This window comes from Lissotriton helveticus, chromosome 10, assembly GCF_964261635.1.
Source record: "Lissotriton helveticus chromosome 10, aLisHel1.1, whole genome shotgun sequence".
Lineage (NCBI taxonomy): Eukaryota > Metazoa > Chordata > Amphibia > Caudata > Salamandridae > Lissotriton > Lissotriton helveticus.
The window spans coordinates 516,644,861-517,221,576 of NC_136071.1; positions in this window are offsets into that span (position 1 = coordinate 516,644,861).

Consider the following 576,716-nt stretch of genomic DNA (forward strand, 5'->3'; position numbering starts at 1 on the left):
TCACATTTGTAGGTAGATCATCAGTTTAAGAGCTAAAATTAGCATGTTTAAAGTGATTTTCATGCTTCCAGGGGCCCGGGAAGTGAATTAAATACCATTTGGAGGCATTTAATGTTCAAGCAAAAAAAGGTGATTTTTGACAAAAGAGATAACACCCCCCATTACGTCATGCTTCAGAAAGGTGAAAAATGGTCCGTTTTCAAATGTTTTATTTTTGAACGTCAGTTCACATTTGTAGGTAGATCATCAGTTTAAGAGCTAACATTAGCATGTTTAAAGTGATTTTCATGCTTCCAGGGGCTCGGGAAGTGAATTAAATACCATTTGGAGGCATTTAATGTTCAAGCAAAAACAGGTGATTTTTGACAAAAGAGATAACACCCCCCCATTACGTCATGCTTCAGAAAGGTGAAAAATGGTCCGTTTTCAAATGTATTATTTTTGAACGTCAGTTCACATTTGTAGGTAGATCATCAGTTTAAGAGCTAAAATTAGCATGTTTAAAGTGATTGTCATGCTTCCAGGGGCCCTAAACACTAGATTTGTGGAATAGTTAAAAGTGCATGAAAAGGGCCAATTTACTCACTCTGAGGTCTCAAAAAGTGTTTCTTCACCCCGGGAAGTGAATTAAATACCATTTGGAGGCATTTAATGTTCAAGCAAAAACAGGTGATTTTTGACAAAAGAGATAACACCCCCCCCCATTACGTCATGCTTCAGAAAGGTGAAAAATGGTCCGTTTTCAAATGTTTTATTTTTGAACGTCAGTTCACATTTGTAGGTAGATCATCAGTTTAAGAGCTAAAATTAGCATGTTTAAAGTGATTTTCATGCTTCCAGGGGCCCAGGAAGTCAATTAAATACCATTTGGAGGCATTTAATGTTCAAGCAAAAACAGGTGATTTTTGACAAAAGAGATAACACCCCCCCATTACGTCATGCTTCAGAAAGGTAAAAAATGGTCCGTTTTCAAATGTTTTATTTTTGAACGTCAGTTCACATTTGTAGGTAGATCATCAGTTTAAGAGCTAAAATTAGCATGTTTAAAGTGATTTTCATGCTTCCAGGGCCCCTAAACACAAGATTTGTGGAACAGTTAAAAGTGCATGAAAATGGCCAATTTACTCACTCTGAGGTCTCAAAAAGGGTTTCTTCACCCCGGGAAGTGAATTAAATACAATTTGGAGGCATTTAATGTTCAAGCAAAAACAGGTGATTTTTGACAAAAGAGATAACACCCCCCCCATTACGTCATGCTTCAGAAAGGTGAAAAATGGTCCGTTTTCAAATGTTTTATTTTTGAACGTCAGTTCACATTTGTAGGTAGATCATCAGTTTAAGAGCAAAAATTAGCATGTTTAAAGTGATTTTCATGCTTCCAGGGGCCCTAAACACTAGATTTGTGGAACAGTTAAAAGTGCATGAAAATGGCCAATTTACTCACTCTGAGGTCTCAAAAAGGGTTTCTTCACCCCGTGAAGTGAATTAAATACCATTTGGAGGCATTTAATGTTCAAGCAAAAACAGGTGATTTTTGACAAAAGAGATAACACCCCCCCATTACGTCATGCTTCAGAAAGGTGAAAAATGGTCCGTTTTCAAATGTTTTATTTTTGAACGTCAGTTCACATTTGTAGGTAGATCATCAGTTTAAGAGCTAAAATTAGCATGTTTAAAGGGATTATCATGCTTCCAGGGGCCTGGGAAGTGAATTAAATACCATTTGGAGGCATTTAATGTTCAAGCAAAAACAGGTGATTTTTGACAAAAGAGATAACACCCCCCCCCATTACGTCATGCTTCAGAAAGGTGAAAAATGGTCCGTTTTCAAATGTTTTATTTTTGAACGTCAGTTCACATTTGTAGGTAGATCATCAGTTTAAGAGCTAAAATTAGCATGTTTAAAGTGATTATCATGCTTCCAGGGGCCTGGGAAGTGAATTACATATCATTTGGAGGCATTTAATGTTCAAGCAAAAACAGGTGATTTTTGACAAAAGAGATAACACCCCCCCATTACGTCATGCTTCAGAAAGGTGAAAAATGGTCCGTTTTCAAATATTTTATTTTTGAACGTCAGTTCACATTTGTAGGTAGATCATCAGTTTACGAGCCTAAATTAGCATGTTTAAAGTGATTTTCATGCTTCCAGGGGCACAAGAAGTGAAGTAAATACCATTGGGAGGCATTTAATGTTCAAGCAAAAACAGGTGATTTTTGACAAAAGAGATAACACCCCCCATTACGTCATGCTTCAGAAAGGTGAAAAATGGTCAGTTTTCAAATGTTTTATTTTTGAACGTCAGTTCACATTTGTAGGTAGATCATCAGTTTAAGAGCTAAAATTAGCATGTTTAAAGTGATTTTCATGCTTCCAGGGGCCCTAAACACAAGATTTGTGAACAGTTAAAAGTGCATGAAAATGGCCAATTTACTCACTCTGAGGTCTCAAAAAGGGTTTCTTCACCCCGGGAAGTGAATTAAATACCATTTGGAGGCATTTAATGTTCAAGCAAAAACAGGTGATATTTGACAAAAGAGATAACACCCCCCCATTACGTCATGCTTCAGAAAGGTGAAAAATGGTCCGTTTTCAAATGTTTTATTTTTGAACGTCAGTTCACATTTGTAGGTAGATCATCAGTTTAAGAGCTAAAATTAGCATGTTTAAAGTGATTTTCATGCTTCCAGGGGCTCGGGAAGTGAATTAAATACCATTTGGAGGCATTTAATGTTCAAGCAAAAACAGGTGATTTTTGACAAAAGAGATAACACCCCCCCATTACGTCATGCTTCAGAAAGGTGAAAAATGGTCAGTTTTCAAATGTTTTATTTGTGAACGTCAGTTCACATTTGTAGGTAGATCATAAATTTAAGAGCTAAAATTATCATGTTTAAAGTGATTTTCATGCTTCCAGGGTCCCGGGAAGTGAATTAAATACCATTTGGAGCCATTTAATGTTCAAGCAAAAACAGGTGATTTTTGACAAAAGAGATAACACCCCCCCATTACGTCATGCTTCAGAAAGGTGAAAAATGGTCCGTTTTCAAATGTATTATTTTTGAACGTCAGTTCACATTTGTAGGTAGATCATCAGTTTAAGAGCTAAAATTAGGATGTTTAAAGTGATTGTCATGCTTCCAGGGGCCCTAAACACTAGATTTGTGGAATAGTTAAAAGTGCATGAAAAGGGCCAATTTACTCACTCTGAGGTCTCAAAAAGTGTTTCTTCACCCCGGGAAGTGAATTAAATACCATTTGGAGGCATTTAATGTTCAAGCAAAAACAGGTGATTTTTGACAAAAGAGATAACACCCCCCCCATTACGTCATGCTTCAGAAAGGTGAAAAATGGTCCGTTTTCAAATGTTTTATTTTTGAACGTCAGTTCACATTTGTAGGTAGATCATCAGTTTAAGAGCTAAAATTAGCATGTTTAAAGTGATTTTCATGCTTCCAGGGGCTCGGGAAGTGAATTAAATACCATTTGGAGGCATTTAATGTTCAAGCAAAAACAGGTGATTTTTGACAAAAGAGATAACACCCCCCCCATTACGTCATGCTTCAGAAAGGTGAAAAATGGTCAGTTTTCAAATGTTTTATTTGTGAACGTCAGTTCACATTTGTAGGTAGATCATAAATTTAAGAGCTAAAATTATCATGTTTAAAGTGATTTTCATGCTTCCAGGGTCCCGGGAAGTGAATTAAATACCATTTGGAGCCATTTAATGTTCAAGCAAAAACAGGTGATTTTTGACAAAAGAGATAACACCCCCCCATTACGTCATGCTTCAGAAAGGTGAAAAATGGTCCGTTTTCAAATGTATTATTTTTGAACGTCAGTTCACATTTGTAGGTAGATCATCAGTTTAAGAGCTAAAATTAGCATGTTTAAAGTGATTTTCATGCTTCCAGGGGCCCTAAACACAAGATTTGTGAACAGTTAAAAGTGCATGAAAATGGCCAATTTACTCACTCTGAGGTCTCAAAAAGGGTTTCTTCACCCCGGGAAGTGAATTAAATACCATTTGGAGGCATTTAATGTTCAAGCAAAAACAAGTGATATTTGACAAAAGAGATAACACCCCCCCATTACGTCATGCTTCAGAAAGGTGAAAAATGGTCCGTTTTCAAATGTTTTATTTTTGAACGTCAGTTCACATTTGTAGGTAGATCATCAGTTAAGAGCTAAAATTAGCATGTTTAAAGTGATTTTCATGCTTCCAGGGGCCCGGGAAGTGAATTAAATACCATTTGGAGGCATTTAATGTTCAAGCAAAAAAAGGTGATTTTTGACAAAAGAGATAACACCCCCCATTACGTCATGCTTCAGAAAGGTGAAAAATGGTCCGTTTTCAAATGTTTTATTTTTGAACGTCAGTTCACATTTGTAGGTAGATCATCAGTTTAAGAGCTAACATTAGCATGTTTAATGTGATTTTCATGCTTCCAGGGGCTCGGGAAGTGAATTAAATACCATTTGGAGGCATTTAATGTTCAAGCAAAAACAGGTGATTTTTGACAAAAGAGATAACACCCCCCATTACGTCATGCTTCAGAAAGGTGAAAAATGGTCCGTTTTCAAATGTATTATTTTTGAACGTCAGTTCACATTTGTAGGTAGATCATCAGTTTAAGAGCTAAAATTAGCATGTTTAAAGTGATTGTCATGCTTCCAGGGGCCCTAAACACTAGATTTGTGGAATAGTTAAAAGTGCATGAAAAGGGCCAATTTACTCACTCTGAGGTCTCAAAAAGTGTTTCTTCACCCCGGGAAGTGAATTAAATACCATTTGGAGGCATTTAATGTTCAAGCAAAAACAGGTGATTTTTGACAAAAGAGATAACACCCCCCCCATTACGTCATGCTTCAGAAAGGTGAAAAATGGTCCGTTTTCAAATGTTTTATTTTTGAACGTCAGTTCACATTTGTAGGTAGATCATCAGTTTAAGAGCTAAAATTAGCATGTTTAAAGTGATTTTCATGCTTCCAGGGGCCCAGGAAGTCAATTAAATACCATTTGGAGGCATTTAATGTTCAAGCAAAAACAGGTGATTTTTGACAAAAGAGATAACACCCCCCCATTACGTCATGCTTCAGAAAGGTAAAAAATGGTCCGTTTTCAAATGTTTTATTTTTGAACGTCAGTTCACATTTGTAGGTAGATCATCAGTTTAAGAGCTAAAATTAGCATGTTTAAAGTGATTTTCATGCTTCCAGGGCCCCTAAACACAAGATTTGTGGAACAGTTAAAAGTGCATGAAAATGGCCAATTTACTCACTCTGAGGTCTCAAAAAGGGTTTCTTCACCCCGGGAAGTGAATTAAATACAATTTGGAGGCATTTAATGTTCAAGCAAAAACAGGTGATTTTTGACAAAAGAGATAACACCCCCCCCATTACGTCATGCTTCAGAAAGGTGAAAAATGGTCCGTTTTCAAATGTTTTATTTTTGAACGTCAGTTCACATTTGTAGGTAGATCATCAGTTTAAGAGCAAAAATTAGCATGTTTAAAGTGATTTTCATGCTTCCAGGGGCCCTAAACACTAGATTTGTGGAACAGTTAAAAGTGCATGAAAATGGCCAATTTACTCACTCTGAGGTCTCAAAAAGGGTTTCTTCACCCCGTGAAGTGAATTAAATACCATTTGGAGGCATTTAATGTTCAAGCAAAAACAGGTGATTTTTGACAAAAGAGATAACACCCCCCCATTACGTCATGCTTCAGAAAGGTGAAAAATGGTCCGTTTTCAAATGTTTTATTTTTGAACGTCAGTTCACATTTGTAGGTAGATCATCAGTTTAAGAGCTAAAATTAGCATGTTTAAAGGGATTATCATGCTTCCAGGGGCCTGGGAAGTGAATTAAATACCATTTGGAGGCATTTAATGTTCAAGCAAAAACAGGTGATTTTTGACAAAAGAGATAACACCCCCCCCCATTACGTCATGCTTCAGAAAGGTGAAAAATGGTCCGTTTTCAAATGTTTTATTTTTGAACGTCAGTTCACATTTGTAGGTAGATCATCAGTTTAAGAGCTAAAATTAGCATGTTTAAAGTGATTATCATGCTTCCAGGGGCCTGGGAAGTGAATTACATATCATTTGGAGGCATTTAATGTTCAAGCAAAAACAGGTGATTTTTGACAAAAGAGATAACACCCCCCCATTACGTCATGCTTCAGAAAGGTGAAAAATGGTCCGTTTTCAAATATTTTATTTTTGAACGTCAGTTCACATTTGTAGGTAGATCATCAGTTTACGAGCCTAAATTAGCATGTTTAAAGTGATTTTCATGCTTCCAGGGGCACAAGAAGTGAAGTAAATACCATTGGGAGGCATTTAATGTTCAAGCAAAAACAGGTGATTTTTGACAAAAGAGATAACACCCCCCATTACGTCATGCTTCAGAAAGGTGAAAAATGGTCAGTTTTCAAATGTTTTATTTTTGAACGTCAGTTCACATTTGTAGGTAGATCATCAGTTTAAGAGCTAAAATTAGCATGTTTAAAGTGATTTTCATGCTTCCAGGGGCCCTAAACACAAGATTTGTGAACAGTTAAAAGTGCATGAAAATGGCCAATTTACTCACTCTGAGGTCTCAAAAAGGGTTTCTTCACCCCGGGAAGTGAATTAAATACCATTTGGAGGCATTTAATGTTCAAGCAAAAACAGGTGATATTTGACAAAAGAGATAACACCCCCCCATTACGTCATGCTTCAGAAAGGTGAAAAATGGTCCGTTTTCAAATGTTTTATTTTTGAACGTCAGTTCACATTTGTAGGTAGATCATCAGTTTAAGAGCTAAAATTAGCATGTTTAAAGTGATTTTCATGCTTCCAGGGGCTCGGGAAGTGAATTAAATACCATTTGGAGGCATTTAATGTTCAAGCAAAAACAGGTGATTTTTGACAAAAGAGATAACACCCCCCCATTACGTCATGCTTCAGAAAGGTGAAAAATGGTCAGTTTTCAAATGTTTTATTTGTGAACGTCAGTTCACATTTGTAGGTAGATCATAAATTTAAGAGCTAAAATTATCATGTTTAAAGTGATTTTCATGCTTCCAGGGTCCCGGGAAGTGAATTAAATACCATTTGGAGCCATTTAATGTTCAAGCAAAAACAGGTGATTTTTGACAAAAGAGATAACACCCCCCCATTACGTCATGCTTCAGAAAGGTGAAAAATGGTCCGTTTTCAAATGTATTATTTTTGAACGTCAGTTCACATTTGTAGGTAGATCATCAGTTTAAGAGCTAAAATTAGCATGTTTAAAGTGATTGTCATGCTTCCAGGGGCCCTAAACACTAGATTTGTGGAATAGTTAAAAGTGCATGAAAAGGGCCAATTTACTCACTCTGAGGTCTCAAAAAGTGTTTCTTCACCCCGGGAAGTGAATTAAATACCATTTGGAGGCATTTAATGTTCAAGCAAAAACAGGTGATTTTTGACAAAAGAGATAACACCCCCCCCATTACGTCATGCTTCAGAAAGGTGAAAAATGGTCCGTTTTCAAATGTTTTATTTTTGAACGTCAGTTCACATTTGTAGGTAGATCATCAGTTTAAGAGCTAAAATTAGCATGTTTAAAGTGATTTTCATGCTTCCAGGGGCTCGGGAAGTGAATTAAATACCATTTGGAGGCATTTAATGTTCAAGCAAAAACAGGTGATTTTTGACAAAAGAGATAACACCCCCCCCATTACGTCATGCTTCAGAAAGGTGAAAAATGGTCAGTTTTCAAATGTTTTATTTGTGAACGTCAGTTCACATTTGTAGGTAGATCATAAATTTAAGAGCTAAAATTATCATGTTTAAAGTGATTTTCATGCTTCCAGGGTCCCGGGAAGTGAATTAAATACCATTTGGAGCCATTTAATGTTCAAGCAAAAACAGGTGATTTTTGACAAAAGAGATAACACCCCCCCATTACGTCATGCTTCAGAAAGGTGAAAAATGGTCCGTTTTCAAATGTATTATTTTTGAACGTCAGTTCACATTTGTAGGTAGATCATCAGTTTAAGAGCTAAAATTAGCATGTTTAAAGTGATTTTCATGCTTCCAGGGGCCCAGGAAGTCAATTAAATACCATTTGGAGGCATTTAATGTTCAAGCAAAAACAGGTGATTTTTGACAAAAGAGATAACACCCCCCCATTACGTCATGCTTCAGAAAGGTAAAAAATGGTCCGTTTTCAAATGTTTTATTTTTGAACGTCAGTTCACATTTGTAGGTAGATCATCAGTTTAAGAGCTAAAATTAGCATGTTTAAAGTGATTTTCATGCTTCCAGGGCCCCTAAACACAAGATTTGTGGAACAGTTAAAAGTGCATGAAAATGGCCAATTTACTCACTCTGAGGTCTCAAAAAGGGTTTCTTCACCCCGGGAAGTGAATTAAATACAATTTGGAGGCATTTAATGTTCAAGCAAAAACAGGTGATTTTTGACAAAAGAGATAACACCCCCCCCCATTACGTCATGCTTCAGAAAGGTGAAAAATGGTCCGTTTTCAAATGTTTTATTTTTGAACGTCAGTTCACATTTGTAGGTAGATCATCAGTTTAAGAGCTAAAATTAGCATGTTTAAAGTGATTGTCATGCTTCCAGGGGCCCTAAACACTAGATTTGTGGAATAGTTAAAAGTGCATGAAAAGGGCCAATTTACTCACTCTGAGGTCTCAAAAAGTGTTTCTTCACCCCGGGAAGTGAATTAAATACCATTTGGAGGCATTTAATGTTCAAGCAAAAACAGGTGATTTTTGACAAAAGAGATAACACCCCCCCCCATTACGTCATGCTTCAGAAAGGTGAAAAATGGTCCGTTTTCAAATGTTTTATTTTTGAACGTCAGTTCACATTTGTAGGTAGATCATCAGTTTAAGAGCTAAAATTAGCATGTTTAAAGTGATTTTCATGCTTCCAGGGGCCCAGGAAGTCAATTAAATACCATTTGGAGGCATTTAATGTTCAAGCAAAAACAGGTGATTTTTGACAAAAGAGATAACACCCCCCCATTACGTCATGCTTCAGAAAGGTAAAAAATGGTCCGTTTTCAAATGTTTTATTTTTGAACGTCAGTTCACATTTGTAGGTAGATCATCAGTTTAAGAGCTAAAATTAGCATGTTTAAAGTGATTTTCATGCTTCCAGGGCCCCTAAACACAAGATTTGTGGAACAGTTAAAAGTGCATGAAAATGGCCAATTTACTCACTCTGAGGTCTCAAAAAGGGTTTCTTCACCCCGGGAAGTGAATTAAATACAATTTGGAGGCATTTAATGTTCAAGCAAAAACAGGTGATTTTTGACAAAAGAGATAACACCCCCCCCATTACGTCATGCTTCAGAAAGGTGAAAAATGGTCCGTTTTCAAATGTTTTATTTTTGAACGTCAGTTCACATTTGTAGGTAGATCATCAGTTTAAGAGCAAAAATTAGCATGTTTAAAGTGATTTTCATGCTTCCAGGGGCCCTAAACACTAGATTTGTGGAACAGTTAAAAGTGCATGAAAATGGCCAATTTACTCACTCTGAGGTCTCAAAAAGGGTTTCTTCACCCCGTGAAGTGAATTAAATACCATTTGGAGGCATTTAATGTTCAAGCAAAAACAGGTGATTTTTGACAAAAGAGATAACACCCCCCCATTACGTCATGCTTCAGAAAGGTGAAAAATGGTCCGTTTTCAAATGTTTTATTTTTGAACGTCAGTTCACATTTGTAGGTAGATCATCAGTTTAAGAGCTAAAATTAGCATGTTTAAAGGGATTATCATGCTTCCAGGGGCCTGGGAAGTGAATTAAATACCATTTGGAGGCATTTAATGTTCAAGCAAAAACAGGTGATTTTTGACAAAAGAGATAACACCCCCCCCATTACGTCATGCTTCAGAAAGGTGAAAAATGGTCCGTTTTCAAATGTTTTATTTTTGAACGTCAGTTCACATTTGTAGGTAGATCATCAGTTTAAGAGCTAAAATTAGCATGTTTAAAGTGATTATCATGCTTCCAGGGGCCTGGGAAGTGAATTACATATCATTTGGAGGCATTTAATGTTCAAGCAAAAACAGGTGATTTTTGACAAAAGAGATAACACCCCCCCATTACGTCATGCTTCAGAAAGGTGAAAAATGGTCCGTTTTCAAATATTTTATTTTTGAACGTCAGTTCACATTTGTAGGTAGATCATCAGTTTACAAGCCTAAATTAGCATGTTTAAAGTGATTTTCATGCTTCCAGGGGCACAAGAAGTGAAGTAAATACCATTGGGAGGCATTTAATGTTCAAGCAAAAACAGGTGATTTTTGACAAAAGAGATAACACCCCCCATTACGTCATGCTTCAGAAAGGTGAAAAATGGTCAGTTTTCAAATGTTTTATTTTTGAACGTCAGTTCACATTTGTAGGTAGATCATCAGTTTAAGAGCTAAAATTAGCATGTTTAAAGTGATTTTCATGCTTCCAGGGGCCCTAAACACAAGATTTGTGAACAGTTAAAAGTGCATGAAAATGGCCAATTTACTCACTCTGAGGTCTCAAAAAGGGTTTCTTCACCCCGGGAAGTGAATTAAATACCATTTGGAGGCATTTAATGTTCAAGCAAAAACAGGTGATATTTGACAAAAGAGATAACACCCCCCCATTACGTCATGCTTCAGAAAGGTGAAAAATGGTCCGTTTTCAAATGTTTTATTTTTGAACGTCAGTTCACATTTGTAGGTAGATCATCAGTTTAAGAGCTAAAATTAGCATGTTTAAAGTGATTTTCATGCTTCCAGGGGCTCGGGAAGTGAATTAAATACCATTTGGAGGCATTTAATGTTCAAGCAAAAACAGGTGATTTTTGACAAAAGAGATAACACCCCCCCATTACGTCATGCTTCAGAAAGGTGAAAAATGGTCAGTTTTCAAATGTTTTATTTGTGAACGTCAGTTCACATTTGTAGGTAGATCATAAATTTAAGAGCTAAAATTATCATGTTTAAAGTGATTTTCATGCTTCCAGGGTCCCGGGAAGTGAATTAAATACCATTTGGAGCCATTTAATGTTCAAGCAAAAACAGGTGATTTTTGACAAAAGAGATAACACCCCCCCATTACGTCATGCTTCAGAAAGGTGAAAAATGGTCCGTTTTCAAATGTATTATTTTTGAACGTCAGTTCACATTTGTAGGTAGATCATCAGTTTAAGAGCTAAAATTAGCATGTTTAAAGTGATTGTCATGCTTCCAGGGGCCCTAAACACTAGATTTGTGGAATAGTTAAAAGTGCATGAAAAGGGCCAATTTACTCACTCTGAGGTCTCAAAAAGTGTTTCTTCACCCCGGGAAGTGAATTAAATACCATTTGGAGGCATTTAATGTTCAAGCAAAAACAGGTGATTTTTGACAAAAGAGATAACACCCCCCCCATTACGTCATGCTTCAGAAAGGTGAAAAATGGTCCGTTTTCAAATGTTTTATTTTTGAACGTCAGTTCACATTTGTAGGTAGATCATCAGTTTAAGAGCTAAAATTAGCATGTTTAAAGTGATTTTCATGCTTCCAGGGGCTCGGGAAGTGAATTAAATACCATTTGGAGGCATTTAATGTTCAAGCAAAAACAGGTGATTTTTGACAAAAGAGATAACACCCCCCCCCCATTACGTCATGCTTCAGAAAGGTGAAAAATGGTCAGTTTTCAAATGTTTTATTTGTGAACGTCAGTTCACATTTGTAGGTAGATCATAAATTTAAGAGCTAAAATTATCATGTTTAAAGTGATTTTCATGCTTCCAGGGTCCCGGGAAGTGAATTAAATACCATTTGGAGCCATTTAATGTTCAAGCAAAAACAGGTGATTTTTGACAAAAGAGATAACACCCCCCCATTACGTCATGCTTCAGAAAGGTGAAAAATGGTCCGTTTTCAAATGTATTATTTTTGAACGTCAGTTCACATTTGTAGGTAGATCATCAGTTTAAGAGCTAAAATTAGCATGTTTAAAGTGATTTTCATGCTTCCAGGGGCCCAGGAAGTCAATTAAATACCATTTGGAGGCATTTAATGTTCAAGCAAAAACAGGTGATTTTTGACAAAAGAGATAACACCCCCCCATTACGTCATGCTTCAGAAAGGTAAAAAATGGTCCGTTTTCAAATGTTTTATTTTTGAACGTCAGTTCACATTTGTAGGTAGATCATCAGTTTAAGAGCTAAAATTAGCATGTTTAAAGTGATTTTCATGCTTCCAGGGCCCCTAAACACAAGATTTGTGGAACAGTTAAAAGTGCATGAAAATGGCCAATTTACTCACTCTGAGGTCTCAAAAAGGGTTTCTTCACCCCGGGAAGTGAATTAAATACAATTTGGAGGCATTTAATGTTCAAGCAAAAACAGGTGATGTTTAAAGTGATTTTCATGCTTCCAGGGGCCCTAAACACTAGATTTGTGGAACAGTTAAAAGTGCATGAAAATGGCCAATTTACTCACTCTGAGGTCTCAAAAAGGGTTTCTTCACCCCGTGAAGTGAATTAAATACCATTTGGAGGCATTTAATGTTCAAGCAAAAACAGGTGATTTTTGACAAAAGAGATAACACCCCCCCATTACGTCATGCTTCAGAAAGGTGAAAAATGGTCCGTTTTCAAATGTTTTATTTTTGAACGTCAGTTCACATTTGTAGGTAGATCATCAGTTTAAGAGCTAAAATTAGCATGTTTAAAGGGATTATCATGCTTCCAGGGGCCTGGGAAGTGAATTAAATACCATTTGGAGGCATTTAATGTTCAAGCAAAAACAGGTGATTTTTGACAAAAGAGATAACACCCCCCCCATTACGTCATGCTTCAGAAAGGTGAAAAATGGTCCGTTTTCAAATGTTTTATTTTTGAACGTCAGTTCACATTTGTAGGTAGATCATCAGTTTAAGAGCTAAAATTAGCATGTTTAAAGTGATTATCATGCTTCCAGGGGCCTGGGAAGTGAATTACATATCATTTGGAGGCATTTAATGTTCAAGCAAAAACAGGTGATTTTTGACAAAAGAGATAACACCCCCCCATTACGTCATGCTTCAGAAAGGTGAAAAATGGTCCGTTTTCAAATGTTTTATTTTTGAACGTCAGTTCACATTTGTAGGTAGATCATCAGTTTAAGAGCTAAAATTAGCATGTTTAAAGTGATTATCATGCTTCCAGGGGCCTGGGAAGTGAATTAAATACCATTTGGAGGCATTTAATGTTCAAGCAAAAACAGGTGATTTTTGACAAAAGAGATAACACCCCCCCATTACGTCATGCTTCAGAAAGGTGAAAAATGGTCCGTTTTCAAATGTTTTATTTTTGAACGTCAGTTCACATTTGTAGGTAGATCATCAGTTTAAGAGCTAAAATTAGCATGTTTAAAGTGATTTTCATGCTTCCAGGGCCCCTAAACACAAGATGTGTGGAACAGTTAAAAGTGCATGAAAATGGCCAATTTACTCACTCTGAGGTCTCAAAAAGGGTTTCTTCACCCCGGGAAGTGAATTAAATACAATTTAGAGGCATTTAATGTTCAAGCAAAAACAGGTGATTTTTGACAAAAGAGATAACACCCCCCCATTACGTCATGCTTCAGAAAGGTGAAAAATGGTCCGTTTTCAAATGTATTATTTTTGAACGTCAGTTCACATTTGTAGGTAGATCATCAGTTTAAGAGCTAAAATTAGCATGTTTAAAGTGATTATCATGCTTCCAGGGGCCTGGGAAGTGAATTAAATACCATTTGGAGGTATTTAATGTTCAAGCAAAAACAGGTGATTTTTGACAAAAGAGATAACACCCCCCCATTACGTCATGCTTCAGAAAGGTGAAAAATGGTCCGTTTTCAAATGTTTTATTTTTGAACGTCAGTTCACATTTGTAGGTAGATCATCAGTTTAAGAGCTAAAATTAGCATGTTTAAAGTGATTATCATGCTTCCAGGGGCCTGGGAAGTGAATTAAATACCATTTGGAGGCATTTAATGTTCAAGCAAAAACAGGTGATTTTTGACAAAAGAGATTACACCCCCCATTACGTCATGCTTCAGAAAGGTGAAAAATAGTCAGTTTTGAAATGTTTTATTTTTGAACGTCAGTTCACATTTGTAGGTAGATCATCAGTTTAAGAGCTAAAATTAGCATGTTTAAAGTGATTTTCATGCTTCCAGGGGCTCGGGAAGTGAATTAAATACCATTTGGAGGCATTTAATGTTCAAGCAAAAACAGGTGATTTTTTACAAAAGAGATAACACCCCCCATTACGTCATGCTTCAGAAAGGTGAAAAATGGTCAGTTTTCAAATGTTTTATTTTTGAACGTCAGTTCACATTTGTAGGTAGATCATCAGTTTAAGAGCTAAAAATAGCATGTTTAAAGTGATTTTCATGCTTCCAGGGGCCCTAAACACAAGATTTGTGGAACAGTTAAAAGTGCATGAAAATGGCCAATTTACTCACTCTGAGGTCTCAAAAAGGGTTTCTTCACCCCGGGAAGTGAATTAAATACCATTTGGAGGCATTTAATGTTCAAGCAAAAACGGGTGATTTTTGACAAAAGAGATAACACCCCCCCATTACGTCATGCTTCAGAAAGGTGAAAAATGGTCCATTTTCAAATGTTTTATTTTTGACCGTCAGTTCACATTTGTAGGTAGATCATCAGTTGAAGAGCTAAAATTAGCATGTTTAAAGTGATTTTCATGCTTCCAGGGGCCCGGGAAGTAAATTAAATACCATTTGGAGGCATTTAATGTTCAAGCAAAAAAAGGTGATTTTTGACAAAAGAGATAACACCCCCCCCATTACGTCATGCTTCAGAAAGGTGAAAAATGGTCCGTTTTCAAATGTTTTATTTTTGAACGTCAGTTCACATTTGTAGGTAGATCATCAGTTTAAGAGCTAACATTAGCATGTTTGAAGTGATTTTCATGCTTCCAGGGTCCCGGGAAGTGAATTAAATACCATTTGGAGGCATTTAATGTTCAAGCAAAAACAGGTGATTTTTGACAAAAGAGATAACACCCCCCCATTACGTCATGCTTCAGAAAGGTGAAAAATGGTCCGTTTTCAAATGTTTTATTTTTGAACGTCAGTTCACATTTGTAGGTAGATCATCAGTTTAAGAGCTAAAATTAACAAGTTTAAAGTGATTATCATGCTTCCAGGGGCCTGGGAAGTGAATTAAATACCATTTGGAGGCATTTAATGTTCAAGCAAAAACAGGTGATTTTTGACAAAAGAGATAACACCCCCCCATTACGTCATGCTTCAGAAAGGTGAAAAATGGTCCGTTTTCAAATGTTTTATTTTTGAACGTCAGTTCACATTTGTAGGTAGATCATCAGTTTAAGAGCTAAAATTAGCATGTTTAAAGTGATTATCATGCTTCCAGGGGCCTGGGAAGTGAATTAAATACCATTTGGAGGTATTTAATGTTCAAGCAAAAACAGGTGATTTTTGACAAAAGAGATAACAACCCCCCCCATTACGTCATGCTTCAGAAAGGTGAAAAATGGTCAGTTTTCAAATGTTTTATTTTTGAACGTCAGTTCACATTTGTAGGTAGATCATCAGTTTAAGAGCTAAAATTAGCATGTTTAAAGTGATTATCATGCTTCCAGGGGCCTGGGAAGTGAATTAAATATCATTTGGAGGCATTTAATGTTCAAGCAAAAACAGGTGATTTTTGACAAAAGAGATAACACCCCCCCATTACGTCATGCTTCAGAAAGGTGAAAAATGGTCAGTTTTCAAATGTTTTATTTTTGAACGTCAGTTCACATTTGTAGGTAGATCATCAGTTTAAGAGCTAAAATGAGCATGTTTAAAGTGATTATCATGCTTCCAGGGGCCTGGGAAGTGAATTAAATACCATTTGGAGGCATTTATTGTTCAAGCAAAAACAGGTGATTTTTGACAAAAGAGATAACACCCCCCCCCATTACGTCATGCTTCAGAAAGGTGAAAAATGGTCCGTTTTCAAATGTTTTATTTTTGAACGTCAGTTCACATTTGTAGGTAGATCATCAGTTTAAGAGCTAAAATTAGCATGTTTAAAGTGATTTTCATGCTTCCAGGGCCCCTAAACACAAGATTTGTGGAACAGTTAAAAGTGCATGAAAATGGCCAATTTACTCACTCTGAGGTCTCAAAAAGGGTTTCTTCACCCCGGGAAGTGAATTAAATACAATTTAGAGGCATTTAATGTTCAAGCAAAAACAGGTGATTTTGGAAAAAACAGATAACACCCCCCATTACGTCATGCTTCAGAAAGGTGAAAAGTGGTCCGTTTTCAAATGTTTTATTTTTGAACGTCAGTTCACATTTGTAGGTAGATCATCTGTTTTAGAGCTAAAATTAGCATGTTTAAAGTCATTTTCATGCTTCCAGGGGCCCGGGAAGTGAATTAAATACCATTTGGAGGCATTTAATGTTCAAGCAAAAACAGCTGATTTTTGACAAAAGAGATAACACCCCCCCCCATTACGCCATGCTTCAGAAAGGTAAAATATGGTCAGTTTTCAAATGTTTTATTTTTATACGCCAGTTCACGTTTGTAGGTGGATCATCAGTTTTAGAGCTAAAATTAGCATGTTTGAAGTGATTTTCATGCTTCCAAGGCCCCTAAACACAAGATTTGTGGAATGGTTAAAAGGGCATGAAAATGGCCGTTTTACTCATTCTGATGTCTCAGAAAGTGTTTCTTCACCCCGGGAAGTGATTAAATACCATTTGGAGGCATGTAATGTTCAAGCAAAAACGGCTGATTTTTGACAAAAGAGATAACACCCCCCCATTACATCATGCTTCAGAAAGGTGAAAAATGGTGCGTTTTCAAATGTTTTATTTTTGAACGTCAGTTCACATTTGTAGTCAGATCATCTGTTTTAAAGCTAAAATTAGCATGTTTAAAGTGGTGTTCATGCATCCAGGGGCCCCGGAAGTGAATTAAATACCATTTGGAGGCATTTAATGTTCAAGCATATACAGCTGATTTTTGACAAAAGAGACGACATCCCCCCATTACGTCATGCTTCAGAAAGGGGATAATAGTCCGTTTTCAAATGTTTTATTTTTGAACGTCAGTTCACATTTGTAGGTGGATCATCATTTTTAGAGCTAAAATTAGCATGTTTAAAGTGATTTTCATGCTTCCAGGGGCCCGGGAAGTGAATTAAATACCATTTGGAAGCAATTAATGTTCAAGCAAAAACAGCTGATTTTTGACAAAAGAGATAACACCCCCCCCCCCATTACGTCATGCTTCAGAAAGGTGAAAAATGGTCCGTTTTCAAATGTTTTATTTTTGAACGTATGTTCACATTTGTAGGTATATCATCAGGTTTAGAGCTAAAATTAACATGTTTAAAGTGATTTTCATGCTTCCAGGGGCCCGGGAAGTGAATTAAATACCATTTGGAGGCATTTAATGTTCAAGCAAACATAGCTGATTTTTGACAAAAGAGATAACGCCCCCCCCATTACGTCATGCTTCAGAAAGGTGAAAAATGGTCCGTTTTCAAATGTTTTATTTTTGAACGTCAGTTCACATTTGTAGGTGGATAATCAGTTTTAGAGCTAAAATTAGCATGTTTAAAGTGATTTTCATGCTTCCAGGGCCCTAAACACAAGATTTGTGGAATGGTTAAAAGGGCATGAAAATGGCCAATTTACTCACTCTGAGGTCTCAAAAAGTGTTTCTTCACCCCGGGAAGTGAATTAAATACCATTTGGAGGCATTTAATGTTCAAGCAAAAATGGCTGATTTTTGACAAAAGAGATAACACCCCCATTACGTCATGCTTCAGAAAGGTGAAAAATGGTCCGTTTTCAAATGTTTTATTTTTGAACGTCAGTTCACATTTGTAGGTAGATAATCTGTTTTAGAGCTAAAATTAGCATGTTTAAAGGTATTTCCATGCTTCCAGTGGCCCGGGAAGTGAATTAAATACCATTTGGAGGTATTTATGTTCAAGCAAAAACAGGTGATTTTGGAAAAAACAGATAACACCCCCCATTACGTCATGCTTCAGAAAGGTGAAAAATGGTCCGTTTTCAAATGTTTTATTTTTGAACGTCAGTTCACGTTTGTAGGTGGATCATCAGTTTTAGAGCTAAAATTAGCATGTTTGAAGTGATTTTCATGCATCCAAGGGCCCTAAACACAAGATTTGTGGAATGGTTAAAAGGGCATGAAAATGGCCGTTTTACTCATTCTGATGTCTCAGAAAGTGTTTCTTCACCCCGGGAAGTGAATTAAATACCATTTGGAGGCATGTAATGTTCAAGCAAAAACGGCTGATTTTTGACAAAAGAGATAACACCCCCCCATTACGTCATCTTCAGAAAGGTGAAAAATGGTGCGTTTTCAAATGTTTTATTTTTGAACGTCAGTTCACATTTGTAGTCAGATCATTTGTTTTAAAGCTAAAATTAGCATGTTTAAAGTGATTTTCATGCTTCCAGGGGCCCGGGAAGTGAATTAAATACCATTTGGAAGCATTTAATTTTCAAGCAAAAACAGCAGATTTTTGACAAAAGAGATAACACCCCCCCCCCCCGCCATTACGTCATGCTTCAGAAAGGTGAAAAATGGTCCGTTTTCAAATGTTTTATTTTTGAACGTCAGTTCACATTTGTAGGTAGATCATCAGGTTTAGAGCTAAAATTAACATGTTTAAAGTGATTTTCATGCTTCCAGGGGCCCTAAACATAAAATTTGTGGAATGGTTAAAAGGGCATGAAAATGGCCAATTTACTCACTCTGAGGTCTCAAAAAGTGTTTCTTCACCCCGGGAAGTGAATTAAATACAATTTGGAGGCATTTAATGTTCAAGCAAAAACGGCTGATTTTTGAAAAAAGAGATAACACCCCCCCATTACGTCATGCTTCAGAAAGGTGAAAAATGGTCCGTTTTCAAATGTTTTATTTTTGAACGTCAGTTCACATTTGTAGGTAGATCATCTGTTTTAGAGCTAAAATTAGCATGTTTAAAGTCATTTTCATGCTTCCAGGGGCCCGGGAAGTGAATTAAATACCATTTGGAGGCATTTAATGTTCAAGCAAAAACGGCTGATTTTTGACAAAAGAGATAACACCCCCCCATTACGTCATGCTTCAGAAAGGTGAAAAATGGTCAGTTTTGAAATGTTTTATTTTTGAACGTCAGTTCACATTTGTATGTGGATCATCAGTTTTAGAGCTAAAATTAGCATGTTTGAATTGATTTTCATGCTTCCAAGGGCCCTAAACACAAGATTTGTGGAATGGTTAAAAGGGCATACAAATGGCCGTTTTACTCATTCTGATGTCTCAAAAAGTGTTTCTTCACCCGAGAAGTGAATTAAATACCATTTGGAGGCATGTAATGTTTAAGCAAAAACGGCTGATTTTTGACAAAAGAGATAACACCCCCCATTACGTCATGCTTCTGAAAGGTGAAAAATGGTGCGTTTTCAAATGTTTTATTTTTGAACGTCAGTTCACATTTGTAGGCAGATCATCTGTTTTAGAGCTAAAATTAGCATGTTTAAAGTGGTGTTCATGCTTCCAGGGGCCCCGGAAGTGAATTAAATACCATTTGGAGGCATTTAATGTTCAAGCAAAAACAGCTGATTTTTGACAAAAGAGATAACCCCCCCCCATTATGTCATGCTTCAGAAAGGTGAAAAATGGTCAGTTTTCAAATGTTTTATTTTTGAACGTCAGTTCACATTTGTAGGTGGATCATCAGTTTTAGAGCTAAAATTAGCATGTTTAAAGTGATTTTCATGCTTCCAAGGACCTTAAACACAAGATTTGTGGAATGGTTAAAAGTGCATGAAAATGGCCAATTTACTCACTCTGAGCTCTCAAAAAGTGTTTCTTCACCCTGGGAAGTGAATTAAATACCATTTGGAGGCATTTAATGTTCAAGCAAAAACTGCTGATTTTTGACAAAAGAGATAACACCCCCATTACGTCATGCTTCAGAAAGGTGAAAAATGGTCCGTTTTCAAATATTTTATTTTTGAACGTCAGTTCACATTTGTAGGTAGATCATCAGTTTTAGAGCTAAAATTAGCATGTTTAAAGTGATTTTCATGCTTCCAGGGGCCCGGGAAGTTAATGAAATACCATTTGGAGGCATTTATGTTCAAGCAAACAGGTGATTTTGGAAAAAACAGAGAACAACCCCCCCCATTACGTCATCCTTCAGAAAGGTGAAAAATGGGCCGTTTTCAAATGTTTTATTTTTGAACGTCAGATCACATTTGTAGGTGGATCATCATTTATAGAGCTAAAATTTGCATGTTTAAAGTGATTTTCATGCTTCCGGGGAAGTGAATTAAAAACCATTGGGAGGCATTTAATGTTCAGGCAAAAACAGCTGATTTTTGACAAAAGAGATAACACCCCCCCATTATGTAATGACCAAAATTGCCATTTTTACTTACTATTCCTCCTACTCAGAAGTTTCTATTTCGACCAATTTCTGGCAGAAAAATTACTCTAAACACACTTATCTTAGTTCTAAAAGTGATTATTCACATTCAATAGCCAATTACAGTCAAAAGAGAAAATATTTAAAAATGACCATTTCTGACCATCTGGAGAAAGTTCGACAGGTTCCAGGGGTCATCGTTTTTCATCAAAAAATTGGTTTTTTCAACTGTTGAAAAAATGATTCCCAATGTAAAATGGATTGTGCCTCATGTTGAATAACCACTTTTTAAGGCCCCACTGTGACCAAAATTTCAATTTTTACAGACTTTTCCTCCTACTCAGAAGCTTCTATTTCGACCAATTTCTGGCAGAAAAATGACTCTAAACACACTTTTTTTAGTTCCAAAAGTGATAATTCACATTTAATAGTCATTTACAGTCAAAAGTGAAAACATTAAGAAAATTACCATTCCTGACTATCTGGAGAAAGTTCGACAGGTCCGGGGGTCATCGTTTTTCATTAAAAAAAGATTTTTTCAAGTATTAAAAAAATGATTCAAAATGTCAAATGGATTGTGCCTCATGTTGAATAACCACTTTTTAAAGCCTCACAGTGACCAAAATTGCCATTTTGCAGACTTTTCCTCCTACTCAGAAGCTTCTATTTTGACAAATTTCTGGCAGAAAAAGAGAATTCCTCTAAACACACTTGTTTTAGTTCCAAAAGTGATAATTCACATGCAATAGTCATTTATAGTCAAAAGAGAAACATTAACAAATGACCATTTCTGACCATTTGGAGAAAGTTAGACAGGACCGGGGTCATCATTATTCATCAAAAAATAATGTTTTCAACTGTTTAAAAAATGATTCAAAATGTCAAGTGGATGTGCCTCATGTTGCATAACCACTTTTTAAAGCCTCACAGTGACCAAAATTGCAATTTTTAAAGACTATTCCTCCTACTTAGAAGCTTCTATGACTCTAAACACACTTATTTTGGTTCCAAAAGTGAAAATTCACATTTAATAGTCATTTACAGTCAAAAGAGAAAACATAAAAAAATGACCATTTCTGACCTTCTGGAGAAAGTTCGACAGGTCCGGGGGTCATCGTTTTTCATCAAAAAATAGATTTTTTCAAATTTAAAAAAAATGATTCAAAATGTTAAATGGACTGTGCCGCACGTTGAATAACACCTTCATAAAGCCTTACAGTGACCAAAATAGCCATTTTTACAGACTTTTCCTCCTACTTACAAGATTCTATTTGGACCAATTCCATGCAGAAAAATGACTCAAAACACACATATTTTAGTTCCAATAGTGATAATTCACATTTAATAGTCATTTACAGTCAAAAGACAAAACATTAAAAAAATGACCATTTCTGACCATCTGGAGAAAGTTTGACAGGCATCGTTTTTCATCAAAAAATAGATTTTTTCAACTGTAGAATTTTTTTTCGAAAATGTCAATTGGATTGTGCCTCATGTTGAATAACCACCTTTTATAGCGCCACAGTGACCAAAATTGCCATTTTTACAGACTATAACTCCTACTCAGAAGCTTCCATTTCGACCAATTTCTGGCCGGAAAATCACTCTAAAGAGTTATTATAGTTCCAAATGTGATAATTCACATGCATAGTCATTTACAGTCAAAAGAGAAAACATTAAAAAATTACCATTTCTGTCCAAATGGAGAATGTTCAACAGGTCCGGGGTCATCGTTTTTCATCAAAAAAAAGATTTTTTCAACTGTAGAAAAAATGATTGAAAATGTCAATTGGATTGTACCTCATGTTGAATAACCACTTTTTTAAGCCTCACAGTGACCAAAACTGCCTTTTTTAAAGACTTTTCTTACTACTTAGAAGCTTCTATTTCAACCAATTTCTGGAAAAAAATGACTCTAAACACACTTATTTTGGCTCCAAAAGTGATAATTCATATTTAATAGTTATTAACAGTCAAAAGAGAAAACATTAAAAAAAACTGACCATTTCTGACCATCTGGAGAAAGTTTGACAGGTCCGGGGTCATCGTTTTCATAAAAAAATAGATTTTTTCAAGTTTTAAAAAAATAATTAAAATGTCAAATGGATTGTGACTCATGTTGAATAACCACTTTTTAAAGCCTCACAGTGACCAAAATTGCCATTTTTACAGAATTTTCCTCCTACTTAGAAGCTTCTATTTGGACCAATTCCTTGCAGAAAAATGACTCTAAACACACATATTTTAGTTCCAATAGTGATAATTCACATTTAATAGTCATTTACAGTCAAAAGAGAAAACATAAAAAAATGACCATTTCTGACCATCTGGAGAAAGTTTGACAGGTCCGTGGTCATCGTTTTTCATCACAAAATAGATTTTTTCAACTGTAGAAATAATGTTACCACCTTTTATAGCCCCACAGTGACCAAAATTGCCATTTTTACAGACTATAACTCCTACTCAGAAGGTTCTATTTCGACCAATTTCTGGCAGAAAAATCACTCTAAACAGTTATTATAGTTCCAAATGTGATAATTCACATGCATAGTCATTTACAGTCAAAAGAGAAAACATTAAAAAATTACCATTTCTGTCCAAATGGAGAATGTTCAACAGGTCCGGGGTCATCGTTTTTCATCAAAAAATAGATTTTATCAACTGTAGAAAAAATGATTGAAAATGTCAATTGGATTGTACCTCATGTTGAATAACCACTTTTTTAAGCCTCACAGTGACCAAAATTGCCATTTTTTTTTACTTTTCCTCCTACTCAGAAGCTTCTATTTCGACCAATTTCTGCCAGAAAAATGACTCTAAACACACTTATTTTGGTTCCAAAAGTGATAATTCACATTTAATAGTTATTTACAGTCAACAGAGAAAACATTAAAAAAAACTGACCATTTCTGACCATTTGGAGAAAGTTTGACAGGTCCGGGGTCATCGTTTTTCATCAAAAAATAGATTTTTTCAAGTTTTAAAAAAATTATTAAAATGTCAAATGGATTGTGACTCATGTTGAATAACCACTTTTTAAAGCCTCACAGTGACCAAAATTGCCATTTTTACAGACTTTTCCTCCTACTTAGAAGCTTCTATTTGGACCAATTCCTTGCAGAAAAATGACTCTAAACACACATATTTTAGTTCCAAAAGTGATAATTCACATTTAATAGTCATTTACAGTCAAAAGAGAAACATAAAAAAATGTCCATTTCTGACCATCTGGAGAAAGTTAGACAGGTCCGGGGTCATCGTTTTTCATCAAAAAATAGATTTTTTCAAGTTTTAAAAAAACTTATTAAAATGTCAAATGGATGTGCCTCATGTTGCATAACCACTTTTTAAAGCCTCACAGTGACCAAAATTGCCATTTTTAAAGACTTTTCCTCCTACTTAGAAGCTTCTATTTGGACCAATTTGTTGCAGAAAAATTACTAAACACACTTATTTTGGTTCCAAAAGTGATAATTCACATTTAATAGTCATTTACAGTCAAAAGAGAAAACATTAAAAAATGACTATTTCTGACCATCTGGAGAAAGTTCTACAGGCATGGGGTCATCGTTTTTAATCAAAAAAATTTATTTTTTCAACTTTTTAAAAAAATGACTCAAAATGTCAAATGGACTGTGCCGCACGTTGAATAACCACTTCATAAAGCCTTACAGTGACCAAAATTGCCATTTTTACAGACTTTTCCTATTACTTAGAAGATTCTATTTGGAACCAATTCCGTGCAGAAAAATGACTCAAAACACACATATTTTAGTTCCAATAGTGATAATTCACATTTAATAGTCATTTACAGTCAAAAGAGAAAACATAAAAAAATGACCATTTCTGACCATCTGGAGAAAGTTTGACAGGTCCGGGGTCATTGTTTTTCATCAAAAAATAGATTTTTTCAACTGTAGAAATAATGTTACCACCTTTTATAGCCCCACAGTGACCAAAATTGCCATTTTTACAGACTATAACTCCTACTCAGAAGCTTCTATTTTGACCAATTTCTGGCAGAAAAATCACTCTAAACAGTTATTATAGTTCCAAATGTGATAATTCACATGCATAGTCATTTACAGTCAAAAGAGAAAACATTAAAAAATTACCATTTCTGTCCAAATGGAGAATGTTCAACAGGTCCGGGGTCATCGTTTTTCATCAAAAAAAAGATTTTTTCAACTGTAGAAAAAATGATTGAAAATGTCAATTGGATTGTACCTCATGTTGAATAACCACTTTTTTAAGCCTCACAGTGACCAAAATAGCAATTTTTAAAGACTTTTCCTCCTACTTAGAAGCTTCTATGTCAACCAATAATTGGCAAAAAAATGACTCTAAACACACTTATTTTGGTTCCAAAAGTGAAAATTCACATTTAATAGTCATTTACAGTCAAAAGAGAAAACATAAAAAAATGACCATTTCTGACCTTCTGGAGAAAGTTCGACAGGTCCGGGGGTCATCGTTTTTCATCAAAAAATAGATTTTTTCAAATTTAAAAAAAATGATTCAAAATGTCAAATGGACTGTGCCGCACGTTGAATAACCACTTCATAAAGCCTTACAGTGACCAAAATAGCCATTTTTACAGACTTTTCCTCCTACTTACAAGATTCTATTTGGACCAATTCCATGCAGAAAAATGACTCAAAACACACATATTTTAGTTCCAATAGTGATAATTCACATTTAATAGTCATTTACAGTCAAAAGAGAAAACATTAAAAAATGACCATTTCTGACCATCTGGAGAAAGTTTGACAGGTCCGGGGGCATCGTTTTTCATCAAAAAATAGATTTTTTCAACTGTAGAATTTGTTTTTGAAAATGTCAATTAGATTGTGCCTCATGTTGAATAACCACCTTTTATAGCGCCACAGTGACCAAAATTGCCATTTTTACAGACTATAACTCCTACTCAGAAGCTTCCATTTCGACCAATTTCTGGCCGGAAAATCACTCTAAAGAGTTATTATAGTTCCAAATGTGATAATTCACATGCATAGTCATTTACAGTCAAAAGAGAAAACATTAAAAAATTACCATTTCTGTCCAAATGGAGAATGTTCAACAGGTCCGGGGTCATCGTTTTTCATCAAAAAAAAGATTTTTTCAACTGTAGAAAAAATGATTGAAAATGTCAATTGGATTGTACCTCATGTTGAATAACCACTTTTTTAAGCCTCACAGTGACCAAAACTGCCATTTTTAAAGACTTTTCCTCCTACTTAGAAGCTTCTATTTCAACCAATTTCTGGAAAAAAATGACTCTAAACACACTTATTTTGGCTCCAAAAGTGATAATTCACATTTAATAGTTATTTACAGTCAAAAGAGAAAACATAAAAAAACTGACCATTTCTGACCATCTGGAGAAAGTTTGACAGGTCCGGGGTCATCGTTTTTCATAAAAAAATAGATTTTTTCAAGTTTTAAAAAAATTATTAAAATGTCAAATGGATTGTGACTCATGTTGAATAACCACTTTTTAAAGCCTCACAGTGACCAAAATTGCCATTTTTACAGACTTTTCCTCCTACTTAGAAGCTTCTATTTGGACCAATTCCTTGCAGAAAAAGGACTCTAAACACACATATTTTAGTTCCAAAAGTGATAATTCACATTTAATAGTCATTTACAGTCAAAAGAGAAACATTAAAAAATTACCATTTCTGTCCAAATGGAGAATGTTCAACAGGTCCGGGGTCATCGTTTTTCATCAAAAAATAGATTTTTTCAACTGTAGAAAAAATTATTGAAAATGTCAATTGGATTGTACCTCATGTTGAATAACCACTTTTTAAAGCCTCACAGTGACCAAAATTGCCATTTTTTTTAGACTTTTCCTCCTACTCAGAAGCTTCTATTTCGACCAATTTCTGGCAGAAAAATGACTCTAAACACACTTATTTTGGTTCCAAAAGTGATAATTCACATTTAATAGTCATTTACAGTCAAAAGAGAAAACATTAAAAAATGACCATTTCTGACCATCTAGAGAAAGTTAGACAGGTGCGGGGTCATTGTTATTAATCCAAAAATTACGTTTTTTAAACTGTTTAAAAAATGATTCAAAATGTCAAGTGGATGTGCCTCATGTTGCATAACCACTTTTTAAAGCCTCACAGTGACCAAAATTGCCATTTTTAAAGACTTTTCCTCCTACTTAGAAGCTTCTATTTCAACCAATTTCTGGAAAAAAAAAATGCCTCTAAACACACTTATTTTGGTTCCAAAAGTGATAATTCACATTTAATAATCATTTACAGTCAAAAGAGAAAACTTTGGGGGCCTGTCCAAGATGGCGGCGTGATCGGACGCAGGTCTCCGAGGCTCCCTGCCCGATCCCGCCTAAACGCTGCTAACATCGCCTAATCTCCCCGGAGCAGTAGAGAAAAACACAGGGAGGGGTGCTGCAACACAGCCGGAGCCCCGAAATTGAGCCACGGACCTGCATGCTTGGTGGGAGGCTCGGGCGCGAGCAGGCGCCACATCGTGACCTGCTGTGGCTGCAGCACAGAGGACCTGACCGGCCTGAGCGTCCGCGGCCCGAGGTCTCTGGAGGCAGGATTTACATGCCTGATGAGACGAGCGCGGGGCCCTGCCAACTGAATCCCTGCCGCTGGCCCCGACACTGCGGACCTGAAAAAGCGACGCATCGCCATCCCCGCGACCCGGCCGGTGATCGGGTGAGACCCGGCCGGCGATCGCGAAAATCGAGGCCCCGGCCTTGGGCCTACTGCTCTGCTGGAGGCGGGACTCGCAGGCCTGGCGCGCTGGGCTTGGGGCCCTACCAGCTGAACCCCCGCCGCGGGCCCTGAAGCTGCGGACCCGGAGAGGGGGTGCATCACTATCCCCGCGAACCGGCCGGTGCTCATGGGAGATCCTGCTGGCGGTCGTGAAAATTGAGGCCCCGGATTTGGGTCTACTGATCTGACACCTGCGGTCCTCGGAGCAGCTGATTGAGGCGCCTCCACGGGGCGGAGGCCGGTCTACTGGTGGCGGACCACGCAGCTCTGCCCCCGACTCAGCAAACCAACCCTAGGTGGTGCCCCACGAGGCCCGGCATGGCCCCAACGCGGTGACCCTGAGGCCCCCCACGGAACCAGGGACTCTCAGGAGGAGTGCGGGGTGACGCAGTACGGCCGGACCCGTGGTAGCCGACCACCCCCAGACGTCTGAGCACAAAGGTTAGGAGAGTGGTGGTGGGCACCTTAAGAGGCTTGGGGGGCATAATCGAGCCCCCGGTGGGTGGTTGCGGAGAGAGGCCTGAGCCGCATCGCGCCTGAACTGGTGGGACCGGGCTAAGCACGCTATCACTGGGACGTCAGCCATCATGATTCACAAACCCCTATCACACAGTGCTGAGAGGCGGCCCGGCAGGGTGGTGTGTGCCTAACTGGAGTAGGGGCTGGCTTCTCGACATGACTAGCCGGCTGGAGGGCGAGTGGCCGCATCTACCCTCTTGACCCCGGGTGGCGCCTGGAGGGCGCTTGCCTGCTCTGAGACTGCCCCACTGGACTTCTGATTGCCCGCGGAGCGGTCGGCCCACATTTTCCACCTAGATACCGGCGGCGCCGAGGGAGGGCTGACCTGGGGTGGCGCGACTCCCCCCTGATTCCACGTCGGGACCCCAGAACCCAGCATTTGTCCACCTCCGAGGTAGCTCACGACATGGCAGGACAGAGGGGCAAGAAAGGGTCCCAGACGCTCCCTGAACTACTGGCTAAATTCCAGCCTAAACCTAGCAAGGACCGACCCTCGCCGGCGCCCATAAAACCCCTGCCAGTACCGGCGGACGACCAGGAGCCTATCACCAGATCTTTCTTAGAGACGCTGTTTAACTCCCTCAGAGAAGACTTCAAATCCTTGAAGCAGGAGGTGGCGGGCGAAGTCCGAGAACTCCGACGCGACGTGGAGGGCCTTGGAGACCGGGCGGTCGCCATTGAAGAGGCGGACCAAACCAGAAGTAATGAAATCGAGCAGCTCCAACAGGAGGTCCTGCGCCTCACAGACCAGCAGCTGGACCTTCAGGCCCACGCAGAGGACCTTGAAAACCGTTCCTGTCGAAACAACATACGGGTCCGGGGGGTCCCTCAGAAAACGGAGGGGTCTGACATCACCGGGTACCTGCAGGCCCTCTTGAGGAGTGTTCTAGGGGAATCAGCAGATTTCGCCATCCGCATTGACAGGGCGCACAGAGTTGGACTGCCCCGACGCGCCTCGGCCCCGCCACCGGACATTTTGGCCTTTCTCCCAGACTTCCCGCTGAAAGGGCGGATTCTCCGCGAAGCCCGGCAGGCACAGCCCCTCCAGTTTCAGGGTCACTCCATCGCCCTGTACCAAGATCTATCCAACATCACCCTGCAAAAATGTAAGGACTTAAAGAAGGTGACGGACTTCTTGCGACAGCAGGAGATCCCCTACTCATGGGGCCACCCATTTAGACTTATATTCAAATGGAACGGACGGTTGCACCAATTACGTTCGCTTCAAGATACCTGCACCCTCCTGGGACTTGATCAGGAAGAGGATGAACCCCCGCCGAGAGGCTCACAAGGACCATCCCGAGGGGGTTTGCAGACGGTGCGCCATAGACGATCCCCATCACACCGCCTGAAACCGGATGCCTCCGTTATCACACAGGAACGAGCAACAGCGGTGGCAGAGGTAGCCAGGGAAACCTCTCCCTCCGAGTAATCTGGACCTTTGTCAGGGAGATTACCTTCAACACATGCACTATCTGCGTGGCGGGGGCGGGCAGGGGGCCGGAGAGGCCGCCATCGGATATGACCTGCATAAGTACCACTACCACAGCCCTGTGTGGACCAACAGGACTGGGACTATGTTTTCTACTGGTTTGGGGACTGGAGGGTGGGGGAGGGGAGGGTGGGGAGAGTTACTCAATTCGGGAGCAAGGCTGTTGTTTGTTCTGGGGGGGTTTCTGTGGGGGAAGGGGGAGTTCTGAATGGGGTTGGGGGGATGGGCGGGACCCAGTTGGCCAAGGATCTGTTTGGGGTTACCTCGCCCGTCGCTTCTTCATGGTCACACCAAGGGAGGGGGCCTCACATACATGAGGATCCTTGTACTCTCCTATCATGGAGTCTAGTTTGAAGGTGCTCACCCTTAATGTCAAGTACCTAAACAACCCGATCAAATGCAGGGCCGTGATCTCATATCTACAGAATTCCGGGGCCGACATATGCTTATTGCAAGAAACACAACTCCTCCCCAAAGATTGGCATAGGATGCGTTCACGTGCCTTCCCTCAGCAGTTCTTCTCCTCGCTGCCGACAAAGAAAGCGGGGGTGGCTATTCTGGTCTCTAGAAGCTTCCATGGCAGTGTGGGGGAGATTAAGGCAGACTATTGGCACACACCTTTCTGGTCGGGGGGCAGCGCTTCACCATTGCTTCACTATACGCACCAAATTCCGGCCAGGAACCCTCCTTGAAACAGGCAGCTTCCGAGTCCCTTCAACCCCTTAATTCGCCCATGCTAATCGGGGGGACGTCAACCTGGTGGACTCACATATGGATAGATCGGGCCAACGCTATGGGGACACGGGGCCATAACGCCCACTGGTAGGGCCTGGTTACACGACGAGGGCCTGTGGACTTATGGAGGTCCTTTCATCCCACCGCATCTCATTATACATTCTACTCCCACGTTCACCACACTTACGCCCGACTGGACCACTTCCTGGGCTCCTTGGAACTGCTCCCCATCCTTAAAGATATAACCATCACGCCTGCGGCGCTCTCTGACCACGATGCTGTGGAGGTAACCCTACAGGACCCTAGGTCCGCCCGCCCGCCTGGCTCTTGGCGGTTGCGCGAGACCATGTTACACTGACCGGACGTCACCAAACAGCTGCACACATGCCTCACCGACTGCATAGCCACTAACGATATCCCTGCGACTCGTGTGACTGCCCTGTGGGGGCCTTGAAAGCGGTGGCCAGAGGCGAACTCATAGCCATCGCGGCAGCGGAGGCCAAAGACCGCATGCTAATCGGGGGGGACCTCAACCTGGTGGACTCACATATGGATAGATCGGGCCAACGCTACGGGGACACGGGGCCATAACGCCCACTGGTAGGGCCTAGTTACACGACGAGGGCCTGTGGACTTATGGAGGTCCTTTCATCCCACGCATCTCATTATACATTCTACTCCCACGTTCACCACACTTACGCCCGACTGGACCACTTCCTGGGCTCCTTGGAACTGCTCCCCATCTTTAAAGATATAACCATCACGCCTGCGGCGCTCTCTGACCACGATGCTGTGGAGCTAACCCTACAGGTCCCTAGGTCCGCCCGCCCGCCTGGCTCTTGGCGGTTGCGCGAGACCATGTTACACTGACCGGACGTCACCAAACAGCTGCACACATGCCTCACCGACTACATAGCCACTAACGATATCCCTGCGACTCGTGTGACTGCCCTGTGGGGGCCTTGAAAGCGGTGGCCAGAGGCGAACTCATAGCCATCGCGGCAGCGGAGCCCAAAGACCGCAAAGAAAAGAGGACCGAGCTCACAGCTCAGGTCTCCGAGCTCGAGAGGGTCCACAGCCGCACCAGCGCCCCACGAGTTTGGAGACAATTGAAGTCGGCCAGGGCCCAGTTGGCTAGCCTGGATACTGACCGGGCCGAGTTCGCCGCTCTGCGCCTCCGTCACTCTTACTACGTCGGGGGCAATAAAATGGGCTGCTTGCTCGCCAGCGCCCTGAGAGCGAAAACCCAGCGATCCCAGATCTCTACTTTACCTGAAGACTCCGGTCGGGACATCTCCGGTGAGTCCCAAATTGCGGAAGCATTTAGAACCTTCTATGCCACTTTGTACAGGGCGGACTCCGTCTCACCGGACGAGGTTGGTGATTACCTTGAGACCGCGAAGAACACGGAGTTGTCACAAGCCAACGTGGACTCCCTGGATGCCCCTATCCACCTGGATGAAGTCCTAGTTGCCATCTCTCGCTTACGCCCTCTTAAATCCCCGGGACCAGATGGCTTCTCATCCGGGTTCTATAAAACCTTTAGCCACTTGTTAGCCCCAATCCTTACCCGACTTTTCAATTCTTTCGAAGGGCCGAGCTCCATTCCCCCAGACATGTTGGCGGCTGTGCTGCCCAAGCCGGGCAAAAAACCTACGAGCTGCTCCGCGTTTCGCCCCATATCCCTGCTTAACCTCGATCTAAAGATCTTCACAGGGATCTTAGCCGCGCGCCTGGGCCCTTGCCTACCAGGCATTCTGGAGCCGGATCAGTCCGGCTTTGTCCCTAATCGCCAATGCAGCGACAACACTAAGCGCTTTCTGCACCTCATCGATAAGGCCCACTACCAGAACTCGGACTCCGTATTATTGGCCATAGATGCGGAGAAAGCGTTTGATCGCGTAGACTGGTCCTACCTACAACAGGTCCTGCGGCGATACCGGGTAGGAGACCGCTTCCAGGCCTGGATTACGAGCTGTTACCACCGCCCACAAGCCCGTGTCCGCATCGGAGGCCTACGCTCTGACCCATTTGAGATTCAGCGAGGCACTAGGCAGGGGTGCCCTCTTTTACCCCTCCTGTTTGCCCTCTACGTGGAACCTCTAGCACAAAAAATCCGTGATAACCCTGACATACACGGAATGTCCTTTGGTCGGGAGCCTCACACAATAGGTTTATACGCAGATGACATCATTGCTGCCCTAGAGAGCCCGGACCGCTCTGTCCCTGCCTTTCTGACGGAATTGGACGCCTTTGGAGCCGTCTCTGGGTTCAAGATCAATAGAGGGAAATCCTTTATATTGCCATTAGGTAGGAATGCCCAGGCGCATGCCACTTCGCCTGCGTACGGCAGGGGAATTCAGTTAACGACACAGCTTCCCTACCTAGGCATCACCCTCACGGCTTCCACGACCTCTACGCTAGCCCTCAACTACACAACTTTGTCCTCTCGGATTCGTTCTGACCTTGCGCGCTGGACCAAACAACCCCTTTCCCTACTGGGCCGGGTCGCGGCTATTAAAATGACGGCCTTGCCTAAAATCTTATACCTTTTTCAGACACTCCTGGTATTCCCCCCTGCTGGCACCATTCAGGCTCTGCAGTCTGATATCCACCATTTCATCTGGGGGGGGGGGCAAATGGGTGCGCATGCACAAACGCCTAGCATACAGAAGCCCGGATGAGGGAGGCTTGGGCATCCCCAATCTCTTGCAGTATTTTCAGGTAGCGCAGCTCCGCTATCTGGTGGAGTGGTTCAGGCCGGAATCCGAAAAGCGCTGGTTGTTACAAGACAGAGCCATGGCGGGTACCTCTCTTTGGAAAGTCTTCTTTGGTGCCACCGGCCACGCTACCTCCTGAAGTCTCCCATTACCCGGACTGTCCTGCAGGTCTGGAACATGGGGGCGGTCAAAAGAGGACTCACCACTTTCCCATCCCCTTTAACGCCTGTCCTGGACAACCCGGGGTTCCCGCCGGGCAACACCCTAAGGGCATTTCCACAATGGCGCAACATCAGTAACTTCTCAGCCGGTCATCTCTTTGACCTGAAGGGCTTTCTCACCCTCACAGACATTACTCGGGCTATGATGTTGATTCTTATTTCAATATTTTCAGCTCCGTCACTGGCTCACCCAAGCGGCAGTCGTGCCCTTGGTAGGCAGACCCATGACTACCTTTGAGAAGTGGCTGGTGACAAAAGACACTGACAAACACCTCATATCAGACCTCTACAAGATGCTCACTCTGTCATTCCCCCAAGGCAAATCGGCGGGCCAAAGGAGATGGGAGGAAGAATTGGGAAGGGCCCTGTCGCCTCAGGAATGGTGGTCTGTATACTATAGGGCTGTCCACACCACACGCAACACGGCCTCTAGGGAGGCAGCAACGAAACTGGCCATATACTGGCATCTCACGCCGGCCCGCCTTCACAAGGGTAACCCCGCGTGTAGTGCGCTGTGCTGGAGGGGGTGCGGAGAAAGGGGCACCCTCAAGCCATGAACAGGACTGACCTGCTCTAGTGTGCACTGTACCTATCGAACAACTCGTTCACCAATTTTAACAATGTTCAATATTTTCAACAACAATCATAATCCAAATCAACTGATGTGTTGCATCATATTTACTTGTTTCATCATGTCACAAATACATTTCTTAATCATTTACAAAATCATAAATCATGTACATGTTATTTCATCACATATAATCATTGTCTAATGTTTATACACCTGCTATCTATAATTCTGTGCATAAACGTTGTCACATTTCTACTTCATCGCTTTTGTACATTCAATCCATGATTACTGCTGAACCATATTTAGTCTCTGGCCCAATGCATTTCGGAACGTAAGTTCCTTCCTCAGGGGCAATGGTCTGCAAATAAAAATATTCACATTACTCTACATGTATACACTCCTCACTATTTACAATCAAGTTTAGTATACCTGTGGGGGCCACCACTATATGATCTTAGGTTACTCAATGTCTCATACTCCACGTAAATCAATAGAGTCCTATCTCATAGCATTTCCTCATGATAGTCAGCCACTAGAGGTACCTATGTAAATACATGCGATACTAAATTTACCGTGTTATATTGTAAATGCCTTTAAGATACTCTGCCTCATGAAAACTGCCCTTCAAGTCATCACAAAACTATTGTTACGTGGACACACCGTTACTGTCAAAGGTTTAACACCAATGATGCTCCTGCAGCTGTCAATGTACATAGCTAAACATGTTACTAATGCTCGTATTGTGTGCCTTCAAGCTCTGCCCAATGCGTACACTATGCTATTTCAAAAACTCACCGCCACTACAATCAACCGGGAAATTCTCCGTGCGAGTCTGTATACACTGGTAGGTCAAGTCGCTGAATGTATACTCTCTGCAACTAGATATATAGTTGCCATTAGTCATATTGCTGTTCGAATAATTACTCTACAGACATTTTATTCAATTGCGCACTCACCCTAGCGAATGTCAACAGTGGCACTTCTTATTCCTGCTCCCATCAATGTGCTTCAGTCCCAAGGAAATTATGCGGTGTAGTCCAATGCTAAAATAAATAAAGGACCACTTATTTTTCTGGACTTGTAAAACGTAGTCATGTGGTAGAGATTAATACTATCACAACTTACTTCCAAGTTCCTCGACCCTCGTCACAATGCGTATATTCTGGTCCGACTGGTGGATATATTCACTTTGTAGTACAACTACAGTGCCGCTCTAAACAGTAAACACAGAGCCGTGTTACTCCCTTAATCGGCCGTTCTTTTCACATAGTTACTAATGTCCACAATAATATGAACACTTACTTCAAAAAATGCTTCTAATCTCAGCGTGTGCTGTTTTAACGTAGACTGCTGCCTGTGCTCCGCTCTGGCAAGAATACATTCCAAACGCCAACGCCTCCATTACGGCCTCTAAATCTACGTCCTGCATCACGTGACTCGTGATTTATGGGATTTGTAGTTGTTCGTACGCTCTACTTAAAAGACTCATATCTATTTCATGAAGCTCAGATTTTCCCCGTGGATATTTCTAAACTAATGCTTCCTACATATACCTGAAATGCTCAGATGAAATAAATTCTAAATAATTGGAATTCTATTCAGATGTCAGAATAAATGCGTTCAATACCTGCTGTGTAGATGCATTCCTATAGGAAATGAATGTACTGGTGGAGGCAAACATATAAATACCTGACCAGTAATGCATGCTAAATATCGTATACATACAAGCCCCATATATAGACAGTCGCTATTTCCAGATTTTAAATATAGTGCTTAAGCTTCACTTATAATGGAAAATGTATCACAATACCATCAGCTTCACAATACTAGGTAAGTGAAATATACATTCAGACAACATACAATATAGATCTAAATGCTGTACACATTACTGTAAATAGAAAGTAGTCATAATTCTATAAACGACATGTCGCGCATATTTATATTTTACCTCATAACAATCAGGTGTTGCCACTTGTCGCAAACCTTATTTATCCTGACGTCATACAATGTAGATCTTAATGCTGTACACATTACTATTAATAGAAGGTAGTCATAATTCTATAAACACCATGTCACACATATTAACATTTTACCTCATAACAATCAGGCATTGCCATTTGTCGCGAACCTTTTTTATCATGACGTCATTCCGACTGTTATAGTGCTCATTACTCACTGTAAGTTTATAATCTGTACACAGTTACAAAAAACAACTCATCTCAATTTTGTCATTTAAACCCTTCGGCTGCAAGGTTTGCAAGAATTCAATCCAGAACACCTCTCTCTGTAATAATCTCTGGCTATTGTCAATTCCCTCAAGCTTCGTTACTGCTTCAACTATTTGTGCTCGTAGCTGCGCTATTGTGTGTTTCTCTTCCGACCAATGTGTAGCTACCCCTGATGTTGTGCTCTTAAGTCTGATAGTACTTTTGTGTTCTGTTAACCTAAATTTGAATTTTCTCTCGGTCTTTCCTATATACGCTTTTCCACATGGACATTTTAGACAATACACAATATTAGATGTGTTGCAGTCTGAAGTATGTCTTAATTTAATTTTTGCTCCTGTTATAGGGTGTGTAAGGGTTTCCCCAATTATGATATTATTGCAGTGTATGCAGTTGTGACATTTCTGGGTTCCTCTGTACTCTATATTTTTAACTTTACTTGCTCCCGTCTGAATAAGTTCTTGGAGGTTTTTTGCCCTCGTATACGCAAAGGTAGGTGGTTGACAGAAAATCCCATTGAACTCGGGTTCATTGATCAACAGCTCCCATCTGTTCTTGATAATTTTCTTAATCTGCATTGATTTATCGGAGAATTTAGAGACAAAAGTCGGGGTGTTCGATGGTGTTCTAACTTGTTTTATAAAAAGTTCTTCCCTATCTTTCATTTGAATTCTACACATTTTTTTTGCAGAATTGTTTCTGGATATCCTCTGTTTACAAATCTCTCTTTGAATTCAGTGATTTTCTGTTCTGCAATTTCAGGATCCGAGCATATTCTTTTAATCCTTGTAAACTGTGAGTAAGGTAAGTTCTCCACAAGACTCATGGGATGAAAACAAGAGTGCATCAGCGTACTGTTTCTATCGGTTGGTTTTGTATAAATTTCAGTGCTCAATTTTTTATGCTCTTTCTTTATCAGAACATCCAAATAGTTGACTTTATCTCGACTGACTGAATAAGTGAACTTGATTCTTGGATCTCTGCTGTTAAGTTCATCAATTAGTTGTTCAAGTGTTTCTTGTGAACGAGTCCAAATCAAAAAAATGTCGTCGATGTATCGACAGTATTGCGCTATTCCTTGTGTCCATTCCTCGTGTGATAGAATATGATCATTCTCGAACTTAGCCATGTAAATATTCGCATAGGCGGGTGCCCCCGAAAAACCCATTGACGTTCCTGTCAGCTGACCAAAAAATTTTTCCTTCCACTGAAAATAGCTGTTGTGTAAGCAAAAAAATAATAACTGTAAAAGAAAAACATTGTGATCTTGTGTTAAGTACATCTTCAAAAGTGCCCATTCCACCGCTTCCATCCCTTGTTCATGTACTATGGAGGTGTACAAGGCTGTAACGTCTATGGTACAGAGTAACCAATTGTCCTGAACCAGAAATTCAATGGTACGCAGTTTGGTAAGGAAATCTGTCGTATCTTTCACATATGTGCACCAGCTTTGTACAAATTTCTGAAGAAAATGATCTAGGTATTTCCCTAAAGGTTCAAAGATGGAGTCACATGCTGACACTATCGGTCTAAATGGCGGATCTGTGGGATTGTTGTGTATCTTTGGTGTCATATAGATCCGTGGCCTTCTTGGATTGTGAGATGTTAAACAACTTTTCAGCTTCATGTCAATGATTCCTTCCTTAACTGCATCGTGTAAAATTTCTTGTAGCACAGATTGCAACTGGTATGTAGGATCACCTTCAAGCAGTATGTATGTATCGGTATTCAACACATGTTCATTGACTTTTTTCTCATAATACTCGGTGTCCATTGCTACCCACGCGCCTCCTTTGTCAGCAGGTTTCAACGTCAAATCCTTATTATTAGCAATTTTTTGTATCAGATGAATCTCATATTTCGTTAAATTCGGTGATCTTCTTTTTTTATAGTCTAGTTTAGCACAATCATGTTTCACCAAATTCTCAAACATGTCCAATGTCTTGTGTGAACAGGGTGCCAAGAATTTACTCTTAGGTTTTAGCTTTTCAAACAGTTCATCGCGTTCTTTTGTCACATCTTGCACTATGTTTGGGAAATAGTGTTTTAACCTTAATTTCCGCATGAACCTAAACAGTGCAGTATCCGTGTCTAATTTAGTTGTGCTGGCAGTGGGTACAAATGTTCTCCCTTTGTTAAGAATTGCCAATTCTTGCGTAGTTAATGACACAGAGGAGATGTTAATGATTAAACTAGATTCTTGCCGCTTCTTAATTGCTTTCCTGCCTTGTCCTCTCCTGGTTTTGGAAGAGCTGGAGCTGTTGTTACTGACGAACTTAATGTTGCTCTTGGGGGACTCGAAGGAAGTTGTCCTCGATCTGTGGCCTGTAACAAAAAAGACGACGAAGTCGTGGCTGTTACTTCACTCAAACTATGTTGTGGAGCCGTTCCTTCTTTCCTAGCGTCAGCTGTAGCCGGTTGTCCAATGACTTTTATAGCTGGTGGTCTGTTCATAGATGCATCCTGGTCCGTCGCTATGCTTTCCTCTGATGATGATGCAGTTTCTTTGTTCTGAGTGAATCGTTTTCGGGCGTAGATTTCAGCCCAAGTATACACCTCGTTGAGCTTATAATCTACGGTATCTCTACGATACTTCCTTATTTTTCCCTCCTGCAACACCTTCTCTGGGATTGCCGTGAGGTCCGGGACTACTGGAAGTCTGTCTTAGATGAGATTGATTCCACATTCGACACAGAAATCCCCCGGTTCCCAGCATACACCCTCCTGGGTCTACCCAACGCAATCACCTTTCCCCTGAAATCCCAGAGGGGCCGTCAGATGGGGGTCGCTATGCAAGCCGCTACACAACACGTCCTGTCCCTGTGGGGTTCCACCACCAAACCCTCCCATCCAGGTTGGCTACATAAACTCTGGTTTGTCCTGGGCATGGAGCGCATTGACGCCACACTCACTCAGTCTACGGCTGCTTATCAGAAAGTGTGGCTTCCGCTGCTCTCCCTTCTGTCCAAGGAATTCAATGAGATCACGTGCCCCAAGTACATGCGCATTCTGTGACTCACTGAGACTGCGAAGGTCCCTGCGCACCCACATGTCTGAGGTTATCGTTCTACACAGGCCTATGTCATTACACGTCCATTTGGATCGGCACACAGTTGGGGGGAGGAGAGGGGACTACCGTTGTTTTTTTTTTCTCACCATGATTTCCTTTTCAGGCCGAATTTTCTAACTTCCTGCACTGTACAACGGACTCACTGCATGCAGGCGATCATGCAAAGGACTGCCGCACATCGCATAATTAATTGCCTGCTTGGTGCACGTGCCCGATACGTATTTCATGCAATGTTTTGTATATTGTTGCTACTGAAACCAATAAAACAAATTTAAAATTAAAAGAGAAAACATTAAAAAAGGACAATTTCTGACCATCTGGAGAAAGTTAGACAGGTCCGGGTTCATCGTTATTAATCCAAAAATTATTTTTTTCAACTGTTTAGAAAATGTTTCAAAATGTCAAATGGATTGTGACTCATGTTGAATAACCACTTTTTAAAGCCTCACAGTGACCAAAATTGCCATTTTTACAGACTTTTCCTCCTACTTAGAAGCTTCTATTTGGACCAATTCCATGCAGAAAAATGACTCAAAACACACATATTTTAGTTCCAATAGTGATAATTCACATTTAATAGTCATTTACAGTCAAAAGAGAAAATATTAAAAAATGACCATTTCTGACCATCTGGAGAAAGTTTGACAGGTCCGGGGTCATCGTTTTTCATCAAAAAAATAGATTTTTTTAACTGTAGAATTTTTTTTTTGAAAATGTTAATTGGATTGTGCCAAATGTTGAATAACCACCTTTTATAGCCCCACAGTGACCACAATTGCCATTTTTACAGACTATAACTCCTACTCAGAAGCTTCTATTTCGACCAATTTCTGGCAGAAAAATCACTCTAAACAGTTATTATAGTTCCAAATGTGATAATTCACATGCATAGTCATTTACAGTCAAAAGAGAAAACATTAAAAAATTACCATTTCTGTCCAAATGGAGAATGTTCAACAGGTCCGGGGTCATCGTTTCTCATCAAAAAATAGATTGTTTTCAACTGTAGACAAAATATGATTGAAAATGTCAATTGGATTGTACCTCATGTTGAATAACCACTTTTTTAAGCCTCACAGTGACCAAAATTGCCATTTTTGTAGACTTTTTCTCCTACTCAGAAGCTTCTATTTCGACCAATTTCTGGCAGAAAAATGAAACTAAACACACTTATTTGGGTTCCATAAGTGATAATTCACATTTAATAGTTATTTACAGTCAAAAGAGAAAACATTAAAAAAAATGACCATTTCTGACCATCTGGAGAAAGTATGACAGGTCCGGGGTCATCGTTTTCCATCAAAAAATAGATTTTTTCAAGTTCTAAAAAAATGATTAAAATTTCAAATGGATTGTGACTCATGTTGAATAACGACTTTTTAAAGCCTCACAGTGACCAAAATTGCCACTTTTACAGACTTTTCGTCCTACTTAGAAGCTGCTATTTGGACCAATTCCTTGCAGAAAAATGACTATACACACTTATTTTGGTTCCAAAAGTGATAATTCACATGCATAGTCATTTACAGTCAAAAGAGAAAACATTAAAAAATTACCATTTCTGTCCAAATGGAGAATGTTCAACAGGTCCGGGGTCATCGTTTTTCATCAAAAAATAGATTTTTTCAACTGTAGAAAAAATTATTGAAAATGTCAATTGGATTGTACCTCATGTTGAATAACCACTTTTTTAAGCCTCACAGTGACCAAAATTGCCATATTTTTTTAGACTTTTCCTCCTACTCAGAAGCTTCTATTTCGACCAATTTCTGGCAGAAAAATGACTCTAAACAAACTTATTTTGGTTCCAAAAGTGATAATTCACATTTAATAGTTATTTACAGTCAAAAGAGAAAACATTAAAAAATGACAATTTTTGACCATCTGGAGAAAGTTAGACAGGTCCGGGGTCATCGTTTTTCATCAAAAAATAGATTTTTTTTTAAATGTAGAAAAAATGTTTGAAAATGTCAATTGGATTGTGCCTCATGTTGAATAACCACCTTTTATAGCCCCACCGTGACCAAAATTGCCATTTGTACAGACTTTTCCTCCTACTTAGAAGATTCTATTTGGACCAATTTCTGGCAGAAAAATCACTCTAAACAGTTATTATAGTTTCAAATGTGATAATTCACATGCATAGTCATTTACAGTCAAAAGAGAAAACGTTAAAAAATTACCATTTCTGTCCAAATGGAGAATGTTCAACAGGTCCGGGGTCATCGTTTTTCATCAAAAAATAGATTTTTTCAACTGTAGAAAAAATTATTGAAAATGTCAATTGGATTGTACCTCATGTTGAATAACCACTTTTTTAAGCCTCACAGTGACCAAAATTGCAATTTTTTTTAGACTTTTCCTCCTACGCAGAAGCTTCTATTTCGACCAATTTCTGGCAGAAACATGACTCTAAACACACTAATTTTGGTTCCAAAAGTGATAATTCACAATTAATAGTTATTTACAGTCAAAAGAGAAAACATTAAAAAATGACAATTTTTGACCATCTGGAGAAAGTTAGACAGGTCCGGGGTCATCGTTATTCATCAAATAATTTATTTTTTCAACTGTTTAAAAAATGATTCAAAATGTCAAGTGGATGTGCCTCATGTTGCATAACCACTTTTTAAAGCCTCACAGTGACCAAAATTGCCATTTTTAAAGACTGTTCCTCCTACTTAGAAGCTTCTATTTCAAACAATTTCTGGAAAAAAAATGACTCTAAACACACTTATTTTGGTTCCAAAAGTGATAATTCACATTTAATAGATATTTACAGTCAAAAGAGAAAACATTAAAAAAATGACCATTTCTAACCATCTGGAGAAAGTTTGACAGGTCCGGGGTCATCGTTTTTCATCAAAAAATAGATTTTTTCAAGTTTAAAAAAAATGATTCGAAATGTCAAATGGATTGTGACTCGTGTTGAATACCCACTTGTTAAAGCCTCTCAGTGACCAAAATTGCCATTTTTACAGACTTTTCCTCCTACTTAGAAGCTTCTATTTGGACCAATTCCTTGCAGAAAAATGACTCTAACACACATATTTTAGTTCCAAAAGTGATAATTCACATTTAATAGTCATTTACAGTCAAAAGAGAAAGATAAAAAAATTTCCATTTCTGACCATCTGGAGAAAGATAGACAGGTCCGGGGTCATCGTTTTTCATCAAAAAATTTTTTTTTTCAACTGTTTAGAAAATGTTTCAAAATGTCAAATGGATGTGCCTCATGTTGGATAACCACTTTTTAAAGCCTCATAGTTACCAAAATTGCCATTTTTAACTTAGAAGCTTCTATTTGGACCAATTCCTTGCAGAAAAATGACTAAACACACTTATTTTGGTTCCAAAAGTGATAATTCACATTTAATAGTCATTTACAGTCAAAAGAGAAAACATTAAAAAATGACCATTTCTGACCATCTGGAGAAAGTTCTACAGGCCTGGGGTCATCGTTTTTCATCAAAAAATTGATTTTTTCAACTTTTTAAAAAAAATGACTCAAAATGTCAAATGGACTGTACCTCACGTTGAATAACAACTTCATAAAGCCTTACAGTGACCAAAATTGCCATTTTTACAGACTTTTCCTCCTACTTAGAAGATTCTATTTGGACCAATTCCGTGCAGAAAAATGGCTCAAAACACACATATTTTAGTTCCAATAGTGATAATTCACACTTAATAGTCATTTACAGTCAAAAGAGAAAACATTAAAAAATTGACCATTTCTGACCATCTGGAGAAAGTTTGACAGGTCCGGGGTCATTGTTTTTCATCTAAAAATAGATTTTTTCAACTGTAGAAAAAAAGATTGAAAATGTCAATTGGATTGTACCTCATGTTGAATAACCACTTTTTTAAGCCTTACAGTGACCAAAATTGCCATTTTTTTTAGACTTTTCCTCCAACTCAGAAGCTTCTATTTCGACCAATTTCTGGCAGAAAAATTACTCTAAACACACTTATTTTGGTTCCAAAAGTGATAATTCACATTTAATAGTTATTTACACTCAAAAGAGAAAACATTAAAAAATGACCATTTCTGACCATCTGGAGAAAGTTAGACAGGTCTGGGGTCATCGTTATTCATCAAAAAATTATTTTTTTCAACTGTTTATAAAGTGATTCAAAATGTCAAGTGGATGTGCCTCATGTTGCAAACCCACTTTTTAAAGCCTCACAGTGACCAAAATTGCAATTTTTAAAGATTTTTCCTCCTACTTAGAAGCTTCTATTTCAACCAATTTCTGGAAAAAAAAGACTCTAAACACACTTTTTTTGGTTCCAAAAGTGATAATCCACATTTAATAGTTATTTACAGTCAAAAGAGAAAACATTTAAAAAATGACCATTTCTGACCATCTGGAGAAAGTTTGACAGGTCCGGGGTCATCGTTTTTCATCCAAAAATAGATTTTTTCCAGTTTTAAAAAAATGATTAAAAATGTCAAATGGATTGTGACTCATGTTGAATAACCACTTTTTAAAGCCTCACAGTGACCAAAATTGCCATTTTTACAGACTTTTCCTCGTACTTAGAAGCTTCTATTTGGACCAATTCCGTGCAGAAAAATTACTCAAAACACACGTATTTTAGTTCCAATAGTGATAATTCACATTTAATAGTCATTTACAGTCCAAAGAGAAAACATTAAAAAATGACCATTTCTGACCATCTGGAGAAAGTTTGACAGGTCAGGGGTTATCGTTTTTCATCAAAACATAGATTTTTTTAACTGTAGAAATAATGTTTGAAAATGTCAATTGGATGGTGCCTAAAGTTGATAACCACCTTTTATAGCCCCACAGTGACCAAAATTGCCATTTTTACAGACTATAACTCCTAATCAGAAACTTCTATTTCGACCAATTTCTGGCAGAAAAATCACTCTAAACAGTTATTATAGTTCTAATGTGATAATTCATATGCATAGTCATTTACAGTCAAGAGAGAAAACATTAAAAAAATTACCATTTCTGTCCAAATGGAGAATGTTCAACAGGTCCGGGGTCATCATTTTTAATAAAAAAATAGATGTTTTCAACTGTAGAAAAAATGATTGAAAATGTTAATTGGATTGTACCTCATGTTGAATAACCACTTTTTTTAAGCCTTACAGTGACCAAAATTGCCATTTTTTTAGACTTTTCCTCCTGCTCAGAAGCTTCTATTTGGAACCAATTCCGTGCAGAAAAATGACTCAAAACACACATATTTTAGTTCCAATAGTGATAATTCACATTTAATAGTCATTTACAGTCAAAAGAGAAAACATTAAAAAAATGACCATTTCTGACCATCTGGAGAAAGTTTGACAGGTCCGGGGTCATCGTTTTTCATCAAAAAATAGATTTTTTTTAACTGTAGAAAAAATGTTTGAAAATGTCAATTGGATTGTGCCTCATGTTGAATAACCACCTTTTATAGCCCCACGGTGACCAAAATTGCCATTTTTACAGACTATAACTCCTACTCAGAAGCTTCTATTTCGACCAATTTCTGGAAGAAAAATCACTCTAAACAGTTATTATAGTTCCAAATGTGATAATTCACATGCATAGTCATTTACAGTCAAAAGAGAAAACATTAAAAAATTACCATTTCTGTACAAATGGAGAATGTTCAACAGGTTCGGGGTCATTGTTTTTCATCAAAAAATAGATTTTTTCAACTGTAGAAAAAATGATTGAAAATGTCAATTGGATTGTACCTCATGTTGAATAACCACTTTTTTAAGCCTCACAGTGACCAAAATTGCCATTTTTTTAGACTTTTTCTCCTACTCAGAAGCTTCTATTTCGACCAATTTCTGGCAGAAAAATGAAACTAAAAACACTTATTTGGGTTCCATAAGTGACAATTCACATTTAATAGTTATTTACAGTCAAAAGAGAAAACATTAAAAAAATTGACCATTTCTGACCATCTGGAGAAAGTTTGACAGGTCCGGGGTCATCGGTTTTCATCAAAAAATAGATTTTTTCAAGTTTTAAAAAAATGATTGAAAATGTCAAATGGATTGTGACTCATGTTGAATAACCACTTTTTAAAGCCTCAGAGTGACCAAAATTGCCATTTTTACAGACTTTTCCTCCTACTTAGAAGCTTCTATTTGGCCCAATTCCTTGCAGAAAATGACTAAACACACTTATTTTGGTTCCAATAGTGATAATTCACATTTAATAGTCATTTACAGTCAAAAGAGAAAACATTAAAAAATGACCATTTCTGACCATCTGGAGAAAATTCTATAGACCTGGGGTCATCGTTTTTCATCAAAAAATTGATTTTTTCAACTTTTTTAAAAAATGACTCAAAATGTCAAATGGACCGTGCCGCACGTTGAATAACCACTTCATAAAGCCTTACAGTGACCAATATTGCCATTTTTACAGAATTTTCCTCCTACTTAGAAGAATCTATTTGGAACCAATTCTGTGCAGAAAAATGACTCAAAACACAGATATTTTAGTTCCAGTAGTGATAATTCACATGTAATAGTCATTTACAGTCAAAAGAGAAAACATTCCGGGGTCATCGTTTTTCATCAAAAAATAGATTTTTTTAACTGTAGAAATAATGTTTAAAAATGTCAATTGGATTGTGCCTAAAGTTGATAACCACCTTTTATAGCCCCACAGTGACCAAAATTGCCATTTTTACAGACTATAACTCCTACTCAGAAGCTTTTATTTCGACCAATTTCTGGCCGAAAAATCACTCTAAACAGTTATTATAGTTCCAATGTGATAATTCACATGCATAGTCATTTACAGTCAAAAGAGAAAACATTAAAAAATTACAATTTCTGTCCAAATGGAGAATGTTCAACAGGTCCGGGGTCATCATTTTTCATAAAAAAAATAGATGTTTTCAACTGTAGAAAAAATGATTGAAAATGTCAATTGGATTGTACCTCATGTTGAATAACCCCTTTTTTAAGCCTCACAGTGACCAAAATTGCCATTTTTTTTAGACTTTTCCTCCTACTTAGAAGCTTCTCTTTGGAACCAATTCCGTGCAGAAAAATTACTCAAAACACACATATTTTAGTTCCATTAGTGATAATTCACATTTAATATTCATTTACAGTCAATAGAGAAAACATTAAAAAATGACCATTTCTGACCATCTGGAGAAAGTTAGACAGGTCTGGGGTCATCGTTATTCATCAAAATGTTTATTTTTTCAACTGTTTATAAAGTGATTCAAAATGCCAAGTGGATGTGCCTCATGTTGCATAACCACTTTTTAAAGCCTCACAGTGACCAAAATTGCCATTTTTACAGACTTTTCCTCCCACTTAGAAGCTTCTATTTGGACCAATTCCTTGGAGAAAAATGACTCTAAACACACGTATTTTAGTTTCAAAAGTGATAATTCACATTTAATAGTCATTTACAGTCAAAAGAGAAAACATTAAAAAATGACTATTTCTGACCATCTGGAGAAAGTTTGACAGGTCCGGGGTCATCGTTTTTCATCAAAAAATAGATTTTTTTCAACTGTAGAAAAAATGATTGAAAATGTCAATTGGATTGTACCTCATGTTGAATAACCACTTTTTTAAGCCTCACAGTGACCAAAATTGCCATTTTTGTAGACTTTTTCTCCTACTCAGAAGCTTCTATTTCGACCAATTTCTGGCAGAAAAATGAAACTAAACACACTTATTTGGGTTCCATAAGTGATAATTCACAATTAATAGTTATTTACAGTCAAAAGAGAAAACATTTAAAAAAATGACCATTTCTGACCATCTGGAGAAAGTTTGACAGGTCCGGGGTCATCGTTTTTCATCAAAAAATAGATTTTTTCAACTTTTTAAAAAAATGATTTAAAATGTCAAATGGACTGTACCTCACAATGAATAACAACTTCATAAAGCCTTACAGTGACCAAAATTGCCATTTTTACAGACTTTTCCTCCTACTTAGAAGATTCTATTTGGACCAATTTCTGGCAGAAAAATCACTCTAAACAGTTATTATAATTTCAAATGTGATAATTCACATGCATAGTCATTTACAGTCAAAAGAGAAAACGTTAAAAAATTACCATTTCTGTCCAAATGGAGAATGTTCAACAGGTCCGGGGTCATCGTTTTTCATCAAAAAATAGATTTTTTCAACTGTAGAAAAAATGATTGAAAATGTCAATTTGATTTTACCTCATGTTGAATAACCACTTTTTTAAGCCTCACAGTGACCAAAATTGCCATTTTTTTAGACTTTTTCTTCTACTCAGAAGCTTCTATTTCGACTAATTTCTGGCAGAAAAATCACTCTAAACAGGTACTATAGTTCCAAATTTGATAATTCACATGCATAGTCATTTACAGTCAAAAGAGAAAACATTAAAAAATTACCATTTCTGTCCAAATGGAGAATGTTCAACAGGTCCGGGGTCATCGTTTTTCATCAAAAAATAGATTTTTTTAACTGTAGAAAAAATGTTTGAAAATGTCAATTGGATTGTGCCTCATGTTGAATAACCACCTTTTATTGCCCCACCGTGACCAAAATTGCCATTTTTACAGACTTTTCCTCCTACTTAGAAGATTCTATTTGGACCAACTTCTGGCAAAAAAATCACTCTAAACAGTTATTATAGTTTCAAATGTGATAATTCACATGCATAGTCATTTACAGTCAAAAGAGAAAACGTTAAAAAATTACCATTTCTGTCCAAATGGAGAATGTTCAACAGGTCCGGGGTCATCGTTTTTCATCAAAAAATAGATTTTTTTCAACTGTAGAAAAAATGATTGAAAATGTCAATTGGATTGTACCTCATGTTGAATAACCACTTTTTTAAGCCTCACAGTGACCAAAATCGCCATTTTTGTAGACTTTTTCTCCTACTCAGAAGCTTCTATTTCGACCAATTTCTGGCAGAAAAATGAAACTAAACACACTTATTTGGGTTCCTTAAGTGATAATTCACAATTAATAGTTATTTACAGTCAAAAGAGAAAACATTAAAAAAATGACCATTTCTGACCATCTGGAGAAAGTTTGACAGGTCCGGGGTCATCGTTTTTCATCAAAAAATAGATTTTTTCAAGTTTTAAAAAAATGATTCAAAATGTCAAATGGATTGTGACTCATGTTGAATAACGACTTTTTAAAGCCTCACAATGACCAAAATTGCCACTTTTACGGACTTTTCCTCCTACTTAGAAGCTTCTATTTGGACCAATTCCTTGCAGAAAAATTACTAAACACACTTATTTTGGTTCCAAAAGTGATAATTCACATGCATAGTCATTTACAGTCAAAAGAGAAAACCTTAAAAAATTACCATTTCTGTCCAAATGGAGAATGTTCAACAGGTCCGGGGTCATCGTTATTCATCAAAAAGTTGATTTTTTCAACTTTAAAAAAAAATGACTCAAAATGTCAAATGGACTGTGCCTCACGTTGAATAACCACTTCATAAAGCCTTACAGTGACCAAAATTGCAATTTTTACAGAACTTTTCCTCCTACTTAGAAGATTCTATTTGGACCAATTTCTGGCAGAAAAATCACTCTAAACAGTTATTATAGTTTCAAATGTGATAATTCACATGCATAGTCATTTACAGTCAAAAGAGAAAACGTTAAAAAATTACCATTTCTGTCCAAATGGAGAATGTTCAACAGGTCCGGGGTCATCGTTTTTCATCAAAAAATAGATTTTTTCAACTGTAGAAAAAATTATTGAAAATGTCAATTGGATTGTACCTCATGTTGAATAACCACTTTTTTTAAGCCTCACAGTGACCAAAATTGCCATTTTTTTTTTTACTTTTCCTCCTACTCAGAAGCTTCTATTTCGACCAATTTCTGGCAGAAACATGACTCTAAACACACTTATTTTGGTTCCAAAAGTGATAATTCACATTTAATAGTTATTTACAGTCAAAAGAGAAAACATTAAAAAATGACCATTTTGACCATCTGGAGAAAGTTAGACAGGTCTGGGGTCATCGTTATTCATCAAAAAATTATTTTTTTCAACTGTTTATAAAATGACTCAAAATGTCAAATGGACTGTGCCTCACGTTGAATAACCACTTCATAAAGCCTTACAGTGACCAAAATTGTAATTTTTACAGACTTTTCCTCCTACTTAGAAGATTCTATTTGGACCAATTCCGTGCTGAAAAATTACTCAAAACACACATATTTTAGTTCCAAAAGTGATAATTCACATTTAATAGTTATTTACAGTCAAAAGAGAAAACATTAAAAAATGACAATATTTGACCATCTGGAGAAAGTTAGACAGGTCCGGGGTCATCGTTATTCATCAAAAAATTTATTTTTTCAACTGTTTAAAAAAATATTCAAAATGTCAAGTGGATGTGCCTCATGTTGCATAACCACTTTTTAAAGCCTCACAGTGACCAAAATTGCCATTTTTAAAGACTGTTCCTCCTACTTAGAAGCTTCTATTTCAAACAATTTCTGGAAAAAAAATGACTCTAAACACACTTGTTTTGCTTCCAAAAGTGATAATTCACATTTAATAGATATTTACAGTCAAAAGAGAAAACATTAATAAAATGACCATTTCTGACCATCTGGAGAAAGATTGACAGGTCCGGGGTCATCGTTTTTCATCAAAAAATAGATTTTTTCAAGTTTTAAAAAAATGACTCAAAATGTCAAATGGATTGTGACTCATGTTGAATAAAGACTTTTTAAAGCCTCACAGTGACCAAAATTGCCACTTTTACGGACTTTTCCTCCTACTTAGAAGCTTCTATTTGGACCAATTCCTTGCAGAAAAATGACTAAACAAACTTATTTTGGTTCCAAAAGTGATAATTCACATGCATGGTCATTTACAGTCAAAAGAGAAAACATTAAAAAATTACCATTTCTGTCCAAATGGAGAATGTTCAACAGGTCCGGGGTCATCGTTATTCATCAAAAAGTTGATTTTTTCAACTTTAAAAAAAAATGACTCAAAATGTCAAATGGACTGTGCCTCACGTTGAATAACCACTTCATAAAGCCTTACAGTGACCAAAATTGCAATTTTTACAGACTTTTCCTCCTACTTAGAAGATTCTATTTGGACCAATTCAGTGCTGAAAAATGACTCAAAACACACATATTTTAGTTCCAATAGTGATAATTCACATTTAATAGTCATTTACAGTCAAAAGAGAAAACATTAAAAAATGATAATTTCTGACCATCTGGAGAAAGTTTGACAGGTCCGGGGTCATCGTTTTTCATCACAAAATAGATTTTTTTTTAACTGTAGAAAAAATGTTTGAAAATGTCAATTGGATTGTGCCTCATGTTGAATAACCACCTTTTATAGCCCCACCGTGACCAAAATTGCAATTTTTACAGACTTTTCCTCCTACTTAGAAGATTCTATTTGGACCAATTTCTGGCAGAAAAATCACTCTAAACAGTTATTATAGTTTCAAATGTGATAATTCACATGCATAGTCATTTACAGTCAAAAGAGAAAACGTTAAAAAATTACCATTTCTGTCCAAATGGAGAATGTTCAACAGGTCTGGGGTCATCGTTTTTCATCAAAAAATAGATTTTTTCAACTGTAGAAAAAATTATTGAAAATGTCAATTGGATTGTACCTCATGTTGAATAAACACTTTTTTAAGCCTCACAGTGACCAAAATTGCCAATTTTTTTTAGACTTTTCCTCCTACGCAGAAGCTTCTATTTCGACCAATTTCTGGCAGAAACATGACTCTAAACACACTAATTTTGGTTCCAAAAGTGATAATTCACAATTAATAGTTATTTACAGTCAAAAGAGAAAACATAAAAAAATGACAATTTTTGACCATCTGGAGAAAGTTAGACAGGTCCGGGGTCATCGTTATTCATCAAATAATTTATTTTTTCAACTGTTTAAAAAATGATTCAAAATGTCAAGTGGATGTGCCTCATGTTGCATAACCACTTTTTAAAGCCTCACAGTGACCAAAATTGCCATTTTTAAAGACTGTTCCTCCTACTTAGAAGCTTCTATTTCAAACAATTTCTGGGAAAAAAATGACTCTAAACACACTTATTTTGGTTCCAAAAGTGATAATTCACATTTAATAGTCATTTACAGTCAAAAGAGAAAACATTAAAAAAATGACCATTTCTGACCATCTGGAGAAAGTTCTACAGGCCTGGGGTCATCGTTTTTCATCAAAAAATTGATTTTTTCAACTTTTTAAAAAATGACTCAAAATGTCAAATGGACTGTACCTCACAATGAATAACAACTTCATAAAGCCTTACAGTGACCAAAATTGCCATTTTTACAGACCTTTTCCTCCTACTTAGAAGATTCTATTTGGACCAATTTCTGGCAGAAAAATCACTCTAAACAGTTATTATAGTTTCAAATGTGATAATTCACATGCATAGTCATTTACAGTCAAAAGAGTAAACGTTAAAAAACTACCATTTCTGTCCAAATGGAGAATGTTCAACAGGTCCGGGGTCATCGTTTTTCATCAAAAAATAGATTTTTTCAACTGTAGAAAAAATGATTGAAAATGTCAATTGGATTGTACCTCATGTTGAATAACCACTTTTTTAAGCCTCACAGTGACCAAAATTGCCATTTTTTTTTTACTTTTCCTCCTACTCAGAAGCTTCTATTTCGACCAATTTCTGGCAGAAAAATGACTCTAAACACACTTATTTTGGTTCCAAAAGTGATAATTCACATTTAATAGTTATTTACAGTCAAAAGAGAAAACATTAAAAAATGACCATTTCTGACCATCTGGAGAAAGTTCTACAGGCCTGGGGTCATCGTTTTTCACCAAAAAATGGATTTTTTCAACTTTTTTAAAAAAATGACTCAAAATGTCACATGGACTGTGCCGCACGTTGACTAACCACTTCATAAAGCCTTACAGTGACCAAAATTGCCATTTTTACAGACTTTTGCTCCTACTTAGAAGATTCTATTTGGAACCAATTCCGTGCAGAAAAATGACTCAAAACACACATATTTTAGTTCCAATAGTGATAATTCACATTTAATAGTCATTTACAGTCAAAAGAGAAAACATTAAAAAATGACCATTTCTGACCATCTGGAGAAAGTTTGACCATAATCAAAAAATAGATTTTTTTAACTGTAGAAATAATGTTTGAAAATGTCAATTGGATTGTGCCTAAAGTTGATAACCACCTTTTATAGCCCCACAGTGACCAAAATTTACAGAAAATAACTCCTACTCAGAAGCTTCTATTTCGACCAATTTCTGGCAGAAAAATCACTCGAAACAGTTATTATAGTTCCAATGTGATAATTCACATGCATAGTCATTTACAGTCAAAAGAGAAAACATTAAAAAATTACCATTTCTGTCCAAATGGAGAATGTTCAACAGGTCCGGGGTCATCATTTTTAATAAAAAAATAGATGTTTTCAACTGTAGGAACAATGATTGAAAATGTCCATTGGATTGTACCTCATGTTGAATAACCACTTTTTTAAGCCTCACAGTGACCAAAATTGCCATTTTGTTTAGACTTTTCCTCCTACTCAGAAGCTTCTATTTGGAACCAATTCCGTGCAGAAAAATGACTCAAAACACACATATTTTAGTTCCAAAAGTGATAATTCACATTTAATAGTTATTTACAGTCAAAAGAGAAAACATTAAAAAATTACAATATTTGACCATCTGGAGAAAGTTAGGCAGGTCCGGGGTCATCGTTTTTCATCAAAAAATAGATTTTTTCAACTGTAGAAAAAATGATTGAAAATGTCAATTGGATTGTACCTCATGTTGAATAACCACTTTTTTAAGCCTCACAGTGACCAAAATTGCCATTTTTTTTTAACTTTTTCTCCTACTCAGAAGCTTCTATTTCGACCAATTTCTGGCAGAGAAATGACTCTAAACACACTTATTTTGGTTCCAAAAGTGATAATTCACATTTAATAGTTATTTACAGTCAAAAGAGAAAACATTAAAAAATGACCATTTTGACCATCTGGAGAAAGTTAGACAGGTCTGGGGTCATCGTTATTCATCAAAAAAAAATTTTTTCAACTGTTTATAAAGTGATTCAAAATGTCAAGTGGATGTGCCTCATGTTGCATAACCACTTTTTAAAGCCTCACAGTGACCAAAATTTGCCATTTTTAAAGATTTTTCCTCCTACTTAGAAGCTTCTATTTCAACCAATTTCTGGAAAAAAAATGACTCTAAACACACTTATTTTGGTTCCAAAAGTGATAATTCACATTTAATAGTTATTTACAGTCAAAAGAGAAAACATTTAAAAAATGACCATTTCTGACCATCTGGAGAAAGTTTGACAGGTCCGGGGTCATCGTTTTTCATCAAAAAATAGATTTTTTCAAGTTTTAAAAAAATTATTAAAAATGTCAAATGGATTGTGACTCATGTTGAATAACCACTTTTTAAAGCCTCACAGTGACCAAAATTGCCATTTTTACAGACTTTTCCTCCTACTTAGAAGCTTCTATTTGGACCAATTCCTTGCAGAAAAATGACTAAACACACTTATTTTGGTTCCAAAAGTGATAATTCACATTTAATAGTCATTTACAGTCAAAAGAGAAAACATAAAAAAATGACCCTTTCTGACCATCTGGAGAAAGTTCTACAGGCCTGGGGTCATCGTTTTTCACCCAAAAATGGATTTTTTCAACTTTTTTAAAAAAATGACTCAAAATGTCACATGGACTGTGCCGCACGTTGACTAACCACTTCATAAAGCCTTACAGTGACCAAAATTGCCATATTTACAGACTTTTGCTCCTACTTAGAAGATTCTATTTGGAACCAATTCCGTGCAGAAAAATGACTCAAAACACACATATTTTAGTTCCAATAGTGATAATTCACATTTAATAGTCATTTACAGTCAAAAGAGAAAACATTAAAAAATGACCATTTCTGACCATCTGGAGAAAGTTTGACAATCATCAAAAAATAGATTTTTTTAACTGTAGAAATAATGTTTGAAAATGTCAATTGGATTGTGCCTAAAGTTGATAACCACCTTTTATAGCCCCACAGTGACCAAAATTGCCATTTTTACAGAAAATAACTCCTACTCAGAAGCTTCTATTTCGACCAATTTCTGGCAGAAAAATCACTCTAAACAGTTATTATAGTTCCAATGTGATAATTCACATGCATAGTCATTTACAGTCAAAAAGAGAAAACATTAAAAAATTACCATTTCTGTCCAAATGGAGAATGTTCAACAGGTCCGGGGTCATCATTTTTAATCAAAAAATAGATGTTTTCAACTGTAGGAACAATGATTGAAAATGTCCATTGGATTGTACCTCATGTTGAATAACCACTTTTTTAAGCCTCACAGTGACCAAAATTGCCATTTTTTTTAGACTTTTCCTCCTACTCAGAAGCTTCTATTTGGAACCAATTCCGTGCAGAAAAATGACTCAAAACACACATATTTTAGTTCCAATAGTGATAATTCACATTTAATAGTCATTTACAGTCAAAAGAGAAAACATTAAAAAATGACCATTTCTGACCATCTGGAGAAAGTTTGACAGGTCGGGGTCATCGTTTTTCATCAAAAAATAGATTTTTTTAATTGTAGAAAAAATGTTTGAAAATGTCAATTGGATTGTGCCTCATGTTGAATAACCACCTTTTATAGCCCCACAGTGACCAAAATTGCCATTTTTACAGACTATAACTCCTACTCAGAAGCTTCTATTTCGACCAATTTCTGGCAGAAAAATCACTCTAAGCAGTTATTATAGTTCCAAATGTGATAATTCACATGCATAGTCATTTACAGTCAAAAGAGAAAACATTAAAAAATTACCATTTCTGTCCAAATGGAGAATGTTCAACAGGTCCGGGGTCATTGTTTTTCATCAAAAAATCGATTTTTTCAACTGTAGAAAAAATGATTGAAAATGTCAATTGGATTGTACCTCATGTTGAATAACCACTTTTTTAAGCCTCACAGTGACCAAAATTGGCACTTTTTTTAGACTTTTCCTCCTACTCAGAAGTTTCTATTTCGACCAATTTCTGGCAGAAAAATGACTCTAAACACACTTATTTGGGTTCCAAAAGTGATAATTCACATTTAATAGTTATTTACAGTCAAAAGAGAAAACATTAAAAAATGACCATTTCTGACCATCTGGAGAATGTTCAACAGGTCCGGGGTCATCGTTATTCATCAAAAAGTTGATTTTTTCAACTTTAAAAAAAAATGACTCAAAATGTCAAATGGACTGTGCCTAACGTTGAATAACCACTTCATAAAGCCTTACAGTGACCAAAATTGTAATTTTTACAGACTTTTCCTCCTACTTAGAAGATTCTATTTGGACCAATTCCGTGCTGAAAAATTACTCAAAACACACATATTTTAGTTCCAAAAGTGATAATTCACATTTAATAGTTATTTACAGTCAAAAGAGAAAACATTAAAAAATGACAATATTTGACCATCTGGAGAAAGTTAGACAGGTCCGGGGTCATCGTTATTCATCAAAAAATTTATTTTTTCAACTGTTTAAAAAATTATTCAAAATGTCAAGTGGATGTGCCTCATGTTGCATAACCACTTTTTAAAGCCTCACAGTGACCAAAATTGCCATTTTTAAAGACTGTTCCTCCTACTTAGAAGCTTCTATTTCAAACAATTTCTGGAAAAAAATGACTCTAAACACACTTGTTTTGCTTCCAAAAGTGATAATTCACATTTAATAGATATTTACAGTCAAAAGAGAAAACATTAATAAAATGACCATTTCTGACCATCTGGAGAAAGTTTGACAGGTCCGGGGTCATCGTTTTTCATCAAAAAATAGATTTTTTCAAGTTTTAAAAAAATGATTCAAAATGTCAAATGGATTGTGACTTGTGTTGAATAACCACTTGTTAAAGGCTCTCAGTGACCAACATTGCCATTTTTACAGACTTTTCCTCCTACTTAGAAGCGTCTATTTGGACCAATTCCTTGCAGAAAAATGACTCTAAACACACATATTTTAGTTCCAAAAGTGATAATTCACATTTAATAGTCATTTACAGTCAAAAGAGAAACATAAAAAAATGTCAATTTCTGACCATCTGGAGAAAGTTAGACAGGTCCGGGGTCATCGTTTTTCATCAAAAAATATTTTTTTTCAACTGTTTAGAAAATGTTTCAAAATGTCAAATGGATGTGCCTCATGTTGCATAACCACTTTTTAAAGCCTCACAGTGACCAACATTGCCATTTTTAAAGACTTTTCCTCCTACTTAGAAGCTTCTATTTGGACCAATTTCTGGCAGAAAAATGACTCTAAACACACTTATTTGGGTTCCAAAAGTGATAATTCACATTTAATAGTTATTTACAGTCAAAAGAGAAAACATTAAAAAATGACCATTTCTGACCATCTGGAGAATGTTCAACAGGTCCGGGGTCATCGTTATTCATCAAAAAGTTGATTTTCTCAACTTTTAAAAAAATGACTCAAAATGGCAAATGGACTGTACCTCACGTTGAATAACCACTTCATAAAGCCTTACAGTGACCAAAATTGCAATTTTTACAGACTTTTCCTACTACTTAGAAGATTCTATTTGGACCAATTCCGTGCTGAAAAATTACTCAAAACACACATATTTTAGTTCCAATAGTGATAATTCACATTTAATAGTCATTTACAGTCAAAAGAGAAAACATTAAAAAATGATAATTTCTGACCATCTGGAGAAAGTTTGACAGGTCCGGGGTCATCGTTTTTCATCAAAAAATAGATTTTTTTAACTGTAGAAAAAATGTTTGAAAATGTCAATTGGATTGTGCCTCATGTTGAATAACCACCTTTTATAGCCCCACCGTGACCTAAATTGCCATTTTTACAGACTCCTCCTACTTAGAAGATTCTATTTGTACCAATTTCTGGCAGAAAAATCACTCTAAACAGTTATTATAGTTTAAAATGTGATCATTCACATGCATAGTCATTTACAATCAAAAGAGAAAACGTTAAAAAATTGCCATTTCTGTCCAAATGGAGAATGTTCAACAGGTCCGGGGTCAGCGTTTTTCATCAAAAAATAGATTTTTTCAACTGTAGAAAACATTATTGAAAATGTCAATTGGATTGTACCTCATGTTGAATAACCACTTTTTTAAGCCTCACAGTGACCAAAATTGCGATTTTTTTTAGACTTTTCCTCCTACGCAGAAGCTTCTATTTCGACCAATTTCTGGCAGAAAAATGACTCTAAACACACTTATTTTGTTTCCAAAAGTGATAATTCACATTTAATAGTTATTTACAGTCAAAAGAGAAAACATTAAAAAATGACAATATTTGACCATCTGGAGAAAGTTAGACAGGTCCGGGGTCATCGTTATTCATCAAAAAATTTATTTTTTCAACTGTTTAAAAAATGATTCAAAATGTCAAGTGGATGTGCCTCATGTTGCATAACCACTTTTCAAAGCCTCACAGTGACCAAAATTGCCATTTTTAAAGACTGTTCCTCCTACTTAGAAGCTTCTATTTCAAACAATTTCTGGAAAAAAAGATGACTCTAAACACACTTATTTTGCTTCCAAAAGTGATAATTCACATTTAATAGATATTTAGAGTCAAAAGAGAAAACATTAAAAAAATGACCATTTCTGACCATCTGGAGAAAGTTTGACAGGTCCGGGGTCATCGTTTTTCATCAAAAAATAGATTTTTCAAGTTTTAAAAAAATGATTCAAAATGTCAAATGGATTGTGACTCGTGTTGAATAACCACTTGTTAAAGGCTCTCAGTGACCAACATTGCCATTTTTACAGACTTTTCCTCCTACTTAGAAGCGTCTATTTGGACCAATTCCTTGCAGAAAAATGACTCTAAACACACATATTTTAGTTCCAAAAGTGATAATTCACATTTAATAGTCATTTACAGTCAAAAGAGAAACATAAAAAAAATTCCATTTCTGACCATCTGGAGAAAGTTAGACAGGTCCGGGGTCATCGTTTTTCATCAAAAAATAAATTTTTTCAACTGTTTAGAAAATGTTTCAAAATGTCAAATGGATGTGCCTCATGTTGCATAACCACTTTTTAAAGCCTCACAGTGACCAAAATTGCCATTTTTAAAGACTTTTCCTCCTACTTAGAAGCTTCTATTTGGACCAATTCCTTGGCGAAAAATGACTAAACACACTTATTTTGGTTCCAAAAGTGATAATTCACATTTAATAGTCATTTACAGTCAAAAGAGAAAACATAAAAAAATGACCATTTCTGACCATCTGGAGAAAGTTCTACAGGCCTGGGGTCATCGTTTTTCATCAAAAAAATTGATTTTTTCAACTTTTTTAAAAAATGACTCAAAATGTCAAATGGACTGTACCTCACAATGAATAACAACTTCATAAAGCCTTACAGTGACCAAAATTGCCATTTTTACAGACTTTTCCTCCTACTTAGAAGATTCTATTTGGACCAATTTCTGGCAGAAAAATCACTCTAAACAGTTATTACAGTTTCAAATGTGATAATTCACATGCATAGTCATTTACAGTCAAAAGAGAAAACGTTAAAAAATTACCATTTCTGTCCAAATGGAGAATGTTCAAAAGGTCCGGGGTCATCGTTTTTCATCAAAAAATAGATTTTTTCAACTGTAGAAAAAATTATTGAAAATGTCAATTGGATTGTACCTCATGTTGAATAACCACTTTTTTAAGCCTCACAGTGACCAAAATTGCCATTTTTTTAGACTTTTCCTCCTACTCAGAAGCTTCTATTTCGACCAATTTCTGGCAGAAAAATGACTCTAAACACACTTATTTTGGTTCCAAAAGTGATAATTCACATTTAATAGTTATTTACAGTCAAAAGAGAAAACATTAAAAAATGACCATTTTGACCATCTGGAGAAAGTTAGACAGGTCTGGGGTCATCGTTATTCATCAAAAAAAAATTTTTTTCAACTGTTTATAAAGTGATTCAAAATGTCAAGTGGATGTGCCTCATGTTGCATAACCACTTTTTAAAGCCTCACAGTGACCAAAATTGCCATTTTTAAAGATTTTTCCTCCTACTTAGAAGCTTCAACCAATTTCTGGATTTTTCCTCCTACTTAGAAGCTTCAACCAATTTCTGGGAAAAAAATGACTCTAAACACACTTATTTTGGTTCCAAAAGTGATAATTCACATTTAATAGTTATTTACAGTCAAAAGAGAAAACATTTAAAAAATGACCATTTCTGACCATCTGGAGAAAGTTTGACAGGTCCGGGGTCATCGTTTTTCATCAAAAAATAGATTTTTTCAAGTTTAAAAAAAATGATTAAAAATGTCTAATGGATTGTGACTCATGTTGAATAACCACTTTTTAAAGCCTCGCAGTGACCAAAATTGCCATTTTTACAGACTTTTCCTCCTACTTAGAAGCTTCTATTTTGACCAATTCCTTGCAGAAAAATGTCTAAACACACTTATTTTGGTTCCAAAAGTGATAATTCACATTTAATAGTCATTTACAGTCAAAAGAGAAAACATAAAAAATGACCATTTCTGACCATCTGGAGAAAGTTCTACAGGCCTGGGGTCATCGTTTTTCATCAAAAAATGGATTTTTTCAACTTTTTAAAAAAAATGACTCCAAATGTCACATGGACTGTGCCGCACGTTGACTAACCACTTCATAAAGCCTTACAGTGACCAAAATTGCCATTTTTACAGACTTTTGCTCCTACTTAGAAGATTCTATTTGGAACCATTTCCGTGCAGAAAAATGACTCAAAACACACATATTTTAGTTCCAATAGTGATAATTCACATTTAATAGTCATTTACAGTCAAAAGAGAAAACATTAAAAAATGACCATTTCTGACCATCTGGAGAAAGTTTGACAGGTCCGGGGTCATCGTTTTTCATCAAAACATAGATTTTTTTAACTGTAGAAATAATGTTTGAAAATGTCAATTGGATTGTGCCTCATGTTGAATAACCACCTTTTATAGCCCCACAGTGACCAAAATTGCCATTTTTAGAGACTATAACTCCTACTCAGAAGCTTCTATTTGGACCAATTTCTGGCAGAAAAATCACTCTAAACAGTTATTATAGTTCCAAATGTGATAATTCACATGCATAGTCATTTACAGTCAAAAGAGAAAACATTAAAAAATTACCATTTCTGTCCAAATGGAGAATGTTCAACAGGTCCGGGGTCATTGTTTTTCATCCAAAAATAGATTTTTTCAACTGTAGAAAAAATGATTGAAAATGTCAATTGGATTGTACCTCATGTTGAATAACCACTTTTTTAAGCCTCACAGTGACCAAAATTGCCATTTTTTTTAGACTTTTCCTCCTACTCAGAAGTTTCTATTTCGACCAATTTCTGGCAGAAAAATGACTCTAAACACACTTATTTGGGTTCCAAAAGTGATAATTCACATTTAATAGTTATTTACAGTCAAAAGAGAAAACATTAAAAAAATTGACCATTTCTGACCATCTGGAGAAAGTTTGACAGGTCCGGGGTCATCGGTTTTCATCAAAAAATAGATTTTTTCAAGTTTTAAAAAAATGATTCAAAATGTCAAATGGATTGTGACTCATGTTGAATATCCACTTGTTAAAGCCTCACAGTGACCAAAATTGCCATTTTTACAGACTTTTCCTCCTACTTAGAAGCTTCTATTTGGACCAATTCCTTGCAGAAAAATGACTCTAAACACACATATTTTAGTTCCAAAAGTGATAATTCACATTTAATAGTCATTTACAGTCAAAAGAGAAACATAAAAAAAATTCCATTTCTGACCATCTGGAGAAAGTTAGACAGGTCCGGGGTCATCGTTTTTCATCAAAAAATACATTTTTTCAACTGTTTAGAAAATGTTTCAAAATGTCAAATGGATGTGCCTCATGTTGCATAACCACTTTTTAAAGCCTCACAGTGACCAAAATTGCCATTTTTAAAGACTTTTCCTCCTACTTAGAAGCTTCTATTTGGACCAATTCCTTGCAGAAAAATGACTAAACACACTTATTTTGGTTCCAAAAGTGATAATTCACATTTAATAGTCATTTACAGTCAAAAGAGAAAACATTAAAAAATGACCATTTCTGACCATCTGGAGAAAGTTCTACAGGCCTGGGGTCATCGTTTTTCATCAAAAAATTTATTTTTTCAACTGTAGAGAAAATGATTCAAAATGTCAATTGCATTGTGCCTCTTGTTGAATAACCACTTTTTAAAGCCCCACAGTGACCAAAATTGCCATTTTTACAGACTTTTCCTCCTACTCAAAAGTTTGTATTTTGAACAATTTCTGGCAGAAAAATTACTCTAAACTCACTTATTTTAGTTCCAAAAGTGATAATTCACATTTAATAGTCATTTACAGTCAAAACAGAAAACATTTTAAAAAATGACTATTTCTGACAATCTGGAGAAAGTTCGACAGGTCCTGGGGTCATCGTTTTTCAACAAAAAATAGATTTTTTCAACTGTTGAAAAAATTATTCAAAATGTCAAATGGATTGTGCCTCACGTTGAATAACCACTTTTTAAACCTCACAGTGACCAAAATAGCCATTTTTACAGACTCTTCCCCCTACTCAGAAGCTTCTATTTCAACCAATTTCTGGCAGAAAAATGACTCTAAAGACACTTATTTTAGTTCCAAAAGTGTTAATTCACATTTAATAGTCATTTACAGTCAAAAGAGAAAACATTTTAAAAAAATTACCATTTCTGACCATCTGGAGAAAGTTCGGCAGGTCCGGAGTCATCGATTTTCATCAAAAAATAGATTTTTTTCAATTTTTTTAAAAAGTGACTCAAAATGTCAAATGGACTGTGCCTCACGTTGAATCACTACTTCATAAAGCCTTACAGTGACCAAAATTGCCATTTTTAAAGATTTTTCCTCCTACTTAGAAGATTCTATTTTGACCAATTCCGTGCAGAAAAATGACTCAAAACACACATATTTTAGTTCCAATAGTGATAATTCACATTTAATAGTCATTTACAGTCAAAAGAGAAAACATAAAAAATGACCATTTCTGACCATCTGGAGAAAGTTTGACAGGTCCGGGGTCATCGTTTTTCATCAAAAAATAGATTTTTTTTACTGTAGAAAAAATGTTTGAAAATGTCAATTGGATTGTGCCTCATGTTGAATAACCACCTTTTATAGCCCCACAGTGACCAAAATTTACATTTTTACAGACTATAACTCCTACTCAGAAGCTTCTATTTCGACAAATTTCTGGCAGAAAAATCACTCTAAACAGTTAATATAGTTCCAAATGTGATAATTCACATGCATAGTCATTTACAGTCAAAAGAGAAAACATTAAAAAATTACCATTTCTGTCCAAATGGAGAATGTTCAACAGGTCCGGGGTCATCGTTTTTCATCAAAAAATAGATTTTTTCAAGTTTTAAAAAAATGATTCAAAATGTCAAATGGATTGTGACTCATGTTGAATAACCACTTTTTAAAGCCTCACAGTGACCAAAATTGCCATTTTTACAGACTTTTCCTCCTACTTAGAAGCTTCTATTTCTACCAATTCCTTTCAGAAAAATTACTCTTAACACACATATTTTTGTTCCAAAAGTGATAATTCACATTTAATAGTCATTTACAGTCAAAAGAGAAACATTAAAAAAATTCAATTTCTGACCATCCGGAGAAAGTTAGACAGGTCTGGGGTCATCAATTTTCATCAAAAAATACATTTTTCAACTGTAGAAAAAATTATTCAAATGTCTATTGGATTGTACCTCATGTTGAATAACCACTTTTTAAAGACTCACAGTGACCAAAATTGCCATTTTTGCAGACTTTTCCTCCCACTTAGAAGCTTCTATTAGGACCAATTCCTGGCAGAAAAAAATATTTCCTCTAAACACATTTAGGGGCCTATTAGGATGGCGGACGGACCTGCGTCCGTCCGCCACCCCGAGGTGGAGGGACCATCCGCAGGGGCAGCGGTGGTCCCTCCGGTGCAATTAGGATGTGACCGCCACCCTGGAGGTCACATCCCGTATCTTTAACCTTGCGGTGGGTGCTGCTTGAAGCAAGGTTAAAAATACATGTTTTACATTCACATGCACAAACCGGCAAGCACAGCGTGGTGCCTGCCGCTTTGTGCATGTAAATGCTGGGGGGTACCATACATACCCCCCATGTGCACCCCCCCCGACACACTGGGGGCCCGCAACGGGTCCCCAAACACCAAATACCACAAGCTTTTCCGCTGCGGAAAAGCCGTGTGGAAAAGCATGTTTTGATGCACATCTTAATTTGCCTGACGGTGTCTTGTAGACACCGCCACCAAATAGCCCTCCACACCCCGCGGATCAGCGGCGGACGGACCTGCCGTCCGCCGCTGGTCCCACCGCAATCCCTCCTCCACCCTTATCTGGCGGTGGGTGTTTTCTGTGGCCGCGGCGGTGAATCCGCATCATCCAGGCCGGCGGTGGCCTCCGCCGGCCCGGAGGATGCGGATTAATCGCCATCCTAATCGGCCCCTTATTTTGGTTCCAAAAGTGATAATTCACATGCAATAGTCATTTACAGTCAAAAGAGAAAACATTAACAAATGACCATTTCTGACCATCTGGAGAAAGTTAGACAGGTCATCGTTTTTTATCAAAAAATAGATTTTTTCAAGTTTTAAAGAAATGATTCTAAATGTCAAATGGATTGTGCCTCATGTTGAATAACTCCTTTTTAAAGCCTCACAGTGACCAAAATTGCCATTTTTGCAGACTTTTCCTCCTACTCAAAAGCTTCTATTTCGACCAATTTCTGGCAAAAAAATGACTCTAAACACATTTATTTTAGTTCCAAAAGTGATAATTCACATTTAGAAGTGATTTACAGTCAAAAGAGAAAACATCAAAAAAAAATGGCCATTTCTGACCACATGGAGAAAGTTCGACAGTTCAGGGGTCATCGATTTTCATAAAAAAATAGATTTTTCCAACTGTTGAAAAAATGATTCAAAATGTAAAATGGATTGTGCCTCAAGTTGCATAACCACTTTTAAAAGCCTCACAGTGACCACAATTGCCTTTTTACTGACTTTTCCTCCTACTCAGAAGTTTGTATTTTGAACAATTTCTGGCAGAAAAATTACTCTAAACTCACTTATTTTAGTTCCAAAAGTTATAGTCAAAACAGAAAACATTTTTAAAAAATGACCATTTCTGACCATTTGGAGAAAGTTCGACAGGTCATCGTTTTTCATAAAAAAATTGCTTATTTCAACTGTTGAAAAAATGATTCAAAATGTCAATTGCATTGTGCCTCATATTGAATAACCACTTTTTAAAGCCCGACAGTGAATAAAACTACCATTTTTACAGTTTTCCCCCTACCCAGAAGTTTGTATTTCGACCGATTTCTTGCAGAAAAATGACTCTAAACACACTTATTTTGGTTCTAAAAGTGATAATTCACATGCAATGGTCATTCACAGTCAAAAGAGAAAACATCTAAAAATTACCATTTCTGACCATCTGGAGAAAGTTCAACAGGTCCGGGGTCATTGTTTTTCATCAAAAAAAGGATTTTTTCAACTCTTGTAAAAATGATTCAAAATGTCAAATGGATTGTGCCTCATATTGAATAACCACTTTTTAAAGCCCCACAGTGACCAAAATTGTAATTTTTACAGACTTTTCCTCCTACTCAGAAGCTTCTATTTCTACCAATTTCTGGCAGAAAAATGACTCTAAACACCCTTATTTTAGGTAAAAAAAGTGATAATTCACATTGAATAGTCATTTACAGTCAAAAGAGAAAACATCTAAAAATTACCATTTCTGACCATCTGGAGAAAGTTCAACAGGTCCGGGGTCATCGTTTTTCATCAAAAAATAGATTTTTTTCAACTTTTAAAAAAATTATTCAAAATGTCAAATGGATTGTGCCTCATGTTGAATGAACACTTTTTAAAGCCTCACAGTGACCAAAATTGCCATTTTGCAGACTTTTCCTCCTACTCAGAAGCTTCTATTTTGACCAATTTCTGGCAGAAAAAGAGAATTCCTCTAAACACACTTTTTTTAGTTCCAAAAGTGATAATTCACATGCAATAGTCATTTATAGTCAAAAGAGAAACATTAACAAATTACCGTTTCTGACCATCTGGAGAAAGTTAGACAGGTTCGGGGTCATCATTATTCATCAAAAAATTAATGTTTTCAACTGTTTAAAAAATGATTCAAAATGTCAAGTGGAAGTGCCTCATGTTGCATCACCACTTTTTAAAGCCTCACAGTGACCAAAATTGCCATTTTTAAAGACTCTTCCTCCTACTTAGAAGCTTCTATTTCAACCAATTTCTGGGAAAAAAATCACTCTAAACACACTTATTTTGGCTCCAAAAGTGATAATTCACATTTAATAGTTATTGACAGTCAAAAGAGAAAACATAAAAAAATGACCATTTCTGACCATCTGGAAAAAGTTTGACAGTTCCGGGGTCATCGTTTTTCATCCAAAAATTGATTTTTTCAACTGTAGAGAAAATGATTCAAAATTTCAATTGCATTGTGCCTCTTGTTGAATAACCACTTTTTAAAGCCCCACAGTGACCAAAACTGCCATTTTTACAGACTTTTCCTCCTACTCATAAGTTTGTATTTTGAACAATTTCTGGCAGAAAAATTACACTAAACTCACTTATTTTAGTTCCAAAAGTTATAATTCACATTTAATAGTCATTTACAGTCAAAACAGAAAACATTTTCAAAAAATTACCATTTCTGACCATCTGGAGAAAGTTCGGCAGGTCCGGAGTCATCGTTTTTCATCAATAAATTGCTTTTTTCAACTGTTGAAAAAATGATTCAATGTAAAATGGATTGTGCCTCATTTGAATAACCGCTTTTTAAGGCCCCACTGTGACCAAAATTGCCATTTTTACATACTATTCCTCCTACTCAGAAGCTTCTTTTTCGACCAATTTCTGGCAGAAAAACTGACTCTAAACACACTTATTTTAGTTCCAAAAGTGATAATTCACATTTAATAGTCATTTACAGTCAAAAGTGGAATCATTAAGAAAATGAAAATTCTTGACCATCTGGAGAAAGTTCGTCATTGTTTTTCATCAAAAATTTATTTTTTCAACTGTTGAAAAAATTATTCAAACTGTCAAATGGATTGTGCCTCATGTTGAATAACCACTTTTTAAAGCCTCACAGTGACCAAAATTGCTATTTTTACTTACTATTCTTCCTACTCAGAAGTTTCTATTTCGACCAATTTCAGGTAGAAAAATTACTCTAAGCACACTTATTTTAGTTCTGAAAGTGATTATTCACATTTAATAGCCAATTACAGTCAAAAGAGAAAATATTTAAAAATGACCATTTCTGATCATCTGGAGAAAGTTCGACAGGTACCAGGGGTCATCCTTTTTCATCAAAAAATAGATTTATTTTTTCAACCGTAGAGAAAATGATTCAAAATGTCAATTGGATTGTTCCACCTGATGAATAGCCACTTCTTAGAGCCCCACAGTGACCAAAATTGTAGTTTTTACAGACTTTTCCGCCTACTCAGAAGCATCTATTTCTACCAATTTCGGGCAGAAAAATGACTCTAACTACGCTTATTTTAGTTCCAAAAGTGATAATTCACATTTAATAGTCATTTACAGTCAAAAGAGAAAACATTTGAAAAAATGACAATTTCTGACCATCTGGAGAAAGTTCGGCAGGTCCGGAGTCATCGTTTTTCATCAAAAAATTGCTTTTTTCAACTGTTGAAAAAATGATTCCCAATGTAAAATGGATTGTGCCTCATGTTGAATAACCACTTTTTAAGGCCCCACTGTGATCATACTTGCCATTTTTACATACTTTTCCTCCTACTCAGAAGCTTCTATTTCGACCAATTTCTGGCAGAAAATGACTCTAAACACTCTTATTTTAGTTCCAAAAGTGATAATTCACATTTAATAGTCATTTACAGTCAAAAGTGGAATCATTAAGAAAATGAAAATTCTTGACCATCTGGAGAAAGTTCGTCATTGTTTTTCATCAAAAATTTATTTTTTCAACTGTTGAAAAAATTATTCAAACTGTCAAATGGATTGTGCCTCATGTTGAATAACCACTTTTTAAAGCCTCACAGTGACCAAAATTGCTATTTTTACTTACTATTCTTCCTACTCAGAAGTTTCTATTTCGACCAATTTCAGGCAGAAAAATTACTCTAAACACACTTATTTTAGTTCTGAAAGTGATTATTCACATTTAATAGCCAATTACAGTCAAAAGAGAAATTTTTTAAAAATGACCATTTCTGATCATCTGGAGAAAGTTCGACAGGTTCCAGGGGTCATCCTTTATCATCAAAAAATAGATTTTTTCAACCGTAGAGAAAATGATTCAAAATGTCAATTGGATTGTTCCTCCTGATGAATAACCACTTCTTAGAGCCCCACAGTGACCAAAATTGTAGTTTTTACAGACTTTTCCGCCTACTCAGAAGCATCTATTTCTACCAATTTCGGGCAGAAAAACTACGCTTATTTTAGTTCCAAAAGTGATAATTCACATTTAATAGTCATTTACAGTCAAAAGAGAAAACATTTGAAAAAATGACCATTTCTGACCTTCTGGAGAAAGTTCGGCAGGTCCGGAGTCATCGTTTTTCATCAAAAAATTGCTTTTTTCAACTGTTGAAAAAATGATTCCCCAATGTAAAATGGATTGTGCCTCATGTTGAATAACCACTTTTTAAGGCCTCACTGTGATCATAATTGCCATTTTTACATACTTTTCCTCCTACTCAGAAGCTTCTATTTCGACCAATTTCTGGCAGCAAAATGACTCTAAACACTCTTTTTTTAGATCGAAAAGGGATAATTCACATTTAATAGTCATTTACAGTCAAAAGTGAAAATATTAAGAAAATGACCATTTCTGACTATCTGGAGAAAGTTCGACAGGTCCGAGGTCATTGTTTTTCATCAAAAATGTAATTTTTTCAACTGTTGAAAAAATTATTCAAACTGTCAAATGGATTGTGCCTCATGTTGAATAACCACGTTTTAAAGCCTCACAGTGACCAAAATTGCGATTTTTACAGACTTTAGCTCCTACTCAGAAGCTTCTATTTCAACCAATTTCTTGCAGAAAAATGACTCAAAACACACATATTTTAGTTCCAATAGTGATAATTCACATTTAATAGTCATTTACAGTCAAAAGAGAAAACATTAAAAAATTACCATTTCTGACCATCTGGAGAAAGTTTGACAATCATCAAAACATAGATTTTTTTAACTGTAGAAATAATGTTTGAAAATGTCAATTGGATTGTGCCTAAAGTTGATAACCACCTTTTATAGCCCCACAGTGACCAAAATTGCCATTTTTACAGACTATAACTCCTACTCAGAAGCTTCTATTTCGACCAATTTCGGGCAGAAAAATCACTCTAAACAGTTATTATAGTTCCAATGTGATAATTCACATGCATAGTCATTTACAGTCAAAAGAGAAAACATTAAAAAATTACCATTTCTGTCCAAATGGAGAATGTTCAACAGGTCCGGGGTCATCATTTTTAATCAAAAAATAGATGTTTTCAACTGTAGGAAAAATGATTGAAAATGTCCATTGGATTGTACCTCATGTTGAATAACCACTTTTATAAGCCTCACAGTGACCAAAATTGCCATTTTTTTAGACTTTTCCTCCTACTCAGAAGCTTCTATTTGGAACCAATTCCGTGCAGAAAAATGACTCAAAACACACATATTTTAGTTCCAATAGTGATAATTCACATTTAATAGTCATTTACAGTCAAAAGAGAAAACATTAAAAAATGACCATTTCTGACCATCTGGAGAAAGTTTGACAGGTCCGGGGTCATCGTTTTTCATCAAAAAATAGATTTTTTTAACTGTAGAAACAATGTTTGAAAATGTCAATTGGATTGTGCCTCATGTTGAATAACCACCTTTTATAGCCCCACAGTGACCAAAATTTACATTTTTACAGACTATAACTCCTACTCAGAAGCTTCTATTTCGACCAATTTCTTGCAGAAAAATCACTCTAAACAGTTAATATAGTTCCAAATGTGATAATTCACATGCATAGTCATTTACAGTCAAAAGAGAAAACATTAAAAAATTACCATTTCTGTCCAAATGGAGAATGTTCAACAGGTCCGGGGTCATCGTTTTTCATCAAAAAAATAGATTTTTTCAACTGTAGAAAAAATGATTGATAATGTCAATTGGATTGTACCTCGTGTTGAATAACCACTTTTTTAAGCCTCACAGTGACCAAAATTGCCATTTTTAAAGACTTTTCCTCCTACTTAGAAGCTTCTATTTTTACCAATTTCTGGGAAAAAAATGACTCTGAACACACTTATTTTGGTTCCAAAAGTGATAATTCACATTTAATAGTTATTTACAGTCAAAAGAGAAAACATTAAAAAAATGCCCATTTCTGACCATCTGGAGAAAGTTTGACAGGTCCGGGGTCATCATTTTTCATCAAAAAATAGATTTTTTCAAGTTTTAAAAAAATGATTCAAAATGTCAAATGGATTGTGACTCATGTTGAATAACCACTTTTCAAAGCCTCACAGTGACCAAAATTGCCATTTTTACAGACTTTTCCTCCTACTTAGAAGCTTCTATTTCTACCAATTCCTTGCAGAAAAATTACTCTTAACACACATATTTTTGTTCCAAAAGTGATAATTCACATTTAATAGTCATTTACAGTCAAAAGAGAAACATAAAAAAAATTCCATTTCTGACCATCTGGAGAAAGTTTGACAGGTCTGGGGTCATCAATTTTCATCAAAAAATACATTTTTCAACTGTAGAAAAAATTATTCAAATGTCTATTGGATTGTACCTCATGTTGAATAACCACTTTTTAAAGCCTCACAGTGACCAAAATTGCCATTTTTGCAGACTTTTCCTCCCACTTAGAAGCTTCTATTAGGACCAATTCCTGGCAGAAAAAAATATTTCCTCTAAACACATTTAGGGGCCTATAAGGATGGCGGACGGACCTGCGTCCGTCCGCCACCCCGAGGTGGAGGGACCGTCCGCAGGGGCAGCGGTGGTCCCTCCGGTGCAATTAGGATGTGACCGCCACCCTGGAGGTCACATCCCGTATCTTTAACCTTGCGGTGGGTGCTGCTTGAAGCAAGGTTAAAAATACATGTTTTACATTCACATGCACAAACCGGCAGGCACAGCGCGGTGCCTGCCGCTTTGTGCATGTAAATGCTGGGGGGTATCATACATACCCCCCATGTGCACCAACCCCCGACACACTGGGGGCCCGCAACGGGTCCCCAAACACCAAATACCACAAGCTTTTCCGCTGCAGAAAAGCCATGTGGAAAAGCATGTTTTGATGCACATCCTAATTTGCCTGACGGTGTCTTGTAGACACCGCCACCAAATAGCCCTCCACACCCCACGGATCAGTGGCGGACAGACCTGCCGTCCGCCGCTGGTCCCACCGCAATCCCTCCTCCACCCTTATCTGGCGGTGGGTGTTTTCTGTGGCCGCGGCAGTGAATCCGCATCATCCAGGCCGGTGGTGGCCTCCGCCGGCCCAGGGGATGCGGATTAATCGCCATCCTAATCGGCCCCTTATTTTGGTTCCAAAAGTGATAATTCACATGCAATAGTCATTTACAGTTAAAAGAGAAAACATTAACAAATGACCATTTCTGACCATCTGGAGAAAGTTAGACAGGTCGGGGGTCATCGTTTTTTATCAAAAAATAGATTTTTTCAAGTTTTAAAGAAATGATTCTAAATGTCAAATGGATTGTGCCTCATGTTGAATAACTCCTTTTTAAAGCCTCACAGTGACCAAAATTGCCATTTTGGCAGACTTTTCCTCCTACTCAAAAGCTTCTATTTCGACCAATTTCTGGCAAAAAAATGACTCTAAACACATGTATTTTAGTCCCAAAAGTGATAATTCACATTTAGAAGTGATTTACAGTCAAAAGAGAAAACATTTAAAAAAATGGCCATTTCTGACCACATGGAGAAAGTTCGACAGTTCAGGGGTCATCGATTTTCATAAAAAAATTGATTTTTCCAACTGTTGAAAAAATGATTCAAAATGTAAAATGAATTGTGCCTCAAGTTGCATAACCACTTTTAAAAGCCTCACAGTGACCACAATTGCCTTTTTACTGACTTTTCCTCCTACTCAGAAGTTTGTATTTTGAACAATTTCTGGCAGAAAAATTACTCTAAACTCACTTATTTTAGTTCCAAAAGTTATAATTCACATTTAATAGTCATTTACAGTCAAAACAGAAAACATTTTTAAAAAATGACCATTTCTGACCATTTGGAGAAAGTTCGACAGGTCATCGTTTTTCATAAAAAAATTGCTTATTTCAACTGTTGAAAAAATGATTCAAAATGTCAATTGCATTGTGCCTCATATTGAATAACCGCTTTTTAAAGCCCGACAGTGAATAAAACTACAATTTTTACAGTTTTCCTCCTACCCAGAAGTTTGTATTTCGACCGATTTCTTGCAGAAAAATGACTCTAAACACACTTATTTTGGTTCCAAAAGTGATAATTCACATGCAATGGTCATTCACAGTCAAAAGAGAAAACATCTAAAAATTACCATTTCTGACCATCTGGAGAAAGTTCAACAGGTCCGGGGTCATTGTTTTTCATCAAAAAAAGGATTTTTTTGTAAAAATGATTCAAAATGTCAAATGGATTGTGCCTCATATTGAATAACCACTTTTTAAAGCCCCACAGTGACCAAAATTGTAATTTTTACAGACTGTTCCTCCTACTCAGAAGCTTCTATTTCTACCAATTTCTGGCAGAAAAATGACTCTAACCACACTTATTTTAGTTAAAAAAGTGATAATTCACATTTAATAGTCATTTACAGTAAAAAGAGAAAACATTTTAAAAAATTACCATTTCTGACCATCTGGAGAAAGTTCGACAGGTCGGGGTCATCGTTTTTCATCAAAAAATAGATTTTTTCAACTGTTAAAAAAATTATTCAAAATGTCAAATGGATTGTGCCTCATGTTGAATGAACACTTTTTAAAGCCTCACAGTGACCAAAATTGACATTTTGCAGACTTTTCCTCCTACTCAGAAGCTTCTATTTTGACCAATTTCTGGCAGAAAAAGAGAATTCCTCTAAACACACTTTTTTTAGTTCCAAAAGTGATAATTCACATGCAATAGTCATTTATAGTCAAAAGAGAAACATTAACAAATTACCGTTTCTGACCATCTGGAGAAAGTTAGACAGGTTCGGGGTCATCATTATTCATCAAAAAATTAATGGTTTCAACTGTTTAAAAAATGATTCAAAATGTCAAGTAGAAGTGCCTCATGTTGCATAACCACTTTTTAAAGCCTCACAGTGACCAAAATTGCCATTTTTAAAGACTTTTCCTCCTACTTAGAAGCTTCTATTTCAACCAATTTCTGGAAAAAAATGACTCTAAACACACTTATTTTGGCTCCAAAAGTGATAATTCACATTTAATAGTTATTTACAGTCAAAAGAGAAAACATAAAAAAATGACCATTTCTGACCATCTGGAAAAAGTTTGACAGTTCCGAGGTCATCGTTTTTCATCCAAAAATTGATTTTTTCAACTGTAGAGAAAATGATTCAAAATTTCAATTGCATTGTGCCTCTTGTTGAATAACCACTTTTTAAAGCCCCACAGTGACCAAAACTGCAATTTTTACAGACTTTTCCTCCTACTCAGAAGTTTGTATTTTGAACAATTTCTGGCAGAAAAATTACTCTAAACTCACTTATTTTAGTTCCAAAAGTTATAATTCACATTTAATAGTCATTTACAGTCAAAACAGAAAACATTTTCAAAAAATGACCATTTCTGACCATCTGGAGAAAGTTCGGCAGGTCCGGAGTCATCGTTTTTCAACAAAAAATTGCTTTTTTCAACTGTTGAAAAAATTATTCCCAATGTAAAATGGATTGTGCCTCATGTTGAATAACCACTTTTTAAGGCCCCACTGTGATCATAATTGCCATTTTTACATACTTTTCCTCCTACTCAGAAGCTTCTATTTCGACCAATTTCTGGCAGAAAAATGACTCTAAACACTCTTATTTTAGTTCCAAAAGTGATAATTCACATTTAATAGTCATTTACGGTCAAAAGTGGAATCATTAAGAAAATGAAAATTCTTGACCATCTGGAGAAAGTTCGTCATTGTTTTTCATCAAAAATTTATTTTTTCAACTGTTGAAAAAATTATTCAAACTGTCAAATGGATTGTGCCTCATGTTGAATAACCACTTTTTAAAGTCTCACAGTGACCAAAATTGCTATTTTTACTTACTATTCTTCCTACTCAGAAGTTTCTATTTCGACCAATTTCAGGCAGAAAATTACTCTAAACACACTTATTTTAGTTCTGAAAGTGATTATTCACATTTAATAGCCAATTACAGTCAAAAGAGAAAATATTTAAAAATGACCATTTCGAGGGGGAGGAGCCTAGCTCGCGGCCGTGATGGTCGCCTTTTAGCTCGGCTCCCGCAGCCCTCCATCCTGACTGCCTATCCTGTCTTTTATCCTGTCCCGGGACGGCACACTTTTGGGGAATTGGAAACATTACGGCTTGTTTGTACTTACCATCTGACCCCGGGGTCTTGACGTGCAGTGGCTCCGGAGTTCCGGCCTCTGAGAGATCGGGGCCTCTGCGAGACTTGGACCGGGACCTGGCCGGTGGGATCCGACGGCTCTCGGCCCCGGCCGAGAGCGAGAACCAGTGTTGGGAGCCGATGTGCGAAGATCCCGGCGATCCTGACCTGGACCTGTCCTGCTGGTCGCGTGGCAGACGTGGGTGAGAAGCCCCGGGACCTGATTCTGAGAGGGGGTCTCCCACCGCCGCTGCTTTGTCCAGCGGCCCTGGTCCTCGAGGCCCGGACTCCGCTTGTTTGGGGCACCGGTGCTGGTGCGGGCGGACACCCGTTTTGGGTGGACATCCTTTTGGCATCGAGGCCGCCCTTGCTGGGACCCCCGGCGCTTGTAAAGTCCTACATTTGAGAACTGTTATTTCCGGGGGTCCTCGTGGGCGGCGATTGGGCTGATTCACGAAATGGCGGCCGGCCCTCTGGATCGAGAGTCACCTTTTGGCAGCATGCCCGAGTTGCCTGATTGTGTGGGGATCGGATCTGGTGGGCCTGAGCCGACAGTCGGAGATATCCTGGAAGCCCTCAGATCCCTGTACGCTTCTCTGGCCCTGGGCGTCTCGGTGGGTCCGCCACGATCTGCCGCCATTTTGGGCGGCCGTTTCTTCTTGTCACCCTCTTGTTTCGATGCCTCCATTGCCTCACCCCCCTCGATTGACCTGAGTGTCTCCACCGCTGATCGAAGATCGTGTAATGTGCTGGTGACTTTGGGGCACCCTGCTTTTCAAGGTTCGGACCCCGGGGACTCGGATGCTGTACTGCGACCCTGTTCGACATTGTTGCCTGGAATTATGGGTGGACTTCCTCCTGTGCCTACTTCGATGACTTTGCCTGTGTTTAAAAATGGGACCACCTCGCCCGCTCCAGTGGCGCAACTGAACTCCTGTTTCTCATGGCTCGTGCTTCGATTGTTGATGCATCGATACTTTCAGTTTGAACTATTGCTCACTTGTCGATCTATCTACTCCCCACGTCGCTATGCTAGTCTCCATTCCACTCGATTATCTGCTGATTTCGTATTTAGTATGTGGTTGTACATTGCCATGTGGTGGGTGGGGTTTGTCGCTCGGAAGGGTTGGGGGTGAAATGTACGACTTCTGCATGATTCCCGGTATGCGATTTCGTTGCACACTTGTCTCTGATTGTAGAGGGGTGGGAGGTCCCCTTCTCCTAATATTTGGTGGCGCGTGATGGGGTGAAATCCTGGTCTGTTTTTTGATTGTACTTGTCCGGTTGGGCGGAGGGCTGTGGCCCATCGTTTGTATTATAGCTCTTCTGCTCCTCCCTCCTGTTTTCTTTCTCCGCTTTTGTGGTCTTTTTGTCTCGTTTTTCATTCTTTCTTCTTGCTATATTTCGGGTTCTGGTTTAGGGCGACAGGCACGCTGTTTGAAGGGTAGGCCGTAGCCTTCTACAGGGGTGAAGGGTGGGACGGGTGGGTTGGGTTCTATTTTTTGTTTGTCTTCTGGTTCTATGGCCCTTTTGTATATCTTTTTCGTGAGGCCGCGTCTGTCCCGACCTCCTATGGTGTGTTTCGGGTGGGGGTATGGCGTCGTTACTCCTCCTGCTACATTTTGGCTGTCTTTCATCCAAATGCCGAGCCCCACTTGGACCGTTAATCCTTTTGTCTCCTGTCTTCTCACCGTGGGGTGCCGTGTCGGCGTGTCTTTCACCTTTCTTTTTTCATATTTCCTTATTCCCTTTTATTGTTTGGTTTTTCTTCCCTCCATTTTCCTTTCCCTTCCTCTTCCCCCCCCTACCTAGTCCCCTTCCCTTTTTCCCTTCCTGCGTCCCAGAGGGTACTGTGACGGGCGGGTTTTCATGCATTGTCTTCCGATCCCACTGTTCTGGCTTGGTAGTGTCCCGGGTGGCGGGCGTGTTACGAGGATAACGCTCAGGGGTTGACTGTATCTCGCATATTCTGATTTCTTGAATGCATTGTGTTGTCCCCCTGATATTTTGCCCCACGCCCCCTTCTTAATGTTGAGGTTGATTACGGGATATCGGATGCCTCCGTATTGCAATTGTGCCTGTCATATGTCCTCTCCCCTTATTGTAAAATTAATCCTTCTTTACTCCTGTGTTTTAGCCCTTTAATTTCTGTATTTTTTTTTCTCCATATTGCGATTATACGGCCTCTGCTTTGTGTTGATTGATTATGTACTATTTGCCTGATGACTCCTGATTGTTTTGTACACTGCGGCCGGCCGGCTTGGTTGTGGGCCTCTATTTGTCTTCTTTTGATATCAATAAAGGTTTTCAAAAAAAATTTTAAAAAAATGACCATTTCTGATCATCTGGAGAAAGTTCGACAGGTTCCAGGTCATCCTTTTTCATCAAAAAATAGATTTATTTTTTCAACCGTAGAGAAAATGATTCAAAATGTCAATTGGATTGTTCCACCTGATGAATAGCCACTTCTTAGAGCCCCACAGTGACCAAAATTGTAGTTTTTACAGACTTTTCCGCCTACTCAGAAGCATCTATTTCTACCAATTTCGGGCAGAAAAAATGACTCTAACTATGCTTATTTTAGTTCCAAAAGTGATAATTCACATTTAATAGTCATTTACAGTCAAAAGAGAAAACATTTGAAAAAATGACCATTTCTGACCATCTGGAGAAAGTTCGGCAGGTCCGGAGTCATCGTTTTTCAACAAAAAATTGCTTTTTTCAACTGTTGAAAAAATGATTCCCAATGTAAAATGGATTGTGCCTCATGTTGAATAACCACTTTTTAAGGCCCCACTGTGATCATATTTGCCATTTTTACATACTTTTCCTCCTACTCAGAAGCTTCTATTTCGACCAATTTCTGGCAGAAAAATGACTCTAAACACTCTTATTTTAGTTCCAAAAGTGATCATTCACATTTAATAGTCATTTAAAGTCAAAAGTGGAATCATTAAGAAAATGAAAATTCTTGACCATCTGGAGAAAGTTTGTCATTGTTTTTCATCAAAAATTTATTTTTTCAACTGTTGAAAAAATTATTCAAACTGTCAAATGGATTGTGCCTCATGTTGAATAACCACTTTTTAAAGCCTCACAGTGACCAAAATTGCTATTTTTACTTACTATTCTTCCTACTCAGAAGTTTCTATTTCGACCAATTTCAGGCAGAAAAATTACTCTAAACACACTTATTTTAGTTCTGAAAGTGATTATTCACATTTAATAGCCAATTACAGTCAAAAGAGAAAATATTTAAAAATGACCATTTCTGATCATCTGGAGAAAGTTCGACAGGTTCCAGGGGTCATCCTTTTTCATCAAAAAAAAGATTTTTTCAACCGTAGAGAAAATGATTCAAAATGTCAATTGGATTGTTCCTCCTGATGAATAACCACTTCTTAGAGCCCCACAGTGACCAAAATTGTAGTTTTTACAGACCTTTCCGCCTACTCAGAAGCATCTATTTCTACCAATTTCGGGCAGAAAAATGACTCTAACTACGCTTATTTTAGTTCCAAAAGTGATAATTCACATTTAATAGTCATTTACAGTCAAAAAAGAAAACATTTGAAAAAATGACCATTTCTGACCATCTGGAGAAAGTTCGGCAGGTCCGGAGTCATCGTTTTTCATCAAAAAATTGCTTTTTTCAACTGTTGAAAAAATGATTCCCAATGTAAAATGGATTGTGCCTCATGTTGAATAACCACTTTTTAAGGCCCCACTGTGATCATATTTGCCATTTTTACATACTTTTCCTCCTACTCAGAAGCTTCTATTTCGAACAATTTCTGGCAGAAAAATGACTCTAAACACTCTTTTTTTAGATCGAAAAGTGATAATTCACATTTAATAGTCATTTACTGTCAAAAGTGAAAACATTAAGAAAATGCCCATTTCTGACTATCTGGAGAAAGTTCGACAGGTCCGAGGTCATTGTTTTTCATCAAAAATGTAATTTTTTCAACTGTTGAAAAAATTATTCAAACTGTCAAATGGATTGTGCCTCATGTTGAATAACCACGTTTTAAAGCCTCACAGTGACCAAAATTGCGATTTTTACAGACTTTAGCTCCTACTCAGAAGCTTCTATTTCAACCAATTTCTTGCAGAAAAATTACTCTAAACAGACTTATTTTAGTTCCAAAAGTGATTATTCGCATGTAATAGTCATTTACAGTCAAAAGTAGAAAATATTAAAAAATGACTGGTTCTGACCCTATGGAGAAAGTTCGACAGGATGGGGTCATCATTTTTCATCAAAAAATTGTTTTTTTTCAACTGTAGAAAAAATTATTCAAAATGTCTATTTTATTGTGCCTAATATTGAATGACCACTTTTTAAAGCCCCACAGTGACCAAAACTGTCATTTTTACAGACTTTTCCTCCTACTTAGAAGTTTGTATTTCGTCCAATTTCTGGCATAAAAATGACTCTAAACACACTTAGTATAGTTCCAAAAGTGCTAATTCACATGCAATAGTCATTTACAGTCAAAAGAGAAAACATACAAAAATGGACAGATCATCGTTTTTCATCAACAAATTGATTTTTTCAACTGTTGAAAAAATGATTGCAAAATGTCAATTGGATTGTGCCTCATGTTGAATAACCACTATTTAAAGTATCACAGTGACAAAAATTGCCATTTTTACAGACTTTTCCTCCAACTCAGAAACTTCTATTTCGACCAATTTTGTGCAAGAAAATGAATCTAAACACACTTATTTTAGTTCCAAAAGTGATAATTCACATGCAATAGTAATTTACAGTCAAAAGAGAAAACATTAAAAAATCACCATTTCTGACCATCTGGAGAAAGTTCGACAGGTTCCGGGGGTCATCGATTTTCATCAAAAAATTGATTTTTTTAACTGTAGAGAAAATGATTCAAAATGTCAATTGGATTGTGCCTCCTGATGAATAGCCTCTTCTTAAAGCCCCACAGTGACCAAAATTGTAATTTTTACAGACTTTTCCTCCTACTCAGAAGCATCTATTTCTACCAATTTCGGGCAGAAAAATGACTCTAACTACGCTTATTTTAGTTCCAAAAGTGATAACTCACATTTAATAGTCATTTACAGTCAAAAGAGAAAACATTTTAAAAAATGACCATTTCTGACCATCTGGAGAAAGTTCTTCAGGTCCGGAGTCATCGTTTTTCATCAAAAAATTGCTTTTTTCAACTGTTGAAAAAATGATTCCCAATGTAAAAGGGATTGTGCCTCATGTTGAATAACCACTTTTTAAGGCCCCACTGTGATCAAAATTGCCATTTTTACATACTTTTCCTCCTACTCAGAAGCTTCTATTTTGACCAATTTCTGGCCGAAAAATAACTCTAAACACACTTATTTTAGTTCCAAAAGTGACAATTCACATTTAATAGTCATTTACAGTCAAAAGTGAAAACATTAAGAAAATGACTATTTATGACCATCTGGAGAAAGTTAGACAAGTCCGAGGTCATTGTTTTTCATCAAAAATTAATTTTTTCAACTGTTGAAAAAATTATTCAAACTGTCAAATGGATTGTGCCTCATGTTGAATAACCACTTTTTAACCGCATGCGTGCGGCGGCTTTTCCCGCTGTATGCGGCATTTTAAAAATTACCGCGTTACATGACGAGCTCAGCTCGTCATCAGCACACGGCAGGTAACGCTGATGACGAGCTGAGCTCGTCATCAGCATGAAAGGGGTTAAAGCCTCACTGTGAACAAAATTGCGATTTTTACAGAAATAACTCCTACTCAGAAGCTTCTATTTCAACCAATTTCTTGCAGAAAAATTACTCTAAACAGACTTATTTTAGTTCCAAAAGTGATTATTTGCATGTAATGGGCATTTTACAGTCAAAAGTAGAAAATATTAAAAAAGGACCGTTTCTGACCCTGTGGAGAAAGTTCGACAGGACGGGGGGTCATCATTTTTCATCAAAAAATAGTTTTTTTTAAACTGTTGAAAAAATTATTCAAAATGTCTATTTTATTGTGCCTAATGTTGAATTACCACTTTTTAAAGCCCCACAGTGACCAAAATTGCAATTTTTACATACTTTCCCTCCTACTCAAAAGCTTCCATTTCGACCAATTTCTGGCAGAAAAATGTCTCTAAACTCACTTATTTTAGTTCCAAAAGTGATAATTCACATTTAATAGTCATTTGCAGTCAAAAGAGAAAACATAAAAAAATGACAATTTCTGACCATCTGGAGTAAGTTCGACAGGACGGGTCATCGTTTTTCATCAAAAAACGTAATTTTTTCAAATGTAGAAAAAATTATTCAAAATGTCAATTGCATTGTGCCTCTTGTTGAATAATCACATTTTTAAAGTCTCACAGTGACCAAAATTGCCATTTTTACAGACTTTTCCTCCTACTCAGAAGCTTCTATTTCGACTGATTTCTTGCAGAAAAATGACTCTAAACACACTTATTTTGATTCCAAGATTGATAATTCACATTTAATAGTCATTTGCAGTCAAAAGAGAAAACATTAAAAAATGACCATTTCTGACCATCTGGAGAAAGTTTGAGAGGTCCGGGGTCATCGTTTTTCATCCAAAAATTGATTTTTTCAACTGTAGAGAAAATGATTCAAAATTTCAATTGCATTGTGCCTCTTGTTGAATAACCACTTTTTAAAGCCCCACAGTGACCAAAACTGCCATTTTTACAGACTTTTTCCTCCTACTCAGAAGTTTGTATTTTGAACAATTTCTGGCAGAAAAATTACTCTAAACTCACTTATTTTAGTTCCAAAAGTTATAATTCACATTTAATAGTCATTTACAGTCAAAACAGAAAACATTTTCAAAAAATGACCATTTCTGACCATCTGGAGAAAGTTCGGCAGGTCCGGAGTCATCGTTTTTCATCAATAAATTGCTTTTTTCAACTGTTGAAAAAATTATTCAATGTAAAATGGATTGTGCCTCATTTGAATAACCGCTTTTTAAGGCCCCACTGTGACCAAAATTGCCATTTTTACATTTTATTCCTCCTACTCAGAAGCTTCTTTTTCGACCAATTTCTGGAAGAAAAACTGACTCTAAACACACTTATTTTAGTTCCAAAAGTGATAATTCACATTTAATAGTCATTTACAGTCAAAAGTGGAATCATTAAGAAAATGAAAATTCTTGACCATCTGGAGAAAGTTCGTCATTGTTTTTCATCAAAAATTAATTTTTTCAACTGTTGAAAAAATTATTCAAACTGTCAAATGGATTGTGCCTCATGTTGAATAACCACTTTTTAAAGCCTCACAGTGACCAAAATTGCTATTTTTACTTACTATTCTTCCTACTCAGAAGTTTCTATTTCGACCAATTTCAGGCAGAAAAATTACTCTAAACACACTTATTTTAGTTCTGAAAGTGATTATTCACATTTAATAGCCAATTACAGTCAAAAGAGAAAATATTTAAAAATGACCATTTCTGATCATCTGGAGAAAGTTCGACAGGTTCCAGGGGTCATCCTTTTTCATCAAAAAATAGGTTTTTTCAACCGTAGAGAAAATGATTCAAAATGTCAATTGGATTGTTCCTCCTGATGAATAACCACTTCTTAGAGCCCCACAGTGACCAAAATTGTAGTTTTTACAGACTTTTCCGCCTACTCAGAAGCATCTATTTCTACCAATTTCGGGCAGAAAAATGACTCTAACTACGCTTATTTTAGTTCCAAAAGTGATAATTCACATTTAATAGTCATTTACAGTCAAAAGAGAAAACATTTGAAAAAATGACCATTTCTGACCATCTGGAGAAAGTTCGGCAGGTCCGGAGTCATCGTTTTTCATCAAAAAATTGCTTTTTTCAACTGTTGAAAAAATGATTCCCAATGTAAAATGGATTGTGCCTCATGATGAATAACCACTTTTTAAGGCCCCACTGTGATCATAATTGCCATTTTTACATACTTTTCCTCCTACTCAAAAGCTTCTATTTCGACCAATTTCTGGCCGAAAAATAAATCTAAACACACTTATTTTAGTTCCAAAAGTGATAATTCACATTTAATAGTCATTTACAGTCAAAAGTGAAAACATTAAGAAACTGACTATTTATGACCATCTGGAGAAAGTTCGACAGGTCCGAGGTCATTGTTTTTCATCAAAAATGTATTTTTTCAACTGTTGAATTATTCAAACTGTCAAATGGATTGTGCCTCATGTTGAATAACCACTTTTTAACCGCATGCGTGCGGCGGCTTTTCCCGCTGTATGCGGCATTTTAAAAATTACCGTGTTACATGACGAGCTGAGCTCGTCATCAGCACACGGCAGGTAACGCTGATGACGAGCTGAGCTCGTCATCAGCATGGAAGGGGTTAAAGCCTCACTGTGACCAAAATTGCGATTTTTACAGAAATAACTCCTACTCAGAAGCTTCTATTTCAACCAATTTCTTGCAGAAAAATTACTCTAAACAGACTTATTTTAGTTCCAAAAGTGATTATTTGCATGTAATGGGCATTTACAGTCAAAAGTAGAATATATAAAAAAATGACAGTTTCTGACCCTGTGGAGAAAGTTCGACAGGACGGGGTCATCATTTTTCATCAAAAAATAGTTTTTTTTAAACTGTTGAAAAAATTATTCAAAATGTCTATTTTATTGTTCCTAATGTTGAATTGCCACTTTTTAAAGCCCCACAGTGACCAAAATTGCAATTTTTACATACTTTCCCTCCTACTCAAAAGCTTCTATTTCGACCAATTTCTGGCAGAAAAATGTCTCTAAACTCACCTATTTTAGTTCCAAAAGTGATAATTCACATTTAATAGTAATTTGCAGTCAAAAGAGAAAACATAAAAAAATGACCATTTCTTACCATCTGGAGAAAGTTCGACAGGTCCGGGGTCATCGTTTTTCATCAAAAAACTTAATTTTTTCAACTGTAGAAAAAATGATTCAAAATTCAATTGCATTGTACCTCTTGTTGAATAACCACTTTTTAAATCCCCACAGTGACCAAAACTGCCATTTTTACAGACTTTTCCTCCTACTCAGAAGTTTGTATTTTGAACAATATCTTGCAGAAAAATTACTCTAAACTAACTTATTTTAGTTCCAAAAGTTATAATTCACATTTAATAGTCATTTACAGTCAAAACAGAAAACATTTTCAAAAAATGACTATTTCTGACCATCTGGAGAATGTTCGGCAGGTCTGGAGTCATCGTTTTTCATCAATAAATTGCTTTTTTCAACTGTTGAAAAAATGATTCAATGTAAAATGGATTGTGCCTCATGTTGAATAACCGCTTTTTAAGGCCCCATTGTGACCAAAATTGCCATTTTTACATACTTTTCCTCCTACTCAGAAGCTTCTATTTCGACCGATTTCTTGCAGAAAAATGACTCTAAACACACTTATTTTAGTTCCAAAAGTGATAATGCCTTATTACTTACCGGTAATCTTCATTACTCCTGGTCCTGTTGACCTTGTCCCATTCCTTAAAACATGGAGATAACCATCTCCACGACAGAAAAAAAGAAAAGGAGCATGCTGGGATACCCTACCCACTCCCTCCCACTGGGAGTACATAAGCGGTACCAGCCCAGCATGCAGCCTGAAAACACCAAGCCAACAACAGGAAGGCCGGCCGCAAGTGAGGGAGGGAGGGAAGTAAGGAATGGGACGAGGTCAACGGGACCAGGAGTAATGAATATTACCGGTAAGTAATAAGGCATTACCCCCAGGTCCCTCCTGACATCGTCCCATTCCTTAAAACATGGAGAATACCAAAGCAGAGAACCCGGCCGTCCGGAACCCCACCAACACCACAGGGCACCAGACCGAAAACAGCACCCCACAGGAGCAAAAAGGAGCCCCAAGAAGGACGAAAAAGAAAAAGCAGGAATGGGTGAACAACCAACCAGACCCCCAACCCAGCGGGCAGAAACGAGACCCAAAAAGCCAGAAGGGGACGGCCAGCAAAAACAAGAACCGCCACCCCACACCGGCAAGCCAGAAAGGGGCCACAAGGGCAGAGGCAAGCACCCAAGAGCAACCAGAGGGGCCAAAACTAAGACCCCCACCACCGGAAAAAGGAGCCAGGGTATAAAAACACCCAAAGGTGAAGCACCCAAACCCAGGCACCACCAGGCAGGAACCCAACCAGAAACCAAACAGGCCAACCCAGCCCAATGGGCAAAAGCAGAGGAGAACAACCCACACAGGGCGGCAGAGCCAAAGGGCCAGGAAGGAACAAAGAGACAAGACCAACCACAGGACCACCCCCAACGCACCAGGGAAGGCCACCAGCAGAGCCGCAAAGAGGGCCGACCAGCAGAGGCAAACAAGCAGAACCCCAGAGGAACCACCAGGAAGAGGAGAGCCAGGGCACCAAACAAGGCTCCCCTTCACCCCAAGCTGACAACAGTGTCGCCGCCCCCGACACCGGGCGCGGGAGCCGTGCGCCCACTTTCCTGACCGGACACCCGCACGAGCCCCACCGTCACACGTGAGCCCATCAGGGGAAGAAACCCGCCCGCCCGGGCAGGAGGTCTCGCAGGAGGGGAGCAGAGCGAGGCGGACGCAAGGGAGCAACAGGGAACCCGGAGGACAGAAACCCACGTAACCACCATGCCACAGGGCAGGACCGACCAAAAGGCCAATTCCAGCCGAAACCCCGAAGAGCGGCAGCACCCCACAAAGGCCAACCCAGCGGGAGAAGAACACGGAGCACAAGAACCGGCCTGGAGTGAGGCACACCCCGAAAGCAGGAGACAGTGGGACAAAAAAAAAACAGCAACCCACCAAACAGAGGCGAGGGAGAGCAAAAATCCCAACCCAAGACAGACCGGGTAAAACCAGGCCACAGTCAAAGAAGACCAAAGGAGCCCCACACGGAGCCAGGGAATAAAAAACCCAGAATCATAAGGAGGAAAGCCCAGCAACCAAAAACCAGACCGACCGCCAGGAGGAGAAAGGAGGACACCACGGAACCACCGAAGGCGAACCCCCAGAGGCGGAAGAGCAAAACAGGAAAGACAAACAAGGATGACCACCGCCCAACCCCAGGAAGCCAGCTGCCAAACAGGCAGGCCAGCCAGCCAGGAGGCACACAAGACCGCACCACCATGACCCGGATGGAGAGGCAAAACAACACCCAACCAGGAAGGGGCACAGGGAAGGGCACAGCAGCCAACCATAGCCAGACCGGCCGAAAAGGAGAAGCAGAGGAAGGAAGCCCAGAGCCCACACAAAGGACTCAGCGCCACAGCCAACCGAAAGGAGCGGCACAGGAAAGGACAGAAGACCAGCCCAGGACCAAGACAAAGCCCAAGAGAACAAGTGGCCAGGGGAGGACCACAGCAAGGGCAAAAAGACGATCACAAGCAAAGAAGGGCCCCACAGCTCAAAGACCCACACAACCAAGCCGAGAGGCGCACCAGCGACCCAAACGCACAAGCGAACGGAAGGCCAAAAACAGGAAACCCAAAGGCAAAACCAACAGAGGCAGAGCCCAGGCCCCGGAGCACAACGGAACCACCCCGGCACCGAAAGCAAAGGAAAGGGGCCCGAAGAAGCCAAAGGTGCCACAACACAGAACAAGGGAGCGGGAAGGAACCCACAGCATGAAAAAGAGAGCAAAGGGCCCAGGCCGAACAGAGCCAGCACACGAGCACAGGGCCAATGACAGGCCCCCAAAGCCTGTGACCCGAAACAAGTCCAACCACAACCAAAAGCCGAAGGAGAGGGGCGAGAAGGGAAAAAGTGCCACCCAGCAGAGGAAGCAGACACCCAACCCCAGAAGCAGGGAAAGGCACAGCCAACCGGACAGGGCACAAGAGCCGAGCCCCGGAAGAACAAGAGGCCACCCAAGGCCGAAGCCAAGGAAGACCAACGAATCCCAGCCACCACCAGAGGGAAACAGACAACGGAGCCAACACCCCAACAAGGCCAAGGCACACCAGGACAGAGGAGGGGCACAACAAACCCCTCCCCCACCCGGAAAAGAAGGGGGAGTGCACACCAGAAGTCAAACACCCTGAGCACGGGATTGAAGCAAAAAGCACCCAAAAGGGAGCAAGAAGCACCCAACAGAAAACCGCAGGCAGCAGACAGGCCAGGACCCAGAGAAGCACACACCTGGCCCGAACCCACAAAAGGGCAGGAACCAAGGGGCGGAAGGGCTTCAGGCAATTAAAAGGAAGACCAAGAAGCCCACGGCACCAGCGACAAGCAGCCAGAGGAGACCAGAACAGGCAACCGCAGCGGGGAAACCCAGGCACACAGCAACCCAGTCACCCCCCAGGGACGACCAGGGACAACAGAAGCCCGAAGGACAGGACGGCCAAACAATCCAAGGACAGAGCATAGAGGTCCCAGAGCAAACCAACAAAAAACCCCAGGAGAGACCGCCCAAAGCGAGCCAAGGCCCAGGAGGCAGACACCACCCCAGGGAGGAAGAAAGCCAACACAGCCAAACCACAAGGCGGGCAGCAGGCGACAAAGCCACGGGCCAGCACAGGCAGAAACCGCCAGGCAGACCCACAGGACCCCAGCCCCAGACGCAAACCAGCAAGAAGCGCCGAGCAAGCGGGCAGCCACACAGGGGAGCCAACGACGCAGCCAGAGCAGGGGGCAGCCGAGGCAGAGCAACAAGCAGGAGACACCAAAGACCCCGGAATGAGGCAACAAACGGACCAAAAGCAACCAGCCACGCACACAGGGAACAGCAACGGACGAGACCAGCCGAACCCAGCGCCAGAACAGAGCGCAAGCAGCGAAGGAGGAGGACCCGGGACAAAACCCTGAACATCCCCGGGAGCGAGGCGCACAGGGAGGAAGCAAACCAGCGAAAAGGAGGAGAGCAGCCAGGGAACAAGCGACCACCCACCAAAAGGAGGCGAGAGCGACGCTGCAGCCCCCTCCCAGCACCAAGCCCATCCAAAGTGCAACAGCAGACCACAAGTAGCACAGACGGACCCACAACAGGCGGCAAGAGGGGAAACGCGAAACCACCCTCCGCAGACAGCCAACACAGGCAGCGAAACACCATAGAGCGAAACACAGAGAACGCTAAAAAGAGTATATGACCACAAATACCAGGCCACAGGGACCCAGCAAGGCAAGAAGAAAGCCACCCTGGAAAAACACCAGGCAAGAACAGGCCAAGAAACCAAACCCAACCGGGAAAGGCACACACAGAGACCCTCATGCACCAAACAAATGGAGCAGCAAAGAGCAAGGGCAACCCCCCAAACAACAATGCCAGAAGGCGAACCCCCAAAGGAGGATAAGGGACGAGCAAGCCCGACACCCCGGCCACAGCACGGAACCGCGTCAACAGGCACATGAACACAGCCCCAGCCCAACACAAAGCAGGCAACAGAAAGCGCGGCCATGACCACCCAACCCCATGGCCCGCACCCAACACAAGGAAAACCAAGTGAACAACCCACAGGCAAACACAGGCCCATGAGGAAGCAGAAAAGGGGGCCGCTACGTGGTACTCACAAAGGGGGCAGGAAGGGCACACCACCAGCCCAACAGGAAACCAGCGCCGGGAGGAGCCAAAGGAAGGAGCAGGAAACCAATCCACAAGACTCGGCACCTGAGGGAGAAAGCAAAGACCAGGCACCCTGCACAAAAGAAGGAAAGAAACATGAATGTGCAGGAAAATCAATGCGCAGGGGCCTCAGACTGTCAAGCCAAACTCCCCATGACTGCACCCATGGAAGAACAGGAGCCGCCAAAGCGAGCACCAAACAAGGGCAAAAGAAACCGCTACGCGGTACTTACCACAGGGGCAGTCAAACACCAAGATCCAGAGACTGACCCCCAAACACCAGCTCAGGCGCCATCAGGAACGAGCGCCGAGTCAGCAGGAAACCGGGAGCAACAGTCACTTCCCAGCACTCAAGCCGAGACCAGGGAGGAAATCCAAAGAAAGTCCAGGCGCCCTGAACAGCTCCAACTGGCATCCAGGAACACCAGGAGCCTCCCCAAGATCGGCCCGTGGAGCTCCAAGCAGCAGCAGCAGCACGTCTCCCCGACCAGCCAAGCTACAGGAAGACGCGGCCTACAACCCGGAACAAGCCGGGAGGAGCGGCGCCCCAGCCACTAAGGACCGGCCGCCCACAACGTGGCTCCCAGCAAGCCCGGCAGGCCAGGAGACCACAGAAGCAGAACGTCGAGAAGCCCAGCAGCACGACGTGTCAAGAAGGAGGACATCAGGGACGGAGAGGACAGCCCAGCAGCCCGATGAGACGTCCCTGGAAGTCCACAGCAGGTAAGGAACAGCAAACCCCACAACCATTCTGTTGGAAGACAGAAAAAAATAACAGGCTGCATGCTGGGCTGGTACCGCTTATGTACTCCCAGTGGGAGGGAGTGGGTAGGGTACCCCAGCATGCTCCTTTTCTTTTTTTCTGTCGTGGAGATGGTTATCTTCATGTTTTAAGGAATGGGACGAGGTCAGGAGGGACCTAGGGGTAATTCACATTTAATAGTCATTTACATTCAAAAGTGAAATCATTAAGAAAATGCCCATTTCTGACCATCTGGAGAAAGTTCGACAGGTCCGAGGTCATTGTTTTTCATCAAAAATGTATTTTTTCAACTGTTGAAAAAATTATTCAAACTGTCAAATGGATTGTGCCTCATGTTAAATAACCACTTTTTAAAGCCTCACAGTAACCAAAATTGCAATTTTTACAGACTTTAACTCAGAAGCTTCTATTTCAACCAAATTCTTGCAGAAAAATTACTCTAAACAGACTTATTTTAATTCAAAAATGATTATTCACATGTAATAGTCTTTTACAGTCAAAAGTAGAAAATATTAAAAAATGACCGTTTCTGACCCTGTGGAGAAAGTTCTACAGGACGGGGTCATCGTTTTTCATCAAAAAATTGCTTTTTTCAACTGTTGAAAAAATGATTCAATATGTCAATTGCATTGTGCCTCATATTGAATAACCACTTTTTAAAGACCCACAGTGACCAAAACTGCAATTTTAACAGACTTTTCCTCCTACCCAGAAGTTTGTATTTCGAAAATTTCTGGCAGAAAAATTACTATAAACTCACTTATTTTAGTTCCAAAAGTTATAATGCACATGCAATAGTCATTTACAGTCAAAAGAGAAAACATTCAAGACAAGTCTGGGGTCATTGTTTTTCATTAAAAAAATGATTTTTTCAACTGTTGAAAAAAGGATTCAAATCGTTAAATGGATTGTTCCTCATGTTGAATAACCACTTTTTTTGCTTCAAATCTTTTTATTTTGTGGTAAAAACAGAACATCAGGTCAGATGCGCACAACATTATGCCCACAACCCTATGTAGGGCCGGCCGCGTAATATATCATTAAAAAGGGGTGATAGTGTAGCAGTTTAAACACAGCATGTCGCCTACAACCAGTGGCGGGCCGGCCGCGTGGTAAACTTTAACAGGCAATACTGATTAGTTGTGGTGCTTCACAGGACCTTTAAAAAACAAACCCATTAATACTGCAACAAGGGCACGTTGCCCAGAAGGGAAGGAAGCGAACAAAAGAAAGAGAAGGAAGACAGACAGTGAGTGAGTATCAGCACTTGAATAGTATAAGCTAGAGAGATCTTGTTTAGGAGGAGGGATAGTCGGTGTCAATGATCTAGGTCAGTGAGGAACGTTATGCTCCATGCACAGAGATCACGCGCTGGGTTGGGCCTATTGCGGTAGCAACTTGCCAGGGTCAGTATTGAGGATAGTGTTACGTGTACATATGCTTTGTGTGAGTGTGGTTTCCACGAGCTCATTCCCTTTGAGCACGTGGAGGTCACGCTCCATTGTAGTCATGTTATTGTTTAGCTTGAGCTTGCATGCTCGCTCATGGGGATGTTTGGTTTTCAATGTTTGGGACTGGTGGGCGGTTTATCGTTATTGGGAGTTGTGCTTTATGTAAGAGGCTTTGGACTTATGAAGACGGATTAAACCTTGTTCTGCCACTACGTCTTCGTTTCTTCATTAATTGATGCTGATCGACTATCCTACATTGGCGACGATAAGGAAATTACTTTCATGTGCTTTCAAGGAACATTTTATTGTGTAAATTTTAAGGAAGGATTTATTGTGAAAATCCATGATTTAAAGGAACTGCCACTTTCGAATATATACTTTGCATTTTATGAATTAAGAGCGTTCCTCTGTACTGGGGTGAATGTATGACATTGTTCTGCATTCTGTCCATCACCTGTTGTTTTTGCTTTTGTCACCCCGAGTGGGACGGGTATGCTCAGACGTGAGTGCCGTGCTCTCCATGCCACTGGAATCAAGCTATCCAGGCTGATGAGGGCTGAAAGCCCGAAACCGGTCCTTGGATGCTTGTTTCCAGTCCAGGGAGGACCTGGCTTGGCAGTTCGGGCTGGACTGTTCCCATGGGGCACAGGGTCAAGGCTGATTTGCATATAGCTGGGTTCAAACTGGAAAGGCATGGTGAGCAAAAAACGATGGATTTAGGCCCAGATCTCTGTACTGGGGTGAATGTATGACATTGTTCTGCATTCTGTCCATCACCTGTTGTTTTTGCTTTTGTCACCCCGAGTGGGACGGGTATGCTCAGACGTGAGTCCCGTGCTCTCCATGCCATTGGAATCAAGCTATCCAGGCTGATAAGGGCTGAAAGCCCGAAACCGGTCCTTGGATGCTTGTTTCCAGTCCAGGGAGGACCTGGCTTGGCAGTTCGGGCTGGACTGTTCCCATGGGGCACAGGGTCAAGGCTGATTTGCATATAGCTGGGTTCAAACTGGAAAGGCATGGTGAGCAAAAAAACGATGGATTTAGGCCCAGATCTCTGTACTGGGGTGAATGTATGACATTGTTCTGCATTCTGTCCATCACCTGTTGTTTTTGCTTTTTGTCACCCCGAGTGGGACGGGTATGCTCAGACGTGAGTCCCGTGCTCTCCATGCCACTGGAATCAAGCTATCCAGGCTGATGAGGGCTGAAAGCCCAAAACCGGTCCTTGGATGCTTGTTTCCAGTCCAGGGAGGACCTGGCTTGGCAGTTCGGGCTGGACTGTTCCCATGGGGCACAGGGTCAAGGCTGATTTGCATATAGCTGGGTTCAAACTGGAAAGGCACGGTGAGCAAAAAAACGATGGACTTAGGCCCAGATCTCTGTACTGGGGTGAATGTATGACATTGTTCTGCATTCTGTCCATCACCTGTTGTTTTTGCTTTTGTTACCCCGAGTGGGACGGGTATGCTCAGACGTGAGTCCCGTGCTCTCCATGCCACTGGAATCAAGCTATCCGGGCTGATGAGGGCTGAAAGCCCGAAACCGGTCCTTGGATGCTTGTTTCCAGTCCAGGGAGGACCTGGCTTGGCAGTTCGGGCTGGACTGTTCCCATGGGGCAGAGGGTCAAGGCTGATTTGCATATAGCTGGGTTCAAACTGGAAAGGCATGGTGAGCAAAAAAACGATGGATTTAGGCCCAGATCTCTGTACTGGGGTGAATGTATGACATTGTTCTGCATTCTGTCCATCACCTGTTGTTTTTGCTTAAGAGCGTTCCTCGGCATTTAAAAAAAACTAGGATTGCTTTTCAAGGAAATTTTGACAAGCAAGTTTTGAATGCAGCATCTCTTATTTTGACATACTACCCAGTGAGTAAAATGTATGTCTGATCTAATCATAAATTATGAATGATTCGTGCAACGTTGTGTGACTTTACCTAGCGCTTTTAAGGATTATTACGCGCTGACGGTTCGGTTACGGAAACATTATCGGCACTTGTTTCATGGAAATGTGCGTGAAGTGAAACTGATTGAAAGTTTCAGGAAGCCATATATTTATTTTTTATGGAAAAAGCATCTTTCAAACCTGATTCGAAGTAGTGCATTCTTTCAAGCAGTGACCTCGAGATTCATTGAAGTGTCTGAGAATTGCAGAGGAACTGTTTGGCAAGGAAGTTGATTTATGAGCATTTCCCTTGCCACGTCACGTCATGTTCAACATCAACGTGCTTCCATTTTAATGAAGCCTTTTCTAATTGCCTAGCAACTAAGGAAATTGAGCATTTACTCAGTGAAAACATTAACGCTGAAAGATAAATATATTTATATTACCTTGTTCTCATCCTCATTGGTATTTTGTCATGAACTAATGCAAAGGAAAAGGACACTAATGTAGAAAACTTGCTGTATATGTAAGGTATTATTTATTCATGTAATTCTTATATGTAGGTATTATTTATTCACACAATTTGTGTAATTTACAAGTGGTTAAGTTATATTTTGCTTACAAATATTTAACATGTCAGGCATTGTGCCACCCCTTTCTTTTCTTTCATCTTCTGGTGAGCCTCCAATTCCATGGGATGTTTGGGAACCCGTGTTTCTGGCATATGTTGGAGTACTGGAGGGTGATGACTGTGAGGCTGAAAGGAAATTATCCCTATTAAAACACTGTTTAGGAGGGTTTGGTTTAAAGGAATTTAAAACTTTGCCTGCCTTGGTAAATCCTGGTAGAAGTAATGTTTATCAATATGCTTCTACACAACTTAATATTCGATTTGGAAAAAAAAATGTTGTCATGGAAAGATTCATATTTTATTCACGGAAACAACAACAAGACGAATCAATTGAAGACTATGTGTCAACATCAAGATCTCTAGCTGCTTCTTGTGCCTTCAAACATATCTTGTATGATCAAGTACTTAGGGATCAAATTTTAATGAGAACCAATAGCAAAAAAGTGCAAGAACAATTGTGGACCACCTCTGATTTATCATTAAGTGCTGCAATTGACATTGCAAAATCTATTGAGCATTCAGAAAAATGTGTGAAGGAAATTAGAGGCAATGAAAAGGCTGACGTATTTTCTATCAACAAAGAATCCAATCTCCCAGACAAGCAGAAAAAGAACTATAATCAAAAAGCCAGCATTTTTGAAAAAACTGAAGGCACGTACAAGAATGCTAATATAAAGACTGAAAAGAAGAATCCTACACTACTTTGCTTTAGATGTGATAGTAATAGCCATTTAGCGAATTTTAAAGGGCGTCCTGCTTTTGATAGAATCTGTTCCAAATGTAATAAGATGGGACATTTTAGCAAGTTTTGTAAAACTAATTTTAGGAAAGTCAATTATATTCAAAGTACAAATGATGACAACATTCCATCTGACAATGATGAAAATGAAATTAATACTGTAATTAACTTGTGCAGTGATGGAGGGGTTTCAAATTTTCCATCCTGTATCATCAATGTTGATGGAATTGATTTAACATTTTTGTTGACTCATATGCATGGTACTCCATTATATCAGCAAATAATTTTCATGAAAATTGGCCAAGTAGACCACTTACCCAACCTGATGTGTCTCCTGGAGGTTACAATGGACACAAGATTGACTTAATAGTTTTTTTTTTGTGCTAATCTAAAAGTTTCTGGGCGTCAGACTTTTAGCAAAATGTTTGTTGCAAAATCAGGAAAGTCTCTGCTTGGATGGCCACACCAACATGAATTAGCCATCAAACTTGATCCTAGAGCCAATCCACCTGTTTTTGCAATAGACTGTCCTAATCAACAAAATGGTTTTTCTATCAATAACTTGATAAAAACTTTTCCAAATGTTTTCAGTGGGAAACTTGGGAAATACCAAGGATTTGAACATGTTATTATTTTGCATGAAAATTCCACACCCATTCGTAACAAAGTAAGGAACGTTCCTTTATCATACAGAGACAAATTGAAAGACATGCTTAAAAATCTGTGCAGTGAAGGTATTATTGCACCAATAGAGTTGTCTCCATGTGTTTTCCCATTGTGATTTCGGTGAAATCTTCTGGTGAACTGAGATTATGTGTGGATTTGCGCAGTTTAAATTGTGCAATTTGGGTCGATGCACACCCTATTCCCAACTTACATGAAACGGTGTCCACCCTAGCTGATGCAAAAGTTTTTTCTTGTATTGATCTAGCAAGTGCATACCACCAGGATGTTCTGTCTGATGATTCAAAATTTTTTACTGCATTCATCACACCTGAAGGGCTTTTTAGATACTGTCGTATGCCTTTTGGGTTGGCTAGCCGCCTCTGTTTTCCAGAGACTAATGATAGAAACTCTAGAGGGGTTATCCGGTGCGATCGCTTTCCAGGATGACATTCTGGTTTATGGTAAGAATGAGAATGACCATGATGATAACTTGAATAAGGTGTTGGCAGCTCTATCCGAAAAGGGTCTTACTCTTCGTTTAGATAAGTGCAAAATAAGAGCCAGGGAGGTAGAGTATTTGGGACACACGATTAGTGGGGAAGGGATCAAGCCTAAACAAAATCATATCAAGAGCATCATCAATGCACCATTGCCTGCTTCAAAGGAACAATTAATTGCGTTTCTTGGTTTGGTTGAATTCTATGCTAAGTTCATTCCTAATTATTCTGCAAAAGTTGACCCCTTCAGGTGTTTACTTAAAACAAATGCCAAATTCATGTGGTCTAGTAAAATGTCTCAAGCATTTGAAACTTTGAAAAAATTCATTATCAATGCTCCATGTTTGAAACCTTTCATTCCAGGAAAAAGATGTATAATTATAGTAGATGCAAGTAATTTAGGACTTGGTGGGGTGCTGTTGCAAAGGGACAATTGTGATGAATGGATTGTTGCATACGCTTTGAGAGCCTTGAGAGATGCAGAGAAACTTATTCCGTTATTGAACGAGAATTACTTGCCTGTGTATGGGGTGCTGAGCATTTTAGTTTTGTATGGGGCACTGAGTTTACCATCAAAACTGACCATAAACTACTTGTTTTTTTAATGTCTCCTGGGGGTGGTAGATCCATGTCTGCACGTTTGGCAAGGTTATCCTCAAGGTTGCAGTCTTTCCGTTTTAGAATTGAGTATGTTCAAGGAAAGGCCAATATGCATGCTGATTGCATGTCTAGACTTCCTTTGGTTGATGAAGAAATTCATCAGGAGGATGATTGTGAAGTGACTTTTACCACACATGATGTTAATTTAATACATAGTAGTAAGCCCACATTGTGTGAGGACGTGTGGATTTCAGATATGGGAAAGGATTGTGAATTGAATATGGTTAAGTAGTACATTGTGGAAGGTTGGCCAGAGGTAAGGAAACTTTCTGGTGAAATGATGAGTTATTCCAAAATTCAGGAGGAACTTGCCATTGAGAATGGGTTAGTTTTAAGGGAAGATAAGATAATTCCTCCCTTTGCCTTAAGGAATAATATTATGGAATTAAGTCATGAGGGGCATCTTGGGATTTCTTTCACTAGAAGGCGCATCAGGGAGGCATTCTGGTGGCCTGGAATAGATTCTTCGATAGAACATTTTGTTAAAAGATGCACTGAGTGCTCAAAGAGTGATACATCCGCTGTGCCTCTAGGTGTTGAATCTCATCCAGTTGATTTTCCAATGGAGCCATGGAGGAAATTGGGTTTGGATATTATTGATCCTTTCCATGTTCTTCCAAAAGAATATTCATTTGGTATTGTTTTAATTGATTATTTTTCCAAGTGGCCCAAGGTCAAAATGGTTAGAGAGGTAAATTCACAAAGTGTGATTGAGTTTTTGGATAGTGTTTCTGTAGAGAAGGTATTCCACAAGAAATTGCCATGGATAATGGTCCACAATTTGTAAGTAAGGAGACTGAGGCATTCTTTAAGAAATGTGGCATTGTTCATAAAAAGATAGCTGTGTTCCATCCAGTGCCAATGGTCAAGTGGAACGTTTTAATCATGTTGTTAAAGAAGCAATTCAACTGTCCTCAAAAGGGGGCCTCAATTGGCGTAATGCTTTGGAATCCATGTTATTACAGTATAGAACATCTCCTAATTCAGTCACTTTGGCAAGGCCTTTTGAACTTTTGTGATGGCATTAACTAAGCCCTTGTTTAGTTCCATGGTGGCTTAAAAGGTGTATGAATGATAACAATTTAAGTGAAATTGACTATGATATGGTAAAACAAAGAGTCAACACATACAAGGAGAAAATGAAACAAGTAATGGAAAAAAAAGAGGTTCTGGAAATAAACAAAAAATCAACATTGGAGATTTTGTTCGTTTAAAAAGGAAAGAAAACGCTTTCAAAGGTTCTCAATGTTGGTCTGACCCAACAAGAGTTATTGAAGTATTCAGAAATGCAGTGAGAATTGAAGGAGGAAGTGTCTGGAATTTGAATAGAGTTTCATTGTTTAAGGGAAATTTCCAAGTATTTCAAAGCTCTGGAAAAAGTGTATGTTTACGTGAATCACACAATGATCTATCATCTAAACAGAGTCCAAGTGGTTCTAGTTTGTACAACGATTTTGTTAGGAAGAAACATGAACTTCGTCTTCCTGAGAAATTCAAGGATTTTGTTATGGGTTCATAAAAAATAAAAAAATAAGGGGGAGGATGTGTTACGTGTACATATGCTTTGTGTGAGCGTGGTTTCCACGAGCGCATTCCCTTTGTGCTTGTGGAGGTCACGCTCCATTGTAGTCATGTTATTGTTTAGATTGAGCTTGCAGGCTCGCTCATGGGGATGTTTGGTTTTCATGTCTGGGACTGGTGGGCGGTTTATCGTTTTTGGGAGTTGGGCTTTATGTAAGAGGCTTTGGACTTATGAAGATGGATTAAACCTTGTTCTGCCACTATGTCTTTGTTTCTTCATTAATTGTAGCTGATCGACTTTCCTACAGATAGCATCTTCAAAAATGCGCAGCGCTTTAAGCTTGGCACGCAGGTGTCGGGCGTGCCCCACCTTACAGAGATACTTAATTAAGGGTTGTCAAACTGCAGTGAAACGTGTGTCGCATGCTTGTAGTTGCGCTGTAAAGAGCTCCATGGTAATGACATGCCATAAGTGCACGTGACAAGCGGTGGTAGGGGGCGCCTCCGACATTTCCATTACTGCGCAATAGGTTGCTTGGCTGCTCCAAGCATATGCAGCGCTATGGTCCAATCGCTCCGAGTTACAGCTTTTAAAGTGGTCGGTTTGATGCCCAGTAGGATTGTGCTTATAGGCTCAGGCAGAGGAAAACCAAGAACTCGTTTGATATGACTAAGGACTTCTTTCCAGAACAGGGTCAGGAGCGGGCAGGACCACCAAATGTGCATGAAGTCACCAGTCGCATTCAAACACCTCCAGCACTTGGGGGATGTAGCAGGGAACATCTTGTGCAAACGATCTAGCGTCTAATACCATTGTGCCATGATTTTATATGCATTTTCCCTTTGTGAGATACTGCGAAAGACCCTGGGTATGTCGCGCCACGGATGACCCCACTGTGCAGGGGAGATTTCCCTGTCCGACTCCAGCTGCCACTTGCGCTGGTACGAGTGGGTGGGCATTGAGGGGAGTGCTGTAGAATTTGATACGTGCGACGGATGAGGCCCTTCGAGTCATCAAAAGAGCAGACCAGCTGCTCAAAGAGGGTGAATGGGCGGGTGGCTGCTTCAAGCATCTCAACCGAGGTGGCCCAGTGTTTCAGCTGTGCGTACTGGAGCTCCATTCCTAGCGGGAGGTTAAATACTTCTTTACACTGCGCCAATGTTTTGAATTCCCCCTTCAAAAGATCACAGACCACTCTGCATCCCCCTGCAGCCATCTATCAAAAGCCTGGGAGCGATACGCCGGAGGGAACATGGGGTTGCCCACTATGGGTGTGTGGGAACAGGGAAAGGTCATAAGGCCTCTGCGCACCACCACTTTATCCCAAACGTCCAATACCGTTCTGGTGGGCAATGCCATGTAGGCACTCCTGGAACGGCCCGTGCGATGCAGCCACGTGAGGTCCCAGATGGTGCGCCCAGTGACCATCCTGTCCATGTGTAGCCAGATCTTTTCACTTTCAGTGGTCGTCCACTCTGACACAAAGCGGTGACGGGAGGCCCAGTAATAGTGTAGGAGGTTAGGGCAAGTTAACCCTCCTCTATCCCACGGCAGCATGAGGATCTTGTGAGAAAATCTTGGACTACACCCGCCACAGACGAAGGGGGTAAGATAACGCTGTAGGCCCTGTATCTGATGATGTGGGATCGGGGTGAGTAGTCACTGGAATAAATACAATATTTTAGGGAGGACTGACATTTTGATGGCATTGAGCCTGCCAAGCCATGACATCGCCAGGGGCTGCCATCCGCGCAGGTCCTCCAGCCCTGCTCTCCTACAGTTGCGCTAATTAATTTGGGTCCATGTATCTAAGGAAGGAGTTAGCTTAAGTCCTAGGTATTGGATATGGTCAGTGGCCCACTGATACAGCGAAAGTCTCTCCAGGGCAGGGATTTCCTCTTTAGGAATTGTGAGGTTAAAGACCCAGGATTTGCCATTGTTTATTTTGAGTCCCGAGGCCCGTTCAAAAGTCTGTAGAAGGGAGTGCAGAGCCGGGAGAGATGTGTGCGGACGTGTAAGTGTAAGGATGAGGTCATCCGCAAATAGCACCACCTTATTCTGCTGACCCCCCATAGCAATGCCATGTATGTCCGTCCTCTGTCTGATCATCTCTGCTAGGGGTTCCACCACAAGGGCGAACGGCAGAGGCAATAGGGGACATCCCTGCCGAGTGCCCCAGTGAATGTGGAACGGTTCAGTGAGTTACCCATTAAGCCTGACTCTGGCCTGAGGAGACTTATATGGCGCCCTGATCCGGGAGATCATGTTCTGGCCGAGCCCGATCCTCTTTAGTACCGCCCGAAGAAAAGTCCAATCCACCCGATCAAACGCCTTCTCCGCATCGAGCGATAGAAGGCAAGCAGGTATGTTCCAGGCGTGCGCCTTCACCACCAAGTGCGCAAGCCTACGTACATTGTCTGCTCCCTGACGATTGCGGATGAAGCCAACTTGGTTCGGTTCCACAAGACCAGGCATGTGAGGGTCCAGACGTTTGGCAAGGACTTTGGTGTAAATTTTAAGATCAGTATTCAAGAGCGCTATGGGGCGGTATGATGCACATAGCGCAGGGTCCTTTCCAGGTTTGGGTATGAGCGCAAATTCCGCCATGCCCATGGAGGGTGTTGGACCATCAGTGTCCGAGAATGAATTAAACAAGCGCAAGAGGTGGGGCATGAGCTGTGCCTGAAACATGCGGTAGAAGGTCAGCGGTAGGCCGTCCGGCCCCCGAGTCCTTCTGAGAGGGAGGTCTTTTAGCGCCACCGCCGTCTCCTCCGCAGTTAAAGGCCCCTCCACACTCCGAGCATGGTGGGAATGCAACAGGCTCCAAGCACACCGGTCTAAGGCATCCTCAATAAGGGCTGGAGGCGGTGGCTCCGCCTTGTAAAGTGTAGCGTAATAGTTCCTGAAGGCCTCACATTTGGCTCGTCCTGAGGTGACTCGCGAGCTGTCTAGAAGTTTAATATTGGCTATGTGGGCTTTCGCTGTCCGTGCCCTCAGGAGCCTCGCCAAGAGCTTACCCACTTTGTCCCCCCTTCATAATACCGCTGCTTTAAGGCTAGAAGGGATCGCTCAGCTTTATTGGTGCGCAAAACACGTAGTTGCCCCTTTAGGTTCGCGAGCCGCCACCGGGATCTAAGCGAAGTGCGGACCTGGCCTTGATATCCGCCGAAAGGCTGTCCTCTAAACGTCGGATCTCGCGCGCCTGTGCAATCGGGAGTGCGGTAATGTGACCTCAAATTGTTGTGTTAAAGGCAATCCACACCACAGCGAAGGGTGTCTCAGGGACATCATTGCTTGCAAAATAAGAGTCAATGGCAAACCGTATGCTTTCTACATCTGCCGGGTCTCGGAGTGTGCTCGCGGCAGGCGCTACCTCAGAGCATGGGGGGCCCGGCGGCCGGGTCCTGTAGGAGTAATTCGACATGGCGTGATCAGAGAGTGATATAGCAGACATGTCCCGCACCATGGCATGAGAGATAAAGAGATAGTCAATGCGCGAATGCTAGCGATGCACATGAAAGTAGAACGAGAAATCCCTTGCCTCTGGCGAAGAGTTTCTCCAGGCACCTATCAAGCCCAGGTCCGTTATTTGTGCACGAAGTGTAGAAGACATGGCCCCCATCCCGGTCGAGGATGTTCTGCTGCGGTCTGCCCCAGAGTCCCATATTAGATTAAAGTCACCTCCTAGGATTAGAGAGGGATCGCCCTGTGGGATGTGGTCCCTCAATAGTGCTCGGAGGTAGGATTCCTGCATCTGGTTTGGTGCATACACATTACATAGTGTAAATACACGCCTTCCAATACCAACCCCCACCTTAACAAAGCATCCGTCTGGACTACTTAGATCCTTGATTTCCCTCTGCCTGACAACGCTCCTGCACAGGATGGCCACCCCAGCCGTTTTGGTGACCGCCCCAGCCCAAAATTGGAGTGGATACTTGGGATGGGCCATGCGCTGGACATCTTCTTTCAGCAAGTGGGTTTCTTGGAGGAATATAATGTCAGGGTCATGTTGTAGGAGATATCGTCACACCTGTCGCAGCTTATTCGGAGAGTTAAGTCCCTTGTCACGATTGCCGGGTTCTGAGTTCCCAAGATGGCGGCTCGAGAATGCGCATGCGCTGGGAAGCCAGTCAAGCTTAAAGCCTGACTCTCCTAATACACCGTGCTTTGTGCTCTAGTGTTTTGGATGACTTCGATTTTCCCTCACTTCCGTTTCTGCCGTGATCCCTGCACTCCCTTCGTTGGGCCCTTTTCCCCTGCAGATTTGTTTGTGTTCTAGATTGCTGGAGTGGATTCAAATACTTCCCCGGTCTTCAAACGGTCTGGACATTACTACTTTGGAACTTTGTATTCGTGTGGAGCGTTCATAGCTGTTTGGACTATCCAGTGTCCCTGTCGTTCCTCCTGATTTTCCCGCACTGGCTGGCGGGTTGGACTCCTCATTTGGCGTTCCGTCAACGAGCCGGATTGTTCCTCCCGTCCCGCTGGTTGGCCGGACAGTTGGGTGTTTGTCCTGTGTGCCAGCTAGGAGGCTTCATTCCCTCGGCCTCCTCATCCTGAGAAGCAGCACTAAACCGTGGTTACGGTAACAGCGCCTCGGTGATGCAATTTTTGTTCTTTTTATTATTTCATTGTTTTAAAATAAATTACATGAGCATGTCAAAAGGATAGGCAATGCTGTAAATAGTACCCTTTGGATGCCACAGAATATACTCTTCAAGTGTAAGAGTTTCCTGAAGTATACTTTGGTAGGTGGGCCATTTGTTGGGTCACATTGATGTATGCTCAAAAAGCTAGATTTCAGACATACTCACAGATTGTTTCTTATTTACACAATTTTGACATTTGAGTGTTCTCAACCGTTAGTTCCTCATTTTCTTTCACAGAAGGGAAACTTTAAGGTAATACACATAAGATATATTGGATATAGGTTTTATTGCATTAGTCTGTCTGTTAATCTGTGCCCTATCTTTTCAGCCATACTTTTAAATCCTGTGAAGCCTGAACACGTCGAGGGATCTCTTCCCTAGTTCCCTTGTTTTATTTCCCTTCTTCCCCTGGGTTACCATTGTTGAATGACAATCGCCATTCTCAATAGGTGTTTTGAGGGAAGTTGAGGACCTTGCTTCGGTTCCGTGGCGCTCCAGCAGAAACTAGAGGGAATCCTGACACCCCTTGACATTAAGGGGGAGCACCTTTAGAGGGCGAGGAAGGGCCATTATCAGTTCCTGTCCCCAATTAGTCCTTTAAGCCACTGAAGGGAGTCACGCAGGGGAGGGGGCGCGCAGGATCAGTTTTGGTTTGCCCGGGGATATGCACCAATGCCACTGCGTTACCCGCCTGCCACACTCGAAGGAATAGAGAAAGAGAAAAGAAAGAGGTAGAAAATCAGGAAAGCACAGCAGTGAAGAACAGGGAACCAACAATGGCCAACCGGCCCAAGGTAGTCATCTCCCTCCATTGGGCATCATACACCCTAGGGGTTGGATGAGCCCAGGGATGTCACTCCCTCAGGAACAATCGGGGGTAGGTTTGCAGTCAACCTCAAGTTCATCTAGTGGGGAAGCCTTGGCGTCCTCCACCCTGTTGGCAAGGAGCCAGGCTGTAAATCAAGATGGCACATTAACTGGCAAGTCTAGAATGAAGGGTCCATTTTCAATAAGCGCTTGCTTCACAAACCGGTGCGGGTGTGTGTTCAGTCCATCATGGAGTCGAGGTGCGCGATGTGGGTTCTTCCTTATCTCCTTCAAGGGATCGTATATGTACACTGATATCCTGTTTGGCCTGTGAGGCCGAGCGTTCATCCATGGGTGGCGAACGTCGAGGGCGATGGACCGTAGTCCAAGATGGCTTGGCAGGCGCCAGCTCCTGACGACGGGCTGGGTAGGGCTGGTTGGCGGTGATGACGGCAGCCACAGTAGCTGTGCCGCCTCCGTGTAGGACCGTAGCACTCTGCGCTTGGATTCCCATTGGAAAATGAGGACGAATGGGTGGCCCCACTGGTAGGTAATACCCATGCTCTGTAACTTCTCAGTCACAGGTTTAAAAGCTCGACGACGTCACAGAGTGTTGGGAGCCAGGTGTTGGAAGATTTGGATCTTGTGCCCATCGTGGGGGAGATCCGGCTTGGCACGTGCTGCATTGAGGATGGCCTCCTTTTCTGTAAAAAAATGAACTCTAGTTAGGATGTCCAGGAAGAGGCCCGGCCTCCCCGTGGGCCCGGAGACCCGATGGACTCGATCCAAAGCCGGCAGAGAGGCGTCCTCATCCCCCTAGACCTCGTGGAGGAGCCGCGCCACGTATGTCATAATGTCCTTCCCCTCTGCGCCAAGAGGAACCCCACAGATGGGGAGGTTATTCCGTCGGCTTCGGTTTTCCAAATCTTCCTGCTTTACTTGCAGCTCTTTGTGCTGTTCCTCTAGTACCACCAGGCGTTACCACAATTGATCATGTTCCTCCGTGTGGGCATCCGCGGTCTTTTCCAATCCATCAACCCGATCTCCCAACTCCGTTACCTCCCTTCTGAGCTCTGGTGCACACGAGTGAACCTATGTGCGCAAAGCGCCAATCTCAGTCTTGAGGTCCAACATGAAGGAGGTCATGAATGCCTGGGTCACCGGCGTCGACTCCCCCGTATTCTGCGGCACCACCTCCGTAGGAACCGCCACTCCCACCTTGCCCCATATTGCCACCACGGAGTAGCCTCTGGGAGCTGCAGCCGGGTCCGCCTTGCCCCCTCTTGAGCATGTCATCGCCAGTCTGCACACGTCCCGTTGGCCCCCAGATGGCGTGGTCGGTATAATGTGGACTGGGAGATTCACTACCCAACCAGTGCCACTCTTCCCCCTATGTCACAATGTCCAAACCTACAACTGTGAAGTCCAAAGCGTGGGGCCCCACCCTAGCCCCCAACACCCAGGTCGCGGGCTACTTCCAGTTGAGGCCCACCACCTCTCTGCCCTTTCCACAACAGTACCTGCTGGTGAATCGCTTCAGGTGGGGGGGAAGCCCCCGAGACCAGGCCAGAAAGGGAGAGTGTTAAACGCAGGAGTCCCGCTGCTCCCAGCCCGTCCGCACACCCTTCCAGGGGCCAGCACACCCGAAGCCCCGCGAGGTCCGTATCACGCTCCGGCCAAGCAGCAAACCGCGCCTCTCCACTGTGCCCCCAGCCGCTCACTGACAATAATGCAGGTGTCCTGTCCGCCCACTCCACCTCTCCAGCCTGCGTATTGCTTGTGGCGAGTCTCTGTAGTGCTAGGGTGGACCACTTCGTGTCTCCTGGCCGCTCAACTGACACAAAATGGCATCACCTTCAACTCGCACCAGGTGCCCCCGGCAGTGTCCCAGCCGCCGCTGCATGTCCGCTTTCCAGCAAGCCCATGAGCGCCCCCCCAAGTAGTGGCACAGGCAGCTGCCGCCAGACAGGCCCCGACAGGCCGCACCTCTATCCCTGCCATCTACCCCGGTGCAGTCCTCGTCAGAGCGCCCCCCCTTGCACTGCTAAGCCCGCCTCTGCTGTTCAGCCCAGACCCTTATGAATCAGGGTCCCAGAGTTTTGCCAAGGTGCAGGGCTTCCACAGGCCTCCCGTCCGATGCCCACACCAGGGACGACAGCCACCACCTCCCGGCAAGTGTCGCAGGGCAGGGCCCACCAGGCCTCTCGATCGCCTCACGCCTCCTCCAGCTGCAGCGCGGGCTTCACCACCTCAACCGTTGTGGGCGATGCCACCGGTTCGGTCCACTCGTCCCCCGCCGGAACTTCAGGGATCACAGTGTTCCCGGCTTACAGGGCCCTCGTAGAGTCGACAGAGTGTCAGGCTGGCTCCTCAAGGGTGCTCACAAAATGGTGGGTCACCCTGCTGGACCTCCAAGTTCCCTCTGTCCGATGCCTGGAAATCACCGTCCAACGAGGCGATGCCCCTTTGCAGGTGCCCCAGGGTAAAGTGGTCAGCGGTCACCCCTGTTACAGCGGTCACAACACCCCGGCTCCGCTATAATTGCTGATGAAGGTAGCTGATCACCGGAGCTCCCCCAAGACATGTCTCACCTCATCGCTGGCAAGAACAGACCCACCCCGCCACCCGAATACCCACTTTTTAAAGCCCCACAGTGACCAAAATTGCAATTTTTACAGACTTTTCCTCCTACTCAGAAGCTTATATTTCGACCAATTTCTGGCAGGAAATGCCTCTAAGTTCGCTTATTTTGGTTCCAAAAGTGATAATTCACATGCAATAGTCATTTACAGTAAAAAGAGAAAACATTAAAAAATGACCATTTCTGACAATCTGGGGAAAGTTTGACAGGTCTCGGGTCATTGTTTTTCATCAAAAAATAGATTTTTTCACCTGTTGAAAAAATTATTCAAAACGTCAAATGGATTGTGCCTCATGACAAGGGTATGCGCATTAGCCAGGCAGAACCCACCACTTTAGTCAGGGTAAGTCAGTTATACACCAAAGATAACCTGTGCTGACCTTCTTGTAGCTTGGTAAAGAGCAGGCAGGCTTATCATCAGAGGCAATGTGTAAAGAGTTTGTACAACACATTCACACAGCAACACAGTGAATACACCACAAAAGAGACTCCACACTGGATTATATAAACATAGTTTTCTACATTAAACATACCATAAGGCTAAAACAACATAAAACATATCAGAAGTAAAAATATTTTTATAGTACAACTTACCCTGATCAATACAAGCCTCAAAAGCACATGTATTACAAATCCTTTGAAAGTTGCTTTCCCTGGAAAAGTCAATGTACTCAATGATACATGTATGTATAAGACAGATATTGCATCATTATTAATAAATTTTCCCGTCATGAATTTTCTGCCAACCCTGATTCAGAAATAAGTGGTCAGGCAGGCTGTAAGACCTAAGCCTGAGGTTATTGATTGACGTAGCTGGCAGAAAAATGTGAAACAGAAAACTCAGATCAATCCCGCAGATAGGCACAGCAACACCCCAACGGTCCAGGGAGATGTGCCCCAAAAAAGCACACTTGGCCAAAGGGGAGGACATCATAAGTCAAATGCCACATTAAGATAGGAACACCCAGCCAATCAGAACACAACACACACAGTACACACAGTGATCACACATCCCTTATGCCGGATATCTATACACGTTACCCACTGGCCCATAATATGTCATGCAAGGTCGTGGCCCATCTGCATTTGCAAAGCAGCAGTTACTATTTTGAGCTCCTTAACTCTCTCGTCCATCTTCCTAAAGTCTGCCCTTATGAGAGAAACCTCCACCGTAACCAAATCCAGTGAGGTACGTACTCCATTAATTGCCACCATAACATCATGTTGCGTCGGCTCTGCCCCCTGTTTTGGGACAGTTTGCCCACCATCTTTTACCATTAGTTGTAATTCACCTTTATCACCGGCCTTGGACCAAGCAAATTTGGCCAATTGTTTCTGGTTGTTGCCTTTAGGACCCTGTAGAAAAGTGGTATTACCTCAGCAGGGACTCAGAGACTCAGTATATATGAACAAAGATGTTTATTTGAAGAAGTACACAGGGATGACCCCAGCCACACCTGTGATCACGAATGCCACTCTCGTCAATGCTCCTCGCAGGGAGCTCACCTTCGAACATTGGCCACTGTGACATTCTAATCCATGTCACAGTGGCGTAAACCAATAGAACACCAGGGGAGGGGGGGTGGCTAGAAACAGTATCCCCTGTGGCAGAGGATACCACACATCCCCTCCTTACACATTTAAAGTACAGTGTAGGTAAAGTAATAACAAATCTACAGACTATTTGTCGACATAATGTTCTAAGTACTTGGGGCGGCAACTCTTCCTGCCACTTGTCCCTTGAACTAATCTTGAGTTGGGTTTCCTTGCTTTAAGCAACTCAAAAGGTGTCATGTTAGTGGTTTGGTGTGGTGTTAGTCTGTAGGCTTCAAGACGCTTCAAAACCTCTTCTTTCCAACACAACCCGCTGACCTTCGCTAGTTGGATGCCCTCCTTAATAGTCATATTGAAACGCTTGACCATCCCATTAGTCTCTGGGTGGTACAGTGCGCACCTCTTGTGTACAATTCAGTTGCACTCTAGGAATTCTCTCATTTACTTCGAGCAGAGCTGCACCCCGTTATCCGTCAACAAATTGCTTGGCAATCCTTCCCTGATACACACTTCCAGCAAGAAATCTATGACGACCCTAGTAGTGATTTCTGCTAAAAATTTCCCTTCTGGCCACCTGGAGTAGAGGTCTATCAGAACCAATATGTAGGGTGTGCGATGTTCCCCTGTCAGAGGACCTAGGATGTCAAGAGCCACATCCACCCAGGGACCCACAGGAAGAGGCCTACATTGCATAGGGGGTGTGTGTTGCTTTAAGACTTTGTCGCTGGTTGAGTATTGCACACACTCTCTTATTCTCCTCTCGATTTCCATGTCCATCCCTGGCCACCAGCGGTCCATCCGCAGCCTTTGTTTGGTTTTGGTGATACCCAAATGTCCCTCGTGGGCTAGGTTTACCAGGCTCTCCCTCAACATCTCAAGGGGGACTAGCCTTGTTCTCCTGAACAGACAACTGTCAGTGATGGATAGTTCGTCCCTGACCGTCCAGTAAGGCTTTAGAGTCTCTTCCTTCTTGTCTTTGTCTGCCCCGCTGTTCTTTTCACAAACTCTCTGCAGGAGAGCATCGGCACTCGAAGCTTCCTTCCACCGTTCCTCATCAATGGCACCCTTGGTGATGGTGCACACGTTCTCCGCCTGCATCTCTTTGTCCGACTCAACGTCAACCTCTGCTACGACAGCTCCGTCATGATCTCCACTCACCAGGCGAGCGAGGCAATCAGCAGCAAAATTCTTCACCCCAGGTACGTGTTCCACACCGAACGTGTGTTCTTGCAGACCTACAACCCATCGCCTGATCCTTCTTGATATTGCGTCGAGCCCCTTCTTGCTAAAGACTTCGACGAGGGGCTTATAGTCTGTCCTCAGGTAGAATTTCATTCCCCATACAAAGTCTCTGAATTTATTGATCGCCCAATGTGCCACTAAGGCTTCCTTCTCAATCACTGAGTAGTTCGACTCGGCGTTTCGTAGTTAGGGTGATGCGAATGCTATCGTCTCTTCCCCACTTTCCGCTATTTGCATCAGGACAGCCCCAAGGCCCTTGGAACTGGCATCGGTTGTCAGGATGGTCTTCCTGCCTGGAACAAAGGATTTGAGGTAGGGTGCTTCAGCAAACGCCCTCTTGATATCTTCAAATTCCTTTTGGCACACTAAACTCCACTCGAACGTTACTCCTTTCCTTAGTAGGTTACGGATGGCATAAGTGCGTCTGGCAAAATTCTGCACGAACTTGCTGTAAAATTCTACCATGCCCATAAAGGATTTAACCTCATCCTTACTTTTTGGTGCTGTGAGTTTGTTGATGGTGTTTTGCAGATCGTCCTTGGGGCGGATGCCGTCCGTCGTCACTTTGTGTCCGAGGAACTCCAACTCAGCACACCCAATCTTGCACTTTTCTCTCTTCACCGTGAGCCCCTGTTCTTGGACCATTTTAAGGACTTGTCTGAGTCGCAGTTCATGCTGTGTGACATCTTCTCCGAAGATAAACACATCGTCTTGGTAGCACATGACACCAGATATGCCACTAAGGAGGATACTCATGATCCTCTGGAAGACCGCAGCTGCAGACACTAGACCAAATGGCATCCTCTTGAATTTATAAGCCCCCATGGGCGTAATGAATGTCGTAAGTTCTTGTGAATCGGGGTGGAGTCTGATCTGGTAGTAGGCAGATGATAGGTCAAGTGTTAAGAAAACCTTTGCACTCGCTAACCTGCTCATCATCTGAGTAATGTTTGGTAGGGGGTACTTGTCAACTATGACCTCCCTGTTCAGAGGCCTTAAGTCAATTCATACGCGTCAAGCTCCATCCCCCTTCCTTGCTGCGACAATGGGTGCCAACCACTCGGTTGCCTCTACAGGTTCAAACACCCCCAAACCACATAACTTCTCAAGTTCATCTCTCACCGCTTCTTGTATTGCAATGGGAAGATTCCTGACCTTAGCTGTGATGGGCTTACAATTCTCTCTGAGTTTTATTCTGTGGGGATAGTGATTTAGGAATCCTAATTTGTCTGTGAATGCATCCTTGAATTCTTCCTCTATCCCTTCTAGTGTTCTACCCACTTCTTGTACCAGTATTTCAGGGTTCTTGGTAGGATTGAGATATACTCCCAAATCTTTCTGTTCTTGCCAACCCAGGATGTTATCTCCTTTCCTAGACACATAAATATTAGCAACTGCCAGCCTGTCTTTATAGCCTACTGCGCCCCAGAAGTTACCTTTCATTTGTATGGGTTGCCTACCATAGCCTCCCGGACTCACATCCATTCTCTGCAAAGACAATTTTACCTTGGAGATTTTCTCAAAATCTCCTGCAGATATTATAGTTAGTTTAGAACAGGAGTCAAACATTGCTTCAATTTTTGTCTCCTCTACGGCTATGAAGTCTTTGGGATTGCTAACAGACTCACTCTTAACTTGTAACACAATTTCATCACATGTGCAGGTGGTGTCACCCCTGAATGGTTTTCTGTAATTTGGATTGCTTCTACAACATTGTCTGAAATGTCCCCTTCTCCCGCACTTATGACATGTGGCCTTCAATGCAGGACACTCCTTGTCATTCGCTAAATGTCTCTGTTTACCACACCTGTAACAACTTCCCTTGAAACTCCCAACACTTTTACTCTCTTTTTGTTCTTTCTTCTGAGACTTGACTGCCAATACATTCTCACTTTCAACCGAGACTTCACTCACTTTAGCCTTAACTTCGCAATCCTGCTTTATGTCACTCACACATTTCATCGTGTGTTCTACTTGTTTCTACTTTATCTCATCCTTGTGTGACTTTACATCTTGTACATTTGCAAATTTGTTTCTGTTTGTATCTTTAATGTAACGCATGTAATCCTAAGTCCTTATGTTTTGCAACTGGTTCCTATGTAAAGTGCTCTGACACCTTCGGCTAAAGTTTGCGCTATATAAAATCGCATTAAATAAATAAATAAATAAATAAATAAAAATACTTCCCCGAGGGGCGGGTCATCTTTCAACCACAACTCTTCACGTATGCGTTCGATTTTACACTTCAACGGGAATTGATCTCGTATCCGTTCTTCACATGCTCCCCCAAATATGCATGTGGCAGCTAGTTTCCTGAACTCTGACACAAATTCTTCCACTGTTTCACCTTCCTTCTGCCCTCTCTTTCCGAAATGGTAGTGTTCCATTATCATGCTAATTTTTGGCACGAAATGGATATCCAATTTTTTTAGACTCATTTCGTACTCATTCAACCCTCTCGCGTCATAAACATTCAACTCAGGCAGATGTTCCAATAGTTCTTGCCCTTCTGCTCCTAGATAGTGCAAAAGAAGTGCCACTTTCCTTTCCAACCCCAAATTAGGTCCACAAACCACTGCGTAGTTCTGAAAAACTTTATTCCACTTGTTCCATTTTAGGACTGGTTACCCTGGGGTGGATAAGAAAAAAGGTGGAGGAGTAACATTCTGCATGCTGTCTGCCGGATAATATAGATTCTTAATGGGAATACAGTGTATAACACAAAAGGAATCAATATTGTGGAAGTTTAATCTCACAACAGTTTCCCCCCCCTATATACCGGACAATTTTGTTTTTGTTTGTAGGAACTTTAGGGAGCTGCTGATATTGAAGAATGAACAGTAATCCCCAATCATTCCAGGCGTGATAGGAAAATCAATCTTCTGGGAACAGATTGGTGAGAGAATAGTTCTAGCCACTAGGTGGCAGCATATACTTGAGAAACGGTTTTCCTCCAAGTTACATTTCTTCTCACAAACCATTCGTCATATTCAAAGTTTACGTTTTAAATTCTCTTTGTCGTGGACAGAGCAAACAAAAAACTCTACTCTTCCTGGTTCACCCTCCTAGATTCGTGACCACTAGAACATGTTTTCTACGCACTCCAAAAACATTTCTGATGTGACCCCCAGCTCCTTTCTTTTCCTCACTGGGCAGGAAATGCCTGTGAGGAAATTTACGTTGAGAGAAAGGTGAGAGGATATGCTGTGCCCATCAGCGAGTCAGGCCGCAAATTAACTCCTGTGGACGGTGGCTGCACACAAAACTTCCTTATGCCTATGAGCTGTGCCAGTCAGCGTGACCGTCGATGCTCTGAAACATTGGATAAAGTCTCATCAGCTGAATGTGTTTTCCTTATCAGCGGGCCTCACACACCTGACAGGATGGTATACAACCGTTACCACGCAACTTTTACAACGACCTACCATTACCACGCATTTTTTACAACGCAGGATCCATTACAACGCATACCATTACAACGCATGTATTTACAACGCAGGTACCTTTACAACGCATACCATTACAACGTAAGTATTGGTAAGTATATCATTTTATTAAAAATATTATAAGTTTGGGTTTTTGGGTAAAGGGGTATTTTTAGGGTTCAGGGTCAGTTTTGGGTTTTTGGGTAAAGGGGTTTTTTTAGGGTTCAGGGTCAGTTTTGGGTTTTTGGGTAAAGGGGTATTTTTAGGGTTCAGGGTCAGTTTTGGGTTTTTGGGTAAAGGGGTATTTTTAGGGTTTAGGGTCAGTTTTCAGTTTTTGGGTAAAGGGGTATTTTTAGGGTTCAGGGTCAGTTTTCAGTTTTTGGGTAAAGGGGTATTTTTAGGGTTCAGGGTCAGTTTTCAGTTTTTGGGTAAAGGGGTATTTTTAGGGTTTATGGTCAGTTTTCAGTTTTTGGGTAAAGGGGTATTTTTAGGGTTCAGGGTCAGTTTTCAGTTTTTGGGTAAAGGGGTATTTTTAGGGTTCAGGGTCAGTTTTCAGTTTTTGGGTAAAGGGGTATTTTTAGGGTTCAGGGTCAGTTTTCAGTTTTTGGGTAAAGGGGTATTTTTAGGGTTCAGGGTCAGTTTTCAGTTTTTGGGTAAAGGGGTATTTTTAGGGTTCAGGGTTAGTTTTGGGTTTTTGGGGTACAGGGGTATTTTTAGGGTTCAGGGTCAGTTTTGGGTTTTTGGGTAAAGGGGTATTTTTAGAGTTTAGGGTCAGTTTTGGGTTTTTGGGTAAAGGGGTATTTTTAGGGTTCAGGGTCAGTTTTGAGTTTTTGGGTAAAGGGGTACAGGGTAAAAATTAAATATAATTAAATTGAAATTACATTAAATTACATTAAATTAAATTGATTAAATTAAATTAAATTACATTAATTAAATTAAATTAAATTAAATTAAATTAAATTAAATTAAATTAATTAAATTAAATTAAATTACATTATATTAATTTTAATTAAATTACATTAAAAAAAATATTATATACTTACCAATACTTACGTTGTAATGGTATGCGTTGTAAAGGTACCTGCGTTGTAAATACATGCGTTGTAATGGTATGCGTTGTAATGGATCCTGCGTTGTAAAAAATGCGTGGTAATGGTAGGCGTGGTAAAAGTATGCGTTGTAACTTCATACATCCGACAGGATAATGTTTTGTGATGGGCTTGGGATGCGAATTTCCCCACCACCAACTCTAGCTGTGTGAGTAGCTCTACTAGCATGGGGAAAACTTATCTTTGCTTGTCCTTGGAAGTATATCCCCACAACAACACGGCAGGTGACACTCGCTGTGCCTGCTTCACCCCAACCAGTGACAGATGGTGTGTGTGAGACTTGACCTTTTTCCTCCAAACCCCGCTCACAATTTTGTTATGTCCCTGGACCAACCAAGTTGATAGCAGCGTCTCTAACTCATCAACATCGGGACTAAATGACGCCTACCTTTCCTTCGTTGAAGCTTCACTCAAACACCTCCCAAGAGAAAAAAACACCACTCGAAATTCTGGCAGAGTGTCTGTGAAGGAGCACACCCGGTGGTGTGACACACACACCCCCCCGACCTCCAGCTGCTATTAATTACGATCTTGCTTGCATAGTGCTTCTTGCAGTCTGAGGGGTCACACTCCCCACCGGCAATATAAATACGACTTCAATCAAGATTTACGAGGTGACTTCTGTTTAAGTCAGATAAAGGGAGTTTAAAGTTCCTTTACCCCGTCTTTTCCCTTTAATGTATTCGTGAGCTGTTCCTAAATTTTCTCACGGTAGTCAGTCACCTTTCTGCATACTTGTTAGCGTGTTGAGGTCCCTCTCATATGTACTTCTGATGGTTCCGTTTCCACGACCCTCGTCGCCAGTGTAGAAAAGTGGTATTACCTCAGCAGGGACGCAGAGACTCAGTATATATGAACAAAGATGTTTATTTGAAGAAGTACACAGGAATGACCCCCACAGAGCTGTGATCACGAACGCCGCTCTCGTAAATGCTCCACGCAGGGAGCTCACCTTCGAACGTTGGCCACTGTGACATTCTAATCCATGTCACAGTGGCGTAAACCAATAAAACACCAGGGAGCGGGTGGGTGGCTAGAAACAGTATTCCCCCATGGCAGGGGATAACACAGACCCCTTTCCCCCCATCACCATGTATGCAAGCAACGATCTGGGGGCCATGAGAGACTCCAGGGTGATTCTGGATATTTCCTGTTGTCTACTTTATTAGGTATGGCGACACCGTCACCCGCTTGTGCAAATCCTCTGAGACCTCTGCCTTCACCCCCCAATTAAGTTCAAGCGCCCCAAGCAAGAACTCCAGCTCTAGGTTACCACCGCCATGGGATATGAGGCTTATGGCTATGGCTCACCCCGGGCTAGTTTGGACCTGAGAGAAACCAGGTCCCGTCACTGTATCTGTGGCTCCAATGCTGATCGTTCCAGACTGGCACCCGGGAACACTTACCCCCTCCATGGAGGCACCCTGCGTTCTAGTGAGGGCCATGAACCAGTCCTCGCCACGCCTGGAAAACAAACCTAGTCCAGCGTTCCCTGCGATCACCCAGCTGTGGTTCCAGACAGAGCCAACCTGTCTCTCAGGGCTGTCAATGTAGGCTTCTTGGTCACATAGTCAAGGGTCCTGGCAACCATATCCTGGGGCAAAGGTGCCAACTGAAAAGGTGTGCAGGCTGCTTTTACTACCGTCTGGAAGACGCCAAAGTCCACTCTGGAGGGCCAGACAGGCAGCAGACTTCTCTGCTCCACACAGCCCCCAGCTTCTGTATGGGCCACTACCTATGGAGGGTGGGGTCTCAAGTAGTTTACCTGGTCTTATAAATGCAGGGTATGTGCTGATGAAGGGTATCGGGCCCCCCGCCCCTCTAGGCAGTCCCAAAGCACTTGGCCGCCGATCGATTACATGGGGTGTAGGGATCGAATTTTATATAATCATGTATTATTGGCTTAATGTGCCCAATATCAGTTTGCAAACTTATAATCGACTAATTAGCACAAAATGTATTCATTTAGCAACCTAGAATTCACTTTCTATAAGTTAGTAATCCTTGGCAAGGCTGAAACCATCTTGTTTCGTTTCTCCGTGCACTAAGGCTGCTTCCTTAAAAGCACATGATCATGCCTTTTACCCGAAACCTAGACGTCAGCCAAACTGCGTACAGTGTCTGCTAACTGGTAGCTCAGGGAAAACTCAAAGTCGCACCTGCCTTCCTTGCGGGATGCGCACATTCTCACAAAGCCTGTTCCTGTCCTCCCCGGCTCGAGATAGACTAGGAGGCACCCGGCTGACCTGCCCCCGGAATAGTTTAGGCTCAGGATACTAACAATCAATTGTGCCTTATATGGGTATTCCTCTTGGCCCACTGACAAACTGTATTTTTCCTTGTAAGGTGTCATCTCAAATGTGTGAAACGTATATATGGTCTGTATTTTGAATATGCTGGCAGTCTCCTCTGCGCACCCTCGAGGTCGTGTGTACTGGGGTTCCCCTGTCAGGGTCTCTATTTGATGAATAAACGATTGAACCTTCTCCATCGCCGACTGAATTACTATTTGTCTTTAGTGATATGTGGGTTATTGGTAAGTGTGACCCATTAAAATAATTTTGATCCCAACAGGGGCCCAGCGGGCAGTGCAGCCGGGGGCTCGAGTAGTGAGACCCGCCTCCTCACTCACGCCGGGTCTCCAAATAGTACCTGCTGTCATGTGCCGTCTCTCTCACCACTTTGAGGCACCGCATTTCATTTCACCGATCCTTTTCCAACAGTAGCCAGTCATCTCCTGGGGCTTTCGGCCCGATTCCGCCTTCCGCCTGGTCTCCCGCTATGATTCTGGCAGGCTACAACCACCAGGCCCTCAAGCCGGGGCCTCAATTGGGAGCGTCGGTCGCTAGGCCCTTACCTCCTGGGCCCCAGCGTCATGCGTGGTCTGGTCTGATCCTCCTTACTTCAGCCGCCGAGCCTCTGTTTGGGTCCACGCCATCTCTGGATCTCTGTCGGGCACAGAATAGGACAGGGATGTCATGTGGGGAAACTGGAGCTCACTTGTGCCATTCTCGGTGGCTGCTAGCCACGCCCCCTTTTAATGCAGTTTTAATAAAAATAGTTAGATGAATTAACGTTGAATACAAATTTATATATAGGTGTTTTTTGCATGGTGTGTGGATCGAAAAATGTTGTTTGTTTTTTGGAGAACATATTATTACCAGTCCTAGGTTAATTTGTATTAACTATGGGAGAATTTTGCGAATTCGCTGTATGCGAATTTTGCAAATTCGCTGTATGCGAATTCGCGCGAAAGCGTACTCGCGGTTCGAAAAATACGCAAACTTTCATGAGATTGCGAATTTTTTATTTTTGCGAGTTCGCAAGATTTTTTTAACCGCGGCTTCATATTTTTGCAACTTTGGGAAAGGGAGCTGTTCAAATCTCCCGCCAAATGTCAGCTGCGCATCGCATATACGTGTTCGCTATTGTTTACTCTTGCGATATGTGTTCGCGGGCCTTTATGACGTTTTCGGGTTCTCAAAGTCTCGCAGTGCAAGATGGCGGGACTCCATGACATACTCCGGTTGAAAAGTATCGCGCGACCACGCAGCCAGATCATAAATGGCGCACGCAAACCGGGAGGAAAACAAGTGGACGAACACAGAATCACGGTAAGTCAACGCCGCGCACGCGAGATTGTATTTTTGAAGCGCGAACAAGCAAAAAAATTCGCCAACTCGCGAATTGCGGATTTTTGGGCAATTTCGCATGATTTGCGGATCGCAAAATTGCCAAAAATCCGCAAATTCCGCGAGCTTAACGAATTTCCCGCCCATGCTTAATTTGTATGTACTCTTGTAGATAGAGGACCCAGCCCATATTGTTTGTTGGTTTTGATGACCACAGTGAGAATGGATGTTGTAATTCCATATTTCATACCATCTCATATCATCTCTACATCTTTTGTCTAGCATGTTTCCATACCAGGCATTGTGTGCCCCTGTATGTGTGGTGTAGTGGGCAAACATGGCAGATACATGTTTCTTTTCATAGTACCGTGTTCCACGGAATATTGTCATTTAGTACTGTTTTATGAGTGGACATGCAATAGATCTATCTTTGTTCTTTTTCAAAGAGACGTCTTTCTATGTTGTCCTCTTTACTTTCCAGCTGTTCAAGGACGTACCATGTTAGGTCATTAGGGGTGTGGCCCAAGTTGATGAAATGATCCATTAGTTTTGTGGTATTTCTATTGCATCTTATGTTGCTCCTATGTTCGCCTATCTGAGTTTTTACTTCTCTAGTTGTCATTCCCACATACTGGAGGCCACAACTGCAGATGATAAGGTAGATCACATTCACTGTATTGCAGTTAGTGTGTTTCAGTAAGGGCCATGATTTTTCCAGTTTCCAGCTCCAGCATTTTAGTTGTTTTTGTTAAGTGACAGAAACTGCAATTTCCACATAAAAAATGACCCATGACTTCTGGAAGGCCCCACATGTTGCGTACTGTAGCCCGCCCTTCATTCTTCTTTCGCCGTGGTCTGGTTTTCACCAGATTGTATTTTAAGTTCATTGCTTTCTTAAAAGACAACCGGATATTTTCACAGTTCAGGTATCCTGTAGTTATGATTCGCCAGTTCTTATTGACAATTTTCTTCATTTTGTTAGAACAGTATTGTAAGTTGTCACTCATGTGAGCGGGATGGTGTCATTACTTTTATTATTGGATGGTTCCAGGAGCCCCTCTCTCTTCTGATTGTTTGCCCTTTTGTATAGCTTTGGTCTTTGAGTTTTGTCATAAGGCCTCTCGACTGTGTTTGGAAATCTGTGTTCTTGAAACAGTTTCTTACTAATCTGAGGAATTGGCCATAAGGGAGGTTTTCCCTGAGAGCTCTGGGGTGGAAGCTATTGAATTTAGCAGGGTATTTCGATTTCTATTTTTATGATAGGTCCTTGTTTCCAGTTTCTCATTCTGTGTATAAATTGTAACATCCAGGAAGGTGATGTGATCCCTCGTATTCAGCCCTGTTAGGAAGGAAAGCATAGATTCTCTATTGCCTTTCTATATCACCAGGATATCATCAATATATCGTTCCAAAAGTTGGATATTGTTTCAGCCATGTTCTAATGTGCCTGGTAGGGTCAAAGGCTTTCTTCAGAACGGATAGACGCATGCATGCACACTAGGACATGCAGCAAGTGTGTGGATTGTACATACAACCCACTAGAAAAATTCCATGTCACAGTTACGTTCTGTGGAGAAAAAATACAGAAGTCTAATTGCACGCATAGACATAAATATACATAGCCAGTGTTAAGAACAGTGTGCAATGCAGGTGAGGAGGTTGTCCTGGTCTTCTATTCGACTCCATGTCATACATATGTCTAGGGTAAACCATCTAATATTACAGTGAGCATATAGGCCTAGAGCACTTGTGCTCCTGTTACAGCTTATATGTTAATTTCAGTGAGCCCCAGTGCCGGCTCTAGGGCGGTGCAACTGGTGTCACTGCACTGGGTGCTGACTTTGGGTGGGGACATCATGTTTGAACTATATTATGGTGTAAAAAGCACCTGCTGCCGTGTTCATGGCCTCCAGCAATTTCAGGCCTTAAAAAAAGTCAAGCTAACTCCAGTGATTAATGTTCTTCCTAGAGAGAGATCCGAGGTTTGTCATGTGGATTCTTTGATTCCTGGTAAGGTAGCACATTGGGTTAATATGCCTGCTGCAAAGAACATTTACCATGCAGATCACAGAGTGCATATAATGTAAATGTCAGTTGGTTACCGTTTTTGTCTGAGAGATCCTTTTGTTACTAAGTTAAAACCCTAACATAGAACAGTGAGCTATTAACCATCATCAAACAGCTGCATGCAAACTACTAGGTATAGATTAGAACATTAGGATTTTTGCCCCAGGAATTAATTATCCTAATGTTGGAAAAAGGGTTCATTTGAATAGAAATCAATTCTGATTAATAAAGAGAATCCCCAACCATGGAGTTACATTTTAAATTCTGAGTTTGTGCTTCTCCAGAAACACACTATGAAACTATTCTGTCCACCAGTATTGATGATGATTGTCTCTGTGTAGTGTGTGTGATGAAAAGTGCTCTGACTCACTACACTGGTATGAGTGGCACTATAAAACAAAGTAAATGCACAAGAGAGAGAGTGGTTATAGAGACTTGAGATGCACTGTTAAAATGTGGTAGTGAGGGAATCTGTTGCAGAGGTGGTCATTGGGTAGCGCCAACAAACTTTGCCCTACAGGGCACCACCAGCGCTAAAACCGGCCCTGGTGAGCCCTATTACGTTGATTGCATTCAAACACAAAATGTAGGGGCAAGAAGCACCAGCGCACTTCTACGGTAATTGCTGTGAGGTCTCACAGAGGCACTGTAAGAATTACCCCAGGAAAAGTAAACTGGGACCTTGAGATCACCCCAGGTAGTCACATGTATTTAAAGTCCGTCTCGGGGGTAGTCTCCTTATCTTCTTGGCATCCTCCACAGAGGTCTACCCTGTAGAGTAATGACTCAAGGTCTGGTGAACCCAAAGCCTTCTGGGGGCCACGTGAGTCACCACCGATGCCCCCAAGAGATTTATTTGATAGGGCATGCCTCTTGCTAAGGAATGGAGGAGCACTAGACAGATTCATGGCTCCCCCCAGCCCCACTCACCTTCAGTACTTTGGGGGGCACATGGAAGCTTTGCAGGCCACTAGGACCTCCTGCGGCACTGCAGGAGTAATGGTCTTGGAGCGCAGGTCTGCTCCCACAAGCTTCTTCCCACCAGGGCCCTTGTTCACAGTACCTCTCGTAGCAGCGGGGGTCCTCCCGCTGGAAGGCAAGCAGGACACACAGTAGTCTTGTTCCCACCAGGGAAAACCAGAGGTGGCAACTTCTCTTGCGAATGCAGCCCATCCTCAGAATGGCTGTCGCCGGTGTCAGCAATAGCCCCGCCTCCCAGAGATGCTTGCAGAAATACTAGCGGCTTCGGGGAGAGGGACTGCTCCTTCTAAACCTCAGGCTGGGCATAAATGGTGATACTGAAAGGGCTATTGAATGTTGTGTGCCTGGCTCACTAATGGCTGCTAGGTACTGCATCTTGAAGGTGCTGCACAGCTTTCTCTTGAAGCTGCTGTCTTCTAATACCACCCGCTGTGGCAATTACCAGTCATGAGCGGGAGTTGGGTGAGCAGCATGAGGCAGTGGAGAAGCTCTAGCATGTGCCACAGCACCAAACTTGGCTCCCCTCGCAGGCACAGTGACTTTGAGGCCATCTGATCCTCAGGGATTCATGCTGCTTTAGGGAGAGAAAAAGTGCTCAACACCCACTGTCTATTTAGGGAAGTGCTCAGGCCAGTGCATACAGTTACTCGTGAGAGTGGCAGTTCCTCCAGTAGCCCTGAAGCCAAGCAGATCACCACAACAAAGCATGGAGTCCCAATGGAGATTCTTCCTCGCAGCACAGCAGTCCTCTGGCAATGCACAGTTCGTAGAACCAGCAGCGTCTGGTTAAAAGTCTAAAACCATGGGGTCAGAGCCCCAGTTCTTATACTAAAATTTTTTTGACCAGGGGATGACTTCAAAGGAACCCTTAGAAGTGTGCAACAAACCCTTTCTACCCAGACCGGCTCCAGACAAACAGTAGGGGGTAAATCAGCTGTTTGTGGGAGGGCAGGACATGACCTATACAAATTTGAAGTGTGATCCACCTCTCCCTCTGCCATCCTAGGAAGACTATCAGTATGCAGATGAATGCCGATGTATCCCCTGTCACACCCTGCCCTTCCTGTGAGGAGGTTGTTTGGAAAGTATGCACCAAGTGTAGCTGCCACCTAGCTCAGGTGTATACCGGAGTCAGGCTGCAAAGCACACGTAGACATAAGCACAGAGAAATGCCCACTTTCTAAAAGTGCATTTCTAAAATAGTAATGTAAAATCCAACTACACCTGTAAGTAGGATTTATCACTACCATTCTAAACATAGCAAACATGGAAGTGCTGCTCCTTTCTGATCAGGAATCACCACTTAAAAATATATAAGGGAATTCCCAATGCTAGCCTATAAAAGGAGTAGCCTTCACAGGAGAGAAAAATGAAATAGGATGTTTGTCACTATCAGTACATGTCCCTCATAAAGGTGCATGTCCTACCATTTACTTACACAGCACTCTGCCCATAGGGCTACCTAGTGTCTACCTTAGCGATGACCTACGTGTAATAAAAGGAGAGTTTAAGGCATGGCAAGTAGTTTTAAATGCCAAGTTAAAGTGGCAGTAAACTGAGCACATGACCTGCGGTGGCAGACTTAAAACAGGTTTGAAAGGCTACTTGTGTGGGTGGGCCAAGCAGTGCTGCAGGCCCACTAGTAGCATTTCATTTACAGGCCAACGGGTATATGGGAAACCACTTTACAAAGCACTTACAAGTAAATCAAATATGCCAAACAGATGTAAACCAATCATACCATGTTTAGAGGAGAGAGCAATGCATATTAGCACTGATTAGCAGTGGTTAAGTGTCCAGAGTCCTAAAGCTAACAAAAAGAAAGTCTGAAAAATACGTAGAGGAGGACAGAAAGTTTGGGGATAACCCTGCCAAAAGAGCCAGGTCTAACATCTGCGGAGATTCATTGTTGTGTAGTTCCTATCAGTTAGTAGGACCTGTGTTTTTGTTGGATAGCATAAACCTTTGGTGAGGTGCGTAGACTGATTCCGGGCACTACAGCTAGATATGTTGGCCTAGAGACCAGCTAGCTCGCAGTACCACCATAAGCCCCCCCTAACCTTACAAGGAAGCAAATGGCTTCTAGCAACCACTGAACATGACAACTCTGGCCCTTCAGTGATAGTGGACACAGATCAGAATTTTTTTGCTCAGTCACTTGTGCTTACTTGTGCTCAGAAAACTATACAGATTACACAGTGGGACGTTTCCAACATATTTATTGAACTAAAGGTTTCTTGTATAGAATACGTGCGCTACGATAATCAGTAGAGGCAGAAGAAAGTGATTACATGCACTAAAAGCATAAATAGTTGATATAGTTCTACCACGGTGCTAAAACAGTGTATATATGCAGGCATATAAACAAGCCTGTAATCTAGCGTACTCCTACCATGCAAACCTTATTCTGTGTTTGTGTAGGTGTGCAGCCAAGAATCCCCCAAGGGACAAACCAAAAAAAATGCCTGGCGGGAGATAATGTAGGAGCCTGTGTTGGTCATGAACTGGGCGTCCCCTCACGGAGATGTCAAACCGCTGCATGGTTAAGTCTCAGCATGCAGGGACTCTTGGTGTCAGCTGAAGTGCCTCCTGTGCTAATTCATCTGGATGCTCATTAGTTATAATAGAAAGCAGCCTTGCGGTGTACATTGTTGTTTAGCGATACTATGCAGACCCTCCAGGATATCGCGATTTCGCGATTTCGCGGTTTGCTGCGAAATCGGCACTTTTGTAAAAATGCCGCGATTTTTACAAAAGTGCCCGTGAAATCGGCACTTTTGTAAAAATTGCAGGATTTTTACAAAAGTGCCCGCGAAATCTAGACATCCAGACTGCTGGCTTTTTAGTTAAATCGGAACTAAAACAGGTAGAAATAATAGGCTGTGCATAACTCCATAGCATCATATCAGGAACTTTGTAGGCTAAACAGAAATAAAGCTGGAATCAGTATGCGGCTACGCTATTCCATTTTTACAAGAACAAATCAAGAGGACTTTGTTGGTACTATCTCAGCTTGGAAAAAGACACCATTTCACCCGCGCATTGGAAGCAATACTGATGGAGACTAACCAGAAACATGTTCAAACCCCAGTTGGAGTCAGGTCCAAAATTAGACATGAAAAAAGAGTATGCATCAATAACTTTTCTAAAATGTCCTGCTCAGAATAAGGACAGGGAAACAAACAAGATGGCTGTGCCACTGGTGTTGCAGTCTTCTTGGACATTTTCTAGTTCTGCTCACTGTGCCATGACATGAATGATAAAGCTAAATTGGTATTCACCATCTGAATAGGGTGGTTCTCAGGCTGCGTCACACACCCCATGCTGCTCACATGAGGCACTGTATCCAACGCTGCTGTCTTTTATAGTTGGGGCCACTAGAATTATGCGATTGGGCAGCTGTGGCAATTTTTGCATAAATATAGACTTGCCGCATTTTCCACATAATAAATCACCTGCCAAATAATATACAGATTTGAGCAAAACAAAAGTTACTCCTAGCTCAAATGGTTCAAAAGTTAATAAAAACGCAGCCATGCATGCTGCCACGCATTGAAAGGCTCTTTGCAAAGGTCGACTGGTCACCTTTCTAAGATTTAATGCAGCTGCAGACCAGGGGATCTGTCCCAGCCAGAAGCCTGACTCTGCCCCATCCCTTCTGTGGGCTTCCTTCACTCTCCTGGCTCCCGGACTGGCCCTAGTCTGGAGACGTGCACTGCCCAGACCCCTGAGGGCCCTAGGGGACACTTCAGAGTCCACAGACAGCAGCAGCTTCAGATAGTTCAAGGACAATAGGAAAACATCAGTGCCCGGCGGCACAGGCGTCAATGCACTACAGACCAACACACTGGAAACAACACACACAGACCACAAACACACCAGGGACTAACACACACAAACCACAAACACACCAGGGACCAACACACACAGACCACAAACACACCAGCGACCAACACACAAAGACCACAATCACACCAGAGACCAACATACACAGACCCCAAACACACTGGAGCCCAGCACACACAGACCACAAACACACTGGGAACAACACACACAGACCACAAACACACCAGAGACTAACACACACAGACCACAGACACACCAGGGACCAATACACACAGATATATGTGTTTGTTGTAGGAAAAACCGCCAAATAAAATGCCGCTAAATTGGCGCTAAATTTCCATATTTGTGCGGCTAAATTTCCATTTTTGTGCCGCTAAATTTGCTAATCCATGCCGCTATATGTTGGGGGGTCTGACTATGAATATGGAAATAGCTCTGTCACCCCGTGGATGAAGATGGAACGACATTTGTACCTAGTAGTGCTTCATTTGAGCCGGTGGTTTCTGGCTCAAAAAGCTTCCTATAAACGCCTGTTGATGCAACCGCGCTCAGGCTGACCAGTCTACCGGAACCCTCGTAAGGGGAAAAGACGTCACAGGTTGCTCCTTGATTTTAAAAAATTCATTCTATTGCAGCTACTTTGCTTTGCACATTTTAACTATTGTTTGCACATTTTACCGATTTGAATCACCTTTAGACTGCCATTTGTTCATGCGGTGCCCCCTCACCCGGAAGAGCTGTGTTCAATGCTCAAGGAGTAGGAGGGTCCACGCACCACTTCCTCTTCGGCACTCTAGGTGCACGGGGCAGCGGTCTAGTTGCTGCTCCCAGCGTCCGAAAAAAAGCTGCTTAAAAACGCCTGATGACGCGACCTTGCAGCGGACGCGCGCAGCGTGTGCGCCGCTGGCGCACCAAAGGCAAGTCCATCTGCGCCCGTCTACGCCCGTCTGTGCCCGGACCCCTGGATCTCCTCACCCAGGCCACTACAGTTTTTCGAGCGCTCAGCTCCATCAATTAAACGGCACTCTCAGACCAAACTGCTATCACCACAGCTAGGTGAAACATCAACCACAAAATGCCCTCATTGCCCGTTCACATTTCCCCTCCTATTCACCACCCCCTCTTTACCCAAGGCCTCCTACAAAATCATCCTTCTGAACTGCAGATCTATGTCCAAACACACCACAGAAATTTCTATGCTGTTACAAGACCAGGCCCCAAAGGTCTTATTCTTAACGGAAACCTGGCTCAACACGAGCTCAGAGCCTGACATTGTGCAAACCCTCCCTCTGGGTTACCTGATACAAAGAGTGGATAGAACAACAGGCAAGGGCGGGGGAATAGTGATCTTAAATAAAGATCACCTCATCTGTTGCCTACTAGGAAACCCTCTACCTGACTGCGAGAATGTGCACTTCTCGATAGAATTCACCTCTCTTCTCTCGCTCACTGGCATTTTGATCTATCGACCCCCAGGTATGGCAGGCACCTTCTGTAAAGCTTTGATAGAAACAGCTAATAACCTAACCAGCACGCCCACGAATTTCACCCTTCTCAGGGATTTTAAAGTACACACTTCGATGACCCAGGAGCTGCTCTCGCACATGAATTAGCAAGTGACCTTGCGACTCTTCAGCTAACCCAAAATGTCTCGCTAGCAACTCGTGTCCTAGGACACTGCCTCGTTACCGTGTTCTCCAACTTGGAGAACTTCACAGGAAATTACCCTATCCCCATCCCGAGGTCAGACCACTTTCTTATCCCCCTTTCTTGGTGTCCTCAGGCCTCCATCCATTAATTCCAACCCCTAAGGATCCTGGTTCCGCCCTGGTCCAAACTTCCATTGGAAATTGGGTCCATGAGCTGGAAAGGACCAGACTAAAGTTTGATCCTAGCCCAGTCACAGCTGACAACGACTTTTGCAGCTGGATGGAAGACTCATTGAACCTGGTCCTCCCTAAGACATTAATAAAGAAAAAGAATGGGCCCCATGAATCCCGCTGGCATTCCCCAGAACTACGCATCCTAAAACAGTGTTGCAAAGTACAAGAGAGAGCCTGGAGGAAAGATTTCTCCCCCAACAAGAAGCTTGAATACAGGAAAGCGATTGGGAAGTACAGTACAGAAATTTAAAAGGCGCAGGCTTCTTTCTATGAGAAAAGAATCCTGCAAGCCACTAACTCCCCTAGAGAGACGTTCCATTTCATTAATAAGCTCCTTAAAAATCCGGTCCCTCAAATTGTCCCGGATCCTTCAGGCCAATGCTGCGATAAACAGGCAGAGTTCTTCACTACAAAAACCCAAAATATTATTAAACTGCTGCCACCTATTGTTGACGAACATGCCTGTGCAAACGTGCACCCTGTCCTGGATCCTCCCCTCCCCAAACACCTGCTAGAGTCTGTTGGACCCGGCCCTTTTTGGCAGGTTCACCCTGAAACTTTTTGCTTTTGCCTAGCCTGTTTCTGTAACCTGGTGTTGGTGATTTTAGGTCTCTGTGCTCTTTTTCACTGTGGTCCAGTGTAAAGTGCGTGCGCTCTCTGTGTGTTTGATGAGTGACCTGCCCTCCCATAGGAATGCATGGGGAATATGTGTGACCATGGTAGTTCCTGATGTGTGGGGAGTGCAGGGTCGAGTTTGGTATGTGCGAACTCGTGAGATTGAATGCTGCGCAATGATGTGTGCGGTGTGAATGTACCTAGTGTGGAAGTGCCACTTCTAGACATGGGTGTGCGTGTGTAGTGAGTGTGCTGGCACGTGATTGGCTGGAGCTGGCTGGTGAGCCTGGCCCCCAGAGTCTGGATGGGCCTGCCCCGGAGGTGAGTGGAGAGATTAGCATGCTGATGTGAGGGAGGGGTGCACCTGCGACCTGAATAGGGCTGGGCTTTCCCCACACAATGCTGGCTCCGCCCCCTGTGGTGCGACTGATGACCCTAGCCTGACTAGTGAACGGGAGGGGTGGCTGACCACATCAAGAGTGCTCCCAAACCAGCTGCGCTTGGTTTTGCCCCCACCCTGCACCTTTAGACAAAGGATTGTGCATTATAAAAAGGGTGCTGTGACACCCTGAAAATGTTCTTGTTTCTGACTGGAATCAACCAGGCGCGTGCTGCTGCTGGGGCCCAGGGGAAGGCTTGCCTCCCTGGGTCCTGCCCAGCCCCTGGACTGCTGATGGACCTGGATGCCTGGAGGATCTCTGTTTACATGGGGTCCCCTTTGCTTCACTTTGCCCCAGGACCTTTTTTCTTTGAATCCTGAGCTGCCTGGGACCCTTCTTTCTGCAGGGGTCATCCCTGGGTACTTTTGGGGCTGTCCATGGCCCCAGCGCCATGTGAGCGCTTTATTTTTGGGCAAAGAGCTGTTGGTTTCCCTCGAAGGGAAGCGCTCCTGCCCTTTTGTGCCCCGAGTGCGCAGGTACCAACCCTGCTTCTTTATTTTCATTTTGTAGTTATTTCACAGGTGTCCACCCCGTTTCCGATGTATTTGATGCTGCGAGGGTGCCCACCCCTCGTTGTGCCCCAGAATTGCCGCTGTAGCCCGGCCGCGGCCACCCTGGAAGTCAGGCGAGTCGGCCTGTGACGGGGGCGGGCCCGCAGCATGACCGGAAGCTGTGCAGCGTAGGAGAGAAGGAAAATATGGCGCCAGTTCCAGCAGAGCTCCTGTTTGCTGGAGAGAGCCCTGCTGGTGCACAATAAAGCCCGGGTCACGAGAGGGGGCCCGGGTGAAGAGGCGGCTGGTCGGCAGGGCTCCTGTGAGTGGAGGGAGCCCTGCAGCGTCTGGATGCGCTCCCAGTGAAGCGCGGTGCAGCAGATCTCCGCTAGGCTCTCAGGAGTGAGAGAGCCCCGCCCGCTGCCACCACCAAGTGAAGCGCTGCGAGACCAGGAAGAGGGAGGCCGGTCCCGCAGCAGAAAGAGGAGCCGCGCCGTGACCCACGGGAGAGCAGCCCGGTGAGTTAGTGCTGGGCCGGGGGACATCGGGGCATTTCTGTTTCTGCTCCACGAGGGAGCAGATGGATTTTGGTGGTGCCAGTGCAGGCACCGAGTCCGAGCGGCTCCGTATGCCCAGTGGGCCGCTCCTACAATGGGCATGTTGGTTTCAGAGCTTGCGGGCTCCAACAAGGCCCACAGTGATTCTAGAGCGCACAAGGCTCCCTGGGGGCATGTTAGTTTTCAAGCCGTGAAGGCACCAACGTGCCCTATTTTTGTTAAACGGCCCCAGTGGGGGTCCAGAAGGCCCGTGTTCCCCCAAGTTGTTTCTAGAGCAAGTACGTTCCGGGGCCAGATTGTTTTAATTAAGGAGCCAGTGTGCTCCTGGAGCCCCATTGTTTCCCTGAGAGGTGCCAGAGAGGACACCACGCTTTGTCCTGAGTGGCCCCAGATGGCAGCGGGCCGCTCCCACGTTTTGGCGCAGATGTGACTTTGAGGACCTATGTCCTGTCCCCAGTGTTTGAGGGGACCTGTACATTTTCAGAGCCAGAGGGCTCCAACAGTGGACGCAGTTTGGCTTCTAGGGTCAGTGAGGGCCCTGCCGCAGTTTTGTTGTTTCACAACTGCCCAGCAATTAGTGGGCAGCTGCACCGTTTAGGCGCAATTGAGTGAGAGTCCCTGGGAGGGAAAGAGATGGCACAGTGGTGCCAGGCCTTCTACAGCTGCGCAGCACTTAGTGCCAGCTGCAACGTTTAGGCCCTGTTACTGTTCCCTGCAACGTTTAGGTTTGCGCCTGTGGCGCACCCCTGACTGGCGCTGCATTGACTGCGCGCCCGGTGAGTTAGTGCTGGGCCGGGGGACATCGGGGCATTTCTGTTTCTGCTCCACGAGGGAGCAGATGGATTTTGGTGGTGCCAGTGCAGGCACCGAGTCTGAGTGGCCCCGTATGCCCAGTGGGCCGCTCCTACAATGGGCATGTTGGTTTCAGAGCTTGCGGGCTCCAACGAGGCCCACAGTGATTCTAGAGCCCACGAGGCTCCCTGGGGGCATGTTTGTTTTCGAGCCGCGAATGCTCAAACATGCCCTATTTTTGTTAAAAGGCCCCAGTGGGGGTCCAGAAGGCCCGTGTTCCCCCCAGTTGTTTCTAGAGCAAGTATGCTCTGGGCCAGATTGTTTTAATTAAGGAGCCCGTGTGCTCCTGGGGCACCATTGTTTGCCTGAGAGGTGCCAGAGAGGGCACTGCGCTGTGTCCTGAGCGGCCCCAGATGGCAGCGGGCCCCTCCCATGTTTTGGCGCAGATGTGACTTTGAGGACCTGTGTCCTGTCCCCAGTGTTTGAGGGGACCTGTTCATTTTCAGAGCCAGAGGGCTCCAACAGTGGGCGCTGTTTGGCTTCTAGGGTCAGCGAGGGCCCTGCCGCAGTTTTGTTGTTTCACACCGTTTAGGCGCAATTGAGTGAGAGTCCCTGGGAGGGACTGAGATGGCACAGTGGTGCCAGGCCTTCTACAGCTGCGCAGCACTTAGTGCCAGCTGAAACGTTTAGGCCCTGTTACTGTTCCCAGCTGCCCAGCAATTAGTGGGCAGCTGCAATGTTTAGGTTTGCGCCGGTGGCACACCCCTGACTGGCGCTGCATTGGCAGTGCGCACTGACATTCTGGACACAGGGCATTTGAGCCCCTTCTTGAGATGGCCAGTTGGCCAAGGGGCTGGTATGTGGGTAGGGCGCAAGGCCCTAATGTGATTTTTGCGCAATGTGATTTTACTATCTTTACGATGGTAATTGCCTAATGGGATTTTTACGCAATGTGATTACTAGGTTTGTGATGATGATTGCCTAATGTGTTTTATGGGCTAGAGTGATGTAGTGCTAGGAAATGTAATGCATTTAGTAAGTTTTACGCACCCTGTATTGATACCTCTAGAGATGGTTTTTCCTGTGGAGGTTTATGTTAGTAAGAATATATTTCACTGTGAGTTATGCCCCTAAATGTGATTTATTCTTTGGAGGCAGAGTCTAATGTGTTTAGACTAGAGGAGATTGCCTACTGTATTTTTACTGGATATGCCTAAAAGTGATTGCTGCGTAATGTGCTTTGCCTTTATGCTTGTGTTACCCTTCTAAAGGTGCTCATGCTTAGAAGTTTGCTTTACCTAGTATGTTATACTAGAGAGGTTATGTGTCCATGCGTGAGCTATGCCTATGGTTATTGGTATTGCGTAGTGTGTACCTACTTGTTACCAGTGGTTACTGGTTGTGATCTATAATTGTTATTTGGTATTACAGTTATTCTAAGTGCTAGTTCTACTAAGTGCTGATTCGGACAGTGGCCCACGTGGCCCTGTCCTGATGTAAATAATCCTGTGTGAATATTGCCCGTGCCAGTTGGCACAATGTTTATTGTGTGATTACTATCTGATGTGTTTTGACAATACAAAAGTTATTTTTATATAACCTGGTGTGGAGTTCCTTTTGTGGTGTGCCTAGGATGTTGTTGCTGTTGTGTGCGTGCGCAAATGCTTTACACATTGCCTCCGGGATAAGCCTGTCTGCTCGTGCCAAGCTACCAAGGGGGTGAGCAGGGGTTATCTTGGCGTGTGACTCCCTTGCCCTGACTAGAATGGTGGTTTCTGCCTGGCTTTGGTGTAAGCCTTAGCCAACCAGAAATCCCAGTTCTACCAGAGTCCATCTCCCTCTCCCCCAGGAACCGACTCTGACACTGATTTCCTCAGTTAAAAGTGTCTCACCTAGTGACCCTGCTCCTATGAACGTTCTGGAAAAAGGAGCATCCATACTTTCCCCTACTGCCACAAACGTAATCAATGCCTCGCTTGCCACAGGAGTAGCCCCCCAGCTGGAAGAAGGCAATGATAAAAGCACTCCTGAAGAAGCCACATCTGGATCCTGCTGATCTGGGCAACTACCGCCCAATTTCCATTCTCCCAAGGATGGCCAAAATTGCTGAAAAATATGTTAACCACAGCCTTTCAAACTTTCTGGAATCCTCAAGCTTGCTTCACCCCTCCCAGTCAGGATTCCACCCCCGCCAAAGCACGGAAATGGCTCTGCTGGCGGTGGTGGAGGAACGCAGGATGATTTTAGATTCAGGAGGGTCGGCAGCCATCATACTCCTTGACTTGAGTGCAGCATTCGATACGGTGAATCACCATGTTCTGATTCACCATCTCAGGAACATCGGAGTAGTTTCAACTGCACTAAGGTGGCGGCGCTCATTCCTGGAAGGACGCTCCTTCCCGATCTTTGAAGGAAGTGTGAGCTCCAAACCCATGCCCCTGCTGTGTGGCGTTACCCAGGGCTCATCATTAAGCCCAACCCTTTTTAATGTGTATATGGCCCCTCTAGCATCTGTTGTGGCCCCTTTTGGGATCCACATGGTTACCTATCACTGAATCAAGCGACACAACACCGGGAGGCCCTGAACACATGCCTATCCGAAGTCGCTAAATGGATCGGTGCATCCCACCTGATAACTCAATGGGAAAAAGACAGAGATTATGATCATGGGCAACCCCCTACATGCGACTCTAAGAACCATATGGCTAGTGATGGAGCGAGATAGAAAACAAAATTTTGTTTAAACTCGTGAAGTCACATTTCCATAACATGAATAATAATATTAATGATTTGTGATATGTCGTGCTAATACAACTTAGATTAAACTTTGCACATGGGGGGACTAACATGTGTGCTCATAAACGTGCATAATTGTTGCATCTTTTTGTTCGTGCAAAATAATAAAATAATTTATTGTTTTCGTTTTTGTCATTACTAACTGCTGCAAACATAAAAGAAGCATGTGCTTGTTTTGCTTTTCCTTGTCTGTGTGATGTCATTTCTACTATTCTAGGTGCATATAAGTCTCATGGATTATTGAAGACTGGTAGATATAAACGCTGCTTTATTTGTTTGCATTGGCTAGGTAACATTTGATTAATCGGGTGGGTTAATTAATTAGTAAATCTTGGGGTGGATACAGAATCTACATTATTTCTTACATTAATACTTTTCTTGTGTTTGTTTTATACTAGAAAGCATAAGTTGCCTGCTTTTGGGCCTAGTCTGCTCGAGCTACAAAAAGTTGAATTTTACTTCTGCAAAAGTCACGAGACGCCCATTCTGAAATAAAATGTTCGTCAAAAGCTGCGTTCACAAAGCAAAAACTGACGTGCTATCATCATTCTGTCGGACATGGCCAAGGTCGAAAAAGAACATTTTGTCAGTCCTTAACTTGGCATCCGCGGAAGTCAATTGGAAGCAATGAGACATTTGTTGCAAACTTAGGAAGCTCCTGGTTGCATACAGAAAAGACAATGGTCCTTAAGAAAAGTGACCTAATGGAACTTTTGAAATGTGGGTGACATGTCACTTGTCACTCTCAGCCAATGGGACGTCGAAGATTTCTGAAAACTTTCCTTTGCGTAGTTTAGTTAGCGTAGAAAGGTATAAAAAGTCATGCCCCTAGGGATGGGCTGGCTGCTGCTTTCTGACTTTCCGATGAGGGTGAAGTGCTGTCGGACATTGCGTGGAGCACGTAAGAATCCTCAAAGAACTTTACTTTAATTTCTATCTATTTAGTTTAGTTAGGAACTTAGGTTTTAGAAATGCTAAACTTTAAATATTCACTTTAATTTTGATTCACTTGCTTAAATTGTATTTTTCTCACGTTTCTTTACAATCATGCTTGCTTTATTGCTAATAAAATTCATTTATAAAATTATCAACTTATATACCATAATTTAGTAAATAAAATCTTACTCTTGACAAACAGGCTGGTCTTGATTATTCAGGAGTGTAGGTTACTATTAGCTAGATCACGTCGCCAATGGTGGTCGTTTAAATAATTAGGTTTTATTCTATTGACAATATTCTTTCCGCAGATGTATAAAATTGTATATAGTTTGTAGATAATGTGTATATAGATTTAATCTGACCACCTGATTCAGTAGGCCCAAAATATGTCAGGTTTATAAATGGGTCCATAATTTAGTATAGAATTTTGTTTATAGGTTATGAAGTTGGGTAGCGTTGTTTATGATATATTTTCTATAGGCCGCTGGATCAATTCTCTGGTAGCAGAAATTGATGGTTGCTAAGGGTAACCAAGGTAATATGTTGGTTGCTAAGGATTACTAAAGTGTTATGGTATGGAAATAGGATCGATGTTTTAACACATGTTGAGTTCGTTTTTCGTGCTATCTGTAAGCTATACCGGTATAGATTGTGTGGCGAGAAATTAGTCACGCAAGCCATCTGTTCTGTTTGTAGTACAACAAATAAGCTCTCGCAACTACAGGTGTGTATAACAAGACAGGGTACAATGACCAACAGTAAAAGGAAACGCAGATGCAGGTTCTTTGGTGTGAAGTTTCTTATTACAGCAAGACGTTGACTTTTCTCCAGACTTAAAAATGATATCAAACGCCGACACGTGTTTCGTCGTGTACGGGTGAGTCAAACACGACTCTTCAGGGCTGATAATACAAAACAATGTAGGCAAATTTTAGTCTAGGTATGCACAGATTAGATACTGCATATGGTGACAAAAGTGTAGCCAACATGCAGTTTGACGTGCGTTTGTGTCGCACATGATAGGTGAAAATCGGTGACAGTACTTGCATATTCAGTCAAGTGCTCGGTCTATGGTGCTAATGTGTACGAGTAAGTGAGAGATAAAACTTAAAGACCTTGGTGTGGTCATGAGTCACTCGTACACAGTGGTCCTAACATTATGAGGGTGTCCGTCGTGATGGTGAGTAAAAACGTGAGATGCACTGCTTCTATTATTATTAAGACATAAGTGAGGAGGTGTTGTGTGACCTCTCAGCGTGGTAGTGACAAAGTGCATATACTGACTAAAGATCCAGAAAACACAAGTTCATGCAAAGTCTGATGGTCTAGGGATAATATTTATTACCTTATACTCCCAATCCACAGTGTGGTTGGAGTAAGTCTGGGTCTTTAAAAGCTCAGTTATAGGCTATATGGTGAGAAAAAAGAAAGAAAAGCAAAAAGATTCATGAGGAGGCTTCTAAAGGAAATAATGGGGTGTCTGTTTGGTTAGAGTTTAGGCCAGCACAAAATACTGTTCCTTACCAATGGGTATTTGGTGTGTTCATATATAGACGAAAATGGTTGATAGGGTGATTAATTGCGGTAAGAGAATGGAGTTGTCCAATCCCGTAGGTAGTCTTGTACAGATTGTAAAAGCGCTATATGTAGGAAAAAAGGAAAGATATGGACATCATGTGTCACCATTATATAGCGCTAAAGAATTTTTTAAAACAACTATTTCTGACTGTAGATATATTGTACAGTGCCAGCCCAGCCGTTCTATATAAAAAATATAATTTACGGATAAAAGTAGGTGGGGGAGGGATTTATTGGGGATGGGTTCGTTTTACCTGTATCCTGTTGTGTCATCAGGCGGTAAGCCGGGAGGGGATTCTTAAAGAGTGCCGGCTTGAGGAAACGAGTCTGTCTCCTCTGAGGCGGTGTGCTGTCAAGTAAAGACAAGACATCGTAAGGATAGTAGTCCATAAGGACCCTATGTTGGGAGCAAATGTGCTCGTAAAGTACTGAGCAAAAAACGGGTTAGCGTCAAGTAGTGAAGCAGAAAAATCGCTCTTACCCGCTTCGTGTAATCCCTCCTCTGTTTGTTCCCGGCGGTCGTCTCTCGTGTACGAACACGTGACCCCGGGAGAGGAGGGATTAAATGGTAGAAAAACGACATAGAAAACGTCTTAACGGCGAGGCAGATACCAGCGCCATTGTTAAAAGGTGAATTGCATGGTGAGAGAAGGGCATCTATGTTTTTGTCCAAAGTTAAATTTACGGCGATTAGTGAGAAAACACTAGCGTGTTTCAGTTATCAAGGACATTTTGTCCTATTACCTGCAATTATATATAGCTTTATTTCTTGTTTCGGAATAAAGTTATTAGAACGACACTAGTAATGTGTGTCGGTTCCATGAATCCATTGTTAGCTGTTTACGTTTAGTGAAAGAACGTATAAAAGAAAAGGTATGGCGTAGAGCATGCAGAATCACCCCAATTGTGGCCGGATCATTCATACATAAGGTGCATGTTTAGGAGAGAGTGTATAGACTCGTGTTCAAGGTGACAAAATGAAGAGGACACGTCATACCCTCGTACATTTGAATGTATACAAGTGTGTCTATACAAATTGTTTCAACATGTAAATCTGAAAATGTATGACAGATGGTCAGCAAGTCTAAAACCGATGGTCAGCAAGTCAAAAGACTTTGTGACAAAAAGACATATAGCCCTATGTATTAATAAACAATACAAATACAAAACAAAGTTGTCTTAATACATTAAAATACAGTGGTGGAAAACATATCACTCCTAGAGAGAGAAAAAATCTCATTGTTATCTTCAATTGTTATGCTTTTGGAATTCAGAATTACGGAGTGGGAAAAAGGATGTTTTCACCAAGACTGTAAGCAGTGTGCACTAGGGATCCCCCCGGTGAGAATCTAGTCCCCCAGGAAATATTGCATCTCAGAATCGTAGTTAAGCCCATGTTCTACGCTACGTAAGCGCATGATCCATGTCGCCTCCCTACGCCTGAGCATCAGTTCCCGGTTGCCCCCTCTAATGTTGAGGGGAATTAAATCGATTCCAAAAACACGTACTTTGATGTCGTCCTCATTGGGTTGACACTCTGCGATATGAAGGGCTACTGGGTATCTAGCGTCCCTCCTTTGTATAGCTCTCATATGTTCAGCTATCCTCTCTTTTAGGGCCCTAATGGTGCTCCCTACATATATCTTGCCACATTTACATTCAATGATATACACTACGAACTTACTAAGGCAAGTGATGTTATGTTTTATCTGGTAGACCATTCCATCATGACTAGCAAAGTTTATTGTACCGTGTTTGCCCCATCTGCACATAGTACAGAATCCACATCTGTAGAAGCCAAGGCCACGTGTAGATAGCCAGTTTTGTGCTGTGGTGTTACGGGGAACGGTGGGACTCAGTTTATTCCTCAAGGTGAAACCTTTCCTGTAAGTGATGGAGGGTCTGTCAGATAAAAATTCCTTCAGTGTGGCGTCCTCTAGTAGAAGTTTCCAATGTCTGTTAAGACTCTTTCTGGTATGTTGGTTCAATGCATTAAATTCAGTTATAAATCTGACGTGTTGGTCAGAGGTTTTCACCTCAGTACGTGTTTTGAGACAATCAGGTCTTGTGATGGCCTTTGTTTTTGTCTCAGCTTTTCTGAGGGTAGTTTTAGAGTAACCTCTGTTAAGAAATCTGTTATTCATGCTAGTGATACAGTTGTCCAGTTCACAGGCTTCACTACAGTTTCGTTTGGCCCTGAGAAATTCCCCATAAGGGATTGATCGTATTTGATGCTCGGGATGAAAGCTGGAAGCATGTAGTACAGAATTACATGCTGTGGGTTTTCTATAAAGTTTCGAGTGCAGATGATTGTCCTTGACATAAAACTCCAGATCTAAAAACTCGATATTGGTTAAGCTATGATGCATTGTGAAACTTATTTCCCAAGTGTTGGTGTTGAGGTGTTCAAGAAAGGAATGAAGAAGTTCCTCAGTCCCGGACCAAAGGAGAAAACAGTCGTCTATGTACCGGCCCCAGAAGACTATGGAGTCAGTGTATTGTCTCCCTTTGGAGCCCCAAATGAGATCAGCCTCTAATGCTCCCATGAAGAGATTTGCAAAAGAGGGTGAAAATTTGGAGCCCATAGCTACTCCTTTCTTTTGCCTGTACCATTTTCGATCAAACATGAAGAAGTTGTTCTCCAAGATGATCTTCATCATTTGAATCAACATATTGGTGTGTGCCCATAGTGAAGCCGGTCTATTAGAAAGAACCTTGGTAATGGCTGCAATTCCTAAGTCTAAGTTGATGCTGGTGTATAAAGACACTACGTCCATGGTGACTAGTATAGTGTCCTTCTGCCAGTCAATATCTGCCATGATGTTCAATATGTGCTTTGAGTCCTGAATATATGAAGGAAGGTTTCTCACTAGCGGTCCCAGAAAGAGATCTACGTACTCAGCGATCCTTTCAGTGGGACCCCCAATCCCTGACACAATTGGTCTGCCAGGTGGGAATGGTTTGTCCTTGTGTATTTTGGGCAAAGTGTAGAGCCATGGATGTGTGGGTTTGAGAACCTTAAGATACAGATATTCATTGTCATCTAAAAGGCCTGATTGTTTCCATTGTAGTAGTTGCTCATTTATCAGCTTGGTAAGAGGACCTGTAGGGTTGTAGTTGAGTGACTCATAGCAAAGAAAATCATTCAACTGGCCAAGGATCTCGTTATTGTAGTCAACAAGATCCATGACCACCACATTACCCCCCTTGTCAGCCTCCCTAATGATAATACTAGGGTTCTTACTAAGAGTTGAAAGTGCCGATCGTTCACCTTTGGTTAAGTTGTCCTTATATTTAAATTTTGTGTTTAAGTTTCTGGTATTTGTTCTGTCTAGGTCATCCAAGACACGTTTATGAAAGTTATCAATGTTGTTGCCCCCAGATAAAGTGGGTATCCACCTGGATTTGCTCTTAAGACCACTCGTTATGCTATAGTCTGTCTCTACATCGAGTTCTTCCAATAACTGTTCCATTTCCAATGGACTGTCTTCCCTGTCAGTTAGAGAAAGAAGCAGGTGTGTTGCTTGTACATCTTTAATAGTTAACGGTACATCATCAAATACATTTGGAACAAGGGTAGGTTGTTTTCGTACCTGTTGTGCTCCCACCAAGTGTTTCTTTAGTTTCAGATTTCGTGTAAACTTAAAAAGATCAATTTTGGTTTGACACAAGTCACCTGTGGCATATGGATTGAAATTAAGTCCTTTGTTTAATAAGGAAATCATGTCTGGTGTCAATGAGATTGAGGAGAAATTAATGACTTGGACACCATCAGCAGTTATAGCTAGTTCCTCTGTGTCCCCGATCTTAGCTTCCTGCGATATTCTTCGCTTGTTGCCGCGTTTGCCCCTATGGGGTTTGGGTCTACTGCGGCCTTTGGAGGTTGGGTTCTGTTGCCCTTCCTCACTCGCTCCACTTCTAAAAAAAAGTTTGAGTTACTCGGTTGTGCATTGGCAAGAATCTCGTTTTCAATGTCACTGAGTCCGGTAGAACTCAGAGAAGTGGTACTGGAGTGGGCGGAATTGGAGGTGTCAGGTCTGACAGGTTGGGAACTATTCTTAGGTCTGGGAATCAGTGAATCGTATTTGCGGTCAAAGGTATATACCCTCCCATTTTTGTAGTCCGCCTCGTCCCTCTTGATTTGGCGTGCCTTTCTATTTTTTATTTCTGTCTGGTGTTTGAGCAGAATTTCATCCAATAGGGTGTAATTCTTTACGGTGGCCTCGGGTTTATTTAGATCTTTAATCTCTTGTTCTATGTTAGAGATTTCTGTCCGTAGCTTGGCGGTTTTCCGGTCAGCACTTTCAATAAGGATGTCCATAAGTGTGGTAGAGTTATGGTTAAGAGAATCCTCCCACTTGACCATGAGATCTCGGTCGAGATCATCATAGGTGGGGAAAATATGGGACCGTAGACCCCTTGGAACTATCTTAAGTCTCAAATAGTGTTTAAGGGTGGCCCCATCCCACCATCTGGAATTTTCTAGTTTTTTTAGTTTCTCTAGTTTTAAAAATTTGTCTCTAAGACCCTCAATTCGTGCAGGACCCGCTGTGGCCGATGCCTGGTGTGTGGGCATGCCTTTGGCTAGGTTTTCAAAGAGATCTGCTGCTGCTTTATCTCTGTCCATTCTGTGGTGGACAAAAAACAACTATGTGTGAGTAGCTAAAATTTAGAATGGTAACGTGGAGGCACCCAGTCCTAGAGCCAATCAGAGATACTGTGCATGGGGTTTTTTAGAAAAGTAGGACTACAGGGGCGCACTACCTGGGTTAAACGTTACAAAGTGTGTAAGGAACAAACGTGTCGTTGTGTAGTGCGTAAAGAGCAGACGGCAAAACGCCCTTAACCGTCTCAACAGGTCAAAAGACAAGACAATAGTACAACAAATAAGCTCTCGCAACTACAGGTGTGTATAACAAGACAGGGTACAATGACCAACAGTAAAAGGAAACGCAGATGCAGGTTCTTTGGTGTGAAGTTTCTTATTACAGCAAGACGTTGACTTTTCTCCAGACTTAAAAATGATATCAAACGCCGACACGTGTTTCGTCGTGTACGGGTGAGTCAAACACGACTCTTCAGGGCTGATAATACAAAACAATGTAGGCAAATTTTAGTCTAGGTATGCACAGATTAGATACTGCATATGGTGACAAAAGTGTAGCCAACATGCAGTTTGACGTGCGTTTGTGTCGCACATGATAGGTGAAAATCGGTGACAGTACTTGCATATTCAGTCAAGTGCTCGGTCTATGGTGCTAATGTGTACGAGTAAGTGAGAGATAAAACTTAAAGACCTTGGTGTGGTCATGAGTCACTCGTACACAGTGGTCCTAACATTATGAGGGTGTCCGTCGTGATGGTGAGTAAAAACGTGAGATGCACTGCTTCTATTATTATTAAGACATAAGTGAGGAGGTGTTGTGTGACCTCTCAGCGTGGTAGTGACAAAGTGCATATACAGACTAAAGATCCAGAAAACACAAGTTCATGCAAAGTCTGATGGTCTAGGGATAATATTTATTACCTTATACTCCCAATCCACAGTGTGGTTGGAGTAAGTCTGGGTCTTTAAAAGCTCAGTTATAGGCTATATGGTGAGAAAAAAGAAAGAAAAGCAAAAAGATTCATGAGGAGGCTTCTAAAGGAAATAATGGGGTGTCTGTTTGTAGTGATATCGCCGAGTATCACAAGAGGTATCGCCGTGTACCATAGTGTTGTCGTCGAGCAGCACAGTTTTAGGGCTAGGTGTGAATCTTGTATAGTGAGGGTTTTCTAAGAAATTAAAGCAGCATGAGAATAGGGACAAAGCGCCTTCCATAAAACTCACTGTGATAAGAGTATTAGTTATATCCGAGCTTGAGTGAAGGGTAAATTAGCGTCGGTACATGATTATCTATAAACAGGTTAGAGTCCTGTACGGGTACATGTTTCATATCTATAAACAGGTGAGAGCCCTGTACGGATAACGTCGTTATTTTACTAACGGTGCATGATCTCTATAAACAGGTGAGAGTCCTGTACGGATTTCATGTGTGTTTGAAATTAGGGAATTTTCAGTGTGAAAGTGCGAGTTTGATTTGTATTTTATGTTCAAGTGGAACTCTTAGAACTGTCACTTCGCGGTGCGTTCAGAGCAAAGCGAGTTCATAATTATACGTGTTAGAAGGGTGGGGTAAGGATTACTCTACTGACAATTGAATATTATCCTTAGTGTGAATAGCGCCGTCTATTCCGAAGTGTGGATACTTGAATGTATGTAAACTATCCTAAATAGTGAAACGAACAGATGTTGTCCTTATAGTCATTGTTAAGAATTAATTTACACTGAAAAGTGTTCTTAAAATGGCGCTGTGAAAAGATTTTGTGAAGGAGGGGTAAGCGCCAGGAGTGAGAAACGAGAAACCGCAGCTGCTGTGTACGTCACAGAGCCGCGCTGGGATTGGGTGACCTACGTCACAAACTATATTCTGATTGGCTCTTGAGTCTCTGACGACCTGTAAGCTGATTGGTCCTTCAGAAAAACTCCAATTTTATTGGTTGAGCAAAAAAGTGACGTAGCTCAACTGTCATTGGCTTGTTGGTGTGTTTCGCGCACGGATTGGTTGTTTTGCGGAACATCCCGGAAATATTTTACGAACGATTTTGTGAATTAGATTTAACTTTTAAAAATGAGTTATCATTTTAAACATGTTGAGAAAAAGCCAACATTATTTCAGAAGTTTAAGAATTTATTTTCACCTGATAAGAAAATCGAAACGCGAGGTGGTAAACTACTTCATAAGTATAAAACACCTGCAGCGTACATGGAAGGTGAATATGGATATCATACTGTCTTATGGTTCGATAGTTGGAAACGCTATACTAAGAACGACGGTGTTTTAACTTGGCCTGATGATGGTTCATTTAATGTAAAAGTCTTGAGAAATTTACGAGAGAAAATGAATGCTCTTGTTCCGAAACCGAGACCAACTCAATTTGAAGCTTTAGTTGAGTGGGAAGACGAGATGTATCAGTTACAAAGAGAAGCTAGTGGAATTAAAAGACCTTCTAAAAATCCACCTTGGAGAAGAGAAACTCATGAAGATAGATTACGAATGTGGAGACAGGGAAACATGAGTGAAGGATTATATTTAATTCAGGAAATGGTAATGGGAACTCCTACAGGGAAATCTATGGAAAGTGAATCTGAGGATGCAGTTATGGAAGAAATATATACAACTGCTAGAAAGAATCAGCCTTCGAGACCTCCTAGATCATGGTCTACTCCGGTGGTTTCTACTGAAACTTCACCGAGTGCACCTCCAATTAATGAAGCTCCTAAACTTTATCCAAATAATTGTGAAATCATTGAAACTCCTAGAAGACCAGAATTTGATAATGTTCGAAATGAAGGTAGACATTTTACAATGGCTCCAAGGGCAAGAGAAGCTCCAAAAGATTATACAAGAGAGGCAAGAAATGTTGAAGATGCCGATTATAATGAATATTTAAGATCTAAAGAAGAATTAATAAAAAGAATGACAAAAGGCATGGAAGCTGTGACAGTTCCAGTAACGATTGGTCCTGTTCAGCCTGTATTTGACCAAAAGGAAACAAACAAAACAGGATTAACTATTCCTTTAAATACAGAAATTCAAAAGGCTGCTGAAAAATTTTATTCAGACTTATCTGAAATAAACTCTTCTAAATCGAGAATGCCTGATTTAACCTTTAATGAGGACTTATCTCCAAAAACACCAATGGGTGCTATATCAGATATAGGGAGTCCTGAAGTCAGGGTAACCACACCAAAACTTGATGTGGCCAAATTAAAAGCGAATATCGAAGAATTAATAATTGGAACAATCGGTCCAGATAGTTTAAATTACTATCGAGATGATGAACTACTGTTCATTTGCAAAAGCATACAATGGAAAACAAAAAATAAATATGATCAACTAGAGGATCTAGCAGCAGAACTTGAAATTGATGTGAGCAAACAAAAGAATTTTGCGAAACATTACAGATTAGACTTTTCAGAAAGTGACATTGAGAGTTTGAAGAATAGTACATATAAAAGATTTGATTGTCTATATCAAAAAGCTAGGAGAACTGAATAAATGGAGAGTAAAATGGACGAAAAAGAAGGAAGATGAAAGATTGGAAAAATTGTCAAAACAATTTCCAATGAGAGAAATTGCAGGTGGAGGATATGTTCATGCCCCTTGGTCGAGACAGGACATTCTGTTATTTACAAATGACTTTCCGAAATTGAGGGAAAAACCAGTTGAGTGGTACAGACAAGTCGATAGATTTATCAAAGTGTCAAAAGTTCTGTGGATTGATTTAGATGGATTTTTTGATATTGTTGTTCCATCAGATCTTTGGACTGAATGCAAGATATCGATTAGTTGGCCAAAAACAGAACCTGAGCGAATCAAAGAAACAGGTGCTCCAAATCCACTTGTAATGGATTTTTATGAAAAAGTGATTGTTTGGATGAAGAACAAAATTCCACCCAAAGAAGTCGATTGGGTTAAAATAGAAAGGACAGAACAGGAAACTAAAGAATCAGTTCATTCTTTTTATGAAAGACTACTGTTAATCTTTAAACAATACAGTGGTTATGAAAAACTAGACGAAAAAGACATGAGCCATTTTGTCTATAGATTTGTTTATGGACTAAAACCTGAAATTGGAGAAATGATCAGAAATAGCATTGTCGGATGGCAATCACTATCTGTAGATGATATTCTAAGAAAGGCTAAATATTGCAGCGATGAAATAGAAGTAAAACAGAAGAAGCTCAAGGAGAAAGCCATGTGGGCTCAAGTAAAAGTGGCTGAGCAACAGATTGCCAGCATGGGTAATAAGAACACTAATTTTGTTCAAACTGGAAATACAAACCAGATACAAGGAAAGTTTAAAAGTAATAATTTCCCAAAGAAATTTAGCCCAAAAATTGAGGAGTTGAAACAAAGATTACCTTGTTTTAATTGTGGCGAAATTGGACATTGGAGAGACGAGTGTCCTCATCCTCCTAAAAACTTAAAGAATCCCTTATTGAATCCACAGATGCAGAATGGTGTTGACCTGCAGCGACAGCTACAGATGCAACAGGGGTTAAACGAATTAAATATTCAGCGACAGTTACAGCAACAGCAACAGCAACAGGTGAATAATCGTCAAGACCAATTGCCACAACCACCTTTTCCGAATTGTGGGGGAGTCCAAAAATATAATCCAAACGTGGGATTTCAGGGAAGTGAACAGGTAATAAAACCACAAAAACAGCAAAAGCAGCAAAGAGTTCAAATGCAAAATGCTTCACAACAGTTTTTATTAACAGAAAGTCAAGACAGCGATTCTGATGATTATTGCTGACGGTGCCCGAGAGAGGAGGAAGAGTGTGTTGTTGGAGCCACTCTTGAGGTTGATCAGTCTGGTCCTTTTGTAAACGGGAAAGTTAATGATGTAGACATCACTTTTCTAGTGGACACTGGTGCTACCCGTTCTACTGTTAGATCAGTGGAAATTGAAAACCTACCTCTCTCTGGGGATACCATCCAAGTTGTCGGAGTAAGTAATCAGCAAATTAAAACTGAATTAACTGATCCAGTACCAGTTGAAATTGGAAATTACAGAGACAAACACAGATTTGTGGTTTGTAATATTAGTCCAGTGAATCTATTGGGCAGAGACATCCTATGTAAAATGAATTGTAGAATATATTGTTCTCCTGATGGAGTTGAATTACAAACAATGGAGGAAGATGGTTTATACAGAATGACAATGATGATGATGGAAGCAGAAGAAACAAAATTGTTTCCTGCATTTGAAGAAAAGGATTTACCTGAAGAACTCAAGGAAACAGTGAAATCTGAAATATGGGATTTTACTGGAAATGAGATGGGTCTGATGAAAAACGTAGATCCTGTAAAAATTACATTGAAACAGGGAATAGAATTTCCAAACATTCCACAATATAAAATGAAAACAGAAACAATTGAAGGTATTACACCAATAATTGAAAAATTAATCAAGCAAGGTGTATTAAAAGAAATGGAGAGTAGTCCTTGTAATTCACCAATTATGGGAGTTAAAAAGTCTAACGGAACATTTAGAATAGTACAAGATTTGAGAAAGGTTAATCAAATTGTCGTTCCATGTTGTCCTGTGGTTCCAAATCCAGCAGTAATTCTATTCCAGATTCCACATGATGCTGAATGGTATACAGTCATTGACCTTTGCAATGCATTCTTTACTGTTCCCTTACATCCAGACAGTTATGAAATCTTTGCTTTCAGATTCCAAGGTAAGACCCTCGGATGGTCAAGAATCCCTCAGGGCTATACAGAAAGTCCTTCAATCTTTAACGAACTGTTAAAAAGATCATTAGAAGACCTAGACTTACCTGGTAGGTCTACGCTAGTGCAGTATATTGATGATTTGTTAATAGCTGCAAAGACAAGAGAAAATTGTGTGACAGACACAATAATTCTGTTAAATCGCCTTGCAGAAGAAGGACATAAAGTGTCCCCAGCAAAACTACAGTTTTGCAAACAAGAAGTAAAATATCTTGGTCACAGAATTGCAAAGGGAAAAAGACAAGTAACAATAGAGAGAATAAAAATGATTCAAGCAATGTTACCACCTAGAACACAAAGACAGGTCAGAATGTTCTTGGGAATGGTTGGTTACTGTCGACAATGGATAAGTGGATTTTCAGTAATTGCAAAACCACTACAAAGACTGACAAAGTCAGATGTAAAAGATCCAATTATTTTCAATGATGCTGAGATGGATTCTTTTGAAAACCTGAAAAAGAGCTTATGCCAAGCTCCTGCTTTAGGTATGCCAAATTATGAGAAAGATTTCGAACTGTATTGCAGTGAGAGAGAAGGATGTGCATTATCTGTGTTAATTCAGAGACACGGAAATTTAAAGAAACCTATTGCATACTTCTCTGCAGTTCTTGATCCAATTGCAAAAGCATTACCAGGTTGCTTGAAAGCAGTTGCAGCTACAAGTATCAGCCTCGAACAAAGTGAAGGGATCATTATGGGATTTCCTGTGAAAGTTTTTGTGCCTCATTCAGTAGAAATATTATTGACAAGAGGTAAGACTCAGCATTTAACAAGTAGCAGATTGACAAAGTATGAGAAAATCATACTAGGAGCAGACAATGTTTCGATTTCAAGATGTTTAAATCTGAATCCTTCTACATTACTGCCTGATTCTGAAATTGTTGATGACATTGAAACAGAACATGAATGTTTAGATGTCATGGAATTCTGCACAAAACCAAGAAAAGACATCAAAGACAGACCTTTGTCTGAATCGGATTTTGTCTACTTTGTAGATGGCTCATGCTTAAGATCCGAAGGAGGTGTCTTAAAAGCTTCATATTCAGTTTGTACAGTCACAGATGTCGAAGAAGCATCATGTCTTGAAGGAGTTCGTTCAGCACAAGTGGCTGAATTAATTGCTTTAATTCGTGCATGTGAAATATCAAAGGATATAAGAGTTACCATCATTACTGATAGTCAGTATGGGTACGGAGTTGTGCATGATGATGGACAACTCTGGTCACAGAGAGGATACATGACATCAGCAGGATCACCAATTAAAAATGCAGTTTTCATTAGGAGATTAATTGAAGCAATACAATTGCCAAAAGAAATCGCCATTGTTAAATGTGCAGCGCACACTAGAGGAATTGATTATATTTCCAAAGGAAATGCCTTCGCAGATGAAACAGCTAAATACTGCGCAAGGAAAAATTATTCTTACAATCGGGAGAGGAGTAAAGAAACTGATTCAAATTCATTAATGCTAACAACAGTTGTAGAAACATGGCATGAAATTAGAGATTTACAAAATGAAACAGATGATGAAGAAAAAGACTTGTGGTTAAGATCAGATTGTAGACCACGTGAAGAAGATGGAGTGTGGGTTTACAAAGATGGCAGAGTAGTCTTACCAAATTGCTTGATTGCTGACATGGCCAGATTATATCATGGTCCAGCACATCTGGGAAGAGATTCTATGGTTAGACTTTTCAGAGAAACATGGTTCAATACTAAGTTTAGAACTATTGCAGAATCTTTTTGTCAAAGGTGTTTGTCATGCCAACAAATGAATCCAAACAGAAAATCAGTGGTGGGGACAGGAATAATTGGTCGAGAGGGTGGTCCCTTTACCAGATTACAAATGGATTTCATTGAAATGCCCTTACACAATTGTTTGAAATATGTGCTTGTAATTGTTTGCTTGTTTTCAAGATGGGTAGAGGCTTTCCCTACACGACATTGTGATTCAATTACAGTAGCAAAACTAATGCTCAGAGAAATCATCCCAAGGTACGGTTTTCCAGTCACTATTGAGAGTGATGGAGGAAGCCATTTTGATAACAAACTAATGAAGTTAATTTGCGAAGCTTTGAGCATTGAGCAGAAAATACACTGTGCATACAGACCAGAGGCATCAGGAGTGGTTGAACAAATTAATGGAACAATTAAAAACAGAATTGGAAAAATGTGTCTTGAAACAGGTGTAAAGTGGACTGATGCTCTTCCACTTGTTTTGATGTCATTAAGAAGTACACCAGATAAAAAGACAGGTTTGAGTCCTCATGAAATTTTAATGGGAAGAGTTATGAGGCAAGCTTTTGTACCTGTAGGTAAACTGTTGAGCATAAATGACAGTGCTATTTTGGATTACTGTAAAAGGTTATCTGATATGGTAACTTCTGTGTCTAATCAGGTGGGAACTGAAGCACAATCAGATGAAAAGGTTTTGACACATGATCTGAGACCTGGCGATTGGGTCAGAACGAAAGTACATCGGAGAAGGAATTGTCTAGCTCCTAGATGGCAGAAACCTAGGCAGATAATTTTGATCACTACTAATGCTGTAAAATGCAGAGGATTGAAACGCTGGATTCATCCTAGTCATACTATTCCAGTACCAACTCCTGAAAGTTCTGATGTTGAAAGTGATACCACAGATGATTCTGATTCTGAAGCAGAAGGCGAAACAGAGGGTGAAATAATTCCAGATTCTGAAGATCGACAAGAAAGTCGACATCTGGAAACTGTGCCAGTGAATGGAAATTTGACAAGAAAAGACTTAGAAATCATTGAAATAGATTCTGAAGGTGAAGAGAATCTGTTAAAAGGAAAGATAACTGAGGATTCGGTTGTCTCTATTGAAGACAAAGAAGCAGAACAAAAAGAAGTTTCAGACCAGGAGAGTATCGAAAGGCAGAGAACAAACTCTGAAGTAAGGAACAGAAATCCGAAATCTGGGAAGTTGAGGGTAATCGAAGAAGAGGAGGAAGACGAATTACCGAGTACCAGTGATGGAAGACAAAGTGAAGTTCCTGAAGGAGTGAAATTGCCGAATAGAGAAGTTCCTGAGTCAATTGAAATTTCAGACTACGAAACTGAAGGAAGTGACGTGGATGGTGAAAGTGAAAACAGAAAGAAAAGGACTTGGAAGTTAGAATCAAATAATTCTGAACCAAAGAAGAAGTACGTGAGAAAAGCAGACTACTGGCCTGGTGGAAGATTGAGAGTCAGATTGATCAAGAAACCAAAAGAACAAGTTGAGGAAATCAGTAGTCAAAAGAGTCCTGGAAAAGAAGTTGGAGTTGGAAGAAAAATTGAAGTGATATCGAGAAAAGGGAAGAGAATAGTAAGACCAAACCAAAAATACAAGTCTCCTGAGTGGACTTACTTAGTAATTCCACCTGTTATTGACATATATGATAGTAGTGAAGAAGAAAACGAAATCCAAGAAATTAGTGACAATGATTGAAGTACAGATATATTAAATTGGCAAAAGTCTGAAGAAAATTTGTTAGTTGACACAAGGTCGAAGAAAAACTGTTTAGTTGAAGAAAACTTATGTATGACATAAGGTCGAAGAAATCTTGTTTAGGGTTTTGAAAAAAAAAAAAAAAAAAAAAAATTTTAAAAGGGGGGTGTAAATATAAATTTAGAATTTTAAAATTTATTTTATTTTAATTTTGAGGCTAAAATTAACCAAAAATGCCTTATGTTAAGGAGAGCACTTCAAAGTGTTCTGTTTTTAAAAGATGCTGTAAGATGACTCTGGTGTGTCTGCTCATTTTAATTCTGCTCTGGTTGATTTTAGCTGTGATTATCCCTTTGGAGATGAATAGAGAATTACACAAAGTTAACATAACAAGCAAAGCTCTGGTTAGCCAAACTAAACATAGTGCGTCTGCAAAAGTTATTGATCATCAGCATAACATTCATCAAGATAAATCAATTGGTGATTTTTCAAGTAATACATTCACAAAGCTATTGAGTGAATATGTTAAGGTAATGGATGCAAAAGACTGCTACGTCTGCGTTAAGTTACCTGCTTCTGTTTCTGAGGGAGTAACATATAATATGCTTCCTCTCACTTATGCTGTAACATGTAGTGTGTTAACTAGTTTATTTTATCAAACTGGACGTTTAGAATATTACTATTCAAATTATGATGAAATTTTTGCAAATATTAAGATTGAAAATGCTTTAAATAAGCATAAGAAAGCAAAGCAAATGAGAGAATTTTTCCTTGTTACTAACGAACTTACTTATGAGTATGCTTATAAAAATAATCTAACTTGCAAATTAAGTGCTGAAGGAAAGAAATTTTTGAATATGGTTGAGGAGAGAAGAGCAATTTATAAGAGGAATGAATTAGTCAAGCAGACTAAGTCAAGTTTCTGGCAGAAAGAGGATGAGAAGTTAAATGGCAAAATGCTTGAAAGTATTGCAATTCACATAGACAAACCAGTTAGTGGAAAGCTTTGCATTAGAAGAGATAATACACTTTTTGATAATTACTTTGTAGGTGCAAGTAACTGTGAAGATACTTATCAGATTTTGGGAGGTTGGGGATTCAAAGGTGGAAAAGATCCAATCTTTCCTGGGATTTATTTTGTTTGTGGTGACAAAGCTTATTACAACCTTCCAGACCACTGGTATGGAACTTGTTATGTGGGAATTGTTTTTCCTAAAGTGTTTCATGTTGACAGAGATTCAGAAGGATTGTTTAAAATTCATAATTATGTAAATAGAGTTAAAAGAGAAACTTTTACTGAAGTTCTGGGAGATATTTTTCAAGCAGTAATACCTTTTGTTGGTATAACCTTAAATGCAGGGAGAATTAGAAAATTATCCACTATAGTTGATAGATTATCAACTGACACAGCTGATGGGTTTCAATTAGTAAATGTTGAAGTTATTGCAATTAGATCCATGGTAATTCAAGATCGCCTTGCTTTAGACATACTCCTAGCAAAAGAGGGAGGAGTCTGTGGCATTTTACATGTACAACATTGTTGCACATATATACCTGACGAAAGTAAGAATATTGAAATGTACATTAAGAACATTACACAAATGCATTCAGAGATAATTCCTTTAGAAGAAGATGATTTTACAGGGAAACTTTCAAAAAGGTTTCAAGCAATTAAAAACTGGTTTCATGATATCGGAAGTTCAATTCTTGGCAAGATTTTGGCACCTTTGATTGTAATAGTATTCATTTTTATTTTGACCAAAATAGGTTGTTTGTTACATAAAAGAAAGAAACAGTTGAAAGAAAAGAAAAGAATCTATAAACTTAGAAAAGAAGAAGAAAGGGAGATCGAATTACAGGAGTTACATAGAGAGCGTTATGCTAATTCCAAAGATTATGCAGAAACAGACTTTTAGGTTTACTGATACAAATGAATTTGAATCGATTTCTCAGAAATTTAAATTACCAAAATTTTGAGTGCTGGTGTGGTGATTTGTTAATCACCAGATGAGGGAGTTGATGGAGCGAGATAGAAAACAAAATTTTGTTTAAACTCGTGAAGTCACATTTCCATAACATGAATAATAATATTAATGATTTGTGATATGTCGTGCTAATACAACTTAGATTAAACTTTGCACATGGGGGGACTAACATGTGTGCTCATAAACGTGCATAATTGTTGCATCTTTTTGTTCGTGCAAAATAATAAAATAATTTATTGTTTTCGTTTTTGTCATTACTAACTGCTGCAAACATAAAAGAAGCATGTGCTTGTTTTGCTTTTCCTTGTCTGTGTGATGTCATTTCTACTATTCTAGGTGCATATAAGTCTCATGGATTATTGAAGACTGGTAGATATAAACGCTGCTTTATTTGTTTGCATTGGCTAGGTAACATTTGATTAATCGGGTGGGTTAATTAATTAGTAAATCTTGGGGTGGATACAGAATCTACATTATTTCTTACATTAATACTTTTCTTGTGTTTGTTTTATACTAGAAAGCATAAGTTGCCTGCTTTTGGGCCTAGTCTGCTCGAGCTACAAAAAGTTGAATTTTACTTCTGCAAAAGTCACGAGACGCCCATTCTGAAATAAAATGTTCGTCAAAAGCTGCGTTCACAAAGCAAAAACTGACGTGCTATCATCATTCTGTCGGACATGGCCAAGGTCGAAAAAGAACATTTTGTCAGTCCTTAACTTGGCATCCGCGGAAGTCAATTGGAAGCAATGAGACATTTGTTGCAAACTTAGGAAGCTCCTGGTTGCATACAGAAAAGACAATGGTCCTTAAGAAAAGTGACCTAATGGAACTTTTGAAATGTGGGTGACATGTCACTTGTCACTCTCAGCCAATGGGACGTCGAAGATTTCTGAAAACTTTCCTTTGCGTAGTTTAGTTAGCGTAGAAAGGTATAAAAAGTCATGCCCCTAGGGATGGGCTGGCTGCTGCTTTCTGACTTTCCGATGAGGGTGAAGTGCTGTCGGACATTGCGTGGAGCACGTAAGAATCCTCAAAGAACTTTACTTTAATTTCTATCTATTTAGTTTAGTTAGGAACTTAGGTTTTAGAAATGCTAAACTTTAAATATTCACTTTAATTTTGATTCACTTGCTTAAATTGTATTTTTCTCACGTTTCTTTACAATCATGCTTGCTTTATTGCTAATAAAATTCATTTATAAAATTATCAACTTATATACCATAATTTAGTAAATAAAATCTTACTCTTGACAAACAGGCTGGTCTTGATTATTCAGGAGTGTAGGTTACTATTAGCTAGATCACGTCGCCAATGGTGGTCGTTTAAATAATTAGGTTTTATTCTATTGACAATATTCTTTCCGCAGATGTATAAAATTGTATATAGTTTGTAGATAATGTGTATATAGATTTAATCTGACCACCTGATTCAGTAGGCCCAAAATATGTCAGGTTTATAAATGGGTCCATAATTTAGTATAGAATTTTGTTTATAGGTTATGAAGTTGGGTAGCGTTGTTTATGATATATTTTCTATAGGCCGCTGGATCACTAGCATGTATGGGCCCAGCCCCCAAGTCCGAAATAAAGAGTCTAGTTATCTGGATAGACCAGAACCTGACATTCAAGAAGCAAGCCAAGAAGACGGTTGCGACATACTTTGGCCTGCTCGGATCGGCCAGAAAAGTACTCTATCTACAAGCAAAAAAAATCCTAGTCCAATCTCTGATACTCTCAAGGATAGACTACGGAAATGCACTCTATCTAGGGGCACCGACCACAGTAATCAATAGACTAGAAATTGTCCAAAACTGCACTGCAAGACTACTGTTGGGTATATCAAATCACCTCTCAGCCAAACCGGCCCTCTTCTCCCTCCACTGGCTTCCAGTGAGGGAAAGAATTGGCTTTAAAGCTCTCTGCATCATCCATAATTCCTTGCAAGGAAAGGGTCCACTATCAATTTCGGCCATGATCCACCCCGATAAAGCGAGGAGGAAACTCCGCTCGGATCAACTTCACCTAATTGAAACTCCAAGGATCAAGAGGTCTAGAAGCGGTGGTCGACGCTTCTCCCTCAATGTGGCAAAACTCTAGAATGCACTCCCACTCCATCTTCGCAGGGAACCCAGCCACCATATCTTGCGTAAACAACTGAAAACGTTCCCGTTCCCCTAATGTCTGTGTTTCTGAGCACTGGTCATGCCCAGCGATGGGTGGACTGTGGGTAGCCATGAGCTTTATAAGTGTCATTTTTATTTCATTTCATTTCACACAAGCCATTCTTTGGGGCCCTCAAACAGTTTAAATTGTCACACTTGTAGCAGTGTGATGATTAGTATTTGTGTAGGTACTGCGACGGCTGCACTGACAGGTGCAATGGGTGGTGCAAGCCGCGTTGACCTCCTGATGAGGGCCCTGGCACTTATTTATTTACAAACTAAGCACTGGTACTTAGTGCGTAACGAGGCCTTGTACATCATGTTCGAGGTCTCGTGAAAATGTTGTGCAAAGCTAGATGTGTAAACAAAGTAATTACAGAGAAACTAATCCAGCATTGTCGTGCATGCAAATATGTGCTAAAGTTCGCAGCAAAAATGTTATTGTGAAAAAGAGGACAATGTATGAAATGAGCAGCTTCGTTATATGGGCCTAGCCCGACAACAAAACATCATCACACCTGGTATCATATACTAGGGACTTATAAGTAAGTTAAATTAGCCAATTTGATTTGAACCAATCAAACATATACTTGGAAGGGTCAGAGCACAAGCACTGAGGCCTGGTTAGCAGGCCTCAGTGCACTCTCAGAGTCAAAAAAACAGCAGCACCAGTCCAAACCTTTGGGGTTAATATGTAAAAGTGTCATTTTCCTACAGCCAGCAACAAATTGTATTGACAAATTGATTTCATGTGACACATACAGTTTCAGTATTTTGGGCCACATCTGTTTGGTATTTTATTTAGAAACGAAATGTGTTTAAAGTACACAATTTTTCCGTGACAAACAAAGCATTAAAATGTCATTTGCAAGAAAGATCTTCCTCAGCTCACATATCCACACAATCAATACCTTCAGAAAACAGTCCTTCTTCAACTACATGTGAGGCAGAAGAAAAAATACATTTGATAAACATTTGCAGGATGTAACTTGCTGTGAAAGTAATACTATTGCTAATAAATTGTCAGTGCTGCAGATCTTCGTGCAACCTTCAGGGTTGGGCTGGACTATATGGGCATCTAGATGGGTTGGTTGGTTGATAGCTTTATTTCGATATGCAAATATCATAAAAGCATTACAGAAAGGTATATAAAAACAGCACATCGTAAAAGACTGTACAATAAAAAGACAAGGCAGATAAAAGCTGACAATTAGTCTGAAATAAGTTAATTAAAAGTGAATTAATTTGATATGGACAGTCTTTTTAAGCGGATCAACCATGCCCATTTTAAAAATTTGGATACAGCACAAACTATGGGAGAGGATGTATCTGTTAATAGAATCCGTAAGGCCACCATATGCTGGTGAATACCCAATTGTCTGCATAGGGGTTTAAGCCAATGGGATCTTGGACGGGCGTAATCAGGACATTCAAAAAGGAAATGGGCCACGGTTTTGGGCCTGGTTGTACATAGGGCGCAGAAACGTGATGCCTGCGCGGGCATATTCCATCTTGATAGGAGGTCAGCTAGAGGTAAAGTACCTAGTCTAAATTTGATGTAAAGTGCCCGGTCCACAGAGATTGTGATTATGTCCAGGTGAGGCTCAAAAGCAACATCGTCTTTTATTTTCAGGTAAGCTGCGGTGGAATTGCAGTGGCGCGGGTTGCTAATGAGCTTGGCAGAGACCCATTCCCAGTATAGTTTTTTTAGGGTCGCCTTCGGCGGGGCAGAGTGTGTGGACCAGCAAGACCCCAGACCTAGGTCCTCCAGGAGATTTTTAATGTCCCTAAGCCATTTACAGCCTGATTCATCAACGGGCCGTTTTGCGAGCCCCTAATAGCGATTCATAGCGAATCGCTATTGAGGACTCGCAAAACGGTATTCATGTAGGAATTGCTAAATAAATAGCGATTCCTACACATTCCTTATTTGCGAGTAACAATTTGCTACTCGCAAATAAGGAATAACTCCCCATTCATTCCTATGGGCCAAAAGGCCCATAGGAATGAATGGGGAGTATCCCTTATTTGCGAGTAGCAATTTGCTACTCGCAAATAAGATAGCGATTTTAAGGGTGCCAGGGGTGTCCAAAGGACACCCTGTAGCACCCCTTAAATGCACATTTGAACAGGTGTTGCGCACACACATGTCCAAAGGACATGTGTGTGTGTAACATGCAAAAGAAAAAAATGCACTAAAGTGCTTTTTACACTATTTTCGCAATTTACCACCAAGTCAGACTTGGTGGTAAATTGAGACCAAATATTGCGATTTCGCTATTTCTAATTGGTTGATGAATTTCATTTAAGGAATCTCTATTAGAGATTCCTTAAATCCAATTCCTCGCAAATATGCGATTTCGGTAATAGTGATTTTTGCATTTGGGATGATGAATCCCAAATGCAAAAATCGCACTCGCAAAGGGCCAGATTCTCAGAATCCGGCCCTTTGCGAGCGCAAATCAGCTTGATGAATCAGGCTGTTAATCTTGTGCCAGCCACCCAAACCCATCACCTCTGACAACCCGTCAGCATAAGTTTTTAGTTCAGGCACCCTCCAGAGACGAGCCCAAAGGAGAAGAGGCCGGAGGCGAGCCTGGTCCTTGATTGCTTTACAGCCCGCATCCAGAAGCACCGGAACTGTTGGGGTGCTCATCGGGATGGCCAGGAGGTCCTACAGGAATTTATTCTCGGCCTTGATCAGAACCTCCATGTTACCAAAGCCCCATAGCTCAGCCCCGTAGAGAGATGCCGTTACAGCTCTGGCTTTGTAAATGTCAATTATTGGAGCTACGCATTGTTTGGATGAATTGTTATACTCCTTCAACAAAGCTCCCCCACCCTTTTGTGGCTGATGGTCATTTTGTTGATATGGGGAGTCCAGCTCATGACATCGCTAATACGGATCCCCAAATAGTCAAATTCTGATACTCTTTCAAGGGGAATGGAGTTCAGTATAGGAGGGCGGCCAAGCTTACGGGGGGGATGCATGGTTAGATATTTGGTTTTGTCCACATTGATGACAAGTCCTCTCTTTGTGCAAAAGTCCTGGAAGCGGTTCAGGAGCTTCTGGAGGCCCTGGGGAGTTTTGGAGATAAGGAGGGTGTCGTCGGCAAACAACAGGGTTGGAATCCTTACGCCCCCCAACGAGGGAGCGTCTGCTGGTTCACCAAGCAGGTGCTCTACCACCCCATTCACGTACAGGGAGAATAGGGTGGGAGCTAGTACACAGCCCTGCCGGACGCCCATGACAACTGGGATCCTGTCGGTCTTTTCCCCATTCTGTCCCCATCGCACCTGAGCATAGTTGGCATTGTGTAGTTTGATGAGGAGCGTTAAGATGTAGGGGGGCATCCCAAGACCATACAAGACCCTCCAGAGTTCCTCCCTAGGAACCAGGTCAAAGGCAGTCTTCAGGTCTATAAAGGCCAAGTAAAGACTGCCCTTGCCCAGCTCCACCACCTTCCAGTAAAGTAGCAGGAGTCTAAAGACTTGCTCAATAGTTCCTGTACCGGAACGAAAGCCTGCTTGCAGGTCGGACAATATGTGGTTTTCATCCACCCACTGGAGAATCCTCCCTAAACTTGCTTTTCCCGCCACCTTCTGGGTTGAGTCAATGAGGCTTATTGGCCTGTAATTCCCCGGTTGATCCCGAGAGCCCTCTTTAAAAATTGGTACTACCTCTGCCCCTTTCCAGGACTCGGGCACAGATCCTCCCTCTATAATAGCGTTAAGAAGGGCGGAGATCAACACCCCCCATTCGCCCGGATAGGCTCGAAGAAGGTCCCCTGGCAACCCATCCGGACCAGCAGCTTTTAGTGGTGTTAAAGATTTGATCAGGTTCGTAACCTCCCGTGCAGAAAAGAGATCAGTACCTCTGTCCAAAGAGAATGGGGGAAGGGGGAATGGGTCATTGAGTATACCTTCTACGGCAGAATATAGGGCCTTAAAATGGTTAAACCAGGCCTGGGCCGTAATAGTGCAGGTCCTCAGGGTGTCATCTGGACGGTTTCTACTGCCCACTAGGTCCCAGAAACCTTTGGCGTCTCTCCCTCGACTTGCCGCCAGGAGGTCCTGCCAAAAGCTGTCCTCCCATTCCTTTTTGGCAATTTTCAAGCAATGTGAGTATAACCTTCTGGCCTCCCTAGTCCCAATTTGTGACTTAGATTTTACTGCTTCGACGAGCAGTGTCTTTGCTTCCCTACATTTACGGTTAAACCGGCCCTGTCTGGCCCGGGGACGTAATTTCTTCCCGTTGAGACTAGATGGGACAGTAAAAAGGTTACTTAAAGACTCGGTTAAATTACAAAACCTGTCGGTCACCTCCACCCGCCCACCCTCAGGAGAGTCAAGATTATCTAAGGCGACTGCTAGGAGCTGCGTTATGGAGGATATTTTCTCAACTAATAGCGTCAGCTTGGCCCACTTCAGCCGTCTACCACAGTTTGAGACAGATGACTGGTCCGGGACAGTAGCACATGAGGGCCGGCCCCCTAAACCTTCTAGCCACCAAGGAGACAAGGCAAGCGAGAGCAGATTGTGATCGCTCTCAGTGGAAGGTATAATCTCCATATCTTTTACCGAGCTCCATAGGTGGGTGTCAAGCAGAATGTAGTCAATTCTTGACGTGTGGTTGGGCCTATTATATGTATGTGCTCCTACTTTATCAGATTTAGTCCTGCCATTGAGGGCCCTCAGATCAAACTCCATTGTTAGGGAATTAATCTGGAGTGCCACTTCCGTCCATCTCTTAATAGGGCTAAGCTCTAGAGCCGGTATCCCCCTCCTAAAGTCCTCATCCTCCTGGTCTTGGGCGACCTCTGAGCCAAGGGGCTCAAACGAGCAGTTGAGGTCGCCCGCTACCAGGGTACAAGACTTGTAGGGGGAGGATCGAAGCAGACCCTCAAGACGGGCTATAGTGGGGGATTCTCTACCCCCTTCGTACCTCGTGCATAAATATTAAAGATGTTAAGGATAACACGTCCCTTGGGATTTTTTAAGATGATATTAAGGAAGTCCGGGCATTTTGTTTGGTTCTCCTCCACCCTACAATTAAGCGAGGAAGCTACCCAAACAAGAAGACCACCCGAGGGACGTCCCCTGCCAGTCTCTGAGTAGACAGCGGGTATATGATGGGATGAGTACCCTACCTTATGTAAGGGTTCCCTACTCCAGGTTTCCTGAAACAAACATATGGAGTGCTCCTCCACAAGTGCATTCCAGTCGGGCAAGGCCAGCTTCCTGACCAGACCAGCCACATTCCAGCTGAGAACCCTAATAGATGGGTCCGTCACAGCTGCAATGCAACTGGGCTCGACGGCGCCGTCCGAGTCCACCTCTACCAAGGGAGGATAGACAATGGCAGGCTCGATTAGGTCCCTCCCCTCACCTGTTTCCCGTGTGTCTACTAGGGCAACCTGCTCCCCTAGAGGAATCAGGGGGTCAGTCCACTTTACAGAAGGATAGGACTGTTCATCAGGTATTCGGACCACCCGAGCCTCCAGAAGGGAGTCAAGGAGTCAGTACCCCCTGGAACCCCAGCTCGACCTTGGCCATACCGCATGCGGCTGGACTAGAGTTGTTGCTAAATGCCATTGGCCGCAGGCACTGTTTTGGGAGGTGTACACGGGGGGTTGGCCTGAGCAGTTCATGACCGGCCACGGGTAAAAGTATGTTAGATCAACCGCTTCAACACCAGGACCAGCCGTGGCCTGCCCCAAACTGCATATTGAGTGGGCAGCTCTCACGTCTTGGAAGTTGACCACCACACAGTCACCCTCGAACAGTTTTATCCCCTGTCCAATCCATCCCACCCTGCGCACACCAAGAATCAAGCCATCCACTCCCAAGGGAAGGGGTCTGTTGGCTTTCAACCAGTGGATGACTTTATTCTTTAGTGCCTGGTGGGTTTCCTGCTGAGCGTCCCTCAAGGCGGGAACCTTGATGAGGACGACAACGTATGGTTGACACTCAGGGGGGAGATTAACTGGGGGACACTTTCGAGCCACCTTCTGTGGTATAACCGCAGGGCTATGGATTTCAGGTTGGCTAGTGACTGTTTTTGCCTTTGGTACCGGGGCTCCTCCCCTGGCATCAGAGGGTGGAACGGCTGGTCTTTTTAGCATAGAGCCGACCCCTCCCTTAAGCAGCTTATTTTGGTCAGGCTTGGGCTTTGCGATCCTCACTACGGGGGGGGTACTAGCATGGACCTGGGCAACATGGGTAGTAAGTGTCGGCTTTACACTAGCAGGGGGCACAGATGTCGAAGCCTTCTCTATGGCTAGTGCAGAAGCAGACGTTGGCGATGATGTTCCCTGTATTAAGCTCCCCGAGTCCCCTTTCCCGTCATTCCCAACCGCAGTGTCCTCCCTGAGTTTAGACTGTAGTTTGATGAGACTTTTCAGGGAGAAGAAGTTGTCCCGGGTGGTCTGTTCAAAACTATCTAGCCTGTCCCCCAGACTCTTAACTTGGTCAATAATCGGGACCAACAGGGACTTGACCAATTTCTCGATGAGCTCGGGGGAGGGAGCCTCAACCACAGGCGCCAGAGGAGCATTTCCTCCAGAGGGTTCAGACCCTCCACCATTGAGAGGAGTAGGGCCTCTGGGGGCGTGCTACCTCGATCGCTTGTGGAGTGAGGCACGACTCCCCTTCCGTATACTAGTAATAACCCTTTTTCTCTTGTTGCGGACCAAGCAAGCTCCTGCCAAGGGCAACGGATTGTTAGCAGGTGGAGAAACCTGAGGGGACGGTTGAGAATTGTGGCCAGTGGAAGTACTTATGTGTGTGACGGGTGGACAAAGTGTAGCCATTAGGCTAGGGCTGGAGGGCAAGGGTTCTGTTATCAGACTTTCCAACCTGTCAATACTTGCCCCTATAGCTACAATCCGAGGCTGCTCGGACAGGTTCCCGGGAAGAGGGGAGGGAGGGTAGGTGGAGATAGGAGACAGGGCATGTGCAATGGGTCCTAATGAGGAGCGTTTAAAGGGGAAAGAATCTTGTGAGAGGCGACGTTCCGTCATCACGATCTCCTTTTCAATGACCGCTGCTACTCTTGTGATAAATTTGTCCATTGTGCCTATCATTGAGCTCCCCGTAACACCTTCTCCCCCACCCCTCAGTGCTTTGCCAGAACGGGTAGACATGTGGGCCTCTGTACCCTCAGGGAGACTCCAAGTTCCTGGACCAAAAGCGGTGGATGGAAGGGGGGTGGCCCAGCCCAGCCTCTGACAGCCCCTGACTGCCACAGACTGCCCGCCCTTTGCTCGGGCTTCGCTCGGCGTCCCGCTCGCGTCCCGCTGGGAGACAGTCCGGTGGTTAAATAGGGGGCGTTGCAGGCGGGGGGGCGTGTCTCGCTGGGGGCGCGGCCGTGCACACCTGTGCAGCGCAGGGACTCCTGGTCTTGTGACCGCTCAGCCCTCCACAGGGCTTGGTCGCCCCACTCACTGCTGCCGCTCCTGCCTGCCTTTGCCGCCTCCTGCCTGCAGATTCCTTCGCTCGCTGCCCGCTGCTCCTGGGAATTTCCCGCTGCTCCTGGGAATTTCCCGCTGTCCGCTGCTTCTTGGAATTTTCCGCCGCTGCCTCCCTGCGGCCCCGCCCCCCTGTGATTCCATTCGCCGCCGCGCTCCCGCCACCCAGCTGCTCCTCCCTCCCGGCTCCTTACTTATGACGCCCCCAGAGCAACCGCGCAGCGGACGCGCGCAGAGGACGCGCGCAGCGGGAGCGCCGATTGAGTGCCGAAGGTGCGCCAAAGGTAAGCCCGTCTGCGCCCGTCCGCGCCTGGCCCGCGCCCAGCGCCAGGACCCCTGGCCCTCCCCGCCGAGGCAAGACGACCCAACTGACCTACGACGCCGCCACTCTCAACGCACTCAATGCCGGACGGACCCACGCCTGCTGCCGAGCCACCCCGAGACGCACCCACGGACCCTTCACCTGCTGCACCTGCAAGTTCACCTGCCTCCGAACCTGCCCGCACCCGCCAAGACAAACACCAGCAGCAACCACCTCAAGTGCATCCTGATCAACACCCGCTCCTTCCACAGACACGCCGTGAAACTCTGGAACCTCCTCGACGCTACATCACCGGATGTCGCCTTCCTCACGGAAACCTGGATGAACGCCTCCTCTGCACCCGACATCGCCATCGCCATCCCGGACGGGTACAAGATCATCAGGAGGGACTGCATCAACCAGACCGGAGGTGGCATCGCCATCGTCCACAGGAACACCATCCGCATCACGACCGACGCCAACGACTCCTTCGCCGCAGCCGAACATCTCCACTTCCAGATTCACACCGACCCTAAGAAGACCCTCAGAGGCACCCTCGTCTACAGACCCCCGGGACCACGCACACAATTCAGCGAAGACATCACAGACTTCATCAGCCCGCACGCCATCCCCTCCACCGACTACATCCTCCTCGGGGACCTCAACTTCCACCTGGAGAACAACAAGGACCGCAACACCACCGCCCTGCTGGAAAACCTCGCCAACCTCGGACTCAAGCAACTGGTCAACACCCCCACCCACTACGCCGGCCACACGCTTGATCCCGTCTTCTCTTCCAGCAAGTACATCACCTTCAGCCACGCCACCGGACTCCACTGGACCGACCACAGCTGCGTCCACTTCAGCTTCAAAAGATCCACGACCCACCACCACCCGCAACAGGTACCTCACAGGAATTGGAGCAAGATCACCGCAGACCAGCTCACCACCTCCCTCAGCCAGAGCCCACCCGCCAACACAACGGACCCCAACGAAGCAGCCAGCAACTTCACACAATGGCTGACCGCCTGCGCCGACGACCTCGCGCCACTAAAGAACCCTCCCAGCAGACCCAGAGGCAAGAAGGCATCCTGGTTCACCGACGACCTCAAGGACTCCAAGAAGACCTGCCGCACCCTCGAGAAAGCCTGGCTCCTCGACCGGACCACCGACAACATGACCGCCCTCAAACACGCTACCCGCAAGCACCACCAGCTCATCCGCACCACCAAGGAGAAATCCCTGAAGGAACGACTGGACAACAACGCCCACGACAGCAAAGAGCTCTTCACTATCGTCAAGGAGTTCTCCAACCCCAGCACCGGCACCAAACGACATCACTCCGTCACAAGACCTCTGCGACTCCCTCGCCTTGTTCTTCCACCGCAAGATCGCCGACATCCACAACAGCTTTGGCGCCCCACCCACGCACCCAACCGTCGAACCAACGCCCCCCACCGCCACCCTTCGCACCTGGACCACGGTGACCACCGAAGACACAGCCCGCACGATGAACACCATCCACTCCGGATCACCGACCAACCCCTGCCCACCTCACGTCTTCAACAAGGCCGACTCCACCATCGCACCCCAACTCCAGAACATCATCAACGCCTCCTTCAACACCGCCACCTTCCCGGAGAGCTGGAAGCACGCCGAGATCAGCGCCCTCCTGAAGAAACCTACAGCGGACCCCACCGATCTCAAAAACTTCCGCCCCATCTCGCTCCTCCCTTTTCCTGCTAAAGTCATCGAGAAGATCGTCAACAGACAGCTGACCGCCTTCCTCGAGACGAACGGATCCCTCGACCCCTCGCAGTCCGGCTTCAAAGCCAACCACAGCACCGAGACCGCCCTCATCGCAGCCACCGACGACATCCGGACCCTGCTCGACAAGGGGGAAACAGTGGCCCTCATCCTCCTGGACCTCTCCGCTGCGTTCGACACGGTCTGCCACCGCACCCTAGTCCAGCGCCTCAGCAACATCGGTATCCAAGAGAAGGCACTGGAGTGGATCATCTCGTTCCTCGCCGGAAGAACACAAAGAGTCCGCCTCCCCCCGTTTCGCTCCGAGGCCACCGAAGTCATCTGCGGCGTCCCGCAAGGATCTTCACTCAGCCCCACCCTCTTCAACATCTACATGAAACCTCTCGCAGCCATCGCACGCCAGCACAACCTCAACATCATCTCTTACGCCGACGACACCCAGCTGATCCTCTCCCTCACCAGAGACCCCGACACCGCCAGAACCTGCCTACACAAAGGGATGAAAGACGTCGCCGAGTGGATGAAGGACAGCCACCTGAAACTGAACTCGGACAAGACGGAAGTCCTTATCCTGGGATCTTCGCCCTCCGCCTGGGACGACTCCTGGTGGCCCCCAGCCCTGGGCACCGCACCCAAGCCAACCGACCACGCACGCAACCTGGGCTTCATCCTGGACCCCTCCCTCTCGATGACCAGACAAGTCAATGCCGTCTCCTCATCGTGCTTCAACACCCTGCGTATGCTTCGCAAGATTATCCGCTGGATCCCGACCGAGACCAGGAAGACTGTCACCCAGGCACTCGTCACCAGCCGACTGGACTACGGAAACGCCCTCTACGCCGGAACCACAGCCAAGCTACAGAAAAGACTCCAGCGCATCCAGAACGCCTCCGCCCGACTCATCCTGGATGTCCCCCGACGCAGCAACATCTCCAGCCACCTGAGGAACCTGCACTGGCTCCCCGTCAACAAGAGGATCACGTTCCGGCTCCTCACCCACGCACACAAGTCTCTCCACGACCTGGGCCCCAAGTACCTCAACGACCGCCTGACCTTCTACACGCCCACCCGCCAGCTACGGTCCACCAGCCTCGCCCTCGCAGCCGTACCACGCATCCGAAGAGCCACCGCCGGAGGAAGATCCTTCTCTTACCTGGCTGCCAAGACTTGGAACTCCCTCCCCATCCACCTTCGGCTGACCCAGGACCATCTCGCCTTCAGGAAACAACTCAAGACCTGGCTGTTCGAACAGTAGCATACCCCTCCCCCCAAGCGCCTTGAGACCCTCCCGGGTGAGTAGTGCGCTATACAAATGGCATGATTGATTGATTGATTGAGTCCCTGCTGGCGCGCTCCCTCGGCTGGATCTTAGTTCTCCCTCCTCGCACCTGAAATCAGCAAACGCCGTAGCAGCCTCTACCCCTCGCCACAAGCCGCGCAGCGGCACCCGCGAAGCGGGTGCTGCAAGCAGTTGGCAAAGCGGCGAAGGCGGCGGATCCCTCCTGGGATAAGGGGAGGCTGTTTGGCAGTGTGGTTCGGCGTTTTGAAGGTCCCTGCAGCACCCAGGTTAGTTTCGCCATCAGAGGGGTCCCTAGATGGGACACTGTAGATGGGACACTGGGCTACAAGACAGTGTGTGAGACAATTTTTTGGCTATTTATAAGCCTGTTTTATGATCTGGTCGGCCGGTTTTTACTGCAGCATATGCTTAATACTATAGTAAAATACATGCGCCTAAGGGGCTACTTCGTGCTGAGTTGCCTTTTGTAAGAAGATGTAATACACAATTTCTGATAGAGGTAGTTCTAAACTGAAGAGTGGTGTAAGAAACTAATTGCCTCCTAAATGTATTTTATGCTTCAAATTTAACCTACTGTGAAACTACTTTTTCTGGCCAATTAATGCGCCTCGATAATATACATATAATGCTTCAATGTGAAGGTAAAACTAACTTGAAAAAGCAGTCATACAGTCAACATAATGTACAACTAGTGTCAATACTCAGGTTTGGCTCAGTGCTCCTTTTAAAAAAAAAAAAGCTATTTTCATTTTTTGAGAAATAAAGGCGAAAAGTAATCGAGACAGCACACGTAGCCTATAAAATGTGCTAAATATATTGAACTGTGGCAGCATCTAACCTTTAAAGATTGCTGACAGCACTCTTGCTAGCCAGGCCCAAAACACACAACTTCAAATAGGTCCATTGGTGCCATCAAATTGTCGATGAATACATTGGCTTAAAACCAAAATCTTATATCTTAATGTCGTATTTAATACTTAAAATATATTCATATGAGACTGTGTAAAGCAATCTAACAAAGATTTATTTTGCTTTAACAAGCATCTCCTGCAAAATGTAAAATCCCAGTGTCTCAAATGACCCAATGAATTTAGGGCAAATAAAACCTTCATCAAGGCTTAGTAAAAACAAAAATAGGCAGTCTATTAATGCAGAACTGTGGTACTCGGTGCACCATACCTTGTGTGCCAATGCATATGGTTGTGAGACTGCATGCAAGAATATCAGGGACTATGCTACTTTCACAAACTTAAGCTCTCCCTGTACAAACACATCTATGTATCACACTGCCCTGGAATCCTCCTACATATGTGAAGACAATACCAGAGAATTAACACCAGTGGAATAATTATGACCTCGATGTGCATTAAATACCAGTCCAAAAGAATCAAAAGAATCAAAAACATCATATCAAATTTCTGAGCAAGCTCCATGCAAGACATTTTTCAGATCTGTCACCAAATATGTGCATGATAAATCCAAAGCGAAGTGAGTCATAAGGTTACCTGCTGAGAAGAGAAACTAGGACAAGATGATGCCCTAGAGAGCACACAGAGCAATGCCCTCAGGCTTCCAAGTACTCAATATGTCTAAGACTAAAGTCCAAAAAAGTAATCATTTCTTTGCTCAAAAAACAGTAGTCAAATTATTGCCATGTATAACTGAGATTTTTTAAGTTGCCTGTAGAATACAGTCTCATTTGCAAATGTTAACTTCACATCTGTCAGCGTCTTTAACAACATGAAAATTTCAAACTAAGTCGCTAAAACAATCCAACAATGCATTTAGATTGGGGATCACCCTTCGTCAGGGGTAACTATAAATTAGTGAGAATCACTGATTACAAAAACGAATACGCATACAAAGTTACATCATGGGTTGAAGCGTAAAAAGGCATCCATGTGAAAGGATGAAAAGTTGTAGCTCCTGAAAAAGGTACAGAAGTGAATTCTGGCATCTCTACCTCATACATAGCTTTCTAAAATACTGCTGACATGCTATCAATCACATACAGTCTGTGTACTGTGCTCCAAGTGAAAACTCAAGAGGAAACATAGGTTCTCAAAGAGAACTCATGGTGCACTACAGTTCCCAGCATGCATCTAGTTATGGGGAGAGACACTAGATCATTGACAAAAATGCAGTCACTTGAATCACTATGTATGCACCAAATGAAAACCCGGTGTTACGTTGCAATGCTAAAGTTTGCCCTAAGGGTGAGAATAGTCAGTCAGTCCTTTATTCAATTTTGATTAAAATCATAAAAGTGCACGTAAAAAGTAGATACATCATAAATATATTACATTTATAAAAAGACCATTACATGGCTTGACATAAAAAATTACATCAATTTTAAATTGTAAAACAACATTGTATACTAATTGCAAAACATAGCCATTTTCAAAGCAATTCTGTTGCAATATGCAAATCAGCCCTATTTAAATCGATCTGGATTGACTAATACTCAAGAAGACCATACAATACAATTGCCGGGAGCAATTTATGCATTCAATGTTCAAAAGGCAATTAACATAGAGGCCAATTTTATGCTGAACATGACACAGAGCACAGTCGTATAAGCCACTGCATATAAATCACAATGGAATAGTATAGCTTTACTGCGGACAGCCTTTGAAGGAACTCCAAGGCAGCCGTCCACTGCCTTATCTTGGCCTGCTTTTAGAGTGGTAAGACATTTATAGACCTAAATGCGTAATAGTATTTGCAAAAAGTATAAAGTTCATGGTGCTCAGCACAGAGAATCCATCACAGGGACAAGGGGAAGGGTGGCAGAGAAGATAGCTTGTATCGGGTATGCCACCAAGAAATAGGCAGTGTTAAGGCGTAATCTGACCAAGAGGTTCCTGTGCAGGTTTTTTTTCACTCCTAAAAGATAAGACTCAATACCAAGATGGGTTATGACTTGGCCTGAGGTACAAAGGTGGACAGGCCAGAGTTTATTGCCATCCTTTGTTCTGCATATTTATCTAGGAGGGTTTTTACCAGATGTTCCTGGAAGGTGGGCCTGAAGGTGGTAGGATTCAGAAACAGCTCTTCTACGGTCAGCCAGCTACAGGTCTTAGATATATATGATAGCCAAGGTGTTATAGAGCTCTTTTCCAGAGCCTGGCAATCAGTCAGGACTGCACGATTTAGTATGGTTTCCTCCTTCATCAAAATACTTAACTGTAAAAGAAGCGGCTGCAGTCTCTCAATGTCATTTATATGCCCAAGCCCAATTTTCAGATGACCTCTATAATTGCTAGTGGATTTCGGTACAGCAAAAAATCCTTGTATGAGCCCATTTTCCACTTTCTCCAACCCCAGCTGATCAAAGATGTCCCAAACACCGGCGCCATAAATTGCACCGAGCAGCATTGAGCCTTATATTTTTTCAGCAACTCTTTAATATGTTTGCTACTCAGTCTAGTTGCATATCCTAACACTGCTTCTTTAGTCCTGGATAAGGCACCTGCCCTGCCTTCTTTCAAAGAATACATAAGGAGATGATGGACGGAACGCTGAAACTTTTCAGACACTCACCCCCAGTCACAGATATGGGTTGAATCCATCATTGTTCTTTAGCTCACTTTGCCACCTCAGTTCAGACCCAGCTATATGCAAATCAGTCTGGACCCTGTGCCTCATGGGAACAGTCCAGGGTGAATTGCCAAGCCACGTCTTCCCTCAACTGGAAACTAGCATACTGGGACCGGTTTTGGGGTAACACCCCTCATCAGCTAGGCTAGCTTTAATATAGTGGCAAGGTTAGCAAGGGACCCACGTCTGGGAATACCCTGTCAACAAAGCAAACACAAGGAGATGTGGTTCTAGTGCTCTCCATGCCACTGGAGTTAAGCTACCCTGGCTGATGAGGGGCGAAAACCCGAAACCAGTCCTGGCTTGACAGTTCAGGCTTGGCTGTTCCCATTGGATACAGGGTCAGACAGATTTACATATGGCTGGGTTCAAACTGGAATGGCACGGAGAGCAGAAAAACAATGGATTTAGGCCCAGATCTCTGAACTGGGGTGAATAAATGACAGTGTTCTACATTTGCTAGTAAATTGTTCTTTTTGCTTCTTTCAAAGTATGGCAACTCAGTCTGTCATAGAACAATACGCCCAGATAGGGATCCAGTGGAACTTTACTTATCTTGGCACTATTGACAAAGAAAGAACTGCACGCCCTTGCACAATGGCCAAAAACCATAACAAGAGTTTTGTTCTGATTAACTAATAAATCTATGCTAGACATAAATATAACAAATAGGTTCTGCAGTCCGTTTACTGTTCTTGCCATCAGGGCGGTATTATTGGCATAGGCCAAACCCAGTATACTTTGTCTGCTTACCATTGAGCAGTCAGTGTTAGTATTCAACAATTACTTCTCAAATCATTGGCGTATAAAGAGAAGAGAAATAGGGCCAACATGCACCCTTGGTCACAGCACATTCTAGTATAAAGCTTTCTGTAATTTCCCCTGTTGGGCCATATCTCACTGAAGTAACTTCTGCATAAAATTATCTCAGAAATTCTATAATGGTGGGCTCAACCCCAGTCGTAGCCTTTATTGCCTAGAGTTTCGACCTGTTGACAGAGTCAAAGACTGAACTCAAGTCCATGTAGGCCACGTAGAGTCCCCCCCCCCCCGGCAAGCAAGTACGTATTTATTAGCATATAGAGGTTCAGGCATTGCTCTGCAATCCCCTTACCAGCACAAAACCTAAACTGGAGATCAGACAGGACATTGTTGTCATTCACCCAAGTTTGCAGCGACCAGTAGGACCCTGTCCATTACCTTGGCTGTTGAGTTTATTAACAAAATCTGCCAGTAACACTTTGGGTCATCCTTAGCTCCTTTTTTGAAGATTGGTACTATTGTTGCATCTGACCATGCCTTTGTGGGGCCCAAATGGGGGTGCAGCCTTTAGTCCTGAGCCCACAGACATATATTGCCACCATAGAGACCAGCTGGAATCCCATCTGGACCCGGTGCCTTAAGTGCAGAGGACCTCTTAATACCCTCTATTAGATCTAGGACCCCTATTTCTAAATTGCAGAAGGGTTGGGCAAGAATCAGTGGAGTTGACAGTGTCATTGTATGGGGGATTATCGACACCTGCCATTCCAGTATGGTAGATTCCAGCTATAGTTATGAAAACTGTCCAACCGTATCTCTGGGTGGATTACTGTGTCCACACTACATCCATGATATTTATCTGGATAGTTTCTGGTCACTCTTTTCCAGAAGAGCCTACGTCCTTTAACTCGCTAGCCTTAACCAAGTCATGGTAGGCTTCCTCCTTCAGTTACCGTTTCCTGGCCAGTAATGCAGCCTTATAGTCCCTTCTACAGGAACAAACCCTTTCCAGATCTCTTGGTGCCTCATTGAGAGAGTTCAATAGGAGGTTATGGGCCTTGGTGCAGGTGGTATCAAACCACTTAGTCTTCTTGTTACAGCTGGACTTCAAGGTGACAGTTACCATTTCTCGTGCTGCCCTGCAAATTTTTCAAAATTATTTATTATTATTTCAGACTTTTCACCCTTACTTTCCTCCAGGCATATCATGAAATCATTGTAAGAGGCACCAATCAACTTTGAAAGAAAAAGGTCCTTGTCCACTTTGCCCTAGCTCACGATGACCCCCTTGAGTAAAGGATAATGGTAAAGTAGAAGTGCAGAATAACTCCTGCCTTTCCCCATATGTGGTAAAGAGTCATAATATCGAGTCTTTTATTTCGACTGGACAGAATATCGAGTAAAAAATATAGAATGGACATAATATCGACTAGACATAATATAGACAACAAAAATATCGACTAGAGAAAATTAATATCGAATAGAATGGACATAATATCGAATCAAAAATATAGAATGGACATAATATCGACTAGACATAATATAGCCAACAAAAATATCGAATTTAAGGTAAGTTAATAATCATTTTTATTTTTTGTGTAATATAAGTCTGTAGCGGGTTGTGGGTTTATAGGGGAATAGGGTGGGAAGTAATTTAATTATAATTAATTAAATATGTTAATTTATTTATTGATATTTATTTAGAATTAATTGTTAATTACTTATTAATTGGTAATTAATTAAAATATAATTGGTAATTAATTATAATTGATTAATTGATAAATATTTTAATTTTAGTAATTTATTTTCTGTAGCGGGTTGTGGGTTTATAGGGGAATAGGGTGGGAAGTAATTTAATTATAATTAATTAAATATGTTAATTTATTTATTGATATTTATTTAGAATTAATTGTTAATTAATTATTAATTGGTAATTAATTAAAATATAATTGGTAATTAATTATAATTGATTAATTGATAAATATTTTAATTTGAGTAATTTATTTTCTGTAGCGGGTTGTGGGTTTATAGGGGAATAGGGTGGGAAGTAATTTAATTATAATTAATTAAATATGTTAATTTATTTATTGATATTTACTTAGAATTAATTGTTAATTAATTATTAATTGGTAATTAATTAAAATATAATTGGTAATTAATTATAATTGATTAATTGATAAATATTTTAATTTTAGTAATTTATTTTCTGTAGCGGGTTGTGGGTTTATAGGGGAATAGGGTGGGAAGTAATTTAATTATAATTAATTAAATTTGTTAATTTATTTATTGATTTTTATTTAGAATTAATTGTTAATTAATTATTAATTGGTAAATGATTAAAATATATTTGGTAATTAATTATAATTGATTGATAAATATTTTAATCTAAGAAATTTATTTTCTGTAGTGGGTTGTGGGTTTATAGGGGAATAGGGTGGGAAGTAATTTAATTATAATTAATTAAATATGTCATTTAAATTATTGGTATTTATTTTGAATTAATTGTTAAATAATTTTTAATAGGTAATTAATTAAAATATAATTGGTAATTAAAATAAATTTATTAATTTTGAAATTGTAAATTAATTTATTGTTAATAGGTAATTAATTAGTATGAGTAGGCAATTTTTATAATTAAATAATTTTATTTTGTATTTATAAATAAATATTTAATATTTTTTATACACAAGTAAAATATTTTATTTATTTGTAATTGGTATTACTATTTATGTTATTTATATCTATTTGTGAAGTATTTACTTTCCCTATTATTGCACTGTCTGAAGTTGGAATAGTAATTTTAACCCCTACGCTATAAAACACTTTCCCTACTGTTGCACCCACTGGAGTGGGTATGCAACGTTTACAATGCAACTTTTACTATGCACTACCATTACAACGAAACTTTTACAACGCAAAAACTTTTACAACGCATACATTTACAAAGCATGTTTTTACAACGCAGATACCTTTACAAAGCATACCATTACTACGTAAGTATTGCTAAGTATATAATTATTTTTAAAATGTTATATGTTTGGGTTTTTGGGTAAAGGGGTATTTTTAGGGTTCAGGGTCAGTTTTCAGTTTTTGGGTAAAGGGGTATTTTTAGGGTTCAGGGTCAGTTTTCAGTTTTTGGGTAAAGGGGTATTTTTAGAGTTCATGGTCAGTTTTCAGTTTTTGGGTAAAGGGGTATTTTTAGGGTTCAGGGTCAGTTTTCAGTTTCTGGGGTAAAGGGGTATTTTTAGGGTTCAGGGTCAGTTTTCAGTTTTTGGGTAAAGGGGTATTTTTAGGGTTCAGGGTCAGTTTTCAGTTTTTGGGTAAAGGGGTATTTTTAGGGTTCTGGATCAGTTTTCAGTTTTTGGGTAAAGGGGTATATTTAGGGTTCAGGGTCAGTTTTCAGTTTTTGGGTAAAGGGGTATTTTTAGGGTTCAGGGTCAGTTTTCAGTTTCTGGGGTAAAGGGGTATATTTAGGGTTCAGGGTCAGTTTTCAGTTTTTGGGTAAAGGGGTATCTTTAGGGTTCAGGGTCAGTTTTCAGTTTCTGGGGTAAAGGGCTATTTTTAGGGTTCAGGGTCAGTTTTCAGTTTTTGGGTAAAGGGGTATTTGTAGGGTTCAGGGTCAGTTTTCAGTTTTTGGGTAAAGGGGTATTTTTAGGGTTCAGGGTCAGTTTTCAGTTTTTGGGGTAAAGGGGTATATTTAGGGTTCATGGTCAGTTTTCAGTTTTTGGGTAAAGGGGTATTTTTAGGGTTCAGGGTCAGTTTTCAGTTTCTGGGGTAAAGGGGTATTTTTAGGGTTCAGGGTCAGTTTTCAGTTTTTGGGTAAAGGGGTATTTTTAGGGTTCAGGGTCAGTTTTCAGTTTTTGGGTAAAGGGGTATTTTTAGGGTTCAGGGTCAGTTTAGGGTTTTTGGGATACAGGGGTACTTTGTAAAAATAAAGTAAAATTACATTTAAATTACATTAATTAAATACAATTAAATACAATTAAATTATATTTTAAATTAATTTATATTAAAAATAATATTATATACTTACCAATACTTATGTTGTAATGGTATGCGTTGTAAAGGTATATGCGTTGTAAAATCTTGCGTTGTAAATGTATGAGTTGTAAAAGTTTTTGTGTTGTAAAAGTTTTGATGTAATGGTAGGTGTTGTAAAAGTATGCGTTGTAACGTCATACATCCCTGGAGTGGGAATAGTAATTTTAACCCCTACGCTATCCAGCGCTTTCCCTACTGTTGCACCCACTGGAGTGGGAATAGTAAATTTTATATATGTTTATTTAATAATATGTTTTTATATATATATATATATATATATATATATATATATATATTACCTACTGGCGGTCGCCAGTAGGTATATATAGTTAGGATTTTTTCTCTATGGGTTTTTTGAAAATTCTATGTCTAATAACTTTGGCGTTTGTGGACGGAATTGGCTGAAATTTTCAGGAAAATGGCACATTTTGTTTCTGAGCAGCCCTTGAAAATTTGGGGGGGGTTCGTCAAGGGGGGGCCGAGAAAAAAGGGGGGTCCCAAAACGTGTTTTTAACATTGAGTTTTCCATAGGGCGGTTGGCCTCACTTTTAGCCCGAACGGCTGAATGGATTTGCACGAAACTTGGCAAAATTGTAGGGACTGGTAGCCCGATGTGCCTTTTGTAGGTCTCAATATATGTGCTCCAGTGGATTTTGAGAAATTAACGTTTAAAAAAAGATATATATCTGTAACAGCGGACCGGGCAGCGTCCTAGGACGCGTACTTTTCGCGCAACGGAGCTTTGTGAAGCGAAGCTGATTGGTTCTCCGGCGTCTGTCAACATTCCAAACAGTCCGTAGCGGCCGCCATCTTGTCTCTCGGTAGGATCGAGAGACAAGAGGAGGCCAAAGCGAAGGGGCAAATGACCATAAGGGGGAATAGTAGATCCTCGCTGACCCCCTAGGTTTGATGTGGAGGTTTTAAAAGGGCCCCGCGGGGCAAAAAAAAATAATAATAATAATAATCGAACACCTGAATGGATTTGCACGAAACTTGGCAAAATATTAGGGACTGGTAGCCCGATGTGCCTTTGCTAGGTCTCAATATATGTGCTCCAGTGGATTTTGAGAAATTAACGTTCAAAAAAAGATATATATCTGTAACAGCGCTCCGCTTCGCGTACTTTTCGCGTTACGGAGCTTTGCGAAGCTGATTGGTTCTCCGGCGTCTGTCAACATTCCAAACAGTCCGTAGCGGCCGCCATCTTGTCTCTCGGTAGGATTGAGAGACAAGAGGAGGCCAAAGCGAAGGGGGAAATGACCATAAGGGGGCATAGTAGATCCTTCCTGACCTCTTAGGTTTGATGTACCATTTTGCCAAGTTTGGTGTAATTCCGTTCAGCCATTCAGGCTGTAGACGTATGTAAATGTCCTATGGAAAATTGCATGGGGAAAACACATTTGAAAGTGTTGAAATTTAGAACCAATTAAAATGTTACTTTGGTTTTGTATTTGTGTGTGATGAAAGTTAATTGGTTATGTATATATGTCAAATGAGAGGAAACCACAGCCATTTTGTGATACTACTGTCTGAGGTACATTTGTGAGGAATTTTTGGTGGTGAATTTCTGGTGTTTGATTTACACAGTACTAACACTTCTGCTACTTTTAAAAAGGTGAGTTGTTAATTTGTAAGGGGAACTATGTTGTACACTTGAAGATAATTTGAAAAATGTTTTCTGTTATTTATTTGCAGTCCTTCTGTTATACTAAATACTTGATGAAGTTAGTTTTATATTATGTATTACTAAAAACGATAAATGAAAGTGATTATTTTTTTCTGCAATTTACAGCAAGCAATTTCAAAATAAAATGGCTCACAATGAAGAGACCGTGGCAATTTCTTTTGAATTGTCCACTACATTGATTGAAATTGAGAGCACCAATAATGAAATATTGTCACAAGGAGGACATGACTTGTATGATTCCATTAGATTGATTGAAATGGACAGCACCAAGAATGAAATATTGTCACAAGGAGATGACTTGAATGATTCCACTACATTGATTGAAATTGAGAGCACCAATAATGAAATATTGTCACAAGGAGGAGATGGCTTGTATGATTCCATTAGATTGATTGAAATGGACAGGACCAATAATGAAATATTGTCACAAGGAGGAGATGACTTGAATGATTCCACTACATTGATTGAAATTGAGAGCACCAATAATGAAATATTGTCACGAGGAGATGACTTGAATGATTCCACTACATTGATTGAAATGGACAGCACCAATAATGAAATATTGTCAGAAGGAGGAGATGACTTGAATGATTTTTTTGATCAATCTCTTGATGGCGAATTTATCGAGTGTTTGGAGACCATAGAGTTACAAGAATCATCATTGCAGACTTTTAATGAGGAGATTCCAGATGAGATGATTGAAGAGGAAATTACTGATGAGGACATGTTACTAGTTGTTTCAAATTTAGAAAATTTTGAAGAATAAATTTATATTTAGAAATCAAAAATTGTTTGAGACATTATTTATTTTTATTTTTAATTTATGAGGTTGTAGCGAAGTGATTGTAGTATAAAATGAGACTTATAGTATAGAGTGCAACATTTTTATGTTACATGGTAAGTTTACTCATATTTACTTCCCTTCTGCCACTATATTATCTCCAATGTGTATTTGACATGTCTTCTTCATCTCCGGCCTCCTTTCTCTCACTGTGTGTCTCCGATGCATCTTATCGCTGGTATTTTGTGTAATTACAGAAGAGAGTAAAATAAAATAGTTCGGAACGTGAAAAGGGGGCAAAGTAGAGTACTCCTCACCCCCTAGGCCTTTTTAGGCGGTCCCAAAAGGATCAGTTTCTGCTTTCCTGAGAGATTATGGTATGAGTTCCATATACCACAATAACTTGCATTACAACATGCAAGATATCTATCTCCTATTACCAACTTTTGGAGATATTCGCGCTAAGCGCGAATATCTCCAAAAAGTAACACCTGCCCTGAGCAGTTCTTAGCCATGTTATCCAATGGGAGGTGGATAACATGGCTAAGAGTATTAGCTCGGTAATGCATGAATATCGCTGAGTTTTTAGCGATATTCATGCATTGCGGCCGTTTATTATCGCATTTGCGATAAACCTTGATAATAGTAAGGTTTATCTTCGATAATTTCTGACGATGCTTAGTGGTAAAAAATTGGTTGGTAAGCATCGTTAGCGATAAATATCGCTTAACTTTGGTAATATGCCCCAACGTCTGTTAACGTTCGATTCGAAGGAAATGAGGAAGTGTTGAAAAACATTGTCTGCGCCATCTTGCCTTTTTTGAAATGCCACACTTTTGTCGTGCACGGCAGCCATTTTAGATGTCTTGACCAGACCCACTCTCTGCACGCTGTCGATTCGTAGCATGGCTCCTCACCCTCGCAAGCATCTTCCCCAGGCACTGGTCACCCCCGCTCTCTGTCTTATGCATGGGCAATAAACCTCCCCCCATCTGCGCTGCTCTTCCCTGAGAATCACACTGTGCCCGCCCGACACCTCCCTTTCGCCCTATTCACTACCGCACCCTCTGACACTCCTCTTCCTCTGTGTCCGATTGTCCAGGCTATCAGCTAGCCCTGCAGATGTAGTTTATGGCCCCAGCTGTAAAGAATCACCCCTCTTCAAAGGAGTTATAGTAGATCAAGGCCCACACCCGATGAGATCCGTCACACCACACGTGTTCCTACTATCTGAAAACTATCCTGTATTGTGATTGGGGAGGGGACCGAGCCTGAAGCGGAAGATTCCAGGAATGACTCTTTGTACATCAAAGTTTTTACAATTATGTGTCACATAAAAAATATATAGCACTCCAACAAAGTAGTAGGAATATAAAACTTTAATAACATATAAATATATACAACAAAACAAAAACAGTAATAGATTTATTGAAATTGACAGCACCAATAATGAAATATTCTTGTCAGTAGCGGTCTGTTGTGCGAATAGTTCCAAGGCAGCAGAACGCGCTGAAATCTGGATGTCACGAAGGTGATGTCTAGCAAGTTGCCGCCCAGCAAATAACGGCGTGGGGCGCCGCGGGGGTGAGTGAGTCCAGTAGGCACCACAGCTATTCTTACCGGCATTGCAGAATTACTGCTGGGGACAATGCCTGTGCTGGAGCAGGGTCACAGCAGAAACAAAAAGGATTCTGTTGAAGATGTTGTTGGTTTTCAATTTGAAAACAGTTCTGGTGTCAACTGCTATGCTAATGTAGTGGTTAATGTTTTGTTTTCTCTAGAAAATGTAAAAGAGGGGGAGGCAGTCCAAAGTTCCGTTAAAAGGGCAAAGGAAAGGATCGGTGGTTTGAACTATCAGTCAAAAAGGGGAGGGGGTGCAACAATTTTTCCTACCGGGTCACACTGTGCTTTCACCGGAAGTGAGGTCTGCAGGATTCTAGTAATTCAAAGTGAGGCTGGCGCCGACGTCCCGCGGATACAGTTTCGTCACTCCACGGGTGATCATGGCAGTCATTCCCCATCGGGGGTGGGAGACTCCCGCGGCTCCTCTAGAATCTTCAAGGTCGTGGAGGACTACGGTGGTGGAGTCAACCAGTGACCGGGCCATTTCTTTATGCTGGGCCCGCTCTTGCCAGGTCGACCGCCATTTTGAGAGTTCGGTAGCTACTGGCGATCGCGGGGTCAAATGAACGGACGGGCTCCACCCTGCCGGGCGAGACGTTGCAGCATGGCCACAGTGGAAGAACTCTTTTCCGGGCGCCTGGACCGCTGAGGGTGCAGCTGGGAAGCCTACACTGGGGAGGCGGGAGAGGCCTGTTCGCACCGTCTCTCCCTCCCAGTGCACCCCACGGCGTCTCGCTTGAGATTTGTTATGGCCGGACCAGGCGATGAGGACGAGGGGGGGGTCGGAGGCATGTGCAAGACATCCCCCCCCAGTGTTGTCGCAGCCATTATAAAAGAAAGAAGTGTCCCGTCCGTCTTCGGGCCGGGCTTCCGGTGGATGTCGGCCGGACGCCCCTGGCTCTGGCCCCATGAACGGGTTTCTTGGTTTATCGGCTGCAGCCGGATTCCGTCGGCCTCGGCCCCCCGACCGTTGGTGGCCGGACCGGAAGAGCATGTGGCGGGACTACCTGCAACTCTCAAGGGCCACCGCGGCCGGACTGGGAGAGAGAGGGGAGGGTCGAGGAGACATTCCCCCCCCCTGCAACTGTTCAGCGTTGTAAAGGCAATCCCCTGGCCGGGTCCCGCTGGTCTCGGCCTCTCCTCCGGCTACACCCTACGTTAGGATCTCCTGGCCGAGGCGTGGCAGCAGGACCTGCCTTATATGGGCTGCTCCCGGCTGGGCGTAGCCGGAACCCTGCCCCACCTTGGAAGTTTCCAGAGTGGGGGCGGATGTTCTACTGACTTGCATTTTCCCTAGTCTATCGATTTTTTTGGCGTGGCAGGCGGTGGGACAGCGAGGGGTGATTTGGTTTCTCTTACTGTTTTTCTGGTCTCTCACCACTGGCATATTTTAACGTTTTCTTGTTTCTAGGACATTAATAGGTTTTATCATTACGTTATGTTATCGTTTCTTTGTTCGTTGTTTAATAAAAGTTCATGTTCATCAGTGGCCTACTGATTTTCGTTTTCCTATTCTTTTCTTTCCAGGTTGTTTCATGCTAAAGTTTCTGTTAACAGGATACAGTGATCACTTCGTTATTATTGCATATGTCCTTTTCACTAGGGGTGCTCTCTGGTCGGGCCAGATGACGTATGTCTAGTAAATGGTCCGGGTGAAACAGGTGCATCAATCAGTGGGGATAGGCATGATAGATTACAACGGGGGAGAAAGGTCCGCATTACGTACCCTTTCACTACTTGCAAAGATTTTCCTACGTTTATTTGCAAACAGGGAATACCTCCAAAAAGAACTAATTCTCAAACAGTCAATGTTCGGACAATCAATCAATCAATGAGGAATGAAATAGGTACGACGTGTTAAAGGCTTGCGTTACCTACCCTTCACTATCTGCAAAGGGAGAGAGAATATTCCTATTCTTCCTCGTTTGCAGGTAGAGAAGATCCTTAAGAGAATTAACATCGAACAATTCAATGCTCGATTGAAACAATCAACAAGGGGTACTGTGAACACAAATGAACGCCGCTTATGTACATACGCATTGCTATTTTCAACAGGTTGTTCCTAATGTTTCTATTTTAGCGAGGTCAAAAAGAGATCCCATTAGTGGCCTACTGATTTTGCTCGATTCCTTTTGTTTTTTTACACGATTTTTCGCTATCTGCAAAGACTAAACAGAGTATTGCGACTCTGTGCTTGTTTGTAAATAGAGAATGAACCAAAGAGAACAATCAATCAAATGGAGAGAGAAGCAGGCACGACGGATTACAAAGGGGGAAAGGGCTGCGTTAACTACCCTTCACTATCTGCAAAGAGAGAGTACTCCTAATAGAAATGAGGGGTGGGGGGCAGCAATCAAAGCAGATCAGTGTGCATAAACACGGAAAAAAAAATTCTTACCACGTACTTGACATTCGACAGCTTATGATATTTGCTATTAAAAAACCATTGAAATTCACTGAAAAAACCATAGGTTATAGACCATATATAGTTAGGAATTAGCATTTACAAAACCTTGAAAATTCACTGAAAAAACCATAGGTTATAGACCATATATAGTTAGGAATTAGCATTTAAAAAACCTTATTTTACTCACACAAAACCATTGAAATTCCATATATAGTTAGTTGCACTAACTATATATTGCGCACCCGCAATCCACTGCTGATGATGTCACATATTACATCATTCATGACATGGTCAGTGACATCACTGATGACATCACTGATGACATCTCAAATGACATCACTGATGACATCTCATTTGACATCAATGACCACATCACTGATGATATCATTCATGTGACAATACAATGCATCTCCTCACATTTTAATATAACCTCTGTTTCACCCAGTGTTAAAAACAGAGTATAATTTTTGAAACCATTGACACACCAATACTAGTTACTACATACGTACTCACTGATTCCTACGTCTACACACACATTCACTCATTCACCCATACAATCATTCATACATACAATCACTCATGTTTACAACACAATCATATGCACTCATACACCTATACAGACACTCACACTCTGCCACTCATCCATGGAGTTACTCACACACCTAGTCAGTCCTGTAAAGAATCAATCACACTTCCATTTTCTACTCTATACAGTTAAACATAGAGCACCTTACGTTTTCAACCATATACTAACACATACTTACTCTCTTATACAATCATTGATACAAGTACACATTGATCTGTACAGAGTCACACACCTCCCATCCAGCCACACACACACTCAGTCTCCCATGCAAATACTTGGGCAATCAATCAATAACCCATATAGTTACTCATATAGCTACTGATCAACACATGCAGCAGTTTACAGAATAACAGACATAATGATGCACAAATTAAGACAGTTTAGTCACTAACCCATGCACTCAGTGAGACACATTTAATCACTCACTCATACATTCAGTCATGCACCTACTAAATCCTTCGTCCAGACACTTATACATCCACTCATTCTTCAATATGTAAGACATATTTTAACTTTACAGAAACATAGTCACTGGATGTTGTCATCAGTGATGTCACTGACCATGTCATGAATGATGTAATATGTGACATCATCAGCAGTGGATTGCGGGTGCGCAATATATAGTTAGTGCAACTAACTATATATGGAATTTCAATGGTTTTGTGTGAGTAAAATAAGGTTTTTTAAATGCTAATTCCTAACTATATATGGTCTATAACCTATGGTTTTTTCAGTGAATATATATATATATATATATATATATATTACCTACTTGCGATAGCCAGTAGGTATATATAGTTAGGATTTTTTTCCTATGGGATTTTTGAAAATTCTATGTCGAATAACTTTGGCGTTTGAGGACAGAATTGGCTGAAATTTTCAGGAAAATGGAACATTTTGTTTCTGAGCAGCCCCTGAAAATTTGGGGGGGTTTCGTCAAGGGGGGGCCGAGAAAAAAGGGGGGTCCCAAAACGTGTTTTTCCCATGCAATTTTCCATAGGGCGGTTGGCCTCACTTTTAGCCTGAACGGCTGAATGGATTTACACCAAACTTGGCAAAATTGTAGGGACTGGTAGCCCGATGTGCCTTTGCTATGTCTCAAGATATAGGCTCCAGTGGTTTTTACGAAAATTAACTTTGAAAAATATATATTGGGCTACATTGGGCTATATATATGTTGGAGCCCAAATGTAGCCCAATGTAGCCCAATGTAGCCCAATGTAGCCCAAAGATGGCCACCAGAGACAAAAAAAACAAATTTAGCCCAAATATCAGCCAGATGTAGCCCAACTATAGCCCAATGACAGAATGTCCCAGAGTGTTCTAAAGAACAACTAGAGTGCTAACAGTCCTACCTATTACAAAGGTATGGCACACCTGAAGCCATCTTGATTGGAATAAAGTGGTAACTCTTAAAACATTTAATTTAAAAATGAACAAAATGAGGGGGTTCATTTTGCCATAGAAAGTATGATTAGCGAATATATGACGAAATCCCGCATACCATCAGTCCGCAAAAAAAATCCCGCATGTACTATTAGGCCGCAAATTAAAATAACGAAAACTTTTAGAACGAATATGCCTTTAGCATACACTAAACAACTAAACTACCCTAAACCCTAAAACACTACCCCCAGCATGACCCTACAGTACACAAACAGTACAACACTACCCTAAACCCTAAAACACTACCCCCAGCATGACCCTACACTACACAAACACTACAACACTACCCTAAACCCTAAAACACTACCCCCAGCATGACCCTACACTACGCAAACACTACAACACTACCCAAAACCCTAAAACACTACACCCCAGCATGACCCTACACTACGCAAACACTACAACACTACCCTAAACCCTAAAACACTACCCCCAGCATGACCCTACACTACACAAACACTACAACACAACCCTAAACCCTAAAACACTACCCCCAGCATGACCCTACACTACGCAAACACTACAACACTACCCTAAACCCTAAAACACTACCCCCAGCATGACCCTACACTACGCAAACACTACAACACTACCCAAAACCCTAAAACACTACACCCCAGCATGACCCTACACTACGCAAACACTACAACACTACCCTAAACCCTAAAACACTACCCCCAGCATGACCCTACACTACGCAAACACTACAACACTACCCTAAACCCTAAAACACTACCCCCAGCATGACCCTACACTACGCAAACACTACAACACTACCCTAAACCCTAAAACACTACCCCCAGCATGACCCTACACTACGCAAACACTACAACACTACCCTAAACCCTAAAACACTACCCCCAGCATGACCCTACACTACGCAAACACTACAACACTACCCAAAACCCTAAAACACTACCCCCAGCATGACCCTACACTACGCAAACACTACTACACTACCCAAAACCCTAAAACACTACCCCCAGCATGACCCTACACTACGCAAACACTACAACACTACCCAAAACCCTAAAACACTACCCCCAGCATGACCCTACACTACGCAAACACTACAACACTACCCAAAACCCTAAAACACTACCGCCAGCATGACCCTACACTACGCAAACACTACAACACTACCCAAAACCCTAAAACACTACCGCCAGCATGACCCTACACTACGCAAACACTACAACACTACCCAAAACCCTAAAACACTACACCCCAGCATGACCCTACAGTACGCAAACACTACAACACTACCCAAAACCCTAAAACACTACACCCCAGCATGACCCTACACTACGCAAACACTACAACACTACCCAAAACCCTAAAACACTACCCCCAGCATGACCCTACACTACGCAAACACTACAACACTACCCAAAACCCTAAAACACTACCCCCAGCATGACCCTACACTACGCAAACACTACAACACTACCCTAAACCCTAAAATACTACACCCCAGCATGACCCTACACTACGCAAACACTACAACACTACCCGAAACCCTAAAACACTACCCCCAGCATGACCCTACACTACGCAAACACTACAACACTATCCTAAACCCTAAAACACTACGCCCAGCATGACCCTACACTACGCAAACACTACAACACTACCCTAAACCCTAAAACACTTGCCCCAGCATGACCCTACACTACGCAAACACCACAACACAACCCTAAACCCTAAAACACTACCCCCAGCATGACCCTACACTACGCAAACACTACAACACTACCCTAAACCCTAAAACACTACCCCCAGCATGACCCTACACTACGCAAACACTACAACACAACCCTAAACCCTAAAACACTACCCCCAGCATGACCCTACACTAAACAACCACCACAACTCTACACTACACTAACACAACACTACACTACACAACACTACACTACACTACACAATCACTAACCCACGAAAAAATTAACACAAACCCACTTACCTCTCTAGTCATCGTGGTTTTCACAACGCAAATGCATTTACCATACATGCCTTTACAACGTAATTCTTTGTACAGGCATGCGCGATAAATGCACATGCGTTTTGAAAAAATGCGGGATAATGGTATGCGAGGTCAATGACCTTGCGGGATAATGGTATGCGGACTGAAAGTCTGCGGGATAAAAAATGCGGGGAAAATGGCTGCAAACCATGATTAGCAGCAGACTTCCCTGGTGAGCACTAGCTTTACTACAGTGATCTAATGAGCAACTAGAGTGCTAACATTCAGAATTTATGGCAAATGTGTGACACATCTGAATGCCTTCTTGATAGAACCAAAGTAAACAAGCATTGAAAATGCAATAGATCTCGCCCTCGTTTAAGTTAAAGCCATTCTGTTTGTAATGAGGTGGCTTTTTAGCTTTGCTTTTATTAGTGTTTTTAAAACTTTCATGTAAATAACATGCATATGTATGCATATATGTATATGTATGCATGCATTTATATTTATATAGATCACTGAAAAAACCATAGGTTATAGACCATATATAGTTAGGAATTTGCATTTACAAAACCTTGAAAATTCACTGAAAAAACCATAGGTTAGAGACCATATATAGTTAGCTGGACATTTTATTGACATAAAACCAATGAAATTCCATATATAGTTAGTTGCACTAACTATATATCGCGCACCCGCAATCCACTGCTGATGATGTCACATATTACATCATTCATGACATGGTCAGTGACATCACTGATGACATCACTGATGACATCTCAAATGACATCACTGATGACATCACTGATGACATCTCAAATGACATCACTGATGACATCATCTAGTGTCTGTGTGTTTTTGTAAAGTTTAAATATGTTTTACATATTGAAGAATGAGTGGATGTATGGAAGACTGAGTGTGTGTGTGGCTGGCTGGGAGGTGTGTGACTCTGTGCATATCAATGTGTACTTGTATCAGTGATTGTATAAGAGAGTAAGTATGTGTTAGTATATGTGTGAAAAGTATGGTGTTCTGTGTTTAACTGTATAGATGAGGAAATCAAAGTGTGATTGATTCTTCACAGGACTGACTAGGTGTATGAGTGCATATGATAGTGTTGTAATAATGAGTGACTGTATGTATGAGTGATTGTATGGGTGAATGAGTGAATGTGTGTGTAGACGTAGGAATCAGTGACTGCGTATGTAGTAACTGGTATTGGTGTGTCATGATGTCATCAGTGATGTCATTTGAGATGTCATCAGTGATGTCATTTGAGATGTCATCAGTGATGTCATCAGTGATGTCACTGAAGTATGGTGTTCTGTGTTTAACTGTATAGATGAGGAAATGGAAGTGTGATTGATTCTTTACAGGACTGACTAGGTGTGTGAGTAACTCCATGGATGAGTGGCAGTGTGTGAGTGTCTGCATAGGTGTATGAGTGCATATGATAGTGTTGTAATAATGAGTGACTGTATGTATGAGTGATTGTATGGGTGAATGAGTGAATGTGTGTGTAGACGTAGGAATCAGTGAGTGTGTATGTAGTAACTGGTATTGGTGTGTCATGATGTCATCAGTGATGTCATTTGAGATGTCATTTGAGATGTCATCAGTGATGTCATCAGTGATGTCACTGACCATGTCATGAATGATGTAATATGTGACATCATCAGCAGTGGATTGCGGGTGCGCGATATATAGTTAGTGCAACTAACTATATATGGAATTTCATTGGTTTTATGTCAATAAAATGTCCAGCTAACTATATATGGTCTCTAACCTATGGTTTTTTCAGTGAATATATATATTACCTACTGGCGGTCGCCAGTAGGTATATATAGTTAGGATTTTTTCTCTATGGGTTTTTTGAAAATTCTATGTCTAATAACTTTGGCGTTTGTGGACGGAATTGGCTGAAATTTTCAGGAAAATGGCACATTTTGTTTCTGGGCATCCCTTGAAAATTTGGGGGGGGTTCGTCAAGGGGGGGCCGAGAAAAAAGGGGGGTCCCAAAACGTGTTTTTAACATTGAGTTTTCCATAGGGCGGTTGGCCTCACTTTTAGCCCGAACGGCTGAATGGATTTGCACGAAACTTGGCAAAATTGTAGGGACTGGTAGCCCGATGTGCCTTTTGTAGGTCTCAATATATGTGCTGCAGTGGATTTTGAGAAATTAACGTTTAAAAAAAGATATATATCTGTAACAGCGGACCGGGCAGCGCTCCAGTACGCGTACTTTTCGCGCAACGGAGCTTTGTGAAGCGAAGCTGATTGGTTCTCCGGCGTCTGTCAACATTCCAAACAGTCCGTAGCGGCCGCCATCTTGTCTCTCGGTAGGATCGAGAGACAAGAGGAGGCCAAAGCGAAGGGGCAAATGACCATAAGGGGGCATAGTACATTGTCGCTCACCCCCTAGGTTTGATGTGGAGGTTTTAAAAGGGCCCCGCGGGGCAAAAAAAAATAAAAATAATAATAATCGAACAGCTGAATGGATTTGCACGAAACTTGGCAAAATTGTAGGGACTGGTAGCCCGATGTGCCTTTGCTAGATCTCAATATATGTGCTCCAGTGGATTTTGAGAAATTAACGTTCAAAAAAAGATATATATCTGTAACAGCGCACCGCGTACTTTTCGCGTTACGGAGCTTTGCGAAGCGAAGCTGATTGGCTCTCCGGTGTCTGTAAACATTCCAAACAGTCAGTAGCGGCCGCCATCTTGTCTCTCGGTAGGATCGAACAGCTGAATGGATTTGCACGAAACTTGGCAAAATTGTAGGGACTGGTAGCCCGATGTGCCTTTGCTAGGTCTCAATATATGTGCTTCAGTGCATTTTGAGAAATTAACGTTCAGAAACAAGATAAAATTATATGTGTATTACCTAGCTGTTGCTAACACCAGTTAGCGACGGCTAGTAGAAGATAGCGACCATCTTGGGCCCCACTTTGCATGTGAGTGATATTTATCACTAATGACATGCAAAGTGGGCATGCCAAGATGTTAGCGACTGGAAACAGTCGCTAACATCGCTATCTCCTATTATCAACTTTTGGAAATATTCGAGATAAGCGCGAATATCTCCAAAAGCTACCACCTGCCCTGAGCAGTTCTTAGCCATGTTATCCAATGGGAGGTGGATAACATGGCTAAGAGCATTAGCTCGGTAATGCATGAATATCGCTGAGTTTTCAGCGATATTAATGCATTGCGGTCGTTTTTTATCGTATTTCCGATAAACCTTGATAATAGCAAGGTTTATCTGCGATAATTTCTGACGGTAAAAAAATCGTTGCTAAGCATCGTTAGGGATAAATATCGCTTAACTTTGGTAATATGCCCCAACGTCTGTTAACGTTCGATTCGAAGGAAATCAGGAAGTGTTGAAAAACATTGTCTGCGCCATCTTGTCTTTTTTCAAATGCCACACTTTTGTCGTGCACGGCAGCCATTTTAGATGCCTTGACCAGACCCACTCTGTGCACGCTGTCGATCCTTAGCATGGCTCCCCACCCTCGCAAGCATCTCCCCCAGGCAGTGGTCACCCCCGCTCTCTGTCTTATGCATGGGTAATAAACCTCCCCCATCTGCGCTGCTCTTCCCTGAGAATCACACCCTGTGCCCGCCCGACACCTCCCTTTCGCCCTATTCACTACCGCACCCTCTGATACTCCTTTTCCTCTGTGTCCGATTGTCCAGGCTGGTCCTAGGGTATCAGCTAGCCCTGCAGATGTAGTTTATGGCCACAGCTGTAAAGAATCACCCCTCTTCAAAGGAGTTATAGTAGATCAAGGCCCACACTCGATGAGATCCGTCACAGCAGAAGCGTTGCTATTATCTGAAAACCATCCTGTATTGTGATTGGGGAGGGGACCGAGCCTGAAGCGGAAGATTCCAGGGATGACTCTTTGTACATCAAAGTTTTTACAATTATGTGTCACATTAAAAATATATAGCACTCCGACAAAGTAGTAAGATTATAAAACTTTAATAATTTATAAATATATACAAGAAAACAAAAATAGTAATAACATATAAACATTTTTAGGGAAAAACAACGAAGTAGCGGTCGGCTGTGCGAATAGTCCCAACGCAGCACAACGTCCAGATTTCCGGCGTGGGGCGTCGCGGGGGGTGGGTCATCAGTAGCAAACTGTTGTGCGAATAGTTCCAAGGCAGCAGAACGCGCTGAAATCTAGATGACACTAAAGTGATGTCTAGTAAGTTGCCACCCAGCAAATAACGGCATGGGGCGTCGCGGGGGGTGGGTCATCAGTAGCAAACTGTTGCGCGAATAGTTCCAAGGCAGCAGAACGATGGCACCAAGGTGATGTCCAGTAAGTTGCCGCACTGGTTTTGGTATCCTACAATGCTGCTCCGAATAACGGCGCGGGGCGCCCCGGGGGAGGCGGTGAACGGGCCTGTCCAGGTGGAGTGTCATCTGTTGTAGTGGGGCGCCCCTTTACCGTTTCAGTTGCCATTCCGTCCGTTTTTGGTCCACTGTGTCAAAAGCCGCAATTCAGCTGAGTTGCGCCCACTCTTGCGGTGCAGCGATAGGCGGCTGTCACAGGACTCTCAAAATGGCGGCAGGCTGTTTCCTTTTTGGGCCTGGTCCACTGAAATGGCCCTGGGACACCTTGGAAATCGGACGCTTGTCTGCTAGGTCTTGGACCCCATTCTCGAAAGCGTCCCCTCCGCCTTGAGAATTCATCAAAAGTTTTGGGGGCTCCGACTCCTGCAGGCTTCTGGTGGGGAGCGGCTGCCATGATTGCTCGCGGAATGACCACGACTGAGCTACGAGATGGTGGTGCTTTCATGCTGACGCCAGCTTCAGTCTGAAACATCCAGAAACAAGGTGGGGCTTTCATCGTTTGGGGAAAAAAAAAAGTTTTCATCCTATGAAAAGTGTTGTTTTTAGGTCACATGATCATGCCTTCCATCATTAGGAAACCAAAAGTAAAATGAACCAATGAAAAGTTTTATAAACAAGTCACATGACCTGTTATGCGGCATAGGGTGTAAAATGCGGAGAAAATACGTTGGTACGTGAGGCGGCGTCAATGTGGAGGCTTTAAAAGGGCCCCGCGGGGCAAAAAAACAAAAATATTTTTTGTTTTTTTTGCGTGGGTAGCGCCCGGTACGCGTACCGGGAAGCGGTCGGAGGAGCGTACTATGAGGAGAAAAGAAAGACAGGGTATAAACATTTTGGCAATTTTGTTATAAATGGAAGGTAGTTCTGAAAAGAACTGTTTTTTTATTCTTTTTCTTTTTTTTCTTTTTTTTAATGAATTTTCTGAACAATTTTTTGATTTTTTTTTGGATTTTTGAAAACTATTTTGTGTTTTTTTTGTGTTTTGTAAGGGGGAAATAACAAAAAAGCAGGGTTAGAACATGTCTCAACAGGAGCAAAAAAAAATAAAAAGGATTCATTGTTTTCTCATCTTGTAGCATTTATGATTTTCTCCAGCTCGGTTAATCAAAGTAATACTCTTCTCTCCATAAGCAATAGTTCCTCCACAATATATACAAACTATTTTGTAGTGTGCAAAAGGAGCTTGAATATTGGGGATTATTTCTCGGCCTTCTGGTCCGGCGAATGAGCTTTGACCCCTGTTGGTGCTGGGGATGACATCTGGGGGGTTGGCAGCAAGATCCCTTACTTGTGCTTGGGAAAGATTATTGGGATGCCATCGCTCCATTTGGCGAATCATTGTATGATTGCCAAAGCTGTATTTCTTGTTGGGGTTGCCACGAGAAAGTATATTTTTGCAAATCAAACAAGACACCTGGGGTGCATTGACCTTCTTTTGTCCAGGTGGAATTTTAAAGAATTGCCATATGTAGTGGTCTTTAATATGGCTCTGCCTTGGTGTTTCTGGCAGGAACTGCCTTACTTGCTCTTCCTCCTCCTCCTCCTCTTCGTCCTCATTATCTTCCTCTCTACCAAAGTCCAGTGTTGGTGGTGGTCCTTTTGGTGGTGGTGGTGGTGGTGGTTGCTGAGAAGCACCAGCTGCAGCTATTACAGAAGCCATTGTGAAAAATAGGTCTTGCTCTCTGGAAATAGAAAGTAAGAATGAGGTAAAAAGAAGGAGGGGTTTTCATCATTTGAGAAAAAAAAATAGTTCTAAACCAATGAAAAGTGTTATTTTTAGGTCACATGACCAAGCCTAACAACATTATGAAACCAAAAGTGAAATGAACCAATGAAAAGTGTTATTAACAAGTCACATGACCTCTCACGCTTATGTTACGCGCTGCGGAACACGCCCCGGATAGCTTCCGGGTCGCTGCGCTTCGCGCCTTGGTCCGCGCCCCGGAGCACTTCCGGGTGCGCTAACGCGGTACGTCATAAGACGCATTACGCGGTAACGCGATACGTCGCGCTTACGCGACGCGCCGCGGATCGCTTCCGGGGAGCTGCGTTTCGCGCATCGGTCCGCGCCCAGGAGCACTTCCGGGTGCGCTAACGCGGCGCGTCATAAGACGCATTACACGACAACGTGATACGTCACGCTTCCGCGACGCGTCACGATAATGATTTCTAACGTGGCAGTTGCGCTAACGGAACGTTTACCGGTTCGCGGACCGGGTCGCGGCATCAAATTGAGCTAACGGGAAGCTTCTTACATCATTAGGAAACCAAAAGTGAAATGAACCAATGAAAAGTGTTATTACCAAGTCACATGACCTGCTGTGTTTACGTTACGCGCTTTGCAGGGCCTCCCGGTTTGCTTCCAGAAACCTGTGCTTTGCGACTCGGTAAGCGTACCAGTTCGCTAACGTAGCACGTCATATGACGTATCACACGACAACGCGAAACGTCATGCGGACGGGAGGCGTGATGATGTTGTTTTCTAACGCGGCAGTTGCGGTAAAGAAACGTTTATATGCTCGCGGTCTATTTCGCGGCATCAAGGTCAGCTAACGGGAAGTTTCCCGATTCGCGAAGCGGGAACGAAGAAAAAAAAAATATTAAAAAAAAAAGTTATTAATAAACATATAAAATATATTTTTGGATTTAAAGAAGAATACATTTTACAGGTATAGATATTAGCTTTTAAAAAACCAATGAAATTCACTGAAAAAACCATAGGTTATAGACCATATATAGTTAGGAATTAGCATTTACAAAACCTTGAAAATTCACTGAAAAAACCATAGGTTATAGACCATATATAGTTAGGAATTAGCATTTACAAAACCTTATTTTACTCACACAAAACCATTGAAATTCCATATATAGTTAGTTGCACTAACTATATATCGCGCACCCGCAATCCACTGCTGATGATGTCACATATTACATCATTCATGACATGGTCAGTGACATCACTGATGACATCACTGATGACATCTCAAATGACATCACTGATGACAATACTGATGACATCTCATTTGACATCAATGACCACATCACTGATGATATCATTCATGTGACAATACAATGCATCTCCTCACATTTTAATATAACCTCTGTTACACCCAGTGTTAAATACAGAGTATAATTTTTGAAACCATTGACACACCAATACTAGTTACTACATACACACTCACTGATTCCTATGTCTACACACACATTCACTCATTCACCCATACAATCATTCATACATACAATCACTCATCTTTACAACACTATCATATGCACTCATACACCTATACAGACACTCACACTCTGCCACTCATCCATGGAGTTACTCACACACCTAGTCAGTCCTGTAAAGAATCAATCACACTTCCATTTTCTAATCTATACAGTTAAACATAGAGCACCTTACATTTTCAAACATATACTAACACATACTTACTCTCTTATACAATCATTGATACAAGTACACATTGATCTGCACAGAGTCACACACCTCCCAGCCAGCCACACACACACTCAGTCTCCCATACAAATACTTGGACAATCAATCAATAACCCATATAGTTACTCATATAGCTACTGATCAACACATGCAGCAGTTTACAGAACAACAGACATAATGATGCACAAATTAAGACAGTTTAGTCACTAACCCATGCACTCAGTGAGACACATTTAATCACTCACTCATACATTCAGTCATGCACCTACTAAATCCTTCGTCCAGACACTTATACTTCCACTCATTCTTCAATATGTAAGACATATTTTAACTTTACAGAAACATACAGTCACTGGATGTTGTCATCAGTGATGTCATCAGTGATGTCATCAGTGATGTCACTGACCATGTCATGAATGATGTAATATGTGACATCATCAGCAGTGGATTGCGGGTGCGCGATATATAGTTAGTGCAACTAACTATATATGGAATTTCAATGGTTTTGTGTGAGTAAAATAAGGTTTTGTAAATGCTAATTCCTAACTATATATGGTCTATAACCTATGGTTTTTTCAGTGAATATATATATATATATGTATTATTTTGGGTGATATAATTTTTTTAATTTCAAAATTATTTATTAAAATTACATTTTTTAAATAATTATTTCTAAGTTTATATTAAATATATATATTACTATATTAGTTTTAACTTAATTTTAAGACATTTAAAAAAATCGATATTTTGACAGTCTATATTTTTGTAAGTCGATATTTTGGAGTCAATATTTTGGTACTTACCTGTTTGTAGATAGGGAGTCGATATTTTGTCACTCGATATTTTTCACCCGATATTTGTGTATCTCGATATTTGTGACGTCGATATTATGTCAGTGATCCGCCATATGTAACACCACTTACTGTGACTGAAATCAGCCTAAGGTCACTCAAGGGGGAGTACATAACCTCATAGCTCCCCAAACATGTTCTTAGATTATGTGAGAGAAAGATAAAATCACTAAGGCTAAAACGGCCTTGCCCCACAAATGAAGGTATCCCAACTAGGCCAGTGTTGGAGGAGTCAAAAGCAAATATTAAATTATGCTTCATTAAGAGCAAGCTCTACGTGGCCCCAGATGACTATGACAGAAATGTGTAGCAGGCTCTCCATCAATAGCCAGAAGGTTGCAGGACTTAAGGGGAGCTACTCAGAGTTCAATATTAAAATCCCCCATCCAGACAATTGCATAGCTACCCTCCAAATTGCTCAGGCCTAGGTCTATGTCATTTTGCGAACATTTCACAATAACGGATTTACTGGTATCAAAGATATTATTGTAAAAGTTATTTAATAATATATGTTCAATGCCACATTTCAGGAAGATGGGCTCAGACAGCATGGGCTCAGCATAGTATCCTAAGCTGACAACTCCCAGCTCATCCTCTCCCTCTTGAAGCACCCCGAAGACTCCAAACTCAGCTTCCAAGAAGGAATGAAAGACATTGCAGCCTGGATGAGCAACAGCTGCTGGAAACTGAACTCAGTGAATACAGAGGTCCTCGCCCTTGAACCCTTCCCCACCGCATGGGACACCTCATGGTGGCCCTTCGCCCTCGGAAACCCCCCACCCAGATGGACCATGCCCGGAACCTCAACATCATTCTAGACTCCTCCCTCACCATGGCTTGCCAGACCAACACCGTCACCTCCACCTCTTTCAACACACTCTAGATCTTCCGAAACACCTTCAAGTGGATCCGACCCAAAGCCAGAAAGACCGTCACCTACGCACTCATTACCAGCAGACTGGACTACGGAAATGCCCTCTATGTGGGAATCAACAAATCCCTATTGCAGAAGCTCCAGACCATCCAAAACACTGCATCCAGACTTGTCCTTGGCATCCCATGACATGAGCACATGACCCAACACCTGCAAGACCTCTACTGGCTCCCTGTCGAGAAGAGAGTAACCTTCAGGCTACTCACCCTTGCCTACAAATCCCTCCACAACACCGGACCCAAATAATTCAACTAATGAATCTCCTTCCACTCACCCAAGAGAAACCTCTGATCCGCCGACCTTGCACTAGCAGCGACCCCACCTATCGGCAGAACCAGAGCAGGGGGATGAGCCTTATCCTACATCGCAGCCAAAGCCTGGAACAAACTCCCACTCAACATCAGACTATCCCCCTCCCTGCACACCTTCAGGAAGAACCTCAAGACCTGGCTTTTCGGCTGAGCCAGAGCTGCACCCCCCCTCAGTGCCTTGATACACTCACAGGTGAGTAGCACACTTTCCAAACCATGATTGATTGATTGATTGATTGATTGATTGATTGATTGAGCTGGTAATGGGGCAAGGTCAATATAACACAGCTGGGAAAAGTGAGAGCCACCACTGCTGCTAGTTCTCCTTTGCCCCTGCCCATGGCTCCTGGAATAGCAGAGGTAGAGCAGGTCACTAACCCATCAATGGGGAAACATCCTTTACAACGCAACTTTTACCACGCAGTGCTTTTACATCGCAACTTTTACAACGCAAACCATTACAATGCATTGCGCTGGGGGGCACTCTAGGATAGGGAATAGATTTAATTTACTATCCAACACCTTCCCTACTATCCACGGGGACTGGAGTTGGAATAGTAAATTAAACTATTCACTATCCAGCACCCCAAAGCGCTATGCGTTGTAATGGTATGCATTGTAAAAACTGCGATGTAAAAGCTTGCATGGTAAATGCATGCGTTGTAATGTCATACATCCCCATCAATGTGAGCATAAATCACCAACCAAGTTTCTTGTATTCACAAGACTGTATAAGGTTTAATAAAGTTGGTCCATTCTGGGTTCTGCAGTTTTGCACTAAATCCTGTAACATTCCAGAAAGCAAAGCCAACTCCCAAAGTAGTATCGGGACTGATTTGCTGAGTTACAAGGGTCCCTCTCTGATGTTGGACGTGAGTCAGGTAATCCGATTTGACAGGCACATATTTGTCCATCAGTTCCCTGGTCCTCGGAGGGCTTTGATACAGCTAATACACCCTCCAGTCAGTCCAGTTGATCAAGCCCTGACACTGGAGCAGATCTGCTCTAGTTGTCCCAGGGATGACTGCAAATATGCTACAAAGGTTTAACAATTTCAGCAGGTCTGTAGAAATATCCCAGCGGAAGAATTTTAATAGTAGGGTATTCACGTGTCCTATAGTTAGGTCTGCCCAGGATATGCTTGACGGTTGTCCTGTTCCTGACATTGACAAAAATATGGTTGTTACAATTAGGTTTCTGTGAGTTACCCAACTAGGGCACCCTTTGTGCATGGTTAATAGTATTGTGTAGTTCATCCAGCCCAACCACCTTGGCGTATAAATACAGCTGCCAATGATATTCCAGGGTCCCTGGCATCAGTGGGGCAGCATCTTTTAAGATTAACACATAAGGGGTTGCCTCAGGTGGTAATTGAAGAGGCTGGTTGCACCTCTTGGCCCGCAGCAGCAGCAGGCAGTCTTCCCTCGTCACGGGGCTTCTGAGGCCTGGCGTCTTGGCCTCACTCAGCACCTTGCCCAGGACCCGCTGTCATTTCTCGTATAGGACATACAGCAGATTGGGATTCCTTCATGGTTGTGTATACTATCAAGTGCCCATGTGGACTACTTTATGTGAGCAAAACTGAGAGAAGAGAAAAAGTGTGCATTACGGAGCACAAAAGCATGATCAGACTCAAGAATAGTAACTAATCTCATGTGGTTCATTGGTTGGATAACAATCATAGAATCACACAACATAGATTTTTTAAATTGGAAATTGTATCAGAGAATCTGGAAATCAATACTAAGAAACTTCTATCTCAATGTGACACATTGTATCAAGTATTTGAATACTTTAATTCCGAGGGGACTCAATGATAAGCTGGAATTAGCATGTTTCCTCAAATACACTCAGTTCTATGACACACATCTTCCTTGATGACTCTGTGTCACTTGTTCTTACAACAAGCCACTGCACTTGTTTGTTAAAGCTGAGCATGACATCACATTTAAATGTTTTCCTGACATTACCGCTAGCACAACTACTATCGCTTGTGTTTTTTAGACATTATTGCCATCATAATTACTATTGTTTATGTTTTTTTGGAAAAACATTGTGTAAATCCCTACAGAGTGCTATCACAACTACTATCATTGATGTTTTTATAAAACCTCTGCATGAACCTCAATAAGAGTGCAGTGTTAAATCCTACACATATCGTAGATGCCTTCACTTGTGTTATTTTGCTGAAATGCATTTATTCACTTATATAGAGCCTATATGTTTGGGTCACAAACACTTCATGCTCAGTCACCAATGTTAGAACTGGGGGTCTCTAGTTGGAAGGGGTAGGTACCACTGTCCAAATAGGGACCCTTGCTTCTAGTCAGGGTAAGGAGGAAACCCTCTGAGATAACCCCTGCTCACCCTCTAGGTAGCTTGGCACGAGCAGTCTAGTCTAACAAGAAGCAATGTGTAAAGTATTTGTACCAACACTCACAGTAACACAGTGAAAACACCACAAACTGACTCCACACCAGTTTAGAAAAATAAAGGTATTTAATCTAAACTAGACAAGACCAAAACGACAAAAATCCAACATACACAGTTCAAGAATATGGTTTCAAAAGAGTTCTTAAGGTTTGCGATAAAGTTCTTTAGGTTGCAATAGAATAATCCACAGATGCATGAAAAGATCACAGTTGTGTCACGTTTACTCACAGTACCTTTTAGTTGCGACAAAGTTCCAAAAGCAGAACCTGGTGCGGTGGAAAACAAGCGATGCGTTGCTCCTGAGACCCTGAGGAGGCAATGCGACAACCCCACTGCAGCAGCGGGCATGTTGCGACGAATCCGGTCTGTATGGGGAGGAAGGCCACTTGTACTCGCAAAGGCACGATGCGACGATCTTGTAGGGGCTGCGACAATCTCCGGGGCGACGATGCGCGGTCCATCGGTGATCCTCTCTCTCGCAGCTCCTCGATGCGATGATCTGCGACGATGCTCGCAGCGACGAGATGCGATCCGCAAGCAAGCGGTGCGGCGATCTCATCCAGCGACGACAGGCTCTGCGACGACACTCGCAGCGATGTTCGACTTTCCGGCACCTGTCTGGTGCGTCCCGCAAACGAAGGATGCGACGGCTCTGGTAGCAGCGACAGGCGCTGCGACGATCTCGGCCTTCGTAGCGGCGGGAAACTTCTCGCACTGTCGGGGATGCGCTCCGCAAGCGAGTGATGCGACACTTTTCAATTTCAAAAGTCTCTCAAGCTTAGTTTCAAGGTTCCCAGGACAGGTACAACTTCCAGAAGCCCCACAACTGGATCAAGCACTCTAGGAAGGACAGAACTCTCTCAGCAGAGTTCAGGGAAACTGGGGGTGAAGTCTTTTTGTTCCTGGGACTTCAGAACAGGGAGCCAGCTCTACTGAGGCCCTTGGAGATTCCTTCAAGACAGGGGACACAGCTCAACAGCAAAGTCCTTCCCCTCTCCTTGGCAGCAAAGCAACAGGTCAGTCCAGCAGAGCAACAGCAGGACAGTCTTCCTTCTTCAGTTTCAGCTTTCTCCTTGGCAGAGGTTCCTTCTTGATTCCAGGATGATCTAATTTTCTGTTGTCAGGGGTCCTGTACTTATACCCCTAAAAGTCTTTGTTCTCTTTGTGCAAGTGGGCCCTGAGCCCGGTCTGAACCAGTTCTGGGTGTCTCCTGAGTACTTTGTGTACCTGGCTTCTCTTTTCCTTTCAGAGTGAGGGGCAGGGTCGTCAGCCGCCCAGCAGGAGGTGGAGCCAGCATTGTGGAGGGAAAGCAGAGCCCTGGAGCGCTTTGTTGACATGATTCCTTCTTTCCTTTCACAGTGCAGGGCAGAGACATCAGACGCACCACAGGGGGTGAAGCCAGCACTGTGGGGGGAAGGCACAGTCCTATTCAGGCCCAGGTGCTAACTCCTCCCACCACTCAAGTTGCAAATGTAGTCATTCAGCCTAGGGCTGACTCAGGCAGCCTCCTGGGGAATCCCCAGCCCCTGTCACTCTCAAACCAGACAGTCAATACACAAACAGGCCAAGGCACACAGAAGGGTCAGACAAGAGAACAGCAACTTTCTAAAAGTGCTGTTCTCAAACACAGGATTTAAAAACAACCTTCCCTAAAAGATGTGTTAATAAATTTTGAGTTTAGGCATACTAGATACTTATGTCCCATCTTGTTCCTATGAGAAGAAATGCTGGAAGCCACTGTAGCCAGCATCCCCCGTGTTAATCTACGGAGCAAGATAGCCTTACAATAGTGAAAAACGAAAATGGCTGCCATTCACTATCAGAGCATGTCACCTGCACTAGTACATGCTCTACCTTTTACATACACTGCACCCTGCTGGGGGGTTCCCTAGGCCTTCCATAGGGGTGACTGATGTGCACAAAAAGGTAAGGGTTAGACCTGGTCAGTGGGGACACTGACCAGGAGGACTTGGCAGTTTCTAAACTGCACATAGGCACTGCAGTGGCAGGCCTTAGACACCACATTAGGGCTACTCCTGTAGGTGGCACAATCAGTGCTTCAGGTCCACTAGTAGCATTTGTCATCACCAGCCCTGGCACACCCAGTGCACTTTACTAGGGACTTTATGGTGAGACAAATATGCCAAACATGTATATCCAATCAGAATATCAATTTACACAGAGAGCATATGCACTTTAGCACTGATCAGCAGTGGTAAAGTGCGCAGAGTCCTATTGCCAGCAGCCACAGGTCAGGAAAAATAAGGGAGGAAGAAGCAAAAAGTTTGGGGATGACCCTGCAAGAAGGGCCAGTTCCAACACTCAGTAACCCCCATGATAGCTATTGATGCATTGCAAACATGTGATTTCATTGATGATTTCGACAGACACTGTTACAGTATCTTGACAATTGTATCGAGAAATCATACATTGTGCAATGACAATGTATATGAATGATTGTACTCTTTGTACATACTACGATCTCACTGTTCTCATGGATGTAGCACATATTGTGTCTTGTGACCTTCGGTGAAATGCATTTTTGCTTAAATATTCAACTTTGATATGTGCTCACACACACCAGATGTCCAATGTAGGTGTACTACCTCTTTGATTTCAGTGACCTGCCCACAGAAGACTGTTTTACTTTGAGAGCAATGAGCAGAAGTGTGGCATGCACATGTAAATTATGGAGCAACTGTTGGTTTTGCTGATGAGTAATCTATGAAACTGTTCATATCACACCACACTTTTATTTAACCCCCATATAATGTGGTAATTTGGTTGCACTTCATTCATTTTCGACTTTCCAGAGCACTGCTTATCAAGCACAGGGAGTCTGTTTTCACGTTTAGTCATTCCAAACAATGCATGTGACCTTGCATCCTTAATAAACATCATCTCCAATTCCTTTTTTCACTTGCCATGAGCCGTTCACTTGTGTCCTGTTTCGAGATCCTTTCATTTCTGGTAAATCCGGGTTACAAATTCATGTAACCCCGAATTCTTCTTGTTGCTTTATTTTCAGAACCAATGCCTTCATAAGCGCTCTGTTTAATTCAGTGATTTTGTTATACCTCCAGAATTTTGACTGGCTTGGTCGATTTCCGACCCACCATTTTGGGTATTCTTTACAGACATCACACTGGGATCATTAACACATCTTAATGCAGAGCAGAGATTTTATATGCCACACTAGATGCATGCTGTTAACTGTAGTGTAGGGCTCAAACAACAGGGGTACACCTGCAAATTCAGGTGAGACTTGGGTGATGTATATATATTACAAAAACAATGTCTCAACAGGTAATATGTGACAGGCTGTTTTATAAAGCCTGCACATATAGTTGCAAAAAGGAAGAGCAGGGGGACTCAAGGGTTTAAGAGGAGAACTATATATTCAAACCATGTATAGAAAGACAACAGTAACAGCACTGTTTACACTGAATGTGGGTGATATAAAAAAAAACATGTGCATACAGGTGCCTATGAAACACAAAGTGGACGGCGCAAGTGACAAATGACACAGCGAGGAGTGGCCCAGAGTGAACAATAGTGACGATTTATACAAGGTACTTTAAGTTCATGAGGAGTTATTTACATAAAATAATTACAGAGGATTGAAATTTTGTGAACCAGAGAATCGTGCCAAAGAGTTGCAGTGAAAGGTCAATGGTATTTCAACCCGTAGTAAACTAAGGTCGTCTCAGGACCAAGTTACAGATTTGTTCGTGCTGTACAATAAAAGAAGTAAAGAGAAAAGAATAAGATAGGCAAGGAGTCCTTAAAGGAAGAGGCAGCCTGGATCATTATTATTGGTACCTGATATGGGTGTTGGCGGGGATAAAGGAAACACAAAGGGTAGGTTATCCAGAGATCAGGATGCAAAGCCGGTTGGGGTGCACCAAGGTTAATTTCAGTGGGAAAGGGTGAAAAGGCCTTGGGTCAAAACAAGGGTGTAGAGGAGGTAGACACAACACCAGGGTGATGGTACACCAATGGAAAGCCGGGTTGGGACCGGACCGAGGTGTGGACAAAAATCCGGGTGGTAATGTTGGAAACTCACCAGGGAACTGCAGGGATGTGGTAAATGAGTAATTGTGGTCTGGCAAAGTGGGATAAGACCGGTGTCAGCAAACGGACATCTGGAGTGTGAGGATATGGAAGCAACTGGCGTTAATTGGACTACTTCTGGGAGCTGCATAAAAAACATATTAACCTAGAGTAAAAGATAATCACAAATTGTAGGGTGTGAGTGGGGAAAATGATAGCAGAATCGGGTATGGAACTCACTTGGAAAAGGACTGATGTCAGCACACGGACATCCTGTGTGTAAAGGTATGGAAGTCAACAACCATCATCAAATGGAATGCGTCCGGGAGCTGGTTACAAAATTAATAACCAAGAATGTGAGCTAATAATACGGGGTGGGGAGTGAGTCGGGAGAGAGGCGGAATCGAGTCGGGGGCTCACCTGGAAATTGGGTAGGAATGAGTCAATTATCAGTCTTCGACATCCTCGTGGGGTTGGGAACTGTATTCGGTGTGAGTCGGAGCCGGTAAATCCGAAGGTAGAAGAGCATTCAGGAAATAGCCATTCGTCTGCCGGAGTGACATCATAGCATACAACGTGTACGAAGGATTTGGATTGGAGTGTGATGCGGTCTCATTCGGATATGTTCTAAGTACTACATTGGACTGTTGGACTTGGCCCTTTTTGCAGGGCCATCCCTGAACTTTTTGCCTTCCTCCTGTATTTTTTTCTGACCTGTTATTGGCTGTTTTATGACTCTGGGCACTTTTTCACTGCTGATCAGTGCTAAAGTGCATCAGCTCTCTATGGTAAATTGATGTATGGATTAGGGACTCCATAATTAGCTTATTTGGTTTACTTGTGAGACCCTAGTACAGTGCACTGTGTGTGCACCGGGGCTTGTAAATCAAATGCTGCTGGAGGGCTTGCAGCACTGCCTGTGCCACCCACCGGAGCAGCTTGCAAAGTGTGTGTGCAGTCTGGTACTGCCATGTTGGCTGGGCAAGTGCACCCTCTTGCCAGTCCCTAAACCTTCCCTTTTCTACCAATTAGTACCCCTATGGTAGGCCCAAGGGCAGGGTGCATTGTAGGTAAAAGGTAGGACATTCCCTGATGTGTGTGGCATGTCCTGATAGTGAATTACAGCTATTTTCGTTATTTCCTTATTCACTTTTTTAAGGCTGCCTGTTCCCCATAGGCCAGAATGGGCAGTTTGATTATAACATCTTACAATCCTAACTGACTCAGGGAACTAGGTAGAAATTCGAGTTTAGTATGCCTGAACTCAGAATTCTAAAACACATCTTTTAGTGAAATTGGTTTTAACATTCTGTGTTTAAAAATACCACTTTTAAAAGGGAGGTATTTTTTTGCTTAACTGTCCAAGCCTGCCTCTGCTAGGTTGTGTATTCCTTGTCTGGAGTTTGAGTGACTTCAAGGGGCTGGGGGATTCCAGGAGACAGGGTGTATCAGCACAGGGCTGAATAGACCCATCTACATGTAGGGTGGTGGGAGGGGAGCACCTGGGACCTGAATAGGGCTGTGCCTACATTCCACAATACTGACTCCTCCTCCTGTGGTGCGTCTGATTACCCTGGCCCACACTGTCAAAGGAAAGAAGTAGTTCTGTAAACAAAGTTCTCCATGACTGACCAGAACTGGTTTGGACTAGGTACAGACACTCTCTGCCTTCAGAGACAAATGGTTTTGGTGTATAAAAGCCCCAGACCTGGGAATCAAGACAAACCTTTGCTGAGGAGAAGATCAAGGAAACTGAAGGAGGAGACTACCCCTATGCTGCATGTTGTTGGGGTTGGCCTGCAGTGGTTGTTTCATTGGCAAAGAAAGGACAAAAAGGACTGAGTGTGCTTTCATCATCTTAAGCAAGATCTCCAAGGGTTTGAACTTGAGCTTGCCTCCTGCCTGAAGTCTCAGGGATAAAAGACTTCACCCTTCTGCTTGCCTGCATCTAGAACTGCGGTTTTAGCTGCAGCAGAAGAAACTTGCAACACCGACGCCGGCGAGCGACACAGTATTCTGCACGGAAGCTGTGAGCGCTGCTCCGACTTGTACCGTAGACCCAGAGCCGGCCGCCGTGCCGCATCAATGCCCGTGAGCGATGCCGTAACCTGCTCGAAGCCGTGAGCGCTGCTCCGACTTATGCCATGGTCACGACGCCTGCTGCTGGGCCGCATCGACTCTGAAGCTGACATCAACATCGCGGAGCCAATCCTCGATGTGGGTGACCGAGAATCCATCGACAGCATGACATCGTAAGGAACTGTGGTTTTGGCACCATCGTGACGTCACCTGCCAGACAAAGTAAGGAACCGTTGTCTCACCTCCCCTCCAGTAAGGAACATAATCTACACCTCCCCTGGGGTCGTAAGGAACCGCCGACGCACAGCACAAATGAAGCCGCACCCCCCGGATGCCGTGAGCTGCCTTTGTTGTTCATCACTTTTCGAAGGTACTGTTCTTTTGGGGGTCTGTTTGACTCTGAACCAGACGCCACACAACTCGCGGTCGGCGCCGTACTTTGGGATTTTTCCTGTCACGACGTTGTGACAACTCACGTTGGAGTTATCTGTTGCTAGAGACTGACTTTAAGTGAACAACCTATTTTTAATCATATCTTGAGTACAGTATTGTGGATTTTTGTAGTTTCGTTTTGTGTTAAGTCAATATAAAAATACTTATTTTTGTAATACAACCTGTGTGGTGTCCATCTGTAGTGTTGTCACTCTATTACAAAATGTGTTCACAATTGCTTTACACACTGCCTCTGAGATAAGCCTGCCTGCTCGTGCCAAGCTACCAAGGGGGTTAGCAGGGGTTATTTTAGTAGTGTAGCCCCTTACCCTGACTAGGCGCAAGGGTCCCTATTTGGTGTTGCACTTAAAAATCCAACACTATTCCAACAACTCCCCCCCTGCAGCATGTCATTGTAATGAATGTGGGTTAAAGTAACGCGTAGTAATGTTGCATTTGGGACACTGACTTAGTTGTAAATGTAGGCCATTGTTAAGACTGCCTTGTAAAGGATGTTTCCCCGTAGATTAGATTCTGTTTTTGGGGCCCCAGCCATATTAGAAAAATGTCAGGGTCATCTCTGTTTCCGCCATGTACATTTATGAAGGTGACGTGCTTTGCACTCAACATCCCATGCACCAATAGAAAATGACCCTGACCATCCAAGGCAGTCTCTCTGGGTTTAAATTGTACTCCTTGTCTAACTAGAACTGCAATATCTTTAGAGTTTGAATAAAATGTTGAGAAGCAATGGTATGGGCTCTGTTTTTCAGAAAACCCAATCATACCTGACTTTGCAATGTGGGTTTCTTGAATTAGTGCAATATTTTGACCATGTCTGGTGAGGTACAACAACAGAATTTGGGTTAAACGATAATCATTACATCCCCTTACATTCCATGATAATAACTTTATCTCACATATCTTTTGAGTTCATTACTGCCTAGGAGGGTATGGTAGTTCATTCCCATCCCAGATATATTCTGGCATATCGTAAATATCTGTATGTGTGGTGTAGTTGATGCCCAAGGTGTGGCCTCTCTCATTCTAATCTCATGAAAAACGACTTCCCCTAAAACGCTCCCAGATCGAGCCTCAACATCTCAAAAAATACGCCCTTTGGAGTGGAGTTCCCTGGCCTGAAACACATAAGTATAAGCTCAGAAAAGTTATGTATTTGAGACAGAGTCAACTATTACCCTCCAGTCAGGAGCAGCCAGAGGGACAATGCTTAAACAATTGAATCTAAGCATATGGGAATAAAAGGAACAATAAATGTGCAGTTAGTAAGAACATTGTATAACAACCAACAACAAGGGACTGTAGGGAAGATCTAGCTATATAGTGTCGGTCTTCTAGCCCACTGTGCAGGCAAAGTCTATAAGTTAGATTCTGGGACAGCAAGAGCAACAAGTATTCAACAGTAAGGGTATTAAGCAAATGTACAGGATAATTGCCATCATAATGTGAATCTGGCACAGAAGCGGAACCTCATTCAGAATTATCAATCAATCATAGACATTTATAGAGCGCTCTACTTACCCGGAGGGTCTCAAGGCGCTAGGGGGAGGGGGGTGCTGCTACTGCCCGAACAGCCAGGTCTTGAGCTTCTTCCTGAAGGCGAGGTGGTCTTGGGTCAGGCGCAGGTCGGTCAGGAGGGAGTTCCAGGTCTTGGCGGCCAGGTAGGAGAAGGACCTTCCTCCTGTTGTCGTTCTTCGGATGCGGGGGACGGCGGCGAGGGCGTGACTGGCTGATCGGAGGTGTCGTTTGGGATCGTAGAAGTTGATGCAGGTGTTGAGGTAGCTCGGGCCTTGATCGTGGAGGGCTTTGTGTGCGTGGGTGAGGAGACGGAAGGTGATTCTCTTGTTGACCGGGAGCCAGTGCAGGTCTCTTAGGTGTCCGGAGATGTGGCTGTGTCGTGGGACGTCGAGGATGAGTCTGGCTGAGGCGTTCTGGATCCGTTGGAGTCTCTTCTGGAGCTTGGCGGTGGTTCCGGCGTAGAGGGCGTTGCCGTAGTCCAGTCGGCTGGTGACGAGTGCCTGGGTGACAGTCTTCCTGGTCTCGGTGGGGATCCACCGGAAGATCTTCCGTAGCATGCGCAGGATGTTGAAGCACGACGAGGAGACGGCGTTGACTTGCCTGGTCATGGAGAGGGAGGAGTCCAGGATGAAGCTCAGGTTACGTGCGTGGTCTGTCGGTTTGGGTGCGGTTTCCAGGGCGGGGGGCCACCAGGAGTCGTCCCAGGCGGAGGGCGAGGATCCCAGGATGAGGACTTCCGTCTTGTCCGAGTTCAGCTTCAGGCGGCTGGTCGACATCCACTCGGCTACCTCTTTCATTCCTTCGTGAAGGTTGGCTCTGGCGGCGGCGGGGTCGTTGGTCAGGGAGAGGATCAGCTGGGTGTCGTTGGCGTAGGAGATGATGTTCAGGTTGTGTTGGCGTGCGATGGCCGCGAGGGGGCTCATGTAGACGTTGAAGAGGGTTGGGCTCAGCGAGGATCCTTGGGGTACGCCGCAGATGACTTCGGTGGCCTTTGATTTGTGCGGTGGTAGGCGGACTCTCTGGGTCCTTCCGTCGAGGAAGGAGATGATCCATTCCAGTGCCTTCTCCTGGATTCCGACGTTGTAGAGGCGCTGCACTAGGGTGCGGTGGCAGACGGTGTCGAAGGCCGCGGAGAGGTCTAGGAGGATGAGGGCCGCTGTTTCTCCGTTGTCCATCAGGGTTCGGATGTCATCGGTGGCAGCGATGAGAGCGGTCTCGGTGCTGTGATTGGCTCGGAAGCCAGACTGTGAGGGGTCGAGGGATCCGTTCGTCTCGAGGAATGCGGCCAGTTGCTTGTTGACGGTATTCTCGATGACTTTGGCCGGAAACGGGAGCAGCGAGATGGGGCGGTAATTCTTGAGTTCGGTGGGGTCCGCTGTTGGTTTCTTGAGTAGAGCGCTGAGTTCGGCGTGCTTCCAGCTCTCCGGGAAGGTGGCGGTGGTGAAGGAGGTGTTGATGATGTCCCGTAGGTGGGGTGCGATGACAGCGTCGGCTTTGTTGAAGACGTGGTGAGGGCAGGGGTCGGTCGGTGATCCAGAGTGGATGGAGTTCATCATGCGGACGGTGTCTTCGGTGCTGATCGGGGTCCAGGCGCGGAGGGTGGTGGTGGGGGGCGTTGGTTCGGTCGTGTCGGACGTGGCGTTCGTCGGTTGGGTGTTGAAGCTGTTGTGTATGTCCGCGATCTTGTTGTGGAAGTAGGAGGCGAGGGAGTTGCAGAGTTCTTGCGATGGGGTGATGTCGTTGTTTCCGGCGTTGGGGTTGGAGAGCTCTTTCACGATGTTGAAGAGTTCCTTGCTGTTGTGTGCGTTGTTGTCCAGCCGGTCCTTGAATGCAGTTTTCTTGGTGGCGCGGATCAGTTGGTGGTGTTTTCGGGTGGCGAGCTTGAGGGCAGTCATGTTGTCCGGTGTTGGGTCTCTGCGCCAGGTTTTCTCGATAGCTCGGCAGTTCTTCTTGGAGCTCTTGAGTTCGTCGGTGAACCATGGGGCTTTTCTGCTGCTGGGTCTGCTGGGCGGGGTCCTCATGGGGGCGAGTTCGTCCGCGCAGTTGCTGATCCACTCCGTGAGGTTGTCGGCGGCCTGGCTGGGGTTCGCTGAGCTGGCGGGAGGGTGCTGGCTCAGGGAAGCGGCGAGCTGGTCGGCTGTGATCTTGCTCCAGCTTCTGCGGGCAACCTGTTGCTGGTGGTGGTGGATCGTCGTTCTTCTGAAGGTGAAGTGGACGCAGCTGTGGTCCGTCCAGTGGAGTCCAGTGGCGTGGCTGAAGGTGATGTCTTTGCTGGATGAGAAGACGGCGTCGAGTGTGTGTCCGGCGAGGTGGGTGGGGGTGGTCACCAGCTGCTTGAGTCCGAGGTTGGCGAGGTTGTCGAGCAGGGTGGTGGTGTTGCGGTTGTTGTTGTTCTCCAGGTGGAAGTTGATGTCCCCCAGGAGGATGTAGTCAGCGGAGGGGAGGGCATGTGGGCTGACGAAGTCGGCGATGTCCTCGCTGAATCGTGTGCGTGGTCCCGGGGGTCGGTAGATCAGGGTGCCTCTGAGGGTGGTCTTCGGGTCGGTGTGGATCTGGAAGTGTAGGTGTTCGGCGGTGGTCAGGATGTCGTCTGTGCTGGTCGTGATGCGGATGGTGTCCCTGTGGATGATGGCGATGCCTCCTCCTGTCTGGTTGGCGGTGCGGTCCCTCCGGGTGATCTTGTAGCCCTCTGGGATGGCGATGGCGATGTCGGGCGCTGAAGAGGCGTTCATCCAAGTTTCCGTGAGGAAGGCGACGTCAGGAGCTGTGGTGTCGAGGAGGTTCCAGAGTTCGATGGCGTGTCTGTGGACGGAGCGGGTGTTGAGCAGGATGCACTTGAGGTGGTTGCTGCTGTTGGGCGGCTTGGCGGGTGCAGGTGCGAGGCAGGTGAACTTGCAGGACTGGCAGATGAAGGGTCCGTGGGTGCGTCTCGGGGTGGCTCGGTAGCATCCTGGGACTCGTCCGTCGTTGAGTGCGTTGAGGGTGGCGGCGTCGTAGGTCCGGCGGGGGGGCTGGGGTCTGCGGGGGCCAGGGGTCCTGGCGCTGGGCGCGGTCCAGGCGCAGACGGGCGCAGACGGGCTTACCTTTGGCGCACCTTCGGCGCTCATTCGGTGCTCCCGCTGCGCGGTCGCTGAGGGGGCGTCATAAGAAGGGAGCCGGGAGGGCGGGTCAGCAGGGAAGCGTGGAGCGCGTGGTCCTATCGGCAGGCGTGGGGGCGGGGTCGCGGCAAAACCGGTGAGAAAAACCAGGCGGGCGGCCCTGCTGCGGCTGGGGCTCCGGACTGGATCGGCGTCAGCAGGTAGCAGGCAGGCAGGTACGAGGCAGGCAGCAGGCGGGGAGCGAGGGGGCAACCAGGCCGAGGGCACAGTGGTCGCTACTGATCCGGGGTCGGGGTCCCCTTAAGAAGGGAGCCGGGAGGGCGGGTCAGCAGGGAGGCGTGGAGCGCGTGGTCCTATCGGCAGGCGTGGGGGCGGGGTCGCGGCAAAACCGGCGCGAAAAACCAGGCAGGCGGCCCTGCTGCGGCTGGGGCTCCGGACTGGATCGGCGTCAGCAGGTAGCAGGCAAGCAGGTACGAGGCAGGCAGCAGGCGGGGAGCGAGGGGGCAACCAGGCCGAGGGCACAGTGGTCAGCCAGGCTCACCCATTTTTGTCAGGGCAAATGGTGACTTTTATTAACAGATTTTCTGGTAACACCTGTGATTTGTCTTTATGCAATAACCTTTATATAGCAGGATAGAGTGTGGCATATGAAAAGCCCAGGCCATGCAGGATTCTTTTGGAGGAGTTAAACTTACTATGCCATGTACTAGTTGAGTGACGTCAGGAAGAAAAGAAAAGGCGGAGCCCTTATTAAAAATGTCCCCCTCTTCTTTCATCAGGCAGAAAATAGTGTTGCTATCTCCACAATTGAGCAGCTTCATGATCACAGAACAAGCTAGAGCACCGGAGGCCACCCTAGGTACCAGTATGGGATGTGTCCATTCAGTCACAAATATGGCTGAGAGATGTTTACACCCGAAGATGCTGAGCAACATTTTTTCCATATAGTCCTCAATACTTTGCATGTTGGTACAATCAGGTACTCTCAGATCGTGTACATTGCTTCTACAGGAGCAAGCCTCTAAATCTTCATTCTTGTGCTTGATTTTCCCCAGTTCCACCTGTACTTCCATCTTTATCTTCCCCTGTACCACAGAGTCGTCTTCAATGTTAGAGGTTCAGAGCTCAACCATATCTAGGCTGGTGTGCTGATTATCAAGGCTCTCCTTCATGTAATCAAGGTGGCACTTGAGCAAGTCTGTTTTAGCGTCAATTGTTACCAAGCTACCTTTCATGTCCTTTAGGAAGGACCAAACAACCAGATTTGCCTCCAAGACATCCTCTTCTGTTCCTCAAGTGAGCTGCCTTGGTCATTCTTACAGTCCTGTAAACTTGTCACCATTTTGGCCATATCAAAGTTTTGTTAGTTTGAGCTGTTTGCCTTTGGTTTTCCCTATTTTTGGTGTTAGCGGGGATATTGGATGTATATCCTCCCTGCTGTGGTGCAGCAATCAATGTAAGAAGAATTTGGCAGATGCTAGGGCTCAGCACCAGTGATCCTATGGCTCAGACTCATCAATCAATGGATCCATTCTCAGGTAGAGTGGAAGGCCCCATGCAACAATCAGCAGCATTCCACTTAACTTAAGTAGGCTTGTATGCATCAAAGTATTACCTACTCTGTAGGCCCACCTTAGTCTCACACACTACAAGCGGTGATCACATCAGCTGCACTGCCTGCATGTTGAACGGGACTGTCAGGGCCTAGTTCTTGCTGCACAGTGACATTTAGCAGCTCCAAACTCGGTTTGCAGTAATTTGTCCCAATGGCGCAAAGCCCCAAACCCTTATAGTCAGCCACTGATCCTGTGCTACATCCTCTGGCGCAGCTCACTCCGGCAATCTCTGCATGCCCGTGCAGCCATAGGACCAGGGGCGTAACACAGGCCCCCGCAGCTCACGCAGTGCGGGGGGGCCCAAGCTCCATGGGGCCCCCTCGGCACTGCACTCTGTCCGGAGAGCTCCTAATTGAGCTCGGAGGGGGCCCCTCTCCATACCTTGCAGGGAGGCCCCCTCAATTTTCGTTACGCCAGTGCATAGGACACTGCAGGTGTTAGTCCCTCTCTCTATGGGAGTTTCATATTCTCTGGCTATCACAGCTGACTCACTTGATGTGCCCCCAGCTCTGTTGCGGGCAGCGTCCATGCCGCCATATTCACGTCGCTCTCTAACTAAGGCACATGCATTGCTGATTAGGCTGCAGCCTGTCCTCCTCCAGTATGTTTTGCATGCCACTGGGGCCGCCCAGCTGCAAAAACCACCTCCACAGGATCCCTTCGCGCCTAGACGTTCTGTTCTTTACATTCCAGTATCAGATGGTAAGTGTCTACATTGAGGCCATCTTTTTTTAGCATCCTTTAGCGCCCCCCTGTTCACATTACTCCGTTACTTAAACCTTTATTCAAATGTTCTTCTTCCAAGAACAATGGCTAAAACATCTCTTTTTGAAACACATCAGGTAATAGTATACAAAATGGTTTTTGTGAATTTGCTTTTATTATTTCTAGGACTTTTTTCACTTTAACACTGTTAACCAGGGATAAAGTGGTGGTGCTCTCTCCCCAAAACATGATTAAACTGGCCAACACCTCATTGGTACATTTAATTTACTCATAAGTTCCTAGTACATGGTACTGAGTGTACCCGCTTCCAATAAATGATATGCTATTAGCAGGCCTGCAGCACTCGTTGTGCCCCCACTAAAGTAGCACTTTTAAAAATGCCTCAGGCCTACCTTTGTAACCTATAGTGCAGTTTTAAACTGTAATTTTGATCTGGCTAAAGAAACCTTTTGGCAGGATTAAACCTTCCTTTGAAATACTTATATGCCCAGATAATTTCTTCTCCAAGTAAAAGAGAAAAAAACATTGGAAAGATTAGTGTGTGTATCAACCTATTGCCCAGATACCAACAGATTTAGACAAACCATCTTAAAGAACTGGCATCTATTAGAGAACTTAGAATGCCCGTTCCCCAAAACATTCTTTGCATGGAAGAAAAATCCAAGCATTGGCTAACAAATAATTAGAGCTGACATCGCTCTACCTACACCCAAAAGCGATTTATTGTCTCAATGGAATTTAAAGCCTATTGAAGGGCATCGCAAATGTGGAAACTGCATTGCCTGCGGAAACACCATAGAAGGTACAGAATTGGTCCATGATAGTGTAAGATTGAAACAAACTGCAAGACAAAAAATGCAGCTCATGCAATAATTTGCCCTTGCCAAAAAATCTATATAGGGAAAACCAACCAACAGGTGAACACAAGAGTCACCCAACACCGATCTAGAATTAAGAAAAAAGTTATGACTGCACCCATGGTTGAACACTTTGTGGAAAAAGGCCACAATGAAACACAATTTAAATGGACAGTAGTGGCAAGTTTTAAACCTTCAAAAACTCTGATAGATATTGTAAACCTGGTACTGCGCAAAGAAGTATATTTAATTTTGAAATGTAACAGCGCAACTGTCGGTCTAAACAATATGACAGAATTGGCAAGAATATAAAATACTATAATGCTCAGAATGCCCTGCTCTGTTACACAAAAACACCCCAGCACAAATGCCATTGAGAACCACAATACCCATGATTCTAAAGTCAGAAGTCATTAATGGGATGATCCCAATTGGAACTGCCACCACTTCACCTAGAAGAATCAGAGAGAGCAAACAGAATATCAACAAGGTAATGCGCTTCTACGCAAAGCCCGGTTTCAAGACAAATACAATTTATGACTGTAAGCGATGTCTGAATACGAACTGAAATTCTGTATTTCAGAAAGACAAGCTAAGTAAACGCACCACAAAGACAATAGCCCGTGTATGAAGCTTTTAAAGGTTGGCCTGCTTTTTAAAGAATAAGATAGCGCAGCAACCGCCTCAATGACATAACGAACACTTTTAGTAAACCAAACACTTTGTTTATTCACAGCTCATTAGAAATGTAAAACTGGAAGCGATGCCTGAATACGAACTGAAATTCTGTATTAACGAAAGACGCGCTAAGTAGTTAAAAAATACGCTACGAGGACGTGAACCCGTGCAAAAAGCTTTCAAAGGTACACCTGCATTTTAATGAATGAGATAACGCGGTCAGTAACCGCTTCAATAACCTAATGAACGCTTTTACATATAGATCCATCAAGCATCCATTCTGCGAATCCCAAATAGTGAAAAATAACGAATCGCTATTTAGAAATCGCAGAATGGGATGCATCATCCAAATCGCTAAATATCTGCGATTCGCACCCGCCCGCAATCGACAAATGCCAATCTAAAAAAATCCCTACAAAATCGCAGAGTCGGCTGTTTCCAACCCCTTAATTGCGAATCAGCAATTACCGAATTCGCAAATAGCGATCTCGCAGATTGTGAGATCGCCAAAAAAGTGAAGTCGCATTTGGAGCACAATGATGACATCACTACCAGGAAGTTGCCTGCTCCATGCATCATTTGGATCACAGAGCTGGATACAGGAGGAGGCAGAGCACTGAGCTCCAAGAGCCACACGCTGCAGTGCCAATACAGGATTGAAAATAAAACCACAATGTCCCAAGAAGCTGCAGGACCAAGTGAAAAACCCAGGCAGCACAAAATAAAATGTAGCGAGAAAGAACTAGGGACCACGACCAACTGTTTGGGAAGCTGTCCCGGAAGGTGTCCGAGGCAACCAAGAGGCGCTTCTGGGTGCGCATCAAGGCAAAGTTGAACACTGTGGTAGTCACACACCGGTCCATCGATGACTTAAAAAAAAAGTGGTACGACCTCAGAGGCCGTGCCAAGTATCAAATAGCTGAGAGACTGGGGGAGAAAAGGGCTACGGGAGGGGGACACCCCCACAGTCCCTGAAAACACTCCATGGAGGACCTAGTGGAGGACACCATACACCCTGAAGCCTGCGTGGGCGTTAACCAACTGGACACCTCCCGCGCCACACACCAATCTCAAGGTAAGAGCCCTGCTACTGCTACCCCATACCCTAACAATGCCCATGCCCCCAGTGCAATCCATATTTGTAACCACAGTATTCCATTCCCTGCTCCTTCCAAACACCCAAATGCATTGTGGAACCTGTAGTGTGTAAATGTGCCTTGATAGCCAAACACAGCCAGAATAGTCAAGTAACACAGACCCCTAAAGCCAGTCAGGGAATTCAGACAATAAGCAATAGCGAGCCTGCCTGCATGTTGCTATATCCCAGGTGCCTCAATCATATCATTAATCATGCAATCATCCACATCACAGGTGCTGCGGATGCTTACACGTCTGACAGTGACATTCTCCACATTGCAGAGACAACTGAAGAGATGGAGTGGGAGAGGCAGCCTGCACCTGAACCAAGACCCAGGGCCACCCCTGCAGCTACAGGTGGAGCACGACCTCACGTCTTGACACATGTGGCAGTGGAGCAGACCCTACCCCCACCCAGGAGGCAGACACGAAGCACAGCAAGTGTGAGGGCCCACGCCAGCAGCAGGTTAAGGCAGCAGTGCTCCGTGCCCACCACAGCAGCCATGGAGCAACACGCACACAACGTGGGCATGGGCATTGAGGCTCAGATGCTTGCTGTGCACCGCAAGCAGGCGCAGCACATGGCAGCAATGCAGCTGCAGCTATATAAAACAGCACGCAACATTAGTCTCCTCACAGAGAGTGTGCAGGAACTGACCACGGCGGTGAAAGAGAGGAACCAGCTGATGGCAGCGCAGCAGGACGTCACCCGCAGACGCCACAGGCAGCTGCTTACACTGCTGTCAGCCTACACACGTTCCAATCCCCTGATTGAGAACGCCACTTCCCAGCTCTCGCGCAGATCATTGGCCATGCAAATCCAGATGGTCCAATGCTGTGCTGACGTTGCAAGGGCCCTGGAGCAGGTCACCAACGCTGTGGAGCGCCAACAGGTGGCAGACCATAGCAATGCAAGGGGGGGATGATGCCAGCGAAGGGACATCTAGCCTCAGCAGCCTGTCTGTGCCGGTGCAAACAGAAAGGCGTCGCAGTGCCCGGCCCAACACTGCATCCCGACAGAACCAGCCTAACATGGAGGGTGAGAGGCGACAGGGTGCGATTGTCAGTAGGTGCTAGTTTCATAACATTTCCAGCAGTGCCGTGGTGAGGTAACATTGCACGCCAGCTCAGCTTACATGAGCTTGGATGTCTGAAAACAGTACCCTTATTTTTTGCTGATGAAAGCACATTGAGACCTTGTGAATTAAACAAAAGCTTTATTTTGAAAACAAATCTTCCTCATGTCAATCATTGATGTGGTTTGCATGAGTGCAGTGTTGTGTGAGGGGCATGGATGCACTACAAATAGTTCTGTGTGATGTGCGCGTGGTACCTGTGACCTTCAGCAGGATTCTCCCCTTGTGCATGATGCACATGTGCAGGTGGCTGGTCGTCCTCCTCCGACTCACTACCAGACACCTCAACAGGTATCCTCCGCTTGGTGACAATATTGTGCAGCATGGCACGCACGGCAACGATGCGGCAGCAGATCTCTGGCCGGTATTTGAGAGCCCAGCCAGTCTTGTGGAGGATGTGGAATCTACTCTTTAACATGGCAAATGTTCACTCAATCACATTTCTGGTGTGTATATGCGCACCATTGTACCTCCGTTCCTGTGGTGTTGCTGGATTGATGTATGGGGTGAGGAGGTATTCACGGAGGGCGTAGGCGCTGTCACCTGAAGGGAGGAGCAGAGGGTCAGTGCCAGTTATGGGCGGCAACATGGTCTTACCATACTGTATGTGGGCATGTGTACTTACCTAGGAGATGTCCCTCACCAAATTCACCCCTGACCAAGCAGGTGTGTATGCCACTGTGCCTGAAGATAAATTAATCATGCGTGCTCCCTGGGTATTGTGCCACAATGTCTGTAATGATAGTTTTCGAATTGCAGACCACATGAATGTTGAGGGAGTGATATGACCTGCGGTTCCGATACATGTATTCGGTCTCTGCGGGTGGACAGATTTGTATGTGGGTGCAGTCAAGATCAGCCAATTACATGGGTGAAATGGGTGGTTTGATAGAAGTCCTGTTTAGTTTGCATTAAGCCCAGTTGGGTTGTTGGGAAGGTGATGTGGTGATGGATCTGGCTCAGCATGGCGTCCAGGAAACTCTGTAGGGAGCGTGAAAGTGTACTCTGGGATACACCCCCTGCAACTGCGACTATCCCCTGGAAGCTTCCGGAGGCCAGGAGGTGCAGGCAGCACAGGACCTAGACTCGGGTGGGCACGGCATTGGTCCTCCGTGTTGGGTGCTGCATCAAGGGCTCAAGGTCTCTGATGAGCTTCAGGATCATAGCCCCATTGAGCCTGTATTTGGAGAAGATCTCATCTTCAGTCTGGCCCAGTAGTGAAAACCACAGGCGGAAGATGCATTCATGGATCCTGCGTCTGTTCTGTACTGCAGCCTGGAGCCTCAGCCGCCTTGCCACGATGTAGAGACCTGACATTGTGACTTTCCTCATGCTCCTCATGAATCTCCTTAAGTGTGTTTGATTTAGCAACACCTGTTTGTGATTTCAATGTCTTTCTTTTTTTTGCCACTTTGACTTCATGGTTACCACCTGGTTTAGCTTCTCCTTAAATTTCGACTCCTAATTTGCGAAAAATGGTGTTTTCACTATTTGCGATTGTAGATGCATGCGGATAGCGATTTGTTTGCTAATTCGCTATTAGTTTGCGATTTCGCAATTTAAATCGCGGATCATGTGGCGATTCACTATTAAGGAATCGCAGTGGGGTTTCTATGGGTTTAGCGATTCTTTGTTTTGCAAATTCGCAAAATGTTGCTTTTCCACTTGATGCATTGCGGAAGAGGAATTTTCAATCGCGATCGCTGTTTCCCAGCTATTGCGATCGCAAATTCGCTTGATGCATCTATGCCTTAGTAATCTAAGCCCATTAGGAGTTTTCTGCGAGTTTAAGTAGCGCGAAAGATTCACTCTCTAAATAAGTGAACACGACTTCTAGGTATGATAAAAGCTTTTTAATTATATCCATTAGCGAAAGTTTTAAGCCTTCATTTAACTAATGGCCTGTCATCCTTCAGCCAGAGTTGATAAACGAAAAAATAAAAAGAAGTCCATAGTAAAACATCTCCAGCTGGAAGAAAAGGTAGGCTTTCTAAAAACTACATGGTGCAGTCTTGTACTGAAACTTTTACACATGTGAATAATAGCAAGAAGCAACTCTAAAATGTAGTCACTTCTTCCACACAGATAAAGAAAACTGAACTGAAAACACACTGTCGCCCAGGTATACTAATTAGCAGAGCAAAAGAGAAAGTAAACACTTAAAAAGGGAGCTAAAGTTATTTGTTTTTAAAAATAAATTCTCTTCATACATCCTAATTTCAGAAACCAACAGTGCTGCCAAAAATCAAGAGCCCTGATGAGAGTCTGTATATTTAGTATTAGAGACTTGAAATGCGTTGTCTTCATCATGTTATATGATATGAACATGGAGGAATTATGAATTAATTTTTTGTCTATAGATAGAGGAAAAGTCCCATGTATTTGACACCAATGGTTTTCCTGTGTTCTCTCATTTTTTCTTAATTGAAATGTTGACATACATAATATTTTTAGACGGTTCATGAAAATATTATCTATATATGAAATAAGATTTTGACTTAGAAGCTAAAGGTAACACAAGACTTCTAAGATAATAGGAAGTTTTATTTATGATTTTTTCACTAAATGTTTGTTTATATTGTGTATTCAAAGCACAATGTTGTTGTTTAATGTTTTGTTAACCACATGTACATAAGCATTTTCTGCCTATAGACTTGATTGTCTCTTTTTGTCTTGTGTATGTAACAAAGATTAAAAAGAAAGTTGAAGAAAAGGTATAAATGAAGTACCAGATCAAATGGAAATAATATAGTTTGGTCTAGCATTAATTTAAAGACGCTAAAACAATACAGGTCCTGGCCTTCCCCCCTGTAACACATTTATATACGGCCCAGTCAGAACCTGGCCCATTGGGCCTAACTCCCCTTGTTACCTAACTTTGAATTGGTAGCATATCGACATGTCATGTTTAGACTCAAATACTTGTGATTTAATATAAATTGTAATGGTAAATTCTCAACCTATAATGCAATAGGATTTGAAGTCACAATTCTGAAAATGTCACTTTTCGAAATTTGCCAATTTCTTGTCCTAACCATTTTTGCCTTCTGCCATTGTCCTGAGTCACATGACTGTAAACGACCCTGCTTTTGGGGTGTGTGTATTCCTCTTAGACAGTGACACAAATGGGACTAGGTGTGGGCATAACGGGCCATTCTGCCAGGAGGGCTGGGGTAGAGCTGAGCCCTACCCTACTTTAACTTTAAAGGGGTTGCTTCCAGCACATACAAAGAAGCCTGATAAAACCCCTTTGGCACCCCGAACATCTAGGAGCTTTGACAATGGAAGGGAAGAACCTCCCAGCACCAGATGAGGGGTAGGACAGATTGTGCCACCACATACAAAGACTGCCACTGGCTATAAATATTGGACCCTTAGAACAACCCTTCAATACACTCCTGGACCTGTGGAAGACTTCCATAGGACTGCCTTGCTGCTTGCAAAATAGATAGAACTACTCAAGAAACAAAAGAAAAAGTGCATCCATATTATGAAAGGCTTCTTCAAGTGTATACACAGTATAGTGGCATTGAGAATATCACAGACAAAGATTTGGGTCATTTTTATATAGGTTTATGTTTGGTCTGAGACCTGTAATTAGTATGACGATTCAACAGCATTTAATATGTTGGCAGAGTAAGACAATTGATGAGATATTGCGTTATGCGAAGTATGGTAGTGATGACATTCAAACAAGACACAAAAATTTGAAAGAGAAATTAACAAGGGCTCAGATGAAAGCGGCTCAGAAAGATGGATTTGTAGATTTTCCTCAGACAGGTCTTCAGGGAAAGGATCAGATTGTTCAATATGCTCAGAATACTACTACTACAAAAGGTGGTGAAAAAGGTAGGAATAACAAAGATGATTTGAAGAAGACATTTCCGTGTCTTGCTTGCTGTAAATTGGGACATTGGAGATGTGAGCGTAGGAGTCTGTTGACTAATACAGGTGGTACAGGTGTTAATGATACAAATCAGTTGTTTCAGCTGCAAAATCTTCTCAAGTACCAGATGGGAGAGGACAAGGTTCACAAATACCTCAAGCTCCTATGCCAAATCAGAATATGAGTGGTCAAATACAGATATAAATTACGAATGTGGGTCTTCACACAGATGAATCAGTAAATCCAAATGTACAAGTGGCTTTACAATATTGGTTGCAGTGCCAAGGAAGTGATTCAGATACATCTCAATGACGGTGCCTGAGGAAGAAGGAAGAGTGCATGCTTGGCACATCACTAGAGGTAGATCAGTGTGGTCCTTTTATGGATGGTAAAGTAGAAGGTAATGTGTTTACATTCCTTGTAGACACTGGTGCTACCCGTTCCACTGTGATAACTGTGGAAATTCCTAACTTACCCCTCTCAGGAGATACTATTCATGTTGTAGGCAAATAAAATCAATTGATAAAAACTCCAGTAACAAAACCAATAAAAGTACAAATTAGAGATTTCTGAGATTTGCATAGTTTAGTGGTGTATGACACAAGTCCAGTTAACCTTTTTGGTAGAGACTTTTTGTGCAAAATGAGCTGCGTCATCTAGTGTATGCCAGATGGAATTGCATTTCATACAAAGGACAAAGACGTGTTGCTTAAGATGGCAAAGCAAGGGACAGAGGTGAATGATTTGTATCCTTTATTTACAGCAAAGGATTTACCTGTTGAATTGAGAGACACTGTGTTGACTGATGTAGGGGATTTTTCAGGGAAAGGCATTGGATTAATGAAAGGAGTCAATCCTATTCAAATTGTAATTAAACAAGGTGTAGAATTTCCAAAAACTCCACCTAATAAAAAGAATCCTGATACATTTGCAGGATTAATGCCTGTGATTGAAATGATGATTGAACAAGGTATTTTAAAAGAAATATTAGGCAGTCTTGTAATTTGCCTATAATGGGAATTAGGAAACCAAGTGGAAAATATAAGATTGTTTAGGATTTGAGAAAAATAAATCAAATAGTGATACCTTGTTGTCCAATAGTGCCAAATCCAGCAGTACTTCTTTATCAAATCCCATGCGATGCGGAGTAGTTCACAGCGATTGATTTGTGTCAAGCATTTTTCTCGATGCCTTTCCATCCGGATAGTCAATATTTGTTTGCATCATGGTGCTGAGTTCCTCAAAGGTATACAGAGAGACCCTCCATCTTCAATCAGATTTTGAAGAGGCGCTTGGAGTCACTGGTAATACCCAATGACTCAGTTTTGGTGCAGTATATCAATGATTTGCTTGTTGCATCAAAGATGAGAGAAGCTTGTGTGACAGACACTATACTCTATCAAATCATTTTGACATAGATGGGCATAAAGTGTCACCAGCAAAATTGCAATTTTGTCAGAATGAAGTTCTGTATTTGGGGCACAAAATTGAAAAAGGAATCAGAAAAGTGTCAGAGGATCAAATACATGCAATTTTGCAAATGAAACCACCCAAGACGCAGACAGAGATTTAAATATTTCTGTGTATGGTTGGATACTGTAGACAGTGGATCACTGGGTTCTCATTGACAGCCAAGCCATTACAAAGATTGACTCACAAAGATGAATCAGACCCGATTCATTTGAATGAGGAAAGTATGAAGGCATTCATTGAGTTGCAGAACAGCCTTTGTTAAGCACCAGCATTGGGAATATCTGATTTCAACAAGGACTTTGCACTGTTCTATTGCAAAAGAGACGGATGTGCACTTTCAGTTCTAACGCAAATGCATGGAACAGCATGTCGTCCTGTGGCAATTTTTTCTGCGACCTTTGATTGCGTAGCTGCAGCTTTACCAGGTTGTTTGAAAGCAGTTGCTGCTACTTGTGTGAGTTTGGAACAGAGTGAAGCGATTGTGATGGGACATCCATTGAGGGTGTATGTACCACATTTTGTTGGGATTTTGTTAACACAAACTCAAACACAGCATCTTACAAGTAGTTGGTTAACAAAATATGAACGAGTGATACTGGGAGCTGAAAATGTGACTGTGACAAGATGCACAAATTTGAATCCAGCTACATTGTTGCCCAATCCGAACTGTTAAGTGGTGATGGATGAAGCAGATCATGATTGTTTGGATGTGACTGAGTTGTGTACAAAGCCAAGAACTGATATGAAGGATACTCCATTTCCTGAATGGGATTGTGTGATGTTTGTGGATGGATCTTGCTTGAGAAATGAAATTGGTACCTTGTGAGCATCCTATGCAGTATGTACAGTGGCTAATGTCATTAAAGCTTCATGCTTGAAAGGAATAAAATTTGCACCAATATCAGAATTAGTGGCATTACAAGGCCGTGTTGCTTTGGAACGAACTTAAGAATAACCATATTTACAGATAGTCAGTATGGTTTCGGGGTGGTCCATGATTTTGGACAATTGTGGTCTCACCGTGGTATTTTGCCCTCATCAGGCTAACCATTACGAAATGAAAAATATTTAAGAGACCTATTGTTGGCACTACAATCGCCCAAAGAAATTGGGGTTGTGAAATGTTCAGCACACAAGTCTGTCAGTGGTTATATCGCATTCAGAAATAGGTATGCAGACGAAGTTGTGCGTTATTGTGCGCTAAATTCAATTTCAATCAACAAAAAGATACAGAAATCTGATGAAAAAGTAAGCAATGTTATGCACTCATTTGTTGAAACTTGGGAAGAAATTAGGCAGTTACAAGAAGAAGCAAGTGTTGAAGAAAAAGAAAATTGTAACAAGGCAGTTTGTTCTTGTAGGGAAGAAGCCGAAGTATGAATTTACACTGATGGAAGAACAATCATGCCAGATAGTTTGTTGTCCCAGATGGTGAGGTTGTATCATGGTCATACACACTTAGGTAGAGACGCTATGATTAGGTTGTTTAAACAGTCGTGGTTTAACTCTAAATTTAGAGTCATTGCAGAAAGTCTTTGCCAGACGTGTGTCACTTGTCAGCAGCAAAATGCAGGCAGAAAGACAGTTGTTATTTGGGACGAATCGGAAAAGCAGCTGGTCCTTTTTACACAATTACAGGCTGATTTCATAGAACTACCACCATGTAATGGACTGAAATATGTACTGGTGATTGTCCGTTTGTTTTCTCATTGGGTGGTGGTCTTCCCAGCAAGATGCAATGATAGCCTAACTGTTGCTAAATTGCTTCTTAGAGAGATTATCCCAAAAATTGGATTTCCAGTCTCTTTAGAATCTGATAGAGGGCCACATTGTAATAATGAAATAATTTGAATGATTTGTGCAGCATTGCAAATCAAACAAATACTACACTGTGCCGATCAACCAGAAGCATCGGGTGTGGTTGAGCAGGTGAATGGCACAATTAAGTCAAGACTTGCAAACGTGTGCCTCCACTACATGGAAATGGCCAGATGCATTGTAATTAGTCCTGATGAGTCTAAGAAGTATTCCTGATAGAAAAACTGGATTGACAGCACATGAAATTGTCGTGGGCAGAGCAATGAGACAGCCAGTATTTCCAGCGAATCAACTAATGAATATAACAGATGATTTAGTGCCTGATTATTGCAAATGACTGGCAGATGTGGTGCATTCTGTGTTTCATCAGGTTGGAGAAGTCACAACCACAACACAGCAAGGACAGGCACATGACTTGAGCCCTGGAGAGTGGGTTCTTGTTACAGTTCTCACAGTTTACCGCCCCCCTAATGCCACCTCCGGCTTTAATGACTCCTTTATGTCCTCTGTCTCTGACATGTGTTCCAGATATAGAAACATCATCGCCACAGGAGATTTTAATTTTCACTGGGACAAAGAAAAGAAAGAGCCAGCAGCTAGCTCCCTAGAGACAACTATGTCCTCCCTGGGTTTCAGGCAGCTCGTAAACGCCCCTACTCACATAAAAGGCCACACCTTAGATCTGATATGGACTACAGATCCCAGGGTGGTCTTAGCTGGAATCCTCCCTTGTATCTGGTCCGACCATCATCTGATCTACTGTGACATCCCTCTGGACACTATACCCTCACGTCCAGCACTTAAACCCAGACTGACCCGCCAGTGGAAAAATGTGGACCAACACACACTGACCACGGCACTTAGGGGAATTGTCCAGCCGACATCACCTGATAAAGATGTAGATCAAGATTGTAAGGACATGATGGATTATTTAGTAACAGCCATCAATCAGCTAGCACCCAAGAAACTCCAAACAAAAAATAGTGGAATAAAGGGAGCCCCAATGTTCACACCCGCTTTGGGAGATCAAAGGAAGGCTCTGCGTAACATGGAGAGAAACTGGAGGAAAAATAAGGATACAGACTCCTGTGAACAATATAAGAAGGCGCTTTACAGCTATAAAAAATCCACCCGGGAAACTAAAGCCTCATTTTATGAGATCCGAATAAATAGGGCGACCAATGTTCAAAAGGAAACGTTCAAAATCCTGAAGGAACTAACTAAAAAAGCTCAGGATGTAAACAGCAGCATAAACTGTGATACTTTCCAGAAATATTTCCTGGATAAAGTAGACGCCATTATGCTCGAAATAAAAAGTATGGGGCATGGCCTCATCGAGCAGCAGGCTACCCTAAACCCAGCTGCCATTTCCCCCTATGGACCCACTAACCCTCGAATTACTGATGAGGAAGACAAAATCAGGTTCCCCAGCAGATCCTTGCCCCCCTAGTATTTTCTGCTTGGCACGACCTATTCTAGAGGACCATATCCTAGCCACACTGAATAAATCCTTGAGCACCGGCAGGCTCCCCACTAGCTTCAAAGAAGCTCGTGTAAAACCGCTGCTAAAGAAAGTGGGGGCAGATCCCAACGCCTTAAAAAATTATAGACCCATATCCCAGCTGCCTTTCCTGTCCAAAGTATTTGAGCAACATGTGCTAAAATCTCTGTCAAGCTTCCTGGAGTCTAACCATCTACTCCATGAGAGGCAGGCAGGGTTTCGCGCACATCACAGCACCAAGCTTGTCATGCTCTCGGTGCTGGACGAGCTCAGAAGGATGGCTGACAGTAAGAGACCGAGCGCCCTGATTTTGTTAGACCTATCAGCGGCGTTCGATACTGTCAGCCATACCCTTCTACTGGACAGGCTGGCTGGGATTGGGATTCAGGGCTCAGCTCTTCGGTGGCTGGAGTCATTTTTATCTGGGAGAACCCAGAGAATCCAGATGGGAGACAGCATATCAGGAGTGGGAGGTCTGACCTGTGGTGTCCCCCAGGGTTCAGCACTATCCCCACTCCTGTTTAATCTATATCTGCAGCCTCTGATTAACACACTAGCGGGGATGGGCTGTCGGGTGTTCAACTATGCCGACGACACACAGCTGCTGTTGGGCATAGATGACACCGTACAAGCCCAGTAACACGCCCAGGACATACTGAGATACACAGTTCACTGGACGGCTACTAACCAGCTAAAAATTAACCCGGAAAAAACAGAGGTGCTGATAGTACCATCCAAGTGCTCCTCTTGGAGTGACATGTTCTGGCCTCAGGAGCTGGGCCCAACTCCACAGCCAGCTACGACAGTCAAAAGTCTTGGCATTAAGTTAGACAGTGCTCTTTTAATGACCAACCAGGTTTCTACCGTGGTTGGTACCTGCACTGGCCTTTTAAGACAGTTGCGCAAACTAGTTCCTCTCCTCTCCGAGCCGATGCTTCGCACAGTGGTTTCCGCCACCATAGTGTCAAGACTCGACTATGGAAATGCGCTCTACTTAGGCCTGCCAAAGACGCTAATTAACAGACTTCAAGTAGTCCTAAACGATGCCGCCAGGCTCATCTTTAATCTCCCGAGGAGAGCGCATGCCTCCCCATTACTAAAGAGTCTACATTGGCTGCCAATCGGGCAGAGGTCCACCTTTAAAAGCCTCTGTATAGCCCATAAAGCTATCTATGGGCAAGCCCCGGCCTACATTAAGGAACGGATTGAGATATATAGACCGGAAAGAAACCTTAGGTCTTCAGACGCCCAACTCCTTGTTTGCCCACGTTTCAAACTGGCTACAATGGGAGGGAGATCTTTCTCGGTCGTACTACCGAACCTATGGAATGCCCTGCCTGAGGCACTCCGTAAGGAGGGTAACCTGCTCCGTTTCAGGAAAGCCCTGAAAACCAACCTTTTCAGAACAGCACACAGCCTAGCGTAAATCCTGCCCCTCCCTCTACCCTCTCTCAGTACCTCGGTTGTTATGTCTTGTGGTCAAAAGCGCCCTGAGACCTGCAGGTGATTTGGCGCTATATAACAAATAACAAATAACAAGAAGCATGTGAGAAAGTCTTGTTTGGAACCTCATTGGCGTAGGCCATGTCAAGTGATACTGGTGACAAGGAGCAGTGAAGTGTGGTGGCTTGCCGACTGGATTCATGCTAGTCACACTCGAAGAGCCCCAAATCCATTTTAAAGTAAAGAATCAGTTGAAGGTGATCAAGAAAGAAGAAAAGAAAGCGATAAAAAAAAACATTATCTGACTGAGAATCGAGGAACTTGAGCACCAGCTACTGATTCCTCTTCACTTCTTTGTCAGCTGGGCGATGGTCTGAAGGCTTTCACTCCTCCTAACGTGGACCAGGTTTCGCAGATTGTCAGATTAGTGAAGGCAGGGGCTCTATCAGATCCCTTCCCCCCCCAAAATATTTAATCTGGCAGTCTATAAGATCAGTGAGCAACTCAGCCTGCTTTGTAAGGAGAGCCTTATGTCCGGCGTCTTTCCAGAGGCCTGGAAGGTCTCTATTCTCCCTCTGCTAAAGAAACCTAGCTTGGACCCCGATGATTGCAACAACTACAGACCTATAGCAAGGATACCGTTTCCGGCTAAGGTTCTTGGAAAACATTATAAATGTCCAACTCACGGCCTTCGTGTCCTCGGAAAACCTGCGGGATTCTTCACAATACGGCTTCCGGCAAGGACATGGAACGGAGACAGCATTGGTCATGGTCACACTCCATGTGGAGGAGTGTGGCTCACTGATTAGAGCGGCAGACCCTGATGCAGAGGTCTGGCCCGGGACCAGGGTTCAATTCCCGTCGCGGCAGGGTCTTGAGCTCAAATGTCCGCGGACCCGATAATTCTCGGCACGGTGCCTACTCTAATCATGGGGTCCACACTGCAACTCTGGGCAATAGCTTGCTTAGTCTCCACACCGGCCCTAATCGCTAAGGATGCCTGGCTTCACCAGGAGGGTGCCCAGGAGTTGGGCGCCTCACAGGAACAGGCCAGGACGGGTTCCTCAGCAGTTTTTCAGCGCGGGGACACACTGGTAAGTGTAACCATGCGCTTTATAAGCTTCAGAATTATGGCAGCAGAGGAGCTTCGCTCCATGCTGGATTCCGCTGCAAAGGTTGCCCTGATCCTTCTGGATCTTTCAGCCGCCTTTGACACCGTGAACCATACCATTCTTATTCAAAAGCTCCAGAAGTTGGGAGTTTCAAACCTAGCTTTAAGTCTGATTAAATCCTATCTCAACCGATTACACGAGAGAGGGTGCCCCACTATCGCCAGGGATCAGAGCACAAATGACACCAAGTCAAAGGGAAATCCCTGGGGTGTACTCATTTGCTAAGAACTTATCAACCACGGTGATTACACTCGAGTATAAGTCCAGCAAGATGCTGTACTCAGAAATACTATAGTGTCAAAATAATAATAATTTCCACAGAAAAATAAAATTTGTTCACACTCTATTAAAATGATAAGCAATATTTATTTACCATACAATAATACACCACAAAAATTATTTAAAATTTCAAAGCAATATTCTTTGAAAGGCTAAAAGACATTACAATCAATATTTCACATATTCATTAATAAAAAATACATAACAAGCTAGTACATATATCCCACACAATTTGATCATTAACAGTACACGGAAAAAATCACAAAGAATACATTATACAATCAATTCAACAAACCCCTGTAGTAACTATGGCTCATGGATATTTTTGCCACTCTAGATTATTGGATCCAAAGCCTCAAATTACTTCCACTTTTGTACACCACTGTGGCAGGACACATCATATATGTACATCCAGTGTGTACTAGGCTTCCCTTGGATTCCCTGATTTACAGAATGCGTCGACGCGTTTCGGTGCAATACATCTGATATTGTGGCACCTTCCTCAGGACTTCTTGTTAGGGGTTTCCTGTGTCAAGAAGATTTCGAGTTTTTAGTTGCTCGATCTGGGGGATAAAGCAATATGTCAGTATTCATTTTCTATGCGAGTATACGCTGTTCTCTTATTTGCGTTTAACCTCTACAGGGAATTATCATACACTTCAGAGTCAGACAGAGCGGGGTTTCTTCCCATTGGCTCTAAAATTGTCATGGCAGAAACAATGTCCCATGTTCTAGTACAATTGCAATGATATATTGTTTCTCACAAATTGTATCACATTCTATTTTCTGCTATGGTGCTTAACCATTTGCACCACTTTCTAAGATAGGCAATATCACCTCCAAATTCATTTCACTGTGGGAACCATTACTATATATAGTCCCGGGACATGGGGGGTAAGAGAGATGACCCCTGCACCGCTATACTGCTCAAATCTTTGATAGTCGGGCATTCCCCACACCCTCCAATATGGTGGTGATGTATCTCTTTCCAGCCCCTATAACGTGCTGTGTCACGTCCCCAGTCTCTACCCATTATTGCCTGGACAGGGACTGATTAATATGACTAATGGCCCAGAAGCTTCTATCTTATGGACTCGCCCGCCCCAGCTTCTAATGTTCTCACCTTTGACTAGGAGAGGTTCTCCCCTTCGCTAGATGTGGTCAAGGATACAATCTAGGGCTGACTTCTAGCCTCTGCAGTCTCTTGTTGCTGTAGTCTGGTAGGAGACATATATGTTTTAATCTTTAACGCTGATGGAGTGGAAAGGTGACATGAGCTCTTAGCAGGAACGTTTAGTATAATATTAGTTACCTTATTCTCGTTTACAGGACTCCTTATGGGGGGGTTTCTTATTTTTGTAGTTTTGCTCCGTCTTTTTATCGTTTGGATAGATGTATCTAGCGGCTAAGGATCACTGAACATAGGTCTGCCATTAAAAATAATAAGGAAAATGCACCTTTGGTAGCCCACTGGAAAGAACAAGGCCATAGTGAGAGAGACATTAGATGGATTATACTGGAAAGGATAAAAGAGCAGACCAGATTGGGCAACAGTACCACCAGACGCAAACAACAAGAACAGTGGTACATGATAAAATTTAACACAATCAAGAAAGGTCTCAACTCCAGAGAGGAATGGGAGACTCTCATTTAACGATAAAGGCCACCCCAACCTCCGCCATAACGATACAGGCACAGGAAAATCTAGACATGGGGAGATCCCCAGGTTTGAGTGAGCTAACTAATATAATGCTTATATATAAAAAGAGATCTAGGGAGAGATATAAGTGGACCGCCCACTATCTAATACACCTGCACATAGGGCCAAGATCTTCATCTCTTTTAAATTACAATATCTCCCCTCTGATGATAAAAATTAAAAAGAGCCCAATTAGAATGTACTAAAATTTAGATTACTCCAATTTAAGTAAATATAACGTAGAATAAAAATCGATACGACTAGCATACAACTATGATAGTGCAATACCGTTCCAAAATGGCGCCGAAAGACCTGCCCAAGCACCAACTCGGCGAGCACATAATTGTCAGAGCACCGGGTAATAAGAGAGGGTATCTTTTATACCAAAGGATATCCGCCAGATAATATGTGTATATGGAATACGATCTCCTAAAATACGACGAAAAAAGATAATGTCTAGAGAGCGAGATATAAAAAAAGCTATACAAAATAGTGGACAGGAACACCACTCCAAGATGGCGGCGTGTTACGCATAGGAAACGGCGCCTCTCGAGGTACCTGATTAATCACCTGGTAGCACTTAATTGATGCAACGCGTATATAAATATAAATAGAGGCGCTGTCAACAGAGACGTTAGCAAGTGACCCGAACGAGGCAGAGACGCTACACCGGATCCACGAAGGTAAGGGCTAGAGAACCTTGAAATAGCTCAGAGCTAGGAAAAGTAGGGGGCGAGGTCCGTTCTTTCTGTTTTTAAAATAGATTTAAAATAGAACTAAAAATAGCGGGTGTTTGGACGGCCTAAATTAAGTTGGTGCCCAAGCTTAGTGGTTTTACTCTCTTACAACAAGAGAATTGATAAAAACAAACGTGTGCAATATGGCAATTAACCGGCCGACATGTACTTTGATTCTATTAGGACATATCCAGTTCCAGTGAGGCCCTTAGACACCGTATGCCCGTTCGAGGAGAGTTTTAGAATACTCTAAGGTAAGCTGACTTCAGGGGGGACAAAAAGAACTCTGATAACTTTGAGACCTAAGACAGAAAATGTAAAAATGACCTTAAAACAAACTCCCTTGTTTAAATAGATACATCTATCCAAACGATAAAAAGACGGAGCAAAACTACAAAAATAAGAAACCCCCCCATAAGGAGTCCTGTAAACGAGAATAAGGTAACTAATATTATACTAAACGTTCCTGCTAAGAGCTCATGTCACCTTTCCACTCCATCAGCGTTAAAGATTAAAACATATATGTCTCCTACCAGACTACAGCAACAAGAGACTGCAGAGGCTAGAAGTCAGCCCTAGATTGTATCCTTGACCACATCTAGCGAAGGGGAGAACCTCTCCTAGTCAAAGGTGAGAACATTAGAAGCTGGGGCGGGCGAGTCCATAAGATAGAAGCTTCTGGGCCATTAGTCATATTAATCAGTCCCTGTCCAGGCAATAATGGGTAGAGACTGGGGACGTGACACAGCACGTTATAGGGGCTGGAAAGAGATACATCACCACCATATTGGAGGGTGTGGGGAATGCCCGACTATCAAAGATTTGAGCAGTATAGCGGTGCAGGGGTCATCTCTCTTACCCCCCATGTCCCGGGACTATATATAGTAATGGTTCCCACAGTGAAATGAATTTGGAGGTGATATTGCCTATCTTAGAAAGTGGTGCAAATGGTTAAGCACCATAGCAGAAAATAGAATGTGATACAATTTGTGAGAAACAATATATCATTGCAATTGTACTAGAACATGGGACATTGTTTCTGCCATGACAATTTTAGAGCCAATGGGAAGAAACCCCGCTCTGTCTGACTCTGAAGTGTATGATAATTCCCTGTAGAGGTTAAACGCAAATAAGAGAACAGCGTATACTCGCATAGAAAATGAATACTGACATATTGCTTTATCCCCCAGATCGAGCAACTAAAAACTCGAAATCTTCTTGACACAGGAAACCCCTAACAAGAAGTCCTGAGGAAGGTGCCACAATATCAGATGTATTGCACCGAAACGCGTCGACGCATTCTGTAAATCAGGGAATCCAAGGGAAGCCTAGTACACACTGGATGTACATATATGATGTGTCCTGCCACAGTGGTGTACAAAAGTGGAAGTAATTTGAGGCTTTGGATCCAATAATCTAGAGTGGCAAAAATATCCATGAGCCATAGTTACTACAGGGGTTTGTTGAATTGATTGTATAATGTATTCTTTGTGATTTTTTCCGTGTACTGTTAATGATCAAATTGTGTGGGATATATGTACTAGCTTGTTATGTATTTTTTATTAATGAATATGTGAAATATTGATTGTAATGTCTTTTAGCCTTTCAAAGAATATTGCTTTGAAATTTTAAATAATTTTTGTGGTGTATTATTGTATGGTAAATAAATATTGCTTATCATTTTAATAGAGTGTGAACAAATTTTATTTTTCTGTGGAAATTATTATTATTTTGACACTATAGTATTTCTGAGTACAGCATCTTGCTGGACTTATACTCGAGTGTAATCACCGTGGTTGATAAGTTCTTAGCAAATGAGTACACCCCAGGGATTTCCCTTTGACTTTAAATCCTATCTCAACAACAGGATACAATATGTGCAGATTGGAGACTCTCGTTCAAAACAATTCTTACTTCCTTATGGGGTGCCGCAGGGCTCATCTCTGAGCCCTACTTTGTTTAATCCGTACGTCACCCCCCCAAGCTGATGTCAGGCAGTTTGGTTTCTTGCTGGTGTCGTACGCCGATGATACCCAGATTGTAGTATCCATCTCAGGCAATCTGGAAGAAACGGCGGCCTGTTTTAATCAATGCATAGCCCGCGTGGATCACTGGATGGGTGCAAACTGTCTAAAGCTAAATGGTAGTAAAACAGAGGTTCTTCTGTTGGGCTCTGACACCTCCTTTTGGTCCCAGAGCTGGTGGCCTCGAACCATGGGAACACTTCCCACCCCAGTGCATAAAGCTAAGAATTTGGGCGTCATTTTTGATAATAAGCTCACCTTCCAACATCAAACTAATAAGGTTGCTTCCCAGGTACATCTGACTTTAAAATTAATTCGGAAGGTAAAAGCTTATATCCCACCAGCCGCAGTAAAAACACTGGTGACAACTTTGGCATTGGCCAGACTGGACTATGGAAACACCCTTTACCTTGGCCTCCCCTGCCAGGATGCTGCTGAGTATTCCTAAATATCCAGTCGGTATGCCAAGGATTAAGACAACTTCACTGGTTACCGGTGAAGAAGAGCTCAGAATTTAAAGGATTGTGTTTAGCTTTCAAGGTGCTACAGGGCACAGGATCCAAATATATGAAATAGCACTTGCTGTGATGTATCCCAGGCAGAACATTGCGTTCAGCTCAGAGCAAACTTTTGCAGATACCTAAATTCAGGAGAGTTTGCTGGGGAGGTAGTACTTTTTTCTTAACACTGTCAAACTGTGGAATGCACTTCCTTTACCCATTAGAAAACTGCCCAACACTACCACTGTTCAGAAATGCTTTGAAAACTTGGCTTTTCTCACTATAATGCTTAATCATCCTCTATCTTTGACATATTCCTCCACTGTGGCGCCTAGACGCCCTTGGGCATTCGGCCCAATATAAATCTTAAATTCATTCATTCATTCATTCATTCATTCATTCATTCATTCATTCATTCATTCATTCATTCTGGGTCTTGTGAGACTGCCAATGTCAACACAGTGAAGAAAAAGGAATTAACTAAAAGAAATATTGAGACAATTCTTGAATCAACATTTTAAGAAATTCAAAAGAAAAGGAGATATATGGCCAAACGGAGTGAAAAGGCTGAATTATACTTTGAATGAGTGTTCCAAATACAATAATTGAAATATCTGAACAAAGTGATACTGAAGAAGATACAGTTTGAAGAGCAAAATGAGCAAGAGTGGGGGCATGGCCAAGATGGCGGGCAGGTGAGTCGTAATTCCCGGCGGCTCCCCGCTCCCGGCCACTTCGCCCGGGTAAAATAGCTTTTCTACACCTGTAATCACCACCCGTACAGGGGGAACAGCGATCGACCTCCATGAGGCAGCCCTAGATGTACGCACCACACACTGGGGGGCTGGATTGAAGATGATAGACTGCTCGGAGTGGCCACGCAGCAGAGGGACCCTGTCCCACGAAGAATATCCACACCAGGCAGCTGTACAGCAGCAGAGACCGGGTATGCCCGGGAGATTGGAGTCACCCGCCAGCCGACGAGCACATCAAGGGCGACTACACGTCCGGGGTCCCTGTGACTGCTGAGGCCCCAGGAGCGACAGGGCTTCCCGAGACGTGGTGAGAGTTCAGCCAGGACGATCAACTGGCGGGGCCTGAAGTGTCATAGAGCAGCAGCCCATGGACGGGCTACTAGGCTCCAGCTCCTGTCACAACGTGAGAACCCAGGTGGGTGCAACGTGACTGTGCCTGCCCGGGCGGGAGGCCTGCAATGCTATTGTCATGAGCTGGACATACCTGCGGTCCCCGGGGCCAGGGGCTACAGGGGACTATAGTCCTGGACACAGCGGCATCTTCAATAGGGGCCTAAACGACGAGCCTCGGCAGCAGACATTCGGCCAGGGAGATTGCCTGGCAGAGGTACTGGTTGGCCAGAGTATTCCTGGTGGAGGGACCGCGCATAGGCGATTGTTGTGAGTGGGACGAGGACAGTGCTCCTACGCGGCCTTGCATACCCTCAAATGCGCTATTGAAGGAGGGGACCAGTGCCCGGAGCCCCAGTGAACTTTCCTGGCTCCTGACCTACAGCAGACACCCCGAGCAAACTCACAGAGTCCTCAAGTCCGTGCCCGCCTAGAGGGAGGCACGATAGCGGCCAAGCATGGAGATACAATGCTGCAGCAATGGGTGGCGGCCTACAATCGCCTGAACCGGGCCACATTCGCAATTAGCACCTGACCCATCCAGAACCTGTCCCGGACGAACGTATAGAGCCAGGAGCAGTTACTGGTGAGACCAAGCCTGAAATGTGAGCCTGACAGCGTGAGAAGGAGCCCCATAGGGGAACAGCGGCAAACACAGTAGGCACCCACCTGACAGTGCCCCTCGAGAATTGGCCAGAGACATCGCCTGGTAGAAGTGCACCGGGAGCCCCCTTGAGGTGCCGACACCCAGCCAGACACTCCAGCGGGAGGGCAGAAGCAAACAGACGGGCATAATCAAGGAGGCCTTAGGCAACTCTAGGCACAGGCAACGGCGTTGGTGGAGGAGAGCCTTGTTTCCTCACTGCGGATCACCAGGAACAACACTATGTCCTTGGCGAAGGGGAGGAAGGAGCGGACATTGAAAGACATGCTCTCTAAAGGCCGCCTATCAATGGAGAAACGGGCCGATCGCCCCCGGCATTGCACTCGCAGATGGATCTGGAAGAAAGGACATTCCGATCACTCGCTCTTTTCTGGAGTCACTCTTCAATACCCTATGAGACGACTTCCAAACACTCAAAAGCGAGGTGGCTAGGGAAGTAAACGAGATATGCTGCGATGTGGATGCAATGGGTGAAAGAGTAGGAGCCATAGAGGACCACAACCAGGCCAGAGACAAGGAAGTGGAGCAGCTCCAACAAGAGGTGATTCACCTGTAGGAGAAACAAATCGACCTGCAGGCATATACTGAAGACCTCGAAAACAGCTTGAGGTGGAATGACATTCGTGTGAGGGGGTGCCTTCAGACGTGGAGGGGCCTGACATAACTAAGAATCTATAAGAGCTTTTCTGGGACATCTTGGGAGTGCCGCAAGACTTTGAAATCCGTATTGATCGGGCTCACCGAGTGGGTCTGAGGCGGCGGGCCCCTGCCTGCGCCGGATATCTTAGACTTTGTTCCCGACTACACCCTCAAGGAGCGCATCTTGCAAAAGGCTAGGGCAAAAGAACTGATCACATATCAGGGCCACTCCATCGCCCTCTTTCAAGACCTGGCCGCCATAACTATGCAGAAAAGAAGGGAGTTCAGAGAGGTAACTGCGCACCTGAGAGAGCAAGGAGTAGCCTACTCATGGGGCCAGCCCTTTCGACTGATCTTCAAATGGAACGGCAAGCTGTGTCAGCTCCGCTCCCTCCAGGAAATATGCAGGAACCTCGACCTCGAACGTCGGGACCCAGAGGAGGCAAGTACTCAAGAGCGAAAATCTGCAGGCGCGAGATGGCATAAAGTGGGTCGGAGGCGAACGCCCTCTCTAGGGCCAGGACAGACCCTAACACGATGGCGCAGGAGTGACAGGCAGCCCTAGAATCAGTCCTAAAGGACACAGGATCCTCAGATAGCCTGTGACTTTCATCAGGGAAACACATGCCTTGTAACTATCTCACCCCAGGGGGTGGCTGGGGGTGGGGGTCCAGGGAAACTTGGTCCACATATGCTCCTGTATCATCCGTTTTCCAAATGCCTGCACTCTCAGGTGATGGGCACTGGACATTTTGGAGTCCTGCAGAGACCTTCAGGGCTATTCTCTAGTGTCCTTATTGGTGATGGAATTGAATGAGGTGACCTGCCCGAAATATCTTCGACTTCTCCGGCTCACGGAGGCACAGGGAACAACTGAAGCTACCGGATATGCAGTCTAATGGCAAACCTCTGACCAGGGCCCAAAAGGGGCGGATCCGAAGCACACCAGTTAGGGGGGGGGTTTCAGGGTAGTTAGTTTTTTGATATGCTTAGAAGGAGCCAGCCTCATACCCTGCTTTGACAAAGACCACTCTCTTGACTGCACCACTGGGAAATTCCGGTGCTCCTGCATGATTACATTTGCTCACGCAGACTGGAGGGAGGGGGAATATATTGGGACTGGGGTATAAGAGTGCCTAATGTATACAATGTATTTTTTTCTAGGCCAAAAAGTCAAAAAAACTAAGTTAAACATAAAAGGAGCAAGAGTTTTGATTAAGAAATACACAGCATCTGAATGGACATATTTGATCCAATAGACAATTCTGTGAAAGAAATTGAGCCAAGTTACAGAAATTGCTAGGAGCCACCCTAAATGGACAGTGTTATAAATTAGGGCGTAAAGGATTGAAAACTGTTCTGAAAACTGCAGAAAAGAAACTGGAATAAAAGACTGGAACTGTGCTGAAGACTTTGGGAAAAAATAGGAGAGGGGATTGAATTAAGGTCCTGGAGAAGTTTGGAGAAGTTCTGAGGAGACCTTAGGAGATCTGCGGCTTGAAAGTGCTTGGATACACATACTTTTCCAAAATTTAGTTTTTAGTTTTTTTTAGTTTTAGGTTTTTGATTATAGATTTTTGAAAATGGCTAGGATTCAGGAGACTGGTAATCAGAATCAGGGATCAGCTAAGCGAAAGTGTTTTAATGCTTGCTTTATGTGTGTTTTACTATTAATGTTTATCTGATTGATATTAATAGTTGCTGTGCCTTATTTTATGTTTCATACTCAGAGTAATACTTCTAATGATTTAGTGGATACAAAGATGAATGTGGGAGATAATCTAAAAGAGGACTCGCAGATTAACTTTAAGAGATTAACAGGGAATGATTTACATCAAGATAATTCTATCAATGATTTTTCGTTGAATGTTTTTACGAAACTGCTGTATGTGTTCGTTAACACTATAGATGCAAGAGATTGTTATGTGTGCATGTAACTAACGGCTTCTGTGTAAGAAGGGGTGACTTATCACCACCTTCCTTTAACATATGGTATTTCGTGTTGTGTACTAACAAGTTTGTTCAATGAAAAAGGACAACTACAAAATTTCTATTCAAATTTAGATTTCGATTTTTCTGAACTTCCCATTAGAAAGAATATGAATATAGTAAATAGTGCAAAGAATGCTGAATATTTTGGAGAGTTTTTCCACACTACTAAGACAATAGATACTGTATATGCCCATAGAAATAACTTAACCTGTAGTTGACGGAATGAGGAAATTGAATTCATTAATGTTGTAGAGGATAGAAGAGAACATTTTAAGAAAAAGGCTGCCACATACCTCCTTGGGCTCATAGAGAGGGGGATTACAAGAAAGGTGAGATGTATGCTGTAATGACTCTGGATTGTCATCATAGGGGAAATCTTTGCTTACTAAGACAAAAAATTGATTATAACAATGCTATTGGTTCTAGTGAATATGATCATACATTCCTGATAACATGGGTTTGGGGTTTAAAGGATGGTACGGTTCCTGTTTTTCCTGGAATTTATTATGAGTGTGGTAGGAATGCCTACTATACGTTACCAGCACGTTGATATGGGTGTTATTATATCGGGATTGTTCTCTCTAAAGTATATCAAGTTGATAAGAGTCATGGAACCAATGAAATTGTTAAGAGTAGACTAATATGGGGAGACGCTTCGCCTGGAGACACAAGGCCGTAACAAAGGGGGTCAGTATATTTATGTCTCAGTAGAGGCTGGGGTATCAAGCGTCAAGATCAAACATTGGACTGAGTTTTATCAAACTTTGCACAGGAAGTTAAGAGGGAAAAAGGAAATGGTCCTAGTGAACTTTTATAATAATGACCCAACACATTAGAAGGAGACTGTGATTGGGGAATTGAGTAGTGCTTTAAAAGCTATAGAGGAAAACATGGCAGAAGACATGCTTTCAATATGGGTAGGAGATTTCAATTGCTCCCTCTGTGTGCATAGTGAACACGGTATTTGCGGTCTAGGCGAACATAACAAGGACACTTCTTCACATTTTACTCATAATAAAAGTGGAGCGCTGTTTAACGATACACTGTACCAATTCGACCTGGGTTTTGCAAATGAGTTGTGTTTAAATCCTACGCCTTTCCAGCCAACCTTTAATGGGAGAGGGTGCAACTCTATAACTGATTTCATTATATTGCCCAAGAGACATGCCTCTAGTGTTCTGGAGTGTAAGACAGAGGCAATTTCAATGACGATCACTACCCAATTAGCCTAAAGTTACTCATGTTCAAAAATCATAAAAATAGGAAGAGGCAGGCCCCTTATGAGCTTAACATCCGGCTTGCTACCACAAATGGCTATACCATAAAATGGGACAGAGTTGACTCAGAGGCATTTTTGTGTAACATAATTAGTAAAACGCAGTCTGAAATGGAAATATGCCTCACACAGGGGAGCGCCACTGAGGATATTTATTTTGCCTTCCTAAGGATATCAGAGGAGGCTCATAAACTCCTAAGGAGGGAAAACAGTGGGGGAAGATCTAAACCAAAGGGTTGGTTTGACAGAGATTGTACCAGAGCCCACACCCGCCTTAAAAGTACGCTGCATACCATACCAAAATGTAAGGAAAATATTAGACAGGCGAGGATCGCTTATCGCCTCGCTCTGAAGAAGCGGAAAAGTCAGCTAAAGAATGAAGCCTGGGAAGCCCTACATCAGGCATGTGTAATGAAGGACAATAGTGGCTTCTGGAAAGCCGTGATTGCTCCTTTTTATCAAGACAAAGAGGTAGATATTATAGATGTGGCTATTACGGGAGAAAGGTGGGTGGAATTCTTTGGGGATCTCTACAAATCAAAGGGAGTAACCACTGATATGCGTGTAGTAAGCGAGCAGGGAGTTTTCCCCCTTGACTTGAATATTACCCTACAGGAGGTTACACGGCCATCAGGGAGAGTACAGCAGGTAAAGCACCAGGCCCGGATGGGGTTCCAGTGGATGTCTGTAGAGCGAACATAGATCTGTGGGCCCCATTGTTAACGATGGCATTAAATAGTACCTGCAATTTTAAACTTATTCCCACTTGGTCAGATGCAATAGTCGTACCTATCTTTAAGAAGGGAAACAGGAATGACCCCAGTTGCTACTGGCCGATTTCCCTCTTGGACGCCCTAATGAAAATTGTGGGCAGAATAATTTTAAATAGACTTCAAATCTGGGCTGCTGAGGGGGGTTTATTATCTAAATTTCAATATGGTTTTCGCTCAGGTATGGAAACCATAGAGCAGGGATTGAACCTGGCCTTAATCATAGACAAATACACTAAGGTAAAGAGGGGGAAACTTTTTCTTACTTTTATAGATTTGAGTTCAGCGTTCGACTGTGTGGAACATGGCTTGTTATGGAATATTTTAGAAGATCCGGTCTTAATATTGTTCATAAGGGAAATGAATAGGAATTCAGGGACAAGGGTGCGCTATGGGAAGATGGGGGAGTGTTCTGCCAAATTCCCAATTGAAAAGGGGGTCAGACAGGGGTGTATACAGGCCCCTTTCCTCTTCACCCTTTATATAAATAGTTTGGGTCAACACCTCAGTAGAGATCAAAATGATTACCCGACAATAGGGGGCGCCCCTGTCCCTCTTTTACTATACGCCGACGATGCGGAGATTATGTCAAGGACTCAAAGGGGCCTGTAAAAGGCGGTGAACAGTTTTGTTATTTATATCAAATCAAATCAAATCAAAATCCACTTTATTCGATTATTTTAAAATCATAAAAGTATGCTATTCAATCACAGGATAAAAACAAAGATTCAAAATCACATTAAAATTATTTTACAAAAATGTACATTTCATATATGCATAACACAGTGGTGTCAAATTGATTTTTGTACAATATAGCTTGCATATTTTATGGGATCAACACTGATTCAAGCATGTTTTAAAAGGTGCAAATTTAGCGTCATGTATAATCTCAATTAATTGATTGAAATATCAATTTGGGATATTAAATTTTCCGAGGATGTTTGCCCCAGTGATCTTAGTTTCTTATTACGGATAGCTGCAACCAAGAAGTTTGCCACCCCATACATGACAGCGGAGGATTCCATTAATTGAAGATAGAGTAATGCAGGTTTAACCTGCAGGAAACCCCTATTTTTCAATAATGGGGTGATAAACTTTTTCCTGCCTTCCATAAAAAATGGACAGACGAACACAAAATGCTACGTATCCTGATATGAATGATCATCACATTTGCAAGGGGCGGCATCCTCCGGTTTACACCACTCGCTAAAGGATCCCAATAGTAAATGCGACTGATTAAAACGGAATTTAGTAAGCAACCATCGGTGAAAGGGTTTAGTAACAATTGACAGATACGGTTGGGAAGGCATAGATAGTAACAACATGCAGTGGGCCCTCACAGTTGGTTTAATTATTTCTGTGGCTTCACGATCTGTTTCTCTTGATATTATAAAGTTTGTTTTTACCCAGTTGATATCAGCTTTTGTTAAACCTTCTGGGTTAGTATAAATCTCTGGACGCCCTAAGATATTCGATGTAACTTTAATGAAGGACAGCCATTTAATTTCCGTTACTTTATCGAGTAGCATACAGTCCCTGATGATTTTATGGTTCAGTGTGAGATTGGGGTTCAGCCAGGTTCTGATCCATAGTAGGATAGGGGCCATGTTTAATAAATCTGTAATATATCCCATCCCAAGCTCCAAATGTACTGCATATGTGGCAGTTTATAGGGGAAGCCCTAATAGGACGCGCAGGAATTTATTTTCTTGTCTCTGAATGAGAGTTGTATCTTTATATCCCCATATTGCTGCCCCATATCTCGCAATGGCCAGAGTTTTAGCTTATAGATGGACAGTATTGCCTCAGCTGGTTTACCACCCAGTCTCTTCGCAAAACCTAAAATAGCAGCTGAAGATCTTTTTACGGCAGCTACTTTATTCAGGATTTGGGGGGCCCATGAGCCTACATCATCAAACACGACCCCAAGGTACGTGAAGACTTTTACTTTGGATATTACTGAGTCGTTGCATGAAACAGTTTTAAAACACTTTCTCTTGTTCCCCAGTGCCATAACATGCGACTTCTCAGTATTAATGACTAGGTCCAAATTTTTCATAAACTCCCCAAAGGAGTTAAGAAGACGTTGTAGCGCATTTGGCGTCCTAGCCAAAAGCACTGTATCATCCACGTATAGGAGTACAGGGATGGACGTTCCTCCCATACGCGGAATATCAGTTGTTGTTGTTCTCAAAACATCTTCCAGGGAGTTTATGTATAATGTGAATAGCATTGGAGCCAGGATGCATCCCTGGCGCACCCCCCTACCCGATTTAAACCCAGCTGTACACCTTCCCTCTTGTGACATCCTAATAGATGCGGACAGGTCTCTATGTAGTTCTGCCAGAAAATTCACCAAAGCCTGGTCAAGACCTAGCTCCAGTAACATCATCCACAGCTTTGACCTATTAACTAGATCAAAAGCTGTGGATAGGTCCATGAATGCCAAAAAAATAGAGCCCTTTGCCGCAACTGTGTATTTGTTAATTATAAGATGTAAATTTAGGCACTGATATTCTGTGCCTCTCCCGGCTCTGACACCATATTAGGCATTGCTTAAAATGGAGTTTTCTGTGGCCCAAGCTGTTATCCTGGCTAGAATTACTTTCCCCAGAATTTTTACTGAGGAATCAATCAAAGATATTGCCCGGTAGCATCTTGGATCCCCCCTTTGGCCCTTTTTAAAAACTGGGATTATGATAGAGCGGGACCAAGAAGTGGGGAAGGTGACAGGGGTGGAGCAGGCTGCTATATTAAAAACATTTGTAAGAATTATAGACCAATAAACCGAATTTGCCTTGTACATATCTGATGGTACCCCATCCTGACCCGGGGCTTTTTGTCCAGCCGTATCTAATATTGCTTTATGGACTTCTTTTATAGTAAAGCTCAGGGAAAACCACATTGACTCTCTCGCATGTGGCTCATAAATATCGAGCTCTAGGTTGCTTCCATAAATATTCTCAAAATGGTCTAACCATTCCCTTTCCGTGATATTAACTTCTAGCGGGGCATTATCTTCACCGCTGAACAGAGGGGAGTTAATGATTGACCAGAATTTGAAGCTATTCTTCAAAGTAGCTTTCTCTTGTTATTTATATGAAAGAAAGGGGCCTAAGAGTAAACATAACTAAGACATTCACCATGGGTTGTGGGAAGAATAGAGGCACAACATGTAACATTTTCATTGAGAATAGAAAGGTAGAAAACACTGACACCTTTTGTTATTTAGGTATTATCTTTGATAAGAAAGGCACATGGAAATCGGCGATTAAGGCCAGAAAGTTTACCTTTACCAGAACTGTGGGGGCAATTTTAAATTTTGCTAAAAAGATAGGACAAAGACCGGTAAAAGAGCTGTTGGAAGTTTATAAGATAAAATGTATTTCTACTGAGCTATATGGGGCAGGTCTATGGGGCATTGAGGAACCAGACACAATACACATTTGTGAAAATGGTTTTATCCGTTTCCTGCTGGGCGTCCCCATTGCTACTGCCACTTACAGTTGCCACCAGGAACTAGGAATTTCGTATATATCCGACACCATCAAGATAGCTCCATTGTTATTGTGGCACAAGGTTTGGGTAACGGACGAAACAGGCTTCAATAGGGATGTAATTCGGGATTGCCTTAAATTAGACGGGGTCAAAGACATAGTGTGGTTTAATTATATAAAAAAGATAACTATCGCCATGGGATATCCCGAATACTTTACTGACCCCAGTAGTTTGGAAGACATCTCTAGAAAGGACCTGAAAGATCGCTGCCTGAAATATCTTTAGGAGCAAAGATGGTGTAAAGCAAGAGTAAAACGTACGGTAATGGCACATCAACTGGTCATGAGTTGTGAGGGCACTCAACAATACTTATTGACGGTACAGAATAGCTATAGCCGTATGATTTTGGCCCGTTTCCGACTCAGTTCCTTTTTTAGATCGGTGTTATTCCCAGTTACAAATGTCTGGTCAGCTGATACACTCGTAGGCCCCTGTGACGATGTTTCAATACAATCAACCCTGCACTGCACTTTGTTTTGTAAATTTTTCACGGTACCCAGAAAGAAATATCTTAGACCGATCCTTAGATGCTGGGAAATCAGATACTGTAGGGCAGCATTTTTAAAATTACAGCTGTTAGAAACAACAGTGACTATTCTGGCTGTAACAACGTACCTAAAGGTGATCATTAGGTCCCGGGCAACAACGTAATGTTCTATATCTATAGTTTTGATTTTTTTTCCCCACTTGATTGTATGGCTTAATTCATCAGTATTTTTTGCTAAGACTTGTATTTTTATTACACTACACTTTTTTATAAATTTTAGATTATGTTTTTAAATAACCCTATGAGATCTGACCCTCTCTAAGATATATACCTTGTATTTGTTCACTAGTTTTTTATATGAATATTTATTTGCTTGTGTCTATGTATTTATATATTCTTTCTTTGCTCTTGTACTTTATTATTTCTCATGTAATGAAATCGAATAAAGTTTTAAACTGAAACTGACTAATATGTAGTAAAAGGGGTATTAGTGCTGCAGAGGTTGTGGGAGATATGTTTGGAGCATTGATTGATACCTTCAGTTGGGGTAATTTTAAATTCACTACAAATCTGTAAATTGTCTACAGTGGTTGATACTGCTGGTGGGTTTTTGATAGTCAATACGGAAATGGTGGCTATGAGGCCTATAGTTCTGCAAAAGAGACTTGTTCTTGATGTATTATTGGCAAAAGAGGTTGGAGTATGTAGCAAGTGTGGAAAATTCAACAATGCTGTACATATATTCCTGATAAAAGTAAAAATCTAGAGGGATATATTACTAATATTACACAGTTACTGGAAGATTTAACTGAACTGAAGGTTGACGGTGCTTGGGAGACACTTGAAGAGGATTTCTCCTCTGTAGGAGACTGTTTTTTAACATTTGGTTACAGCTTATTAGGGAGAATACTAACACCTATTATTGTTACTGCTACTGGAATACTCATGCTGTTTCTAATATATAAATGCTGCAAAAGTAAGGGTAAAACACTAGAGACAAAACATAGAGCCGAAAAGAGAAAGAGAAAAGAAATTGAAATGGAAGACAGAAAAAGAAAAACTTATGAGGTAATGAAAGATATAGCTGAGGTTTTGTTGAAACAAATGATGTAGCGAAATCAGATTGTAATCAGATTTTTGGATTTATGATGGTTTAAGTAGCCATCAGAGAGGAGATTGATGGAGCAGGATTTTCAAAAATAAACCTGCTTGGTTTAAACCTCCCACTGTGTGAAAATTATGAACAAAAGTTGTGAAATTAACAAAGAAAAGATTAACACAGGATGTTTGGAAAAAGAATCGAAAAATGTGCAGGGAAATAGCAAATGGTTCCTGTAGGCCACAAATGATTGCTGCACGAAAGACAGCAGAGAAATAATGTTGAGGGTTTTGAGTATTCATGAGCAACATGAATAAAATGTGTTAACAAAAGAGTTCTATATGAGCAATATTAATTACATAGAATATTCGTTGATAATGTTTGCGTTTTTATAATTGAATAATAGAAAATTAAAATGAATAATGAAATTGAACTATTATTGTGAACAAATAACTGAGTTTGTTTATTTCTTCTAAATACAACTGCATGCCTTACAGAGCAGGGCTCAAACCACTGTCAGGGTTAATAAACGTTTTAAACATAGGCTGCAGAAAAATGTATTTTGTCTTTGTCGATGGCTACGTGTTTGGAATATCAGCGAAACTTCCTACTTTACGAAGAAATGTTTCGTTTTGCGGATAACTGCTTTAGTAAAATGTTGCAATCAATACAAATTTGCGTGAGGGCCTAAGAAGAAGAATATTGTGATTTCCTCTGCTAAAGGATGATGATGACCGCATGGCTCTAAACAGAGAACATTTGAAAGCAGAGAGTGACGGAATTGGTGTGACTGAACACCCAATGCTCCTGAACCAATGGAAATTATGAATTGCTTGGACTTTGTTACTAAATTAGGGATGGACTTTAACATTTAGGGTATAACTATTAGTGTTAGTACCTGTTGCCGAGGAGAGGTGATGCTGAGAGGTTATGCTAGACATGCGTGGTGAGGGGGAGCATCTTCGTGTGAGCTGTTTCCCTTGCGTTCCTCTTTGGCTGCTGCTGTCTGCCCTGACTCTTTAACTTTGCTCCTCATACCTTTGTGAGATTGCCCCTAGATTTTGCTTCCGTAGGAGGATTAGCTCTTTAGACTATTAGCACACTGTGCTATAGTTTGCTTAGGTTCGTGTGATACTCTATAATTGCATTGATCCACTCATTCGTGCTCGCTAAATGAGATGTTATTTTGAATTGCCTTGTTTTTACTGTATGATGAACTGGGATTCGATGCTGTACCTTTGTTTGAACATTTCATATGCTTTCAAAGAATTTGATAAAGCTAAGTGAATAGAAAAAACTGTGCTTGTCATTATTGTCGCTTATGATTAATGAGATTTAAACATTGTTATGTATAGTTTTTATCGTAGATTATTCCCTTTGTTTTAGGCCCTAATAAGGGGGGTATTATACATCTTAATGTTTGCCAATCCCTGTCAACTCTCAAAAGGTTCTTCAGATGACCAGTTATAGGTATGGGCCAAAATTAAATTTTGTGAGGAGAAAAGTCTGGTGGTTATTAAATTGGTTACGTGTGGTGAATATGTTTACCCCACGTTTCCGTTGCATCAGAGTCCCAGGGTGGGTTATTGTTGTTGAATATCAGCAGTTCTGGCTTCTCAACACTGAGTTTGATATAGTTGCCTTTTATCCAGTAGGCCATGTTGGTCATGCACATTTTGAAATTAATTTCGGTGATGATGATGTCTTCTGAGAGGAATAACATGAATTGGATGTTGTTGTCAGCTTAAGAGATGATGTTGAGTCTGTTGATCTGAATGATGCTTGCTAGAGGTGTCATGAATACGCTGAAGAGAGTGGGTCTGAGTGAAGAGCCTTGCAGGACTCCACAGATGAGGTCCTTGGGTTCTGAGGTGAACAGAGGGAATTTGAACTTTTGCGTTATTCCAGTCAAGGAAGGAGAAAATCCACTTGAGAGCTGGTCCTTGGATTCCTATTTCGTGAAGTCTTGAGATGATTGTGTTGTGGGAGATGGCAGAGAAGTCCAGAAAGATGAGTGCAGCAGTGTAGCCTTGATCTAGTATGGTGAGAGTGTCAGAGGCTGCGATGTAGGCAGTCTCGGTTCTATGGTTGCTGCGGAAACCTGATTGTGAGTTGTCGAGGAGATCATGGTATTCAAAGTAGTGGGAGAGCTGATGGTTGATGGACTTTTCTACTACTTGGCTGGGAAAGGGAGTTGGAAGATAGGTTAGTAGTTGCTGTAGACTTCAGGGTCTACAGATGCTTTCTTGAGGAGCAGGGTGGCTTCTACATGTTTCCAGGCATCTGGAAAGGTGGCTTTAGCAATAGAAATGTTGAAGATGGTTGTGAGGCTTAATTTTATTAAAGACACGGGCAAATATTATGCTTTCAATTTTTGCTTAATTTGTAATGGTAGCAGTCAAGATATGTAAGAAAACTATAAATCCCATGAGGCTTAAGAAGTCCAGCCAATGGGATACAGAATGTAGTACACATAAACAGCCATTGGCAACCTAGCATCACCCATAAGACTTAGCTTGACTGCGAACAACCCTCTTTTCATGTATGAGAAGGTAGTAAGTATTGAATAACAGAATCAGAGAAAACACAATAGTTATTGCCATAGACAGGGAAAAATGTTCTTGGTAAAAGTTCATCAAAGTAGATCCAGGAACCAGATGGTATTGTAGGAGACACTGAATCACCATGGAGGTCTGGAACTGAACAAGAATGCAGGTAAGAACCAGGCTGAGAAGAGAGAGTTTACCGGGAGCTAGGCAGAGGTGCAGGAGCTACTGTCATGGAGGGAAATAAACATAAAATTAATAAATGTCGAGGCAGGATAATACTTGCCTCTGTGTCTTTAATAAAATTAAGACGTTCCTTCATAATTTAAGAGCAAAATCTACATTATATTGCAAGACCAGAGACTCCTAATATGTAGTTCAAATCATGTTTACTACAACAGAAGAAGAAGTATTTACAGGTTTGCAATAAAACGTTCTGAACACATTGTCATTAGCCCAATCAGCAGATCTCAGAATGTCTTCAAGACGACAACCAGCCCAAAAAGCTTTAGAAGCCATGCCTCCTCTGGAAGAATGGTCACCAAAAATGGAAGTATCAATAACCAACAAAGACATAATCCACTTAACCCAACGAGCATGGGTAGGGGAAGAGACCGGTTTGTGGGGTTTTGTAAAGGAAATAAGAAGTTGGGCTTCTGAGGGCATTTTATTCTGCTCCTATATTTTGAGGCATTGTCCAACACATAATTTGGGTTGATTAGGAAAGTAGGGATAAAAGACAGAGGTCAAATTTATTTTTGTGTGTCTACGAACTGTGAACGAAATGCCTGTGGGTGTAAACTGATGAGTGGAAATATCTGGTGCTTTAACATCCAATAAATGTTTGATGGAAATTAGACATAATAATATGGGAAGTTAAGCTAGTAACATTTTGAATGAAAGCAGACCATAGTGAGGCCAAGAGAGAAATTACATTCAAAACCACATTTACATCCTGCAAGGTACTGTATTTAGGAATAAGAGGATTGTAAATAGTAATCCCTTCAATAGTCAATAAACGAGTAGATGATCTCCCACCGGTTTTTAATTGATGTAGGGATGATTAGCAGAGATGGCCCATCTGTACAGGTTGATAGTCATGTAAGTTTTTCCACTGCCTGCCTCGGCTGCCAAGAAGATAACAATATAAGTTATATCCATTGTTAAGGGATCCATTTCTTTTCCCATATACCAGCATGCCGATAAAGACCAAGCTGATTTGTAATCTTGTGTAGTCTCTGGGGCTCAGGATCTAATAATGTACTCTGCAGCTTCTGGCGAAATGAGAGGTAAAGATTGGGAGATCCTGTTATTTTCCAAGCTCAAAGAGTGAGGGAGTTGTCAATGATTAGATTGAGCGGTGTTGTGTAGCTCCCACTAGATCAATAGGATCTATGCCTTTGTGGAGAACAGAAACTTTGGGCGAGGTGCCTAGACTGATTCCTGGCACCTGTACAGGATATGTTGGCCTAGTGACCAGCTAGCTCACAGTGCCACCACAAGTCTCCCAAATCTGAGAGTGAGTAGTTTCTGGCAACCACTGAATATGACAACCCTAACTCCTCAGAGATCGTGGTAACAGATCAGATCTTTTTCGCTCAGTCACTCATGTTCTCTCGTTCTCAGAGAAGCATACAGAGAATTTACACTGGGACGTTTTCAATATATTTATTGAGCTAGCTTTATTCTGCTATAGGACACATGTGCTTCTGTGTAGACAGACCATTGGATCAATGGGGTACACCCAATTAATCACAGGACCTGGGTAACAGTTTATATATAGAAAAAGTGGTCCTGGATATAACTCAAGACGCAATTGATGAAAAACTTGTTATTAATATGAGCAAGTTCCGATTAGGCAGAATAAATCTGTGCCTGAGGAGATGTATAGTTTACAAACAGCAGTATTAGTTGCAATAAACCCAACACATATAAATCAATAACCAAAACTACTTTGTATCATAGTTTATTTACATGAAACTAAAATAAATGATCCAGGAAAACTGCAGATTGCAGTAGAAGAGGAGGTGAATAAAGGGGGTGCTCAGGTGAATTGGAAAGAGGAAAAGTTCAGAGGACAAAGTTGAAATAATTCAGTACAACTAAAAAACCAAATTTTTCTGTTTGAACACAGGAGGCCTACCCATACATTAATATATACATCAATTAAAACAATAGGGGAATAGGGGTTGGACAATTGGGTGTAGGCCTTAGGTTAGGGAGATGGTAGTCGATGTTTCGACCCAAGCGCAATAAGGGCGATTTGAAGGCCTCTGCTGTGGATCTTCTTCAGGACAGGGGTGGGGGTGGACAGGGACTGGATCAGGTAACCTAAAATTAATTAATCAAATTAGATTTGCTATTCCAATATAAACATTACAATGAATTAACATGGATGGTGTTGGGTACATTACCAATGATAGAGCAAGGGGGTCACGTCAGTACAGTTAATACGGGCCACCTAAAAACGGACAAAAAACAGACTAAGTGCCAAAAGCACTATAGTCTAATGTCCAAAATTTTCAATAACAATTAATTTATTCAAAAGAAAGCACTCACCAATTATAGATGTATCAAGGAGTCCAAACACTGGAAAGGTTGTCTGCTCCTGGTGTAATTAAAACGTATCTAAGTACAAAGGGGGATGGGAATACAATGTAATTCCAAACTCCCAATATTCTATCGACTGAAGTCAATCTTACAGTTAAAATAAAAAATAAAAAATCACTCACCCACGCCTGGAACCACAGGCGTCTGAAAAAGAGGGACAAATCACTACGGATAAACACGTAATCAAGTTGAGAGGGTGGTGGAAGGGGGGCGACCCCACAACAGAGTACCAAAGTTGGCAGTAATGGCAACCCTATTATAAAGGAAATTGCCAAAGTCAGTGTAACCTTGATCGATAATTTCGGATGATCGTTGTGCCAACATGCGCCACCAAACAGACACAAAATTACCTCAATTGTTGCATACAGGGAGGTTTCTTAAATCAGAGTCTGCGTAACTGGAACAACTTCTCTGTTTGGGGACAAGATAGGGGAACCGTGGTCAGGCTAAAAATTCAGAACGAATTCGAGGCAAAATGCCTCATCGAACATACAACCACTCATTACCTTAGTCGAAGTGGAGTATTGGCAGAAAAATCCAAAACGCGTTCTATCGGTAAAGTTGAGCCGCGTCTCAACCGAGTTTTCAGAAGCCGTGGGCGTGGCCAAAAATACACGCAACGTAACTTGACGTGCGGTCACATGGTATTAAAGTAGTAGAGATGAAAAGGGAGCTTGCATTTGTGGCACCCATCTTTATGTAGAGTGGCTTGTGTGGTAGCTGGCTAGTTAAGAGAGCACACCAATAGTTAGAGTGCCTCATTGGGTCAAATTAATTGAAGAATCACGACTCAATTCTACTAAGAAAGTCTATACTGGCCAAGACGATTGAAATGCCTGATGAGGGCCAGGTTTAAGTACTTTATCCATTTGTCTTATATAATACATAGCATACAGTTTATACATAGTATATTATACATAGCATACAATTTATACATGATATTCAGCTCATTAATACCCGATTAATTAGGTATTACATATTTTAAACAGATTACATAGACTAAATATTGAAACAATACATCCAATACAATACAATACTGGGTATAAACGTATCCATATTTATGACCAGAGCCCTGGACCACAGATATTATGTGCATGAATACAATACCACAAGTATGCCGGACATATACATAAATAATACAAATTATACATTGTAATTTCTACAATTGCGTCTTCAGTTATATCCAGGACCACTTTTTCTGTGTAGACAGAAGCAGAAAAAGGTGACTATGAGCACCAGTAGAGTAAATAGCAGATACAGTTCTATCATAGGGCTAAGACAATGTACATATGCAGGCATATAATACAAAATAGCAATCGGGCAAACTCCTACTATGCAGGCCCTACTCTAATTGTACCTAGAGTGTATATAGGTGTGTTGCCAAGAATTCCCCCTAAGGATGATCCAACCCCATTACCAAGTGGGACAGAATGAAGGATCCTGTCCTGGTCACAAAGTGGACACCCCCCACAGAGATGTCAGACTTCTGTGAGGTTAAGTCTCAGCATGCAGGGACCCTGGTTGTCAGATGAAGGGTCTCCTCTGCCCATCCCTCAAGATGCTCATTATTTATAAAAAGAAGCATCATTGCGATATATGTGCAGATTAGCAATGTTATGGATAGGCAGATAACCCTGTCACCCGTGGATGAAGATAGGATAACATTTGAACAGTGTGCGTAAAAAGACTTGTATTAGGTGTTAGTAGGTATCATGATAATGTTTTGTGAAGCAAAGCAGTTTCAGAGAACCTAATCCAACATTGTCACAGACGCGAATATGTGCAAAAGATCACAGCAAATAATGTTTTTGCAGAAAACAGGACTGTTGGAAAGTGGGTTATTGGTAGGGTCAACTGTAGGTCTGCCACTAGCAATAAGGCCACTAAAACATGGTAGGACTCAGTGTAGGTCTTAGAAAATTATTCCTATGCTCAACCCTTGGTAACGAGGCTGCGAGCAGGCAGGTTTAACTTCAAAGTCAGGTATGTAAAGCTTAGTTTCAGAGAACCTAATCCAACATTGTCACAGACGCGAATATGTGCAAAAGGTCACAGCAAATAATGTTTTTGCAGAAAACAGGACTGTTGGAAAGTGGGTTATTGGTAGGGGCAAATGTAGGTCTGCCACTAGCAATAAGGCCACTAAAACATGGTAGGTCTCAGTATAGGTCTTAGAAAATTATTCCTATGCTCAACCCTTGGTAACTAGGCTGCGAGCAGGCAGGTTTAACTTCAAAGTCAGGTATGTAAAGCATTTAAAAACAAAATTTCAGTAAATATTTAAGACACAACACAAAATAATAAAAAACCAACACCATTTTATAAAAACAGGTTATATTTTCATCTTTTAATAGACCCCAAATGAAAAAAATCCACTTTAGGGAATCAGAGATATGATTTTTTAAAGATTAGTCTCTTTTTAGTGCTTAGAAACCAACATTCCCCCTTTTATCATTTTGTTTTCTCTGACAGGGATACCTTTAGAAATTGTTCTGGAGAATCTCACCAAATGTGTTGTGCCTCCTTCTACAGCAGGCAGGGTCTAGTTAGAAATCCATCCTGAAGATCTGCTTGCGGGTCCCAAAGTATCCAACACACAATCCAAGGTTCTGGAATCCCCAAGAGAGGAAAACCCTAACGAATCCACTGGTACTAATGGAGCAAGGTTGCACACGTAAAGTGACTTGCTTGTATTCAACCCTCTCAAAAATAATATTAATGTACTAACTAACATGTTTTGTTATATTAATATTGCATTACATGACATATAAGGTATCTAGGGGAAGCTTGACAATGTGCTTTTACTAACTATAATCCGCTTGCAATAAAATGGCTGCTGCTGCGCGGGATTTTCTATTGCGCATGCGTCTGTCACACTCATGTGACATGACGTGGTACATCGCTTGGTGGGAAACTTTTGCTTCTGCGCATTAGAACTAAAATGGCTGTTCTGTGTCCTAACGTGCAAGAAGCCTGCATCGCTTCTTTGCTAAACTGTTTGTTTTACCTAACCTTTAATGCAATAGTTTAAATAAAATAATGAGAATAGAGTAGAAAGAAGTGGCATACAGTGCATTCATTTTATTCTGTGTCTCTAAAACTGTTTTTCTTCTATTCTTACATGTATCATATTTGGGCCTAAATGTACCTCTGAACTCCATATTTGGAGAGACTGCGCCTGTGCGAAAGAAACCCTGAGCCACTGACGCTGTGGCATTGAAACAGTGCCAGATCAGACATGGATTAAGAAACTATGAGAAGAGTGAACTCCTCACCCTGCCAGAGGAAGCTTGTTCAAATGTCTTATTGTTGCATTCACTACCGGGCTGAATAAAAAGTGCATGGGTAGATAAAGTTATGGATGGGAACATTTAAATACATGATTGACAAGTTACCTCATATTAATATGGTGTGATGACCACTCCTCGTCCTTTGTCCAATAAAATTGTGGGATTCACACATTTGCAACATTTAGGGGTGGTACACTGACCTGGAAAATATTATAACTAGGGTAGGCTTAGCTAGTTAGATTGTCCAACTTGTCCGAATAGCTGACCTGTCACTGACCCAACGTACTCAATAGGTGATCGAGAGCAGAAGTGCTGGTGGAGAACTCTGTCAGAAGATTCAATAACCCATTTGGGGTTCTGGAGAGGAGTTCGATGATTCAATCGGGGTTCGGCAGTTAGCTGCAGAGAGGGGTGTGACGCTGGTGTTGCACTTTAGCTGTGGGTGCCGGTTTTAGCCTGTGGTGGTCCTGTCCTGATCCAATTTGGTCCGTAACCTGTCCTGATACTGATCTGCACCTGTTCTTTCTTGCTGGCACCTGCACTTTGGGATTCTTATTCTTTGACTCAGCCCGTGGCCAGGGTTGGTCATCACACCATTCTAGGAAACTATAAAGTGTGGGATTGCCATTGTATTGTTTTCCCTTTCTCTACCCACCCTTTGTTTAAATGCTTAATTATATTTCTTTTCAAAATTATTGCATATGTTGTTTTTAATCTTCATTATTCTGAATAGAACAATAATTTATTGATTTCATGGTTTCAAAACATTTTAAAGATTTACTTAGATAAAAGAACTTAAACTTTTCCCAAGCTTGTGGTTATTTATGAAAGTTAAATGTTATTATACTACCTATTTTCTTGCTAACTCCCTTGATCCATCTAGGACTTTAGGTATCGGTGACTTGGATTGGAAAGACAAATGGTATAGATCTCAAATGGTAAAATCAAAATTAATTGAGTGTAGGTTTACCTGTTTTAGTATATACATAGTTTTATGGGCCCAGGTGAGTATGTTGAGCAGGTGAGCCCACGCTCTATCAGTTAATTTGGTAGTAGAGGTAAGGTTAGGATTTAGTTAAGATAGGTAGTTAGTTAAGTATCAATTGATTATTGATTGTATTGATTTTTTGTATTAACCAAATCTGTTCGTACCTGTTTTTTGTTTTGTCTAGAAACCTCGGGGCAAAATAACAGGTGGTAAATGGAAGCCACTCTGTAGTGAGGTCACTTGTTCGAGGAAGTAAGTGCATGGTTAGGTAAAACCGGAAGCACTGTTTTAGGGATTTTTCTGTATAAATGTGTGAATAATTGATAGCAAAGAGTTCGCTAATGAAACTTTGGTGTGATATCACCTACAAAGGGTCACACTATGAATGAATGAATTAAACGTTTTTTTATATAACGCAACGTGCACTCCAAGGAGCATCTTGGCGCTTAGCGGAAAGAAAATAGACAACTGGTGATATATTAATATTACAGAGGACGGGGTGATGAAAAAGAGACATTAGATCATAGATAGCGCTAAAAAAGTAACAGGTTCTTCTGAGCTTCATTGACTGCAAAGGGGTTTGCTGGTGAAACCTTGGCCTTATATCACCTAGAAAGGGGTGAGCCTGAGGGAGTAACAGGTTCTCTGATGCTTGCGGGAAAAGTAGACGGAAGGGACCTACTTGTAGTGTATGAAGAGTAAACGGAAGGGAGTTACTCGCAGTGAATGCAAATCATTCTTTTCTTTAAATTAGTTACTCAGACACAGTTGCAAATGTTTTTACGTCGTTAATTAATTAAATGAACATTTAAAGTGAATAAAGGAAAGTTCTCGTATTACCTTGCAAAGGAGGGAGTCAGTTGCGGAGCTGCGCTGACGTCACTCAGAGCTGTACTGGTATTGGTTGAGACAGCAGGTGTGTAGCTGAGGTAATATTGTAAAGGAGGGGTGAGTACAGGAGTGTGAGAACTCGTCTCACGAGAAAAGCCACGCAATCATTGATTGAATTTATTTTGAATTCTAATTGTTGATTGGTCATTGAAAATAAGAAACGCATTGGTATTGGAAGCTTTTTGTAAACAACTGAGTGTCATCACGAAGTAAAGTGGTATAAAATATATGTGGCATGTAGATCCAGGATTCATAGGAAATAGACCAGATAAAAAATATCTACGTTTTTCTAAAGAACAGATGATTAGAGGAAGACCTTATATCATGTACGGAGATAAAAGAAATATGTCATTCGTCAAAAAGGTTAAACATTTCTTTACAAAGGATAAACTGATAAAAAACAGAGAAGGGATTATTATTCCACTGCTGAATATGCCCGCATCATACATGATGGTTGAAAGGGGCTATCACACTTGCATATGGTTAGAAAACTGGATAGAATATACAAAAGATGATGGAATTTTGGCATGTCCAGAAAATGGTACCTTTAATGGTAGAGTTTTGTACAATTTAAGAGCACGCATGAATGGATTAGATCCTAGATCTAGATTGACCCAATATGAGGCATTGGAGGAATGGGAAACAGAGGCTTTTGAGCCAGACAGATCAAGAAGTGATAAAAGTTTAAATAAATGTTATCCTAAATTTCCTAAAGAGACGAGAGATAAACAGATGAAACAATGGAGGCAGTCCATGTTAGTGGAAGGATTATATGTTGTCCGAGCTTTAGAAGAACAAACAGGGAGTAAAAATACAGAGAAAACTAAAAATCTAATGACAAAAGCTGACCCAGAAGATGATTACTTGGAGGATTTACTAATGAAAAATCTGCCTCCTTATAATGAGGAGCAACCTCAAGTTAATCCTAGTGCTCCATTCTTAAAGCCACCTTTAGTTCCACAAGTGATACATGAAGCATCATTAGAAAAGGTGTTACAGGAAAAAGAACGAGAAGTAATAAATAAACAAAGAAATGAGTTAATTAAAAAAATTACACAGTTAAATATAAGTCCTGAAGCCTTAACGATTACAGTGACTATAGGTCCTGTTGTTCCTTTATATGGAGATAAGCAAACCAGTCCTAGACCTCCTGTTTTAACTACACCTGTAGTGCAGCCAAGAAAAGAAACATTAATAGTGGATGACCAAGCAAGTGAATGTAAGTCAGAAATTTCTTTGATGGATTTACCTATAAGAGAACCAGTAAGTAGCTCAGCTAGGAAAACTGCACCTGTAAATTCTAGAGAAGTACAAATGGAAACTTCCTCAGGTACAAGAAGTACTACTGCAGTTACCCCAGAAGAAATTGAAAGATGGTCTAGAGGAATAGAAAAATCTAAATCACAGCCAAAGACATTGGATATTTTTAAATTAAGAGTTGAACTGGAAGAATTGCTTGCTGGAAATGTGGGGTTAGACCGATTAAATGCATTACATGAAGATGAATTGTTGTTTATATGTCGAAGTATCACTCGAAATACAAAAACATTTCATGAAAAGTTAACGAGTTTGGCAATTGAAATGGGAATTGACATTGGTAAATCAAAAGTGTTACAGAAACCATATTGAGCTGAATTTTCTGACAAAGATCTAGAAAATATGAATGTGTCAGGTCGTAAATTACAGATCAAAGAGTTATTATCACTGTTGAAAAAATGGGGTGATTTAGATAGATGGAAAGCTAGATGAATAAAGAAAAAGGTAGAAACTCAAGGGGAAAGTACTGCATCGGAATATATGTTGAAAGAAACAGAAAAAGTGGAAAGGTTGTGTCCAATGAGAGAAGTGCCAGGTGGAGGTTATGTACATGTCCCATGGTCCTGACAGGATTTTTTGTCATTTACAAATGATTTCCCAAAACTCAGAAACCTGTAGAATGGTACAGGCAGGTCGAGAGATTTGTAAAAGTCTCAAAAGTCTTGTTAAAAGATCTAGATGGGTTATTTGATATTGTTGTTCCTGATGGTTTATGGACCGAATGCAAAATTGCAGTAGATTGGCCAAGTGATGAGTATCCCAGAGACCCAAAAACAGGAGCACCATAGATGAAGTAATGAAGAAATATAATCCGGTAATACTGTACTTGAAAGGAAAGGTACCTCCAAAGGAGACTGATTGGACTAGGATAGACAGAACTACACAGAATAGAGCTGAATCTGTGCATGCATATTATCAACGCCTTTTAAAAGTTTTTAAAAAGTATAGTGGTTTAGAAAACATTGACACTAAAGATATTACGCATTTTATCTATCGGTTTGTGTCTGGGCTAAAACCAGAAATTTCACAATGGATTAAATATCATAAGATCTGCTGGCAGGCCAAACCTATTGATGAAATACTCAAATATGCAAAATATTGTGAAGATGAATTGGATAATAAGCGAAAGAATTTAGAAGAAAAAGTAATGTGGGCACAAGTAAAATTAGCAGAACAAGAACTCCAAATGAAAAATATTCAGACCCAAGGAGATGGAAATGGGGGTAAGCCTAAGGGAAAGAGAGTTGTTTAGTATTTTAAAGGGTTTTATTTTCTAGTCAAAAGTTAATTTTTTTTCTGACCCTTTATTCATTAGTAAAATATCAATCAGGTTACAGAATTTGGAAAACAGGAAAATTAGCATTAATACAGAACATATTACAGTCTGCATTTAAGCATTACATGTAGAAAAGAAAATGTGGTGCAAAATGTTAGTCAAAACTCTTAAAAAGTTTCTAAGAAAAAATAGTCTTGCAAGGCTAATCAATAATTAAATAGTTTGCAAAAATCTCCCATTAGGAGAAATAAATACATAAGACAAATCAATCTTTTCAGACCTAATTAATTAGTCAAAGCATAAACTTAAAGTTTAGCATCTAAATCTAAAAAGCCTTTCTATCTGTTGCTGCTCTTCTGCATCTCTGCCACTATGATAGGAGCTGCTCCTTGAAAGCACCCCCTCCTTCACCAGACATTAAAGGAATGTGGCAGGTGCCAAAATATGACGTGCTAGGACTCTCTGAAAAAAACCTCCCCTCTCCTCGGAAGCAATCCCCACCCGTCAGCTATCTCCTGCGACGTTTCTCGTACCTAACCCATATGAATGAAGCAGAGCCTAAGCCGACTGGTAGGAGCTCAAGGAAGAGCTCCGTACGCTGGGGATCACCTTCTGGTCTTTATCCCCGTTTAGCGGCCCCCTACCTGGACATACCATCCGAGAGTACCTGGAGTAATTATAACAACCGCAGCTACTTCTTTCAGCCGTTTTGACGCCTATGTTAGGAGCGAACCTTACATGGATGCGGGCCTCCCCCTATAGCTCTCTGCCCAAAGTCATTGAGCCCGCAGACTCTGCCAAAATACTGAGGACAGGGCTCGGCACCGAGATATGCTTCTGGCCCCAAGTAATTTCAAAGCGCATCGACGACAACTGGAATCGATCTGCGGCTGGTCACTAACACCTCGCCCCCTCAGACTTTTCCCGATTGAAGAGGACAAAGCCCGGAACCCTGCCCCCCTCCCTGCAACCAGGAGCACATTACTGTATTAAGGTTCGAGCTGCGACTGTTGATCGTTGCAGCAGGAGATGCTTTATCTGAGGCTGCCGACTCGACGATCGTGACGCGGTGTCTTGCAGGGCACTGGATGTCGCTCAGAGACTTCGCAGATGGATCGCAGATGGATCGCAGATGCAGCTGATAAAGCCGCAGTGATAACAAGTAAGCAAGATGCGCCCGCCCCTCCCAGATAAAACATTTCTAACGCCCATCACATCTCGTTCAGAGAGGGCTGCCACAACGAGATGATGTACCGATAAATGACCCTTGTTTCTATCGGCGCCTCTTGCCACCCCATCAGGAACTGCTCACTGCTCACTTTACACATTTTTCTCCCATCATCAACTGCCGGTGTCCAAGGACATCACAAACTGCTATGTAAAATATGTAAACTACCGGCTTCTGTGACTCTTATTTATTTAAGCTTACCACTTGGCTTAGCTTTAAACCTTCCTCTTATTCTCCCTGAAAGGGAGTTTCCATGAATCATTTCCCTCGTTCTTGCACAAAATGGCCGAGCCACAAAATGTCCTGATAACAGCTCACACCTAGCCCTTGGTCAGACCCAAACTTCTTCCTTGTTTGTAAACTATAACAATAGAAATAGGACCTCTCCCCCTCCACCTCCTCCCTACTAGCAAAGCAGGACACCCCACGAAGATGTTAGACAGTGAGAGGGGACAGCTCCTAATCACTTTTTCGCAGAAACTGACAAAGGACCATCCAGCCTCTACCTCTTCCTCCATGATGTCAGCCATCTTGGACTAGTCTCTGACTTTCTCTGCAGGCAATCCTGGAACACTCTCATCAGCTGCTAGCTCCCTTATAACCTCTCTCTCCCCTCCTTAATGCACAGGACCTCCTCAATGAGTATTGATTAGGCTTTAGGATAGCCCCTCCGCAATCAGCCCAATCACAACCACACTCACTCCAGTGTCCACCACACCTTTATAGCTCTTTACATCACATTACCTCACGACTCTCACCATGGAGATCACCGGCACCCACACTTACACAATCAACTACCCCCCATGCTCTCAAAACAATCTGCAAAACCTTCAAGCACAGTTTTCTGAAAGCCCACCCAGAAACTCCTTTTGCAGATCCCTATTTCTCCCCTCGTAATGGTCACACGACCACCGACATCATCTTCTACACCAAACGCAGAGCACAATGGAGGAAAGCCTTCCTAGCTGTACTCACAGTCTCCTCCACTAGGAAATCCACACATGGTCTCCTGTTGCATATTATTCCATCACAACTCTTCCAAGCGACAGCCACCATCACTATTTACAATAATGGCATTATTCTCACCCAGTCTAAGGATCGTAGCCTTAACCTATTTGACAGCATTTTCCTCATCATTAAAGAGCAGGTAGCCAATCCACTGACCCAACCTACCGACTCTCTCAACACCCAACACATCGCCTCATCAACCCAGTCCCACACTACCCCACTCCCAACCCCCCTGACTCCAAGATGTCCAGAGCCGCCCGCCACCCTCAACCCTACTACCTCACCCTACAACACACATCCCCTCTTGCCACCTAACCACCCCCTGGCTATAACCACCTCACCTCCTTTCATATCCATCCCCCCCTCTACCATCTCCAACCCGCCTCCTCTCTCATCTAGCCCCCCTTCCTCTATCTCCACTTACCCTCCTTTTACATCCAGTCTGCCCTCCACCTACCCTTTTCCCCCTCTCACCCCTAATCCCCCACCCCCTCGCTCACCACCACCTACTCAATTCCCTACCCTCCCACCCCCAGTCCTCCTGACCCCTAGGCGGCCAGAACCCTGCGTCACCCTCGAGCCTCTCACCCCACCCTTCAACATACATCTCCTCTCCCCACATAGCCTCCCCTCCTATGTCACCACTCCCCCTCCGCTCACATCTAGCCCCCCAGTCTAATATTACCCCCATGCCTCCTACATCTAACACACCCTCATCTTGCCACATCCCCTCCCGCCACCCCCCTACACCCACCTCCTCTACTCCTCCCACTACTCCAACACCCCCCTCTCTCCACTCCCCCTCCCCTCACACCTTATTCCCACTCTTCCTCTCACAGCACCACCCCCTCCAACCTCCCACTCCCCCTTTAGATTGCCACACTGCTCCTTCTTTCCGTCACCCTCTGGCCCCCTTCCCCTATAACACTTCCAGCTCCCCTCCAGCCAGATCCTGTCCGTGCCCCCCAGCCTGCTTTAACACCCTCCCCTACCCTATCTCTCCCCCCACCCCCCTACGTTACTCACCTATGTCTCCACCTCTGAAACACCCTCCACACTGACCCTTGACACATACAGGACATCCTATCCACCTCCCACCCCCACTCTCACCACTCCCCTTTCAGCTCTCACACCCAACCGAGCTATCCCCCTCTACCTTTACCTCATTGTACTACCCCTATTACTACCATTCCCAACCCCACCCTTGACAAGATTATGATCACCCTTCTCCAAATCAAAGATGAGTTGCAAACTTTCAAAGAAATACTCTCTTGTCAACCTAGACTCCCCTCTCTTCCTAGTACCCACCCACCCCACAAACACCGTACCCCTCCCACACACCTACACATACACAATCCCCCTCATTGGACTTCCATTCCTGCCCATAACTCTCCCAACCGCCCTCGCCGATGCATCAATCATCTCACACGTTATGACATTCGTGTTCTCCTGCACTCCTACGCAACCTCTCCCATGACCAACACAGCCGCCACCTACCTTCCCATCCCCACCATCCATTCCAACCCTCACAGGCCCCCCACGCAAAATAATAGAGGCACCATCTCTAACAATCTGAAGAATGTCACCGTCACTCTGAACGCCTCCGCCTCCCTCTCTACCCCCCGGCTCAAATGCACTCTACTTAACTGCAGATCTGCCCCCAGACACGCCTCTGACATAGTTGACCTCATTATCGCACATGACCTAGATCTTACCATACTCACTGAAACCTGGCTAACAGCATCCTCCTCCCCCCTCCTCGACATTCTAGTTCCCCCCAACTATTACATCATCAGATTAGACAGGGCTGGCAGTACAGGAGGTGGAATAGCATGTATTCATCGTAGTAACCTCTCAGTAACCAGAGCCATTTCTCCCATATTCTCCTCCTGTGAACATCTCTGCCTTGACGTCAACAGTGAGGGCAACCCAGTATGCTCTCTACATATTATTTACCACCGATCAGAGGACAACCTCACCTTCGCTGAACACCTCATGGACTTGATCACAACTAACTCGGGTCGAAAAAACACACAAATATTCCTTGGCGACTTCAACCTTCACTGGAATGACCAAAACGATTCGGTGGTTAACTGTCTCAACAACTACCTTACCACTTTAGACCTCACCCAATTCTGCAACAGCCCCACCCATGACAAGGGTTCTATCCTGGACCTCATTATCTCTAAAGTTGACGTCATCCAACTCGATTCAATCCAACCTTGTGACTGGTCCGACCACCACATTATCACATGCTTCATCAATGAGCAGGTGAAACTCTAACCAGCCCAACCCACCAAACCCAAGATCTGGAAAAGAGACCTGAGGAACCTCAATCCTATCTCCGCTCCCTCTCATAGCTACAATCTACTCATACCCCAAACCGGCAATGACGATGTTCAGGCTCTCACCGATCACTACCTCAACTCAATGGCTACATTAGTCAACGAAGTTGCCCCTCTTCAGCTAATGAGAGTCTCCTCCAAAAGCTCAAAGCCTTTGTACGACGGTCTACTTAACAATGATAGACGAGACATGAGACTAGCAGAACATATCTGGAGAACCGCCCCATCAGCTATACATCTCACTACTCTAAGGAAAAAAATAATGCTTATTTCAGGAAAATCAAAAGATCGAAGGTGGACTTCTTTAGCCATCAACTAAACCAACCAAAAAACCAACCAAAAAAACTATTCGATCTAATCAAAACTCAATCCAAAGATGACCCACAGCGAACACATAACACAACCAGCACACTACCATCCTGTGAAGGATCTCCTTGCTGACCTAAACCTATACTCCAACCCCCTCTGTAAAACACCCATCACACTAAAAAATAATGCTACTTGGGCAGCCTTCGATACCTACATGGAAGAATCCATAGGCAAGATCCTCAGTACTATGAAGCCCTCCAATCACCTCTCTGACCCTCTACCTGCAAACGCCGTAAAATACCTCACCCCATGGCTTCTCCCGCTTTGGACCAAAATCATTATTAGCTCTCTCCAACAAGGATCTATCCCGGACTCCCTCAAAATTGGACAAGTATCGCCTATACTAAAGAAACCCACAGCGGACCCAAGCGACCTCAATAACTATCGCCCCATCTCCAACATCCCTACCTTAGCCAAACTGTTAGAGAAATGTGTTCACCTCCAACTGACAAAACACATCAATCATTACGACCTCCTCAACCGACATCAATCCGGCTTCCGTGCAGGCCACAGCACTGAATCAGCCATGAGACACATAATTGATGACGCACTCCAAATTCTAGACCAAAATGGTACCTGCCTCCTCATCCTACTCGACCTCTCATCTGCGTTCGACACGGTCAAACACGAGAACTTACTCGACCTGCTGAAACTCAGAATGGGTATCTCTGGCTCAGTACTCAAATGGTTTACCTCCTTCCTACAGAACCGGACCCAGAAATTCAAAACTAACAACATCATGTCCACACCCGTACCAGTTACTCTTGGTGTCCCACAAGGTTCCTCCCTATCCCTGACCCTTTTCAACCTAATCATGGAGCCACTCACCACACTGCTTCATGCATCTAAGGTGCAATTCCACATGTATGCGTATGATACCCAACTCTACCTCAAACTACAATCCCCTGAAGACATCAAACTACTCAACTCTACACTCAAGGTCACACAGACCTGGCTGGCTGAGAACCATCTGAAACTCAATGCTCTAAAAACAGAATTCCTCTTAATCGCACTCCCTTCCAAAATCCCCATCGCCAAGGATTGGCTGAAACACCTCACTGCAGTCAACGTCCAACCTACCATTGTAGACTCAGCTAAATCCTTAGGTATCACCCTCGACTCCAATCTGAATATGCAACGACACATCAGTAATGCAACCAAGGGAGCAGATTTCCAAATTAATACCTTGAGGAAACTGAAACCCTTCCTCCCACCCAACGATTTCAGAACTGCAGTCCAAGCGCTAGTTATCCCTAGGATTGACTATGGAAGTACCGCCCTCTGTGGCCGCCCCCTTTCAACAACTGCTCCATTAAGAGCCTCTATCAATGCTGCAGCAAGGCTCATAACTGGATCAAAAAACGTTCTCACATTTCTCCTGACTTAAAATCCCTGAATTGGCTTCCATTAGAAGCTAGAATATACATATGAAAATCGCCTGCATTACTCACAAGGCTTTACACCACAGCTCGCCCAGCTACATCGCCCAGAAATTGACTATTTCCGGAGGCTCTAGAGCCACAAGAAGTGCAGAAACTCTCCTCTTGAAACCACAAAGATTCCACAAGAAAAAGACATACAAGCGCTCCTTCTCAGGGATGGCCCCCAGGATCTGGAACGCCCACCCCCCAGAAACCAGACTTATCTCATCCTCGGCATCCTTCAAAAAAGATGTCAAAGCGAATCTCCTGGATAAATTCACATGAACATAAACTCTACTAACTCAGTTCGCCTGTTCGTTCTCCCCCTTGTATTACTTTGTGTGCATCATTTACCCTGCACAAATTTCCTTATGTCATTCACCCTCTTATTGTCCTCTTCTCATATGTATGTGAAGCGCTCTGATATCTGTCAAGGATCTAGTTCGCGCTATACAAAACTCTGAAAATAAAATAAAATAAAATGAGCTAGAAGCCAGCCATGCCTCCAAAGAGGTCATTATTTATACTCTAATTCTTGGCAGACTACACAAAAATGTTGCATCTTCTGAAAAACTTGTACCTGATTGGTCAGCCAATGATGGCATGAGGTCTCCCCATACTGATCTCATTCTAAATTCCTGACCATGCCAGTTTTAACAAAAGAAGCGCAAATGAATAATACATTTTATATGAATAGCAACATTTACTAGGAAAAATGTTTCTGTCTGATTTTCCTTCCTGTCATGTCGTAGGCTGGATGGATACTTTAACTAACTCTGGTACATTGGCACAATCACGAGAATGTACAGTTCACAGTGGCCTTGACGCCTTCATATCTTGAGGAAAGCTGACACAGTCTGCGCATGCTCTCTTCTTTTAATGTAAGTCACAGCCTTGCTGGATTCACAGGCAGCCATTTAATTGTAGGCCCAAAACAAAACAACCACAAAAGAGAATATTAATTTCATATAAATCAGCCATTATGTTTCCCTCCCTCATACTAATACCCCTTATAAATGTTTACCTAGCCAAGCTATTAGTTTAAAGCAGCTTTTATGATTCGTTATTTACAACATGCAACAATGTGCAATGTATAACATAACATTATTCTGCATTAGTGTAAATTTTAAAAGTGCACACAGTTAATGCAGAGCACACAGCAACATGCTTTAATGTTTTAGATAGCTTTTCATGCAAAAAAGCATTACGCCCCATGTGTAGTGTTTGGTGCATTTGTTAATTCACACACATTATAAAAAGAGGTGTTAGAAACTGAAGTGTATATATATATTTCTTTCAAATATGCAACAAGCCAAAGTCACTTAAGACAGAAATAGTGAATTAAGATTACAAGGATGAGCTGGGAAGAGAGAAAAACATTCTATTAATCTTCAAAGCTAAAAAGGCCACTTTTCTCTACACTGCAAAAACCCATGTTAATTCAACACAAGCATTTAAGACTGACTAGGCCTTACTTTCATATTTTTCATGTGCCATGTTTTTGACTTGCACAAAAATGTGCATGTCAATTTTAAATGCAGTCTGTCTGAAGCACAAAAATAAACAATGCCTGACTCCAGATAAAATCTGCTCCATCAAGCCACCCTTCTGATGATTCAAATCATAATAAAATGATTTATACATCATCACACATATTTAATTTCACAGGTGACATTTTTATTGCAAAAGCTGAGCATATAACAATGTTACTTCTATTTCTAAGGCAAACACAAGTCCTCTGTAATCAGATCATATAAAGCCAACCTCAAATGTTTTAGTGCAGAGTTCTGTAGTTAGCTTCTCGGAACAGTTAGTCTTCTTTAAAATAAGTATCTAAAATAATAAAAGGAAAATTCAACAGGACAGTTTCAGCATTTCTTTGCTCTTTGTCATCAGCTTGCCATCAGTATGGCTCATACAGTGTGGCATTCTATACCCTTTTCCATGCAAATTAGACTACTTAGGTGCTGAGAAAGTGTAGGTTTACCTGTTTTAGCATATACATAGTTTTATGGGCCAAGGTGAGTATGTTGAGCAGGTGAGCCCGCGCTCTATCAGTACTTGTGGGGATGTCCAGGTGAGCTCTGTTAACCTGTAGCTTGCAGGGAGTCCAATCTTTAGTCCTTTTGCAGCAAGGTAACAGGGCTGCAGTTTCAGTTGGTGCAGTCTTCAGGGGTCAGGCCTTAGAAATCTTTGCACAGCAAAACTTCTCAGCAGGGTACTTCCTGCTTCAGTAGGTTTCAAGCAGCAGATCTGGAGGGCTCAGCCCCTCTCAGATACTTATTCCAAGTTCTCTGGGTCAAGCAAGAGGTCACTCCTGACCAATGGGAGCAGGGTAACTCCGTATCCTGTAGAGTGTGGCATTATATTGTCCCAGAGTGCATCAAATCTTCCAAATCCATAATGGCAGATTTTCCAGCAAGGAGGTAAGAGCTGGCTAAACACGCCCCCTTTGATGGTTTATTGCCATAGACTCTCCCCTATCATCTGCACATACCTTCCCTAATCCTGGGTCTGGTGGGGGTCAAAAGTGTAAAGTGGAAACTGACACTGTGGCCATCCCTCTGCCTTTGAAGACCATGGTTTATGACCCCTCCCCCTGGCCTGGCATTACTATTAAACAACAAACTGCCCTGCCAGCAGAGCTGGTTAACCCCAGGGGCTCTTTATCACCTCTTCAATGCAGCCTGGCTAATCCACTTAACTCTTACCAATCAGGGCAGACCACTAGAAGGCTGAATTTGGACTTACAAACAAGAAAGTCTTATAACTTCTTGCATGTACACCTTAAGAGAAATTCAACAATATGATATTGTTGGATTTACTACTACCATTCCGGGAAGTTTTGAATGGCCATTCTAGTCCTCTCCTATAAATAGTTATTAATCAATAACTTCCTACCATGTTACCCTATGTAACAAGGGATTTTCAATGAGAAAAATGATTTGGGCCATTTTTCCAGCACCAGGTACTTGCCTCATATCTACATGAAGCCCACCCAATGGGAAACTAGGGGAGACTTTAGGGGTTCTGAATCTGTAGAAATATTGCAGATTCTCCCTTTACTGTGCTCCTAGCACCAAAGTCGAATTTGAGCAGCACTTTCCCACAATGTGGGGAGTGAAATGTGAAATTTCACTTTACCCAGGCATATAAAAAAAACTCCTTTTATAAGGGTGTACCTTATATTGAGCCCCCACCCCTCGGATACCTAGGGGAGACCCTGGGGGTATCTAATATGCCAAAACATTGTTGCTTGTCTATTTTTAAGTGCCCCTACCACCAAAGTCGAGTTTGGGCACAATATACTTTTTAAAAGCAGTCCTGGCACCCAGGACTGTTTTTAAACTGACCTCAGGCTTCAGCAGTGCACACATGCAAGTGCAGAAAAAGCTGCTGGCCTCTAAACTGCCATGCCCCAGAGTACTGGGGATTTCTAGGTAAGTTCAATACCCTGCCCTATTATATACTAGGGGCTTATGGGTTAGGTCATGCCAATTACAGGGGGTACCCCGCCATACCATAGTGTACCCTAGTGTATGTTAGGTGTTTTAACTGTATTCCAATGTGTCTCTTTCAGCTTAGCACTGGCCCTGGGCCTGGTTAGGCAGAGCCCAGGGTCAGTCAAAATCAGTTACCACCAGTATCAGTCAGCTAAAAGTTGGGGGGTGCCCAGGGCACAGGAAGACTTTGCAACAAGGACAGTGTAAGGAAATGTGCAGCATTGCTACAGTGACCTAACACAGGCAGATAATAGTGGATGACCTCAGGAAGATGAAGGAAGAAAACTGGAAAGTCCTTCGCCGATTCCAGGAGGGGGTGGAACCAAACCTATTATTGTCAATAGAGAGCTAGCTGGACACAAACTACTTGCTGACGCCTGACTTGAGCTAAGACACTGTTTATCATGAGGAAAGGTGGAAAAGCGTAATTGATTGAGGCAGACCAGTCCTGAAGAAAAGCATCTGAAGCTAAGGCTAGGGAATCTGGTCACAAAGTAAAGACGAGAGGAAGGTGGTTGATTCAGATCCGAAGTGAACAAGTCTGAAAAGGGCCCCAATTGTAGATGTAGAGAAGCGTATATGGCAAGGATAAAGTTTCCAATTGCTGGAATCTTGATAACGGGAATACCAATCTGCTACTGAGTTGAGATATCCTTGCAAGTATTCTGCTTTTACAGAAAAGTTGTTCAAGAGACAGATTCCCAAAAATCCCATTTGCCAATTTCGCAAGGGGTTTGAACTTGTGCTGCCTAGATGATTTATGTAACAGATGGCAGAAATGTTGTCCATCCACAGAAGTATGGAGCAACGAACACTGATTTTTGCCAGGCTTCTGATTGCAAAGGAGCCTGCAAGCATCTCTAAACAGTTGATATACAATTTGGACTCCTAGAGACCATGTTCCAGCAGTCGGTATTTGAACACAGCGCGTGCCCCATCCATTCGACTCTAACACAAGGTCGGGGGCTGATGCGAAGATGCCGTTCCAGGTGGCTAAATGGTCTATCCACCACAAAAGTTTTAGCTGAGACTTCGGCGCTAGAGAAATGGTGTCGTAATAAGAGAGACCTCTTTGTAAACAGCACATTTTTTGTCTTTGAAGGGCCTGATAATGAAGAGGGCCTGCAAAAGATGGCCTGTATAGAGAAGATAGGAGACCTCAAGTCTTGTAGTTTTCTGCAGGAGATTACCGAAATCCGAAGAGCCCAGAGAAACTCAGATTTTATTGTTTTTATCTTTACAGAGGGAAGATATAAGGTGGCAGTGGATGCGTTTATAAGGAACCCTAAGAATTCTATCTGGTTTGTTGCTGTTAGTAAAGATGTTCCTATGTTGATATGGAAACCCAGACTGACAAAAGTGAGCATGTTAGATGAACATGAGTTTACACAGAGAGTAGACCTTGGCTCATCAAAAGAATGTTGTCTAAATAGATTATCAATCTGACCTCCTGGGCTCTTAGAGAAGCCACAACTGGTTTCAGAAATTTGGTAAAGCACCATTGAATCTCGAGATACTTCCTGTAATCTGGATGGACCGGTACTGTGAGATAGGCATCCTGTAAATCCAAATGAACCATCCAGTCGTGATGGAGTAAGGAATCTCTGACAAGAATAATGGTCTCCATTCTGAAGTAGCAGTACACAACAAAATGGTCGAATTCCCTAAGGTGATGACTAGCTTTGTTTTCTTCTGAAGTAGAAAGAGGGGACTGAAGAAACCTGGAGATTCAGGAAGGGATGGAAGTATTGCCTGCTTTTATAATAAAGCCTGCATTTCCAGGGATATGAGGTTGGATATTTTAGAAGAAAAATTGTGGAAGGTAAGGAAACAGTTTGGAAAGGCTCAGAGTAGAGCTCTATTTTTTTTAAACATCTCTTTATTGAAGTTTGTTAATATACATCAGCTTGTACATTAGATATATAGCATTTTCATTCATATACAGGTTTTTAAACAGTTCTACTGGTCAATTGCTGTTCACAATTTTACATTTCAATTTGTGATTATCCACTATACACATTGTGCATTACTGCAATGAGCTTGCCGGTAGGTAATAGTGGATGTTGTTCGCCTGTATTCGCTAGAGCTAATGGTTCAAGATTGTACAACAGAATCAAACATGTGTAACAAAATCTGTTGAGCATTCTATTATGAAATTATAGTGGAGGCTGGGCACACCTGTTTTTTAGAAAAATATTTTGAATAAAGTCTATTTATTTGTTATGCGTGCTGCTTAGGTTAGCACAATGTCCATGTTGTGCTTGTTCAGTTACAGAAATGTTACAAGTGTGACCGCTTGTCCTAATGCGCACAGTTGCAATAACTGCTGGAGTGCTACCATTTAAATGATAAACATAGTTCTAGGCTAATGTTACATGTCATGACATTATTAGAACAACATAATCAATGCAAAAACAAATTCATTAGTAATCTTTTTACTTGGTTCTTATCATAACAAAGAAATCACTTGTTTTCACCAATTACAAATATCATTGGATCATAGTTTCACATGCAAGGTTCATACATGAACATTTTTTGTGTTTCTTAATGATGCCCTATGCATTTCGGGCCCCTTGGCCCTTCCTCAGGGGCAAAGTCTGTAAAAAATCAGAAAGAAATACATTCTACTTGATAATGTTTTTAGTCTGTGAGGGATATACAGTCAAATATACTCATACAGTCATTACTCATGAATACAGTGGTGTACAAACATGCCATAATTACAATGACGGGGTGGAATGATGAAGTGACTAGTGAGCAGAAGAGATAATAAAAGAAGTCTGAAGAAATGTTATATAAAATAGCTGAAGCGTCAAAGCAAAAAGATAAAGATGACAGTGGGGGTGATTCAATACGATAGATAATAGAATAACCATAACTCTGCACCCGGTGATAAAAGAGGTCTTCTGGTTATATCACTAACCTTGATATAATGTTTGGTAGAGAAATTCATAGGACGCATTCAAAAGAAATGCGCGAATTCTAAAGAATATGGAGAACTGTGTTTAGACATCGCTAGTAATACGATTATCAGAATTATCAATGATAGGGAGTGAAAACATCGTACCTAGACGGGTTCACGGAGGTCTGTAACGTAGCGGTAATTGTGTGGAGAGTTCAAGGGGGTAAGATCCTCAAGCTGAAAAAGTAACCAAACGAGATTCATAAATACTCGTGAAGGATCAAATTGATGGGATAGAATAATACTATCGGCTGCCATGGGGAGAGGCTCACCTGGCAAAGATTTAAGGTGCTCCGTGAAACTTCACGGTAGAATTCCGATGTGACTGTAGTCTCGTTGCTGGATACCGCGCATGCGTGCTTCGGTCTTAAAAATGCTAATAATGAAAAACGGACATCGTCTGGTTTAAGGGGGTGTGCTATGAGACGGTGGCGGCCATTACTAAAAAGAGCGAAATGCCTAAGATAACAAGAAATGGACAGTGAAATATTGGAAAATAAAGGATAAAGATGAGGGAAAAAAGAAGAAAGGGTTTGAGTTGGATGATATCTGGCATGTACATAACATTAATGTTCCAAACAATAAAAGCATAAATATATATGCGTGTAATATACTTTTCTTCGAATATATACTGTTATAAATGGGATGGATACTGAACACAAAGTCGCACGCAGGCGACTTACGGAGCCTTATCACAGGTAACATCCTAAATCTGCTCTATCATTGATCCCTTTGGGATCCTGTGAATCTAGTTTTCTTATCCAGAAAATTTCTCTTTGGAGTAATTTTTTAGTGGTATCCTTTCCAGGGGTGGGTTTGACTACCTCGAGAACCTGGAACTTGAGCTGTGCTATTGTGTGCCTATTCTTGGTCCAGTGTATTGCTAAGCTGCTTTTGGGGTTATTGTTTCGGATAGTGCTTTTGTGCTCCGATATACGTGTCTTAATCTTGCGTTCAGTTTTTCCTACGTATAGGAGCCCGCACGGGCATTTTATGGCGTAAATCAGATGTGTGGAGTTACAGTCTGCATTGTGTTTAGTCTTAAAGGTTTCCCCAGAGTGGGGATGCCTAATGTTGTCACTCACAATAACGTTGTTGCACTGAACACAGTTGTGACATTTCCAGGTGCCACGATAGACTTCTTGAACGTTCATGGTGGGTGCTTTCAGCATCTCTTTAATATTTCTGGACCTCTTGTAGGCAAATATCGGTCTGTCTTTAAATAACCCTTGGAAATCATTTTCATTGCTGAGAAGGTCCCAGTGCTGGTTGATGCTCTTTTTGATTTCTCTTGAGCTAGTTGAGTATTTAGATACAAATACTTGACGACTCGTCTCTGGTTTCGTTACAGATGTAAGCAAAGATTCCCGGTTTCTTTCTGCGACTTTTAGTTTGGTGTTTTCCAACAGGGTCTTTGGATATTTCTTCTCGGTGTATTTGTCAGTGATTATTTCCAGATTGCGCTCAAGTGTATGTGTATCCGTACATATCCTTTTGGCTCTCAACATCTGTGAATATGGCAAATTTTCAATTAGGTTTTTTGGGTGAAAACTGTTATACATTAGTGCTGTGTTTTTGTCTGTAGCTTTATGGTATATTTCAGTTCGGATTTCATTGTCTTCCAATTTCACTAGTACATCCAGAAAAGGAATTTTTTTGAGCTCTATGGTACTGGTAAACTGTAGATGTTCGTCTAGTGTATTCAGCTGGGTTATTTTTTGTTCAAGCAATTCTTTGGTGTTGTGCCATATTAGGAAAATATCATCTATATATCGGCAATACAAAGTTACATTGTCCTGCCATTCGGGATCTGTCAGTAGTTGCTCTTCCTCAAATTTCGCCATATAGGTGTTGGCGTACGCCGGTGCTCTGGAAAATCCCATGGATGTCCCTTTATTTTATAAAAAGAACTCATTCTTATATTTGAAGTATCCATGATGAAGACAATAGTGTAACAATTCGAGTAGAAATACTTTGCCAGCTCTTAATTCATCTTGTTTTAAAAGAGCCCATTCCACAGCTTCGATTCCTCCTCTGTGAGGAATGGATGTATATAAAGCTTTTACATCCAGACTACATAATATGAGTCCTTCCTTGAATTGCACAGTGGCCAATTTTTGTAGAAAATGTGTGGTGTCTTTGATGTATGAGTACCAGGTTTGTACGAAAGGTTGCAGAAAGTGGTCAAGGTACTTTCCCAGGGGTTCGAAGATCGTGCCACACCCTGCTACTATAGGGCGGAAAGGTGGTTTTTGGAGGTCTTTATGGAGCTTCGGTAGCATGTATATGTTGGGTTGTTTAGGGTGCTGTACCTATTGTAATAGGCACACAATAGCACAGCTCAAGTTCCAGGTTCTCGAGGTAGTCAAACCCACCCCTGGAAAGGATACCACTAAAAAATTACTCCAAAGAGAAATTTTCTGGATAAGAAAACTAGATTCACAGGATCCCAAAGGGATCAATGATAGAGCAGATTTAGGATGTTACCTGTGATAAGGCTCCGTAAGTCGCCTGCGTGCGACTTTGTGTTCAGTATCCATCCCATTTATAACAGTATATATTCGAAGAAAAGTATATTACACGCATATATATTTATGCTTTTATTGTTTGGAACATTAATGTTATGTACATGCCAGATATCATCCAACTCAAACCCTTTCTTCTTTTTTCCCTCATCTTTATCCTTTATTTTCCAATATTTCACTGTCCATTTCTTGTTATCTTAGGCATTTCGCTCTTTTTAGTAATGGCCGCCACCGTCTCGTAGCACACCCCCTTAAACCAGACGATGTCCGTTTTTCATTATTAGCATTTTTAAGACCGAAGCACGCATGCGCGGTATCCAGCAACGAGACTACAGTCACATCGGAATTCTACCGTGAAGTTTCACGGAGCACCTTAAATCTTTGCCAGGTGAGCCTCTCCCCATGGCAGCCGATAGTATTATTCTATCCCATCAATTTGATCCTTCACGAGTATTTATGAATCTCGTTTGGTTACTTTTTCAGCTTGAGGATCTTACCCCCTTGAACTCTCCACACAATTACCGCTACGTTACAGACCTCCGTGAACCCGTCTAGGTACGATGTTTTCACTCCCTATCATTGATAATTCTGATAATCGTATTACTAGCGATGTCTAAACACAGTTCTCCATATTCTTTAGAATTCGCGCATGTCTTTTGAATGCGTCCTATGAATTTCTCTACCAAACATTATATCAAGGTTAGTGATATAACCAGAAGACCTCTTTTATCACCGGGTGCAGAGTTATGGTTATTCTATTATCTATCGTATTGAATCACCCCACTGTCATCTTTATCTTTTTGCTTTGACGCTTCAGCTATTTTATATAACATTTCTTCAGACTTCTTTTATTATCTCTTCTGCTCACTAGTCACTTCATCATTCCACCCCGTCATTGTAATTATGGCATGTTTGTACACCACTGTATTCATGAGTAATGACTGTATGAGTATATTTGACTGTATATCCCTCACAGACTAAAAACATTATCAAGTAGAATGTATTTCTTTCTGATTTTTTACAGACTTTGCCCCTGAGGAAGGGCCAAGGGGCCCGAAATGCATAGGGCATCATTAAGAAACACAAAAAATGTTCATGTATGAACCTTGCATGTGAAACTATGATCCAATGATATTTGTAATTGGTGAAAACAAGTGATTTCTTTGTTATGATAAGAACCAAGTAAAAAGATTACTAATGAATTTGTTTTTGCATTGATTATGTTGTTCTAATAATGTCATGACATGTAACATTAGCCTAGAACTATGTTTATCATTTAAATGGTAGCACTCCAGCAGGTATTGCAACTGTACGCATTAGGACAAGCGGTCACGCTTGTAACATTTCTGAGCATTCTATTATGTTCATACTATAACTCATGTGTCCTGTTACATGTGCACAATGCTGCAAGGTATTACAGGTGTGACTTAAGGTATATCTTGTTCAGTGCATTTCTGACAGGCTTCGCTTCCCTTGTCATAGAGTACGGGGGTTCACAGGTGTCTCTTCCTTCTCAGTAGAGATCCCACATATCGCCACTGTGTTGTGTGGAGATGTGAGGGGGTGGTTGCATGTGTATGAGTTTTTATCGTCAAGACACAGGCCATTCAATGATGGCCTCCGCCTGGGAATTCCACAGGCACAGGGGCTCAAAGAGGCAACTGCAGAGGTGTAGGGTAAAGAAAACCCTTCTAATCTATCAGCTACTAGTGATAGTGACCTGTTCTGCATTCATATCTAACGTGACAGTTTAAGGGGAAGCAGGAGCTGGATCTCTATCGCCGTCCTCCAGTGAACCATACAAGTACTGTACCAAAATCTCCCATTGCATCGCAATAGTCACTTTGCAAAGGCCCCAGGTATCTTCTACATGAATCGCCTTGCTAACTGCCCTGGCCTACACTAAGAATGATTGCGTCCATGCTGGTATTGTTGGTGGATCTGGCTGAGAAGTTGCCCGCAGTTTCTTGCCCCTTGGGTAAAGGTGCAGTATACACTCCTCCCAGGTGCATTCTAGTTGGCGATCCATGGTTTCCCCTAATATTTCATAGATCCCCCTCCAGTATGGGCCTAGAAAGGTACAGCACCATGGCATGTGTAATAAATCAGCTCCCACTTGTCTATGGCATGCCCCATCTATCTGGCCATAAAATGTGTTAATTCTCTCAGGAGTGAGATAGGCCCTCTGGATTATGGAGTGCAGTATGAGTTCAAGATGTGCATCTTGTGGAATGCACATGAGACTGTGAAGTATCTCTGACAATTTCTGATCTGTAAATGGCTGCCCTGGATCTGCCTCCCACCTCTGTCTAACAGCTAACAGAAGTCATAGGCGCTGTGGTGTGAAGCCCAAGTGATTCTGCAAACCAGCTGGTGTGATTTCTGCCCGACCCATAACATGCAAATATTATATAGTATGATGCATGGGCTGTTCCACGTTCATGTCACCCCAATGGCCCCTCAATGTTGCCAAGAATAAATAGTAGAGTGGAAATTGACCAGGTGACATTTCATATGCCTCTGCCATTTCCTCAAATGGAGTGAGCGCTCCGTCCTGGTAGAGGTCATGCACCCCTGTGTTTAGCCAGTTCTCTAACCTCGCAATTGTCAGTGGACCATCCCTCGTAGGCATACCCTGCTGCAGTAAGGTCGGGGCATACTGTGTCACTGCACGTGTTATGTACAGGCTCCTGCAATACGTTTTGTGAGCAATCTGCAATAGCAGCTGATCAGGTGGACGACGACTGGCGCATAGATGGAATAAGTAAAGTATGTCCTCCACAGACCGTGGTGGGCCTGCCGTGGCAGTGTCAGCCAGTTGCAGGCCCGCCTTACAACCTGGTCATCCTCCGGAGCTGGGAGACCTGAAAGTACTGCTCCAAATTAGGGACCACTAGGCTTCCCCTATCAGAGGGGAGATAAAGCTTCGCCAGAGCCACGTGGCAGCCAGAACCGTTCCATACAAATCCCCTTAGGACAGTTTCAAATTTCTAGAATATGCTTGAGGTCACATAAACCGGTAGATTTGTGAAGTGATACAATAGTTTGGGGAGTACCACCATCTTCATCAGTGCGATACGGCCTGCAACTGATAACGGGAGCATGCTCCTGAAGGTCATTTTCAAACACAGTGCTGTCATTGCTCTGCCTATGTTTCCCTTCAGCAGGTCTTACTGACTATGATATATGTGTATTCAAGCTACCAGAACATTACAGGTCGCCAGGGTATACCTATGCCAAAACATCGAAGTTTGGGGTCCGGTTGTGTGCGCCTGACGGGATAAGGGCAGGACTTACTCCAATTTACCTTAATTCCCGACAAATTAGCTAAGGTCGCCAGGGTGTTCATCAATGCGATTGGGAGGATACGGACAGCCTTAAGAAATATCATGATGTCATTGGCATACAATGATACTGCATGTATGCTGTTGGATTCCACCCAGTCCGAGCACTGCAGGAACGAAGCATGCACCAGTGCCCTTCTCCTGCCCAATGGCCACTCACGAGATAACCATTATGAGTGAGCCAATGAACCTGAAAAGAGGGTGGTATTAGAGGACCCACCAGGTCTTCCACCCTTATGGAACGATGGGACACAGCTCCCTCCTCCACGCTTCTGCACCTATATAAAACAAGAAAACAACACACCCCTCATAAGTATAAACTCCACACTGCACTGTCCCAACACCAGTGACCATGTCATGCCACAACATTCACAAGATCTCTTACCAGTGGGCAGCGCAGGCTTTGCTTTGTGAAGGCACTGGCCACAAGGAAAAAATAAACAGTAGATAATTCAAGATAGCAACTCTTGAATCGTCAGGCCAAGCAGGAGCTCATTAGGGATATGTCCTTCGTTTCTTAACGTTTTAGTTATACTCGTACAAGGGGAAAAAGGACTGAGACGAACTATGTCAAATACCAAAAAAACCTTTTTGGTTCATAAAAAGGGAACAGGGATCAATTGCAGGCACTCGGGCACACCGAGAATCCCAGCGTTCGAAAAAGCCCTTCGCGGAATGACCCAAAGCGTCACTTCCGCCTAAACGATGTGGAGAGGTGTCTAAGCGAACTCGCGCTAAAGACAGCCCACACGCTAGGAACTCCTAGCGTTCTATACTAACATCAGGGCACAAAACAACACCAATACCTGGCGAACGGGAACCCCCGAACCATAAAAACGAACACTGGGAGAAGGAGAGGGAGGGAAATGAAACGCGAAAAAAGGGACAGGAAACTATCTAACTACAAAAGGGAACGGAGACTGGGCAGGGGAAAGCAATGGCAAGGGCAAAAACACTCTTCCCACAAGACCGTGAGAAGAAAAGGATAAAAATCTCCAGAACAGCAAGTAAATCTTCCAGCCAGCAAACAACGATCAGGAGAGCAGGATACCAGAATCCATCAATGGCAATATCAAGCAAAGAGACAAAGGTAGGACCAACCTTTATCTCACTGCCCACAGGTCATGTGATGTCATTACATGGTCACAAAGAGAGGACTAGCCCCAAACCCTAACAGTACCCCCCCCCAACAATCCTCCCTACCGGGCGGGGTTTCAAGGGATGCTGCCTATGGAACAAACGAACAAGACGTGGTGCATGCATCCCCCCTGCTGGCTCCCAAGTCCTGTCCTCCCGTGTGTATCCCTTCCAATCCACCAAATAGAAAAGACAACCCCTGACCCGCTTGGAATCTAGGATAGCCTGGATCTCAAATTCCTCCTGACCATCAACCACGACAGGGGGAGGAGGGGGCAACACCTGAACCGAGGGCATGTAGGGTTTCAACAATGATGTGTGAAATACGGGATGCACCCCATACTCTTGTGGTAACCTAAGCTTCATGGCCACCGGATTGATAACCTGGGTTACTGGAAAAGGACCCACAAACCGCGGATGCAATTTGCGTGACCCCTGTAATCTCAGATTACGAGACGCCAGCCACACTAGATCCCCCACCTTATATGAGGGAGCCGGGACCCGATGTTTATCCGCCTGTTCCTTCATTGCAGCCTTGGCTTCATTCAAACTGTCCCTGGCCAGACCCCAGATGACCCTCATTCGCCCACACACCTCATCGATGGCTGGCTTGCGTCCCGTGGGTTGTATAGCCACTGCCCTAGGATGGTATCCAAGCGAACAATAGAACGGAGACATACCCAGAGCGGAATGCACACTGTTGTTATAGGCAAATTCCGCTATGGGTAGAGCAGTCATCCAATCGCAGGACAACGAAGAGACCAGACACCTCAGATATTGCTCCATTGTCTGATTGGTTCGCTCGGTCTGACCATCAGACTGTGGATGGTAAGCCAAAGATAACCGCATTTCTGTCTTAAGTACCAGACACAGCTCAGTCCAAAAATGAGACACGAACTGTGCCCCCCTGTCAGATACTATTGCAGACGGCAACCCGTGTAATCTAACGACTGAGGACAGAAAAACCACCGCCATCTCCTTTGCCGTAGGGAGTTTAGGAAGCGGGATAAAATGTGCCATCTTGGTGAATAAATCCACCACTACAAGTATGGCGGTGTAACCGGAAACAGATGGTAAATCGGTCACAAAATCCATACTTATAGTGTGCCAAGGAGAAGGAGGTGCCTCCAAGGGATGCAGAAGCCCCGAGGGCTTACAATGCGAAGACTTGCTGATGGCACAAATAGGACAAGCCCGCACATATTCCTGAATGTCTCTGGTCATGGACTCCCACCAAAACCACCTCATACACAAGTCCTTTGTTTTCCGCATCCCTGGATGCGCCACCAAAGCGGAGGAATGACACCACTCCAACACAGTGTCCCTCAAAACGGGGGGAATAAACAATTCAGTCTCGTGGTACAATAACCCCTCCTTTGCTGTCACCTGGGGCAACGACAACCAAGGAGCCAAATCCAACTGGTTCAGCTGCTCTTTCACCAGTGTAGGAAAGTCATCCATAGTCAAAGCCCCCACAATCCTTTCCCCCTCTATCATAGCCCTGCCTTCACTCAAGCCTCCTTCTTCCTTTGGATCAACATGGATCCGAGAAAGAGCGTCAGATTTAATCTGCTGAGCTGCAGGCCTATAAGTAATGACAAAGTCAAATTCACTAAAGAATAGGACCCACCGCATCTGTCGAGGTGTCAACGGTCTAGCAGAACGGAAAAATTCTAGATTTTTGTGGTCAGTGTAGATGGTGATGACATGTCTGGCGCCCCACAAATAGTGAGGCCACTCCTCGATAGCCAATTTTACAGCCAGCAGTTCCCGTTCTGCCACAGTGTAATTACGTTCCGCCGGCAGCAAGGTTTTAGAGAAAAAGGCAATGAGGTCCATGTGACCGGTGGCTTCATCACGTTGGGATAACACCCCACCCACAGCACACATAGAAGCGTCAGTCTCGACAAAGAACGGCAGGGCAGGATCAGGATGCACCAACACAGGGGCTGTAGTGAACTGCTTCAGCAGTAATCTAAACGCACCCTGAGTCTCACTGGTCCAATAAAAGGGGACTCCCTTCCTTAAGAGGCGGGTCATCGGTGCCACAATATCGGAGAAATGGAATATAAACCGCCGATAGAAATTGGCGAAACCCAGGAGCACCTGAATCTGCTTCACAGTGGTCGGCACAGGCCAGGTCTCAATGGCCTGGATCTTCTTTGGGGCCGTTCGAATCCCCCCTGCCGAGATGACAAACCCCAAGAACTCCACCTCAGGGGTACTGAACTGACATTTCTCCAACTTAGCGTACAGGTGATGTTCCTGTAATGTCTGTAATACCTGTAACACGTGTTCAGTATGTTCCGCCGTGATCTCAGAATAGACAAGAATATCGTCCAAATAGACGATAACTGTCCGGTCTAAATATCTGCTGAGGACCTCGTTGATAAAGAACTGAAATGCCGCTGGCGCATTACATAAGCCAAACGGCATTACAGTGTACTCGAACAGGCCGTACTTGGTTTTAAAAGCCGTCTTCCACTCATCTCCGGGTCGAACCCGAATAAGATGGTAAGCGCCCCGCAAATCTAATTTGGTGAATATCGTTGCTTTGCGGAGCTGGTCCAATAACACAGAGATGAGTGGAAGAGGGTACCTGTTCTTCACAGTAGCCATATTCAATGTTCTATAATCAACACACACCCTCAATGTCCCCTCCTTCTTCGGAATAAAAAATATGGCCGATGACACTGGCGAGGAGGAGGGATGAATGAAACCCAACCGCAACATCTCATCAATGTATTCCTTTAGGTGTATCTCCTCGGGTTCAGACAGTGCATAACCACGGCTGCATGGCAGCGGAACCCCTGGCACCAGATCGATCTTACAGTCGTAAGACCGATGCGGAGGAAGACCCTGAGCACATCCTTTATCAAAGACATCCTCAAAGGCAGAATACTGTGGCAGTACAGGTCTCACATTAGTCACGGCACAAGACAAAGGAGTAGTCTGATCCCCAGCCACCCTATAACAATCCTTCAAGCAATACACCGAATCCAAAGTCACTAGTCTCTGGACCCAGTCAATCTTAGGGTTGTGTTTCTGCAACCACGGAACCCCCAATACCAAGCCAAACGAGGGGGCGTCAATCAGATCGAAAATCACCTGTTCAGAGTGCCCATTCTCACACAATAAGCGTAAGGGAGCGGTCTGACGAGTGATACAGCCAGAAGTGAGCTCAGTACCGTCAATAGCCCTCACAGGCTCTGGTTGTTCTTTCAGCTGACAAGGAATCTCCAGTTTCTCTGCCATAGAGATATCCATGAAGTTTCCCGTAGCATCGGAATCTAGCAACACCGACACAGGAACATGGTTTTGTACCGAAAGTAACAAATGGGCATTGATAACGAAATGCCTAGGGACTTGATCTACGGTTCCAACAACCTCATACTGTCTGTTCCGTTCTTTGCACATCTGGCTATCCACCTGTATGCAAGCTACCTTTTTTCCAAACCCTACACCTGAGGGTTTTACAGGACATTCCCGTGCAAAATGCCCTCCCTGTCCACAGTATAGACATAAGTTTTTCTCTCTCCTCCTCAGTTTCTCCCCCGAGGTCAATGGTCCCCTCACCCCTCCTATTTCCATGGGCTCGGGCGCTGTCTTGCTCTCCCCAACTGGCTTTGTCTCCCCTTTCACATACCCACCCCGGGAAGCCTGATACCTATTGCGTTCTCCACGCCGCTCAGACACCCGATGGTTTAACTTGACTACAAGGTCAATAAACTCCGCACAGTCCTCAGGCGGATTCACCACCTGTGAAACTATATCTTTTAGTTCCTCACACAAACCCTGATAAAACAGGGACGTTCTTTTTTCAACTGGCCAGTGAGTCTCGGATATCAATCGATTGAAAGAGGCTATATAGGACAATAAATCCTGCCTGCCCTGCCGTAGCTTCAGGAGCTCTGCATCGCTTGCCTGCATGAACGCATGCTTAGCGAACAAACCCTGCATCAATTCCTTAAATGCCGTATAATTATACAGCACCCCATCATCACTTTCCACCAAAGGTATGGATCACTGGGCAGCGCTACCAGCCAAATAAGAGATCGTGAAGGCGACTTTCGCAGATTCATCAGGGAAGGCACTCGGTCTACACATAAAGTGTAGTTGACACTGGTTCATGAACATTCCAAATTTGTCACTATCCCCGGTAAACCTCTCAGGGGGGGCCAACGGTACTGCCACTGGAGATGTCACTGTTACTGCTATAGGAGTGCTACCACCAACAGCACTTTGTCCCGCCCCACTACCATACTGAAAGGTGTCCGGTTGTATAACCTGACCCGTTCCCCTGTGTTGCAGTTGCTCTCTGGCCCTTACCGCCACTAACTCCTGCTTTAGACCCACGTTCTCTTGTTGTAGAGCCTGTACCTGTGCCTGTAACGTCTGTACGGCCCCCATTATGTCCTGCATTGAGGGACCACCCGAACCCCCACCCATAGAATTCCCGTCCTCATCCATGCCTGTCCGGGCAGTGCTATTTATCGTGGGCTTGATATTCTGTTGGATTCCACCCAGCCCGAGCACTGCAGGAACGAAGCATGCACCAGTCCCCTTCTATTGCCCAATGGCCACTCACAAGATAACCACTATGAGTGAGCCAATGAACCTGAAAAGAGGGTGGTATTAGAGGACCCACCAGGTCTTCCACCCTTATGGAACGATGGGACACAGCTCCCTCCTCCACGCTTCTGCACCTATATAAAACAAGAAAACAACACACCCCTCATAAGTATAAACTCCACACTGCACTGTCCCAACACCAGTGACCAAGTCATGCCACAACATTCACAAGATCTCTTACCAGTGGGCAGCGCAGGCTTTGCTTCGTGAAGGCACTGGCCACAAGGAAAAAATAAACAGTAGATAATTCAAGATAGCAACTCTTGAATCGTCAGGCCAAGCAGGAGCTCATTAGGGATATGTCCTTCGTTTCTTAACGTTTTAGTTATACTCGTACAAGGGGAAAAAGGACTGAGACGAACTATGTCAAATACCAAAAAACCTCTTTTGGTTCATAAAAAAGGGAACAGGGATCAATTGCAGGCACTCGGGCACACCGAGAATCCCAGCGTTCGAAAAAGCCCTTCGCGGAATGACCCAAAGCGTCACTTCCGCCTAAACGATGTGGAGAGGTGTCTAAGCGAACTCGCGCTAAAGACAGCCCACACGCTAGGAACTCCTAGCGTTCTATACTAACATCAGGGCACAAAACAACACCAATACCTGGTGAACGGGAACCCCCGAACCCCAAAAACGAACACTGGGAGAAGGAGAGGGAGGGAAATGAAACGCGAAAAACGGGACAGGAAACTATCTAACTACAAAAGGGAACGGAGACTGGGCAGGGGAAAGCAATGGCAAGGGCAAAAACACTCTTCTCACGAGCCCGTGAGAAGAAAAGGATAAAAATCTCCAGAACAGCAAGTAAATCTTCCAGCCAGCAAACAACGATCAGGAGAGCAGGATACCAGAATCCATCAATGGCAATATCAAGCAAAGAGACAAAGGTAGGACCAACCTTTATCTCACTGCCCACAGGTCATGTGATGTCATTACATGGTCACAAAGAGAGGACTAGCCCCAAACCCTAACATATTCCATCTACCAGCATGACACCCCATTCAGCATCTTGCTGCCTAAGCAACTCAGCCAATGGCTCCATCGCCAAGTGAACAATAATGGGGAGAGGGGCCATCCTTGACTAGTTCCATGACCAATCAGTATGGGTTCAGAGATATACAAGCCTGACTTTACTCTTGCCTTTGGTTGTGGGTAAAGCAGTTGGATTAGATGGATTAGATGGAGGGAGCAGCCTTCGACTCTGAGCCTGGCAAGGTCCGCAAATAAAGAAGGCCACTCCAGGGAGTCAAATGCCTTTTTCAGATCCAACCTATTTAAAACAGGGGGTAACCCAAGTATCCCTTTGGCATCTGGGTAAGGATATACAACTTACAAAATAACAATGCCTTGGGATAGATAATTGCGCTTAACAGTAAGAAGTGATACCTGAATTATCTCTTCCTATAGATTTGAATCTCTAGAAAATGTCCATATAATTCAATTATCTATAGGCAACGAACAAACAATATGTGTACAAATGTGTACAAATGTTCTGGATTAAAGCATCTTTGTATTGTATTTATTCCATACGTTCCATGAAGAAAATCATCTTTTTTTGTATTTTCAAAATATATATAGACACAAATACATTACAAAAACATATACATATATATATACACATATTTACATTTAAACATACACAACAAGACATATATATTTCTTCTTTCTTGCTCTCTTAGCCCTTATTATCAATAGGGATGCTCCTCAAAAATATTTTACATTCAGTGTTCCCTTCAATAATAAATCACCATATTGGAGCAACCTTGAGGTTTTCAAAATCCAAACCTCTTTATTTATCATACTCCTGATTTATTCCATATTATTTTGATTTTATATGGTGTCTCAAATTGTCTGTTGACGCGTTTCAGCCACACTAATTGTTGGCCTCATCAGGACTAGGGCAGTTGAGTGCATAGTTTTCAATTCCATCTAAGAAATCAAGGAACACCTTATTTAACTACACGTATTAAGGATCACTCTTCTCTACACATATATACATATATACACCGGAACAGCCAATCTCTTCGTCGTGCACATTTTAATTACTTTGTAAATAGATTCCTGGAGTGGCGGGCCAGTCAGTTGAAAAGAGAGATCTATATACACCCAAACCTATGTGTAAGTGCAACCTTATATCCCCTAATGTGTTTTTTTAAAAGATCACTGTTAAGAATATTTGAATTGCAACTAATGACCAAGGAAAACCGTATATCTCAATCGTATTTAGGAATGGAAAGTATACCCTGTGGCAAAAATGCAGAAGTAGTAATGTACCAATGCTATTTAAAGTTGCAAGGGCTCACCGGTATCGATAGTTTCAACTAGAAAAACCGGGAGGCTGACAACAAAGAAACCTCTCTTGAGTCTCTAAAATGCACTTGGGAGCTAGGCTAACAACTAACTCCAATAACGGGAACCTCCACAATCACTAGATTCACTTACATGAGCCTGGCGGGAATGATCTCCGCTGCGAGTACTATCCAGGTAACAAATCTTGGATGGTTCGTCCCATTTGATATATCGTCCCCTCTGTAATTGAAAATGTGCAGAACTGCTCTATAACTCTAGCTGTTAAAAAGTCCTCTAATCAAACACAAAATGAAAATTGCAAAAATAAGGTGGCCAACCTCAATACTCCTCGTAATTACGATCCGACCTCAGTTACGCTTCCTGGACATGCAACCAACACATGACACGGAAGGCAGTGTGTTTTCTAAGTACGAAACAAAACTAACGCGGTACCGCACTCACTAAATCGTGGAGCTAGAAAGCGGATTCTCTAGTGGTTCTATAGGTGCTATAAACTGACGTATTTCAATGTGGGAAATCATCCCATATTTCGAAAAAAGTCTAGATAGCCATCAAATTGAATGTCATGGGGGCATGGGCGTCCGCAGAAATTTTTCCAGGGTGGGGCAACATTTTTACTTCATCACCATCCTCCTGCATGATTGAGCACAAGTATTAAATAAACAAATAAAAAATCTAATAAGACAAAGAGCTTAAATAACAAAAGAAACCCATGGGGTGGGAGAAAAATCATGTGAGGCTCCACAGCAGATTACCTGGCAACCACAATGAAACAGAGGAAAAAACAAACAAGCAATGGCATAGCCAAAAGGTCTCGCCATTGGGACCTTATAACTGTTTAGCCATGCAACACTTGATGTTGTTGCACCAAGGATATTGTACTGGACAACTAAACACTTGTAAGGTCCCAAAGGGGAGACCTATTGGCTATGTCAATGCTTTTTTTTTTAAATGACAAGCAGTGATATAGGGCTCCGGCTGCCACTTAGTTCACCACATCCCACGTAGATGCTGCAGCCATCTTTGAATGGTTTTAAAGCCAATTCAAAAGTTGTCACCAGTGTATGTTAATCCCTATCTCAACTGTGAGACTGCTCTACTGCTTTCAAATTCTATTAAATACAAATTATGTAAAAAGAACATCCCTTTCTGAGCTACACAGCTCATCCTACCCACGTTTCATGCGCAGATTTGAAATACTGATGGTTTGGGCTTCCCGGAATTCAACTGGTTGAGAGGTGGACAGGTGTAGAGAGGTAGAGAGAGAGAGGTGTAGAGAGGTAGAGAGACAGAGAGAGAGGGAGGGGTAGAGAGAGAGAGAGGTAGAGGAAGAGAGGTAGAGAGAGAGGTGTAGAGGTAGAGAGAGAGAGTGGTAGAGGGAGAGGTAGAGGTAGAGAGGTAGAGAGAGGTAAAGAGGTAGAGAGAGAGAGGTAGAGAGAGAGAGGTAGAGAGAGAGAGAAGAGAGAGAGGAAAAGAGAGAGGTAGAGAGAGAGGTAGAGAGGGGTAGAGAGAGAGGTAGAGAGAGAGGTAGAGAGAGAGAGGTAGAGGTAGGGAGAGAGAGAGGTAGAGAGAGAGAGGTAGAGAGAGAGGTAGAGGTAGAGAGGTAGAGGTAGAGAGGTAGAGTGAGAGAGAGAGAGAGGTAGAGAGAGAGGTAGCAAGAGAGAGGTAGAGAGAGAGAGAGGTAGAGAGGTAGAGAGAGAGAGAGAGAGCGGTAGATAGAGAGAGGTAGAGAGAGAGGTAGAGAGAGAGAGGTAGGAAAGGTAGAGAAAGAGAGGTAGAGAGAGAGGTATAGGTAGGGAGAGAGAGGTAGAGAGAGAGGTAGAGAGAGGTAGAGGTAGAGAGGTAAAGGTAGAGAGAGAGTGGTAGAGGGAGAGGTGGAGAAAGAGGTAAAGAGGTAGAGAAAGAGGTAGAGAGAGAGGTAGAGAGAGAGAGGAAGAGAGAGAGGTAGAAAGAGAGGTAGAGAGAGGGGTAAAGAGGGGTAGAGAGGGTTAGAGAGAGAGGGTTAGAGAGATAGGTAGAGAGAGGTAGAGAGAGAGGTAGAGAGAGAGAGGTAGAGGTAGAGGTAGGGAGAGAGAGGTAGAGAGAGGTAGAGGTGGAGAGGTAAAGGTAGAGAGAGAGTGGTAGAGGGAGAGGTGGAGAGAGAGGTAAAGAGGTAGAGAAAGAGGTAGAGAGAGAGGTAGAGAGAGAGAGAGAGAGAGAGAGAGAGAGAGAGGAAGAGAGAGAGGTAGAAAGAGAGGTAGAGAGAGAGGTAGAGAGAGAGGTAGAGAGGGGTAGAGAGGGTTAGAGAGAGAGGGATAGAGAGATAGGTAGAGAGATAGGTAGAGAGAGGTAGAGAGAGAGGTAGAGGTAGAGGTAGAGGTAGAGGTAGGGAGAGAGAGCGGTAGAGAGAGAGAGGTAGAGAGAAAGAGAGGGGTAGAGAGAGAGAGAGAGAGAGAGAGGTAGAGAGAGAGAGGTAGAAAGAGAGAGGAAGAGAGAGAGGTAGAGAGAGAGGTAGAGAGGGGTAGAGAGAGAGGTAGAGAGAGAAGTACAGGTAGGGAGAGACATAGGTAGAGAGAGAGAGGTAGAGAGAGAGGTAGAGGTAGAGAGGTAGAGAGAGAGAGGTAGCGAGAGAGAGGTAGAGAGAGAGAGAGCGGTAGAGAGAGAGAGCAGTAGATAGAGAGAGAGAGGTAGAGAGAGAGAGGTAGAGAGAGAGGTAGAGAGAGAGGTAGAGAGAGAGGTAGAGAGAGGGGTAGAGAGAGAGGTAGAGAGAGAGAGGTAGAGAGAGAGGTAGAGAGAGAGGGAGGGAGAGGTAGAGAGAGAGGGAGAGAGAGGTAGAGAAAGAGAGTTAGAGAGAGAGGTAGAGAGAGAGAGGTAGAGGTAGGGAGAGAGAGAGGTAGAGGGAGAGAGGTAGAGCGAGAGGTAGAGAGAGGTAGAGGTAGAGAGGTAAAGGTAGAGAGAGAGTGGGAGAGGTAGAGAGGGGTAGAGAGGGATAGAGGGGTAGAGAGAGAGGTAGAGAGAGAGAGGTAGAGGTAGGGAGAGAGAGAGGTAGAAATAGAGAGGTAGAGAGAGAGAGAGAGAGGGGGTAGAGAGGGAGAGAGGTAGAGAGCGAGAGATAGAGAGAGAGGTAGAGGGAGAGGGAGAGAGAGCGGTAGAGAGAGAGAGAGGTAGAGAGAGAGGTAAGGAGAAAGAGAGGTAGAGAGGTAGAGAGAGAGGTAGAGAGAGAGAGGTAGAGGTAGAGAGGTGTAGAGAGGTAGAGAGAGGTAGAGAGAGAGAGGTAGAGAGAGAGAGAGGTAGAGAGAGAGGTAGAGAGAGAGAGAGAGAGAGCGGTAGAGAGAGAGAGAGGTAGAGAGAGAGGTAGGGAGAGAGAGCGGTAGAGAGAGAGGGAGGTAGAGAGAGAGAGATAGAGAGAGAGGTAGAGAGAGAGAGGTGGAGAGAGAGGTAGAGAGAGAGATGTAGAGAGAGAGAGGGAGAGGTAGAGAGAGAGAGGTAGAGAGAGAGAGAGGTAGAGAGAGAGAGGTAGAGAGAGAGGGGTAGAGAGAGAGAGAGGTAACTAGAGGTAGAGAGGTGTAGAGAGAATGGTGTAGAGAGGTAGGTAAAGGTAGAGAGGTAAAGAGAGAGACGTAGAGAGAGAGGTAGAGAGAGAGGTAGAACCACGTAGAGAGAGAGGTAGAGAGGGGTAGAGCGACATAGAGAGAGAGGTAGAGAGGTAAGAGAGGTAGAGAGGTAGAGAGAGAGAGAGGTAGAGAAAGAGGTAGAGAGAGAGAGGTAAAGAGAGGTAGAGAGGTAGAGAGAGGTAGAGAGACATAGAGAGAGAGGTAGAGAGGTAAGAGAGGTACAGAGGTAGAGAGAGGTAGAGCGATAGAGAGAGAGGTAGAGGTAGAGAGAGAGGCAGAGAAAGAGGTAGAGAGAGAGAGGTAGAGAGGTAGATTGGAGATCCTAGCATTTCCAGAGCATTAAAGGCACTACTCATTTGTAACGTCATTCCTTTCACTGCACATCCTGCTTTATCTAAATAACTAGGGCCCTTATATACAAAAGGATGTTGTGGTCATAAAGCTTACAATTTGCAGCATCACAGTGGTTGCTACTGATGGTTTTCACCCCTTCCTAGGGCCCCTGCAGCTCCACTCTTCCTTAGCTTGAAAAATGTGCCCCCCCTCCTCCGAAATTTGACTCTAGGTGCGCCTCTGCTTCAAGCCGTGGGAGCAGCCAGGGCCGGACCTTCTCTCTTGCCCTTCAGCAGCAGTTTTCCCTCTCATCAAGCCGGACCGTCATTGCAAGCGGCGCTTTCTCACGCTTTTAAAATTGACGGCCCTGCAGACAAACACCACTGTCTGTGGGGGCTGTCAATAGTGACGGACCGGTGTTCGAGGGGGGGGCAAGTGCCCCCCCTTGCCCTCCCCTGCGGACGCCCATGCATGGGGGGGAGAATCCCTACACAGTCTGATATTCCTGAAAATAAACTACAGACTGATATCAGAAGGCGATGTATCTAGGCACCATCTTCTAAGAGTGTATATTTTACAATATTGCAAATTGTGAAATTTCTTTGGTGCCTGAAGAGGAAATAAATAAATAAGAATAAATCAAAAAAATCAAAATAATATATAGACCAAAAATAAATTTGACGCCGCCAATCCTTTCAATCTTCAATAACAATGTCACACTGATGCCCATAGTGAGCCACATAAATATGCACATGTCTAGATGGAGATTTATAAAAATGGTCGAAATATACAGACTAGTATTTTCTACACAAGAAAATTATTGCAATATTGCCCAAATTTCATCTTTATCGTTAAGGCCCAATGTAGCTGTTTGATATTTAGCAATCAATCTTGCTTCAAATCTGTTTAATTTAGTCTGGACATCCACTCCACCTGTATTGCCAATAAGACATAATACCGACCACTTGAAGTCGTTCTCTGAATGGTTCTGATTTCGGAAATGTTGTACTAAAGGAGCCCCTTGTACATTACATTTGATCCTGGATTTATGTCGAAGAATCCTTTTTTTTTATAGGTTGTGTCGTCTAACCTATATAGAATTTATTGCACGTACATTTTATGCAATATAACACATTTTTAGAATTACAATTTGAGAATCCCTTTTGATAGTGTCTCTGTCCATCGATGTCTAAATATTTTGAATACTCTGTGAGTCTGCACGCTACACAATTTTGACAACGAAAATGTCCTGTCATGGGAGGAAAACTCAATAGACCTCTAAGGTCTTTTTTAGGAAAATCAGACTCTCTCGCTGCTCTAACCAACTGTTGTTGAAAATTCTTGCTCTTCCTAAATGCAAACAGTGGTTTAGGGATTCCTAATCATTCGATAAGTTTCAATTTTCTTCACGCGATTGGCTCTGAGATCATATGTTAAGACACATGTCAATGGCGTGTTTTTTTCACGTTCTCTTGGACTCAATAGTGTTTCTCTTGGTGTATACCCCTGCGTGTGGGTTCCACCCCTTCCCGCCCGCTGACGCGCCCTATGGCGCAGAAAAGAGCTGAGACCCATCTGGGGAGCGGGCGAGGTAACAGGAGGCGAGAGTAAAGCGGCAGGATCATTAATTTGGCAGCAGAACTTGGGGGAAATCATTTTGGCATCAGCGCAATCGGCGCTTGGGTTAACATCGGCAGCTGGTCCCCCCGCCGCCGCAGCAGGAACATCGCGCGGCCGCCGAGCGGGGGGACTACACCCCCCACAATCCCCTGCGTGTGGGTTCCGCCCCTTCCCACCCGCAGACACGCCCGGAAGGCGCAGAAAAGAGCTGAGACCCTTCCGCGTCGCGGGACGCGTGCGGGCGGCGCCGGGCGAAGCCCGGGCCAATGGCGGGCCCGTTGAAGCCCGTTAGAGACCGGTGGAGGCCGGGCTGGGCCAGCCCTCTAACGTTCATTTTTTGCTTCAGTGGGTGAGTTGCAGTACACATTGTAATCATTATATACATTCCCATACAGCTACACACTGCTTAGACTGGGATCTGTACCTTTAAAAATGTCTACCCGAGGGAGCAGAAGCAAAACTGCTGCAGGAGGATCCCTATCCACAGGCACTTTGGACAATTTCATCATAAGGGCCAATACCTTCATAGACCAAGGGATCACATTAATGGAGCGTAGGGTGTCCCAAGACCTCGCCTTGGCAAAGAAAAGATCTTCTATGGGTCCATTTGCAGCGGCCAAAACCCCTGATCATTCTAAGGCTTTGGGTCTTATAGATGTCCAGGCTGAGGTACATGTTGATAGATGTAGTTTGCCTAATACGGTAGATATTTCAGTGTCTCATCTATCATGTGCCTCGCAATTAAGTACAGACTTGGAAAACACCCCGGAATTAGTCATCAGTCCCATTCAGGAAGACACAAGCATTACTACGCTGAGGGGCAGGAGGGAGTGCGCCATCCCTAAAACACAGAAATTAAAAAAAGCGAGGGGAAGGGGACGACAGCAGAAAAAGACTACCAGGGTTGTCTCTTTAAAACCAAACACAAACCAGGACCCTCAGGGCAGTGATGTTATAACACAGACGGGGAGTGCAGGGAATTTAGAAGGTCCAACTAGCCCGGTTGGGAGAATTGTTAGTAGGGATGCGGCTGACACCCAAATTTTGTTGAAATTAGAAGAGCTCCTTAAATGTTATCTCTCTCCTATAGAGACGAGGTTAGCCCACATGGAAAAGCAACTAGCCGATCTCTGTACCCAGTCCATCTACCAAAAAACAACGGGGGCCCAAAAAGTTGGGAGCAATACCTTAAGCAGTAAAAAATCTATTGTACAAACTCCTAAAAACCCCCCTTTAGTAGTGGTTAATACCAAGCCTAATCCAGCCCCAGATGCGGATAAAAGAGTAGAAAAGTAAGGTATATCCAACACAGGACACGATTTTCCCGGTGAAGGGGCCATTCCACCCAAGGAACACAACACGCAGCCAAAAGGAAACAAAAATGGCGGAGTAGCGGACAGAGGTAGAATGGTGAACCTCCCCCCGGAGGCCACACCCTACGTGGTGGTCATGACGGGGGTACCAGAATTGGAGGATCTCCATGAGGAAACCAACTGGTCGCTACTTAACAAGGTCCGACACTGGCTTAACCAAAACCGGCCCTTACCCCCGCATCATAGAAGTAAGATCTTGACAGTGAGGAGGGTGGCATGGCTGGGGCACCAGGGGAAATCCGTCCGGAGAGATTGTGTGATAATTAATTTTGCGGACCCACACACTGCTGCCCTAGTCTGTGCATGGGACACACAAGATATGTTTGAGGGTATAGCCACTAGACGACTGTCCTTTTTTTACCCCCCAATGAGTGGGCCCACTCGGGATCCTAGAGTTAACAGCAATTGGCATAGAGTAGGGCATCGAGAGTGGGGTTGGAATCAGGGGCCTTGGGGGGAGCACCCACCCATAGAACCAGTTTTTAGGGATAACTGGGGGGGCTTCCCGACCATGAATAGGTTTGGCTGCCTGGATATGGTGGATTGACATGCACTATCACCAAGCCTCTCAAATAGGGGGAACATGATCCCTATAGCTGCGACCAACTGTGCGACTGAGAAAGTGGACCCTATAGCTCCCCATCTCTATGATAGCAGTGGGGCTGTTGCTACCCCACAATCAAAGATCCTGGGGGGTATCGGTGACACCAATTTACCCGGGGAATTAGCTAGTTCCTTAGAATATATTAGTGACTCTGTTTTTTGTGAGCAGGGTGGGAAAAATTGAGTCACCTTGATTTGTCTGCTATAGGCCATAGGGTTATTCATCTGCTATCGTGGAATGTGGCTGGGTTGCAAAAAAAAGATGTTTCTACCAGAATGGAATGCGTTCATCGAGAAGTTCGACGTATGCATGTTCCAAGAAACCTGGAGCCTGGTCCCAGTGTACAAATCCGGTTATGCAACCTTCTTCGTGCCCGCATCAAGCTGTGGCAAGGGTAGACCGGCGGGTGGACTTCACATTTGGGTTAAAATTGGATTGAACTGGGATATTACCATTCACGATTCAGTGACCAGGGATATCCTACATATCTCCTTCCCAGGACACAGCAAGGGGAGCAGGATAGACCTTCTTAATATCTATTCTAGAGGTACCCCGGGGGACACAACCTCAGATACACTTGTGATCCTAGAACAGTTATTAGCCAAATGTCCCACAACTTCTAAAATCTTAGTGGGAGGGGATTTCAATTGTACATTTGAACCCCCATCTAGGAACGACCCCCTGGGTATAGAGGAGGAGGACTCTACATGGTCTATCCTAGCCCTGTCACTAGCTCCGATTAGAAAATGGTCAGCAAGGGCAATCCAGATCAATGCCCTGACCATGGAATTTAATTTAAGAGCACTAAATGGTAGGACAATCTCTGACCGTGAAGGATCAATGACCTTTAATAGGCTTAATGGCCCGTCCAGAATTGATTACATCCTATTGGATGTTACACTATGGTGCGACCTAATAGATATGGAGGTCGTACCTTCTCAGGACAGTGACCACAACCCCTTAGGCATGAAGATAAGTTGGGATAAAATAAAGGGAAGCGGGAATAAAGCCCCCTTGAAGACAACCATCGAGGTTGTCCCTTGCAATGGCAATCGCAGGCTGAAATGGGTTAAGGTTAAACTCCAGGAAGGGAATCTTGAGAGGATAAGGGCGCATGTAGCAGAACTGACAGTAGAGTTGGAGGACCTAGATCTGAGAAATAGCAGTGACCAGGGGCCGCCATTTTCCTTGGCTTACAAGAACACGATAGAGGAAGTAAGACAATACTTTGTAGCCCAGGGCAAAATGGGCAGAGGGAACAACAAACCGGCCACTTCCAGTAACCCATGGTATTCAGACCAGTGTAAGGCGAAACGGAAGGAGTTAACAGTCGCCTTGCTTAAAAAGAATCCCTCACTAGTTAGAGCGGCTAGGAAGGATTATGTGAGGGCGATAGTGTTGGCTAAACGAGAGTGGGAGGAACAACATTGGCAGGACCTTAAATCCGCTGCCAACATGAAGAATGCCATGCTGTTCTGGGATCTGATTAACAAGGCCAGGCAGCAAAGTGTACCACCGATTGCTAACCACATAACAGAACAACAATGGCATTCCCACTTCTCTGCACTGTATGACGGGAGAGAAGTATTAGACTTATCTCTTGTAGATTTAGATTCCAGGACCCAATCCCTAGCGGAGCACGAAGAACCATTTCTGCCCTCTGAAGTAATAGTGGCCATTAGACATCTGACCCCTAGGAAGGCAGCTGGCCCGGACGGGATACCAGGGGACCTCCTTTTGAATGATCCTGATGCCTGGGGCAGACTAATCGCCCTAATAATGAATTTGATCTCTAAGGGGTACCCTGTGCCAGATTCATGGAAGGGAGCAGAGGTGGTAACAGTGTACAAAAAGGGCGCAAGAGATGACCCTGCCAACTACAGACCGATCAGTCTGATTGACGTAATCCAGAAGGTGGTTGGCAGGGTCATCATCTCTAGGGTGGGTGTCTGGATGGAAGAGGAGCATGTTCTCTCCCACTTCCAAGCAGGGTTTCGCCAGAAGGTGGGCACGATGGACCAGGTCTTCAGTTTTTTTGCGATCTATTGGAAGACCGTGACCATCAACAAGGGTAGCCTCTATCTGGCATTCATAGATCTCAAAACACCGTTCGACCTGGTCCCTCGTACAAGGCTGTGGGATATTCTGGGGAAAATGGGCTTCCCAGGGCCACTTTTGGGTCTTATTGTGAAGCTACATGAGGGGAACTATGCGAGGATCGGATGGGGCACCCAGGGACAACTGACAGAAAGGGTGCCCATGAGGAGTGGAGTCCGCCAGGGATGTGTGATGGCACCGACCCTGTTCTCCCTCTTTGTGAATGGAGTGGTGGATCATCTGAGGGAGGAAGCAGCAGATGCGCCATCCCTGGCGGTGGAAAAAACACCTACTCTACTCTTTGCGGATGATACCATCTTGATCTCTAAAACCCCCATAGGTCTTCAAAAACTCTTGGACCGCTTTAGTGTGTTTTGCACTGATAGAGGCCTCACCATCAACACCTCTAAAACAAAGCTTATGGCCATTTCACCTTCCAAGAGATTCAGGAATAATGTTTCGCTCAACGGTGTCCCCTTAGAGTTGGTCGACTCCTTTGACTATTTGGGTGTCAGGGTAAACAGCCGGATGAAATGGAAAGACCACCTGGCCAAAATGTTATTAAACCACAAAAGAGTCTCAGGGGTGGTTCTAAGGGAACAGCGGGAGTCGTCAAGCAAACCTGTAGCACCGACTCTTGCAATTTATGATGGTCACGTATTGCCGGCAGCCTTATACAGATCCGAGTTGTGGGGTTCGAGAATATAACTGAGCTAGTCACGTCTGAAAATAAGTTTATGAGTGACTTGGTGGCCCTCCCAGTTTCCACTCCGTTAATTCCACTACGGTTAGACCTAGGTAAGCATCCCATAAAAGATATAGTGCGTCTGCGCCCACTACTCTTCTGGGTGCGTCTGAGAAGGACCCAGGAGCTCCACAATTATGCTGCAGTTTTAGATGAACTCATCCTCCTCAACACAGGCAATAAGATCAAGTGGCTGTGCAACTTGAAACAGTTGGTTGTGCAACTGGGCTTAAGTGAAGTATGGTTGAGCCAAACACCGCCTCCCAAGCCAGTGATCAAGAAGCTCTATTGGGACTGGGTACAAGAGATGGCCACACGCAGAAGTGAAGGGGGACCTCTTGCCCAGCGTTTCCTTGAGATCAAATGGACAACAAAACTTTAACCTTTCCTTGATTATATAGAGAAACCACTGGACAGATCACTTTACCTAAAACTGAGGCTCTGGACCTTACCGGTGAATGACTTCTCTTCTGGGTGGAAAAATCTAGGTGATCTACCAAAAGCCTGTCCGGGCTGTGCAGCCCCCAATGAGTCTGTGGCTCACTTTTTCTTTGCCTGCCCGGCATATAGGGTTGCCAGGAAGATATGGTTAAAACCACTATGCAAGGGGTTGGGCCTTAAATGTCACAAAATGGCCCTACGGGTCCTCCGCACTGATACGTCCTCTATTGCTATGGTGTGTGGGGTAGCTAAATATTTGGGTAGTGCATGGCAGACACGTACAAGGAGGGCCAAGCATACCCCCATCTAACCTAACCGCCAGCTGGCCCCCAGGCAGGAAGTGACTTTTTATGGTTTTCATGAAGCTGTTTTTAGCGCATATTTTAGTAATTTTAAAAATTGAGTAGTATGCAATGTTGTATGTTTATATAGGATTGGTAGGTCCTTGCACTTTTATCTTTTGAATGTACTGTATAAATTGTACACTTATATCTTAGTAATTTTAGAAAAATTGAGTAGTTTGGGATGATGTATGTTTACATAGGATTGGTGGGTCCCTGCTCTTTTATCTTTTTAATGTACTGTATAAATTGTATACTTTTATGATGATTTTTTTATCGAATAAAGTAAACTACTACTACTACCATGCTCTCCTAAGAGCCACCTTCACCAATCTCTTAGGGTAGCCAAAAGATATTAATTTTTCTTTAAAAATATTGGCATTGATGAAATAATCCTCTTTATTGGTACAATTCCTCCTTATACAGAGGAATTGTCCATATGGCAAATTTTCTTGTAGTGTACGTGGATGACAACTTGTGAAGTGCAGTAGTGTATTACGATCTGTGGGCTTGGTAAACAAATTAACCTCTAAGAGACCGTCCTTATGTTGAATGTATACATCTAGAAAATTAATCTTTTCAGTGTCCTTTGACACAGTGAAGTTAAATTCTTCAGTTCTGGAGTTTAACCAATTAAGGAAATCAATAAACTCTAGTTCTTGTCCTTCCTAAATCATAAAAATGTAATCTATATAGCAACCAACAGCAGGCATCCTGAGTGCGGCCAGTTGCACAGGGAATAGGTGGCAACCATAAAGAAGCCACGGATATTCAGGCAGGTGTTGCGGGCTGGAATAAAACCATTTTGGTCTGTGCCCATGAACGATGGCACCAATGGGGTCAGACGGTCAGCCAGCACTCTGGCTAATATTTTGTCGTTAATATTTAACAATGCTAATGGACGATAAGATCCTTGATCGGTAACATCTTTATATGGCTTGAGTAGTAATACTAGTAGTGCTTCCCACATAGAAGGAGGGAGGATGCCCGTATCCAATGAAGCATTATAGAGTCATCTGAAATGCGTTGTCAAGAGACCCAAGTACGCCTTGTAATAGTACGAGGGTAGACCGTCCATGCCCGGGGTCTTACCCGACGCCAAGGCTTGAATCGGAGCACCAATTTCCATGGGTGTGAAGGGTTCATTTAGTTCTAGGGCTTGTGCTTGTTTCAGTGCTGGAAGCGATATTTGGGAGAGGACAGCGGCAAGTGAAGCATCTTCAGACGTATATTTGGACGTGTAGAGGGCCCTATAGTTTCGGGTTAATTATGCATGTATTTCTACCTGTGTGTGTAGTAGTTGGCCTGTCACAGCGCTGAGCATCATTATAGGTTGAAATACCTGGTCTTGTTATATAAGCCACGCCAATAAGCGGCCTGCCCGGTCTTAGTGCTCATGAACCCTGGCAGAGTGCACAGCATAATTGATATTTCACAGTTGTTCCAGCAATTCTGCCAGTTCTCCCCTCCTTGCTTTCAGTGATGTCATGCCTCCACGACCAGTCACCCAGTCAGTTTATAATTGCAGCAGCTCACCCTCCACCTTCAACACCAATTCCTCTAAGTGCTTACGGATGGTCCAGGTGATGCCCATGCATCCGCCTCTGACCACCACCTTAAACGCATCCCACTCTGTCAACAAGTCCCCAGTCGAACCCATATTGTTTTAAAAAATATTCAGCTGTGGCTTCTCCCACTGCTCCATGGAATGTTGTGTGTCCTCCAGGGCCGCGGGTTGGTAGGCATCAAATGGTCACCATTGGGTGAGGCGAATCCCATGAGAGGCTCAGGAGTTGGGGGTTGTTATCGGAATGCGTGTGACCAAGGTACTCCGTGCCGTGCATCATGTTGTGGAACAATGGGGACCCCACAATTCTGTCAATATGTACATGTAGGCCATGTGGGGCCGAATTGAAAGAATATACCTTCACACTAGGATAGCATATCCACCACAAGTCTCCTAATGACCAGTGTCAAAGCCAATCACACAATGTTCGCTCATGGTTAGTGGGTTGTGTGCCTGACAGCGGGGGAAGGAGTGGTCCAATGAGACATCAGTGACAGAATTATAGTCGCTCCCTATTAACCCCTTCCATGCTCGTGACGGAACCATTCGGTCATGAGTCACGGTAGGGCTGTGCTGATGACGGAATGGTTCCATCACGACCACTCCGCGATTGGAATGTCCAGCACAGGGCTGGAATTCCTGCCGCACGCAAGCGGTTAACCACAGGAGACCACTTCAGCTAGACAGTACCGCCAAATGTGAGTGGTAAAACTGTGCTTGTTCGGAATACAGAACAAATCAAAACATTCACCCCCCAGTCAAAAGATCTGGGTTTATTCCATCATTCTTTTGCTCACATTGCCACCTCAGTTTATACCATACCATATGTAAATCAGTCTTGTCCCTGTGCTTCATGGGAACAGCCCGAACTGCCAAGCCAGGTCCTACCTGGACTGGAAACAAGCATCCTAGGACTGTTTTCAGAGTTTTACCCCTCATCAGCCAAGATAGCTTGAATCCAGTGGCACAGTGAGCCCAGTGTTTGCGGCATATATCACACCCTATATCAACAAAACTCCATTAAGGGATGCCTTTATAGATATGTACATCCCGCCAGGGTTGGTTTTTACCTTTACCGATATTAGTGGTGTTCCCACCCTCACCCCTATTAGAATACCCCACGCATATGATGAATAGTCATTGGCATAGACCTGTCCCTGCCAAAGGTGTTGCAGGCGCTCAACCTCAAGGCTAGTCAGGTGAGTTTCCTGTGGAACAGCTATGTGCAGCTAGTGGAGAAGTGTGGCTCACTGGTTAGAAGCGGCAGACCCTGAAGCAGAGATCGGCCCGGGACCAGGGTTCAATTCCCGACGCGGCAGGGTCTTGGGTCAATGTCTGCGAACTCGATAATTCTCGCCGAGGTGCCTACGCTAACCATGGGTCCCACTCTGCAACTCTGGGCAATAGCTTGCTTAATCACCACTACGGTCCAATCAACGCCGGGGATGCCTGGCTTCACCTTGGAGGTGCCCAGGAGGGACCATCTCACAGGGAAAGCCAGGACGGGTTCCCCAGCGGTATACAGCGCCAGGACACTCCGAGATGGAGTAACAGTGCGCTTTACAAGTATACTTACCTTACCTTACCTTACCATTCTACGTCTGAGATAGGAATAGACCGAGTAACGGCGTGATGGTGTCTGCATGCCCCTCACATTCGTGCAGCTATAGTGCCTAGTGCATTGGTAATATATGTTTAAAAAGTAGTAGCAGAGTGGGGAGGTCAAGAAACTCACCTATAAAATAATCACGACTGGCCCCATCAAATCACGGCATGTCATAGACACGTTAAGGTAACAAGTGTCCTAGAGAGGGGGGCAAAAGTTGTGAACAGTTAAAAAATTAAAGTGGAGGCCAGGGTCCTCACTCGGAATACAGATTAGAAGTCACAGCGTCTGATGTGGCGAGGGTAGTGACTGAGGTTGCTTGTTGTCATGGGTGTCACTCTGCTACTCCTTTTTAAATATATATTACCTTCTTAACTAGGCACTATAGCTGCACCAATTTTGTTTTACCACTGTGTTGTGAGCAATTGCTACGTGTGTATCCACAGTGGGGTATCATATGGGAGTATGATGGCGTGATCCTTTAAGCAATAATGTCATCTTGAATGAAATGATTTTCTCATTTGTCTTTATAGATTGGCTGCTGCATCAACAGGTACTACACCTTCCTGGTGCAACTGATGGTAAAATTAGGTTAACACACCACATCATCTGACGCCAGCGGTGATACATCTATGTTGGCCGGCACAGGGAGCGGGAACTCTGCCTCCTCTTCCACCACAAAGTGTCTAGTGCCCAAACTCCCAGCTACTTCCACTAGTGCTGCCCGTGTTCGCACGTGTAAGAAGGGAAGAGTGTCCTTCACCCCAGGCACTCCTGCCCCTGCCCATGTCTCCCCTGCTGTCATCGGTGTTGAGCCTCTGGACCTTTTGCGCCAGCTGTGTGTGGACCAGACAACTCTCCTCAATGCCTTCCTAGACCACGACAAAAAGTTGGCACAGGTAGTTACTTTGATGGAGGGCATTCATTCAGATGTGGGTGGGCTACAGCAAACTGTCCAGGCTTTGTCCTCCGCAGTGACGGCAGTCATTCAGCTGTCATAGTCTCTGAGTCCAGCTCTAGTCCCTTTGGCAAGCCCCCTGCCAGTGACTATATCTGACGATAGTGACCACACACACCATACCTCAGGCTCAAGATACAGCACACAACAGCAGCACCCCAATCGGTCCAGAGTACAGACACCATCCCCCCAAAAAACCAAATCCACCCAGGAGCGCAAAGGCAAAAGCCCTTCAGGCGACACTCAGGGGCATAACGCCAAGAAGCAGGCCTCAGGCTCACATGCCTCAGAGGCATCCCCAGCCAAGGACTCTCCTGTCCCAAAAGTGTCACGCAAAGAAAAGCAATCAGTTCCCGCTCCTGCTGTGAAGCTGGTGCCAGTTAAGGGTCCACAGAAAAAGCCTGCTAAGGCAGATTCACTAAAAACCTCAACTCCCATCCAGAGCCCCATGAAGCAATGGAAGGAGATCAGTGTAGGAGGTTCACCTGGTCAACAGGTGATGGGGAGAAAAGGCAAGGCCAGGCCAAGCGTACCTCCGGATCCAGCGCGTCCCCCGAGGGAGGGCCCTCGGCTGCACCTGGTGTAGCTTTGGTGGCCTGTTGTGGCCGCAACACCTACCAGTACTCCTAAGAACAAACCTCCATTTAGACTCCCCAAGGAGTGGAAAGGCACTCCTCCACATTCTCCCTCCCACACTGTGTCTAACAGCAGCATGCCTCCACCTCCACGTGCCTCCACAACACCTGGTCCAAGCAGCCCTCCAACTTCCAAAGCCACTGATGCCTCTACCTCAGCTGGGCCTCTCTCTCCCAGGTCCAGTTCTCCAACTGGCCTGACACTCGGCCACCTCCCAGTCCAACTGACAGCCAAGTCTGAGTCCAAGTCCCCCTGACACACCTGTCTCTCCTACAGCGGTGCCTAGACTGCCCATTGTTATCCCCATAGCTGTGTTGCTGACCATGTACAGTGTCACCCATTCCCTGTGCAGGATCTAATGCACACATGTGCCTACTCTGCACTTTGGACTGGCCAATGGCCTTGCTGTGTTTGCCCATTCCCTGTGCAGCTTCTCATGTACCTACTCTGCACTTTGGACTGGCCACTGGCTTGCTGTGTTTGCCCATTCCCTGTGCAGATTCTCATGTACCTACTCTGTACTTTGGACTGGCCACTGGCCTTGATGTTCAATGCTGTGTTTGCCCATTCCCTGTGCAGCTTCTCATGTACCTACTCCACACTTTGGACTGGCCACTGTCCTTGCTGTGTTTGCCCATTCCCTGTGCAGCTTCTCATGTACCTACTTTGTACTTTGTGCTGGCCACTGATCTTGCTCTTGTCTACTTTTGGTGCCTATCTATGTAATATGTGAATAAAGACAGTTATTCATGTGTCTTCTTCGTCAGTGTCCTAGCTAAATAAAGGGTTGTATGTGTGGGTATGCTCTGTATGCCACTTTAACTTTGCCAATGGTTGATTTAACCTTTTCAGGATTTTGCAGAGGTGACAGGCACTTCAGTTCTTATTGAGTCGGAGGATTGGGGGTGCAATGATGGTTGTTTGTGATAAGCTACTGTTATCCTAATCAATCAATGGTGATGTTATCTAAATTGTACACATGGCATATTGGGATGCACTGCCAGCACTAAGAGTGGGATTCTATTTACAGTACTGCAGGTAGGATGGCCAGGGTCCATCATGTATGTGTGATCTTTCTTGATGTGTCACCAGCAGTGTTGATGTATGGTCATCTTGTGATGGCCAGTCATCACAGTCACATGGGTAGATTTCAATGTGTGCACTTGTGTGGTCATGAAGTGTACAGTGTGAAGGGGTGACTTTGTCAGTAGTGTTGATATGTGTGTCCCCCTCCAATGGCAACTGCACACACGTGTAACCCACAAGCTGAGTGCCTGTTAGTGTGATTTGTCAGCCCCTGTGCTTGTCATTTTGTGCACATGTGGGAGTTGTAGTCTGTGCATTGTGCACAACCTATCCCTTTCGAGATTTTGTCAAAGAATGGACCTCGCTTTAGGGAAAATATTATTAAAGCCACCCAACAGGTAATATCCAGATGGAAGGAATTAACTGCTCACCCAGATTTGCTCTCAGTAGCGCCGATGTGTAGACGTAACTTGAAAGGTGACCCTATCTCCGATACCCAGCTTTTTGGCCAGTGGATGCATGACCTAAAAGACTGGTTGGTACCATCTGTTCCACATCACAGCAGACCAAACAAGAAGCCATCTGCCCCATGGTATTCGCAAGCCCTAAAATAACTACAATGCCAGGTCAGGTCATTGGAACGCAGATGGCGTAAAAACTATGAGGATACAGAGCTAAACAATTTTAAAGTAGCCCATAGGAAATACCATGCCTTGATAAAAACTACCAAAAAAGCCTACTACACAGAGGCAATTAATACTATCAAGGCAAACCATAAACTGATTTTTAAAATAGTCAATTAATTTACGAACCCCAAAAGCTTACAACAAGAGATTCCCCCCTCTCAGAGTCTCTGTAATGACATTTCACCACCTGAGCGTTCAACTGCCTCATCCTCCCTGTATCTTAAGAGAGGGAGCTGCAGGCACTCATGAACGGTGGCAAGGCTTTCTCCCTGCATCCGGAGCATGGTGAGGGAGCGAGGAGCAGCGCACCGGTCAGCACTCACCTCTGCCCTCTCCCCAGTGTGCTGATCCGACAAAGCACGGTGCTGTGGCCTGGCTGGGGCAGGAAGCGCTCTGGTACGCGGCCCTACTGCCACTGTAGGACATCGTCACTGCACGCGTGAAGCAGCTGCAGCGCCCCTAGCGGCTGCCTACAATACCACACCACCACCCAGAACAAATGAAGGGATTCTCATCTAGCCACACCAGCAGGGCCAGCTCTGATCCCCACACCTCATCCCAGTGACTCGAGAGGGAGAGAACCAAAGCACCGGCAGCGCCACCTGGCTGACAGGGACAGCAGTCCATCAACCCTAACAAGGAGTGGCAAACACCGGCAAACCTTCCCCCAAGAGAACACAGAGCCACCTGGCGACCTCGCCAAAGCAGCACTGAAACAAACATTGCCCCATGAAACATGCCGGCCACTGTACAAACAAGCGGATAGTGGTTGAGCTGCTGATGGAAAACACTCACATACACAAAGGGAACTGGAACCATACAAGCAGTGGGTGCAGCCAACTCTTCCTCAGCACAGACAGAAATACACAGCGCATCCCAGCTCCCACACGGAGGATAAAGACAGTCACTCATGACAAGAGGGAGTCAATCAGAAATTCTAGCGCCTATACAGCAGCGCGTGACAAGGGATACATGTAGGTGTACATCACCCATTCTACGTCAGTGAACTCTGAAAGTGTTAGAACAGAGCACTGCTTGCCATCTCTGCAGAGCACAGCAACAAGTGAGACCGGCTGCGTAAAGACCGCGTCCCATACGCCACTGCCGACTCAGTTATGGGTAGAAAAGGGAAGACATCAGAAACCCCATAAGAAGCCACATGATGCACATTGACTACCCACCGTGACTGACGTCAGCAGGCCAGTGGCAAAGGTAGCTGCACCCACCAAGGGCCGGCGAGTACCCTGCACAAACAAAGGAGCCATAACAGCACAGGAGAAACAGCCAGAGGTGGGGCTCATGCTCTCAAGCAAGTACAGAGACCTTAAGAAGACCAGTGACTAATACACCCCATGCCCCGGAAGGCTGCCTGAACCGTCGAAAGAGAAGGACAAGGACGTGTCACCAAGAGTTCCCAGAAAAGTCTGACAACTCTCCAGAGCAAGCAAAACCGACCAAGCTCCAGCACCAACACCAAGGGGGCTGCAACACAAGCCTCATCATCGCAAGTAGAAGGCCAGCCATAAACGGCATCCCCTCAAGGGAACTGTCTCCGGCGACAGAGCAAGAAAGACTGGTGCAGAGCACGCGTCACCCACATAGCTGCCCAAAGCCACCGACAGTGAACAGGCACAACCACTAACCGCACCACAGGCACCCCAAGTGCCAGATGGAAGCATCCAAGAACGAGACAGAGCACGTAAAGCCAGAAGCGCGCAAAATTCTGCGCCATTGAACTTGACTACACAGGCAGCTCCCAGGAGACATCTCCACAATGAAGCACTGCTGAACGCAGGTAGGAAAGCACCCATGTCTCCACCGTCACAGTGAAGCCCCGCAGTGGGCCGAAGATCACACACGGTGTCCTACCTCACACTGCCTCAAGACAGAGTCGGCCACGACCCACGATTTGGCAAGAGAGGAGTCACACACCCCTCGTGGCAAGCCGCCACAGCAACAGATGCTCCAACATTACAGCAACACGTGACCGGGCGTCAAAGCGCACAGCAACAAAGGAGCCCTTCACGCAGAGTGAACAGTCCGGAAGAGTGCACCGGAAGACAGAAAGGAGCAGCCGCCAAGACGGTGCAAGCACAAAGCTCCTCGAGCGGAGAAAAGAGGGACCCTGCAAAATCCCTGAGGAGGGGATGGTGACACGGGAAGTCCCCAAGAGATACACGCAAATCCTACCAACAGGACAGGCCTGCAGTGTACCGTAACAGAAAAGGAAGACCATCACAAGAGAGACGCGACCAGTGAAATGTCCATGTGGAGCAAAATGAGACAGGTGGCAGGATGCCACATCCAAAGAAGAGCCTGGTAGGAAGAAGGAGAAGAGCGTGCTACAATGCCATTCCGCAAACGAGGAAAGAACAGTGGCATGACGCCACAGGGCAGGCAACCAACACAGGTGCACAAGATGGTACAGAGAAGAGCGACAGGACCAAGGACTCGCATCAGCACTGAGGAAGGTGTTCATCCACACAAGCCAGCCACAGGGGTGCAGAGACATCACTTGAGAGAGCTCAGCGGGAGGACCTACTGCAAGCCGCAGCAGCACAGTTTGCATCCCAGCTCCACGCTTCGTAGTTCGACCGTCCTCTCACCTGTCACCGGCTGCTTGGTATCGATAGCATCACACCTCGCAGTGCACCTGCCTGCAGACAATGGAGCAGTGCCACGAAGTCCCTCAAGTCCTTCTCACTCCCTGAAGTCACCCCGACAGAAGATCGCCGCCTGTCTGCCCACTGAAGAAAACTACCATCTTGTTACCACCCTCCAGTTGTATCACCACCAAAGAGCATCACACCATCCGAGTAAATCCACACACCCAGAACAACCTTAGCTCAGAGAGGCAAATCACCCAGGAACAGTCTGTACACCCCAGTTCACCCAGAGCCTGCCGAAGTCGAGCACACCCGACCATTGGGAGATCCATCCTTGGGGACTACACAATACTTGACAGTGGCCCTGTCGAGAGTTCTACAGCAACCCTAAGCATGGCCTACACAAAATCCGGCACAGCCCCACACAGTCACGTGGCAGTCCAGGGGACAAGGGCCTCGACGGAGTCCCCGTGTGAAAGGGGTCCGAGTGAGGAGAGATGTGTCGGCCGCGCCTCCACGTCAAGCGCAGGAAGCATGAAGGTTACAGCTGAAGACTGGTCACCCCCAATATCGGCAGAGGAAGACGCAGCACCCGAGTCCAGACGGCAAGGATGTCCAGATGAAGACACCACCCTCAGAGGCTACATGAGCGACTTGACTGTGAGTCCATTGGCAGTTCCTCCGTGACGCCTTTGCGCAGCTCTCGCGAAGCCCCGCACGGTCCACACGGTCCCATCTCAACCAGCAGGGAAAAGCCCTCCAAGAGGCTCCAGTGGCTGAGGGGTCCAGGTGAGAGAGGCAAGTCAAATGTCACTCAGCAGTCAGGAGTAAGGAGAGTCACTGTGCACGTCACCTCAGAGGAAGGCCTCACTCACAGATCATCTCTGAATCCAAAGTGGATTTCACCCCAGATCCGGATGCATCTGTGCTGAACTTTTGTACATAGACTTTCTACACCATGAGACCAGGCCAGTCGAAAGAACATTGCCAAGGCGACTGAAGGCATCCCAACCATGCGGTCAGAGACTCCAGTGCTGTCCGACTGACGGCCTGTACAGACTCATTTGATGCTAGGTGTTATTTATATGTTTTATTACACGTTGGACCTTCGTTTCTTTTTCATTACATTTTGGGAGGGATGTAGTATCCGGCTGGATACAGTCTAGAGTTCCAATGCTGATGTAACCCACACAAGACACCCACTCACCACAGGCGTCACCAGTCAGGCGACCCTGTTAATAAAAGGGGCCGGAGTACACGTGCTATTGGCCAGTTTACTGTACCACAACCCATGGTGTCTGTGTCCTTCCTTGCCATCATGTGGGCCTGAGGCCCAACACCACATGGCCCAATCTGATGGGGGGGGGATTTTTTCTGATACATTAAAAAAGGGGCACGCTGCGTGACCTTTTTTACAACAGTATAGTACGGTTAAATGTCATAGATGGTCCTCTCTGCATACGGTTAAACTTTATGCAATGCATGGTTTATAAGGGCATTACCAGGTAAAATTGACTTTCCCTAACTTTTAATGAGTAGTTCTGTGTCAGGATATCTAATTTTTCCCGTTTGGCATTTCTCGTAGAAATCGAGACTGGAGGGCCATGCCCAATCAACATACAGGATTGTTTAAGTGGATGTACAAGGAAAAGAAGGGTTGTGTTGAGTCCTTTTAGATAAACAATATAAATAGGATTTTTCTGAATAAGTAGCCGTTTGGTCTTTGTTGGAAAAGTAAAATGAGGATCTTCTATTTATGGGAACATAGGACTTTTAGAGAAGATACAAGCCATTTTTGCCTGAACACGGGTTGCATACTTAAAGGTAAATCTCATACTAGGGTGTGCCGTGTTAATGAAAGTTACAAGCACGCTTATATATAGAGTGATGATTGTCTCCTTCTTGATAGGTACTGGCCACACAAACATATATCAATTTAGACCGTATCTTCTTAGATGTGGAATCATGCAGCAAAGTGCACCTCACTGCAATTGAAGTAATCGTTGCAAGATACCAATGTTGATTCCACCACTAGCATAACAAATGGAATAATTTTATATCCATAAATCTAATGATTATATTTGTATACTGTATTACAGACACATATAGGAGCGATTCTTTCTTTTCACCTCTAATTTCAACTGAGGACTATCGAGCCCTACTTTTGAATTTGAATAAGGATACTTTTTCTGCCTCATTGTGCTTTTAGAGCACTTTGAATGTATGAATGCAGATATTATGGGTGTGTTTGACTGAATGTGGAAACCTTTAATGTCACCAGTGATTTGAGGATATGCTTGAGCAGGAGGGTAAAATATCAAGCGAATCGAATAATCATATTCTGATATTTTGGTGTGTGTTACAGAATTGATTTTAAACGATTGGGAGCTATTGTTCAATCCTGCAGAAGGTGATGGCCAAAATATAGTGCCCACCGAAACGCGTCGATGCACTGATAAAGGAAAGCCTACTGAAAATCTGTATGGACAACTGTTAAGATAAATAATTTATTTGACAATAGAGCAATTGATCTATGTGAGGGTGAACACCCAAAATATTGAATTTGAAATATCGACTGGCCAGAATATCGAATCAAAAATATAGAGAGGTCAGAATATCGAATTAACAAAATATAGTTGGATAGAATATCGAAATTGAGGTAAGAAATATCGATTTCAGTAAAATCGAATTAAAAATATAGTTTTCTATAATATAACATTTTTTCAGTGTTATGTATGCTAGTACATGTGTTAAAATTATATCATTTTTGTAATGTATGTTTTATTTTTTTAAGTAATGAATGTTATGTTATTTAATTTTCGCGTAATTTAATTCCGTAGAGGGTTGTGGGTTTATAAGGGAATAGGGTGGGAAGTAATTTAATTATAGTAAATTAAATATGAATTTTTAGGAATAATTAATTATTTTTAATTTAATTTTGCATTTTAGTTCTGTAGCGGGTTGTGGGTTTATAGGGGAATAGGGTGGGAAGTAATTTAATTGTAATTAAGTAAATATTTTATTAATGTATATGTATTGATAATTAATTGATTGTTAATTCATTATTAATTGGTAATTATTTTTATTAATTAATAATTAATTTGTATTAATTGATAATTATGTTAATTGTATTCATTTATTATTTGGAGTGGATTGTGGGGTTATAGGGGAATAGGGTGGGAAGTAATTTAATTGTAATTAGGTAAATGTTTATTTTAATTTATTTGTATTGATAAATAATTTATTGCTAATGTATTATTAATTGGTAATTATGTTTTATTAATTGGTAATTAATTTGTATTAATTGATACTTATGGTAATTGTATTAATTTATTATTATTTGGCGTGTGTTGTGGGTTATAGGGGAATAGGGTACGAAGTCATTTAATTGTAATTAAGTAATTATGAAATTATCTTTGGTATTGATAAATAATATATTGTTAAATAATTATTAATTAATAATTGGTAATATATTTATTAGTTATTACATTTTTGGTATTGGAAATTAATTGGTTGTTAAATAATTATTGATAGGTAATTAATAAAAAATATATATATGTATTGGTATTTATAATTAATTCAGTATTAAATATTTTGTAATTGGTAATTCATTTAAATTATTTTTTTATTGGTATTGATTGTTAATTCATGTATTCTCATTTAAATATGAAATCATTACTTTTCCTACTGTTGCACTCTCTGGAGTGGGTATGGTAATTTTTACCACTACGCTATCCAATGCTTTCCCTACTGTTGCACTGACTGGAGTGGGAATAGTAATTTTTACCCCTACGCTTTCCAACGCTTTCCCTACTGATGCACTCATTGGAGTGGGAATAGTACTTTTTACCCTTCCTCTATCCAACGCTTTCCCTACTGTTGCACTCACTGGAGTGGGAATAGTAATTTTTACCCCCACACTATCCAACGCTTTCCCTACTGTTGCACTCATTGGAGTGGGAATAGTAGATTTTACCCCTACGCTATCCAACGCTTTCCCTACTGTTGAACTCACTGGACTGGGAATAGTAATTTTCCCCCTACCCTTTCCAACGCTTTCCCTACTGTTGCACTCACTGGGGTGGGTATAGTAATTTTTACCCCTACGCTATCCAACGCTTTCTCTACTGTTGCACGGCACAGCAACAGGTAGGATTTTACTAAAGTTCTTTAATTACACACCATGTGCAAAAATAACGTGCATTGATTAGGACGGCCTACGCCTTTCGGCTACTGCTAGCCTTCCACTGGACCATAGAGTCCCTGGAGTCTAGACCATTTTTAAAGTGCTAAGTGCAATACAACAACCCCTTTTCCATTTCCATTATAAGTCTAGACTGTCAACCTTGCTTGCAGGTAATGGCATAATGGTACGCGCCATTTTCTAGGTGCCTTGTGGTACATTATGTGTATAATACATAATACATTTACAGTGAAGTACTCGTTGTAAATGGTTTACAGTGTATGTGACTTACACCTATATATTTACAGATTATATACAAATTCTGATAGGTGCGAGAGGGTGGTTTTACAACTCAATGTTGCTCTATTACAGTAAAGTACTCGTGATCCATAGCCCTCCGCGATTATAATCCTACTTCTTCTCACACATTCAGTTTACCGTCATATGCAAGTATGATTACACTTGCTCTATACATTTTTTACACACTTTATACATAGTGATTCTAATGTACACAGGACCCTCGCTCTTGTATAGTCTTTACATTAGTCCATGGTGAGGTTTGTACGGATGTACGTTGTTACAACGCAGGTTGTAACAACGCATACCTTTACCACGCGGCCGCTACAACGCAAGTCGTTACCACGACTTGCCTTGGAGGGCGCGGATTTAGGATTTTTATAATTTTATATTCCAACACCAGTCCCCGTAACAGTAGGGAAGGTGTTGGAATATAAATGTATAAAATTCCTTATCCCACAGCGCCCTCCAGCGCAAGTCGTGGTAACGACTTGCGTTGTAACGGCCGCGTGGTAAAGGTACCGCGTGGTAAAAACTTCGTGGTAAAGGTTGTTTACCGGTTTGTACATTTCAAAGTAAGTATTCTACAATTCAGTATTCCCATGGACTTTGCGTCTACAGTTTGTAAAGTACATTATATACAATATTGGTTCCTGGGTCAAAAGTGGATTCCATGTTATAGTCCATCATTACGGCATCATCATTCGTGTGTTATTATTCTCAATGTATTCCTCGGATTGCATATAGTTTGAAAAAACATTGTCCTCTCTTATGGCGACTTCGCAAGATTCTCGTGCTATTTACATTTATTTACATTGATCGATTTCAGAAGGATTTGTAGATAAACAGTTGATTTTGTAGTTGATTGGAAGCTTTACAGATGTACAAACAATTCGGCATCAAGGTTGTGTCCAAAGGGATGCTCTGTACCCATTGCCAGGATCATTCTCGACTCAAGTTTGCGTAAAAGTAGTGTTTGGTCGCCCCCTCTCTCAGATGGTTTGCTAAGTTTTATTCCAGCATATTTTAGCAAATTGGGGTTCGATTGATGGTATTTTGCAAAATGTATGGCCATAGGATAGCTCGTGTCCTCATTCTTGATCGCTCTTAGATGTTGGAGGATCCTCAATTTTAGTTTATTGATTATGCTTCCTATGTAGAATTTTCTGCAAGGGCACATGAGTCTGTATACCACACATTTAGATTCACATGTTATGTGGTCCCTTATTTTTTCAGTCCGTCCACTTTGTAGTTTGTAATCTGAGATGTTAGTGCCATGCTCACAGGCCTTGCATTTGGAACATTTCCAGAACGTATACGTAAATATATTTGTAATAATGTTTTCATATTTTATAATTAAAATTAATAATTATTTTATAATAGTATTAATTAAATATATATATTAAAAAAATATTTTTACATTACATTTATTATTTTTACATTTTAAGCTTTTTTACATTACGTTGACTATGTTTTATTTAATTGTGTTTATTATTTAATTCCTTTTTTATTATTTTTAATACATTTAAAAAATTCAATATTTTAGTTAACTATATTTTAACTATTGATATTTTGTACTCGTATTTTAGTACTTACCTGTCCGTAGATAGGGATTCTATATTCTGTCCCTCGATATTTTGGAGTCGATATTTTGGGCAGTCTATATTCTGTCCCTCGATATTTAGTCATTGATCCCTATGTGAGATTTAGTACTTCTTTCGATGATTAGGAATTATTTTTCTGCTTGTTCTCCCATTTTTGTTGCTGCTATGATTCATTATTAATTCTGTATGCTTTTTAATTGTATGAACCATATTGGTCCCCATATGGTTTTTTAATTGATTTTACGAAGAAGTTCCAATGTGTATTTTATTTAGAGTAAACATTGTATTTTGCTACAAGTATAAATTAATTAATTAAAAAGCACCTTTTTTTACTGCTTATACAATTGTATTTGTTACTTGATTCTTTTATCTCTTTGTTCATGGTCTTTATATTGGTGACTAAGGGTTCATGTTGTAAGTGTGAATTTGAACATGTGAAATTTACCCAGAGGGGGTTCTTTCTGACTAATTTCCATTAGTGTCCACCTCACTTTAGCTTTGCCCATTTCTTGTCCTCCATTGCTGCTGACATCTGGTCTGAGTATGTGGCTGTGTGTCAGTGTGGGGTGTGTCTAGTTGAATGATTGTTCATAATCATTGTGAGTGTTCATTTTGTGATTTGCTTGACATGGGTGTAGTGAGGGTGTGGAGTGAGGGTTGCCCTGGCCTTGATCTTATGCGCTGAGTGTTATTCTGCAGCCCTACCTGCTGAGAATTTCTCCCTGGTTGTTTGGTGTGTGGTGCAGGGTGTGGGTTCACCTGGCTGGTTATTGTGCGTGGGGAGCACAGGAGGAGCACATTGCATGTCCCTTAATGGGTGTGGGGGCCTTGTGTGTGAAGGGTAGAGGTATGGCCCTATTATCTTTGTGGACTGCCCATGCCTGGTGCTGACCCTGCCTTTTACAATCTGTGCATGTTTTTCCACATCTTCACCGCTGCAGTGACGTGACCGGGACATTGCATGGATATCGCGGTTGATGGGTGACCTGGATGTGGAGGGGTGATTTAGTGACAGGTAGGACATGTGTGGGTACACTTGTGGATGTGTTTCTGTCCCCACCAGGGTGTCTGGTGTGGATAGGAATCGTATATTAGGCCAAGAGTTGTGTGTTGTAGTTGTGTGCGGAGTTGTGTGATTGCGTACCTGCGGCAATGTCCGCGACAGTGCATAACTTGCTGGTTTTGTATTAGGTACAGCACTGGGAAGACGTGTAGAGCTGGATCCATTGCGGTCAGGACCGGGTGGTGGGGACCGGCAGGTTGGTTTTGCGCTCCGCTGTTGTGCTCCCACCATCTCTGGTTGGGTGGTTACACCGCTGCAGAGTGACTGGCTTTTTGGGGCATCCTGATTAAGTATGGGCGAAATTAGCGAATTTGCGGTCCGCGAAATCGCACAAAAGCAAATTCGCGATCCGCAGCGCGAATTCTTGCGAATTTGCGATTTTTTTTGTGTGTTCGCTGGGTTTTTTGCTTATTCGCGGACCGCTTGCAGTGCACCGACCGCGAGGTTGTCCATGCGGACGTACAAGGGCGCAGCCATCTTGTGCGCATTGCGTATTTCCGTTTCCGGGTGCTATTGGCAATGTCGCGTTGTGTGCGGCGCGCTATTACAAGTTTGCGCGTGTTTTTGTGTGCTCGCGGTGGAAATATCTCGCAAACTTACCCACGCGGTCCTCAATGGGCGCGGCCATCTTGTTTTTCATTCATTGCTATGGTCCTGTGCATGCTTTTTGAATCCTGCTTGAATCTTTGTCATCCTTTCTTTCTTTGAACTTTTTTTTGCTCTTTTTTTCTCATTATCTATCTCTCTATTTGTCTAGATCTATATTTTGTGTTTTTTTTCAACTTTTTGTTACTTTATAACTCCTTTTTTGGTTTAGCTCTCTCTTTCATTTTTTTTCTTTCTTCCCCCTATTCTTTTCTTCTTTCGGCCAGGACCATAGCAAAGGGAGCCAGCAAATCAAAGGGGAAGGGTCCCGCACCCCGTAGCCGGCTCCCTTGAGGGCAATTGAGGGGAGTTAATGTAGTGGCCAGGGAGGTTTTCACCGCGGTGGAGGTGGCCGCCCTGGTATTTTTTGTTCTGTGCCACCTCCCTAAGACTGTGGCAGCAGGGGCAGGCCCGGTCAAGGGTATGGCCTCCGGGAGCATCGCCAGCAGTGGGATAAGGTGTGCCGGGCCAAGCGACGCACCGGTGGGCCAACGTCCTCGACCGGGAGAAGGACCTGCTCCACCTGCTAGGTGTGGAGATCCCTGGCCTTGGTGAGTAGCTATTTAATAACTACTTTGTTTTCTTCTGCTCTGTGTTATATTGCTAATATATGTTTTTCCCAAAGAGCAAGAATGCTGCAGCTTTGATTACATTGCAGGCAAATTAATGTTTAAATAGCTTCTGTGATTGCAGGTGCTCGCCTGCTCAGTGGCGTTGCTTCAATGCTTACTTGTTTGCTACTTTGTGCTCATTTGAGCAGAACTGCGTAATGCTAGAGAGACTAGAGACTCAAGTCTAGTCCTTCCTTTGTACTCCTGCTGCCACTAAGAAGAAGAGATAGTGATGGATTGATAGGTTGAGTATATTATGACTTGTTATTAGTAGTAGTAGGAAATTTTTAGTGCTCTGCAATCATGATGACGGACTGTGTCTGTCACGTCGCGTGCTGCTGAGTGCTGGCAGTCGTAGTAGAACCTTTTTGTTGTTGGTTTAGTTGGTGATTTACATAACTATCCAAGAAGACGGCCTGCGAATCCAGCAATTCTGTACTAGTAGCATCCTCCTAGTTGACCAGATCAGATAGGTTAATAAATGTAGTGCAATTGTTGTTAATTTGTTTCCCCGAGATAATTTTAGATTGTAGTAAAAGAATTCAAATATTTAAAAAAAAACAATCATCCATGTTGTGTTTCTTTATTTCATGATCATCAGCACCTCCCAGGGGCAAGGCGACTAGCAGCACCATTGAGACTCCGTTTGAAGAAGGTGGACAGTCACAGCAGTCCCTTGCAGGTTCTTCTGCCGGCCTCAGTAAGTTGTTCTATTGTTCTATTAATACTTATACTTCCCTAACTTTTAAAGCTCCTATTCATTACAAACTGTTTCCTAATTCTATTTTTTACAAAATAGTCTTTGATCTTCTTCTAATCTAGACTACTTTCTACATTCTTTTCCTGCCTCTACCATCACTCTCTGTGCTACTACTATTTACGATTATGAGTCGGTCTGTGTAGGAAGCTAAGCTTGCTCAGTCGGCAAACGGTGTTAAACAAAACTCTGACCCAGAACAGAAGTTGAACCCTCAATCCCCTGACCGACTATGTGGTGTGTCTGACTAATGATTTTATGACCCAGAACAACAGAAGAAGACTACTGCCGAGTCCCGGCCTATCTGAGTCACTGAAACATGACTTCCAAGTGCAGTAGTTCAAACCCTTTCGCTCACTCACTCGTGAACAAAAACCACACAGTGTTTGTTAGTTTTAAAGTTTTATTTTCAATTAAGAAATGAAAAAAAAAAAGTCTTTATTTTTAATAGCGTAGTACTCGGAGTGATCACTGCTGATAGATGACGTTAAAGTTTAAACAACATTCCCATGAATCAAATTACTTTACGGTAATAGTTAAAGACACATGAAATTATTAGAAAAACTGTGCAGGAGCCACCACCTTCTTTAAAGTACTTAAAGTACTGCTGGTGATGACTTACTAGTAGTTGGTGAATTGTCCTGTTGGGAGAAGGGCAATGTAATCTTCTTTCTGTAATTAGAAAAATGGTGCACGTTAAGCAAGCATTCATCAGTTGTCCTAAGAAGTGTAGCATTTAATGGAATACGCATATAAAAAGTTAACACCCTCCCCTAAACTGTTACTATTTTTCAATCCCAGTAATAAAAAATTTGTTATGTAACATTTTCTTCCATTACGAGACGAAATAGGGGGTTGTGTATGGCATCTAAAATATGACATGTTTTTTCTAGACTGGCTTCAAGTATCGGGATGTGCAACAAAATTAACTTTCACAAAAAAAGCAAAAGGAAAAACATGACCAATAAAGAATATGGAATAATCGGAGTGATAGCCAATAAGGAGAAGATTACATGCCAAAAAGCAAACAAAGGAGGGGCCCTGGTTATACTGAACACATCTTATTATGAAACAGCGGTCAAGGAACATATAGAAGATGAGCAGCTATACATGGAGATCGATTTTGACCCTACAGAAGAAATTCGAAAAACCTTGCAATCTATTCTACAAAGAGCTGAAGAAAAAGGAACTATTACTGAAAAAACTCGGAAATATCTCACACAAGATAGTCCTAGCAGTCCTTTCCTATACATGGTACCTAAAGTACATAAGGATCTACACAAACCACCTTGCCTTCCATCGTGTCCACAAAGAAGAGCCTCCACGAACCAGTGGGAAAATTCCTAGACAAGTACATGCAACCTCTGGTATTGAAATCATTGTCATACATTAGAGACTCGACAGATTTCTTGATTAAACTCCATCATTTGAACATCGAAGGAGATATAGTGATGGCAACAGTAGACGTTAAGGCGTTGTACACGTCGATACCCCAAAAAGACGGATTAGAAGCGATAGAACATGCTCTACTGAACAGCACGTATTCACATGATTTACAAATCTTCTTGATGGAGCTCATGGACTTCACCCTAATGAACAGCTATTTTACGTACAACAAGAGATGTTTCATCCAACGAAGTGGAACTTCAATGGGCAATTGCGCCGCTCCAGCGTACGCGAACCTGTACATGACATCATTTGAGGAACAATTCATTTACCACAACCAAGCATGGGCAACACAACTTCTCATGTATGTAAGATTCATAGATGACATTTTCATGGTATGGATAGGCAACGTTGAATCGTTAGCTAGTCAATTGGAAGTATTAAACCAAAGAAATGACCGTATCAGCTTCACATGGCAAATTAATCACAAGAACATTCAATTTCTTGAGGTGGAAATAACCAGAGAGGATAACCTATTTCGTACGAATTTGTACCGTAAGCCTACAGACAGGAACAATCTTTTGAAATACGAAAGTCATCATCCTCAACCCCTCAAAACGCACCTGCCCTACTCTCAATTTCTCAGGGTCAGGAGAGTGGTCTCAGAAACATAGGAATGCCAAGAACAACTGAGATTAATGGATCATAGATTTCGAGATAGGGGATATCCAGCCACTATCGTTAAAACAGCGCTAACCAGAGCACCACAGAAACCGAGAGAAGAAGTACTTATGGGTAAACACAAACCAACGGAGAACAGAATCACTTGTGTCAGTAAATTTTCCAATGTGAGTCCTCAGTTCACCAAAATCATAAAGAGACACTGGCAAATCCTAAAATTAGAAACTGATTTTAAAGGAGTATTTGACAAGGAACCATTGTTTGCCCACACTAGGGGACGCAACTTGGGAGAAATGTTAAAAAACAGAAAAGGACTACCTGTTATGAACACATTTAAAGGAACCACACCGTGCTTGAATTGCAGCAATTGCCATAACATATTGAAGGGCAACACAATCTCCCACCCCATGAAGGGACATACAATTCCAATAAAGGTGAATGCAACATGTGACACAATGAACTCAATATACATGTTGAAGTGCCTGTGTGGGTCAGTTTATGTGGGACACACTGAAAGAAAATTCAAAACAAGGTTAACAGAACACAAGAGTAACATCAGAACCAGCTCGCTCAAATCAACAGTGGCACAACATTTTCTTGAAAAACGACATCATATCAACCAAATGCGAGCCTGTATCCTGAAAGTAGTTCCCAAAGTAGAGGGTCCATTGAACAAGAAGAACTTACTCAATCGTGAGAATTATTGGATTTATCATTTAAATAGCCTTAAGCCAAACGGACTTAATGATCGGGTTGAATTTCCATGCTATTTATAACGAGAGGCAGTCAGCACTAAACCGCATTGATTGTGTTATTTGTTATTCCTGTAATTTGCAATATTATTTACATCTGTTGGTGACATGAACACTGGCTGCAGCACGCGGCGAGCGAAGTACACATCTCATTTAAACACACAGAGATGAACACTCGGTAGTTAATAAAGTTAGATAACAAAAAAAATGAGCCATCCCTAATACCCATGCGCGTAACGTGCTTAGCGTAAATGCCCGGCTCGCGCCGGTTTTGTAACACAAACCAAACTAGCATTCGGAGGAGAAATGTCGCCGTGTTAGAACCACTTGCGAGGTAAGACGAATCAAGTATAGATTGAACGCGTTAACAGTAGAAACCCGGCAAGCAGAATAAGCGGCGTAATCCATTTCAAAGGACAAAACCTTACATAATCCTTTTGTTAAAGGCGCGACAACCTTTGAACAGCAGATGGGTTTACTTGTATATGAGCCACGCGTTAAACCTTGAGAGTGGGAGAAATGTGTATGAAGGCATCTAGGGAACCAGAGCACATAGCTATGTTATTATCTCAGCACGCGCGTAATACAACTAGCTTTAACATATATAGGAAAAACAGAAGATTAAGTATGTTCATTTGTATATTCTAGATTTTCCCTGATGAAGGTGCAAGGGGCACCGAAATGCATTGGAATTACACAAAATGTTTGAAAATGGATCGTAATATGTGAATGAAAAAATATGTGGATGAATTTAAGATATTGAAAGAGTGAAATAAAAAACATGAACTGCACAAAGTAATTGCTCTACATAATTCTTGCTGAATATCGTTCAGCCCCAAGTTCTGTGCCAAGGGTGAGAAGCCTATGGACCAATAGGCCTGCTACACTTTGAAATGTTTTTTCTAGACGTCACAACATCTGATGCTGCACAGCTTACCACCAGTGCCGGGGCCAGCACTGCGGAGGGCTCCAACCTAGGGGCGGATGCGGCGGCGCCACCAGGAGGAGATGGGGGGGAAGGCTCAGCGGCGGCAGACAGTGGTAAGTTATTATACTCCTTACTTATTGACATTTTTGAGTAGGCTCGCAAAGGAGTGTATGATGTACTTTACACTACACTAGTACTGTTAAGAACAGTTACTAATTTAGAACTACTTTTTTGGCTATCACGGAGAAGACAGTCAACCTTGACTTGTAATAACATTAGCGGCGGTACTTCTCGGGTAAGCAATGGCCCCCTCTATTTGACTTAAACTCAGCTGGCAAACTTTTATCGTGAAGCCAAGTCATATCAGATGTACTTTAGGGATGTGAAGAACGAAAAGTGAAAGAAGGGTGAAACGAAGGACGAGCAAGTCTTAACATTTATGACTGTAAAGAATGGTGTTTTTGAATGCAAGTCAAGAGGAGAAGACGGTGGTTTCCAAAATATAATGAAAAGGGTGTTAGTTGGTTGTTGTTAGTTGGTTGTTGAGAAAAAGAAAACTTGGGACATTTGAGACATTAAGAAGAATGATAGACGTACTTTGGAAGCCTGGATGTTATCTTCTTTTTCCTCATCGATAGCAGAGGTGTGTGATGTAGTAGAGCAGACGCTGAGTGGATAAAGATTGTTACTTTGAACAGCATGTCCGTGCCAGAGTAGCAAAGCTGAGGAAATCCAAATACTAGAATTTGTGATTGATCACAAATACTCCCTGCCTTGACTAACAGTACAGTACTTTACTTTGCAAGCGCAGCATCTATTGTGTATGGATTGTATAGTTGACAACATTATATCAAGTCAAGTCCCTTCCTCCGCCAATTATGGGTTCCACACTCACTCCCTATGTAATAATTTTATTTCAGCTGTGTCATGGGTGGACTATTGCTGTAGTTAACTCAATCAATTAAAACAAAGCACCTAAAGGCATCCATCATATAACCAAAGATCATATGATTGGCGGCATAATGATATATGATCAGAATTGAATAATCTCCATTCTTCTTTTGTTGTAGTAAAGGCCCGGGGGGGCAGTGCGAAAGATATCATTACATTGAGCAGTAGCCCTTGATGTAACCGAGTATGGCCAGTGGCAGAGCCACCCCTATAGAAAAGTAAGAGCTTCCTATCCCCACCTGCATGTACTGCTTAAAGTACTGAGAGTCTGCGTCATCATGGCTGAGTGAGCTGTCATGCCGGCTACCACAAGCGTACCACTAATTTCTTTTGCATAACAAGAGAAAAAAACAGAAGACTATTTTTTAGTACTCTCTGACTATGTATGTAATGTATTAGTGAGTCCATCCATAGTCCTGCTAGTGGAATTCCTGAAACTCCCAGTAATGTCACAGGCCTACAAAGACGGCAGAAAGATACATGGCAAAATGTTATACTGTGTTTGCTACTTGCTGGTGTTACTGAGAGTCAACTTTCAGTAAAATTATTTTGACTTTATGTTAAAGACTATTGGCTACAGTATTTTTCTTTCTTTCTTCATATAGATGCTACTCCAACAAAGCTCACCAAAAAGGAGATGGCTGTCTGGGCCAGGGCCCGTAAGCTGGAGGCTATTTGTGCCGAGTATCGGCGGCTGTGGGCTCGGGAGCAGGAGGAGGAGACAGCAACCACTGCATCCTCCTCCAGTGCCCCCGTGTCCACCAGCCAGAAGCCTTCAGCCACACGGAGCCGTGGCCCGACAGCCTCCCGCCGCTGCCGCACAGCAGCAACACGATCAGCTACCCCCCCAGACCCTGGATGGTACGTCAGTGCCGCCTCCATAAGTGAGTGGAGTACCTGGAGCGGATGGCCGAAAAACATCAGCGCCAGATCCGGGACCTCCGCAAAGAGCTGCGGGACGTGCAACAACAGCTGTCCACACTACACCAACGGAGGAAGTGACTGTCCCTTGCCCTTTTTTAAAGACTGTTGGGGGGTGGGAATTGGGTGTTTGGGTAAGGGGACTTTTGGACTTTTGGACATTGCTTGGGGTTAGGGAGGGGGGGTGAGTTGGTTTAATTTATTTTATTGTATGACTACATAGATATATTTCTTAATAATTATTTTTCAAACCAAAACATAGTATACGCGTTCATATTATTTTGTGTGGGGGTGGGCGGTGGTTACTGGACGTTTGGTTTCTTCCAACTTACCAGCATGAATTAAACATCTAGTCCTGAAATTTACCAAAGTGCCAGTAACCGAGTTAGTGAAATCAGTAGCCCTACTAGTACTTTACCAGTAGTACTGCCAGTCTCTGCTCTCCTCCCAGTCCTAGCCCATTATTCTACCTTTCCAAAATGCTTATCTTACCTGTGATTCGTGTTTCAGAATAGGGGTAGCCACAGGGCTGTCTGCATGGAAAATGTTGATTAAGGTTGGTTGTTGACATGTATCCTCGATGGATGAAATACCATTGTTGTGCTGGTAGAAGTAGTGGTACACACTGGCAGTAGCAGCATTGGAAAAAAAAGGAAATGAAACATTGAGTGGCCTGAGCGTAGCATTAGAAACAGTACGATAGATAGTACGCTACAGAACAGCGCCATAAATTGTAGCCTAAGCAGTGCTAAAGTATTCTAAATATAACTTTACTAGCTTCGTGGACTATGGCTACTATCAGAAATATTATGAAGGCAAAGGATACTTAAACATAAGAATTAACCATTTGAATCGTCCTGTGTACAAGCATGATGTTTGATGATCAATTCACGATGTCGCACATGAAATTCCATTTTCCAACATGTTTCTGGTGCTGCTTAGACCTTATCCTCCCCTGCAAGTGTGTGGAATTTCTTGTTGTCATAGTCATACCTCAATGAAAAACCACACAGCCCGGGTGAAGAGGGTTAGGGTTTTTGAAGATTGGATGGGAATGGGGTTTTTTGGGAAAAGTTTTGTGGAGAGAAGAAAAAAAAACACTGCATGGACAAACAACAAATGAAGAGAAACACATTTTTGGATTCAAAGATATCCATAAATCTTTTATGGGACATAAAGGTAGTGCACTACTGCATAAAAATAGTAAAGAAATGTATGGAATAGCTGGAGAGATGACTTTGAAGCAGAGAACAAAGAAACGCACCTAGTCACATTCGTAGAAGTTCACATTTTTTACAACAATAACATTTAAAAGATAAGGAGAAGTTAAGAGAGAATACTGTAACTTTATGTTGTAGTTGTCCTATTGAATTGGTGAAGTTGCATGCATCGTGCCATTCCTCTTATTCGCGATATACTCCTCCATTCCATCTTACGCTCCGTCGATGAATATTGGTGACCAGACACACTGTCCACTGGCTGCTTGATGAGTAATTGCGGATTGCGTCTGAGTTCAGCGTTTGTTCCATGGCACATAGTGAAAGCCGTCCTGTAATTTTTTATGGGAAAAAACAGTAAGTGAACCAGTTAAGAAATATATAAGGTACGCTGTGTAGTGCAAAAATAACACTTTCAGTTTCAGAGTCGACAGTATTACAAAACATACAAGCATCATTTCGAGAGTGCGTACTCTGAGTCTCCTTTTCAAGGATAAATAAGTGTGGGTGAAATTTGCGGATCTTTCCCCTCAAGCTAGGTGTAAAGTGTAAACTGTGATTTTAGAACCCTAACCCTAACCCTAGGCCATAAGCCCCCTTTTTCACCATGGATTTAGTTCAAACCACTTGATTCCGTATTAGACCTTCCCAGCAATGCCCCAAGACCCGCCAACCCACCCGCAAAAAAGCAGAACCCCCAAACAGGCAAAAATGAAAATCTCATACTTTAGTTCCCAAATGACTCCATGCGCACTCTGCAGCTAGGCCCTAACTCCCCTTTCCAACCATGGATTTTCTTCAAACCACTTGCAACCAAAATTAGGCATGCCCAGCATTGCTCTAAGACCCCCCAACCCCCCCCCCAAACACCAGGAAGCCCCCAAACAGCCCCCCAAAAACAGGCAAGTGAGCAAAAACGGAAAAACCTTTTCACCATGGATTTAGTCCAAACCACCTGATTCCGATATTAGACCTTCCCAGCAATGCCCCAAGACCCGCCAACCCACCCGCAAAAAAGCAGAACCCCCCCAAACAGGCAAAAAGCAAAAATGGAAACTCTCATACTTAGAATATTTTCGCCCTAGTTTCCAAATCTCTCCATGCGCGCTCTGCAGCTAGCCCCTAACTCCCCTTTCCAACCATGGATTTTCTTCAAACCACTTGCAACCAAATTTAGGCATGCCCAGCATTGCTCTAAGACCTCCCAACCCCCCCAAACACCAGGAAGCCCCCCAAACAGCCCCCCAAAAACAGGCAAGTGAACAAAAACTGAAAAACGTTTTCACCATGGATTTAGTCCAAACCACTTGATTCCGATATTAGACCTTCCCAGCAATGCCCCAAGACCCACCAACCCACCCGCAAAAAAGCAGAACCCCCCCCAAACAGGCAAAAAGCAAAAATGGAAAATCTCATACTTAGAATATTTTCGCTCTATTTTCCAAATCTCTCCATGCGCGCTCTGTAGCTAGCCCCTAACTCCCCTTTCCAACCATGGATTTTCTTCAAACCACTTGCAACCAAAATTAGGCATGCCCAGCATTGCTCTAAGACCCCCCAACCCCCCCCCCCCAAACACCAGGAACCCCCCCAAACAGCCCCCCAAAAACAGGCAAGTGAGCAAAAACTGAAAAACTTTTTCACCATGGATTTAGTCTAAACCACTTGATTCCGATATTAGACCTTCCCAGCAATGCCCCAAGACCCGCCAACCCACCCGCAAAAAAGCAGAACCCCCCCAACCATGCAAAAAGCAAAAATGCAAAATCTCATACTTCGAATATTTTCGGCCTTCCTTCAATTCTGTCCAAACACGCTCTGCAGCTAGGCCATACCTCCCCTTTTCCACCATGGGTTTCCTTAAAAACAAATGCAATCAAAATTAGACTGTGCCAGCAGTGCTCCCAGACCCCAAAACCCACCCCCAAACACCAGAAACCCCCCCAAACAGCCCCCCAAAAACAGGCAAGTGAGCAAAAACTGAAAAACGTTTTCACCATGGATTTTGCCCAAACCACTTCATTCCGATATTAGACCTTCCCATTAATGCCCCAAGAGCCACCAACCCACCTGCAAAAAAGTAGAAGACCCCCAAACAGGCAAAAAGCAAAAATGCATAATCTCACACTTAGAACATTTTTGGCCTTCCTTCAATTCTGTACAAACGTGCTCTGCAGCTAGGCCATAACCCCCCCTTTCCACCATGGATTTTCTTCAAACCACTTGCAATCAAAATTAGACCTTCCCAGCAGTGCTCCAAGACCCCTGACCCAGCACCGCAAATCTAGAACACCCCCAAAGAAACCCCCAAAAATCTGCAATACCAGTATATTCAAAACATGGCAAATTGCGCTGTTCACAAAAAACAAACAGCAATTGGTTTCAACAGAGACAGACAGCCATTGCTGTCCACTGCATGCCATCTTCTCATTATTCATTACCTGTTCTACTTTTTGTCCGCATCTTCTTCGGAAAGTGAGGGCCCACAGGGCAGCCTCTCCTGTCAATTTCAGAAGTAAGTCTGTCAACAATCAGCAAGCATGTAGTCAGTCAGAAATTTCTGTCCCACTTGAGGGGACTCGTCTACGAAGACAAAGTTTATTTATTCTCCATAATCCATCCATCTGCCTTGAGGGAAATGCATAGGCAGAGTCTGGAGGAGGAGGATAGAGGAGCATGATTGAGTTGTGAACTTGTGAACCTAGGGAATGCAGACTACGGCACCTTCAAATCAATAAGGAAATAAGATGAAGACAGTGCTGCTGATGGACTTGTTGTGATTAGGTGATTGGATTTTTGTTGTGGTAAAAGTTGCAAAACAAAGAAAGACACACAGGAATAAAAGTGAATAAGGTCGAAAAAAAGGAAGTAATTTTCACTCATGCCTCGGTGTCAGGGAAGTAGAGCTCGTCCTCAAAGTCTATGAATTGAGACTGGAGTAGGCCAGGTAACAGAGAAGAACTTACCTCGGCGTCACCTAAGTCGGTGTCCTCTTCTTCCTGCGTGCATTCACGTATTTTGTAATCGGGTGGTATGAAGTGCTGATTCATCTTGATTATTGTTAACCTCTCCACATTTTTGGGTGAGAGGCGGGTCCTTTTTGAAGTTACAATGGCACCAGCAGCACTGAAAACACGTTCAGAAGACACGCTTGCGAGTGGGCAAGACAAATAATTTAGAGCCAGGTTGGTGATCAGCCGCCATACAGACCTTCTCCTATACCAATACACCAATGGGTTCTCATTAAGACAGACCTCTGTGGGGTCATCCAGATAGGCCTGCACCACCGACTCAAGATTCTCCAGGGTTGCTCCACTTTGCGTACAATCTGTGGCCTTTGCAGCAGTGGACCAAGCAAATCCTTGCTGAGTTAGCCAATCCGCTTCCGACAATATTTTTTTTGGGCCTGGTGCAGGTGAGGATGATGACACGGTTGCTGGTGTCGTTAATGGCTGTGAGGGAAAGTGACTCCCTTCGGCCACGGATTCAGAAGTGGAACTTGACGCCGGATGGCATGCTGATTCAGTTGTACTTGTGCTGTCTCCTTAAAATTTCTGCTGCTCTTTTTCGAAACGAGTGGCTGACACAGCGAGCCAATGTTTGTACTTTGAAACATCTGCTTCATCAAAAGGAATGAATGCTTTGCTGGCCACTGCCTTTTTGTACCGTGGATCCAGAATAGTGGCACAAATGTAATGTTGTTCTGTATGTATGTTTTTAAGCCTTTCATTGTGAAGTAGGCGCCTTAATAACTTCTCCGCCAAATCATATGCTTCTCGCTTTTCAGCATGATCTCTTAACGTTGAAGACACGTCCTTCTGTTGGTGCTCTAGCATGACCAACAATGGGATAGCTTTGCCCAAGGAACAGTCCTCCCTGCTGACTTCACGCGTGAAGATCTCAAAAGGACGAAGCATGTCTGTCAGGCTTGCAATTAGCTTCCATTCCTCCAACTCTAGCCTCATGTCGTTCTGAGTAGAACCCAGTTTATAGACATACTCATTTATTTCCCCCCCAGTGCTCAGACAGATGCTCAAGCATGTAAAAGGTTGAGTTCCAATGTGTTGCCACCACCTGGATGAGTACTTTGACTGGCAGTTTACGTTCATGTTGAATGCTCCTCAGCTGCTTCCGGGCCTTAAAAGAATGGCTGAAATGTGTGCAGATTCTTCGGCAGATGGTCAGTAATTTGATGACTGTGTCTTCTTTTCCCAAGAATTCTTGCACCACGATGTTAATACTGTGCGCCAAACATCGCACTCTGAAATATTGACCATCACTCATGGCCCTAAATATATTACTGCCATTATCCTTGGAAACATAACCAACTATGGAATTTCTTGGATGCAGCCATTCTTTGACCTCCCTGTTAAACTCCTCCAAAAGGTTAGCTGCAGTGTGAGATTTCTCCATGGCAAACATGCCTACTGTTGCATGTTTGCGAGTAACTTGAAAAACTTTCTCCGTGTTGTCACCTGCTTGTTTTAACTGTTGTGTGACCCCTGCAAAAGAGACCCAGTGTGTAGTGATGCACATGTAATCAAGGGCTTGGCAACTGGTCCACATGTCTGTTGTCATGTGGATAGTGTGAACAGCACTCTTCAGAATAGCTGCGCCAGTCACCTCCAGCACATCTTGATGTAGTGCTGGAACAGCAACCCTGGCAAAATAGGACCGGCTAGGAACCTTCCATTTAGGGCAGACTGTTGCCACAAATTCAAGAAAACCCACCCCTCCCACGAAAGAGAAAGGGAGAAGGTCCAGCGCTAGCATTTTAGCCAGCTTTGCGTTATACAAACGTACCGTTGGGTGGTTGCGCTCAAATGGCGCATCCGACCAAAACATGCTAGTAATGGTGGGCTGGACCGTTTTACGTGATGATGATGATGATGATGATGATGCAGACTTCACACCAGTTAGGCTCATTAATTTAGTTTTTTGCATTGGTGTCTGTCCCAGACTCTTAGTGTGCCTCATACATGTTGCAGGGGTAGAGGGTGTGGGCGCTACCACTGCAGTGCTGCTGCCAGGGGTACTGGGTGTACCAGAAAAAATGTCGGTCGGTTCTTGACTTCCCCCCTCCACAATCAACCCCTCGTCGTCAGCATCAGATGCAATGTGAGTGGATTCATTTGGATCAGCTCTACTTTGGTTTTCCTGGATCTTCCCTAGGTGCGCCTCACACGGATAGTGTGCTGTTTATGGAGATGACCTCTCTGGCCTCCGGTACCATAGTTGGTACCAAGCTTACCCCGACTAACTGATACTTTACAAATCGAACAAACGACCATGTTTTCCGCCCTTTGGCTAACAGTAAAGAAGTCCCAAACTGGGGACTGGAAATGTCTGCTGTTGGTGGAGGTGCTACTTTGACTTTCAATGCCAGACGAAGTGGAGGATGGGTGTGGCCGAATTCGTTTCTGTTGTTCACTTACAGCACCACTACTTGAGGTAATGGAGGTCGAGCTGGATGGAGGTCCCTGCCGGCCCTTCTGACGAGAAAATATGGAAGCTGTAGGTCGTGTTGGTGTTGTAGTTAACTGCGTTGGTGGTGGTACCAGTGTCACGCCGCCCACATCCCGCTCAGCAGCCATTTGGGATAGGGTGAAAATCTTTGTCTGCTGCATGCCCGCTGGGGCTGGAGTGACGTCTGTGATGACTGGGTCATCGTCAGACTGTTCATCAGCAGCAGAAGACTACCACTTCTTGTTCGTCGTCATCACACATAAGTCGAAGCCTTGTGGGAACCTTCCTTATAGGCTTAGCTACCTTTGTCGGCTCATGGCGTGCCTCACTCTCAGACTGCATTTGTGGGTTCCAATCAGGATCAAGGTAATCAGAATGAAGGGGGCTTGAAGAAGAACTTGTAGTAGTAGTAGCCCTCCTTGACCTTTTTCTTCCTGGGGATCTGGAAGACAATGGATCATCATCAGGAGGAGTGGCTTCCTCGGATGATACCTCCACTTAAATATCAATTTCCTGATGTGCCCCTACTTCTGGAGGAACAAGCGTTGTAGGCAGTTGTGCCGCTCCATGAACCTCTAGTTGCACCTCTCCATGCACCTCTCCATGCGCCTCTCCATTCGCCTCTCCATGCACCTCTCCTTGCGCCTCTCCTTGCGCCTCTCCCTGCGCCTCACCTTGAGCCTCTCCCTGCGCCTCTCCTTGCGCGTGTCCTTGCGCCTCTCCCTGCTCATGAAATTGCGCTTGTACTAGTTGCACCTGTGGTTGTCGTTGTGCCTGTGGATGTTGAACACTCATCAGCTGAGTTACACCCGGCGTTGATTGGATGGTATTTTCTTGTGATGAGCCAACATCACTGGTCGATGGTGATTGAACAACCAAAGTGGCCGTCGCAGCAGCACTCATGGTCTTGAACCTAACTTGGCGTGGTGGTACTGAACCCAATGAAGCAGAGGTGCTGCTTCCAGCTTGGTCCCTGGCGGACACCGCTGCTGCTGCAGGCGTAGTTTTTTTTCCCCAAAAAAGGTGTCGATGGTCTCACCAGTCTACTTGGTAGCAGGTGCCACTTGCTTCTTCTGCTCCTTCTTACTGGTAGTGGCACTGGCAACTTTTTTTGCTGAGGCGCTACGGCCACCTTTCTTTGGGGCCATCTTCTTCAGATGTCAGAACAGCAGGCCGCAGTTTCACGAGTTGCAGAGTTGTCTTGTCTGTGGCCACACGTGACATCATGTGACGTTGTGCTGCACACACCGCTGCAGGACTTCTTCCTGGCACTGGTGGTTCTCTTGTGCACCTAAAAGCAATGGAAGCCAGAGGAACATCAGTTGAACACCCCAAAAATTCGAAAAACACACAAAAATCACCACAATCCAATGCCATCCATGCCCTCAATGATGTTTAAATTCAAGACACCCCACAGAAAGAGTAGGCCCATGCACCACTCACTACACCTGGGCATAATGGTTGAAAGCAAGGCAAACTGGGTGCAGGCCTGAGCACACTGCCTGGCTTCAAAATGGCCCCTTGACCCCCACCACATGGCCAGGCCCTGCCTGGACCAGGCCTCAAAATGGCCCCCACCCACATGGCCAGGCCCCAACAACACCCCAAAAAGTCAAAAAGCACACAAAAATAACCACAATCCAATGCCATGCATGCCCTCAATGATGTTTAAATTCAAGACACCCCACAGAAAGATTAGGCCCATGCACCACTCACTACACCTGGGCATAATGGTTGAAAGCAAGGCAAACTGGATGCAGGCCTGAGCACACTGCCTGGCTTCAAAATGGAACGCTGACCCCCACCACATGACCAGGCCTCAAAATGGCCCCCACCCACATGGCCAGGCCCCAACTACACCCCAAAAAGTTGAAAAGCACACAAAAATCACCACAATCCAATGCCATCCATGCCCTCAATGATGTTTAAATTCAAGACACCCCACAGAAAGACTAGGCCCATGCACCACTCACTACACCTGGGCATAATTGTTGAAAGCAAGGCAAACTGGGTGCAGGCCTGAGCACACTGCCTGGCTTCAAAATGGCCCCTTGACCCCCACCACAAGGCCAGGCCCTGCCTGGACTAGGCCTCAAAATGGCCCCCACCCACATGGCCAGGCCCCAACAACACCCCAAAAAGTCGAAAAGCACACAGAAATCACCACAATCCAATGCCATCCATGCCCTCAATGATGTTTAAATTCAAGACACCCCACAGAAAGACTAGGTCCATGCACCACTGAGTACCCCTAGGTATAATGGTTGAAAGCAAAGCAAACTGTGTGCAAGCCTGAGCACACTGCCTGGCTTCAAAATGGCCCCTTGACCCCCACCACATGGCCAGGCCCTGCCTGTACCAGGCCCCGAAATGGCCCCCACCCACATGGCCAGGCCCCAACAACACCCCAAAAACTCGAAAAGCACACAAAAATCACCACAATCCAATGCCATCCATGCCCTCAATGATGTTTAAATTCAAGACACCCCACAGAAAGACTAGGCCCACGCACCACTCACTACACCTGGGCATAATGGTTGAAAGCAAGGCAAACTGGGTGCAGGCCTGAGCACACTGCCTGGCTTCAAAATGGCCCCTTGACCCCCACCACATGGCCAGGCCCTGCCTGGACCTGGCCTCAAAAAGGCCCCCACCCACATGGCCAGGCCCCAACAGCACCCCAAAAAGTCGAAAAGCACACACAAATCACCACTATCCAATGCCATCCATGCCCTCAATGATGTTTAAATTCAAGACACCCCACAGAAAGACTAGGCCCATGCACCACTCACTACACCTGGGCATAATGGTTGAAAGCAAGGCAAACTGGGTGCAGGCCTGAGCACACTGCCTGGCTTCAAAATGGTCCCTTTACCCCCACCACATGGCCAGGCCCTGCCTGGACCAGGCCTCAAAATGGCCCCCACCCACATGGCCAGGCCCCAACTACACCCCAAAAAGACGAAAAGCATACAAAAATGACCACAATCCAATGCCATCCATGCCCTCAATGATGTTTAAATTCAAGACACCCCACAGAAAGACTAGGTCCATGCACCACTGAGTACCCCTGGGCATAATGGTTGAAAGCCAGGCAAACTGGGTGCAGGCCTGAGCACACTGCCTGGCTTCAAAATGGCCCCTTGACCCCCACCACATGGCCAGGCCCTGCATGTACCAGGCCCCAAAATGGCCCCCACCCACATGGCCAGGCCGCAACAACACCCCAAAAAGTAGAAAAGCACACAAAAATCACCACAATCCAATGCCATCCATGCCCTCAATGATGTTTAAATTCAAGACACCCCACAGAAAGACTAGGCCCATGCACCACTCACTACACCTGGGAATAATGGTTGAAAGCAAGGCAAACTGGGTGCAGGCCTGAGCACACTGCCTGGCTTCAAAATGGCCCCTTGACCCCCACCACATGGCCAGGCCCTGCCTGGACCAGGCCTAAACATGGCCCCCACCCACATGGCCAGGCCCCAACAACACCCCCAACGTCGATAAACACACAAAAAAAAACACAATCCTATGCCATCAATGCCCTCAATGATGTTTAAATTCAAGACACCAAACAGAAAGACTATTCCCATGCACCACTCACTACACCTGGGCATAATGGTTGAAACAAGGCAAAATGGGTGCAGGCCTGAGCACACTGCCTGGCTTCAAAATGGCCCCTTGACCCCCACCACATGGCCAGGCCCTGCCTTGACCAGGCCTCAAAATGGCCCCCACCCACATGGCCAGGCCCCAACAGAACCCCAAAAAGTCGAAAAGCACACAAAAATCACCACTATCCAATGCCATCCATGCCCTCAATGATGTTTAAATTCAAGACACCCCACAGAAAGACTAGGCCCATGCACCACTCACTACACCTGGGCATAATGGTTGAAAGCAAGGCAAACTGGGTGCTGGCCTGAGCACACTGCCTGGCTACAAAATGGTCCCTTTACCCCCACCACATGGCCAGGCCCTGCCCGGACCAGGCCTCAAAATGGCCCCCACCCACATGGCCAGGCCCCAACAACATCACAAAAAGTCGAAAAGCATACAAAAATGACCACAATCCAATGCCATCCATGCCCTCAATGATGTTTAAATTTAAGGCACCCCACAGAAAGACTAGGTCCATGCACCACTGAGTACCCCTGGGCATAATGGTTGAAAGCAAGGCAAACTGGGTGCAGGCCTGAGCACACTGCCTGGCTTCAAAATGGCCCCTTGACCCCCACCACATAGCCAGGCCCTGCCTGGACCAGGCCTCAAAATGGCCCCCACCCACATGGCCAGGCCCCAACAACACCCCAAAAAGTCAAAAAGCACACAAAAATCACCACAATCCAATGCCATCCATGCCCTCAATGATGTTTAAATTCAAGACACCCCACAGAAAGACTAGGCCCATGCACCACTCACTACACCTGGGCATAATGGTTGAAAGCAAGGCAAACTGGGTGCAGGCCTGAGCACACTGCCTGGCTTCAAAATGGCCCCTTGACCCCCACCACATGGCCAGGCCCTGCCTGGACCAGGCCTAAACATGGCCCCCACCCACATGGCCAGGCCCCAACAACACCCCCAAAAGTCTATAAACACAAAAAAAAACACAATCCTATGCCATCAATGCCCTCAATGATGTTTAAATTCAAGACACCAAACAGAAAGACTATGCCCATGCACCACTCACTACACCTGGGCATAATGGTTGAAAGCAAGGCAAAATGGGTGCAGGCCTGAGCACACTGCCTGGCTTCAAAATGGCCCCTTGACCCCCACCACATGGCCAGGCCCTGCCTTGACCAGGCCTCAAAATGGCCCCCACCCACATGGCCAGGCCCCAACAGCACCCCAAAAAGTCGAAAAGCACACAGAAATCACCACTATCCAATGCCATCCATGCCCTCAATGATGTTTAAATTCAAGACACCCCACAGAAAGACTAGGCCCATGCACCACTCACTACACCTGGGCATAATGGTTGAAAGCAAGGCAAACTGGGTGCTGGCCTGAGCACACTGCCTTGCTTCAAAATGGTCCCTTTACCCCCACCACATGGCCAGGCCCTGCCTGGACCAGGCCTAAAAATGGCCCCCACCCACATGGCCAGGCCCCCACAACACCCCAAAAAGTTGAAAAGCATACAAAAATGACCACAATCCAATGCCATCCATGACCTCAATGATGTTTAAATTTAAGACACCCCACAGAAAGACTAGGTCCATGCACCACTGAGTACCCCTGGGCATAATGGTTGAAAGCAAGGCAAACTGGGTGCAGGCCTGAGCACACTGCCTGGCTTCAAAATGGCCCCTTGACCCCCACCACATAGCCAGGCCCTGCCTGGATCAGGCCTCAAAATGGCCCCCACCCACATGGCCAGGACCCAACAACACCCCAAAAAGTCAAAATGCACACAAAAATCACAACAATCCAATGCCATCCATGCACTCAATGATGTTTAAATTCAAGATACCCCACAGAAAGACTAGGCCCATGCACCACTCACTACACCTGGGCATGATGGTCGAAAGCAAGGCAAACTGGGTGCAGGCCTGAGCACACTGCCTGGCTTCAAAATGGCCCCTTGACCCCCACCACATGGCCATGTCCTGCTTGGACCAGGCCTCAAAATGCTCCCCACCCACATGGTCAGGCCCCAACAACACCCCAAAAAGACAAAAAGCACACAACAATCACCTTAATCCAATGCTATCCATGCCCTCAATGATGTTTAAATTCAAGACACCCCACAGAAAGTATAGGTCCATGCACCACTGAGTACCCCTTGGCATAATGGTTGAAAGCAAGGCAAACTGGATGCAGGCCTGAGCACACTGCCTGGCTTCAAAATTGCCCCTTGACCCCCACCACATGGCCAGGCCCTGCCTGTACCTGGCCTCAAAATGGCCCCCACCCACATGGCCAGGCCCCAACAACACCCCAAAAAGTCGAAAAGCACACAAAAATCACCACTATCCAATGCCATCCATGCCCTCAATGATGTTTAAATTCAAGACACCCCACAGAAAGACTAGGCCCATGCACCACTCACTACACCTGGGCATAATGGTTAAAAGCAAGGCAAACTGGGTGCAGGCCTGAGCACACTGCCTGGCTTCAAAATGACCCCTTGACCCCCACCACATGGCCAGACCCTGCCTGGACCAGGCCTCAAAATGGCCCCACCCACATGACCAGGCCACAACAACACCCCAAAAAGTCGAAAAGCACACACAAATCACCACAATCCAATGCCATCCATGCCCTCAATGATGTTTAAATTCAAGAAACCCCACAGAAAGACTAGGTCCATGCACCACTCACTACACTTGGGCCTACTGGCTAGTGAGGCTTTACAGGCACCCCACAATAAAAAAATCAACATATAACAGCTAAAATTCCATGACATAAATGAGAATTAAGTTAAAAAAAATCACAGAAACAGTTGTATCATGCACCCATGACTAACCCTGGGCCTACTGGATACTGTGGCTACCCACGATATATATTTTTTTTAAGTTGTGAAAAAAGTTTTAAAACTGTAGTTGCCTCAACTGCAATGCCCCAAACAAACAACACCAACTTACTTGTAAAATCTCAAGTCTAAAAGTGATCCAAACTCCAAAGTCCAAAAAGTCCTCAGATACAAATATCCAGCAGCAGCCACAAAAAGTAATCCTTCCAGCTCCAGATCCAAATCAAAAGTGACCAGGAGGGGGCGTGGCTAAGATGGCGGCCTGAACAGACGTGCTTCACATGACTCTCCGGCCCTGAACCCCATAGCACTCCGTAATTCACTGCAATTCCCCCAAAACTTCTAAAAATTTGCACCGCTGGGTTGTGCCCCAAAGCGACACGCTCCTGGTCGCGTTCCTGCTGCAGCGGCTGGCGCTTATATCCCATCGCGACCAGGACCTGCGAGACCGGTTCAATGGCGGCGCTGAGCCGAATCTGCCCGGTGGAGCCCGCGGCGGGAGGGCGCATCGCCGACTGGAGACACTGACCTGCCGGAGACATCTAGGGGCGGCTGGGCCTCCGACACAGCGGTGCGGTTGGCACTGGGCGATCTTTGAACCCTGGGGCCGCGCGCGGCTCCAGCGGGTCTCCGCTACTTGAGGCCCCGGCTTCGGGCCTGGCCTGGGCGCATACGGGACCTCGTCCTCTGGAGGCGTGACCGAGCGGAGGCTCCCACGCCACATCTCCCGAGCGCCCACAGCCTGCAGTCTGCTCCGGACCTTGGGCCTGTGGCTGCGCGCCGGCGGGGGGGCCTGGTTCTGGGCCCGAGGGTTGCCCACCCGCTGCCAGCTCTTCCGGTGGGTCGGCGCCATAACTGAGGCCCCGGCGCCGGGCCTGGTTCTGCAGCGGTGAGCCGCAGAGATCAGGAGGCTCCTAGCGACTTCTGGATGCACCTGCGGGCCATCCCGGGCAGCATTTGCACCCGGGATCTAGCACGCCACCCTGAGAGCCCACAACCTGAGGCCTGCTTCAGACCCGGACCCACGTATGCACGCTGCTGAGGATCGGGCCTAGTGCGGTCCGGCTCCGGCGTCTGGTGCCCCCCGGCTAATATCAGCGAAGAAGCGCCCACGTGCACCCCCGACGCTACTCTACCCAGCCGCAACGCACGACATAAAGGCGCCTGCCCCCCGGGGGCTTTGGAGGACATCACCGCGGGCCTGTGGGCGGCGCGCGGAGAGCGGCTGGCCTAGAAATATAGTTCCCGGCTTTGGGCCTGCTTGGCGGCGGCTGGAGGGATTGGCGTCCTTGGCACCCAGGCATGCTGCATCGTGCTGGGCGTCCCCACTGGCGCTGCCCTCCGCTTCTGGACAGTCACATGTGCCCCACCATCGAAGGGCTGGGACCTACCCGACCTGGTCCGGCTTTGTTAGCGACAGGGGCCCGGTCCTGATGCCCGAGGAGGCCTGCACCACGAGGGGGAGAAGCACCCGAGTGCGACTGGAGCTGGGAGTGGCGAACCCACTGACCGTGCCCGTTACAGCTGCCCTGCCAACTCTTGACACCTGAGGGCAATTCCACCGCTCTACAGGACATCGAGCTGGGTGGTGAGTGGAAACCCCTCTGTTTATACCCCGTTGCCTGACGCCATCTGGTACTGGCCAGGACAGACCCGCGCGGGTGCTGCCCCTACGCCCACCTGCTCCCTGCTTCTCTGCCTGGGCCCCTAGAGAACGTTCATTTTTCCTGCACGGCTGGAAGAGGGACCCCCGCCCCACCTTGCACCCCTCGGAGACCGGGGGTTATGGCCAACACGGGACGCAGAGCAGGCCGCACGATACCAGACATGCTGGCTAAGATCGCTGTGAAGGGGGACAAGATCCGCACACCTCCCTCGCCCACTACCCCGGCCAACACTGCAGAGCAGGATGACGGGAGTGCCCCTATCACAACGGCGTTCCTGGAATCCTTATTCAATACCCTGCGCTATGATTTCACGGCCTTGAAGCAAGATCTAGCCGGGGAACAACGAGAATTGCGCAGGGATGTGGATGGCCTGGGTGAAAGGGTGGCAGCAGTGGAGAACGCAGGCCAAGCATGCAGCGAAGAAGTTGAATTTTTCCGGCAGGAGGTGCTCCAGCTCCGGGAACAGCAGGTGGACCTTCAGGCACACGCAGAGGACCTTGAAAACCGTTCCCAGAGGAACAACATTCGCGTGCGGGGTGTTCCTTTAAAAGCCAAGGGTAACAGCGTGTCATGCTACCTGCATACCAGACGACTTCGAGGTCCGCATTGACCGTGCACACAGAGTGGGTCTGGCGAGGCGGGCCCCTGCCCCTCCGCCGGACATTCTGGCCTTCCTTCCGGATTTCCCTTTGAAAGAACGTATTCTGAGAGAGGCGTGCCGGCAGCAACCTCTTAGCTTCCAGGGTCACTCGGTGGCCTTATTTCAGGACCTCTCGGCCATCACGCTCCAGAAGCGGGAATCCTTCTGTGCAGTCACGTCCTTTCTCCAAGATAAAGGGATACCATACTCTTGGGGTCATCCCTTTCGGATTATCTTCAAATGGCAGGGAGCCCTGCATCAGATGCGATCCCCGCGTGACACTTGCACCTTACTAGGCATCGACATTGCGGAGGATGACTCGCCCGGAGGAATGTCACTGAGGCGCCTGCACAAGGGACCCTCATCATTGCAATCCGATGGGTGGCAGCAAGAAGAAGGGCCTCAAACCTGACCCAGAGACAGTAGCCCAGGAACAGGCGGCAGCTATCCAAGAGGTGGTCAAGGACACATCGAGCTTTGACACATCGAGGTTTGGGGGCTGATTTAATGCATTATATTCGCAATGTGGGGGTGAGGGGACCGGGGGGCCATTGGGGCTGCTGTTGCCATGCTCCTCCATGTTGAACTTCCACAGGTCTGGGCTACGAGTTGACTGACCTGGGACTTGGGGCTGTGAGGCCGCCGGCGCCATGTTTCCCAATACTGACCTGACCTATGGGCCTCCACGAACTTGTGACCGGTCCAGGACAATTTTGTTCTTTGGGGACTTGCCAGTTGGGGTTAGGGAGGGAGTCAAGTGGGAGTTGGGGGGGGATTGGGGGGGGAGTCCAGAGCTCAATTCTTGGATACACACGCTGGTTATACCTCAACACTGCTCGGAACTTACCGTCCGAAGGCAATCCTTTTCATTCATTGCTTTGGGTCACCTGCCAGATGCCATAGCCTCATCCCACCACCTCACACACCACGATGCCTAACACCTTTAAAGTATTGACACTCAATGTGCGGGGACTCAACAACCCGGTTAAAAGACGAGAAATCCTCTCCTCTTTGGAAAGTACACACACAGATATCTGCCTCCTACAGGAGACGCACCTTCTGGCTTGGGATTGTCACAGGCTCCGCACAGGAGCGTTCCTGGGATAATACTTCTCCTGTGGGACCTCTAAAACTGCCGGGGTAGCACTTCTAGTAGCAAGACATTTCAAGGGGGAAGTCCTCCACAAAATAGCATAGATAAGGACAGACTCCTGGTGTATCGCGTGGTTTCGGGGGGGGAGTGACTTTCACAATAGGCTCTTTGTACAGTCCCAATGAAGGCCAAGAGAAATTCCTACACACTGCCCTCACAGAAATAGCGGCGACTTCGGATAGACATATTATAATAGGCGGGGACTTGAATGTCGTGTTTGACGCAACCTTAGATCGGTCTTCCCCACGCACTTTCCACGCTAGAAGCCTCTCGGCCGTTTGCACCGATAGGCTACGGGATCTTGACTTACACGATTTGTGGTGGCAGAGGCATCCTGGGGAAAGAGAATACTCCCACTACTCTGCGGCACACAAATCGTACGCGCGCATAGATCACCTTCTGGTGACGAGTCCGGTGAGTTCTCTCACCTCGTCGGTTGATGTGGGAGTCATAACCTTGTCGGATCATGCCCCGGTCTCCATGACTGTTACCACCCTCCCGTCTCTACCGTCTCCTAGAGTGTGGCGACTCCGAGACACGCTCTTACATAGATGGGATGTGGTGAAACAGGTTCAGGAATCCACACAAGACTTCCTACAGCACAACGCGAACTCAGACACCACGTTAGCAACCCAGTGGGCCGCATTGAAAGCTGTCCTTCGGGGAGTATTTATTGCAATTTCCTTGGCTGACAACCGAAAGCGGACAGACACTCTAAAAGTGCAGGAACTCGAACGCATGCATCAGCGGACAGGGGCCCCGGGAGTCTGGAAACAGCTTAAGGTGGCGCGGGGTCACCTTGCGGCTCTCGATACTGACCGGGCAGAATATGCGGCACTGAGGCTGAAACACGCCTATTACACAGGTGGGTACCGGTGTGGGCAGTTACTGGCCAATCGGCTCAGAATAGTCCGACAACATCAAAAAGTGAAGGAAATCATGCGCCCTGACGGGTCCATTGTATTACAGGATGCGCAAATAGCAGAGAAGTTCCGACACTTTTATGCTAAACTTTACGAGGGCACGCCTCCGAATGTCGCTGCCGCGGCTAGATATCTGGATTCGGTCACACTCCCATCTTTGGCAATGGGAACAGTCGGAATGGCTAGAGAGAGACATTCACATCGAGGAAGTGGTCGCTGCAATAGCACGCCTCAAGGTGGGGAAGGCACCCGGGCCAGAAGGCTACTCCTCCTCCTTTTACAAGACCTTCTGCACCACCCTAGCGCCGTTGCTCACCCGCCTATTTAATTCGTTCGTGGACCCAGGAGCCATCTCATCGGCTCTCCTGCGTGCCTCTATCTCGGTCATCCCGAAGCCAGGGAAGGACAGAACTAAATGTGGGGCGTATCGACCAATTTCCCTCCTTAATGTCGACCTCAAGCTATACACCAGCATCCTCGCCACACGTCTGCCCGCCCATCTGCCAGGCTTAGTAGACCCCGATCAAGCGGGCTTTGTCCCTGACCGGCAGACAGTTGACAACACAAAGAGAGTAGCTCACCTGAGTGAAAAAGCTTCCCGAATACCTGGGGAATACATGATATTGGCGGGTGACGCTGAGAAGGCATTCGACCGTGTTCACTGGCCCTAGCTGGAAATGGTACTAGCCAAGTTCGGGATAGGGGAGAAACTTTGAGCCCTAATCTTCAACTGCTACGGCGCGCCCTCCGCGGTAGTGAGAGTCAATGGCTACACATCGACCGCGTTCCCCATGGAGAGAGGGACGAGACAGGGGTGTCCACTGTCACCACTCCTCTTCGCCCTCTACATGGAACCCCTCGCCTATCGGATCCGGCAACATCAGGATGCTCTTGGCATCAAATTCAGCGGCGATCTTCATACCATCAGCCTCTATGCGGATGATGTCCTACTTACCCTGGATAATCCGCGGACGGCGCTGCCGGCGTGCGTTGCCGAGCTCGAGGCATTTGCTACGGTGTCCGGATTCAAGATGAACACAGACAAATCTATAGCATTAGACCTGTCCCTTACAGCCTCGACACGAGCTTACCTGCAGACCCTTCTACCCGTTCAATGGGCTACAGATACAGTTCCATACTTGGGAATTCAGCTCGCCCCGACCCTGACCAGAATGGTCACGGCCAACTACGCTACCCTGCGCACCCGCATCCGGGGAGAGGTAGACCGATGGAGACATCTCCCCCTGTCCTGGCTGGGTTGCATCGCGGCAGTTAAGATGACCGTCTTGCCGCAAATCTTATATCTCTTTCGTGCCCTACCACTTCGGCCTCCAGCAGGCTGGATACGACAAACCCAATCGGACCTAGCCACATTTATTTGGCAGGGTCGGAAACCCCGGTTGAAGAGAACACTCGCCACTTTGGCTCCCGAGGAGGGAGGTTTGGGCGTTCCTGACCTGTATAAATACTACCAAGCTGCACAATTGCGCTATTTGGTGGAATGGAGCAAGTGGGAGTCAGACAAACACTGGCTCTTTCAGGATCAGGCGGTGGCGGGGCGCCCGTTGCAGGAGATACCGTTTCTACCTCGAGTTTATAGGCCGGCCAACCTCTATGCGTCCTCTATAACCCGGGTTCCCCTAGAAGTCTGGGATGCGACTAACACACTTCATGGCTTGACTACATTCCCCTCTCCTCTCATGCCCCTAGTGGACAACCCTGACTTCAACCGCGGAGCGGCTAAAGGGGTCTTTGCACACTGGAGGCCGGCAGGTTGCCGCTTCCTGTATCAAATATACAGCTCGGAAGGGGTGCTTCCTTTCCAGCTTTTTAAGCAAGAATATAACCTCCCCGAAACAGAGCGTATGAGACATTTGCAGGCGCGTCACTGGGCGTTGCAGCCGTAAATCCGAGAATCGGCCGATAGGAAATTCACTCCGTATGAGCGTTGGCTTTTCTCACGCACCTCCAACTGCAAGCTCATCTCAGACCTTTATAAACTGATTCAGACGCCAACCACGCACATCTATAATCCGGGCAGGGTACGATGGGAAAAGGAACTGGCTAGATCCCTGAGTCATAAGGAATGGGGGAACATTGCATATAGGGCTAGTCACTCAGTGTACCACATGGGACTCACCGAGACACTCACAAAAATATCTCTATACTGGTACTACACCCCTGAGAGACCGAAATGGATCCTTCCAAAGATAAGCACTGCTGGAGGGGTTGTGGGCACACCAGAACTTTGGTACACATTTTGTGGGATTGCCCGCTCATCCAATCATACTGGACACACATCTTAGATGAAGTAGACGCACACCTCCAGACAGAAATACCCCGCTTTCCCGCTTATATTCTGCTGGGCCTTCCCAATGCGCTCACTTACCCACTGCGCTCCCGTAGGGGCCGTCAAATGGCCATAGCCCTTGGGTCTGCTCTGCAGAACATTCTTACACACTGGCGTACCACCACCGTCCCTACCACCACAGGCTGGCTCCACCAGATGTGGCATGTGTTGGGTATGGAGAAGCTGTCACTCACCGTAGCAGGGAAGGGGGACCAATTTGAGGAACCTTTTAGAGCCCTACTACTGACTGAATTTACGGAGATAACTTGTCCTAGATATCTCAGATTATTGCACCTGTTGGCACCCATACCTACTGACCCTTAGGTACTCGAGGCATGAGACGCTCAGAAGTTGAATGATTGAGCCGTAGGGAGACAGTTGGGAGCTCTGGACTGGGTGGGGGGAGGGGGGAAGAAGGGGGTTTGGAGGGGGGTTTGGAAGGGGAGGTTGGGCTAAGAGCGGGTGGAAGTTTTTCCTGGATTTTTCTAGTTCTAATATTTTCTTGGTTCAGTGCATTTTCATCCCTGATAGGTTGGACATTGCTGTTATTGCCAGATTTGCCTTGAACACCATGCTTCCGCTGGAAATTACTACTCGTACCTGGTGTAACCATACTGCTTATTGTATCACATTGCACTGTCTTCCAATAATAAAAATATTTAAATCTAAAAGTGACCAGGACATGGACAAAGCACTGGGAGGAGCCCTCTGGATAGGAACAGGAAGTTGGAGACTCTGGGGCACTTCCTTCCTCCCACCCCCCCAAAAAATGGACTCATTGCACCAAAAAGTGAAGCCAAATGTCAATCTGAGGAGTTATTCTGATCAAAATCATCATTTTCACAAGGTTTATGCTTCCTGCGGTGGATTTTTTGTGCAGAATTGCAATTTTTGCAATTTCGGGAACGCGAGCTGTTCAAATCTCCCTCCGGAAGTCAGCTGCGCGCCGCATCTACGTGTTCGGCATTGTTTACTCCCAAAATGCGTGATCGCGGGCCTTTATGATGTACTCCCGTTGTCAAACTCTCGCTGTGCAAGATGGCGAGCCGCGATGACGTAATTGCGTTCGAAAAACTCTCGCGCGATCATGCAGCAAGATAGAAAATGGCGCAGCACACGCAAACCGGGAGAAAAACAACGCCGCGCGTGCGATATTGTATTTTTCAAGCGCGACCAAGCAAAATAATTTGCAGCTTGCGAATTCGTGGATTTTTGGGCAAATTCGCGCGATTCGTGGATCGCGAAATTGCCAAAAATCCGCAAATTCACCCGTGAAACGGATTTTACGCCCATACTTAATCCTGATTTGTTCGGCGGTCGGGACGTCATTTCGCACGGCGGTGGGCCTCTATTGGCCGCTGCCGTGGTCGGGTGCGTTTTTATGGCGGTTTACGTCACACCGCGGCGGATGAGAAATAGGCTATTTTTGACCATACAGGCGTGCGGAAAATGGCATTTTCCACCAGCTCCGCGTGCGGCCTCCTCCCGCCATCCTAATGTGTCTCTAGAGTGTCAGTATGGTAATTTTTTAATGGTGAATCTTTTGACTGTAAATGTCTATTGCATTAGAACTATCACTTTTGGAACTAAAATTAGTGTGTTTAGAGGCATTTTCCTGTCTGAAAACAGTCAAAATAGAAGCTTCTGAATAGGAGGACAAGACTGTAAACATTTCAATTTTGGTCACTGTGATGCTTTAAAAAGTTGTTATTCAATATGAGGCACAATCCAATTGACATTTTGAATAATTTTTTGTACAGTCCAAACATCTATTTTCTGATGAAAAACGATGACCCCGGACCTGTCAAACTTTCTCCAGTAGGTCAGTAATAATGATTTTTTAATGTCGGTAAAAATGATAATTTTGGTCACTGTGAGGCTTTAAAAAGAGGTTAATCAATATGAGGCACAATCAAATTGATATTTTTAATGATTTTTTGTGCAGTTCAAAAAATCAATTTTCTGATGAAATATCTGTCGAACTTTCTCCACATGTTCAGTGATGGATATTTTTTTAATGTTTATCTTTTGACTGTAAATGACTATTGCATGTGAACTACTACTTTTGGAACTAAAATACGTTTGTTTAGAGTCATTTTCCTGCCCGAAATTGGACAAAATGGAAGCTTCCGAGTAGAAGGACAAGACTGTAAAAATGGCAATTTTGGTAACTGTGAGGATTTAAAAAGTGGTTATTCAACACAAGGCACGATCCAGTTGAAATTTTTGAATCATTTTTTGTTCAGTCCCCGAAAGAATTTCTGATGAAAAAATATGACCCCAGACCTTTTAAACATTCTCCAGATGATCAGTAATGGTTATTTTTTAATGTTTATTCTTTTGACTGTAAATGACTAGTGAATGTGAACTATCAATTTTGGAACTAAAATTAGTGTGTTTAGAGTCATTTTCCTGCCCGAAATTGATCAAAATAGTAGCTTCTGAGTAGGAGGAAAGGTCTGTAAAAATGGCAATTTTGGTAACTGTGAGTCTTTAATAAGTGGTTGCCCAACATGAGGAACAATTCAATTGACATTGTGAATAATTTTTTGTACAGTCCAAAAAATCAATTTTCTGATGAAAAACGATGATCCCAGACCTATCTAACTTTCTCCAGATGGTCAGTAATGGTAATATTTGAATGTTTCATCTTTTGACTGTAAATGACTATTGCATGTGAACTATCACTTTTGGAACTTAAATGAGTGTGTTTAGAGTAATTTTCCTGCCCAAAATAAGTCAAAATAAAACTTCTGAGTAAGAGAACAAGACTGTAAAAATGGCAATTTTGGTCACAGTGGGGCTTTGAAAAGTGCTTTTTCAACATGAGGTAGGATCCTAATGACATTTTGAATCATTTTTTGTACAGTCCCCAATAACTATTTTCTGATGAAAAACGATGACCCCCGACCTGTTGAACTTTCTCCAGATGGTCAGTAAAGGTTATTTTTTAATGTTTAATCTTTTGACTGTAAATGATTATTGCATGTGAACTATCAATTTTGGAACCAAAATAAGTGCATTTAGAATAATTTTCCTACCCGAAATCAGTCAAAATAGAAGCTTCTGAGTAGTAGTAAGTCTGTAATTGATCACTATGAGGCTTTAAAAAGTGGTTATTCAACATGAGACACGTTCCAATTGACATTCTGAATCATCTTTGTACAGTCCATAAAATCAATTTCCGGAGGAAAAATAATGACCCCAGAACTGTTTAACTTTCTCCAGATCGTCATTATTAATGATTTTTTAATGTTTAATCTTTTGACTGTAAATTAGTATTGCATGTGAACAATCACTTTTGGAACTCATTCCATGTTACTATGTCAGTAGAAGTCATTGGCGATCTATTGACTTCCCGGAATAGGAGCACTTGTATTGTACCTTCACAGATATGGGAACATAGGGGGTCATTAGGATGGCGGGCGGACATCCTATCGGTAATTGGGACCACCTGCCATAAGGGCGGGGGTCCCGTGGGGGGTATTAGGATGCGCCCGCCACAATGCTAAAAATGCACGTATGCATTTGCATAAACAAAGCGGCAGGCACCGCGCGGTGCCTGCCGCTTTGTTTATGCAAATGCAGGGGGGTACCACAGGTACCCCCCGTGTGCACCCCCCACCTCTACTTCACTCTGGGGGCCCGCAGGGGCCCCCCAAAGTGAAGACAGCATGCCTTTCCTTGGCGGCGATACCTAAAAAAGCCCAAGCTAATATGGCTGGCGGTGTCTATTACACACCGCCACCATATTAGACCTTTTCTGCCCCAGTCGCCTTGTGACCCGGGCGGAAAAGCGGCAGACTGTCTTTCCGTCCGCCGCAGTCCCCACGCCATACTAATATGGCGGGGGGTCATTTAGGTGAGGATGGCTGGCGGATTGCCCCCATCCGGTCGGCGGTGGCTACCGCCAGCCTGGCGAGGGCAATCCGCCCGCCATCCTAATGGGCCCCACAATGTTCATAGCAACATTGCTCAATAATTAGGTTTTTAGCAGACCAACTGATAACATGGAACAAGCATAACCATGAAGGAGCAGACATGCAACAGGCATCCGCCCAAACCGATGTAACTATATTTGACATATGTTTCATTAGCCCAGTGATAGAGTGTGGGGTTCGCCTAGCTCACAAATTTGGGAAGGGGGAGGGGAGAAAGAGGGGTGGGAGATCTAGTATTCCTATGACTGTCTGATTGTTGGTGTACTGAAAAGAGCTGGCTGGGGCAACCATCCATGCCCACATATGTAGGTACTGGTATACACAAAGGGTTAGACCCAATAAAGTCAAGGGACCTGGGTACGTAAATGTTATATAGGAAAGGGGTCCCAGACAGAGAATCAGTATTTGCAATTTAAACAAATATTTCCAAAACAGACAAAGTATGAATGCAAAAAGATTTATTTCAGATTTGCATTATTACCATTCATTGGTTAGATTTCATCAGCATCACAGTACAAAATTCTTATATAAGTGCCCACATACACAACAAGGAGGGGGGTGGAGTGAGGGAAAGTGCCAAAGGTTTAAAGACGGGATGGGGAATAGTCAGATTCGCTCGTGGTAAGTATTAATCACAATTCAAAAAACAATAATTCATGTGATTCCTTGATCCAAGGTCCACGAAAAAAATGCTCATATAGAGTACAAGATACAAATAGGTGTAGACCACCTAACTCGCCAACAGCTGCTGTTAGTCTAGCTTGGGGGTAGGAGTTGGTGGAGATATAGGCGTCTACGTTTCGACCCACAAGATGCGTAGGATATTAGTCCTTACAAACGGGGTCTTCTTCAGGACGGGATGGTTGTGGGTGGGCAACCACCTAAAAGACATATAAAAAATTCTTTAGTGCGCAACCACCTTGTTGGTACATACAAGGCAGGTGGATAATTTAAAAAACAGGGGGGGGGAAGGGGGAAGAGGAAAAGGACATGTTGTCATCTGTTCACTGAACATATCAAGTGCGGATCACTACGATTAGGGGAACCCTCCTAGATAATTAAAGTGTATTAAGAACTCACCTATCATACACAGGAGGAGGAATCACGTTGGATTCTTGATCCTGTTAGGTCACAGTACTATAAGTTGTATTCCTAAACGGAGACCATAGGAGAAATCATAAGCATTACCAGGTAAGTGCAGATATCTCAAAGCTATCTCAGTCACCTCATTTAGGTTTACTTAGAAGCAGAGGCTACCCCTGGGGTAGTGCCAGCTACAAAGATTAACCTACCCATTGGTAAATTAGTGCCGATGGCGAGGGAATAGGCCTGAAAAGAGCGTTACTCAAAGGGGAGTGTACTTCAGCTGCAACGACTTCACCATGTGATTGCGCAACCTGGTATAAAGTATGATTTAAAAAAAAAGGGTTATGATCGTCGTACTCCATCTGAAAACACCATACACTCATTGTGCCATTAGGCACGTTAAGGTTACACACACCACGATAATCATACCTCTGTTGAACAATTCAAAATTATAAGCTGAAAGGTGGCCAGTGTGGCTCACGGTTGAGGTGGATTGCAGTGTGGCGGCTCACTCAGGTGCAAGCTAGTCGAAAGGAAATAAATACCGATGTTGATTTCATAATTATTAACGAAAAACATCTTGAATGCATTTTGCATCGAAAAAACACCTACCGCACCTTCAATTCATAAGATAATGTTTGTTATTTATCTCCTTCTTATTCCTTAGCAGAACCTGCTAAAAACGGAGACATAGTCAAATTGTAAGCTAACTCCTGCTGATTGTAGTGCTTATTAGCGTCATGGGAAACCTAAATGCCTCACCTGGCAGACACACCACAAGGTGTTGGTAATGGTTGTTTCACGTATTGTCTGCGTTTTTCATTTCATCCCCATAAGATATATTTCTGAGGAAATAAGTAAAAATGGGTCGAGACAGCTAAAGATGCAAAAAATTATATTTGCTAAGCATAGCGTTTATACACCATTTCGTATTATAGCTCACCTTAGAAAAGTAGCCACCAATCAAGGGAGTAACGGCGGTGTCCAACTGCAAAAGAAACACAGATTGCCTCCGTGTTACATACAAGCGCGTACTACCCGATGTTGTAGTAATCCGCATATCATAATTACGCCTCTCACCTAACACCGCCGCCGGGAAGCTCAAAACGAATGCACTTCCAAAACACAGTCACACAGTCACTGGAGAACGATCGGCAAACGAGGGAAACTTCCTGGTTGAACAGGGTGGGCGGAGCCTACACCAAGGTTTTTAAGAAAATGGAAAAAAGACTGCTCTAACCTCTTCATTGAAGTGGGAAAAAGCGGTAGCTTGTTATTGGGACACATTAGGAGAAAGTTTTTGATCAGGAAGAATTGCAGAAAAAATTTGAAAAATAGGTTAACAAAGCGTTGCACACATTGTCACATTAGTTATTGCAAAAACCACGATAGTTCCAGATATATTGTAAAGATCCACAATCTTGACAAAGTGCATTTTACAATTTTCACAATTATGATAGCATCATTTACACAACAAATCCCCATGCAATCAAAAGACAACATTACCACAGCAGTGGATACGGGATTTAGCAATTAATGCACAGGGTGAACCTTTAGGGTACCATACGTATTACGAGTAGTGTCCATTAGATGTTGATACAACATCAAGGGCTACAACGATTGAAAAAATAGCCCCCAGTGCTAGAAATTCTTATAACATGAAACACATATGTTGATAATGTAAAGGCATTATAGTAACCGTACCACATCAATAATGGCATAAAGGCGACAATGTAGTAATGCGCACAATGCTCGCAGGTTAGTGAAAGGCATTACTCTACATGGTTGCCAAAATTCGAAAAACAGAGAACTCTTCAATTCACAAGTTCGCCAACTGTGCGAAGCTGCTTTCAGATTCATTTAGACCCTCAGATACAGAATTAAAAATATGGATCCATTTGAGTTCTCTGGCATTCAATACACTGGATATATCACCACCCCTGGGGCCTAATGTCACATGCTCAAGGACTGCCCATTTCAGTGTTTCCGGGGGATGGCTTTCTTTTTGACAATGTTCTACCAAAGGTGCTCCCAGTGTCTTACATCTTATGCGGCTGCAATGTGTGAGGAACCTAACTTTCACCCGTTGTTGGGTCTGACCTACGTATATTAAATTGCACGGGCAAATTATCCCATAAATAACATTGGTGGTGTTGCAATTCGTGTGGGTCTTGTAAGTGTGGCGATGGTTCTTGAACGTGAAATCCTTTGATTGGATAGTTGAGGGACAGGCTTTACAGCTACCACATCTAAAGTGTCCAACTATAGGTGATTGTTTCCAACAGGAGGCCAGGGTCGGAGCTTTGGGACATTCCAAAAAGGATGAAACTACATAGTCCCTCAGGCATCTAGCTTTTTTGAAAGCATGCATGGGTACCTCGGGAATTTCCAACTCCTTGCCAACTATGCCCCAGTGTTTGTTAATTGTTTTTTTTATTTCTTGACTTTTTGTGGAGAATGTGGTAACACATATCATGCGTTTCCTTTTTAGGTCCATGCGTGGAGAGGGTTCGAGAAGTGTCTCACGGTGGCTGAACCATGCCCTTTTTCTTGATCGTTTGATTAAACGTTTTGGATAACCTCTTTCGATAAGACGTGTCATCAAAATATCGGATTGAGCCATATAATCTTCCTTCCGGCTGCAATTCCTCCGGACTCGAAGGAACTGCCCATGTGGTAAATTATCACGTAGACTACGTGGGTGGTGGCTTGAATACAGTAACAATGAGTTACGTTCAGCAGGCTTCCTGTAAAGTGTGGTATACAGTTTTCCCTCTTCAGCAATTATACTGATATCCAGGAAATCAATCCGGGTGTTGCTGGCATGCATCGTGAATTGGATATCCGGGGAACAATCCCCGGATATCCAATTCACGATGCATGCCAGCAACACCCGGATTGATTTCCTGGATATCAGTATAATTGCTGAAGAGGGAAAACTGTATACCACACTTTACAGGAAGCCTGCTGAACGTAACTCATTGTTACTGTATTCAAGCCACCACCCACGTAGTCTACCTGATAATTTACCACATGGGCAGTTCCTTCGAGTCCGGAGGAATTGCAGCCGGAAGGAAGATTATATGGCTCAATCCGATATTTTGATGACACGTCTTATCGAAAGAGGTTATCCAAAACGTTTAATCAAACGATCAAGAAAAAGGGCATGGTTCAGCCACCGTGAGACACTTCTCGAACCCTCTCCACGCATGGACCTAAAAAGGAAACGCATGATATGTGTTACCACATTCTCCACAAAAAGTCAAGAAATAAAAAAAACAATTAACAAACACTGGGGCATAGTTGGCAAGGAGTTGGAAATTCCCGAGGTACCCATGCATGCTTTCAAAAAAGCTAGATGCCTGAGGGACTATGTAGTTTCATCCTTTTTGGAATGTCCCAAAGCTCCGACCCTGGCCTCCTGTTGGAAACAATCACCTATAGTTGGACACTTTAGATGTGGTAGCTGTAAAGCCTGTCCCTCAACTATCCAATCAAAGGATTTCACGTTCAAGAACCATCGCCACACTTACAAGACCCACACGAATTGCAACACCACCAATGTTATTTATGGGATAATTTGCCAGTGCAATTTAATATACGTAGGTCAGACCCAACAACGGGTGAAAGTTAGGTTCCTCACACATTGCAGCCGCATAAGATGTAAGACACTGGGAGCACCTTTGGTAGAACATTGTCAAAAAGAAAGCCATCCCCCGGAAACACTGAAATGGGCAGTCCTTGAGCATGTGACATTAGGCCCCAGGGGTGGTGATATATCCAGTGTATTGAATGCCAGAGAACTCAAATGGATCCATATTTTTAATTCTGTATCTGAGGGTCTAAATGAATCTGAAAGCAGCTTCGCACAGTTGGCGAACTTGTGAATTGAAGAGTTCTCTGTTTTTCGAATTTCGGCAACCATGTAGAGTAATGCCTTTCACTAACCTGCGAGCATTGTGCGCATTACTACATTGTCGCCTTTATGCCATTATTGATGTGGTACGGTTACTATAATGCCTTTACATTATCAACATATGTGTTTCATGTTATAAGAATTTCTAGCACTGGGGGCTATTTTTTCAATCGTTGTAGCCCTTGATGTTGTATCAACATCTAATGGACACTACTCGTAATACGTATGGTACCCTAAAGGTTCACCCTGTGCATTAATTGCTAAATCCCGTATCCACTGCTGTGGTAATGTTGTCTTTTGATTGCATGGGGATTTGTTGTGTAAATGATGCTATCATAATTGTGAAAATTGTAAAATGCACTTTGTCAAGATTGTGGATCTTTACAATATATCTGGAACTATCGTGGTTTTTGCAATAACTAATGTGACAATGTGTGCAACGCTTTGTTAACCTATTTTTCAAATTTTTTCTGCAATTCTTCCTGATCAAAAACTTTCTCCTAATGTGTCCCAATAACAAGCTACCGCTTTTTCCCACTTCAATGAAGAGGTTAGAGCAGTCTTTTTTCCATTTTCTTAAAAACCTTGGTGTAGGCTCCGCCCACCCTGTTCAACCAGGAAGTTTCCCTCGTTTGCCGATCGTTCTCCAGTGACTGTGTGACTGTGTTTTGGAAGTGCATTCGTTTTGAGCTTCCCGGCGGCGGTGTTAGGTGAGAGGCGTAATTATGATATGCGGATTACTACAACATCGGGTAGTACGCGCTTGTATGTAACACGGAGGCAATCTGTGTTTCTTTTGCAGTTGGACACCGCCGTTACTCCCTTGATTGGTGGCTACTTCTCTAAGGTGAGCTATAATACGAAATGGTGTATAAACGCTATGCTTAGCAAATATAATTTTTTGCATCTTTAGCTGTCTCGACCCATTTTTACTTATTTCCTCAGAAATATATCTTATGGGGATGAAATGAAAAACGCAGACAATACGTGAAACAACCATTACCAACACCTTGTGGTGTGTCTGCCAGGTGAGGCATTTAGGTTTCCCATGACGCTAATAAGCACTACAATCAGCAGGAGTTAGCTTACAATTTGACTATGTCTCCGTTTTTAGCAGGTTCTGCTAAGGAATAAGAAGGAGATAAATAACAAACATTATCTTATGAATTGAAGGTGCGGTAGGTGTTTTTTCGATGCAAAATGCATTCAAGATGTTTTTCGTTAATAATTATGAAATCAACATCGGTATTTATTTCCTTTCGACTAGCTTGCACCTGAGTGAGCCGCCACACTGCAATCCACCTCAACCGTGAGCCACACTGGCCACCTTTCAGCTTATAATTTTGAATTGTTCAACAGAGGTATGATTATCGTGGTGTGTGTAACCTTAACGTGCCTAATGGCACAATGAGTGTACGGTGTTTTCAGATGGAGTACGACGATCATAACCCTTTTTTTTAAATCATACTTTATACCAGGTTGCGCAATCACATGGTGAAGTCGTTGCAGCTGAAGTACACTCCCCTTTGAGTAACGCTCTTTTCAGGCCTATTCCCTCGCCATCGGCACTAATTTACCAATGGGTAGGTTAATCTTTGTAGCTGGCACTACCCCAGGGGTAGCCTCTGCTTCTAAGTAAACCTAAATGAGGTGACTGAGATAGCTTTGAGATATCTGCACTTACCTGGTAATGCTTATGATTTCTCCTATGGTCTCCGTTTAGGAATACAACTTATAGTACTGTGACCTAACAGGATCAAGAATCCAACGTGGTTCCTCCTCCTGTGTATGATAGGTGAGTTCTTAATACACTTTAATTATCTAGGAGGGTTCCCCTAATCGTAGTGATCCGCACTTGATATGTTCAGTGAACAGATGACAACATGTCCTTTTCCTCTTCCCCCTTCCCCCCCCCTTTTTTTAAATTATCCACCTGCCTTGTATGTACCAACAAGGTGGTTGCGCACTAAAGAATTTTTTATATGTCTTTTAGGTGGTTGCCCACCCACAACCATCCCGTCCTGAAGAAGACCCCGTTTGTAAGGACTAATATCCTACGCGTCTTGTGGGTCGAAACGTAGACGCCTATATCTCCACCAACTCCTACCCCCAAGCTAGACTAACAGCAGCTGTTGGCGAGTTAGGTGGTCTACACCTATTTGTATCTTGGACTCTATATGAGCATTTTTTTCGTGGACCTTGGATCAAGGAATCACATGAATTATTGTTTTTTGAATTGTGATTAATACTTACCACGAGCGAATCTGACTATTCCCCATCCCGTCTTTAAACCTTTGGCACTTTCCCTCACTCCACCCCCCTCCTTGTTGTGTATGTGGGCACTTATATAAGAATTTTGTACTGTGATGCTGATGAAATCTAACCAATGAATGGTAATAATGCAAATCTGAAATAAATCTTTTTGCATTCATACTTTGTCTGTTTTGGAAATATTTGTTTAAATTGCAAATACTGATTCTCTGTCTGGGACCCCTTTCCGATATAACACATATGTAGGTACAGCCACTGCAGTGGTGGACAACCATGCACCGTGTTAGTACCTATTCCATTCCTTGTGAACATTACTCTGGGTGAGAGTGGCCTACAGCAAAGGCACGCCAGGCACGCCCATATGCCAGCGTATTGTGAGTACTGATAAAGGGCAGGTGATGCACCAGGATGGAAAAAAGCTCGGGTAATCCATAGTATTACTTCAAATTATATGGTCAGCAGTTTGTGTCTTCACTTCTGACAGTGAAGGTGCATCAGATTCTGAGATGCACCCTATGGTGGAGTACATCTCACTAGCGGAGTTCTTCTTGTTCTCGACCATATCCAAAGTTTGCTGTTCAGAGTGGAGCGTCACTGCTGTCCGTAAGGCATCACGTCTCTCTGTGATCATTTGCTCCAAATTAGGGACAGCTGTCAGGTGGTCGGGCCTATTGGTGCATCTCGACTTACCACTGCTGTGGCGCCGTGCAGCACCTGAGGGTCTATCCAGCTCAATGGGGCGTGTCGTCCCAGTTCCATATCCTGCTTGCTCCATCCAATCCCACGTGTTCACCGGGTCTTCTAAAACTCTGGAGGTGTATTTATCCACCATTCTCAATTGCACAAGGAATAGCAGTGAGTATCGTACAGTCAATTCACTGAGTCAACGCTTTATCGCCAGGAAGGCATGTCTTTGTCTCTGGACCACAGCAATATAGTCTGAAAACAGCATCACCACATCACAGTTCACCTTGAGTTCCATTTTGTGATGTGCTTCATGTAGCACATTGTCCCTCCCCTGTAGTTAAGTAGGCAAATCAAAAATGGCCTCGGGCCGTGCCCGGTGGTGGCCATCTCGCAGGGACTCAATGCGCTCTTTCCACCATGAATTGAGCAGATAAGTCAGCCTGAGACATCCATTCATGCAGCCAATCCTCTGCGTATTTCAATGGGTCCTGTCCCTCCTCTCCTTCCAGTAGGCCCACCATGCGTAACTTATTGCGGAGCGATCAGCCTTCTGCATCCTCCACCCAATCTTCCAGTACTGCAATGTGGGTGAGCAGTTTCTGCATCTTTGTGGTGCTTTCCCAGGCAAGTGGCTGTAGTTTCTCCAGCTACATCTTGGTTACATATTGTTTTTCTGCCAATTGACACTTGTCCACCAGCAGGTGGTTACAGTCCATTGTAACTTTATCTATTTTGCTTTCTAGGGATGCTCTCGTGGTGGCCATCTCGCAGGGACTCAATGCGCTCTTTCCACCACAAATTGAGCAAATAAGTCAGCCTGAGGCATCCATTCATGCAGCCAATCCTCTGTGTAGTTCAATGGGTCCTGTCCCTCTGCTCCTTCCAGTAGGCCCACCATGCGTACCTTATTGTGGCGCGATCAGCCTTCTGCATCCTCCACCCAATCTTCCAGCACTGCAATGTGGGTGAGCAGTGTCTGCAGCTTTGTGGTGCTTTCCCGGGCAAGTGGCTTGAGTTACTCTAGCTGCTTCTCAGTTACATGTTGCTTTTCTGCCAATTTACACTGGTCCACCCGCAGGTGGTTACAGTCCATTGTACACGGTTCAGTGTGGGGGGCACACACTGGAATCCAGGGTGTCACCAAGGGGTTGCTGCCCAGTCAAGGTTGAGTGCCTCACACTCTGAGTCCTATGAATTTTGAATGCTCCGAGACAAGAGAGCTCAGTCAGCAGCCTGGGCCCTAGCCGACCCCCGGGCCATCACAACCGGGAAGTCCCTGCTCCAGGCTGGGCTCACCCCTACTTTGATTCCTTCCCCGGCACATGGCCAAAGCCTGCGGCATCTCTCTGCTAAGCCGGTGTGCCACCTACTCTGCGACAGCACAATGCGGAGCCGCAGGGGCCGCGGTGCCGATCAATTGCTGCCGTGCACACAGCATCAGTCCACATCCACCTGCACCACACTAGAGGGTACAGGAAACACTCCGACACTGGATGGCCACCCAGCAGGCCGATTATACAGGGATTAAGGCGGATAATGGGGAATCATTGCAGAGCTTTAGGCTACTGCGTCTGCCATCTTGGCCGGTTGCTCACACCCCTCCCCCTCATAGTAGAGCTCTATAACATAAACTTGGATGGTGCTTAACATCCATGGATCTGATGTTTTGGAATGCCACTTTGGGAGAAAGAAACAAAGATGGCCCCCTAGGGCCAGAAGAGAGATTCACCTGATTGGCTAATATATCTGGAACTTTTGGTTCCACAACCAAGGAAGTCTCAACCTCACTAGGGGTAGAATTGAGCCTTTAATCCTGATTAAGTGAATTGAAGGATCTCTGGAACATTGGTTGTTGAAGTTGCGGCCAGTAAAGCAGTTCCTGCTTCTACGGTCCCTGGTAAAAACATGCAGCGAGAAAAGTTTGCTTAGAAACTGCTGAGCCTTAACAAGCCAGGCAAATGTTGAAACAAACTTTCTAAGTTCTTTAATGAAAGAATATCCGAACAAGAGACCTTCCGTTTTTATGCCAGGATCCATTGAAAGGTTGACCAGTTTAAGATCCAGTTTTAACAACAGTCCCTTCCTCCGTTCATGGGTCAAAGTAAAGTTTGCATTGTCAACCAATCAAAATGCTTTTTGTACCCAAAGAGAGAGGTCGTAAGGATCAATGGGAGAATTATCAAGCCTTGCAGATTCTGCTGAATCAAAAATCATGGCCAGGGGACCAACAATATCTAATAATTTGTCCTGGCATTTGGACCAGGCTTAGTCTACCCCTTTACGAGGGTACTTCCCAAACTTTGAAAAGAACGTTAGTATAGAGGGTCTATGGTAGGAGTGGAAGTAATCTTAGAAGGAAGAGAAGGAAGACTTAAGTTTGGCTCTTGATTGCTTTTCCAGCAGTGAGCACAGCCTAGAAGTCACATACTCCCCCACATGGTCATCGGGAAACCACTCTGTGGAATTAGGGTGATGGATAAGGTTGGAGTCCAACATAGGGACACCCTCGGAGTCACATGCTGCTGTCATTCAGCTGTGGCCCGCACCCTAACTCTCTGTTTGGGCGGGGCATGAAAAATAAAATTATAATAAATTACCATTTCATTTTTATCTCTGGGCTTTGGGGAGGGGTTAAGTGGGAGCTAACGGAGGAGCCGCCCCTGCAAATCACTTGCCCCTCTAGAAAGATTAGAGGGCAAGTGAGGCACTATTAGTTATTCAAACTCAGGCCTAAAGCTACTGATGTGTTATGACGATTCAGTCCTAACATTCTGTTCCTGTAAAAAATCCCTGCAACAGTATAAATGGACTCGAGCTATGATTAGCTGTTCAGGTGGTTGGTTATCATGAGCGCAACCACTGACTATGATTGATTGATTGATTGATTGATTAATTTTTTATTGTTTGGTTACTCAAAACCATTACATAAAAACACATTAAAAACAAGATACAGAATTATAAAAAGGTTAAAACAGCAAGTTAGTCAGCTGGTAAGTCTGTATAGTGAGTCCCTAGGCGCTGGCAAACTCCAAAGAATAGGGTCTTTGCAAGGGCATCCCCACCTGCGACTACAAGGTCTTTAATCGTTTATGCCCTGGGTAGCCATCAGCTTGGCCCGTGTCTGTTGGATAAACTTTCCGAAGGAGGCCATTTGCTTTACTATAGTCAATGTGTATAGTTGATGAACCGCCTCCTTTGCGGTACGTGTCCCCGTTTGTCGTAGGATTGGCCTAAGATAAAGGTTGCGTGCTGCACGCAGGGCCGGACAGCAAAGTAATAGATGGGCCAGCGACTCTCGTTTATAATTGCAGAGCCTGCATTCCGGAACTCCCCGACCAGCCTGTTCGAGTGCGTATAGTTCTTTGGTAGGCAGGGGGTGTAGTCTGTAGGCTAAAATCCTGTAAAGGGCAGGCCGCCTGCGTGAGATGATGTTTGGGATTATGCACTGTGTGCGGCAGGCATAGGGACTCATGGAAACCTCGTTTTGCCAGTGATTCCATATCCATTTCCCGGGAGCGGATACAAACTTGTTTTTTGATGGTATTTTTAATTGCCACATAATCAACTAGCTCGGATTTCCAATGATCAGTGGCGAGATTGAGAAGTTCCTTCGCCATGGTGAAGGTGGTTGACCAAGGGTTCCCGGGTTCCGTAAAGATGTATTTCAGAACTGCCTTCAGTGACTTGTCGTGTACCGCTGTTATGAGATAGTGATATTTACACAGGGCAGCCATCTCTTCCAGTTTTTGTTCGTTGAGCGAAAATTCTAGGCGGACAAGGGTGTTTCTGGTGCACTTCGGTAGTAAGAATAATTTCTTATACGCTCTGCAGTTGATTTTTTCCAGTTCCTTATTAAATTTACCCGGGAACGCTTGTTGGGCATAATTGAGGGCCGGCATTAGTTTTGCTTTGAGTACTCTTTGGATAGCCTTTGTCGATGGGCTGTGTAGAGTGGCTTGTAATTTGCAGAGCGCATAGGTGATAGTTTTCCCTTTGCTTTGGATTTCCTTTAGATGGGCACCAGAACGCCCCGACTCGTGATAGCAGACACCCAAGTAAGTGTATTGCTGTGTGCTTTCCAAAGTCAGATGGCCAAGCCTCAATTTGGCTAGGTTTTTGTTTGGGTAGTGGCCCAAAATTACCATCTTTGACTTGGAAGAGTTAGCTACCAGCCGGTTCTTATCATTGTAGGTTGCCAGGGCGGTCAGCGCCTTTTGCAGGCCAATCTTGGTATGATCCAGAAGTACCAGGTCGTCAGCATATTGCATAAACTGGATTTTAGTTCCACCAATCCTTGGAGTGGCTAGAGATGCCCCAGACAAGGCTATCTCCATATCTGCTGTGTATAGATTGAACAACAGAGGTGCTAGGACGCACCCCTGTTTTAACCCTCGATCCGTGTCAATCTTCTCACGTTTTTTGATACAACGATTGGATTGCTCTTAATAGGGTCGGATTGATGTTCCATTGGACCAGCTTTCTCCATAGAATGGCACGGTCTGGCCCATCGAATGCTGATGAGTAGTCGATGAAGCAGGCAAATAAAGGGAGGCTCTTTCGCAACCGAGCTTGGTGGGCCAGGTAAGAAAGAGCAGTGATGTTGTCTACGGTTGAGGACCCGGGTCTGAATCCGGTTTGACAGAGGGGCAGGAGACCTTCTTCACTTGCCCAATTTGTGAGATCTGTCAAGATGGCACTGGCATAGGCTTTCCCCTTGATGTCTAGGAGGGCTATCAATCGATAGTTGGACGGGTCTGATTTGGGCCCTTTCTTATGGATTGGGTGTAAGAGCGAACCTCTCCAGGAGTCTGGCACTTCCCCCAAGAGCCAGCATTCGGCGTATAGATGGGTCAGGTTTTACGGCCCAAAATTCTATATTCGCTTTAAACAATAGTCCTGGGAGGCCGTTAGGGCCCGGGGCGCAGTTATGTCTGATTTTTTTAAAAATTTTGGACACTAGTAGTTTACCAGGCGGCACCTTCTTGTGGGAGGTCGAATCTGGCTCTTCTCTTGGTGTAAATGCATTCTTAGATTGGAGGGCGACTTGATCTTCATTGTATAAAGTTTTTACATGGGCAACCCAAAGGGGGTCCTCGAGGGAGTTTTCTCTGTGATTTGGACCTCGTCCGAGCTTGCTTAGATAGCTCCAGAATTCTTGCGATTTCCCGGGGCTCAGCAAGTCAAAGATTTTCAGCCATTGAGCTTCGCAGAGTTTGCGTTTTGCGGTCCACACCTTCTTCGAGTGGCTTCTTGTAGCTGTTTTTTGTTTGAGGCTGTGCCATTTTTCCGGTGCACTTTTTGTTTTTTATTCAGATTTTTGGCGCTTTCTTTGATTGCCCGGTTGAATCCGAGTGTGGGTAGTGGGTGCCAGCGGGTTACCCTTGCTGTGTCCCCTCGGAGTATCTCCGCTAGGGTCCCGGCGATTCCGTCACATGTTAACATAGCCTAATTTATGTGGTCACTCGGCGGCCAGCCTGTCCACGCATCTGTCCAATTATTGAACGTGATGGTTGCTGCCTGCCCCCATTTAATTCTTCTAAGTAACTTTATCAGTTCCTCGCCGTTTGCGGCCCCAATGTGTTGTAACTTATGGTGTGTGTTTGTTGTCAAGATCAATGTGATTATTAAGGCGGCGTGGTCGCTGTCACTGCATTGGTGAACAGAGTAATCTGACATCAAAGATTGCAGGTTGTCACTTAGGATGATGTAGTCAATCGTAGTCAGGTTGTTAGACGTGGGAGCGACAAAGGCCCCTGGCGGAATGGACGGAATGTGCTGTCGCCAGTTTATAGGATTTTAATGCCTTGGTGGCCCCAGATTGGAGACTTTGTGGGGGTATAACCCCTACATTGTGGGTGTTAAGGTCGCCGAGGATGATGCAATCCAATGCCGTAAATTGTAGTAACAGGGTCTCTAGATGATTTATTAGTATGGGTAAATCGGCTGTAGATCCATGCGGGTTATGGTAGATGTTAATCACCAGAATAGAAGAGGTTCCATTAGTCGTGAGGTAGCCTTTCAAAATACCTGCCTGGAGCATGTTAGGCAGGTTATTTATTTCCTTGAATTCTAATTCTAACGAGTGCTTGATGTAGACACACATCCCCCCTGATGGTCTTCCGAATATATTAGTCTTTGTTGCAGGTTTGCCGTATTCTGCATATCCTCTTAGTGAAAGATTATTAATTGCCCATGATTCTTGTATGCAGATGATATCTGCCTCTTCCAGGAATGTCACTGCAGCATGATTTTGTAACAATGTTTTGAATCCTGCGACACTCCAGGTCATGATTTTCAAGGTCTTGATGGTCGTGGGTTGGTTTATGTGTTTCACTTGCCCATTAGTCATGTGCTGGGGAAAGCGGCCAGTTTCTCCAAGACAGTGCATGTTAGGAGCTGGGGTTTAATGCTGACGGCAACCAGGACCAGTCTTTACTCGCACACCCCCTTGTTACGCACAAGCGTTTGCCTTGACTCAAGTTTGTTGTTATCTTAATCGGGGTTCCATTGGTTAAACCTTTGCTCGTGCTGCCTTTGGACCCCTGAAGAATTGATGCTGTGTGGGGAGCGTAATCAGAGAGAGCTTTCAGACGTGTGTTCCCCCCGTGGGCTGCTTCTGATTTTCCGGACCGAAGAGCGGGTGGTGAGTTTTTAAGATTGATGGGTATTTTTGCACGTGGTGGGGCTTTATTTTTATGCCCCAGCTTTCCAGTAAAGTAAGTTGTCTCTTCAGGGCCTCTACCATATTTGAGCTGGAGAAAGTTAGCTCTGTGGTTTCATTTTTCTCCTCCGGATCCGGCGGGAGGAAGGAGATGGTCTCAATATCTGTTGTTTTTATCCCTTCCAAACCTGGGATGTTTGTGCAGAGTGTTAGGATGTTGCCGCGGTTGAGGATGTCCCACTTACCCAGTGAGATGTATTCAGGGTGCAACATTATTTTCCGCTCCTGAGGTGTTATTTGGACTGGGTTATTGGCAGTGTTTGCGTCCTTACAGGTTTTATCCTGAATGCTAGTGAGTGATGGCTGTCCCACCATGGGAAAATTGATAAATGCCTGGTTTGTTGGCTCAATTATTTGTTGAGATGCTACCACAAGGGGAGGGCTAAATCGTCTGATGTGCAATGCCCAGTCCCCGACCTGCTCTGGTTTAAGGCCAGGAGTGCCTTGGGGAGCGCACTGAGGGGTTTCCACCTTTGCATTGGTCACTGATGGTGTATTAGCAGCTGATGGCGCTGGAGTCACTCTGCTCAATGTGGACTTTCTGTGAACAGAGGGCTGATGAGATGTTGGGCAAGACTCGCGGTCACTTGGGGGTGCTTGATTTGCTTCCCCATTGCATTGTCCTTGCGGGTCGAGCGTTTGGTTTTGTAGTTTCAATGCCCGGGCTGGTTGGGAGGCTGTGGGGTGAGCCAGCATGCTCTGGTCTGTTGCCAAATTAGTGGAATGGAAAGTTTCCGCAGATGACTCAAATTTCCCTGTTGTCATGGTTATGACTGCCGGTTGGGTCGCTTTCTGCGTCTCGATGTGGCCGAATCTCCCATTGACGGGCAGGAGCCATTGTCGAATTGAATTCGTGGAGTGTGATTGGTTTTGACTCTTTTTATTGAGTTTTCTTAATTTTTGCTTATTTTTCCTTGATAGGTTTTGAAATTCTGGACTAGCCAGTTTGAGGATGGGATGTAAGTCTTTATAGTTGGTGTGAGTCAGGATGGCAGTTGATCCACTCGCGTGGGTCGTCACTGAAGGTACCGAACACGAGATCTTCTCTCCTCCAGGAGTTTCTATGTGGTTGGTTTAAGAGTTTGCTGTACCTTGTGTTTTTGGGGATGCCAGGGTGGTGTCCTGTGCGGGTAAGTTCTGGTTCTTACCTACTTCGTTCTTGAGGTCCTCAATTAGTGAAGTCATGATGTTAGGTAATTTTTCTAGACTAAGCAGGATTGGCTACAACCACATTTGTCTGACTTTAGGTAAGTGCTGTCCTGTGCTCTGCAAATCAGAGAGTTCAATTGGTCCAACTTTGAATCTATCCCAGAGATCAGACCCGCGACGATATGTAAGATGTTAATTTGAGCATCGAGCTTGTCCGCGTGCATTAGTGCCGCACCTGCCATTGAAATGAGCGCCTCATTGATCATCGACAGATGGTTTGTGATCAATGGGGGCTTCTCCTCATTGTCCGCGTCTCTGTTCGCGGGAGTTGGGGACTGAGCCATTTTAACGTGGTCCGGGGAAATTGATCTTGTTAAGTTCGGAGACTGGGCTTGTGAGATATTGGGTGATGACGGTGTTCTTCCTTCATTATCTGCATGTGGGCTATTAGGCACGTCGGGCAAGGGCGCACCGTTTGGAGTGGGACTCAGCTGAGAGTTCGCCAGGCTTTGATGGGTCCAAGCAGGCGGCCGAGGAGGGACCGCTTTTGGTGTCACAGGTTTAAGGAGTGCTCCGCCATAGAGAGTAATAACTTTTGGCGAAAGTGGGATGCTGAGTGCCCGGAGGGCTGTGGGGCTTAGCATCTCCCCGTCATCTGTTGCCTTGGTGGGAGATGAAGAGGTCGAGGTCAGGCAAGGTTCCACTAGTGTGTGTGCTTTGGGGCTAAAAAATGCTCTTATGTCCCTGTTTCCAACTGGCCTTGTAGGCGTTTCTTTTGCACTGAGGTGGGACTTACGGCCTATCGACTTTGATGGGCTGAGGGTCTCTGTTGGTGTTGCTAATGTCAAAGCTAGGAGTTCCGCCGGGAATTCCGGTGACGTCGGGGTTGCGCCAGTCGCTCCTGTTTGATCCTCGTCTCTGAGACCTGGCACTGGATAAAAGCCACCTATTCCTGGGGGATAGAATAGTTTCGGCTTCTGTCTCCTGGCTGATCTATGGGGGCGGGGCTTCTCCTGTAGTAGTGTCAGGTTTGAGTTTCTGGTCCGCATATTTTTTCCAAAGTTTAAATGTCTCACCAGGGTTGACTTGAATGGACTTTGCACAATGGCTACAACTTGGGTGGGGGGGGCTAGGTGGAGCAGGCTTTTCCTCCGTCCAACAACTTTGCGATCTGACGGCTCCCCCCTACAGAGGGCCTTGGCGTGGCCGGTGAGGCTCTTGCTGCCCGCCCAGGGTGCACCACTCTTAACGAGGTGGATGGTGAATAGTGATTGGCTATTTTAGTATTTTGGCTGCGGTCTTTGGGCTGCGCTCTATCCTGCGCTCTATTCTTTATTATCCTTTGTTAATCAGCACTTCGGTCTGTGTGGGCGCGGGAATCTTGGATCTTAGGTCTTGAAGCGCCGGGGTCAGCCGTGTGGCAGGTGGGGCAATAAGTGGGGCGGCCGGGGGGAGGGAAGCGAGAGGCGAGGGAGGTAAGGCTAAATTGAAAAGTCTTGTGATGTATTCCTATAGGTTCTGAATCAATCCCCCTATTCCTGACCCTATTCTAGTTAAACAAACCAACAAGTTAACTAGCAGTCAGCCCATGAGGCAGAAAATCCCCATGATGCAGATACCGTTATCTGACGCAGTCACACTACGGCACAGGAACGTGTTATCTGATTAGGTCATAACGCTTGCGATCTAATTAGACAAGCGATATTCCTCCAGCCCCTGATAAGGCATACGGAGTTCTCATAACAAATCAAACCTATGACAACTTGGGCAAAACCCTGCGGCCATTGTTTTGATTTCACCGAGAACTTTAGTAAAAGAATGTGCTAACGAGCAAATCGTATGACATCTTTATTGACGTATCTATGTCCATCCTTACGTCAATCTCGGCACCTTAAAGGTATAAATATTACCGATCTTGCCATATGCAAACACACGCGTGGTGACGAGACGGAGCAGCCATACTTGCCGAAGCCAAGAGCAGAGCAGACCCCGCTGGCAGCAGCCCCGCCTTCCTGACGCGCTGAGAGAAGCTGCTTTCTCCTGCCGAGAATCCAGCACCGGCGTTTCCGGGTAGCCCTCGCAGGCAGCCTGGAATATCGAGACCAGAGAGAGAGATACCATTCCTCATTCATCCTAACTTCCAGGTACAGAACTGAATAACCCCTCACAGAGAATTCTTTAGTTACTCACTTGGCAAAAACAAACTTAACTTAAACTGTAACTATCTATTCCCGCCCTCGTATTAGACTTAGGTCAGGTACACGGGGTAGGCGTATCTAGAAACACCAGTTGAGTACGTTTAGTCAAATGTATATGTGTATGTAATATATTTTATTCATTTTAAACATCTTATGGCTTAGAAACCATATCAATGTTTTTACAGTATTATTTTATACTGCTGCTCTTAATGTATGCACTTTACTTAACTATAAGTATTGCAATAATATCGATCCATTTCTCTTGTATGAGAAAAGAGACTGATCAATAAATAACACCTTTTTATTGAACATGCCCGTCTCTTCCTTTTCTCTACATTCTGATGAGACTAAGAATGCACGTACTGACTGAGTAAAATAATTTGCCTTTTGTTCACACGACTCTCGAGATTGACTCTTGATTAGGGGAGAGCAAAGTTGTCATGTTCTATGGTTGTCAGAAACTAAATCCCTTCTTGTCTAATCAGGGAAGTTAAGTCCTCCTTGAACATTCGAGAAAGTTTCTAGTGAACTCTGAGCTAAGCTGGCAAACCCAAAACTTTAAGTCTAGTATCGACAGTAGTAGACCTAGTTAACGTCTGGCCTAGGCCTTTACTGCTGTAGGTATTATTCCAATGCGCAGAGCTTATTGGGAAGATAGGAACTACACTACAGTCTCACCTCAACTGCCTGCCCAGCAGCTTGTGCCCACGCACACCTGGGGGTCTTGACTCTCTGCACACTGCGTCCGGGTGCCTCTCCTCCTCTGCTCCGGTTTTGCTCTGTTCTGCTCCACACTAGCGCTTCTGATTCCCCCGGTACACCTCCGTTGCTCCTCCTTCCGCAGCCCCAACACTCCACTAGGTGAGACTCTCAATGCTCTGTGGTCCGTGCTGCTATGCTCTGCACACCACAGCCACAGCTCCCGAGCCCAGAGTCACAGCTCCTCCTGCACGATCGGCTGCTGCACAGGCAGCTAAGCCCCGCCAGTTGCCGAGTTCGGGGGTGTGTTCAGGTTAAGTCTGGGGGAGCGGTGACTGGTTCGCAAAAGCTCCTGGCTCCTGGCAGCCTAACAGACTCACGGCCGAGCACTCCCTGGGTGCTGCCGGAGCTGTTGCCCCCTTGCGGCTGGTCGCTGCTGAGTCTAAGGCTGGGGCCAAGGTCGGAGCCTGCCTGCTGCCGATGCTGCCGATGCTGCCGGTGCAGATGTCGCACCGATACTACTGCCGCCGAGCCCCTGCTGAAAGCCGCCTGGTGTGCCCCCGGTCTCCCTGTCTCCTCCTCCTCCTCCTGTCCGGCTCGACACTCCACTAGTGGCCGGGGGGGGGGGACGCTCGGCTTGCTGTGGGGAGACGTGCAGCCTACGGCTCCGGCGGGAAGGCGGTCAGCATTTCTAGCTTCTCTAGCATCTCTGAATCTCTGCTGACCACTGACTAGCAGTTGGGTGTAGATGCTGCGTGACCCCTTAGCTCTAAGCACTCCTAATGTTAATTTGGTGGGAGGTGGGTTTCTCCACTGAATGTTGGGGTTTTCTGTGTGAGTGAAGGTTGGAACAGGATTGTTTTGTTTGTGTTAAGGAATTTCTTTGACTGAAGGGGATGAATAATTTAAAGACAGGGCTTACAATTGCACAGTGCTTCATTCATGCCTAAACCACATCTAGATTTCACCAAATCTTGAATGACCCGGCTGGTAAGATAATTACCTGGAATGCCAGCGGCCTTTTTAACCCCAAAAACACCTGATAGATCCTAACCTACCTGTTGAGGCATGGGATTGAGATTACTTTCTTACAGGAAACCTATATAGCCAAGGGTGGATTAATCTATTTGCACATAGATGGGGATGCAAAAAATTACTTTGGTTTCTACAGCCGCTGTTCATCTTGAATTGCATCACTGATATGGAAAACACCATGGGCATATTTGCAAGCCCCTTTTGCCACTGTTACATTACTTTTTCCCTTTTTAAGAGTGAGGCACAGGTGTAGCAAGGGTGTTATAAATAAGCCCCTATGTTTCTTAGTCAGGGACTCCTATTTAGACCCTATATGACAATACATTTGGGGCCTACATCATGATTGCCCTATCATGCTCATCACCTCCTATGCTCCTGACTTTTACACACATGAATTCTTTAAAAGCATAGCTCAACATTACTGCAGGCATGAAAATGTTATTATTATCTGGTGGGGTGATCTTCAACTAGTACTAAACCCAAAACTAGACAGCGTGAATACACTCAGGGTGGGTCATCCAAACCTGGTACGCACACTATTTCAAATATTCTACTCTGACCACCTGGTGGAGGGATGGCAGGCAATAAAATACAAAGCTCTAGCATATCTAATCAATTCATATGGCCACAATACACATTACTGGTTAAATATATATATTACCTACTGGCGGTCGCCAGTAGGTAGTTATAGTTAGGACCTCATTTCTATTCAAAAAGTGTTTATGCTTTTGCCAACATCTTTGGCACCGTTTGACGAATCATCTCAAAAATTTCCAAACTAAGGATTCACTCAGGTCATCTCCTGTCTTTAAAGTTTCAGGGAGATTCGTCAAGCAGGGGCTGAGGGAAAAGGGTGATCCCAAAATGTATTTTCCCCATGTTAATTTCCATAGGAACTTTAGACACGGCTACAGCCCGAACTGCTGAACAAAATTACACCAAATTTGACAAAAAGGTGCCCCAGTTTAAGAAAGCAACCTTTTTTTTTAATGGTGTAAATCCGTTCAGTAGTTGCTGAGAAATCAAAAAATAAAAATTTACATATCTCTGTACCGAGGAGTATTTGCGAACCCACAAGCTTAATTCTGATTGGCTGCCAACACTCCAACCCAGAATGTGTTGGCAGCCATCTTGTGAACCAGTACCGACTCACAAGAAAAAGGTAAAAAAAAAAGATAAAAAACAAGAAAAGGGGGCAGGGTAGAAACACTCTGACCCCCTAGGCCTGCTCAGTGGGTCCCACAGGCCCAACAAAAGCATTTAATAAAAAAAACATAGTTCGGTCTCCCGCGCTTTGTTTTTCTTAAGCCCCCGGATGGGCCAGGTCCCAGGGGCAATCCAAATGTATGTAGTGGGGCCCCACAGGGCCCACAGCCTTGGGGATTGCCACCTCCCTGGGGCTATTTACTTGTTGCCTCCATCATCTTCAGACACTATAGTGCCAAGAGACGGTTTTAGTTGTAAAACTGCTTTGCAAGACAGGTGAGTGCACAGCTTGGTAGGCACCATGGGTGGGACGGGCCTGTGGTGTGGCCTAGAGGCCTTTGTATTTTTAGAAGAGACATAAGTCACCCTATCACACTCTAAAGGATGACTCAGACTTGTTTTATGCAGGTGATTCGAACCCCGAGCCATCCACATAGTCCAGTAACAAACTCTACTGTTACCAAATAGAGTGGGGCTGGCATAGGACACACCCTACTACTAAAGGGGGGCTGTGCGTTTAACACGTAACAGGGTTCTTCGGCCTTTTGAGCAGTGCGCAAGGGTGGTGTTGGTATTTGCGCCATGCACACTATCCCATAAGTGACAATATGAACCTCCCACGTGCAGACACAGGCAAAGCTGCCGTGTGTAGTGGTGCAGGTTGAGCGATGCCCCATGAAGTCCAGTAACTCCATCACAGTACATTCATTCACGTCCCTCCATAGTTCACGCCCCAGCAAGGCCCGCCATTTCCATTGCCTCTTTTTCCAAAAAGCGGCCATTTCTGCTCTCTGGAAGTAGGAGGCCTAGAGTTGGCACCATTTGAAACATGTAGAAAGATGCCACCTGGGCATATCAGTTTGCTTTTGCGGCACTCCCGTGGCCAGGGCACAGTTCTATGTTTTAACATTACGGGTTGGGTTTTGGATCCATGGCTTTGGAGTTTGTTCTGCCCGGTTGGCGATTGTTGGGATTGGAGTGTAGTTCCTATATTCCCAATAGGCTCTGCACATTGGAATAATATATCCTATAGATATGACGTAGGACTTAGGTCAGTAGGTCTCTATCGAATATATTCAACTTAATAGTGAGTGCCAGCTAGCTCAGAGGACACTAGAAACTTTCTCGAATTCACAAGAAGGGATTTGTTTCTGACAACCGCATAAAAATGACAACTTTGTTTCCCTAGGACTGGAATAACTATCTGTCGTAGAAACAATAGATAACTATTTTACTCAGTCAATCGTGCATGCTTCGTTTCTACAGAGTTGCATGGAAATAGTGAAATGGGCGTTTTCAATAAAAGGGTTTATTGCACAGTCTTCTTTCTCATGCAAGAGAGGTGAACTGCTACTATCATTAGACAGAAAGCAAAGTACAATGCGTACAGCGTAAACAGTAATATAAAATAATACTGCAATAGCGTTGTATGGTTTCTAAGCCATATAAAAATACATACATAAATAACACAGGCTAAAATACTCAACTGGTGCTTCTAAAATACGCCTAACCCAATGTACCTAACCTAAGTCTGGTACAAGGGAGGAAGTAAGTATGGTCTTTAGCATAGGTTTAGTTTTGCCAAGAATTTGCCAAAGGTTTCTCTAGGTTCTAATCAGCTCCATACCTTAGAATGAAGGAGGTCTGTTATCTCTGTCTCAGACTCGATTTTACCAACACCCCGTAAGGCGAGTCAGAAACACTGGCGCTGGAATCTCAGCAGAGGAGGGCAGGTTTCTGATCAGTGCATCAGCTGGAGAGTCGGCTTCCTTCGGCACTTGCTGTAGTGAGCTGCGTCGGGCAAGTAGGTCGTCGAACTGCACCGAACCACACCGTGCTTTGCCATTGCAAGTGAAAGTATATTTATACCTTGAAGGTGTTTAGGAATGCCATGTTTGATGTAAAGTCGGGCATATGAACATCATGAATGAACCCCTAAGGAATAGATGTTCATTGTAAAATAACGAGTTCTTGGAGAAATCAATATACAAGCAAGGGGAAGTCCCTAACGGCTTAAGAGTCTGGTTTTCCAAGAAATCGTTGTGACGTAGATGAACGGATGGAAGCAGCCATGACTGTATTTGGGTAGCATGGGCTATGCCTAAATAAGGGCTTGATTGTTATGCCTATATAAGGGCAACGCGAATTGTACCTATATAAGGGCATGAATCGGGAAAATTCATACGGAATCCAAAACTCCATACAACAGGATGGTCAAGGAGAAAATTCGAAGACTGTAATGTCTGGCTTGGGTTAGGCACCGATCATCCGTACAGAGAGCACGGGACTGTGGGGTACCACAGTGAGCCACTTTATCCGCTGAACTGCTGGCCGGGGCATGGCTCAGTCCTCCAAGGGGGGCAGTGCTGACACACACACTAGAACATACTCTGTGAAGTGCTGCTGTGTTGTTAAAAGGAGTTGTCCACCAACCGTGGAACTGAGCGACCTGAGCTCCAGCTCTCCTGCTTGGTAATGGTATGTGATCCTGGGCAAATAAGGTATCTTTTTGTGCCTAACCTCTCTTCTCTGTCCAAGTCTAATTTAACAACACGGGATTGAGGGGCACTTGAGAAGCGCAATGTGCCATTGAACATTCTATGCCCTGTGTAATGAGTTGAGAACATTAATAAGGCACACTTTACTGCACCAACAAGTGGCTACAAGCATAACATATGTACGGTTTACAGAAGAGAGGACCCCAGGCAGCTGAACAGTTCCCCATACAGCCTCAGAGCAGTAGTGGGAGCAGTGTAAGCGGTGCAGTTCTCTCATTAGTTGCAGATTATCAGCATGTCATGAACTCTTGGAAATATCACTGCAGTTAGGGAGCCTATCTTATTTAAAAAAAATGTTTATAAAGTTTTATATAGCAGGAATATGACTCTTGAGGGTATCAGAGAAATTTACAATAATCAAGGCTTCACTATCTGTGCTAGTGTTGGGGGTAAGCCGGGGCCCGCATGATTTGTCTAGGATCAGACAATCTACTGCGGAGTTGGGGGTCGGTTGGAGAAGGAAGGGACGAGATGCAGATAATGTCATAGGGTGTTATGTTTCTGTTGCCTACTGCTCGTATTTAGATGCACACAGCGCCAACAGCGAGACAGGGCGGCTTCTGACTGCTAAAATGCACACATTCAGATCCCCCAAAGAGTACTATCTATATACGCTATATAAAACACAATATACAATATGATGCTGGCTTAGTGTTTTCAAACAATTGAATAGTTTAAATAAATATTATTGCTAGTAAGAATGACAGTGGAACTATTATTTACAAGTATTTATAATGTGCAAATCTTCGTTCACGCATCATCGAGCGCTGGATGTACAATAAGAAGGGATGCAGAGTTAAGAATATACTGTCAAAAGGCTGTTCCTGAAAGTGTTAGACGAGGAAGGGAGCCATGTTTTACAAACTGCAGCTTCAGTGCGACCTGGTACCAGCAAACATCCCGGTCAGCCATGCAGGGGGCTTTTTAAAGTGGTCTGTAACCAGCAGAATGGGAGTGAGCTGTTGCAATGGCATGGATGGGGCCGCTGCTGTCTGACCGCATAGACACAGAGGCTCTTTATGCTGCACAGATATCACAGTCCTCACCAGTGCTGTTTGAGAGAGATTTAGTGCACCCGAGCAGTGGTGAACCAGAGATAGGAACTCAATTTGTTTCCTTAGTAGTGACAGTCCTGTGTCTACCGATTGCACAGCTAACCTGTCCCCACCATCCTCAGATTGCTGTCCAACCGAATACTGCCAACCATGCCAGCCTCAGGACCGTTCTCTGGGACATCATCTTAATCATCCTCACCTCAAATCCCAAACAGCACCCTTGAGAAGGACAACTCTGGACAGCACAAACTCAAAAGACCCCCAAAGGCCTGCAGACCATGTTCTGGAGAAAGTTTAACTAGTTCAACAATGTTGAGTTACAATATACATGTCTGTGATGTACCTGGCCTCTTCATAGGACACACTATTTGAGCTCATACCTCGTACAAGTCTAAAGAAACTTAACAGCCACGTGTTATTATATTTTGCGTACTGTGTCCTCTACCATAAATCAGAAGGGTACTGCAAGTTACAGACAAACCAGACTGAAGGCCAAGTCCCTTTAACATGGTCAATGAACTCCACCTTGGTTTGTACACATCCTTTATATTGACCTTTATGGGTATTTTAGTGCTTAAAACACACTGGTATAGAAAAGCTCACAAACTCCTCCTCTGTCAAGCCTTTGGTCTCTTGCGTTTCCAATCAGATCTTCGGGTTTCATATAATGTATAATAAAAATTAGGACTATAATCATCAGTGATGTAATTTGAGATGTCATCAGTGATGTCATTAGTGGTGTCACTGACCATGTCATGAATGATGTAATATGTGACATCATCAGCAGTGCATTGCAGGGGCATGAGTTATAGTTAGCTGAACTAACTATAACAGGTGAATTTCTCTGGTTTTGTACGAGTGAAATGTCCAACTAATTATAACGTCCCTGAAACCTATGTTTTTTTTCAGTGAATTTCAAAGGTTTTTTAAATGCTCATTTCTAACTATAACGTGCCTGAAAACTATGGTTTTTTTAGTGAATTTCAATGGTTTCTTAAATGATAACTTCTAACTATAACTTCCCTGAAACCTATGGTTTTTTCAGTGATTTTCAAAGGTTTTTTAAATGCTAATTTCTTACTATAACATACCAGTCGTGTTTCCATAGTGGTGGAAAAATGTGAGCGTGGCCTTTGAAACAATTCTTAGCAATCCTACTTTTTGTGATTTACTGGAAGTAACAGGAGGAGTAGTTATCCCCCAGCTTCAACCTTGGGGGCCAACTATCCGTTTTATTACCACCAGTAAGTCCCACAGAGCAGGATTGCTCACTTCTTATATCAGGCCCGCCCCCACCCTGCACCACTGTGCAAACGTGCCCCCTAGCATGTTGTGAGATGGGGAATTAAGTCCACTTGAATCCTGAGGGTCCCTGGGGGCCAACAAGCCCACTAGGTACCTCCAGTAAGCGAGACACAGAGCTGCCTTGCAGAGAGGTGATCCAAGGCCATGTCCATTTTTACACCTCTCTGCAATGCAGCTCTGTGGTGCGTACTGGAGTTACCTGGTGGGCTAGTTTGCCCACAGGGACCCTTAGGATTCAAGGGGACTTAATCCCCCAACTTACAACGCACCAGAGGGCCATGTTTGCTCAGTGGTAAAGGGAGGGAGTGGGGCCTGATGTGACAAGTGTGCATATATACCCTGTGGTGCGTTTTAAGTTCTGCTATTAAGTCCTCTTGAATCCTGAGGGTCCGTGGGGGCCAACTAGCCCACCATGTACCTCAAGTAAGCGCCACAGAGCTGTGTTTCAGAGAGGTGGTCCGAGGCCACGCCCTTTGGCGCATCACCCCAAAACGTACAAGACAGGAGCTGACTGGAGCTGATCACTGGTTTGGAAAATTTCACAAAGATTCGTCAACCGGCGCCAAAGTTATTGGGAAAATAAAAACACTTTTCCCATGGAAACTAGGTCCTAACTATAACTACCAACTGGTAACTGCTAGTAGGTAATATCATAAACATATATATATATATATATTCACTGAAAATGCATAGGTTTCAGATATGTTATAGTTAGGAATAGGCATTTAAAAAACCTTAGAAATTTACTGAAAAAAACATAGGTTTTAGGGGTGTTATAGTAAGCTAGACATTTCCCTCGTATAAAACCATTAAAATTCCCCCGGTATAGTTAGTTGTACTAACTATAACTCACGCGCCCGCAATCCACTGCTGATGATGTCACATATTACATCATTTATGACATGGTCAGTGACATCACTGATGACATCACTGATGCCATCTCAAAGGGACACCTTCCTGCACCAAAACAATCAGTAACGGCATTTTTCTCCTTCAATATATGCTGTGCATTGTAGCATATATTGAAAGTGAAAACAATTTTCCTCGTACACCAATAGGAAGATTGTGCAGCATTCATAAACATGTCCAGATTTATGATTTCTGATAAATCTAGAGATGTGTCTTGTTCTATGAGTGTTCTGTGCAAACCCGCACAGCAAAACCTATAGAACACTTTTTCAACGCAAAGTGCTGTGTATGATGAGATTGTATTTACATGGAAAAGAAAAGGTATACAAAATGCCTTTTCCTCACCTTGTAAATAAGAAAGAGAGTTAATGGCTACGCCAATTGTTATTATAGGAGTAAATTTCTGTACTGATAACAGAGAACAAGATACATTTACAACTACTTACGTTTTACGGAACTGAACTGGATATGTTTATATATTAGTGGAGGGAAGGGATGCGACCTAATATGACATGTGCAAAAACACTGGGTTATGTGGTTTAAGTTAAGGAGTTTCATTTATTTTAATTCTGAAATTACCAAGACCTGCAAAACAACCATATCAGTCTATTCTGTACTATACCATATATCTTTCAGACAGGTGTTCTGAAGCTGTCCCCTATTTTATACCTGTCTGCTTTTGAATTTTCTGGTAGAAATCTAGTTCATCCATCTTCCTTTTCTTCAACTGTGTGGAAACACAGTCCATTGTGCATTTTAAGACTTAATAAAACTTACCTCAACAGTAATACACGTAAAAAACGGTACGCATTTTATTCACTTGTTTTTTATAATCTAAATGGTGGTAAATTTGATATCTTAAAATTAAGATCTGTAAAAGAAAATAAAAAATAGTTATAACATGTAATAATACATTTTTAATAGCACATCATAATTGTAACATTTTGTAAAGTAATTTCTTTGCATTTTTTGCTGTTCTCAGAATAAATTGAATTTCACTAGAAATAGGGATTTCAATTGTACTCATGACATAAGAGCGGGCAAAAAAACCAATCAATGAGTGTTTAAAAAAGAACAATAATCCATCTATAGTAAAATACTAGATAAGACAAATCACACATATATAAAATGATTACTGCTAAGAAAATGTTATAACTTAAGATTATAAACACTATAAATAATGCCAGTTAAAATTGTACACCGTGACAATGTGCAACAAAAAGTCCATAATTGAAAGAAATACCTTTCCTTGAGGCCAAATTTTATTTTTGCAGTCATTTTTATGTTAATTCTCAATAGTAATCCTATGAAATGATAATAATAAATTCCTCAGAGGGTGAATTATCTTCCTAAAACTTTGGCTTTAAAAATATTAGGTAGGAATTTGGTAATTCAAAAGGCAAATGTTGTTTGAAAACCAACTCAGCATCATTACAAATACTCCAGCCTTTCTCACTTTTTAGATAGGCAGTGTAATGTCCAGATGTTATTGAAGGACCATCGTGGAAAATTATTGCTACTGCTACAAAAGTCCTTCCTGATATTGATAGGTGTTTAGCTACAAAATGTTTTATTAAAGTGTCCAATTTTCTTCTATCAGCTGTACAACGTTGCATCATTGAAATTATATATTTTCCATATCTTTGTATAAATAATGTTGATAACATTTCTGATTTGAATTGGCTACACTCCATGTTTTGGTTTGCAGCTTTAACTAACTTACTGAAAGACACTGTCAAATATAGAAATCTTTAAGTATCTACATTAGTGCTACATGTATACATACAATTTTTACATTGAAGTTCCCAGTTATAACTAAGGCCAAAAATATTCTCTGTGTCTACACCTTCATTTTCCAATATTGTAAGCATAGACATTAGAAATTCCTGAGCATCTTCTTGGATATTTTGTGTAAGTTGTGTAGAACCAGAACATACATCCAAAAGATTAGGAACATCAGAAACGCTTTGTATTTTACTTTTATCTGTTCTCAATTTTTCATGAACAGAATGCAACAAGAAACAAAATCTTTTTTCACGTTTCTCCATAATTTTCTGTTGCAAACCATCAAGAAAAAAACAACATTGACCACTACATTAGCATAGCAGTTGACACCAGAACTATTTTCAAACTGATAACCAACAATCTCTTCAACAGTGTCCTTTTTCTTTTTACTTGCAATCAAATTATCTTTTTTTTTCCCTTCGCTGCACGTCCAGTACAGATATTCTCATACCTTCTTTTTCGACCAACCACATGCTTTCGAAATACAGGATATTGACCTAAATTAGGAGCATATGTTCTTCTTAACCTATTGTACTCTTTGACACAGTTGGCATCTGCAGCAATCTTAGTATCATCAAAATCAATCAAAAACAAACCAGATAATGTTCTGACTCGCGATAAAGCAACATATGCCATACCCTCTTTAAACACAGTATTTCCAATGTTCACCAAAGAACTGTCAACACTTAAACCTTGAGATTTATGAATAGTCACTGCATATGCCAGAGAAAGTGGAAACTGTTTTCTACGGACATATAAATCTTTAAGAAGCAAAAAACGAAAAGAACAACGACCAATTCGTTTCACTTCTTCCGTTTGATCAAATGTAATCTTTAAGAATTCAATACCATCTTTATTTTGATAATTAACAAATTCCACAACTTTGTCCATTCCTCCATTAACTAAACCTTTTTCTACATCCAAATAACGCCTTAAAATTATCCGACAGTTTCTACATGCATATAGATTCTTTTCTAAACCAGCAGTTTTAGATATTGATTTTTCTAAAGAATCCAATTTTGTCTTCAATTTTTCTGTCAAAATAATAGGAATTCCTTCATGCTCTATGGCGTGCAATTGACGTGTAACTGGGAGGAGAGCTGACTTCCAGCCTAGCAGAGAAATCTCTTGTGTCAGGGCGAAAAGCACATCTTGTACAATCTGATATGATAGGGGATGTATTGTCTGAAGCAAAAGGTTGTTCACCACTAAGAATCAGAAAAAGCATATATTTCTCCGTTCATTGCATGGGGGCTGAGACAGAGGGCTAGGCCTTATCTGTCGCGGACGGGTTCTGTTTGCTTTTCCTCACCGGGCAGGGATGCCACTCTGTACTGAAAACAGATAACTGTTATTCATAACACTGTCTTGGCAGGCTTCTTGCTGACGTGACTGCAGTTTTCAGTGTGCCAGGAGTCATGAAAACAATATTTCAGAAAGTGGTTTCAGGCTCAAACCACAAAATAAAAGGTTCAGTACGATATTTATTTTAAAAGTGCACAATGCAAAGTGCAAAAACATGGGCCCTCATGTTAGCTTAATGTTTGGGAGACTTGATGACTTGATGACTTGCAGGACATGTTTGCAGAGGCCTAGTGATTCAGGCCACTACGAGAAATATGCATGGGTGACATGCACATGAATGTAACATAGGGTGTATGTAGTGGACATTTTTGGTCAGGCAAAATATCATTTTCCTCATATCGATGGCTTCCATTTTGATTATTTCTTAATTTTCCAGTTTCAAAAGATGTTTGTTGAATATAGAACACTCATGCAGTGTTGGCATTAAGCAGATTACAGATTTGTTTTCTGCAATTTTCATGTATATTTTCTCAGGAAGTACGTTTTCATTTGGAAACAAATTGGAAAGTAATCGAGTCTGCAAAGCTTGTTTGCCGTGTTCAGTCAGTAGTCCAATTCTTACATCTTGGAGAATAGTTCCATAATCACATCATTTGCCTGTCGCATATTTGTAATGAGTTCTTTGTATTCAAAATATGACCAAATGTTCACGTTTCCAACACTACCCAGAGACTTTCTAGTGTCTTCATGCGCAAGTGTTTTAAATACTGGTTGTCCTTTTATAGGAGTGAGTTGCACTACATCTCCAAAACCTATGACATGTTTTCCTCCAAATAACACGTCGTACTCTGTTCTAAGAATTTGCTATATTCTTAAATGCACAAACGCAAGCATTAAGTTTGATACCATGCTTACTTCAACAATAATGAGAAGTTTAATTTTCTTCAAGACTCTCGAAACTTCACAACAAGCTTCTCCAGATAGCTTGTGATATTCCAATTTGTTTTCATGCTCTATAGGTAACATTAGTAAACGATGTGAAGTAATTCCTTTCGGATGTATGACGTTACAACGCATACTTTTACATTGCATGCCTTTACAACGCGGTATTTACAACGAATACCTTTACAACACATAATGCTTTTGGGCGCTGGATAGTGAATAGTTTAATTTACTATTCCAACTCCAGTCCCCGTGGATAGTAGGGAAGGTGTTGGATAGTACATTAAACCTATTCCCTATCCTAGAGCGCCCCCCAGCGCAATGCGTTGTAAGGGTTTGCGTTGTAAAAGTTGCGTCGTAAAGGCACTGCGTGGTAAAAGTTGCGTTGTAAAGGTTGTTCACCATTCCTTTCATGTTGTGTGCTGCCAACCCAGTTGGAGCAGTGACAACCCAAGACAAATGCAACTCAGTTGTGTTCTGTAGATAACTGGTGATAACTTTAATTAAGAAACTTTTTACTGTTCCAGTTTGTCCACTCACATACATTCGAATAGGTTGAAATGACGTGCATGAGCACTCTTTCGTTTCATGAAGTAATCCATGGTCGATCTGTCGTCTCACTTGCTCATATATTTGTTTTTGCTCAACATTTAGTTGTTCTTCCAAGGTTGCTAAGTTAGTTACATATTCTTGAGCCTTATGCATTGCTGTTTCCACCTCATTCATGGCGATTGCTGCTTCATTTTCAACAATTGTTGTCCTAGTGGATCTTGACCCAGCGCAGCAGAACTTTGACTGTCTAGAGAACTGTCTCTAGCATTCTCAGCTGCGATTGTAGCTTCTTGATAAATTTCATCGTTCAACATTTTCACATAATTTGCAAAAGGACTGCATTGTATGCTATCTTTACAAGCATTTAAGGAATCTTCATAGCTTTGGAAATCTCCAAGTAATTCCAGTTCTGAACACCATGGTTTGAATAGCTGTAAAAGGGCTAAATAGTAAAATTCCCTTTTATCAACAGTGTCGCAAATGAGCTTTCTGTGACCAATAACTCCACATTTTCCATCATTGATGTTCTCTGTAGTATTCCGCTTAAAAGTGTTGTTTTGCAGCACTTCATAGAGACACATGTTTTCAAGATGATGACTTCTGTTTGGGTAATATGTGTCCAACATATTCGTTTTCAAAATATCTGTACTTTCTGGATCTTTTCCTGCTAAATATTCAATTTCTTGTACAGATTTCAGTACTCAATTTCACATTGCTGCAAAACCTAGACTAACATAAAGGATTCTTCTAGATTTGGAGTATAGACTTGCAGATGATAACCAATCTGAACATTCATATGCTCCAATTTCTCGATGCGATAACATCTTCAAACTGAAACTGTATAATTTATTACTGAGAGTCTTCTTGTGAGAAATCTCTTCCACATTTCTTTCAATTCCGTCTTTTTGGATTTTGTAATATAGGACGTTATATATCGAGCAACAGCAATGAAATTGTCTGCAACATATTGAATATCCATGATAGCATTCCACATGGACAAAATCAGTGGGTTTTAGTTATTTATGTATTTTGACTCTTCATTTCTTCTTAAGTTGTAGGTATTTTTTGGAGACTTTCTTGTGATTGTATGTTGCAAAGATGACATAAAACTGTTTACTCTTCATTTGGACATTACATGCAAAATGACATTTGGTGTAGAACTTTTCCTTAGATTTGTACTTTCGTTGACAGTATTTTCCACATCAGTGGCTTTGGAATCGTAACACTTGTGCTCTTAAGTTCTTTTCGTCTGTGCTTTTGGGTACATCACATGTTGTATATTGTTCAATAAAACTCAAAACAGTATCATCAGCATCGGTTTCAAATTTGGGAGCATCCTTAATCCATAACAGCATATGTATATGAGGAGCACCTCTTGCTTGATACTCCTTTCTTGTCTGCCCGTGTTGCTGCCGTAGCTGTAACCAGCTGATCCCACATATCACTACAGAGCACTGCTGCCTTCTGCGGACCCGCCCGCCAGTCTCCCGCTGCTCCATAGCTCTTTGACCAACTGGAGCGGGAGCCGCCGAGAGGAGACCGGCGAGGGGCAGGACCACAATACCCAGAAGCCCTACTGGGGTCCGCCTCACCTCTAAGCGCCAGGAGGCGCATAAAAACGACGCTACCACCATTGTGAGTGGGAACTCTTGTCTGCCTGAGTTGCTGCCGTAGCTGTAACCAGCTGATCCCACATATCACTACAGAGCACTGCTGCCTTCTGCGGACCCACCCGCCAGTCTCCCGCTGCTCCATAGCTCTTTGACCAACTGGAGCAGGACCCGCCGAGAGGAGACCGGTGAGGGGCAGGACCACAATACCCAGAAGCCCTACTGGGGTCCGCCTCACCTCTAAGCGCCAGGAGGCGCATAAAAACGACGCTACCACCATTGTGAGTGGGAACTCTTGTCTGCCCGTGTTGCTGCTGTAGCTGTAACCAGCTGATCCCACATATCACTACAGAGCACTACTGCCTTCTGCGGACCCGCCCGCCAGTCTCCCGCTGCTCCATAGCTCTTTGACCAACTGGAGCGGGAGCCGCCGAGAGGAGACCGGCGAGGGGCAGGACCACAATACCCAGAAGCCCTACTGGGGTCCGCCTCACCTCTAAGCACCAGGAGGCGCATAAAAACGACGCTACCACCATTGTCAGTGGGAACTCTTGTCTGCCCGTGTTGCTGCCGTAGCTGTAACCAGCTGATCCCACATATCACTACAGAGCACTGCTGCCTTCTGCGGACCCGCCCGTCAGTCTCCCGCTGCTCCATAGCTCTTTGACCAACTGGAGCGGGAGCCGCCGAGAGGAGACCGGTGAGGGGCAGGACCACAATACCCAGAAGCCCTACTGGAGTATGCCTCACCTCTAAGCACCAGGAGGCGCATAAAAACGACGCTACCACCGTCTCGCGGGACGCCGGGCCAAGGGCGGGCCCGTCCTATCCCGTCACAGACCGGAAGAGACTGGGCTGGGGTCACCCTCTAACAACTTGTACAAGGTAATCCTCTCAAAGTTACCTAACTTTACCACATACCGTCACGTGGACCTTGGTCAGCGGACTCGATAATTCTCGCTTCGGTGCTTACTCTAATCAGGGGTTCCACTCGGCAACTCTGGGCATTAGCTTGCCTAATCTCCACAACGGCCCCACCAATTCCGGGGATGCCTGGCTCCACCTTGGGGACTCCCAGCAAGGGACCATTCCACAGGGAAAGCCAGGACGGGTTCCCCAGAGTTATACAGCGCCGGGACGCCCCGTTGCTGGGGCAGCTGTGCGCTTTACAAGTATACTACATTTACATTTACATTTACATATAAACAAAAGAAATACATACTTCCGGTGTTGGTCAGTCCCTCCTCATTTGAAATTTGCCCGACTATTAACCCCTCTCATCAAATAACAAAAAATGTCACCGAGGGGCTCCAGAAGTAAAACGCTTAAAAATACGGCGAAATCCGTCGGCCCAATTGATCAATTCATTACTAAAGTTAACCAAACCATTGACCAAACTGTAATGCTGCTAGATCGACGAGTATCTTACGAACTAGAACAAGCAAGACGCTCGTCATTGGGACCATTGGCCCTAGCACAAACACCAATAATTCAATCAGAAAAAGTACCCGCCCTGGAAACACGTGCGGACATTCATGCCATTCCTAATTTAGTTAATCTGTCAGTGTCCTCCTCACTGCTGGACTCACAATTGACCCAGGGCACCGAACAAACACCTGATATCTTTGCGAGTCCACCTTTACAGGAGAACGACCCCATACAGAGCGAACTTAGGGGGCTAAAGGAGGGAGCAATCCCGAAACATAAGAAAGCAAGCAGAAAAAATCAAGATATTGAAGACTTCATAACTCCCGATAAACTACAACATAAGTCACGCCCCAAGAAACGTCGAGAGAGTAATAAAACTAATGAGCAAAGTCAGGACAATGATAAATCTAATGACACAATAGCACCCAATAGTAACACTAATCCCCATCTCGTTGTGGTAGATAACAGCACGAATGTAGGCAACTCCAACAACGCCCATAAGGAAAACTCAGACTCAAATTCAAACAAAAGAAACAAAAAAATCGAGTCAGACCACCATCATCTGATGAAAGAGATAGCTGATATAATTAAACACCAGCTACAACCTATCCAAAAAAGCCTGGATCTTATCGAGAAACAAGTAGCAGTACTAGTCGCTATTTCGAAAAATCCTGCAACCTTAAGAAATCAAGGGCTGTCAAATATGGGAGGATCGAAGCATATAACTAGCAATGCCAAGCCTATAAATAGTAACACTAAGCCAGGACAATCATCTAATAATATTACGACCTTAACAAACAGTCCTACCGTTAGGAGAGGAGAATCTGTGAACAACCCAATTAATCCACCTGTTATTTCAAAAATGAAATCACCCCAAAAATCTTTTAAGAACGTTCCAGACCCACAAAACCCTCCCCCAACAAACGCCCCCCCTAGACCACTTTTAACAAACAGTCCTCGCCACGAACAGCCCCAGAGGCATAACATTCAGGCAGAACGGACAAAAAAGAGATGGACCAAACCAGTAAATCTTCCACCTGAGGCAGCCCCATTTGTAGCCATCTTAACAGGGGTCCCCGAACTAAGTTATTATTATTATTACGAATTTTAATATAGCGCCTGGTTACCATTAGGCATCCCCGCGCTCATCCAGAGCAGAGCAGCGTCATACCAGCACAAGAAATCAGGCAGGAAACAAGAAAGTTTTCAAGAGTTTACAATGATACAGACGAACCAACTTGGTCCTTATTAAACAAAACTCGTCATTGGCTGAATATTAACAGACCAAATCAGCATAATCACGTTACTAGAATCACCACAGTAAGAAGAGCTTCATGGATAGGATACCAACCAAAATCTATCCCGGGCGATTGCATAATAGTTAATTTTGAAAATCCTCGGGCAGTGGAATACATCTGTTCTTGGGATTCAGCAGGCAGGAGTGGAGGCATAAACTGACCACTATCACAAAGGAAGCACAATGTGATTAGTCTACCAAACAACAGAGATCCACTCAAAAAAACACCCAAACACCCTATAAATATTAGTCTTAATAAACCCTCCCCCCACATCAGTTAAACGGCCAAATGGATCAAACACGATGATTAAACATCAAACCATGGTAGATCCAACACAAGAGCCGTGCTGTCCCCCCGAGGTCTCCACTGGTTTTCCCTCTCCCCCACAAAGTGGTATAGAGATACGGGAAAGTGCCCCAAAGCTGGCCTCCGAATTACAGCCAAGTCACCCTGAAGAAATCAGTGCTCAGAGCATGACATCTATCGTAGCAAGCTCTAATTCTGAAATAAGGTTATTATTTTGGAACGTGGCGGGCTTAGCCACCAAACACTCTGAAAAAGTTTCCTTTGCTTGGCAAACTCAAGCAATGTAATTTGCCTCCAGGAGACCTGGCTTAATGACCCAATCCATCTTCTGGGCTATAAAACATATTTCTCACAAGCCATAAGATCCAACGCAGGTAGGAGTAAAGGAGGCCTAATAACATATATCTCGAATCTTAGGCCCTGTCGCGAAATAACCCCTGTAATTCTAGATCAGAATTTCCAGATTATTAACATAAGTGGAACCAGACAAGAGGCCTATACTAATATTGATTTCTATAATAACATGACGTCTTTAGAATTAACCAAGGTTTTAAACGAAATTTCTCACCTAACAAACGATATCAAAATGAAACATGCAAAGGACTTCCACACAGTAATCTGGGGAGGGGATTTCAATCTCCATTTATGCAACAGAAGCGACACTCCCAATTGCGGGATTATAGATGAAGACGGGAATTGTCTAACTCACTTTACCCACACCCCAGAGGGCAATAACATACAGACCATAATGACTGGGTTGGGTATAGGGTTTGCTAACAAGATAAAACACCTGCAACTGAATTTGTTCCAACTTTCCACGGCAGAGGTTTTAAAACTTTAATAGATTATATTTTAGTATCCACTAACAAAGCAGCACACATTAAGACTTTTAAAGTACATAACAACGTACTCAGCGATCACTCCCCTATCAGTATGACATTTCAGGAACCCAAATCACAGAATAGGGGAGACAGGGTACACCCAAGTTTGTTATACCAGCAATCACTAACACTGGACAGGCTAAATGGCTTCACACTAAAATGGGGCAAAGTAGATCAGGAAACCACAATTACAAGAATAGTAAAAATATGTAGAAATGAGATAGATAGGTGCATAGATCCCTCTACAACTTCAATCGAGACCCTGACTAACTACACTGACATTGTGGAAAATATAAGGAAAGAATTAACCAAGTCCCACACACAAAATAGGACTACCAGAAAGGGATGGGTCAGCACAGAATGTACAAAAGCCTATTCCAACCTAAGGAAGGCGTTAGCCAAAAAAGGAAGAGATAGAGACGAGGTGATAAAATTAAGGAAGGTTTACGCGCTCGCAATTCGAAAAAGAAAAAAGGAGTTACAAGCAAATCTATGGGCTGAATTACAGAAAAGCAGCATTCTAAAAGATAGTACTGCTTTCTGGCAGATAGTGAAATCTCCTTTCTTAACAGAAAAAACCGAGGCGCCTTCACTAGATGTCGCAATAAATGCAGGGGAATGGGTGCAACATTTCTCTGGGGTCTTTAGTGGGGACAAACTCCCAGATTCAGAACATCCGGATTTGCTTATGCCGGTGAAATATCCATTAGCCCTCCATTTCACATTAGATGAAACGAAGAAGGCTATAAAAACGGCAAAATCAGGAAAAGCACCAGGCCCGGATTCGGTTCCTATGGAACTTTACAAATATGTCCCAGACCTCTGGTCCCCATTACTCACCAACGTACTAAACGCGGCAAAGGAGATCGGCTTGCCTGACTCCTGGTCGACCTCGATACTGGTCCCCATTTTCAAGAAGGGAAATAGAGACAGCCCCTCCTGCTACCGTCCCATCTCCCTCCTGGATTCAATTGGAAAAATGGCAGGGCGCATTCTTCTCGACCGTCTCCAGGAGTGGTCGCTTGATCATGGGGTAATTTCGGATCTACAATATGGGTTCAGGACAGGACTGAGCACGGTGGACCAGGTTCTAAATCTGACCTTACTGGCCGGAAAGTACGTAGATGCAAAACATTCCTCCTTACACATGGTATATGTGGACCTCACAGCAGCGTTCGACTGTGTTGAACACTCAAGACTATGGACAATTATGCTGCAAATGGGTATTGATCCACCAATAGTTGATTTCCTTCGAGAATTATACACCGGAGCAACGGGAAGGGTGAGATTTGGGACTGGTGGCCAGCTAACCAATAGTTTTTTAATAGAGAAGGGGGTCAGACAAGGGTGTGTGCTGGCCCCTTTCTTATTTACGCTGTATACCAACGGGTTAGAGGCCACAATGTTAGAGGGTGCAAAAGATCTTCCAGTAGCCGGTCGTCGGCAGATACCAGCCCTATTATATGCCGACGCCGCGGTAATTCTAGCCCGACCCCCAGTTCAGCTCCAACGGGTTCTGAATAACTATTGTTCCTTTATGGCCAGCCTGAGTCTCAGAGTCAACATAAAAAAGATATACGTGATGCACGCTGGCATAAAGCGGAAAAAACCCAAGAAAATCTACGTGGATAATTCACCTCTTGAAAGAACAAACACATACCCCTATTTAGGAATCATTATTGACGAGGCATTTAAATGGAAGGAAGCTATTAATTCTCGTAAATTGGCCTTTATAAGAACCACTGGCGCACTAAAGGCTTTTGCTCTTCAGCTTGGTAAAAGACCTCCGACCGAGATGATAAAAATATATAATGCAAAATGTCTCAGTACTGTAACCTTTAGAGCAGGGGTCTGGGGAGGGGCAAATGTAGATCAGCTTCAAAAAGTTGAAAATTCCTTCCTAAGGTTCCTGCTGGCAGTCCCAAACAGTACTACAACATGCGGCTGTCATCTTGAACTTGGTCTGGACTATGTCTCAGATATTATCAAAATCCAACCGATCATGCTGTGGCGAAGAATCTGGGCAACGGAGCAATGCCATCTCACAAGAACAATAGTCCTAGATTGTATGAAACTTGAGAACATGAGAAAGATCAGATGGCTGGTCTACGTGAAAACATTTCTCACGGACATCGGACACGCAAGATTCTTTGACGATCCTCTCTCAGTAACAGACCTTTCAAAAAAAGAACTAAAAACACTATGGGGCTCATTAGGATGGCGGACGGAAGAGCCACCGCGGCCCTGGAGTAGGCGGAAAAAGCCCTTTCCGTGTCCGCCAGCCGCGGATACTCCGTCCGCCATATCAGGATAGGAAAACGTGTCAAGTTTCCGTCCGCGACGGAAAAGGACGCACCGCCGCCGAACTACACACGACCACGTGGCGGACGGAACAATCCCGGAGGCCCCGCCGTACGTACTGACGTCTAAGACCGTCCCCCAAATCAAGATGGCGGAAACTCCACATAAAACCGCAGCGGAAAAACAACCTGACTGAACACGGCGGAATCCACACAGCGAACATAGGTGACAAAGCAGAGATACCCACCGCAAGCTGACCACCACCATGGACCCAGCGCTACACGCTTTCCCGATGCTCTTTGCGATCAACCACGTCCTAGTCATGGCCCACTATGGACGACGACGCAGGTAAGGCACAAACCATTGGCTGTCTGGAGGGGAATACCAGCAAGGGACGTGACGTAGGGAGGGGGAGTGTCATGTTACCGAAACCACTGATGAGAAGCATATACGAATACACATTTGTAGTACGCAAGCAGGAATGACAACGACAGACCACGAGACTTGATAGACTACCTTTATTGTACAAAATAGGGGAATCATCACAGTGTATGCGTGAGCATGTGCAAAGTGGGCACCAGAGCAGCGACATCATAGGCAGGTAACGAGAGGGCAGAATGCAGTATCAGAGCACCAACAGGGCAGTGTGGCCAACAGAGCAGGTACATCATAGGCAGGTAACGAGAGGGCAGAATGCAGTATCAGAGCATCAACAGGGCATTGTAGAGTACAGAGCAGGTACATCATAGGCAGGTAACGAGAGGGCAGAATGCAGTATCAGAGCATCAACAGGGCATTGTAGAGTACAGAGCAGGTACATCATAGGCAGGTAACGAGAGGGCAGAATGCAGTAACAGAGCACCAACAGGGCAGTGTGGCCAACAGAGCAGGTACATCATAGGCAGGTAACGAGAGGGCAGAATGCAGTATCAGAGCATCAACAGGGCATTGTAGAGTACAGAGCAGGTACATCATAGGCAGGTAACGAGAGGGCAGAATGCAGTATCAGAGCATCAACAGGGCAGTGTAGAGTACAGAGCAGGTACATCATAGGCAGGTAACGAGAGGGCAGAATGCAGTAACAGAGCACCAACAGGGCAGTGTGGCCAACAGAGCAGGTACATCATAGGCAGGTAACAAGAGGGCAGTATGCAGTATCAGAGCACCAACAGGGCATTGTAGAGTACAGAGCAGGTACATCATAGGCAGGTAACGAGAGGGCAGAATGCAGTATCAGAGCATCAACAGGGCATTGTAGAGTACAGAGCAGGAACATCATAGGCTGCACAAGTACGTGTCCCTACCAACCCGTCACAGGAACCACAAGAGTGCCACGCAGTTCTCAATTGACACACCATGTGAAATAACATTTGAGTGAAGTGTTCAGCACCTCACATCACAGAATCAGGGGGACTGCGTGAACTACCTGCCTCGGACACACTGGCAGCACCAGCAACAGGAGTGTGAGACACAGCCACAGCCCGAGTGACACACACATGGGCCACGGACCCAGACACACTGGCAGCACCAGCAACAGGAGTGTGAGACACACTCACAGCCCGAGTGACACACACATGGGCCACGGACCCAGACACACTGGCAGCACCAGCAACAGGAGTGTGAGACACAGCCACAGCCCGAGTGACACACACATGGGCCATGGACCCAGACACACTGGCAGCACCAGCAACAGGAGTGTGAGACACAGCCACAGCCCGAGTGACACACACATGGGCCACGGACCCAGACACACTGGCAGCACCAGCAACAGGAGTGTGAGACACAGCCACAGATGTAGTCACTGACACGTGAGCCACTGACCCAGACAGACTGCCAGCACCAGAAACAGGAGTGTGCAACACAGCCACAGATCTTCTAACTGACACGTGAGCCATAGACCCAGATACACTGCCAGGACCTGCAACAGGAGAGGGCACAACTAACACTGTGCCACCATCTGATACATGAGAGTCAACTGCACCAGCGCCACTGTGACAACTGAAATGATGAGCCACAGGGCTGTATGGGCCTGGAGGCAGGGTGGGCCTGGGAGCTGGGGATAGCTGACCTAGAGCCAAATCGGGGTTGGCAGGTGTCAATGGTGTGTGTCTGCGTTTCTTAGGGATGTGTGTGTGCACCCTGGACAGGACAGGACTGCCAAGTGGTGGGGACGCCAAACAATCACCACCCACCATAGGTGGAGCATCTGCTGCCGGGGATCTGGTTTCTGGGGACGTGCTGGAGCCTGCTTGTCGTTTGCTCTGTGCCTGCCGCCTGGACTCGGAATCATGTGTAATGGGGGATGCAACAACAGGGGACACCCTCCTCTGCTTCTGACTGGCCTGGATGGGAGTGGAGGTATGGGGGGACTCCGCGGCGGAGACATCAGTTTGGCGTGTAGTAGAAAACATCAGCCTCAGTGCAGCCAGGGGTGAAGTATGCCTGTCCTTGATTGCGCCATTGTCCATGCTAGATGCCTTGTCCGTAGGATGTGCCTTATCCTTAGGTGGAGTGTTGTCTCTGGATGTAGCCTGTGCCCTGGTCGCCGCCCTGTTCCTGCCAGCAGACTTGTCGTCTGTGGTGCACCTGTCTCCAGTAGACACCTGCTCTCTGTGTGTGTCCCTCCCCTTGGGAGATGGACCTTGCTTTGCTGTGGGCCTGCCCTTGGGAGTCTCCCTGCTCTTAGGAGGTGCCTTAGTCTTGTCACTGTCCCTGGGAGCGTCCCTTTCCTCTGCTGTGGGCCTGCCCTTGGGAGTCTCCCTGCTCTTAGGAGGTGCCTTAGTCTTGTCACTGTCCCTGGGAGCGTCCCTTTCCTCTGCTGTGGGCCTGCCCTTGGGAGTCTCCCTGCTCTTAGGAGGTGCCTTAGTCTTGTCACTGTCCCTGGGAGTGTCCCTTTCCTCTGCTGTGGGCCTGCCCTTGGGAGTCTCCCTGCTCTTAGGAGGCGCCTTAGTCTTGTCACTGTCCCTGGGAGTGTCCCTTTCCTCTGCTGTGGGCCTGCCCTTGGGAGTCTCCCTGCTCTTAGGAGGTGCCTTTGTCTTGTCACTGTCCCTGGGAGTGTCCCTTTCCTCTGCTGTGGGCCTGCCCTTGGGAGTCTCCCTGCTCTTAGTAGGTGCCTTTGTCTTGTCACTGTCCCTGGGAGTGTCCCTTTCCTCTGCTGTGGGCCTGCCCTTGGGAGTCTCCCTGCTCTTAGTAGGTGCCTTTGTCTTGTCACTGTCCCTGGGAGTGTCCCTTTCCTCTGCTGTGGGCCTGCCCATGGGAGTCTCCCTGCTCCTAGTAGGTGCCTTTGTCTTCTGACTGGCCTTGTCCAAGGTACAGTCCATGGACATGTGAGTATCCCTTGCCTTGGGAGTACCTTTTGTGTTGAATGCCTGTGTAGCTCCTGAAGGCATGTCCCCCAACAACAATTGCGGATCCTGTGTGTGTACTCCAGTGTATCTGACGTTGTCTAATTGAACAGATTTAGCTGATCTAGGGGATGGGGTCTGTGCCCTGCGTGCCCTGACGTGCTGTCTGACGCTGCTTCTAGTGCAATAACCTTTATTTGAGTCCTGCTCAGAATATTCACTACCCCCTGAGACATCCAGTGGTGTAGATGGGGAAACCGAAGTAGCACCCTGTTCATGCGACTGTACTATTGCAGACGACACACTGCTTGCCAATGACTGCACTGTCCTGTGTAGACCTGCAAGATCGCCATGCATCCCTTCCATGAAAGCCACCACCTGCCCCAACTTCCTATCATGGTCCTGGAAAGCATTTGTCATATTGGTCTGCCCCACACACAGCTGTCGCAGCAGATCAACGGCCTCAGCACACAGTGCATTTTGGCTCACCGTGGCAGGGGCAGCGGTGCCTGCACCGAACGCCACTCTGCTCCCCCTACTCCTCCGGCCACGAACAGTACATGGTGCAGTTTGTGGAAGTGTGGGCCCTGTGTGCTTACTTCCGACAGAAGGTGAAGAGTGCCCACTCCCAGTCTGTGACAACAGTGCAGGCTCACCAAGAGTGTCCGACGAGGAGGACGATGGTGTCTCCACATGCGAGTCCTCAGGGACGGTCCTGTCCCCCTCTCCGGCGCTGGCCTCCTCTGTGTCAGTCTGCGTGTGTGCGAAGTCTGAGCCGGATTTATTTCCTCGACTACTCTCCGCCGTCTGTGGCTGAGTGTCCTCTGTCATACCTGAAATGCACATAAAAGATGTGTGAGTCATGGGCAGACTGACGTACAGAAGGAACAGGATTCGCAAATTACATAGCTGACAAAGATTTTGTAGCCCTCATCCTGCACATGGCCCACCTCTACCAGTCATCCTCACATTTCCTGCCATGGGGCCATGGACCACTAGGGGATGTGCCTCAACACTCAACTACTAAGCAAGTGGCGTGTCAACATGGCGGACCTGGATGTCAAATGAGAACCACCCAATGGGACCAAAATGGCATCACAGACATACATACGCAACACGGAACTCAATAGTGTGTCTGTGCACCAATACATGCATAGCACTCACAGGTTTCCTACACAGACAGTTTGCTCACCGCTAGTTTGCTGTTGATCAGCACTCAGACGTTCGGCCAGTTCAGGATGCGTCACTGCAATGATACGGTGCATGAGAGGGGTCATGGAGCGTCGGGCCAGACGGGGCGTCCTTGGAATCAGGCCCAGTGTTACTTCCGCTACATTCTTGCTTAGCCTGGAAATGTCGTCCCAGCGTTTGTGGCAGTGTGTATGTCGTCTGTTGCACACCCCCAATGCCCGTACTTCCCGTGCTATGCTCCTCCACAGGTCCTTGCGAAGGTGCAGCTTGACCTACCATGATGGGAGACAAAAGGGTTTCAGTCAGTGGACAGGTGGCCTGTCACACACATAGGGGCAAGACGTAACTGTCAGAAGCCATGCACAATCAGGAACATATGTCTAGCCCACACTACACAGCTAAGATAGAAATAGGCCAGATTATTTGGCCCCCTCATGCACACCAACATGTCCCACACTGCACTTACCACCCGTCCTGGTGCGCCGTAGAGGCGTCCATAGTTGCGGAGTACACCGTCCACGAGGACATCAAGCTCCGCGGCGGTGAAGGGTCGAGACCGGATCTCTTTGCCTCTCGACATGGCAAGATCACGGAGTATGGCACTACAGCAGCAGTCGGTGGTCAGCTCAGCAGCAGCAGCAGGTCGAGGTGATTGTCACAGGCAGCAGTCGGTGGTCAGCTCAGCAGCAGCAGCAGGTCGAGGTGATGGTCACAGGCAGCAGTCGGTGGTCAGCTCAGCAGCAGCAGCAGGTCGAGGTGAACAGGCAGCACTGGTCCCCAGGGTAGGAAGTGTCATTTTGCCCAACACACATATATAGGGCCCTCAGCACGTGTCAGTGGCATACGTCGCCAGCAATTGGTTAGCCCTGGAAGCGTGATCGTGAGATGGGCCAATTACTGGCCCTGTTGTTGCGGTGCCCAGCTTCCGCTACTTGCGATTGGCCATATGCGGCCAGCCTCCCTCTTCTCATTGGCTGCATGTGCGGGGACCGTCACGGGCACACATCGGCAACCGCACGTGCAAGCCTCAGGCACGGATGCTTCAGTTGCAACAATGTTCTATCACTGGCGCCTCCATGGCGGTGCACGTACTCAGCGGGGGAGGTGCAGGCCTATACACCCTTTAGATGTACTCAATGGACATGCCAGTTCATGACCCCCCTTACAGTCACATTGCATCATCCACCGTACACCGGCCGGAGCGGCCGGGCCTAGGACGGCCGTGGCCGGCCATGAACACTACCGCCGTGCCCGGCCATGAACACAACCGCCGTGCCCAGCCATGAACACAACCGCATGCCGGGCACGGCGGTTGTGTACATGGCCGGGCACGGCGGTAGTGTTCATGGCCGGCCACGGCGGTTGTGTACATGGCCGGGCACGGCGGTTGTGTACATGGCCGGGCACGGCGGTAGTGTTCATGGCCGGCCACGGCGGTAGTGTTCATGGCCGGGCACGGCGGTAGTGTTCATGGCCGGGCACGGCGGTTGTGTACATGGCCGGGCACGGCGGTAGTGTTCATGGCCGGCCACGGCGGTAGTGTTCATGGCCGGGCACGGCGGTAGTGTTCATGGCCGGCCACGGCCGTCCTAGGCCCGGCCGCTCCGGCCGGTGTACGGTGGATGATGCAATGTGACTGTAAGGGGGGTCATGAACTGGCATGTCCATTGAGTACATCTAAAGGGTGTATAGGCCTGCACCTCCCCCGCTGAGTACGTGCACCGCCATGGAGGCGCCAGTGATAGAACATTGTTGCAACTGAAGCATCCGTGCCTGAGGCTTGCACGTGCGGTTGCCGATGTGTGCCCGTGACGGTCCCCGCACATGCAGCCAATGGGAAGAGGGACGCTGGCCGCGTCTGGCCTTTGGGAAGTAGCGGAAGTTGAGCACCGCCATGGCGGCGCCAATTATGTTATCTTGTCAGACGCTGCACCGTGATGTGTTGTGTGCAGTAGCGTCATGAGGGATGTGAGCGTGATAGGGAAAGGTCATATGTCATACAATGTAGCATGTGTGTCCATGCAATGCCCATCGGTGGGCACACAATGGGCAACAGATGTGCATTTGTACGTGTTGACGTCGGGTGTGACCCTACATACGTTCTTACATCTTCACAACTACACAGTACATCACGGCTGTGTGCCCAAATTATGCATCTGTTGTCTGTGTCTTGTTCTGGCGAGGTGACTACAGTGGTGGTGGTACACATGCATTCCGTGTATGTGTTTTGTACGTTGTGTCACCATGCATGTAATTACCGTATGTACATCATTCTTGGTGTTGGCATGTGTGCTTGATGACATGGCGTGTGTATAATTATCGTTTGTGTGCATGCAGTTGCATGTGTGTCTGTGATGTGGCTACTAAACATTAGGGTGCAGACTGAAGTATTGTCAGTAAGGTTCACATGTGATGGAGTTGTACACGTATGCGTCGTTTGCAAGTTGACCTAAGTTACATCTCTCTCCCACACAGGAGGGCTACAAATGTGCATCGGCCATACACTGTGCTGGAGGATATGGTTGACGAGGAGGTGATTCGGAAATTCCGGCTGGATCGACGTCGGTTGCTGGAGCTTGTGGCTCAATTGTCTCCTCATCTGCAGCCACGTAGGACGTATCCTGGGTCGATTACACCCACTGCAAAGGTCATGGCGGTACTCCATTTCTTTGCTACTGGCACATTTCAGTATACAGTTGGACATGCCGGGGGGATGTCACAGGCCATGTTCAGCACGGTTCTTCGGGATGTCTTAACAGCTATGATGCTGTACAAGGATGACTACATCCATTTCCCACGTCCGGAAGAGTTGCCAGCTGTCAAAGCTGATTTCTATGCCCTGGGCCACATACCTCACGTTGTGGGCTCAATTGATGGCACACACATCGCAATCATTCCACCACGGGCACGGGAACAAGTGTTCAGGAATCGCAAACATTTCCATTCGCTGAACGTGCAGGTGGTGTGCCTGGCAAACAACATCATCTCACATGTGTGTGCAAGATTTCCTGGATCTGCACATGACACCCACATCATGCGGAGCAGCAATGTCCCACGACTCATGGCTAATCTGCGACCCGGTCAAGCGTGGCTTGTTGGTGAGTGTGCAGTGGGGACTCTTGTGATCTCTGTGTTGCATGGGGTACCCACCATATCTTGTTGTGATGTTTGTCTCTGTCATCCCCCTACATAGGCGACTCGGCTTACCCAAACCGGCCCTGGCTCCTCAGTCCCCTACGTAATCCGAGAACAGCGGGTGAAATGCGGTACAATGATGCACATGGAAGGACACGGAGAGTCATCGAACGTACCTTTGGACTGCTAAAGTCTCGGTTTCGGTGCCTCGATAAGACCGGAGGGGCCCTGCCTTACTCACCAGGAAAAGTATGCAGGATCGTGATTGCCTGCTGCATGCTCCACAACCTGGCAGTACGCAATGACATAGAACTGCTGTTGGACCCTGAAGACGAAGGAGTTCCTCGGCCTCCCATCCCACCCATGTCGACTGATGAGGATAGTGGTGAGGAGGAAGGTGTGGACCAGAGGCGCCAGCTCATAGATCGCTACTTCCCTTGAATGTGAGTTACTACCTCTAGTGGCGGTTGACAATGCCTCATGTATGTTTGCTGGTGTTGTGTGGATGTGGGGTTAATCAGCTGGCTGTTCTTGTTTGTGATGGTTGCTTATGTGTGTCTTCATTTCTTTGGACATACAAGTCTCCATGATGTGTGTGCTCTCATCCCATGCTTTTGTGATGGTTGTCGTTTGTGTAATGTTGCTGTGCATTGTGTTGTGATGTGTGTGAATCTGTTTCCTGACGTGTGTTTGCTGTCTCAGATTTTCTCTAGGTCACTCCCGCAGCGCCATGATCATGTACGACTGTCATCCCTGAACCTGTTTACGTCTGTTTCTGAAGGCAATCATGTGAATAAACATGGAGGCAAAACATCATTGTGTGAGTAAGTGCTATTTATTTACAGGTTGTGCTTCTGTGCTGGTGAATATTTACAAGTAAGTGGGGTGGAGGGAGTTGGAGTTGAAGGTAATGGCAGATGAAATGTCCGTGCTGACACCACATTGGGGGGTGTCAGGGTAGTCCAGCAGACCAGTGGGAATGATTGTCTGTGGGACAGGATACTTAGCTGGGTGAATGTCTGGCACAGGCGGTGACATTGTCATGGTCGTCCCCTCTTGGAGCGTGTGGATGGCGCTCCAACACTGCTCTCAGCCACTTCCTGCCTCGGCCGGCCCCTCCGTCTCTGAGGTGGTACAGAGTCAGCTGGGAGGGCAGGTTGTTGAAGGGCCACATCCGTCGCCAGGGGCACAGGTGGTGGTGGCGGCGGTGGAGGCGGAGGTGACGGTGGCGGTGGAGGCGGAGGTGGCGGTGGAGGCGGAGGTGACGGTGGCGGTGGCGCTACGACACTTGGTGGAGGGGGGGAGGGTTGTTCCGGGCAACCCATTCCCTCCACATCGTTGCCTGCTGGCCCATGATCTGCAACATCTGGCCAAGGATGCCACAGATTTCGCGCTGGATGTTGTTGTTGTCCACCGAGTCCTGGTGCGCACGATCTGCGTTTGCCTGGGACCGGTCGTATGACGCCTGGCACCTGGCAAGGGCTTGTAGGGACTGTGCCACTGGCTGGGGTAGCTGTCCTTCCTCTGCACGGCGGTGTGTGGCTCGCCTGATTGGCTGATGTCCCGTTGCCTGTGGCCCACTCACCCTGCTTGTGTGTGGGGCCGATGGACCAGCGTTGTGCGCTGGGTTAGGCTGGGTGGCACCGGCAGGAGTGGTGGTGCTGGTGGTGCTGGTGGTACTGGTGGTACTGGTGGTACTGGTGGTGGTGGGGACTGTGCAGATCACAGAGACAGGTGTCGCTGGTGTGACACTTGCGACGTTGGTCGGTCCCGGGAGTCCCTGTGAGCCAGATGGCCCTGGCTGGGTGCTTGGTCCCGCTCCATCCTCCGCACCGGAGCTGCCTGTGTCCTCGTCAGCAGAGAGTCCTGTAGGTGTGGGAGGCGAGGCTGGCGGCCGGGTACTGGTTTCCCCAGTCAGTTGACGATCACCTGAGGGACAAGATAGAGCTGGTCAGTGATGTGGACATTACATGGTTATGTAGATTTGTAGACATTTCTGTTTCCTGTCGCACACACCCCACCCTCCACCACCACCACCACCACCCTCCCCGTGTGCATGGGGGCCTGTTGGGAGTTGTAGTTTGGGCCTCTCACACACCCCGCCGTCCACCACCACCACCACCACCACCACCCTCCCCGTGTGCATGGGGGCCTGTTGGGAGTTGTAGTTTGGGCCTCTCACACACCCCGCCCTCCACCACCACCACCACCACCCTCCCCGTGTGCATGGGGGCCTGTTGGGAGTTGTAGTTTGGGCCTCTCACACACCCCGCCCTCCACCACCACCACCACCACCCTCCCTGTGAGCATGGGGGCCTGTTGGGAGTTGTAGTTTGGGCCTCTCACACACCCCGCCCTCCACCACCACCACCACCACCCTCCCTGTGAGCATGGGGGCCTGTTGGGAGCCATGGACATGTTAGTGAGTTGGTGTCCAACGTGCATGGGTTGGGGCATAGGAGATGTTTCTTCTCAGTTGTGTGAGCCTGACCATGTCGTGCTGATCGTGGTGCTTGGTTTGTACTCACCAGTCTCTTCTCCTTCGTCAAGTCCGTCTAGGCTCTCTGGGTGTAGTATCACCAGCACCTTCTCCTCCCAATCGGTGTAGGGTATGGGCTCCGGGGGTGTGCCACCGCCAGTATGATTGGCTCGGGCAAAGTTTTTGGCTCGGATGCCCTTGACCCTGGTCTTCAGGTCATGCCACCGCCTCTGGATGTCATGCTTCGTCCTCGGCACAGTCCCCGAGGCATTCACCCGAGTGACGATCCTGTCCCACATGTGGTTCTTTTGCGCCACGGACGTCTGCTGGACTTGGGCCCCGAAGATGTGGGGCTCAACACGGAGTATTTCATCTACCATTACCCTCAACTCTGTCTCCGTGAATTTGGTTTTTTTTTTGGGTGCCATGGTGTGTGGTGCTCAGTGTGTGAGTTGAGTGAGTTGGGGGGTGCAGGTGTGTGGTGTGTGATGTGTAGGATTTGTGTGGTGGGTGTTTGTGTGGTGGGTGTGGTAGGGTGGTGGTTGTGTGTCTTCTATGTGAGTTTGCAGTATCTCGATGTTGGCCTCTAGCTAGCAGCAATGCTGTGATGCAAAGGATTGTGGTAGCGTGTGTGTGTCATTTTATAGTCGTGTCTCAATGGTTGTTGGCAGTCAGGTGGTAGGTGGGCGTGTTGACTAGTGTGCATTATTGGATAATTGGGACGTGTCATGGCGGCTTGTGCTTGCGGTTGGGGGGGGGGTTGCTTGTCAATGTTGGTATGTTTGCTTTGGACTAGCGGTAGGCTTCCTGACATTTGTTTGCCGCTAGGGATGTTGTGCGTGTTGGCCTTCCGCAGTGATGCTGTGGTTATCGTAGCATTCTTTCCGCCGCGGACGTGGATGGCTGTGAGTTCCGTGGACCGGGCGGATTAATCCTAATTGCGGTCACGGAGTATTCACAGGTATGGCGGTACATGTGTTATTTTCCGCGGTCATTTCCGTCCGCGGCAGTGGTTGTTCATAGGACTCCGTCCGCCGCGGACGGAGTTGGATGTGTTCCGTCCACCGCGGACGGTGTTGGTTATGATCCGTCCGCCGCGGTCGGAGTTTCGTGACATGAATATCCTAATCCCAAACGCGGAATCTCCGCGGCGCGGCCGGGAGTTAAATTTCCCCCACCATGGCGGACAGTAGCCATTTCCGTCCGCCATCCTAATCGACCCCTTTGTCTGTCTCACCTGTCTCAAATACGCCTGCTGAGTGAAATAGGGAAACCATCTGTGCAGCAATGTTTACTAATACAATTTGGCCCCACCATTCAACCATATTTACAGTATAATTCAAGCCACTATGGAACATTTTTGTTGACCCGTTTTAGGTTCAATATATTTCACCGTATGATCTCATTTCCCAACCAAAATGATTGGTCCCCTAATCTCTCTGTTTGCCCTTGTGATTCAATGTCTTTGCAATCCACTATTCATGTTTTCTTTTTTTGTAAATTTTACGTGTCGTTACGCAGGCGGTGGATAGTTCCACTTCTAAAGGCTGTAAAGATCCACCAATGTCGTCCGGCCTATCTGGCTTTACAGTTTTTGGAAAATGAACTGATGGCAAAATCGATCGTACACTTTCTCAAACTTTGTGTTAGGCACCGAATGAACCTTTGAAGAGCGGATAGAATTGTCTTCGCGTAAAAAGAAGGACTGGCAAAAATAAGTTTTAAATACTTTTTGAAACTAAAAATAATGTGAATTTTTATACTGTTTTTAACATGTTTTTATGAACTTTTATGGTCTTTCAAAAAATAATGGAAAACCGAATAAAGATGATTTGATTTGATTTGATACTCCTTTCTCCAAAAGAAATCCACAATTTCTCCAAGAGGAGGATTTTTTTATTGCAGATAAAAGACATCATAGCCTCAAATCTATGATTAAAATACCTGCATACATTAACAGGATCCAAAGAGCACAATTCTCCAGGTGTCTTGTATTCAATATTTTTTATATTGGAATTTGCCTCTCGAAGAAATTCTAGCAAATCATCCCAAGCGTACTCAGCACAGCTTAGGGTAAGGAACCATGTTGGAGTTCCTAAGTTCCATATCGTACATTTCAGTTCTCTATGACGATGGTACTAATATTTGTTAGTCCCACGCTGACATGCCATTAAATTAATGAGCTGAGATTCTAGATGATCATCTCTCTGGTGCATTTTATCCATAAAATCTTTTGCAGAGACATTTTGCAGATGTATTCCAATTTTTAGAATATGATTCATTGCATATGAAAGTCCAGACAAGTCACTTTCAAACAAAAGATGAAATATATAAGGGATACTTTGTTGAAACCTTGTATCTTCTGCATATAATCTCGTTGTTCGATATTCAGATGCAGGAATCTGCACAAGACATTCATCATATCGTCCTCTTTTTCCAGTTGGCAACAACTGTGGAAAACAACGAGCTTCCAAGCTCTCTTCCAATACACTCATGGGAGTTCCTTTTGCCTTTTTCATTTGGAACAAATCAATAGTGTTCCCCATCACTTGTTTTGAATTAAGTGGATGCACACTGTAGTGTTCATAGATTTCTTCACATCTTAACATATCCACTTTTTCAATTTGTCCACTTGACGTTTCAGTATCTTCTGCTAAAACTATTTCTTCTTGTCCCATATAAACATCCTTATAGTATGTATTGTTCTTTATCAAATACAATTGCACTTTCTAACATCCACTAATTCCAGCTTTTCTTATTCTTAGTCGGCACACCATTAACAAGAATAATTCGTGGTTCACTTTCTACACTCTCTACACCAATATTTTCAATATTTTTCTTTAAATCTAACGGTAAATACACAACTCTCCCTTTTAATCCGATTTGTAAATCTGAAGGAGGCAATTTACCTATTTTAGGCTCCATACGAACACTAGCCTGAAACGGGTGCACACATTGAATGAGAATAGACTCATAGGTGTTTAAATCTATCAGTTCTGGAGGAATATCAACTAACTCTAGATTATTATGAACAGCTCTATCAGGCACTTTATTCTCATCTAATTTGTTACAACAATATTTACAAATACGCTGAACAGAACCAAAATCAAAACAATTCTCTACCAAGAAATAAGTTGCAAATTCCTTCCACATATCATTATTTTTTCTTTCACTTTTTAAATACAGATCAACAGTCCTAGTCTGATTTTTTATAGTGAGTTCGCCGACAACAAATACAAGAACAATTTGGCCTTTCATCTGAAATCACCTTAAACTTTGTAATTTAATTTTCTAAATTTTTGTACAACTATGTTCAACATTCTCTACAACATTTTCTTCTATTAATGTCTGAGTTTCTTCACTCTCCTCTTCAGGACCAAAGTAACAAAACTCAATATCATCACAACCCTTTTTCACATCTGATACTGACCCATGCACAAGAGCACTGTTCAATTTGTTTTACTTTAGTGCTGGACTTTTTGCATAATACAATCTTCTCACTAACTTCCGTATTTGAGTATGATGTACTGCCAAGATCCTGAAATGGTGAAAAACACTTTGACATACTTTCCTAGAAAAACAAGCCAGAGAATGACCTTGCAAACCAGTATGTTTTCTCACTCTTTAAGGGTCTAGTCCAAGCATCAGCTTCATCTTGTCTTTAACACTTTTTTTACAATATGCTTGTAAGAAATTGCGTAATTTATCAATAGATTCTTGTTGTACACTACAAAAACTATTACAATCCCAAGTGTACACTGGGGCTTTAGGACATTAGCCTAGAACTTCATCAGCCATCACTTCTTCTGCATTTCTAGGAACCATTTGCTCTTTCTCAATTGGACAACCATTTTTAACCTCATAAGCTCGCCCACTGGTGTCAACTGCATGCAACAAATTATTGCTCTGTAAATTGTAGTGTAGTTCCTATATTCCCAATAGGCTCTGTGCATTGGAAAAGTGTATCCTGTAGTTTAGATGTAGGACTGAAGTTGACTAGGTCTCTACTGAATATACTAGACTTAATTATGTGTGCCAGCTAGCTCAGATAAACAAGAAGGGATTTAGTTTCTGACAACCGCATAAAACATGACAACTTTGTTTTCCAAGAATAAGAAATGTATCTCTAGAGTCTCGGAAACAATAGATAGTTATTTCACTCAGTCAATCGTGCATGCTTCGTTTCACCAGAGGTGCAGAGAAATAGCGAGACAGGCGTTTTCAATAAAACTTATTTATTGAACAGTCTTCTTTCTCAAGCATAAGAAATGAACTGCTACAATCGTAATACTGGTTGTAAAGTACAATGCGTACAGTACGAAGAGTATTATAAAATAATACTGTAAACGCATGATATGGTTTCTAAGCCATAAAATATATAAAATACCTACATTGATAAATAATGCGATAAGTAATGTAGATGGACCTGTGTGCCTGTTGTTCCACTTACCTCACAAGTAGCTGGATTCGCCAGTGAGATCTCAATGAATGCCGTCATCAGGATTGGCAGCCGTTGGGGGCAATACGAGGCATGAGCCGCTACTGGACCCAGCAAAGTGTTAGCATCCGTTGGCAGTGATGATGGAAGTGTAAGACAAACGTCTAACACGCATTCTTCTCCGCAAAGCAGCCATCGTAGAACAGGTAAGATGCAATCTTGCCAGATTGGTCTGAATGAAAGTGACCAAGTGGTATTCAGATCTCTTAAACGAGCCAAGTCAAGAATCTGTGTAATTCTGTCACAATCCCGCATGGCTAGGAGAGCTCGTTCCATGGTAGTCTGGGTATTGTTGGTGATATCGGAGGAGAAGGAACAAAAATAGAATTCCTGCTACAAGTCCCAAAATGAGAGGCAAACCATCGAACACAGAGTGCACGAAATTTGGAAAAATGCAGAGGACTGCTTCGAATGGTGCTAACAGTCCCGAAAAGATTGTCTTGGGGACGCCCTTACCTGTTTCTTGCTGCCACCGGTAAGGGACTGCTTGCTGCCCTCACGCACCCTTGAATTGCCCCGCAGCCCTTTTTGTCAGCCTCTACCTCCTGCCGATTCATAAAGGGGGTGGTGATGGACAGAGTATCTGAATTAAGCAGAACACTCCTACCCAGTCAAAAGATCAGGGCTTGATCCATCACCGTTTTTTAGCTCACTGCACCATCCCAGCTCAGAACCTGGCTACGTGCAAATTAGTCTGACCCTGGCCCAGTGCATCATGGGAACAGGGCAGACCAAACTACCAAGCCAATTCTTTACCAGAAAGGAAACAAGCTTCCGGGGACCGGTTTCTGGCATTACAGCCGTCTTCGGCCCGGCTTGCTTGAATCCTGATGGTGCAGTGAGCAAGGGACTCACATCTGAGTATACCCTTCCACACTTGTGGTGGCCAAAACGATTCATAAAGGGGGTGGTGATGGACAGAGTATCTGAATTAAGCAGAACACTCCTACCCAGTCAAAAGATCAGGGCTTGATCCATCACCGTTTTTTAGCTCACTGCACCATCCCAGCTCAGAACCTGGCTACATGCAAATTAGTCTGACCCTGGCCCAGTGCATCATGGGAACAGGGCAGACCAAACTACCAAGCCAATTCTTTACCAGAAAGGAAACAAGCTTCCGGGGACCGGTTTCTGGCATTACAGCCGTCTTCGGCCTGGCTTGCTTGAATCCTGATGGTGCAGTGAGCAAGGGACTCACATCTGAGTATACCCTTCCACACTTGTGGTGGCCAAAACGATTCATAAAGGGGGTGGTGATGGACAGAGTATCTGAATTAAGCAGAACACTCCTACCCAGTCAAAAGATCAGGGCTTGATCCATCACCGTTTTTTAGCTCACTGCACCATCCCAGCTCAGAACCTGGCTACATGCAAATTAGTCTGACCCTGGCCCAGTGCATCATGGGAACAGGGCAGACCAAACTACCAAGGCAATTCTTTACCAGAAAGGAAACAAGCTTCCGGGGACCGGTTTCTGGCATTACAGCCGTCTTCGGCCCGGCTTGCTTGAATCCTGATGGTGCAGTGAGCAAGGGACTCACATCTGAGTATACCCTTCCACACTTGTGGTGGCCAAAACGATTCATAAAGAAGAATTGGCCAGCATCTGCCCCCATACCTGATGCGGACCGCCGGGTGCCGAACAACATCTCCTAGAAGGCAGCTCGGCGGGGTCTCGCGAGAGGAGGAGGGGGGCAGGCATACAAATTTCTCGGTGGGCTCCCACGGCGCGGGACACTCTTACCTGTTTCTTGCTGCCACCGGTCGGGGAACTGCTTGCTGCCTTCACGGACCCTTGAATTGCCCCGCAGCCTTTTTTGTCAGCCTCTACCTCCTCCCTGCACCTGCCCCTGTACCTGATGCGGACCGCCGGCTGCCAAACAACTTCTCCTAGAAGGCAGCGTGGCGGGTTCTCGCGAGAGGAGGAGGGGGGGCAGGCAAACAAATTTCTCGGCGGGCTCCCGCGGCGCGGTATGCGCGCGATACGCGTGCGGGCTCCCCCGGGCGAAGCCCGGGCCAAAGGCGGGCCCGTCCTTGCCTGTCTGTGGCCGACTGAGGCCGGGCTGGGCCAACTTCTTTGGTCTCTCATTCCCAGTACGAACAACCAACTAGTAAGTTCGCCACCACAATCGCTGAACATTGTCATCAATTTGCAGGGCTTTGCATTATATTATAATCATTTGTAGAACGTATATAAGAGCTGTCGTCCCTTTTTTATAATTTAGGGGCGGTTTGAAACTTGTAGTTCTACATACCACTCACAACAAAGGACTGCATCGATCGTGGTAAAAATGGGTAAAAGGAAGCTCCCCAGTCCTAAATCCAATGCAGGTCGGAAGGCCATTATAGATTCTCAGCAAACTTTGTTTAGTTATCTAACGGGAGCAATGGGAGCCCTAGAGAGACAGATAAGTTCAGTGGAGGAATTACTTGAAGCTAATTCCTCACGATCCATTCCGGAGTCTAACCACTCCAGGGAGCCCTAGACAAAGTCCATCTAAAAAAAGTGCACATCACATATAGAATCATGTTAAGTGAGTCAGAAACCTCCCTACAACCGCCTCAAAGGAAACACAAAACTCCGATTCACGCTGAAAACACAGTTCCTAAGAATAGTACAATCAAAGCTGCAAAAAATAGTCACTCAGTTAATGAGGAGGATGCGATAAACTCAAAAAGGAAATACCCCAAACACGGCAAAAGAAAATTTGGTGCAAGAAAATCCTCTACAAAGGTTCAAGCTGGTGATGATAGGAACTCAGAGGTTTCCACTAACGACATTAAGACTCTTACTACAGTGGTGGAAAGGTTAGTTATGTACCTGAGGCTCAGGCTGGATCAAATGGAGTCCAGACTGACCCAAATAGAACAAACCATATCCACCAATATTAGGCAATTTAGAGAGGACGCTCATTCCTCTTTCAGCAAACAAGAAGTGGTAATTGCGGGGAAAAACTTGACTGAAGGGCATTCAAAAACCCACCAAAAAGTTGTCATGAGGTCCAATGTCCCGATATCTAATTCCGTCTTAACTACAACTCCGGGAGAGGGAAATAACATTACAAAGAGGACCTTAGATACTTTGGAAACTGACACTCTTTTTCGTACCTTCGAGGCACATGCACATCCACGTTCTAATCCCGAAAGACAACTCAGGCCAAGACTGGGACTCGGCCAACATCTCGTCTTACCACCCGCTGCCACTCCTTATATCATTGTGTTGGCAAATGTCCCAAGAAAGCCTCCCTTAGAATTAGAGGGGTGGGAAACACTGAGAAACAAGTCGTTACTCTGGCTAGGGCGCAAAACAGGCTTAGACGACTGTTTATTCAGATAATTTAAAATGCCCGAAGGGTCCAGTGGGTGGGAACTTGTGGGAAATCTCTTCAAGGCGACTGCATCGTACTTACCTTCAGATCCCCCGCGTTAGTTTGAAAAGTCCTGTGGAAAATGGGAAATAACCACCTAGTTAGGGGAGAGATTAACATACTCCCATTAGGTTTTTTCTATCCCCCCCGAATTCTACGCAACACACCCTTAACCTTAATACCTTAAAGAGACATCACCCACAATGTGAGATTCCTACAGCAAATAGATTTAACCCGCTCTCAGGTCTGGAAGATTTAGACTGACTGGTCAAGATAAATTCTAACCATTTGGAGTCACAGGGACGAGTTGCAGAGCCAGTTCAAGACGTCACTGTGGAACTCCCAATTTTACATTCTTCCGACTCAAACACCGGGTTTTTTCCCAGAGGTCCTCCAAAAATAGACCACTCTGACAAACCTTTACTGAGTCTACTTTTCTGGAACATTGCAGGTTTGAGTTCTAAACTTAACAACGAAATTTGGATTAATTTCATTCGAAAATTTAATATCCTCTGCCTACAGGAGACATGGGCCACATCCGCAATCCACATAGAGGGTTATAAAAGCTACCTTTCTATGGCACTCCCTTCAACCTCTGGAAGAGCTAGGGGCGGATTGTCAATTTTTGTTTCCAACATTATCAAATTAGAGAAAATTGTCCAAGTTAAAATAGAGGTTAACTACCAAATCATAATGTTGAGGGTGGATAAAAGCAACCTCTTTGCGTTGGTCAATTTTTATAATAATCTCAGACAGGATGAAACAATCAGCGTATTAGGAGAAATTAATTCCTGCTTGCAGGAATTAAAGATTAAAACAAGAAAGGACGTGGTAATTATATGGGGGGGATTTTAATCAGTTCATCTGTGGGTACAGTTCCGGTTCAACTTGTGGTCTCGTGGACGAAAACAAAATTCCACTTACCCATTTCCTTCATAACCCGACGGGTAATTGTTTGAATGAGACACTATTTGGCCTGGAGCTGGGCTTGGCAAATGAGCTTGTTAATCTTCCAATCGCCCTTACCAGTACTTTTAACGGGAGAGGACTATCTAGTACTATAGACTATATTTTTATCTCCAGTGACTTTTCTTCCCGAATATGTAATTTCTCGACGCACGACATTGCAATAAGTGACCATTATCCCAATAGTGTCACGCTGCTGTTACCACACCAAGCAATTAGAGGTAAGTCTTTAAGTATCCTTGGGGAAGCAACTCTGTCCCTTGATAGAGTAAACTACTTTTCCTTAAAGTGGGCAAAAGTAGATCCAGTAGAGATCACTATGAAAGTAGTAATACATTTGTCAAGGATGATTGATAAATGCCTCGATCTTTGTAGTGGACATGAGGAGGTCCTGAGAAACTTTCTGGTTCTAACGCAATCAGTAAAAGAAGCCCTTAGTGCCAATCTAAGAAATACAACCTCCAAACCTAAAGGATGGTTCAACAAAACATGTACCAAAGCCTACTCAAACTTACAGCCCTCCACAGAACAAATAGGAATAAAAATGAAATAGCCAACCTTAGAAGAGAGTATAATAAGGCAATAGAATTAAGAATTAAGGGAAAAGGAATTGAAAAACGAGCTATGGGACCAACCCCATAAAAGTTGTGTCACAAAAGACAATATCGCCTTTTGGGCAACAATTAAATCTCCCTTCTTAGTGGATAACAACTACAACCCAAAAATCGATGTGGCTATTGACAAGCAAACATGGGTTGATCACTTTGCTCCGATATTTGGCCTGCCCTTAGAAGACTGTCAAGTTATGGACGAGATGAGGGGAACGATTGTGGAAACCAGGACATCCTCCTTTCCCATTGATCTTGATATTACATCTGTGGAAGTAGAGTTAGCCCTCCTAGCTAGCAAAAGCGGGAAGGCTCCAGGCCCCGACGGGGTCCCAGTCGATTTTTGTAAGTACAACTTGGAACTGTGGACCCCCATTTTAACTCGAGTCCTGGAAGCGTCCTGCATGGTAGGGTTATTAGATTCATGGTCCAACAGCATCTTGGTCCCAATTTTCAAAAAGGGAGACGGACAATCTCCCTCTTGTTATTGCCCGATATCGCTATTGGACTCTCTGGGCAAGGTTGCCGGATGTATCATTCTAGAGCGCCTCCAGCTTTGGGCTGGCGAGAACAAGATTCTATTGGACCTTCAATTTCGGTTTCGCGAGGGTCTAGGTACCACAGAACAGGTTCTAAATTTGACTTTCCTGACAGGCAAATACCTACATGCTAAGGGTGGGTCATTGCACATGGCATACGTTGATCTATCAGCAGACTTTGACTGTGTTAGCCACAGTAAGTTATGGTCTATTTTATTGGAAATGGGGGTGGAATTACCTCTAGTAAATACGGGAGTTATATTCCGGTGCAAGGCGCGTGTGAGGTATGGTCTTGGGGGGCAACTAACGGCGCTATTCAGTGTACAGCGGGGAGTAAGGCAGGGCTGCGTCCTGGCACCCTTTCTCTTTACACTCTATACCAATGGTCTCAAACGAGACATGGTGAAAGGGTGCCAGGACCTACCACAAATTAAAAAGCGCCCTATACCTGCTCTGCTCTACGCGGATGATGCAGTGATACTAGCCCGTACTCCTCTGGAATTGCAGCGCGCTCTCATAAGATTCCACTACTTTATGACCAATTTAGACCTGAAAATCAACATAAAAAAAACGTACGTCATGACGTCAGGCCACAACACCCAGAGACCCAAGGCAATTTTCATAGACAACATAAAGCTTGAAAGTACAAAGACCTACCCCTATTTAGGAATCATTATAGATAACAAGCAAACATGGAAATAAGCAATTGAGACCAGGAAATTGTTGTTCACCAGGGCAACAGCTGCACTAGTGAGTTTCTCACGTAGATTAGGGAAACGACCCCCAACGGAATTCATATATATTTACAAGGCCAAATGCATAACCACTGCAATCTATGGGGCCGGGGTGTGGGGTTACTGTAAGGTGGATTCCATTCAAAACGTGGAAAATTCGTTCTTAAGATATCTTCTTACACTGCCGCAGGGTTCTGCAACCTATTCGTGCCACATAGAACTTGGTCTGCCATTTCTGACGGACTTGTTTAAAATTCAACCACTTCTTCTGTGGCACCGAATATGAACATCCACTAAAACAACTTTTTGCCAAAATCTTATTCAGGATTGTCTTTTGTTAGAAAATGCTCATAAGGTAGGGTGGATTGCCTACATTAAAAATTTCCTATTCGACCTGGGAATGGTAGAATATTTCCATACAATTATAGCAATTGCAGAACTATCAAGAAAAGCGTTCAAAACAACTTGCATGTCACATCTAGAGCAGCTGTGATTGACCAACGAGGTCACTAAAAAAACTGTGCAACACACGTTAATGGTACAAACAACTTTGTCCATTCAGCCATACCTAACCTTAAACCTAACCAGTTATGAAAGGTTATTACTAACAAGGTTTAGGATGAACACTTTCCACCGCTTTGTCACCTTCCAACGAACCAATGATTGGGCAAAATGCTTATCTCTTTGCCCCTGTGATGAACTTTCCAACCAAACGACAATGCACACTATTCTGTTTTGCAAGTTTTTCACAGAGCAAAGAAAGCGTTGGATAATTCCCATTCTAAATACTATCAGCCACATGCATCAAGCTAAAAACCGGTCGCAAACGGGCAGATTCTCAGAATCTGACCCTTTGCGACCGGTATTTTTGTATTTGGGATGCTTCATCCCAAATTCAAAAATCGCAATTTAAGGAATTTCTAAATTGAGATTCCTTAAATTGCGATTGCATTTAAGTAATCCCAAATTGAGTTTCCTTAAATGCAATGCATCAAAGTAAAAAAATTAGCGATTTCCCTAATAGGAGTAGCAAATTACCATGAAGTAGAACTTCATGGTAATTTGCATGAAAAATGCACTTTTGTGCATTTTTCAAAGTTTCATGTTGCGCACATGCATGCCCCTAGAGCATGTGTGTGCGCAACATATGTGCACAGATCAATTTCCGGGGTGCAACAGGGTGTCCCTTTGACACCCTGGCACCCTTGAAATTGCATTCTCAATTTTTGATTCTCTAATTGAGAATCGCAAATTGAGAATGTTTTCCCATTCATTCCTATGGGCCTCTAGGCCCATAGAAATGAATGGGGAGGTATTCCTTTAATTGCGATTTGCAATTTGCGAGTCGCAATTAAGGAATGTTTAGAAATCACTATTTTTTCAGCAATTTCTACATGCATAGGCTTTTGCGATTCCTTAATTGCGATTCCTTAAAAATCACAAATAACAAATCGCAAAAGCCAACATTGACGCATGTGCCTGATCGAGTTTACGAAGATGTCGTCCAGCATTTCTCCGTCTCCAATTTTTAGAGGAAGAATATATTGCGAATCAGGTAGCCAGATTTCTGAAATCCATACTAAGATACATGACAAACCTAGATTATACTATGAATTTTACACTTTGATCACGGTTACCTATCTGTCTAATTCATGTTCTATATTCTGTTTTTAAATTTAAATGTGACGATTGCTTTTTCAAATTTTTAAAACATGTAAAGATTGTATCAATTTTATGTTGTATATAGAAATATTTTAAGTATTTTGACGGCAAATTTACTGTTTTGTATATGTACTTTTAGGGTTTTAAATACATGAAAACCGAATAAAGGACTTGAATGAATGATTGTCTTAAATACATGTGTGATGCCACTGGTATCAGATATGTTTAAGATTTGACCTAACATTTCTGCAAAATGTACTGGGCAGATTGTTGATAATAATGCATGTATCTCTGCAGAAGTCCTTGCAACTTGCAGATCATACGTTTCTCTAGACGAGGTCAGTGGCACAGTTTTTTGCAAAAGAATGGCTTTCATTCTGCTTAAAGTATCAATTCGTATAGAAGAGATATTCAGTGAAGGCCATAACGCCGACTTCCTGTCTGTCTTGCTTTTTGGATACTTATATACAACTAGTGACCCTGGCCGACACACTAACTAGATAGGCTTTTCCTGGCAACATGCCGCAACAGGTGTGATCATTGAGCATAACGTAGCTGCCATTGGAAAGTTGCCTGAAAATTGGGTCTATCACTGCTGCTGGAGAACCGTGCATGTGGCAAGAAAGGTTATTCGATGAACCCTCGCAGGCTCCATGTAAATTAATACCTTCACATAAAAGTGTCCCATTTAATGAGTTTTTACAATTTTTTGTACTAAGAAATACCTCCTTTCCCCCACTCCACTATCTGTGTGTGTTTGGTAAATTCCAGGTTGACTTAATGTATTCCTTACCCAACCTTTCATACAGGCCTGCTGGTATATGCCGTAGACAATACTGAAATTGGAAAATCGTCACTGGTATCGTGATGGTGCCATGTATTATCCATTCCACGACAGATTTCTCAGAAACAGTTAATGGTAATCTTTCCAGTTTTTCAATGCTCAGCACCGTATAGTCTGCTCCTCTTTGTGCCAAAGAGATTTGTTTATCTGTAAGGTTAAAGACAGTAAACAATGACATGGTATTGATTAGACGTCATAGCGCGTAGCCTGAACGGAGGTTTTGTAATGTCCAGCCTGGCAGCATTATAGAACGTAATTGAGACTGGCCATGTTGTAACATTAGCAAATCCTGTTCTATTATGTCAATGGCAGATGATACAATGCTGTCCAGAGAATAAATTCTGGAGGACAGAGTCGTTAACCCATTGTCCACTACTGAGAGAGCTTTCTCTAAATGAATACAATCAATTTCTCGTATTTTTTCTGCAATTTCCATTTGTGTTATTTTCCAAGCTTCGTTTTATGCAGCGTATATACCGGCGTATATGAAACATTTTTGACGTTGTTTAGGAGGCCCAAGTAAGAAGTCTTGCAATTCATCGCCTTCTTTAAGTAAAGTTAAGTGTTGTTTAATTTCTGGAAGTGTGGATTTCTGTAGCCACTCAAGGCATAGTTTTCCTACACTGTATGTTGTTACTATCCCTGTATGTTGTCTCTGGGAATATCTTGGATCCGGCCTATTCATTTTGAACCCTTGTGTTTTGTTCATGAATCTATCTTGACAGGTATTTGTGTTTATGGGCCAGATTAACCATTTTTTCCATTCAGGATTAGTTCGTAGAGGGGTCTAACCCTTTCTGCGTAATTTAGAACATAAGTTCTTCCAAAATTCAGGAAACCTAGATCTGATTCTAAGTTTTTGGAGGTTTGAAGCAGCGCACATTTTTCTAGAACGTTGGCTGCCAGGCTCTTGCCTTAACTTGATAATTCGTATCCTAAGAACAGGACGTTAAGGTGGGCAATTTGTGATTTCTTAAAATTGAATTTGTACCCCTCAGAAGTGAGCCTAAGTATTGTGGTGTTCACTCTTTTCAAGTGTATGTCCAAATCATCATCTGTAAGATAGATGTCATTGACATATGATAATCCCTCATCATCATACGTTTCTAGTAACTCTGTTACTCTCGCTGAAAATTACCCTGGACTATTCTTGAATCCCTGGGGGAGACGGCAAAATTGTCGCTGTGTCCCCATTATTGAGAAAGCGGTCAAATACCTGCTTTCAGGAGCAATGTTTTGACAAAAGAAACCATTTGAAATATCTAATGTGGTTTTGTATTTTTTGCGCACAATGTTATTAATCAGTGCTGCACTATGTGCATTTTGTACTGCAACAAGAGTTTAGATGTCTGTAGTCCAAAACTAGACGATGTGAATCGTCTGGTTTGGAGACAGGAAACAAAGGATTGTTCATGGATGAGGTGCATGTTTCAATCACTCCTTGGTACTCAAGTTGATTTAAAATCTCCCTGACCTGTTTTTTAGCTTCCTGTTTTACAGGATATTGCCTTTGCATTGTTGGTTGTGTTTTCAACTGGATCTTATGGTGAGGAGAATCCTTATCCCATCATATGTGATTTTTGTATAATGCTGGGGCCTGGGCTACAGCCCATTTCCTGGCATAGGTGAATTTTTTATGAATTGGAATGTCATTAGAGAAGGCTGGCATTATCTCTTTGCCATGTGGGCACTCCCTGACAAATTCAGGTGGACAGTCTTGTTCAGCTAGAAGAATGTCATAATCCTTAGATAGCTTCTCCCAAAAGAGTGCTTTAATTTTTCTAGTTATGTCCCCCTCCATCCGGAGTGTTACTTCATATAACTTATGAGGTACACTAACCCTGGTATCGCAGTTTCAACTTGAATGCATTCATTGAAGTCCACTGTCACCAGATGATCCTTCAGGATCTTGTGAGCTATGGTAACCTCTGCTGCGCTGTCTAGCATTGTTTGTGCCAATTCCCCGTTCTTGAGTTGTATCCTCAAGATCCTCGGCATGTCTGATCTTTAGACTTGCTACCTTCTTTTTGGTGAATTGAGTTTTCCTATTTTTTGGAACGTGTTGTTCGTCTTTGGACTTCACGCGTTCTTCTTTTTGTTCTGATCATCCTCTTCTTTCAGATTTCTGCGAGGAAGTCTGAAAGGTATGAGAGGAATGGATATCATTATCTTGATATCTATCAGGTTTTCTCAAATTATCCCTATTTCTAAGGTGATACCTTTTTTCAGAGGGCCCCTGTTGAGGAGACCTTCCTCTGGATCTTTAGGAAGTGTTTGCTTAGTGTTTTCCCACTTCTTTTTATGAGTAGTGAGATCATTTTTAATAAAAACTTTTTCAGGATTTTCAGTTAGTTGGTTTTTTTTTATTTTTTTTATTTATTGCAAGAAAAAGCAAAAAGAAAAAAGAAATCATATTTTGTTGTACATATATCATTACATAGATGTCTGTACGTTACGTTGTCATTGTAATAGAAGCAGAGGATAACAGTATAAATATTACTTGCAAGTATTTAAATCATAACAATAGTGCTGACATGCTGGTCTCTCAAAGCAGTTACATATTTAACTAATAAACGTTACCCATATTTTTTCCCTCCCTTTTAATGCCTTAGGGCCCCTAAGTTTAGCAAGTGAAAGCTCCATTGTATGTATTTCATGAATAAGGTGCCACCATTCCATGACACTAGGAGGTTCCTTCGAGATCCAAGTCCGCGCAATGACCAACCTGGCGCAAGCAAAAACGATTGATATCAAATCTTTACAGTTGCTATTAATATCTTGTATGTCTAGCAGTATGAAGTGTGCCGAAAAAACAGGCAAAGTTATGTGTCTACTATTAAGAGCCCCTGTTATTCCTTGCCAAAATGTTGTAAGTTTCGGACACTGATAAAGCATATGTTCTATTCCAGCAGCTTCCATATTGCATTTTAAGCATTTGGTACGCTCATTGGAGATATTTCCAGAGGTCCAGCTAGCAATTCTTTGAGGCGTATAGTAAATTTGAGTGACCGTTCTATAAAATTGTAGCCTCAAATTTGAAGATTGAACCACCCGATTAATTTGTTTGAGCGATCCTGCAATCTGATTGGAGCTGATATTAACTCCTAATCTGTTGGTCCATTTATCCGCCATTTTCGCACAATCCCCTGTTCGGCCTTTATTAAGACAAGCGTAGCTCTTGCTAATAAGCGATTTAGTGTAGCTAGAATAAATACATTGTAGGGTATCTGAGTGTTCTACTCTCCCAATTTTCATTTTATTGACCAAAAAGTCTTGTATCTGTATATATTTAAAATACATAGCATCGCTAATTTTATACAATGTTTTGATATATACTAAATCTCAAAAGGTGGTCTAATCCATATAGATCTCCTAAAATGTTTATACCATGGTCTATCCATTGTGCGCAGGCGCCATCAGAAAAAATGTCTGGCTTCCCTGGATTCCCCCAGATTTGTAACTCAGCATTAAAAAATTGAATTTCGTCAATGATCATAATTTGGTCCCAAATTCTTTTGATATCTCTTGCGGTCTTAAATTTGACCCTCTTGTAGTAATTTGGGTCATGTACGCGAAATAAAAACTGATTACTTTGTACTCCCAGCATAAATTGATGATAGAATAGGGAACCTTCCTTGGACAAAAGGCTGCGTATACGTTGGATAAAGGTAGCAAAAAAATAAATTTTAAAATCCGGAAAATGTAATCCTCCCTTTTCTTTTGAGAGTTTCAATGCAGTCATTGACCGTCGGGCTTTTTTATAGCCCCAAATATAACTGCTACATATACTCTCTATTTTCTTAATATATAAATTATTCAGTTGCATAGGGATGGATCTAAATAAATACAATATTTTCGGTACAATCTTCATTTTGATTATATTTATACGTCCTACCAGACTGAGTGGTATCTTATGGCAGTTTTTAAGAGTAGCAGCGATCTCTTTGAGTAGAGAGTCATAATTCAGTGCTATGATTTTCCCTATATCGGCAGTAAGTTTAACTCCTAAGTAAATATCATTTGAGCAAAGCCCTAATATCGGTTGTATAGGCTTATAGTTCGCAATTACCTGAGTTTTACTCACATTTAACCTATACCCCGATATGGCACCGAATTTGCCAGCTTCCTCAATTATCTTAGGTATGGCCAAAACTAAGTCGGTAGTGTATATAGCTATATCATCAGCAAAAGCTGTGATTTTCAAACTCTTGCCTCCATGTTCTATTGGAATTATATTATCCTGAGATATTAGTGCATTTAAGAATGGCTCCAAGACTAAAGCGAATAACTGGGGTGATAAAGGACACCCCTGCCTAGTCCCCCTTTTGATTGAAAAATTAGTCGAATTGGCTCCTAGATAGCTAACTATTGCTGTTGGTGATTCATATAGAGATTGTATCCAACCAAGATATTGTCCCTGTATACCATATGCACTCAACGTCGCCCATAGGTACTCCCACCCCACTAGGTCAAATGCTTTCTCTGCATCTAACATAACCATTCCGAGTGGGGCGAGAGTAACTACGGCGACGTCGAAAGCTGTGACAGCAGTGTTAATATGGGTAGTGGTTTTTCTCCCCACCACAAACCCATGTTGTTGGCAATTGACCAAATCTGGCATAATAGGAGCAAGGCGATTTGCCAAGACTTTGGCAAATACTTTTGCATCAGTATTAAATAATGAGATTGGCCTATATGATCCCTGTTCCTCTGGTGGTTTGTTCTTCTTTAAGAAAAAGACTATTTTAGCAGTACGCCATGAAATAGGAGCACTTCCTGTTTCCCCCATAGAGTCTATCACCCGTTGGAATAGAGGGAGTAGTTCCTTTTCACAGATCTTATAGATCTCTATAGGCAAACAGTCTTCTCCAGCAGCCTTACCTAGAGGGAGTGCTTGTATAGCTTTCCCTATTTCCTCGGTTGTAATTTTTGAGCCAAGATGTCCAATTGCTTCTGCATCTAATCTCCCAAGTGTATGTTTCTCTAAATAGAGTCTAATATCTTCTGAAGTAGGTGAATTTTCTGGAGTATAGAGGTGGCAGTAATATTTGGCGAACTGATCTAAAATCTGCTCCGATTTTCTATATTCTTTAGAGTCTTGCCCTTTTTTTATTTTTATAGTAGTTTTGGCCTTTTTATCAGCTACCTTATAAGCCAAAATCTTACCGATTCTGTCTCCCCCTTCGTACTGAGCCAACTTATATTTATGTATTTTAGAGCTGTATTCTTCCCTGAGAGTTTTTTTAATGCCGCCCTCAATGATACTAATCCTAAATTGGGGTTTTACTGGTTTCCCACCCAAACTATCTATACCTAGTTCTTCATAAGATTTTTCAATAATTCTGGCAAGTTCATATGGTTGCTCAGTAATATCTGTTTCTTTTAGCTTTAGGCGGATTGTCACAGATGCTGCTTCACCTTTGATGTTGGCTAATAGTATAGATGAGACCTGTTTGAAATCTTTCAGTAATTTCATACCCAGATTTAAGGCCGGTTCTGGACCATATTCATTTTGAATCTGTCTCAGAACGTCTGGAATTACCGCCATGGACGGAACACCATGTGTTTTAGTGTAGATTGAAGCAAAGACTTTACCCCAAGTGTCGCAGTCCTCTATGTGGGGTGCAATCCCCATTGGTAAGCAGATTGTTAAAATTCTGTGTTTCTCATGAGGTGTACTATCAGGGAATACTAGCCTGGTAATGTGATTTTGATGTTGTAGGGCGCCATTGAACCAGAGCTGATGCTCTTGGTAAGTTAGGGGAATTTCGACGTCCCCGAAAGGAACGTATTCCACTGGACGTTCCGCCATTTTAAAGTAGTGGAACTCGTGTGTCACTGGATTGGCTTGTGGAAAGACAATCCATGAATAGAATACCTTTGTCTGCCGATATTCATGTGCCTCAATCACAAATATTACTTTACCACCTCTCGATAACACTCCATTATTTATGAGTTTGTAAGTTATAATTTTTCTTACATTTACCGGGATGATTATAGCATCCGGGTCATTTTGTTGGAGACCTGTGTCGTCTAAAACTGCCATGAGCTGCTGAAGCTCTATCCCTTTCGTCTTCACTTTCTGTCATTTTGTTGACCGAAAGTTTGCAGAGCAAGTTTCAAGGAAGCAGAGATTAGGTGCACAATATTTTAGAGCACTGTATCCTTCAACGTTGAACAAACCAAACACTAATACATAGGATTTTTCGTCCTACGCCGTTTAAGGCAGATATTATATCCTTTAACCCACTCCAGACGTCTATTGGGGTATTTTACAGGAAAAAGGGGTCTGTGTGAAAAGCACGACTGAGTTACTCTAGTATCTATCGTTAAATGATCGCCTTACCAAACGTTGGGCGCTATGTAGTGTAGTTCCTATATTCCCAATAGGCTCTGCGCATTGGAATAGTGTATCCTGTAGTTTAGACGTAGGACTGAAGTCGACTAGGTCTCTACCGAATAAACTAGACTTAATTATGTTTGCCAGCTAGTTCAGAGGTCAGGTATAAAACCTGACAACTTTGTTTCCCAAGAATAAGAAATGTATCTCTAGAGTCGCGTAAACAATAGATAGTTATTTCACTCAGTCAATCGAACATGCTTCGTTTCACCAGAGGTGCAGAGAAATAGAGAGACGGGCTTTTTCAATAAAACTTATTTATTGAACAGTCTTCTTTCTCAAGCATAAGAAATGAACTGCTACAATCGTAATACTGGTTGTAAAGTACAATGCGTACAGTACAAAGAGTATTATAAGATAATGCTGTAAAAGCATGATATGGTTTCTAAGCCATAAAATATATAAAATACATACAATGATAAATAATGACTAAAAGTACTCTACTGGTGCTTTCTAAAATACGCCTACCCCGGTGTACCTAACCTAGGTCTAGTACAAGGGAAGAAGTAAGTGAGGTGTAGCTTAGTTTTAGTATTCTTTGCCAAGAATCTAATCCAAGAATTCTCTAAGGGTCTAATCAGCTCCCTACCTTGGTTTTAGAATGAAGGAGGTCTGGTATCTCTCTCTCAGGACTCGATTTCCCAGCAACCCGCAAGGGTAGCCTGGAAACACTGGAGCTGGATTTCTCGGCTGGAGAAAGGACAGCATCTCTCAGTGCGTCAGCTGGAGGGTCGGCTTCCTTCGGCATTTGCTGCAGCAGGGAGTATCGGGCAAGTAGATAGTCGAACTGCTCCAACCCACCGTGTGTTTGTTGGGGCAAGTGTGGGCATATTTATACCTTGAAAGTGCCGAGATTGGACATAATACCGTCGTCAGAGACTTAGTTCTTTGAAAACTCCATGAGCTCTTGGATTAATCAATATTCATGCAAGGGGAGGTCCAAGAATCATTGTAGATTTTCAGAACTAGGGGTAGTAGCCAAGCCGTATTAGGACTATGTGAGCTATGTCTTAATATCGTTATGATTTCTATGCCTATATAAGGATACGGTACTTTATACCTTTATACCTATATATACTTATATAAGGGCATGAATCGGGAAAATTACACTAGGGTCCTAAAACACTATACAACAAAATAACTCTCTTCATTTAAAAAAAGGCTCAGAACTTGAAGAGTGTTTCCATTACCCTAAAAAAATCAAAAAAATTACTTCGGTTAATTACTTTCTTCTTCTTACTTTTGGCCTTCATTAAATGGATTGGTTTATCTAGTGATCGAATTCTGTTTTTTACTAAAATAAAGAGTTTCTTCTTTACTTCAAAAGCCTTTTCAATAATTCGATATGCTTCTTCTTTTTATAAAATTGTGTTCTCTTTCTATATTTCTTTGTATGTTTCAATAAATTATGGACTACTCTGTCGTAAAATATTTTTTTGCCCAATTCTTTATATTGATTTTGTCTTCTTTTACTATAAGATGTATCCTTTGCTTTTACCTTGCCTTTTTTCCTTTTCTATTCTTTGCACCTATTTTTGTGCTTGGAACATTTTCGCTGCTTTGCACATTTGCATTTTTTTTCTGAATCTAGTAATATTTTTTATGAAGTCCTTTGTGGTCTTACCAGAAAATTTTCGCTTATTTGCCACATTATGTTGGTCTTCCAATACTTGTGGTTGAGTTTTTTTCAAGTAAGTATCCTTTTTCTGACCTTTTCTTCTTCTTTGTTTCTCCGGCATGATAACTTTATTTTAAGGATGATAAATAGTATCTGTAAAAAATAAACATAAATAAGTATGTATTAACAACTTACAAAATTATACATTTTTATTACCATACAAAAACCTTCATATAAATTCTGGCTAAAAAAAGTAGGCCTGAAGCATAGCAGTTTGAATCTCTCCATAACACTAAAACCTGAGGCACTGTATGAGTACATGCATATTTACTAAATGATCACAATACTATAAGGAAAGACACTGAGTGAATTCATAATTGGTTCACTTTTACTTTAGTAAATAGATTACTACATGGTACATAAAGAATAACTATGGTTTTGTAACAGTATAGATTTACAATTAAGAGTAGTGCAGTGTTTGTCTAGTGTAGGAAGTTGTGCTGAGGTAGTGGTCTAGGGTAGTGCACTTGTATTTGGGTAGTGTAGGAGATCGTGCTGGGGTAGATTTAAGGTTTAGGGTAGTGTAATGATGTTTGACTAGTGTAGGGGGTCGTGCTGGGGTAGTGTTTTAGAGCTTGGGGTACTGCACTGGTGATTGGGTGGTGTAGCTGATCGTACTAGGAGTAGATTTGGGGTTTAGGTTAGTGCAGTGGTCTTTGTGTAGTGTAGCGGGTCCTGCTGGGGTAGTGTTCTAGGATAGCGCAGTCATATTTTGGGTAGTGTAGGAGGTCATGCTGGGGTAGATTAAATGTTTAGGGTACTGCAATGGTGTTTGGGTAGTGTAGGGGGTCGTGCTGGGGTAGTGTTCTATGGTAGTACAGTGGTGTTTGGGTAGAGCAAGACCTCCTGCTGTGGTAGATTTAAGGTTTAGGGTAGTGCAATGGTGTTTGCGTAGTGTAGTGTAGGGGGTCGTGCAGGGAAAGTGTACTAGGATAGTGCAGTGGTATTTATGTACTGTACGGAGTCATGCTACGAATAGTGTTAGTATTTAAGCAAGTGCAGTGTTCTTTCTGTAGTGTAGGGGATCGTACTGGGGTAGTGATCTAGGAAAGTACAGTGGTGTTCGAGTAGTATAAGAGGTCGTGCTGTGGTAGATTTATGGTTTAGGGTAGTGCAATGGTATTTGGGGAGTGTAGGGAGTCATGCTGGGGTAGTCTTCTAGGGTAGTGCAGTGGTCTTTATGTAGTGTACGAGGTCCTGCAAGGGAAAGTGTTTTAGGGTTTAAGGTAGAATAGTGGTGTTTGTGTAGTGTAGGAGATCGTGCTGGGGTAGTGTTGTACGAAAGTACAGTGGTGTTTGGGTAGTGTAAGAGGTCGTGCTGGGATGGATTTAAGCTTTAGGGTAGTGCAATGGTGTTTGCGTAGTGTAGGGGGTCATGCTGGGAGAGTCTTCTAGGATAGTGCAGTGGTGTTTATGTAGTGTATGGGGTCATGCTAGGAATGGTGTTTTAGGGCCAGATGTAGGTCAGTCGGTAACGGCCGAAAATCGGTATTTTCGGCCGTTACCGACCGGTAAATCAGAATTGGTATGTAGGGCCCTGACTTTTACAGATTCGGTAAATTTACCGATCAGTAAATTTACAGAATCTGTAAAATACCGAATCGGTATTTTTACCGATTCGGTAATTATGAGATGTAGGTGGGACTCTTCAGAGTCCCACAAGCCTTACAGAATCGGTATTTTACCATCAATTCTATTTGATGGTAAAATACCGATTCCGGTGTGCATGCACATGTGTGCATGCACACCTGTGCCATATGACAGGCAGACTTGCCCTTAGGGCAGGTATGCCTGCCACATGGCACCCGAACATGTTTTGGGGGTGCTAGAGGGTGTCAAAGTGACACCCCCTGCACCCTTGTGGAATTCGGTATTTACCGATTCGGTAACTACCGAATCGGTAATGCCCATTCTTTCCTATGGGCTTCACAGCCCATAGGAATGAATGGCCATTACCGGTCGGTATTTACCGAATCGGTAAATACAGATTTTTACCGATTCGGTAAAAAAAACATCTGGATAGACCTACATGTCCACCCTTCATATTTACCGATTCTTAATTACCGAATCGGTAAAATTCGGTAATTAAAAATCGGTAAATGATTCCTACCTACATCTGGCCCTTAGTCTTTAAGGTAGTGCAGTGTTGTTTGTGTAGTATAGGGGATCATGCTGGGGTAGTGTTCTAGGAAAGTACGGTGGTCTTTGGGTAGTGTAAGAGGTCGTGCTGGGGTGGATTTAACCTTTAGGGTAGTGCAATGGTGTTTGGGTAGTACAGGGGGTCGTACTGGGGTAGTGTTCTAGGGTAGTGCAGTGCTGCTTATGTAGTGTACAGAGCCATTCTAGGGATAGTGTTTTAAGATTTATGGTAGTGCAGTAATGTTTGTGTATTGTAGGGAATTATACTGGGGGTAGTGTCACTGCAAGAGTATATGTACTTATTTCTCTGCAAATACATCAAGCACCCATTCCATATATTTCATAAGTGCATTTTACTATTAAAGATAACCTCATTTTGGAAACACATAACCAATGACTATTTTCTAATTCTACCAAAATGTGAGAACACAATAGATTTTTAATCAATTACATATCGGCAAACACATGAAGTACCAAAATGCTTCTCTCAGAGCGATTCCTAAATAAACACAGACTCACTGTGTGATTCTAGACAAGCAAATCTATCCCTAGCATTTTACCAAAAACATTTACTAGTCTACAAGAGATAAGGTGACTGCACACATTGCACAAAATGTTCTAGTACAGATTTAAGGTTTAGGGTAGTGCAATAGTATTTGGGTAGTGTAGGGGGTTGTGCTGGGGTAGTGATCTAGGGTAGTGCAGTGGTGTTTATGTATTATACGGGGTCATGCTAGGGATAGTGTTTTAGGGTTTAAGGTAGTGCAGTGGTGTGTGTTTAGTGTAGACAATCGTGCTGGGGAAGTGTTCAAGGAAAGTACAGTGGTGTTTGGGTAGTGTGAGAGGTTGTGTTGTGGTAGATTTAAGGATTAGGGTACTGCAATGGTGTTCAGGTAGTGTAGGGGGTCGTGATGGGGTACTGTTCTAGGGAAGTCCAGGGGTGTTTCTGTAGTATACAGAGTCATGCTAGAGATAGTGTTTTACTGCTTAAGGTAGTGTAATGGTGTTTGTGTAGTGTACGGGATCGTACTGGGGTAGTGTTCTAGGAAAGTACAGTGGTGTTTGGGTAGTATAAGAGGTCGTGCTGTGGTAGATTTAAGGTTTAGGGTACTGCAATGGTGTTTGGGTAGTGTAGGGGGTCATGCAGGGGTAGTCTTCTAGGGTAGTGCAGTGGTGTTTATGTAGTGTACAAGGTCATGCTAGAGATAGTGTTTTAGCGTTTAAGGTACAGCAGTGGTGTTTGTGTAGTGTAGGGGATCATGCTCAGGTAGTGTTGTAGGAAAGTACAGTGGTGTTTGCGTAGTGTAAGAAGTCATCCTGGAGTAGATTTAAGGTTTAGGGTAGTGCAATGGTGTTTGGGTAGTGTAGGGGTCGTGCTGGGGTAGTATTCTATGGTAGTGCAGTGTTGTTTATGTAGTGTACGGGGTCATGCTAGAGAAAGTGTTTTAGGGTTTAATGTAGTGCAGTGGTGTTTGTGTAGTGTAGGGGATCATGCTGGGAGTAATGTCACTGCAACAGTACATATACTTATTTCTCTGCAAACACATCAAGCATCCAATCCATATATTTCATAAGTGCATTTTACTATTAAAGCTAAACTCATTTTGGAAAGACATAACCAATGACTATTTTCTAATTCTACCAAAATAGGTTTTTAATTAATTACATGCCAGCAAACAAACACAAGAAGTACCAAAATGCTTCTCTCAGACTGATTCCTAAATAAACACACTCACTGTGTGATTCTAGACAGGCAACACTATCCCTACCATGTTACCAAAACACATTTACTAGTCTATAAGACACATGTTGACTGCACACATTACACAACATTTTCTAATACAGATTTAAGGTTTACAGTAGTGCAATTGTGTTTGGATAGTATAGGGGTCATGCTGCGATAGTCTTCTAGGGTAGTACAGTGGTGTTTATCTAGTGTGCGGAGTCATGCTAGAAATAGTGTTTTAGGGTTTAAGGTAGAGCAGTGGTGTTTGTGTAAAAGGTCATGTTGGGGTAGATTTATAGTTTAGGGTAGTGCAATGGTCTTTCGGTAGTGTAGGGGATCGTGCTGGGGTAGTGTTCTAGGGTAGTGCAGTGCTGTTTATGTAATGTACGAGGTTTTGCTAGGGATAGTGTTTTAGGGTGTAAGTTAATGCAGTGGTGTTTGTGTAGAGTAGGTGATCATGCTGGGGGTAGTGTCACTGCAAGAGTACATATACTTATTTCGCGGCAAACACATCAAGCATCCATTCTATACATTTCATAAGTGCATTTTACTATAGAAGCGAAACTCATTTTGGAAAGACATAACCAATGACTATTTTCTAATTCTACCAAATGTGAGAACACAAAAGGTTTTTAATCAGTTACATGGCACCAAACACATGAAGTACCAAAATGCTTCTCTCAGACTGATTCCTAAATAAACACAGACTCACTGTGTGATTCTAGGCAAGCATCACTACCCCTAGCATTTTACCAAAACACATTTACTAGTCTACAAGAGATAAAGTGAGTGCACACATTGAGCAAAATGTTCTACTACACATTAGAATTAAGTGCTTCTATCAGAATGATTCCTAAATGCACACAAGACTCACTGTGTGATTCTAGATACACAACACTATCCCTTGCATTTTACCAAAACACATTTCATAGTCTATAAAGAATACTGTATTTTAATGGAGAAACTTGAATCATTTTGCAAATACAAAAAAAATGACTGCTTTCTAATTCTACCAAAACATGAGAACAGCACAGTTATCTGTCTGCAAACACATAAAATACAGAAATGCTTATCTCAGAATGTTTTTTAAATACACACACAATCACAATAAAATTCTAAAGAAAAAAAAGTATTACCTGCACTTTAGCAGGAGAAACACATTAGTCTGATTAAAATAAAAATGCACCACATACATCCCCTCACAAATTAATAACTCGCCTTTCAAATTGTTTTGTAGAATAAGAAGTATGTCAGTCACACACCAGATTTTCTTATACAGAAACTATCTTCTCTACACCTCTCACCAGAACCAAAGATTGGCACAATTTCCCTCTCATTTTGAACCCACATACATCTAAACATCAAATCACATTACTTCCCACATTAATTCTAAAGCAAACACACATTTCTATTGGTTACACATTTCAATCCTTTCCAAATGACATACATTTGAACCCTACCCCCAATCTGCCTTCTGCCTGTTACCATAGAAACAGTTCATGGAACACTTGACTGAGCACACAGGTCAAAGGTTCATCACACAATGTTACTAATCAAAACAGCAAGTTTGCTTGACTTTTCAACATATCAGCTTATCTTATGTAAGGTTCCTTTCAATCAGTTTTTGTTAACCAATAAGAATCATGCTTTTAAAAAACAGAAACATGCACCCTAGTTTTCAGTGCAGAATGTTTTCAAACAACCAATCATTTTTTTTCTTTTTTCAAAACTGCATCTTATCCACCATTTTAGAAAAAGCTTACTTTTCAAACTGCCATTTCATTTACAGAGACCATCTGAGTGCATCCAGACCTCCCTTCAAGATGCTTAGAGTGTGGATTGTGGGACACAGCTATATTTTCTGGAGCCAAAGGTATGCAGAACACAAAGGAATTCACAAAGACCTAGGTTTACCAAATGTAGACATTAAATGGTTTGGACAGAGAGGGTTAAAGTGGCACCAATTGATGCCATTGGTTAAATCCTTTTTGCATCTCCGACACCCTGACCTCATAATTGTGCACTGTGGTGGCAATGACCTAGGCACTTTGACTGGGGAAGGTCTGGAAATGCTTATGAAGGACACCTTTGGAGAATTGATGTCACTTTTCCCTCAAACTGCCTTTGTCTATTCTAACATATGCCAAAGGCAGAAATGGAACTGGTCCAATCAATTTTGTCCACAGATCGAGAAAGCTAGGAAACAGACTATAGAATGGGGTCCATTTACCTCAACAATCTGCTTTTTAATATGCATGGCATCTATAGGAGAGATGGTGTACATTGTACAGATGAGGGTAACAGAGTCTTCCTCTTAAACTTTAGACTTGGTACTTACTTGTAGGTACCAAAATCTCTCAATAAACACAAGGGCTCTTTTTAGAGCCAGATAAGAACTAAACACATAAGCTTGATGTATATCTGAAAAATATTATTTGTTTTTTAGCCTGGAGTCACGCACGAACGCGCCACAGTCGTGCAGCCAACGCGTACAAGTCGTGCTCCACACATGCTGGAGTCAAGCACCCTATGGGTTAAAAGCCGTGCATCCAACGCGTGAACACCAGGGGCCGCACTGAACACCGCACTGGGTGCGCAACTCCTAATTTTACCTTAAAAAATAAAATAGCCCCTATCACTAATTTGTATTATCCACGGGGGCCCCATCCCCTAGGGCTTATTTAAAACGTTGGGGACCGTGGGGGTATCCCCAATGCCCCCTCGGTCCCAGCCGGCTCCCTGCATCCTACGGGAGCCGGCATTGCTTTTCCTCAAGGAGAGCAGCTAACATGCTGCTCCCCCTGAGGAAAAGAAATCTGCTTTCCTATTTGGAAGAGAGAACAGGTTAACCTGCTCTTTCTTCCAAATAGGAGAGCAGTTTGCAATGACAGGGTGGGAGCCGTGAGGCTCCCGCCCAGCCGTTGCAAATGGCAGTGTCCTGGGGTGGGCACCCCCGGGACACTGTAGGCGCCGGCCCTGGGGGGTAGCAGTCCCCAGGGCCATCGACAGCTCCAGGAGGGGGGCCCCCTCCCACATTTTCAAAAAGCCCCGGGGGTTTGGTGGTCCCCGGGGCTGCGGGGGAGGCACCATGAGCCCCCCCGCATATGTTAACTTAGAGCCCGGGGGTGCCGGTCCCCGGAGCAGTGTGGGTGGGATTGCAACCACCCACACTTTTTTTTTAAAAAGGCCCCCGGGATTTGGCCCCCCCGGGGGCTAATAACCTTTAATGCCGGGAGCCAGCGCTTCATTTTGTTTCTCAGCAGCGAGATGCGCGGATCCTACGCGCATCGCGCAAATTTATAAAAATATAAATATATAAAAAAATTTGGGGCCCTAGGGGTCCTTGTGGGACCCCCTGAGCAGGCCTAGGGGGTCAGGGTGTGTCTACCCTGCCCCCTTTTTGCGACGTTTGTTTTGGGTTTCTTGTGCCTCGGTTCTACCGAGGCACAAGATGGCTGCCCACACTTCCTGATTTTGACTGTTGACAGCCAATTAAAATACAGCTCATGCAGGGCAGGGTGTGCGTAGGCTGCGCGTAGGGTACGGGGATAGATACGCGGATCCACCGCGCCCATAGATATATAAATGACTTTAACTGTAAGTCAGTTATTCAATCAATTTTTTTTAAAAAACATCCATTTACACACTTATTTACCCATGTATTCTCCCATCGACCTTTAGATAAACATATGTAAAAAATATTTATTTTTCAGAAAGACACACATTTACTGGATGATGTCATCAGAGATGTCATTTGAGATGTCATCAGTGATGTCATGAGTGATGTCACTGACCATGTCAAGAGTGATGTACTATGTGACGTCATCAGCAGTGCATTGCATGCGCGCGAGTCAGAGTTAGCAGAACTAACTATAACGGGGGAATTTCAAAGGATTTGTATGAGTGAAATGTCCAGCTAACTATAACATGTGTGAAACCTTTTCAATGAATTTATTATTTATTTATACATTCTGTAAAGCGCTTGGTTACACTAGTAAGTGTGTCCCCGCGCTGGTAGCTTAGCATCCGCTTCAACTTGTGTCCAGGCATGAATGGGGGGTTGGCTTAATTCGTGCCCTATTCTTTGGGGAACAGGACCGTTTTGAGTTCTTTCCGGAAGATGAGCTCTGATGTTTCCAGTCGCAGCCTCATAGGCAGCCTGTTCCACTGCGTAGGGGTCAGAACTCTAAAAGATCGTCCACCCATTCTCACTGTTGCAATTTGCAAGGTTTTTTAAATGCTAATTCCTAACTATAACGTGTGTGAAACCTTTGGTTTTCTCACTGAATTTGCAAGGTTTTTAAAATGCTAATTCCTAATTATAACGTGTGTGAAACCTATGGTTTTTTCAGTGAATTTCAAAGGTTTTTTAAATGATAATTTTTAAATGTATTAATTATTATATTTCTTTCTTTTTATACTAATCTCTTACATTTTTAATATAAATATTTATATTTATTATATTTTTTTATATATATTTCATATTCTTATTGTAAAATAATAACAAAACTTAATTGCAAATTATATTTCTAATTAAGTTTTGTTTCCAATATATTAAAATTAAATTCTATATAATTCCTTTTTCATTGGTTTTTTTGGGCAATCGTACCGTACGGGAACGGTAACGGAAGAGGTAGAGTTCAGTTTGCAGATTGTGCTTTTTGTTAAATGGTGTAAATCCGTTCAGTAGTTCCTGAGAAAACCCCTATAGACTATGCATGTAGTGTTCTATGCACCGGGAAACTTGTCTTTTATATCTTCAATTCCTCAATCTGTATCCTTACACTTCCAGTAAACACTATCACACTTCTGTTTCAGTATTGTAGTGACCATACAGCACTATGTGCCTATCTATACACTGTTCTAAAAGAATCTATTCACTACATTAAAACACTAAGCAGCAGACTTACAATAGGTGGTACATCCCCAGAGATATGCCAGTTATTGTGTACTGTGATATAACATCCTTCTGGCGCAGGGCTTTATAATGTGATGCACCTTCCAGATGTGTCACATTGTAAATACTATTCACCATGGCACATCTTTTGCACCACCAGTGCATCACAAAAGTGACGCAACGGCTGTGTTAAAAGAGGCACAAGGGGGTTGTAAATCCACCTGTAACACATAGAAATTCATCCAGGCAGTTTCACCAGGGGTGCAAATTGAAGCATACACTAGTAACATATTTATGTGCATATGTTACATTCAAGTGCTTTGGAGGTACTACAGTATACTATCGGTAAACTGCTTATAGATTTATGCTGTAGCAGTTCCTTACAGTTCTGCACTTTCACTTTCACCATACACTATTAATGTATTCATTCATTCATTTATGAACTAAACATTCATTCTGAGAAACTTTCATACACAAACATAGGAATATAGGGCCAGATGTAGGTAGGCCTTTACCGGTCGGTAACGGCCGAAAATACCGATTTTCGGCCGTATCCGACCGGTATTGAGCGTTCGGTATGTAGGTGACAAAAAATAGGCTGAATCGGTAAATTTACCGATTCGGTAAAATTACCGATCGGTAAAATACCGATTATGAAAATTTACAGATCGGTAATGTTACCGATCGGTAAACTTACCGATCGGTATAGTTACCGATCGGTAAACTTACCGATCGGTAAACTTACCGATCGGTATAGTCACCGATCGGTAAATTTACCGATTCGGTAAATAAGAATAGGTAAAATTGAAGATTGAGATGTAGGGAGGCTCTGAAATACCGATTTTGCCTCAAATTCGGTATTTAAGAGTCGGTATTTACCATGGATTCAAATCAGGTGGTAACCAGGTGCAGCCTATAAAAAAGGACCCAAAATGCAATTCAGTTTGCACAATGGCGGCATTTTATGTAATAGCAAGACGTCTACGGCTACAGGAGGAAGGAGAGAGGGAATGGCTGAGACAGGAGCAGGTCTACAGGCAGAGGGTGACCCTGTTCATGCTGACAGAGAAAGAGATAATTCAAAGGTACAGATTGGCTCCGGACACCATCTTGGAGCTCATCAGGTACTTACATCCACTGTTGCAGCACCCCACCCCAAGGGCACATGCAATTCCACCCCATGTACAGGTGCTGTGCAGCCTCCACCTGCTGGCGTCAGGGAGCTACCAGAGCGTGGTTGCTGCGGTGGGAGGGGTGACCCAGAGCAGCCTCTCAAGGTTTTTTCACAAATTCCTTGACACCATGTTGCATAGGATGGAGCATTATATTTCTTTTCCATCCACCCATGCTGAACTGGTTCAAACAAAATCCGACTTCTACCAGATGGCAAGATTTCCCCATATCATCGGATGCATTGATGGCACACACATCCCCATTTGTCCCCCTGCTGCCACAGAATACATTTACCGCAATAGGAAGTCAAGCCACACCATCAACGTCCAGGTGATTTGTGATGCAAAGTACGTCATCACAGACCTTGTTGCAAAATTCCCTGGAAGTACCCATGACTCCTATATATTTCAGAACAGCGGCATTTATGCACGGCTGTCAGCAGGGGAATTTGGCGAAGGATACCTCCTAGGTAAGACAGAGTCTGCGACCCCTTCAACACCTATTGCAGTGAGATTTACAAGTATGCATGTGAGTAATGTATTCCCATTTCCCTTTTAGGAGACAGTGCATATGCCCTACGTTCATTTATCCTCACTCCCTACCTCAACCCCTCCACACCCAGCCAAAGGAGGTATAACCGGGCACACAAAAGTACACGCAATGTGGTAGAACGGACCTTTGGCATCTGGAAGAGCAGATTTAGATGCCTTCACAAGAGTGGAGGCGCAAGGCAGTATACCCCCACCACCTGCTGCAAGATCATAGCTGCCTGTGCCATGTTGCACAACTTGGCTGTGAGGAAGGGTACAGAGGTGGAGTTGTCTGACTACGAGGATCATGACGACGACAATGCTGTGCCTGACAGACAACCTGCTGGAGTCACAACACCAAGTGATGGCAGATACAGACGTGAGGAAATAACAAGCAACTATTTCTGAGTAAGTAATGAGACACAGACAGGTTGTGTATGGAACAAAAGTATTTATATGTTGCCACAAAGTTAAAGCACTTAAGTGCAACTAATGAAATTAAACAAAGGTGGGGACAACATGTCCTGGGTTACATCACCCACACTGGCAAAGTCACTTTCGCGCCCGCTTCCCAGAGCCACTGGTATTTTCCTCACTGCCTTCCTCCTGGCCTGCAGGCTCAGCTGGGCGCCTGCGGCTCCTACGAGGCGGCACCACAGCACTTCCCAAGCTGCTGCGGCTACTGGTGTCCTCTCCTTCAGGCACATCCAGGGCAGGATTGTGAGATGTTTGAGAGATCATCATTGCCTCTAGGGCACTGGTGATTCTGGCCATGCCCCTGGTGACCTCAGCCGTGTTCTGGGTGAGGCTTTCCTGCATATTATTGCCTCTACGGCATAGCTGTGCTGTGGCAGTGGTGAGGCGATTCATGGCCCTATTGGTTGCTCGGGCGTCCCTGCGCCTTGTGTGCTCTATGTTGTCCAGTTTAGTGCACAGCTGCGTGATTGCAGAAGTAATTCCTGCAGCTAGGTCTTCATTTGATTTAACAATGTCCCTGTTGCTCTGTGCGATGTCAATAATGCCCTTCCCCATTTCTCCTATTGTTTGATTTAGGGCACGGAATTGGTGGTGGCAGGCTTGTATAGATTTGCCCTGCATGCGCTGGATGCGCACCATGCTTCCCTCCAGCCCACGGAAGACAGTGCCATCTCCAGAGCCACCTGCAGTGCTGGGCATGCGGCGACGTCTGCGCATGGTGTCAGATTCTGTGTTGGGCTGCAGTGCAGCATGAGGCCTAGGTGCAGTGTCATCATCCTCAGCTTCTGCTGCCTCCATCATTGGCAGTGGGGCCACGAGTCGCCTCCTGGCTGGTGGGGTTGCAGGTGCAGCCTGTAACATTGATGGGAATGTCTCAGGAGAGAATTACAATGCAGGGGATTGGGAAAGGTGTGGGGAGTGTGGAAACTCGGGGTCAGGACTGTCTCCTCTTCCTGTGTGATGGCAGTTGTGTCCTCCTCATCCTGCGATGCATGGACATGGCTTGGCCCTGCCTCGTCACTCTCCTCCCTCGCTGCTGCAGTCCCTGTTGTCGGTGTGACTTGACTGGCTGATGGTGCCCCTAGTTGTAAATAAGCGTATGTCAACTGAGTGCTACTGTGTCACAGTGACTAAAATTAAATCTTTACACATTTAACTTTCATTAATCTGCATTACTTTCACTGCCTTGCTGATGTCTGTTCAGTTATACATGGTCTAATATTAGCTGACTACATTTCCCATAATGCATTGCTCCTGTATAGTGCTAGCAGTACTGGACTGGGCTTGGCCTGTGCACAAAGGGTTAAGGGATGCTGCTTGGTATGGGGTGTTGTGCTGCGCATGCATCTTACCTTTTGCTTTGGCTCTGGCTGAGCTGTCCACTTCTCCCAGTCCCACCACACTGTCTGGCTCGATGGTAGACGCCACCAACTCCTCCAGGTCAGTCAGGGGGGGTGCTGGATTCCTGCCTCCCCCGGTGAGTCCAGCCTGTTTGTGCAGCTCTGCCATCTTTTTCTTTGTGTGGCTCCTGAGGTCATAGAACCTTTTCTTCAATTCTTCCATGCTCCTGGTGGTGACTCCCACAGCATTCACCCTTTCTACAATGTGCAGCCAGAGCTTTCGTTTTGCTGACTCTGCTAGAGTGAGGGACAGCTTTCCAAAAAGTTGGGTGTGCACTCTAACCACCTCCTCAATTAGTACCTGCAGCTCCATGTTGCTAAACTTTAATTTTCTTTTTCTCTCAGCCTTCTGGCTCTCTGTGCTGCTTGCCATTCTTTCTGTGTTTCACTCCAAACAACTCTCTCCCTGCTGCTCTGTCTGTCTGCTCAGCTCTGCCTGCCTCCAGAACTTACTAATGAGTTGCAGCTGGCTGGGCAGGCACTTCCTGGTAGGAAGGGGGAGGGTGGTTGCACCTGATTGGCTGTTGTGTTAAGTTTCACTTTTGTTTTCTGCACGTTTTTGAAAATACCGATCAGTATTTACCGATCGGTATTTACCGATCGGTTTTTACCGATCGGTATTTCCAATGCATTCCTATGGGCCAAAAGGCCCATAGGAATGCATTGGTAATGCCGATCGGTAAATGCCGATCGGTAAATACCGATCGGTAAATACCGATCGGTAAATACCGATCGGTATTTTCCGATCGTCCGATACCGACTTTTACCGAATCGGAAAAATAAACCGATTTTTTACTTACATATCATTTACCGATTTTTAAATACCGATTTGGTAAAATTCGGTATTTAAGAATCGGTAAAATCACATTAGCTACATCTGGCCCATAGTTCTTTCTTTGACCAGTGAAGGTAGTTCTAAAAAGAACTGGTTTTTTTTGTGTTTTTAGTTTTCTATTTTTTTTGGTGCTTTTTCAACAATTTTTTTTTAAAACCAAAAAAATAGAACTGGAACCCAAAAAGTGTCCAACAGGAACAAAAAAATGAAGAAAAAAAACTAATGTCGAGGACAGCGATCCTCCTGCTTCCTGCGTTTTATCAGGTCGATAGACTGCTCCCCATAACACAAAATGTTATCGCAATAAATGCATAGAATTTTAACTTCACCAAAATCAGGATCAATTTGTGGGTGTGGGCTGCTTGCTGGAAATGCTGCTGCAGAAGTTGTGCTTGGTGCAGTAGCAGGTGGGTTGTCCTGCAACCTCCGTGTTGCAGCTTGAGCAAAGTTGTTGGAGTGCAAGTTCTTCACATGTCGCACCATATTTGCTGTGCCAAAGGAGTATTTTTTAGATGGATCACCCCTTGAAAGAGTTGTTGTTTGGCAAATTTTACAGGTTACTTTCGGAGCATTAACCTTTTTTTACCCTTCAGGAAAAGTAAAAAACTTCCAAATTAGAGCTTTTTTCTTCTTCTTTGGAGGTTCTTCAGGAATGAAATCTCCCTCTGAAGAACAGCTGGAAGATGAGTCCATTGCTGTTATTATTGTGATCTTCCTTCTATTTGACATGATTATCAGAAGAGATGCTTCTTCTTAGAAAGTCAAAGTAGAATGATAAAAATGAGATGGAACTTTCAACAGTTGGAATAGGAAGTGTTATGAACCAATCAAATCTCTTCTTTTAAAGTTACATGGCTTTGCGTACGCTTACCGTGGGCTTACGGTACTCTTACGATGCGAGTATGCATGACGTTCCTCCGCGATTTGTGTAATTGCTTTTAAAAGAAATATACGCTTGTTAAAAGTTTAAAAAAACTATTTTCATACTTATCCCAGATAATGTCTTCCCTTAGTATGTACATTAAATACATAAATATATGTTTTTAAACAATTAAAAACATTGGTGCCTTTCGCGTACAGGGAGCCGTACATGACGTCACACGGAAACTTTGATGCGACGCGTACGTCAAAGTGTATTCGTAGCATATGATTAGCAGTACAAAGTATGGTGCGATCACCCTCTCAGTGTCAAATCAGAGCATAGGGCGCGCTACGAGAAAGATTACAAGTGGTCACTCAACGGAGATCCAATTCTGGGCCTGCATCTGCGCACATGATAACCCTGCCCCCGTCTCTCTCTGTTATTAATTGTTGGTGCACACACTCACACTTGCACATGTGCGGTGCACTCCCGCCCACACTCCCCAGATGCCACCACATATCTTTCTTGCGATCACTAAGCATGGAAGCCAATACATTAGCCAATGGGAGGTCCCCCAGGGCGTCATTCTTGTAGAGCGTGAAAACGCTACCAATGACGGCCCTGGGCTTGGTTTCGTCAGCCCCACATTTCCCATATAATGCGGGCACTGACGTGAGCATGCTCTCTTTTGCCTGCCTGTGCTGCGGTGACAGACAGACTGTCGGCGGTGATTTTACTACGAACTGTTTGCTCGAGCGGAGGAGGGCTCGTGACACTCGACGTGGTGTCACTGCTGCTGCCGCCCAGCCAGACCACTATAGGTGCGGTGGCGGCAAGGCCGGTGCCCAGCCCACCCCAGGCCCAGCCAAAGCCCCAGCCTTTGAAGACAAGACAAGAGACAACAGAAGCAAAGGTAAGAGAAGCCGTCACAACATCAGCCTCTGCTGTAAATTGTACCTGCATGATAGTATTTTTTTTACTGCGTCACGTGGACCTCCCATCTCTGTTTTGCTTTATTTTTGTGCGCCACATGCTTTGTGCTTCATCGTATTTGCTCCCTCCTAATCCTCCCGTGACTTTTAATATTTATTGCTGCCTCACGTTGCCTTTCCAGGCCTCTATTCTTATTGATCGTATATTGGTGATTGGAATATTTCCAACTGTGTCACGGGGCCCTCCTAGGCCTTTTTTAAATAAATTGTGCGTGCATGAGTCTTATTTTTGAACGATGTCACGTGATTTAGCTTGTATTATTATAAATTGTGCGTTCATAATAGTATTATTTTTTTACTGCGTCACGTGCCCCTCCCAGCTCTGTTTTACTTTATTTTTGTGCCCCACATGCTTTGTGCTTCTTCATATTTGCTCCCTCCTAATCCTCCCGTGACTTTTAATATTTATTACTGCCTCATGTGGCCTTCCCAGGCCTCTATTCTAATTGATCGTATATGGTTTAACGTAAAGCTTGTTTCCGAAACAACAACAAGTTATCTGTCAAAGGAGAGAATATGTAGTAAACAGCAGGCGCGCAATACCCATTAGGCTAACGGGGCTTCAGCTCCCCAGCCATCATCTGTGTCTCTTCCATGTTTTAATGTCCTTTCATCTCTCTCGTTCTAACTATCTCTCACAACGTTTATTTTTTTTTTTTTACAGTTATGGGCGCTGCTGTCTCCACTGTGCTGTATAAAACCTTACCCGAGTTTAAGTGGTGAACTCTCTTGGCTACAGTGAAGCCTGCTTCAAGACGTAGAGCACCCTCTTTTAATCTCTATGGCACTAGGTGAGCAAAGAAACTTGTTTCCGAATCAACAACAAGTTATCTGTAAAAGGAGAGAGTCGATAGAGTGCAGCAGCTTGACTAGGTAGAAATGTATAATTACCACAGAGCAGTGACAATGGATAGGTTACAACAGTCTGAGGAACAGATCTACAAGCTTATTGTGCCACTTTTGTGTCACTTTTAACATGGGAAAAGTGGCTCAAGGAGTTTGTAAATCTGCGTCTAACTTTTTAAAAAAAACTCTCAACTCCAGACTCTGCGAGTCAATGGGGTGCAACAGTCTAGGTACGCAATATTAAGAACTCACATTAAAATTCACTTTTGACATGAGTTACACAACTCAATTTATGGTGATTAATCAAATGTCCTTTAGTTTGCTTCACCAAACATCCTTCAGGAACAATCACGGCATACTGAGCAACAGCAATGGAATTGTCCGCAACATATTGAATATACTTTGACATATACAAACAGAGTTCAATTGAAGTTATGAACTCTGATGGCCGCAATGTTTATACAAGGTAAGCACAGCGGCCTAGATATACAATGCCTCCAATTAAATGCATTAGAAATAAATCGGCGTGTTTACAATCCCGTTGTACCACTTTTGTGTCAGTAACGCAGTAGGCACTTCCATATAGACACCACTTGAACGCGGGACTATACCAGAAGTGAAATGTACCAGGCACACTGCACACGTAAAATTGTAGTGTTACCTTGACTTGTAACGTTTCACCTCATTTACTCACATCTACATAATTTTAAACTCTAATTTTCTTTTTTGTTTTGCAGATTACCTATTGTACGTCTTTTGGAGTCCACATCACAATTTGTTTATAATGTGTTATTAAAGTTATTTTTGTACTTGTTTATTATATTGTTATCCTTAAGTTACGTTTACAGATATTTTTGTTTTAATAAAAGTTAATAAAAAAAACTACACACTTCTTTTTTAGGGGGAGGGGGGTGACGGTCCACAATAAAAATAATATTTGAAGTACTATAGTAAGATGTTCAAGAGTAGGGTTGAAAAGTACTAACTGTACAATAAGTTATATTTTCTCTGGATAGACTACAACATAGAAAAGAAATCAAAGAAAAACAAAACAATGTGTACCACATTTACAAACCTCTTGCGACATTTTCCCTTGCAAACCTACCCCCCTACAAAATTAATGTGTGGGCCTCAAAAACGTCCTTCAAACCACGGAAACAATCACTCCCCAAAGATTTCTATATTGTATGAGAGGGGCTGTGTGGCCCTCTGTCTAGTGCCCTGGAGTCCACGACGCCCAGACCCGGTTGCTGCAGTGTTCATGGGGGGGAAACAGCCATTACAAAGCGGTCATAAGCACGTGTGATCATCATCACTACGAAGCTTTTAGCATGCATATGGCTTTACCACGCATGCTTTTACAACTAGCATACATTTACCACCCATGATAAAGGCATAAGCGTGATAATGGCTTTGTGGTGACGGACACAAATTGTAATGGCTGTGGCTTACGTGCTTCAAATTAGTTTTTAGGTATGCGTGTGACCGAGACTGATAACATCGGAGGCCAAGGACAAACCGTGGTGTCTGTGGCAGGAAATCTCATCGCTCGCAGAGAAGATAGGTGGAGGATAAAATGAAAGTAACAGGTATAATAAAAATAACGGAAGAAAACTACTAAAATGGCGGTGAACCGAGTATGTAATCAACGTTTGGTGTCTCTGCAATATGTTTCAAATAAATATAGATAGAATATGATTATTAATATATTACAAAAGTATACCAGCGGATGACACACACGGGCCGGGAAAAGAAATCGGTAAATGTAATACCTGAAATGAGGACAGCTTTGCTTGAGTACAACTGGTGCATAAAAAAAAACGGAAAGTTTATCATACTATCATAGAAATATAGCTCCTTTTTTGACCAGTAAAGTTAGTACTCAAAAAGAACTGTTTTTTTTAACCACAATGCCCCCACGATCCCAGACGGCTCCCCGCGTCCTTCGAGAGCTGGCATTGCTTTGTCAGAGAGAGCCGCTTACATGGTGCTCTCTCCGATGAAAAGCAATCTGCTTTCCTACTTGAAAGAGAGAGCAGATTAACTTGCTCTCTCTTTCAAATAGGAAAGCGGTGTGCTGTGGTAAAGTGGGAGCCGCAACACTCCCGCCCTACCATAGCAAACAGTAGTGTCCCGGGGGTAGGCACCCCGAGACACTGCAGGAGCCTGCCCTGGGAGGTGGTGGTCCCCAGGGCCATCAAGGGCTCCAGGAGGGGGGCCACACGACCCCCTCCCAACATTAAAAAGCCCCGGGGAGTGCAGGTCCCCAGGGCAGTAAGGTCATTTTACATATTACTGTCCCAGGAAGCGTGTAGGGGGAGAGGGAGGGGGGGCTGAAAACATACTTTAAAAAAAATGTAACCCAAAGGGGGTGGTGGTCCCCCGGGCTGTGGGGATTATGGAAAAAAATTGCCCCCGGGATTTGGCCCCCCGGGGGCTAATTAAGAATAAAACGGACTTCTAGGTTTATTTTCTTTTTCCACCGCGTACACGTACGATACCCCATGTGGGACCCCCTGAGCAGGCCTAGAGGGTCAGGATGTTTCTACCCTGCCCCTTTTCCGGAACTGTGTTGCAGAGTGGTGTAAAAAGGGGGTGTGCCCTCTGAACACCTCTCTGCAGCACAGCTCCCTGGCGCATACTGGAGGTACCTGGTGTGCTAATTGGCTCACAGGGGACCTCAGGATTGAAGAGGAATTAATTCCCCAACCTACAACGCGCCACAGGGCGTGTTTGCACACATGTCACCTCAGGCCCCGCCCCCTTCCTTCACTATTGAGCAAAATATTACTCTAAAATCAGCCGAACTACGAATTCCGATTTACTCACCTGTTATCATGAGACACGTCAGTGCTTCATCTTTGAGCGCAGTACGGACCCTGAAAAGTAAATCTAAGCGTACTTACCAGTAACTTTTATTTCCTTCCATAGGAATTTATTGTGTGGTTTTCACCAGAAAAGTCTCTAAGTGTCTATTTTTGAAACGTACACATATTCCTCTAAAATCAGCCGAACTACTAATTCCGATTTACTCACCTGTTATCAGGAGAGACCTCAGTGCTGCATCTTTCAGCCCACTACTGATCCTGAAAAGTAATTCTAACCATACTCACAGTAACTTGAATTTACTTCCTTAGGCTAACATTGACTGGTTTCACTTGGAAATTCTTCCAAGTGTGGAGTTTTGGAACTTTATAAAATTCCTCTAAAATCAGTCGAACTACGAATTCCGATTTACTCACCTGTTATCAGGAGAGACCTCGGTGCTGCATCTTTTAGCTCACTACTGATCCTGAAAAGTAATTCTAACCATACTTACAGTAATTTGAATTTCTTTCCATAGACTAACATTGACTGGTTTCACTTGGAATTTTTTTTTAAGTGTGAAGTTTTGGAACTTTAAAAAATTCCTCAAAAATCAGTCGAACTATGAATTCCGATTTACTCACCTGTTATCAGGAGAGACCTCAGTGCTGCATCTTTCAGCCCACTACTGATCCTGAAAAGTAATTCTAACCATACTTACAATAACTTGAATTTCCTTCCATAGGCTAACATTGACTGGTTTCTCTTGGAAATTCTTCTAAGTGTGGAGTTTTGGAACTTTAAAAAAAATTCCTCTAAAATCAGCCGAACTACGAATTCCGATTTACTCACCTGTTATCAGGTGATACCTCAGTGCTGCATCTTTCAGCCCACTACTGATCCTGAAAAGTAATTCTAACCATACTTACAGTAACTTGGATTTCCTTCAATAGGCTAACATTGACTGGTTTCACTTGGAAATTCTTCTAAGTGTGGAGTTTTGGAACATTAAAAAATTCCTCTAAAATCAGACGAACTACGAATTCCTATTTGCTCACCTGTTATCTGGAGAGACCTCAGTGCTGCATCTTTCAGCTCACTACTGTTCCTGAAAAGTAATTTTAACCGTACTTACCAGTAACTTGAATTTCCTTCCATAGGATATCATTGCCTTCTAAATAAAATATATATAAATTAAAAAAAATATACAATAAAAAAATGTATATTACAATTTCAATATTTTTAAAAACATTGTTTTTCAATTCATATTAAAAATATGTAATGTAATTTAAAAAATAAAATATCTAAAAATAAATACATTAAAACAATGCAGTAAATAAGTGTAAAAAAATATAACAATTAATACATTTAAAAATAATTATCATTTACAAAACCTTTGAAATTCACTGAATAAATTATAGGTTTCGGCCACATTATAGTTAGGAATTAGCATTTAAAAAACCTTAGAAATTCACTGAAAAAACCATAGGTTTCAGCCACATTATAGTTAGCAATTAGCATATAAAAAACCTTAGAAATTCACTGAAAAAACATAGGTTTCACACATGTTATAGTTAGCTGGACATTTCACTCATACAAAACTATTGAAATTCGCCCGTTATAGTTAGTTCAGCTAACTATAACTCGCGCGCCCGCAATGCATTGCTGATGACGTCACATATTACATCACTCATGACATGGTCAGTGACATCACTCATGACATCACTGATGACATCTCAAATCACATCACTGATGACATCATCCTTGTGAAAGAGTGGCAGACCTCCTTTCACCCTAATATTACCTTTGATACACACATTTAAAAATAGAAAGTACAATTTTCAAAAAAATTGAGATACCAATACCAGTTACAACAACCTATTCAGTATTTCCAACATCTACTTACACGTCTACTCATTCACCAACAGTACTATATAGTCACTCATACATGTGCTCACTCATCATATGTACTTATACACCTATACATCCTGTTACACACCGATACTCATCCATAGAGTTTCTCACACACATACTCACACATGCAAATAAACTATCAAACATCCATTTACTTGCATATACAGCTATACACACACCACTACACTTACTTCTACAGAAACGTACACATACCCTCTTAAACAATCACTTATAGAAACACATACTTATTTATACAGGAACTCTTACAAACTCTCACTCTCACATATACTCACTTATATACATCAATACTCACATATACTAGTTTAAAACATATGTAGTTACACGTGGCCTGAAAATTCGTTCCGCTCGCGGAATTTGCGAATTTTTGGCAATTTCGTGGTCCGCGAATCGCGCAAATTTGTCAAACAATACGCAATTCGTGAGTGGGCGTTTTTTTTTTGCTTGGTCGCGCTTCAAAAATACAATCTCGCGCGTGCAGCGTTGACTTACCGTGATTCTGAGTTGGCCGAGTTGTTTTTCCTCCCGGTTTGCATGCGCTGCGCAATTTTTGATCTTGCTGCGTGATCCGCGAGACTTTTCGACCGTGAGTACGTCATGGCGTGATCACGCAAGACTTTTCTACTGCGAGTACATCATAGCGTCCCGCCATCTTGCACTGGGAGACTTTCAAAACGCGAATACGTCAGAAGGGCCCGCAATCATGCAACGCGAGAGTAAACAATTGCGAACATGTCGATGCGCCGCACAGCTGACATCCGGCGGGAGATTTGAACAGCTCGCTTTCCCAAAATAGCAAAAATTGCAATTCTGCACAAGAAATCTATCGCTGGCAGCATAAACCTTCTGAAATTGATGATTTGGATCAGAATAACTCCTCAGATTGACATTTGGCTGCACTTTTTTTGTGCAAGGAGTGCATTTTTGGGGGGTTGGGAGAAAAGAAGTGCCCCAGAGTCTCCAACTTCCTGTTCCTGTCCAGCAGGCTCCTCCCAGTGCTTTGTCCATGTCCTGGATCTGGAACTGGAAGGATTACTCTTTGTGGCTGCTGCTGAATATTTGTTTTTGAGGACTTTTTGTTTGGATCACTTTTGGAATTGAGATTTTACAAGTAAGTTGGTGTTGGTTGTTTGGGGCATTGCAGTTGCTGCAACTACAATTTATATAAACTTTTTCACAACTTTAAAAAATATATATTGTGGGTAGCCACAGTATCTAGTAGGCCCAAGGTTAGTCATGGGTGCATGATACAACTGTTTCTGTGAGTTTTGTTGAACTTAAATATCATTTATGGCATGTAATTGAGTAGCTCACTGTTATTATATCAATGTGGATGTTTTTTGTAATTTTGGGGTGCGTATTAAAGCCACACTAGCCAGTAGGCCCAGGGGTAGTCAGTGGTGCATGGGCCAAGTCTTTTGTGGGTGTTCTCTTGATTTTAAACATCATTTAGGGCATGGATGGCATAGGATTGGGATGATTTTTGTGTGTATTTCAATTTTTAGGGGGTTGTTGGGGCCTTGTCCAGGTCCTGGCCATGTGGGTGGGGGTCATTTTGAGGCCTGGTCCAGGGCCTGGCCATGTGGGTCGGGGACTCTAGAGGCCATTTTGAGGCCAGGCAGTGTGCTTTGTGCCATAGGCCTGCACCCAGTCTGCCTTGCTTTCATCCATTATGCCCAGGGGTAGTCAGTGGTGCATGAAACAACTCTGTCTGTGAGTTCTGTTGATTATAACATCATTTATGGCATGGATGCCATTGGCTTGGGGTGATTTTTGTGTGTATTTCGATTTTTTGAGTGTTGTTGGGGCCTGGTCCAGGGCCTGGCTATGTGGGTGGGGGCCATTTTGAGGCCTGGTCCAGGGCCTGGCCATGTGGGTGGGGGTCTCTAAGGGCCATTTGTAAGCCAGGCAGTGTGCTGTGTGCCATAGGCCTACGCCCAGTCTGCCTTGCTTTCATCCATTATATGCCCGGGGGTAGTCAGTGGTGCATGAAACAACTCTTTCTGTGTGTTCTGTTGATTTTAAACATCATTTAGGGCATGGATGCCATTGGATTGGGGTGATATCTGTGTGTATTTGGATGTGTTGGGTGTTGTTGGGGCCTGGTCCAGGGCCTGGCCATGTGGATGGGGGCCATTTTCAGGCCTGGTCCAGGGCCTGGCCATGTGGGTGGGGGTCTCTAGGGGTCATTTTGAGGCCAGGCAGTGTGCTTTGTGCCATAGGCCTGCACCCAGTCTGCCTTGCTTTCATCAATTATATGCCCAGGGGTAGTCAGTGGTGCATGAAACAACTCTTTCCGTGTGGTCTCTCTTCTATTAATTTAAACATCCATTTTGGTTCAGAATTCCAATTTTTATTTTGCGTCTTTCTGTGTGTTGTGTTAATAATAATAAATGCCTAGTTGCTTGCAAATATGAAGCACAACATATGCAACATTTATTTAACTGATGTTCCTCTGGCTTCCTTTGCTTTAGGTGCACAAAGACTGAGAACCAGGATTCATCCTCATCATCAACACTTGTTGTAGTGCCAGGAAGAAGTCCTGCTGCCGTGTGTGTACAACTTCACTTGACATCACGTGTGGTGGCCACAGACAACTCTGCAACTCGTGCAACTGCGCCCTGCTGTTCTGACATCTGAAGAAGATGGGCCCAAAGAACGGTGGCCATAGCTTCTCTACCAAGAAAGTTGCCAGTGCTACTGCCAGTAAGAAGGACTCGGAGCAGAAGAAGCAAGTGGCGCCACTTACCAAGGAGACTGGTGTGCTGACAGACACTTTTTTTTGGGGAAAAAAAAAACACGCCTGCAGCAGCGGTGTCCGCCGGGGACCAAGCGGGGAACAGCACCTCCGCTTCATTGGTCTCAGTGCCACCATGCCAAGTTAGGCCTAAGTCCATGAGTGACGCAGAGGCAGCCTCTTTAATTGCTCTTTCACCATCGGCCAGTGATGTTGGCGTTGACTCATCGCAAAGTAGCATCCAATCATCGCAGGGTGTAACTCATCTGACGAGTGTTCACCCACAGCTGCAACGACAACCACAGGTGCAACAAGGATAGGCGCAAGGAGAGGCGCAAGGAGAGGTGCAAGGAGAGGCGCAAGGAGTGGTGCAAGGAGTGGCGCAAGGAGTGGTGCACGGAGTGGCGCAAGTGGTTGTGCAAGTGGAGGCTCAAGTGGAGGCGCAAATGGAGGCGCAAGTAGAGGCGCATGGAGAGGCTCAACTGCCCACAATGCTTGTTCCTCCAGAAGTAGGGGCACATCAGGAAATGGAGATTCAAGCGGAGGTATCATCCGATCAAGCCACTCCTCCTGATGATCCATTGTCTTCCAGATCCCTAGCAAGAAAAAGGTCAAAGAGGGCTAGTACAAGTTCTTCTTCAAGCCCCCTTCCTTTTGATGATCTAGATGTTGATTGGCAGCCACCAATGCAGTCTGAGAGGGAGGCACGCCATGAGCCGACAAAGGTAGCTAAAAGGAAGGTTCCCGCAAGGCTTTCACTTATGGGTGATGATGACGACCAAGAAGTAGAAGTGGTGTATTCTGCTGATGATGACGACCCAGTCATCACATTCTTCACTCCAGCCCCAGTGGGCATGCAGCAGACAGACATTTTTACCCTATCCAAAAATGCTGCTTTGCAAGATGTGTGTGGCGTGGCACCACTGGTGGTACCACCACCAACACAGGTAACTACTTAACCAACACGACCTACAGCTTCCATATTTTCTCGTCAGAAGGGCCGGCAGGGACCTTCATCCAGCTCGACCTCCATTACTTCAAGTAGTGGTGCTGTAAGTGCACAACAGACTCAAATTCAGCCACGCCCATCCTCCACTTCATCTGGCATTGAAAGTAGCCCCTCCACCACCACAAGAAATCTCCAGTCCCCAGTTTGGGACTTCTTTAGTATTAGCAAAAAGGAGGAAAACCTAGTCATTTGTTCGATTTGTAAACAAGTAGTTAGTCGGGGTAAGCTTGGTACCAACTATGGTACCAGAGGCCAGAGAGGTCATCTAAAAAAACACTACATCATCCAGTGGGAGGCGCACCTAAGTAACATCCGGAAAACCAAATGTACAAATCCAAATGTAGACATTAATATTGCATCTGATGACGAGGAGGAGCTGATCGTGCAGGGGGGAGGTGAACAACAGCGAGACATTTTTTCTGGTACACACAGTACCCCTGGCAGCAGCACTGCAGTGGTAGCGCCCACACCCTCCTCTACCCCAGCAACATCAAGGCGGCACAGTGTCTGGTCGAGACACCAATGCGAAAAAGAACATCAATGAGCCTAACTGGGTTGAAGAGGTCTGGATCCTCCTCATCACATATGAAAAAAACGGTCCAGATCACCATTAACCCCTTCCATGCTGATGACGGCCCCCAGCCGTCATGCATCACAGTGCTTGTGTGCTGATGACGGCCTGACCCCGCCCACTCTTTTGAAGTGCCGCACAGGGGCAGAATCGCGGCCGCGCCCAAGGGGTTAAAAGCGTGTTTTGGTCGGAGGCGCCATTTGAACGCAACCACCCAACGGCATGTCTTTATAAAGCAATGCTGGCTAAAATGTTAGCGCTGGACCTTTTCCCTTTTTCTTTCGTGGAAGGGGTGGGTTTTCTGGAATTTGTGGCAACAGTCTGCCCTAAATGGAAGGTTCCTAGCCGGTCCTGTTTTGCCAGAGTTGCGGTTCCAGCACTACATCAAGATGTGCTGGAGGTGATTGGGGCAGCTTTGCAGAAGAGTGCTGTTCACACTATCCACCTGACAATAGGCATGTGGACCAGTTGCCAAGCCGTTGATTACATGTGCATCACTGCACACTGGGTCTCTTTTGCTGGGGTTAGAGACAAGGTATCTGCAGGTGTTGACAGTGCCACAATTTGTAAAGCTAGACGGAAACATGCAACAGTAGCCATGTTTGCCATGGTGAAATCTCATACTGCAGTAAACATTTTGGAGGAGTTTAACAAAAAGGTCTTTAAATGGCAGCATACAAGAAAGTGCATGATTGGTTATGTTTCCACGGATAATGGAAGTAATGTAGTTAGGGCCATGAATGATGGCGGCTATTTCAGAGTGCTGTGTCTGGCACACAGTATTAACTTTGTTGTTCAAGATTTCTTGAAAAAAGAAAACAAAGTCAGCAAGTTACTGACCACCTGCCGAAGAATCTGCACACATTTCAGCCATTCTTTTAAGGCCCGGAAGCAGGTGAGGATCATTCAACGTGTCCGTAGAGTGCCAGTCAGAGGACTCATCCAGGAGGTGGCAACACGTTGGAACTCAACCTTCTACATGCTTGAGCGTCTGAGCAGTACTTGGTAATTAATGAGTATGTCTTTAACGCATGGGGTTCTTCTACGAAAGACATGAGGCTAGAGGTGGAGGAATGAGACCTAGTTAAAAGCCTGACAAACATGCTTCGTCCTATTGAGGTCTTCACGCGTGAAGTCAGCAGGGAGGACTGTACTTTGGGAAAAGCTATACCATTGTTGCGCATGCTAGAGCACCAACTGTAGGTGGTGTCTTCAACGTTCAAAGATGATACTGACAAGCAAGACGCATATCAGTTGGCGGAGAGCTTATTAACCTGCCTACTTGACAATGCAAGGCTTAAAGGAATACATTCTCAACAACATTACATTTGTGCCACTATTCTGGATCCACGGTACAAAAAGGCACAGGCCAGCAATACATTAATTCCTTTTCATGAAGCAGGTGTTTCAAAGTGCAAACATTGGCTAGCTCTGTCAGCCACTCGGTTCGAAAAAGAGCGGCAGGAAATTGAAGGAACCGGCAGAAGTACTACTGAATCAGCAGGCCATCCGGCGTCAAGGTCCACTTCTGAGGCCTAAGGCAGTCACTTTCCCTCAGAGCCGTTACCGACACAAGCAACCATATCATCATCATCCTCCTCACCTGCACCAGGCCCAGGCATAATATTGTCGGAAGTGGATTGGATAACTCATCAAGGGTTTGCTCGTTCCAGTGCTGATGCAAAGGCCACAGATGGTACACAAAGTGGAGCACCCCTGGATGACCTTGAGTGGATGGTGCAGGCCTATCTGGATGACCCAACAGAGGTCTACATTGATCACGACCCATTGATGTATTGTTATGGGAAAAGGAGTCAATGGCCACTGATCACTAAGCTGGCTCTAAATTATTTGTCTTGCCCACTCGCAAGCGTGTCTTCTGAACGTGTTTTCAGTTCTGCTGGTGCCATTGTAACTTCAAAAAGGACCCGCCTCTGGCCCAAAAATGTGGAGAGGTTAACAATGATCAAGATGAAGCAGCACTTCATACCACAAGATTACAAAATACGTGAATCCACGCAGGAAGAAGAGGAGGACACCGACTTAGGTGACAGAAGTTCTTCTCTGTTAGCTGACCTTCTCCCGTTGCAAGTCACAGAGTTTGGGGACGAGCTCTATTTCCCTGACACCTAGGCCTGAAATACTGACTTCCTTTTTTTTGTCCTTATTCACTTTTATTCCTGTGTGTCTTTCTTTGTTTTGAAACTTTTACCACAAGAAAACTCTAATCACAACAAATCCATCACCAGCAATGTCTTCGTCTTATTTCCTTTTCCTTATTGAAGGCGCCGCTGTCTGCATTTCTGAAGTGCACAATTTCACAACTCAGTCATGCCCCTCTATCCTCCTCCTCCAGACTCCCCCTATCCATTTCCCTCAAGGCAGATGGCTGGATTACGCAGAATCAAGAAAAAATTTCGCTTATTAGACGACTAAAATAGAGAGTGACTTTAAGGGATTTTATTCATTGACTAAGTAAATATAATTTGGCACGTGTCAATTCTGGGGTTCATAAAGCAATTAAACCCATTTGTATCAATAGGATTACTCATACATTCTTGATGATCAAAGTTACATAATATCTTTATTCTTTACAGTCACTCACTGGAATGGATGATGGATCATCATCGTCGGTTTACGGAAGAACTATGGCCATTTCGTGAGTGGCAAACAGGTAAACAAGTCAACAACAACTACAGCAGAACTGCATGTCTGTCTAGTCGTGGTATGGAGTGGTCGAGCCAGTGTAGTGTTGTTATGCCATAGTCCAGACAGCAGTTCATGTAAAATTGCAGCTATGTGGCTTTCTGCATACAATTAGATATGCTTTGTCTGTCAGTGTCAAAGAGGTATACCACATCAGGTTGGTTCACTCAGGGGTGCCTGTCTTGACCGTCTGCATGGCCTTGGCCTGCTGTGTGCTAATTAATACTATCCTTGAAAAGGAGACTCAGAGTACGCACTTTAGAAATGATGCTTGTTGTATGTAATACTGTTGCCTCTGAAACTGAAAGTGTTATTTTGCACTACACACCGTACCTTATATTTTTCTCCGTGGAGTTTTAATATCACTTCCTGTTTTTCCATAAACAATTACAGGCCGGCCTTTACCCTGTTGCGATGGGAAAAACAGTAAACTCAGGTTTACCATTAGCAATCCGCAATTCCGCATCCGCCAGGCAGGCAGTGGACAGTGTGTCTTGTCACCAAGATTGATCAACAGAGCGTCAGATGGAATGGAGGTGTACCGCGAATAAGAGGAATGGCTGGATGCATACAACTTCCCAAATTGAACAGGACAACAACAACATACAGTTGCAGTATCCTCTTCACTTCTCCTTATCTTTTACATAATGTTATTGTTGTGAACTTCTATGAGTGTGACTCTGTGCGTTTGCTCTCTGCTTCAAATTCATCCCTATAGCTATTTGATAAGTTTCTTTGCTATTTTTAAAACTAATTTAATGTACTAATAAGTGTTTATTCTCTCTGAGGGCAGATAGGCAAGTGAAATTGCATAATTACTGCAGCCCTGTACTGTCAAATTGTTTATTCATAGTTAGTAAGTTGTAGTAAGTACTACTTTTCAGTAACCTAACCATCCATTTAGCAAACAACTTCATGCATGCAGTGCACTTCCTTTATGTCCCTTAAAAGATTTATGGATATCTTCGTAACCAAACATTTGTTTTTCTTCATTTGTTGTTTGCCCATGCTGTGTTTTTTCCCTCTCTCCACAAAAATTTCCCAAAAACCCCCATCCCCATCCAATTTTCAAACCCTAACCCTCTTCCCCCGGGCTGTGTGGTTTTCATTGAGGTGTGAGTAAATGACAACAATAATTCCACACACTTGCTGGGGAGGATAAGGTCAAAGCAACAGAAAATCAATTTCAAGGCTGGTGAATGAATCTGAGGATATATTCTTATTCGTATTCTGCTTGACACACACCCATGAGTATTTGCAAAGCAAATCAGAATTTCATGTGCGCCATCAAGTGGATTGATCATCATCAACATCCCCCTCCTACACGTCACGAATGCCTACGCTGCTGGGTCCTTCACCTTCAGTACTATCTCTTGTAGTAGCCATACTCCACGCCACTAGTAGTTATATTTTGAATACTTTAGCATTGCTTAGGCTTGTGTACTGTACTATCTATCATACTGCTCAAATGCTCCGCTCAGGCCACTCAATGTTTCATTTCTTTTTTTTTCATATGCTGCTACTGCCAGTGTGTACCACTACTACTACCACCACAACGATGACATTTCATCCGTCGAGGATTCCATAGAAAACCTTCATCGCCATTTGCCATGCAGCCAGCCCTGTACCTACCCCTATTCTCAAACACGAATCACAGGTAAGATAAGCATTTTGGGGGAGGAAGAATAATGGAGCAGGAGGAGAGGATAGACTGACGTTAGTACTAGTAAAGTAGTTGAACAATTGAATTCATTAACTCTGTCAGTGGCACTTTTGTACAAATTTGGGTGATTAGACAATTTGAATCAACCAGCCAGTTAAGTTTCAGGAAAACAAACGTACACTTAACACCCCCTGCCTCCCCCACAAAACAGTAAAAAAACGCATATGCTATGTTTAAGTATAAATAAATAATTATTGGAGCCCTAACAAAAATAAACTATCCCACAAGAAGACCCGACCCACCCCCCTCCCTAACCTCAACCAATGTCCATGAATCAAATCAGTCCCCAAAAGTCCAAAAACCCCAATGCCCAATTCCCACCCCCCCAAAAGTCTTTAAAAAAGGGACAAGGGACAGTCTCTCTACTTCTGCCGGTGGTGTCCTTTGGCCAGGTGGTGACGCTGCTCTCTCTGGAGGTCCTTGAGCAGGGTTTTCAGCCTCGTCACCTCCTGCTCAAGGTTGGACACTCTCAGGGTCAAGCGGTGCACACAACCCTTGCACTTGCAGGTACTGTGGGGGGCAGCTGTTGTGTTTGCTGCTCGGCGGTGGCGGGTGGCTGCCGGACCACAGGTCCATACCGCTGGAGGTTTGCGCTGACTCTCTGACCCAGGGGCAGTGCAGGAGGATACAGCTGTTGTGGATGTTGTTGACTGCGACTGCATGTCCTCCTCCTCCTGGGCCACCAGTCGCCGATATTCGGCGACAATTGCCTCCAGCTTCCGTTGCCGGGCCCGTCTAGCCAACTCCTTCCTAGATAGTTTAGAAGGAGTATCTATATGAAGAAAGAAAAACATACTGTAACCAATGCTCTTTAAGATTAACACAAAATAATTCAGCAGAAAGTTGTGTCACAGTAGCACTAGCAACTTGCAAGCACAGTGCATAACATTTCTGGCATGTATCTATCTAACCTCCCACAATTCTACTAGCACTATATGGACTCACTACATTAGACTCAGACAGTACACCAGTCTTCTTCTTCTCTCTTGTTTGGCGAAATTGGTACCTAAACTTGTGGAAGTCGGCATAATGCCAGCGCAGTCAACTTGCTCCCGAGAAAAACAGACGCAAGCCATGATGACACAGACTTGCGTTACTGTTACCAGTCCAATACATGCAGGTGGTGAAGCTCTTACTTTTCTATTACGGGTGGCACTGGCCATACTCTGTTACAAGGGCTACTGCTTAATTAATTTAACTTTCACCCTGCCCTGCCCCTGACTACTATAAAAGGAAAATTAAGAAGATAAATAATATGATCATCTATCCCTTCACAGGATATTTGCTTACATATGGGATGACTTTAGGTGCTTTGCATTTGATTGAGTGAACACCCATAGGCCACATATGAATGACACAGATGTAAAAACATTAACAGAGGTAGTGAATGGTCCCCGTAATCGCCGGATATATACTGTGTGTGCAAACTACTGTTACTAGTCATGGTAGTATTCTGAAAAATTACAACTTCTACTTTCCTCGGCTTTGCTACTCTGGCACGGACGTGCGGTGTTACATGCTCTTCAAAGTAACACTCTTCATCCAGTGACCGTCTACTCTGTCTACATACACCTATGCTATCTATGAGGAAGATACCATCCAGGCATCCATCTATTCAAAGTAAATGTCAATCATTCTTCTTAATTTCTCAACTGGACAACCCTTACTATTTTCTCACCGAAAAACAACCTTTTTATTTTATTTTGTGAACCGCCAGCCATGCATCCATGCTTGACTTGCATTTGAATTTGAACCAAAGGATATATTGCACACACATAGAGTTTCTGTTTCACCCACCCAGACAGTCTTCTTTCCTTTCTCCTTACACCCATCCTTGCTTCAGCCTTCAACCGGCCATGCATCAGATTCCCAGCCACCTTGGGCAGCATTCAAAACACGTATTACTATCATTCTTTGCCAGTCATTCATTTTAACTCGCTTGTCCTTCCTTACACCCTTCTTTCCTTTTTCGTTCATCCCATCCATCAAGCTCATCTCTGATCTGACTTGGCTTCTCGATAAAACTTTCACAGCTGAGTTGAAGTCAAATTTAGAGGAGGCCATTGGTTACTCGTCAACTCCCGCCGCTAATGCTATTGCTAATGAGAAGTCAAGGGTGACTGTCTTCTACCTGGTTGACAAAAACTTAGTTCTAAGTTTGTAAGTCTTCTTAACAGTAAAGTGTACTTGTACTGTACAACATATACCCCCCTGCAGAGAGCCCACTCTGCAATCCCAATAAGTAAGGAATATAACTGCCTTTAGATCCCTCAATAAGACAGGCCCGAGATATCTTACGAGACGTTTTACTCGTTACTATCCCCCGAGATTCCTGGGGTCGTCTGGAGGTAATCTAATTAACATCCCAAGATTTAAGCTTAAAACCAAAGGAGGAAAGACTCTTACAGTACTGGCCTCCAAGGCCTGGAATACCATGCCCATGAACCTCAGACTCCAGGTACATGAAAATTCCTTCAGGAAGCATTTAAAAATGTGGATTTTTAGTCTACAAATGGTTTTGTAATGGCTGCCATTTAGACCCTAATATTTGGTTTGTACACGTGTTCAGCGCCAGGATGCTCCTTCCGGAGCGACAGTTAGCGCTTTATAAATATCCCATACAAAATACAAAATACAAATATAATAGCTTACCACTGCCCGCAACTACGGTGGCATCCCCCATAGCAGTTCCTGCTGGCCGTGGCACCGCATCTGCCCCTGGAGTGACCACCTCCACGCTGGCCCCCGGCACTGGTGGTTGGCTGTTCCGATGGTGTTACGCCTAGAAAATACATTTAATATTTTTGGATGCCATATACACCACTCCCTATTTTGTCTAGGAATGAAAAAATTTTACTAGTACTACATAAACAAATGTAATAACTTGTGACTCTCTAGTCTAAACTAAAAATGATTTCCCTTGCTTCAGGGAAAGGTGTTTTTTATTTATGCTTAGCCATAACATGTGATGCTACACTTTTTGGCACAACTGATGAATGCTTGCTTTTTAACACGCACCATTTTTCTCATAACAGACAGAAGCTTCCCTTCTACGCACAAGACCAAGATCATGAATGACGTTAGTCGGAGTCGTCAACGATTCATCGCCACCAAGACTTTGAGTTCCAACCAGGTGAGGGGTCTCCCACAATTAATGTGTGAAATAAGCCACTTTTCTGTCGTTCACCGTTTATTATATCAAGTTGATTTTAATAAATGTTTTTATATAATGCACAATTTGAATTTTTACAGAGTACACACAGAGCTAGTTGTTTTACTTTTAATAAAGCTTTAAAACTTACATAGACTCTGTGGTTTCTGGTCATGAGTGAGTGAGCAAAACGGTTTGCAATTTGCAAGCATGAGTCCGTGACTCTGAGAGGTCGGGACTCTGACTACGTAGTCTTATGTTCTGGGTTGAATAATCATTGGGGATCATCCCTGCATTTGGGAGCTAAATAATGACTCTGACACACTAGCTAGTCAGTGAGGAGATTGGGGGTTCAACTTCTGTTATGACTGAGGTATGTGGCAAGTCTAACTGCGCCTATTATCACCAATGCCCTATTTCTTGTCCATATTTCTTTATGTGCAGAATAGTCCCTGCAACAGTAGTAGTATGTCCTCCTATCCAATCAAAAAGTAAACTAGTATCTTATTCTTGGTGGCCATTGACATTTTATTGTTGGGAATTGTCAAAGCATAAACATTTAGAAAACTTCAATAGACATTATGGACAACCCAGAGGACTGCACTTAGTGCCTAGAGCTATTGCTGAATAGGAGTTTTGTTTAACACCTTTTGCCAACTGTGCAAGCTTAGCTAGCTGCACAGACAGACTAATAACAATCTAGTAATAGCACAGAGAGTCATAGTAGAGGCAGGATAAGAATTTAGAAACGGTCTACAAGAAGATCAAAGACGATTTAGGAAAAAATAGAATTATGAGGAACGTTTGGAATACATAGGTGCTGTAAAAGAGGAAGTATAATCAATAATGTTAACAGGTAAACTTACTGGGGCCATCAGAGGAGCCCTAGGCGGACCTATCCTGGCCTTCCTGTTCCTGCTCCGCCGGCGCCTCTACCTCCTCTCCTGTCCTCTTGCCCCTGGGGGGGGGCTGATGTACAACATAAAAGAAAGACACACACATGGATGATTGTTGTCAAGCAAATCAAACATTTAAAAAAAAAACAATAACAAATTATTTCGGGGAAATAGACAACAATTGCACTAAATTTATTGACCTATCTGATGTGGTCTATTAGGATATTAGTATTGCTGGATTCGCCGAACGTCTACTTGGAAAGTTATGTAACTCACTAAACCAACTACAAAAAGGTTCTACTAGGACTGGCAGGCAGCACTCCGCAGCACGCAAAGTGACAGACACAGTCCGTCATGATTCCGGACCACTAAAAAGTTTCCTAATAAATAGTAAATAGCCTGTCATAATATACTCAACCTATCAATCCACCATCACTATCTCTTCTTAGTGGCAGGAGTAAAAAGGAAGGACTGGACTTGAGTCTCAAGTGTCTAGCATTATGCAGTTCTGTAAATTACACTCATACATAATCACTCAGGCCAAATGAGCACAAAATTGAAAACAAGTAAGCATAATAGCACCGCCAGTGAGCAGGCGAGCACTTGCAATCACAGAAGCTTTTGAGACATAATTTACCTGCAATGTAATCTGCAGCATTCTTGCTCTTTGCAAAAAACAAATATTTGCAATATCATAACACAGAGCATGAGAAAACAAAGTAGTGATTAAATAGCTACTACTACTCAACAAAGCCCAGGGATCTCGATGCCAAGCAGGTCGAGCAGGTCGTGTTCCCAGTCCAGGATGTCGGACCACCGGTGCGTCACCTGGTTGTAGGTGCGCCGGAACCCAGACTCCCGATACATTGCCCGGCACACCTTCTCCCATAGCTGGCGATGCTCCCGGGGCCCATACCCGGTACCGGGCCTGCCGCCTGCCGCAACGGTCTTGGGGAGGTGGCGCTGGACAAAGAAAACCAGTGCGGTCACCTCCACCGCGCTGAAGATCTCCCGGGCAGTTACTGCCTCCCCCTTAAGCGCCCGCAAGGGAGCCGGCTACGGGGTGCGGGACCCTTCCCCATAGAGTTTTTTGTTTTTTTTTAATTTTCCAAAACCTTTATTGAAAAAAAAGGCACATGAAATACAAAGCTGACATGTCATATTGCGAAGTATAAGAAAGTCTTGCAGTAGTTGATACAGCACAAGGGCCATTATAAACATACATCCAAAATAACCTCCTCCTCCCAACCGCCCCCCCTAGATGCAGTAAACATAGCTGGACATACCCTCTGCACAGTTCTGAGCTTCGTGTGTTCACGGATTGCCAACCGGTTCTGCCGTGACACAACCTGGACCTAACCTCATGGGTAATACGGAATGTGTAAGGCGGTCCCTGTAAGGGAGGAGTTACCACCCTCTCCACACTAGGGGGCATATTACCAAGGGCCATTATCGCCGCCTTAGCGGGACTTTTTCCCGCTAAAGCGGCGATAATTTTATCGCCCTATTACCTAGCTGTCGCTAACACCAGTTAGCGACAGCTAGTAGGAGAAAGTGCTCATCTTGGGGCCCACTTTGCATGTCAGCGATATTTATCGCTAATGACATGCAAAATGGGCATGCCAAGATGTTAGCGACTGTAAACAGTCGCTAACATCGCTATCTCCAATTATCAACAAGGCCTTACTTTTGCCCAGAGCAGTTCTTAGCCATGTTATCCAATGGAAGTTGGATAACATGGCTAAGAGCATTGTCACGATAATGCATGAATATCGCAGATTTTTCAGCAATATTCATGCATTTCGCAGGATTTTTAATGCTTTTGAGATAAACTTTGATAATATCAAGGTATCTAGCGGTAAAAATCGTCGGAGCGCGGCGATATCATTTTAGCCGCTAACCATGCATAGCGATAATTATCACTATTGCTTGGTAATATGCCCCTAGATCTGCACCTCATCCTCCTCACTCAGTATTCCCTCACCGGGACAGTGAGACACTCTCCCCAGATATAGGATTCCGTGCTAATGGTGCGTCCCCTCCCTCCTCCTGTGCATCGTCATGACCTACGTTCTGAGCAAGAAGATATGACACCAGGGGCCCCCAGATATCTTTGGAGCGTCACTTTAATGGAAGCTGCTCCGCATAACTATGTAAGTGGTCCTGCCAAGTGGACATGTCTTTAATCCAATCTTTGAATTTAGGCGACCTGCCGCGTCCCCATCTACATGCTACATGTCGTTTGGCAATCAAGAGTCCCATTGCGAGATAAGTCTTAAGCACAGTCTGTACCAAGTACGTCAGTCCTAGGAGACTCACAAGTGGCTGCGCCTCAATCAGCACTCCCAACATCTCAGACATACCCTCAAAGACTGCTGTCCAGTATTCCTCCACCCTAGGGCATAGCCACGCCAAGTGTTTGAAATCAGCCCCCTCTCTGCCGCACCTATCGCATCTATCATGTTCCCTCAATTTAAAACTGTGAAGCCGAGCAGGGGTATGATACAACCGATGGAGGAACTTGTAATGAATTAGTCTCAAGCAACAACTGCCGGTGATCGCCTCCGTTTGCAGACAGCTCCGATCCCACTGATCATCATTCAATATTACAACCAAGTCTTTGTCCCACTCCGCCCTTGCACGTACCGGGGTTTCCAGAGGGACAGCCCTCACCTGTTTATATAGTAGTGAGATAACATGTGTGGGTGCATCTGTTTGTAACAGCGAATGCAGTGGTGTGAATATATCCGGTTCCCTATGGAAATCTGGTGTGACTGCCTTGACATTCTGTCGGAGTCTAGTATACAAAAGAATGTCCATGCTGGTTGGGGAGTGGTCCCCGAAAAGTTGTACCATTGATCAGAATTGGCAATCTAGATAGAGGGCTCCCCAGGTAGTACACTGCAGCTTGCGCAACATTCTGCCTCCCAGCCCTTCATATGTGACTCGTAAAATTGAGCAGGGAAGTAATGGTAGTCTGGGAAAGTACATCAGCGTTGTCCCCATCTGGCGTGCCATCCACTTCCAGGCCGCCACAGTGCAGTCCACTGTGGTTGGATCTTTGCCCCTCTCCGTAACTTGTGTGAATAGGTACCCCTCGGGTGGGACAGGAGCCATATACCTATCTTCCACCGCCAAGTATGCCATGTATGGAGGTGGGTACAAAAGGGGGGTGGTGATGGACGGAGCATCTGAACCAATCAAACATTCACACCCAGTCAAAAGATCTGGGTTTAATTCATCACGTTCTTTAGCCCACTCTGCCACCCCAGTTCAGACACGGCTATATGCAAATCAGTCTGACCCTGTGCCTCATGGGAACAGTCCAGCCCGAACTGCCAAGCCATGCCTACCCAGGACCGGAAACAAGCTTCCGAGGACCGGTTTCTGGCATTACAGCCGTCTTCAGCCCGGCTTGCTTGAATCCAGTGGCAAAGTGAGCAAGGGACTCACGTCTGAGCATACCCTGCCACACTTATGGCGGCCAAAAGCTGTACAAAAGGGGGGTGGTGATGGACGGAGCATCTGAACCAATCAAACACTCACACCCAGTCAAAAGATCTGGGTTTAATCCATCACCGTTCTTTAGACCACTCTGCCACCCCAGTTCATACACGGCTATATGCAAATCAGTCTGACCCTGTGCCTCATGGGAACAGTCCAGCCCGAACTGCCAAGCCATGCCTTCCCTGGACCGGAAACAAGCTTCCGAGGACCGGTTTCTGGCATTCCTGTATGGAGGTGGGTACAGCCAGTACACCGCAAAGTGTGCCTGTGCACAGAAGTAGTACTGTTCGAAGTTAGGAACTTCGAATCCACCCTGTCGATAAGGTAGCATGAGAGTCGCCACATTTAGCCGGGCCTGTTTCCCTTTCCAGATAAGCCGAATTAGTTGGGATTTGAGTATACGTAAAAATAAATAGTCCGGGTGTGTGCGGCAGTGGAGGGTCTCTGTGCGCTGCAACCATGGCTATGTGCGGCAGGAACCAAACCGTGCGTGTCTGCGGCACCAAATGGCACTCAAAACATTTACTTTAAAAAGTGAAAAGATGGTGCATTTTCACACACACAGAGCCAAAATAAGGGTCTTAAAGGCAGTTTGAAAATGTATTGTATTGCCTGTATTTTTATTGTTGTGTCTCTGACTACTGTTGTCTGTCTTCCCCGCTGACTGTATGTGGTCTGTGCCCCTTTTTCTTCCCTCTGTTCCCCTTGCTGTCCCTGTGCTCTCTCTGCCCGGTCTTTCCTTCTGTACCCCTCGCTACCCATGTCTCTGCCCAGTTTTCCCTTCTGTTCCCCTCGCTGCCCCGTGCCTCTCTGCCCATTCTGCCTTCTGTTCTTAGCTGCCCCTATATTTCTGTATTCTGTATTTTGCCTCTCTGCCATTCGTTTTTTGTGCCCGTCTGCCCTCTGTGCCACTCTTTTTTGTGCCTTTCTGCCATCTGTCCCACTCGTTTTTGTGCCCTTCTGCCATCTGTCCCACTCATTTTTGTGCCCTTCTGCGCCCTTCTGACATCTGTCCGACTCGTTTTTGTGCCCTTCTGCCATCTGTCCCACTCGTTTTTGTGCCTTTCTGCCCTCTGTCCCACTCGTTTTTGTGCTGCCCTCTGTCCCACTCGTTTTTGTACCCTTCTGCCCTCTGTCCCACTCATTTTTGTGCCCTTCTGCCATCTGTCCACTCATTTTTTGTGCCTTTCTGCGCCCTTCTGCCATCCGTCCCACTCGTTTTTGCGCCCTTCTGCCCTCTGTCCCACTTGTTTTTGGGCCCTTCTGCCCTCTGTCCCACTAGTTTTTGGGCCCTTCTGCCCTCTGTCCCACTCGTTTTTGTGCCCTTCTGCCCTCTGTCCTATTCGTTTTTGTGCCCTTCTGCCCTCTGTCCTACTCGTTTTTGTGCCCTTCTTCCATCTGTCCCACTCATTTTTGTGCCCTTCTGCCCTCTGTTCTACTCGTTTTTGTGCCCTTCTGCCCTCTGTCCTACTCGTTTTTGTGCCCTTCTGCCCTCTGTCCTACTTGTTTTTGTGCCCTCTGCCCTCTGTCCTACTCGTTTTTGTGCCCTTTTGCCCTCTGTCCTACTCGTTTTTGTGCCCTTCTGCCCTCTGTCCCACTCGTTTTTGTGCCCTTCTGCCCTCTGTCCCACTCGTTTTTGTGCCCTTCTGCCATCTGTCCCACTCGTTTGTGTGCCCTTCTGCCCTTCTGCCCTCTGTCCCACTCGTTTTCGTGCCCTTCTGCTCCCTTCTGCCATTTGTCCCACTCGTTTTTGTGCCCTTCTGCCATCTGTCCGTCTCGTTTTTGTACCTTTCTGCCCTCTGTCCCACTTGTTTTTGTGCTGCCCTCTGTCCCACTCATTTTTTTGTGCCTTTCTGCCCTCTGTCCCACTTGTTTTTGTGCCCTTCTGCCCTCTGTCCTACTCGTTATGCCACAGTCTACCCCGCGCTCCCACATAGCCACCAGCCCCCAGCCTCCTTACCTACACTCGTCATGTTCCCGCCGCTCGCTTCTTCAAAGCGGCCGGCGGCGACTCACTCGCGCGATGTCCTGTGTGCGCGCTCCTAGCGAGTCGGTGCACGGGGATGTAAGGAGAGGTACGCGCGCCCTAGAGATAACGTGGTGGTATGGTATATTGATGAATAAATAAAGAAACTTCGGTAAAATTATCATCTTGATGAGGGATATACGTTCCGCCAACGAAAGGGGTAGCCTCAACCACTGAGTTATATTGTCAGTTATTCGATCTATCGCCTTACCGTAGTTTGCACGCTTACGTTTGTCCTTGTTTCTGGCGACATGTATACCCAGATACTTAAAATCCTCCTCCTCCCACTGTAACGGGAAATCCAACTGATACTGTTCCGTCTTATCGTTCAGCGGGAATATAGCCAATTTAGCCCAATTAACCTGGACCCCCGAGATGGCGCCAAACTTTGTTATTTCTCTCAGTACTGGATAGAGGTTTTCCTGGGGTTTGTGCACATACAACGTAATATCATCCCCATAAAGAGATATCAACAATTGCCTGGCGGGGTATATTAGCGCCCTGTGCTTGTGATGTTGCCGTAGTTTTGCTGCCAGCGGCTCGATCTCCAGCGCAAAGGGGACAGGGGACAAAGGGCACCCTTCCTCGTACCTCTAGAGATGGGGAAGCTATCTGATCTTGTCCCATTTAGTAGGACCAAGTCCCGCGGATTGGAGTACAACAGCCTAACCCAGTTAAGGAATGAGTATGGCATGCCCATACCCTGAAGCGTGCTCAGTAGGTAGTCCCATTCAAGGGAGTCAAAAGCTTTGGTGGCGTCAAGAAAGACCGCCACCGTAGCACTGTTGGGATTTATATCTTGTATAACGGACAACAGAGTTCTAAGATTAGGGCTGTGGACCTATTGGGGACGTATCCCGCCTGGTCAGGCAGAACACGTTTTTCCATCAGGAGGTTAAGGCGTGTCGCAAGGACCTTGCCTAAAATCTTAGTGTCGCAATTAAGAAGCGACAGCGGTCTCTAAGAGTCACAGGAGGATGGGCACTTCCCAGGCTTCAGCAACAACATAATCTGGGCTTCCCTCATTGTGGTGGGTAACCTACCCTTGTGTTTCTATCTGGGACCCTAATTCGATATTCCCGATTTACGTCCTTATATGGTTATAATAAATAATATCCTTATAAAGGCATAAGAATCATATCCATATTTAGTAATAGCCCATGCAGTCCAATTACGGCAAGGCTACTCCCCTAGACTCCTAGAAAGTACAACGCGTTCTTTAAACAAACCAAGCCTCAAGCAGCCCGGGAAATACCACTGCTCTTGTTTTGATTTGCACAAGAACTCCTAGAGTCCAGAAAGAACTGTTAGTTCTTAGTGACGTCATATGTCCAACCTTACGTCAAACCCGGCACCTTTCAGGCATAAATATACCAACGCTGCCTTAAGCAAACAAACGGTGGTTTGGAGCAGAGCGGCTATCTACTTGCCCGGAAGCCCAGCTGATGCGAGAGCCGAAGGACGCCGCCCCTCCCCTTTTTGACGCACTGAGAAAGACACTGTCTTTTTCTCCAGCCCAGAAAATTCCAGCTCCGGTGTTTCCAGTCACCCTTGCAGGTTGCTGGGATATCGAGTCCTGAGAGAGAGATACAAGACCTCCTACATTCTATTACCAAGGTACGGAGCTGACTAAACCCTTAAGAGAATTCTTGAATCAGATTCCTTGGCAAAAAGCAACTTAACTTAAACTGCTACTTATTTACTCCTTCCCACGTATTAGGCTTAGGTCAGGTACACCGGGGTAGGCGTATTTAGAAGCACCAGTTGAGTACGTTAGTCAATGTTTTTATGTATGTATATATTTTATCCATTTTAAAGTATCATATGGCTAAGAAACCATATCAATGCTTTTACAGTATTATTTCATAATACTACTTTTACTGTACGCATTTTACTTCATGATAAGTATTGCAATTGTGGCAATTCATTTCTCTTGCATGAGAAAGAAGACTGCTCAATAAATAACACCTTTTATTGAAAACGCCCGTCTCTCTATTTCTCTGCACTCTGGTGAAACTAAGTATGCACGATTGACTGAGTGAAATAACCGTCTATTGTTTTCACACGACTCTAGAGATACACTCTAAATTTCTGAGGGTGCAAAGTTGTCATGTTTATGCGGTTGTCAGAAGTTAATCCCTTCTTGTCTAAATCCGGAGAGTTAACTCTTTTCTGAACATTCGAGAAAGTTTCTAGTGACCTCTGAGCTAGCTGGCAAAACTAATTAACTCTAATAAAGTCAGTAGAGACCTAGTCGATCTCAGTCCTACGTCTACACTGCTGATTATATTATTCCAATGCGCAGAGCCTATTGGGAATATAGGAACTACACTACATGGCGCCCAACGTTTGGTAAGGCGATAATCTAACGCAATACATTAGAGTAACTCAGTCGTGCTTTTTCACACAGACCCTTTTTCCCGTAAAAACTCCAATAGACGTCTGGAGTGGGTAAAAGGTTAACATCCACCGGAACTTAGTAGGAAGAGATTCCTATGTATAGTTTTTGGTTTAGTCAACGTTGAAGGATACAGTGTTCCAAAATATTGTGCACCTAATCTTTGTTTCCTTGAAACTTGATCTGCAACAAAAACATTTCAGTCAGTAAAATGCCGGAAGGCGATGAAGAAAGAGATGCCTTAGCGTCTCCACTGTTGTTAGATGACATAACTCCCCAACAGAATGACCCAGATGCTATAATCATCCCGGTAAATGTAAGAAGAACTATGACTAAAAAACGTATAGAAAATGGAGAATCATCACAAGGTCGTACAGTCATATTCGTGGTAGAGGCCCATGAATATCGGCAGACAGAGGTATTCTATTCATGGATAAACTTTCCAGCAGCAAACGCTGTAACACACAAATTCAACTATTACAAAATAGAGGAACCTCCGGATCAATACAATCCTTTCGAGGACGTTGAAATCCCACTAACATACCAAGTGCACCTGCTCTGGTTTAAAGGCGCCCTAAAACATCAAAATCACATCACCAGGCTCGGTCCACTAGGTAGACCAGGAGCCAAGTGGCTGGTTCTAGCCAGCTACACACCCCATCCAGACATTGAAACAATGTCAGACCGGGAACTTTTAGCTCAGTTAAAAACTACTAATTAAAATACATAGACAATTGGTCCAATATGTAATGCGGACTTCAACAGTCCAACCAGCAATAATAATTCCACAGAACACCCCTCACCAGGGGAACACAAATAAAATCACACCACAGAATATACAATCTGCCATTGGCAAAATACCCGCAAAATGGGAACAAACTCCATTCTGGCTAGCACAAAAAATTACTCAAGTAGAGGCAGTATTTCCAAATACTACACCTCATGAGAAACACAGAATTCTGACTATCTGTCTTCCAATGGGGGTCGCACCACATGTGGAGGAATGTGACACTTGGGGCACAGTCTTTGCTTCGATATACACAAAAACACATGTGGTTCCATCTATGGCGATAATACCAGATGTCCTAAGACATATTCAAAATTAATACGGTCCAGAACCTGCTTTAACTCGGGGTATGAAATTACTGAAAGACTTCAAGCAGGTCTCGGCTATATTATTAGCCAACATAAAAGGAGAAGCAGCATCTGTGGCGATCCACCAGAAATTGAAAGAAACAGATATAACAGAACAACCATTTGAACTTGCCAGAATCATAGAAAAATCCTATGAAGAACTAGGAAGAGATAGTTTGGGTGGGAAACCGGTAAAACCCCAACTAACTGAAAAACCTGAAAAAAACCTTTATTAAAAATAATCTAAACACTCCAAAAAAGAGTTGGGATGGTAATAAACAATCCACTCCCAGAGAAAAACGGTTCCATTCAAGAGGAAGGTCTCCTCAACGGAGAGAAAGATCTCCGGACCGAGGACACAAGTCTCCCCCGAGGGAGCCCTCTGAGAAAAGATACAACCTTAGAGATAGGGATAAATTGAGAAAACCTGATAGATATCAAGATATTGATACACGTCCCTCTTGATCTTTTCAGACTTCCTCACAGAAATCGGAAAGAAGAGGACGGTCAGAACACAAGGAAGAGCACGTCAAGTCCAAAGACAAGGAACCTGCTCATCAAAGTAAAAAATTACAATTTCCAAGAAAGAAGGTAGCAAGTATTAAAATTAAACATGCCGAGGATACTGAGGACACAAATGAAAAACGGAGAGTGGGCCCAGACAGCGCAGCAGAAGTGACAATAGCTCGCAAGATCCTGATGAATCTTCTGGAGACAGTGGACACAAATGAATACATTCAGGTGGAAACTGCAGACACCAGGGTTAGCAAACCTCATACATTATACGAAATAACATTGCGTATAGAGGGGGACAAGACTAGGAAAGTAAGGGGTCTCTTTTGGGATAACCTTTCTAAAGGCTATGACATCCTGTTAGCTGAGAAAGACTGGCCACCAGAGTTTGTCAGGGAGTGCCCTCATGGCAAAGAAATGATTATGCCTGCCTTCTCAAATCATATTCCAATTCATAAAAAATATACATTTGCAAGAAAATGATCAGTGGCCCAAGCTCCTGCATTATATAAAAATCATGTAGGATGGGATGAGGATTCTCCTCCCCACAAAATCCAGTTAAAAAATCAACCCACTGCACAAAGGCAGTACCCAGTTAAACAAGAAGCTAAAAAGCAAGTCAGGGAGATCTTAGATCAACTTGAATATCAAGGGGTGATTGAAACATGCACCTCACAAATGAACAATCCTTTGTTTCCTGTCTCCAAGCCAGACGATTCATATCGTCTAGTTTTGGACTGCCGACATCTAAACTCCTGTTGCAAAACATTTGCAGTACAAAACTCACACAGTGCAGCACTAATGAATAACATCATGCGTAAAAAATATAAAACAACATTAGACATCTCTAATGGATTCTTTTGTCAAAACATTGCACCTAAAAGCAGGTATTTGACCGCTTTCTCAATAATGGGGTCACAAAAACATTTCTGTCTACTCCCACAGGGATTCAAGAATAGCCCAGTATTATTCTCAGCAAGGGTAACAGAGTTACTACAAATATATGATGATGAGGCATTATCTTATGTCGATGACATCTATCTCACAGACGATGACCTGGAGACACACTTGAAAAGAGTGAACACCATAATACTTGGGTTTGCAGCTGAGGGTTACAAATGCAACTTTAAAAAGTCATGAATTGCTCATCTAACTGTCCTGTTTTTAGGATATGAATTATCAAGTGAAGGCAAGAACCTAGCAGACAACTTCTTAGAGAAGTGCGCTGTACTCCAAGCTCCAAAAACGCTGAAGAACTTACAATCAATACTAGGTTTTCTAAATTTCGGAAGAACATACATTCTAAATCATGCAGAGAGGGTTAAACTTCTCTATGAATTAATAAAACCTGATTTCAAACCAATCAATTGGACTCAAACACACAGAAATTTTAAGATCATTGCAAACAGACATGTTAGCTAAAACAAAAATTGCAAACACGCGAAAACGTACGCAACCTTGTAATCCGAGTCATCCCAGGAAGATGCGGATTCACATACCTAACCTCTAATGAGGGAGAAACGGTACCAATAGCTTACAAATCACACTTGTACACACAAGCAGAAATGAAATTCAGTTCTACTGAAAAGATTCTAATAGCGGTTCAAACTGCTGTAGCAAAAGAAAGAGCTCTAGCCCAAGGCAGGAGGATATCTGTTTTAACAGCAGAATCAGCCCTTGAGGCATTAACAAGCCCACGCAACCTGAATGCTGTGGCACTAGATCCAAAATGGATACATTGGGAAAATTCTCTTGCTGCAGAAGACGTGAAGCACTATTTTGACCCGAAAATGAAAAAACTAGAAGATCTAGAATACAAACCAGAATATCCTCTGCCAACCGAAATTCTGCCTCTCGAACAGTACACATGTGTGATCTACATGGACAGATTTGCACAACATTACGATGTGGATAAAAAATCCTACAATGTAGCGTGCGCGATTGTTAAAGGTCGCTGGCGCTTTGGTAAATTCAGACCAATAGTCACCAAAACTGAATCACTCAGAAACTGTTCATCTAGCGAGTTGAAATCAGATCTTTAAAGATGGCGCTTGAAAATGCCGATCGTGAATTCCCGACACTAATAGTGTGCGATTCACATTTCTGCATCAGGTCTTACAATAATGACTTGCAGAACTGGGTTCAAAACGATTACAAAGATGACACAGGTGCCACAATAAAGCATAAAAAGCTTTGGGAACAGGTAGTTCTTTTGCAGAAAGAACTGCGAAAGACTCACGTGATACATACACTGAGTCATCTACGTGATGGCGTTCACGTTGCAGGGAATTCATTGGCTAACAGAGCCACAGCGGAAGCAGCTCAACCGGATTCCATAGCCACAAAAAAGCATTCTAAAAAACACTTAGACGGAGAAACCATGCTGGCGGTAAAAGCGTCTTTAAAAGGCGACTATGCAGCATTACCTCTCGACTATCCACTCAGTTATACATACATAATTGATGCAAACTCCGTTCCTTTTGCTCAAGTCCCTGGAGTGGGGAATAGAGTAATTCCAAACACGAACCGGAGAGTCTTATTGATAGCAGACGCACACATGGGAGAGGGTCTAAGGCACCAAGAGATCGTGAAATCTCTAAAAGAATTACAATCAGAATACTGGTGGCCGGGGATGAGCCAGCAAAATTACAAATTTGCAAAGGATTGTCCAAACTGCAACAGAGATCGCAGTCGTGAACCGTCCAGAGTATTGCCAGGACCCCTTTTATTAGAAAGCATCAGGCTATATATACGTAGAAATCCAGCAGGAGAAATGCGTCCCCATAATATTTAGGACTAGATTCACTTAAAATGTAGACACCAGCGCTCGGCTGACGCCAGAACTGTTATACAAAGATTTGCGAGTCTTTATCGGCACATACGCAATTGGCATGCTACATTCTGACCAGGGTCCTGCGTTTAGCTCTCGGGCTTACAAGGAGGCCATGGCCAGCATGGGCATTGCATTGCGGTACTCTTCTCCATTCCATCCTGAGGGAAATGCGGTAGTGGAAAGAAAAAACAAGGAAAATAAAGCAATCTATAACGGCGAGGGTATTAGGTTCGGGTGATGGGTGGGTCAAACATTAAACAAGTATCCAACGTAGTCTTAATAATCTGCCAAGAAATTCTCTAAAAGGTCTCACTCCATACGAACTATTGTTCGGTACTAGAATGCAAATTCAGGATTTAGATAGTCACACTTCAGTGGTAGAAGAAAAAGCCTTTGATATCAAAGACCGTTTGGCTGTTTTACAGGACTTAAATGAAACAAGAAGAAGTCTGAGTAATATAAAGTTAAAGCAACAGCCAACAGCCACTGAAGAAATACCACCTGTCCCAGCAAGACCTGTCTGGATTCCAAAGATTGGGGATCTGGTCAGAGAGAAGATCGCGGTGAAGAAGGAATTTGGGCCTTCTTACAGAAAAGCAGTACCTGTCTTAGCTGTCAGGGGAACAAGATCAGTAGTACTACCGCCCCTCGCTGGTAAAAAGGAGAACCGAGTTGTATCCATCGACCTGGTAAAACCACAATCATGTGGCCAATAATAAGTAGTAGGCCCAGTGGACTCCCAAGAAATAGCAGAAGACCAAATTTTGCTACAATCCTTAGAGGTTCAAACTGAGAGACTAATCACATTTGATAAGCCTGCAGTGAATAAAAAAGGACTATGCAACAAAGCAATGGAACTTGTGCCTCTTGAAACGAAAATTGCAACAGTTTGTCAAGAAACACCTGTCTACAACGATGTAGCCTCAGACTATGCTAATGAAACAAAGAAAGATCCAAAGAAAATTGAAAATCATGAAGCAATTCCAACAATTGACAGAACTGCATCTGGCTACTTCATCAATTTCGATGACTTTTCTGGAGATCCAAGCGAGCATGAAGAAACGCCAGCAACAAAAACTTTCAAAGCCAAAGTGACTGAACTTTTTTCCACCAACTAAAAGAAACATATCTGATTTCACCATGGATTGAATTTTGGATTGTGTTAGGTGTACTTTTCCTCCTGCTTTGGCTCATCATGGTTCTATGTTTGGGAAAATTCATTGATGGAAAATATAGTACAATAGACACAGCGAGTCATAACATCAACTTGGTCCTAAAGCCTCACACATCCTCTCACATCGAGAAAAGAGAACTGTCATCAGTGAACATCACAGCCAAACCAATACCCGGTGGGGTAGCATGGGACAAAACGGATGATGACATTTTTGGCCCGATTGAGCTCTTGAAATATCTACACCAGTTTAAGGTCTCCTTAAGTGACTTTGTGACACCAAGTAATTTCTCTGATGACTGGGACTTTGAAAATATTAATAATATGATGTCAGATTTAGTAATGTCAGCTAAATTCACAGAACAAGATTATTTGCAGGGTTCATCAAATTATGAAGAGTTATATTTTTATAATCATTTTGGTGATCACTATTTGCATAAAATTGCTCAGCCTAGAAATGTTTTTACTTATAACCAATGGGAACATTGTCCAACTCTGCCAAAAGGCAGCTCGAAAACATTTTATGAGAAATTCCAATACTTCTCAGGGTTTAATGACAGTGATCCAGAAACGTTTTATTTTAAAATGTTAAATAAGACAGGAATGAAAACAATGTTGACAAATACTAAATTGATTTATTCTGAAGTTTTATGATAAAATGTCTACATTTGGTTTTGAATTTTGGAAAAACAACATTGAAACAAAAACCATCTGGGGTTCAAAAGAATGGCAGGTACAAGGCCTAGAAGCATTATTTAGGGCCTGCATGATCCCAGAACAAATAATATTTCTGAATGACACAATTCAACAAACTACTTGTCTTGGCCTAGCTAAGATAAAAGACTTAAATACACCGTCTATTCCGAAGCCAATACCTGATAGTAATAGCACTACAGATGTTGAGATAGACGTATCCCACATTTTATACCAAAACAGAACAAATCCTGATTGGAAGAAATGGTTGATCTGGCCAACAGACACAAATAACTGTCAAGATAGATTCCTGAACAAAACACAGGGGTTCAAACAGAACAGGCCAGACCCAAGATACTCCCAGAGACAACATCCAGGGATAATTACAACATACAGTGTAGGGAATCTATGCCTTGAATGGCTACAGAAATCCAAACTGTCTGAAATTAAGCAACACTTGACTTTACTTAAAGATGGTGCTGACTTGCGTGAATTCATACTGGGACCACGCAAACAGCGTCAAAAATGTTTCATAGCGGCCGGTATATACGCTGCGTACAACGAGGCTTGGAAAGTAACACAAATTGAAACAGCAGAAAAAATACGAGAAATTGATCGTATTAATTTGGAAAAATCACTTTCTGTAGTGGACAATGGGTTAATGACTCTGTCCTCCAGAATATATTCACTGGACAGCATTGTATCATCTGCTATTGATATAATAGAGCAAGACTTGCTAATGTTACAACATGGTCAGTCCCAATTGCGTTCTATTGTACAGCTTGGTTGGACGTTGCAAAATCTGCGTTCAGGCTACGTGCCATGGCGTTTAATCAATACAACGTCATTATTCTCTATCTTTAACCTTACTGATAAACAAATCAGTTTGGCACAAAAAGGAGCAGACTATACGATTCTGAGCATTGAAAAACTTGAGCGATTACCATTGACAATGTCAGAAAGACCTGTCATTGAATGGATAATACACGGAACAATTACAATTCCGATAACAACTTTCCAGTTTAAATATTGCCAAGAGTATATACCAGCGGGCCAGTATGAAAGGTTGGGTAAAGGATACAGCAAATCAACCTGGAATTTACCTTACACACACAAATGTTATAGTGAAGGGAAAAAGGAGGTATTCCTTAGTGGTAAAAATTGTAAAAAATCACTAAGTGGTACACTTCTGTGTCAAGGTATTAACTTGCATGGAGCCTGCAAAGGGTCTTCAAATAACCTTTCATGTCACCTGCATGGCACTCCTGCGAAACAGATAGAGCCATTTTTCAGACAACTTTCCAACGGCAGTTATGTTCTAATAAGTGACCACAGCAGTTGTGGCATGGTGCAAGGAAAAGCCTATCTTGTATCCGTCACTTCCAGGGTCATGTATCCACACAGCAATCCAGACATGGAGGCTGCGTTGTGGCCTTCTTTAAATATCTCTTCTATTCGAATTGATACTTTAAGCAGAATGAAATCCATTCTTTTACAGACAACTGTGCCTTTAACCTCGTCCAAAGAGACGTATGATCTGCAAGTTGCAAGGACAGCGGCAGAGATACATTCCCTATTATCAACAAATTGCCCCGTCCATTTCGTAGAAATGTTAAGTCAAATCTTAAACATGTCTGATACCAGTGGCATCGCACATGTATTTAAGACAGTTTTTTCGGGACTGTTAGCACCCTTTGAAACAGTTCTGGGCATTTTCCCGAATTTTGTCCATTCGTTATTTTGCGGTCTACCTCTACTTTTGGGACTCGTAGCAGGAATTTTATTTTTGATCCTTCTGCTCCGATATGGCAAGCCAAGCCACAGACAAAACTCCAGCAACGATGGGAGAAACGATCCTAGCAATACGCTACCGGGACCGCATCACTAAAGTCCTCGGATTAGCCCGGCTAAGAGATCTAAGTACAACTTGGTTTCTTACATTCAGACCAATCTGGCAAGATTGCATCTTACCTATGCTTCGATGTATGCTATGCGGAGAAGAATGCGTGTTGGACGTCTGTCTCACACTACCATCAGCAGTACCAATGGATATAGATACCTTGCTAGGTCCGGTACGACTCATGCATCGTGTTGTCCCCAGCAGTTACCTATTCTGATGACGGCATTCGGTGAGACTTCACCACTACGAGTAGGTGGCAGTGGAGTACGAGATGAAAGCAGCACCACACAGGTACAACCTTCTGTGAGCATTGCTGATTCTGACATCGATGATAGCAATCATTCTCACATATGCACAATTTCGGTATTTTCGAACTTGGTCGAACTTTCACCTGATGTTGTAGACCAATTTTTTGCAAGCCTGTCTGATATGATGTTCTCCCCTGAACAACGAGAATAATGTTTTTAAAACAACGAGCACACAGCGTTCCCTGAACTCTGAATTCGGCCTTCAGTTTTGATAAACAAAAGCTACTGAAAACATTTGGAACTATTTTTTCCCCTGAAAGCAAAATTATTTTTCTTTCACTTACAAAATATTTACCCTTTTTTTTGGCATATGGTATTCTGCTTAAAGTAGAACTATTCTTAGAGAACAGAGCTTCTATGTTAGGAACTCTAGAGACAATATTTTACCTCAGCCTCTAGCACACGTACAGCATTTGTATAAATATGTGATGAAATGGTCTCGACCTTCTTTTCTGTATTCAGAGCCATTTCATGTGTAATTTTCGCAATTCATTCAGCTGATATATATATGCATTTAACTGAATGATGACACTGCTTGAAAAGCGTACAGTACCAATACTCATTCTCGTGTATTTACCATATACCATTTCAAATGCAAATTATGTATTTTGGGGTGGGTTGGAAAACACACATGCATCGTTATATGTTTCATATTGCTTAGTTTTTAGTAATGATGGACATTAATACGTGGAGTGGGTGTTGTGTTTCTATCTAGGACCCTAATTCGATATTCCCGATTTATGCCCTTATATGGTTATAATAAATAATATCCTTAAAAAGGCATAAGAATCATATCCATATTTAGTAATAGCCCATGCAGTCCAAATATGGCAAGGCTACTCCCCTAGACTCCTAGCAAAGTACAACGCATTCTTTAAACAAACCAAGCCTCCAGCAGCCCGGGAAATCCCCCTGCTCTTGTTTTGATTTGCACAAGAACTCCTAGAGTCCATAAATAACTGTTAGTTCTTAGTGACGTCTTATGTCCAACCTTACGTCAAACCCGGCACCTTTCAGGTATAAATATACCAACGCTGCCTTAAGCAAACACACTGTGGTTTGGAGCAGAGCGGCTATCTACTTGCCCGGAAGCCCAGCTGATGCGAGAGCCAAAGGACGCTGCCCCTCCCCTTTTTGACGCACTGAGAAAAACGCTCTCTTTTTCTCCAGCCGAGACAATTCCAGCTCCGGTGTTTCCAGTCACCCTTGCGGGTTGCTGGGATATCGAGTCCTGAGAGAGAGATAAAAGACCTCCTACATTCTATTACCAAGGTACGGAGCTGACTAAACCCTTAAGAGAATTCTTGATTCAGATTTCTTGGCAAAAACCAACTTAACTTAAACTGCTACTTATTTACTCCTTCCCATGTATTAGGCTTAGGTCAGGTACACCGGGGTAGGCGTATTTAGATGCACCAGTTGAGTACGTTAGTCAATGTTTTTATGTATGTATATATTTTATCCATTTTAAAGTATCATATGGCTAAGAAACCATATCAATGCTTTTACAGAATTATTTCATAATACTACTTTTACTGTACGCACTTTACTTCATGATAAGTATTGCAATTGTGGCAATTCATTTCTCTTGCATGAGAAAGAAGACTGCTCAATAAATAACACCTTTTATTGAAAACGCCTGTCTCTCTATTTCTCTGCACTCTGGTGAAACTAAGTATGCACGATTGACTGAGTGAAATAACCGTCTATTGTTTTCACATGACTCTAGAGATACACTCTTTATTCTGAGTGAGCAAAGTTGTCATGTTTATGCGGTTGTCAGAAACTAATCCCTTCTTGTCTAAATCCGGAGAGTTAACTCTTTCCTGAATATTCGAGAAAGTTTCTAGTGACCTCTGAGCTAGCTGGCAAAACTAATTAAGTCTAATATAGTCAGTAGAGACCTAGTCGACCTCAGTCCTACGTCTACACTGCTGATTATATTATTCCAATGCGCAGAGCCTATTGGGAATATAGGAACTACACTACACCCTCCTCAAGTGCTTCGTAATACACTGCCTTCAAAATAGGAGCTAATGTCGTCACAAAGGCCTTATAAAATTCCACCAGCAGCCCATCAGTGCCCGTGGCTCTCCCGACTTCATAGCTATGATAGCGTCAGTGATTTCATCTAATTCCAGGTGGTGGTCAAGGAAATTCCTCTGGGCGTCTCTCAACCATGCCAGGGCCGCATCGTCAAGATAGGATTGCAAATCTAGGGGTGACGTCCTCTGAGAGGAGTAGAGCGCCTTATAAAAGTTAACAAAGATGCGCAGTTGCTCCGACAAGCTGCTGTGCATTCGCCCCTCCTCATCCCACACTTCCACTATGTAATTAGCAAATCTAGGGGCACATACTGCATTCACTAAAGCTTTCCCCGGTCGGTCCCCCTCTCCATATATCCGTGCCCTATGGGCCTTTCCTCGAAACTGACATTCCCTGTCGGCCGTTTCCACATACTCTGACAGTTTGTTCGCGAACAGGAGCTCTGGTGGTTCCTATCTCAACACCCTCTGCTAGATCTCTATCTAGAGATTTGAGTACTCCTTCCAGTCTGTGCAGTTGGCTTCGGAGGTCTTTCAGAACTCCCCCTCCCTTCGAGATGCAACACCCCCGCACCGTTACCTTGAAGGCCTCCCACACTGTGGTCAGGCTGGCGATTGAGTGAATGTTACGCTCAAAAAAGTCATGTTTATCTCCTGTTCCAGCTCAGCTCTAAATACCTGGTCTTGGAAATGCTGGGGATTCAGTCGCCAGTGTAGAAAAGGGGAGTGCTCCATCGGGGGATGTAGCCTAACTGTGACTGGCGAATGGTTCGAATACGTACGGGCCAAATGAGTTGCCCCTTCTACCCAGTGTGTCATGCCCACCGTAACAAAGACATAATCATGTCCCGCCCAGGACCCGTGTACTGTTGAAAAATGTGTCCCCTCATGCAGGGAAGGGTGTTTGTATCGCCAAGTGTCCAATAACCTATTAGTGGTCGTAATGCCCCGCAGCGTCCTTTGTGAGTTAGCATAGTGCATGCGTTCAGGACAGGATCTATCGGCTCTAGGATCCATAACCGTGTTAAAATCCCCTCCCCACCCACATAAGTAGGGGCTATCGTCTGGATTTTACACCAAACCTCCAGGAGCGCAATGGGGTCATCAGTGTTGGGGCCGTAGTAATTAGCAAACAGTACATCATGTGTGTGTATCCTACCCCACAATAAGCAGTAGCGGCCATTAACATCCACTTCCTCTCCTCCTCTTACAAAAGGTGTCCCCCTCTTAACCAAAATAGCCACCCCTCTAGAGTAGTTCGAGTAGGAGGCAAAACAGCGGTGCACAGACCAGCGGTTCGCAAACTGAGGGACACCATTCGGCCTAAGATAGGTTTCTTGCAGCAGGGCCACAGCAATCTGGTATCGGTCCAAGTAACCCAATACTTGCCTCCTCTTCCTAGGATCACTTAACCCGCATACATTCCATGATAATACATTGAGTCCGCTTACACTCGAAGCCCCATCACCCATTGTCCCAGCAGTTGTGCATGTTCATCATGTGGCAATCTGGTCCAGTAGTTAGTCCTGCATCAAGAAACTCCCCACAACACCCCCCACCTCCCCCCCACTCCGGCTCCCCCAACCTGCCGAGCATACTACCCTCCCTTCCCCAAAACAAACTTAGAGTCTACTACAGTCCGCCCCTCAATGGAGGGTAACTTGGGGGGTATGCCCACATACGGGGAACACTAGTGGTTCACGACCTGCCCTCACACCTCCATATTTCACCCACACGCGCTCCCACTCAGCAGAGCAGGGCGCTTCAGTGGGACGGAAGCGAGTGCCCGGGCAGAAATTCAAAGTAAGTACAATCAAAACCAAAGGATGAAGGATACATCACCAGTTCTCAGTAAGGCTGATGCAGTTTTCTGAACCCGGCCAATCACCATGCATAGTTTCAGTCTTGATGTTCAGTCCTGGTTCGAGGTAGGCGAGAGCGACCTGGAGCGCCTGCTGCATTCTGACTCCCGGGATGCCACCTTACGATGTCTCCTCAGGCAGTCCTCAGCCTGTTGCGGAGTGGTGAAAAAAAGTTGTTTCCCCAAGTGCGTGATTTGAAGTTTCGCTGGGTAGAGCATCACATATTGTATATTTTGTGCCAACAATTTCTTCTTTACAGCAACATACTTGCGCCTTGCCTCCTGGACCGCTTGAGGGAAATCCGGGTAAAACGATAGGGTCGGTATTTTCATAGCGAATTTAATTATTTTTCTGTGCTAGCCTCAGCACCGTGTCGCGATCACGATAATTTAGAAATCAGACAATGACAGGGCGTGGTGGTACCCCCGGCGGAGGTCGTATGTAAGCATGGGCGGATTTTGCGGATCCACGATTCACGGATTTGCGTATTCACGAATCGTGGATCCGCAAAATCCGCGTATTTGCGGATTAGCGGATTTGCGGATTTGGGGCGGGGCTTCCATGCGAGTGCACATGCCTCTTGTGTGTATAAAAGGTCAGAGACCGATCAGAGCAGCGGATGAAGAAGATACAGAAGCTCCTGGCCACAGGAACAGCACGAGGATTGCGCTCGTGAAAGTCAAGGATGCAAAGGCCTCTATCCAGTATCACAGCCGATTTTCGATGGTATATTTGGGAAGAGGGCACAGCTGCCCAGCCTTGACAACGCTCACGATTGCTTTTTGGGCCGATGAATGAGTCACTGAATTTAAGCTTCAACTAGGGCACATGCTTAAATGATATCTGTAAGTGCTTCCGGTTGAGGTTTAATTTTTGTGCCAGGACCATCGTGCCAGAATGAACCCTGCCCTTCATATTTATTCAAGAAGACACCACCGTTTTGTGCCATACCTCGTTGGCTAAATGTATAGTGCTTTCACTACACTACACTACAGCTGCCTAAAGTGCCAGAGAGTTGTCTACAGTGACCAGGTGTGTGTTACTATGCAATAGCGCCGAAGGGCGCAGGGGTCCCTTGAGTGAGCTATAAAAGCTCCTGTCCCCAGGAACAGCACGAGGATTGCGCTCGTGACAGTCAAGGATGCAAAGGCCTCTGTCCAGCATCACAGCCGATTTTCGATGGTATATTTGGGAAGAGGGCACAGCTGCCTGGCCTGTTAACTATTTTACGATGGCACCGGCAAGCTGCCAGCGCCATCCTAAAATAGTTACTAAATTAGCTTCAACAGGAAGCTCGAATAGATAAAATAAAGCAGATGCACGAGCGCCTGCTTGATTTTATCTATTAGTGCTTCCTGTTGAAGCTAATTTAGTAACTATTTTACGATGGCGCTGGCAGCTTGCCGGCGCCATCGTAAATTAGTTACAACAACAGGCCAGGAAGGCTTGAACTTTTGGCCTCGGAATCCGCCGCTCGCGGATTGCGAATTTTTGGTGAATTCGCGAGAGTTCGCGGATCGTGGATTTACCGAAAATTCGCAAAATCCGCGAGCGTAGCGGATTTTAACGAGCGGTGGGCCCTTTCCACCGTGAGATGTGCGGAGAAAGCGTCTCTGCCGAACAGTTCAACCACTCAGTTTTCCATGAACACCTCCATCTTGCCCGTGTTGGTAGTCTCCGCCAGGCCTATGACCCGCACATTATTTAGCCGAGAGTGCGCTTCTATGTCATCGTTCTTTTCAGCGATCACTTTCAGCAATTTGCCCATCTGGAGCACGTGTGCACTCGTCGATGCGGCGCCATCTTCTAAATCTGAGACCCTGGACTCAACTTCTTTAATCCTGTGATCCCTTTTCTCAAGTCTAGATACCACAGAGTCCATTCTAGTGTTCATAGAGTCAATCTTGCAGTCTATGGACGTGAGGCTCTGTTTCATACCTAACAAGATTGTATTTCAGTCTTCCTCTTTCTGTTCCGGTGGACCAGTGTCTGATCGCTCCGTCGAGCCTGAGTGCAGACCCCTACAGGAGTCGAAAGAGAGTTTGGCTTGCCTAGGATCATTGCGCCTCATCTCTGCCACAAAGTTAAGGGTGTCAACCAAAGACAGTACGTCCACGTTCCACGCGCACCTACAGACCCCCACCCAAACGCCGTCTCATGTCACAGAAGGGGTCTGCACCCTGCGCCATCAGTACCAGCATAGGTTCTACAGTACGTCATCTCCAGCACAGTTCCCGGCAGATGTTTATTGAAGAGGCCACACTTTCCTATGGAGGCCCAGCCGCAATCACCCTTCCCGCAGCTGGCTTTTCACTCACCTCCGAAGGGCGGGGTCTGCAAGCAGAGATCCGGTCCAGAGCTCCACATCCAAGGTTTCCTCCCCCAGGTAGAATATGGCCAGTGTCTACCGCTCCTACTGCATAGTCTTGTACAGGCTGGTCCAAGGCACCTCATCCGGTAAGCCTCCCCATGTGCGTGTGTACAAAATGCCGGCTGCCGCGCGTTGCTGCACTGAATACCGCAGTAGCGCTAGTATCTATAGGCGCGTGCTACACTTGAAATTAGGCAGCCTTCTATGCAGTGAGGTCCCTTTCTACCTCGCAGCACTCATTTTCTCCGCCTCTCACCGTTATACGGGCCTCCTTACCATCAGCCCCAGGGGGTATTCGCAGCACCTCCTGTCCGTTTCAGTTCGCGTGGGGCGCTCCCTCCGCTAAGCGCCAGTCCCCTCTTGTCTGTCGCACCTAGTATGCCGACCCGCCGGGACCCGTCCTCCAGAGCGGCCGTTTGTGAAGCAAGCCACCAGTCTCAGCCGCGGCCTCCAAATCCCCGGTCTCACTTTGGAGGCTCCGCCGCCCCTAAGCTCCGCCGCCTCGCGCCCGTCTTGCGCCAATCGCGAGACCGCAGGTATCTCTAGCAGCCGGCTATTGCGGACGGTCAAAGTTAGTTTCCCAGAGTCAGGGGACCTCCGCTGTCCGATCCAGTGATCAGATGTCACTTTAGAGCATTCAGGATGGGGATTATGTTGTGGGTTCTGCCCGGGCTGGCAGGAGCCTCGCTAGTGCGCGGCCATGCTGGTTGTGCGCCCTCTAGCACCCCCCTTCCCTTAGACTTGCCGGCTCCCTTTGCCATGGTCGTGGGTGAAAGAAGGAAAGAATAGGGAAAAAAGTATATAAAAGAAAAGAGAGAGCTAAACAAAAAAAGTAGTTATTAAAGTAAGAAAAAGTTGAACAAAACATGAAATATAGATGTAGAAAAATAGAGAGATAGATAATGAGTAAAAAAGATTTTAAAGTTCAAACAAACAAAGGATTGCAAAGATTAAAGCAGGATAAAAAAAGCATGCCCAGAACCATAGCAATGAATGAAAAACAAGATGGCCGCGCCCATTGCGACCACGTGGGTAAGTTTGCGCGATAGTTTCCCCGCGAGCACGCAAAAGCGGACGCGAACACGTAATTGCGCCCCGCACGCAGGAAATGCCCAACGCGAGCATGCAACTAGTGCCCGGAAACAGAAATACGCAACGCGAACACTGAAAACAAGATGGCCGCGCCCATGTACGTATTAGCAACAAAGGAGTGACTAAGATATAAAGCAAAAATAAGAGTGATGTTTTTCCGCTTAGTGTCGCTGATGTGATCAAGACTCACACATACAAGCTGGCACCCAGCAGGAAAAAACAAGCTGTCTCCCTGTGTACGCCCGATGGCTCCTATTAGAAGGAAGAAGCCAAAAGGGCCTAGAAGTCACCAAGTGCTCAGAACAAAGGATAACCTTATGTATTTAGAAGGACCCTCACTCACCACTAGTTGGTGACATGCTTCATCATCGGGTCCCCGCTGGGGTGACCGAATGTCCCCCCAGCGTGCTACAACGCCTGGTTACAGCGGAGCAGGATGTGGTGAGTGCAACAGTGCCGAAATTAGGAGGTGACTAATAGTGAAGGTGTAAGTGTGTTAAAAAATGCAAGGTTGTGCCTTTACAAAAGTCTTTAATATAGACCAACCTGCATTGCATAAAAACAAAGTGGGCGGACTCCAACAGGTTCTGAATTAAGGAACCGGGATCCTAGTTAATAACAAACAATGGTCAACATGTTTCAGCTGTCAGTTGCTTTTTGCTCAGCATTCGTCAGGACCTTAACCAAAGTCCTCCGGTGGTGTGCGCGCGCTAAGGCGCACCCTCCCAGGAGGCTCGAAGTGGGAAAAAATATATTTACAGTGATAGAAATCAAGAAATTTTCCTGATTTAGTCACTACAAATTCAGTAGTGAGATGTACAAAAACCTGTAAAGGGAAAGGAGACAAACAAACAAACACACATGAAAAGAAATTAGCCAATAATTTTCTTTTATCAGAAGCACTTCTGATCACTGTAAATTACAGGTTGTGGCGTCGAAATTAATTAGTATTGCGCCAACACACGGAGTATTGCCCCAAATCATGAGGTTAATTGCACCTGAATGAGATTGGCTTCCCGTCCAGAAAATGTGACGAGCATATATCACTGGCTCGGTTACATAAATCATGGCGAGTAGTGCGTTTTACCATTAGAAAACGATGTAGTTATAAGAATTGCAGTGTTTGAGATGGTATTTATATTTGTGGAACTCATAAGTAGAGAATATCAATCACCATGAGTAGACAAGGTAACCCCCCTTCAGAGTAAGGAAAAATAGGAATAGACCCACCGCATTCGAGGCGGAATCATGCCCCGTCGGAAAAGACAGCGCGGGACATCTTCACGCGGTGGTAGTCTATGAAAACCAAAGCCGCACAACGTTAAGCCGGGACCAAGCCCTGCGGGGACTTATAGTCGGCGATGGTCATTTATGTTGGAAAGCGGGACGGAAGAAGGAAACTTACTTTCACCTCCGCGGCTCCCCGTAAAACACCTACTCACTCGGCTGCTGCCTTCCGGGTATGCCGTGAGGGGCGGGGGGAGTGGCTTAAAAGAAAGCCCTCGGTGGTAGGTTCAGAGGCACACGTGGGTGGGTCAGTGACGCGCCCTCCGCGTTTAAAGGGAAACTAGCCCTGGGGGCCGAATACACGGACCAGGGTTCGAATCCCGATGCCGGTACGAGGGCATTTAAAAAAAGGGGGAAGGAGGGCATATCAACAGGAGGGTCCCATGCCGAATGCGTAAAATAACAAGGCATAAAACGGCCAAACCTGGTAAAACAGATGTCATGGGTGTCTGTGAAGAACCCAGATACGTAGTTATCTGTCGGTCTCTTGTGCAATGCAAAAGGAGAACTTAGTTACTCCATCCACTCCGGATCACCGACCGACCCCTGCCCTCACCACGTCTTCAACAGGGCCGACGCTGTCATCGCACCCCACCTGCGAGACATCATCAACACCTCCTTCGACACCGCCATCTTCCCTGAGAGCTGGAAACACGCCGAACTCAGCGCTCTACTCAAGAAACCAACAGCGGACCCCACCGACCTCAAGAATTACCGCCCCATCTCGCTTCTCCCGTTTCCAGCCAAAGTCATCGAGAAGACCGTCAACAAGGAGATGGCCGCCTTCCTCGAGACGAACGGATCCCTCGACCCCTCACAGTCCGGCTTCCGAGCCAAACACAGCACCGAGACCGCCCTCATCGCCGCCACCGATGACATCCGAGCCCTGATGGACAATGGAGAAACAGCGGCCCTCATCCTCCTAGACCTCTCCGCGGCCTTCGACACGGTCTGCCACCGCACCCTAGTTCGGCGCCTCAGCAACATCGGAATCCAGGACAAGGCGCTGGAATGGATCATCTCCTTCCTCGATGGAAAAACACAGAGAGTCCGCCTACCACCGTACAAGTCAGAGGCTTCCGAAGTCATCTGCGGCGTCCCCCAAGGATCATCCCTGAGCCCCACCCTCTTCAACGTCTACATGAGCCCCCTCGCGGCCATCGTACGCAAACACCACCTCAGCATAATCTCCTACGCCGACGACACCCAGCTGATCCTCTCCCTGACCAACGACCCCACCGCCGCCAGAGCCAACCTGCACGAAGGGATGAAAGAGGTAGCTGAGTGGATGACGACCAGCCGCCTGAAACTGAACTCGGACAAGACGGAGGTCCTCATCCTGGGCTCCTCACCCTCCGCCTGGGACGACTCCTGGTGGCCTCCCGCCCTGGGCACCGCACCCAAACCGACAGACCATGCACGAAACCTGGGCTTCATCCTGGACTCCTCCCTCTCCATGACCAGACAAGTCAACACCGTCTCCTCGGCGTGCTTCAACATCCTACGCATGCTACGGAAGATCTTCTGGTGGATCCCCACAGAGACCAGGAAGACTACGGTAACGCCCTCTACGCCGGTACCACCGCCAAGCTCCAGAAGAGACTCCAGCGGATCCAAAACGCCTCAGCCAGACTCATCCTCGACATCCCACGATCCAGCCACATCTCCGGACATCTGAGAGACCTTCACTGGCTCCCCGTCAACAAGAGAATCACCTTCCGCCTCCTCACCCACGCACACAAAGCCCTGCACGACCAAGGCCCGAGCTACCTCAACAGCCGAGTCAACTTCTACGCTCCCAGACGCCACCTCCGATCAGCCAACCACGCCCTCGCCGCCGTCCCCCGCATCCGAAGAGCGACTACAGGAGGAAGGTCCTTCTCCTACCTGGCCGCCAAGACCTGGAACTCCCTCCCGTCCGACCTGCGCCTGACCGAAGACCACCTCTCCTTCAGAAAGAAGCTGAAGACCTGGCTGTTCGAGCAGTAGCGGCACCCCCCCCCCCCCAGCGCCTTGAGACCCTACGGGTATGTAGCGCGCTCTATAAGTGTCACTGATTGGATTGGATTAGTTATCACTTCGGCCATAGAGATGCAGTGGAGCGAGATTATTTACTGAGATCGAAAACGGGGCCTTTTTATCTCTTGAGCACAATAGCCCATGGTATATCATCATTAAGGCCGGTTTTATTAGTGCCCAAGCGATACACCCACCGTTGTTCTTTTTCAAACAACGTGGATTCTGAAACGTTGGCCAAATGCTCAAGGATTGTCCATTCCAAATCATTGGTTGTGTGATTGCAATGTACGAAATGTGCTGTCAATTTAGTTGATGATTTTTTACAACGTATATTGCTGCGATGTTCGCAGATTCTGATTTTAATACGTCTGGAAGTCATTCCCACATATAGTAGACCACACCTACAGGTAATTAAATACACGACATTTGAGGTATTGCAATTTGTGTGGCAACGCTGCTCCCAGCGTGTGCCATCTGCCAGGGCAAGAAACTTGGTGTGGGAAGTGAGGTGGCAAATGTTACAATTCCCACACGGGTGGTGACCAATGACCGGTGGTAGACCCCATGCATTGAGGACATTTTGTATTGGGTTGCTGGTTATGTTATCCCTAGGTCGCGTGTGGACAAGGGAGTCCTTGAGACTGGTCGCCCTCTTATATGAAAAAAGAGGTTTTTCCCAATGTTTTTTATTGCTGGTGATAATCCTCCAATTTTTGGAAATGCACTTGCTCACTGCATTAGATAACAAGTTGTAAGTTGTTACGCATGTAAGTGGTATCTCTCCGTTCGTTAATGGGGGGTTATCTTCCAGAAGGGCATCCCTTTGTTGATGTCTGGCCCTCTTCTGGCTTTTGTTGATTATCCCCTTCGGGTACCCTCTGTGTTCCAGTTTGGTGGTCAGTGCAGTGGCTTGTTGCTTATAGATGGACAAATCGCTGCAATTACGCCTTAGCCTCAAATACTGGCCATACGGGAGGTTTTCCCGCAGTGCCCGTGGGTGATAGCTGGTAAAGTGCAGCAAGTTGTTCTTTGCGGTTGGTTTGTAGAAGGTGCTTGTTTTCAAACGAACACCTGCCCTGCTGATAGCAACATCCAGAAAGGTTAGTTCATCATGGGAATATTCGTGAGTGAATGTGAGTGAGTGAGTGAGTGAATCTCAGGTGTTGACCCAGGAGAAGAACTCCTTGAGGGTGGTTTCATCTCCTTGCCAAATCATGAACACATCGTCTATGTAACGTTTCCATACGGCGATGTTATTGCCGTATGGATTCGTAGGGTTCAATATGTGTTTCGACTCAAAATCGAACACATATAGCCCTGCCACCGATGGGGCAAAAGTACTGCCCATTGATGTCCCTGTTGCTTGCAGATAGATCTGGCCATCATATTCAAAAAAGTTGCGTTTCAGGGCAAGGGTGGCGCAGTCAACAACAAATTCACGGGTAGTATTGAAACTCCAGACCTCTTGGTCCAGTGCTTCTTTAATTACCTTAATGATCTCATCCTGCGGAATGCAGGTGTACAAACTCTCGATATCCATCGAGACAAGGAAACAAGGATCACTGGGCAGGCTGACTGTGCTGAGCAGATGAAGAAAATTCTTAGTGTCCTTGAGGTAGGTACTGGTCGATTGTACTATCGGTCTTAAAAAGAAATCGCAATATTGGGAGAGGGGTTCCAGAAGTGAGCCCAGACCGGAGACAATTGGTCTCCCGGGTGGGGGTAACACGTTCCTCTGTGTTTTAGGTAGTATATAAAAGTAAGGAACTCGCCCCTCTGACTTTGTCAGGAAATCTGCCTCCTTCTTAGTAATACAACCGTCTCTTTCTGCTGTTGACACAAGTTCAATGATTTCATCTCTCAAGTCGTCAGTAGGGTCAACCTCAAGCAGGATGTAATTGACAGCATTGTTCAAAAGGCGTCGGCACTCGGTTACGTAATCTTTTTTATTAAGGATTACGATTCCTCCCCCTTTATCCGCACTCTTGATGATAACCTCCTTGTTCTTTTTTAAGGATTGAATGGCCCTGAATTCATCAGTGGTTAGATTCTTCAAAAGGGGTGGGGTCTTGGAGCTCTTCCACTTCCTTAAGAACAGCCTGCTCAAATGCCAGGATATCTGGCGTGACAGTATGTGGAGGGGGAGTGAAAGTGGACTTGAGTTTAAAATCAGTATCACCTTCAATCCCCTCAACTCGATCTTGATCAGTAGTTTCAAAAAAGTTTTTTAACCGGAGCTTTCTAAAAAATTGGTTCAGCTCACAGTGAAGTTTGAAACGGTCGAGCCTAGGGGTAGGGATAAACCCTAGTCCTTTTTCCAATACATCTGTCTCTGATTGCGAAAGGATGTGGGAAGATAAATTGACCACTAAGGTTTCGCGTTGCTGGGCCCTGGCCTCTGATCCGTTGTTGTGGTGGTTGAGAGGTCCCTTGTCCCTTCTTGCATGTCCCAGTGTACTTGGTTGGGGCCTTTCTGCCTCCCCCGGTTGCCCCGCCTGCCTCTGTCCTGAAAAGGATGCGGGTATCCTTGGGGATTAAAGTTGGGATATGGCATAAAATTAGGATTCCAGCCCATCATGGGCGGGAAAGGTGCCTGAAAGGGATTCGGATGGTATGGACCCATAGTTTGTTGGGGAAATGGCGCTTGCCAGTTAGACGGATGGTATTCCTGTGAAAATTGCTGTTGTCCCCGTCCTCGTCCTTTTCCTCTACCCCTCCCTCTGGGTCATCTCCCTGTGCTGTCGGTGCTAGAGCCACTGGTGTTGGAGTCAGCTGAGGTGTCAGAATTGTAACCTGCACTCGTGGGCGGAGTAAAATCAGGAACAAAGTAAGGGTAGACTTTGGAATAGGACCATTTTTTTAAATCCTTCTGTAGTTTTTGTGATTTGGATTGGGCCAGGTTTTCTTTAAACTCGTTTTGCTCTTTGTTGAGCTCGTCGAGTCTCTTTTTATACCCCGTAATCGTGGCTTTGAAGTGGGCCTCTGTGGTTTGTATTTCCACCAGGATGGCATCAGAGAGGCGCAGTGCAGTCTTGATAATTAAAATGCCCCAGTCCCGCGTGCAATGCCACGCTATCTGTGCCCACTCTTTACGGAAGGTAGCATCCTCAAGGAATATTCTCGGTGCATTCGCGACTAGCAACCCTTTTGGTGCCGCGTTATGATTCAAATATTCCTTGATCATGGTTCCATGTAGTATGGCCCTGATCCTACTGCGTTTCAATTCCCCTGACTTTTACCAGTCCCCTGTTTCTGAAATGGCGTGCGCCAGTAATGGATCAGAGAAAAGAGAGTCATCCCCTAGAATGGCATCTACTTCTTCTCTCGTAAAGGAGAGACCCTAGTCCTCCATGGTGAATTTGACAAATATATTTTATATTTTAGGACACTGCAGCAAAATAAATTTTCTATTTGCAAGGTAAAAACAGAATGTCACTCTCACAGCTGTGCGCTGCTCAAGAACAGTCGAATAACAACAAGAGAGAAAGGGCATGAGTGGACACTCCTATACCGCAGATAATTATGTATTAGCAACAAAGGAGTGACTAAGATATAAAGCAAAAATAAGAGTGATGTTTTTCCGCTTAGTGTCGCTGATGTGATCAAGACTCACACGTACAAGCTGGCACCCAGCAGGAAAAAACAAGCTGTCTCCCTGTGTACGCCTGATGGCTCCTATTAGAAGGAAGAAGCCAAAAGGGCCTAGAAGTCACCAAGTGCTCAGAACAAAGGATAACCTTATGTATTTAGAATGACCCTCACTCACCACTAGTTGGTGACATGCTTCATCATCGGGTCCCTACTGGGGTGACCGAATGTCCCCCCAGCGTGCTACAACGCCTGGTTACAGCGGAGCAGGATGTGGTGAGTGCAACAGTGCCAAAATTAGGAGGTGACTAATAGTGAAGGTGTAAGTCTGTTAAAAAATGCAAGGTTGTGCCTTTACAAAAGTCTTTAATATAGACCAACCTGCATTGCATAAAAACAAAGTGGGCGGACTCCAACAGGTTCTGAATTAAGGAACCGGGATCCTAGTTAATAACAAACAATGGTCAACATGTTTCTGCTGTCAGTTGCTTTTTGCTCAGCATTCGTCAGGACCTTAACCAAAGTCCTCCGGTGGTGTGCGCGTGCTAAGGCGCACCCTCCCAGGAGGCTCGAAGTGTGAAAAAATATATTTACAGTGATAGAAATCAAGAAATTTTCCTGATTTAGTCACTACAAATTCAGTAGTGAGATGTACAAAAACCTGTAAAGAGAAAGGAGACAAAAAAAACAAACACACATGAAAAGAAATTAGCCAATAATTTTCTTTTATCAGAAGCACTTCTGATCACTGTAAATTACAGGTTGTGGCATCGAAATTAATTAGTATCGCGCCAACACACGGAGTATTGCCCCAAATCATGAGGTTAATTGCACCTGAATGAGATTGGCTTCCCGTCCAGAAAATGTGACGAGCATATATCACTGGCTCGGTTACATAAATCATGGCGAGTAGTGCGTTTTACCATTAGAAAACGATGTAGTTATAAGAATTGCAGTGTTTGAGATGGTATTTATATTTGTGGAACTCATAAGTAGAGAATATCAATCACCATGAGTAGACAAGGTAACCCCCCCTTCAGAGTAAGGAAAAATAGGAATAGACCCACCGCATTCGAGGCGGAATCATGCCCAGTCGGAAAAGACAGCGCGGGACATCTTCACGCGGTGGTAGTCTATGAAAACCAAAGCCGCACAACGTTAAGCCGGGACCAAGCCCTGCGGGGACTTATAGTCGGCGATGGTCATTTATGTTGGAAAGCGGGAAGGAAGAAGGAAACTTACTTTCACCTCCGCGGCTCCCCGTAAAACACCTACTCACTCGGCTGCTGCCTTCCGGGTATGCCGTGAGGGGCGGGGGGAGTGGCTTAAAAGAAAGCCCTCGGTGGTAGGTTCAGAGGCACACGTGGGTGGGTCAGTGACGCGCCCTCCGCGTTTAAAGGGAAACTAGCCCTGGGGGCCGAATACACGGACCAGGGTTCGAATCCCGATGCCGGTACGAGGGCATTTCAAAAAAGGGGGAAGGAGGGCATATCAACAGGAGGGTCCCAGGCCGAATGCGTAAAATAACAAGGCATAAAACGGCCAAACCTGGTAAAACAGATGTCATGGGTGTCTGTGAAGAACCCAGATACGTAGTTATCTGTCGGTCTCTTGTGCAATGCAAAAGGAGAACTTAGTTATCACTTCGGCCATAGAGATGCAGTGGAGCGAGATTATTTACTGAGATCGAAAACGGGGCCTATTTATCTCTTGAGCACACTAGCCCATGGTATATCATCCTTAAGGCCGGTTTTATTAGTGCCCAAGCGATACACCCACCGTTGTTCTTTTTCAAACAACGTGGATTCTGAAACGTTGGCCAAATGCTCAAGGATTGTCCATTCCAAATCATTGGTTGTGTGATTGCAATGTACGAAATGTGCTGTCAATTTAGTTGATGATTTTTTACAACGTATATTGCTGCGATGTTCGCAGATTCTGATTTTAATACTTCTGGAAGTCATTCCCACATATAGTAGACCACACCTACAGGTAATTAAATACACGACATTTGAGGTGTTGCAATTTGTGTGGCAACACTGCTCCCAGCGTGTGCCGTCTGCCAGGTCAAGAAACTTGGTGTTGGAAGTGAGGTGGCAAATGTTACAATTCCCACATGGGTGGTGACCAATGACCGGTGGTAGACCCAATGCATTGAGGACATTTGGTATTGGGTTGTTGGTTATGTTATCCCTAGGTCGCGTGTGGACAAGGGAGTCCTTGAGACTGGTCGCCCTCTTATATGAAAAAAGAGGTTTTTCCCAATGTTTTTTATTGCTGGTGATAATCCTCCAATTTTTGGAAATGCACCTGCTCACTGCATTAGATAACAAGTTGTAAGTTGTTACGCATGTAAGTGGTATCTCTCCGTTCGTTAATGGGGGGTTATCTTCCAGAAGGGCATCCCTTTGTTGATGTCTGGCCCTCTTCTGGCTTTTGTTGATTATCCCCTTCGGGTACCCTCTGTGTTCCAGTTTGGTGGTCAGTGCAGTGGCTTGTTGCTTATAGATGGACAAATCGCTGCAATTACGCCTTAGCCTCAAATACTGGCCATACGGGAGGTTTTCCCGCAGTGCCCGTGGGTGATAGCTGGTAAAGTGCAGCAAGTTGTTCTTTGCGGTTGGTTTGTAGAAGGTGCTTGTTTCCAAACGAACACCTGCCCTCCTGATAGCAACATCCAGAAAGGTTAGTTCATCATGGGAATATTCGTGAGTGAATCTCAGGTGGTCATCGCAGGTGTTGACCCAGGAGAAGAACTCCTTGAGGGTGGTTTCATCTCCTTGCCAAATCATGAACACATCATCTATGTAACGTTTCCATACGGCGATGTTATTGCTGTATGGATTCGTAGGGTTCCATGTACGACCACATGGGTAACTTCGCAGTAGCTGCGCTGGAAAAAAAACCTGCGAACACGCAAAAATAAAAAATCTGCTATTCGCATAGATTCGCAAATTTTGCGGAACGCGAGTATGTATTCGCAAATTTCGCCCATACTTAAAAAAAGACACTATTGAGACAGTCATTCACTGACTAACACACCCATACACACACGCATCCACCCATACAGTCCTGCACGCATGCTGTCTTTAAAACACATACAAACAGTGAGTCACTCATTCATGCTTCTATACGCTAAGTAATATCCCCCACCGAATCATACGCACACTCATACTGATACTCAAAAAACAAACTAATAACAAATATGCACACTCATGTAGATACTCACCAACCCATGCAGCCACTTATACACAAAGTGAGACACTGATACAGATATTTAAATATTTAAACATTACTTGTTAATACATGTATTCACCAAGATACACTTAATAAGTCACTTATAAAATCAATTTTTACAAAATAAACATCCATTTAGACACTTATTTACCCATTTATTCTTCCATCGACCTTTAGATATACAAATATAAAAAATATTTATTTTTCAGAAAGACACATATTCACTGGATGATGTCATCAGTGATGTCATCTGTGATGTCACTGACCATGTCATGAGTGATGTAATATGTGATGTCATCAGCAATGCATCGCGGGCGCGCAAGTTATAGTTAGCTGAACTAACTATAATGGGGGAATTTCAATGGTTTTGTATGAGTGAAATGTCCAGCTAACTATAACACCCCTAAAACTTATAGTTTTTGAGTGAATTTCAAAGGTTTTTTAAATGCTGATTCCTAACTATAACGTGGCTGAAACCTATGTTATTTTCAGTGAAAAAAATAAATATATATATATATATGTATATATATCCACCAAAGACGTGCGCAATCCATCACGCTGCACGAACCACACCAGCAGAGCTTGAGAGAAGTTCTTTTTATTTAGAGCAAAACAGGCATATATGTATATATATATATATATATATATTCACTGAAAAAACCATAGGTTATAGACCATATATAGTTAGGAATTAGCATTTACAAAACCTTGAAAATTCACTGAAAAAATCATAGGTTTTAGACCATATATAGTTAGGAATTAGCATTTAAAAAACCTTATTTTACTCACACAAAACCATTGAAATTCCATATATAGTTAGTTGTACTAACTATATATCGCGCACCCGCAATCCACTGCTGATCATGTCACATATTACATCATTCATGACATGGTCAGTGACATCACTGATGACATCACTGATGACATCTCAAATGACATCACTGATGACATCACTGATGACATCTCAAATGACATCACTGATGACATCACTGATGACATCATCCAGTGACTGTGTGTTTCTGTAAAGTTTAAATATGTTTTACATATTGAAGAATGAGTAGATGTAGAAGTGTCTGGATGAAGGATTTAGTAGGTGCGTGACTGACTGTATGAGTGAGTGATTAAATGTGTCTCACTGAATGCATGGGTTAGTGACTAAACTGTCTTAATTTGTGCATCATTATGTCTGTTGTTCTGTAAACTGCTGCATGTGTTGATCAGTAGCTATATGAGTAACTATATGGGTTATTGATTGGTTGCCCAAGCATTTGTATGGGAGACTGAGTGTGTGTGTGGGTGGCTGGGAGGTGTATGACTCTGTGCATATATGTGTGAGCAGTTGATTCACTAGATGTATGGGTTCAAAAGTGCATGTGGAAACAGCTGTATGGGCAGTTGACTGTGTGCATGAGTGTATTGGTGAGTGAATGGATATCTCAGTGCTACATGTCAAAGTAAGTACATATGTAAAATACAGTACATGTGGGAGTTGACATATATAAATAACTGTGCATAGGAGCCAGTGAATGTGTGAGTGGCTGTATGCATCATTGTGAACTTGTATCCAGGATTGTATAAGAGAGTAAATATGTTTTAGTATATGTTTGAATAAGTAAGGTGTGTATAACTGTATAGTTGAGAAAATGGAGGTGTGATTGATTCTTTGCATGACTGACTAGGTGTCTTAGTAACTCCATGGATGAGTGACAGTCTGTGAGTGTATGTTTACACTGAGTGTATCTAAGGTTATATTAGAGTCTGAAGAGGTTCATCGTATTATCACATGAATGATGTCATCAGTGATGTGATCAGTAATGTCAAATGAGATGTCATCAGTGATGTCATCAGTGATGTCATTTGAGATGTCATCAGTGATGTCATCAGTGATGTCATTTGAGATGTCATCAGTGATGTCATCAGTGATGTCATTTGAGATGTCATCAGTGATGTCATCAGTGATGTCACTGACCATGTCATGAATGATGTAATATGTGACATGATCAGCAGTGGATTGCGGGTGCGCGATATATAGTTAGTACAACTAACTATATATGGAATTTCAATGGTTTTGTGTGAGTAAAATAAGGTTTTTTAAATGCTAATTCCTAACTATATATGGTCTATAACCTATGGTTTTTTCAGTGAATTTTCAAGGTTTTGTAAATGCTAATTCCTAACTATATATGGTCTATAACCTATGGTTTTTTCAGTGAATTTCATTGGTTTTTTAAAAGCTAATATCTATAGCTGTAAAATGTATTCTTCTTTAAATCCAAAAATATATTTTATATGTTTATTAATAATTTTTTTTTAAATATTTTTTTTGTTCCGCTCCCGGTTCGCGAACTGGGAAGCTTTCCGTTAGCTCAATTTGATGCCGCGACCCGGTCCGCGAACCGGTAAACGTTCCGTTAGCGCAACTGCCGCGTTAGAAATCAACATCGTGACGCGTCGCGGAAGCGCGACGTATCACGTTGTCGCGTAATGCGTCTTATGACGCGCTGCGTTAGCGCACCCGGAAGTGCTCCGGTACGCGAACCGAGGCGCGAAGCGCAGCGACCCGGAAGCGATCCGGGGCGCGTTCCGCAGCGCGTAACATAAGCGTGAGAGGTCATGTGACTTGTTAATAAAACTTTTCATTGGTTCATTTAACTTTTGGTTTCATAATCATGTAAGGCTAGGTCAGGTGACCTAAAAATAACACTTTTCATTGGTTTAGAACTATTGTTTTTCCCAAATGATGAAAACCCCTCCTTCTTTCCTCACTCTGACTTTCATCATTGTGAGAGGAAGACCTTTATTCATAGTAGAGCAATGGCTCCAGTACTTGCTTCAGCTGGTGCACCCCCACCACCACCTCCACCTCCTCATGGGAAGAGAGGACCACCTCCCCAGGTCATCACCAACACAGAGGAGGAAGAGGAAGAAATAGAGGAAGAGGAGAGAGAAGGACCACAGTTCTTGGAAGAGGTGCCCCGGGTTTCCCATAGGAAAGCCAGTTTCATTTGGCAGTTTTTTTCAATCCCTCCAGGGCAGAAGAAATTGAATGCGAGGTATGTCGCCTGCCTCATTTGCAAAGACAAATTATCAAGAGGGACTGATAAAAAGTATAGCTATGGGAACTATACCATGCATCGGCACATGAGCAGGAGGCATCCACTCAATTACAGCCGGGCGGAAATTCGTGACATGGAACAAAACCCAACAGCAACTCCTGTGGCCAGGTCAACATCGTTAATATCATTGACAGCAGCAGAGGCACGGGAAACCGTGCCAAACATCCAGGAGAATTTTGGGCATATGAAATATACTTGTCTGCACTGCGGTGCATTGATATCATGTGGTAACATGAGTATTAATTCCATCAACCTGGCTTATAACAATCATAATTGCCCTAACCGCCCCACACAGTAATTTTTTTTTTGCTCCTGTTGAGCCCTTTTCAATGCCTGTTTTTTGTTGTTTCCCCCCCCAAAAAAACCAAAAAAAATATAAAATTGTTCAAAAAATACAAAAAAACAAAAAATAAAAAAAAATAAAAAAAATATAAAACAACAAAAACATAAAAAAAAAGTTCTTTTCAGAACTACCTCCCCTTTCAAAAAAAATTGCTAGAATGTTTAGCACTCTAGCAAGCTCTATTTCTTTTAGTTCGCTTCCCAGTTCGCTTCCCGGTTCGCGAACCGGGAGCGAACCAAAAAAAAAAAAAAAAAAAAAAAGAAGAGTAAGTATAAGGAAAGTAAACAGAGAGTGATGTTAAAAGAAAGACAGCTATAGGGAGTAAACCAGAGATACTGTTTAATAGATCTATTTACCGAAGAAAAGACGGAAGAGGGTATAATTGTGGAAAACAAAATAGATAAGGAAGTGGAAGAAAAAAAAGAGAGTAGAACAATAACAAAGAAGAGTTTCTTGGAGAATGTGAGTGAATGTTCAAAATAAGATTAAAACATGGGGAATAACAGAGAGAAAAAATAGAAAACAGAAAACAAAAAATAACAGAAAAAGATTAATTGAAACAGCAAAGAAATGTAAATAACATAGAGCCATATCATCAACATAGGCAATAAAAGTTTTGCAGCTTTTATCGGCAGAAATATGTCACCAAAGCCGCTTTTGCGGCAGAAAACTGCCGCTAAAACCACTTTTGCACCAGTTTTCTGCCAATAAAAACAGCAATAATTTTATTGGCTGTGTTCATAATATGCCCCTTAGTGTGCTTCAACTACACAGAGAAAGCATTATGAACAAGTAGTGAAAAAGTGATCAGTCAAAGAAACTAAGAGTAATAGAGACGGAGTGAGTGAACAAGAGTGAGGAACTATGAGAAGAAAGGGGCTGAGAAAAAGAGTGGAAGGGGTTGAGTAAGTAGGTAATAGAGAAAGGAATGAGGAAAGTAGCAAAGGCAGGAAACTGAGGGTTAAAGAAATGAAGCTGTGGAACTAATAGTAGGTGAATGTGATAGAAATGTAACGAAAAGAATACAAAACATTTACCTTATAATTGTCGTTAAATTACTCACTTTTTGTTTTTATACTTTCAATCTGTGAAAGAGAGAACAAACATTTGAAAAATATTAAAACATGTATTTAAAAATTACAAAAGACAAGGGAAAAGATTGAAGGACAAACAGTTTTTCAACAACTTTGACACTGACAGAAGCTTCTGCTTCTCCAGGCCCCCTACACAGTCCTAAAGATATACATTTTAAACTAACAGTATCTTGATGCAGATGAAGTGAGGCCTATCTTAAAACATGGTGCATCTTTTGCACTGCTGTTGTCTCAGAAAAGTGTCGCAAGACACTAACATTTTAAATGATTGCTTCAGGATGCCAATAAGATGTGTCCTATCCAGAGGTTTGTTTGAGGTGAGACCTACTCAGGGTTCCAAATGAAATTTCGAGTTGTTTGAAGAGAACAGAGGACATAATACATGTGAAGGCCTACCAATGAAGTGAGTCATGTCCACTTCACTCTTGAACAAAGGCCAGACCTCTTCTGTGTCCGTGGACAGACCTAAACTTCATCTGCACAATGTCATTCATAAACTTAGGAAACACAGGTGATGTAATTGAAAAATGTGGAGTTTCTTTTCCTCATTTCACAATCACATCACCTGTGTTGCCTTTGCTTAGGTATCTCATAGTGCAGATGTAGTCCAGCATATTAAACAGTACCTAGAAGTGCAGCACTGCATGCAACAACTTTGACACTTATAAAAGCTTTTGCTTCTGCATGCCCCCTACACAATGCTAATTATATACATTTTAAGCTGATGGTATCTTGCTGGAGATGAACTGAAACCTATCTTGCAACATGGTGCATCTTTTACACAAAAGTGACCCACAATGGAGCAAAAGAGGCGCACGGCCACCATAAATCTGACCCTAACATTTTAAATGATTGTTTCAAGATGCCAATAAGGTGTAACCTATCCACAGATTTGTTTCAGGTAAGTCCTACTCAGGGTTGCAGATGGAATTTAGGTTTGTTGAAGAATACAGACAAGATAATACATGTGGAGGCCTACCAACGAAGTGAGTAATGTCCACTGCACTCTTGAACAAATGTCAGACCTCCTCTGTCTCCAGGAACAGGCCTAAACCTCATCTACACAATGTGGTGTGTAATGTTAGGAAACACAGGTAATATAATTGAAAAACATGCACATTTTTTTGCTCATTCCACAATCATATGACCTGTGTTTCCTTTGCTTAGGTATCTCATTGTGGAAATGTAGTCTATCATATGAAAGACTACGTAGAATATGAGCACTGTATGCAAGAACTTTGACACTTACAGAAGCCTCTCCTTCTCCATGCCTCCTACACAGTTCTAAATGTACATCATAAATGGAAACAGTACAGAATTAATTATACATGTTAAATGGTTTATTTTTGCTGTTCTCAGAATGTATCAAATTTCACTAAAAACAGTGACTTGAAGGTATTCATCATATAACAGCGGGGAAAAAAAAACACAATCAAAATGATTGTGTTTAAAAAACCCATACAACATAACAAATCAGAATTCAGAAGTCCTTAAAGTTAACTTACTTTCCATGACGTCAAAGGATGTCCTATGAACAGCTTACACTCTGTTGTGCTGTTATTACTTTCAGCCCGCCACTTTCTGAAAGAAAACCTCCATCGTTTTGAAAAACATGTTACATACAATAAATGACTTCTTGCTCTCTACCACAAGTTTCCACAAGGCCAAATCTTGTCAGAGCCATTTATAACTCTTGGATTTCTTGTAAGCCAATCCCGTCATTTGGCATTTCCGCAACTTTCAGAATTAAAATGTTGAAGATCATTTTCACAATCCTGGACTAGTAATATCTTCCCCTTCTTCCTCAGTCATGTTCTACATTTCCTATGACACTGATACTGCTTACTATGAAGCAGACTTACACTACCTCTATGACTACTACAATTATTTAATTCTCTACATCACTTTTAATCACAAAGCAATGTAAAACAGTAGACAGCATTGCAGACTTACATTCCATCTACTCTATGTTTTGATTGGCTGCTTCAATTAGCTTATAAAAAGAAATAGTTTTTCTGAACTCATTCAAAGTGCACTTATTTCTCCATGACGTCCAGTCTTATGGTTAGAAGTTATGTCTCTGAACTACACTTATCCTCAAGGCCAAATCGTGTAGGAGCCATTAGAACTTCTTGAAATTCCTCAGAGCACATCCCGAGATTCTTTCCCTAAAATTTTGATTTTAAAAACACCAGGTAAGAGTTTTTAAGGTCATACGGCAATTTTTTTTTGAAAATTAAAACAGAATCATTGCAGAATGACCAGCCATTTCTAGACTTTAAATAAGCTGTGTAATGTCCTGATGTTGTTGAAGGACCGTCATGATATATAATTGCTGCAGTTACAAAAGTCCTTCCTGATATTGACAATTGCGAAGCCACAAAATTTTTAATTCAAGTTGTCAATTTTGTTCCATCAGGCCTACATCGTTGGAACATTAAAATGACATACTGGCCATATGTTCGTATAAATAATGTGGACATCATTTCAGATTTACATAGGCTACCCTCCATGTTGTGATCAGCTGCTTTTACTAGCTTATTAAAGGAGACTGATTTACTGTCTGGCAAAGTTAAATATATAAATCTTTCTGAGTCTACACTAGTAGTACTTGATACCCTACAGTTCTCGCAGTCATGCTGCCATTGATAAGAAAGCCCAAACAGCTGATCTACATCTACACCTTCAGCATGCAATACATCAAGCATATACATTAAAAACTCCTGACAATCTTGCTGAATATTTTGAGAGAATTGTGTTTGGCCTGAACATCTGTCTAACAGATTTCGAATTTCAGACACACTTTCTATGTTTGTTCTATCAGTGCTACATTTTTCTAAGACAAAATTTAACAAACTGCAAAATCTTTGATCAGAATTGACCACAATCTCTTCTTTTACATTTTCTAGAGAAAACAAAACATTAACCACTACATTAGCATAGCAGTTGACACCAGAACTGTTTTCAAATTGAAAACCAACAACATCTTCAACAGAATCCTTTTTGTTTCTGCTTATAATTTCAGGTTCATCGACTTTTCGTCTTTTTGCTACAACCTCCCCAGTATTGGTCACATTTCTTCGTTTCCGGCCTACCACACGTTTCTCAAACAAAGGATATTGAGGCAAATGTGGCGCATACTCTCTTCTTAACCTATTGTATTCCTTAACACAATCTAGATCCGCACAAATGCTTGTGACATCACACTCAATCAAGTACAATCCCGATAAAGTTCTAACTCGTGACAATGCCACATATGCCATACCCTCCTTGAACACAGAACTGCCAATATTCACCAATGCACTGTCTACACTTAAACCTTGCGATTTATGGATTGTCACCGCATATGCCAAGCAAACAGGAAACTGCTTACGGCGAACATATAAGTCTTTTACAAGCAAAAATCTAGCAGAACAACGACCAATTAGCTGTACTTCCTCAATGCCATCAAATTTAATTTTTAAAAATTCAATTCCATCTCTATTTCTGTATTTTACAAAATCAACAACATTACCCATTGATCCATTTACCAGACCTCTTTCAACATGTAAATTCCTTCTTAAAATTATACGGCAGTTCAAGCACACATTCAGAGTCTTTTCAAAACCTGCAGTTTTAGATATACTCTTCTCTAATGAATCCAATTTTGTTTTCAGATTCTCAGACAAAATAATTGTTGATCCCATATGCTCTACTCTGTCAATAGCTTCCAGTTTCACAATCTCTTGCTTTTCTAAATGCAACATTTTGTTGTTGAATTTGGCACATTCTGCAAGAGTTGGCATCAAACATATTCCAGATTTCTTCTCAGTAATTTTCTGAAAAATATTCTCAGGCACAACATCTTGTTCTGGATATAAATTTGACAGTAATCGTGCATGTAAAGCTTCTTTCCCATGCTCGGTCACTTTTCCAATTCTAACATCTTGTAGAATAGTCTTGTAAACTTCATCCTTCGCCTGACGCATATTTTCATGCAGTTCAGCATAATTGAAGTTTAACCATATATTGACGTTGCCAATGCTGCCTAGGCACTTCCTGGTATCTTCATGCGTGAGCATTTTGAACACAGGTTGCCCTTTCACTGGTGTCAGCTGCAGAAGATCTCCGAAAACAATGATGTGTTTGCCACCAAATAACACATCATACTCTGTTTTGAGAACTTCTTGCATTCTCAAATGCACAAAGGCAAGCATGACATTGGAAACCATGCTTACTTCGTCAATGATAAGAAGTTTCATTTTCCTCAAGATTCTTGAAACTTCAAAACAAGCATCTCCAGATAGCTTGTGATATTGTAATTTGTTGTCATGCTCCACTGGCAGCATCAGTAAACGATGTAAAGTAATCCCTTTAATGTTATGTGCTGCCAGTCCAGTTGGAGCGGTGACAACACAAGACAGCGATGACTCTGTCCTTTCCTGCAAATAACATGAAATTGCTTTAATAAGGAAACTTTTTCCAGTTCCCGCTTCTCCACTCACGTACAGTCGGACAGGCTTCAACGACGTACATGAGCACTCTTTCTTGTCATGACTTAATCCATGATCAATTTGCATGGTAACTTCGTCATATATTTTCCTCTGCTCAACGTTGAGTTGTCTTTCCAACTCTTCTAAGTTAACCGCATCCTCCTGAGCATGTGCCATGGCTCTTTCCACTTCATTCATAGCAGTGGCAGCTTCATTTTCGATAACAGGTCCTCCTAGTGGATCCTGACTCAATGAAGCAGAACTCTGACTGTCCTGAGAACTGTCTCTGGCAATCTCGGCTGCAATCATTGCTTCCTGCTCAATTTCCGCATTCAACATTTCTACATATTTGGGAAAAGCAGGACATTCTATGGTCTCCTTGGCGGCATTGAAAGAGCCTTCGTAACAGAGAAAATCTCCAAGCAGTTCCTCTTCTGCACGCCAAGGCTTGAAAAGTTGCAAAAGTGCTAAATAGAAAAACTCCTTTTTTTCAGGAGATTCGCCACTCAATTTTCGATGGTTTACCAAGTGGCATTTTCTTTGCTTGACCAGACATCCCTCACTTCCTATTACAGCATACACTCCTTTCTCAGTATCTTCTTTGATGTTCCTCTTGAATATGTAATTTTGAAGAACCTCATATAAACAAACATTCTCGAGGTGAATGCTTCGATTTGGATAATATGTATCCAACATGTTGGTCTTCAAAATGTCGGTACTGTTTGGCTCCTTTTCCGCCAAATACTCAATTTCCCGCACAGGTTTGAGAACTCGATTACGCGTTGCAGCAAGACCAAGACTCGCCCAAACGATACTCCTGGACTTGGCATAGAGACTTGCTGAAGACAACCGGTCAGAACATTCGTACGCTCCAATTTCTCGATGCGACAACATCTTCAGACTGAAACTGTACAACTTCTTGCTGAGGCTCTTTTCATGGGAAATGTCCTCCCACATATCCTTCAATTCTGTCTTCTCTTTTTTGGTGATGTAAGACGTCACATACCGAGCCACAGCCATACAGTTATCAGCCACAAACTGTATATCCATGTTAGCATTCCACATGGACAAAATCACCGGGTTGTAGTCGTTGATGTACTTGGACTCTTCGTTCCTCTTCAAATTGTATGTGTTTTTAGGTGATTTCTTCATCACATTATGTCGCAGCGAAGACATCAAACTGTTTACTCTTCCTTTAGAAATCACCGGTCGTGGAAAGCCGAAACGACATTTGGTGTAGAACTTGTCCTTGTTTCGGAATTTACGACGACAGTACTTTCCACATCGATGGCTTTGGAAACGCAGAACTTTTTCTCTTAGGCTTTTCTTCTCCTTTGCGTTTGGAACAGCACACGTAGAATACTGTTGTATAAAACTCATCACTGAGTCTTCTGGATCCGTTCCAAATTTAGGTGCATCCTTGATCCACAGCAACATATGTATATGAGGAGCACCTCTTGCTTGGTACTCCTTTCTCCAGAAGAAATCCAACACCTCTTCAAGAGGTGGATTCTTCTTATTCATGATGAAAGACATCATAGCTTCAAATCTATGATTGAAGTACCTACATACATTGACTGGATCCAAAGAGCACAGTTCTCCGGGTGTCTTGAATTCGATGTTTTCTACGTTAGCATTTGCCTCTCGTAGAAATTCAAGTAAGTCTTCCCAGCCATACTCGGCACAGCTCAGAGTGAGGAACCATGTGGGAGTTCCTAAGTTCCTCAGCATACATTTTAAATCACCATGACGACGGTACCAGTACTCATTAGTACCACGCTGACACGCCATGAGATTAATCAGGTGAGAATCCAAAATACTGTCTTGGACATTGACTTTATCCATAAAGTCACTTGCCGAGATGTTTTGCATGTGTATACCACTTTTCAAGATGTGGTTCACTGCATATGACAGTCCAGACAGATCGCTTTCAAACAGGAGATGAAACAAATAAGGAATGCATTGTCGAAACCTAGCATCTCCTGCATACAATTGCAAAGTCCGGTATTCAGAAGCAGGAATTTGATGAGGTCGCTCATCATATCTTCCTCCCTGACCTGTTGGAAAAAGCTGTGGGAAACACCGAGCTTCCAAACTTTCCTCCCAAACACTAATGGGACTCCCTTTGGCTTGTTTCATTTGAAACAACTCAATAGCATTCCCCATGACTTCCTTGGAATGCAAAGGATGAACACTATAATGTTCATATATTTCTTCACTAGTAGAGGGTTCTACTTTCTCAATTTGACCAGCACACAAATCGCTATCCTCTTCCTCACTTACTTCCTCTTCTGCAACATATACATTCTTATAGTATTTATTATTTTTTTTCAAATACAATGTTGCCTCTTTAACTTTCCTAACATCCACTAAATCTTGCCATATTTTCTTATTCTTTGTCGGAACCCCATTAACTAAGATAACCAGAGGTTCCTCTTCCACTTTTTCTACTCCAATTGTGTTAATGTTTTTCTTCAAATCTAGAGGCAAATAAACAACTCTTCCCTTTAATCCTCTCTGTAAATCTGATGGAGGCAATTTCCCTGTCTTTGGCTCCATTCTTACAATAGCCTGAAAGGGATGGATACTTTGAATCAAAATAGATTCATAAGTATTTAAATCCTTCAATTCAGAAGGAATCTCAACCAATTCCAGATTATTATGAACTGCTCTAGCAGGCATCTGGTTTTGATTTAATTTGCAACAACAATAAGTACACACACGTTGATCCAATCCCAAATCAAAACAATTTTCTGCCATCAAGTATGTTGCGAAATCCTTCCATTCACTATTATTTTCCCTTTCACTTTTTGCATATAAATCCACTAACTTAGTCTGATTCTTATAATAAGTGCGTCGACAACACACACAAGTGAAATTTGGCCTCTCACTTGATTTGACCTGAAACGTCGCAATTTCCCTCTGGAAATTATCTGTACTGGAAACCTGTACACTATCTTCCACATTACCTGCTTCTTCTTGGTCAATTTCAACATTCTCCTCTTTACTTCCAAAGTAACAAAACTCAATTTCTTCACATATATTCTTCACATCTATTTCAGAACCATGCAAAAGAGCAGCGCATAATTGTTTAAGCACAATTGCTGGACTCTTAGCATAATACAACATTCTAACTAATTTCCTCACTTTATTATGATGCACTGCTAGCATCCTGAAATGATGAAAAACACTCTGGCATACTCTCCTGGAAAGGCAAGCCAGTGAATGACCATGCAAACCTGTCACTTCTCTCACTCTGCAAGGATCTAATTCTTGCAACAACCTCATTTTCTGCTTCAAACTTTTCTTATTAAATGACCGTACAAAATCACAAAGCAAATTGATGGAATCCTGTCGCACACTGCAAATACTACTACACTTCCAGGTGTACACAGGACCCTTAGCACGTCTTCCTAAAACCTCATTACCTAACACCTCTTCTGCCTCTGTTGTCACAAGTTTTTCTTTTTCAACTGGACAACCATCTTTCACTTCATAAGCTCGACCACTGGTGTCAACTGCATGCACCAAATCATTATCCTGGAAATAACTCTCCTCATTATAAAATGCCTCACAGCTTGAACTATGCATCCATTCTCCAGAAAAAACTTCACAAAAATTACTACGATTAACTATTCTCTTCCATCTACTATTTCTTTTGAAATCATAAATTGCCTTGTTTAGCTTCCTAATTCTATTGATTATCAAAATAAATAACTTACGTTTAATTACAAATGCCTGATCAATAACTTTCTCAACTTTTTTTTTCTCTTATAAAAAACCACTTTCTGTTGACCTTTCCTAATATTTTTTAACAAATTGCCAATTATCCTGTTGCGGAACATTCGTTTACGAATGTCCCTAAACTGTTGTTTCCTTCTACTATCATGCACAGAGTTATCTCTTGCTCTAGCAGTAACATTTTTCATTGGCCTTTCCTTTCCGTTTGAATTGCTTCTCTTTTTCTGGACTGAAACATTTTCTGTAGTAATATTTTTTTTACTACAAATATTTCTTATAAATGTTTTTGTACTCTTACCCGGTGCTTTCTTGGTGACTTGACAAATCTTTTTGTTAGAGGACTGCTGCTTTTTTTCATTAACCTGCTGTCTTTGAAGTTTTGCAGCCTTTCTCACTCTTTCTTTGGTTGGCATGCTGAAATCTTGAAATGATCTGCAGTTGAATCTGTGGTAAAATATAATAAAAAATGTTATTAACCACTATTACCCAACAGTAAATCAATAACAGTAATTAAAAACTTAAAACACTACTTGACATTTTTACATAGAAGATTTTTTAGTGCTTGGCAAATTTAGAATACAGAAATAGCAGAAAAGAAATGGAATTTATATTCATGTTACCTGTGCTATTTTATATGTGAATCTGATCTAATTTTATGAGCATATTTTAATATTTTATTGAAGACACTACACATAACCTGTTTTTGAAGGTGTCTTTATTTTTAAATTAAACGGTTTACATTTTTACTTTTTATTTATTATAAATTTTTAAAATAAATGTTTATAGTTCCATAGGCTCAAGCACGTCAGCTTCCCATCCTATGTCATATAATTCGGACAAATCTGCATCCTCATCACGTTCTTCTTCATCCTCAGAATTTAAATCATCCAAGGGATCAACATCCACTGATGTTTCAATTACGAGTTCAATGATGAGGTCAAAATCAACTGATTGCTGATTGTCGCTCATGTTGATGTTGTCTTTATCTTTAAAGAAAGATAACAACAATGAGATGTTGCAGAGTAAGAGACAAATCTCAGAGATTATAATAGTAAAATTGTTTAACAAGAGTAACATTTTGCAGCTATTATATAGCCATGTCCAACGATGCTGAGTAGGTGAAGCCTATGTCTAATTTTTCAGTGAACAGGACTCATCTCTTCTTAACCTTGGATAAGCCTCACCGACTCTGTGTCCCCTGCACATACTTAAATGTAAAGGGGCAGATTTATGTTAAATGGCACATCCCCAGGCATGCACCAGTTAACGTGCACCGCTGCTCTGCCACTCATGGTGTGCCGCATTTACAATCAGATAGGAGAAAGCTACGTCAAAACCCTGGGCCTGCTTGAAGCAGGCATAGGTCTTGACGCAACATTGTGGAGATGGGGCACCCCTGAGCCTTGCTGGAGCTGCATCACACTTGCGATACAACTCCAGCAATGCGCCACCTTTACGGCACAGATGCGTCACGCATCTGTGCCATTTTTGCCCCATGCTGCGCCGCATTGTAAATGCAGCACACCATGGGTGGCGGAACAGCAGCGCAGGATGACTGGCACATCCCTGGTGATGCGCCAGTCATCATAAATCTATCCCTAAGCTTCTTATCTTGTTAGAGATGAACCGCCATATGTATCATCAAACTATTTTGCATTTCCTAAATAGCGAATTTTAAGGGATAAATAGCAATTCTTTACCATTCCTAATTTGCGATGAGCAAATTGCTAATTGCAAATTACCCATTCATTTCCATGGGCCAGGAGGCCCATAGGAATGAAGGTGCAATTTGCGATTAGCAATTAGCTCATCGCAAATTAGGAATTTTTCCAAAGGTGCAGGGGTGTCTCAAGAACACCCTGCTGCACCCCTGAAAAAGAAATTTGGGGGCATATGGCGCACATACATGCCCTAAGGGCATGTATGGGCGTCATATGGCACCTTTTGTTTTTTGGAAAAAAAGCTTTTTGAAAAGAATTCGCAAATTACCACCAACTAGAAGTTGGTGGTAATTTGCAAATCCTTAATGGCATTTTTTGCATATTTTTTGTTTGATACATTGCATTTAAGGAATCGCAAAATTTGCAAATCCTTCAGTACAATCGCAAAATAAGGAATAGCAATTTTTGCTATTCCTTATTTTGCATCTAACTTGTTTGATACATACCATTTGTCTAATTAGCATTCGCAAAGGCCGAAATTCGCAGAATTTTGACCTTTGCGAATGCTAATTAGCTTGATACATATGGCCCCAAATGAGGCCTGTCTTGCAACATGGTGCATCTTTTGCATCACTGCTGCATCGGTTTCATGTGGCACGTTTTTTTTACACCATGACACATCTGCCTAAATGCATCAATTTGTAATTTTGTCGCCTCATAGCAAATCTTTTGCACCGCCGCTGCATCAGAAAAGTGACGCACAGTGGCGCAAAAGAGGCATACACCTATCATAAATCTGTCCCTAGCATTTTAAATGATTAATTCAGGATGACGATAAGGTGTGGCCTATCCAGAGGTTTGTTTAAGGTGAGGCCTACTCAGGATTGCAGATTAAAGTTACGCTTGATGAAGAATACAGAGGAGATAATACATGTAAAGGCCTACCAATGAAGTAAGTAATGTCCACTTTATTGCGCCAGTCATCATAAATGTATCCCTAAGCTTCTTATCTTGTTACAGATGAACCGCCATATGTATCATCAAACTATTTTGCATTTCCTAAATAGCGAATTTTAAGGAATAAATAGCGATTCTTTACCATTCCTAATTTGCAATGAGCAAATTGCTAATTGCAAATTACCCATTCATTTCCATGGGCCAGGAGGCCCATAGGAATGAAGGTGCAATTTGCGATTAGCAATTAGCTCATTGCAAATTAGGAATTTTTCCAAGGGTGCAGGGGTGTCTCAAGAACACCCTGCTGCAGCCCCTGAAAAAGAAATTTGGGGGCATATGGTGCACATACATGCCCTAAGGGCATGTATGGGCGTCATATGGCACCTTTTGTTTTTTGGAAAAAAAGCTTTTTGAAAAGAATTCGCAAATTACCACCAACTAGAAGTTGGTGGTAATTTGCAAATCCTTAATGGCATTTTTTGCATATTTTTTGTTTGATACATTGCATTTAAGGAATCGCAAAATTTGCAAATCCTTCAGTGCAATCGCAAAATAAGGAATAGCAAATTTTGCTATTCCTTATTTTGCATCAAACTTGTTTGATACATACCATTTGTCTAATTAGCATTCGCAAAGGCTGAAATTCACAGAATTTTGGCCTTTGCGAATGCTAATTAGCTTGATACATATGGCCCCAAGTGAGGCCTGTCTTGCAACATGGTGCATCTTTTGCATCACTGCTGCATCGGTTTCATGTGGCACGTTTTTTTTACACCATGACACAGCTGCCTAAATGCATCAATTTGTAATTTTGTCGCATCATAGCAAATCTTTTGCACCGCCGCTGCATCAGAAAAGTGACGCACAGTGGCGCAAAAGAGGCATACACCTATCATAAATCTGTCCCTAGCATTTTAAATGATTAATTCAGGATGACGATAAAGTGTGGCCTATCCAGAGGTTTGTTTAAGGTGAGGCCTACTCAGGATTGCAGATCAAAGTTACACTTGATGAACAATACAGAGCAGATAATACATGTAAAGGCCTACCAATGAAGTAAGTTATGTCCACTTCATTGTGCCAGTCATCATAAATCTATCCCTATGCTTCTTATCTTGTTAGAGATGAACTGCCATATGTATCATCAAACTATTTTGCATTTCCTAAATAGCGAATTTTAAGGAATAAATAGCGATTCTTTACCATTCCTAATTTGCAATGAACAAATTGCTAATTGCAAATTACTCATTCATTTCCATGGGCCAGGAGGCCCATAGGAATGAAGGTGCAATTTGCGATTAGCAATTAGCTCATCACAAATTAGGAATTTTTCCAAGGGTGCGTGGGTGTCTCAAGAACACCCTGCTGCACCCCCTGAAAAAGAAATTTGGGGGCATATGGCGCACATACATGCCCTAAGGGCATGTATGGGCGTCATATGTCACCTTTTGTTTTTTGGAAAAAAAGCTTTTTGAAAAGAATTCGCAAATTACCACCAACTAGAAGTTGGTGGTAATTTGCAAATCCTTAATGGCATTTTTTGCATAGTTTTTGTTTGATATATTGCATTTAAAAATCACAAAATTTGCAAATCCTTCAGTGCAATCGCAAAATAAAGAATAGCAATTTTTGCTATTCCTTATTTTGCATCAAACTTGTTTGATACATACCATTTGTCTAATTAGCATTCGCAAAGGCTGAAATTCACAGAACTTCGGCCTTTGCAAACGCTAATTAGCTTCATACATATGGCCCCAAGTGAGGCCTGTCTTCCAACATGGTGCATCTTTTGCATCACTGCTGCATCAGTTTCATATGGCACGGTGTTTTTTACACCATGACACATCTGCCTAAATGCATCAATTTGTAATTTTGTCGCCTCATAGCAAATCTTTTGCACCGCCGCTGCATCACAAAAGTGACACACAGTGGCGCAAAAGAGGCATACACCTATCATAAATCTGTCCCTAGCATTTTAAATGATTAATTCAGGATGACGATATGGTGTGCCCTATCCAGAGGTTTGTTTAAGGTGAGGCCTACTCAGGATTGCAGATGAAAGTTACGCTTGATGAAGAATACAGAGGAGATAATACATGTAAAGCTCTACCAATGAAGTAAGTGATGTCCACTTCATTGCGCCAGTCATCATAAATGTATCCCTAAGCTTCTTATCTTGTTAGAGATGAACCGCCATATGTATCATCAAACTATTTTGCATTTCCAAAATAGAGAATTTTAAGGAATAAATAGCGATTCTTTACCATTCCTAATTTGCGATGAGCAAATTGCTAATTACAAATTACCCATTCATTTCCATGGGCCAGGAGGCCCATAGGAATGAAGGTGCAATTTGCGATTAGCAATTAGCTCATCGCAAATTAGGAATTTTTCCAAAGGTGCAGGGGTGTCTCAAGAACACCCTGCTGCACCGCTGAAAAAGAAACTTGGGGGCATATGGCACACATAAATTTTAACAACATTCCTTTACCTCAAAAACGATTTTCAAGTCATAATTTGAAAACACTGCCCACGGGGAAATGACTTAAAATGTCCTTAAGACACATGAAAGTGTTTTTTTAAAGCCTTTGCAAGTTTTTGGGTCATTTTTAACATGGCTATGTAACTCAAACAGTCAAAATCTAAATTTACCATGCACAGGTGGGACCATATTTACAAGGAATGTGCCCCACGGGGAAAGGTCTTTTAATGTAATATGGGAAAAATGACATCAGAGACACTGAAATGCCTTATAAAGAAGCATACACCATTATATCCTTGTCATAAATTTACAAACCATTCCTTTTCCCCAAAAACGATTTTCAAATCATAATTTGAAAACACTGCACATGGGGAAATGACTTAAAATGTCCTTAAGACACATGAAAGCGTTTTTTGATTGCCTTTCCAGCATGGTTGGGTCACTTTTAACATGGCTATGTAACACAAACATTCAAAATCTAAATTTGCCATGCACAGGTGGGAGCATATTTACAAGGAATGTGCCCCACGGAGAAAGGTCTTTTAATGTAATATGGGAAAAATGACATCAGAGACACTGAAATGCCTTATAAAGAAGCATACACCATTATGTCCTTGTCATAAATTTAAAAACCATTCCTTTTCCCCAAAAACGATTTTCAAATCATAATTTCAAAACACTGCACATGGAGAAATGACTTAAAATGTCCTTAAGACACATAAAAGCGTTTTTTGATTGCCTTTGCAGCATGTTTGTGTCACTTTTAACATGGCTATGTAACGCAAACATTCAAAATCTAAATTTGCCATGCACAGGTGGGAGCATATTTACAAGCAATTTGCTCCACAGAGAAAGGTCTTACATTAAAATGGGAAAAATAACATCAGAGACACTCAATTGCCTTATAATGAAGCATACACCATTATGTCCTTGTCATAAATATTATAACCATTCATTTTCCTCAAAAACGATTTTCAAGTCATAATTTGAAAAGACTCCACAGCTCCTATGCACAATAACACCCTGTCAGTACTAATACTTCACATTTTCTCCAATTACATTTTCTCAAAGAAACAAAATCTATTTGTAAAACACTTGAGACAAAGCAACATTTGAAGAACACAACTTTCTTCATAATTTTCTCCTTAAAGCACACTATTCTCTATCTAAATTAAAGAAATCTTTTCTCACCTTAGCAAATACTTTGAGTTTCAAAACAGTCTCAGAAACACACCAATTTGTCTTCAGCAGAGCAAAAGGTATGCACTCCAGAGTCTGCAGCTATCAAAAGCACAGAAATGCTGTAATTCTTCACACATATCTCTCATGTCACCCAATCAAAACTCTTCCCTCACTTTTTTTCAAATGAAAACCCTTCCCCCCTCTGCCCTTTCTGCCTTTTCTGCATGGCAACCACGTCTTGGAAGACCTCTGGTGTTTGCAAGTTCACACAACAATGTTGCAATTGAACTCTGAACTCTCAGTGCACCTCATATCCAGTGCATTCTTTCATTTAATGATTTTTTCTTGACCACTCAAAATACATCTTTCAAACAACTCATCCATGCACCCTAACTTTCTGTTTTCAGCAATCAAAATCCACCAATCACTGTTACTGCTTCATTAACACAGAAACTCCACAGTTTTTTTTCATTTTAAACTCTTATTTTTTCAACTGCCATTTCATTGCCACACTTCATCTGACTGCAGGAGAACCTTCTCTCACCATGTTTTCTGTCTGGATTGTTGGACATAGTTACATCTATTGGGCTCAGAGGTATGCTGAGAACAGGAATTTACCTAACCTCAATTTACAAGATGTGGAAATTAAGTGGTTTGGCCACAGAGGATTAAAATGTCACCAATTGATACCATTGGTGAAAACCTTTATGCATTTGCCAAAACCTGACCTGTTAATTGTGCACTGTGGAGGTAATGATTTAGGCACTTTGACTGGGGTAGGTCTGGAAATGCTTTTAAAGGACACCTTTGAGCAATTGATGGCACTTTTTCCTCAGACTGCCTTGGTATATTCAAATATATGCCAAAGACAGAAATGGAGGTGGTCAAACCAATTTTGTCCACAAATTGAGAAGTCGAGGAAGCATGTAAACAAATCTGTTTCAGCTTACATGAGAGACCATGGAATGGGCTCCCTGTACAACAATAACTTGCGTTACTACATGCAAGATATCTACAGAGGAGATGGAGTTCACTTCTCAGATGAGGGCAACAGAATTTTCATTCTGAATTTAAGACTGTGCATTGGTACCTACTTATAAGTACCTAAATGTACCATAAACCCAAAAGCTCTTCTCAGAGCTACCCTACATCTGATCACTCACAATTATTATTTTACTCTAACATTTTTCACTAATTTTCAACAAAGTACGCTCCCTGGGGCGCTACCCGGTACGCGAACCGGGAGCTAACCTCGCTAAATTTAAAAAAAAATGTTTTTTTTCGCACATATGGGCCTCCTCAGCCACCCTCAGAAAACCTAGGGGGTCAAGATAAGTCTACCGTGCCCCCTTCTACCCATTCTAAACATTATTTGCCCTCCATCTTGTATCTTAATTCGACCGAAACACAAAATGGTGGACTCCCGTAACGCTTAAGGTTCGCGAACCGGGGCGCTCGCCAGTTCGCGTACCGGGTCGCTCCCTGGGAAGCGCACCATCAAAAAAGGTGGGAAAGTAGTTTACAGAAAAGCGACTGGAGACAATTTCACCAAATATAGATTACCTCATACTACATACCAATGCCTACCATTTTCACAAATTTGATTGAAATTCCATTTAACCATTTAGCCTGTAGACCTCTCTAAATACCCTGAGGTAAATTACTTCACAAAACACATCTGAAGTGTTGGAATTGACAACCAATTAAAATGTTACTTTAATTTTCTACTTTTTTTACCTGACATTTGATTGGCTATGTACCTGAATATATATAAAGGAAGAGAGAGAAACACAGCCATTTTGACTACTACTTCCTGAACTACATTGCAAGATCATTTTCACTCACAACTTAAACTTGTTTTTAGAAGGTGAGATATTATTTTATAAATTTGAAAACATTTTCAGATAGTTATATACTATCCCTCTGTAAGAGTTAGACATTGAGAAAGGCTTGTTTATTATAATTATGGATTGATTTAGGTTTCTGTGGTATAATTATGAATTTACTTAGGCTTCTTCACAGGCACTTTTTAATAGTACTACTTCACGCCTCACAAGTACCTGTCTGAACTTAAACCCAACAGTGCCCTATCTCTACTGATATATTTATTTTTTATGCAAATTACAGCAATAAAATGGAAGGTGAGCAGAATGTTTCCTTCGAAATTGTTCTGGAGAAAAACACAGAAAAAGATATTGAGGACAATGATGACTCAGATTTCATGGATGAATCACGGGACCATGAATTAGTTCAATGTGTAGAATCTGTGGATCATTTACTTCATTATGATGACGGTCAAATGTGGGAACTTATGTTCACTCAACAAGAGGACATATCGGACAGTCAAATGCTAGACGTTCTATTAAATTTTGAAAAACAATCCGAAAAATAAAATTGTATGTAATATTAAAAAGTTGTTTGAGTCTTTAATCATTTTTATATGTAATTCATAAACTAGTTAAATGTTAGAAATGTTATTAAATTTTCAAACACAATCACAATAATAAATAATTGCTTAAAAAATAAAAAAATTAAAAAATAATCAACAAAAACCAACAATCAATTAACATACAGTATTTGAAAAGTCTATCATTCTTTTTTCCTTATAGTACGCTGCCCAGAACGCTTCCCGGTTCGCGAACCGGGCGCTACCCACGGAAAAAAAGAAAAAAAAAATTTTTTTTTTGCCCCGCGGGGCCCTTTTAAAGCCTCCACATTAAACCTAGGGGGTCAGGGAGGATCTACTATGCCCCCTTATGGTCATTTCCCCCTTTGTTTTGGCCTCCTCTTGTCTCTCAATCCTACCGAGAGACAAGATGGCGGCCGCTCCGGACTGTTTAGAATGTTGACAGACACCGGAGAGCCAATCAGCTTCGCTACGCGAAGTTCCGTTACGCGTAAAGTCCGCGAACCGGAGCGCTGCCCGGTCCGCTGTTACAGATATATATCTTTTTTTGAACGTTAATTTCTCAAAATCCACTGAAGCACATATATTGAGACCTAGAAAAGGCACATCGGGCTACCAGTCCCTGCAATTTTGCCAAGTTTTGTGGAAATCCATTCAGCCGTTCGGGCTAAAAGTGAGGCCAACCGCCCTATGGAAAACTCAATGTTAAAAACACGTTTTGGGACCCCCTTTTTTCTCAGCCCCCCCTTGACGAACCCCCCTCAAATTTCCAGGGGCTGCTCAGAAACAAAATGTTCCATTTTCCAGAAAATTTCAGCCAATTCCGTCCACAAACGCCAAAGTTATTAGACATAGAATTTTCAAAAATCCCATAGGGAAAAAATCCTAACTATATATACCTACTGGCGACCGCCAGTAGGTAATAAAAATATATATATATATATTTTTTTTTTGTCAAGGGGGCAGGGGGGTCTGCCAAATAAACCATCTTTGGTGAAAACGCTGACTTGGAGTGCCGTCTATTTTTCACATCCGAACATTTTGGAAGTGCGTGGCGATATATAAATATATATATATATATATATATTACCTACTGGCGGTCGCCAGTAGGTAGTTATAGTTAGGACCTAGTTTCCATAGGAAATCCTCAACATTCTATTTGGATTAACTTTGGCCCTGGTGGATGAATCTTTGCGAATTCCTCAAAGAAGATGGCTCGGTCCGCTGCGCTCCTTCCCTGAAAGTTTGGGGGGGATTGGTGAAGTGGGGGCTGAGATAAAAGGGGGGTCCCAAAACTTGTTTTCTCTATGTTATTTTCCATAGGACGTTTAGACACGGCTACAGGTCGAACGGCTGAATGGATTTATAAGAAATTTGGGAAAACTGTAGAGTCCGGCTCGCAGATTACGCTTTTTTTGGAATGGTGTAAATCTGTTCAGTAGTTGCTGAGAAAATTAAACTTAAAGTCAATTATATATCTATAAGCGCGCACGGGTGCGCGCACTCAAGCGGCTGCGCGCGAGTGGAAATTTTTTTTTGCTGCGTGACGTCTGTTAACGTTCGATTCGAAGGAAATCAGGACGTGTTGACCGCCATTTTGTCACTGCGAGTAAATATATTGTCATTTCAAAGCGTTGGAACATGGAAAGGGGAGAAGGTAGAGATTGTTTTGCTGCGTAGGTTCTCTCAGGGTGTGCAGTAAGGCCCTTAAACGTGAAAATATATATTTTGTTTTTTAAAAAAAAGTTGCGGTGTGCACGCACCCGGGCGCGCACACCTATTTACAAGAGTGTGAAAATGGAGATAAATCAGAAGTTTGAGTGCTTTGATATAAGGTGGCTCTGAAAAGAGCCCTTGTGTTAATTGAGTTTTTTCTGCATTTATAAGTAAGTACCGATGCAGTCTGATGTTGCAGAGGAAGATTCTGTTTCCCTCATCCGTGAAATGAACACCATCTGTCCTATAGATGTCTTGCCTGTGGTATCGCAAGTTGTTGTGGTAAATAGAACCCATGCTATAATCTCTGAGGAAAGCAGAAACAGATTTATTAACATGTCTCCTTGCTTTCTCAATTTGTGCACAATGTTGATTGGACTAATTCCATTTCTGTCTTTGGCATATATTGGAATATACCAAGGCAGTTCTGGCTTCGTTATTACGAGCACTAGAAAACAAGACATTCTGGGCAATACCATCCTTGACGCAGCCTTTTATTCTACAAGATGGTGTCTTTCAAAAGCCAGGGTATAGGAGTATGTAACAAGCGAGCCATTTAATTGAAAAAACTAAACGTGACAAACGGTTGCAGGATCAGTGAAGGTTGATTTTTTAATTGAAAGTATAACAGGATCAGTTACAATAAAATCGTCAATACGCATACCATGGGCGAGTATCATGGGTAGCATTATTTCGAAGCTTTATTAATACAATAATCAATAATGAAAAATCGACATCAATAGGGTTGTCCGTATTCCTAGTCAGTACCCTTCCCCGCCCGCAATGTGCATAAAGACCGCATACATCCCCCATAACGTCAAGGCTAAGTAACTAGAACGTCATAAGGAGTTGCAATTCGCTCCCATACTGGCGCCATTTTGGTCGAGGTCAGGCAGGACCAGAGTATAGTTCAATGTGTCCAATAAGTAGCGGCAGGACCAGAATCCCTTTCGGCAGTTCTGGCTTCGTCATTACGAGCACTAGAAAACAAGACATTCTGGGCAATACCACTCTTGACGCAGCCCTTTATGCTACAAGATGGTGTCTTCCATTCAGAAAATATTGTTGGCAGCATTTTGAAAGGAAAGATAAACGGCCGTTCTCCTAGTGAGTCTCACATTGTTACATTTATGAAGAAAAAGCCTGAAGAATGTACAAACTGAAAACCAGTTTTTGTCTGCATAGCTTCAGCAGCAACACTTGAGTCAGCTTTGTGTGAAGCCGCCATCTTGATGCAATCAATACCGTCCCCCTGCACACATTCAGGGACCAGGCCGCATTGCGAGGGCACCGCAGGACGTGTCTTCAGGTCAAACGGATTGTGGGACAAGGTCCAGAAGACAAGAGTCACCAAAAGGCTAAAAGTCCCGCCGGACCCCGGGAGCCGGCCGCCTATGTCGGGGGCGATCTCAGATGGTGTCTTCCATTCAGAAAATATTGTTGGCAGCATTTTGAAAGGAAAGATAAACGGGCGTTCTCCTAGTGAGTCTCACATTGTTACATTTATGAAGAAAAAGCCTGAAGAATGTACAAACTGAAAACCAGTTTTTGTCTGCATAGCATCAGCAGCAACACTTGAGTCAGCTTTGTGTGAAGCCGCCATCTTGATCCAATCAATACCGTCCCCCTGCACACATTCAGGGACCAGGCCGCATTGCGAGGGCACCGCAGGACGTGTCTTCAGGTCAAACGGATTGTGGGACAAGGTCCAGAAGACAAGAGTCACCAAAAGGCTAAAAGTCCCGCCGGACCCCGGGGGCCGGCCGCCTATGTCGGGGGCGATCTCAGATGGTGTCTTCCATTCAGAAAATATTGTTGGCAGCATTTTGAAAGGAAAGATAAACGGCCGTTCTCCTAGTGAGTCTCATATTGTTACATTTATGAAGAAAAAGCCTGAAGAATGTACAAACTGAAAACCAGTTTTTGTCTGCATAGCATCAGCAGCAACACTTGAGTCAGCTTTGTGTGAAGCCGCCATCTTGATCCAATCAATACCGTCCCCCTGCACACATTGAGGGACCAGGCCGCATTGCGAGGGCACCGCAGGACATGTCTTCAGGTCAAACGGATTGTGGGACAAGGTCCAGAAGACAAGAGTCACCAAAAGGCTAAAAGTCCCGCCGGACCCCGGGGGCCGGCCGCCTATGTCGGGGGCGATCTCAGATGGTGTCTTCCATTCAGAAAATATTGTTGGCAGCATTTTGAAAGGAAAGATAAACGGCCGTTCTCCTAGTGAGTCTCAAATTGTTACATTTATGAAGAAAAAGCCTGAAGAATGTACAAACTGAAAACCAGTTTGTCTGCATAGCATCAGCAGCAACACTTGAGTCAGCTTTGTGTGAAGCCGCCATCTTGATCCAATCAATACCGTCCGCCTGCACACATTCAGGGACCAGGCCGCATTGCGAGGGCACCGCAGGACGTATCTTCAGGTCAAACGGATTGTGGGACAAGGTCCAGAAGACAAGAGTCACCAAAAGGCTAAAAGTTCCGCCGGACCCCGGGAGCCGGCCGCTTATGTCGGGGGCGATCTCAGGCCACACCAGGGCAACAAGACTGAGATCAATTTGCTCATACTGATCCATAACGCCCCGGCCTCTCCATGTCGTAGGCCGCAAGAGTGGGCGAAACTCAGCTGGCCGAGCGAGACTTGGGGAGGGCGCAGGAGCCAAGCGCCCCATCCCAGTCCGCGCTACCACACCGTCCCTCGGGGGCCTCCGTTAAGCTGTTCAGGGAGGAATCGCAGGCAGCGGTTCTTTAGATCAGTGGCTCTCACCGGCAAGGCTCCCCTCCGTCAGCAGCGATCGTTGACGCTGTGGTTGCGGTCGGAGGTCCCGCCTAGTCAACGCCTCGGCCTCCTCATGTCGTAGGCCGCAAGAGTGATCGGAACTCAGCTGGCCAAGCGAGACTTGGGGACGGGGTAGGAGATAAGCGGCCCCTCCCAGTCCGCGCCACCACACCGCCCCTCGGGGGCCTTCATTAAGCGGTTCTGTGAGGCACCGCAGGCAGCGGTTCTTAAGATCACAACAGAGTCTCATGCTCGATCGATTGAGCTGGCCGAATCAGGCAACATGAAGGTGGGGAGGGGGGCACCTCTTGCTCAACCACCACCTGAAGAGGTGTGGTTTAGTTCTAAACCAATGAAAAGTGTTACTTTTAGGTCACATGACCTAGTCTTACATCATTAGGAAACCAAAAGTGAAATGAACCAATGAAAAGTTTTATTAAAAAGTCACATGACCTGTTATGCTTACGTTACGCGCCGCGCCCCGGATCGCTTCCGGGAAGCTGCGCTTCACGCACCGGATGCGCTAACGCGGCGCGTCATATGACGCATTACGCGACAACGCGATACTACAGTGTTTCTGGATGTTTCAGACTGAAGCTGGCGTCAGCATGAGAGCACCTCGTGGCTACGTCGTGGCCATTCTGCGAGCAATCATGGCAGAAGCTGCCCACCGGAAGTCTGCGGGAGTCGGGGGCCCCGGTGACTCTTGTAGTATCTTCAAGGCTGAGGGGACGCTTTTGGGAATGGGGCCCATGCCGTAGCAGTCAAGCGTCCGAGTTCCAGGGTTGTCCAGAGCCATCCTTGCAGGCCAGGCCCAAGTCTGTGGAGCCGACCGCCATTTCCTGAGCTCCGTGGCAGCCGCCTGTCGATGTACCGGAAGAGTGGGTGCAATTCAGCCGGATGGCGGGTGAGACGCTGTAATAGCAAGAGCAGGCGTAATTCAGCTGGCCGAGCGAGGCACTGTGCCGCAGGAGCGGGCGCAACTCATCTTGTCGAGTGAAGCGCTGGGGTGCAGCTGAGAAACCTCCACCTGGGGAGGTGGGGGAGGCTCGTTCGTACCGCCTCTCCCTTCCAGTGCACCCCACGCCGTCTCCTGGCGCAGGTATATGTGATGGTTGGACCAGGGCACCGCAGGACGTGTCTTCAGGTCAAACGGATTGTGGGACAAGGTCCAGAATGGAAGAGTCACCAAAAGGCTAAAAGTTCCGCCGGACCCTGGGAGCCGGCCGCCTATGTCGAGTGAAGTGCTGGGGTGCAGCTGAGAAACCTCCACCTGGGGAGGTGGGGGAGGCTCGTTCGCGCCGCCTCTCCCTTCCAGTGCACCCCACGCCGTCTCCTGGCGCAGGTATATGTGATGGTTGGACCCGGGCACCGCAGGACGTGTCTTTAGGGGTGTAGCTGAGAAACCTCCACCTGGGGAGGTGGGGGAGGCTCGTTTGCGCCGCCTCTCCCTTCCAGTGCACCCCACGCCGTCTCCTGGCGCAGGTATATGTGATGGTTGGACCAGGGCACCGCAGGACGTGTCTTCAGGTCAAACGGAGTGTGGGACAAGGTCCAGAATGGAAGAGTCACCAAAAGGCTAAAAGTTCCGCCGGACCCTGGGAGCCGGCCGCCTATGTCGAGTGAAGTGCTGGGGTGCAGCTGAGAAACCTCCACCTGGGGAGGTGGGGGAGGCTCGTTTGCGCCGCCTCTCCCTTCCAGTGCACCCCACGCCGTCTCCTGGCGCAGGTATATGTGATGGTTGGACCAGGGCACCGCAGGACGTGTCTTTAGGGGTGTAGCTGAGAAACCTCCACCTGGGGAGGTGGGGGAGGCTCGTTCGCGCCGCCTCTCCCTTCCAGTGCACCCCACGCCGTCTCCTGGCGCAGGTATATGTGATGGTTGGACCAGGGCACCGCAGGACGTGTCTTTAGGTGAAACCCTCAACTATGGCACCCAACATCCAGGACTTATGACATTTATGGAAGGCAGTGACATCGAAGAATCTTAGGGACCAAGCATATGCAAAGTCTTCCCCGGGGTATTTGCACAACGGTCCTCCACCCTTGGCCGCCAGCTATGCTACCTTGACAGGAACAGTGTCATGCATTTGGATCGATGTTGCAGCAGGCTGCCATGTAAATAGTTAATTAATTAAACGTTTTACCCTGTTACTTTGCTGGTGTGTTGTATTTATTTATAATATTTGTATAGGGTTTGTCGTTATTTTGGGCGGGGTGGGCGGCGGAGCCGAGCTATCTTGCAGCCATCATGGCGTCGAGCTCGGTTTCTCTCACTAGTTTCATATTTCTCATGAGGGGTTGTTCCTAATGTTTCTATTTTAGCGAGGTGAAAAAGAGATCCTATCAGTGGCCTACTAATTTTGCTCGATTCCTTTTGTTTTTTCTAACGATTTTTAAGTTAAAGTTTGCTAGCACGATACAGTGGCTAGTCCGCATTTTATATATGTCTTTTTTATTAGGGGTCTCCTCCGGTGGAGTCGGACGATCTACCTCTAATAACCGGTAAGTGTTCCTCTGAAGGAATGCGTCTTGAAAGTGGCTGACTGTAATGTATGATATTTCACTCAGTGACTTTCAGGCCCATGCTGTTTCAAAACTGTGCATGTGCTTGAAGCAGGCGTAGGTATTGACGTAGCATTGTGAATATAGTGCATTGGTGAGCCTTGCTGGAGCTGCATCACAGTTGCGATGCAACTCTAGCAATGTATTAGTTTTTGAGCACAGATGTGTTACGCATGTATGGTGTTTTTGTACCATGGTGCGCCACATTTCAAATGTGGCACACCATGGGTAACGGAGCACTACCATACTGTGGTGCACATTAACTGGTGCATATCTGGGTATGAAGTAGTTAACATGAATCTGCCCCATAGGTTACAAATCCGCGTTTAGTAGACTGTTTGGCCTTTGTAGTTTTATGTTTTTTCTGTTATTCTATGTAGGTATGTAATATTGCAAGATTTTTGTCACGAAAAAGAAGCCATGAGTATTGGGTTTGTGAAAGATTGCAAGATTTTTAAAATTAAAAAGGAAAAATCATGGCATTGTTTAATATAGTATTGTAAGTACTTATCTTTAACAATGATGACAGAGTAAAAAAAGGTTAACCTGATGTTCGAAAGTTATTCACAGGCTTCTTTAGAGGAAGTATTCTATATGATTGTAGCGTGGGTGTTTCACTTTTTTATAGGTAATAGAATGCATTCTGCAAGCATGTAGTACTCCTCCTACTACAGCATAAATATTCTTCAGTGCTAATTTTCATTTTGTAAGTGGTATTGAGACCGACACAGAACTTCAATGGATCGGAGGGGCTGTTCCTGTGCATCTGGAGGACTGCCAAGCCGTTGCAGCAGTGGGAGTGAGGCCTCTCACGACAGAGAACTTCAATGGATCGGAGGGGCTGTTCCTGTGCATCTGGAGGACTGCCAAGCCGTTGCAGCAGTGGGAGTGAGGCCTCTTACAGGGGCGTAGCGCAGCTCCTTTTGATGTTCACAATTGCAGATAACAGGGTAGAGATGTGAGCGAAGTGGGTGGAGTGCTTCATGTAAATTGCAGAATAGAAACTACTAAGAACCAATTGGAAGTGTTGTTGTGAAGTCACATGACTTCACATGCGCGTCTCAGGACGTGTACGCGGTGATAGTATCTGGTCACGTACGCCATTTGGAAGTAGCGGTCTAATTCAGCGAAGTTTAAAAACGTGAAAAGGAGTAAATCCAAATATATCCGGATTTAATATATCTTCTGAGCTGGAATCAAGCATACAATTGTTAAAGTATAAAACCTTTTATATTTTTTTTTTAAATATCAAGGTGTGTACATTCGGTCACACACGAAAGTTTAAAAAGACATTCGGCTCCATTTAATGAAAATTTTCATAATAATAAAAAAGAAGCCTAGGTTTACTGTCTTTGACGTAGTATAAGTTCTTTGATGGGTCTATGAAGAAATTTAATAAGTTGCAATCGCGAAGTTTTCCCGAAATATATAGGCGGGTGCGCGCACACGGTCGCGCACGAACGAAAGCCAAAAAAGGGGAGATAAACCGCCTTTATAATATGCTCCTGGAGCTGTTTTTGGTACAATGAGTTAGTTCTGAAAATAACTTTTTTTTTTTTTTAAAACAAGTGTTATGTTGTTTGATTTTGGACCAGGGCACCGCAGGACGTGTCTTTAGGTCAAACCCTCAAGTATGGCACCGAACATCCAGGACTTATGCCATTTGTGGAAGGCAGTGACATCTAAGAATCTCAGGGACCAAGCATATCCAGAGTCCTCCCCGGGGTATTTGCACAACGGTCCTACACCCCTAGGCCGCCAGCTATGCTACCTTGACAGGAACAGTGTCATGCAGTTTTTGATTTTTTTAACTTGCAACAACATTTTCATGTGTGACACAGGATCAAAATGAAATGAAGAAATTTATCTTTTCTCGGGGCATTTATGACTCTCAATTTTTTGTTTAGTAAGAATGAGGCTCTGCTCTCCGTACAGAAGAATTTCTCCACACTTGTTGCATTTCATGTGCACCTTTGCAAGATATGGTCTCAAGTCCATCACAGCACTCGATGGAGATACAGGTCGTCCACCAGAAGATGTGCTGGCCACCTCTGATGGTAATAGCGTGGCGAGGGCTCTTGTCAATGCCTGTGCAAATTCCACAGGGTGCACTTGTTTGACATGCCGCACCATGGTATGTATGGAAAAGGAATATTTTTTTCTTGGATTTCCTCTTGAGAGAACCGAATTGCATATCGTGCAGGTAACTTTTGACGCATTCACTTTCGTTTGTTCTTCAGGATAAGTGAAAAATTGCCAAATAAAAGATTCATTTTTTCTTTTTAAAGGTAGTAGCTCATTTCCTTCAGATTCGGAAGATGAATGCGGGGCGGCAGCCATTTCAGCAAAGTCTTCCGAAGGGTGTAGAACGTTGTTCTCTTTTGAGAGTAGAAAAGATAGTGAGAGGAGTGGGTGGAGTCCTCCGTGTAAATTGCAGAATAGAAACTACTAAGAACCAATTGGAAGTGTTGTTTTCAAGTCACATGACTTCACATGCGCGTCTCAGGACGTGTACGCGGTGATAGTATCTGGTCACGTACGCCATTTGGAAGTAGCGGTCTAATTCAGCGAAGTTTCAAAACGTGAAAAGGAGTAAATCCAAACATATCCGGATTTAATATATCTTCTGAGCTCGATTCAAGCATACAATTGTTAAAGTATAAAACCTTTTATATTTTTTTTAAAATACCAAGGTGTGTACATTCGGTCACACACGAAAGTTTAAAAAGACATTCGGCTCCATTTAATGAAAATTGTCATAATATTAAAAAAGAAGCCTAGGTTTAGTCTCTTTGACGTATTATAAGTTCTTTGATGGGTCAATGAAGAAATTCAATAAGTTCAGATTGCAAAGTTTTCACGAAATATATAGGCGGGTGCGCGCAGTCGGTCGCGCACGAAAGCCTGGAAATGCGCTATCCATTTTATTGAGAACTGTTGCCGAGAGTGCGCACACCGGGTCGTGCACGAAAGTTTAGAAAGGCTATTTTTATTTACAGGCAAATTTTAATGCATTGAAAAAAAGGCAAGGTACAGACTTTCTAATTCTGTATCGCTTTACAAGGAGTCTCTATGCAACTTGAACAGTGAAGAAAACGGCTTGTTTCTGAAAAAAATATTGCCAGAACTTTATTGACAAAAGTATAGGTTGTATACACGAGATATTTCTGAATTAGCATTTTAAAAACCTATGAAATTCACTGAAAAAACCATAGGTTTTACACACGTTATAGTTAGGAAGTAGCATTTACAAAACCTATGAAATTCACTGAAAAAACCATAGGTTTGACACCAGTTATAGTTAGCTGGAAATTTTACTGATATAAAACCAATGAAATTCCACGTTATAGTTAGTTGGACTCACTATAACTTGCGCGTGTAATGCACTGCTGATGACGTCACATATTACATCACTCATGACATCACTGATGACACCATCCTTGTGACACAGTGACAGACCTCCTTTCACTGTAATCTAAGCCTTGAAACGCATATTCAAAAATAGAAACTAAAATGTTCAAAAAAATGGAGATACCCATACCAGTTACAACAACCAATTCAATAATTCCACCATGTATATACACATGCACTAATTCAGCAACAGTTCTATATAGTCACTCATACATATATTCACTAATCATATGTAGTGATACACCTACACATCCTGTTACACACCGACAGTCATCCAAAAGTTATTCACACACATACTCACACATGCAAATAAACTATTGAACATACATTTATTTGCATAAACAAATATACACACACTACCACTTTACTTCTAAGGAAACTTACACATACTTACTCTCTTAAAAAATCACTTCTAGAAACACATACTAATTTAAACAGGAACTTTTACAATCCCTCACTCTCACATATAGTCACTTATATACATCAATATTCACATATACTACATTAAAACATATGTAGTTACTGATAAAGACACTAATAAGACAGTCATTCACTCACTAACACAGACATATGCACACGAATCCACCCATACAGTCCTGCACATATGCTGTCTTCAAAACACATACAAACAGACACTCAGTCATTCTTGCATCTATGTACTAAGTAATACTCCCACCAAAGCATGCAAACACTCATACTGATACTAAGAAAAACATCTAATCACCTATATACATACACATGTACCTACTCATTAAGCATGGGCGGATCTAGCGGATCTCGCGTACGCGAAATTGCGGATTTATGGATTCGCAATCCGCGAAGATACGCGAACTCTCGCGGATTTGCGGATTTTCCCGTTTTTTGTGTTGGCGCGCGTTCGCGACGATTTTGGGACAATTTCGCAATTGCGAACTTACTTTTCGGCACGCAACGGCCGCGACTATGTTGTTTCTACGTCTGGTTTATCATCACAGGTTCACAGCACCCTCTGTTACACCACTGCCACCCTCTGGGACACCCATGCCACCCTCTGGTACATCCTCACTGCCACCCATTAGGTTTGTTTATCACTGTAGTTTATGGGGGGTGAAAAAAGCAAGCACACCTCCCCTACTTCAACTGCCATGAATTAATTGGGGGTTGATTAATGTGTCAGTTATTTAGAAAGTTCCAGTCTGGCTGGCACCTGCTTCCTTCCTTATCTGTAATTTGCTTTCTGTTGCAGTTAAAAAAAAATTCACAGGACCTTTATGGTCTACTTGTAGCTATTCTATGAGCCTGCTGTTTGGGTCATAGCAGGGTCATAGAATAGTTGCAAACTCTGGAGGGGCCCCTCAGGAAGCACTACAGTGAATGTTACAAATGTTAAGTTTGAACTTTTGCACCTGCTCATTGCTTTCAGTTTAGCAAAAACCGTTTTTTCTGCAATTTCGCGCGTTTTTTGGGGCGCGAATCCGTGCGAGATCGATTTCGGGAGCCGCGAATGCTTGCGAATACACTTAGTTTTTTTTTTGCGACGTGTATGTTCGCGTGCTTTTGCGCGTGTTCGCGAGGCGCTTGTAGCTATACGTTTGCCAAGTTACCCTAGCGGTCGTACACGGGCACGGCCATCTTGTTTGCGTGACGTAATTCCGTTTCCGGCCGCTATGTGTAATCTCGCAAACTGTGCTGCTCGCTAGTACAATTTCGCGCGTGCTCGCAAGGAAAATCTCGCGCGAACTTACCCACGCGGTCGGGAACGGGCGCGGCCATCTTGTTTCTCATTCATTGCTATGGTTCTGGGCTTGCTTTCTGTATCCTCTCTGAATCTCTGCCATCCTTTGCTTGTTTGAAGTTTATTTAATCTATTTTACTTATTATCTATCCCTCTATTTTTCTAGCTGTATATTTTTGTGTTTTCTGCTACTTTTAGTTACTTTTAAACTACTTTTTTAAACTCTTTTCTTTTCTTCTTCACTATTCTATTTCTTCTTTATCATTTAAGTTTATTTCTGCCCAGACCATGGTAAAGGGAGCCGGGAAGCACCCTGAGAAGGGGAAGGGTCCCGCACCCCGTGCCCGGCTCCCGTGCAGGCGTTTGAGGGGGTAGCAAGTGGTGCCGCGGGAGATCTTCAGCGCGGAGGAAGTGGCGGCACTCATCTTCCACGTCCAGCGCCGCCTCCCCAAGACGATCCTGGGAGGCGGCAAGATCGCGACTGGCTATGGCATCCGGGAGCGCCGGAAGCGGTGGGAGAAGGTGTGCCGGGCCATGTATAAGCTCTCTGGGGTCCGGCGCACATATAACCAGGCCACCCACCGCTGGACCGATGTCATGGACCGGGAACGGGACTTGCTGGACGCGCTCGGCGTAGAGGTCCCCGGGCTTGGTGAGTACTAGCAGTAGTAGCTATTCATCACTACTCTGTTTTATCCGGCTCTGTTATTTGCAAATCTTTGTTCTTTACCAAGAGCAATAATGCTGCCGATTACATTGTAGGTAAATTATATTTCAAAATCTTCTATGCATTTCAGGTGCACTGCTCTCCTTCTCAGTAGCCTTGCTTGCTACTATGCTTATTTGTTTTGTACATTGTGTTCATTTCATTGGCCTGAGAAATTATGTATGAGTGTAGTGTAAAGATAAGAACTGCGTAATGCTAGACACTAAGGGTCATATTTTCAATTACCGGCGCATCCCTGCAAAGTAGCAGGGATGCGGCAGTAATTGTGTGCCATGCCACCACCACCCATTGGCCCAAAACGTCACAGAAGCCTTACGCATCTGTGCCGTAAAGGCGGCGCATTGCTGGAGTTGCGTGCCAACGATGGCGCAGCTCCAGCAATGCTCTGGGGTACCCTATCTCCCCAATGCTGCATCAAGCCGTACGTCGGCTTCAAGCGCGCAGGGTTTGACTCATGCATCATTGTCTTAAAAGTGACTGATTGACATCTTGTAGATTTCCCTCAGCCACTTTTAGGATTCGTCCCTGCGCAGGTACGCCCTCCCTTGCGCCGGAACGCCCCCTGATGGCGCAGGGCTTTACAACGTGATGCATCGCCCATAATTTCTTTTTTTTAAAATATATACGCCGCACCAACACCATGGCGAGTCTTTTGTTCTGCCGCAGCGTCACAAAAGTCACGCAACAATGGAGGAAAATGAGCCGCAAGGGACTTCTAAATCAGCCCCAACAGACTGAAGTCCACTCCTTCCTTTAGACACATGGCTATAAGAAGAAATAGTGGTGGTGGTGGGTGGATTGATAGTTTGAGTATTCACTGATCTGCAAGCAGGATGGACTTTGTCTGTCACTTCGCGTGCTGCGGACTGCTGCCTGCAGTGCCAGGCCTAGGCAAACCTCTTTAGTAGTCTGTTTATTGAGTTACATAGGAACTTTCTAAGTCAACGGTCCGCAAATCAGGCAATACGAATAACGTAGTATACCACATGAGATAGATCCCGTGGAATAGTTGTCTATCTATTTGCTATTTCTCCAAAAAATGTTGTTATTGTTCTTTTGAAATGGTTGATTTGGTTGACAAATCTCATCCATGTTTTCTGGTCTTTCTTTCTTTCATGTTGTACATCAGCTCCCCCCAAGGGCAAGAGGACACAGGAGGAGGAGGGTGCTGTTCAGGATGCAGGCCAGGATCGGGCAGGCGAGGGCTCCTTTGCTGGCCCCAGTAAGTTTTAATTGTAATAAAGAGTACCTATTTTTTCCTAGCGTTCCTCATTCGATTTTTTCTAAATCGTCTTTGATCTTCTTGTAGACTGGATATAAATTCTTATCCTGGCTCTAATATGACTCCCTGTGGTATTACTAGATTATTCTTATTAGTCTGTCTGTGTAGCTAACTAAGATTGGACATTTGGCAATTCCATTGGACTCCCATTCTATTCAGCAATAGCTCTATGCACTGTCTCCTTACTGACTAGATAGTGTGGCAGAGTCATTCAGCTCCCGAAGTCACCGATTATTGATCCCCAATGATCTCTAGATTATCGTACGCAGGACAAGAGAGTACGGAGTCACAGCACAGTCAAGAAGTGTCAGAGGCACTCATGCTTGCAAAAATTCCAAAACCTTTAGCTCATCCACTCTAGTCTGGAGGACCAAAAACCACAGAGTCTATTTAAGTTTAAAAGCTTTATTAAAAGTAAACACATTTATTAAAATCTACTTTGTCATAAAACTATTTAACTGAAAACGGAAAAGTGGTTAGTGCTGACGATTAATTGGACACATTTCTTGTGGTCGAGCCGAGCTCTCACCTGGTTTGAACTTGATCCTGGTCGTGTTCTTAGGAGTCAAGCTTCTGTCTGTTAGGAGAAAAAGTGGTGCGTGTTAAAAATAAAAAGCAAGCATTCATCAGTTGTGCATAAAAGTGCAGCAAGACAACAGCCTTCCCTGGAAAAAGGGACATTTTTACTTTGGAGTAGACAGTCACAAATTATTACATTGTATTCTGTTTTTTTAACATTTCTCCTAGACCAAATATTATATAGTAGTGAGTGGTGTATTCTAACATTCTTAAATGTACTTTGTAGGTGTAACATCTGGTGACGGGGCCAGCGCGGAGGTGGCTGTGTTGGGCGAGGACTCGGAGGACTCTGGGGAGGAGGCGGTGCAAGAGCCGGCGGACGGTCCTGTGGGGGTTCAAACGGTGGTGGCGGAAACAGGTAAGCTATATATTCCTTAATTATTGAGATTGAAGACTGCATAGTGTGCTTTCTGCACAGGTGTATTACAAATCAACCAGGTAGTAGCCTCCTCGAAATGTACTTCGACTTAGCTGTGAAGTTTTTGGTGAGAAGAATCCCAATAAGTTCTTAGACGAACGTGATGGATGGGATGAACGAAAAGCGAAAGAAGGGTGTAAGTAAGTGGGACGCGAAATTGTATGATGGCTGGCAAAGAAGAACGATATGTGTTTGCTTGGCCCCCGAGGTGGCTGGGAAGGAAAGAATATGGTATGGTGCATGGCTGGGTCAATGATGAAGCAAGGATGGGTGGAAGGACAGCAGCCTGGGTGGGTGAAACAGAAACTGTATGTGTGCGTATACTTTGACTGAATGGATGCCTGGAGCATGGTATTCTCTGACTCTTAGATAGCACATGTGTATCTAGAGAGAGTAGATGGTCGCTGGATGAACTAAGTGTTACCTTGAAGAGCATGTACCACCGCACCCGCACGTCCGTTCCAGTGCAGGGAAGGCAAGGAAAAGAAATTGTAAATGTGTCCAATACTACCATTAATAGTAGCAGTACTTTGTATTGCGTCTGCAATCCCAGCATATATCTGGTTATTAGGGACACTCCGTACCTCTCTTAATAACTTTAGTTTACTTGTAGTACGTCATTCATGTGTGGGTGTATCACTGTTCACTCAATATTAAGCAAAGCACCTAAAGTCATCCCATATGTCATCAAATACGTCCCATGTGAAGTGATAGATAATCAAATTAGTTAGCTTCTTCATTTTCCTTTTCTAGTACTCATTTCCACTGTAGGGTGAAAGGTAAATTAATTAAGCAGTAGCCCTTGTAACAGAGTATTCTCAGTGCCACCCGTAATAGAAAAGTAATAGCTTCACCACCTGCATGTACTGGACCGGTACAGTAACGCACGTCTGTCTCACTCATCATGGTGTGCAACTTTTTTTCTCGGGTGCAAGTTCACTGTGCTGTCCATGTCATTCTGCCGGCTTGCATAAGATAACGTACCAATTTTCCTAAACAAGAGAGAAGAAGAAGAAGAAGACTGGTGTACTGTCATAGTCGACTGTAATGGAAGTCCATAGTGGTCGTAGAATTTGTTCATTAAACTACCACTAATGTTAGAGCAAGGATGCAGAAGTGGGAGGTTACATAGATACTGTCCTCAATAGTTATGTACTGTGCTTTCAATTTGCTACTTGTACTGTGACCCAACTTTCGGCTCAATCACTTTGTGTTATTAATGCTAAGGAGCATTGGTTACAGACTATGTCTTTCTTTCTTCATATAGTTGCTCCTTCCAAATCAACAACACGGAGGGAGCAGGCTAGAATGGCCCGGCAACGGAGGCTGGATGCCACTGTCGCCGAATATCGGCGGCTGGTGGCCCTGGAGGAGGAGGAGGACACGCAGTCGAGCGGTGCAACAACAACATCCTCGGCTGGGACCGCTGCATCCTCCTCCGTGACCCCACGGGACGCCAGCATGCGCAGTGCTCCAGCGGGACCGAGCCGGGCTAACAAAGCCAACCGCCACCGCCAAGCAACAGAAAAACCAGCTGCCCCCCACAGGAGCTGCAAGGAACGCCAACGCCGCCTACGAGTCCGAATGTCCAACCTGGAGCAGGAGGTCCAGAGGTATAAGAACTTGGTGAAGGGCCTCCGCTCCGAGCTTGCCACCCTCCGCAAGGAGTATGATGCCCATGCCGCAAAATGCACCAGCACCCTCCAGTAGTGGAGTGTCCCTTGCCCTTTTTTTATAGACTTTTGGGGGGTGGGATTTGGGAGTTGGGATCGTTTTGGGACGTTTCAAAGACAATCGTTGGGGTTAGGGTGGGTCTTGAGGGAGATTATTTTGGTAGGGCTACATAAATATACATTTTTAAACTTTATCTGACCATACCTGTTTTTTACTGCTTTTCAGTCTGGTGGGTGGGCGACGGGGGTGTAACAGTAACTTTGTTTTCCTGAACAGTCGTAGGACTTTAGTAGTACAACCGTCAATCTCTTGTCTACTCCGAAATAATACTCCATTATACTACCTCCCACCAAACGCTTATCTTACCTGTAATTTGTGTTAGAAATTAGGGCTAGGCCCAGGGCTGGCTCCACGTGAAATGGGGATTAACGTTGTCAATCCTGGGCGGGTGACATTTCCTCATTGCGGTGGTACTAGTGGTGTGACACAGTGGCAGTTGCATGCCTATGGAAAAAAAGAAAACTAAACCTTGTTTGTCCTTACTGTAGCATTACAACGGTTACGGTACGATCGAGAATATAGCAGGTGACAGTACACTAGAACAGTGCCATAATGTAGCCTAACAAATGGTAAAGTATTTGCTTGCAAGTATAACTAGTACTTGCGTTGAATTTATTTGACATTGGCTACTACTACTAGAAGATATAGTACTGAAGCTGAGTAAGTCTAGAAGATATCCTCGTATTCCTTCACCAGCCTGTTGCTATGACCTTATCCTCCCCAGCAAGTGTGTGGAATTATTGATGTCATTTTAGTCAGACATCAAGCAAAACAACACAGCCCGGGGGAAGAGGGTTAGGGTTTGTAAAATGGATGGGAATGGGGGTTTCTTTTTGGGTAGGTTTTGTTGAGAGAAGAAAAAAAAAGCAGAGCATGGACAAACAATAATTGAAGATAAAGACAATCTTTGGTTACAAACTAAAGCTAAGCACATGCAGTCACACTCATAGAATAAAACAATGGATACTGTATCTGTATTGCGTATGTTGTTGGAGTTGTCCTGTTGAATTTGGTAAGTAAGTTGCATGCAGCAAACAATTCCTCTTATTGGCGGCACTCCTCCATTCCAGTTGACGCTTCGTCCATCAATGTTGGTGACCACTGACAGAAGACACCCTGTCCACTGCCTGCCTGGCGGATGTTGACTGAAACCCGGCCTGTAATTATTGAACGGAAAACAGGAAGTGCTATTACAATACCACTGATAAATAAATAAAAGGTATGTACGCTGTGTGGTTCAAAAAGTGACACTTTGATTTCCCTAATAGACAGTACAATATTTTTGAAATTGCGTGCTCTGTCTGTGTCACCTTTTTAAGGATAAATAAGTATGGCCAAAATATTATAGCGGATCTTTCCCCTCAAGGTAGGTGTACTGTAAACTGTGTTTTAGAACAAAATTTGACCTTCCCAGCAATGCTCCCACCAAGACCCTTACTAAAGCCAGTCGCAAAAATGTAGAAGAACCCCAATCAGATCTCCAAAACCGATGCCTAGCAGAAAAATGGTTACAAAAAGTACTTTGAAAGTAACAGTAGGCCCAAATACAGACCGTGGATTGTATTCAAACCACTTGCAAGCAAGCAAAAGTATCCATAGCCAGCATCGCTCCAACAGTGCTCTACAACACCAGAACTGCGTTGCAATAGAACCCCCCGAAACGCATGCAATCCTGCTGCTAGGGCTAACCCTAACGAACCCTAACTTACAAAAAGTGCCAAAACTGGTGTTTCCTTATGGATTTTGTCCAAAACACTTCTAGCCGGTATTAGACCTTCCCAGGAATGCCCCAGGCAAGACCCGCCAACCCACCCGAAAAAAACCACCCGACAACACCCCCAAACAGCGAAAAAGCTAAATCTCATACTTACAATATCTCTCGGCCTTCGGTCCAAACGCGCCGCTGTGCAGGTAGGTCATCATCATCAATCATCATAACTCCTGTTTTCCACCACGGATTTCCTGAAAAGCAAATGCAATCAAGATTAGATTGTCGCAGCAGTGCTTCGACAGAGACCCCGGCCGCAACCCACCGACGAACAGCAGGAAGCCCCCCAAAACGCAACATTGAGCAAGATGACAGAAGAAATAGCAAAAAAAAGGCTGTTCCTTAAGGATTTTGTCCAAAACACTTCTATCCGGTATTAGACCTTCCCAGGAATGCCCCAGGCAAGACCCGCAAACCCACCCGGAAAAAACCACCCGACAACACCCCCAAACAGCGAAAAAGCTAAATCTCATACTTACAATATCTCTCGGCCTTCAGTTCAAACGCGCCGCTGTGCAGCTAGGTCATCATCATCAATCATCATAACTCCTGTTTTCCACCACGGATTTCCTGAAAAGCAAATGCAATCAAGATTAGATTGTCGCAGCAGTGCTTCGACAGAGACCCCGGCCGCAACCCACCCACGAACAGCAGGAAGCCCCCCAAAACGCAACATTGAGCAAGATGACAGAAGAAATAGCAAAAAAAAGGCTGTTCCTTAAGGATTTTGTCCAAAACACTTCTATCCGGTATTAGACCTTCCCAGGAATGCCCCAGGCAAGACCCGCAAACCCACCCGGAAAAAACCACCCGACAACACCCCCAAACAGCGAAAAAGCTAAATCTCATACTTACAATATCTCTCGGCCTTCGGTCCAAACGCGCCGCTGTGCAGGTAGGTCATCATCACCAATCATCATCACTCCTGTTTTCCACCACGGATTTCCTGAAAAGCAAATGCAATCAAGATTAGATTGTCGCAGCAGTGCTTCGACAGAGACCCCGGCCGCAACCCACCCACGAACAGCAGGAAGCCCCCCAAAACGCAACATTGAGCAAGATGACAGAAGAAATAGCAAAAAAAAGGCTGTTCCTTAAGGATTTTGTCCAAAACACTTCTATCCGGTATTAGACCTTCCCAGGAATGCCCCAGGCAAGACCCGCAAACCGACCCGGAAAAAACCACCCGACAACACCCCCAAACAGCGAAAAAGCTAAATCTCATACTTACAATATCTCTCGGCCTTCGGTCCAAACGCGCCGCTGTGCAGCTAGGTCATCATCATCAATCATCATACCTCCTGTTTTCCACCACGGATTTCCTGAAAAGCAAATGCAATCAAGATTAGATTGTCGCAGCAGTACTTCGACAGAGACCCCGGCCGCAACCCACCCACGAACAGCAGGAAGCCCCCCAAAACGCAACATTGAGCAAGATGACAGAAGAAATAGCAAAAAAAAGGCTGTTCCTTAAGGATTTTGTCCAAAACACTTCTATCCGGTATTAGACCTTCCCAGGAATGCCCCAGGCAAGACCCGCAAACCCACCCGGAAAAAACCACCCGACAACACCTCCAAACAGCAAAAAAGCTAAATCTCATACTTACAATATCTCTCGGCCTTCGGTCCAAACGCGCCGCTGTGCAGCTAGGTCATCATCATCAATCATCATAACTCCTGTTTTCCACCACGGATTTCCTGAAAAGCAAATGCAATCAAGATTAGACTGTCGCAGCAGTGCTCCCAGACACCAAAAATCACCCACAAACACCCGGAACCCCGCCAAAGAGCACCCCAAAGGCAAGCAAGTCAGCAAAAACGGCAAGAAATTTCCACCTCATATTTGGTCCAAAACACTTTTGTCCATTACTAGAGCTTCACAGCAATGGGCCCAAATCCGTCAACTCACCCGCAAAGAAGTACAACACCCCCACAAGTGCTGAGTCTATCTTCATTGGGCGTAATCCAGCACTCTGCTTTGAGGGAAATCGCAGTCTGGAGGAGGAGGATAGAGGAGCATGTTCTTCAGAACTTGTGAACCTGAGGAATGTAGACTGCGGCACCTTCAAATCAATGAGCAAACAAGTGAAGACAGTTCTGCTGATGGTCTTGTTTTTGGGATTAGGTGATTAAAGTTTGAATTAAATTAACTGTGCAAAACAAAGAAAGAGAGACAAACAGGAATAAAAGTGAATAAGGACGAAAAAGAAAGTTATTGATTCATTGTCTCATTTTCAGGCCTCGGTGTCAGGGAATAAGAAGAAGATTTCGTCATCATACTCTGCGAATTCAGGCAGGATGAGGTCAGTGCCACCGAACAGAGAACAAATCCCCTCATCTACGTTGCCGTCCTCCTCGTCTTCATGCGGCGTGCTTTCTCGTACTTTGTAATCTGGTGGTATGAGGTGCTGATTCATCTTGATCATTGTCAGCCGCTCCACATTTTTGGGCGAGAGGCGGCTCCGTTTGGGAGTTACAATGCCACCAGCAGCACTGAAAACACGTTCTGAAGACACACTTGCGAGTGGGCAAGACAAATAGTTTATAGCCAGGTTGGAGAGCTGTGGCCACAATTGTTTTTTGCCATGCCAATACTGCAATGGCTCATCATTAAGAAAGACCTCTGTTGAGTCATTCAGATAGTCCTGCACCATCGACTCAAGGTCATCAACGGTTCCTCCACTTTGCTTACTTTTTGCTGTGCCTGTGACATTTTTTCGAGAACCATACCCAAGCAAACTTAGCCAATCCTCCACAGCAGCCACTGTTAGTGTTGTGTGTGGTGCAGATGATCCACTTGCCGGTGTCTTTAACGGCTGAGAGGCCACTTGTGCCCCAGCCACAGGTGCAGAAGTGGATTCTTGTGACTGGGGATGGCCTGCTGATGCTGATGCTGATGTACTGCCTTCTCCTTCAATAACCTGCCGTTCTTTTTCAAACCTCTTGGCTGACCAGGCTAGCCAATGTTTGTAATTTTGAACATCTTCATCAGCAAAAGGAAAGAATGCTTCGCCTGCCAGCGCCTTTTTGTAGCGTGGATCCAGAATAGTAGCACAAATGTAATGCTGTTCTGACTTGATCTTTTGAAGACGTTCATCACCACGTAGGCGCTCTAATAATTTCTCAGACAAAATAAAATGGTCTTTTTTTTGTACATCTTTTTCAAACTCAGAAGACACCGCCATCAGTTGGTGCTCCAGCATGCACAACAATGGGATAGCTTTTCCCAAATTACAGTCCTCCTGGCTGACTGCATGCGTGAAGAACTCAAAAGGAGGAAGCATGTCTGTCAGGCTTTTAACTATGTCCCATTGCGCCGCACTCATCCGCAGGTCCTCCTTCTGAGATGTACCCTCTGTGAAGAAATAGTGATCGAGTACCGTATACTGCTCATACAGACGCTCAAGCATGTAGAAGGTTGAGTTCCAACGTGTTGCCACCTCCTGGATGAGTGCTTTCACTGGTATTCGACTTTGAAGTAGCAGCCTCCTCAGATGCTTCCGGGCCTTAAAAGAATGGCTGAAATGGTTGCACATTTTGCGGCAGGTGGCCATTACCGCGAACGCTGCACTGTCTCTATCACTCAAGAATTTTTGAACTACCAGGTTGATACAGTGCGCCAAACATGGCACTCTGAAATAGCCACCCTGCAACATGGCCTTAACTACATTGGCGCCATTATCCGTGGAAACATAACCAATCTTGCGTTTTTTGGGGGATAGCATTTTCAAGACCTTTTTGTCAAACTCTTCCAAAATGTTTTCTGCTGTGTGACTTTTCTCCAAGCCAAACATGGCTAGTGTTGCATGTTTCCGAGCAGCTTTGAAAACTTTGTCCGGGTCAACACCTGCGTTTAGCTTTGCTTTAACACCTGAAAAAGAGACCCAGTGTGCAGTGATGCACATGTAATCAGCGCCTGCGCCACTGGTCCACATGTCTGTTGTCAGATGTATTGTGTGAACAGCACTCTTCTGCAAAGCTGCCCCAATCGCCTCCAGCACATCTTCATGTAGTGCTGGAACCGCAACTCTGGCAAAATAGAACCGGCTAGGAACCTTCCATTTAGGGCAGAGCGTTGCCACTAATTCTAGAAAACCTACCGCTTCTACAAAAGAAAAAGGGAGAAGGTCCACAGCTAGCATTTTAGCCAGCTTAGTGTTATACAGACGCGTCAGTGGGTGGTTGCGTTCATATGGCACGTCTGAAGTAAGCATTGTTCTAATGTTGCCCTGGACCAAGCATTTACGGGCTGATAATGACTTCGTTGACCCAATTTTGCTCGCTGGTGAACTTTTGTGCGTTGGTGTCTCACTCGCTCCAACACTCTTAGTGTGCCTCACATTGGGTGTGCTGCTGACAGGGGTACTGGGTGTAAGGGAAGTGTTTGACACATCTTCTTCCTCCTCGTCATCATCAGATGAAACATCAACGTTTCCTTGAATTCGGCCTTTCTTGATCGCATCTAGGTGCGCAAACCATTTGACAGTGTGCTGTCTCCTAAGATGACCTCTCTGGCCTCCGGTACCATAGTTGGTACCTGGCTTACCACGACTAACTGCAACCTTACAAAGGGTACAAATGGCAAACTTTGGATTTTTTTGACAAACAGTAAAGAAGTCCCAAACTGGGGACTTCAAGTGTCTGTGGGACCTGGAGGAGGCGGCGATAGTGGTGGTGGTGGTCATGAAGCTAATGCCAGATGAAGTGGAGGATCTGGATTGCCCAACTTTTGTACGTTGTGCACTTTCACCGCCACTAATTAAGGTCGAGGTGGATGGAGGTCTCTTCTTGCCAGAAAGAAATATGGAAGCGGGACGAGTTGGTGTACTACTTAACTCCAATGATTGTGGTGTTTCCACTGCCTCCTCATCGACAACATCATCATCATCATCACGCTCAGCAGCTCTTCGGGCTAGGGTCAAAATGTCTGTTTGCTGCATGCCCGCTGGGGCTGCAGTGACCTTTATGATGACTGGGTCGTCGTTGGCAGAGTCTTCATCAGCAGCAGTATCCGCCACTTCTTGTTGAGCCTCATCACACTCCATAACTCTGAGACTTTGGACGAGCTTCCTTTTACGCTTAACTACCTTTGTCGGATCATGGTGTGCCTCACTCTCAGACGGCTGTGGTGCTGGTTCCCAAGTTTGATCCGTATCATCAGAAGGAGGTGTGCTTGAAGAAGATGTAGACACCACCCTTGATCTCTTCCTTGCTAGGGGTGTGGAAGACAATGAAGGATCATCAGGAGGAGTGGCTTCCTCAAATGATACCTCGCCTTGATTGTCGATTTCCTGATGTGCCCCTACTTCGGGAGGAACAACTATTGTGGGCACTTGTGACCCTCCATGCACCTCTGCTTGCGCATCTCCTTGCGCTGCCTCTCCTTCCACATGTACTTGGGCTTGTACTTGCACATGTGATTGTTGTTGCGGCCGTGGTTGTTCAACACTCGTCAGATGAGCTACAACAACCTGTGTTGATTGAGGGACATTGCTGCTGCTTTCTTGCGATGAGCCAACATCACTGGTCGATGGTGATTGAAGAACTATACTGGCTGCCTCTGCAGCACTCAAGGCCTTGGACTTAAGTTGGCCTGGTGGTGGTGGTGGCACTGAGCCCAATGGAGCGGGGGTGCTGCTGCCAGCTTGGTCCCCAGCAGATCCCGCTGCTGCTGCAGGCATACTTTTTTTTTTACTCCCAAAAAAGGGGCGGGCGGCACACCAGTGTCCTTGGTAACTTGCTACTTCTGCTCCTTACTGGCACCTTTCTTGCTAGAGGAGCTACGGGTTACTTTTTTTGGGGCCATCTTCTTCAGAGCAGGTCAGCAGGCAGCAGTTGTACGAGTTGCAGAGGGTTCTGTGTCCAGACGTGACGTCGCGTGACGTTATGCTGCACACACACACCGCTGCAGGACTTCTTCCTGGCACTGGTGGTTCTCTTGAGTCTTCTTGTGCATCTAAAAGCAATGGAAGACAGAGGAACATCAGTTCAGTTATACTCCCCAAAAAATCGACAAAACACAGAAAAATGAGCACAATCCCATGCCATCCATGATGTTTACATTGAAGACACCCCACAGAAAGACTAGGGACTTGCAAGTATGCAACACTCACTACCCCTGGGCATAATGGATGAAAAGTAGGCAAAATAAGTGCATGCCTCAGACACTGCCTCTCTTCAAAATGGCCCCTTACACCCCAAGCACATGTTGCCTGTACCAGCCAGCACTCAAGATGGCCACCACCACCACCCACATGGCCAGTCCGCATCAACAGTACACCCCCAAAAACAGAAAAACAGCCAGAAATCACCACAATCCAATGCCATCCATGATGTTTACATTAAAGAGAGTGAGACCACACCACAGGCACACTCAGTCCATGCACCACCACCCCTGGGCAAAAGGCCACACCAGCAGCCCCCAAAAAACGACAAAAAACAATAAAATAAGCACAATCCCAGCCCATCCATGGCCTCAATTATGTTTAAATTCAAGAAGACACCCCACAGAAAGACTAGGCCCATGCAACACTCACCACCCCTGGGCAAAGGGCCCCACCAGCAGGCCCAAAAAAACGACCAGAAACAATAAAATCAGCACAAGCCCAGCCCATCCATGGCCTCAATGGTGTTTAAATTCAAGAAGACACCCCTCAGAAAGACTAGGCCCATGCAACACTCACCACCCCTGGGCAAAGGGCCCCACCAGCAGGCCCAAAAAAACGACAAAAAACAATAAAAACAGCATAATCCCAGCCCATCCATGGCCTCAATGGTGTTTAAATTCAAGAAGACACCCCTCAGAAACACTAGGCCCATGCAACACTCACTACCCCTGGGCATAATGGATGAAAAGTAGGCAAAATAAGTGCATGCCTCAGACACTGCCTCTCTTCAAAATGGCCCCTTACACCCCAAGCACATGTTGCCTGTACCAGCCAGCACTCAAGATGGCCACCACCACCACCCACATGGCCAGTCCACATCAACAGTACACCCCCAAAAAACAGAAAAACAGCCAGAAATCACCACAATCCAATGCCATCCATGATGTTTACATTAAAGAGAGTGAGACCACACCACAGGCACACTCAGTCCATGCACCACCACCCCTGGGCAAAAGGCCACACCAGCAGCCCCCAAAAACGACAAAAAACAATAAAATAAGCACAATCCCAGCCCATCCATGGCCTCAATTATGTTTAAATTCAAGAAGACACCCCACAGAAAGACTAGGCCCATGCAACACTCACCACCCCTGGGCAAAGGGACCAACCAGCAGGCCCAAAAAAACGACAAAAAACAATAAAATCAGCACAATCCCAGCCCATCCATGGCCTCAATGGTGTTTAAATTCAAGAAGACACCCCTCAGAAACACTAGGCCCATGCAACACTCACTACCCCTGGGCATAATGGATGAAAAGTAGGCAAAATAAGTGCAGGCCTCAGACACTGCCTCTCCTCAAAATGGCCCCTTACACCCCAAGCACATGTTGCTGCCTGTACCAGCCAGCACTCAAGATGGCCACCACCACCACCCACATGGCCAGTCCACATCAACAGTACACCCCCAAAAAACAGAAAAACAGCCAGAAATCACCACAATCCAATGCCATCCATGATATTTACATTAAAGAGAGTGAGACCACACCACAAGCACACTCAGTCCATGCACCACCACCCCTGGGCAAAAGGCCACACCAGCAGCCCCCAAAAACGACAAAAAACAATAAAATAAGCACAATCCCAGCCCATCCATGGCCTCAATTATGTTTAAATTCAAGAAGACACCCCACAGAAAGACTAGGCCCATGCAACACTCACCACCCCTGGGCAAAGGGCCCCACCAGCAGGCCCAAAAAAATGACAAAAAACAATAAAATCAGCACAATCCCAGCCCATCCATGGCCTCAATGGTGTTTAAATTCAAGAAGACACCCCTCAGAAACACTAGGCCCATGCAACACTCACTACCCCTGGGCATAATGGATGAAAAGTAGGCAAAATAAGTGCAGGCCTCAGACACTGCCTCTCCTCAAAATGGCCCCTTACACCCCAAGCACATGTTGCTGCCTGTACCAGCCAGCACTCAGGATGGCCACCACCACCACCCACATGGCCAGTCCACATCAACAGTACACCCCCAAAAAACAGAAAAACAGCCAGAAATCACCACAATCCAATGCCATCCATGATGTTTACATTAAAGAGAGTGAGACCACACTACAGGCACACTCAGTCCATGCACCACTACCCCTAGGCAAAGGGCCCCACCAGCAGCCCCAAAAAAACGACAAAAAACAATAAAATAAGCACAATCCCAGCCCATCCATGGCCTCAATTATGTTTAAATTCAAGAAGACACCCCACAGAAAGACTAGGCCCATGCAACACTCACCACCCCTGGGCAAAGGGCCACACCAGCAGGCCCAAAAAAACGACAAAAATCAGCACAATCCCAGCCCATCCATGGCCTCAATGGTGTTTAAATTCAACAAAACAGTTGTATCATGCACCCCTAACCAACCCTGGTCCTACTGGATACTGTGGCTACCCACAATATAATTTATTAAATGTTCTGAAAAAGTTCCAAAATTGTACTTGCAGCAACTGTAATGCCCCAAACAAACTTACTTGTGAAAGTTGATTTCTAATCCAAAAGTGATCCAACGACAGTCAAAAAGGCCTCAAATCCAAATATCCAGCAGCACCCACAAAAAGTAATCCTTCCAGCTCCAGATCCAAATGAAAGTGACCAGGAGATGGACAAAGCACTGGGAGGAGCCTGCTGGACAGGAACAGGACGTTGGAGACTGTGGGGCACTTCCTTCCTCCCCCCCCCCCAAAAAATGGACTCCTTGCAAAAAAAAAGGCCATGCAAATGTCAACCTGAGGAGTGATTCTGATAAAAATCATAATTTTCTGAAGGTTTATCCTGTTTGCTGGTGATTTTCTTGTGCAGAATTGCAAAAGCTCTATTTCGCGAGTGCGAGATTGTTCCTTTCCGCCGCAACTACGTGTTCGCAATTGCGAACTCTCGCGAGGTGTGCTGTGCAAGGTGGCAAGCCGCGATTACGTATTCGCGGGCGCCAAACTCCCGCGGGATCACGCAGCAAGATCCAAAATGGCGCGGCACTCGCAAAGAAAAACAACTCGGCAAACGCTAAATGACGGAAAGTGAACGCCGTGCACCACGCCGCGCGCCGCAACCAAGCAAAAAATCCGCCGCGAGCGGATTCACGGATTTTCGACAAATTCGCGAGAGTTCGCGGATTGCGAATTTGCCGAAAATCCGAAAAATCCGCGATCGGAGCGGATTTTACGCCCATGCTTACTACTCATCAACCCATGCAGCCACTTATACGCAAAGTGAAACACTAATACATGTATTTAAATATTTAAGCATTACTCACTAATATATGTATTCACTAAGATATTCAATATTATATACATATATAACACATATTTATTTTTCAGAAAGACACACATTCACTGGATGGTGTCATCAGTGATGTCATGAGTGATGTAATATGTGACGTCATCAGCAGTGCATTACACGCGCAAGTTATAGTGAGTCCAACTAACTATAACGTGGAATTTCATTGGTTTTATATCAGTAACATTTCCAGCTAACTATAACTGGTGTCAAACCTATGGTTTATTCAGTGAATTTCATAGGTTTTGTAAATGCTACTTCCTAACTATAACGTGTGTAAAACCTATGGTTTTTTCAGTGAATATATATATATATATATATATACATATATATATATATTTATATATATATTTCAAAGGTTTTGGTCCACGACTTTGACGCTGGCGCTGCATTCATTCAGGGGCGGTGCGTTTCTTTCCGGCAGAGCCACGCCGGTTTTCATGAGACAATTCTGCGTTTCAGCAAGATGAAGAACGCACTCACTCGAATTCAGGATAAATCAGGCAGATTTATTAATCATTTGCCATAGTTGATGGTACTGACAGGAGCTGCTATTTACCACTGACAGATTAAATGTGCCTGTGGCATGTCTTGTGTGGGTATCCTTATCCATGTGCTCACACTTGCGAGGAGTATTGTGTATATTAGAGCCTGTCCATTGCGCAGCATTCTTTGGCTTCATTGTCGATCTTTGCTGCCATCCAATGCATGCCGTGCTTCACTTTCTTTTCTTTCTGTGGAGCATGAACCAAGCACAGATTGATTCCACTTAATTAGTGTATGATCGCGCTGTGGTTGAGGTGCACATTTCAGGAATCTTCTCTGTTTACAGTTCTTGTGCTGCTTTCTCCATTCGTAGACATTGTTTATTTACTGCTACATCTTTTGGCTTGCTCTACAACTAAATTAAAATTAAATGTTACCTGGGTTGAATTAAGCTGCTATAATTTATAAATGCCACAATAAAAACCAAATGTACACCTTCACGATGTTTGCCGCTGCATTTCTATTTCCGTAGCCTTTCTGCCATTCATCCCTTTAATGCCTCATACATTTGCTTTGATTTTAAGTTTGATTTCTTGTTTGTTACTTACACCCACAACTGTTCAACTCTGTGCCACGCTGCTAACTTTTAGCCATGCTGAATAACATACACACTGCTGTTGAATAAGACTGAAAGAATGACAAAGCGAATAGCTCTTACATTGGCAAGACCTATTGGCTTTGCTGAAGCTTATTCTGTTCATTTGGTGCTCTTTAAACCTACCACATGAAGCAGAAACAACCAGACTAGGAAACCTAACTCAAGCATCGCATTTTTTCCATTAGGAGGTTGCTCTTGGAAGAATTTAAGCATAGCCAGTTCCTTCCCATCCAGTCCTTAACGTCCCTCAAGCTGAATTCCTCAACGCAAACTGGATATTTTCTGGTAACATAACATGTATTTGAAAAGCGCACTTTGACTCAAGGGTATCTTGGTGCTGAATAACAGACGTTTATTGTTACACATCTCAGTGGTACTCAATTTATGGACCTTAGAAGGATGAAATGAGTGGACCTGCTAGGATTTGAACCTGTGACCATGAGGTCCAACACAGGCACTTGCAGTGGACACATTAGTCCACTAAGCCACCAGAACCTGATAAAAGGCTAATGATGAAATTGCTGGTCTGCTTGAAGATACAATCTCCCACCATGTCCCATTGGGTCACAGGGTGGGGTCATGCAGAGTTGAAATGGGATGCACCACACAACATAAAATTGTTGCTCTGCTAGAGTTAATAAATATAGTAGCCCCTTATTACAGTTGATGCACAAATGTAATGTGGCATATTTTAACATTGGTTTATTTTTATATTCCATATCTACTACAAACACTGCCATTTTTATGTTATGTACCAGGTTCCATGACTGAAGCCGCTTCCATGTTTAAGTTACCTACTTACTGACATTGTGTGCAGAAACCAAAGTGTTAAAGCACAGCAGTTCTCAAAGAGAAAGTCTGTAGAAGACCAATGAGGCATCTTAAGTGGCTGTAGTGGTGGGCAGGTTCCCGGGCTGGTTCTTTCTGTTAGGACATTTAGTAGAGCACATTGGACACTAAGGAAAGTTTCAGCTACCATGTAGTGCTGGGGGCTGCTTCATCCTCTTCTCCCCTGGTGGAAGGATTTCAAGGCTCCAGTGTGGGTTATGTCCTTTCAGGATGCATGAAAGAGTACACCGGCCCATTAGAAAGTTGTCGCTTCCGCAGAGAGTTCCAGGGATTGGCTTACCCTTTACCCCAAGAGGTGAATGGATTCCAAGGTGCCATGTATACATGTTGTCTCACGTTGTTTGGAACAGTACATTCAACACACTGAAACATCTTTTAGATTTTCCAAAACTTGAGGAGCAGCCTAATCTTCTACCCTGAAGCATTGTGCCTTATGCTGCTTTGATGCTGTTGGTAGGTAGGGAAGATGAAAGGAAGGCTTGCTGAGCATCCATTTACAGATGCAGCCACGCCATGGTGCCTGTGATAAAAAAGATTTGCTCAGGACCAGTGCATGGTTTCCCTTGTGAGCACAAATCAAGCATGTGCTTGGTTAAAACCTTTATTACTGAAGGCCTAAGCATTCGTAACTGAAGTATAGCCCCCTCTGCATTGCAAATCTGACCACCAACCTCGGATCCACCATTAGTGCCTGTGTTAACTTCCTACTCTTAACCTTCTATTTTGGATTGAACGCCTCGTCTTGGTTGTTCAGATGTTTACTTGTAAAGCAATGAATTATCCTCCACTCAGTTTTCAGATTTTACTAGAAACTAATCCAAAATGTTACGCCTTAATTTGTAATGTCCTGCTTGCAGAAAAATAAGCACTTGTTTTGAGTTAAAAAATGGAAAAACCTTACTTTGGAATTGGACAACGATACTGATAGAGCGCGGGCTCACCTGCTTAGTTTACCATACTCACCTAGGCCCATATACTATATATACATTAAAAACAGGTAAACCTACACTCAATCAATTTAGTTAGACGTTACCAATCGTGATCTATACCATGTGTCTTACCAATCCAAGTCACCGATACCTTAGTCCGAAAGGATCAAGGGAGTTAGCAAGAAAATGGGCAGTAAATAACATTTAGCATTTCATAAATAACCACAACCTCAGGAAAGGTTTAAGATCATTCATCTAAGTAAATCTTTAAATGTTTGAAATCCTGAAATCAATAGTTTCTTGTTCTCTTTAGAATGATGAGGAGTAAAATAAAATATGCAATAAGTTTGAGAGGAAATATCATTGAGCATTTAGACAAAGGGTGGGTAGAGAAAGGGAGAAACAGTACAATGACAAACCCATACTGTATTGTTACCTAGGATGGTGTGGTGACCAACCCTGGCCAAGGGTTGAGTCAAAGGATAAGAATCCTAAAGTACAGGTGCCAGCAGGAAAGAACAGGTGCAGACCAGAATCAGGACAGGTTACGGACCAAATTGAATTAGGACAAGACAGGACCACCACATGCTAAGACTGGCACCACAGCTAAAGTTCAAACGCCAGCGTTGTAAACCCTCTCTGCAGCTAACAGTCGAGCCCCGATTGGGTCATCGATCTCCTTCCCAGAACCCCAATTGGCTTATCAAACTTTCTGACAGAGTGCTCCACCAGCAACTCTGCTCTCGATCACCTATTGAGTGCGTTGGGTCAGTGACAGGTCAGCTATTCGGACGAGTCTGACAATCTAACTAGCTAAGCCTACCCTAGTTATACTATTTTCCAGGTCAGTGTACCACCCCCAAATGTTGCAAATGTGTGAATCCCATAATTTTATTGGACAAAAGACGAGGAGTAGTCATCACACCATATTGATATGAGGTAACTTGTCAATCATGTATTCAAATGTTCCCTCCCATGACTTTGTCTTCCCATGTACTGTTTATTCTGCCCGGTAGTGAAATGTAACAATAAGACATTTAAACAAAGGCTCAGGGTTTCTTTCGCACAGGCGCAGTCTATCCAAAGATAGAGTTCAGTGGTACATTTGGGCCCAAATATGATACATGCAAGAATAGAAAAGAAACAGTTTTAGAGACACAGAATAAAATGAATGCAGTGTATACCACTTCTTTCTACTCTATTCCCATTATTTTATGTTAACTATTGCATTAAATGTTAGGCAAAACAAACAGCTTAGCAAACCAGCGATGCAAGCTTCTTGCACGTTAGGACACAGAACAGCCATCTTAGTTCTAGTGCGCAGAAGCAAATGTTTTCCCACCAAGCATGTCATGTGAGTGTGACAGACGCATGTGCAGTACAAAATCCCGCGTAGCAGCAGCCATTTTAATGCAAGCAAATTATCGTTAGTAAAAGCACATTGTCGAGCTTCCCTTGGATACCTAAAATGTTGTGTGATGCAATATTAATATGACAAAACATGTTAGTACATTAATATTATTTTCGAGAAGGTTGAATACAAGCAAGTCGCTTTACGTGTGCAACCTTGCTCCATCAATCCCCTCTTTGATGATATTTTATATCATCACTAATTAATGAAACAGATGCCAACTTTCACATTTCACCCAACTCAATTTCTTCAAACTTTCTGTTAAAATTATTTTCATTTTTCATATGAAGGTCTTTCACTTTCTTGTACAAATGTCCATTATGCTCTTCTAATTCAATTTCGTTAATATTTCTTTTCTTTCCTCTTTTATTCACTGCATATGTCTTTTTATGCTTGGGACATTTGCAACAAGTTATTATCCCTAAAATCAGTAGGGCTATTCCCACCATTGGCATCAGTATTCTACCTACAAAACTTTCCCCTGCTTTAGAAAACCAAATACCTATAGAGGAGAAACCATCTGTTAGTCTCTTCCATGCACTATCAACCTCCAGTGGTTTGAGTTCTCTTTCTAGATGTGTAATATTCCTTACATACCGCTTAAGTTCTACACTTTTGTCAGGTATGTAAGTGCAACAATGTTGTGCTTTCAACATTCTGGAGACTCCGCCCTCTTTTGCCAACAATGTATCAAGAGCAAGCCAGTTTAGTAAAACCATTGACCTTACCGCAACTAGTTCAGTATTGAACATTAAAAGTCCTCCAGCAGTGTCAGTTGATAAACGATCCACCACTGTTGACAATTTGCAAATTCTTTGAGTATTCAAAACCACTCCCACTGAAGGTATCAATGCACTAAATATATCACCTAAAATTTCTGAAAAACTAGCTCTTTTACAACGTATTAATCCATTCGTTTCTTCATTGCTTCTAGTGATTTTGTTTACATGGTATACCTTTGGGAATACTATTCCAAAATAGCAACTCCCATACCAATGATCAGGCAATTTGTAATATGCTTTGTTCCCACAGATATAATACATTCCAGGAAACACTGGCCCAGTTCCATCTTTGAAACCCCAACCCCCAATTACTTTATAATTGTGTTCACATTCACTAGAACTAATGAATATATTGTTATAATAACTTGTTTTCTCCCTGTGGAGACATAGTTTCCCTTTCTTTTCAAAATCCAGTAACATAGTCGCATGAGTTTTGCCATTTATGGTGTATTCTTTTTCTGCCCATTTAGGAATTTTTCGTTTCTGTTCTGTAGCTTTTCTCTGGAAATCCTCTCTCCTTTTCTCAACTAAATTCAAAAATATATTTTCTTCTTTATGTAAAATGCATGTTAAATTATTCTTGTGTGCTTCAGTAATATCTATTGTACCTCTTATTAGAAAACATTCTCCCTTATAACGTGCTATGTCAGCTTTAGTATGTACAGGATACTATGAATAGGAAGTTCCGAGAAAATCACATCTAAACTAGAACAATAATATTGTAAGCATCCTTTCTTATAAAATAAACTTGCTAAAAAACTACATGAAATACCATAAGTCAGGGGCAAATGATGGTAAGTGGCGCCTTCTGCTACAGACAATGGTAGCTTCATACAAACATAGCAATCACTTATTTCCATTGCCGCTACATAATGTACTAACAGATTTGCAAATACGTTCAAGTGTGTTCTATTTCAAACTTTATCGTAATGCAATTCTTTCTCATCTGATGCTTCTAATTCTACTCTTTGCTGCCTAGAATTATCTATTCTTCCATGTATATTTAACTTTTCAGGTACATCTACTTTCTCATGAATACTAGTATTATTATTCTCACTTTTATCCATTAGGTAAGGAATAGCTACTGTCGGTCCTAACCATACTATGAGTACTATTACTACACTAAATGTGCATATTCTAAGCAATTTCTTTTCTATTTACCATTAACAGTATGATCAGCCATTTTTAGATTAAGGAGACTTGGCCCCTCTTTGTGACTTTTCACAGAATTTTAACCTGTGAAATTTTTCAAGTTGGTCTTACTTCTTCGTCTGCTGGATCACCAATTATTCATCATCATTTTCGTCACTCAGTTCTAGATTTTCAAAAGCTTCAAGGATGACATAAGTCCATTCAGGGCCTCTGAACTTATTATTCAGTCTTTTCAATCGCTGACTTTTCCTTTTTGGTTGTTCTGTGGAAACCCCAGTTTGACTTGATACCACGTTCACTTGCTCTGGTTCTTCTTTTATTGATTTAAGACGAATGTTTAGTCTTTTGACAAAACCAGGCCACTTATCTCCCTTTCTGAGTCTTTTAGCTGGTACTATGCTTTGGTTTTTTTCAGTTGCTCTTTTATTCTCGTTCAGTTGTGGCACAACTTGATCTTCGTTGTCTGTATCCCTCTCTATCTGACTTGGTCCAGGTCTTGCTTCTGTTTCTTCTGCCTGTATGCTAATCTGGCCTTGTTCAGGGGCGTGCTGTAATTGACTTTGATTTAGTTCACTTTCTTCTTCCTGAACACGATTTTCTACATCTATCTGATCCTGCTCAGGTATCTCGAACTTTTGTTTTTCTTCTTCCTGAGCCTTCGCCCTATTACCTATCTGTCCCTCCTCAGACTTTGGAACTGTGTTAGGTATCTGGAATGTCTGAGTATATTGATCTCTCCTTATCTGTTCCTCCTCAGAATTACTATTGGCTTTGATTTCTGTAATCTGAGTACGTTCTTCTATTCCTGACTCATTCTCACTATCACTTTGTCTATCTAAATAAGTCTGACTTCTGGTTCTCACAACATCTGCAGGAATGTCAATCACTGGAATCCATTCATTCTGACTGGTGCTCGGTTGCTCATTATCAACTACTTCAGAATCACTTTCTTGAGACTCCTCAGCTGCACAACCTTCAGCTTCAGTTTTATCAGGTTCATCCACTCTTTTAGTATGACTTGCATGGATCCAGTTCAGAATTCTTTCACATTTTACTGCTGTAGTGGTAACCAATATCACTAGTGTTGGCTTTCCGCACCTCGGAGCTAGGCAAGATTCTCGTGTGTGTTCCTTTACCACAACCCAGTCGCCTGGGATCAGATCATGTGCTGGGATTGTTTGCCTGGTGACAGCGTCTTCTCCAACCTGGTGAGAGATAGAACACAGTAGGTCAGCCAGTTCTTTGCAGTACTCTAGTACTAAGTCATCAGATATATTAATCAGCTTGTGTCCTGGCACCCATGCCTGCCTCATTGCCCTTCCCATGAGTATTTCATCTGGACTTAAACCTGTGTTTCCGTCTGGAATGCTTCTGAGTCCCATCAGAACAAGAGGTAAAGCATCTGGCCATTCCAATCGAGTTGATTCCTATATTTTTCCCAATCTTGACTTGATTGTGCCATTCAGTTGTTATACCACTCCAGAAGCCTCTGGACGGTATGCACAGTGCAGCCTTTGCTCAATTTTAAATGCTTCACAGATTAGACCAATTATTTAATTATTAAAATGTCTTCCTCAGTCTGATTCAATCGTTACTGGAAACCCGAAATGTGGTATGAGCTCTCTAAGTAGTAGTTTTGCTACTGTGATGCTATCATTCCTACGTGTACGGTAAGCTTCCAGCCATTTTGAAAAAAGGCAGACAATGACAAGAACATACTTCATCCCTCTGCAAGGGGGGAATGAAATCAATCTGAAGTCGAATAAAAGGACCTTCTGCTTTCCCAATCTTTCCTGGCAACACTACAGTTCTCTTCCCAGGATTCATTTATTGGCAAATTGAGGATCCTATGGCAAAGACTCTCTGCAATATTCCTGAACCTTGCATTGAACCAAGTTTGTCTGAATAATCTAGTCATGGCATCCCTCCCTAGATGAGAATCACCATGGTACATCCTAGCCATAGGAGCAAGCATACAGTTCGGCAACACAGGCCTTCCATCAAGGTAAACAATGACACCCTCTCCAGCCCTTCTCTGACATCCTATTTTTGCCCATCCTTACCTTTCTTGCTGTTCTGCATCATTTTGCAAGTCTCTCCCTTCTTCCCACATTTTCACTCTCTCAACCAACATAAGTTGGCAGCTGTTTCCATTTGTTTCAATTTTCTTGTTTATTGGCGTTTTATTTTTGGCACAATTTTGAGCTAATTGGTCAGCATATCGGTTACCTGCTGTCACTCTGTCACTGCCAGATTGGTGACCAGCACACTTGACCACAGCTACTGCTTCTGGTTATTGGATTGCTTTTAGCAAATCTTTCACAACATTTCCATTTTAATAGGAGTACCTGATGAAGTCAGAAACTCCCTGTGCATCCAGAGTTGGCCAACATCATGTACAACTCCATAGCCATATTAGCTATCAGTATAAATAGTCACTTTTAAATGTTTCCCAATTTTGCAGGCTTTTGTCGGTGCAATTAATTCAGCTACCTGTGCAGATTTGATTCCAGGTAAATATGATGCTTCAACTGGACCCCATAGAGTACAAACAGCATAAGCAGCACTCAATCCTCCTTCCTCATGTTGCATGCATGAATCATCTACAAATAGCTCATGTTCTGAATTTATTAGTGGCTCTTCTCTTATATCTGGGCGAGGATTAGAACAGTATTCGGTAAGATCAATGCAATTGTGTTCGACTTCGTTTTTGACTTCTGCAAAGTGCGATCCAGGTAACAATGATGCTGGGTTCATAATATTACCCCTAGCAATAGTTACATTTTCTGCACTTACAAGAATTCATTCATACTTAGTCAGCCGACTAGGTGTTAGGTACTGAGTTGTAGTCCTGGTCAACAAAATTACAGCTGCATGTGGGACATACACTGTTAATGGATGTCCCATAATAATGGACTCACTTTGCTCGAGACTCATCCAAGTTGCTGCTACTGCTTTCAGACATCCTGGCAATGCTGCTGCCACTGGATCCAGTGTAGAAGTAAAATATGCAACAGGACGTCTGATCAGACCATGGGTCTGAGTCAGAACTGAAAGTGCACAATTGTCTTGTGTATCACAAAACAATGCAAAATCTTTTGAAAAGTCAGGCATCCCTAATGCTGGAGCTGAACACAGACAATCTCGTAACTTTAGGAAAGATGACGTGCTTTCATCATCCCAGTCTACTGGGTCTTTTGCTCTTTTCTTTCTCATTTGTATCAATGGTTTTGCTAGGACTGCAAATCCCACAATCCATTGCCTGCAGTAACCTACAACTCCAAGAAACATTCTGATTTCTTTTTGCGTTTGAGGTAGATTCATGTTTTTAATTATTCTAATTCTTTCAGAAGTAACCCTTCTGACACCTCTCTCTATCTGGTCCCCCAGATATTTCACTGATGTGGTACAATATTGCAATTTCTCAGGTGACACTTTATGTCCTCCTTTACCTAAATCATTCAGCAAAACAATGGTATCAGTAACACAATCTTTTCGCTTCTTAGATGCCACCAGTAGGTCATCTATACAGTGCACCAAGACTGATTGTCCGGCAATATCAGAGATTCAAGGCACTTTTTCAAAATCTGATTAAAAATCGAAGGACTTTCTTTGTACCCCTGAGGGACGCGATTCCAAACGTAGATATGGTCGTCGAATTTGAACGAGAAAAGATATTTGCTATCTCGATGTAATGGTATGGAGAAAAATGCATGGAATAGATCTATTACAGTGAACCAACCTGCTGCCCATGGTATTTGATACCGAATCACAGCAGGGTTTAACAACTGGACAACATGGGACAACAATTTTATTAATTTTGCGAAGGTCTTGTACGACCCTGTACTTTCCGCTTGGTTTCTTTATGCCAATTATTGGTGAATTACATAGACTGCTCATTATTTCCTGCAAAATTCCTGCTTCAATTAGACGTTTTATTTCTAGTGCAACTCATACTTTTATTTCTGGGCTCATTTTGTACTGTCGAATATTTGGGTAAACTTTTACTGGGTCCACATTTGCCATTAATCCTACATCTTTTCCCGTGAAATCGCACACTTTAGGATCTACTGTATGTTGTAATTCTTTTGGCAAGTCTTCTATGGTGATTTTTTGTTTTTCAGTTTCTTATTTTGCTAACATAATTTTATAAATTCCATCTTCATCTGGAGTTTGAATTTCAACACCATTTGGTGTAAAAAATATATTACAGTTCATTTTGCACAACAAATCCATACCTAACAAGTTCACTGGACTAGAGTCACATACAACAAACTTATGCATGTCTTTAAAATTGCCTAGTTTGACTTTTATCGGTTCTGTTACTGGGGTACTAATTTGTTTATTAGAAACGCCCACTACTTGGATCACTTCTCCCGAGAGGGGTAAGTTTGGAACGGCTGCTGTTCTCACAGTAGAACGGGTAGTGCCAGTATCCAACAGAAAGGTAATATAATTTCCTTCAACCTTTCCCTCAATGTATGGACCTGACTGATCTACCTGCAAGGATGCACCAAGTACGCACTCCTCATCCTCCCCCTTCAGGCACCGTCACAAACTGTCTTCATTAAAGTATGCGTCACTCAAAAGAAATTGGGGTGTCACTGTGTCCCTTTTACCACTTTTTTCCCAACCTGTGGTATCTACACTGTATGTAGGCTGACTCCCCGGGTTTGGCATAGGGGCCAATGGTAACTGGTTTTGTATTACTTGTTGTTGCTGCTTTTTTGATACCTCATTCTGCGTCTGTGAATTCAAATTATTATTTTGCACATTATTATTTAATACAGCCTTACACTTGTTCTTCCAATGCCCAACGTGCCGCACCCAAGACAAGGAAATTTCTTCTTAGCTTCATCTCGGTTATATTTTCCCCTAGGTTTACCTCCATTACCATCTCCTTGGGTCTGTATATTTTTCATTTGAAGTTCTTGTTGCTCTGCTAATTTTACCTGTGCCCACATTACTTTTTCTTCTAAATTCTTTCGCTTATTGTCCAATTCATCTTCACAATATTTTGTATATTTGAGTATTTCATCAATAGGTTTGGCTTGCAAACAGATCTTATGATCTTTAATCCATTGTGAAATTTCTGGTTTTAGCCCAGACACAAACCGTTAGATAAAGTGCGTCATGTCTTTAGTGTCAATGTTTTCTAAACTACTATATTGTTTAAAATCTTGTAAAAGACGTTCATAATATGCATGCACAGATTCAGCTTTATTCTGGGTAGTTCTGTCTATTTTAGTCCAGACTGTCTCTTTTGGAGGTACCTTTCCTTTTAAGTACAGTATTACCTGATTATACTTCTTCATCACCTCATCTGATGGTGCTCCTGTTTTTGGGTCTCTGGGATACTCATCACTTGGCCAGTCTACTGCAATTTTGCATTCCGTCCATAAATCGACAGGAACAACAATGTCAAATAACCCATCCAAATCTTTTAGTAACACTTTTGAGACATTTACAAATCTTTTGACCTGCCTGTACCATTCTACAGGTTTCTCTCTGAGTTTTTGGAAATCATTTGTAAATGACAAAATATCCTGTCAGGACAATGGGACATGTACATAACCTCCACCTGGTACTTCTCTCATTGGACACAACCTTTCCCCTTTTTCTGTTTCTTTCAACATATATTCTGATGCAGTGCTTTTCCCTTGTGCTTCTTCTTTTTTCTTTATCCATCCAGCTTTCCATCTGTCTAAATCACCCCATTTTTGCAACAGTGATAATAACTCTTTGATCTGTAATTTTTGACCTGATACATTCATATTTTCCAAATCTAAGTCAGAAAATTCAGTTCGATATGGTTTCTGTACCACTTTCGATTTACCAATGTCAATTTCCATTTCATTTGCCAAACTCGTTCACTTTTCATGAAATGTTTTTGTATTTCGAGTGATACTTCGACATATAAACAACAATTCATCTTCATGTAATGCATTTATTCGGTCTAACCCCACATTTCCAGCAAGCAGTTCTTCCAATTCAACTCTTAATTTAAAAATATCCCATGTCTTTTGCTGTGATTTCGTTTTTTCTATTTCACAAGACCATCTTTCAATTTCTTCTGGGGTAACTACAGTAGCACTTCTCGTACCTGAGGAAGTTTCCATTTGTACGTCTCTGGAATTTACAGGTGTAGTTTTCCTAGCTGAGCTACTTACTCGTTCTCTTATAGGTAAATCCATCAAAGAAATTTCTTACTCACATTCACTCACTTGATCGTCCACTATTAATGTTTCTTTTCTTGGCTGCACTACAGGTGTAGTTAGAACAGGAGGTTTAGTACTGGTAGGGTAAGGTAATATTTTATTTGTACACGATTAATTAAAATCTTTACAAAAATATAAAACACAGATAAGGACATTTAAAACCACTTTGTAGTTAAGATTAAAAAGATCAAAGTTCGCAATGGTCAGATCAAGGTTGTCCTGGGGTGCTAATGAAGAACTTCAAATGATATCAAGTCTTTTTCTTATTGAGTCAAAGAACTTCACGACCTGGCAGTCGAGTTTTGTGTCGCTAGAGTTGAAGCATAGTTTGACTGCCTGCCTGCAGGTCCGAACAGCATATGACTTGAAGGATGGAAGCAGAAAGTTGCACCTCAAGTCCCTCAGTCTAGGGCATATACAAATCACATGAACAATGTCCTCTTTGCCGGACTTGCACAGGCCACACTGCTGCGAGGCCGGTCTTCTCTCTCAAGGGGGCAGGTGCGGCAGTATCGGAATTACGCCGAGGCATAATTTTAGAAACTTTTCTTTGGCTTGAATTTTCATCCCGATGTTAAGATATGCTTGTGGCTGTATTTTTCCATAATCCCCCAGGGTTGTCCATCCATGCGCTCTGTTTGCTAGGTCTTTCTTATCTTCGATCACTGAAATAATGCGTGCCGATTTTTTTGCCAGTTTTTTAAAGGACTGGAGATCTATAGACGATTCCCAGGTGTCGGACAAACCTAGGACTTCAATTGATTGAGGTGCGGTGCCGTTGTAACTCTTCCCATACGTTGGCATTTAGGGAATCGGTCTCTGCGTTACGGATCTTATGCCAGCTTGCTACGTACGCACTCCGCCTTTCTAAAGTTTGGTTGACAATGCCGAATTCCAAACGAATCTGGGTGGGGGAAACTTATGAGGGAAGGTTAAAAATAGCCCTATAAGAGTTAGCTATGACTGTGTCCAGCAGCACGGCGTCCTTCCCGTGAAGTGATTCACTCCCATACGTGAGCGTTGGCTGTAGTTTCCCACGCAGGATTTCAAGGACTGGCTTAAGTGTAAGATCAGGGAGTTTTGCCTTTAATGACTTTAATGCTAGATAAGTCATTGTAGCTTTCCCTCGGATGGAGTGGAGTTGAGGCCTAGAGTTGTTGTTTGAGTCCAAGAGGACACCCAGATATTTGTAGGAGGCTACCCTGTCAAGTTTTACGGCCATTCAGGTACCAACAAAGATTCCTTTTTTACTGTAATTAACCGTCATGGACTTTGACTTGTGAAGATTTATTTGGAGGGCATTCATCGCTGAAAAGGCGTAAGTTGCATTCAGGAGGTGCTGAAGGCCTATTTGAGTGCGGCTTATCGGCACCAGATCGTCCGCGTATAGCAAATTTGAAAGGGTATTTCGTCCTAGCTTGGGTGCGTGATTGCGGCATTTATCGAGTTCTGCAGGCAGATCCGCTAGAAAAAGATTAAATAAAATGGGCGCTAGTAGGCAGCCCTGTTTTAATCCTTTTGTCGTCCTAATTGGTCTCGAAAGGTGTGTGCCTGCCCCAAGCTTGATTTTGATCCAGGTGTTGGAATGGAGCAGTATTAGGACGTCTAAGAGGCATTTCGGAATACCCCAGTTGTATAATTTCAGCCAAAGTTTGTTGCGGTTCACATGATCGAAGGCGGCAGTATAGTCAATGAACGTAAGGAACAAGGGTGACTTAGTTGCTTTTGCTGCACCCATCAGGAGGGACAGAGCCATGAGGTTAGTTATGGTCCCTTGGCCTTTACAGAAGCCCGTTTGGTTAAGAGGGATGATGGTATTTTCGGAGGCCCATGATGATAATTCCTCCAGGATAAGACCTGCAAAGTATTTTGCTCATACGTCTAGCAAAGCAATAAGACGGTAACTATTTGGATGACTCTTGTTCCCATGTTTGTAAATCGGACTTATGACGGACCCATGCCATGAATCAGGAAGCATCAGAGTTAGATTTGCGTTGTTGAATATTGGTGCCAGAGATGCACTCCAGAAATCTGCATCTGATTTGTACAGCATAGATTGTATTCCGTTCGGCCCTGGCGCTCCATTGGGTCTCCCTTTTTTTATTTGCCGCCTGATGTCTGCTGGGGTAGTTTTTAGTGGCCCTTGCTCAACATCTTTTGCAGGTCTTTCTTCCTTATTAGGGTAGTCAGGTTTCATTGGCCTTATTCCTTCACACTCCCATGATTCTTGTAGGCTTACGACCATGTGATGATTGAGTTGTTCCTTGCTGCCAGGCCTTAAGGTTTTTGTGCCAGGAGGCATTATTACCGTGTCACATGTGGTGTCATCTTCGTTGAAGTGTGATAATAGGTATTTTGACCATACTTCCTATGATATATGTGAATTTAGCCCTAAATGGTCGGGGTTCTGTAACCTTTTTACCATTTGCCAGAACCTGGAGCTGTTTTTTTGCTTCCCCTCGTGGACAAGTTTAGCCCAAAGATCATCATTTCTTTGCCTTTGGCTTTCCCATTTCATTCGTTTGAGCTGTTTTTTCGCTTCCCGCAGAGCTGTTTGCAAGCTGTGGTTTGCCTGGTCCTTTCTCATAAGTCTCAGGGTTTGGTTTATTATTCATTTTTGTATTTTCATGTCCGGAGATAAATATTTCCAAACTGAAATCCCCTTTGCTTGCCCAGAGTTTTTAGACACCGTACGTCTCATTTTCGCCATCATGGCGTTGAATAAGTTTTGCCAGACGTCCGACAGCTTGGTTGAAGACCCAGAGACTTGGGAAAAGAGGGTTTTTGCAGTGAGGCTGATGGAATCGATGTTACCGGAGTTGCACCGTAGTTGCTTTAAATTTGAAGTGACGTCTGTGTCTGGGCCAGTAAGGTGCTCAATTTCCAGTGTCGAGTCGGATCTTATTTCAGCCACTGGAGGCAAGTGGTCACTGAGGTCGCTCGCTTCTATTTTGAATAAAGAAACCCAGCAAAACATATTCAGAGAAACGAACATGTAGTCGAGGTGCGAGGTTTGTGAGTTAGTGTGGAAAGTGGCTACTAGAGGGTCGTCTTCAACGTAGCGGCCGTTTAAGGCCCTTAGATTGAGTTGTTCCAGATGACATAGGAGTTTTTTCGAGGGCTTCATTCGGTTATTATTTTTTAGGGCGCCCTGAGGCGGCACGCCCCACACTCTGTTTAGTTCTTGAATGAGGTCGCTATCTTGATCTTTGCTGATGAGAAGCGTGTTGAAGTCACCAGACAGGATAAATAGGTCGGACACTCTTGTTTCCCTTATTTTTTCTAGAACTTTCGCGAGGTCTTCTATCGCCTTATGTTTCTGTTTAGGATGAATATATGTGTTGATTATAATTGCTTCCTGGGGCTGCATTTTTAGCCCAAGTGAGAGCTTTACCACTTGGATGACACTTGGTGCGGATATATGAAAATCCATTGCCTCGATTTTGCCTATTGTTGATATAGAGGCGAGGATCGTCAACCCTCCTGAACTGCGTCCAAAGATTGAATTTTTGTTTGCCAGGATAAAGCAAGACGTGAACCCCTGGAGGTCAAATGCTTTGTCTTCCCAGGTTTCTTCTAGTAGTAGGAGGTCAAACGTGGCTAGGTATTGTAGAAATTCAGGGCCGTTCCTTTTGCTTTGTAGACCATTGATATTCCAGGAACAAATTCTTGTAACCCTGCGCCTCGCTGAGGAATTGGAGGGAATTTGCTCTTTTTGTCAGTTGTCTGTAGTCGTAGTGATGATTGTGCGCTGAATTGACTGCCAATTGAGGTCGGTTGTAAACAAGAGTTGACTGCCTTGGTTATTATTTTGACCAGGTCGGGGGCTTTTTGTGTATCCGATGAGAATCCTGGGTGAACTGCTCCTGGCTATCTTTAGTATTGAGCTGGTGTTTTTTTGAGACTGTGGCCAAGTAGGGGGTAGAAGAGGAGTGGGGTAGCGCGGTTGCTTTTCGAGCTTCAGGGCAATCCCCCATTGCTGGAACGTTTCTTCTTCTTTCATTATTTTGTGCGCTATCTGCAAGGAGTTCCAAGTTGGTTTAGTACTGGTTTGTTTATCTCCATATAAAGGAACAACAGGACCTATAGTCACTGGAATTGTTAAAGCTTCAGGACTTATATTTAACTGTATAATTTTCTGAATTAACTCATTTCTTTGTTTAATTATTGCTTCTCGTTCCTTTTCCTGTAACACTTTTTCTAAATTTTGCCTCATGTAACACTTGCGGAACTAAAGGTGGCTTTAAAAATGGAGCACTAGGATTAACTTAATTTTGTTCTTCATTATAAGGTGGCAATTTTTCATTAATAACTCCTCGAAGTAATCATCTTATGGGTCAGCACTTGTCATTACATTTTTAGTTTTCTCAGTACTTTTACTCCCTGTTTGTTCTTCTAAAGCTCGGACAGGATATAATCCTTCCACTAACATGGACTGTCTCCATTGTTTCATCTGTTTATCTCTTGTTTCTTTAGGAAATTTGGGATAAAATGTATTTATACTTTTATCGCTTCTAGATCTGTCTCGCTCAAAAACCTCTGTTTCCCACTCATATTGAGTTAGCCTGGGTCTTGGATCTAATTCATTCATGCGTGCTCTTAAATTGTACAAAACTCTACCATTAAAGGTACCATTTTCTAGAAATGCCAAAATGCCATCATCTTTTGTATATTCTATCCACTTTTCTAACCATATACAAGTGTGATAGCCCTTTCAACCATCATGTATGATGCAGGCGTATTCGATGGTGGAATAATAATCCCTTCTCTAGTTTTTATCGGTTTATCCTTTTTAAAGAAATGTTTTACTTTCTTGCCAAATGACATTTTTCTTTTATCTCCGTACATGTTATAAGGTCTTCCTCTAATCATCTGTTCTTTAGCAAAACCTAGATATTTTCTATCTGGTCTATTTCCTATGAATCCTGGATCTAAATGCCTCATATATTTTATGCCGCTTTACTTCGTGATGACACTCAGTTTGTTTATAAAAACCTTCCAATACCAATGCTTTTCTTATTTTCAAATGACCAATCAACAATTAGAATTCAAATAAATTCAAGCAATGATTGCGCGGCTTGTACTCACCCCTCCTTTACAATGTTACCTCAGCTACACACCCGCTGTACTAACTAATACCAGCGTGGCTCGTAGTGACGTCAGCGCTGCTCCGCAACTGACTCACTCCTTTGCAAGGTAATACAAGAAATTACTCCTATTTACTTTTAAATGTTCATTTTCATTAATTAACAACGTAAAAACATTCGCCACTGTGCCTGAGTAACAATTTCAAGAAAAGAATGTTTTTTTATGTACGGCGAGTAACTCCCTTCCGTTTACTCTTCATTCACTACAAGTAGATCCCTACCGTCTACCTTTCACGCAAGCATCAGAGAACCTGTTACTCCCTCTGGCTTACCCTTTCTAGGTTATGTAAGGCCAAAGTTTCACCAGCGAACCCCTTTGCTGTCAATCAAGCTCAGAAGAACCTGCTACTCCTTCAGTGTGACCCTTTCTAGGTGATATCACACAAAAGTTTTACTTGCAAACTCTTTGCTATCAATTATTCACACATTTATACAGAAAAAGTCCCTAAAACAGTGCTTCCGGTTTTACCTAACCATGCACCTACTTCCTCAGACAAGTGACCTCACTACAGAGTGGCTTCCATTTACCACCTGATATTCTGCCCCCGGGGTTTCCAGACAAAACATAAAACAGGTACGAATAGTTTTGGTTAATACATTAATTCAATACAATCAATAATCAATAATCAATAAATAATTGATACATAACTAACTACCTATCTTAACTAATCCTTAACTTACCTTACCTCTGCTACCAAAATAACTGATAGAGTGCGGGCTCACCTGCTCAGTTTACCATACTCACCTAGGCCCATATACTATATATACATTAAAAACAGGTAAACCTACATTCAATCAATTTAGTTAGATTTTACCAATCATGATCTATACCATGTGGCTTACCAATCCAAGTCACTGATACCTAAGTCCTAAAGGATCAAGGGAGTTAGCAAGAAAATAGGCGGTTAATAACATTTAGCATTCCATAAATAACCACAAACTCAGGAAAGGTTTAAGTTATTTGATCTAAGTAAATCTTTAAATGTTGAAATCATGAAATCAATAATTTCTTATTCTATTTAGAATGATGAGTTGTAAAGTAACATATGCAATAATTTTGAGAGGAAATATCATTGAGCATTTAGACAAAGGGTGGATAGAGAAAGGGAGAAACAGTACAATGACAAACCCACACTTTATAGTTACCTAGTATGGTGTGGTGACCAACCCTGGCCACAGGCTAAGTCAAAGGATAAGAATCCCAAAGTGCAGGTGTCGGCAGGAAAGAACAGGTGCAGACCAGAATCAGGACAGGTTACGGACTAAATTGAATAAGGACAAGTCAGGACCACCACAGGCTAAGACCGGCACCACAGCTAAAGTTCAAACACCAGTGTTGTAAACCCTCTCTGCAGCTCACAGTCGAACCCCAATTGGGTCATCAATCTCCTTCCCAGAACCACGAATGGGTTATAGAATCTTCTGTCAGAGTGCTCCGCCAGCAACTCTGCTCTCGATCACCTATTGAGTGCGTTGGCGTCAGTGACAGGTCTGCTATTCGGACAAGTCGGACAATCTAAGTAGCTAAGCCTACCCTAGTTATACTATTTTCCAGGTCAGTGTACCACCCCCAAATGTTGCAAATGTGTGAATCCCACAATTTTATTGGACAAAAGACGAGGAGTAGTCATCACACCATATTGATATGAGGTTATATGTCAATCATGTATTCAAATGTTGCCTCCCATGACTTTATCTTCTCATGTACTTTTTATTCCGCCCGGTAGTGAAATGTAACAATAAGACATTTAAACACATTATTCAATTCAGCTTCCTCCATCAAGGTGAGGAGTTCACTCTTCTCATAGTTCTTGCCATCCATGTCAGATTGGCATGGTTTCAAAGCCACAGCTTCAGTGGCTCGGGGTTTCTTTCACACAGGCGCAGTCTCTCCAAAGATGGAGTTCAGCGGTACATTTAGGCCCAAATACGATACATGCAAGAATAGAAAAGAAACAGTTTCAGAGACACAGAATAAAATGAATGCACTGTATACCACTTCTTTCTGCTCTATTCCCAATATTTTATTTTAACTATTGCATTAAATGTTAGGCAAAACAAACAGCTTAGCAGAGCAGCGATGCAAGCTTCTTGCACGTTAGGACACAGAACAGCCATCTTAGTTCTAGTGCGCAGAAGCAAAAGTTTTCCCACCAAGCATGTAACGTGAGTGTGAGAGATGCATGCGCAGTAGAATATCCCACGTAGCAGCAGCCATTTTAATGCAAGCGAATTATAGTTAGTAAAAGCACATTGTCGAGCTTCCCTTGGATACCTAAAATGTTGTGTAATGCAATATTAATATGACAAAACATGTTAGGTAGTACATTAATATTATTTTCGAGCAGGTTGAATACAAGCAAGTCGCTTTACATGTGCAACCTTGCTCCATCAATACTGTAAGATGACTTCCAGTAATGGCTGTTCACTCACTATTTACAAAATCTGTTTCCACACCTCTGTAAACATTTGTTTATTCAATTTTCAGATAGTATCACTACCTGTACACTAATTACTTGCCTGCAAGTCTGAAAAACATGGTGGACCAACTGGCCAATTGTGAAGATCTTCTCATGAATTACCTGGTGTCCGCTGTGACGAAATTTCCTCCGATCACAGAGACACAAAAGAAACTAATAATGAGACGATGATGGGACAAGTAGGTTTAGAAAGCATCCTTGATCTGTTATACAAATGTTTCTGTTGTCTTCAGACATGTAGCAAACATGACCTGTAGATTTAGAAACTAAAATCAGCATTTTCTTTCTGCTTTTCTTCACTGAAATAATTCATACAAAAGGCAGTGAGAATATCTGGTGTTGTGCCCTACTTTACCTCTCTGTAATTCAACTGGAGAATCATCACACGCTTTTTGCCAAGATTGTTTGCCCATCTTACAAGCTGAGAGTAGTCTTTGAAATATTGCATGAATCCTTCTGTAGAAGTTGAAAACAGTACATGAAGCGTTGCACTTAAACTAAGGGTTTATTTGAGCAGTAAGCGCGGGGAAACAAGCAGCCCACAAACGGTCACTCTGCGTAACTGCCTAAGTCAACAGTTACAGCAGGGCATACGAGAACACCAGAATGCGGAGAGGACATTAAATGAATACATCGCCCGAGAGCAGGCGCAGGAGAATAACAAGTTGCTCTTAAAGTGACAAGAGCAGCTTATTGTTACAACACCTTCACAGTGCGGCTTTCTCATGTCATACCCGCTGCTCCATGCCTTCCCTTTCAAGCTCTCCCCAGATGAGGGTGCAGTGCGCTGTGCAGCTGATTGCCTCTTGCAGAGGAGGACGCCTTACATGTGCTGGGCACTTCAGGCTACCATGCCCCCCTCTTAAATGTTTATGATCCACAGTTTTCCTGCTGTTCTCTCTGATCTCCATTTTATGGATGGGCTTGATTGACAACACAATCTTACAATTGCTTCTTACTTAAAGCACACTTTCTTTAGTGCTGTTGTTGTATCTAAGGTTAATATCACAAGCCTACACTGGCGCGTGACATCACGAGTCTCTCTGCTCTCCTGCGCAAGAGCACCATTGTCGTCCCTCTCACCCCATTGGTTCCCCCCCCCCACGTTCCATATTCCATTCCCCAGGTTCCGTGTCACCCTAACGGTTCCAACGATCTTAGGAACTGGGCGCCTTCACCGCGCAGATTTATTGGGGTTGTTATGTTGAATAAATCTTATTAACCCACTATACCGCGTCATCCTAGTTTCTACAATTGGTGACGAGCGGTTTCAACAACAGCCCCAACTGCGGTAATCTTAATGTCACTGCTGGACCCGTCAGTAATGAAGAGTCTTCACTAACCTTCCAGTTGTGGCATTTCTTCTGACACACGGTGAGATCGGCACTGTCTGCGCGCTGTTTATGGGCCTGCTGTGTCATTTTGGATTGCTGTGCTGAGGCGTCTCCCCTGCCAGGGGGCATACCGGTGCTTTCTGAAAGTGTGTTGAAGGGAAACGGAGGCTTGCGGACTGTCACTGTTCGAGGGTTGGGCATTCCTCCCGACCGTCATTTCATTGTTGAGGACATTTTTCGATCTGCCGTTCTGTCCATGCCACAAGCAGCGTTCGGCTGATTGATTCATCCTGTCAGCTGATTTTCCGCCTTCATCACACTTTGAAGCTTACGCATATCTTCACTGAAACGCATACGTTCCACATCAGCGCTTCCCCATGTTAAACATTCTAGGGAGGAAGATGTGTTGTATCTAAGGTTAATGTCACGAGCCTACACTGGCGCGTGACATCACGAGTCTCTCTGCTCTCCTGCGCGAGAGCACCATTGTCGTCCCTCTCACCCCATTGGCCCCCCCCCCACGTTCCATATGCCATTCCCCAGGTTCCCTGTCACCCTAACGGTTCCAATGATCTTAGAAACCGGGCGCCTTGACGGCACAGATGTATTGGGGTTGTTATGTTGAATAAATCTTATTAACCCACTATACCGCATCATCCTCGTTTCTACAGCTGTGTCTTTGCTGTGGTGGTATTTATTTTATTTATTTATTTATTTATTTTTAAAATTTATAAAGCGCATCATATGCCCTTGGGCGTCTTGACGCTAAGACTCACGGGAACCTCCAAATACTCAATTTGCCGATTTAATCGTGGAAATGGTAATGGTGGAAGAGATGCTCATTGGTCAAACAGCCAAGTCTTCACCAGTTTTCTAAATTGTAACAATGTAGGAGTGGCTCTGATTTCCGGTGGAAGGGTGTTCCAAAGTTTGGCTGCAGCATTGGTGAAGCATCTGTCTCCCCAAGTGACTGTCTTTGTTCTTGGCACAATGAGATGGAACGCATTTGCTGATCTCAATTGTCGAGCAGGGCGGTAGAACATGAGCTTCTGTCTAAGAAACGCCGGTCCTAGCTGATGGATGGCTTTAAAGGTAAGGCACAGTGTCTTAAACTTAATCCTATTTTTCACCGTCAACCAGTGATAGCCCCTGATAACCTGTTTAATCGGTTTATATTTGGGGGTCCCAGACAGCAGCCTTGCTGCCGCATTCTGGATCAGCTGCAACTTAGCAACCACCCGAGCTTGAGCATTCAAAAATAAGCCATTACAATAGTCCAAGGCGGATAGTACCAACGAGCTCACCACCGTTTTCCCTCCATTGTCCGAGAGGAATGGAATTATTTTTCGTAGCAGTTTGAGTTTGAAAAATGCAGTGGATGCTATTTGATTGGCATGGTTGGCGAAGTTTAACTTGTCGTCGAAAACAACTCCAAGATTTCGCACCTTCGGCACCGGAGAAGGTAGTTCCCCAAGCAACGGAGGCCACCAGATTGATGACCAGATGGGATAGAGTTTACCAAAAATGATCACCTCCGTTTTCTCGGAGTTCAGCCTTAAGCAGTTGCAGGCCATCCACTCCTTGATAGCCAGCATGCCTTCCTGAAACCGAGCTGCCACCTCATCTCTGTATTTATTAATGGCTATCACCAGCTGCGTGTCATCGGCATAAGTGGTAAGGCTCATCCGGTAGATCTTGATAACCCTAGCTAAGTCCGACACATAAATAATAAAAAGTGTCGGACTTAGGGATGAGCCTTGCGGCACTCCACAAGGTAGAGCCAGGTCCGCCGATCTAAATGGTCCCAGAGTTACTGCCTGCGTCCTTCCTGCCACAAAGGAAGCAAGCAGAGCTCTGGCCGCGGAATGGATACCCAGCTCTCCGACACAGTCAATCAAGATGGAATGATTGACCGTGTCGAAGGCCGCGGATAGATCTAACATAATCAACACTGCCGTGCCTCCTTGGTCTTTAATGGCCCTGATGTCATCAGCGGCTTTGATGAGTGCAGTCTCAGTTCCATGCATTTTCCGATAGCCAAACTGTGACTCATCAAGCAGATCATTCTGTTCAATGTATTCAGAAAGCTGTGTATTCATTACTTTCTCCACCACTTTGGCTAAGAAAGGCAGACTAGCGATAGGCCTGTAGTTTTTTAATAGCTCTTTATCCAAGCCTGGCTTCTTCAAGAGCGGTTTTAATAGCATGTTCTTTAGCCTATCCGGGAAAACCCCAGATTAAGCATGGGCGTAAAATCCGCTCCGCTCGCGTATTTTTCAGATTTTCGGCAAATTCGCAATCTGCGAACTCTCGCGAATTTGTCGAAAATCCGTGAATCCGCTCGCGGCGGATTTTTTGCTTGGTTGCGGCGCGCGGCGTAGTGCACGGCGTTCACTTTCCGTCATTAAGCGTTTGCCGAGTTGTTTTTCTCGATCATATTTTGCGAGTGCTGCGCCATTTTGGATCTTGCTGCGTGATCCCGCGGGAGTTTGGCGCACGCGAATACGTAATCGCGGCTTGCCACCTTGCACAGCACACCTCGCGAGAGTTCGCAATTGCGAACACGTAATTGCGGCGGAAAGGAACAATCTCGCACTCGCGAAATAGAGATTTTGCAATTCTGCACAAGAAATCCACCAGCAAACAGGATAAACCTTTAGAAAATGATGATTTTATCAGAATCACTCCTCAGGTTGACATTTGCATGGCCTTTTTTTTTGCAAGGAGTCCATTTTTGGGGGGGGGAGGGAAGGAAGTGCCCCACAGTCTCCAACTTCCTGTTTCTGTCCAGCAGGCTCCTCCCAGTGCTTTGTCCATCTCCTGGTCACTTTCATTTCGACCTGGAGCTGGAAGGATTACTTTTTGTGGGTGCTGCTGGATATTTGGATTTGAGGCCTTTTTGACTTTCTTTGGATCACTTTTGGATTAGAAATCAACTTTCACAAGTAAGTTTGTTTGGGGCATTACAGTTGCTGCAACTACAATTTTGGAACTTTTTCAGAACATTAAATAAATTATATTGTGGGTAGCTACAGTATCCAGTAGGACCAGGGTTGGTTATGGGTGCATGATACAACTGTTTTGTTGAATTTAAACACCATTGAGGCCATGGATGGGCTGGGATTGTGCTTATTTTTGTTGTTTTTGTCGTTTTTTTGGGGCTGCTGGTGGGGCCTTTTGCCCAGGGGTGGTGGTGCATGGACTGAGTGCGCCTGTGGTGTGGTCTCACTCTCTTTAATGTAAACATCATGGATGGCATTGGATTGTGGTGATTTTTGGCAGTTTTTCTGTTTTTTGGGGGTGTACTGTTGATGTGGACTGGCCATGTGGGTAGTGGTGGTGGCCATCTTGAGTGCTGGCTGGTACAGGCAACATGTGCTTGGGGTGCAAGGGGCCATTTTGAAGAGAGGCAGTGTCTGAGGCCTGCACTTATTTTGCCTACTTTTCATCCATTATGCCCAGGGGTAGTGAGTGTTGCATGGGACTAGTCTTTCTGAGGGGTGTCTTCTTGAATTTAAACACCATTGAGGCCATGGATGGGCTGGGATTGTGCTGATTTTATTGTTTTTTGTCGTTTTTTTGGGGCTGCTGGTGGGGCCCTTTGCCCAGGGGTGGTGAGTGTTGCATGGGCCTAGTCTTTCTGTGTGGTGTCCTCTTGAATTTAAACACCATTGAGGCCATGGATGGGCTGGGATTGTGCTGTTTTTTGTGGTTTTTGTCGTTTTTTTGGGGCTGCTGGTGTGGCCTTTTGCCCAGGGGTAGTGGTGCATGGACTGAGTGTGCCTGTAGTGTGGTCTCACTCTCTTTAATGTAAACATCCTGGATGGCATTGGATTGTGGTGATTTGTGGGTGTTTTTCTGTTTTTTGGGGTGTACTGTTGATGTGGACTGGCTTGGGGTGTAAGGGGGGGCCATTTTGAAGAGAGGCAGTGTCTGAGGCCTGCACTTATTTTGCCTACTTTTCATCCATTATGCCCAGGGGTAGTGAGTGTTGCATGGGCCTAGTCTTTCTGTGGGGTGTCTTCTTGAATTTAAACACCATTGAGGCCATGGATGGGCTGGGATTGTGCTGTTTTTTGTGATTTTTGTCGTTTTTTTGGGGCTGTTGGTGTGACCTTTTGCCCAGGGGTAGTGGTGCATGGACTGAGTGTGCCTGTGGGGTCTCACTCTCTTTAATGTAAACATCCTGGATGGCATTGGATTGTGGTGATTTTTGGGTGTTTTTCTGTTTTTTTGGGGTGTACTGTTGATGTGGACTGGCCATGTGGGTGGTGGTGGTGGCCATCTTGAGTGCTGGCTGGTACAGGCAACATGTGCTTGGGGTGCAAGGGGCCATTTTGAAGAGAGGCAGTGTCTGAGGCCTGCACTTATTTAGCCTACTTTTCATCCATTATCCCCAGGGGTAGTGACTCAGTGTTGCATGGGCCTAGTCTTTCCGTGTGGTGTCTTGAATGTAAACATCATGGATGGCATGGGATTGTGCTTATTTTTCTGTGTTTTTCCATTTTTTGGGGTGTATAACTGAACTGATGTTCCTCTGTCTTCCATTGCTTTTAGGTGAACAAGACTCTAGAGAACCACCAGTGCCAGGAAGAAGTCCTGTAGCGGTGTGTGTGTGCAGCATAACGTCACGCGACGTCACGTCTGGACACAGACAACTCTGCAACTCGTGCAACTGCTGCCTGCTGTTCTGAAGAAGATGGCCCCAAAAAAAGTTACCCGTAGCTCCTCTAGCAAGAAAGTTGCCAGTAAGGAGCAGAAGAAGCAAGTTACCAAGGAGACTGGTGTGCCGGCCGCCCCTTTTTTTGGGAGTAAAAAAAAAAGTATGCCTGCAGCAGCAGCTGGATCTGCTGGGGACTAAGCTGGGAGCAGCACCCCCGCTCCATTGGGCTCAGTGCCACCACCCCCACCACGCCAACTTAAGTCCAAGCCCTTCAGTGCTGCAGAGGCACTTAGTCTAGTTGTTCAATCACCATCGACCAGTGATGTTGGCTCATCGCAAGAAAGTAGCAGCAATGTCCCTCAATCAACACAGGTTGTTGTAACTCATCTGACGAGTGTTGAACAACCACAGCCGCAACAAAAACTACATGTGCAAGTACAAGCCCAAGTACATGTGGAAGGAGAGGCAGCGCAAGGAGATGCGCAAGCAGAGGTGCATGGAGGGTCACAAGTGCCCACAATAGTTGTTCCTCCCGAAGTAGGGGCACATCAGGAAATCGACAATCAAGGCGAGGTATCATTTGAGGAAGACACTCCTTCTGATGATCATTCATTGTCTTCCACACCCCTAGCAAGGAAGAGATCAAGGGTGGTGTCTACATCTTCTTCAAGCACACCTCCTTCTGATGATACGGATCAAAATTGGGAACCAGCACCACTGCCGTCTGAGAGTGAGGCACATGATCTGACAAAGGTAGTTAAGCGTAAAAGGAAGCTCGTCCAAAGTCTCAGAGTTATGGAGTGTGATGATGAGGCTCAACAAGAAGTGGGGGATACTGCTGCTGATGAAGACTCTGACAACGACGACCCAGTCATCATAAAGGTCACTGCAGCCCCAGCGGGCATGCAGCAAACAGACATTTTGACCCTAGCCCGAAAAGCTGCTGAGCGTGATGATGATGATGTTGTCGACGAGGAGGCAGTGGAAACACCACAATCATTGGAGTTAAGTACACCAACTCGTACCGCTTCCATATTTCTTTCTCACAAGAAGGGACCTCCATCCACCTCGACCTTAATTAGTGGCGGTGAAAGTGCACAACGTACAAAAGTTGGGCAATCCAGATCCTCCACTTCATCTGGCATTAGCAGCATGACCACCACCACCAGTATCGCCGCCTCCTCCAGGCCCCACAGACACTTCAAGTCCCCAGTTTGGGACTTCTTTACTGTTTGCCCAAAAAGGGAAAAGTTTGCCATTTGTACCCTTTGTAAGCTTGCAGTTAGTCGTGGTAAGTTTTGTACCAACTATGGTACCGGAGGCCAGAGAGGTCATCTTAGGAGACAGCACACTGTCCAATGGTATGCACACCTAAAGGCGATCAAGGAAGCCCGAATTGGAAGTCAAGAAAACGTTGATGTTTCATCTGATGATGACGAGGAGGAAGAAGACGTGTCAAACACTTCACTTACACCCAGTACCCCTGTCAGCAGCACACCCCATGTGAGGCACACTAAGAGTGTTGTAGCGAGTGAGACACCAACGTGCAAAAGTTCACCAGCGAGCATAATTGGGTCAACGAAGTCATTATCATCCCGTAAATGCTTGGTCCAGGGCAACATTAGAACCATGTTTTCTTCAGATGCGCCATATGAACGCAACCACCCACTGACGCGTCTGTATAACACTAAGCTGGCTAAAATGCTAGCTGTGGACCTTCTCCCTTTTTCTTTTGTAGAAGCGGTAGGTTTTCTAGAATTAGTGGCAACGCTCTGCCCTAAATGGAAGGTTCCTAGCCGGTTCTATTTTGCCAGAGTTGCGGTTCCAGCACTACATGAAGATGTGCTGGAGGCGATTGGGGCAGCTTTGCAGAAGAGTGCTGTTCACACAATACATCTGACAACAGACATGTGGACCAATGGCGCAGGCGCTGATTACATGTGCATCACTGCACACTGGGTCTCTTTTTCAGGTGTTAAAGCAAAGCTAAACGCAGGTGTTGACCCGGACCAAGTTTTTAAAGCTGCTCGTAAACATGCAACACTAGCCATGTTTGGCTTGGAGAAAATTCACACATCACAAAACATTTTGGACGAGTTTAACAAAAAGGTCTTTCACTGGCTGTCCCCAAAAAAACGCAAGATTGGTTATGTTTCCACGGATAATGGCGCCAATGTAGTTAAGGCCATGGCGCTGGGTGACTATTTCAGAGTGCCGTGTTTGGCGCACTGTATCAACCTGGTAGTTCAAAAATTCTTGAGTGATAAAGACAGTCCAGCGTGCGAGGTAATGGCCACCTGCCGCAAAATGTGCAACCATTTCAGCCATTCTTTTAAGGCCCGGAAGCATCTGAGGAGCCTGCTACTTGAACGTCGAATGCCAGTGAAAGCACTCATCCAGGAGGTGGCAACACGTTGGAACTCAACCTTCTACATGCTTGAGCGTCTGTATGAGCAGTATACGGTACTCGATCACTATTTCTTAAAAGAGGGTACAGCTCAGAAGGACCTGCGGATGGGTGCGGCGCAATGGGACATAGTTAAAAGCCTGACAGACATGCTTCATCCTTTTGAGTTCTTCACGCGTGCAGTCAGCCAGGAGGACTGTAATTTGGGAAAAGCTATCCCATTGTTGTGCATGCTGGAGCACCAACTGAAGGCGGTGTCTTCTGAGTTAGAAAAAGATGAAAAAAACAAAGACCCTTTTCTTTTGTCGGAGAAATTATTAGAGCGCCTACGTGGTGATGAACGTCTTAAAAAGATCAACTCAGAACAGCATTACATTTGTGCTACTATTCTGGATCCACGCTACAAAAAGGCGCTGGCAGGCCAAGCATTCTTTCCTTTTGCTGATGAAGATGTTAAAAAGTACAAACGTTGGCTAGCCTGGTCAGCCAAGAGGTTTGAAAAAGAACGGCAGGATATTGAAGGAAAAGGCAGTACATCAGCATCAGCATCAGCAGGCCATCCCCAGTCAAAAGAATCCACTTCTGCACCTGTGGCTGTGGCACAAGTGACCTCTCAGCCGTTAAAGACACCGGCAACCGGATCATCTGCACCACACACAAGAGTAACAGTGGCTGCTGAAGCGGATTGGCTAACTTTGCTTGGGTATGGTTCTCAAAAAAAGGTCACAGGCACAGCAAAAAGTAAGCAAAGTGGAGGAACCATTGAGGACCTTGAGTCGATGGTGCAGGACTATCTGAATGACTCAACAGAGGTCTTTCTTAATGATGAGCCATTGCAGTATTGGCATGGGAAAAAACAATTGTGGCCACAGCTCTCCAACCTGGCTATAAACTATTTGTCTTGCCCACTCGCAAGTGTGTCTTCTGAACGTGTTTTCAGTGCTGCTGGTGGCATTGTAACTCCCAAACGGAGCCGCCTCTCGCCCAAAAATGTGGAGAGGCTAACAATGATCAAGATGAATCAGCACCTCATACCACCAGATTACAAAGTACGAGAAAGCACGCCGCATGAAGACGAGGAGGACGGCAACGTAGATGAGGAGATTTGTTCTCTGTTCGGTGACGCTGACCTCATCCTGCCTGAATTCGCAGAGTATGATGACGAAATCTTCTTCTTATTCCCTGACACCGAGCCCTGAAAATGAGACAATGAATCAATAACTTTCTTTTTCGTCCTTATTCACTTTTATTCCTGTGTGTCTGTCTTTCTTTGTTTTGCACAGTTAATTTAATTCAAACTTTAATCACCTAATCCAAAAACAAGCCCATCAGCAGAACTATATTCACTTGTTTGCTTATTGATTTGAAGGTGCCGCAGTCTACATTCCTCAGGTTCACAAGTTCAGAAGAACATGCTCCTCTATCCTCCTCCTCCTATTTCCCTCAAAGCAGAGGGCTGGATTACGCCCAATGAAGAAAGACTCAGCACTTGTGGGGGTGTTCTACTTCTTTGCGGGTGAGTTGACGGCTCTGGGTCCATTGCTGTGAAGCTCTAATAACGGATAAAAGTGTTTTGGACCAAATATGAGGCGGAAATTTCTTGCCGTTTTTGCTGACTTGCTTGCCTTTGAGGTGCTCTTTAGCGGGGTTCCGGGTGTTTGTGGGTGAGTTTTGGGGTCTGGGAGCACTGCTGCGACAGTCTAATCTTGATTGCATTTGCTTTTCAGGAAATCCGTGGTGGAAAACAGGAGTTATGATGATGACCTAGCTGCACAGCGCGTTTGGACCGAAGGCCGAGAGATATTGTAAGTATGAGATTTTGCTTTTTGGCTGTTTGGGGGTGTTGTCGTGTGCTTTTTTGCGGGTGGGTTGGCGGGTCTCTTGGGGCATTCCTGGGAAGGTCTAATACCGGATAGAAGGGGTTTGGACAAAATCCATAAGGAAAAGCCTTTTTTTTTGCTATTTCTTCTGACATCTTGCTCAATGTAGCGTTTTGGGGGGCTTCCTGGTGTTTGTGGGTGGGTTGCGGGGTCTCTGTCGAAGCACTGCTGCGACAGTCTAATCTTGATTGCATTTGCTTTTCAGGAAACCCGTGGTGGAAAACAGGAGTTATGATGAATGATGACCTAGCTGCACAGCGCGTTTGGACCGAAGGTCGAGAGATATTGTAAGTATGAGATTTTGCTTTTTGGCTGTTTGGGGGTGTTGTCGCGTGCTTTTTTGCGGGTGCGTTGGCGGGTCTCTTGGGGCATTCCTGTGAAGGTCTAATACCGGATAGAAGTGTTTAGGACAAAATCCATAAGGAAAAGCCTTTTTTTTGCTATTTCTTCTGACATCTTGCTCAATGTAGCGTTTTGGGGGGCTTCCTGGTGTTTGTGGGTGGGTTGCGGGGTCTCTGTCGAAGCACTGCTGCGACAGTCTAATCTTGATTGCATTTGCTTTTCAGGAAACCCATGGTGGAAAACAGGAGTTATGATGAATGATGACCTAGCTGCACAGCGCGTTTGGACCGAAGGTCGAGAGATATTGTAAGTATGAGATTTAGCTTTTTGGCTGTTTGGGGGTGTTGTCGCGTGCTTTTTTGCGGGTGCGTTGGCGGGTCTCTTGGGGCATTCCTGTGAAGGTCTAATACCGGATAGAAGTGTTTAGGACAAAATCCATAAGGAAAAGCCTTTTTTTGCTATTTCTTCTGACATCTTGCTCAATGTAGCGTTTTGGGGGGCTTCCTGGTGTTTGTGGGTGGGTTGCGGGGTCTCTGTCGAAGCACTGCTGCGACAGTCTAATCTTGATTGCATTTGCTTTTCAGGAAACCCGTGGTGGAAAACAGGAGTTATGATGATGACCTAGCTGCACAGCGCGTTTGGACCGAAGGTCGAGAGATATTGTAACTAAGTATGAGATTTTGCTTTTTGGCTGTTTGGGGCTGTTGTCGCGTGCTTTTTTGCGGGTGGGTTGGCGGGTCTCTTGGGGCATTCCTGTGAAGGTCTAATACCGGATAGAAGTGTTTAGGACAAAATCCATAAGGAAAAACCTTTTGGCACTTTTTGTAACTTAGGGTTCGTTAGGGTTAGCCCTAGCAGCAGGATTGCATGTGTTTCAGGGTGTTCTTTTGCAACTCAGTTCTGGGGTGTTAGAGCACTCTTGGAGCGATGCTGGCTATGGATACTTTTGCTTGCTTGCAAGTGGTTTGAATACAATCCACGGTGGGTAAGGGTGTATTTGGGCCTGATTTTACTTTCAAAGTACGTTTTGTCACCATTTTTCTGCTAGGCCTCGTTTTTTGAGATCTGATTGGGGGTCTTCTACATTTTTGCGACTGGCTTTAGTAAGGGTCTTGGTGGGAGCATTGCTGGGAAGGTCAAATTTTGTTCTAAAACACAGTTTACAGTACACCTAGCTTGAGGGGAAAGATCCGCTAAATTATTTTGGCCATACTTATTTATCCTTAAAAAGGTGACTCAGACAGAGTACGCAATTTCAAAAATATTGTACTGACTATTAGGGAAATCAAAGTGTGACTTTTTGCACCACACTGCGTACATACCTTATATTTATTTATCAGTGGTATTGTAATAGCACTTCATGTTTTCCATTCAATAATTACAGGCCGGGTTTCAGTCAACATCCGCCAGGCAGGCAGTGGACAGGGTGTCTTCTGTCAGTGGTCACCAACATTGATGGACGAAGCGTCATCTGGAATGGAGGAGTGCCGCTAATAAGAGGAATTGTTTGCTGCATGCAACTTACTTACCAAATTCAACAGGACAACTCCAACAACATACAGAATACAGATACAGTATCCATTGTTTTCTTCTATGAGTGTGACTGCATGGGGTTAGCTTTAGTTTGTACCCAAAGATTTCTTTATCTTCAATTATTGTTTGTCCATGCTGTGCTTTTTTTTTCTTCTCTCAACAAAACCTACCCAAAGAGAAACCCCCATTCCCATCCATTTTCCAAACCCTAACCCTCTTCCCCCGGGCTGTGTGGTTTTGCTTGATGTCTGACTAAATGACATCAATAATTCCACACACTTGCTGGGGAGGATAAGGTCATAGCAACAGGCTGGTGAAGGAATACGAGGATATATTCTAGACTTACTCAGCTTCAGTACTATTTCTTGTAGTAGTAGGAGCCAATGTCAAATAAATTCAACGCAAGTACTAGTTATACTTGCAATACTTTACCATTTGTTAGGCTACATTGTGGCACTGTTCTAGTGTACTGTCACCTGCTATATTCTCGATCGTACTGTAACCGTTGTAATGCTACAGTAAGGACAAACCAGGTTTCGTTTTCTTTTTTTCCATAGGCATGCAACTGCCACTGTGTCACACCACTAGTACAACCGCAATGAGGAAATTTCATCCGCCCAGGATTGCCAACCTTAATCCCCATTTCACGTGGAGCCAGCCCTGGGCCTAGCCCTAATTTCTAACACAAATTACAGGTAAGATAAGCGTTTGGTGGGAGGTAGTATAATGGAGTATTAGGACTAGACGAGAGATTGACGGTAGTACTACTAAAGTCCTAGGACTCTTCAGGAAAACAAACTTACTGTTACACCCCCACCCACCAGACTGAAAAGCAGTAAAAAACAGGTATGGTCAGATAAAGTTTAAAAAAGTATATTTATGTAGCCCTAACAAAATAATCTCCCTCAAGACCCTCCCTAACCCCAACGATTGTCTTTGCAAAGTCCCAAAAAGAACCCAACTCCCAAATCCCACCCCCCAAAAGTCTCTAAAAAAAGGGCAAGGGACACTCCACTACTGGAGGGTGCTGGTGAATTTTGCGGCCAGGGCATCATACTCCTTGCGGAGGGTGGCAAGGTCGAAGCAGAGGCCCTCCACCAAGTTCTTGTACCTAAGGACCTCCTGCTCCAGGTAGGACATTCTGACTCCTAGGCGGCGCTGGCGTGCTTTGCAGCTCCTGTGGGGGGCAGCTGGTCTTTTTGCTGCTTGGCGGTGGCGGTTGGCTTTGTTAGCCTGGCTCCGTACCGCTGGAGCACTGCGCTGGCTGGCAGCCCGTGGGGTCACGGAGGAGGATGCAGCTGTCCCAGTCGAGGATGTTGTGGTTGCACCGGTCGACTGCGTGTCCTCCTCCTCCTCCAGGGCCACCAGCCGCCGATATTCGGCTACAGTGGCATCCAGCCTCCGTTGCCGGGCCATTCGAGCCTGCTCCCTCCGTGATGTCGATTTGGAAGGAGCAACTAGATGAAGAAAGAAAGACATAGTCTGTAACCAATGCTCCTTAACATTAATAACACAAAGTGATTGAGCCGAAAGTTGTGTCACAGTACAAGTAGCAAATTGAAAGCACAGTACATAACTATTGAGGAAAGTATCTATCTAACCGCCCACTTCTGCATCCTTGCTCTAACATTAGTGGTAGTTTAATGAACAAATTCTACGACCACTATGGACTTCCATTACAGTCGACTATGACAGTACACCAGTCTTATTCTTCTTCTTCTCTCTTGTTTAGGAAAATTGGTACGTTATCTTATGCAAGCCGGCAGAATGCCAGCGCAGTGAACTTGCACCCGAGAAAAACAGACGCACACCACGATGAGTGAGACAGACTTGCGTTACTGTACCGGTCCAGTACATGCAGGTGGTGAAGCTATTACTTTTCTATTACGGGTGGCACTGAGAATACTCTGTTACAAGGGCTACTGCTTAATTAATTTACCTTTCACCCTACAGTGCAAATGAGTACTAGAAAAGGAAAATGAAGAAGCTAAATAATTAGATTATCTATCACTTCACATGGGATGTATTTGATGACATATGGGATGACTTTAGGTGCTTTGCTTATTATTGAGTGAACAGTGATACACCCACACATGAATGACGTACTACTACTAAACTAAAGTTATTAAGAGAGGTACAGAGTGTCCACCGTAATAACCGGATATATCACAGCTAAGTCGAAGTACATTTAGAGGAGGCTACTACGTGGTTGATTTATAATACACCCGTGCAGAAAGCACACTATGCAGTCTTCAATCTCAATAAGTAAGGAATATATAGCTTACCTCTTCCCGCCACCACCGTGCGAACCCTCACAGGAACGTCCGGCACTTGCACCGCCTCCTCCCCAGAGTTCGCGTCCAACACCACCACCTCCGCGCTGGCCCCGCCACCAGATGTTCCACCTACAAAGTACATTTAAGAATGTTAGAATACACCACTCACTACTATATAATATTTGGTCTAGGAGGAATAAAGAAATGTTAAAAAAACGAAATACATGTAATAATTTGTAACTGTTTACTCTAAAGTAAAAATGTCCCTTTTTCCAGGGAAGGCTGTTGTCTTGCTGCACTTTTTGGCACAACTAATGAATGCTTGCTTTTTATTTTTAACACACAACACTTTTTCTCCTAACAGAAGCTTGACTTCTAAGAACACGATCAGGGTCAAGCTCAAGTTCAAACCAGGTGAGAGCTCAGCTCGACCACAAGAAATGTGTCCAATTAATCGTTAGCACTAAGCACTTTTCCATTTGCAGTTAAACGTTTACTTTTATGACAAAGTTGATTTTAATAAATGTGTTTAGTTTTAATAAAGCTTTTAAACTTAAATAGAATCTGTGGTTTTTGGTCCTCCAGACTAGAGTGGATGAGCTAAAGGTTTTGGAATTTTTGCAAGCATGAGTGCCTCTGACACGTCTTGACTGTGACTCCGTACTCTTGTCCTGCGTAGGATAATCTAATGATCATTGTGGATCAATCATCGGTGACTTAGGGAGCTAAATGACTCTGCCACACTATCTAGTCAGTAAGGAGATTGGGGGTTCTTCAAAGTCTGATATCACTGAGGTATGTGGAAAGAAAGTCTACCTGCGCCTATTATAATTGATAAACAATGCACTATTTAGTGTTCATAGTTCGGTTTGTGCAGATTTGTCCCTGCAACAGTAGTAGAATGGATTGTCCTCCTATCCAAACCAAAAGTAAAGTAGTATCTTATTCTTTCTTGGTGGTCATTCACCTTTTTATTGTTGGCAATTGTCAAAGCATAAACATTTAGAAGACTTGAAAAGACATTATGTGCATAGAGCTATTGCTGACTAGAATGGGAGTCCAATGGAATTGCCAAATGTGCAATCTTAGTTAGCTACACACACAGACTAATAAGAATAATCTAGTAATACCACTGGGAGTCATAGTCAAGGCAGGATAAGAATTTAGATCCAGTCTACAAGAATATCAAAGACGATTTTGAAAAAATCGAATGAGGAACGCTAGGAAAAAATAGGTACTCTTTATTAAAATTAAAACTTACTGGGGCCAGCAAAGGAGCCCTCACCTGCCCGATCCTGGCCTGCATCCTCCTGAACAGCACCCTCCTCCTCCTCCTCCTGTGTCCTCTTGCCCTTGGGGGGAGCTGATGTACAACATGAAAGAAAGAAAGACCAGAAAACATGGATGAGATTTGTCAACCAAATCAAACATTTCAAAAGAACAATAACAAAATATTTTGGAGAAATAGCAAATAGATAGACAACTATTCCACGGGATATATTGACCTATCTCATGTGGTATACTACGTTATTCGTATTGCCTGATTTGCGGTCCGTTGACTTTCAAAGTTCCTATGTAACTCAATAAACAGACTACTAAAAAGGTTTGCCTAGGCCTGGCAGGCAGCAGTCCGCAGCACGCGAAGTGACAGACAAAATCCATCCTGCTTGCAGATCAGTGAATACTCAAACTATCAATCCACCGACCACCACCACTATTTCTTCTTATAGCCATGTGTCTAAAGGAAGGACTGGACTTCAGTCTGTTGGGGCTGATTTAGAAGTCCCTTGCGGCTCATTTTCCTCCATTGTTGCGTGACTTTTGTGACGCAGCGGCAGAACAAAAGAGTCGCCATGGTGCGGCATATATATAAAAAAAAAACGCATATGGGAGATGCATCACGTTGTAAAGCCCTGCGCCATCAGGGGGCGTTCCGGCGCAAGGGAGGGCGTTCCTGCGCAGGAACGAATCCTAAAAGTGGCTGAGGGAAATCTACAAGATGTCAATCAGTCACTTTTAGGACAATGATGCGTGACTCAAACCCTGCGCTTGCTTGAAGCCGACGTACGGCTTGATGCAGCATTGGGGAGATAGGGCACCCCAGAGCATTGCTGGAGCTGCGCCATCGTTGGCACGCAACTCCAGCAATGCGCCGCCTTTACGGCACAGATGCGTAAGGCTTCTGTGACGTTTTGGGCCAATGGGTGGTGGTGGCATGGCGCACAATTACTGCCGCATCCCTGCTACTTTGCAGGGATGCGCCGGTAATTGAAAATATGACCCTTAGTGTCTAGCATTACGCAGTTCTTTACACTACACTCATACAAAAGTTCTCAGGCCAATGAAATGGACTCAAAATACAAAACAAATAAGCATAGTAGCAAGCAAGGCTACTGAGAAGGAGAGCAGTGCACCTGAAATGCATAGAAGATTTTGAAATATAATTTACCTACAATGTAATCGGCAGCATTATTGCTCTTGGTAAAGAACAAAGATTTGCAAATAACAGAGCCGGATAAAACAGATTAGTGATGAAATAGCTAGAAATAGCTACTACTACTCACCAAGCCCGGGGACCTCTACGCCGAGCGCGTCCAGCAAGTCCCGTTCCCGGTCCATGACATCTGTCCAGCGGTGGGTGGCCTGGTTATAGGTGCGCCGGACCCCAGAGAGCTTAAACATGGCCCGGCACACCTTCTCCCACCGCTTCCGGCGCTCCCGGATGCCATAGCCGCTTGCGATCTTGCCGCCTCCCAGGATCGTCTTGGGGAGGCGGCGCTGGACGTGGAAGATGAGTGCGGCCACCTCCTCCGCGCTAAAGATCTCCCGTGGCATCACTTGCTCCCCCCTCAAACGCCTGCACGGGAGCCGGGCACGGGGTGCGGGACCCTTCCCCTTCTCAGGGTGCTTCCCGGCTCCCTTTACCATGGTCTGGGCAGAAATTAGTTAAATAATAAAGAAGAAATAGAATAGGGAAGAAGAAAAGAAAAGAGTTTAAAAAAGTAGTTTAAAATTAACAAAAAGTAGCAGAAAACACAAAAATATAGAGCTAGAAAAATAGAGGGATAGATAATAAGTAAAATAGATCAAATAAACTTCAAACAAGCAAAGGATGGCAGAGATTCAGAGAGGATACAGAAAGCATGCCCAGAACCTTAGCAATGAATGAGAAACAAGATGGCCGCGCCCATTCACGACCGCGTGGGTAAGTTCGCGCGAGATTTTCCTCGCGATCACGCGCGAAATTGTACTAGCGAGCAGCACACTTTGCGAGATTACACATAGCGGCCGGAAACGGAATTACGTCACGCAAACAAGATGGCCGTGCCCTTGTACGACCGCCAGGGTAACTTCGCAAACGTATAGCTACAAGCGCCTTGCGAACACGCACAAAATCACGCGAACATACACGCCGCCCCAAAAAAAATAGTGTATTCGCACGTATTCGCGGCTTCCGAAATCGATCTCGCACGGATTCTCGCCCCGCAAATCAGGCGAAATTGCAGAAAAACGATTTTTGCTAAACTGAAAGCAATCAGCAGGTGCAAAAGTTCAAACTTAACATTAGTAACCATTCACTCTAGTGCTTCCTGAGGGGCCCCTCCAGAGTTCAGTTGCCTATTTGCAACTATTCTATGACCCTGCTATGACCCAAACAGCAGGCTCATAGAATAGCTACAAGTAGACCATAAAGGTCCTGTGAAAAAAAATTGCACTGCAACAGAAAGCAAATTACAGATAAGGAAGGAAGCAGGTGCCAGCCAGACTGGAAGTTTCAAAATTACTGACACTTTTCTCACCCCCTAATTAATTCATGGCAGTTGAAGAAGGGCAGATGTGCTTGCTTTCATTGCAACAGAAAGCAAATTACAGATAAGGAAGGAAGCAGGTGCCAGCCAGACTGGAAGTTTAAAAATAAGTGACTAATCAACCCCAAATTAATTCATGGCAGTTGAAGCAGGGCAGGTGTGCTTGCTTTTTTTCACCCCCATAATCTACAGTGATAAACAAACCTAATGGGTGGCAGTGAGGATGTACCAGAGGGTGGCATGGGTGTACCAGAGGGTGGCAGTGGTGAAACAGAGGGTGCTGTGAACCTGTGATGATAAACCAGACGTAGAAACAACATAGTCGCGGCCGTTGCGAGCCGAAAAGTAAGTTCGCAATTGCGAAATGGTCCACAAATCCTCGCGAACGCTCGCCAACACAGAAAACTTAAAAATCCGCTAATCCGCGAGAGTTCGCAGATTTTGCGGATTGCGAATCCGTAAATACGCAAATTTGCGTACGCGAGATCCGCTAGATCCGCCCATACTTACCCCAGATATGAACATCGCATTACAGATTTGTGTTGAGAAGTCACTTATTAAGTCAATTATAGGGGGAAAAATCTTGGGCGGACAAGGGTCAAGAGCAGAACCAGATTTGATTATCTTAATGATATCTATAATTTGATCCTCCATTACCTCTTTAAATTGGGTGAATGAACAGTTGGTTTGTTTATTAGATAAAAAAGATGTCAGATTGGTTGGTTTATTAATCATAGAAAACTGTCATTCACCTTTGAGAAGAAAAAATTTGCCAAGGCATTGCAAAAAGTCTGAGAGGATGGAGGGGCCAAATCAGGTAGTTTTCCAGTTAATGACTTCACCACCTCAAACAGTTGTCTGCTGGAGTTTTTGGCGCTTTCGATTTGCTCCTCATAAAAATACTTTTTGGCTTCAAAAATAATTTTTTTGTATATGGCCAGTGACTGTTTATATATGGATTTATTTTCCCTATCATAGGCTTTCCGCCATATTCTCTCATGATTCCTGCAAACCTGTTTTGCTTTCTCAATGATTCCGTAAACCAAGGAGCTGAGGACGTTTTCCTATTTTTAGAAATAGTTTTTAATGGAACAGATATTTGTACCGCCGAACTTAACCAGTCTGAGAACTGCTGCATGGCTACATTAGCCTCTCCAGAAATGGTAGGCCAGGTGTCAATTAGAGATGTTCTTAACAACGCTGTGTCAATGTCTTTCCAGACTCTAAAAGCTTCCTGCGTTGAGGGAATCTGATTAGGTTTATTGGCCTGGCCAATACTAATGCTACTCATGATGGCAAAATGGTCAGTCCAGGTAAGGGGCAATATTTCCTTTACAGTCATTTCATTTATATTGGTAAAAATGCCATCCAGTGTGTGACCAGCCTCATGTGTAGGTGTTGTCACCAACTGGGTTAAGCCTAAAGTGGCAAAATCAGCCATAAGAGATAGAGTTTCGGTATCGTTAGATTTTTCCAAATGAAAATTTAAATCCCCCAGTACCATAAAGGTATCTTCAATTGCCAGGGGTTCCACTAGAGACAAAAAAGAGGACAGAAAATCAGCGCGAGCCCCTGGAGGCCTATAAATAAGTACCCCTTTGAGATTGTATGATGGAGTAAGCTTAATGGCAAAGTGTAGAGCTTCGCACGTTTTAGAGGATATGGGCGAGATTCTAACTGAAAAGTGATTCCGGGTAATAATAGCCAATCCTCCACCTCTTCTCCCCTGTCTATCTTGTCGAAATATAGAGAAACCATTAGGCACGGCCACCACTAGATCCGGACCCGATGTATCATCCATCCAGGTTTCTGTGACAAAAAGCAGGTCTATTTTCTTATCCAAGATTAAATCGGTAATTTCCTGCCTATGTCTTCCCAAAGAACGTGCGTTTATAAGGGAAATGGAGATGTCAGTAGGCTTTATTCCATGTGGTTTAGGTATTCCAACTTTCTGATCAACAAACGGTATATAGTTGTTACAATTAGGACAGATGGTACTCACTTCATCAATGTTGTTAAGATCATATTGGGGGCATACAGACCTCCTAAAGGGTCTCAGCTGATGTAGGTCGGCAGCGGAGTAACTAATCCCTTCCCGCCCCGTTGAACCAGGGGTCATGGCGCTAGGCGCGGGTCCGGCGCGGATGGGCGCAGACAAGCTTGCCTTTGGCGCGCCATCGGCGCGCCCGCTGCGCGCGCCCGCTGCACGGACGGGCCACTATTCTCCTTTTATTCAGTGCTAAGGAGGGTGGGAGGGGTCCAGCTGCTGGGACGCCACCCTTCCTTCTCCCAATATGGCGGCTGGTATCCCCGGCATCAGCACGTAGTCTGCTGCGCTGGGAACAGCGTGGGGAGGCGGCGATTCCTTCTAATGAGGCTCGCAAGTTAAGAGCAGATCAAAAGTTTTAAAAGAAATGCCACTAAATCATAGAAAAATGCACACTATTAAAATACAGAATGAGCCCCCGGCTTTCCGCCTCAGGGGTAGAGACCACAAATGACGTCAGCGCGTGCTTCGCGCAGGCGCTCTTAAAATAGACTAGGAGGGCGGGAGGGGTCCAGCTGCTGGGACGCCACCCTTCCTTCTCCCAATATGGCGGATGTAATCCCTGGCGTCAGCACGTAGTCTGCTGCGCTGGGAACAGCGTGGGGAGGCAGCGATTCCTTCTAATGAGGCTCGCAAGTTAAGAGCAGATCAAAAGTTTTAAAAGAAATGCCACTAAATCATAGAAAAATGCACACTATTAAAATACAGATTGAGCCCCCGGCTTTCCGCCTCAGGGGTAGAGACCACAAATGAAGTCAGCGCGTGCTTCGCGCAGGCGCTTTTAAAATAGACTAGGAGGGCGGGAGGGGTCCAGCTGCTGGGACGCCACCCTTCCTTCTCCCAATATGGCGGCTGTAATCCCCGGCATCAGCACGTAGTCTGCTGCGCTGGGAACAGCGTGGGGAGGCGGCGATTCCTTCTAATGAGGCTCGCAAGTTAAGAGCAGATCAAAAGGTTTAAAAGAAATGCCACTAAATCATAGAAAAATGCACACTATTAAAATACAGATTGAGCCCCCGGCTTTCCGCCTCAGGGGTAGAGACCACAAATGAAGTCAGCGCGTGCTTCGCGCAGGCGCTCTTAAAATAGACTAGGAGGGCGGGAGGGGTCCAGCTGCTGGGACGCCACCCTTCCTTCTCCCAATATGGCGGCTGTAATCCCCGGCGTCAGCACGTAGTCTGCTGCGCTGGGAACAGCGTGGGGAGGCGGCGATTCCTTCTAATGAGGCTCGCAAGTTAAGAGCAGATCAAAAGTTTTAAAAGAAATGCCACTAAATCATAGAAAAATGCACACTATTAAAATACAGATTGAGCCCCCGGCTTTCCGCCTCAGGGGTAGAGACCACAAATGAAGTCAGCGCGTGCTTCGCGCAGGCGCTCTTAAAATAGACTAGGAGGGCGGGAGGGGTCCAGCTGCTGGGACGCCACCCTTCCTTCTCCCAATATGGCGGCTGTAATCCCTGGCGTCAGCACGTAGTCTGCTGCGCTGGGAACAGCGTGGGGAGGCGGCGATTCCTTCTAATGAGGCTCGCAAGTTAAGAGCAGATCAAAAGTTTTAAAAGAAATGCCACTAAATCATAGAAAAATGCACACTATTAAAATACAGATTGAGCCCCCGGCTTTCCGCCTCAGGGGTAGAGACCACAAATGAAGTCAGCGCGTGCTTCGCGCAGGCGCTCTTAAAATAGACTAGGAGGGCGGGAGGGGTCCAGCTGCTGGGACGCCACCCTTCCTTCTCCCAATATGGCGGCTGTAATCCCCGGCATCAGCACGTAGTCTGCTACGCTGGGAACAGCGTGGGGAGGCGGCGATTCCTTCTAATGAGGCTCGCAAGTTAAGAGCAGATCAAAAGTTTTAAAAGAAATGCCACTAAATCATAGAAAAATGCACACTATTAAAATACAGATTGAGCCCCCGGCTTTCCGCCTCAGGGGTAGAGACCACAAATGAAGTCAGCGCGTGCTTCGCGCAGGCGCTCTTAAAATAGACTAGGAGGGCGGGAGGGGTCCAGCTGCTGGGACGCCACCCTTCCTTCTCCCAATATGGCGGCTGTAATCCCTGGCGTCAGCACGTAGTCTGCTGCGCTGGGAACAGCGTGGGGAGGCAGCGATTCCTTCTAATGAGGCTCGCAAGTTAAGAGCAGATCAAAAGTTTTAAAAGAAATGCCACTAAATCATAGAAAAATGCACACTATTAAAATACAGATTGAGCCCCCGGCTTTCCGCCTCAGGGGTAGAGACCACAAATGAAGTCAGCGCGTGCTTCGCGCAGGCGCTCTTAAAATAGACTAGGAGGGCGGGAGGGGTCCAGCTGCTGGGACGCCACCCTTCCTTCTCCCAATATGGCGGCTGTAATCCCCGGCATCAGCACGTAGTCTGCTGCGCTGGGAACAGCGTGGCGAGGCGGCGATTCCTTCTAACGAGGCTCGCAAGTTAAGAGCAGATCAAAAGTTTTAAAAGAAATGCCACTAAATCATAGAAAAATGCACACTATTAAAATACAGATTGAGCCCCCGGCTTTCCGCCTCAGGGGTAGAGACCACAAATGAAGTCAGCGCGTGCTTCGCGCAGGTGCTCTTAAAATAGACTAGGAGGGCGGGAGGGGTCCAGCTGCTGGGACGCCACCCTTCCTTCTCCCAATATGGCGGCTGTAATCCCCGGCGTCAGCACGTAGTCTGCTGCGCTGGGAACAGTGTGGGGAGGCGGCGATTCCTTCTAATGAGGCTCGCAAGTTAAGAGCAGATCAAAAGTTTTAAAAGAAATGCCACTAAATCATAGAAAAATGCACACTATTAAAATACAGATTGAGCCCCCGGCTTTCCGCCTCAGGGGTAGAGACCACAAATGAAGTCAGCGCGTGCTTCACGCAGGCGCTCTTAAAATAGACTAAAAGGGCGGGAGGGGTCCAGCTGCTGGGACGCCACCCTTCCTTCTCCCAATATGGCGGCTGTAATCCCCGGCGTCGGCACGTAGTCTGCTGCGCTGGGAACAGCGTGGGGAGGCGGCGATTCCTTCTAATGAGGCTCGCAAGTTAAGAGCAGATCAAAAGTTTTAAAAGAAATGCCACTAAATCATAGAAAAATGCACACTATTAAAATACAGATTGAGCCCCCGGCTTTCCGCCTCAGGGGTAGAGACCACAAATGAAGTCAGCGCGTGCTTCGTGCAGGCGCTCTTAAAATAGACTAGGAGGGCGGGAGGGGTCCAGCTGCTGGGACGCCACCCTTCCTTCTCCCAATATGGCGGCTGTAATCCCCGGCGTCAGCACGTAGTCTGCTACGCTGGGAACAGCGTGGGGAGGCGGCGATTCCTTCTAATGAGGCTCGCAAGTTAAGAGCAGATCAAAAGTTTTAAAAGAAATGCCACTAAATCATAGAAAAATGCACACTATTAAAATACAGATTGAGCCCCCGGCTTTCCGCCTCAGGGGTAGAGACCACAAATGAAGTCAGCGCGTGCTTCACGCAGGCGCTCTTAAAATAGACTAAGAGGGCGGGAGGGGTCCAGCTGCTGGGACGCCACCTTTCCTTCTCCCAATATGGCGGCTGTAATCCCCGGCGTCAGCACGTAGTCTGCTGCGCTGGGAACAGCGTGGGGAGGCGGCGATTCCTTCTAATGAGGCTCGCAAGTTAAGAGCAGATCAAAAGTTTTAAAAGAAATGCCACTAAATCATAGAAAAATGCACACTATTAAAATACAGATTGAGCCCCCGGCTTTCCGCCTCAGGGGTAGAGACCACAAATGAAGTCAGCGCATGCTTCGCGCAGGCGCTCTTAAAATAGACTAGGAGGGCGGGAGGGGTCCAGCTGCTGGGACGCCACCCTTCCTTCTCCCAATATGGCGGCTGTAATCCCCGGCGTCAGCACGTAGTCTGCTGCGCTGGGAACAGCGTGGGGAGGCGGCGATTCCTTCTAATGAGGCTCGCAAGTTAAGAGCAGATCAAAAGTTTTAAAAGAAATGCCACTAAATCATAGAAAAATGCACACTATTAAAATACAGATTGAGCCCCCGGCTTTCCGCCTCAGGGGTAGAGACCACAAATGATATGGTATATGGCCCCCGCATAAAAAGTCAGGACCTTTATGGATGAGGAAGGGTCCTGGTGCTGTATCATGCTGTATGCATACAATGCTGCAGTGGCCCGAGTCCTGCGACATGCTGTCGCCACAGTAGGCAGGAACGCCACTTCAGCAGGTTCCTGTTATGAAAACTCCGAGTAAAGCGCTTTATAAACATTTCCATGCGGGCCAAGAATGGATGGAACTTCATCCTGTTATGCATGGTTTCAGGTGTGTTCTCTTGTGTGTAAGCTATCAGCGGTACAAAGTTCTGAATGAAGAGAGGCCTGTGTGTGAAGCACTATATAGACATAACAGTCTTCTTACGCTAGCCTAAGCCCTGATGCTTTGAGTCAGGTCAGAGGGGCGTTTAATATTTCCTGTGAACTAAGCGTCTTGTAGGCAGTAATTGAGAGCCGAGGTAGAGAGTTAATGCCCACGCTACTCTCCCCAGCTTTACCACCACTCATATGGCAGATGTATCGAAGCATCAAAGTAATATGCGTGTATATTCACATATTTGTCTGAGCAGTCTTGTCAAGAATAGCAAACTTTTCATTACTGCTCCATTTCTGTCCCTCTTAGTATGTACCCTTCAAGCATTGCTTTCTGCAGCCCCTGCCTAACATCTGTCTATGGAATGTCCTGCCTCCTTATTTTCCAGTAAGTCTGTTGCAAGCCTTCACTCCTCTCTGCTACAGCAGACAAACGTACAGACATGAGCTACTATTCCTGCTTTTTTCGCCCAATCTGATGCATGTATGTGTTTATTCTCAGTGACGTAATGCATATGGTGGGGCCCTGTAAATGTGTTGAGGACCCCCGTGGAATGTGTTCAGGGCCCCCAAGTCTCTAATATCTCTCAGTAACCCATTAGCCAAGATTTGATTGGGGGCATCTGTAGTGCTTAGGGGCACTATTAATGTTTGGGGGCCATCCTGCACCACAGGGGCCTGTGTTCTGCCTCAGCTCATTCTAACCCCCAGCTAATGTACCAACACAATGCTGGCAAAGAAGTCCCAAACACAGAGTGATTGAGTCCTATATGTAACTGTGTTGTCAAATTGACAGCATTGCTGTATGCCAGAAGAATTTGCTTTGCTTTTGAGAAATGTATTGGGTTTAACACCCTGACACGGCTCGGTGCTTGCTTTTTTAACATTCCCTTATCGCTTAGGTCTCAAGTCCTGGGATTCGCATAGGTCATGCTGGCCTGGGCATTGACAACCCAAGTTGCGGTAGCCTGAATAGCGCATTTATATGTTTTCAACTATTCGAGCCCTTTTTACAGTTCATAAACCTTGGCGTGAGGTTTGAAAGGCTATTGAAGTTCATGGTCTCCTTTACCGCATTGCCTCCAGTTGTAGTGATGAACAACGTGTTCATTTAATATGGTACCCCGGCGACTTGCCATCGTCAAGTATAAAGCCAAGTTAATCTTTGTTGAAAGCATATGGCATAATAAATGCATGGTTGTGTAAAGCAGTCATCCATTGCTTTCATTACGTATGCCTAAGGAGAAGTAGAAATTCACGACAGCCTCATGTCGAGACAGTCAAGTTGAGATTCCGAGAGTTGGCTGTTGACAGGGTAGAATATTGCTCTGGCAGCTTCTTCAGCCTCAACCTAGATCTCGGTTCCGACCTAAATTTATGGAACTAACACCCCTCACCTTTGTATAATATTTAATACATTGAAGCCACTTCTCTGGAATAGGAATATCTAGTGAGAGGAGAAATCTAAAGGAATGCTGATTGGCTAAACTGAAACAAGTTGTCAGGTTAATAAGCAAGCTGATCTGTGGGGTGACGTACTGAGTACAGGGTTAAAAGGAAAAATTCCAGTATCTGTGTCGAGCTGGAAACCAGGTAAAATTAGTTATTGCAAAACTACGTTGATATGGGGTCTCACGCTCGGAGTGTTGTCATTCCTCTTGTAGGTCTTCCACCTTCTTCCAAAGTATTTGTCCTTGGTTGGGCTCTGCCAACTGGTCTCCAAGGTCCTTGTGCATCAAGGTCCTATATTGACTTCTTTGGACAACTTCCAACTTCTGCTGAGAGTTGCTCCCCTCCTCTTAGGCAGTGTGAGCTCCCACAAGCACGCACCCCAACTTAAACCCCAATACATACACCATGCTTCCCATACCCCCCATAGACATGCTACCCTACTCCTTTCTACAAGCACATCTGTATTTTTTTCAAATGGGTGATTTTTGGTGAGTTCATTTTTACTTAAAGAACATTAGCCTAAGGTCATGTTTTCAGTCTTGTGCTTTACTCTTGCCTGCTTTCTAAGCTGCTGCATGATGATGTGCTCCCACTCAAGCCTCATCACACTATTGAGTGAAAGGGGCCCTGGTTGGGAAGAGGCACGAGAAGGCCTGCTACTGACCAGATGTTTTCCTCAAATTTAAGGGTTTAGATAGATTAGTCCCTCTACAAGACATGTTTACTGAAACGTCCCAGGTCTTTCCAAGTAATGTTTAAACTACTTCTTTTGATCGCCCTCAGTGGTGAGGTCATGTTTTGTCTTTGGCTCTCTTGAAAGGCTGGTTTGTTTAACTCTGATTCCTGCTTCTCCAGACTTCCAGGGCCTACCGCTGGGCCAACTCAGACCATTTCGCCCAGAGGCAGACCTGCATGAACACATTCCCCAGCTGGTTTGGCTATATGCCGCTGCTCCATTCGCAGATGAGAGTCAACCCCGTCTTCTTCAAAGACCAAGTGTCCATCCTGAGAAAAAAATAACGAGACATTGAGCAGCTCTGAAAACACTTCCCTGGGACTGAGGTCTCCTCTGCCCGGTGCGGGGCCGCAGACACAGAGCCCCAGCCAGGCTGAACAAAGGAACACATGTTGCTTGCATAGTGCCCATATCGGCCCGCACACCAGCCCCCCAGCAATAATATGACCTGAAATAAATAGACCAAACAAGTTGTTGATGGGAAAACGTTTTGCAGGTTTATTAGCATAAACAATGCCAACAAGGTGGGTTATCTTACAGATGATCCAAAGGCAAGCGGCCCCTCGCAGCTTACCACCTGATGGGCCTTGAAGCATCACGGCCTTGGCAAGCCGGTGCTTCGCGGTTGTGGTGAGAGGACTAGCCCCTCCCAATTCCGGTTAACTCTTTGTCCACCATCTTGCTCACACCCCCCCCTACGAAGGGCGGAGCGTTCAAGCGACCCCCGGTTGTCCAGGTTTCCAACCGCCTATGGATAACGGGGCGCCGTCGCACCCCAGGGTCCACCGCACAGATCTCCTGGAGATATTAGGCCTCAGCACCCTTTGTGCTCCTGAATAGGGTACTCCTGCATCCCTTTTGTCTCTGGATCATCCTGTAACTCCGCCTGCAACACAAATGACAATCATTATTACATAAAAAACCTCCCCCCCCGTCACCCTGAGATGTCGGGTAAGCGGTAGGGAGGGAAACATCTAAGAAGAAAGCGGCCAAAGAGATCGCAACACGGGGGGAGGAGGCATATATACTATAGCCCTCCCCCATCCCGGCCGGAAGTGACGCGCCCCCCGGAAGGAGCGACCCTGGGCTGGCTCGAGTGCCATCTTGGGGCACTAAGGGACCGCCCTCTTATGTAGGGTCCCCTGCGGGGACTAGTCCGTCGGTCCTCAGGGACACGAGGCAAACGGATACTCGATGGAGGGGTTTTCTCGAATTCATTGCACCAGACTGCTGAAAACCCAGCTCTCGAGGATAGGCTCTGTACAGTTTAATTATGGAACATCAAATAATTATTTTTGAAATGATTGCTATGCAGGTTTAAACTTTCAATCAAATTTGTGTTCACTGTGTCTCAAAAGTTGATCCTTAATTGTTTTTAGAATGCAATTTATGTATTTTTCTTATTCCCACTGGTGTAATCGCTGTCCTCGTACCAACCAAAATATCAAACCTTCCCGCAGAAAAATGCAGCAGTTAGGGAGACATTTGACAGAATGACGCTGCCTTCGGATAGTTAATAGTTTAATAATGAGTATGGCCAGGGATTACCGGAGGACCCCCCCTTTCGTTAACAAACATTATGAACAAGGACATGAGAGAGATTTCTTTGGAGGCGGGGGTCATATAACCCCCAGCCGTATTTATTAAAACATACAAATAAATCAAAAATTTAAATAAACAATATTTACACAACTATGCAGAAATCGTTCGATAACATTTGATTACAATTGATATAAAAAGATATCAGATGGCTAACCTTAACATAATTCTAGTACAAGGTATTTCCTATCCGAATATAGCGTATCAATTTTACAATACTTAATTTTCTGCATATCCTATTTGGGCCTACGGCAAGGTCACTGACTGGTGTCAGATCCTTATCAGTTAAACCACACCCTCCTGTCGGTGTGCACATGCGTAGAGGGCCCGTTAACCGAGAGGGTACTTCCCCCTCCCGGTTACCCCTGTACGCCCTATTAACCACGCCCTTCCATCAAAGTGCGCATGCGCAGAGGGCCCATTTACCATGAGGGTACTTCCTCCCCCAGTTACCCCCGTACGGTCCATTAACTCCATTAAAGGGGGCCCTTGCATCTCTGCACCGTTTACTGGCATCATTGTGCACGTGCGGGGTAGTCAACCAGCCTAGAAAAAGCGTGACTCTCCCCTCCCCCGCACCCAGGTAGCCAACAGGCTGCCCCTGGAGTTCTATGAGAGACCACTTGTCCCTCCCCTTTGGCGACCCCATTCAAGAATGGCGCCGCCCTCTAAGGACCTTAAATTTACTGCTCACCAATCATGACCTTACCGCCACAGGCCAGCGTAGTTGACCGACTATTTGGCCCCCCTACCCTCCTATACTGAAAGGTCAAGCCCTGTACTTAAAATTTACAAACCTAGCCCACTCACTGCAAGGTCCTGCCCTGTCCCTCTGCACCACTAACTAGGCAAGAAGATTCTCTGCGATGATTTCCTCCCCTGGTGTGGACAAACGGACGCCGTCTTTTAAGAAGCATGACTCCCCCCGGATGCACCCCTGCGCTATAGTCTGTAAGTGTCAAGCCCCAGCTAGTCTCAGTAGTTTACCAGGTAGATGTTTCCAGTGGCCCCATGACCTCAGACTCGCTTCCTCCCCATTGGAAGCTCCAGATCAGCCATTCCCCACCCCCTCCAAGTTCGGGATAGAGATGCTAGGGCTGTCAGACTCAGGGAAAGTGGGCATACCGCCATGTGACCACTAATACTGCCATGGGGCCACTAAATGGGGTCAATTGATGGCATCACGCTGTGCCCGATAAGCCACGTCACCCCAGACACTGACACTCATTGTCGGTGTAATTGGAAGGCTACCCAGGGAACCACAGGCCCCAAGATCTCCTATAAGCATATCATGGAGTCCGTGAACCACCTACACCTGACCACTATACTCAGAGAAATGTTCTGGGTATGCCTACCTCCCTATTAAGGAATATCCTATTGAGTCCGCTACAATGGCACCCACGAGCACAGGCGCCGTATCGGCAGAACACTGTTTCCCACCAATGGGTGTTGAGGTGCCCGTGAAGCAGCGTACTGCTATAGTACTGCGACTGTCACACCAATGGTTAATACGCCTATAAACAACCAATACAGTGCTGGCACCTCTTGAGCCATTGATTGATCGCCCATCACCTTGATGCCATCGCTTGCCACTCATGTTCCGGATCTACTGGTCCCCTTGCCTGTCCGCCTCTTGAAGATGTTGTGGTGTGGAGCACTTCCCAGGTATCCGCCATGGATCCAGTCATACATAAATGAAAACAAACACAACTGATTAGTGTTTTTGGCTTACAGACGAAAGATACAGTTCACATGCCAGCCCTACTTCATGAGACTGACCCCCTTTTTCCACTCACACCCCCCTCCTAGGGTGCATAGGTACAGTTGCAACACAACCCAGTCATCTAGTACACCGGCCGACGGCTGTATTGATACAGCGTGATATTACACCTGTCCCCTTTTCCCAAATGGTACGTGCCCGATGGCTCACAGCTATTATCCGACACAGGCAACCAATTTGCCCAAGGCCCCCGAGAAACCGGTACCGTGCCACACAACACAAGGTAAGGTGTTTAATCGTACAGGCCTCAGGACGTCAGTAGTGTATGTCCCCATGCGACATTACGCTATATAAGTGTTCAAGCACAGGGTGCAAATCACCGCGTGCCCAACCCCCGGCACATGCCTACACAGGTGCCCAAACATTGGTGCAGAGGTACTGTGTGGCACAATGCACTATTGTGCCTACGTATTTGCGCACGAGGGTGTATAGAGCCCATGTGACACCACCGTTATACTGCGCAACTGGGTATGAGCGGACCGGTGCTACAGCACTGCGTGACATATCGCACTTCCAAAACTCATGTGTACCTATAATTGTTGCCTAGTATTGGTGCCTAGGTGCTTTATACACATATCCCTAATCCCTGTGTGCAACCGCACTGGCGTGCCGAGGCACTCTTGAACGTGTGACAACAAGGCCTAGATGCCCCACGTGACATCACGCACTTCCCAAAGCTTACGTGTATCTGCAATAGGTGCCTGAGTGCTTTTGACAAAAAACCCTTAATTCATATGTGCACCCGCACACGCCTGCAGGGATAACCTTGAGGCCAGTGCCCAGTAGGCCTTACCTCAAGACCTTGTAAATAACTTGCTGTAACATGCTAAGCACAACTGCCTCTGTAATTAAGGAATCCTGGAACCTACCCTAACGGTAACTTATAAGTAAATAAAAACGGTTTGGGCCAACATGGCAATTTACCAACTGCGTGCGCAGACCCTACAGTGATAGATCCGCCATCCATTTACAGGGCTATCCATGAGGGTGGCCCAACCGGTGCTACATGCCCACCACTAGTATTTGGCTTACAGGCCCTGGCACACACCCCTGTCTTTCCGGAGATTGACCAGTAGATCAGATAGGCCCACCATAGGAAACTTAGTCACTGTCACAATTGCCACCGAGGGCATATGCATCATTAGAACGGGTCAATAGCAGCACAGTCCAAAACCTATAACCAACAAAAACCAGGTCAGCAAATTATGAATCAAGAGCAAACTATTCAAATGTAACCTTCCCAGGTAGTGAGTATCACTTTTGCCATTTGCCACGCACAAATGTGGGCATGTCACAGTCTGAACACACCCTCAACAGAAACCCCCAGAAGCGCGGTACTAAATGAAACCTCTGAAAGGGTAGGACAGGTGACATTCCCCCCCCATGGCCAATCCACTGTGTCTGACGGGAGGGGAACGCAACCTTCTACCTCCGCACTAGAATGAGCTCACCATGTGCCCTTCTCCCACGAAGGTGTACCCCAACTTCGCGAACCTAATTCCTTAAACAGTAGCGCATACCTGGTTACTTAAGGGACGCTAAAGCCTAGTTAAAGTCATAACATGCCCCTTTCTTGTTAAGACATTGATATTGGTATAACAAATTCCTGTTGTAAACGTTAGATGCGTCCCCAAACATAGTATTTCTAAAGTGCTTGGTCCAATTCAAGGGTTCAACCCACATTTGACTGATTACCTCGTGCGTGTATAAGAAAGAGGGCCATTGGGAATGAACTGTTCGTGCAAAAACTCGTGATCGTGCAAAGCTCATGAATTGTATGCTCTGTGCCCCCTTAACTAGTGGTCGCCTTTGCTTCTTTTGCCTTTGTCAAACCGGGCTGTCGGTAGTCAAACTGACTGCAACAGTTGTTTCGATAATAAACTGTGAAAAAACGAGCTGCTTTACATTCCTTCAAGACTTAGCTCGAAGGCTGCTCTCCATAGCCACCACTAGGATCACTTTCCATAGCGGTTGTCCTGTGATTTGGACTGGTCCATGGTGCCCCTTATAAATTGTGGACTGCATATACCCGGCAAACTTCTCACATAGGCCTAATCTATGCATTTGGGCCTTATCTACAACACCTGTGGCAAACTAGGGGAAAACCCTTCCCTCGAGTGCAATCACTTGCTCATGTGCCCATGTAGAAATGAGGTGTACGTAAATACCCGAAGAAGACTCTATGTTTTTTTTCTCCTATCTATTGCAGCTCTGTCAATGTTTGTAAAACTCATTACATTGAGCTTGTATTGTGATATTGTTGTTCCTCAGTCAATATACTTGAAGGACATACGAATGAAGCAGTCCAACGGCTGCCTCTGAAAATACGGTTCAAATCTTGCGACTTCACCCCAGTGTGGTTTGTGCGATCTAGAATGTGCAATTGTGTGCCTGACATGAGCGTTGTTCACCTGAGTACGGATGGTGTCGCCCACTGAAGTAATCGCCTGTGGCACGTATTTGTCTGATAGACATTTCCATACTCAAAATGAGCACGCGCTTATCTCTCTTGTGTCTGCCACCATCACACATAAAGCACAACTAAGGACCGGGACGTGCACTGATTGGCTAATTCTCTGATAGCTGCATTTGTCCTGTGCTGATAGGAGCCATGCAGCAATACTACTATCTTGGACTTCCTTTATATGGACCACTTTAATTGGTCCCATATCTACCCGTTCACCTATATAGACAATCGTATGCAGCTTTCTGTTGCCCTACCACAAGATTCTAATTTTTGCAGAGACTCAAAATTACCTGTAGCATTGTCCTCTACCAAATATAGTAAGCATTGGTCCCTACACAGTTGAGGAAAGAAGCTATCATTATATTTTAAATAATCCTTGGCAGATATCA